This window comes from Mytilus edulis, chromosome 7 (assembly GCF_963676685.1).
Source record: "Mytilus edulis chromosome 7, xbMytEdul2.2, whole genome shotgun sequence".
Lineage (NCBI taxonomy): Eukaryota > Metazoa > Mollusca > Bivalvia > Mytilida > Mytilidae > Mytilus > Mytilus edulis.
In genome coordinates, this window is record NC_092350.1 from 10,516,086 (window position 1) to 11,039,812 (window position 523,727).

The following is a 523,727-nucleotide window of genomic DNA, read 5'->3' on the forward strand; positions in this document are numbered from 1 at the left end:
AAATTTAGCAGCTACATATATATGAATACTTTATACATGTAGTCATAAGCTTTTGAAATGTACACAGTGCAGCCTCACTTTTTAAATACCACAATTGGTACATCACTGAATGAATAAATTATTGCGCCTTGCCTATTTTTCTCCACCAATTGGGAAAAAAGATTCATCCGCACACATGTTCACATCATTTATAAGGCACATAGAGCACCCAAAATAGCTGCATTTTAATCGCAAAATAAAGGTATTAAAAAAAAAGTTCTTTCTGTAACACACAATTGATGAAGACAAAGTTTTCAATGAGAATTTAAGGTGGACTACTTGGACCCGTACCGAAAATATATTTCAGAAATATAAAATAATTGAATCTTCTCATGTTGTCACAGTATAATACACAATATAAGTAAAAATTACATACAAAAAGCATCTAAAAAAAACAGTGAGAAAATAAGACCTGAGAAAAATGCATTTTAGAGAAAAATATAACCACAGAAATTAGAAAGAAATACATTTTAATAATTCTGCAATTAGTAGATGGATTGTGTTGTTCTTGGAGTATGTTTTTTCTTACCTTTTTCTATTTATGTATACATGTATATTATTTTTTTTCAGGGCGGTATACCAGAAAATGTATAACATTCTTGTTTTTTTTTTTCTGTAGGATTTGGAAGAAAATATGTATGTCTCTCTGTCTCTCTCTCTATATATTTATCCTTTTATTTCTTTCCTTTGCATGTTTTGAAATAAGTTTCTCTTTATGTTTCTTCTTCTTTCAATACAGTAACCTGACTGTCTTGGTCTAATCTTAGTGCAAAATAAAAAGATAAAAAGAAAGAAGAATAAAGATGTGGAGAAAGAAGAATAAAGAAAGATGGTGGAGAGGGGGTTTCAGCTATATTTGATTTTGATGTACAACATATTCAGACTCTTTTTGAAAAATATTGGTGGCCCTTAAAAGGGCCGTTATTGTATAGAGTAAAGGTCAGTTTAAGCACGTTCTCCACGGATTCTGCGAGCCAACTGGATGTCTTTGGGCATGATGGTGACTCTCTTGGCGTGGATTGCACACAAGTTGGTGTCCTCGAAAAGACCAACGAGGTAAGCTTCACTGGCTTCCTGGAGGGCCATAACGGCAGAGCTCTGGAAACGAAGATCAGTCTTGAAGTCTTGAGCAATTTCACGAACTAATCTCTGGAAGGGGAGTTTCCTGATGAGGAGTTCAGTACTTTTCTGGTATCTTCTGATCTCACGAAGAGCGACTGTTCCTGGCCTGTATCTATGTGGCTTCTTAACTCCACCTGTGGCAGGTGCGCTCTTACGGGCGGCCTTGGTGGCAAGTTGTTTTCTTGGAGCTTTTCCTCCAGTGGATTTACGGGCGGTCTGCTTTGTACGAGCCATTGCGATATGTTCTCTGTGAAAATCTACGATTACACGACAGAATACTTTAAAACTTCGAATGTTAGTGTATTTGTGCTAGCCGCAATGTTTGCAAACACGACACTGATTGGCCTTTCGGTGTAATAAAACTCACGTTGATTGGTTGAAATCTCTGTATTATGATTGGACTGATCTGGAAGTTACTTTCACAGCTTTCAATCCCTTTTTGGACTGAAGCTAACAATTATTGTTCACCCCAAGCTAACATTTGGCACACATTTGTTTCTATTCTGTTTTGTTGTGATCGTGTCAACGAAAATTTAAATCAGAAAAAAAAGTACTCAAGAGTAATGAAGAATTGAATTATTCTTTATTCAAATAATAAATAATTGGTTAATCAACAGTCTGACACGAAATTAATAATTGACAGGAAAATAAGTCTCTGTAAATTAAATAGCAAAATAGGAAAAAAAAGAAGAAAAAAACATCATCCATCCATTTTGATCAGTATCCGATTGGTATAGACATGCAGCCGTTTTCTTAGAGCGTGTCGCCTGTTTCTCGTATAAAGACATGCTTATAACAGTACACAACTGTCACTCGTCTCACTCGTCTCAGTGTCTTGAAAAGGTTCTTACGACAGAGAGAACACTTTTTAATGTCTATAGTCTTTGTATTCTCTAGCTACATTCTCTGTATTCTCTATAGTCTCGGTATTCTCTCCAGTATACTGCACGCATACTGGGAAACTTGCTCATTGTTAAAGTATTATTTATTGTTTATATACGATTTTGCCGAATACAACTGATTTCAGCTTAAAAAAAAAAAAAAATCTACACAACTATAAATATACGCATAAGTACTTTGTATTAGAACACAAACTATATATTATATATTTAAGAGAATGTGACAGCAGAAGAAGAAGAAGAAGAAAAGAATCCAGCTAGATCACAGACAAGACCGACACACACACAACGAACGAACGAACGAACGAACGAACGAACGAACGAACGAACGAACGAACGAACGAACGAACGAACGAACGAACGAACGAACGAACGAATATATTTATATAAAAATAAGGTCAAAGATTGTAATTTGTGTGCGTAAATTATATAATATAATATATAGGACTGCAACTAATTTACACAACAAACGATACAAATATGCAACATTGACCACTAACAACTGAGTTTTTCTTCCTCTCGTGCTTGCGCATTTCCGTCGAATATACGTTATATGGTTGTATATTTTCTTGGACTTGTATAAGAAAAGAAAGAAAGAAAAAAAAAAGAAACATGTAATGTTCTTCATTTTTTTCACACCAACTATTGTAATATATGATAAGAAAGTAGACACCTGTATATTGTTTGCAAAGAAAAAAGAAAACAGAAAAATAAAAAGACAGAGAAATAGAGGGAGTGAGCTATGTTTGAGATTGCTTTCTGCATTCAACTAAATTGTACAACAAAATCAGATTCTTTTTGAAAAATGTTGGTGGCCCTGAAAAGGGCCGTTGTAAGTGAAGTTTCTGTTGTGTTGACTTTACTTGGCAGCTTTCTGTGTCTTCTTTGGCAGAAGTACAGCCTGGATGTTTGGTAAAACACCTCCTTGGGCAATGGTTACACCAGAGAGAAGTTTGTTCAATTCTTCGTCGTTTCTGATGGCCAACTGGAGATGACGGGGGATGATTCTGCTCTTCTTGTTGTCACGGGCAGCATTTCCTGCCAACTCCAAAACCTCAGCTGCTAAGACATGGATGTCTTGCCTTACTGTGTATAATTCTGAGTGTAAGAGATGCACAGAAATGAATGGTAACTCATATGAACTTTGCACTTTTATGCATCCGAGTCCATTTGTTATCGGATGAATTGGGTGTAATAAAGGGCTCACCAAAAAATTTCATATATAGATTTTATATATACATTATTTAAAAGATTAATTTATAAAACAAACCTGCATGAATATACTTCAACATTATTACATTCAATCCTTCCATTAAAAACTCAAAACATAATGGTTTCTTTTTTTCAGAACTACTTGACAGGATGCCGAACTGGAAGTACTCGCCACAATAACCTTGAAACAGTTTGTCAAACACACCCTTTCAAGACAAGACTCGCCACTAATATCACTATACATTGATGTTTGAAGAATTGAACGTACGACGAGATCATGTTCCTTATTTTAAAAGAAATCCATTTGGTTGATCAAACATCGGTAGACCTACATATTTTATTTTCTCTCTAATATGAATTCAGGTTCGCATCATAAGAAATGAACACAAGTGGCAATATTTACACCTGAAAATCTACTCTCAGTACAGTCTAATTAAAGGTAGCTACTATTTGATTTTTATGTTTGGAGCTTGAATTTGAAAAAGCAGGTGTTTACAACACTATTTCTTTTGTCCATTTGTCTTAAATTGCATTATATATGGAATTGGCAGTAACAACATCTCTCTCCTGTTGGGTGTTTATTGGAAGCTGATGCCATAGCTTTTAAGTGAGTGTACAAAATAGTGGCAATCAATACATCATGTGGGTTACAATTTCAATATAAAGAGGAAATCTTCCAATATTTTATTAAAAAAAAAACAACACCTAGAATGTATTTTGAAATTTGATATTAGGCTTTCCTTGTTCCAAATCTATGTACATGTATATAAGTATATGTGTATCAGTGAAAAACCATATGAACTTAGTTTTTTATCCTACATTGAACTTTTGATGTCGTCCTTAACTTTTATGTAATTTATACTTATTCATCTGCATATAAACTATTTCAACAAAGATAGTATTCGTTAACAATGGTAATACCATTTGAATACAAGGAAGGACATCAATTTGCTTAAAATAGTCACTAAAAAGTTCTAAGTTTCAGAATGGATGTTAGGAAGTAGGTGAAGTGTTAGTCTTGGTTCACATTTTTTGTAATATTCTACAGGAAGTATAATCTGATATAAAGATTTCATATTTGACAAATTGTGAATACATTCTAAATGCACTATTAACTTTTAAATATTTTCTTGTCAATAAAATAAAATTAAAAAAAAAACACTTCATAAAAAAGAATTCAAACAATGTTAACTTAACACTTCACTAAAACGTATTTTTAATAAACAATGTTAACTTAAAATACCAAGTAAACTTACTAACCTTACAAGCTTCTATTAAAAAAATTTATTCACTTACCACTCCTGTCTGTGACATAACATAATAAAACAAACAATATTACTTATAGGATAATAGAAGGAAGCCATATACTTTAAAATAAGTTGAAGCCATAACTTTAATAAGATGAAGCCATAACTTTAATTACGTGAAGCCATAACTTAAATAAGGTGAAGCCATTAGGTATTCCGATATATTACTGACATTAAAGAGCTTTATAATTGTCCATTTCATAAGAAATGTTTTTGTATTTGTTTGACATCTAATAAAATTCATATAAGACTAATTATTGATGTTTAGATGTTGAATTGTCATGTAAATAAATAAGTGGGGTGAATCAATGAATTGAATAAGGTTGGTGAATTCATTGATTAAATAAATTTAATGAATCCATAAATTAAAAGATGCCATATTACTAATTATGTTTGAGCTATATTGTCCAACAATTATACAGTGAAACCATTAACTTTGTAATAAAAGTTGTCTGTAAATCTTTGTTAATTTTTCAATAAAATCTGGTCTAATGGAAGCGTTTTTCCTGCAATACAAAAGAAAATGTTTTTCATCCTCAATTGTATTGTAGGACTGACACAACCGGTTTTCCCTAGGGATTTTTAGGTGTTTCCCTTTTTCTATAAATAAATTATGATCACTGAATCTTAATTAAGTTATACTAGGTCTATTTTCAAATATATTAGAATTTAGATATGTTTCTATATATACTTTTTATTACCAACACTTATACACATTCAGTCTGCACTGTTGCCCCAGACTAGTAAAAATTCATTCGGACTATTAAGATTTTGCAAAACTTTGATTTGACCAATAAGAAAAATTTCAGAATATTGGTCTTCGGACTAGCAGTTGAAAAAGTTTTTGGTGCAGACTGCACATTTTGGCAAACCATTAATTAGAAAATTGAATCTATCAACAATTTAAAAACAACAGAAAAACTACTTGTAAACTGCATCAATTTTACAGATTCAGTCAGAAAAAATGTAAACATTATGTCCACATGTATGTTTTCATAATTTAAGCAGGTGAAAAACAAAATTTCACAATTATCATATATATAGGTAAAACTTCATGCGCTAACTAAGTCTATATGTTTATCCTCCTGATATTAGCATTATGCCTTTAGATTTATTAGATTTATACATTATGTCATTTTTTGTTGAACGTGTTGAAATGAATATAAATTCCAAGAATGTGTTATATCGATTAGTACCGATAAGTACCGATTGCACAGATGCATGATGAAATTGTTTGGTTAAAATTTGTCAATTGACCATTTTTTCTGCAACTGTCGTTGCAATTTCAATTTCCATTATTATTTGTATTATAATTTACTTATCCTATAGAAAACAATTTAAAGATTTCTGTTAATATTCAATATTTTGTCATTGGTTTGTTTATGTTACATTTATTCATGGATTATTTATATCTTTTCTTTTTACATTTCCGAGGTGATTACCAATGCAGTTGAGATTCCATTACAGTGATTCCCAATATGTATTGTGTGATTCATATTACAGTGGTGATTCCCATTACAGAGGGGGAGGACAGGGGGTACCCTTCTCCTCTCCTACCATAGCCAGAAATTAGTAGTGGTTTTGCTAATTAATATTCATAATATGTAAATGAGAATTGTATCACGTGATAGTACTTTGAACTGGACTGGCTTGATAGGCTTGATATCATTAAAATCTTTAAAACACGGATATTATAAGTTTCCCGTCACAGAGTCCTTATTTACAATCACTTTGATATTTCCGTAAAGTTGTCAGGCGGTCAAAATCAAACCAATGAACGCGAATTTAGTGAATTTTTCGTGCTTTCGTGAGTTTATTCTTCTTGAAATAGTGAAATTTTAATTTTACGTGGGAACCTAGAGTTCAACGACTACACATACAAGGTTTGGGCTTGCTTATTCTTTGGCAATTCAAGTTTCATATTTCACCCCGGCAACCTGTTTTTGTAATGACCTTGTAAGCCAATTTTCAACACGAAGTTTGCAAATTTGACGTTTCAGCCATTTTAGCCTGTATTTTACACTGCAATGTTAAGAGCCTCTCGCTTCGATTTTTAAAATAGCTCAGGAACCTGTATTTTTGCAACAACAGTCATTATGTTTCGTTTAAATGGTGTATATTGTTGTGTATATTCATTTTCTGCCCCGGCAACCTGTCTATCACTTAAATTAAAATTAAAACAGACATTTTTTCAAAATTCCCTATCATTTTAATGTAATTTCCGTGACCCGTATCCGATTTCTTTAGTATAATATTCAAATAAGCAAAGTGGCGTTGATTTCTGGATATGCCCCTCTTCTCCTTTCTCCTACCCCCTTTCTCCTTTCTCCCATTAGAATAAAACATCTCCTTTTGAGATATTTTTTCTTGAAATATTAGATCATTTTTTAAAAGGAGAAATCTTTTATTTTTTCTCCTTTCTCCTAGCCTTCCTCTCCTTTCTCCTACCCCCTTTCTCCTTTCACCCACCCCCTTTCTCCCTGTCTCCCTTACCCCTGTCCTCCCCTCCCATTACAGTGATTCCTGTTACAGTGTTGACTGCATTGCAGTGGTTATTCCTATTACAGTGATTCCCATTACAGTGATTCCTGTTACAGTGTTGACTGCATTGCAGTGGTTATTCCTATTACAGTGATTCCAATTACAGTGATTCCTGTTACAGTGTTGACTGCATTGCAGAAGTGATTCCTATTACAGTGATTAATTCCATTACAGTAGTGATTCCAGGAACTTTTAGGTTTACATTCTTCAAAGAAAAGAAGTCAATTCCCATGAAGGTAAGTACAAACTTTGATATCATTTTTATTTTCTGTCACAATGTTACAGATTTCCACGGAACTTTAAAATGTAGATATTGGTACTTAGTCAGAGGAAAAAGGTCTAAAGATAAGAATTAAAATTAAAACCTTGCCACAAGTCATATCTGCAAGGTTTTTGCCATTTGATGAGGATGGAAAGTTTGATAATGATGTGTCATCTAACGCATATTGGTTTTAAAAGATGAATTTATGATGTAGCACAAAATTTGATGTATTATTAGCTTGAAAGTCAATACTTCAATTTATTAAAATTCATATTAATGCAACCTAAAAAAATAATTTAAACCTAACCAAAAAGAGGGGTTATAAAGCAGTGGCAGATCCAGGTGGAGAAGGGGGGTTTGTGTGAGGGTCACCCCCACTTTTTTTTGAATGAACAATGCATTTCAATGTGGACATATGGTTGTAACACCCCCCCCCCCCTTTTTATCCTGGGTTGGGAACCCCCTTTTTAAAATGGTTGGCTCTCTACAGGTGAAGATAGGAGTTTTAAACATGAGTGTGAAGTGATAAAAGGGAGCATCAAGGAAGAACCACTTAGTTGACCTATTGGACACACTCATTATTTTTATACAGGTATATAACTATGGTTTTATACATTTCATAATCTATATGACATGAAATTAAACAGACCTATACAAATTATAAACAGAAAGTTCTTTTATTATTTCAATGTTTAAAAAAAAATTCCAGTTTGAAAGTTGAATTGATAACGTCATTTTCAATGTTCAAATATATAACTGAACCCTGGTTTTCCCTTTACCAATGAATGTGTCACCTTTAAAAGCAACAACTGCCTGTCACAAACGCCAAAATGATTGTCAGAAAGGTCAACCAATTCTGTTTGGCACGTTTTGGGTTCTGTTTTGCACCTTCTGATTTTGCCATTGTTCCACCCATTACAATGTTTTTTTTGACAATTTTGGGGTTGCAGCTTTAAGGCTTTAAATGTTTTTTTCTGTAGTCAATTCTTTGGCAGTTCAGCTAATGGGAAACATGTATGGCACAAATCTGTGCAAAAATGGCATTCAGCAATTTAATTAGCAGTTGACGTTGCGGCCGTACACCTGTCTTGCAAATGACGTTGCGTAATCAAATTCTATTGACGGTGCATTCTCACTTCATGTTTATCTGGTCATTGATGGCCTTCAACAAATCCCTTCTCAGGGTTTCATTGTCGGAAGGACAGTAAGACGCGTTTCTGATGTCAAATTGTCTGGTTGCAGAACGTTCATGTTTTCCTGTTTGCAGTATTCTACTGGGTGGATTCAGTTTTTTTTTATTCCGCAGTCTTGGCAATATTGAGATGTGTTACATTTTTTAACTGATGAAAGTGTGCCCAAGGATTGAAAGAACTGTTTCACAAAGAAAAAAAATGAAATTCGTGAGATCTAAATAATCTGGTATGTTCAATAACCACAGATAAGTCAGATGATGATTTTTTTTAAAGAGAAAGAAGTATGATGAGCATAAATAGTAGTTGTATGAGGATCAAACATGATTTGTTTAAAAAAAATCTACAAATTGAGTGATGCGTTTTTAAAGTCAGTCAGTATATGTAACTTAGCTCTAACTTAATTAAAGGCCTTAGGGTGAGGCCAACCATAATCTGATGAATTTTATAAGAATGATTTTACAGAAATTTTCATACTAGATTTATAATAAATATGTAAAAACAATTATCCAAATTATAAAAAGTCTAAAATAAACAATTAACAGGGCATAGACTTGATAATATGTAGCTTCATTTCATGTGTACTTTAGTCTAGTTAATTATCAAGATGACCCCAAACACAACTGACCCTCACATAACACAATATAAACATAAGTTTGCAAGTGAATAATTCATCATCAATGTTTCTCATCTTCTTTTGACAAAATATAACAATACTGGTAAAAGCAAATCATTATTTCACTATTTCACTTTCATTAATGATTGAACCCAAAAAATTATAATTTAAATGTTTTATATATCTCATAGATAGTGCCCCTTTAAATTACAGAAATTGCCTATTTTACAATTGTCTAGTTAAAGTATAGCTTATTTGAAAAAAATAATAAAAAATATAGGTCACTGATGAGTTACGAAAGATATTTCAATTTTTATGCAAAAAAATGGCATTTGTGCATCAAAGGGAGATAATTTGAAGCTTTTTCAATGATATAAACATTTTAAAAGTCATCTGGGGCTAAAATGAATCATTTTTTTTTGGCTGAATTCTGTACCATATCATAAACTTACAATTTCAATAGTCTAATAATTAAAATTTGTAATGATTTTTTTCCTTTTTTCTGAAATTTATACCCTCGAGCCTCCATAACTACAAGTATTATATTCACTTGAATTTCAATCAAGTCTTGAAAGTTCATTTATTTTGAATAAATAATGTCAGTCAGACATGTACCACTTACAATTATTCCATGCACCAGACCTGCTTATAATATCTGACAAATTGACAGAAGTGACACAGATCCATGACATAAACTGGAGGTCAGGTGAACCCTTTCTTGTCATGTAGACGTTGCAAGGAACCCATAGACCAAATATATTTATCCTTTGACTCATAATGAGTTAGTTATTCACATTCAAAGCAGCAGCTGACCCATGAAAATGAGTCTTAAGTTAATATGCAATTATATATGTCTCTGGTAAAACTTAGTCTCATCATAATTTAAACAATTTGTAAAATGCATTCTACTTACCAGATATTACATGTGGTCATTTCTTCTGTCAAAATACTAATGACAAAGTCAGGTCCTTAGTTCAGGTGTCAAAATTACAGGTGAACTTAATTAACAACTGTTCACTACTTTCCATTTTATAACAGGAAATATAATAGTATATCACCAGGTAATTTTGACACCTTAGATATAGGTAAAAAGTAGATAATCTTTTTGTATTTTTTTTTACCCATGACTGTGCAAGAACCTAATATTTTTTTGCAAGGTGATTAAAACCCCTTTACCATCATTTATTGTCAGTCAAACTGATTATACAAAATATTATTTTTTTTAAATTTGATAACTTTTTTTTTATCATGGCATTAAAATAACATGGTCATATCTTGAAACCCAGAACTATCTTTTGTTTTCCAATTGAAGTAAGGCTGGGGTTAATATTTTGATTCAATAAAGATACATACTTAATTATAGTGAAAAATGAAAGGTGATATATAATTTTAATAAACTAATGAACTAAAATATTTCAAGGCTATAGACTGATTTTTCAAAGACATAGAACAGAAAAAGGAAAAACATCATCAAAACTGTTTATTTTATAATTTTATGGGTAGATTAGCTGCTAAAGTCTTCTTCCAATGTTTTAAAGAAATTGGAAAAATTTTCAAACAATATACAATGCAAATGAAATAAATTTTTAAACTTTTTGTCATGATCCTTAATCCAATATAAACTTATGATGATGCAGAATAAGGCCATTATTTCATTTCAGTACAAAATATGGTTTAAAGAGGAATAACTCTTGCTTTTTAAATTATAAAGAAAATGTTTCAGGGGTAAATTCAGTAAAAAATCTCCCATTGACTTTAATGCTAATCTATGTGTGGAAATAAATTTATACCTGATTTACCTTTAGAAATTAAAAACTTTCATATATCATTCATGAAAGTACAAATGTAGCCCTATCTTTTGCAACAATAAAAACATAGGGTCATGCCGCATTTTTGGGCATTCACATGGCCTTGTTTACAAACAATGTAGATTCGCACTGAATTCCTATACTGACCCCCATTACTTTTCAACCCTGTAGGGGAAAAAAATAGTACATTCAGCGTTTATTTTTTATTTTTTTTCAACTCTAGTTTTGATCCATCTACCATAAAATATTAATTAAAAACATTATCTACCAATCAGAAGAGCACATGACTTCACTTATAGACAGAAAGCTCTCCCCCAAATGGGCGGTCCCTGATGACGTATATTTATTTACTGAATTTACCCCTTCAAACATTTAATTATCATGATTATGGTGTTAAATTCATCTACACATATCTTACAACTTCTGTTTAATTTGAACAGTTCTACTTTAAGCACATCCTAATAATGCAGGAATAATGTGCAACTGCATGGACATTAATAAAAGCAACCTAAAATATGAATCAATATAAAACAGGGAAAAAAACTTTTAAACCAGTTTTCATTATATCAAATTTACTTCTATATGTACAGTAGGCCCAGTCTCAGTATACTCTTATAATATATTCTTTCAAAAATTCTGCAGTAAAGCCTGTAATCAAAAGAAAAAAAAATAATTTCAAATAGATAGCATAAAACATTTGTTGACAAACAATGATAAGACTGAAAATAATGTTGGCATGATTATTCTATATCATTTCAGTGGCAGATCCAGCAGTGTTTCTGGGGGCTGGAACCCCCCCCTTTTTTTTGACGATCAATGCATTTGAATGGGGACATATAGTTGAAACTCCCTTTTTTAAAATGGCTGGATCTGCCCCTGCAATTGTACTTGTTTATGCTGTTGATATAATTTCCAAGGCAACAAGGTTTCAAGGAGTATGCTAATTTAATGGCCTCTTGACCATCCTTCTGTCCTTATTATTTCATTCTGCACTCTATCTCCAGTTTATTCTTTGAAAAAATATATGAAACTCATACACTGATAAAAACCAAAACTTCCACAGAAAGTTTGAATTTGGCCAGCTAGTAAAGGACCAATCTAGAGTTATTCCCCTTTATAACTTTGAAAACTACAATTAATTTTTCTTTCCTCACTAACTTAATTTTTCAGTCCATTACCACATGAAGTTGCCTAACTTATGCCTTCATACTTTATACTTACGACTATCAACATAATATCAATGATTAGTAAAGAAGGCGAGACATTTCAGTGTGTGCACTCTTGTACCTTAAGACATATTAATTCTCCATGAGTTTTTACCTCTGTTTTAATTGCTTCTTCATAAAAGTAAAATAAGAATGCTGCTATAGTGCTCCATACACCAGGAAAAGACCACTTTAGTCTTAGTGTAGGTAACGGCAGGACAGAAGCAGCAGAAAAGGTAGTAGGATAACCTCCAAATTTCAGTCAATTTGCCAGATGTCAATGTGTAAGTTTCATCCAGAGAATCATACAGCTAATGTCCACTTTAATAGAACAAAGTCTGCTTTACAAATATCATTTCTATTTATTTTATTTTCTTGTGACCAGGTAAAGTAACTATTTATTTGGTCCAGTTGTTTCAGAGAAGAAGATTTTTGTACAAGTGAAGGAAAGACCAGATGCCAAGTGATGAGATAATATATAATTATATTTTACTCTACCAGACTTAATTCTTTTACTAAGTCTGTTAAATACATTGCAGTATTAATTGTTCTAATGACAGTCTGTTGTATCAATGGCATGAATGGGATTTATATTTTTTCCAGAGTAGTCCACCATGAATTTCACCCCAATAACAACAACAGCCTGAAAATCCACAACAGAAGCCTGAAATCCAACAGCATCCTAAACAACAACATCAGCGTCTTGAACCACAACAACAGTGTCTTGAACCACAACAACTACAACAGCATCTTGAACCACAACAACTACAACAGCATCTTGAACCACAACAACTACAACACCATCTTGAACCACAACAACTACAACACCATCTTGAACCACAACAACTACAACAGCATCTTGAATCACAACAACTACAACACCATCTTGAACCACAACAACTACAACAGCGTCTTGAACCACAACAACTACAACAGCGTCTTGAACCACAACAACTACAACAGCATCTTGAACCACAACAACTACAAATTCAACAGCGTCTTGAACCACAACAGCATCTTGAACCACAACAACTACAACAGCGTCTTGAACCACAACAACTACAACAGCGTCTTGAACCACAACAACTACAACAGCAATCTGAACAACATCAATAAGACAGCAAGCTAAGACTGTACAAAGAAGCAATTAAACAGAGGTAAAAACTCATGGAAAATTAATATCTCTTTAGGTATAAAACCATTAATTCATATCCCCTTTGCTTACTATGTTAATTAAACTCTTCAATTTCAAGTGTTATTGTCTTACATACCTTTAATTGCATATAAGAGCGTACTGGTTACCAGAAGTTAGATACTAAAAAACAGGTTACTCTGATCTGAACAACAGGGCAAATGCCCTCCTAGTATAATTGTTTATCCTTTTTTTATGGCCCCACAACAAAGTTGTTGGTGCCATATAGTTTTACCCTTGTCCATAATTCCCAAATTCCGTAATTCTACATTTTGCAACAAACCATTATACAGAGTTTATTTCTAAACACTTTCAGACAGGCCTCTACAATAACTTTTTTTTCAACTTGTTCAGTAGGACAAGTACATACCAAAACTTACTTGTCCGAATGAAATTGTAACTTGCCCAAAAAAAATCTTAATATTAACCTTTTTTGCATTTCAAGTTGATTCAAGTAACAAAATAAATTAAAAAAAAATTGAACAGAATTTGATTTATATCCTTTGAAATACTTTTAAAAGAGAGGAGCCATGAACAGCTGAATTCAGTTGTGTCACAGGACTTAGGTTCTAGTTTTTATCAATGCTAAAGTCTCATCATACATTGCACATGAGGCACCATCTGATTGGCCTCTAAATGTACACTCATTGGATTTGTATCCTATTTTTTTAAAAGTTGAAAAAAGTTTATTCAAATGCAATCAATAAAAATAATATGAGGTATGATTGTCAATGAGACAAAAGACCAAATGACACAGAAATTAACATTTTTCTATAGGTCACTGCATTGCAAGTATTGTTTTTTCTACATAAAGATCAAACATGATTTAATGATTTTTATGGTAAATAATTTCCTCATTCTTATTTACAAAATACAGTATGGACATTGGTATTAATTATTATAAAGCAACAAAATAAGGTAGGAAAAGAGGTTCTGATTTGTCTTGGTCCAGAAATGTCTACTGCCTTGCCAAACTGTCTATTAATCATGTCTAAGAAATATGTCTCCTACAGTGCCCAACTGTCTATTAAACTTGCAGCCAATCATTTCCACGAACTGTCTTTTAAAGTCACCTTATCTAAAAAGCGCATGGTTGAATGGGATCGGTAAGACTGGATTCCGAGAAAAGTGTGCTTTTTACCTGTTAAAAGTACTTGACAAAGAACCAGTTTTAAATTATCGATTGCAAGTCTGAGGGGTGTTGAGAAATAAAAAGTTTCAATTAGTTTCAGTTTAAAAAGGAAAGATGTCAAACAAATCTTCTTTTCTTGTTTTTTGTTTTTTTGTTAATCATGTTAATAATTATACTTTGTTCATCAAAGTTGGATTAAATTTTTTTTTTTGCAGAATGATTCTACTTGTCCCATCGGACAAGCTTGGTATAGCTTTTACTTGTCCGACCTTTTTTACCTCTGGTACCGGACAATCGGACAAGCGTTATTGTCGAGGCCTGTCAGATATTGTGATGATTTTTGGCATGTAAGTTAACCAAGATGAGTTACAGATCAACTTTAAGTTTCGTTCTGCTCCACTAATTTTTGCTGAAATTACGGGCTTTTGACTTTAGATAAATTATTGATAATCACAGTTATACAGATTTTTTCTCTATTCCCCTCCAGATTTTGAGCTGATTTTTGATATGTGAGGCTACCATCATGTTTGTGTCCACATGTGTTTATATTTAAATTGCAGATTTTTCAATTTTTTGGGACGGGGCCATTTGTGTCGCTTTGACACATCTAGTTTTATCTGCTGTTAGGTCTGAATTATCCTTCCCTTTGGGGCATCTTTCATTGACAACATTATGATTGTATTGTATTGTACTAACAAAAAACTGAAAAGAATACTATAAACATGTAGTTGGTACATGTCCTTCATATTTGTTTTTCCAAGATTGTTTTGTTATTAGGCTGTTAGTTTTTTCATTTGAATTGTTTCATATCTTCATGTTGGGGCCTTTTATAGCTGCCTTCACAGTTTGGGTACTTTTTCATTGTTGCATATAATTACTAACATCCACTTCATTTTAACTTTGGTGGATAGTCTTTGTCTTTATTGGCAATGATACAACATCTCAATATTTCTATATTAAACTCTTTTTTTCTTCATATACTGACAAGTAATTTTGTAGGATGTCAACAATTTTTGTATTATTGTTAACCCTCCATTGACAAACAATTGAAAATAAGTTGGATCTCTGATTTACATTTATTGAACAATTTCTTCTTTTGATAAAAATTCTCTACACTTCTTAAGAAATTTGAGACTCTGTGACCACTTCTCTGATGGAAATTGTTGATGTATATCTGATATAAATGCTTCTAACTTCTGGTATCTCTCAGCTACACTGAACTGACATACATGTTGAATTTTGTGTAAACAGACTGGGCAATAAAACAGTGGTTGGTTCATTGCATCGTCCATTGACAAACTTTCGTTCATGTGACACAGAAAGAACTCACAATGTTCAAGTCCAAACAGATGTCCTATTTCATGGCTAGAAACCTGAAAAATTTCAAAATGAGAGCATCATTAAAAGTTTTAAGAATACTCCGATTTTAAAGAATAGTTTATTTCAAACAAAAGTGTCTAACCTAAGCATTCATTTCTTGTATGTATTTTTCCCTCCAGAAACACTGATTTCTATGTAATTTATCAATTTTCCAACAACTTGGGAATTAAGTATTGTTAAGCATGCAAACTTCAACAAGAGACGCATGTGTAATGTGTATAATGATCTTATACCCTTATTTCCCTTTGTTATCACAAAAATTTGTTCTGAATTATTATTTTTTACAAAACAATGAGATTTGCATTCAGTATATGTATGTGCCTGTCCCAAGTCAGGAGCCTGTAGTTCAGTGGTTATCGTTTGTTGCTTTGTTTTTTAATCATTTTTTGTACATAAATTAGGCCCTTAGATTTCTCATTTGAATTGTTTAACATAATTATGTCATTTCTGGGCTTTTTATAGATGACTATGCTGTATGGGCTTTGCTTATTGTTGAAGGCCGTACAGTGACTTATAGTTGTTTATCTCGGTGTCATTTCAATGGTCTCTTGTGGAGAGTTGTCTCATTGGCAATCATAACACATCTTCTTTTTTATGTTGATTTACAATTTCAGAATATTTGATTTTTGATTTTAAGGATGTATACCTTTGAGGAGCCAAACATTTCTAGAATTAAACTTTTTTTGTTAACCTGATTTTTGGGTTAATAAGACTGTAACAAAATAATTGGTGAAGAAAAAATCATATGGTGGTGCACTTCTTTTTTTGCTACGGCCCTTTGAAAATGCCCAATTTTTGATGATTTTCCATCGATTTTAACCTATTTTCGGGCTATTTTCGTGAAAAAAATCACAGTTCCACATTTTAACTTTTTTTCATACTTTCTATAAAGATGAAGTGGACCAATCTGAATAAATTATACTTTATCATATTTTGATGCTTTTTTGTGTAAAATTTACCAATTTTGTATTTTTGTGATTTTTCTCAGTTTTAAGAACAAAAAGCATTTCATTTTTTTTTGTTATAAATGATTGAAAAAATACATATCTAAGAAATTTGAAAAGACCAAAATGATATGGGATGTACATTTTTTACATGATTTTTGTAAAATCATTTTTTGTATTTCTAACCCATTTTCTCAAAATTTTAGCTAAAAATACTGACTTGATTGGTCGTAAAATTTGAAAACTGGATTACTCAAAAACTGTTCATTGTAAATACACAATTTTTTCACAGAGTTATGTTTGATTATAATATTTTAAAAATTAATTGATATTTTCTACTTTTATCCCATGTTTTGGAAATAATTCAAGAACGAAATTTGAACGAGACTGAACAAGACTGAAAAGTCAGAAGAATACATCCTTAATGTAAAGTTTTTTTTGGTTTCACTGGACGCATTTAATCTCCTGCGATATATGCACTATTTTTGTGTTAAGAACTGTATTAATATGTATATGTATTATGAAAACTTACCTTCAATAATTTCCACAATATTTCAGAGGTGATATCAGTTATATATTTAGGATTTTTAGGGTCAAATGTTGATGGTGGACATCTTCCAAAACTAAATACACCTGACTTATGTTTACAGGAAGCTTCTCCTAAAGCAAAGTTATACTTCTCTTCAGGATATAAATCGGTCCATGTCATACCCATAATGCAATAGCCATCAGAGGGGTTGATATTTTGTAGAGGAGCAAAGAAATCTGTCACTAAATACTGAAGCTGTTCTGTTACTTTATTACACCTTTCTTTAATATTCCAATCCGTGTTTTCTAAGTTGATTTTATCCAACCATTGCACATCCATTCCCATGTAATAAATCTTTAAAAATTCCTCAATGAATTGAAATAATGTGTATGAACTTGACTGCAAATTTATTCTGAAATTCTCAACGAAATCTGGAAAGTCGTTTATCTGCACTAAATATATTACTCTTTTTGGTGATATAAATAAATGTTTTAAAAATTCTAAATCCAAACTGGATCTCCACTGAACATATGTTTGATGACAAAATAATTTCTTCTTTTTTGGTAATGGTTTGAATATTTGTGAATCACTGTCAATATTTTTACCATTTTTGTCTGTATTAATAACGGAGTTATCTCCACTTCCATCCACTTGATCTAAGTATATTTGACTGAGGTTAAAGAAATGTCTTTCATCAAGTGGTTTTCCATTTAATTTGCCAATTAGGAAAATTGATTCTGAACTCTGTGTGGAAAACCAACTACCCATTGCATTTCATCTGTCTGACAGTTCTGAAATTTAATTTTAAAATTATTTTAAGATCATTCAGATATTACTAATATATGATTAAGTCCATTTCACTGATTCAAAGTGCATACATATCCTTATTAAATTCTTAGATGACAAAAAAAAGCGTTTTGATGAAGGTCATTAACATTACAACATCAATAATTTCATAATACAATACAAACAATGAGATAAAACAAATTCTTGAAAAGTTTGCTATGTATTTTTAACCAAATTAAGATCATAAAAATTTGCATTTGTGTTCAACCCATCAGATAATGAAAACTAAATTCACGAAAATTATGGCCAAATGAACAACAAAACTTCAGACATTACTTTATCTTTTGGTATCTTTTTTTTTTTTATAAAAATTGCTCATATAGTTACTTGGTAATAATTTTTTGATTTTAGTTGTCCAATGAGTGTATGTATAGTACACAGTCATAGTACTAAATAAGTTGGATCAATAACACATATTTAATAGCCAAAAAGAAAAGAAAAGTTAAGCATGTCTATGACTCATCCTGTGTCAACAGCAAATAGGAAAGTAATTATGCTTTCCTCAAGGCAGCTTACACCTGGGTTTGATACCTTGTAGACCATAGGCATGTAAAATGTATATCTTATTCCTACTTGTATCCAAAAAAACAACAACAAGGAAGCATCATAGGTATTATTTTGAATGCAGTTGATACCAGGGGAAGGTGTCTCAGGGATAAAAGAGAAGTCTCAGAACATTTGAATTATGATATTGTAAAAACAAACATTTTTTTTTGAATTGGCTAGTATGTTTGTGATATTCAGATGAATATATATATATGTATGAAAAGAATGAATGCAATTATAATTTAGAAATGCATGCACAGTTTATCTTTTCACTCTTGATTACTGTCTTTCAATATTTAATAAATAATTGCCCCAATTTTAGCTTTACTTAGATGATTAATTTTGTATGTAAGTTTCTAATAAAATAATAATGTAATTGTGATTTATATGAGGTTGCAACTCACTGAGACAACTGTCTTTGCATCATTTTGGCTATTCTACATATGAGGGTTTGGATGGGGTTAAGGTAGCACAATACAAAGATTTTTTTACTTCCAATCACTAACCTTTGAAATGCTGTAACTTTCTTATTAATGCATAGAAAATAATAACAGAGGTATATATAGATAGATAAAAGATTAATCTTTTAAATTAATGCAATATTTTTATTATGCAATCATAATGTAATAAATTATTATGTAATTAGTGGCAAAATCTGGGTAGGTTCACTTGAATGAATTTAGCTCTATCATCTCTTTAACTCATTCGCCCCCAAGACATTTTTGGAAAATCAGGCATTTTCGAAAATTTGCAAATATATGCAAATTATATGCAAATGAGCAAACTCCTGATGCTGTAACTGATGCTCATCTATTAAACTACTTATTGGGATTTGGCGGCGGATGGCATGGGTGGGGGGTGGGGTGGGAGGTGGAATATTTTCTCGTGGGTTTGAACCCACCCCCAGTGAAAAATGGTAATTTTCCGTCTATTTTCCGATTTCAAAACGACCTTGAGAGGTGAACACTGACAAGACTGTGTTTTTTTGTCATTCAAGTATTACCGTATAGTTACAGTAGTCCATTCATGCTAGCTGGGAGTATATTGGACTTCAGTGTCTTGCTTGGGAATTATTATTGTCAAGTCAGGTCTGCCTAAATGTCCGTTTTTATGGATTTTTGACAAAACGGTGACCTAGATTTTACAGACTAGATTCCTATTGGCCATACTATACCTCATTGTGTTCCTATACCACCTATGCATGCATATATGATAATAGTTTTTACCAACAGTCACTTCCAGTTACGTAGTGGCCATCAAAAGATGCCCACCCCCACCTGATTTTGGCTACTTTTCATGTTTTTCCAATTTTGAACTCTTAAACGGCTTTCAAAGTGCCAAATTTTCATGAACAGACATCTGAGAAGAGTCGATGGAGCATGAACTGCTTGGTTGAAGTCCCTGCTATCATGACAGTTCAGTTGGGGCAGTTCAAAAAAAGTATGGAGGGTCATACGGGCCATCAAATAATGGTTGTCGCCATCACGCCTACAGGCGGGATTGGGGGTTAAAGGGTTAACTATACAGAAAATTTTAACGAAATCTTAATCAACACATCATGGGCTTCAAAAGGGTGTCTCAGATTGTCTCTATGGTATTCCATTCTCTAAAAAATCTCTAATTGGTGTAAACATCCTAACCACATAAAAGAAGATAATGTTTAATTAGGTGTAAAATTTGTTCTATACATTCTATCTGAAATCTGAGACACCCTTTTGTAGATAATGGCCATAGGAACAACATATAATAAAATCAACCCTCTAGGGATACCTATGCAGAAGCTAATTTCATTTGAAAGTGGAAATTTGGAGAAAAATATTTTAGACACAGTTAACATTATAATTGGTTACATAATTGTTGCATTATACTAACATTGCATTAATTTGAAAGAGTAATCTGTTAGCTATCCAAAACTACATCTTTTATAAATTTTCAAGCATTATTAAGAAAGTTACAGCATTTTAAAACTTGGGAGTTGGAGTTATACAATCTTTGTATTGTGCTACCTTAAATGATTAAAGAATAATGCCCTTAAAAAAATAAAGATTAGAGAATCACAGGCAAAAAAAATAAAGATTAGAGAAATGTGAGGTCTAATTTTTTGAAGATTAGAGAAAAAATTCGTAAGGGTTCCGTGGAACCCAGTGTCTCGCCAACTTTTGCTGTTAATCGCAGACTCAACAAAAATGAGGAAAAACATCAATAAAAATTTCCCTCTCAATACTGTGTTTTGATTGAAAGAAGCTTCCAAGTTTGGTAAAAATCCAGGATAGTTTATGAATCTAATAAATGTTTTATAAACTTTAACTGCAGACTGTATGTAATGTTAACTGGAAGAAAAACTACAAAATGTAAGTCCATTTATAAGTAAAATACAGAAAAAGTGGATTTTTTTTTACAAAATTTACTTCTGAATAATATCTTATGATAAGAAACAAGCTTTTGTCCAAGTTTGGTAGAAATCCAGGATAGTTTAGGAACATTATAAAAAATTTAAAAACTTAAACCACAGAGTGAATGTTTTGTTCCGGCAAAAAAAGTCCATTTATAAGTAAAATACAGAAAAGTGGAAATTTATTTTTACAAAATTTTCTTCTTGATACTATCTTATGATCATAAACAAGCTTCTGTCCAAGTTTAGTACAAATCATGGATAGTTCATGAAAGTTATTAAAATTTTAAAAACTTTAACCACAGAGTGAATGTAATGTTTCTTCGCAGAAAAACTAAGTCCATTTATAAGTAAAATACAGAAAAAATGGAATTTTATTTTTACAAAATTTACTTCTGGATACTTTCTTATGTTCATAAACAAGCTTCTGTCCAAGTTTGGTAGAAATCCTGTATAGTTTAAGAAAGTTATTAAAATTTCAAAAACTTTAACCACAGAGTGAATATTTGTGGACGACGCCGACGACGACGGAATGTAGGATCGCTTAGTCTCGCTTTTTCGACTAAAGTCGAAGGCTCGACAAAAAGGGGTTAATTTTTTAAAGATGAGAGAAAAAAGGGGTGAAAATTACATGTTTACAGAATAACAGACATCCAGACCCTTACATACTTCATTCATGTAGAATGTGAGTTCCTAAATATTTAATATTTGACTTTGGTGATATTTTCATGAAAAAAATATATATTGAAAAAAGCTTTGTATTAAAAACACAAATGCAGGTCAGCAAATATGTTTTGGGGCAAACTGTTGCTGGTGCAAGTGTAGGTAGCTATATAGTTGGCCTGTTTTAGCATAAAATTTAGACTGTAATTTGTAAGTGAGTTTATGAGAATAGACATGATAGACCTTATCATTTTTTGGAACACTGCATCACTTGACTCGATAATCTGCACCTCTTGAACTGTTCACATTTTACAACAATCACTTTCCCATAATTTGTTGTGTCAAAAAATTTGTATTTTGATGTCAAAATTTTATGGGAACCTTAGTAATGTCGGACAAATAGCAATAAGGTGTATTATGAGTAGGCTCTGACATCAAAATTTTACAGGAACCTTTGTCATGTCCAGTAATGCTTCAGTCCCACTAGGCAACGATCGCACTACGATCTGAAAAAAGGGTGGTGGTTTTAGAATATAAAAAATATATTGTCATGGCGAAAGCAGGTTATATTATAGAAGCGTGGTGAGAGCGCAGTAAGGTCGAGGTAAGATTGCAAACCCCGCTGTCACCATATTAACGATAGCATGATCCTAGTTGGGAGTCTACTTGATCATGATTCCTAACTTTCAGATCTCCCTCTGCCTCTTCCTCTACCCTTACATTTTTAGTTGCATGCATATGACTGTGTTGTTTCTGGGAAACTCTATGTATTAATGAGAAATAGAAGGAATGCTATAGTATTTATATGGAACACAATGTTGACGTTATTGCTGGGATTGTAGTTAGATTGCGTTATGGTCGTGGTTACCAGCGTGCTATTATTGCAGTAGAAGCGTGGTAAGATCGTGTTGCAATCGGATAAATGATGGTATGGTCGTAGTAAGGACATGATGAGCGTTAAGAGATCGTGATAATCGTAGTGAGGTAGCAGTATTAGCCCGGTGAGAATGTGGTATAATCTTAATAGGATCGTTGAAGAAGCATAATGAGAACGTAATAGTAAAATGATTGAATAAAAAATTTACATTTTCATGCCGCTCATACTGAGAGCTCACCACAATCTGTATTAATTTTAGATTGCAGTGAGCGTTGTGCGGTCATGGTCTAGTGTGACTGGGATTTAATAAAGGACAAATAGTGATATGGTGTATCAGTGCTACATTGTACCTGTGTGAAATGCCAGTTAAGCCAGTTTAAAAAAAAAATCCAGAAGTTGAAGTGGTATAATCAAATCATCAAGGAATTAAAACTGTATGTTTCTACAGAATCAAATTATGTGTGAGAAATGAAGCTAGGCAAGTCACCTGTTTAGTGTAATGACGATTTTAATCAATTATTATCATTTAGAAGCTTTAAATTTTACCCATATCTTCTTTACAGGCCACTTGGCAACATGTAAACTTCCGTATAGTGAATATTAATTTCAAATTCTTAAACAAAACGAAACGTATGATAAACTCATATTGATACCAGTTCATCAAATATTTGAGCTATCATGTTAATTAATAAAGACAATAAGAATATGTCTACATCATTTTACTAGTTTTGGGGAGCTAAAATATGGTAAATTTCATAACAATGGGACATAATAAGTCGATTCGTTTTGTAAGAAAATTTGATTTGTTATTATATGGGAATAACACACATGCAGAAAAATGATTTTACATAAACAGTAAGTTAGAAGAATTCAATTTACACTTTGAATTGATACATAATAATTCATTCATACTGTTTTTTAAATCTATTTACTTATTTGAAGCAAAGTAATCGATTCTAATCAAAAATGCATATTGTTATTTTTCTCAGTAAATTGATTTTGTTGTGTTGAACCAGAGACATATAATACAATTTTGTAATATTGTATTTATGTCTCTGGTTGAACCGAGTCAGTGTTGAAACATTTATACCAAATTATGGAAGTCTTTGAAAAAGCTTGTAAAGGACTTACTTGTTTCTGTCAATGTGGAGTTAACTATCCACACTCGTTCGAAAAATCAGTAATTTTTTGTACAGTTGTGGACAGTAAACCCTACATTAACAGAAACAAGTGCTTGTGAAATGAGTCCTTATTATCTTTTAATACACCTTATCGCTATAAACGTATTTACACTTTTGGTATTTAGCTGTATCTTGCCTCCGAATTACTTTAGATCGACTCCGAATCACCTTTTGACATCAAGCAACAATCACTTAGAATTGTGACGTCAAATATTTTAAATTATGATGTCAAAGTTTACTGGAACCTGTGTAATTTTACGTAATGGCAGACAAATTTGCATACAAGTGTAAATACGTCTATTCCCGGCTGACCTGAGAATATAACCCACTAGAACTATTTAGGTCATACAATAATAACTTTTCCATTGTGGCGTCAGATATTTTGTATTATGACTTAAAAAAGTTATGGAAACCTGTGTGATGTCCAGTAATTAGCGGACAAAAAGCGATAATGTGTATTGTAATTTTGTAAATCAAAAAATACAGAATGAACCTGAATCATCATACAGTGTAATTTAAAATGTGCCCACAGGTACTATTTTAGAATTTCAGATTATTGAACTTGTGTCATAGAGACTGCAAATTGTCAAATAAAAAATACAAATGTATTACAAGGACCTTAAGCTGCGGAACTGTAGCTCTAATGTCCTTATGATATTTTTGACTATTTGTTGACGTCCAACAGCTACCTTGAATAGAGAACATTGTGTACATTGTATCTATGATCAAGACCTTCATTTTGAGTTGCGAGACAAACATAACATGAGAAGCTCTCAAATAAACCTATAAAGATTTATTTTTCTTCCAAATCTATGATTAAACTTGTCAGCCCCAAATTTAATGTGACACCTCTTGAAAGTGCTTTACTCCCAATTCAACCCAAGTTTACCAGTCTCGCAAATTATTTTGATATTATAGCTTAGCATGTTTTATTTAAGAGCAATATGTTTTCAAACAATATGACTGAAAGTTTCATCGCCAATGTATAGGAACGGTACCCTAGTCAACCATCTACTTTACTGATCCCTTTGGGAGCCTATATTCATTGTCATTCTCTCCATTTATAGCTGCACAAGTATACCAGAACCTCAGATACCTACACATATTGAGTCACTGACAAAAAGTTAAAAAAGAGGTAAAAAATTAAAGGAATTGGTAATCATGGTAATTGTAACACATGGAAGTAAGGGAGCTGGTGGTTATTATCAACTGTTTTACCATTTTTCCTTATTGAATAAAAGTCTTTAATTTTAGTATTTGACCCCTGTTCTATTTAAAGTCTTATATATACATGTACATGTATGTTAAACTTCAAAATCAAAAAAAAAGTACAAGATGTTTTATATACTTGAAAAGCTAAGTTTTACTCTAAAAGAAGTGAAAATGAGCTTTTTTTTTTAAAATAAAATCCTTTATAATTATCAAAATCTTCATGATCATGTATCTACAGATATTGGATATCAATATCACTATATGTGATAAACTTCAGCAACAAACTGGTGAGCTAATTTTTGTTTATAAAGAGCCACTCAATGAAATATTTGTCAATAATAAGTTATAGGCGTGTAATGAATATAAAAACATGCTTGCAAGACTTACAAAAATGTAGTTACACATGTTAGGTACATATATATATTATATACATATTATAATGTTTTGATGATTGATTGTAGAAAACTAGAACAATCAGTTATATGGGGATGTGAAGCAGTGTTGTTCCCTATTTATAGTTGTAAATTACATGTTTATAATGTCAATCTTTTTATTGTGCCCTGTTCATCCTGGAGCAGGAAATATAGAAAGAAGTATCAGGCTTTCAGAACATAATGGTTTAAACGTAAATTGAAAATTGCATTGTAAGAACGAATGAATGAACATTTCTTGTCAGATTTTTTATGAAATTTATATAAGTAATATATTGATCCATTTTGAAAAGCAGTGCTGACCAACTCTTTTCAAAGAACCACATAATATTTATTTGAGATTCCCTGGGATAGATTCAATATGTACATCAGATGGAAACATTAGAATTCTGTTCTTTTATTTCATAGTTATCTCATTATATTTAGAGAGTTCATCATTAATTTTATCTGAAGTGTCCGTCCTTTTCGGCTTTTGACACACTATTGAGTATTGGACAGGGGAGGATCCAGAAATTTTCATAAGTGGGGGCCCACTGACTACATTAGAGGGTGCCCCTCTCCATGCATGCTTAGTGATTCTCTGTATATAAATAGTAATATTGAAAAACGATTTTTGTATTTACTGCTTGTAAGCTTTGCAAGAGTGCTGTGACAGTCTCCTACCCTCTCTGTCTCCTCCTTTCACCAGTCCAATATTGTATTTCTCACTCTATCATGACACTGTGTGCTACATTGTACATCTGCTATTTTTACCAACATTTATTTCCCAGTTCATTTCTGTATATAAAGGTTTGACAGAGATATATCCAATAGCAAATAATGAACAAAAAAGAATGAGGACAAGTTTCTTAGCAAATAAGTAATTTCAGTACATGTGTATTATCAGTTCTCTATATGAGGTGACATGATTGTCATTTTATAAACTACTGTAACAGTATTCATATAAAAGGATTAATCTGACTAGTCAAGATTATAACACTAAAGAATTTAAACAGAAAAGATTAAAACTAAATGAAAATAGTTTGTTGTACAAAATAATGCTTGATAAAATGTACACTTATCAACCTGTCATCATGGTCATGATAGGGCTAAATTAAATTGTCTACAAGAAATTTGACCCTTTCTCCATAATGTAAGTGTGTATGTATGTCATTTTTACTGAAATTTTAGAATTAATGGGATGATGATATTTTCTTTGAGAACATTTTTATGCCCCACCTACGATAGTAGAGGGGCATTATGTTTTCTGGTCTGTGCGTCCGTCTGTGCGTCCGTCTGTCCGTTCGTTCGTCCGTCCGTCTGTCCCGCTTCAGGTTAAAGTTTTTGGTCAAGGTAGTTTTTGATGAAGTTTAAGTCCAATCGACTTTAAACTTAGTACACATGTCCCCTATGATATGATCTTTCTAATTTTAATGCCAAATTAGAGTTTTTACCCCAATTTCACGGTCCACTGAACATGGAAAATGATAGTGCGAGTGGGGCATTCGTGTACTGAGGACACATTCTTGTTTATTTATATGGTATACCTGTAAACAATAATATGAAAATTATAAAAAAATAAAGACCAAGACAAATTCAGTATTTTAATGGAGAATTTCTTTAACAGTATATTGCATAAAAATAAATAGAAAATTTTATTAGGTTTTAATCATGTTGGATTTTAAGTCACAATTCTGTGTGTTAAAATTTCATGATTACATTTTAAATCCCAAAACAAAGACGTTGTTGTTGATTTAATTTGATGTTAAATAATTTATTGTTTGTTAACATGCTTTATACATGTTATAGAAAGGCTTTATTGTTACTGTACTAGGAGTGAAGAGTTTGAATTATTTCAATACACAATTGTTTGTTGAGGCTGATGGGAATTTAAACACTTACGCTCTGTGAATTTGTATGAAAGAATTTTTAACAAAGGTTTGCTGTTTCTCTATTTCATTTTCTATTTTATGAGGTATCTTAAGGTCTCATTTGGTTTTAGTAAATATTTGTCAATTTGAGAAAAAATGTGATGATATTTGACTTATGATAAAATAAGTTTATTTGACATTTTGATTATTTGACCACATTTCAAACATTCATATTTTAAATGCATGCTTAAAGACCTATTTCACCCTTTCATATTTTGTATACATTTTTCACTTTTAACAAGTGACCATTGTATAACAAATATTGATAGCTTTTCATGGATTTTTTCAAATGTTTGATTTTGGTAAGTTTATTAAAGATAAGGTTTCTATATACTGACCAAGTAAACTCAATGTGCTATCAATGGCCTGAGAGGTCGGAAAACATAATAACATTTTCTTTCCTGTCTTGTGTTAAATTGTTTGTCTCCATTTTAGTTTATTTCTTCAGAGCATTGATTAAAATTTCTTGTTCTAGAAGGTTATGAAACATGTAACCAAATCAAATATTGATAAAATGATCAACAGAATAGGATTAGCACTTCTAAGATTAAATATGTGCTAATGAAAATGAGATAAATCTGAATTGTCAAAAGTCAATATGTAAAAGGAAGATGTGGTATGATTGACAATGAGACAACTCTTTAGAAGAGACAAAATAACACAGAATTTAACAGCTATAGGTTACTATAATATATGACCTTCAGCAATGAACAAAGGCCATACTTCATACATGTAGTCAGCTATAAAAGGCCATTGTTATTTGGATGGAGAGTTGTCTCGTTGGCCCTCACACCACATCTTCCTATATCTATGAAATGACAAATGTAATATAGTTTAAAGAAGAAAACTTGCAGCCTAATTTATGAACAAAATATTGAACAAAAACATGGGGGAAACTTCTGAATCTTAGTTCTGCTTGATTAAAGTCAACAGAAAGATTCCTCATGAGGTACTCTCCAAATAAAGCAGTGAATTGTCAGAATTCAACTTTGATGTTCTATACTGAATAATCAACTTAGTACTTTCTTTTAGTTTATTAATAAATCTAGTTACATTTTCATTTTATCATTAATATTTTTTTACATTTCTAGGTAGATGAAGGAAAAATGAAACCAGGATAGTTAAAAACAGACTAAGATTATAGCAGAAATGCCTCAGATACGGACCTTCTGTCGTATCAAGCCAACAGGGGATTACTATCCAGAGTTTGAAGTGTCACATGACACCCTCAGTTTACGGGTACCAGAGCTGTTGAGGGACTACAACAATCCAAAGGCTAACAATAGAACTACGGTACACCATGAGTTCCACTTTAACTACATATTTAAGAATGTGGCCACACAGGAGGAAGTGTTTGATGTTGCTGCTAAAGATATTGTAGCAGGTATGTTTTTAAATGAGTCATCAAAAGAAAAAATAGTAATAACTTCAAGAAAAAAATACATTAACTGAACATAGTGAAAACTATAAAATAATTTGAAACTTCAGTAGTATCTCTGATCCTTGCAGTTTAAAGGGTTCTGTAGAACTAATACATGTTATTTCATAAATACAACCCTTCTCCACCATAAAAAAAATATATACCGGTACATTCCGCATATATTATATATACAAACTTAAAAAACAACAACAAAAGAGCCAGCCTTCAAAGAACAATACTGCAAATTATTAACTTTTATTAGATTCAGACGACATCTTCTTTTACAGGTGCCCTAGGAAGGACCATGGCCAACCTTTAACATTTTTAAATGCAAAATTGTATAATATTTATTTGACTAAAAGAAGCCATCTGTTTATTCAATTTTTTGTAGGATTTTTGGATGGTTTCAATGGTACAATCTTTGCTTATGGTCAGACTGGTACTGGTAAAACATTTACTGTTGAAGGTTATGGTAAACAGTATGAAATGAGGGGTTTAGAACCCAGGTAAAATATGTCATGTTGAATTACAGGAAACAGTTTAAGTAAAAATATATAAAGATATAACATGACACACACACAAAGACACATGCATACACATATATACACATATATAGATATAAGAAGATGTGGTAATGAGACAACTCTCCATCCAAGTCACAATTGGTAAAAGTAAACCATATTAGGTCAAAGTACGTTCTTTAACATGGAGCTTTGGCTCACACTGAACAGCAAGAAAAGGCCAAAAAAATGACTAACCAGTCAAACAGGAAAACCAACTGTCTAATCTATATAAAAAACAAGAAACAAGAAACACTTATGAACCACATCAACAAAAGACAATTTTAGGTTATTGTGTACTGTAAATTTCCTTTTTTATATCTTGTACATGTCATTTAATATGTGGAAATTTTTCTATCAAATATTTCGAGACATACATCTGATTGTTATGTGTGAAAAATTGACATATTTAATATAATTTATATTACCTAATGGATTGTAACTCTTTTGTAAATGATTTCAGGCAGATTTGAATGATAATTGTCTTCACTTAACACTTGCACACACACACATACCGGTACACACAGAAAACTATTATCTTTTATTTTGTTCTGAACAAAAAATGCCCTAAAAACTTTCAAGTAGCACATTTGGGAAAAAAACAACTTGTTAGACCAAAACATAGGTAAATTCTGAAGAGGTAAATGTCTTAATGGTGTTGAATTTTATATTAAGATGTAAACCTTAGATATCTTCTTAGTTTTTGTGGTGTGTTTGTTTGTTTTCATAAACTACATAAACTTTAAAAAAGAATGCTTGCTTCCAAAAAACTTGGTAGTAGAAATTTGATTAAATTGACAAAAAAAAGCAGTTATAAGAGAGATAAAAGAAGATTGTAAAAGTTAAAAATAAAACAACACAGTTATGTAGCAGGAAAAAGGGTAAATTATGGTTGAATTATAGAATTTTGAAATGTTGTTATATAAATCTTGTATGTTTTTAGATCTCTATCCATGATATATAAAGCTTTGGAGAAACGTACAGATGAAGAAATTGATGTGCACATATCTTATATGGAAATATATCAAGAAGTTGGATACGATCTACTGAACCCTAACTACAAACAGCAGAATCCAAACACACCATTCCCTAGGGTAATGGAACACAAACTTAATTACTTTTAATTGTATCTGTCTTTAATAGATTGCTGTCATATTGATGTATACCTCTTGTTACCTTTTATTTCTTGTTGTATATTATTTTTTTTCATCTTCTTTCCTATCCAATATAAAATGAATTTTAAAGTAAAAAAAACAAAACAAATCTTAATCCATTTTAAAAAGTTCTTAAAAAGTATTGATCATGTTGGAATTACTTAAAAATATGTCAGGTGTCAATTTCTTATAATTCAAACTAACAAATCAGCATGAAAAAACATTACAAAATTACAAGAGCAGACAAAAGCCCCTGGAAAAAAATAAGACAAATGAAATTTTATCAAGTTTATTATTGAATAACAAACATCAGTATTGTTTCTTTTTTTTTACACTCATATCTTTTGTAAGTATTTATTAATTAACATTCATATCAGAAAAAATACCTCAGGAAATATCATCAGGGCTAACCCCAAAACATCGATTAATTAAATGAAAACAGAAATGATTTGCATAATAAGTTCTTCAAGATTACATGGTCATTATTAGACAATTAGTATAAGATATATGACAAACTAATTTTGAAATACACACATTCTTCTGATGAACTACCTGGTAATCTGAATTAAAACTAAGAAGCAGCTACTTTACTCAACGATCAAACTATTCACAATTTGACTCAATCTTTAACTATTTTAATAGCAACTATGTAAAGACATGTTATATCCATAATCAATCTTAAAACAAATATTTTTATCATATTTGACATACTTGAAATTTAATAAATAATCAATATGAAATTTTAGTTTTTTTGGTTGTGATTTAACATTTTTTGCCAGTTTAATACTGAAAGAAAAAAAATATGGTCAAGGGGGAGATAACTCTTAAATTTTTACAAAGCAATTGAAAGAAAAAATATATTACTTTTGTTCACTATTAGGAGTACATTCAAAAATACAAACCATCATAGTTATATACATTTACCATGCAAATATTATTATTATTGTATAGATAGAGAAATGTTAAAAACACAATTTGAAGTAAAACAAAATTTCTCAGTTGACAGAAAGTGAATGTGATATTCTTCAGGGATTGAAATGAGCCACCTACTATAATTTATGATATAAATTGCTTTTAAAAGTTATCTTTACTTTACATTTTTTTCTTCTATGTGGGGGTGAAGTTTTAGTTTTATCTTGTCATCAAAGGTAGGGGCGGTTTAGTTTGAATATGTAACAAACTGAAGATATTAAAATTCATACCTTTACTGACAGTGTAATTTGAAGTAAAAAACCTTATGAATTTTGAAAACTATTGCTTATGGCTTTAGCTTTGCCCATGAAAAAACAGAAAGGGATTTGAAGTTTTCATTTTAAACTGAAAAATTTGACTAAGAGAATATATTGATAAATGTTTAAATGACTAGATATTTTGCTTAGTAATTTAAATATTATTACAGTGAAACCTGTATAAACCGGCCGGCTACGGGACTATAAAAAAGGGCCGGTTTGGACAGTGAGCCGGTTTATTCAGGTTCCGTTTTGACCGGAAGTTAATGACTTGTGACGTCCGACATTTTGTATGTAAAAGTTCTCTCTGATTGTAAATTATATCCTATAAATTAAAATACTTTCACTTCGTTTTTCATTGTTTGCATTTGCATCATAATGCTCGCGTTGTTTGAATTGTAAGACGAGAGTTTCGATTTACTCCCATGATCAATAATTTGAAATGTTGGAATGGCCATTTAAAAAGCCAGAATATTATCAAAAGTAATTTCATCACTTTCGAAACGTTGTCGTACAGTGTACAATATCCATTGATTGTTGTCATCCGGGTGTTTTTCATTATCAAGGTCATTTGTTTAGGGGTTCACAACAGGGAACCCAGGATTTCGAAATCACGATGTGAATTTCTTACTCCGCGATTTTAATTTGTTTATCCAAGTTAAAACGTAAGTTCAATCCGAGATATATTAGTTGTGTATTTTTGTTTAATTGACCCGTTTATAATGTTTTAATAAATAATACAGCTCACTACTGTACGATTGTAGGTTCACAGTTTGACACCTGACTAATTGATTATCACGAAAAGCCATATTGTATAAACAAATATGTTTTGATTGCATATCGATCATTGAAATTAATTAGACAAACCGGTTTTGACAGGTAATAATTAATGTAATTAAGAGTATTGGGACATCATAATTAGACCGGAATTCGGAATACACAGGGTCCGGTTTACAAAGGGTATTTTAACAAAGACTTTGAATGGAAAAATAAGGGTCTTTCATTTTCGGCCGGAATGGACAGGAAACCGGTTTATTCAGGGTCCGGTTTAATCAGGTTTGACTGTACTGTGTTTTTTGTTTTGGTAGGTCCATGTGTTAGAAGGCACGGGCGGAGTGTGGGTTGTCAGAAACCTGTCAGTTCATAAAGCTCCTACTGAGGAGATAGCCCAACAACTATTACAACAAGGTCAACTTCATCGTAAAGTAGCTGCTACTAGTGTACACGATAGATCGTCACGGTCACATGCTGTGTTTACTATACAAATGACGTCAAAGAAACCAGGCTCCGATACTCTACTAAGGTAAGGTCAGCTTCATCGTAAAGTAACCACTACCAGTATACAAGATAGATCGTCATGGTCACATGCTGTGTTTACTATACAAATGACATCACAGAAACCAGGCTCCGATACTTTACTAAGGTAATGTCAGCTTCATCATAAAGTAGCCGCTACCAGTGTACACGATAGATCGTCACAGTCACATGCTGTGTTTACTATACAAATGACATAAAAAAAACCAGGCTCCGATTCTCTACTAAGGTAAGGTCAGCTTCATCGTAAAGTAGCCGCTACCAGTATACACGATAGATCGTCACGGTCACATGCTGTGTTTATTATACAAATGACATCAAAGAAACCAGGCTCCGATACTCTACTAAGGTAAGGTCAGCTTCATCATAAAGTAGCCGCTACCAGTGTACACGATAGATCGTCACGGTCACATGCTGTGTTTATTATACAAATGACATCAAAGAAACCAGGCTCAGATACTCTACTAAGGTAAGGTCAGCTTCATCGTGAAGTAGCCGCTACGAGTGTACACGATAGATCGTCACGGTCACATGCTGTGTTTATTATACAAATGACATCAAAGAAACCAGGCTCAGATACTCTACTAAGGTAAGGTCAGCTTCATCGTGAAGTAGCCGCTACCAGTGTACACGATAGATGGTCACGGTCACATACTGTGTTTATTATACAAATGACATCAAAGAAACCAGGCTCAGATACTCTAGTAAGGTCAGTTAATGTATTTGCAGAATATTTGCCAACATGTCCTCTTGGGTCTCAATACTTCAGGTTGATGGTTGATTTAAAATAAGGATTGTATAAGGGTTATAGATTATACACAAGTTCCTGTACTCAATTCTGACATTAAAATGTTCTTTAGAATTGCTGCCTCACACTAAAAGGACAAGTCATTTAGCAATGATTAGGCCACACTTAAAAATATTTTTGTTTGCCCAAACCCTACCCAAAGGTTGAGACAGTGGGTAGATAGGTAGGCATTTTCTTTTTTTTTCACAAAAAGAAATTTCAGTATCAGATGTTTATTAGTTTTCATGCCTATCTGAATAAAAAAACCTTCTTCAAATCAGGACAATAAAAGATTTTGTGTAAGCAGCTTTTTTTCTTGGTAGGTAGGGTTAGGGCAAACAAACCTATTCTTTTTTTTTATGGCCTTATGTCTTTTGTATGAAAAATAAAAAGATATATTGGTTCCAAAACAGAGTTTCTTCAAATAAACTAATTATTTGAAAAAGAGGTTTGTAACAAGATCATTTTGTTATATTTCCCTAGCATTAAATAGTGGCAATTGTTTCAATATAATATTTTAAAGAAGTTTTGATGTAAAGAAGTTTCCTGAAAAGTGATTATAAAATACTGGTAATGGTATTTAGTTTAAAGACTTGTATTTGAGATAGAAATTTAAAAATATATAGAGAACTAACCTTGTATGAGAAAGTGCAATCTTGAGCATTTTTGGAAAAGTTGTTATGATTTGAATTTTTCCTAGAAAATCATTGTAGGACATGACATCATAATAAGATAGCAAGCATACAAAGACATGATAATTCCCTAATCAATATTGAATTTTTCATTAAAAAATATACTTTGAATTATTTTTAAAATAGTGAAATTATTGTGATTTAACATATTTTTGCAAGTATACTAAGAGAGAGAAAAAAGTTATGGTCAAGGGGGAGATAACTCCTAAATTTTTACAAAGCAATTGTAAAGAAAATACATAACTTTTGTACACTGTTATGGAATACATTTAAAAATAAAAACCATTTAGGTGACTATTAACACTTAAGAATCCAAGAAGAGATCATAATTATACATATATACCATGTAAATCCTTTTATTGTATAAAAAACATAGAAATGGTAAAAAGCAACTTAAAGAATTTGAAGTAAACCAAAATTTCTCAGCTGATAAAAATTGAATTAGGTATTTCTCAAGGATTAAAACAAGTCATCTTTAGTTTATTATATATGTTGCTTTTTAAAGTTATCTATACTTTATGTTTTGGTTTTTCCTCTATGTAAGGGTGAAGTTTTAGAGTAATCTGATCATTATTGGTAGGGGCAGTTTAGTTTATGTAACAAACTGAAGAAGTTAAAATTTAATTATATTGATGCATTTTTAGCTCACCTGGCCTAAAAGGCCATGTGAGCTTTTCTCATCACTTGGCGTCCGTCGTCGTCGTCGACGTCGTTAACAATTTTTCAAACATCTTCTCCTCTGAAACTACTGAATGGATTTGAATGAAACTTAACATGATTGTTCCTTAGTATATCCTGCACAAAATGTGCGCTTCGATTTTTGATCCGTCAAAAAACATGGCCGCCGTTACTTAAAATAGAACATAGGGGTCAAATGCAGTTTTTGGCTTATATCTCAAAAACGAAAGCATTTAGAGCAAATCTGACATGGGGTAAAAATGTTCATTAGGTCAAGATCTATCAGCCCTGAAATTTTCAGATGAATCAAACAAACCATTGTTGGGTTGCTGCCACTTAATTGGTAATTTTAAGGAAATTTTGCAGTTTTTGGTCATTATCTTGAATATTATTATAGATAAAGATAAACTGTAAACAGCAAAAAAGATCAGCAAAGTAAGATCTACAAATAAGTTAATATGACCAAAATTGTCAATTGACCCCTTAAGGGGTTATTGTCCTTTAATGACAATTTTTCACAATTTGTTCATCATATTTGCTAACTTTAAAAAATCTTCTCCTCTGAAACTACTGAATGGATTTGGTTAAAACTTAGCATGGTTGTTTCTTAGATTATCCTGCACAAAGTGTGTGCTTTGATTTTTGATCCGTCAAAAAACATGGCCGCCGTTACTTAAAATAGAACATAGGGGTCAAATGCAGTTTTTGGCTTATATCTCAAAAACGAAAGCATTAAGAGCAAATCTGACATGGAGTAAAAATGTTCATTAGATCAATATCTATCAGCCCTGAAAATTTCAGATGAATCAAACATCCAATTGTTGGGTTGCTGCCACTTAATTGGTAATTTTAAGGAAATTTTGCAGTTTTTGGTCATTATCTTGAATATTATTATAGATAAAGATAAACTGTAAACAGCAAAAAAGATCAGCAAAGTAAGATCTACAAATAAGTTAATATGACCAAAATTGTCAATTGACCCCTTAAGGGGTTATTGTCCTTTAATGACAATTTTTCACAATTTGTTCATCATATTTGCTAACTTTAAAAAATCTTCTCCTCTGAAACTACTGAATGGATTTGGTTAAAACTTAGCATGGTTGTTCCTTAGATTATCCTGCACAAAGTGTGTGCTTTGATTTTTGATCCGTCAAAAAACATGGCCGCCGTTACTTAAAATAGAACATAGGGGTCAAATGCAGTTTTTGGCTTATATCTCAAAAACGAAAGCATTAAGAGCAAATCTGACAAGGAGTAAAAATGTTCATTAGGTCAATATCTATCAGCCCTGAAATTTTCAGATGAATCAAACATCCAATTGTTGGGTTGCTGCCACTTAATTGGTAATTTTAAGGAAATTTTGCAGTTTTTGGTCATTATCTTGAATATTATTATAGATAAAGATAAACTGTAAACAGCAAATATGATCAGCAAAGTAAGATCTACAAATAAGTCAATTTGACCAAAATTGTCAATTGACCTCTTTAGGAGTTATTGCCCTTTAAAGACTTTTTTCACAATTTGTTCATCATGTTGACTTACTTTAAAAAATCTTCTCTTATGAAACTGCTGTATCAATTTCAGCCAAACTTAGGCTAAATGAGTTTCAGAGTTTCAGAGTATCTAGTATAAATTTTATATTTCATTTCCTTGTATGTCAAGAAACATAGCTCCTATGGCTAAAATAGAACATAGGAGAAAATGATTTTTTTTTGCTTTTGAAGAAAATAGGACGATTCAAAGAACATTTAAATAAATTGAAAAGCTCAAATAATCATTGATGAGAGATTAAACCAAAAAAATTCAGGTGAGCGATTCAGGCTCTTGAGAGCCTCTTGTTGTTCTTTAACTTTAGCTGTAGTGAAACATAAGAATCACTTCTTTCTCCTTGTCTTTGTCCTCATCCATGTCACACTTTTGGTCATCAATATCTCCTGTATATTTATTGGATAGGATTTAACAAAATGTGCAAATTCTTAATAGAACAGCTGTGCACCTGCTATCAATTAGAAATATTAATCTGAGCAATTTTGGGGGTTCCATATATCAAAAGTTGGACTTAGACATTTCTGCTTACATCATTTTGTTAAACTAACTATTAAAATGAATTGACCTACTTGCACTGTACTTCAACAAAATCTTTGTCAAAACATAAAGATGTGCACCTATTATTCTAATTTTATGATCCAAAAAATAATTGGCTATCATATCCTATACACAAACAAGGACTTTATCATTTCTGTGAATGATATTAGAATCTGGTCGGTGAAATATGTCATGCATATATATTTCATTATTTGTTTTAGGAACAAGTGGATTGTCTTAAATATGCATGAAATACTTGCTACTAGACATTTAACTAAAAGCAATCAGAAATTCAATGCACAAAAACTAATTAGTTATTTATTAAACTTGCTAAAAGAAAAAGAAATACAGAGACGAAATGAATGCAATAGGACTATGCATAAATACACATTATACTAAAGCTTGGAAGATTGTAAACTACAAAGCCTTGCCAAAATCTAGTTTGACATTTGATTTTCCAGTTTTTTATATCTGACTATCAACCAATACTGTAACCAACAGTGAAAAATCTATTACAATAAAATCCATAATTAAATTATTTAAATGGAATCTTATTCTATATATTAAACCAAATGTTGTACAGGTGTAATGTGATTTTCCATCAACTGGTCAGATAGACTATTACAAATTTAGATTTTTAAGAAAGTAAGTATTGCATTGGCATTTCTTCCTTTTTGAGAATGACAAAATATTTATAAATTATTTTTTTACAATGAATGGTATAAGTAATTATGCAATGTTTAGAAGCTTTGTCATTCTTCTAATCAACCTAGTCTGAAATCCTATATAGCTGCTTCTTCCACAGTTGTCTAGTTGTAACATGCTTACCAAGAGACTTAGAGTATGGGAGGTTGATGGTTCGATCCAAGGTTGAGGCAACATAGAACTTAAAATTGGTATTTTCTGGTTGTCCCCGTAGCACACAGAATTGTCAGCTTTGGCATCATTCTGTCAGTCTCGTACAATGCAGAATTCATATACATGTCACATTAAAATGTTCTCATCCTGACCTACATGTAATACATGTCACTGGACATTAATCATCAATTTATTATCATGCTTTGTTACTCAATAGGAAGAGGAGATTAAGCAAATAAAACTGTCAGCCACTATTTTGTTACTTTTAAATGCCTCACTAGCAGCATAACAATAATGGGATACTGTACAGCCTTCAGCAATGAGAAATATTCATAACGTATATTCCACTATAAAGGCCCAGATAAGGAACATATGAAAAGTTTTTATTAACTAGTCAGTTCTAGAGTATTTATTATGACATTAGTTAAATATATGGTATCATTTGATAAAAAAATGTTCCTTTCCTTTGATTTGATATTAAAATTGTGTTGTTTTATGGTTTTTATGATGTTTTCTTTTACAAGTAGAAACAAATATTACAAACACATTTGGCATGCTAAACTATATACATAGAAAATAAGTAAATAATGTATTTGAAAAGGGTTTCACAGTTAGCTACGATCTAGCAAATCTTCTCTGTGGTCAGAAAATAAGAACAAATTTAAACAATTATAATGTAAATAAAATGTTTACATTTTACAAATCTGTCAACCCACCTGTGTAGTAAATTAAATAAAATATTATTATTGAGCAAGAAAATAACTTGATCAATTACTGTAAATTCAGTAATTATTGCATGCATTTATTATTGCAATTTTTCATTATAGACTAAAATTGATTTTAAGTTTTGTGATATTGAAAAAAATCCTGTTTTATTCATATAAAAAATTTCAAAACATGAGTTTAAATTATTGTGATTATAATCCTGTCGCATTTTCCATTTATAAAAACATCGCAATAATTTCTGAATTTACAGTATAAATGTAACAGTATTAACAATCTAGATCAATGTTGATCATTTCTTTTTCCACATACAAAAAATCAAAGTACTGAAGTACCAAACATCGGAAGACCGCAAGTTTTTGTGGATGGTCAAAAGCACATGTCACAGAAAAAGATCACATCTCTATACCTGAAACTGAGGTTAATGTAAAGAGATTCATTTTTTTTCTGAGACAAATTTGTGCGTGGATAATGAATTAATGACAGGATATTAAACCGCACCGTAATAACTATTACATTATAGTGATACAAATTAGTATACCTGGGACTATTACACTAAATTGATAATAGTCCCAGAGTATACACTGGTTTGTTGTTATATTTTATATTAATATAAAAGTTACATGTATACATGATGTTCATCCATTTGTATATCATTCTATTTAACATTCTAATAAAAGTGTATGCAAGTGCATGGTGGACACTCTTCTGTAAACAATCGTTTTTTTTCTAAATGATTGGATATGAAAAGCCATTCATATTTTCCCACAAAAACAATTACAGAGCTACCGGTCCTCGTCGGGAGTGTCACAAAACGTTCTTGAGATATTCTTCCGCAAGCTTTAACACAATTTTTCGGTACGTGTGCATAGATATTATCAATGATTTTTTACCGTTATATATATATATATATATATAACGACAAAACATTTTCATATTATTAACTTGTGTTTAAAACAAAAATATTTATAGGAGTATCCATTGAACAAATAAAGTTAGAACATGCGATAAGGAAAACTATTTTGCACTTGATAATGTCCGCGGATCTATAAGTTTTATAGATCGGTTGAAAACCCAAAACTAATTTGCATAATGGAAATTTCGGTGATCATAGCAATACATCGGAATGACCTCATGGTCATCTCGATGTAATAAAGTTTTCATATTTCTATAAATTTTATCAAAGCATATTCTAGTAAAATAACTTGGTTTAAATGCATATTCAGAAGCATATTATTATTTAAAAGCATATCATCAATATAATATGAAAATTAACCCTGCTTTGTTCTAGACTTATGTGCGCTGAGATGCTAGTTCAAACTTTTTCACTCAAGGACAATGCAAACTTATTTGTTTTTCAAATTTCGTATGTTTTTTTGTATTTTATAAGTTTCGGACTATACCACTTTTATGCCCTGTCTATGCCAGTACAGGAGGCATGTTCTCGGGTCTGTTTATATGTTTGTATAAGTCACTTGTGTATTGGCTTGCATGAAGACAAACAATGTCCTGAAGATGGTAAATAATTTATCATTTGAAGACATCTGTCTATATCAATTGTGACTTTTCAAAACCAGTCATCAAGTATTTTATCTTAGTATTGACTTTAAATAATCTCTAACCCATTAGCCTTTAAATAAACCAATACTTTATTTGTATAGGATTGATAGACTATAAGTGTTACCGTCAACAGTCTTTTGGTTGGAATAAAATACAGGGATTAGAACCCATTAACCAGTTAACGAATTAGCACTTTAAATAGCCTTTGTCAAGATGTGTTCAATTGTACAACTTTAAATCAACAGTTTTTGTCCTTAGATTTTGTATAAGAGGTAATTGATAAATATTTGTATTGATATGATAAAGAGGCACATCTTGCAGATATTTTTGATAAATTTCTTCGTTTTTCTTAAAATAAAACATTCAGCTGAATAAAACATTAATATTATTCCATAAAATTATATTATTAATTCAAAATTTATTTGAATTAATGAATTATGAATTAAATGCAAACATTCCCCCCTTTTTGGTACCTCAGAAATTTAGTGATGGATATGTTTAAGATTTAAAAGAACAGAATGAAACATTGTTACAATGTTATACAAGGTATATTAAAAATTAAGATTTAGTTCATCATTTGGAATATTTTATTACAAATCTGTGGTATGTATTACTTTTGTATTTATAGTTTTTACTTATGATTATTTATGTATACGAATGTATTCAAAGATTTCAAAAGCACATGTTTTTCAGTCAAAAAAAATATACAATTTTACATCAAGAATTATACATTTTATATATTTTCTATGCATGTGTTTTTCCAGATACTGAAATTTGATTCATTGTGAAAATATTGAAATACTCAGATATTTTCATAAAATGTTTGGATTGTTAAGGATCTGTTACTGAAACAAGACTATGACAGTGATACCATTCCAAATTATCTAACTTAAATTCAAAAACTAACCATATATCAACATTGATTTCTTCAAGAATGAAATTTAATTTTAGTGTGCTTTTAATATTCCCTATTCTTCACAGCATCTACTTAGATGATAGAAAATTGTTCAACATGGATTAAAAATTAAATGCAAACTGGTATGTATCCGCTCTATAAAGATTTTTTTTAAAACAGTTCCTTAAACTAAAAACTCTTCCAAAGTTCTCATCACATTTTTCTATGAAAGTCTCTTAAAGTGGGGCCTTTATTGCAATCAGCTTGTTCATTCGTCTGTCTTTTCATCCAACAAATATTTTCGTTACACTTTTCTCTGTAAGCTATAGTGTTGCTACACAGAAAGGTAAAATGGACAATGGGACCTTCATTAACTTGTGATATTTTTTATGTCCCATTTGTGGGCATTAATGTTTTCTGGTCTGTGCATCCATCTGTTCGTTTGTTCGTCCGTCCATTCGTTCCTCTTTAGGTTAAAGTTTTTGGTCGAGGTAGGTAAAAGTTTTTGGTCAAGGTAGTTTTTGATGAAGTTGAAGTCCAATCAACTTGAAACTTAGAACACATGTTCCTTATGATATAATCTTTCTGATTTTAATGCCAAATTAGAGATTCAACCCCATTTTCACGGTTCACTGAACATAGAAAATGATAGTGCGGATGGGGTATCCGTGTACTTAGAACACATTCTTGTTTTAGAAAAGTTAGAGAAGGCTTGTCTTGACTTAAGTTGTTATATCCAAATGTCCAGTAGATTCCTTAGAGTTTCAGAAAGCTGATTAATATCATATTGAAAATTTGTTCAAATGTTTTGCAAATAAAGAGGAATCAAACAAAATGAGGACTTCACAATTAAAACATTTTTTTGCCCTCTAAGAATCTTATCCTTTTTTAGCTCACCTGGCCTAAAAGGCCATGTGAGCTTTTCTCATCACTTGGCGTCCGTCGTCGTCGTCGTCGTCGTTAACAATTTTTCAAACATCTTCTCCTCTGAAACTACTGAATGGATTTGAATGAAACTTAAAATGATTGTTCCTTAGTATATCCTGCACAAAATGTGCGCTTCGATTTTTGATCCGTCAAAAAACATGGCCGCCGTTACTTAAAATAGAACATAGGGGTCAAATGCAGTTTTTGGCTTATATCTCAAAAACGAAAGCATTTAGAGCAAATCTGACATGGAGTAAAAATGTTCATTAGGTCAAGATCTATCAGCCCTGAAATTTTCAGATGAATCAAACAAACCATTGTTGGGTTGCTGCCACTTAATTGGCAATTTTAAGGAAATTTTGCAGTTTTTGGTCATTATCTTGAATATTATTATAGATAAAGATAAACTGTAAACAGCAAAAAAGATCAGCAAAGTAAGATCTACAAATAAGTTAATATGACCAAAATTGTCAATTGACCCCTTAAGGGGTTATTGTCCTTTAATGACAATTTTTCACAATTTGTTCATCATATTTGCTAACTTTAAAAAATCTTCTCCTCTGAAAATACTGAATGGATTTGGTTAAAACTTAGCATGATTGTTCCTTAGATTATCCTGCACAAAGTGTGTGCTTTGATTTTTGATCCGTCAAAAAACATGGCCGCCGTTACTTAAAATAGAACATAGGGGTCAAATGCAGTTTTTGGCTTATATCTCAAAAACGAAAGCATTTAGAGCAAATCTGACATGGAGTAAAAATGTTCATTAGGTCAAGATCTATCAGCCCTGAAATTTTCAGATGAATCAAACAAACCATTGTTGGGTTGCTGCCACTTAATTGGTAATTTTAAGGAAATTTTGCAGTTTTTGGTCATTATCTTGAATATTATTATAGATAAAGATAAACTGTAAACAGCAAAAAAGATCAGCAAAGTAAGATCTACAAATAAGTTAATATGACCAAAATTGTCAATTGACCCCTTAAGGGGTTATTGTCCTTTAATGACAATTTTTCACAATTTGTTCATCATATTTGCTAACTTTAAAAAATCTTCTCCTCTGAAACTACTGAATGGATTTGGTTAAAACTTAGCATGGTTGTTCCTTAGATTATCCTGCACAAAGTGTGTGCTTTGATTTTTGATCCGTCAAAAAACATGGCCGCCGTTACTTAAAATAGAACATAGGGGTCAAATGCAGTTTTTGGCTTATATCTCAAAAACGAAAGCATTAAGAGCAAATCTGACAAGGAGTAAAAATGTTCATTAGGTCAATATCTATCAGCCCTGAAATTTTCAGATGAATCAAACATCCAATTGTTGGGTTGCTGCCACTTAATTGGTAATTTTAAGGAATTTTTGCAGTTTTTGGTCATTATCTTGAATATTATTATAGATAAAGATAAACTGTAAACAGCAAATATGATCAGCAAAGTAAGATCTACAAATAAGTCAATTTGACCAAAATTGTCAATTGACCTCTTTAGGAGTTATTGCCCTTAAAAGACTTTTTTCACAATTTGTTCATCATGTTGACTTACTTTAAAAAATCTTCTCTTATGAAACTGCTGTATCAATTTCAGCCAAACTTAGGCTAAATGAGTTTCAGAGTTTCAGAGTATCTAGTATAAATTTTATATTTCATTTCCTTGTATGTCAAGAAACATAGCTCCTATGGCTAAAATAGAACATAGGAGAAAATGATTTTTTTTTTGCTTTTGAAGAAAATAGGACGATTCAAAGAACATTTAAATAAATTGAAAAGCCAAAATAATCATTGATGAGAGATTAAACCAAAAAAATTCAGGTGAGCGATTCAGGCTCTTGAGAGCCTCTTGTTTACCAAAAGAGAAATAAAAACAAACAATAAAACTTTTATCTACTTTAACCATTAAAAAAGGAGATTGTGTATTTTATTGGTAAATTTGAGAAGAAAAGGATTTCCTAGATTGTGTGTACATCTATTTGACAGCATTTATTAGTTTGTGTATTCGGTTTACAGTTCCTTTAGTTCACATTTAATACAATAACATTTTCACTAAAATGACCAATTCACCCATGGCTAGGATCCATGAAGACTCTATCCTTTTTTTTACCATATCATTAGCATGCTCTCCTGGTTCTTTAGTTTTTTTTCCTTTGTTTTCAGGTTGATAACAAATAGAGGACTGAAACCAGATTTAAGCCTTTTCTGATAAACTTATGATTGATTGTTGGTATCCCTTATTTCTTTCACTAATCTTTTTATAATTGCCGTAGGAATGGTGACATTAAGTGTTTTAAACTCGAGACCATTCATCCATCCTTTTTTCGTTTCCACACTCTTACTTCAGTTTTCCTCATCAAATTTTTGGAAACTCATACACAATGCTAAGAACCATTTCATATTTGGACAGTAAGTCAATGACCTTTATAGATTTAGGCCTCTTTTTAACTTTTAAAATTGAAAAGCTGAAATGAGGGCACTTGTGTTCTTGGACAAGTTCTCCTTCTATTTTAAAAGAGGCACTATCTATCCCCTGTTATAAACATGTTTATAGTACATGTAGTGTGAATAGTTGATTAGCTTTCCTTTAGTACTCACTGTGGCATATCATTAAATCTGTTAGCCCTCTAATACTATGATTAGATTACATATTTAAATGTTTTACAAAGACAATACCATGTCTTAGTGTATACCTTGATATCAACATATCTGTATGGTATGTAGGTATGTAGGGTTCGATGCAAGAATAAGGTAGGTCATGTTTGTTGTAAAAGCTTGCAGTTTAGTTCCAGAAGAGAACACATATAGAGACTTACATGCAATACAGTCTGCAGTTGAGGTCATCATGAACTTGTACAATTCTATAGTGCTTTAAAGCATGTTCATCAAAGCAAATCTTTAATGCAAAATGTGTAAATTGCTGACAGTAGCTCATTTATAGCTTGGAGAAAGTCTGAAATATTTTTTTAACATTTTCTGTGTCTATAAGTGCTCAATTTTTTTGTGTGTATTTTTTTTATATTTTTGCAGTCAATGCATATGTTATATAAAAAAAAAACAGATTTCTTTTTTTTCATAAAATTTTATTTTAATTTTAAAACTGTATTCAGCCTTCAAGATAAATATATATTAGTTTACAAATAAAGGATTTTTTTTTTTTAAACTAATAATAAAGGGTTTATTTGGTCTATTTGAGAGAGTATTTATATTAATTACATTAGTTAAATCCTAGTAATCAAATACTATTCTATCATGTGTAACAGTGATTTGTTACAAATGTTTATTAAACATTCAGAACAATTAAAGTATTGTACTTTAAGCCATTTTCATTACATTCTTACTACAATTTCAAGCACAGTGAAAAAAATGTTGGATATCAGTAATTTTAATATTCAAGGACAGCTAACCTGAGTTGGGGTTCTAATGCTGAATGTAATTTTTAGAATACTAGGAGGTTTCAAATTACAATAGTCAGTGATTTACTAATTGATCAGTGCAACAAGACATTATATTAAATGACCATGTTTTAATTTAAAATGGTGTTTAAAGGGAATGTTGCAAAAATGTGATAAATATAACTGACAAATTCTGTGCAGCATAACTTTATTTAAAAAAATCAAAGAAAATAAAAAATTCACTTTAATTTTTTTTTCTTCAACAAATGATACCCGTTTGTTTTCCTTCCTGATTACGCTAGGAGAAATAAAAAAGTGCCCCCTCCTAAGGTTAAAAATAATAAGTATTTCATACGATAGTCAGTGGCAGATCCAGAACTTTTCCTTAGGGGGCCCGCTGACTGACCTAAGGGGTGGGGAGGGGGGGGGGGGGGGGCTCCAGTCATGCTTCAATGATTCCCTTTATAATAAACCAAATTTTTCCCACGAAAGAGGGGGCCAGGGCCCCCAGGATCCGCCTATGCTATCAAAATCCTGGATATAAATCCACAAGACCATTTGATTCACAATACAAATTGATATATTACTCTACCGACCGTGCAAGGACTGTATAGCCAGTCAAGATTGTTAAAAACTTCCATTTGTTGTATATTACTCTTGGGAGGCAGATTAAATCATACCTCTATAAAGGAACAAGGATTCACATACAAATTTATATCCCGTCGTGGACCATGATTAAACCTTATTCCATTTTTTGACTGGATTTTTCAGAATTCAAAAATTTGTCCGTCAACTCTTGGGTCAGGACTAAAAACTGAGTTACATTTTGTATTTTAGTTCTCGGGCAAGGATTTAAGAATATATCGGTCCTCGCTGGGAATAGGATCATTAACCAAGTAAAGGCTTTAATAAATAAGAGTTTTGACAAATATTCTGCAGGTTATCTCAGGGAATTACTTTAAACACAAGTTTAAACAAATAGTGATAAAATATTTAAATCAAATGTTGAAATTGAAATAGCATATATGTGCCTTATCTTCTAAATGAATTGAAAATATAAGATCTTTTACAATAACAGTGCAGTTTATTGTCTTGGTACAAGATAAAAGGTCTTAACTTATTCCCTTTCAAATCATGTATTGCAGTCCTAAATGTATATATATATAGGTGAGTTTTCTTATGCTGATATAGTTCCTATAAAGGTTGTCTAATATCTTATTATTATTACATTTTTTTCAGCTGATTAGTCTAATTGCAATATCCTATTTCACATTTTAGGATGATTTTTTCATATTTATAGAGAGTGGGGTTGAATTCTATAGTCTATATTCTGGAAAAATATTTATCTGTACTTATTCATCCACATAGAATAGAATAGAATATCATTTATTTCCATAAGAGTACCCTCTATGGGCAATGACGTGTGCTCGGGAATATATGTGTAGTTCTGCAACAACAAAATATACATGACCATGTCTGTTGGTTGACTATGGGGCATACTAATCACATATTTTGATAGTGCCTGTGCTATGCCTATTGTCTCCCACCAAGTTTCAAATTTGATACGTACCGATTATCAGGTTGTCTGCATGTTGATATCGTAAAATATCAGCTGCGAGACATAATATGAAGCTTTCTGTCGAGTAAGCGCAGCGAACGAGATCAAAAAGCCTTGATATTATGTCGAGCAGCTGATATTTTACAATATTAATATGCCGATAACCTGATAATCGATTTATCTGTCTGTATTTGCGTCTTTTGGAAGTATTGTCTTAGTTTCACCAGCAACCGGAAGTTGACTTGATAAGTTCAGGTCAAACTTATCAACGTCGGTTCAAACATTATGACGTCGCTGATATGTACGGGTCAAAGTTATTAAGGCCAGGTCAACGTATTTGACGTCACAAAGCCGTGATATGGAGTTTTATTAAGAGCTGAGCAGATTGATATAGACAGTTGGACGACCGATAATGTTCAATATTAGAGAAGAGTGCCTGCTATTTAGAGCATTATTATGATTTTACTACTTTTGAGAATTTTCTCATCTTTTGTATCAGTTATAGATAATACTTATAATAAAATGATGACTTACAAAGCCAGTTAAGGAATTGTTCCGGTTGACTCACTTTTTAGCATAATACCTACTGGCTAGGGGATTCATCTTGTTACAACACCTGGGTTGCACATAAAAAATGTCACCTTATTTTTAACCGGATTTTTGTGACAAAAATGTCGGTTATTGATTGGGGGATGTACGGCGGGCGGGCGGGCGGCAATCAAATGTTGTCTGTGCATTAACTCATGAACCGTTCAACCAAAGCTTTTAAAATTTTAATATGTTGTTACTGACAACTAAATGAAGGTCAAGTTCAATAATGGCGATTTTGACTTTTACCGTTCAGGAGTAATGGTTCTTGAAAGATTGAAAAGTGGAGTTTCCAGTCGTGTCCATGGATTTACGCATGAACTGTTCTACCTAAGCTTCTCAAATTGTAATATGTTGTTACTGATGACAAAATGGAGGTCAAGTTCAATAATGACGATTTTGACTTTTACCGTTCAGGAGTTATGGTTCTTGAAAGATTGAAAAATGGTGTTTCCAGTCGTGTCTGTGCATTTACGCATGAACTGTTTTACCAAAGCTTCCCAAATTTTGATATATTGTTACTGATTACAAAATAGAGGTCAAGTTCAATAATAACGATTTTGACTTTTACCGTTCAGGAGTTATGGTTCTTGAAAGATTGAAAAATGGTGTTTCCAGTCGTGTCCGTGCATTTTCTCATGAACCATTCAACCAAAGCTTTTGAAATTTTCATATGTTGTTACTAATGGCAAATTAGAGGTAAAGTTCAATAATGTCGATTTTGACTTTTACTGTTCAGGAGTTATGGTTCTTGAAAGATTGTGAAATGGCGTTTCCATTCACGTTGTTGCATTTACTCATGAACCATTCAATCTAATATTATATAATAATAATAATAATAATAAATTTTTTATTTAAAGAGGGTAAACACAGTTAGTTACAATTACTAATGTTCCCTGAGGCCCTCATATACATGTATACAATACAAGTAAAAAAAATGAAATAATAATAATAAGAAAAAAAAAAAGAAAAAAAAGCAGACATACAACATATTAACACAATTGTATATACATAATAGTTCAATGTACATGTACCATGATTAAAAGATATAAAACAGTTACAGAATGCATGTAGTAAATAGATATAACATACAAATCATTAAAATCATACATTCTAAGAGTAATAATTTCAGACTGAATATTGGGACTGTCTCAAGTATTGTTTTATAATTTGTTTAAAAGAGTAAGTGCTTTGCACTTTACGCATTTCATATGGTAGTCTGTTCCATAAAACGGATCCAGAATAAGCAAAAGATTTTTTAAACAGTTCAGTTTTTGGCTTTGGAACTATCAAATTACCTTGAGTATAAGCTTTTCAAATTTTAAGATGTTGATACTGATGACAAAATGGAGGTCAAATTTGATATTGACGATTTTCACTTTCACCATTCATCAGTAATGGTTCTTGTGATATTGCCAGGACACAAATAAATATTAATAAATCCGGTTTGCTGTAGTTGTGACAGCCTCTTGTTATAAGATTTGACCAGAATCAATTTTTTGATTACTTTAATGAAATATTGTCTTTTATAAAGGCATTTTAATACATGGAAGCCAAGTTAGTGTTGCAGACTTCAAACAAACCTTTTGTCAAAGTACCAGTTATTAACACAAAAACCTACTTGATCTTTTGTCTGTATAAATATACTTGACTTTTTAGTCAATATTTATCATGTAGGATTATAATTCACTTTAAACCCATTACAGATTGCAACATAGGACTGCATTTCTGTTTTGTTGCTACTGTAAAAGGACAAATTTATCTTCATTAATAGCCTATGCATTTTTGTGCAAACTAGCTGACAAACGAAATCAATATTTAATATTATGATAAAATAATAAATTACAAAATTTGAAAACACAGTGTTCATTAAAATTCTCCAACATCTAAGATAAACAACAAAAGTTAAATAAACCTAGGAATTATTTGACTAACCTGTCATTTATAAAGTCATTAGACAGAAAAACATACATCTTTGTTTACATAAAGTTACACAAATCACTCTTTGATGTCACCGGTTCACTCTATATTAAAGTTGTTACAGAAGATGTATATTGTATAATGTAAGTGAAAAATATTGTTAAGTTTGATATCTATTAAGTTATTATTATTTTTTTTAGAATGGGATAGGATTTTGGTAGTTTTGTTATTTTTAATAGGTATGCTTTTTAGTATTTTTTAATAGGCACATTTTTGTTAGTTCAAGATTGCACTGATCTCATTTTGTAAGTTTTCTGGGGTTTTTTGGTAGTATTAACAGGAGTTTTAGGCAAAGGGGCTAAGTAACATAAATGGCCAATATAACCATCAGTTGGTGTTATAAGACTTAGGTTTACTGACTTCAATATAATTTTGTCAAAAAGATGACAAATGCCATTAGATATATAATCTTTTGTTCTTTCAAAGTTTGTAGTAAATAATTTGTGCATTATCATTTCAGATCTAAACTTCATCTGGTAGATTTGGCTGGTTCAGAGAGAGTCTCTAAAACTGGAGTTCAAGGTCATCAATTGAATGAAGCTAAATGTATCAACCTCTCTCTTCATTACCTAGAGACTGTTATTATAGCACTACAGGGGGAAAGTGCCCCGCCCAGTAGACAAAGGCCTGGTAGTGGAGGAGTAAAAAAGTAAGTCTATGGGAATAGGGATGCCTTGCCTAGTAGAAAAAGGTCGGGTAGTGGAGGAGTTAAGAAGAAGAAAGTAGCAATTCAATACTTTATTGTCATTGCTGAGGTTGTGAGTTTGAACCCTGCTAGTGTGGGTGCACTTGACTCTTATCTTAATTGATAAGGACTGTCAGTTTTCTGACCGAAAGTTGCTTGTTTTCTTTTAGGACACTCCCTCCACCAATAAAGACTGACTGCCATGAAATTGCACAATAGTGTTGAATGTGGTGTTTTAAAACCAATCAATAAATCAATCAATCAATATTTAATCAAAAAGAGCACTATGAGGATGTTAGAATATTACACAAATACACTGTACACTAATTAACACTATGCATTCTCACATAAATGATAATCTGTATGTTCTATCACAATACACTTAAAATATCAGTGTTTTATAAGAGATGAAGTTCAATAGGTGGACATGTAGAAAGTGAAGTAGCCAGATTATTTTTTTTTTAGTGACCGATTCATACATGTAATTGAATTGCAGTTGATTTAATGTGACTGTTTTTGAAATCGCTTGCAATTATATTGTCAAACAATCAGAATTTGGAAAAGTGAAATATCAATAAAAAAACGAATTCCAAGGAAAATGTAAATAAGAAAAACACTAAAGAAAACACTGACATACATGACATAGTATGATATCACTAGAGAAAACACTGACATAGTATGAAATCACTAGAGAAAACACTGACATAGTATGAAATCACTAGAGAAAACACTGACATAGTATGAAATCTCAGTTGACATTCTTTAAACACTCTTAAAGACAAGAACCCTAAACATTCCTATGCCAATTCATATTTTTTCTTTTTATTTCAGATCTAGATACAATTTACCGAACCGACCAGCAACAGCGGAGGGAACAAGAGTTGGAAATATCAGTAAACATGTCCCATACAGGAATTCTCTTCTTACTATGGTCCTTAGGGACAGTTTGGGTAGGTATCTAGAAATATCAGTAAACATGACCCATACAGGAATTCTCTTCTTACTATGGTCATTAGGGACAGTCTGGGTAGGTTTCATACAAAAGAGAGGGTTGTATTAACTATACATTGAACCACAGCTTTTTATCAAGGCTAAGAGCCGTGGTGTAATGGTTAGCGCATCAGACTACTAACACAAAGGTTCCTGGTTCAATCCCCGCTCCAGGGACTGAATTTTCTGCTCTCCCTTGACACCATTTGCCAGTTTGGTATTGAGAAACGATGATAGTCTGTCTAAAGGGGACGATTAATGGCTGACCCTTGTTAAGAGACAGTCATTTCTCTTGCACGTAAAAAAAACACCCTTGTAGAAAAAGAGGTAATGCCACTACAAGGCTTTAGCCTACTCGCACTTGCAAAGTGGAAAGGAGTTAATATAAATTGCAATAAATAAATATGTTTAAAATAAGAGTTTACCAAAATATTTTCATGTACAAAATCTATACATAAACCGTACATGAAGCTCCATAAGGGGACAGGTGGACCCCCAGGACACCCTTAATTCATTTCTGATTAATTACTCGTTGATAAATTTTGAAATTATAAAGAAACATAATAAAGGTTTAACTTCTTCAGACAAAGTTGACCTTAGATGGATTAGGTTTTTTTAGGTATTTTTAGTCATAAAAGCTCTTCACTGTTTTGGTACTTTAACATCCTTGGCTTTTAAATATTTGTCTTTGAGCGTGTTCCTGATGAAGGTAAATGTAGAAAAGCGCTGGGGACGCATGAAATTATTTAACATGTTTTTTTTTAAATTTTTCATTCATTTTTGAATTTATAATTATTTTTATGGCTCTGCTGACTTAGGTCGGATTCATCACTCCGCAGCAAACTGTTACTGCAGATTCAATGTTCAATGTATTTCATATTTAACTCAGGAATGTATACAGCATGGCAAATCCAGGAAATAAAAATATACACAAATATTCAAACTTTCATCAAACTACTAAAATTGGTATCCACGACAATAAATGAATCCACATTATAAAGACATTTCTTTAAATGCCTCCGAACATATTGAGCTTAATTTTAGTATGTGGGTCTACTATTATGAGTTACTGATCGTGTTCATGTTTGGTACAGCTCTGCTGACTTATGCTGAATAACAGGCTTTTGACTTTGAAAATAACAGTTATACAGACTTTTTTCTACACACCTACGCGTGTTAAACTGAATTTTAGTATGTTAGTTGACTATGATCAAGTTTATGTTTGGTTCCACTCTCAGACAGCTGATTTTTGCGGAAATAACATGGTTTCTTATAAATTGCCATAATTGGTTTTTTTTTTGTGAGTGGGGCTTAAGTGTCGTTCTGACACATCTAGTTAACAAGTAATTATATAGATAAGTAAGAAGATGTGGTATGAGACAACTCTCTAGCCAAGTCACAATTTGTAAAAGTAAACCATTATAGGTCAAAGTATGACCTTCGACACACAGCCTTGGATCACACCAAACAGCAAGATATGAAAATGACTAGTGTAAAACCATTCCAGCAGGAAACCAACCGTCTATAAAAAATGAGAAACCAGAAACAAATAGAATTAAAAACCAATTGTTCAGCGAACAATTGAAAGTCTTTCCACACCAAAGAAATGTTGATAAGAAGATAGTTTCTTCATACTGATGAGATAAATAATGGTTTAATTATATTTTTGAGTGATAAAAGGGAGATAATATGCTACTTCCGGTGAAATAAATGTCACTTCCGGTGTCATATGATAGCTTATTTCACACTGATTCCAAAAATATATAGTTTCTATATACTATTGTATGTAGAAGGGGAAATAATTGGCCACTTCCGGTTCGTTGGAAGTCATGTTTCGTCTTCAGTAATCAGTTTTTGTATCTATATGATAAAATATATGGATTCTGAGTAATTTTATAAGAAAAAAAGGCTACTTACGGTTTTCTCAAGGTCACTTCCGGTAGTCATTTTTCAAGGTCATTTGTCACCTTATCTGTTGTACAAGGTCAAATGCCTTTATAATGAACTGAGTTGAAGTCATAATCAAATGACCTCATATCAAGACATTTGAGGGGCAACAACTCCTATAAGATGGCATTAAATTGTATAAGACTAAATGTAGCATATCTTCATTACAATAAAGCTGACATTTTGCACTTGTTGTTTAGTATGTATCTTTCAAGGTGTCTGAGAAAATACAAAAACAAGCAAAAGTCACAATTGAGAACTTGACCTTGACCTTGACCTTGACCTCATTTTCTAAGTTAGGACCTAGGGGACTCAAATAAAAACATTCCAGGGTTATACTGTTAACTGTTTATGAGTTAAATAAACATACCGACAAATTTATTTTGTAAAGGTAGATAACTCCTATAAAATTTCATCGAATCGCTGCCATCCAAATTAGCCAAAAATTCCTGAGGATGTAACGAACAATTTGTAAAAAGAATTTTGTCGCTATCTTTTTTTGTTACGAAGGAGATGCACACAGAGGGTAAACAGTGAAAAGGGAGATAACTCTTACATAGAAAATGAATCGGCTTAGCAGGGTGAAATTTAAAAGCGCATAAACTATACGATACCATATGGGAAATATCTAAGCGACATATTGCGAAACAAACATTTTGCGCAAGAACAAAATTTGGCGGAAGAAAAAAATAATAATAATAATAATCAGAAGAAATACAATAAGTCTTTCCACGGAAAAGTGGAAAGACTTAATAATGTTTACAGCCAACTATGAATTAAGTGATTTTGTTGTAAGGAAGGAATTCTATTGAAATATTTTTTACAAAATATTTTTGTTATAATCAGAATTCTATGATTTCAGGTGGAAATTGTATGACATCTATGATAGCTACCATTTCATTAGAATATAATAATCTTGGTGAATCCATTTCTACCTGTCGATTTGCTGGCCGTGTTGCATGTATAGCTAATAGTGTATCGTAAGTATAATTGTAGAGATACAGTTAATACAAATAGTCATTCACTTGTCGAAATACTAACAAAATGTGATGCCCACAGTATATGCATGATTAAAACTTACACAGATAATTAAATCAATTAGTAGTATTGAAATGATTAGTATTGTCTATATGAACATTTTGTTGGAAGAACTTGTGAAACACTGTAAGAGATAAACTACAAAATCATTTACTATAGTTCAAAACATTTAAAACTTGGGTACACAAAATTCTGTACATGTACATTATAATCTTTAAAAAAAAGTATTGGTTATTCATATGATAACAAATGATAATTTTCATCAGTTTTCTAACTGACTGCAGCGATGATTTTGGAAACAGGTATGGACATAGTAGGATATAGAATTTTATATCTGTTTTTATGTTTTTAGAGTTATCTCCAATTTAAAAACATTTCAATAGGGCTCAAATGCTTATAAGAATCATTCAAACATTGACAGAAAAAAACTCATTACTTCTCTGTTGGATTTTATAAATGTTTCATTTTGTGTGTAGGGATTCCAGTAAAGAAAGTTCAGCTTCATGTTTCATATTTTTGTAAAAACAAAAATAAAAGATGAAAATAGGAAAATGCCATCTTGTTTATAAATAAAATAAACGCTGCTGTCTGATTGACATAACTTTCTAACTATAAACTTAAATATAAAAAAGAAGATACCTTAAATAACTTCTTTCAGTTTTATACCTTACTTAAATTTGAAAGTTTGTTGATAAATGGGATCTATATTTATTCTTACTGAAGATGAAGAATTTTATCCAGGTTTAAAAAAAATGAGCAATAAAAAAATAAAATAGGGCAATGTCACAAGTCTACAGACCAATTAATACCCAGAAACCTGTAACATTGAGTATTTACACTTTAGGCCATCAAAACCTTTCAAAGATTAATATTTGTTAATAAATAAATGATTTTACTGGTTCTATGTATTGCCAGTAGGGATTTTTTATGCCATACTAAGGGCTATTCCAGAAAAAAATGTATGGGGGGGTTGGAAGGCACATTATATTAATAATACATGGGTGATTGGTATCAGAGCAACTTTTCACACTGTAATGCACTATAATTCTCAATTACAATTGTCTGGGTGGCGGGTGCTGACAAAAACTGCCTTCCAACCCCCCCCCCCCCCCCATACATTTTTTTCTGGAATAGCCCTAATGTAAACAACATTGTCCAAAAGACCATTGAACATGATATGATAACAAAGTTATCTTAATACTTTGTTTGATATTAATTTCAAATTTATGGCATTCAAAATGCTGATGAACTCAAATTGCACATAAAAATTCATTCAAAGATATATGATAAAGTAACAAGTTTTAATATATGACTGAAAGAAAAAATGTATCACATTCCTTTTGTTGCAGTTTGTGGCTAAGCAATGCCAATTCTACCTTAAGATGAGATCTGTCAAGGAGAGATAACTCTAAACTTGTTTGTTATACAAGTAGAAAAACTAGTCACTTTTATCAATAAATGTAAAACTATCAACTAGGTCTTTATATATATCACAACATTTTATTAATTTGTTTAAAGAACACTCAGACAATTTGCACTTTTTCTTGACAAAAAGTAGTGTCAGTATTAGATATTTTGTTTGCTATTTAATATATCTAGTAGCCTCATGACTGGTTTGTCAAGCAAGTATTGTTTTAAAACAAAAGTTAAAAATATGTATTATTTATTTATGCACACTATCTTGAATGTTTTATTGATAAAAAAATAATGTTTCATTATTAATTTATAATAATGCTCTAAATTCTGTCAGTGATAGGTTGTCAATCATATTGACCATTGAGGCAAGCATATAGAAAAGTTTTGTCCTCAAGGCATACTTTGTGGTATGAAACAACTGTCTTCTTAAAACCAGCAAACTAAATGTGAAATATATATATTTAAATCTTCAAGTCATTATCCATTGTCAATAAAATTGAGAATGGAAATGGGGAATGTGTCAAAGAGACAACAACCCGACCAAATAAAAAAACAACAGCAGAGGGTCACCAACAGGTCTTCAATGTAGCGAGAACACCTGGAGGCGTCCTTCAGCTGGCCCCTAAACAAATATATACTAGTCCAGTGATAATGAACGCCATACTAATTTCCAAATTGTACACACGAAACTAAAATTAAAATAATACAAGACTAACAAAGGCCAGAGGCTCCTGACTTGGGACAGGCGCAAAAATGCGGCGGGGTTAAACATGTTTGTGAGATCTCAACCCTCCCCCTATACCTCTAACCAATGTAGAAAAGTAAACGCATAATAATACGCACATTAAAATTCAGTTCAAGAGAAGTCTGAGTCTGATGTCAGAAGATAACTATTTAAACCATCTAAAATGCAATGAAAGACTAAATAAAAGCAATTGAATAATGAATTGAAACGTATTTTTGTTGTTGTATGTAACTATTTCTAGACCTTGGTGTTCACAGTATCATAAGCATGTTAAACATTTCTTAGTATGTGTATAAACTAACAGTACAGTATGATTTAATATAGTGAGTGGTGTCCACATTATAAGCATGTCATAAATGATAATGTCCACAATAAAAGCATGTTACACATCAGATATATAATTAACTTTCACTATGATTGGCTTTACAGTGGCAGAATATGGTAAGACACGCAATGTTATAGCTTAATTAGCATGTAAAGAATGTAGCTTGCTTTAATTACTGGAGTAGAAATATTGTGTTGATTTGATGAACAATTTTCATGTGTAAACTTTGATTCTTAATTAATAAATAGGACATTAGGATATTTCTTAGACTGTTTTTAGGCTAATTATCTTGAGCAGGTCTTTATTGAGCATTCTGATTACTTGGAAACCTTTATTTTTTTTATTTTTAAGATCAGTAGAGAATGCAATACGTTTATATTTTGAAAACATTATGAGTGCCTGCCATTAAATCTTATCAAACTTATTTTTTTTGCATCTTGTTTTCAACTTACTTTTTATGTTTTCATTCTTCACCCTATCAAAATTTACGTAGTCTTGTCTGTGACCTTGGTGACAATTTTCAATGGTCAAACTGTTTAACATGTATCTCAGATTGACATAGAGTATATCTTTCATCAAAACTACACAATTACATTTCATAAATAATTTGCTATGCATGTATTATTTTCTGACATCTTTCTATGGTGTATGGTCTTCTTAAAAATTGTGCAGTCAAACTTCATTATGTTTTAACTAAGTATTGTGACTTATTCTGCTTTAATATATCTACTGAGGTTTGACTGCATTAATACTGTTTACCGTCATTTGTTTTATAATTTGTGCATGGTTTGTTCAAGAAGATGTGTATGGTAATTAACAAAAAAAGGTTATATTATTAGGAGCACAAAACTTAAGTGAAGGCATGAAGTGATTTGGATTTTTTAAGATATAGTATGGGTTTACTTAAAATGAAACTATAGTAAAATCAACATGAGTATCATTGATGAAGATTGGTATGAGTACAAGGATAGAACAATGAAACATGCAGATGAGATTCTACTGTTTCCTGTCCTCTATTTATAATATAAAGTAAAGCTATAATGTTCTCTGCATAATTCATAAATATTGTTGTGTTGATGTTGTGACTTATCTTTAAGAACTATTAACTCATTTCAAAATCTCAACTCATTTCGAAATTTCGACTGTAACAGAAAATTTCTGAATCTATATCTTTAAGAACTATTTACTCATTTGGAAATCTCAACTGTACCAGAAAATTTTCTGAAACTATAGGTCTTGGATAATGAGGTAATAACCTTTGTTTTATATTTTTGTTATTTGCATATTGGTTTAGCCTTCATATGTAAAATTCACATTAGATATATTACAACGTCAAATTTAAAAGAATACATTTGCTGCTCTTTTAACAATTAGAAATATTTTAGATATTTAAAAGTAAAAACTATTTAAACTATATTTCCATTCGTTTTCTTCAATTAAATGAACAAGGATGCTGTCAAAACTGGAAAAAAAAGAAAAAAATACTGTTTAAAAGTACTCGGAAGTTGGTTTTATTATGTATTTGTACTTTTTTATGGTAGTCTTTGCCTACTTTTATTTACTTTATTAACCTAATAGTCTTCATATTTTTGTGTTCTTTCATAAGGAAGTAATAATAATCAAAATGTAAACCAAACAAAGTGTTTTATATTGTATTATATACCTTGACACTTCATATAACTTTATCAAATTTCATATAACTATCTAATTTTTTCTTAACTATTCTCAAAATTTATATATTTATTTTTAAAGTTTGGAAACAGCTTGTAGTATCATAAGCTTTTTTTTTTTTTTTTATCTTTTCTTATGAAAATATAACAATAAATTTATTTCTTAAATATTATTATAATAAGAATATTTATAACAATAAATTTATTTCTTAAATGAATATTTAGAACTTTAAAAAATTTTTAAAGTTCTAAATATTCATTTAAGAAATAAATTTATTGTTATAAATATTCTTATTATAATAATATTTAAGAAATAAATTTATTTAATATATATATATAAATTTGTAATGAATATTATTTATTTTTTTATAATGATTATGATATCTGACTTTAGTTTTAGTAGTTTATCAGGTCACTTTTTCTGTCTACTAAACAAGTCATCAAATTCTTGTGTTTTTGGTATGTTTTGCCAGTTCTTTGTTTTCATGGTGCTATATGTTATATTATTACTTGTATAAAACAAATACTTAATTTTCACACATTTCTTTTTTCATTATTATTACAGGAGAAATGAACAGTTAGATGAAAAATCTTTGATCAAGAAGTTGAAGAAAAAAGTAGCTGAATTAGAAACAGAATTATCATGTCTCAGACTTGCCAAGGTAATCACTGAGAAATTTTGTTAGACATTATCTTTGTAATTTACAGTTAAATCAACCTCATAATAAAATAAAACTTGTGACAACTGCTTCTGAGAGAAATATTCTTTCAATGTTAAAGATCAAGAACTTTTTTTTAAATTATAAAAATTGCCATACTAACAATGTAAGAAAATACCTGCTATAATGGGAGATAACTCATGCAAAGTTCATCTGAAGAAACCTGATAGGTTTAGATTAATTCTGTTTTTCACATACAGCTGATGACATGTTCATGATACAGCACTGATCTTAAGTTAAAGTATAACAAAAGATATTTTTACCATATGATAATGTCAGATTATTACATGTCATTTTTCATATTGCATGTATTATCAGCCCTAGGTTCAATACCAGCCCAAAAGCCGCATGGCTCGAGGGCTGATATTGACCGAGGGTTGATAATGTATGTGATATGAAAGTTGACATGTTATGATCTTTTTATCATATGCTTCAACAATGGAGAAACATAACAGATTCATTAAAATGACCCTTTATGTGGTTCCAAAATAGAAGTTCAAAGATTGAAAAGTTCATTGACATGGGACCCCCGATTTAGTACATTCGATATGAAATCTTTCTATCATAAGCTTCAACAGAGAAGAAAAATATTTTAATATGGACGAATCGACAAAATAAATAATTCAACAATATACATAATGAACACTGTTTGGAAAAGTTAACTTTTTTTAAAGAAACTTTCTAAATTATGTTTGAAACTTTCAGAAAACACGTTTATTTTTTTATTTTTTAATTTCCAGTATCCAAATAGTTGTTTTGAACACTACTTTGTAATGCTATTCACTGAAACTATTTATATTTTTATTATATTGGTATCACGTTGTCGTCTGCGTTGGTCCTGATTTCAAATTGGTCTACATCAAGGTCCAAAGGGTCCAAAATTAAACTTAGTTTGATTTTTAACAAAAATTGAATTCTTGGGGTTCTTTGAACTTAGATTTTTGATTATTGGCCCAGTTTTCAAGTTAGTCCAAATCTGCGTCCAAAATTAAACTTTGTTTGATTACAACAAAAATTGAATACATGGGGTTCTTTGATATACTGAATCTAACCATGTATTTAGATTTTTTGATATTAGGGCACTTTATCCAATGGGTCCAAATTGAGTTCTTAAAGGTCCAAAAAATTTTTTTTTTTTATTTCATAAAAAAATTGAATTCTTGGGGTTCTTTGATATGCTTAATCTAACCATGTATTTAGATTTTGGATATTGGACCATAATAGGTAAGTGTTCAATTTAATTTTTTTAAGTTCTTAGACCACATTCATTCTGTGTCAACTATTTTTAAAATCACAATTCAAATTTAGTGCTGTATCAAGCTTGAATGTTGTGCCCATACTTGACCCAACTAATCATGGTTTGACCTCTGCGGTTGTATCAAGCTGCGAACTGCAGAGCATCTGGTTACAAGTGTGTTTCATCCTAGGTTATTGTGGATTCATTTATTTTTCATAGGTACTAAATTTTGTGGAATGAATGTTATTTATAATGGATATTTGATTTTGTGGTTATTCCAAAGTGCATACAAGTTTACAGAAAATTTATACTGTGTTGAACATTTGAAATTCATAGTTTACTAATATCCACATAATACATAAAAAATTATACATTATGAATTATTGTGAATGCATAGTTTTAATTATTTCCTAATTTGCAGTAAGATAAAGTTAATAATTACTTTGTTATTTAAGGAGGTTGGTAATGCAGCTTTAGATGGTATGAATACAAAATTAACAGACGAGGATAAAATCATGTGTGCTGAAATCATCCAAGGTTATCTAGGAGGAAAAGTACCTGACCCCATCACTGCAGGTATGTTATACCCCACCCTCAGGTTTATATACAGCTAGGTGTGCTGAAATCATCCAAGTTATCTAGGAGGAAAAGTACCTGACCCCATCACAGCAGGTATGATACACCCTACCCTCAGGTTTATATAAAGTTAGGTGTGCTGAAATAATTCAAGGTTATCTAGGAGGAAAAGTACCTGACCCCATCACAGCAGGTATGTTACACCCTACCCTCAGGTTTATATAAAGTTAGGTGTGCTGAAATCATTCAAGGTTATCTAGGTGGAAAAGTACCTGACCCCATCACAGCAGGTATGTTACACCCAGCCCTCAGGTTTATATAAAGTTAGGTGTGCTGAAATCATCCAAGGTTATCTAGGAGGAAAAGTACCTGACCCCATCACAGCAGGTATGTTACACCCAACCCTCAGGTTTATATAAAGTTAGGTGTGCTGAAATCATTCAAGTTTATCTGGGAGCAAAAGTACCTGACCTCATCACAGCAGGTATGTTACACCCAACCCTCAGGTTTATATAAAGTTAGGTGTGCTGAAATCATTCAAGGTTATCTGGGAGCAAAAGTACCTGACCCCATCACTGCAGGTATGTTACACCCAACCCTCAGGTTTATATAAAGTTAGGTGTGCTGAAATCATTCAAGGTTATCTGGGAGCAAAAGTACCTGACCCCATCACTGCAGGTATGATACTCCCTTCCCTCACGTTAATATAAAGTTAAGGTGTGGTATAAATGCCAATAAGACAAATGTCCACCAGAGTTTTAATAACAATTAATTATAGATCACAGAATGACCTTCAATAATGAGAAAAAAACATACTGTATACCGGTAGTCAGAGAAAAAAAACATACTGTATAGTCAGTTAAAAAAAGACCCAATCTGGAAAAATGAGAAACAATTAAATGAGAATACTAATTGCCTAAGTTTCACAAGCAAAAAATCCATTGCTGTAAGATGAAAGAGCATGCACTACAAGAAAGAGAACACATTCTACTGCATCCCCAGTAAACAAGTAGCAAATCCCATACTGCATATAACAGAATCTGTATAACAGAGCCAGCCATGTCAAATGTAAAAAAAAACAATTGGCTTAATTTATGTACAAAGCAATAAACAAAAAATAGATATTACACACAGCAACAAACAAAAATACTTAATTACAGGCTTGGGCTAGGGACAGGCACATATGGAATGAAGCAGGGTTAAATATGTTTGTGTGTACCTTATCATCCCTAAGCCTATTCCAGTTGGTGAAATAGAAATATAGTGGTGAAATATTTTAGAACATTTTTATTGTCGAGCCTGCAACTTTTGTTGCAGAAAGCTCGACATAGGGATAGTGATCTGGCGGCGGCTACAGCGGCGTTAGCTAACTTCTTAAAAGCTTTATATTTTAGAAGGTGGAAGACCTGGATGCTTCATACTTTGTATATAGATGCCTCATGTTACGAAGTTTCCGTCAGTCACATGTCCAATGTCCTTGACCTCATTTTCATGGTTCAGTGACCACTTGAAAAAAAAGTTCAAATTTTTTGTAATGTTGAATTCTCTCTTATTATAAGTAATAGGATAACTATATTTGATATGTGCGTACCTTGCAAGGTCCTCATGTCTGTCAGACAGTTTTCACTTGACCTCGACCTCATTTCATGGATCAGTGAACAAGGTTAAGTTTTGGTGGTCAAGTCCATATCTCAGATACTATAAGCAATAGGGCTAGTATATTCGGTGTATGGAAGGACTGTAAGGTGTACATGTCCAACTGGCAGGAGTCATCTGACCTTGACCTCATTTTCATGTTTCAGTGGTTATAGTTAAATTTTTGTGTTTTGGTCTGTTGTTCTCATACTATATGCAATAGGTCTACTATATTTGTTGTATGGAATGATTGTAAGGTGTACATGTCTAGCGGGCAGATGTCATGTGACCTTGACCTCATTTTCATGGTTCAGTGGTCAAAGTTAAGTTTTTGAGCTTTGGTCTTTTTATCTAATACTATATGCCATAGGTCAACTATATTTGGTGTATGGAAATATTTAATGATCTTTATGTCAGTCGCGCAGGTTTTATTTGACTGTGACCTCATTTTCACGGTTCATTGCACAGTGTTAAGTTTTTGTGTTTTGGTCTATTTTTCTTAAACTATAAGTAATAGGTCAACTATATATGTTGTATAGAAGCATTGTTAGCTGTACATGTCTGCCTGGCATGGTTCATCTGACCTTTACCTCATTTTCAAGGTTCATTGGTCTTTGTTTAGTTATCTTGGTTAATGTTAAGTTTATGGTACAGTTGTTATAAAGCTTAGCTTTTTACTTAGGACTATCAACATAATATCAATGATAAGTATAGAAGGCGAGACATTTCAGCGTGTGCACTCTTGTATGTAAACATGTGTTAAGCCATAATTCTAACATTGCAATGAATTTTATACCCCCATAAATGATGAACGTTGTATTCTAATGCAACAATGTTTGTAACGTTCATTTTGATTGGATAACGTCACTTATTTACATGAAATCAATTGACAATAGATGCTATGGGACGTACGCGCAAGTGCAGACGGCATATGATAGATTTTAAATACATGTTTTAACGTTGTTTTTTGTCAGTTTCATTAGAATGGAGATAACAATATTGTATTTTAAGCTCCGACACCATCAATTGGGGATTTGATGGTCGCAAATACCTGTTTACTGTCTCCGCTAACGCGTTGCCAGTAAACTTAATTTGCGACCATCAAATCCCCAATTAATGCCGTCGGAGCTTAAAATACAATACAGTTATCTCCTAATTGTAGACTTATGTTTGTCCATTCGCCTTTTTCCTATGCATATCTTACATAAATTTTATTTTTTAATTGATATCCAAAACCTGTCCATTTGTTCAAGAATGTCTTCAATAAGAGAAGCTTTATAATATTAGTACACAATGTTAAGTCATATAAAAGCTAGCTGTCTTTCAATTCTTTTGATATAACATTACAGAGTTAATTTTCTATTCTATTTATACATATATATTAAGCACAGAATTGATCTGAAATTACTTTTGAAAGAATAAAAAAGGTAAAAAAAGCTAACAAGTTTGACTATCTAATAGTTTAAACATTTCATGAATTAATATACTATAAAAAGAAGTGATATGATTGCCAATGAGACAACTCGTCACCAATGTTTGTTTGAAAATACTGAATTAATATTTGGTCAATTGAAAATATTGAAACAATTTTTGTATACTATATCTTAAATTTTCAGGAATTACAAATCCCCAGAAGTTCAGAGAATGTATGAAGTTACTTAGAGGTATGATAAGAGAAGGACAAGACTTAAATCTAGAATTTTCTAACAATAACAAAAGTATCGAATATCACAAAAATGATCAAAATTGGAGATCAACTGACAATCATTTAAACAAGAAGAATATTCGTTCCATTACTCATAACCAATCACAGACAAGGAGAAGAGCCTTTGAAGAGAAGAAAGTCCTGACTTCAAATGAAGATCCAGAAGTGGATGTGTTGAGAGTCCACCCTGATACACGTATACAGCAAAATCAAGCTAGGTAAGACATTCAGTTCAGAAAAAAATGGCTATTTATTAATTTGATTGTGTTCTTTTTTTTTGTATATTTGAAATAATTATGTTGCTACTTACTATATACATAATATGTCTGGTGTTTTTTTACCTAGCTGTAATGGTTCAGTGACTGCTTATACATGTAGTACTACAGCATTTTATCATGTGTTTTTTTTTAATTGAGCTTGTTTGCAGAATTTGGCAAAACAACAAAATAACAATACCAATGAAATATCAATCTTTCTTAAAATCACAAATATTGGTACAGAAAAAATGAATGAATCCACAGTATATAGACTTATTATGTTTATCAAGTTAAATGGTAGTTTTGTTTGAATACACTAAATAAACATAATGAAAACATATAAATTAAATTAGTTTTCATCAACAGACCTATGCAATAACATCCACTAACTACTATGTAATTATTGCTGGCAAGAATTTAAAGATACTAGTAAGCAGTATTCAAGATAGCAGGTAATGGATACAATATTAACAGTCATTTTAATTTTATGTTGAACTTAATTATAGAAAAGAAGTAGAGATCCCTATAACAAATGCTTGGACTGCTGACACCAGAGAAGCAGCCCAAAAACCTGTCAGGAGAAAACCACAACAACCTGTCAGGGAATCTACACTATCTGATGAGGAAGATCGAGAAGGTAAAAATGTGGTTAAGATGAAAGATTCAGTCAATGACCAAATTAGTGAAGGTGTTTCTTGAGTTTATTATTTACTTTGTATATATGTTCTAACCAGGAATACAGAAGGTAAATGTATGAAAATTGAATGAAACACTCTTGTTCAATGTTAGTTTTTTTTCTCCAAAAAAATAGTCATTACATTGGGACATAGATTTTGGGTAATTCCTTCTGTCAGTTTTTGAAAGAGCAATCAATTATTAGATAAAAAAAACCAATTTAATTGAACCCTGTTATAATAAGAAATACTTTTCTTTCAACTTAAATATTAAGTCAAATACTGTGCAATTCACACTTTTGAATAAATCTCACTATTCAAGATGGAGGATAGCAACTGCCTTTTGTATATTATAAATTATAAGTAAAATGTATTTTATATATTTCTGTGAACAGAAAACAAACCACAAGATCCAGTCAGTCGTTTGACATCACTACTGGAGGCCCATAAAAGGAGGAGTAGGAAATATCAAACACCATTTGAAAAGAAACGAGTGAAGGAGATAAAAACTTTAAATTCCAAAGTTCATCAGATGCAACAGGAGAAATTAGAGAAAGAAGAAGAAATCATTGAAATGAAATTAAATTTGGCCACTCAGGAATTAGATATGATGGAACAGGAGATTAAGTATGTTACTTGTATAATAAAAATGTTCATTTGTATATTAGTTTGAAACAGTGAGTCATTTAAATTCTTTTTTGTGTGTATATGACATTGTATACAGATGAGATTTAATAGAAATAGTGAATGCATACACAGGCAGGAAATGTATAACCAAACCCTTTAAATTTTTATTACCTTTCTGGAACTACTGTCACATTCTGGTAAGAACATGTTCTTATCCTTAGATAAGCCCTTTTCTATTTAATAGTTATATTTCATTTAAAGTTTAACCCTTAAATAGTTTGTTTTTCTGTTACATCGTTCACCCAGATTAGGAGGAGGCTTTAATTTTAAAAATAAGAAGATGTGGTATGATTACCAATGATACAACTCTTCACCAAAGAACAAATGACATAGAAGTAACCCTGTTTTAAGTGTTATAGTCAGAATACCATATTATGCTTTCAGTTTAGAATTTGCTATAAATGAGTGATGGGGAAAACAACAAAGTATTTTTAGATACAATTTTGTTTATTTAAGAACAAACTTAGATGTAACAAAAGACCAAGTAACAGATCAGCATGCCTATGTACAACAACTTAGATCCACTGAGGCAGATCCAAATCTGGTCGAACAAGAAAAACTGGTGGAAAAACAACTCAGGAAAAGACAGGTGTGTTACTATTGATAGTTTAGTCTAAAATTGTAAAGATTTATTATATTAATCTGTGTTCAACTGAAACTCTTTATCACTTTAAAAGTGTATAGCAGATCCCACATCATCTTTCATGAATCTTCGGATTACTTCAGTGCATATTGATACCTGTTATATACATGGAAAGGATGTTTTCCAATTGTATATATCTCTAAACAGAATTCATAACAATCAAATTCAGCAAACCTGCCAACTAAAATCAATATTTCCTGACATATATAGACAGCTTTAAAATCCTTATTTTTCATTACAGGCAAAGTTTGATAAAAAGTTGGAATTTATAGATGAGAAACGCCAACAGTTAAATGAACAGTCAGAACATATTATGGCTGAGATTGGTAGTGCTAAACCAACTATTGTGGATAAGTTTGGAAAGTTCCGTAAACATGACGGAACGTTAAATACCAGACAGGTCTACGATTTGTTGAGAAACGAGGAGAAGAAACATGAAAGGGTAAATCTTAACACATATCATCAAAACGTAGCTCTACCAAATGTTATTCAACTTATTTACCCATTAACACATGTAGGCAAAAGATTACTCTATATTTAGATTACTGAAATGTTTTTAAAGATATACTCAGAAAAAAGGTCTAAAAAGATAAGCCTTGAAGGTTATTTAATATGTACTTTTACATACAATTAGACAAATTACAAATTAAGAGTCTCTTCCAGAATTTTCTATCAATGGTTGAGGTTGCCTGATTACATTTATACACCGCTGTTATGTTTTTATATTCTCTTTCATTTATTCTTCTGATTCTTCTGTACTCAAGGTTCACAATATATTATCAGAAATGTGACATTTTATTTTTATTAAACAGCAGAAACAGAATAGCTTAAAGGAACCTTAATATACATATGAGACATTCTACAGTTCCTGAATTGAAATTTTTGTTTGTTGAAAATATCTTTTTAATATGCACAAATCACATATCTAAAAGTTGAAGCTTATTTTCAGTATGTAACCTGTAAATTGTCTTAGATGGACTTGTGTTGTTGGTTATCTGTCTTAGATGGACTTGTGTTGTTGGTTATCTGTCTCATTGACACACTTAGTTACTTAGAACTGATATAAATATACAGTAGAACTTGTTAAAGTTTGTCTCAGATATAATGAAGAGAACTAGATTTGAAATGTAATTTATCAGATTTTGTTCATGTATACATTACAGTTCCTATACATTAATTTCATGGCTATCCATTTTACCATACAATCCTAGGTTAACTAAGGAGTAACATACAATATAATTTACATGTCTTATTAATTACAGGCTCAGACAGATCTAGATAGAGAAAAATACATGGTACTAAGTCGACAGTTAGAGATGAAAGAAGAAGCCACAAGACAAAAATTACAAGAGTTTAAAGAAATGTTACGCATGTCTAAATCTGCAGGATACCCTGATGGGCTTGTATTACATAACGGTGATCGTAACATGAATACAGCTCCTGCTAAAGGCATGTTTATGCATCGTGAACCGTCTCGGCATGCATCGCGACATGCATCAAAACCTGTTCAAATTGTAGAACAGAAGGAGGAGAATTATCCCAGGTCTGCACAGACCAGGGCATCGGATGACACTTTTGTAACAGCCAAGAGTGACTTTGATAGGGACGAAGATGATCAGGAAGAGTATCCTAAATCTGCTGTTACTAGAGTTTCTGGTGCTACATTTTTCACAGCCAAATCAAATTTTGATCGTCCTCCTTCAAGGGCCAGTTTGAGATCATTTCAAAGTAGCATTCCAGATTCAGATTTTTATGCCAAAAGAAAACAAGAAAAGGATCCAACTGTAAGATGGGAATCAGCATTTTCACGGCCTCCATCATCTGCAGCGAGCAGACAGGCTTCTGTGGCTGATTTTCACAGTGAGTTAAAGAGAAATGCTGAAAAAGAGGTTCAGTTTTTATCTCCAGAATATATGACTGATGATTATAAGTCTTCTTCTAGAAAATCTGAACGAAGACGTGAAATTAGCAGTGATCAGGAAAATGGTTTTGAATCTGAACCCGAGGAAACAATGTTGCCAAGTAATTATGTGTATGGAATGAGTAGTGGAGATAAATTTGATGCAAGAAAAATGGGTCTTGCCTCAAATACCTTTGATTCTGCTTTGGCATCAATGTTGGACAAACGTGAATCGAACGTTTATTATGATCATGAGGATTATAATGATTACGCTAGGAATACTAATCCTAGCTTTTTTGGTGAAGCGCCAAGTCGTAAAAGTCGGGGTACATCAAGACAGAGGTCAGATCAGATACAGGCAGCTTATGGTGTTAGACAGGGTAGGAGTAGAGACCGACAGAGTTCTAGAGATTCCTGGTTAAGACAGAGTAGTCATAGTCGGGAGAGAAAGAGCACCAGTCGTGACCGTAAGAGCCGAGACAGATGGAGAGATAAGTCAATGGATAGTGATTATAGTGATGCAGAACAGAAAAAGCCAAAACCTAAAACTCCAAATATTAAGTACAGAAACTGGGGACCTATGGCTAGAGTGAGTACAGTGAATTTCTTAAACAAACAAGAAAGTTCAAAGTTGAAGAAGAAAGATATTTTATTTGTTGGGATAAAACAAAATGCCAATGATTTATTACAAACAGACAAAAACAATACAGAACTGATTCAGTTGGCATTTTCTCAGTAGTTTTTAGATGTCTTATAGCAATTACAAGATTGCAACTTTTAGTCAACATCTATAAATTGATATACCCAAAATATTGTTTCCTCTTGCATATATTACTTATTACTTATCAGTTCTATTGAATACACATATCAGGGGGCAGGATCTTTTTTCGGGATGTCAGGATCGGGTGTTTTTAAGCTAGGGATATTGGGATTGGTCATTTCTGGATCTGTGAATTCTTATTTTGAATTTCGAAAATAACATTAAAATACATGTACTTTATTTTTAAAAATTATGAAAACACACCCTAAAGCATTAAAAATGTTAACATTTTCACCATAGTAAATCTTATTTTGACATAACATATTTTTACAGGAGACGTCCATTTTAGACAGATTGGCTTCTACATCCATCAAAACTCCAGAAAAGAAGACAAGAACACCATCAAAATCTAAAGAAGGTAAGTGATAATAAATCGGGTTATTATGTTATTACATGGTTTATGTATTAACTTTTTCCAGATTTTAAAAGGAAAAATTGGTTATTTAGTTAAAGATTGTCACATCAGTAATTCCTCAATACTTAACTAAGTATACATAGGCTTGATAATGACATCCAATTTTTTCTTATGAATCTGTTAAGTGATAACAACAACAAAAAATTATTGCAATTATCTTTCTCATCAAAATGTCCATTATCTCCCTTTTTTTTTTGTTGTTGTTGATAAGGCTTATTTAAAACAAACTGTGAACAATTTGTAATCACAAAAAATCTTGATACAAAACTTTGAAAAAACAGGGACGAAAGATACCAAAGGGACAGTCAAACTCATAAATCTAAAACAAACTGACAACGCCATGGCTAAAAATGAAAAAGACAAACAGAAAAACAATAGTACACATGACACAACATAGAAAACTAAAGAATAAACAACACGAACCCCACCAAAAACTAGGGGTGATCTCAGGTGCTCCAGAAGGGTAAGCAGATCCTGCTCCACATGTGGCACCCGTCGTGTTGCTTATGTGATTACAAATCCGGTAAATAGTCTAATTCGATAGGTCACATTCATGAAAGGGAAGGGGATTGTAGTTACGACGTAAGGAACATATCCGATATCATTTGTGAAACGGTTATTCCATAACGGTCAACCAACTCGTGATGGCGTCCGTAAAATTTACGAAGGGATGATTTCAACTTCACCATTTGGAACTCTTGGTTTAATAGCTTCCTTGTGAGCAGTAACCCTCTATCAAGAAAATCATGATAGGAAATGCAAGCATGGGAATATCGTATCAATTGGGAGATATATACCCCGTATGCAGGTGCTGCTGGAATGTTGCTACTTAGAAATGGAAAGTTCACAATTGGAAAGCTGAAATCATCTCTTTTGTCGTAAAGTTTTGTTTTCAACCGACCCTCGTTGTCAATTTCTAGATGTAAGTCAAGATATGAAGCCGACTTAACTGTATCTGTAGTATCCTTTATCTCCAATTCGATGGGATAGATGCGTTCCACATAGTCACCAAATTTTGAATTGTTTAGTGAAAGAACGTCATCTATATAGCGGAAAGTAGAGTTAAAGGATATTGCTAACTTCTTATCTTTCTTCCTAAGAAGTTCCTGCATGAAGTCAGCCTCATAATAATAAAGAAACAAGTCGGCAAGTAGAGGGGCACAGTTTGTTCCCATTGGGATGCTGACAGTCTGTTGAAAAACACGTCCTCCGAACGTTACAAATATGTTGTCAATCAAGAAATCAAGCATCTTGATAATATTGGTTTCAGAGAATTTTTTGTTTGAATCAGAGTGATTGCTTCACAATTTCTAACATTCTTACAAAATGCAAAATTCTTTTTTGTGTAATACCTGGATTTATGTTTTATTGTTTAAACAGTTCATTATGCTGAAAAATGTATAATTTGCCTATCGATTATTTAATTGTACTGCAATATTTTGTTATCAGCTGCTAAGTCAGAATAATAAATCAGTATCAGGTAATGTGTGCGTATGATTCACAGTAGTAGCCCCAAAGTAGTGTCAAATAATTAGAGTGAAAATTTGTTTCATTTGTTTATTTTCAGTTTGAGTTGGGTTTTTTTTTTGCAGTGATTTAAGACAATATAGATTGTCAAGCTTTGTTATGAGCACATAGTTAAAAATAGAATATTTATTATTTTTATAGAAGTTTTGAGTGGCCTATTTTATATGTCCTGCCTACAACAGTAGATGGCATTATGTTTTCTAATTGGCCATCTATCTGTAGGTCCATCTGTCTCTTATCCAGATAATGTTTTGGTTTAAGGTAGTTTGCATACACACCAACTTGAAACTAAGCCACATGTTCTTTATGAAATAACCTGTTTAATTTTTATGCCGAAATATTTTTTTGACAAAGTTTTTGTACTTCACTATTAATGGAAATGTGAAAGTGGGAGGGGGCATGGTGCCTGTCCTTCGGACACATGCATGTTCTTGTATTTTTGTTTTGCTTGTAAGAACTGCCATATGGGAATGTGATGTGATTTATAATCACAATTCCACTCTATTTTTATTTCTAATAATAATTTCAAAATCAATAAGAATCAATTTCTTGGACCAACATTAAGGGAGAAACATATCTACTAAATACCAAGATCTGTCCCAATGGTTTAATTGTGGTAATGTGCTAGCCTATATACAAGGTGATAGGACGTGCTTCTGAAATAGATCACCTTTTCAAGCTTCAAAATAGGTGAAAAGGATGTGAAAACTATCAGAAGTATAAAGGTCAATAAAGTTCCCATAACCTTATTGAATTTAAACACAGCGAAATATACATACTGTTTGCACTTGCAATACATGTGGATTTACAATGCAAGGGAGATAATTTGTAACAGTCATTCATTTATACATACATGACTTGAGTTTTCACTAAGTATAGATATAACAAAATTGATCACACTGTTGTTTACAAGCCCTTCATATTTGACTTATGAATAATATTTGTTATTATATGACCGTAAAAATTGAAAAAATTTTGGTCGTATATTGGTATCACGTTGGCGTCGTCGTCTGCGTAGTCGTTGTTGTCGTTGTCGCACTATTACTTTAGTTTAAGTAAATAGAAATCTATGAAATTTTGACACAAGGTTTATGACCACAAAAGGAAGGTTGGGATTGATTTTGGGAGTTTTGGTTGAAACTGTTTAGGAATTAGGGGTCAAAAAAGGGCCCAAATAAGCATTATTCTTGGTTTTCACACAATAACTTTAGTATTTAGTATAAGTAAATAGAAATCAATGAAATTTAAACACAAGGTTTATGACCACAAAAGGAAGGTTGGGATTGATTTTTGGAGTTGAAGTCCTAACAGTTTAGGAATTAGGGGCCAAAAGGGGCCCAAATAAGCATTATTCTTGGTTTTCGCACCATAACTTTAGTATGAGTAAATAGAAATCTATGAAATTTAAACACAAGGTGACCATAAAAGGAAGGTTGGGTTTGATTTTGGGAGTTTTGGTCTCAACAGTTTAGGAATAAGGGGTAAAAAAATGGACTTTGTTTAATTTCATAAAAAATTGAATAATTGGGGTTCTTTGATATGCCGAATCTAACTGTGTAAGTAGATTGTGAATTTTTGGTCCCGTTTTCAAATTGGTCTACATTAAGGTCCAAAGGGTCCAAAATTTATCTTAGTTTGATTTTAACAAAAATTGAATCCTTGGGGTTCTTTGATATGCTGAATCTAAAAATGTACTTAGATTTTTGATTATTGGCCCAGTTTTCAAGTTGGTCCAAATCTTGGTCCAAAATTAATCTTTGTTTGATTTCATCAAAAATTGAATAATTGGGGTTCTTTGATATGCCAAATCTAACTGTGTATGTAGGTTCTTAATTTTTGGTCCCGTTTTCAAATTGGTCTACTTTAAAGTCCAAAGGGTCCAAAATTAAACTAAGTTTGATTTTAACAAAAATTGATTTTTTTTTTTGATATACTGAATCTTTAGAATCTTTACTTAGATTTTTGATTATGGGCCCAGTTTTCAAGTTGGTTCAAATCAGGATCTAAAATTATTATATTAAGTATTGTGCAATAGCAAGAAATTTTCAATTGCACAGTATTCAACAATAGCAAGAAATCTTCAATTGAACAGTATTGTGCAATAGCAAGAAATTTTCAATTGCACAGTATTGCGCAATAGCAAAAAATCTTCAATTGCACAGTATTGTGCAATAGCAAATATTTTCAATTGCACAGTATTGCGCAATAGCAAATATTTTCAATTGCACAGTATTGCGCAATAGCAAGAAATAACTAATTGCACAATATTGTGCAATAGCAAGAAATTTTCAATTGGAGTTATCTTTCTTTGTCCAGAATAGTAGTTGAATCAACTTAAATCATTGTTTTATACAATATACAATGTTTATCATATACTTAGACTAAATAACATATAAATTTTACCGTATGATAATAGCATTAAATTGACGTTAATTCCATATTTTTCGAATTGGTGCTTAGCGGGCTGATATGAAAAGTTTATCACATGCTTCGATTGTTATCACATGCCTTTCCGCAACGTTATCACATGGCATTCCCGCCGCGATATAGCCTTTTTGTGCTAATGTGGCGTAAAGCAACAAACAATCAATCACATGGGATTCCGGTAATACTCGGCCAATTCCGGAAAATACACCTCAATGCTACGTTTTCAGTGAAAAACATTACAAAGTAGTGTACAAAACAATTATTTGAATACTGGAAAGTATATTGTTTAAAATAATAAAAAAAAAAAAAAAAAAAAAAAAAAAACCAAACAAATTATTTAATAAATGCATTTTTGAAGTTTTTCTTAAATATAATTTAGAAAGTTTCCTTAAAAAGTTGACTTTTAACAATGATCATTAGGTATATTGTTGAATTATTTTTTGCCGATTCGTCCATATTAAAATGTTTGTTTTCTCTCTCTCTCTCTGTTGGGGCATATGATAGAAAGATTTCATATTGAATGTATCAAATTTTGGGCTCGACGGCCGTGAACTTTTTTACTCTTTAAACTTCGGGAACCACATAAAAGGATCAATATGTGAATCTGTTATTTTTCTCTACTGTTGAAGCATATGATAAAAAGATCATAACATGTCATTTTTCATATCGCATGTATTATCAGCCCTCGAGCCGTGCGGCTCTTGGGCTGATATTGAACCTTGGGCTGATAATACATGCGATATGAAAAATGCCATGTAATAATCTGATAATATTCACTTTTACTACCAACTGATAAATTAAAACAATCTTTACCATTCAGTGATAACAAGCACTTTATTTTACATTTTAATATTTTATGATGTATTTAAATGAGTAGTTATTGTTGCAAACTCCATTAGAAATTTGAATTGAGATCAGTTTTGGAAAAAGGTAAAGGGGGATGTGAAAAAAAAATGGGGGTGGGGGGGGGGTTAAATTTTTCTCATATCAGATTTCATAAATAGAAAGAAAATTTCTTCAAACATTTTTTTGAGAGGATTAATATTCAACAGCATAGTGAATTGCTCAAAGGCAAAAAAAAATATTTTAAGTTCATTAGACAACATTCATTCTGTGTCAGAAACCTATGCTGTGTCAACTATTTAATCACAATCCAAATTTAGAGCTGAATCCAGCTTGAATGTTGTGTCCATACTTGCCCCAACCGTTCAGGGTTCAACCTCTGCGGTCGTATAAAGCTGCGCCCTGCGGAGCATCTGTTTTTTGTGGTTGCATTTTTAAAAATCTTTGCACCTTTGAGGAAAAATTTATAGCTTATGTCTCACATTTTAGATAAAAGTTTTGACGATATGGTAGTTGGTCATAACATGAAAATGGAGTATGTTCCTAAGAAAGCTAATCACTATACTCAGTCCAGCAAACCTCAGTCTGCACCAGTAGAACCTGTTAACGAGGTGGAGAATGCCTTCCAGTCTAAAGTACAATCTCATAAAGAACGGGTCGCCAAAATCAGGAAAGCCAGGAGATCGGCAGAACTTATACAACGAGCATGGAGAAACTATATCAAAAAGAAAAACAAAAAGAGACGATATTAAAATCAAAAATAGACTGTTAAATATAAGGGTATTTTAGATAATTTTGTGATATTATTTTTAATTTATGGCAAAATTTGCATTTAAGCATTATAAGGATTCATATTGTTGAAAATCCTGAATAGTGAATAGTTATGCATTTGATATTTTTAGTATTTCCTATATTGATAGAAGGCTAGTCAGAATGTTTTGTTTAATAGTCTCTGTGATATCACTTGTTTATTCATTCCACCAAAAATGTGCTAAATTTGAATATCTTAACACTTTTTTTAACTTCAGGGAAAATTCACTGGCACTTGGGGATTTGATGCCCTTTTTTCTAATATAATTTTATTGTGTTTAATTTTTTAAAGTAAATATGTTTGAATATTGTAATTTATTTAATGTTTTCTTGTTCTATTCCATACAATATTACAATAACGGTAGTTTATATATGATGTCTATTGTCTAGCTCCCTCTATTCTTATTTTTCAAAAAATTCTGATGTCTAACATCTGCTCACCTCTGGCAGTTTTTACACCATAATTTCATTAAATTATACAAGTCAGAACATGTATCAACTAAAAAACATTTGTAAACAACTAAGATTCATTTAAACTTGATGATTTATGCATAACATGTTTTTGTAAAAGAAAACTGCTCATGAACTTAAATGATGTTGATTCTCATTGTAGGTGTATTACTTATTTTCTAATTTTAGTTATATTTGATGTGTCCAAACTGGTTTTTTTAACATAATAATAATAACTGATCTGATTAGGTGAATTTCCTTTAAAAAAAATTCTTTACACAGTTGTTGAAAGATGTTTCTGTATACAATTAACTATACCATACCCTCATTTGGCAGAATTTGTGTAAAACTTAGTGCAATTATTTGACTTGACCAATTTCCTGATGTTACATACATGTACACACATCATTAGAATGTGTTGTTTAATAGTCTCTGTGATATCACTTGTTTATTCAATCCACCAAAAATGTGCTATATTTGAATATCTTAACACATACATGTACACACACATTATCATTAACCATTGATCTTCTCTGCGCCTTTAATATTTATGTCTGGATATTTAGAAAACAAGCCATCTGTCATATTCTGTTCCTTGTGATTTTTTTTAATTTTATATCATATTTCTAGTAAATGCTAGATATTGAAAGGGAACATAAAATTTACAAATGTACACCTTAATTTGTCTATGTTGAGGGAATGAAACTCAGTATTGCAAATTGTGACTTTGTTATGCAAGTTTTGTGAATATATATATTTTGCTTAATATTCAATTGAATCATAAATGGCTTTAACACAATCAGATTTTAGTAATGTAAATGTATGGTTTATGAGTTTACAGACTGTAATAGTTTTTACCAAGCCTATTCAGTAGAGAATTTCCAGTGTTTACTAATGTTAATGAATATCATTGTATAATACCATGAAGAAAAAATACAACAACAATTTGAAAAATAAATACAAATTATTTTTGTTAGTTTTAATTATAATTTTCCGTCCAAAATGAGTTCACCACCAATATTTTTTTATTGTGATATTGATTTTTAAACATTCCATTTTTTTTTTTATGACAGATTTTTTATATTTAAATTTTTTAGAAGTTGATTTTGAGATACATTTATATTTATTGCATTTATATTTATTGTAAAAACAAAATATAAAATTTTGTCCTTGCCATATCTTATGTACAGATCAAGATTTGGATAGCATTTAATGTTGATTTTGTGTTGAGGTGTTAGTAATACAATTACCTCCAGAATGCATTTTCCTGTGTCAAACATGTAAAAGAAGACTGGTGTCTGCTCTTATGTTGACCATTGTCAAAGGAAAGGAGAAGGTTCACGAAGGGTTAAGATTGGCCCTAAATTTTTAATTTTTTTTTTAATTCGGGCGAACCTATGACAACCCCATTAATGTACATTATTAGTATTTTAGGTTAATTTGGGTATTTTTATGCCCCACTTATGATAGTAGAGGGGCATTATGTTTTCTGGTCTGTACGTCTTTTCGATTGTTCATTTGTCCGTCCGTTCGTCCTGCTTCAGGTTAAAGTTTTTGGTCAAGGAAGTTTTTGATGAAGTTGAAGTCCAATCAACTTGAAACTTAGTACACATGTTTCCTATGAAATGATCTTTCCAATTTTAATGCCAAATTAGAGTTATTACCCCAATTTTACTGTCCACTCAACATAGAAAATGATAATGCGAGTGGAGGCATCTGTGTACTATGGACACATTCTTGTTTATGAGAATTTAAAGATCAAAAGTTGTACATTTTAGGTGTTGAAAGATTAAATGGGTATAGTACTGCCTGCAGTTTGTAGTTCATAGTGCATTTGCCCTGAGACTACTATTATTGTCATCTCAGATTTGCCGATATTCAATGTATTATATATCATATTGGTAGTCAAACCTACATGGGGATCCCATGTCTTGATTTGGAACACTATTGTTATACTTCGTTGAACATTTAAATTCGTGAATAAAGTCGTCCACGAAAACCACGAAAATTGGTTCCCCACGAATAAAAGTACTTTGACAGTAGTTAATTTTTAAGGCCATTTTGGGCCATAAGTGAACCTTGTCCTTTAAGTTCATTTGTTCAATTTCTTAGATGTAACAATTTAAATAATGTATTTATTTTGATTTGATAGTACCATGCACTGTCCTTATGATTTCCAAATGTTTTTATTGTTACTACAAAAAACATCAGAATGATATTTGACTTATAATTGTATTTTCTTTGCAGCAGTATGAAAATTACTGACAATGACTTTGTTAGTATTACCAGTGTTAGTGCATCTTGTAACCATGACAATTCTAATATTGATGATGTCACTGGTTCTTGTGCTAATGACTACCATATATATATATATATCAGTGATATTATAGAGTCATGTGACCATGACAATTTTAATATTGATGATGTCACAGTTTTTGTGATAATTGACAATATTTATATCAGTGATATTATAGTGTCTTATGACCATGACTATATGTAAATCTCTGTGATGTTTATAGACTTGTTGACTCTGTTTGTTAGTTATTACAATTTATTTATTTATGGCAGCACAAATGTGCTTCAGTGTCTTGTACTTAAATAAATTTTATATCATTGTTTATTTCAAATTTTTTTCCATGTTGTTGCCTTAATATATCTAATATGTGGAGATTTAAGGATATAAAAGACAGTAATCAGTCATATTTATAAATTGGAGTAATTGATAGACTGTTTGTATTTAATGCAACTTTCAGCTTTTTCATGAAAGCAATTTTTTAAAGGTTGAGAAATTTGGAGTAGACCACCAACCTTCTGCAGGAAAAATGGTTCTTATTAAGATCAGAGTAAAACAGAATTCGCCACAATCTAGGTTCAAACTTGCGACCTCAGTATTATCAGGCTAGTAATAATAAGTAATCACTGCAGATGAACCTTTTACCATTGGAGGCCATTTATATTTGGAACTCATTACCAAACAAAACTTGACGTGCATTAATAACATTCAAATCGAAATAGACAGAAAAGTGTTGAAACAATTAACAGAATATATTGAAACAAACAAAAAGAAACAGATGCACATACTCTGCTGATTGAAATTACATGAATATGAACATCATTACATGTATAAACAAGAATGTGTCCAAAGTACACGGATGCCCCACTCCCACTATCATTTTCCATGTTCAATGGACCGTGAAATTGGATAAAAAATATAATTTGGCATTTAAATTAGAAAGATAATATCATAGGGAACATGAGTACTAAGTTTCAAGTTGATTGGACTTCAACTTCATCAAAAACTACCTTGACCAAAAACTTTAACCTGAAACATGCACTTTCATTTTCTATGTTCAGTGGACCGTAAAATTGGGGTCAAAAGTTTAATTTGGCTCCAAAATTAGAAAGATCATATCATAAGGAACATGTGTACTAAGTTTCAAGTTGATTGGACTTCAACTTCATCAAAAACTACCTTGACCAAAAACTTTAACCTGAATCGGGACAGACGGACGAACGAACGAACGAACGGACAGACAGACGGACGGACGAACGGACGCACAGACCAGAAAACATAATGCCCCTCTACTATCGTAGGTGGGGCATAAAAACAATGGTCACCCACTTAAAATCCATTTCAATGTGTTGGTCTAGTACAAAGTGTGTTATAATTATATGATATTAAAATGTTGTCATCCAAAATATGCATTCTTCCTAGGTCACTCAACCAATTGGGATCGATAACTAACCCTGGTAGCGTTATCTTTTTAGCCAGATCAGAATAAAATGAAATGCATTCTTAAAAGGCCATCCATCAATAATAACAGATTGCTGATTCAATGGAATATATGTGGAAGCAATCATACTTTTAAATATGATTAAAGTTTAGTATGACGTCCATTATCACCGAACTAGTATACATTTATGTTTAGGGGCCAGCTGAAAAACGCCTCCAGGTGTGGGAGTTTCTTGCTGCATTGAAGACTCATCGGTGGCCCTCTGCTGTTGTCTGCTGTTTGTTGGGGTTGTTGTCTCTTTGACACATTCCCCATTACCATTCTCAATTTTATTTATAATTTGAGCAAAGTTTGGTCCATATGGTTCAGCATTTTCTAATTAGTTTGACAGAAGACCAACGAGAAAGACTAATAAGGCATAGTCCATATTCTAGTGGTCTGTTAGGCTATGTTAACATATATAGGTGTTACACTATCCTTGCAAAATTGCAAATATAACTATTAATGAAAACATGTCAACTTAAAAATTTCCAAGAGAAACTAGAGGCTCTAAAGAGCCCGTGTCTCTCACCTTGGTCTATGTGAATATTAAACAAAGGAAGCAGATGGATTCATGACAGAATTGTGTTTTGGTGATGGTGATGTGTTTGTACATCTTACTTTACTGAACATTCTTGCTACTTACAATTATCTCTATCTATAATGAACTTGGCCCAGTAGTTTCAGTGGAAAATGTTAGTTAAAATTTACAAATTTTATGAAAATTGTTAAAAATTGACTACAAAGGACAATAACTCCTTAGGGGTCAATTGACCATTTCCATCATGTTGACTTATTTGTAAATCTTACTTTGTTTAACATTATTGATGTTTACAGTTTATCTCTATCTATAATATTCAAGATAACAACCAAAAACAGCCAAATTTCCTTAAAATTACCAATTCAGGGGCAGCAACCCAACAACAGGTTGTCAGATTCATCTGAAAATTTCAGGGCAGATAGATCTTGACCTGATAAACAATTTAACCCCCATGTCAGATTTGCTCTAAAGGCTGCGGTTTCAGAGTTAAAAGCCAAAAACTGCATTTTACCCCTATGTTCTATTTTTAGCCATGGCGGCCATCTTGGTTGGTTGGCCAGGTCACGGGACACAATTTTTAAACTAGATTCCCCAATGATGATTGTGGCCAAGTTTGGTTTAATTTGGCCCAGTAGTTTCAGAGGAGAGGATTTTTGTAAAAGATAACTAAGATTTACGAAAAATGGTTAAAAATTGACTATTAAGGGCAATAACTCCTAAAGGGGTCAACAGACCATTTTGGTCCTGTTGACTTATTTGTAGATCTTACTTTACTGAACATTTTTGCTGTTTACAGTTTATCTCTATCTATGATAATATTCAAGATAATAACCAAAAACAGCAAAATTTCCTTAAAATTACCAATTCAGGGGCAGCAACCTATCAACGGGTTGTCTGATTCATCTCAAAATTTCAGGGCAGATAGATCTTGACCTGATTAACAATTTTACCCCATGTCAGATTTGCTCTAAATGCTTTGGTTTTTGAGTTATAAGCCAAAAACTGCATTTTACCCCTATGTTCTATTTTTAGCCATGGCAACCATCTTGGTTGGTTGGCCGGGTCACCGGACACAATTTTTAAACTAGATACCCTAATAATGATTGTGGCCAAGTTTGGTAAAAATTGGCCCAGTAGTTTCAGAGGAGAAGATTTTTGTAAAAGTTAATGTGGTAAAATTGTTTATCAGGTCAAGATCTATCTGCAACAACAAAAGAGAGTTTTTAACGACCTCAGCTGGCTATACAACCCTTGCACAATCAACTGAATTTTGCACAAATCATTAATAGGATAGATTGCCCTTATATGATAATTTTTTATTACCTTTTTGTTTTTTTTGGCAAAGGGGGAGCAGGGGGTTGCGCAACAACAAAACAACTTCACAACTTTCTCATTACTTTGCATTTCTCGTTAGATAATTTTACAAAATACTCCCTTGAAACAACTGTCAAATTTAAACAAACTTGGTTTAAATCACCACTAGGATATCCAGGGACCACTGTGTATGATGACCCTGCCTGCCCACATGGCTGAAATAAAACAGGTTTTAAATGCACTTTTTAGTATTATATCTCTGAAACTAAACGACAGTACAACAGTTGCATTTATCATGCATCAATTGTAAATAAAAATATCAGGTGAGCGACACAGGGTCCTTGGACCCTCTAGTTATATTCAATCTGAATTTTTGCTTCTCGAGGGGGATTTGTCTGACTCCCCCGTCTTCAGGTGTTCCATGTTAAAAAGAAAAAAAAGAGATAGAAAAGTTATCTTTACTTTTTAATTAATACATTACAACAAGCATGTATGACATAACAATAATTTCCTGATTAATGATTGTATGAGATCAATATCTATCATTAATGATTGTATGAGATCAATATCTATCACTAATGATTGTATGAGATCAATATCTATCACTAATGATTGTATGAGATCAATCTCTGTCACTAATGATTGTATGAGATCAATCTCTATCATTAATGATTGTATGAGATCAATATCTATCATTAATGATTGTATGAGATCAATCTCTATCACTAATGATTGTATGAGATCAATATCTATCACTAATGATTGTATGAGATCAATATCTATCACTAATGATTGTATGAGATCAATATCTATCATTAATGATTGTATGAGATCAATCTCTATCACTAATGATTGTATGAGATCAATATCTATCACTAATGATTGTATGAGATCAATCTCTATCACTAATGATTGTATGAGATCAATATCTATCATTAATGATTGTATGAGATCAATATCTATCATTAATGATTGTATGAGATCAATATCTATCACAGTTTTGACATATAGCTCAATAAACAGCTGCACAGAGAGTGCATGATACCCCATTATTGTGTATATTGGAAATGCTACAAAAAGAAAATAGGATATATAGAAAAGTTTTATCAGAAGCAAATACAATGGCTCGTTAGAAAAACATGCACGAGAAAACCCTAGGCATACAAGTCTAATGTCAATTAAGACTATTACAAGACCCATATCTCTGGTAAGACTGGTATGACAAATCAGAAAATTTTGTTAATCAAACAAGTACATCCATCAACCATACTGGCATTACTGCACAATAAATGAAAATTGACTTAATTCAAACAGTTGATGTCCTTTAATTTTGGAGCAACATCGTCAGGGGGCTTTCTTTGCTTTGTTAATCTTTCATGAGAATTATTTAAAGCAAAGGAGTAGGTTAGATTAGTGAGGTTTGAGTTATTGTACAAAGTGTTGGCGGGAGGACGGACAGACATTGGTATAATAACTTGTGTCCTAAGGTGTATAAAAATGTAAATGGCTCTATTTGTATACAATATCAAAAGGAGGTACATGTAAGTAGTTTTTCAGGCGGAAACAATAAAATATAAGCTCCTCTTGTAGTCATTTTAAAAATATTATTTTTCCTTCAGTTGGTGCTATTTAAGATAGTCATATTGTATTGGATTGTAGTACTTTCCATGTTATAGCTGGGTAAAGTGATACACAATCTCAAAGTGTATACTTGCAGCTACTGTGTAGTGAAAATAATACAGTAGATTTAAAAGTTTGGGAAAATGCACAATAATGTATCTAACACTATAAATTGAGATTCTTTATATGAAACAGTTATTTAAATACAACTATGGAATTTTCGACAAGGCTTTCAAATCTCAAAAAAAAAAAAAATTTTAAAATGCTACCCGTGATATCTTATATAAATGTTCTTATCTAAGTATTTTTCTGTTAGCCATTTCAAAAATTTTATGTGCATACCTTGATAAAGGCCTCCAACTTAGAAATCAGAAAATTAATTATATACCCTGATAGATAGCAAAATGATCTCCCCTTGACTACTGACCCTTTCCTCATGCATTTGAACTATTATTCTATGTTTCTTTAATCACTTTGTAATGTTAATGTCATGTTGTTATAAATGTTATGCTATTTATGGGCCCTTTAATTTTGAAAAATAAAAAATATTGTATTGTATTGTTAAAAGTACTTTCTTTAAATATGTAAAGAAATAAAGTTTGGGCAAAAAAAATTCCCATAAACAATTAATGTATTGACTATTGTTTAGCACCAGAAATATATTTATCATATGATAAAAATGTAAATACACATTTACTGAGTGATGTAAAATATTTAAATGGAAATATATATCAAAATACAATTGAGTATTACAATTAAAGACATATAAATTTTGCCAGGAGATTCAAAACAGCTTCATTTATATCCTCTGTAACTTCTGTCAAGATACAGAAATGCAATTCCAAAGGATATCTATCTCCCTGTGACCCTGTTAGTTATTTTTGTTTTCTATTATTCAAGACACCTATACATTAATTCTTTATCTCTTCTTTAATATTGTGAAATATTCACATTAACACCAAAGACTCTAAATGCTTTATTAAAATCTATTGAACTTTTAAGAAACCAGAATGTGTTCATAGTACACGGATGCCCCACTCGCACTATCATTTTCTATGTTCAGTGGTCCGTGAAATTGGGGTCAAAATTATAATTTGGAATTATAATTAGAAAGATCATATCATAGGGAACTTGTGTACTAAGTTTCAAGTTGATGTAACTTTAACTTCATCAAAAACTACCTTGACCAAAAACTTTAACCTGAACTTCGCACTATCATTTTCTATGTTCAGTGGACCATGAAATTGGGGTAAAAACTATAATTTGGCATTAAAATTAGAAAGATGATATCATGGGGAACATGTGTACTAAGTTTCAAGTTGATTGGACTTCAACTTCTTCAAAAACTACCTTGACCAAAAACTTTAACCAGAAGCGAACGGACGCACAGACGGACGGAGGCACAGATCAGAAAACATAATGCCCCTCTACTATCGTAGGTGGGGCATAAAAAAGGGATACATATTCTTCTGACTAACATGTGATAAAATAGACAAGTCCGATTTTCAATAATACTGATTGCTAAGAATCTTTAGGTTCTAAGTTATACCTCTACATGTAAAGTAAAGAATAATGAACCTTTAATGATTAATTAATTTTAACCTACGTCTAGAAGAATACATAGGATAAGAATTGACCAATTAAATAAGGTACAAAATGTATAACAAATGTTCTGAAGTCTGCTATTTGTAAATAAATAAACAGACAATTTTGTGGGACTTGAATCAACTCAAATGATAAGCTAACCTAAAAATATAAACTTTTGATTTGTACATCCTGAAATAATAGACTCTCAAAATGATGTGGCCTTATTGTGTCTTGAAACAATGGACTTTCATTTGAAGTTGACAGATACAAAGGAATATAAAAGACTACAAATACATTTGAAAGCACGACATTGTTATAGATTGCACTGAATATAGAACATCATTCTTTTCTGTTGGCTGTTCTTGGAATGGATTATCTTCTTCTCTGTATCGTTTAGTCAGACAGATCTTTGTCAAACATGTATTCTCCGAGTCCTGGGCCGACATTCTTTAGTCTGGTCGCATAATCTGACAATATCTTCAGTATTTCCACTTGTTGACTAAGGAAGTGGTCTTCAAGGAAATCTTCAAACTAAAAATAAAAATTTAACTAATAATTAGTAACTCAAAACACATTTAAGAATTCTCCAAACTTAACAGAATGGACAACAAAATTCAATATATAGCCTATTAAGTCTATTTTAATTTTTGTATTACATGTATCACAAGATCTTCTTTCCATTTTTTGTAAATATTTTTCATTTTAGTTTTAAAAAGGCAACAGTATTTTAAATGAATCTTTTGTTGTCAAATTTTTTTAGCAACAACTAAAGCCATGTTAGTGGTTTCTCAAAGAGGATATATACAAAGGAATTATATTCCTATGTTTTGTACTAGTTACACTTTTACAGTATTTATCAGGTATTTGAATTGGTTTTTTTTTGTGTGGATTTTGCTCAAAGAGTAACACTTTCCACTGTAAATTGATAAATGGAGTTAGAATACATATAAAGTTCCTCTCAGAGAGACTATGATGGTTCTTGACAAAATTGAACCAAATAAGCTGTTAAAAATGAATTTTCACTTTTTCACTTTCATTCATTATTGAACAAAACTATTTCCTTTTTCTTTAAATCTCATAGCTATAAATGCCCATTTAAGGCTGTTGTTCTATTGGTTTTAAGCTCAACATATTTTACATGTGTGAGAGGATTGCTTCCCTTAGTAAATGTGGTAGATACTAAGACAGCCATAAACTGCTGAGCTTAAGAAGTACTTCTGTAGCTCAGTCAGTATACAGGATGCTTTGTAACACAGAGGTCCCTGGTTCAGGTCAAGGTGGAGACAAAGACGATTTGTAAGAAGAATAATGCTCTCTGATTACACATGTACATTGGCTCCTCTAAAGAAATCAATAACAGTAACACCTATATATTAACCACAGCATTTGCAATTTAGCATACATACATGTGCATCACCCTGTGTACAGGAAATCTTGTGCAGAGCCAGAATAGCCTCATTGACCTTTTTCTCCAGACTTATCGATGTCTGCACTGCATCCAAACCAGTTTTCCATTCATCTTTCTCTGGTTTCTACAAAATACAATCAAAAGTAAATCATATTAATTGCTACAGGGTTAACATTGCTCATTCATAAACAATAAATATCATGCATTCTCTCATAGACAAGAACATATAGATTTGATTTGATTTTTGGTGTTTTAATACCACTTTTAAGCACCTATTTTGGGCTATTTTGTGGCGACAAGTTTTATTGGTGGAGGGAGCCAGAGAGCCCAGAGAAAACCACTGACAATCCTAGTCAATAAAGATTAGAGTTGAGAGCACTGACATGAGTTAGGTTCAAATTCACAACCTCAGTGTTGACTGGCTAGTGATTACAGTAGTAACTACTTAAACCACTCAGCCACCGCAAACCATACAAACATTTTCTGTATTACCTACACATTTTGCTGTACAAATTGCCTCCCAATTTCGTTAAATATATACAAGTTGATATATATTTTTATGCCCCATTTCTGGGTATTATGTTTTCTGGTCTGTGGCTCTGTCTGTTTGTTCGTTTGTCTGTCTGTCCCGCTTCAGTTTAAAGTTTGTGGTCGAGGTAGTTTTTGATGAAGTTCAAGTCCAATCAACTTGAACCTTAGTACACATATTCCCTATGACAAAAAAAATGTATGATATGATCTTTCTGATTTTAATTCCAAATTAAGAGATTTTCCCCCATTTTCACGGTCCACTGAACATAGAAAATGATAGGGCCATAAAAAAGAATAGGTTTGTTTGCCCAAACCCTACCTACCCAGAAAAAAGCTGCCTACTCAAATTCTTTTATTGTCCTGATTTGAAGAAGTTTTTTTTTAATCAGATAGGATAGGCATGAATACTAATAAACATCCGATACTTCAATTTCTTTTTTGAAAAAAAAAAAAAAAGAAAATGCCTACCTAACTACCCACTGTCTCAACCTTTGGGTAGGGTTTGGGCAAACCTAAATATTTTTAATTGTGGCCTAGTGCGGATGGGGCATCCGTGTACAGGGGACACATTCTTGTTAGTACATTTGTTACCTGACAATTCTGTCATACAATATTTCATTCCTATTCATGTAACTAGGTAAAAGTGAAAGTTTTGAGTATGGCTAAGCCGCTCATTTCATTTACTTCCTATTTTATTCAATTCTCTTTTAATTTTGTGCTACCTTAACACAGCAATTATTCCTCCCCATTTCGTTAGGTACGGCTTACATATTCAGCAGAATAATAATACCCCATTGATTGATATGGTGTTACCCCCATTCTGCACTAACATTCTAATTCCCCCTTTAATTTTGGTCATACCTGAACATCCTGCAGAACAATTCTTCCTCCTCGTTTATTTTGATAATCCATCAACTTTTCTGCCTCACATCTCTTCTGTTTGGACTGTTTAGCAAAAAAACTATGGAAACCTGGAAGTGCTACATCATCTCTGTCAAAGTAATATGCCTGAAAATACTCATAATCATTAATGTATTGAAATATGTTTTGGAAAAAACAGAATTCTGAAAATGTCAACTGTATACATCATCATAGACAAATAAAATCAGACATAAAATATACAGTCTAGTCTGTTAATCACTTGGTTATGTTTGTTAATAAAAATGAAAACTGGATTTTTGTTTTGTGTTTTTTAAAATATTGGGAACTCAAGAATTTAAACAAAACTGAATTTTGAAACATTTTTTTCCTTTTGGCAAGGACGTATATTATGTTAGTTAAATGTCCTTGCTTTTGGTTTATACAGGAACTTAAATATATATATATATATATACTATCGAAGCCTTGTCACTAATGGATCTGACTCGCAATCTCATTTAAAGTCAGAATTATAGAGTTTCATGATTTTTTTTTAATATAAAATAGTATAATCATGTTAGAAATTTTCAAAACTGGATGCAGGAATATGCCAAAGCAAAATTTAATCAATGCATTCCAAGAAGTCACATTTATTTGGTCCACATGTGCTTGAAATTCATATATTTCCCAGGCAGTAAATTAATGTATTTTCAAATGTCAGTGCTGATATTATCAAAAGTAAAAGTCAATGATCATTACTAACAATTTACCTAGTGTAAACTGACATAAATAATTCTTCATAACATAAAATAAGTATGACTCTGTACGTCAATGAGTATTTAATATATTTTTTACGCAACATCAAAAAAATTCTAGTGGCCATGGACAAGGTCGTTCCGTGATCCAGTTTTGATATACTTTCTGCATTTTTTAAGAATGTTGGATATTTTTAACACGAAAAGTTCCTCAACGGACAGTTATTAATTCACTAATCCACTTTTTTCGTCCCCAACTGGGCCCAACTCCAACCTCATAAGTTATAACAATAGTCAATACAAAAAAAACTGTACCATTGACTGATAAATATAGGACGCATGCAGTTCGACATTTATCTGCTTGTTAATTCCCGCCTCAGTTTCAGCATGAAAGTTTTGCCTAGGTTGTGTCTGAGACATTTTGGGGACTGTTTACAGCTACGTGATTTCCCTGAAAGACAAATGGCCGGGAGGAAATTAGCAAGTTTCTTTTTGCGGGTCTTTGTAGGAAATTCCTCCCCTTTCTGGAGCACCTCAGATTAACACCAACAGCTAGAACAAAGAGTGAAGTAGAAAAAATTTTGTAATAGTAAATTTTCCCGTTTTATTAATATTGGAAATTTAGTTTGCGTTCAAGTCTTTCTTTGCGTTAAAACATCAAGACAGTGCTTTACCTTTAAAACCGATGTTCAGCGGTTAATTGTGGTTACTTTCGTTTTGTTTACTTATAATTGAGGTCAATCCGCATTTTGTACATTTCGTTTATTGAGGTTTCATGGTTGAGTGAATACACATTGTAAACCGATTGCAGGGATGTTGTAAACAATCTTAGAGTTCAGATATTGTTGTTTACACGGATTAAAAATGGATATATCATAAAACATGCGTGTCTATGTTTTTAAAAAATGAAGGCATTCATTGCTTTCCCATTGATTTGGACTTTAATATTGGGTAAGTTATGCATTTTAATACGAAGTTGTTCATGTTGTTACAAAAGTAAACCCAAAACCCTATTCTACGAACAAAGTTATCTGAACAGTTCACAATCATATGCATGAGCTTGTAGATTGTAATGATAAAAAATATAGTCAAGTTTCAAAATAGTAAATTATCATGTAGATTATACATATACATTGGACATGTACAGTGCATGAAATTTAATATGAATTTTTAGTCTAGAAATTAGTATTAGTAAAATCAAGGATTTGTATAGTACTATACAAATCCTTGGTAGAATACAGATATATATCTAAATCTAGTAAGATTTATAGAACTTTAGACTGTAGACTGCAGTACAGTAGTGAAAAGGCTGAAACTACTGTTAAAGAAGTTGTGGTATTGATTTCTCCAAACAATATTTAAAATCTATATATATAGGATGATGGGTAGAAACAATATTGTGTCAACAAATCAGGGAAAAAAATCATATATATATATTATATATTGTGGAAATATTAAATTTCTGTCAATTAATACCAAAATTTGCTATTACCATTTTCAACCCCTACCCTTGCAAAGTCAAACTGATGCAAACTCATACTAACATAACTTATATCATTAACAAGTGTCCAATATCCCAACTGCCTTAAAATGTCCATATTTTTTTTCATATATAAATTGATATTTTATTTGAGTAAAGTACATGGTGTAATGTCTAGAATTAATTTATATGAAATGCATTGAAATTAAAAAAAACTTTGCAAGCTTTTTCTTTTGTAAATTGTATACTGGCTGGACATGCAATAAGAGAATTTAGACCAAATTATTATACATGTACATGTATTATAGGTATTTTTAAAATGTTCTTTCTTCGCAGGAGCACACAGCTTCTTCTTCAAACACAAATCGATACAGAATGTACAGAATTGTTACATGCATGGTCCTAATTTTAAAAAGTAGTATAACTATTTTAGAAACAAAATTTGTTTTAATCTCTACTTATTTTCATTTAATTATTGTGTTCCTTCTTTTATTCATACTTTTTTTTTGTTATCGTAGGATGGTATTAATACAGGTGCAAGAACTAATTAAATAAACCAAAAACAATTTGAAATATTTTAGAAATTTTAATTTAATAAAAATACAAAAATAATTTTAAATAAGTGAAAGAATAAAGGTTCAATTACCATTTATTTCATGTGAGTCAAGGACTTCTTGTTTAAATTAATGGTTCTTTCAGAACTCTCTTTACTTTACAAGTTATATTTTCGTAAGTCTACTAACATGTAATGTGTTTCATACATTACTTCCAGGTTAACAGTGAATTTTAAGTTCCACTACAGATTAGATAAAAAAAATGTATGTTCCAAATAATATAATGATTTTTGAAAGTAAAATGTTTGAGTTTTACACAATTTTATGTCAGGTTCTTCTGGTACCTTACATGTATGTTCATGAAAATCATTCGTCATATATTGTATAGTACCATACAGAGCTCTCAGAAAGAAGTTGTGGAAAGTTGAATATCCTCACTGATTGACTCTGTCTCAACTTATAAGGGCAAAGGGAATCGTGGCCTTCAATTCAGATGCCTTATGTAGAAGTTTCCATCTGTCATAAAAATTGTTCATTGTTTTTGACTTCATTATCACACTGTTAAATGATCATGAGTGCCTAAAAAATATACACTAGTTTTTATGTCGCATTAATTTCCAACTTATAATGTGTAATAAAATGGGATCCAAGATTCACCTAGTATTGACCTCATTTCATGGATCAGTGATCAAGGTTAAAAGTGTGGTCAAGTCGGTCTCGAATACTAAGGTAGCACTCCACAGTTAGAAAATAAAATAAAAAATGAGCCACAAAATGTTTTATCATCTCCTATTCCTGGATTTCTAATACATTAACCTAACTGTTTGTGTTGTACATGTGCATATGTATGTAATCAGTATATTCCATAGATTTGATTTTCAAAAGTTAAAAGAGTGAAAATTAATTCCTTTTATGTGTATCCATGGCAACATTCTGCATTTATTTACCATAAAATATTGCAAAAAGGGGGGTGGACATGTCACATATCCCCCCAAAATTTTGATCAAACTAGAATTTCAATGCCTTTGAGTGATACCTTTTTTGAAACTGTTTTCATAAATCTTCCTAATGATCAAATAAAAAATGGCTGTCTTTCGCCTCATTTTTTCGTAAAATCCAATCACAAAGTTCGTGCGATAAAAAGTTGGGAAAAAACATTGCAATAATTGCCGGACCAATGTATGGTAGGGACATGCAAATACGGACTGTCATACAGAAAACAGCCTATATTACATACATTACATAATCTTGATGTTCATATAAACCCAATACAAAGGCTATTTTAATACTCAGCTATCCAAAAATGAATTTTATTGCACACTAGCTCTCATATTTGAAAAATCCACAGGGGCCAAAATGCGAAACTACACACCTAACTGTGGAGTGCTACCTTAAGGTGAAATTTTTCCCCTCCTGCCTCAATTTTTATTATATTTTCTGTGTTCTACTAGCTGTTACGATGAAAATGGTACCTTAGTTTTTAAAATTGGTTCAGTAATAAAGATTTTATGAAGGTTAGCAGTTGATGTTGAAACGCGACAAAAAGTGATTTAAAAATAAATGCAGGATCATAGTGAAAAACTTCAAGTCTGTCTCATTTTTGGGGTAAATTTCTAAAACTTTTCCCATTATCTTATTTAAAATCATAAAATTACCTTCAAAGAGGACAAATTGTACAATTTTTAGGTATTTGAAAGCACTTATAGGTCAATTTTGCTGTAAATAGCATACCTAACCTTGGTTTAGAAGCTCTCAAGCAGGGTATAAATTTCTAGCAGTACTGGCATCATTAAATTTAATTAATGCTAAATTATAATATAAAATCCTGCTAAAAATGTTTATTTGACTTATTCGCATTCAAAAATATAAAGCAATACATTCTGAGGATATCAATAAAGCGCAATCTTTGGTTACAATGGTGAAGCTAAATTGAGTACAAATTTAAGACCGCAACATGTCTAAGTGTCAAAATGTGTATATTTGGTTGCTAAGGACAGTAAACAATAAAATAAACATAAATTGCATTCCTAGCAGATTTTTTACCTTCAGAACTAAACCAAGAACATAAAAGACTAAAGATTTTTGGTAAATTTTATCTTAAAAAGTGCATTTCTGTGCTTTCTGATGTGCCATAAGGTAGCACTCCACAGTTAGAAAATAAAATAAAAAATGAGCCACAAAATGTTTTATCATCTCCTATTCCTGGATTTCTAATACATTAACCTAACTGTTTGTGTTGTACATGTGCATATGTATGTAATCAGTATATTCCATAGATTTGATTTTCAAAAGTTAAAAGAGTGAAAATTAATTCCTTTTATGTGTATCCATGGCAACATTCTGCATTTATTTACCATAAAATATTGCAAAAAGGGGGGTGGACATGTCACATATCCCCCCAAAATTTTGATCAAACTAGAATTTCAATGCCTTTGAGTGATACCTTTTTAGAAACTGTTTTCATAAATCTTCCTAATGATCAAATAAAAAATGGCTATCTTTTGCCTCATTTTTTTGTAAAATCCAATCACAAAGTTCGTGCGATAAAAAGTTGGGAAAAAACATTGCAATAATTGCCGGACCAATGTATGGTAGGGACATGCAAATACGGACTGTCATACTGAAAACAGCCTATATTACATACATTACATAATCTTGATGTTCATATAAACCCAATACAAAGGCTATTTTAATACTCAGCTATCCAAAAATGAATTTTATTGCACACTAGCTCTCATATTTGAAAAATCCACAGGGGCCAAAATGCGAAACTACACACCTAACTGTGGAGTGCTACCTAAAGCAACCTGGCAGACAGCTGTATTAGTGCATGGAATGACATATCAGTCAGACAGGTTTTATTTGACCTTGACCTCATTTTCATGGTTCATTGTTCAGTGATTTTGTCTGTTTTAACTCCATGTACTGTAACTTGTATAAGCAATATGTTTACTACATTATTAAGCATAAAAGGTTTGTTTGGTATACATTGAGCATCACTTTTTTGGAAAATCCATACTTACATGTAATAATAATATCATTAATTTTTTTTATAAGTAAATCTACTTGACTTTTACTTGTACTTGTTCATGATGTTGTAAAACAACAAACTTTTCCTTGAAATCTTAAAAAATTTTAAGTGGTAGTTTCAAACCATATATATATATACTAGAACACACCCGTGATAATGCAGGTCCATGACTGAATTAAAGTATATAACTATGCGCAAGCCTTATTTTAGTATTAGTATTGTCATCTGATAAAGTCATACACAGTTTTCTTTTCTTTCAAATCTTTCTGTTTGAACCCGTCGAACTGGAACTTATCAATTATTGGTAATATTATTTTTTTTTGGAAAACAAATGGTCCTGGAATGGGGTATTTTTTAATCAACAGCATTGTCCTATATTAGTTATAAATAAAGTTGAATTCTTTAATTCGCTGTTTTACGTCATGCCCGCTAACAAATTGAAAAATGTACCTATACGCCTTATTTTTAGTCACAGATTTTTAGTATTCGTATTGTTATCTTAGAATGTCTTACTGATTAAAATACTACAATAGGTAACAATTTGACAATTTAGTAGTGTCAATCCTGTGATTATGACCTGTGTATATAGCATATTAATCCTAAATACACCGTTTGGTGGTGCGCCTGTCAGATGCGGAACATACAGATAAGGTAATAGGTAACAGGTGAATATGCTTTTGGTATGGTATCAGACTCGATCCAGAACTTCTTAATTATTGGCAATATTAATTACGTGGAAAACAAAAGGGTCTGGAGTGGTGTAATTTTTAATCTACACCGTTGTACTATATTAGTTATATATATAAAGTTGAATTCTTTGATTCGTCGTTTTTACGTGATGACGGCTGACAAATGGGACCTCGTAATTTTAGTATTATAGATATATTGTAATTTGTAACTTCAACTACCTTTTTACAAACACAGTTTAAAACACTTGAAGCTCATAAATATCATGAAATTTAATGTAATTAAATTGAATAAAAGTTTTTATCTTTTTTTAGATAAGTTCAACAATAATGATAATTTAAATAACTACTGTTTGGGATATATGCCAGTAAGTTTTTACTTTAGAGTGTTGTGTTTTTTGTCAATCGATGGCAGATTGCAGTGGTTATGTAATAAATGCACCTCTTGTGTTTCTGCAGATGTCAAATTTCAACATCAAAAGGGAAACATTTTCTCCATCTGTCACTGAAAATAAACACCAGTAATATAATAATCTGTACAAAAAAGAATGTTGCAGTTTAAAGATTAGGATGTTTGGACAAGTTAAACATGTTATGTTATTTCATGGCATTCATGTATTCTTAGTGAGTTACAATATTATTTTTTGAGAAAAGGTTTCATTTTCACTTGTTTCTTTCCCCTTTCTTTGAAGGACCCCCTTTTCTATCTTGTCTGAGTTTTAATGAATGTTGTTTGATACATGTATCACATACAGTGTATGTAAGTATAATCAGTGGCGGATTTAGGGGGTGTATGCCCCTCCCCCTTTGATTGGAAGATATGTATTTCTTTAGCAAAAATATCTTCTAAAAATATTACCTAACTTTCACTTAATTATGTTAATTTTATATTAGCCCCTGATAATAGTGATACATGTAGAGGTAATATAACATGTAATTTTAAGTTTCATTTCTAGTTATTTTGATGTTTTTTTTATGTTGATGCTGTGCATTTACTGATTTGTTTATTGTACACCTTATTCTTTGACATTATCAGACAATTTCACTTTCATTATTACTTTTAAGTCTTTGTTGGCTCATAAACATATTTGACCTTGAGCAGTATTAAGAGAAAATCTCCACTGTTATTTTTGTCATCAGAACTGATATGATATCATTGTTAACTGTATGGAAGAACTGCTGCTCATAAAATCATGACTATTGCAGAGTAATTAATGATCCAAGTCTTGCATCTTTACCTGATAAATGATAATATGTCTATGTAAATCTGTATATTAGTCTATAGTGTATTGGTACCATAATCAGTAAACATAGCTGATTTCCTTGAGGAATTATATGTTGACTGGAATATGATTATTGAGATAACTGCTGTACATGCTTTAACTCATTCGCCCCCAAGACATTTTTGGAAAATCAGGCATTTTCGAAAATTTGCAAACATATGCAAATTATATGCAAATGAGCAAACTCCTGATGCTGTAACTGATGCTCATCTATTAAACTACTTATTGGGATTTGGGGGTGGATGGCATGGGTGGGGGATCGGGTGGAAGGTGGAATATTTTCTCGTGGGTTTGAACCCACCCCCAGTGAAAAATGGTAATTTTCCGTCTATTTTCCGATTTCAAAACGACCTTGAGAGGTGAACACTGACAAGACTGTGTTTTTTTGTCATTCAAGTATTACCCTATAGTTACAGTAGTCCATTCATGCTAGGTGGGAGTATATTGGACTTCAGTGTCTTGCTTGGGAATTATTATTGTCAAGTCAGGTCTGCCTAAATGTCTGTTTTTATGGATTTTTGACAAAACGGTGACTAGATTTTACAGATTAGATTCCTATTGGCCATATATATTATACCTCGTTGTGTTCCTATACCACCTATGCATGCATATATGATAATAGTTTTTACCAACAGTCACTTCCAGTTACGTAGTGGCCATCAAAAGATGCCCACCCCCACCTGATTTTGGCTACTTTTCATGTTTTTCCGATTTTGAACTCTTAAACGGCTTTCAAAGTGCCAAATTTTCATGAACAGACATCTGAGAAGAGTTGATGGATCATGAACTGCTTGGTTGAAGTCCCTGCTATCATGACAGTTCAGTTGGGGCAGTTCAAAAAAAGTATGGAGGGTCATACGGGCCATCAAATAATGGTTGTCGCCATCACGCCTACAGACGGGATTGGGGGTTAAAGGGTTAAATATCTATTTGTTACACCAGTAGTTGGTGCTTCTGTGTCAATCTTGGAATATTATATATTATTGAGATAACTGCTGTACATGCTTTAAATATCTGTTTGTTGCATTGTTGCTCTCCTGTCAATCTTACTCTCTGTAAACATATCTTTATTGTGTTCTGTGGATCTTGTCCAATATACAACATGTGCAATTCTACTTGTTTCTGATGTCAAAATATTTCTTGTCTACAACAAGTGATTTTTTTTAGGTCAAAATGTAATTATGTATAATTGAAAGATGGCAGGTTATATAACTAAACAAGTACTTAGGTGCATAGCATAGCAAATTGAGAACGAAATAACATCTTTATAATGTTTATTAGGTCCTTTTGGTTTTCATCTAATAGAGCTTGCAAGTAAAAATTGCTAGGACTAGTGAGAAGAAATACCTGCTTTGTGTACCTGTATACAGGGGCGGATCCAGACATTTTCAAAAGGGGGTTCCCAACCCAGGATAAAGGAGGGTTCCAACCATATGTCCCCATTCAAATGCATTGATAATGTCAACAAAAAAAGGGGGGGTTCCAACCACCGTAACCCTCCCCCTGGATTCACCACCGTGTATACCTACTTGCCTCCTTTCACTAGAATCTTTCAGAAGAGATTTCTTTAGGCATGTTTCACCTGAATTCAAACATTTTTAATAAATTTGAAATCATGAATATATATATTTGTAATGGATATCGCCTGGGTCATTCACTGCCTAACAAGTTTGACCTTTATAATCTTTAAGATAACATGACATGGAGATATATTTGTACAGATGTTGTATCAATAAAAGAAGGTGTGAAATAAATAAACAAACTGCCAAGTACTTGACACCTGGAGTACTGGTACAGACATGTTAAAGGAAACGTTGCCCTTACAACAGTACATCTAATTGTTTCTCCAGTATCATTGTTCCTCAAATATACATTTTAGCCACAAAACTATCTAAATAGACATTATTTTTGGTAACTTAAACACCTGTAGCATAACCAGATTTTGACATAACCAGATATAATTGTAATATTATTTGATAAATTCTACACAAATGAAATGTATTTGACACTAATTAAATTCTGGAAGATATTGACATGTTTGGCACAAGAGAGACATATTTTGTAGTGTTTTTTGAGAGGGAATAGCCCATGTGTGTTATGTTTCTCAAATGTCTTCTTGGTTGGTATAATTGGTGTATGTGTGTACAAAGTTCTGTGAAAAATAGATAGAAGGATAGCATTATAAAAATATGTCAAAAGATTTTATGAATATTAATCAAAGTTTGACTCAATTTGTAAGTGTATGATATGAATCTGTTTGTATAAATGTGTTAAATTAGACCTTCTTTTAATGTGAACTGGCAATGATCAAATTTTCAATTTTTATCAAATTTATCACAAAACATCATGTAGACTTCTTGAACTGCTGTCCACCGTGGCAGTACTGTGCTTGAGATTAAAATATCTACAAAAAGTAACAAGATTCAATTCATTGTCATTTGGTTATCAATGGGATGTTGTTTTACATTCAAAATGTATTACATCTCGTTAATATGTTATATATTTAGGGAGAAAGCAAAGGTTAAACTCTTTAATTCTCTAGAAGAAATTGCAGCTTATAAAAACACCCAGAGTTATATTAACCATACAACTTGGTGATTTAATTTTAATCTATTCCCACATCTTAATGCTATTTAATTTTAAAATTAAAAGTGTTTTTAGTAGAAAAGAGATAGCAATGGAACCTTTACCTTTACAATAACCCTGCCACATGTGATTGACAGGTTTTTTATTTTCTCTCTTTACTGAAAGACAGATTGAAAACCAGTAGGTCTGGCTTATGAACCTGATAAAACCAAGATTGTATTATTATTATTAATGATCCTGTACCTAAAAAGATTCTATCTTCTGTAATAACATGAACTGATTTATACTGGTGTACAGATCAACCATATAAATCTTTTAAAACTTACTATCAAATCGTGCATCGATCAGAGGTCTCAAACCATTATTATCAAGTTTAGAGTTCTTCAAATTTTTTAAGGCTAATATATATGGTTAAGAGTTCAAAGTTTGAAAATAAAGTTTTGTAACTGCTCAAGGTCATGTTTATATGCCCCCGCTGTAGTGGAGGGGGCATTAAGTTTTACCCTTATCCGTCTGTACATCATTCCCTGACGTAGCAGATGGGGCATTAAGTGTTACCCTTGTCTGTGAATATGTCAATATGTCCTTCCTTATGTCCACCCACTTCAGTTTAAAGTTTTTTGTCAACGTCGGTTTTGATGAAGTTGAATGTATCCTATGATATGATCATTCTAATTCTAATGCCAAATTAAATTAGAGTTTTGACTCCAATTTCATGGTCCACTGAACATACAGTGGCAGATTAAGAAATTTTTATAAGAGGGGGCCCACTTCCGGGCATTCAGGCTTCAGTGATTCATTTTATAACCAACAAAAAAATTCCCTGAAAATGGGGGCCCACTAGGCCCCCTCTAAATCCTCCTCTGACATGGAAAATGATAGTGCGAGTGGGCATATTCTTGTTTGTTTCAAGTTTTGCCAGTTTCTTTGGAAAAGTGTACCTCAAATTTAATGTAGTATTGATTTTTTCTTCTGATTTTTTTTTTTAATATTTTAGAGAAATTTGGAATCATTTTTACCACATCTAATGTTATGTTCGTCATTCGAATAAATAATGAAATGAAACATTTCTCTTGACATGTTATCACATTAAATTTTATATTGGAAAATATGAATGGACATATGACATTTATTGTTAGTCCTAATAATTAAAAGCTATCATCAAAGTCACAGTGCTGCAGGTTTGTCAAAGGAGTTCTTCTCTCATGACATTTCATGGTCAACAAAAGTTAGAAATTGCAAGTCACATTCACCAATATGAATCTAACAACAGGTTGTCAAATGTTACCTGGGTTAGTACAAGTTTATTGTCAGTCCATATGATAATTATAACCCACTTGAAAGGACTTTATGAAGCATAGCCCTTTTATTAGGGGTTAATTAAGACCACTTTTTTCTCTGATGTAGAGTTGAACCTTTTAAATAGCCACGGTTCATTAATTTTCATGTGATCTTGTTCATCTGCATGAATTGTTACTTTAAAAGGACATTTTTTATGAGTTTCCATCAGTTGTACCATTGTATTCTACATGTAGTTTGTTTTTTGTATCGGAATGTTTTTTTAATTGTTTAAATACTGTACTTTTTTAACTGCTATGCCTTATTATAAAAATGGCTTCAAATGATTATCTGAAATATGATACTGAAAATCCAAAATTTTAACAACGCTTTATCATTGGAAATTGCAACAGGATATAGGTACATGCATATAATTTTGATAGTATGCAGGTTTACTCATTGTTGAAGGTGTAAATTTCTGTGTCATTTAGTCACTTGTGGATTTTGGTCTCATTGACAATAATACCACATTTTTTAATTTTTATGTTTATTTTTAATACCATCATTTATGTAGCATTTCCTGAAATACCATTAGCTATTCTCTCATTTTGTCCATTCTTCATCAATCACAATAATAAATGCATGCAAAATTTTGGAATACATGTATATACAGTGTATCAAATTTCCTCATTTATATATTCCTAACAAATTTTATAGTACCATAAACTTGTGTCAAAAATATTTTAGACCGTATGATAATATGTTTTTTTTTAAGTAGAAAAAAAAACATAAGAAAATATGGTGGGTTGATTTAATTGTGTTACGCTTGCATTGTGACCACATCATGTTGGGTAGCAATTCTAAGCATAGGAACAAATAATGAAAGCCAAGAATTTCTCATTCCGACCTTTTCCATTCCAAATTAAGTTAAACCTACATGTAACCATGTAAATTACACCATGAAATGTAATTGGATTTCTGCATTTGTTGTGATTTATCACAAGATTAGGTTGGGTTGCTGAAAGAATCTCTCCTAAATTATTGAAACAACTCCTCTTAAATTAAAGAAACAACTCCTCTTAAATTATTAAATGCTCTCACTTTGCATTAACAATATGGTGTAAATTAGACCTGGGACATAATATATTGACTAGTATAATAGTCCCAGATGGGGCTAACCTCTTCATGCAAATAAAATGTTTACATGTATGATTGAAGCCAACCAGCACATGATAACAATATAACTACATGTTCATAGACTCAGCACAGACTTGTTCTTAATAAGATCTTAAGACTTATTATTTCATAGATAAAATGTATACATCAATCAAATGAAGTTTTCTCTTCATATTTCTGTATTTAGCTTTTGACTTATGTTGACTGCAATTTAAAAGATGTTGCTAAAGCCGACCATCAAAGTAAAAAGTTATGTAATTAGAAGTTCAATATTTACATTTGTAAATGAAAGTCATTGACTTAAAAGTTTAGAAGGCATTATACAAGCTTTTTAAGTAGAGAAATATTTATTTTGCGGTGACAGTGAAGTGAATGCTATCGTTGAAGTATTTGTGACACAACCATTAACATTAAGATTACAGAAACGTAGTTTGCTCTAACACAGTACTTAGTAGAAAGTGAAATCAGGGTTAATACTTGTAAATGCAAACCTTGTTGGACTTTAAAAACTCATTAAGCTACACTGACATAAATTTTATTTAAATTTCAATTTGAGTTCAATTTGTTGTAAGAATCAATGTATGTTTTTTTTGTGTGGTAAATGCAGATTTGTGATTTTATCGTTGAACACTGTGATCGTAATCTGGTATCAAGTCTAAATCAAACTTTTGTCGTGGATTTTAAACGTAGAAAATGTCACTGGATTGACACAAGCCATTAAACATAATTTTGAATGACATGTTGTTCTGCAACCAACAATCGTAAGATGTTCTTACTAAGCCCTTTTAACCCCGTTGGTTTTATAATTCCTTTGTATCCTAGAAGGATCAGTCACAGATTGACCGCCAGATTGACAGAGATGACCTTGTTGATCTTAAAGGTCAATCAGTATTATATTTCTGCCAAATGTAATCTACGTTAGAATGTATGTGATTTTTAGTTTGTTGTCATGTTTGTCAAAGGTTTACCCTCTTATGTAAACAGAATTAATGGTCCATTAGGTTGTACAGTAGTAGTTGTAAATACCTATATAAAAGTAAGGAGTTCCTACCGATGTTAGAAATGTAAGGAAATTAAAGTCTTTACAATGACCATATTTTTGTATACCCTATCCTGTCTTTGCTACTGATACTGTACATACAATTTGTCCATTTAACTACTTTATATGGATTTGGTTTATGTTAATTTCTCTATTACTTGTATTTAAATGGCATAATAAGAAACTACATTGTACAGTTTTTCCAGACGATGATTTAGGCATTAATTAAAAAAGAGAGAGCACACACAATAACCATATTCCACAAAAATAATGTGTAACAGCAACTTATAATTATGTATTCATCTACTGTATGACTATAAAAAAGATGATGTAGTATGATTGCCAAAGAGACAACTCTCCACAAAAGACCCAAAATGACACAGGAATTAAGTCTGTGATCTCTGAGGTTGTGTATTAGAACCTGGCTAGTGGCACTAGGTACACTTGACTCCAAGGTAGATTGAATTGACAAAGGATTGTCAAGATTGGTGATTTTCTTGGGGCACTCAAGCTTCTTATGCTAAAAAAAAACTGACCACCTCAAATTAGCCGATAGTGTTGAAAGTGGTATATACACACCTTCATCACAAGCTTCACAATGTAGCTTGTAAGTCATACTTATTACTAACTTTGACAGTTGGATTGTGGCATTCATTGAGCAGACAAGTTTAGTTACATAGGACATATTTGATATAGAGTAAAGATGCTGTGTTATTCAAAATATAGCGTTTAAAAGTACAATTGTACTAGTATGATTACCCTTAAGCTTATAAAATTGAAGTACATGTATGGGGTCATATAATCTGTGAACTGAGAAAAGCTTCTGTTGATTAAACTTTGATTAACTTTCCACTAAGATAGTTTTTTCAATTTTACATGATTGTTGTTCAAGTTGTTTTACAGCTAAACCATTTTACTTCAGCATCTTTGTGTAAAACTGCATGAAAAAATTACAAAGCAATATTTTATTACTGTAAATTTAGAAATGAATGCCTGCATTTTTTATTGTGAATTTAATTTTTGCAATACATGTTAAATTCACATTAGAATATCAAAATGAAAGTTTAAATTATTGCGATTTCCAAAAACGTTAGCCTGTCACATTTTTCTCAATAATAAAAGCATTGCAATAATTTATGAAGTTACAACTTGTTAAGTTCAGTACATTTTACCGTTAGAGATTTGAATCCTGCCAAATTATCTTGTTTCCAAAAAAAAATTTTGTGCTCAATCAAATCTGTAAATGTTGAAGATTTAAAGTAATATAGTGTATGCATATTATTGTTACTATCAAATGATTTGACATAAGTGGGTAAAGCATGTTATTATAATTTCTTTGTTTTGCTTTTGTGAGACTTGCATATAATCGTATTACAAAGCCTGCTTGTTATGTTGAAATAGGTTTTAAAAAAATGAGTTTGTTCTACGCATAGCACATATCCAAGGAGATTTCACTTGTCTTTTTCGGAAATTTAACAATCTATGGCAAATGTAGTAACTAAAACCAGATGTGTAAAAATGAACTATAGACATTGAATTTTTGTTTTCAGGACTAAAGATTCCTGAACCAGAAACCAAAAGCTCCTGTACGTGTCCTGATCATTTCTTTTCCTGTGGGAATTGTATATGTATTCCTAAGAAATGGGTCTGTGACGGAGACAATGATTGCTCCAATAATCAGGATGAAAAACATTGTGGTAAGTTTCCATGGTTACTTAAGCTGTCAAGGTGATGTTGACCTTTTCAGTTGCATTATGAAAGCTAGTCTGCCAGCTACCATGATGGAAATTGTATAAAGGTGGAAGAAAAATATATAGCCACAAAATTTTGCTTTTCCTCAAAAAAGAAATCTGAAAATAAAAGTTTATCTTTGCAGGTAATATTAAGTTTCCTAATGCATGACAAATTAACATTTTCCTTTTAAATTCTTTATATATTATTTAGAAAAGTTGCATTAGATAATTATTATATTTATATAAACACTCAAGATTGACAATCGGGTAAATCAATTATTGAATGTTTTAATGTCTTATAGTGTCATCATAACGGTCGTCTGCATTTTGACAGAAGACAGAGCTATTATCGCTATATTACGAAATTTTCCATTCATTGACGAATAATTTCATTTCTCAGCACAGCTGAACAAGAGTGATATAAAAAATTATAGCTAGAAACTAAGGGTGCATATGCTGTTGTCAATGAAATAAACAACATTGTCATAGGTAAAATAGCAATAAGCAGATTATCATAGGTCATCTCGACTCAATTGCTGTACCAGCTCAAGTGTTAAAAATCTCGTTATAATGATCAAGGATAATCTACTTTATCTTCCCAATTTTGAGTCTACATTAATTTCGTAAAGGTGCAATAATGCAGATTGCTGTATGCAACACTAATGTGCAGTATTCTGCCTTTTCATATCTTGAATTGTATAAATGCATATCTGAAATTTTTCAGTATTTTTCATTGAGAAATTTCGCTGCAGGAATAAAGAATACAGTGACAGAAATATGTTTTTTGAAAGTAATAAAAAGTAGAATATATTTATTAAAAGTAGTAGTGTGGGGACATTGACATATATATGATATATAAATAGTTTCTGTGTATAGGTATTGTACATAATGCATTTATTATAACTGAAAGAAAAGCTTCCCATGGCATAGTGACATTTTAAACTATGATTAAATAATAATTGATAGCATATATTTTCTGTCAGTGTAGAAATGATTTTAGAATAACTTTTTGTAAAATGGGTCAGTTTTCTGAGGATCTATGAGGGTTGCCAATATATTTTTCTCTGTAACAGTAGTAGAAAATTCAGTGAGGATTCTTGTTAAACAATGTGCCATTAGATAACAAAAATGGAATGTACCCTTTATAAGAAATTTGGTATTATGGTGGAGAAACAATGACCTAGCTTCTTGATATTTTTCTATTTAGGCGGAATATTTATGTCATATAACATGATACAATGCTGTAATGTTTGGATGAGAGAAATGGTATTTTCACCAATTTTCTGCATATTGAGATTTTCATTTTTCTGGCAGTGTATTCATGGTTATTGTCATTAGGGAATTCTATGTGCCAGGGAATTTACTAACGGCTTTGGAAATTTGTTAACCTTTCAATCAGTACTTTTGGCAAGTACCCCTTGTAAGCATGATACATTTGTATAAAATTCTGTAAATATTCTGGTTAAATATACGATGCAAAAGAGGATTATAATTTATTGCCATTTGACATAAAAGTTACACGAAAAAAGGGATAAACAGGATATTTTAGATGTAAAATTACTGATCTGAAGACCCAGACACTATAAAACTTTTAAATTTTTTCAAAGATTAAAATTTCTGCTAAAATCTTTGGTTATGATTAATGTTATTTTACATCAAATGTTGAGCAAATTTAGATTAAAATTGTATGCAATAAATGTAGGATAATTTAGGTGTCTCATAAACAAATGAATATCTGTATCTATCAAACCTATTAATCAAATATAACTGTCACCTAGTAAAAAGTTAAGCTCTACACCATCATGCATGGCAAGGGACCAATCAATCTTAACAAGAGAACTGTGATCAGGAACCTGCGAAATCATGTTTATTCTGGACAGAGCTAAAGGATATAAATCTACATGTACTGTCAAAGAGTTTTACATTGTCAATCAAACATCTGTATTAAAATGAAGGTTCTTTATCAACATTTTTGACTTTTTCTGCTCCAACTTTTTTGATACCAGGATCAAGGTCCTTTGTGATGCCAAACACTTTAGAACTAAGTTCCTTATATACCTTTTAGAATTTGGCATGGTTTTCAGGCAGATCCTTTGGAGAATTTCCCAGACTTACTATTGACCTATGTCAAAGTAATATCTAACAGCATACTGAAGTGTCTATCTTTGATCTACCCTTTTCCTTGGGAAATATTTGCATCAGTTTGTCTGCTGTTATAACAGTCTGCTAAACATCAGCACTCACTCCCGTGTAAATAAACTGTCAACAAATTTATTGCTTTCAAGATAAAGTAGCTATTCATTAATTTTGTGTAAAGTTTTCTTGTTAAAAGATTCTTGATTATACCACCACTTAATCAGCATCAAAAAAGACACATATCTATTGAAAGGAAAATGGTAGTGCAGAAAAGAGTGTTTGTCAGAACTTTGCTTTGATTCAGATACTGCGTACATGGAGGCATACACTTCCTGCAGATGTAATGCTGGCATTATAATAAGTATGATAAGTTCTAAGATGAAATATTTAGAATAACCATACTTTGCTTCAAAAATGAATTTAATTTATTCAATTCTTGCTGCTTTCTATTACAGATTTTGTTATATGTTTACTTAAACTATATAACAAAAGAGAAAGCAGTTCAATTAAACATCATCAAATTCATATTACTTATATATAATTAATGAACCTTGGAAATAATTTTTCTTAAGAATTTTTTAAAGTTGTTTCTTTTAGTAGCCCATAGATTGGCAAGGGACCATTGGTCTGTGGACCCCCACTAGTTTTATGTTGTAGATATTTACATACATTCTACTGTAGAATACTATAGTGTACATAACTTAACTCTGCATGAGAGTTTAATTGCATTGACTTGTCTTTAACTTTGATACATCATATTAGTTAGGTTAACACTATATCATATAAAACTTTTTGATGAGCTTTCTGTGGGGGATTAACTCTCAGTCAGTATGACTACTGTACCAAACTCAAAACAAATTTCAAAACATATAGTTTGACAAATAATCTGTTTATAATTACTAACACTATGAAAAAATCGACTGAATTGCTTAATCATGTTGTAAATAAAGTCACATGGCTTTCTGAAAGCCAAATATTGGTAGTGGTAGACTTAAAGTCTTCCGACAGAGTCGGTCAGGTGTCAATCATTCAAAAGAATTGTCATTCATACTTTTTCTTATCATTGAATAATGTGATATTTAGTGGCACAGAGATAATATATACTTCACCTGTAGGTTGACATGATCTTTTGATGTCATATTAATCAGGTGTTATCAGGTGTAAAAAATACAAAAATTATACAAGTCAATATCAATCCAGATATCACATTATTAGCATGTGCATTTTTTGCTGCATATTTTAGATAATATTACTAAATATTTTGTTTACACTGCATTATTCAGTCTTTTATCTAAAGGTTTTATTTCATAAGATATTGTTTAAACTGTCAAAATTACAGACAAGGTAACGATAGTCGATATGGTACTTATAAAAACTTGTCATTAAAATGTATATCCATACTTTTATGAAAATTTGACTTTATAATTATTTTATAATTTATTGAATTATGGTATGTTACATATTCAGTTTCTTTACAAATGTATTAGGTCTCTAAATCAACAAAATATACAAAACTATCTAATCTTTCATGATCATTGAAAATTACAATAATGTATTGCAATTTAAATATGTCTGTGATATTAAAACTACTGTAATTGTAAGATGGTTAATATTAAATGGTCAATGTCCGTATCTGTATAAATTTTCATTCATAAGTAGATATAGGAAGATGTGATATGAGTGCAAATGAGACAACTCTCAATCCAAGTCGCAATTTATAAACGTAAACCATTATAGGTCAAGGTATGGTCTTCAACACAGAGCCTTGGCTCACACTGAACAGCAAGTATAAAGGGCCCCAAAATAATTACTGGTGTAAAACCATTCAAATGGGAAAACCAATGGTCTGGTCTAATCTATTTAAAAAAAGCAAGAAACGAGAATAACTCATGAACCACTTCAACAAACAACAACATTCCTGACTTAGGACAGCTAGGTGCAAACAATATATATATTTTTATTCATTACACATGTTAGATGCAACTTAGAGACATACATTCAGTTAATAATCCTTCGACCTGTATTCCAGCAGATTAATTACCACTGAAAGAGTGAGAAGACACTCAGGAGGTTACCTTTCTGTTTTCCCTATTTCTTTTACATTTGATTTTTGCATGCTAGGTATCTGTACATTAGAACAATTTGAAATGTTAGGTATTAAGAACTGAATTGGTGAGTTGAAAGTTGTAATGCATTTTTTGCTTACCCATGTCTCTAGGTAAATTTATCACATAGATTAAAATTCATAACCAACTTGTCAAATAGCAAAATGTAAATTTTACCATGATATTGAGTTTCAAGGGGTATTGCATTTCTTGTGTAAGACTGTAAGTCACAAATCGTGGCTACGGTATTTTGGGTCATTTTAGCTTGGTTGTTTCTGTGTATGGATTGAAGTTTCATTAAGTTTTCTTAGAATTTATATATTAATATGGAGAAAATAATGAATTTCTGTAACCTTAAAATTCCAATTCAAGACTTTGTAAATCATTTTTAGAGTGTTCTACTAAAACAGTCATTTCTACATTCATGTTCATATGATTTATAATATTATTACTGCTATCTTTTACATAAAAACCAAGTGTAATAACAGACGGTCATATGTTGCCAATTATTACAAATCATATTCATATTATACAAGAAAAAAATATCTGCTTTATGTGTATCAGGATGAAGAAAAAAGTTAGTAAATCAAACAAAAACTATTATTCTCTTGGCAAAATCTCTGTCTGCTTTCAGGAGAATCTAAATACAAATCTTCATCCTTATGACTAGCCCACTTTGAGGTCTACTTTTTGTTCCCTCCTAATATGACTAATCTATTTTGAGGGCTCCTTCTTGTTCCCTCCTCATGACCTCTGGTAATTTGTTTTATTTTGAGGTCCCCTTTCAGTGTTATCCTTATGACCAATCCACTTTGATGTCTCCTTTCTGTTCACCTTTTACGACTAATCCAGTTTGAAGTCCTGACTTTCTGTTTCATCCTTATGACTTATCTATTTTATTTTGATGTCCCCTTTCTGTGCCCCATCCTTGTGACTAATCCACTCTGAGGTCTCCTTTTTGATGACTATTCCACTTTTAGGTCCTCTTATGACTATTCCACTTTGTGGTCCCCTCTCTCTGCCTTCTTTATGACTATTCTTTTTTGATGTCTCCTTTCTGATTCATTCTTATGACTTGTCCACTTTGAGGTCTCCTTTCTGATTCATTCTTATGACTTATTCACTTTGAGGTCTCCTTTCTGTTCCATCCTTATGACTTATCCACTCTGAGGTCCCTTTGAGGTCCCCTTTTTGATCCATCTTTATGACTTATCCATTTTGAGGTCTCCTTTCTGATCCATCTTTATGACTTATCCATTTTGAGGTCTCCTTTCTGATCCATCTTTATGACTTATCCATTTTGAGGTCTCCTTTCTGATCCATCCTTATGACTTATCCACTTTGAGGTCTCCTTTCTGATCTATCCTTATGACATCCATTTTGAGGTCTCCTTTCTGTTTCATCCTTATGACTTATCCACTTTGAGGTCTCCTTTCTGATCCATCCTTACGACTTATCCACTTTGAGGTCTCCTTTCTGCTCCATCCTTACGACTTATCCACTTTGAGGTCTCCTTTCTGATCCATCCTTACGACTTATCCACTTTGAGGTCTCCTTTCTGATCCATCCTTACGACTTATCCACTTTGATGTCTCCTTTCTGATCCATCCTTACGACTTATCCACTTTGAGGTCTCCTTTCTGCTCCATCCTTACGACTTATCCACTTTGAGGTCTCCTTTCTGCTCCATCCTTACGACTTATCCACTTTGAGGTCTCCTTTCTGATCCATCCTTACGACTTATCCACTTTGAGGTCTCCTTTCTGATCCATCCTTATGACTTGTCCATTTTGAGGTCTCCTTTCTGATCCATATATCCTTATGACCTATCCACTTTGAGGTCTCCTTTCTGTTCCATCTTTATGACTTATCCACTTTGAGGTCTCCTTTCTGATCCATCCTTATGACTTATCCACTTTGAGGTCTACTTTCTGTTCCATTCTTATGACTTGTCCATTTTGAGGTCTCATTTCTGATCCATCCTTAAGACTTATCCACTTTGAGGTCTACTTTCTGTTCCATCCTTACGACTTATCCACTTTGAGGTCTACTTTCTGTTCCATCCTTACGACTTATCCACTTTGAGGTCTCCTTTCTGCTCCATCCTTACGACTTATCCACTTTGAGGTCTCCTTTCTGCTCAATCCTTATGACTTGTCCACTTTGAGGTCTCATTTCTGATCCATCCTTACGACTTATCCACTTTGAGGTCTCCTTAGTGATCCATCCTTATGACTTGTCCACTTTGAGGTCTCCTTTCTGATCTATCCTTATGACTTATCCACTTTGAGGTCTCTTTTCTGTTCCATTCTTATGACTTATCCACTTTGAGGTCTCCTTAGTGATCCATCCTTATGACTTGTCCACTTTGAGGTCTCCTTTCTGATCTATCCTTATGACTTATCCACTTTGAGGTCTCCTTTCTGATCCATCCTTATGACTTGTCCACTTTAAGGTCTCTTTTCTGATCCATCCTTAAGACTTATCCACTTTGAGGTCTCCTTTCTGATCCATCCTTATGACTTATCCACTTTGAGGTCTCCTTTCTGATCCATCCTTACGACTTATCCACTTTGAGGTCTCCTTTCTGTTCCATCCTTATAACTTATCCACTTTGAGGTCTACTTTCTGTTCCATCCTTATGACTACTGTAAACTTTTTTTGCATGTATTCTTTATTTTGCGTTTTACCCTTTCTTGATTACTTCACTGCTATTTGATTTCGCGATTTTCTGATGTACTTGATGAAGTTTAATAAAGAATGATCCAAGTTAACATATTGGCGTTATTTTCGCGAAAACAATTTCCTCACGAAAATTAGTTGGTTTACAGTATTCCACTTGGAGGTCCTCTTTCTGTTCAATCCTTATGACTTTTTTGATTGATTGATTTCTGAGTTTTAGTACCTAAATCGTACTTGAATAGTACAGATCGATATACATAATGTGAGAACATTGAAAACGGTGAAAAAAGCATAACAAGTTGTCCCTTATCAGACTTCAGTTTACATAACACTGTACCTGTAAAACAACATCACTTTTCTATTAGTTTACCTTTCAACATTTAAATAACTGAACTGAAGTAAATCTATAAAAATTGGCTAGGGCCCTAGCCCCACCGTGAGCTTATAAAATTGGAAAAAAAATGATACAAGAGACTATTTAAGCAATGTGTTACCACTGTTGAGTTTTTGAAAGATCACCCAAGACACCAGTCTTTTGAAGAATGAATGCAGGGGTGCAAATGATAGATTACAAGGTTAAGGGTCACATATTCTAGTCTTAAAGCAAAACCGATTTATATTTATCAAAAAGCTAAAATAATCTTTTTAAAATCTAAAATAAACATTTAAACTACCATCTGACTTGTATCAGGAATTGTGTAAACTTTTGTAGTTTTTTGTGCTTGTGAAATATTTGCACATCACCTTAAAAATATATGAAAATTTATTATTCAAATGTGGTTTTATCAACTGAAATAGATATATTGTTAAATCAATAGTAATGATTTAACCAGAATATTAAGAAAAGAATATCAAAACTTAATTTAATATTATCGTAGAGAGTTACTTTAATGAAACTACAACTTGTTTAGTGTAAATATCAAGTAGAAAAATAATATTTATTAACTGGCCATAAATGGCAATTACTATGAAGATTATCCAAATTAGGAAAATCTGGGTGAATTATTCTTGACAAGTACCTGCAGACATCTGAGTTTAATCATTACCTCCTTAGCATTCATTGTCTCTCATTAACATTATAACAATTAGTATTAAGTACTGGTGATCATTGTTATAATTCATGTAAGTGGATACAAGTGTCTGTGTAAGCCAGGAAATTGATGCTTGCCATCTATTAGTGGAATTTGTATCAAAGAAAATGTTTATATTTATCATATAGATAAAAAAAGACATATTGTTTTTCATTACTGACATAATATGATGTCTGCTAAGTTAAGTAGTACTAGTCTACAGGTCTAGTGTTTATGTTTGAATGGTCTTTGATCCAGACCTTGTGACAGTCTGTGTTCAGCTCAAAATAGTATACATATATTATAATCCAGAGGTTTGGGGTCAATCATATTACCAATTATCTTGACAGTGTCCAAAATTCAAGCGACTAAGCTCCTTTCAACCCTTGTCCTTATATATCCTCAGTCAATTATAAAAATAATCTTTCTTAAACCAGTGGCATAATTTGGATCACAAAAAATTATTAGAGTGTTTAGTGTCACATCTTTGATATTTCTGTTGACCAACAAACAAGTCTGCTGACCATTACTTTAATTCCCTTTGTTTTACAGCCTATATGAATTACAAGTTGATATTTTAAGTCATATGATTCTCCTATATTGTAATTAAAACCAACCAAAAAGCTCCTTATTTTTATACTGATACAATAAGGTAATAGATATGTTATTTTTCTAGTAAAATGATATTTGAAAAGTGTTATTTAATCATTTTAATGACCAGGTTTGACAGATACTGTTCACTGCATAATATTTACCCATTGAACCAGCTTGTAAAAATTACTACAGAATTCTCAATTTTTTTTTACAGCAAAGAAAAATAATGACTTCCAAATGTTTCTCGCAATTTACTACACATGTAAATAAATTTAATGATAATCCCTCTATTACAGATTGTGCTTGCATTAAATTCTTCTGTGTAAAAATAAACAGTTTAAGAACAAAATATCTTTTACACCATTGTACAAATACTACCATATGACACTTATAATAGGAAATTGTATGATGAAACATTTGTTTTACTTTCATATAATATTGTGCTATGCAAGACGATGGAGATATTACAGTTTATATGATAAAACACTCATCATCTACATAATACAAAAAATACAAATAAGTTACAATTATGTTTAAAGACGTCCAATATATGCATATATCGGACTTCTCTTGGACTGAATTTTAACGTGCGTATTGTAATGCGTTTACTTTTCTACATTGGCTAGAGGTATAGGGGGAGGGTTGAGATCTCACAAACATGTTTAACCACGCCACATTTTTGCGCCTGTCCCAAGTCAGGAGCCTCTGGCCTTTGTTAGTCTTGTATTATTTTAATTTTAGTTTCTTGTGTACAATTTGGAAATTAGTATGGCGTTCATTATCACTGCACTAGTATATATTTGTTTAGGGGCCAGCTGAAGGACGCCTCCGGGTGCGGGAATTTCTTGCTACATTGAAGACCTGTTGGTGACCTTCTGCTGTTGTTTTTTTCTATGGTCGGGTTGTTGTCTCTTTGGCACATTCCCATTTCCATTCTCAATTTTATGCATATAGGAATTACAGGCAATTTATTTTTTGTATATAAATGATAACATGCACAACAAAATTTAATTCATTTTTACTAATATGAAATTTTACAAATCCAATTAAATAATATAAGTAGAGAAATAATTCCCAAAGAAGAGAATACGTTATCGGAGTGAACTCTTTTTGACTAGCTACCAGTTAAAGCCTATTGATTTCACAAATACTGTAAAACTACTTTTTTTCTCAACAATTCAATCATTCTTCTACTCAACTACTCTGGATTATTAAATTTCAGAGTTTCTAAATATTTCTACATAATTAAAAGCTAAGATATGATTGACAAACACACCCAGGTGGTTAGGTTTGTGTCCATGTTTTATTAGGTTTCAGGTAGCCTTTCAATTGACACAGGTGTTCACTTTGATGTATTACACACCTGTTATCACCTGTAGTCTGACCATCTTACCTATATAATACCTACATGTTACCTACATGTTCGTACATCTGATTATAGATCATCAGAATATATTGACATATACAATTAGTAAATAAATAACGTCTTCTTTGAATTAGAAATATGCATTGCATGCTATGAAATTTTGTGTCTATTTAAATTTATTTGCAAACACATGTATTTATAATAGATTATACCTTTACATGCATGCTGTGCAGTTTAAATTCAGGTGCAAAACTTTTGTCTGCATTAAACATTTAGGTTCTTCTGTTTCATTGCCAGTTTTCAGTAACAAAATTTGATACAACCAATAAAATAATGACCTCTGCTGAAGGTTAAATTGAAAATTTCTGTATGAATGGACATAAAGTATTTGTACTATACAAATTATCTTGCATTTGTCTGAATTATTTATGTGATCAAATGCTTATACAATGTAAAGATACCAGGCTTGGAATTTTGTATGCCCTACTCTATACAGGCATTTCACCTTCAAAAGACGCATCAGTGCCATCAGTGACACTGGAATCACAAAAAATAAAAAGTGCGAAGTCCAAAGTTAAATATCATTGATCATAAGAACCTAATATTAAGATGGTTTTTACCAAAAACTTAAAGTAAGATTCTTTTCCTGTGAAATGAATAAGACCAATTAAGTACTATAACCTGTTGTCTTATTATGTTTTTAACTGAGCACCATGACCTCTATTTTTTGTTATCTTTTCCAGATCAAACATGCCTTCCAAACCACTTCACATGTAATAACCAGCGATGTGTAAAAATAGAATGGCTTTGTGATGGAGATAATGATTGTGGGGATGACAGTGATGAACTCAGTTGTCGTAAGTTACTGTTACCATAGTGATGCACTCAGTTGTCTTAAGTTGCTGTTACTATAGTGATGAACTTAGTTGTCGTTAGTAACTGTTACTATAGTGATGAACTCAGTTGATGTAAGTTACTGTTTCTAAAGTTATGAACTCAGTTGATGTAAGTTACTGTTACTATAGTGATGAACTCAGTTGTCTTAAGTAACTGTTGCTACAGTGATGAACTCAGTTGTCTTAAGTTACTATTACTATAGTGATGCACTCAGTTGTTGTAAGTTACTGTTACTATAGTGATGAACTCAGTTGTCTTAAATTACTGTTACTATAGTTATTAACTCGGTTGTTGTAAGTTGCTGTTACTATAGTGATGAACTCAGTTGTCGTAAGTTACTGTTACTAAGTGATGAACTTAGTTGTCTTAAGTTACTGTTACTATAGTGATGAACTCAGTTGCAATTGTTCAGTTGTCTTAAGTAATTGTTACTATAGTGATGAACTGAATGTCAAAAGTTACTTCTCATTTGTCAGAAGTAACTTCAATGTGCTGTGGCGCCTCACTCATTGATACGGACAGCTAACCATGTGTAAATACTTGTACATTTTTTTTATTCAATCTTTTATTTTAGATTGTACAACAAAATGATAAAAAGCTGTAAAATAAAAAGAGTTGTTGAAAGGAATCTTATATATGCAGAAGAAACATCAACAGTAACTAAACAAAACTGAGTTCAAAACTTAGCAAGCATATGTGTCCATATTGATATCATGCACTGCTAGTACAATCACATTTTTTTCTTATGCAAGATTCTTCATTCATATTTCAGCTTTTAATTATCAATTCTAATCAGTTAATGAAAAGATTTTGTGTTTATTTCAGCCTCAAAGAATTGTAGTACTGACCAGTTCCCCTGTAGTGATGGAAGTTGTATACCCAAACATTGGAAATGTGACCATGACCCTGACTGTACTCACAGAGAAGATGAAAGAAACTGTGGTAGGTAACAATAAGATATGTTATCCCTTTGATACATAATAGTTATTTACTTACATGTCATGTTCAGGTTGTAGCATGTATAGACAACTCAGATCCATTCTGTAGAGATTTAATGAATTTTGGATATCAGTCAATTTTTGATGATTTTCATTAATAACTGCCATACTGTAATTAATTTCAAGTGTACATAAAATTACATTGATATTATCATAATAATTATTGTTATGATATCACACATACCTTGGTAGCATTAAATACACATAACTTTTTGGATAGACTTATTATTAGTTAGTTCACTTGTATGGTCTACATCTCTTGAGAAATGTGAATGACAAAGTAACGAGAAGTTCTTGTGGATTTACAGCCTATTCTGTAATCATTGTAATTAAAGTATCTTTCTCCAGTTCTCTATAGTTCTGGCCAAAGTAAAATGAAAAGAAAATAAAGCTGTTAAAAAAATAACCCTATAATTAAATATTTCAGCTGTGACATGTAATGAACACCAGTTTAAATGTCAAGACAAGTCTAGCTGTATACCTAAAGAATGGAGGTGTAACTCTATACTAGACTGCTCGGATGGCAGTGATGAAGATAACTGTAGTAAGTTAATGTTCCAGCTAACATAACTGATAATTATTGGTAGTTGGTCAATGTTCCTGCTAACAAAGCTGGTAAAAACAGAGATGTTATTCTTGCCTAATAGATTGTTGCTTTTCCAGCCAACTTGGCTGGTTGTAAAAGCAATTAATACTATGATGAGTTACTTTTCCAGATAATGAAGATAGTACATGTGTATTACAACTATGATATTATATATTTGGTAGTTAATTACTGTTTCATCTGAAAACCTGGTAACAATGACCTTGTTTTGTATTTCTAAAAAATAAAATGCCTGTAAATTCGGAAATATATGTGAGGTTTTTATTAATGCGAAAAATGCAACTGGGTGAGTATCGCAATAATTAGAACTGGCATTTTGATAACAGAAACATAGATCTTTATGCAGATTATTTTGGTAAACGCAATAACTAAACTCGCAATGTTTGTCCATTGGTGAAAAATCACAATAATAAATGCATGCAATAATTTCTGAATTTACAGCTGTAATAAAAATACCCAACTCCAAGGAACATTCCAATCAGAAATTCCCTAATCACATGGCAAAATCTAAAGCTCAAACACATCAAACAAATGGAAAGTTCCTTATCACATGGCAAAATCTAAAGCTCAAACACATCAAACAAATGGAAAGTTCCTTATCACATGGCAAAATCTAAATCTCAAACTCATCAAACAAATGGAAAGTTCCTTATCACATGGCAAAATCTAAAGCTCAAACACATCAAACACATGGAAAGTTCCTTATCACATGGCAAAATCTAAAGCTCAAACACATCAAACAAACGGAAAGTTCCTTATCACATGGCAAAATCTAAAGCTCAAACACATCAAACAAATGGAAAGTTCCTAATCACATGGCAAAATCTAAATCTCAAACTCATCAAACAAATGGAAAGTTCCTTATCACATGGCAAAATCTAAATCTCAAACTCATCAAACAAATGGAAAGTTCCTTATCACATGGCAAAATCTAAAGCTCAAACTCATCAAACAAATGGAAAGTTCCTTATCACATGGCAAAATCTAAAGCTCAAACTCATCAAACAAATGGAAAGTTCCTTATCACATGGCAAAATCTAAATCTCAAACTCATCAAACAAATGGAAAGTTCCTTATCACATGGCAAAATCTAAATCTCAAACTCATCAAACAAATGGGAAACAACTGTCATATTCCTGACTTGGTACATGCATTACCTTATGTAGAAAATAGTGGTTTAAACCTGGTCTTATATCTAGGTAAAGTTGTATGCTTGTATGACAGTCACATAAAATTTTACTGCAGTGAATTTATCTTGTTAGTTTTAAAGAAAGATTTCCTTTTGAGTTAAAATCATAATTGGTACGGATTTAGATTATCACTGTCACTTATAAATGGATATTGTAGATGAGCAGCAAGCCTTCTGCAGTAAACATGAATTCACCTGTCTACAAACTTCTACATGTGTTCCATTAAAGATGAGATGTGATGGTAAAAATGATTGTAAGTCTGGGGAAGATGAATTACTTTGTGGTAAGTTTGTTGTTACATGTAGTTTCGTCTGTTGTAAAAACATGGAATAGATACTCATTTGAAACTTTATCAATTCAAAAACTATAGAAAAATTCCAACCTACCCCTCTTAAAAATGCTTTTTGTTGTTTAGAGAAATAAGGTCTTCTAGAAAATTACTATCCTTTATGCAATACTTATCATCGATAGAATTCAGTTGGTAGTTATGAGGCTGATCACATCCTAAACATTGTTTGGAGGAATTGAAGTAAGATATATGTTCTAATCATGGTATATTTTTACTACTCCATAGCAATAAATTCCCTACTCAAATAGTCTACAACAGTGAACATAAATGAGTGTTTGGGGAAGATAATTTGTTTCAGTCACATTCAATACTACAAAATTCTGAAATAGCTCTACAATTCTGTAATTGTCATTGATGTTAGGAGTTATTGTTATGGATTTTTTTTTTAAAGTAATATCAACAGAAAAAAATGTGGGAAAAACTGTTACACAAAATATCCAGGACTGAAAATGGAGTTTTAGGTGAAAAGTTATCTTGGTGTATCATTCTTTTTTCACTTTTGTTCACAGAAGTGTCAGATAAATCTGACTGTTCATCAGATGAGTATGTATGTGGTGATGGATCCTGCATAGCTATGGACTGGGTCTGTGATGGAGTAACGGACTGTGCCAACCTAATGGATGAACAGAATTGTAGTAAGTTACCCCACCCAATTCCACTCTGTTGCCTACTTTCTGTATATTCATAAGGATTGTACTTTAGATAAAAAATCATGAGGAATTCTTTTAGGTCTGAATTTGCCAATAAAATAGTTTAACTGAAGTGTAGTCAGAACCTCAGTTTGAATAAGATTTCCTCCTTTAGTTCACTTGGTATGTACAGATATGAAATATTCTCCTGAAATCAAACAAGCAATTGTAACCAAACTTCGATTGAATTATTCCTCGTATATTTTGAATTCAGATTTTGCCAGACAATCATGTTAACCAACCAAATTGAAAGACCAAGATTTTTCTAGTTAGTGAAGATAGTGGCCATTGTTTATGTAGACAATTGATAGTTTGCCTATTTTTTAGCTTTTTTGTCTTGTAATCCTAACCAGTTCAGATGTGACAATGGTCATTGTATCAGTAGATCTAAAAGATGTGATGGAGTTGATGACTGTTCCGATGACAGTGATGAAAAGGGGTGTGGTAAGTTGATAGAACATCCCACTAATAAATACTTTATCCCTCCCACTTACTGAATTTATTCAATAAGAATGTGTAAACAATTGATGGTAGGGAAGTTTGTAAGTTATATTTGGACAGCAAACTTATTTTCTTTGTCCCCTTTAATTGTGGGTTTAGGGGTTGATTGTAATTGTTTGGTGCTCTATTCACTGATCTGTTTAATGTGGCAACTGTATAATAAATTTTATTAGTATATGATAAATAGTTTTGTTGAATCAAATGGGTCATGTCAGAATGATATTTGTACTAACTATAACGCTCATGAAAGTTTGTTAATCTGCAATAAAAATGGTAAGACAGATTCAACCGACGTTGCATTGGTTGTAATAGAACATGAAGTGTGCACATTCTATTTGATTTTTTTATCTTAAATATTTATGAGGTTTCTCATACTAAAAAATGGACCTAGCCATTTATACTTATATTATTTTGAAAAAAACGACAACTATTATTATTATAATTATTTTTTGTAATATTCCTATATTTTTCATTACCTAGAAACCCTAAATGGAGAGATACAGTGCAGTCCAGGACAGTTTAGTTGTGGCAATGAGAAATGTATTTCCTTGGACAAGAAATGCAATACATTTGATGACTGTGGGGATTCTTCTGATGAACTGAACTGTGGTAAGTGTCATGGTAACAAGAACTTAGTAATTTGTCATGGTAATAAGAACTTAGTAATTTGTCATGGTAACATTTCATGGTATCGTACATTGTGCTAGTTATGGATTTTATGTTTGGTAAATAAAATTCTTGTATGAAGACATAATGCATGGGTTGGGTTCACTAATCCAACGGGATTTGCAATGCATTTATTACCCCCATCATGTCCCTTTTGGTTATTTTCTTGATTTAAACAGTAGCTGTTTATGACATAAAACTATATCATTTCTGTATTGACAGTATGGTAGAATAATCCCTCATTTGAATCATATTTTTGTAAGGTTTATTTGCCAAAAACTGAATCTTTTGAGGATATAAGATATTTCTTTTGCCTGAGTTATAATACACTTAAGAAGTAGAAAAAAATGGTAAATTATAAATTATAATAATAAAATTGAGAATGGAAATGGGGAATGTGCCAAAGAGACAACAACCCGACCATAGAAAAAAACAACAGCAGAAGGTCACCAACAGGTCTTCAATGTAGCGAGAATTTCCCGCACCCGGAGGCGTCCTTCAACTGGCCCCTAAACAAATATATACTAGTTCAGTGATAATGAACGCCATACTAATTTCCAAATTGTACACAAGAAACTAAAATTAAAATAATACAAGACTAAGCTATGAATCATCTGTTATAAGCTTTCATTGAGGATGTCTTGTTGATGATATTTCTCTACTGATTTATAAAGATTAAGTATTATACAATACAGACAGTTTAATCTGTGTGAGAAGACTTGTGATGTTGATGACAGAACATGAAACACAAGATGACAGACTGATGATAGAATTACCATACTATTACATAATTATTTATCAAAGAAAATAGGCTACAGTTAAATGTGTTGAATAGTTTTTTTTAAAGATTACACAATAATTTTTTTTTTTATCAAAGGTGTTGATTTCAATACAAATTTTACCTACTTTCATGTTCTAGTTCTTTAAAGCAAACAAAAAAGACAAATAGTTGTTTCATTTTTAGCATCATGATCTTATTTAAAATGTTCCTTTGTGCCAGGATGTTATGAGAAATTTTTGGATTGAACACTGTTATTAAGAAATAATTGAGTAGTTGTTGAATGAAATAGAATCTTATACATTTTCATATGAAGAAATGTTGATTTGTGGAACTAGTAGATTAGGTTACATGTCAAGAAGACAACAATACATTTACTGTGGAATCATTTATTTTTGTGGTTAAAGAAGAAAATGTGGGTTTTTTTTTGTGGATATTAGATTTTGGGAAATTGACAAGTTTACATATATATATAAAATAAACCACATAATCCACAAAAATTGGTATACTGCAAAAATGATGATTCCACAGTGCACAATTTTTTAAAAGACATATATTCAGGTCCTTCATTCATCATATAAAAAGGAAGATGTGGGATGCTTGCCAATGAGACAACTCTCCACAAGAGACCAAATGACACAGAAATTAAAAACCATAGGTCACTGCATGGCCTTCAACAATGAGTAAAGTCCACACTGCATGGCCTTCAACAATGAGTAAAGTCCACACTGCATAGTCAGCAAGGCCCTGAAATGACAAATGTAAAACAATTCAATATGTTTGTCTTAGATGAGACTGGTGTTTATATCATATCAAATAATTGACATATTTAACTTATTTCAGGTGAGGAGGTTCTGATTTATGCCCAGGGACAATACTTAAGGAAGATAGCACTGAGCATGCCTAACTATCCCGATGTTAAGATACCACTGAAAGGTGTGAAGAAGATCATAGCCATTGATTACAACCCTATAAGTAACATGATTTACTGGAGTGACCAGGATCTCAACACTATTAGTGCAGCTTATCTGGATGGTTCAGGTACAATAGTTAACTCCCCTTCTTGCTAATACTCATCTTTTCTTACACTGTGAACAAAAATGACAATAATGACTCTTTGTTGAAAAATGGTAGCCAGTATTTCTGGCCATGAAAACATTTGACTTTTTCCACATTTTAAATCAAGTCAGATGATAGAATTTTTATGGTTTCAAATATCTCTTCTACTATTTAACCATATATGTAAGAGTAAGTTGTAGTCGAGTTTAAGAAGTTATATTGTTATCAAAACCAGGGTCATTTGTTTTTTGAAAATAACAGATGTCCCACATACTTTAGTAAAAGTATATGTAACTCAGGTGATATATCAATATTGGCAAGTAACCCACTGTCAACACTAGGGACTATATTTGTGGACAACGAAAATCAAGGGATGACAATTGTCGTCTCGGACCTATTTGTATAATATTAGGACAAATCTTTTCTTATCAAAGGTCAGAAAATAATATCAAGCAAAGTGAAGTCATCTGATGGTATAGCAGTAGATTGGATCAACCAAGTTTTATTCTGGACAGATACAGGCTCTGATAAGATAGAACAGGCAAATCTAGATGGTACCAAACAGATTACTATCCTGTCTAAAGATCTTGACGAACCAAGAGATATTGCAGTGGACCCAGTAGAAAAGTGAGTTTAACATGGAACTGATGTATAACATTTCTAAGCTGTGCTTATTTAGGGATATTTCTGTGGGCTGATTAGAAATGTGAATATAGCAGACCACTCTCCTGTATAGATGACTGAAATATTTAAGGAATAATACAGTAGAAAGAGAGAGAAAATAAGTTCAAGCACATTGATGTAGGCGTTATCTATATATGATAGTACCCAAAAGTACTTGTACTATTATAATCTACAAGGAAAAGTTAATTTTATGAAACTACAATATGTTTGAATTTAAAAAGTTTAAGAATGTTCACCCCAAAGCATTTTAAAAGGGAAACTGATTTGTAGCATCTTCGAATTTTAGAAGTAAGACACTTTTGTTTATATAAACTGTTGTCTTGTAGTTTAAGACTGACTAATGAATTGTGTTAAATTTCAGATTTGTATATTGGTCTGACTGGGGTCAACAACCTAAACTAGAGAGGTCAAGATATAATGGAACAGACAGACAAATCCTTATTGACAGTGAGATTCAATGGCCTAATGGACTAGCATTAGACTTGGCAGACAGGAAGCTTTACTGGGGAGATGCTAAGAAACAAAGAATAGAAAGAGCTAATTTGGATGGTTCAAACAGAGAGGTTGTAATATCAACTGATATACCTCATTTGTTTGGGCTGAGTTTGCTTGGTAAGTTCTTTAGTATATTCCTTTTTTCATACATTCGTTAACTCGATCACAACAAAACAGAATAGAAACAAAATTGTGCCAAATGTTAGCTTGGAGTGAACAATCTCTAGCCTTTTAAATTCCCAACATTTTTCAGATAAGCTTACTGATAAAGGAGGAGTTTCTTTTGATTTTTGATTTGTCAGATATTGATGGAATCCATAAATTCAAAGGCCAATAAATAAATATAGATTCCACAACTGCAACATGTGTGTTACGATATTTCTCCACTCGAGACAGTTAAATTTTAATATTTAAAGGCTTGCTGAGCTTTTTAGATAATTAAAATTCAACTGGCGAGAGAGGAGAAATATCATAATACACGAGTTAAAGTGGTGAAATTTGTTTCTCTAATGAATTTTATCCTTCCTTTTCAAAGATTTAAAGAAAGTTGTGTACTTTTTATGTGATGTCATTAGGCAAAGTCACCTGTTTTTATGACATCACAATAGGCTTATTCAGAAGAAGCCAAGAACATTTAATGTCACAGTTAAATTTCGATCAATCATTTGCCAAGAACAGATTTTTCATTAGTATAGAAAAATATTTTTCTCACACCAATCAAGAAGTGTGAAAAAAGCGCAAAAATTAGAGAAAAAAAAAACCAGATTCAGATTCAATGAAACAATCAAATAAAATCCAGATAAAATAAATACTTTTACAGTTGAAAATTTTTTACTTACTAAGAAAGGGATTAATAAATATACAATCTAGATAGGAATAGAACTAGTAAATAAATTTATGACACCAAACCATATACACACTTTATACTTGTTTTTTGTGTATTTAGGTAACCATATTTACTGGTCAGACTGGAAAGATACATCTTTAAATAGATGTGATAAAAGGACGGGAAAGAACAAAGTCACCATATTGAAACATCATAGCAGGAATCTAGGCATGTTCATGGATGTCAAAGCTATCAAGGTCAAACTTATAAAAGGTAAGGTCAAACACATTCATATCTGGACATGGGAAATGTTTGGCTGTGGAAATAAATGGAAACAATTAATGTCAAATTGCCTAAATACCGGTCACTTCATGAAACTGAGCATATTCATTGGTTTATAGAATTATTCATGTTAAATTTCCCATAATTGTGACATATTCAGGGTTGTCAATTATCAGCACCAGACTGCCATTATAAAACAGATATCATAGAAGGGAGCTGTCAAATTTCCCTAATACTTCAGGAATGTATTGTCTTAAGATATTTGAGTATTTTGTTCTCTGAATTTCAGGAGACAGAAATAAATACTGTGGATTTGATGAGTTCCATTGTGAGAATGATCTTTGTATTGGGAACAAGAAACGATGTAATGGCAAGAATGATTGTGGAGATAATTCTGACGAGAAAGACTGTGGTAAGAATATAAAAGAGGGAAATCTAGTCTCTTACAAGTATTAGACTAATAAAAATATATCAATAAAACAACTTGTACCAGTAATGTTCAAATTGTTTAATTTTTAAAACAAATTAAGGAAAAGTAGTTATATTATATATGCAGCCAAAAACAGTTGGATGAAACAGGAATATATACACACTCAATCCATGAAAAGCCATTATATCACAAATTATAATGAATCAACAGATTTTTTGATTTAATATTGAAATACAAATGCCCAACAACCTAAATTATTGTTGAATAGTACCCTTTATATAGTATTAACTTTTCAGCCTCATATATAATAATTGATGAAAAAACAATATATGGAACTCAGCAAAACCAACAAATTCTGTCTTTTCTATAAATAGATTTACCAGCCACTTGTGACAAAGATAATGGAGGTTGTCAGCAGACGTGTCGTATATTTGGCCAGCAGGCAAGATGTGACTGTTTCCCGGGCTATTATCTACAATCAGACATGAGGAACTGTAAAGATATAAATGAATGTAACTTTGAAGGCACATGTAGTCAAAAGTGTACAAATGTGCCGGGAACATATAAATGTTATTGTGTTGATGGTTACACATTAAAGCCAGACGGCAGAGGCTGTAAAGCTGATGGTAGGTAGACCAGGGTGGTTACTTTTTAGATACATGTAGGTATACCAGGATACCAGTTAAAATCTTGTGCAAATTTCTAACAGCTGTATCTACTGATATCAGGGTACAATTAAATATGTATTGTAAAGCTTCTGTAAGGTAAACTAATGTAACATTGAGAGGGGAAATGGGACATTTGTCAAAGAGATGACAACCCGTACAAAGAGCAGACAACAACAGAAAGCCACCAATGGGTCTTCAATGTAGCGAGAAAAATGTGTTTGTTGAAGCCTAGTACAGCCTTTCTGTACAGGTTTTATGTGGTTGGAAGACTAAAGAAAATAGAAGAAATGGTAACATTTCTTTGTTCAAAAAAGTATTCTGATATGAGAAGACTACAGAATCTTTGCTGTCAAAAATCCCAGAATCAAGTATGAGTCAAACTGCTGCAATGAAATTACTAGAATGACATATCTTTCTTTCATTTGGACAAATGGATGCAATGTTTTCTTATCTTAAACTCTTTGAATGTTTCCTTCTCTTAAACTCTTTGAATTGCCAGTATTAAATAAAACAAAGAATAGCAACATTATGAAAGTTAAACTTATGAATTTAATTGCAGCTTATGTTATTTTTTGGAATTAATAAAAACTTAAAATGTATATTTCAGGTGGGAAAGCATATTTGATCTTTGCCAACCGTGTTGACATCAGGCGAGTCCTACCAGATAAGTCAGAGTACGATTCTATACTTCAAGGTTTACAGAACGCCATTGCTTTAGACTTTCATATAGATAAGAACTATGTGTTCTGGTCTGATGTGGCTCTAGATAAGATTAAGAGAGCTTATATTAATGGTAGTGAGATTAAAGAAGTTGTACAGTATGGCTTAGAAAGTCCTGGTAAGTTATAATGATAGAAAGTCCTGGTAATTTATAATCATAGAAAGTCCTGGTTAGTTATAATCATACAGAGTCCTGGCAAGTTATGATCAGGGAAAAGGAGAAACATTTAATTTGTTTAAAAATTTTAAGATTGAGAATTTGTAACCAAACAGTGTTCATTTACCTCATAGTCATCTTGTAATAGAACAGAATACCCCATATAAAAATAAGGGGATGTGATATGATTGCCAATGCGACAGCGATCAACCAAAGTTCAAATGAAGTAGATGTAATATAAAAAAGAAGATGTGGTATGATTGCCAATGAGACAACTATCCACAAAAGACCAAAATGAAACAGACATTAACAACTATAGGTCACCGTACAGCCTTATATACCAATAAGCATGCTTTCTTGAGACACAAACAATTAAGAGAAAATGGAAGTGATTGGGTTTAAATATTTATATAATCTTTTATTTATAGGAGGCCTAGCTGTAGATTGGGTCCACGATCTGTTGTTTTGGACTGATGCTGGAACATCTACAATAGAAGTGACAGACTTAGATGGAGTCTATCGTAAAGTGTTGATATGGGAGAACTTAGAGAAACCAAGGGCACTTGTAGCTCATCCTGGAAATAGGTCAGTGAATGTATCAAATTTGACAGCATATACTGTGGAATCATTATTATTTGTTGGATACCAATTTTCATGGATTTCGTGGGTGCAGTTGAACCAAGAAATTAAATGTTCAATGTATAACAAATTTTCCATAGGCTTGTATGCAAACTTCCTCAAAACCACAAATTAAATATCATTGAACATGTAAATTGTCCTTAATCTATGTAAATTGGTACCCACAAAAATAAATGAATCCACAGTTTTTGATTGATTGAGTGTTACTTGCTTAATATCATACATATTGACATATCAAATAAAAAAAATTGAAAGACCTCACAAGCAGCCTGTACAGGATATGAAACAATGTTAGATAAGTAGTACTAGACTACTGGTAGTATTGTCTAATTGTTAATATTACAATATAATGGCATACAAAATAGCATCTCACGCATGTTGAAATACTTTACTTGTGCAGAAGAGAGAACCTGTCATGACACCTCTCACAATGCTATACGGGACATACATTTTCTACTGCCTAATCATTAAGTAAACTGATCAAATTATCAATAATTATTGTTATATTTTCAGATCCATATTTTGGACAGATTGGGGAGGTACACCTAAGATAGAGAGTAGCTGTATGGATGGTAGTTATAGGAATGTTATTGCTAACACATCACTGTTCTGGCCTAATGGTCTAACTATAGATTATACCACAGACAAACTTTACTGGGCTGATGCTAAACATCATGTTATAGAATGTGCTGATTTAGATGGTTCTAACAGGAGAACTGTGCTTAATAAAGGTGAGAATTTATAGATACCAAGGGGGCTCTACTTTATAAAGATAAGAATTTATAGATAACAAGGAGACTCTACTTTATAAAGGTTAGAATTTATATATACCAAGGGGGCTCTACTTTATAAAGGTTAGAATTTATAGATACCAAGGGGGCTCTGCTTTATAAAGGTAAGAATTTATAGATACCAAGGGGGCTCTACTTTATAAAGGTTAGAATTTATAAATACCAAGGGGGCTCTACTTTATAAAGGTTAGAATTTATAGATACCAAGGGGGCTCTACTTTATAAAGGTTGGAATTTATAAATACCAAGGGGGCTCTACTTTATAAAGGTTAGAATTTATAGATACCAAGGGGGCTCTACTTTATAAAGGTAAGAATTTATAAATACCAAGGGGGCTCTACTTTATAAAGGTTAGAATTTATAGATACCAAGGGGGCTCTACTTTATAAAGGTAAGAATTTATAAATACCAAGGGGGCTCTACTTTATAAAGGTAAGAATTTATAGAGAACAAGAGGTTGTACTTGGTAAAGGTAAGGCGTTGAAGACCCATTGGTGGCCTTTCAGCTGTTTCAGATCTTTGCTTCATGCTTTTCATGTTGCTGCTGTCTTTTTGACACAATTCCCATTTCCATTATCAATTTTAAGAAATCATAGAAGTAAGAATACACTGATAACTACAAGACTCGCTATATAAAAGCTATATGAGAAAAACATACTCTCTTCATGATGCAACAACTCTTCGTAGGTCTGGAGGTAATCTGTTATGAGGCAAAATTTTTGTCCCTTTCCATCATACCAGTTTTCCTGTAACAGTCCTATTTTGCACTATTCAGCCATGTTGTCCAATCCTAGCTATTGTGTTAATTTTTAAAAGTTTCCTGTTCTGATAATAGCAACTAGACATTTGCTAGCAACAACAATTAATTCAAGGTGTATTGTTTGTTATTTATTTTTTAATTATCTTATTTTCAGGATTGCCACATCCTTTTGCCTTGACCTTATTTGAAGATGAACTTTATTGGACGGACTGGAATACAAAAAGTATAAACAAAGCTAACAAGTTCACTGGGAACGATGTAGAGACTGTACATAACAGACTTCATTATCCCATGGATATACATACATTCCATCCTCAGAGGCAGCCAACAAGTAAGTACACTATTGTAGCCTGGGTAAAGTTAATAAACTGAAAGGGAAGGGATACTTAAGGTCATGCTTAGGATTTAATGGTCACAGAGTTATTTATTGTTTCAGGTTTTACAAATTGTAGGGTCATAGATCTACTCATGATTCTTCAGTGATGATAAAGAAATAATTCATGAGGGCTTGAATTTATACTGATTTTACCACGGGTTGGGCTTTTATGCTAAATATCATACCACAAGTGACAGCGAGGGGTAAAGTCAGCTTAAAGGGCAAACTCGTGGTAAAATCAGCATAAATTCAAGCCCCCATGAAGTATTTCAATTCAAATAGGACAAGTATGGCTATTCTTTTGAATCAAAGCACTGTAAGTGAAGGCAGATATTTGCCATTCCAGTAAATAAGCGCACTATATATTAAATTGACGTAAAACAATGCAGCTAACTGAATAAATGACATGCTGAAACTATTTACAATAACATATTTTGATAGGTTTGGATGAATTTAAATGATTATTTTACTTATATAAAAAAAGACTTATAACAGATTTTAGCATGGTTTGTTTGGGTTTCCTTGTTGTGATGATTTTCGGTTTCACAAGCGTGTACTTTCCCGTAAAATGCTTATATTCTTACATCATAGCTCATTCATGAAAATGCATATAACATGGGAGTTATTTTCAGAACAGCACAAACATTTTATTTATATTTTACCACAGTTTTGAAAGCGTTTGAAGAACGTCATGTTAGAAGATTGATTTTAGACAAGATTGTGATATATATAAGACAGTGTTTTCAACATGAACTTTTACGTTTCATGATTTCATAAAAGATGAAAATGTAAGTAATAGATATATGACTGTTGTGTTGTAATGCAAATGGATATAGATCACATAAGTAAAGTATAATTTTATTTCAGTGAAGAATGTCTGCGGTAAAAACAATGGAGGATGCAGCCATTTTTGTTTGCCAAATTGGCATGGTTACAGCTGTGCTTGTCTAACAGGACAACATCTGAAGAAGGATAACAGAACATGTGTTGAGAGTATGAATCGTTTTGTGGTGTTTTCCACCATGTCTGATCTGAGACGTATCAGCGTAGACACGCCTGACAGAACAGATGTAGTTCTCCCCCTCAATAAAGTACTGAGTGCCGTGGGGATTGATTTTGATGCTAAGAATGACATGATATATTGGACTGATACAGACCTCAATGTCATCAAAAGAGCACATTGGAATGGCAGTCATGAGAAGGTAAAGGCATTACTGTAAATTACTAAATTGTTTAGTACATTTATTATTGCTTTTTTTTAACAATAGGAAAAATGAGAGATTGACGGTTATAACTAGAGGAAGTTCTTCATTCAAATAATGCTATCAAAATCTAAAATATTTTTTTTTATTTAGCCTCACAAATTTTGCTATAATAAAAAGTTTTTAAACATCGCTAAAACTTCTTAATTCACAGTATCATTTATCATATGCATATATTTTATGGTCATTGTTATATTTAATTGTAATTATATTTGACAGGTTGTCATTGGAAACCAGGTGGAGTCTCCAGTAGGTGTGGCTATAGACTGGATTAGTCGTAAGATCTACTGGACAGACCAGGATACAGACTTTATAGAAGTAGCCAATCTGAATGGTAGTATGAGGAGTATTCTGATCTCTACAAGTCTGGATAAACCTAGAGACATCATTGTAGATCCTTTGGAAGGGTAATAAGTCTTTTATTTATTTATTTATAAGATAATTGATTCCCACATTTGGTTGTACATAATTTATATTTACCTATTATTACTAAATTATATATAGACTTTTGAGGTTTTTAACAAGTTCATCACTGTTGTATTATTATACGACCGCAAAAATTTTAATTTTTCGTCGTATATTGCTATCACGTTGGCGTCGTCGTCGTCGTTGTCCGAATACTTTTAGTTTTCGCACTCTAACTTTAGTAAAAGTGAATAGAAATCTATGAAATTTTGACACAAGGTTTATGACCATAAAAGGAAGGTTGGGATTGATTTTGGGAGTTTTAGTACCATCATTTTAGGAACTAGGGGCCAAAAAGGGCCCAAATAAGCATTTTCTTGGTTTTCGCACTATAACTTTAGTTTAAGTAAACAGAAATCTATGAAATTTTGACACAAGGTTTATGATCACAAAAGGAAGGTTGGGATTGATTTTGGGTGTTTTGGTTCCAACAGTTTAGGAATTACGGGCCAAAAAAGGGCCCAAATAAGCATTACTCTTGGTTTTCGCACAATAACTTTAGTATAAGTGAATAGAAATCAATTAAAATAAAACACAAGGTTTATGACCACAAAAGGAAGGTTGGGATTGATTTTTGGAGTTGAGGTCCCAACAGTTTAGGAATAAGGGGCCAAAAAGGGGCCCAAATAAGCATTATTCTTGGTTTTCGCACCATAACTTTAGTATAAGTAAATAGAAATCTATGAAATTTTAAACACAAGGTTTGTGACCATAAAAGGAAGGTTGGGTTTGATTTTGGGAGTTTTGGTCCCAACAGTTTAGGAATAAGGGGCCCAAAGGGTCCAAAATTGAACTTTGTTTGATTTCATCAAAAATTGAATAATTGGGGTTCTTTGATTTGCCGAATCTAACTGTGTATGTAGATTCTTAATTTTTGGTCCCGTTTTCAAATTGGTCTACATTGAGGTCCAAAGGGTCCAAAATTAAACTTAGTTTGATTTTAACAAAAATTGAATCCTTGGGGTTCTTTGATATGCTGAATCTAAATATGTACTTATATTTTTGATTATTGGCCCAGTTTTCAAGTTGGTCCAAATCGGGGTCCAAAATTAAACTTTGTTTGATTTCATCAAAAATTGAATAATTGGGGTTCTTTGATATACCAAATCTTACAGTGTATGTAGATTCTTAATTTTTGGTCCTGTTTTCAAATTGGTCTACATTAAAGTCAAAAGGGTCCAAAATTAAACTAAGTTTGATTTTAACAAAAATTGAATTCTTGGGCTTTTTTGATATGCTGAATCTAAACATGTACTTAGATTTTTGATTATGGGCCCAGTTTTCAAGTTGGTTCAAATCAGGATCCAAAATTATTATATTAAGTATTGTGCAATAGCAAGAAATTTTCAATTGCACTGTATTCAGCAATAGCAAGAAATCTTCAATTGCACAGTATTGTGCAATAACAAGAAATTTTTAATTGCACAGTATTGCGCAATAGCAAGAAATCTTCAATTTCACAGTATTGTGCAATAGCAAATATTTTCAATTGCACAGTATTGCGCAATAGCAAGAAATATCTAATTGCACAATATTGTGCAATAGCAAGAAATTTTCAATTGGAGTTATCTTTCTTTGTCCAGAATGGTAGTTGAATCAACTTAAATTATTGTTTTATACAATATACAATGTATATTCACTTTTACTACCAACTGATAAATTAAAACAATCTTTACAATTCAGTGATAACAAGCACTTTATTTTACATTTTAATATTTTATGATGTATTTAAATGAGTAGTTATTGTTGCAAACTCCATTAGAAATTTGAATTGAGATCAGTTTTAGAAAAAGGGAAAGGGGGATGTGAAAAAAAAATGGGGGGGGGGGGGGGTAAATTTTTCTCATTTCAGATTTCATAAATAAAAAGAAAATTTCTTCAAACATTTTTTTGAGAGGATTAATATTCAACAGCATAGTGAATTGCTCAAAGGCAAAAAAAATATTTTAAGTTCATTAGACCACATTCATTCTGTGTCAGAAACCTATGCTGTGTCAACTATTTAATCACAATCCAAATTTAGAGCTGAATCCAGCTTGAATGTTGTGTCCATACTTGCCCCAACCATTCAGGGTTCAACCTCTGCGGTCGTATAAAGGTGTGCCCTGCGGAGCATCTGGTTAGGCTTATTTTGATAATTGTGAGATTTTGTTTTTAATTTCACAATTTCATATTCCCCCCCCCCCTCTGCAGAGGAGGGGGCATTTAGTGATATCCTTGTCCCTATGTTCATCCCTCTGTCTATTTTTACATACATCCTGAAGTTGGTTTCCATTCTCTAACATGCAATGCTTATTACAGCAATACACTGATTAAATTAGATTTGGGTGACATCACTTTTACAGTTTTGAGTTATGTCCCTTTATAACCTGCAAACAAGGGTCATCTGACACTTTCTCCATTTATTAATGTATTATGTAGGTTTATGTACTGGAGTGATTGGGGAAGTAGACCTAAGATAGAGAGAGCAGGAATGGATGGGAATAGAAGACAGGTTCTGATCAGTAACAATATCACATGGCCCAATGGTCTAGCACTGGACAAGAAACTTAAACGTCTTTATTGGACAGATGGAGGAAGGAGTGTAATTGAATCTGTCAAGTTTGACGGTACAGACAGACAGGTAAATAGGTTACATCTCAATTGTAACATCATATGCTCACAGGCAGAAAAGCATCTGTATTGGAAAGATGTAGGAGCTAGAACTTATCAAGGTGTACAATACAGAAAGACATGTAAGCTGGCAACACAGCAGAATGATCAAGTCAAAAAGATTGAGGGATTGTGTAATAGAATTTGTCAAATTTACCATGTCATGCTTACAGACTGTTTAGTAAGAATCAATTTTTTTTAGCAAAATCACATGAACAAATCTATTTCTGTTGAACAGATTGAAGTTGAGAAAAGTTCCTATTATGCACACCAATAACACATTTAGAAAATATCCTAACATTCTGTTTTTAAATTAAGTAAGATTCCAACAGTTTTACTACATTTATGTGGCTTAAATCCTTGAAACTACAAATATATATACTATCTCTTTCAGATAATTATATCTGTAAATGTTCCACGACCATTTGGCATTGCTTTGTTTGAAGACACCATCTACTGGACAGACAAGTTAAACAAGGGAGTTTACTCTGCAAACAAGTATAATGGATCAGGACGTGAAGTAATCGCCTCGCAGCTTGATAATGTGATGGACATCAAAATGTTTTATAAACCACAGCCTAGAGGTAAATATAATCAAATTTTTCATTAGAATTTACTTTCAAATGCACAGTTGACATATTGAACCTAATGAGTGAGCCTTCATATTGAATTATTTTGATTAACAAACGTTTGATTGCTACAATATCATCAAAAATAGCTTTGAAGTGTTCATTATCACTGAACCAGTATATATTTGTTTAGGGGCCAGCTGAAGGATGCCTCCGGGTTCGAGAATTTCTCGTTGCATTGAAGACCTGTTGGTGACCTTCTGCTGTTGTCTGCTCTATGGTCGGGTTGTTGTCTCTTTGGAATATTCCCCATTTCCATTCTCAATTTTATTTAATTTTTGATGATATTGTAGCAATCAAATGTTTGTTAATCAAAATAATTCAATGTGATTTAATCAAAATATGAAGTAATGTGATAAGAGCTGTTCTATAAACACATACATGGGACCCAGGGAAGACACTTCCAAATCTCAACTATGCATGGGTGTCTTCCTATGTTTTTACATAGTGGAAATGTATTTGAAATTTTATTTCCATTCTATAGGTGGTTACCCCATTTTTAAAGTGCCTTCCCTGGGTACCATTTATGGATGGGAGTCTTCCGATGTTTTTACATAGTGGAAATGTATGTGAAATTTTATTTCCCCTCTATAGGTGGTTACCCCATTTTTAAAGTGTCTTCCCTGGGTACCATTTATGGATGGGAGTCTTCCGATGTTTTTACATAGTGGAAATGTATGTGAAATTTTATTTCCCCTCTATAGGTGGTTACCCCATTTTTAAAGTGCCTTCCCTGGGTACCATTTATGTTTAAAGAAACAGCCCTAGTTTGGTAATTTTCATACATATCACCTTTGGTCATGATGTTATGCATCAATTGTGTTCATGAAGTTTCAGAATTTGATTTTATTTCAAAATTCATTTTTCATGGAATTACTCATTATTTCTTTTTGTAATGCATTAGATTTTGGATAACAGTACTGTAGTTGAAAATTTGCTGGCATTGATTTAGATTTGATGGTAGCAAATATATGTTTTACTGTTTTTGGCACTATCAAATCGCCAATTAACTGCGGCTACTCTTCAACTAAAGAACTGTTTTTAAATGTTTAAGCATCACAGGAAATGCTGGGTAATCAAAGGTCAATTACTTCAGCAACCTGTCTTGCAGTATTTATCTTTATCAATAAACACATAAAAAAATGAGGTAATAAAACTATATTTTGAAATGGAATTTTAACATCCTTATTTCAGGAAAGAATCCATGTGCTAATGACAATGGTGGATGCAGTCATTTATGTTTGATATCAACAACAGGGTATACATGTGTCTGTCCTACAGGGATACTTATGTCACCAGATGGAAGGACTTGTAATAAAGGTAGGTATGGGTGTTATTGTCTTCATGGTTTTTTGGGAGTTCAAAAGCTGTCAATCTGCATTTTGCTTTGTTTTTAAAGGAAAAGAAGACATAGCCAGTAGTAGGAAAAGGGGAGGTAATATAGAATTATAATGCTCTCATTCATCATTAATATGTGTGCTGTTCACATTAAGGAAAAAAAGCTGAAATTGTAAAATTGGCAAAAACGTGTGGGATGCCAACTCAATATATTAAATATTCAGTTTGACAAAGAAAGAATGTAATAAGCAGGTGTTGAAATAGTTATTCAAAACATAGTGACATGAGATATAGGGTAAAATGAGACAACAATGCAACAACTCAAAAATTCAATAAAAATTCTACATCTATATGGTGTTCTATCAACACCAGAGTCCACCTACAAATGGCCTTCAGTGTAGACAGCTTAGGAGGATTCAAAATAGACAACAAAAATCTGACATCAAACTCAAATTTAAAAAAAGAAGAAAAGACATAAGAAAATAATCATGTGATCCTTTCATTTGTTTTAAAATATATTGAATTTGCATGTTTCTATTGTTGAAGAAGTTTTATTATAAACCTAGATTGATAATGATGTTTATCAACATTTCTATTTACAGATATGAGTAATTTTATTGTGTTTGCCAGGAGAACAGATATCAGAAAGATATCATTAGATGTTAATTATGTAGCTGATGTAGTGATACCTCTTGGTGAAATCAGAAATGCTATTGCTATAGGTGTAGATAGAGTTGCAGGTAAATCTTGTCTTTTCTACTTTCTGATGGATCTGTGCCCTATTTGTAAATATTTGACATCAGTCAATCTTCCTTCAAAAATTCAAAAATTAATGGCTGCTTAATTGGTGCTCATTTCTTGAAATTGAATAATAAAATGTTAATTATTGATTTGGTAACATTAAATATGATCAATAGTCTAATCCAAAGACTTCAGAGGTTCTGCATAATTCAAATGCTAAAGTATTGCCATGTAATTTCAACATTTGCATTATACTGTATTATCAAAATTACATACAGGTGAGATATATCTCTGTGTCAACAGTTTATTTTTAAGATTTACAAATTTTCAAAACATCTTTTTGTGCTAATTATGGGTAACTTATGACTTGACAGTTTATATTTTTTTCCAAGCGGCTCTAAGAACAAAAGTTAACCTGTACAGTAAGCGTCAGTTGAATATATTGGTTACCAAATTCAGTTAATTAAACTTCATGCTAATGATTTTATTTTTAATTCAGGGAAGCTATATTGGACAGATACAATTCTAGATGTGATAATGAAAGCTAATTTAGATGGATCTCAGGTGGAGCAGTTTATAAAACATGGACTGGACACACCAGATGGACTGGCTGTAGATGAGATTGGTCGCAAGATTTACTGGACAGATACTGGATTAAACCGGATTGAAGTAGCCGACTTGGTTACTGGGATGAGAAAAGTGTTGATATGGGATAACTTGGATAAACCTAGAGATTTGACTTTGTATTACGAAAAGGGGTAAGAAAAGTTTTATTAAAATATATGTAGCTCAAAAGGAAGACACTTTAAACAAGAAATTTAAACTTATGCGTTACCATTGCTTGAATAATTTTTTTACTTTATTTCCCTGAATATGGAGATATAGATAAAGTGTTATTATTAATCCTTTAGATTTTCATTATTTCCAAAACAGTAGACTTTTTTATACTATACTATGCTAAGTTAAATCAATGTCAAGTGATCATGAAGCATCAACATTTGACCTGAACCCAAATATAAAATAAAGAATGATGTAAAATTTAAATGAAATCTTTAATCCCATGTTTTGCAAGTAAGTTTCTTGATAGATTATAAAACTTTTCTTTGTAAAACATTGACATATAAGATACACAGTTGAATATTTTAAAACTTTTGATTTATTAAATTTAATGAGGTTTAGGACTCAAATAATAATTACTTTAAAGATAATTCAAGTCATGACATCAATATTTGAAAACTTCTATAATTATTTTAACAGGTATATGTACTGGACAGACTGGGGTAAACTCCCTAAGATTCAGAGGGCTGATATGGATGGTAGTAATAGGACAGTATTAGTAGATAAAAATCTAGGCTGGCCTAATGGTATTGTCATTGACAAACAATCACAGAGAATTGTATGGGCTGATGCTAAAATGGAAGTGATAGAATCGTCAGATTTAAATGGCGGTAATCGTCGGGTCATCATCTCTAACGTCAATCATCCCTATGGACTGACCATTACTGAGAGACATATCTACTGGACAGACTGGCAGAAAATGGCCATATTTAAAGCCGACAAGGATACAGGAAGTAATTTATTAGTCATAAGACGAACATTACCAGGTCTGATGGATCTACAAGCAGTAATCAGGTCACCAGATGGTAAGTCAATTGTTATTACAATGCAATTGACATGCAAAGATGTGACAGATCTAGAAAGACAATCATGAGTCAGAGGCATAATTTCACCTGTTTGACTTCATATTTAAGACATAAAATGGGACTTTTTGTATGTTATCTGATGTCTTGCTAGATTTTCAGGATAGAAGTGTATTTGCTAAAGCACAACATTTTAATGCAATGCTCTAAATTTAGGGACACAATTTAGCTCTTGCATAGTTTAATATTTCCATAAAGCCTATATAAAGGAATTATTTAAAACAAATTCTGCCATATATTATCAAAGTATACAGGTTCTTAATGGTTTGATTCTGAATATTTAAGACTCTTGGAAATATATTTGATTAAGCGCAAATTTCAGGCCAAAACTATACAAGTTTTTATTTTCTCGGACACCATTATCATGAAATAAAAAAAATGGTAAATATTCAATATCACTAAAATCCATAAAACCAATTTGTCACATCAATCTTAACAATTATTTATTTCATACAGATGACCTACACAAATTAGAGAACAAATGTAAGAATAATGGAGGCTGTAGTCATCTCTGTTTACCAAATCATAGTGGAATCACATGTTCTTGTCCAACTGGGTTACAGCTCAAACACAATGGAAAAACTTGCTTAACATGTGAGTAAGGTACCAGTAGTTCAGTCCTCTATTTGCACAATCTAATTCTACAATGAAAATATCTTGTATAACTGTTTTATACTTAATGGCAATAAAAATTGTTTCTTTATATTTAAAATTGGACTTTAAATTGACAAATCACTGATCATTTATAAGCTTGTTAAATATTTATTTTTTATCAAATAGAATTTCTTTTGTTAATTTTTTACCTAGGTTAGTCTTGTCATGCTAAAAGAATACCAAGCAATTTAAGAAATTTCAATGTTTTTATAACCACAGTCTATTGGTTACACAGTGTGCTATTATCCTATAATGGGAATTGATTGGGTCAATAAAATTCAAATAGGGTGAGGCAAAGCAAAATCTGATATGATTTTATTGACCCTATAAATTCTGTATTAGTACAATTGCACACTGTGTATAGAATTTATACTGGTTTTTGTCTCGCCTTGATGGAGTCAAAAAGCAAGACATAGGTATGCTGTTTCCGGCGTCGGTGATGGTGACGGTGTCAACAATGTATTAGTTTGTGATTAGGTCTAGTTTGTGGTGAACCACAAGTGGTAGGTCAATCATATTTAGTATGCAGTTGTATAAGCATTGGCACATTTCATTTTCATGGAGATTATTTGGCCCAGCCCCCTCAGTCATGGTCTATTGACTTTGAAACTTTTGCTTATTTTACATGTATTAGTTTGTGATTAGGTCAGTTTATGGGGAACCACTAGTGGTAGGCCAATGTTAAATAGGTATTCAGTTGTATAAGCATTGGCACATCTCATTTCCATGGAGAATATTTGCCCTTGCGCCTCAGTCACAGTTTAATGACTTTGAAACTTATCTTAGTTTACATATATTAGTTTGTGATTATATCAGTTCAAGATGAACTGCTAATGTTAAGTCAATGTTATTTGGTTATGCAAATTTATTGGCATTTGCAAGTATTGCTTCCATGGAGATTATATAACCCCACCCTCTCTTCATGGTTCGTTGACTTTGAAACTTTTACAGTTTTCAAGTTAATGTTTGTATTTAGGTTTGGGAACAACTTATTATAAGTCAAAAGTATTTGGTATGTAGTTGTATTAGCATTGGCACATCTCATTTACATGGAGATTGTTTAGCCGTGTAACTCAGTCATGGTTCATTGACTTTGAATATTTACATAACTTGTGTAAGATGTTAAAGTATTGCTATTTTGATTTCAACATTTGAATAATCAAAATTACAAAAAGGCGAGACATATCTCTGTGATAACAGTTTACGTTATATTACAACTTGTTATATTCAAATTCAATTATTAGGACAATATCAACCAATTATATTTAGATATTTAATCTCAAACTAAAAAATGAAAAGTATTTGGACTATATACAATGATATAGCAACTCAATTTTTTTTATCAGGTCAATGGTATAAGGGAGATAATTCCAATTAACATAATAAAAAATTGTACTGAAATTTATTAGGACAAAGTCAGCCAATCAAATTACGAGAACTTATGCTAAATCAGGATAAATGACTTGATCCTGCCTGAATCCTGTGACATATCCTGTTTATCTGTTTCAGTGCCCAGCAAGTACCTGTTGTTTGCCAGTAGAGGGAGTTTACGGAGAATATCATTGGATACTCCTGATTTTACAGATACATTTCTTCCTATGTCTGATCTCCATAATGTTATATCACTAGACTATGACTACCAGAAACAGAAGATGTACTTTACTGATGTTCATCTGGATGTTGTCAGGTAGTTATCTCCCTTTTGTTACCACACTCTTTCAATTAGTTATATTTAATCTGCAATAAGGTATTGAAATTTTATTATAACAAATATTTTAAGAAATTTTGGAAAGTTGTATCAAGTGAAAAATGTTTTTGATATTTTATTCCAGAATTGTCTTGTCTTCTAAATAATGGTTTAAATTATATTTGGTTTAAAAGAATTGACAATTATGTATCCTTTCTCAGAGTTTTACCTTAGTTTGATTTTCATGTGTTGCAGATAAAATAAATTACATGACAAAAGTTGATTTTAACATTCTGATGGATATGGTTATAATAGAATAAACAAAGGAAATGGGACCAGGGTTATCCTTCCATGACACAAAATCATTACATGCATGGCAAAAAACACACAAAAATCAACGGAAAATTTTTGTTTTATTTTGACATTTTATTTTAGATATTAATTTAGATAGCTGTACTTTAGGAGATTTTTAAAGAAATTATTGATAAGTTAAGGATAGGGGTTAATTTGAATGTTTCTTTGTTACAGAAGAGCTAATTTAGATGGTACAGGTTTACAGTCTGTTGTATCAGAGAATCTAGAGACAACCGATGGACTGGCTGTAGACTGGATTGCTAATAATTTGTTCTGGACAGATACAGGTATATCCCGAATGATTACAATAGTTATTGCAATAAGACTAGTGTGGTACATGAAATAGTGTTATGTCAATTTATTGTAAGTAAAGTTATTAACCATTTTAAAAAATGTTGCTCAAATAAACTTATCTCATTGGCACTTATGCCACATCTTCCTATATCTTTAATGAAATAAGATACATGTAAAGGGTAAATGAAAATGATACCTAAGAGCTATGAGAGGTCTTCAGTGATGGCCAAAAGACGCAGGAACATGTAGGTCATTGCCCAGGCTTTGAGATTGACAGTTTGCAGTTGTAATTACTACCATTGTTGTATTATGGACATGTTTTTGTTATCTTCAGGTCGTGATGTTATAGAAGTATCATCCACTGATGGAACAAACAGAAAATCTCTGATCACAGAAGATTTAGATGAACCAAGAGCTATAGCCTTGTATCCCCAGAAAGGGTTAGTACTGTCATTAATATTACCAAGTTGATTGGACGGATCAAGAGATACATCTTCAATAGACTTGACTGTGATATATCAGGGATCTCCATGGATGAAAATTGAACGATGGAGGAACTTTCACCATCATAAACTGTATCTACGCCGTACCGTGTAGCGCGATCGAAAGTATTTCATCCCTCTATATAAGGATAGGTGAACATGCTAATTCATTGCTTATTTAAATTATATTTATTTGAATTTTCATTATAAATACTATATATATAGAAGTATATATATTTTCAATAATTGTCGTTTGTAACCCTTCAAAGGCCAAGCCCTCATGCCCCCTCCCTTCCCTTAGTCGAGAATGACCAATAGCTATCACGAAGGTACCCATGTAGTTTTCTTGCTATTTTCGGTAATTGTTATGGGGGTTAAAAATCATGGGGAGCTTATTGTTCACGGACACTGTCAAATTCCCATTACCAGTATGACTGGTTGCAGCAATGACAAAACGAGTCGTACGGGTTGTGTAAAAGGTTAAAAAGATTTGTAAAGCAAATGTTGTCAAATGAAAAGGTTTTTAATGACTTTATCTAGCAAATCGATGCAATGCAACATGCACCTTTCGAGTCTGAATAGAAACCGGAAACGCGGATCTATCAATTTGATTGTAAACTACGAAATGAATTCAGAATTACGATACGATATTTCTTTACAGGAAATTTTAAAAGTTTTTGCTTTTTAACTTTTAAAGTAATTCTATATTATCGTTACAATACAGCAGTACTCGAGTTATTTTCAATGAAATAATAATTACTGTTTTACGTCTTATTTTGTACTTCTTAAAAAAGGGATGCTGATTGCGTAAGTCAAAATAAAAGCATGTGTTGGACTTGTTAAACTTTGTAACTGGTTTATTAATTTATTTATTTAATCTGAATTATCATAAGCATTTGCGGAAACTTAGTTAAATTAATCGACAAATGAATCGTCTATCTATTCTCCTGTCTGGTTTGTTGATCTACCTGTACAAGCTGATCCAAGCTCAGGTACAAGTGATGAGCGATCTTAATCCGGATATCCCTCAGGCGTTAGAACTGTATTGGATTATACTATAAAAAAAAAAAGCCTGAGGGTTATGCAAGTACATGCATTTAGTTATAATTGCTAACAAAATGGTGTCAGGCTATTAAAACGATCACAGTTTTGAACGATGGCGGAAGACAATTGAACGATGGCGCGAGTCATTTGACGATGGCGCAAGACATTTGAACGATGGCAGGGCGCCATCATTAAACAGGCCATGGAGATCCTTGATATATGTTAGAAAGGGGTTTAGTGTTGTAAGTTTAGTAAAGTTAACAAGAACTTTACCAGATGGAGAATATAGTAAAAAAATAGGATTGTTAATGGAAGCTCTAAAAACTAGGCCAAAAAGTAATTTTAGTGTTATTGATATAGAACTGTTATTTATTTTAACTTTTCATGTAACCCTTTACAACCTTTTTAACCGGATTTTTGTGACAAAAATGTCGGTTATTGATTTGGGGATTTACGGCGGGCGGCCGGGCGGGCGGGTGGGCGGTCGGGCAGTCGGGCGGCCGGGCGGGCGGGCGGCAATCAAATGTTGTCCGTGCATTAACTCATGAACCGTTCAACCAAAGCTTTTAAAATTTTAATATGTTGTTACTGACAACTAAATGAAGGTCAAGTTCAATAATGGAGAATTTGACTTTTACCGTTCAGGAGTTATGGTTCTTGAAAGATTGAAAAATGGAGTTGTCCGTGCATTTACGCATGAACTGTTCTACCAAAGCTTCCCAAATTTTAATATGTTGTTACTAATGAAAGAATGGAGGTCAAGTTCAATAATGACGAATTTGACTTTTACCGTTCAGGAGTTATGGTTCTTGAAAGATTGAAAAATGGAGTTTCCAGTCGTGTCCGTGCATTTATGCATGAACTGTTCTACCAAAGCTTCCGAAATTTTAATATGCTGTTACTGATGACAAAATGGAGGTCAAGTTCAATAATGACGATTTTGACTTTTACCGTTCAGGAGTTATGGTTCTTGAAAGATTGAAAAATGGTTTTTCCCGTCGTGTCCATGCATTTTCTCATGAACCATTCAACCAAAGCTTTTGAAATTTTAATATGTTGTTACTGATGACAAAATAGAGGTCAAGTTCAATAATGACGATTTTGACTTTTACCGTTCAGGAGTTATGGTTCTTGAAAGATCATAAAATGGCGTTTCCATTCAGGTTGTTGCATTTACTCATGAACCATTCAATCTAAGCTTTTCAAATTTTAATATGTTGATACTGATGACAAAATGGAGGTCAAATTTGATATTGACGATTTTCACTTTCACCATTCATCAGTAATGGTTCTTGTGATATTGCCAGGACACAAATAAATGTTAATAAATCCGGTTTGCTGTCGTTGTGACAGCCTCTTGTTACAATATTTACCAGTATGAAATGGATTGTTATCAATCTATCACAGAATCCATACTTTTTTGATGATCACAGTCCTATTGAATTACAGATTGCTTTACTGGACAGACTGGGGATCACCACCTAAAATAGAGAAAGCATATATGGATGGTAGCAACAGGAAAATTATTATCAAAACAGATCTAGGTAGGTCTTCTCTACTGTCAAAAACATGCAATGTCATAAAAAAAAACACTTCAAAATTTCCAGAAACTTAATTTGCCTAATATAGCTGTATTTTAATGTGTTAGTTTTGATATTCCATGCTGATGGTAGAATTGAAAAAAAAAATTTAGTAGAATTTTCGCATCATATGGTCCAAGGACACAGTTATCGTCCTTTGGTTTTCGTTGTCAACGAATATAGTCCCTAGTGTAAACAGTGTATAACTTTTTTTTTTTTTTTTTTTTATTCAACAATATATTGCTTGCTGTTAACAATTTACTTCACTAGTCCAGCATTCTAGAGAAGGGTATCTTTGTTTTAACAAGAAATCCAGGATTTCTCTCTGTTTAACAATAAAACATTACAATTTATCTAATCTATGTTATAAATATTTCATTTTCAACCGTAAATAAATAAGTATATATATGAAATTTTAATTTATCAATATGTGTATCTAGCTTGTTTGGAAAGAAAAAGTTTCCGGAAATAGTTCACACTTGCAGTTATCGATTTTATATTATTGTATTAATATCTCTTCCTGGTTTGGAAATTACCAGTTTAGAATAGTGATTTATGATTAATATAATTAGCAATTCACAGGTATGTATTAATGTTTCGATTCTGGAAAAAAAGATAGTATGTAATATATATATAGTGTATAACTTGCATGTTTTATTTAATACACTTTCCCAATTTATTTCTTGATATTAAATGCTTGAAATATTAATTAGGGGGATGTAATTACATGTTAAAAAAATTTGGGTGCTGAATCTTTATGTTAAGTAGTGATTTGGTCCAGTTGAAAAAGGTCAAATTTTATCACGTCTGAAGCTGTCAAACTGAATTTTACACCCCCTTAACACAGAATTGTCAATATTTTGAGTAAGGGCTGGTAGAAGTTTCTATAATTTTGATATTATTTGTCTCACTGGTAGTACACTACACTGTAAAAATCTTTTTGAGAAAGACCAGGTGCGATTTTTTTAATTTGAATTTATGGTCTAAAAGAAATGCACTACGAAATAACTGTGTTCTCGGGCCATATTTGTTCTTCATAAAAGTTGAAAATGAGAGCTCAAGGATAGTTTGAAACACCAAATCATAAAGAGATGCTCAACAAAACAATTGGAATTTTTGTTAATGTCATGTAATCTTCATTAAAAAAATTTCACATTTTATTGATAAACAATACACTTGATATGTATTTGATATACCAACTTTAGTTAAGGCAGATATTTTCAAAATACTGCTATTTATTTCTTTCAGGTTTTCCCAATGGATTATCAGTAGATTTTAAGGCAAAAAGATTATACTGGGTTGATGCCAGACTTGATAAGATAGAGACTTCCGATCTGATGGGACAGAATCGTGTTACATTGATTAATCATGTCCCTCATCCATTTGGTCTTACAGTGGTGAGTAGATATTAGATAAGATAGAAACCACTAGAACACCTCACTTCCCCTATCCTCTTCATGTCGATTGGCATTTAAGGCCCTTAAAAGTCAAGTTCAGTTGCACAAAATCCTGCCATGTTGATAAATTATGTCCCAACTCAATTTGATCTCATTAAACACTGATTAATTATGAAACTCATTATTTTAAAGTTCATGACTGATTTGACAGAAATGTTGTTTGTTGTACCAAGTACTGTAATGTCCCACAATAGTCTATTGCATACTGTCAGAAATATTTCAGTGATTTCTGACATTATACCTTGATTGTGACAAAATTGATTACAAATATCAATGCACATGTTTTCTCAAGTTTATGTTTTTATTATGGAAAATAAAGCTTGAATTAAACACATGTTAAACTGTATATTCAGATATTAGCTGCATTGTACATGTTGATATTATGTTCTAAGATTTTGCTTTCAATATATTTTGAAAATAAATATTTGTTATATTACAGTATGGACCTCATATTTACTGGACTGATTGGCAGTCAGAGAAAATAGAAAGAGCTGATAAAACTACAGGAAAAGATCGTGCCGTCATACAGAGACATTTAGAGGGACTGATGGACATCGTAGTGGTGGCTAAAGATAGACAGAGTGGTCAGTTATATTTATTTCATACATTTAAAGGAGATTGCATATGCATGGTATTTAAATCTAATTGTACATATAATCTATTCATACTATGTTGTCTTTTCTCTATCAACTTAATTTTTGGTATTTAAGTGTCATCCATTTCTTGAATTACATTAAAACATGCCCCTGCTTGGTACCAAATTTGTGAAACAATTTATTTGATCATTTTTTACAGGAACAAACTGGTGCAGTATAGGAAATGGTGGTTGTAGTCATCTATGTCTTGCTAGACCCAGGGGAAGATCATGTGCCTGTCCTGATAAAACTACACAAGAACCTTGTCATACATGTAAGTTTTTGGATAGAAACTCTTATGAAATTAATTATACATGTCTCACTGAAAATATTTTATTTATTTTGGTTTTAAAGGAAGTTTGATCAATTTCTTTGTGCATTAAGGATTTATTAATTGAAATTAAAAGAAGAATTAAATTTCTGCTCATTAATATATATTGTGTTTTATCCTGTTTGTTTGATTCCGTAATGGTTATTTACCACATGTCTTAGACTTTATATTCATATTGTAGATCCAGTAACAGACTCGGGAATGGAGAACCAAATTCCTGGATATAATGCTGCTGATGCTGATGAGTAAGTTATTTTATTATACCTTACATATATTACAAACAATTCTATTGGATAACACATAATCACGTGACATGGAATAATTCAGATAATTTTCCATTCAATTGCAAGGGACGAACAACCCTTAAAATTTACACCAGTGGTAAATAACCCTATTATTCACCAACAAATAACATTTGAGTGTCTAGATTTGCACTCGAGTTATCTCCCATGAAAATGAAATAAACAAAACGGCAGCGTTCACGTTATACTGACAGCCATAAAAAAATTATAGTCGGTGTTCAAAAGGACCTTCCACTGTTAGTTCAGTATAATAAAACAATTGTGGCCCCTTAGAATCGATGAATATCCAAAATTGTCAACTCTTTAAAGTTAAAAGCTGCACCCTCATTGAAATAACCTTCTTTGTGTTGACAATTTTAGATATTCACCTTTTCAACGGACCATAATTGTAAATTGTTTGTATATGTCCTTCCTGTTTTAATTATGAAAATAATAAGAAGAATAGGATGAGGTATGACTGCCAATGTGACAACTCTCAACCAGAGACCAAATGACATAGAAGTCAATGACAAACTCATACTGCATAGTCAGCTTTAAAATGCCCCAATAAACAAATGTAAAACAATTCAAACGAGAAAACAAACAACTTGATGCAGAGCTGAGAGTACTCTAGTTCAAATCAAAATACATCTTATTGAAAAATCATGTATCTAATATAAAAAAAGAAGATGTGGTATGATTGCCAATGAGACAACTTTCCACAAGAGACCAAAATGACACAGACATTAACAACTATAGGTCACCGTACAGCCTTCAACAATGAGCAAATCCCATACTGCATAGTCAGCTATAAAAGGCCCCTATATGACAATTCAAACGAGAAAACTAACAACCTTATGTAACTGATGAAACCTATTTAAAATGATTATGGTTATCAATTCCAAATGATGGATATTAAAAATAAAAGCATTAAGAATATTTGATATTAAACATGATGTGGTTATTATAGGTGTACAGATGAAGACGAGAAAGATGGAATTTGTGAGAAACCGAAGAGTGTTCCACAAGCTGGTAAATATCAGTTTTATGTCGGTAGGAAGATTTTGTTCAAAATTCTTATCTAAATGTCTTTATCTTGATTTAGTGATACAGTGAAATCTACAAATTTTACTAACATTTGATAGAAAGCATAATATTTATTCTGGGTAAGAATAAATGATGGAAAAACAGATGGCATCAAATGGAATTAATTACACCTTGGTGTGATCCAGTAGTGATGTCACCAGTGGCATCAAATGGAATTAATTACACCTTGGTGTGATCCAGTAGTGATGTCACTAGTGGCATCAAATGGACTTAATTACACCTTGGTGTGATCCAGTAGTGATGTCACCAGTGGCATCAAATGGAATTAATTACACCTTGGTGTGATCCAGTAGTGATGTCACTAGTGGCATCAAATGGAATTAATTACACATTGGTGTGATCCAGTAGTGATGTCACCAGTGGCATCAAATGGAATTAATTACACCTTGGTGTGATCCAGTAGTGATGTCACCAGTGGCATCAAATGGAATTAATTACACCTTGGTGTGATCCAGTAGTGATGTCACCAGTGGCAAACTATAGAAGCTGAATGACCATGAAATCACATAGAATGTAGTCAATAATGCTTTTTAAACATCTAGTTATAAATTTGTCTTGAATATTCACCGCTGGATGTTCAGCAAGTAACAGACAATAAAAATAACTACATATATATTTATTTTTTACAGCAACTTCTTTAGGAGGAAAAGAAACTGCCATGATAGCTTTGTCTGTTGGAATTGTAGTTATTGTAGCCTTATTAGTGTTTGTTGTTTGGAGAGTTAAAAAGAGGTATGGTCAAAAACTTTTTGCCTTTGATTAAAAAAAACCAAGTTAAAGTATAAGAATCAAATAAAAGTGCTTATGTTGTAAAACACACATACTGTGTTATGCAGATCTGACAGCCATTACTGTTTTTGTGGTTAGAAGTTCTATTTTATGTTGAAATACTTCATCAAATTAGTCTTCCCACCAGTTGTTCATGATATCATATCTTGATTCTAAGATGCAGGAAAAACACAGGCTTATTCGGCATCATGAATGATATTGCGACAGTTTCATTCGCTATTTGTAAGGTCATTAAAGTTTCAGACCATGAACATTTCCTCAATATGTAATTTCTTCTAGAATATACACTTTTCACCTGAAAATATTTTCTTCAAATTTTATCACATTCTGATTTCTGAAATGTTCAAAAAGTTTTATTGTGTTTGATGTTAAAGTTTAATGCTGGAACAAGATATATGATGTCATACAGGATAATAGTTACTGACTGTTTGAGACACTCATGGATAGTCAAGGTTGTTTATCTCCCCCATAGTAGCAGGATAATAGTATTTTTCTATTTTGCAAAGGTACACAGTATGAAAGTGCACTGTGTACCAATTAACATTAAAAGTAAATTGATTAACAAAACAAATTAAAAATACATTGTGAGAACACATTAAGTAAATTCAGGGAATTCAGTGAACCACAAACATTTAAAATGTGTACTCTGTGAAATAATTGTACTATTAGTCACATTAATTATCCTCATACAACAAATTTGTTTATGATACATGTATATGTTGTAGAAGAAGACAAGCATTCCTAACAGAATCAGATGAGTTTGTACGTCTGACATTTTCCAATCCTAATTACCAGAAAACAAGTACAGAAACCATTAACCTAGATAGGTCTTCATCTGCTGACTCTCAAGAATGGAAAATATTTAGATATAGTAAAAAAGATGTAAGTATATCAGATCTTATGAATTAAGTCAGCAACCTAACAATTAACAGCAGTTAAAAACAAACATTTAAAAAAGTTTTAAAAGATTTGTGATAATAAAACAAAAGATTGCAACAGTACAAACAAAGGATATCAGGATTTACCAATAACTATTGGACAGTACAACAAACCACTCTTATCTTCCCGCAAAGAAATAGACCTGTGTAAAACAACAAATGGTCAAGATAGCCTGACTTGGTATAGGAACAACTTTTGTAATACATAAATTTTACAAAACAGTTATCTTTCCATTGGTACAGTTAAATGCCATGAAGTCATGCCTATTATATAATGTTGTATTCAACACTAACAAAAATATAAATATTTCATTATTTTATAAGTCAACAACCATGTAAGGACAGCATATAAAACTTGATAGTGAGACTTGGGTTAGTGATAGAATACTCGTTTTTTCAATTTGAAAATTTTATAGGGTTTGTATTTCCAGAGTTATAAGACTTTTAATAGTCACGTTTTAATCAATATTTATTTGCCCAAGTATATTGTTATGTAAGTTTTTCTACAAAGCCCTTTTACGAATTTTCAATTAGATGCCTTCTTAATATATCAGTTTATGCTCACAACATTTTCAATGTGGGGGAAAAGGGTGTACCATTTCGTCTTTATTCAGCTTCTTAAATAATGCCTATTATTTTACAGCAACAAGTTTCAATTTTAAAACCTTCAAGAGAGGCAAAGACGAGGGGTTCTGAGCGTGCTGCCTTAGTACAACAAATGGACTCTGGTGCTGTGTCTCCTTCACTGCCGAGTCGAGAGAGACAGAGTAAATTATTTAAAGACAGAACTTCTAATAAGGAGAAAGATGTTATCTCTAAAGTTCCTTACAAGCCTGTTAAAACATGACATTATTATAAATATTTTTGTACCTATTTTTTATGAAAGTTTGATGTTATGTGCCAATTTGTGATTTGCAGAGTATTTGAAAGACAAATTTTGTGAAAATATTTTGTTAATATTTCACAAGTAAACGAATATAGAAAACTTTTAAATTAATTTTGATATTATTAAGTCATATTTTTTTTCCAATTATCTCCCTTGTATAAGATCTGATCTGTTCCTGTTTTTTGTAGTAAATTTGGTTATTTGTAGTAATTTTATAACTGACTATAAATCATGTTGGTTGGCAATCTCATCTTATTTATGTATTCATTGAAATCTTTATTGTATTTTATGTCCCTTTTAAAGGATTTTCATGTTCTTTGTTGCTAGGTGACAATTTTTTGTAATTTGTTTTTTATTTAACTTATGCAATGAATTGGTAACTTTTTAAACAGAATTATTAATTTTTTTTAAATTGAATCAGTATATACAAACATCAAATCAGACAGCTTGTGAATATTTATTACGCTTACTTAATTTTTTTACCTGTCCGGTACAGTTGTAGTTTTACTTTGATTTATTCACACTTTGATTTTTTTTAATCTGTTATTTGAATAGTGATATTATATTTAACTTTGCTCAAAAGCCATTTTCCAGAACCAAACTATATTTTTCAGTTTTAATAGCAAGAAAATATCATTGTAAATAAAAACATTTTCATTAATGTAAATATTGAGGCCTTCACTTGCCAGCATTATTTCAGTGTAATAATCCATAAATCATTTTATTTATACAATGTTATATTTTGATGTCATTTTTTATGGTCACAAATATTTGTTTAAATGTATATATGATTTATTATACATGTACTGTAAAAATATTATCATATTCTTGAGGCAGCCATATTTCTGTATCTGAAAGAGAAAATACCTAATCCTGTGTCCCATTTTGCACGTATAGATCGTGTGATAAAGTCAGCAATATTTGTAAGTTTCGGAATCAATACAACATCATCAGCATAAAATTGTCAATTTATGGTTGCTGTTGCGGTAGATTTCAATCAGGATGAGGGTGAGGGTGTCAAAATCGGAAAATGTGGTCAAATTTTTCAAGGTGAATTTGCCTGTGTAGAATTTTAATTGGATTCATAAACAATTGTCACCCAATACCACATTTCTAACCTCTCAACTACAGCTATTTCTGAACTTTCCTATAATATGACACTATTATAAAAAAATATGTCCCAATTGTTGATAAAACATGAAACTTGGATTACATGAATATCACTAATAACATTAACGGTACCAATTTTTCTGCACCAGATGCGCATTTCGACAAATAATGTCTCTTCAGTGATGCTCGTGGCCAAAATATGTAAAATCCAAAGCTTATATAAAAGATGTAGAGCTATAATCCAAAAGTTCCAAAAAGTATAGCCAAATCCTTGAAATCAGTAGAATTCTATTTTTTTTTAAACAGAATGTGTTTAGCCAACCATTTAATAGCCATTCAGCACTATTGATTTTTATTATGGATGTCAAGCTTTAGATATTTGAGATGCAATTCATTTGATGGAAGAATACTACTTTTATGAATGTTGTTATAGACTTATTGGTGTTAAACTATTATAGAAATACCCCAGCTGCTATATAGGTAAGGAAGTGCCGTAATAATGAAACAGTTACCATTATTGTGTATGTATTTGATACTTTTATGTTACATATTATGTACCAATCTTAATAGATCTGATGTAGATAGAAATCAGTTTTTCATTTTAGAAGTCATGATTATTTATATTTTTACATGGTTTCGTTACATGTGATAATTATTTTGGTGCTTATATTTTTGTCAACTTCTCAGATGAACTACTAAAATGCCAGTAAGATTTTTATGTGAATCATTCATTTATACTTTTCATTTTGAAATAATGAAATAAGATACTTGCAAATAATAATTGACCTAGTTTAAACATTACTTGACTTTATTTTTTCAACTTTTTGGGTGAGGAAACATTTTCTTGTGTTTAAATTTCCTGCAGATTATTGATTAACATTTTATGATCAGTTTTAAAATAATTTTGTAGGTACATGTATATATATATTTATCCCCGGCTTAGTATATATCTAGGATTTTGATTGGTTAACGCACGTCGTTACAAAACCCATAGCCCCTGGGTGTTGCTAACCCATATCCCCGGACGTTGCTAACCATTATCCCGGGGAACTTCACGCAAGTTTTCCTTAGTTCCATGATTACACCTTGTGAAATATTGAATTCTGTAGATTATCCATGATGTTTGTAATTAAATATTTAATTCATTAACGATTTTGTCCTATTATACCCGACCATTTACACTCATTCCATTAAATGCATCACTTGACTGCCACATTTTCAAGGAATGGGACTACTGACCTAGCTATGCAAATGACCCACGTTGACGTCACACCATCTATGACGTAACGCTCACAACATTGAGCGCCAAATTCGACTCAATCCAGTTTCTCTGTCTCCGTATTAAAAACTTTTTATATTTGACTACCTGTAGGGTTCTACCAAAGGTAGTACCCTACACCCCGTAGAAACTATGTAAAATTTCCAAATTCAATAGAACCTTTTTAGATAATGAAAGAAACGTTGTTTTCACGTTACACTTTGTATCCGAAATTCCATAAAACTCGCCCGATTCGGACTAAGACCGGGGATAAATTCGTTATCTACGTTCATATCCGTAGATATGGATATTTTAACATCCTTCAGTACCCTGTACACCCTTCGGCTACGCCTCACGGTGTACTTGGGTACTTCAGGGTGTTAAAATATCCATGTCTACGGATATGAACGTAGATAACTTATAATATATATGTAGATATTGGTGTAGACAAGAGAAATTTCCATCATTGTATGTGAAATGTTTCCGATATGATACCTCACTTTGTAATATAGAAACGTAGTCACATGGATGTTGGGTTAGATGAGTTTGAAAGTGAATTGTATCTAAATACATGTAACACAAGGGTGTGTCAGTAGGAAATATTTATATGATTGGATTCAAAATTATCTTAACTTTGGGTATCAGTTTAAGTTAAAAAGATTGTTAAAACATAATGTTCTTCTAGATTTCCTTCAAAATATATTTGATTTCAGATTATTAATGTATAAAATGAGATTTTTTTTGTTTGTTTGTTGAAAAGCTACATTTTGTATATGTTCCCCTTTTTCAAATCATCTTCACAATATTGGTAATTCTACTATTGTACTGTTATATAACAGTCTGAACTGTTTTTGTGACCATTTTATTCTGTTTAGATGTGGAAGTTATGAATGATGCTTTCTTTAAACCTTTTTCAAATTTTTGAAAAATATTTTTTGGTGCACATTTTTTATGCATTGTACATTTTATGCATTTTTTTTTATTTTACTTTATAGTGTAACAAGATGGTGCTCCTGTATTTTTTGCTTTTCACAAAATGATTGTTGATTCAGTACATTGAAGTCAGGTTGTGTTTTGTATATAGATATTGTTATTTTCTTACTTTTTTATCTGGACGTCATGATGCAATTTAAATAAATTTGTCGTTTTAGTGCTAATTTATAATTATATGAATTGAAACCTGTCCCCTAAACTTCACAAGATTAAGTTTATTAAGAATAAAATTGATAAAGCAGACAATTTCTTGACAAAAGAGTTCATGACAGTTTGTTTACTTTTATTATAAAAATAGTGTCGACTGCCACAATAAGGAATTGATGATTGATGTCAGCCAATCAAAACTTGTTTTACATGTCATACTTTTTTAGAACTGATGTTATTGGTAATTATTTTACATTGTTGTTTAGAATTAACACTTTTAGCTTGCTTTTCGTAAAAGTTAGTAATATTTATCATCAGCAATAATTTCACGTTTTTTTTAATTTGATAAATTTCCAAGTTGTAATATATATCTATATGCCATTGATGGTAAGTTCAGAATTAAGACAATGTACGAGTTAATGCCAACAAATTATACACATCAATTAATCAGCTTTTCAGTTTTAGTCATAATGTAACTTATAATATCTACCTCAAAAATTTGAATTGAAAAAATGTCATTCAATTTTAAGAAACTTATCACTCAAACACTTTTAACTGATTAAACAGTTACAACATATGGTTTGTTGTGTTGTGAAGAGTCAAAAGCTTAGTAACTGTTAAGTTTAATTCTATATTTAGAAATGAGATTTTAAAAAGTGGAATAGTATTTTTGTTAACAGACACATTTTGAGAAGAGGTGCACATTAAAAGCTAGTATCTTCTATTTGAACCATTTGAAACTGTTTGAGTAATAATGTATTCACCATGTAATTATCATATGAAATTATTAATTTAAATTTACATAAGTACCTGTACTTGTAGTCCCAAATAATGACCTTTATTAATTTATCATAAAATTCAGCACCATGTAGTTATAGTAGAAATGACAGTTGTATAGAAACCTCCTTTTTACTTTCCATTAGATTTTATCTTACATTTGTGTCACAGTTAGTTAGCCAATAAACTACAAAGGAAAGTCTTTAATGTTAGCCTTGTCAGAAGAGGCTTCATTTGTCATTCATCACCTGTCAGTGTGCAAGTTTTCCACACACAAAGTTTGCATTATAACTACTAAGCTTATTGACACCAAATTACCAACAAAATTTTCTTTAGAATGTGAAGGTTCTAAATTACAACAAATATTGATAATGTAGACAACCAACATGACTGACCGCAAGGGATTTAATTTGGCAAAATATAAGTTTTTATGGCTTTTTTTAGTCAAGAATTTTTTCACCAGAGTTAATTATTTTGTATACATTCATTTGAATTGATTGAGTCACAATTTTCTTTTGTACTGGATTGTCAGTATTTTATTTTGAATCGAAATCATTTTTCTATTCAAGATTTCTATAGATATATTTGTAACTGTATCCCTGTCTAATTCAGATTACTTTACTGGTCTCCTCATACTGTTCCCCCTCTACTAAACTTCATTACACTACATTTCTTTATGATTTAGTTATATACTCTTAGACCACTGCCATTGATTTGTACGGGTAATTAATTACTTTTTGATTTATATTCATCACTTACCTTAATTCTACCTAATCATGTCCAACTTAAGTATTATTTTCCATCGGAACTAATAAAGTTACCATCCTACCATTATTTTTACTTTTAATGATTTTATACTTTACACCAGAAACCATTCATGTTGGTACCCGATTAGCAAGTTGGAAATTCTATTTAATTTTATCAAGAACTATCAAAAAAATATGCAGTTGTTTATTACAAATGTACAAAAATCACTAAGGCAGAAAACTTTTAATTAGCTCTTTATAGAATAAAATTGAATCGACTGGTTTCATGAAAAAAGTTGGTTTAACGTGAATGGTTTCTGTGATGATTGAGTTTTTTTTTTTATAATTGTTCCATACACAGGGTAAAATTTATATGTAAACTATTCATGTGTTGTGGAATCATACTGACTGTATAAACAATGACTATGATTGACTAAACTTGTTCTGTAATCAGCGTAAAAAGAACAATAACTATGATTAAACCTTTTCCCGTAAATGAAAATTTCAGAACGTTTTGATTTTTTTTTTATAATTAAATTTTCTTGCATAAATCAATTTTGTAAATTACAGACTATTCTATTCATCTGTATCATGGCATTTTATATAAATAGGGGAAAACAATGAATTCAATATAATTTTGATATAAGAGGCGGTCATTGTCATTGTTTATTATGATAAAATCATCATTTTCACCAAATTGATATTATAAATATTTAAATATAGAGATATGACTCATTTTCCATTTATTGCATGGACTTATGTCATTGAAAAATAAAATGATATTCTAACACTGTTTTTGTTACATTTATTTACACTGGTTGATTTCCTAATGAATTGTAGAGTAGATTTGTAGATTTGTTGGTGTTAACATCACTTTCAGCAAACCTTGGCTCCATGGCTCAAGGCGGCAGTTTGTCACATCGCTTTGGCCCACCATAGAAAGTGATAATTAATTGTACTGGTGTTCACAATAGTTGCATCCAGTTGCTTTCATCATCACAATTTTCCATTTTTAACAAGTGGATGAAACAGCAATTTTTCATTTATAAGGAAAAACAATGATAGACATAAATGACTGGTGGTGTGTTATTTAAAACAAGAGTGCACATCGTGACATGCTGAACTGTCTCACTTAACATGATCCAAGAGAATGAGGTCAAGGTCAGATAAACCAAACTGGAAATACAGTAATATCATACCCCAAATATGCTTTAAATTATAGTTGACCAATTGCACTTGTATCTAAGAAACAAACTTAACCAGGAAACTTAAGATTGACATATGAACCATGCAGATGAAATTTGAGGACAGATGATAATTTCCAGACAGACATATACACCTTACAATCATTCCATACACCAAATATAGTTGACCTATTACTTATCATATTAGAAAAACAGACCAAAACACAAAAACTTACTTTAACCACAGTACCATGAAAATGAGGTCAAGGTAAGATGACACCTGCCAGTCGCACATGTACACCTTACAATCATTCCATACACCAAATATAGTATACCTATTGCTTATAGTATCAGAGATAAGGACTTGACTACGAAAACTTATTCTTGTTCACTGATCCATGAAATGAGGTCAAGGTCAAGTTAAAACTGTTTGACAGGAATGAGGATAATGCAAGGTAGGCACATACAAAATACAGTTATCCTATTACTCATCAAGAATACTAAAAATCTTAACTTTATTTAAAATAGTCTCTGAACCCTTAAAATGCGGTCAAGAACAATGGACATATGTCACCACTAAGAGAATTTTAAATCTTGGACTTAATCTTCTCCAGTAACTTTATTCACAGGAATAAATAAAACAAAGACTTGTATAAAACAACAATTGTGATTTATTGATCAACAATAGTACAGTTACAGTAGATTGTCCTACAATCCTATCACAGAAAAATACATCCTGTTTACAAAACAGTGTCTCCCAATATTCCCCTACTATTGACGTTGTAAAACCTTACAGTTAAACCAAGTTTAACAGTGTCTCAAATATTCCCTATCAATGATATCATAAAAATTTACAGTTTAACCAAGTTACTGTCCATCACATTTATAATATTTAGTAACTAATACATCTAAAGACCAAAATTATCACATTTTTTATCTGTACTACAAGGTTTAACTGATCAATTATTGCAAGTATATTTCTTAGATTTTTTAATCTTAAATGTATTATGCTTAATTGGCAAAAGTGGCAAATGTTCGTGGAAAGTGAAATGATGGTTAGAAATGAAGCAAAGTTAAAAAAAAAAAAAAATTAACATTTCAATTACTATCAAGAATATATCACACATGTAAAAAGAATTTATAGCATTTTGTCAACAATATTTCAATAGTTTTAGAATTGTCTTTAAATCTTTAGTAAGCATTACATATCAAGTCTGTGAAACACAAGTCAGATATATAATTATTTTTTGTGGTTCAATTGCAGATCAAAATCGGAGTTTTAAGTTTTAGTTAAAATTCAAATAATAAAATCACCAAATGCTTTTTTCTTCAAATTTATGTGATTCTTCTAAGGTTAAATAACATTGTTATTAATGATAGAAATTCATGATTTTTGACAGAAAACCTCACACAATACATTATCCACACAATACATTTGCTTTTAATCTAAATTATGCTTTAACAAAAAAACTTTGACAATGAAAAATATTACCCAATTTGGTTTTATTTTTATGGCTGTTTGAGAAATAAATGGGGGCTGAAAGACACTTATTATTTTACCCGCCACGAATAAAATTTTATTGATTGTTTCCTATAATTGTTCAGGCTTTCTTCCTAAAAATAACCAAATTTTTCATGGATGTGCCTTCCAACCCCCATTCAATTCTAATCTGGAACAGTCATTAAAGATTTTAAATAACATTCATTGTATAGATATTACACACTTCAACAAGATTTATAACAAGAATAAATATATATATATATATATATATATATATGATAAAAAAAACAGATCCATGGACGGATATATACAAATTAACAACAAAGTGATATGACATAAATCAACAATATCCACACCAAGGATGGAAGGATAAAATAAATATTAGGACGGAGGAATGTATTGGATAAATAAAAAAAGTTAACAATGTATAATTAATACTTTATGACAGATATGGACTAAAATAGTTATCAACACTGACTAGTGGAAGAGGCCTGCTCATTTTTGGTAAAAATGTCTACCAATTAAAAGCTACCCTAATGTTCAACAGGCATGGGAAAAAAATACTGCAAACCATTTACATGTATGTTAGTACCTTTGATATTATGACAGGTTTAATACTCTTAAGAATCAAGTAAGCTGCTGAACAATATATCAAACAAATATTTGTAACTGGTTTGTAGCAGTTTTAATAATGCCTCTGAGATTCTTATAACCAGATATCTATATAAAGTAGCATGCTAGTGAATTGTTGATGTAAATACAAAAATAAAAACTATGAAGTATAATTAAAATTATTTCTATAACCCTCATAATATGCCATGAAATTTGTTGTGAAAGATTATATAAAATACTGATCTGAACTGTATCTGACTAGCTGTCCTATAATACCAGAAGTCTGTTAAATATTAAGGAGTCAAATGGATTTCAATTTATGCTGCAGCCTTGCTGTTCAATAATACTAGAAGTCTTGTTAAAGATTAAAGAGTGATATGGATTTCAATATATACTGCAGCTGTGCTATTTGAGCAGTCAAATTGCATTGACCGTATATCACCTTGTTTATGACGTTGACAATGTGTTTCCGTAGGGTTTTATTCATGACGTCAATAAAACATACAGGTTCGCGGCAATTTTACGTTGTCCGCTCACAATTAAAGAATGACGGTTTTTACCCTAAATACTTCATTTTGAACAGTTATAAGAGTTGCAGTATATAAAGAATAACCATACATTGTCTGGAAATATCAATCTGTCATTTGTACTCGGCTCGAAACAGGTAGAAATGCTCGGCACAGCCTCGCTTTCTACCTGTTTCTAAGCCTTGTACAAATAACATTGATATTTCGAGACAATGTATGGTTATTCTGTATTTATGCTGCAGCTTGGACAGACCCTCATCCTTTACTACTTATGAGTCCGACATGTGCCACCTCTGAATGAAACAATCAGAAGCAAGATATTGCATAAGATAACATTGATATCAGCCCAACAGTCTTTTCTTATTTCGATGATTTTGAATTTTCCAAAAGAAAATTTTATGAAAATATCACATTAATATTGCAAGTAAAATAAGTAGAAATAAAAATATGAATGATAATAATTAATATTGTCACACAATTCAAGCACTTCAAATGCTTTCTACAGAATGTCTTAAACATTATTTTCAAATAAATGGAACGTCTCAAACAATATTTTTACAGTTATGAATCGTCTCAAACAAAATTTTAATGATATGATTCTACAATTTTTATAACAGAAGTACTTGCTGTTTGCAATTGTAAGGAATACACAAGCAAATATCACTCACATCAATTTCACTTGAATTTTTATTCATGTGAATCTCACATGAAATTCACATGAATTTCACCTCAAATGAGCTTATACGTGAAACTCACATGAAATCAGATTTTTGTGAATTTCATGTGAATCTCATGTCGAACTCATTTTTGAATTTCACATGAAAATCACATAAAAAAATTTCATGTGAAATTCACATGAATTTTTAAAATAGAGTATTTCAAATAGCATTTAAATTTTCAATTTTAATTAAAATCATGAAAATATAAAAAAAAATTGTAAATTTCACACGAAATTCATGTGAAAAATTTCACATCAGATTCATGTGAATCTCAATTCACGTGAAATTCACATGAAATTTTTCACATGAGTTTCATGTATAAGCACGATTGAGGTGAATCTCACATAAAAATTTTCATGTGAATTTCATGTGAGATTCATGTGAATTTCATGTGAGATTCATGTGAAATTCATGTGAGCAAATTTTGCCTGTGAATGTTGCAACAAAAAATGAAGATATCAATCACTAAACAAAATACAAATTTGCAGTACACAAGTGAAGACACAATTTATCTACATCAATATTTGCTTATACATGTACCAGGAATGGATTCTTTAAAAACAACTTATATCAATAGAGAAACTTTCACTTTAAAGTTTTTTTCTTTTTTTATTACAATAAATTATTCAAATATATGAGCTGTATCATAAAAAGGTTATGATAAATTTAACCAAAATCTGAAATATATCAAATATATTTAACCAGCACTTGAACTTTATTAACATTAAAATACTACTTTTTGATAAAATACCTTGAAATAATCAATTAAGTTTCATAAGCATTTTAAAATATCAATATTATATTTATTATAAAATATCAGATGTCGTCAGTTTCAATTTACAGGTTATACCAAACTGACATGGAAAGATAGAAGGGTATGAAAAAGGAACTCAAGTTACTACCAATCCTTACAAAGTTTGATTGTACATCTTATGGTTGAATTTGAAAATCGAAATAGTAATTTGCTTATCTTTTCAATGTTAAATTAATCGAAATTTGTTTATAAATCACCTTTTCAGAGATGAAGTACTGAACTGTATGGGATAATTAGAAAATAAATAGTATAGTGCTATTCCAAAAAAGATTCAATTGTTTTTTAAGAATGTTTCATGTTAATACCAACAATAATAATTTGCAATAACTTTGACCATAAATAACATAGGAATATTCACTACATTTAGTATTATGCTGGTAACAATAGAGTCAATAAATTGTTTGGTTGATTGCATCAGTACCCAGTTTGTGTCTACTTAAGTTGTAATCATAAAGGTTGTAACTCGCTCCTTTTCTTCTTCCCTTTCCTGCCCCCACCAATAGGTTGTAATGTTTCCAGACGTGTAGGTTTACGGACCAATGGATCATTCTCTTGACTGATGAGTTGACCGTGGACAGCAGCAGCACGTAAGCCACTGCTCATCTGGTCATGTTTACCAAAACCATTGGACACTGGCATTGGAGCTGCCTTCTGGATACTATGTTTAACTTCAGACATATCTGCAAATATAAGCAGTAATTTGTTCTTAATACATGTAATGAAGGTATTAGATTGACTAATTTTACTTGCTATATGTACAGTCAGTTGAAAGGAAGGTTTTACATCTAAATATAGGACTGAAAACATTTTTAAGATAAGTTTTTCAATACTTACAAGTTAAACTTATGAAAATTGAGAATTTGTTATTTGATGTGTGGTACAATAATTGAATTTAAACATCCTTTCTATTTTTTATCTTACTCACAGTTTATTTACTTCAAGATTAATATGGTCAATAGACAGTTTTTTTAACATACGGTGAGCAAAGATGCAATATAAACAATTGGAACTCATACCACATTTTCTTATATCTAAGACCTTGTCCATCAGATAGAACATTTCTTACGGTAAAACTATGTCAGCATTTAATAAATAAACAAGTGAAACTGCGAGCTACTGCTCACTGATGATACCCCCGCCGCAAGTGGATAATATTAATAGTGTAAAAATATGCAAGTGTTCGGTAAACAGAAAGTTGTCGAGTGATGAATCTGAAAACGCATCACACGGTATAGCTGACTTATAAAAATCCTGAAACCAAATTTCAGAAATCCTTGTATTGTAGTTCCTGAGAAAAATGTGACGAAAATTTTCAACTTGGCTATCATGTGTAAAATCATACAAGTGTTCGGTAAACAGGAAGTTGTCGAGTGATGAATCTGAAAACGCATCACACGGTATAGCTGACTTATATAAATCCTGAAACCAAATTTCAGAAATCCTTGTATTGTAGTTCCTGAGAAAAATGTGACGAAAATTTTCAACTTGGCTATCATGTGTAAAATCATACAAGTGTTCGGTAAACAGTAAGTTGTCGAGTGATGAATCTGAAAACGCATCACACGGTATAGCTGACTTATATAAATCCTGAAACCAAATTTCAGAAATCCTTGTATTGTAGTTCCTGAGAAAAATGTGACGAAAATTTTCAACTTGGCTATCATGTGTAAAATCAGACAAGTGTTCGGTAAACAGGAAGTTGTCAAGTGATGAATCTGAAAACGCATCACACGGTATGGCTGACATATATAAATGTTGATACCAAATTACAGAAAGGGTGGATGTGTAGTTCCTGAGAAAAATGTGACGAAAGTTTCATGGGACGGACTGACTGACGGACTGACGGACTGACGGACTGACGGACTGATGGACGGACTGACGGACTGATGGACGGACAGACAGAGGTAAAACAGTATACCCCCCCTTTTTTAAAGCGGGGGTATAATAATCTGAGTCCAGTGGTTTAAAACTTTACAATTTTGCCATCAGTAACAACTTGACTCTGATGTTAATTACTTACTTGTTCGGCTGATTGGCTGGTTCAGATATTTTTTCACTCTCTTGTTCTCAAAATAGTCTGATGACGAATCATGCTTGTTGTATAAACTCTGTAAAATATGAAAGCTAATATCATTTCTCTTCTATGATAAATATAAGGGTAACAGCGACCACAAAGATAGGTCTATGCCATAGGAGCTATTAGTTCAAAATTAAAGATCAGCAAAAAGCAGTTGTTTTTCTGTTGATTAGGAAATAAATTCTACCTTTTGAATAAAAAAAGTGATATGTAGACGACATAATGCTATAGATGTGTATATTTATCTTTTCTATATTTTTTGCTGCCTCATTAATGTTTACCTCAAATCTTGTCTACCCCTACATTCATACAAATATAAACATAAATTAATGAGAATGTGTCCATGGGACAAAGATGAGGCCCTTGCTTGCATATAAAGTTATAAAAGGACATTACTAAAGAACTATCAAAGTTATAAATTAGAACATGGTCTGAGATTTGAGGTAATAAGCATTATGTTTAAGTTTCAAACATTTGGTTGTGGCAAACAAGAAGGAGAATGGAAACAAAAAATTCAACAAGTTTCTATTTGTAAAGGGACATAACTCTAGAAAGGTAAAATTGACACTACCCAAATTCAAAATTGATTTGTGTTTTGTGGTAATAAGCATTATGTATAAATTATAAAACATTTAGTTGAGGCAACCAATTTTGAGACGTCTGGACGTATACATACAAGGATAAAACTAAAACGAAGGTAAACATATACTAAACACTACTGACCTGTGCATATCTATCCTCTTCGTTGTCATAGATACTAGCATTGACCTCCCCATTAGTTACAGGTCGTGGTCGACCATGTGTATTGTTACTGACCCTTCCTCCTGGCATTACACCCTCTGTAGAACAAGAAAGTTTATTTATACAGTAAAACTCTCAATAAATCACGGTGTTATGAAACTTTAGTTCATTGCTCAAGTATTTAAGATGATTTAACACAATTTTTCTGAAACAGAACATTTACAGTAAAAACTTTTAATTGACAAACTATATTTTAAAGAAATCTCTAAGACATTATTTTCAATAAACAATTTCTGCTACCAAAAAAACATCTCAGTTATTTTATATTCAAAATAAAATAAAAGTACTGTAAATTCAGAAATTATTGCGAGGTTTTTATTATTGCGAATCATACGACTGAGTTGTAAACGCAATAATTAAAACTCGCATTTTGTAATATTTTTAACTGAATTAAGCATGACTTTTCTCAAAATCGTAAAAATTAGAATCGCATTCAAGTGTAAAATGAGAAAATCGCAATAATAAATGCACGCAATAATTTCTGAATTTACAGTAATAAATCTGAATTTGCCAACATAACGGTAATGAAAACATATATACTTTACTAGAAATTAAATTACTTTCAGGAAATGCTTTTATTTCTCAAAGTCAGTTAATGGAAAATATCATTTAATGTAAACAGGTAGTGCGAGAGAAATTCTATAAGATATATTTCCATATTCAGTTAAATTAGTTATATACAATTTTCTATCATAATAAGTTGCCTGAGTATACAAAAATGTTAGAAGACTGTTTATTACATCTTTACAATGGATCTATTGGAGGAGTACTTATTGATATTTTAGCATTGACAAAAATCTGGTTTATATTTAAGCAGAAATAATGTGAATGTCTCAAATCAGGAACATGTTATTTAGTTGTTGTCGTTGGGTCTGCCATAATCTTTATGTTTAAGGCTTTTAGCAAAAATCATGATATCAATTTTCTTTTTTGAATTGTTTTACGTTTTGTGACTCTGGGGCAATTTATAGCTTACTATACAGCATGGGTTTTCTCATTGTTGAAGGGTATACAACAACCTATAGATATTTCAATTATCATCCTTTTCGTTGGGGTCTCAGGTGGAGAGTTGTCTCATTGACAATTGAACCACATCTCCTTATCTTTATATTCAAGGATGCTACTGAAACAGTAATTATTAAGTACTTCTTTATAAAAAGAGGGAGAGAGTTCCAACAGGTCATTGAAAACAATTAACTAACAGCACCATGGCAACAAAATAATAATGGGGAAAAGATTAAAAAAAAAGTCCAAACAAAAATAAATAGAAAACTACAGAGAAAAACAACCCCCACCAAAAAGCCAGTGTTGCATTCAGTTATCACATTAGTCCAAAAGTAATTTCTTGAGGATTATTTTCTGTTCTAGAAAAAAAATTTAGTAAACAAATACTCTCCCTTCCAAAACAATAAATGCAAAAGTAATAGGTCAGTGCAAGAGAAAATTGTAAACACGCTTATACACTTCTATATACCCATGATAAATATTGATTATACAAAGATGCTAGACAGTTTTCAGAAACATAGAGCAAAATAGAAAAGTTAAAATGACCTTGCTCGGGCATTCCTGGCATTGCTGTAAATTGAAATAAACATGCTTAGTAAAAAACTGAAAACAAGAAACTTGTCAACTGTATACCTTGTCTCTCTAATCCAGATCTAAACTCAGTATCTAACAAATAAAACATATACTTAACTTACAATCTATAGTAGTTATCTTTGTAGACTGAAAACTGTTTTTTATCTTTTAAACACATGTTTTAAAAGGCCAATTGTATGAAAAAATTAGTAAGATGATGCAAATTTTGGAAAGCAAAAGTGAAACGCTACTTTTTAAATTAAAGTTCAAGAAATGATTTTAAAATCTTGTTTATATAAAAAAGATTGCATAAATAAATCCTTTGTTTTAACATGCATAACATGTCAAATGTTGAAAATATTGAAAACTTATATTGTCTAGTGTGTTTTGGGGGAAAAAATTAAGATATTGTTTATAAGTGTAAATTTTTATCAATATATTACAAATGATTTTCAGTTTTTAAAGATACTGGATAACACGAATTGGCAATTGGTCATTTTTCTAAAGTGAAATTTTGAAAGTTAACTCAGTCTACAAATATGACGTAACATAAAAAATATATAGTATGTACACATACAACATGAAGACTGTATCAATGTTAATGATGGGCTGGGGAAAAATGTAGATACCAGGTTATAGTGATGTGAGAGAACACCAGAATTTATTATTATACCTTTATAATTTAAGACATATACTTGGGTTAGAACATACTGATTTTTATGATTTTTTGTTTACAAAATTAAGACATATAAATCACACTTGTCAGGCCTTTAAATGATCAAATTAGATAAATACTTTTTAACATTAAACTTTGCACTAGTTTATGATAATAATACTGATAAGTACTAAAATTAATTCCTTCATTACATTTTTCAAATAGTAATTCATCCTTTGAACCTTAAAACCAGAATGCAGCAGAACATAGGTTTTTGATTTAGAAGGAATAAATCATAAAAATTAGGCCAAATTTGTATTAAATCTCTCACACCTAGTACATAAACTCTTCCTGATGGCATGGGTGTTAGCCTTGAACTAGAGTAAAGGATCTTAAACCCATGTTATAATATAATTAATTACACTGTTAGTTATATCTAGCAACAACACCAGCATATACTACTTGATATCAAAACTTTTACTTTCATTCAATTATTTTAAACTTTTGAACTAAACTTTGAATTTTACAAACCATTCACAATCATGTTTTTCTGTTTATATGAAAATAAAAGGCTCAAATGACCTTGTATCAATCACTTCACAGCCAATTTTTATGTGTTGAGAAATACTATCAACCATTCAGTATAGAAAATCTAGATTTCATGTAATCAAATATATAATATAACCTGAAACATTTAGTTTTTTTTTTGTCTCCTGCTTTCACATAAAAGTTATACATTAATCTCATGTAAATGAAAGTAAAAGTTTTTATGACTACAAGCAGCACAATAGTTTTGTAGTTTACCTCTTCTATCCATTACACTATTGCTATTTCCTATTAATAAAATCAATTCAACTTTAAAACATAGAAAAAATTTAAAGAAAAAATACAGCATTACTTCCATTGCTCTTTACTCAAAGATTGTTTACAGATAATGGATGTTGTTCTCATTTTTTTTTCTGTTATTCAATGTTATATGTGCATCATAGATTTTGTGATTGTAAATACTATGCATGGAGTGAATGCTTGTGATAATAATTGTCATTCTACGTATATATGGATGGTATTTGAGTTATTTATCAATAATTAGCATGTGACTCAGGGTAATGATATGTAATATTGAAATTTTAAGGAATATGTATATTGATATTTGGAATTCTAATGATTACCTATGTGTTACAGAAATTTAAAAATAAGATAATTACCTGCAACAGGAAGTGCTGTATTATTAATTTGCATCCTGGGAAATATCCACCTTCCATTGTCTTCATCCCATTTACATTCCTTCTTAACTCTATCAATATTTGCATAGTTACAATCCCTCCTCAAACAAGGATGAATTTTGTCTATCAATCCTTCCAATAGTAAGAGTTGTCTTTCTTGTTTTCGGATTGTATCAAGATAATCTATTCTTTCAAATTGGAACTCTGACTGTATGTCTATAATATCTCTTTCTAATGATTCAATCTACAGAAAAGTAACATAACGATCTAACTATCGTAGGTGGGGCATAAAAATTAAGAAATTAAGAACAAACCACATTCGATCTATACTTCAGCATAATTATCATTAGTTATATCATAGTGGTATACATGTTAAATTCCTATTTTTCTCATGGTTTGCAGTGTTCTCCCCAAGATTTTTGGATAGCGCTGTGGTAAGCGCGTAACTTTCCACAATTCTCAGTATCTTTGTCGCAGCGCACGGTTTGTTTGTAATTGATTTGTTATGTGTTTTTCTTATATTATGCTATTGATGTTTTCCCTTGTAATGATCGATGTACTCATCATGCTCATGGAAGTTACCCCTTTGTTTGTTTTAAATGTTATTGTCTGGATATAGAAGAAGAGTCTTTTTTTTCCATTGTAAATTCATATAATCCTCATATTATCTGTGTATAAAACCCAAGGAGAAGTCTTTTTCCATGATGGGTCTATACCAGACTGCCTATGTGAAGATTTCTTATTACTAACAGAACATGTAGGACCAACAATAAAGTAATTGTCAGCTTCTGTGTTTGGTTTTGTAACACACTGTAGCAGTGTACTGTTAACCTTACGACATTTGACAGGAATTGACATTTTTTAGCATAATGATTTCTCATTTTACTGATCTTAATGTTTTATAATATTCAAATGGCTGGACATCAAGGGTGAATTTCTCAAGTCATGTCAGCTTGGGGTTCGTTTTTCTAATTATATCCTCTCCATTGTTTTCAAATGGTAAAATTCATTACTGCAGAATTGCTGACTAAACAATTATTAGTTCGAAAAGGTGATAATTAATACTTCAAAGACGTGCTCATTTTCGGGGTTCGTATGGATAGTAATCCCGGCAAATTGTAACAAACCACAGGCACTTGTTTCTGTCAATATGGGGTTTACTATCCATACCCATACGAAAAATCCCTGTTTTCATACCGTTATGGATAGTAAACACCATATTGACAGAAACAAGTGCCTGTGTAACAAACACCTGTGGCTGTGTTTGATCATTTTTAAATCATCATTTGTTCTCAAAGTTAGTAAAAAAAGTTTGTGAGTGTCGTCGGGAAATGCAGTCAATTTATTTCATCTCATTTCATTCATATATGCTTCTAGTTTTTAGTTTCTTGTGTATAATTCGGAGTTTAGTATGACATCCATTATCACTGTACTAGTATACATATTTTTAGGGGCCAGCTGAATGACACCTATGGGTGCGGGAATTCTCGCTACATTGAAGACCCATTGGTGGCCTTCGGCTGTTGTCTGCTCTGTGGTCGGGTTGTTGTCGCTTTGACACATTCCCCATTTCCTTTCTCAATTTTATTCTATATATTTTTTTAATTAAAACAATAGATGTCAATGTTGAAATCTTTGTTTATTTTGATCTTACAAAGTCGCCATTTGGTAAAATTTATTAGACTGGTCCTGCAGAGTTACTTCATACAACATATTTTTCATTCAGAAATAGTAAACCAGTCGATCACGTGATCCAAAGTGAAAAATATGCGGGAAATTTGAAAAAAATTACGAAAAATATATAGCGACGCGCTTGAGTTGGATAGCGCTGCAGTCAGAGCAATAAAACAGCGGGAAATTGTGATAGCGCTGAAAAGCACAGCGCTAAAAGGGCCTGGGGAGAACACTGGTTTGTACAGGTTCAAGTTTTTATGAGGAATTTTAGTTTCAAATATCCACATCATATATCTCAGGTTTTTTTTTATAGATGATCTTACTGTTAGTTTACCACTGTTGTTTTCACATAAATTCTTGATAAATATGTTACATATAATAGAGAGAATGAAAAATGCATGTCTTTTTGTTTGCATCTGTCCTAAGTCAGGAACTTGATGTTCTTTGGTTCCATTTGTCAATAAGTGTTTCTCGTCTTTTATTTAGATTAGAAGGTTGGTTTTCTGTTTGATTTGTTTTACACTTGTTATTTTGGGCCCTTTATAGCTTGCTGCTTTGTGTGAGCCAAGGCTCTGTATTGAAGACTGTACTTCGAACTATAATGGTTAACTTTTACAAATTGTTACTTGGATGGAGAGTTGTCTCATTGGCACTCATACCATATATTCTTATATCTATGAGCTGACAACATCAATTCGTGTAATACATCTTTATTATACCTTGTCTTTTTCCTTCTCTAAAACTTTATTTTTAGCTTGTAACTCTGCCTGCGTATCATCATAAATCTCCAACATGATAAAGTCATCATCCATGTTAGCTATGGCCTCTGTTGACAAGAAAAAATATATCAGTACCACAACTCACTCCAGCATTAGATGTATATTATAAAAAGATTATCAAATTGAAAGAGGATTGAATAAATATAATTGATATAAAATTTACATATATCTGAGCAAATTAAAGTTATAAATAAAACATAACCTAAGTCATTCAAGTATGACAAGTAGGCCATAGTGGCTTAGTAAAGCCTTAGTTGTGGTTTCTGTTCAATTAATTACCCATAAGCCTTTCCTTCCTTTCATCTGCAACCAACTGTCTATTTTTTCTTCTTTCTTTCATTTCTGCATTATCACTCTGTTCACCTCCTACCATCTGTCTTTCTAACTCTTGTAATCTGCAGCAATACCATATATATAATCATATTATTAACAGCTCAACTCAAATTTTAATAGAATTGCGTTTTTACATTCAAAGCCAACCAACCTTCAAATACATACACTTCTTAGAACACATTATATCCATTGTTGAATCGTGTATTACTTTTAGAGCTATATAAGTATGTAGAACTGCTAGCGATGATCTACTACATTAATGTTTAAATTCCTAATTTAATCTCACTTTTATTTTTTGTATGTACTTGAAGAGAGCAGTAAAATTGCAGAGTAAGTTTCTTTTCACTAGTCTGAACCCTCTTTTGTGTCTGTTTCTGTTGTAACTTTATATCCATTTCAGTTGGAGAAAACTATGGTCCCCCAATCTCTCATCAGTTTCTATATTTTTTAACTACAATACCCTTATCATTTTCTTACCTTTTTAAAGCCTCTTCCTGCTGGTGTTTAATTTGGTCCTGCATGTTTGTTTGAGTAGGAGAAGAACTAGGTGCCACCAGACCTTCATCATTTTCTTACCTTTTTAAAGCCTCTTCCTGTTGGTGTTTAATTTGGTCCTGCATGTTTGTTTGAGTTGGAGAAGAACTTGGTGCCACCAGACCTTCATTATTTTCTTACTTTTTAAAGCCTCTTCCTGTTGGTGTTTAATTTGGTCCTGCATGTTTGTTTGAGTAGGAGAAGAACTTGGTGCCACCAGACCTTCATCATTTTCTTACCTTTTTAAAGCCTCTTCCTGCTGGTGTTTAATTTGGTCCTGCATGTTTGTTTGAGTTGGAGAAGAACTCGGTGCCACCAGACCTTCATCATTTTCTTACCTTTTTAAAGCCTCTTCCTGCTGGTGTTTAATTTGGTCCTGCATGTTTGTTTAAGTTGGAGAAGAACTAGGTGCCACCAGACCTTCATCATTTTCTTACCTTTTTAAAGCCTCTTCCTGCTGGTGTTTAATTTGGTCCTGCATGTTTGTTTGAGTTGGAGAAGAACTAGGTGCCACCTGACCTTCATCATTTTCTTACCTTTTTAAAGCCTCCTCCTGCTGGTGTTTAATTTGGTCCTGCATGTTTGTTTGAGTAGGAGAAGAACTTGGTGCCACCAGACCTTCATCATTTTCTTACCTTTTTAAAGCCTCTTCCTGCTGGTGTTTAATTTGGTCCTGCATGTTTGTTTGAGTTGGAGAAGAACTAGGTGCCACCTGACCTTCATCATTTTCTTACCTTTTTAAAGCCTCCTCCTGCTGGTGTTTAATTTGGTCCTGCATGTTTGTTTGAGTAGGAGAAGAACTTGGTGCCACCAGACCTTCATCATTTTCTTACCTTTTTAAAGCCTCTTCCTGCTGGTGTTTAATTTGGTCCTGCATGTTTGTTTGAGTAGGAGAAGAACTTGGTGCCACCAGACCTTCATCATTTCCTTACCTTTTTAAAGCCTCTTCCTGTTGGTGTTTAATTTGGTCCTGCATGTTTGTTTGAGTAGGAGAGGAACTAGGTGCCACCAGACCTTCATCATTTTCTTACCTTTTTAAAGCCTCTTCCTGCTGGTGTTTAATTTGGTCCTGCATGTTTGTTTGAGTAGGAGAGGAACTAGGTGCCACCAGACCTTCATCATTTTCTTACCTTTTTAAAGCCTCTTCCTGCTGGTGTTTAATTTGGTCCTGCATGTTTGTTTGAGTTGGAGAAGAACTAGGTGCCACCAGACCTTCATCATTTTCTTACCTTTTTAAAGCCTCTTCCTGTTGGTGTTTAATTTGGTCCTGCATGTTTGTTTGAGTTGGAGAAGAACTAGGTGCCACCAGACCCTCCTCATTTTCTTACCTTTTTTAAAGCCTCTTCCTGTTGGTGTTTAATTTGGTCCTGCATGTTTGTTTGAGTTGGAGAAGAACTAGGTGCCACCAGACCTTCATCATTTTCTTACCTTTTTAAAGCCTCTTCCTGCTGGTGTTTAATTTGGTCCTGCATGTTTGTTTGAGTAGGAGAAGAACTTGGTGCCACCAGACCTTCATCATTTTCTTACCTTTTTAAAGCCTCTTCCTGTTGGTGTTTAATTTGGTCCTGCATGTTTGTTTGAGTAGGAGAAGAACTAGGTGCCACCAGACCTTCATCATTTTCTTACCTTTTTAAAGCCTCTTCCTGCTGGTGTTTAATTTGGTCCTGCATGTTTGTTTAAGTTGGAGAAGAACTAGGTGCCACCAGACCTTCATCATTTTCTTACCTTTTTAAAGCCTCTTCCTGCTGGTGTTTAATTTGGTCCTGCATGTTTGTTTAAGTTGGAGAAGAACTAGGTGCCACCAGACCTTCATCATTTTCTTACCTTTTTAAAGCCTCTTCCTGCTGGTGTTTAATTTGGTCCTGCATGTTTGTTTGAGTTGGAGAAGAACTTGGTGCCACCAGACCTTCATCATTTTCTTACCTTTTTAAAGCCTCTTCCTGCTGGTGTTTAATTTGGTCCTGCATGTTAGTTTGAGTTGGAGAAGAACTAGGTGCCACCAGACCTTCATCATTTTCTTACCTTTTTAAAGCCTCTTCCTGCTGGTGTTTAATTTGGTCCTGCATGTTTGTTTGAGTTGGAGAAGAACTAGGTGCCACCAGACCCTCCTCATTTTCTTACCTTTTTAAAGCCTCTTCCTGCTGGTGTTTAATTTGGTCCTGCATGTTTGTTTGAGTTGGAGAAGAACTTGGTGCCACCAGACCCTCCTCATTTTCTTACCTTTTTAAAGCCTCTTCCTGCTGGTGTTTAATTTGGTCCTGCATGTTTGTTTGAGTTGGAGAAGAACTAGGTGCCACCAGACCTTCATCATTTTCTTACCTTTTTAAAGCCTCTTCCTGTTGGTGTTTAATTTGGTCCTGCATGTTTGTTTGAGTTGGAGAAGAACTTGGTGCCACCAGACCTTCATCATTTTCTTACCTTTTTAAAGCCTCTTCCTGCTGGTGTTTAATTTGGTCCTGCATGTTAGTTTGAGTTGGAGAAGAACTTGGTGCCACCAGACCTTCATCATTTTCTTACCTTTTTAAAGCCTCTTCCTGTTGGTGTTTAATTTGGTCCTGCATGTTTGTTTGAGTTGGAGAAGAACTTGGTGCCACCAGACCTTCATCATTTTCTTACCTTTTTAAAGCCTCTTCCTGTTGGTGTTTAATTTGGTCCTGCATGTTAGTTTGAGTAGGAGAAGAACTTGGTGCCACCAGACCTTCATCATTTCCTTACCTTTTTAAAGCCTCTTCCTGCTGGTGTTTAATTTGGTCCTGCATGTTTGTTTGAGTTGGAGAAGAACTTGGTGCCACCAGACCTTCATCATTTTCTTACCTTTTTAAAGCCTCTTCCTGTTGGTGTTTAATTTGGTCCTGCATGTTAGTTTGAGTAGGAGAAGAACTTGGTGCCACCAGACCTTCATCATTTTCTTACCTTTTTAAAGCCTCTTCCTGTTGGTGTTTAATTTGGTCCTGCATGTTTGTTTGAGTTGGAGAAGAACTTGGTGCCACCAGACCTTCATCATTTCCTTACCTTTTTAAAGCCTCTTCCTGTTGGTGTTTAATTTGGTCCTGCATGTTTGTTTGAGTCGGAGAAGAACTTGGTGCCACCAGACCTTCATCATTTTCTTACCTTTTTAAAGCCTCCTCCTGCTGGTGTTTAATTTGGTCCTGCATGTTAGTTTGAGTAGGAGAAGAACTAGGTGCCACCAGACCTTCATCATTTCCTTACCTTTTTAAAGCCTCTTCCTGTTGGTGTTTAATTTGGTCCTGCATGTTTGTTTGAGTAGGAGAAGAACTTGGTGCCACCAGACCTTCATCATTTCCTTACCTTTTTAAAGCCTCTTCCTGTTGGTGTTTAATTTGGTCCTGCATGTTTGTTTGAGTCGGAGAAGAACTTGGTGCCACCAGACCTTCATCATTTTCTTACCTTTTTAAAGCCTCTTCCTGCTGGTGTTTAATTTGGTCCTGCATGTTTGTTTGAGTAGGAGAAGAACTTGGTGCCACCAGACCTTCATCATTTTCTTACCTTTTTAAAGCCTCTTCCTGCTGGTGTTTAATTTGGTCCTGCATGTTTGTTTGAGTAGGAGAAGAACTTGGTACCACCAGACCTTCATCATTTTCTTACCTTTTTAAAGCCTCTTCCTGCTGGTGTTTAATTTGGTCCTGCATGTTAGTTTGAGTAGGAGAAGAACTAGGTGCCACCAGACCTTCATCATTTCCTTACCTTTTTAAAGCCTCTTCCTGTTGGTGTTTAATTTTGTCCTGCATGTTTGTTTGAGTTGGAGAAGAACTTGGTGCCACCAGACCTTCATCATTTCCTTACCTTTTTAAAGCCTCTTCCTGTTGGTGTTTAATTTGGTCCTGCATGTTTGTTTGAGTCGGAGAAGAACTTGGTGCCACCAGACCTTCATCATTTTCTTACCTTTTTAAAGCCTCTTCCTGTTGGTGTTTAATTTGGTCCTGCATGTTTGTTTGAGTTGGAGAAGAACTTGGTGCCACCAGACCTTCATTATTTTCTTACCTTTTTAAAGCCTCTTCCTGTTGGTGTTTAATTTGGTCCTGCATGTTTGTTTGAGTTGGAGAAGAACTTGGTGCCACCAGACCTTCATCATTTTCTTACCTTTTTAAAGCCTCTTCCTGTTGGTGTTTAATTTGGTCCTGCATGTTTGTTTGAGTCGGAGAAGAACTTGGTGCCACCAGACCTTCATCATTTTCTTACCTTTTTAAAGCCTCTTCCTGCTGGTGTTTAATTTGGTCCTGCATGTTAGTTTGAGTTGGAGAAGAACTTGGTGCCACCAGACCTTCATCATTTTCTTACCTTTTTAAAGCCTCTTCCTGCTGGTGTTTAATTTGGTCCTGCATGTTTGTTTGAGTTGGAGAAGAACTTGGTGCCACCAGACCTTCATCATTTTCTTATCTTTTTAAAGCCTCCTCCTGTTGGTGTTTAATTTGGTCCTGCATGTTTGTTTGAGTAGGAGAAGAACTTGGTGCCACCAGACCTTCATCATTTTCTTACCTTTTTAAAGCCTCCTCCTGTTGGTGTTTAATTTGGTCCTGCATGTTTGTTTGAGTAGGAGAAGAACTTGGTGCCACCAGACCTTCATCATTTCTTACCTTTTTAAAGCCTCCTCCTGTTGGTGTTTAATTTGGTCCTGCATGTTTGTTTGAGTTGGAGAAGAACTAGGTGCCACCAGACCTTCATCATTTTCTTACCTTTTTAAAGCCTCCTCCTGCTGGTGTTTAATTTGGTCCTGCATGTTTATTTGAGTAGGAGAAGAACTAGGTGCCACCAGACCTTCATCATTTTCTTACCTTTTTAAAGCCTCCTCCTGTTGGTGTTTAATTTGGTCCTGCATGTTTGTTTGAGTTGGAGAAGAACTAGGTGCCACCAGACCTTCATCATTTCCTTACCTTTTTAAAGCCTCCTCCTGTTGGTGTTTAATTTGGTCCTGCATGTTTGTTTGAGTTGGAGAAGAACTTGGTGCCACCAGACCTTCATCATTTTCTTACCTTTTTAAAGCCTCTTCCTGCTGGTGTTTAATTTGGTCCTGCATGTTAGTTTGAGTTGGAGAAGAACTTGGTGCCACCAGACCTTCATCATTTTCTTACCTTTTTAAAGCCTCTTCCTGTTGGTGTTTAATTTGGTCCTGCATGTTTGTTTGAGTTGGAGAAGAACTTGGTGCCACCAGACCTTCATCATTTTCTTACCTTTTTAAAGCCTCTTCCTGTTGGTGTTTAATTTGGTCCTGCATGTTAGTTTGAGTAGGAGAAGAACTTGGTGCCACCAGACCTTCATCATTTTCTTACCTTTTTAAAGCCTCTTCCTGTTGGTGTTTAATTTGGTCCTGCATGTTAGTTTGAGTAGGAGAAGAACTTGGTGCCACCAGACCTTCATCATTTTCTTACCTTTTTAAAGCCTCTTCCTGTTGGTGTTTAATTTGGTCCTGCATGTTTGTTTGAGTTGGAGAAGAACTTGGTGCCACCAGACCTTCATCATTTCCTTACCTTTTTAAAGCCTCTTCCTGTTGGTGTTTAATTTGGTCCTGCATGTTTGTTTGAGTCGGAGAAGAACTTGGTGCCACCAGACCTTCATCATTTTCTTACCTTTTTAAAGCCTCCTCCTGCTGGTGTTTAATTTGGTCCTGCATGTTAGTTTGAGTAGGAGAAGAACTAGGTGCCACCAGACCTTCATCATTTCCTTACCTTTTTAAAGCCTCTTCCTGTTGGTGTTTAATTTGGTCCTGCATGTTTGTTTGAGTAGGAGAAGAACTTGGTGCCACCAGACCTTCATCATTTCCTTACCTTTTTAAAGCCTCTTCCTGTTGGTGTTTAATTTGGTCCTGCATGTTTGTTTGAGTCGGAGAAGAACTTGGTGCCACCAGACCTTCATCATTTTCTTACCTTTTTAAAGCCTCTTCCTGCTGGTGTTTAATTTGGTCCTGCATGTTTGTTTGAGTAGGAGAAGAACTTGGTGCCACCAGACCTTCATCATTTTCTTACCTTTTTAAAGCCTCTTCCTGCTGGTGTTTAATTTGGTCCTGCATGTTTGTTTGAGTAGGAGAAGAACTTGGTACCACCAGACCTTCATCATTTTCTTACCTTTTTAAAGCCTCTTCCTGCTGGTGTTTAATTTGGTCCTGCATGTTAGTTTGAGTAGGAGAAGAACTAGGTGCCACCAGACCTTCATCATTTCCTTACCTTTTTAAAGCCTCTTCCTGTTGGTGTTTAATTTTGTCCTGCATGTTTGTTTGAGTTGGAGAAGAACTTGGTGCCACCAGACCTTCATCATTTCCTTACCTTTTTAAAGCCTCTTCCTGTTGGTGTTTAATTTGGTCCTGCATGTTTGTTTGAGTCGGAGAAGAACTTGGTGCCACCAGACCTTCATCATTTTCTTACCTTTTTAAAGCCTCTTCCTGTTGGTGTTTAATTTGGTCCTGCATGTTTGTTTGAGTTGGAGAAGAACTTGGTGCCACCAGACCTTCATTATTTTCTTACCTTTTTAAAGCCTCTTCCTGTTGGTGTTTAATTTGGTCCTGCATGTTTGTTTGAGTTGGAGAAGAACTTGGTGCCACCAGACCTTCATCATTTTCTTACCTTTTTAAAGCCTCTTCCTGTTGGTGTTTAATTTGGTCCTGCATGTTTGTTTGAGTCGGAGAAGAACTTGGTGCCACCAGACCTTCATCATTTTCTTACCTTTTTAAAGCCTCTTCCTGCTGGTGTTTAATTTGGTCCTGCATGTTAGTTTGAGTTGGAGAAGAACTTGGTGCCACCAGACCTTCATCATTTTCTTACCTTTTTAAAGCCTCTTCCTGCTGGTGTTTAATTTGGTCCTGCATGTTTGTTTGAGTTGGAGAAGAACTTGGTGCCACCAGACCTTCATCATTTTCTTATCTTTTTAAAGCCTCCTCCTGTTGGTGTTTAATTTGGTCCTGCATGTTTGTTTGAGTAGGAGAAGAACTTGGTGCCACCAGACCTTCATCATTTTCTTACCTTTTTAAAGCCTCCTCCTGTTGGTGTTTAATTTGGTCCTGCATGTTTGTTTGAGTAGGAGAAGAACTTGGTGCCACCAGACCTTCATCATTTCTTACCTTTTTAAAGCCTCCTCCTGTTGGTGTTTAATTTGGTCCTGCATGTTTGTTTGAGTTGGAGAAGAACTAGGTGCCACCAGACCTTCATCATTTTCTTACCTTTTTAAAGCCTCCTCCTGCTGGTGTTTAATTTGGTCCTGCATGTTTATTTGAGTAGGAGAAGAACTATGTGCCACCAGACCTTCATCATTTTCTTACCTTTTTAAAGCCTCCTCCTGTTGGTGTTTAATTTGGTCCTGCATGTTTGTTTGAGTTGGAGAAGAACTAGGTGCCACCAGACCTTCATCATTTCCTTACCTTTTTAAAGCCTCCTCCTGTTGGTGTTTAATTTGGTCCTGCATGTTTGTTTGAGTTGGAGAAGAACTTGGTGCCACCAGACCTTCATCATTTTCTTACCTTTTTAAAGCCTCCTCCTGTTGGTGTTTAATTTGGTCCTGCATGTTTGTTTGAGTTGGAGAAGAACTAGGTTCCACCAGACCTTCATCATTTTCTTACCTTTTTAAAGCCTCTTCCTGCTGGTGTTTAATTTGGTCCTGCATGTTTGTTTGAGTTGGAGAAGAACTAGGTGCCACCAGACCTTCATCATTTTCTTACCTTTTTAAAGCCTCTTCCTGCTGGTGTTTAATTTGGTCCTGCATGTTTGTTTGAGTTGGAGAAGAACTTGGTGCCACCAGACCTTCATCATTGTTTAACATGGGTACACCATCTATCATGATGGCAGTAACTTCCTCCTCTGCTCCAGGCTCTAAGCTCTAAAACAGAATATTGCATGTTATACAACAACACCTACAAAACATGGAGAATTAAAGTGTTAATAAATATAAGTCTTAGGCAATTGCTGAATTTTCTTTTAAGATAATCCATTTCTAAGGGAACTCAGATGTGAGTGGTCTAAGTAGTTACCCTACAGTAATCACTAGCCTGTCAGCACTGAGGTTGAAAATACCAACCCTCCCTGTGGCAGGTGCATTCTACTCCAATCTTTATTGATATAGAAGGCTAGTTTTCCTGCTATAAGCATGCTTATCCCTGCAAGTTTCTGCTGATAAACATTTTACCCTTGAACTCTTTAATGTTTTGATTTATACAGAAGGTCAATAATCAGCTGATTGCAATCCCTCATTTTACCATGAATACATATTTTATATATAAGCAAAGTTTTTCTACCCTGTATACCACATTGCCTCACATTCTCATTAAGAAAAAATTCACACACCTAATTAAATGGGCATTTAAAAAGTCAGAATGTGAATATACATGTTCAAACTCTTTTAGGTCCTTTTTCGTAGCAATAAACAAAAAAACTATGTCAATTGGACATGCTTTGATACTATATATGCCCTTGAATTTTTACTAGATAACATTTTTGTTCGCTTTGGGGATTCCGTATATCGTCAGATTATCGGAATTCCAATGGGGACTAACTGTGCACCACTTATTGCGGACCTGTTTTTGTATTGCTATGAGTTACAATTTATGACAAAAATAAGCAAAGACCCATCGAAACAACATCTGATAAACAAATTTAATAATACTTTTAGATATTTGGATGATATTTTGGCTCTCAATAATGACGACTTCAGTATGTATATTAAAGAAATTTATCCTGTTGAACTTACTTTAAATAAAGCTAATACTAACAATGACCACTGCCCTTTCCTCGATCTTGATATCTATATCACTAACGGAAAGCTGAATACTAAAATTTATGATAAAAGAGATGATTTTTCATTTCCTATCGTTAATTATCCATTTTTAGATGGTGACGTTCCCTTGTCACCATCTTACGGTGTTTATATATCTCAACTTGTACGATTCGCTTGTGTATGTAACAATGTTTTAGATTTTAACGAGAGAAATTTATGTATTACTGAAAAATTGTTACACCAGGGTTTTCGATATCACAAACTAGTCAAAACATTTACTAAATTCTATCATCGGTATAAGGACATCATTCGTAAATATAGCTCAACATGCAGACTTCTTGTACGTTCAGGTATTTCACATCCAATTTTTTATGGAAATATTCTTTATAAAGCACAAAGGTGTCAGTATTCACCTCAAAAACTAACAAAACCTTTGAATAGACTTATTAAGAAGGGATATAGTTACGATACTGTTGTCAGGTCATTAAAGATTGCATATTTTGGCATTAATATTGATTCACTTATAGGGTCTTTACATTGGAACTAAACACATTTATTCAAAAACCAGTTGTTGGCATGACACGGGTTATGTTCTTCTCATATATGTTATGATGGTATGATACTAAACCCCTAACGGGAAGGATTGTGCCTGATGTTCATATGATGAAATCATAATCTTTCAGTCAGTTTAATTGAAGTCTGGAGCTGGCATGTCAGTTAACTGCTAGTAGTCTGTTGTTATTTATGTATTATTGTCATTTTGTTTATTTTCTTTGGTTACATCTTCTGACATCAGACTCGGACTTCTCTTGAACTGAATTTTAATGTGCGTATTGTTATGCGTTTACTTTTCTACATTGGCTAGAGGTATAGGGGGAGGGTTGAGATCTCACAAACATGTTTAACCCCACCGCATTTTTGCGCCTGTCCCAAGTCAGGAGCCTCTGGCCTTTGTTAGTCTTGTATTATTTTAATTTTAGTTTCTTGTGTACAATTTGGAAATTAGTATGGCGTTCATTATCACTGAACTAGTATATATTTGTTTAGGGGCCAGTTGAAGGACGCCTCCGGTGCGGGAATTTCTCGCTACATTGAAGACCTGTTGGTGATCTTCTGCTGTTGTTTGTTTTTTTCTATGGTCGGGTTGTTGTCTCTTTGGTACATTCCCCATTTCCATTCTCAATTTTATCTAAATAACTGTCAGATCACATAAAATAAACAATACTACTTTCATTTGCTTTGTATAGATAGGGTCTAGATTCAGAACCTTTCTATGACAAGCAACATGCATGGCCCTACATAAGCCTCCAATTTATATTTTATGAAAAAAAGCTGCCCCATTTGAGCTGGAGTCATTTTGAAAAATGTTTGCTTTGCAACATCCAATTTTTCCCAGAAAAAGCTGATGTACGTACTAAAATAGATGGCAAAAATAATGCCATAACTTTCTATAAATTTAGAAATGACTTGCCATGTAGTGATTAAACTTACCATGGTCATAATCTTCATTTCCCCTGCATCTGAAAGAATAATTTTTTTGTCAATAAGATATTTTGTTTATAGGTTTTCTCTGGCATCTTTTTTTTCTTTATTTCTAAACAATTCTAAATAACTGTAATTTCAGAAATAATGGTGTGCATGTATAATTGTGATTTTTTAAGAAAAGAGAACCATGCAAGGTTAACCATTGCAATTTAAAAAAATTCTAAATAAAAATATATGTATCTGATATCAGAATGTGAGTTCTGATTGTTTGTTTTGCGATACTAACCCAGACACATTATTTGCATTGAAAAACACCTCGCAATATTTTCTGAATTTACAGTAATTACTTAATTACCATGGACATGCAATATAATTCCTGAAGAAATTATGAAAAATATCAAAAACTAATGTGTCAATTTATCCTATTTATGAAGCGGAAAATAAATAGCTATCTATGTTTTATTGAAGAACATTTATCAAGCATTGAACTCTGTAGAAATAATATATTCCATTTTGGCTCATCCCTTATCTTTGGACATCTTATTCTTAGGCTTATTTGTCGTTGTTGTCTAGATACCCCAAACAGACAACTGTAACCTACTCACCTGGTCCCACAGGTAAAGCTTGTCCCATCACAGAAGATGGTCGTTCCTCTCCTTCTTTCTCCACATACTCCGTCTTTGTGATATATTCTGTATTTGTTGTATTCTTATAAACAATCTTAGTGCCCTGTGGTACCACAACGACTGAACCATCAGGCTGCTTGACAGCTGTTTTCCCCTCAGGAACCTGTACAATTGTGCCATCTTCTTGTTTGACAGCAGTGACACCTGGTGGAATGACAACGACTTTGCCGTCTGCTTGTTTGATGGTAGTTGTTCCATCTTTTGATGGTTGGATGACTTCTCCACTTATTACTTCACCATTTGTTTGTGATACTTTTCCTCCTCCTGGTTGCTTTTGTTCCGTTTCTAAATTAAAAGTAAAACATTTTGAAATATTTTTCTTACATCTTTTAATACATGACCAACTAATAATGGGATATAATAAAGGTGATAGTTTACTATATATAGCTATGTTTGAAGTTACTTCACAGCTTATCCTTGTTTATTGTTATTTATCATAAAACACTTGTAGCAAAGAGTGAAATTTATTTCCTTCAAGTTTTAAAATAAGTGTGTTTATTCTATAAATTCAACTTGGGCAATTTAATCTTAACTAGATAAACATACTGAAATAGTAGTAATAACATGATCAAAAGATCTAAACTTAAAACTTAAAACTTAATTCCACACATCTAAAGAAAATGTTTTGCCGATATAAATATACAGAGCCATGGGGCAGCCATGGGGCAGCCATGGGAAAGCCATATAATAATAATGTGTAACAGATTGTAAGAAGAAAGGTTGATGGAATAATTCCGTCTTAAGAAATAGTCATACTTGTTTGTAGTTATAGAAGTACACTTTTCCTTTAAATTTAACATTCCTTCAGCAAACTATCCCATTTAACCATCAACATACCGGTAACCAAGATTTAAGATTAGGGACCCAAAAAAATAATAACACTCTTATTATAATTTCTTTTTTTGTTCAAATATGATGGTAAACCTTTTCAGACAAAAAAATGTCATGTAGTTTAACTTGAAGCATTTTTAAGTTTAGAGAATCTCCCCCTTTTAAAGGGAGTATGAAGATCTTTTCTAAACAAAGTTTAACTTTTATTTCATTGACATAGTTTGCTAAAAGTATATTCAAACAGTTTTAGAAGAGCCATTACATTACATGTAAACGTGCTAGTGTAGTGCTATGTAGTAAACAAGAAACCAGTCAATCTGGTAACAGATGTTGATTATCCAGTGGTGACTGTCTTTATGTTTTAAGTGGAAATATGACCATTCACTGCACAATAAGAAACAAGCTTTAAAGCTTTTCTCAAACACAAGCCAACAGCCAAAGCAGGAAACTGTTAATATGCATATCTTGTCATCTTCAACATCTACTTCTTTGTAATCAATTTACTTCTTTTTACTTCTTTGTAAAGAATTTACTTCTTTTTACATCTTTGCAATCTATTTACTTCTTTGTAATCAATTTTACTTCTTTGTTATTAATTTACATTGTCCTTTATTCTGTTCTTTTTTCAACAACAAAAGTCATCAAACACATTGGTTTAAAATTGAGTGTATAAGTTAATGTACAGAGTTAAATAAAACAAAGAATAGAACCTCAATAGTCTTTTGTTACAAGTTTCCATTTCCCTTTTTAATCACTTTGTTAGCATGTATTGAACAAAGAGGAATGTTACATGCGAATCAAACTGATCACCACACCAGAAAAGCCCATATGAATTATGTGTATGTTTGTGTGCGAAAAATAAACATAGAACTGCTTAAGCTAAATAATAATCTAATTTGTGAAACATTTTTGCTTTCCAATTCCAACTGAAGTAGAAACAATGCAATGAATTAATTTATTTTTAAACAAGTTATGAACAAAAATATCAGTATTCAATATATATTCAATATGAATTAAGCAATTCTATGTATTTCTGTGATATGAAGTTTTGTTCACACAAGAGATAGAGAGAGAGAACGGCAGAGTACACTTACCAAGGCTTTCCAGATCAGGGTGGGACAGAACTTAAACAAAAATAAACACTTCCATTATATTGACTATTCTTTACTTAATTAAGTTCTATAATACATTCGGTCAGACTTCACTTCATGAATGTCTCACTATTTCTTATTTCAAAAATTTATAATGTAGCTCAGTAATTCATATAATAATTACAATGGTTATCAATAGGAAATTTAACAACTTAACTTTAAAATAGTTCGAAAAGGACTGAAAAGAAGGTCACTAGATCTGAGAAATGAACTTGAAAATGAGGCTCAACTTAGTATGACGAAGCAAGGAGATTACCAAGTTATATGAGTGTAATTCACTACTCATAATTGGTAATGAATAAATGGACTCAATTATAAACATAGGTTATCTAATATAGAAAAGTTTGTCTTGTACTGAAATTGGTTATTGTATAATTGAAACTGTTATCAAGTGAGTTTCAACTTCAGTATGACAGAAACTAAAATGTATGTCACATAGTGTCTAAGATCCATATTTAGACATGAATTTATCAAGCATATATGTAGGTCAGAGTGACCTTGTTGCATGAAGCTGTTATTACCCCAATCCTCTTCAGTGAAACAAACTGAAAAAAGACTTCTGAAATAAATTTACTTATGATGATTCTGAGAAAAGATCTATTTTAAAGTTCATTTAAAATTTGTTTTTTTAATCTTAATGCTGATCTACAATTTCAATTTCAATGAATTATCAATTACAGCTTTTGGAAAAAGTTTGAAATATAGTTTTTTTTAGTCAGTAAACTGCTATTCATATCATGTACATATGTTTTTTATTCATTGATCAATGTAGTAAATTGACTTAAACTGTAACAATAACAGGTAAAGCAAAATGAAGATCAATTCATTAAATAAAATTAAGAATGGAAATGGGGATTTTTTTTTTTTTTAATATAATTTTGTGAGGAAGAAAATTTTGTCAATGTATGAACACACACAGTTTTAAGCTGGGATGTGCAAAAATCTGTTGTGCAAAAGCAAAAAATAGTCTTGTGAATGTATTTCTCGTACTGTTAGGATTCACTGCTGTGGGGCAAATTAATTAAATTCTCTGGAAAGAAGCTGTATAGAAATATTGGTATAATGCAAAAATAGAAGCATGCAAATATGTGATTCAAGCTGGAACAAAGCCTTGTAATAATTTGTCTGGTTATAGTTGTTGACTTTTATTGTCTAACAGCAAAGATTTCAAATATATTTTGGGTCAAAAGGAGTCTTAAGACATTGAATTGTATCTTGTAAGATTTGAGTAACCTTATTTTTGTCTAATATGATTTATAAATTCCCAAATATGCAAAACAGAAAAAGAATTCTCTGAATCTTTACCAAAAATAAATCATGGGGATCTTGTTTTAATTCATTGATAATTTTGATAGTTTAAGAAAAAAAGATAACAGCTATAAAACATGTTTATCTCCCTTTAGAGATTCTGAAAATAAATATGTATATATATTTATATATGTCAAACACTTAAGAAATGAGAAATAGTATCATGATTATAAAAATAGATCATATAACAAAAGAACAGTTCACTTTAAAATGAAAGCCATTATGCAATGTTAGACTTATTTATAAATTTCTTACAACAATAAATATTAAATCATGATACTATTTCTAGAATAACCAAACTCCAAAAAGGGAAAGGGATAATAGTAGAGGTGATTTGAGAGACTGGATATAAATCTTTAATACCAGACCATTATATCTCAGATCACCTGCTAAGGATTCAGTCTACAACCAATATTTCTGTTATAATCATTTTCAAAACAGAAATATTGGCTGTTAACATTGTGCCCACTTTCTGCTCAATTCTATTTCTGTACAAGAAGAATATCTGAATGTGAAATATCTTTCTCTCTGTTAAATTAAATAATCAAATCATAAACAATTGAAGTTGAACTTTTATTTACCATATTTAGTTTTAATTTATTAGCAAAACCAGATGTTCTATATAGATAAGTAATTTTCTTAATCATAGTTCATAATTTCCATTAAAAATTGAATTAAAATAACATTATATTATTATAGGTTTGAAGGGTGACTTATGTGACTACTCATCTTTATTTCTGTACAAGAATTGAGCAGTGTTTGTCCATGCAATGTGATAATTAAGGAGAATTTTAAACTCACTGTTCCCATCTTCATCTTTCCATTCTATCTCGCCTAAGACTACATGATATATATGTTGGTTATTATACAATTACTATATTAAAAGCTCTCAAGCATTACAGAGCAAAAAATAAACTACTTAATCTCTAAAATGGATCTATGCTGAAAAGTTTATCCATAAGTGAAAAATAACATTAGTAGATATCATACAGCTATCAAATTTCAAGAAACTCTGATACATAGTCCCTGAGAAAAAGTGACAAAAATATCATAAATGGCCATTACATGTAAAAGGTAAACAGGATGTTGATGAGAAATATGTGTGACATGCATAACACGTCACATAGTAAGCCATGCTCTCATGAAGGTAAATTCCAAAATTTCATGAAATAAGGATGAACAAAGTATATCTCTTATTTCAGAACAGGGGCAAACAGAAACCTTTCCCGTATATATAAAATCTGCATATAATCTTTAATTTATTGAAAAACAAATGTCACATCTCATGACTGTTCCATCAATATTTACAAGGACTAAGGGAGGTAACCTAAATTTGTCCCTATGGGTGGGCGATGAAATATTTTTGTACACATTTAAAAAGTCTATAAAACAATCTCTATAAGTAGTAAGCTTATTTTAAAGTATCTTCCTTTGGTATCATGTGTGTTCCTTAAATAACATTCTTCACACTATCAGAGAACCTTATAACAAGTTGTTGTAAATTAAAGTCAGTACACATTTAGAGACTTAATAACATATTGAATGATGAATCCATTATTTTAGAGATTAAGAACTAAGTCTAGTGACTGCAGCTACTGCACTGCTCTACCTTTTAATTAACTACTTCTGTAATACAATTAGTTTGTGCAACATAGAAATGCATTCATTATGTTTTAAACATTACAATACATGCAATTTTATGATATACAGACAGATAAATTAAAAAATAAATTGCAATAATTGGCTGAATTAAAGAAATCTCTAGCTATTAATCTTTAATAAATTGCCTCACCAAGCGCAGATGAATATGACCGCAGAGGTCAAATCCTGAACCGTTCGGACAAAAATGGACACAATATTCACCCATTTATACGGGGGAATTTGGGTTGTAATTAAATATGTTACACATAATAGGTTTCTGGGAGAGAAATTCACTATTTAAGTTTTCTATATGAAACAAAATTGTCGGAAATCAGTAAACTTTCTCCCAAAACTGCACCTGTTATATGATAAATCTTTTTTTGTTTGCTCTTACTTGACCAAGTACCAGGATGTCCAACCACAGGGTAGGTAACCTGTTGAAAATCATATAATTCAGATTCAAAAGTCGATCAAGTGAAAATGGATTTATTTAAATCCTTAATTAAATATTTGATGTGTTAAAAAACCAAAACAGAAAACAAGATCAATATCCAACAGTCAACAAATTGTAAATTTTCAAAAATCATTGGAAAAGTTCCTATAAAGTGCCTTTAAAAATTTCCAATACAAAAAGGACATTTAAGATTTTAAATGTTGGAATCTCCAGATCAGGGCTGAAAATTTGGAAATTTTAAGATAAGGGCTAAAGTTTGAGTCTGACAATATAGGAATATTAAAGATCTAATTAAAAAGATTCGAAGATTTAGAATCTAAGGATTAGAACTGAAGTTTTCACATCTTAAAATCAAGAAAAGAAAAGATTGTTGATTCTTAGACTGGGGCTTTGAAATTTTAAAAGTTAAGCTTTAATTTAATGTATCTCAAGATTAGGGATGATGATTCAGGGCTGATGATTTCAGATATGGAACATGAAAAAACCAAGATGTAATATAGAATATGTTAATAATAACAATATGATTATCTAAAATACACTTTAAAAATAAACAAGCTACATTAAATTAGCAAATCACAATTTTCAAATCACAAAACATGCGTTATAAAATAAAATTGGCATTTATATTTCATTTTTTGCCAACACTAAACTATTGATTTAGTTAAGATATTATAAGCTCTTTAATAGGACTAAATTATCTCTATTTCTCTAGCTTTATTATTGTCTATTTTATAAAACTTTTCATATCAGTTATACTCTTGAAATTTTAGTATTGTAACATTTGAGTTATAAATGTGCGACTATTTAAACTTTATTGTAGACCCTACAATATTTATACGTCTGTCCCGAAAATGGAATATAATCACTGGTTGTAACTCTGTTTTGATTTTCGTCTGTTAAGAATTTCGTGCTTAGGTTGTGCCTGAACATTGACTTCACTCATAATTTCAAAACTCAAATGTTCAGATGATTAAGTTTTTATTATAGTATACAATTAAAAGAGAATATGTGCATAACTCAGGTACTATTAAATACTCCTTTTTAATATAAGTCTAGTGTTGTTGGTTTTTTTTTATCGAAAAAGCCATATTCACAATAAAAATTCCCCTCATTTTGCAATTGTCCACAAAAGCCTCAAATGTTACAATTCTTTTTCACAATTATATTGTATGAAAAGAGATTAACTGACTAGTTCTATACTATATAATAAGTGTAATGTCTAATACCTGCAGCAGTGGGTGGTAGGTCAGCAATCTGTCCATCAACATTAGATAATTTGTTGTCGTAGAAAGCCCTCAGTCTCACCATATCATTCTGTATTTTATTCTTTGAAACCTTCTCATTCTCATATTCTTTTTTCATATCTTCAAGTCTTGCATCATATTCCTAAATGAATACAAAATTATTTATTCTTTGTATATGTTCAAATACGGTAAATGTTGCCACTGCTCACAACTACTACAAACATGACAAAACAAATTGTTATTATTTGTTTTTAAGGCAGAATACTCTATAAATCTTGTTTTCCTATTTTAAATATGACTTACCTTGTAGTTGTTGGTCTTTTTTCATTTTTAGGAATTGAAATTTATGTTGAGAATAAAAAAAATATAAAGCAAAATTCAAATAAAAATTATCACATTCTGTAGAAGATTGATAATACCATGTTGAAAGCAGTATACTTTAGATGCTTATTTTCTTTCCCAGTTATCTTTGGTTGATAGCTGTCTAATTGGTAATTGCATAAGTTAATATAAATACATTTGCTTTGTAAATGACTATTGTTTAAAAGTTTTTTTTTCGTACTAAACGTCAGAATACCTAGCTTTCATCATTTATTTTTTTTATGAACAATATGAGATTTAGGGCAAGTATCTGTCAGAGAGCAACCCAACAAGATTTCCATACCTCTCTTATTCTTTCTTTCTCCTCCTCCAAGTCCTGTCTATTTGCCTGTTGTTTAGATCCTGAAATAATGAAACACTATAGAGAGCATGCTTTAGGGACAGCAACAAGGGACATAACTCCACAACAAGATGTCACATGTGGTGTCTTGTAAAGTATGCTCCCTACTTATTATAAGACATTTACACAAACTTCAATGCTCAGTCAGTATGACTAAAATTAACAGAATCATTCAAAAAAAAAGTGATTGCCAGTCAGATCTGAAATTTATTACACATTGCAATTAAAGTGCAGGGGAAAATAATTCCTTAATTCAGAAGTTTATAATAAAAGTGTTATGAAAATCTCTATGCTCAGTGGGAATAATAATAAAAATTTAAGGTTAAGAAAAACAACAGGAAGTGACTGTCCAGCTGATCTTAAAAAATCACATTCCAACACAGCAATATGAAGTTCAAAAGCAAATATCAAATCATTTCTTAATACAGAAGCGCAGTGACAAAATTCAGCTGTGTAACAAATATGAATCACGTCAAAATCATTTTTAAATGTATCTAACTAGAAAACTTAACAACATTGTCATCAGATAGTGATGACAAAGAAAAGTGACATAAATCTGTCTTAATTTGTGACTTTATTACAGGTAAGACAGAAATGTGAACAGAGAAAGGAAATAAAATACATTATACTTAAATAAATAAATTCATCTATTTATCCCCTGAATTCTGAATTTCAAATAATGAGGGTCAGCTAGATTTCAATTTTTTTTTAATTTCTTTCTCAAAATTGTGCTTTTATCTTTTTAAAAAGTTTTAACAATAATTAAAATAATAAACAGTAAGATGCTAAAAATTTCTTGTGTGCAATTTTTTTTATTAAGTGCAATGTTAAAGTGTAACAGAATTGAGGGTCCATTAATTGTCTGATTAACAGTGTTTCTTATTACAATGAAATCATCTGTGTACTATTTCAACTTTGAACTTTTAGACTAATGAATAAAATTAATCTTTTTCACAAATATTTACCATTGGCATAGATATCATAAAAGTCTGGAATGATAGTTTTCAACAAGTATACTTCATACCTGTCAACCTGTGATGATGAAAATGCAGGTCATGACCTGCATTGAAGAATCAAATCTCAGGTCACAACGCGTACGAACTTTTTCGAGCTGAATTTCAGTATTTATGGTACATTTTCTTATAATGTATATCAAAGATACCAAAACATCAATGCATGTTCACTTGGTTAAGTCATTTTAAATCTTATTTATTATTATTTCATTACATTTTTAAAGATTTTTATAAATTTGTGTATCACAGTCTTATGTCCTTTACTTTTTGTCATCATCTAAAATTTATTTTTCAACTGTAATTTTAAAATGAGACTGCTTTAAATATACCATGTAGAGGTTACATGTATGAACATTCATCTCACAATTGTTAAGGAAATTAGACTATGATAAAATATAGTAATACAGTTATAGGAAGTATAAATGTAAAAAATAATTTTCAACTTTTTTTTAAAAACTGTATAAAGGTATAAAAATAATGAAAAGTTAATTTTCAATATGTATTTGAATTTTATATTATTATGATTTAATCTTTTTCACCCATAAAACGTAAATATAAGGAATAATTTTGAATGGTGACAAATAAGGGTAAGTAACTCTTAACTGAAATATTTCTGTAAAATAACAGGGCAATTTATTTACGACCTAAAGCTAAGGTAATTGGTGTTAATCAACAGTGTGTTTGACACCAAAGCTGTCAAGTGAAGGCATGCACTTAATGGGTCACTTAATTTGACAGTTTACATAGCTAGATGAACTGCATGTTCATGGAAGAATTACGAATTTGCCGGTATTTCAAAATATTACTTATGAAAATCAATCTCAAGGCTAAGAAATACGGGTGAATTCGGGTCACTTTCGGAATTTCCGGGTTATTTCAATGACCCGGTGGGTGATCCGGGTGATCCCTCAGAATTGTGAAAATCTCGGGTCACACCCGCAGAATCCGGGTCAGTTGACAGGTATGATACTTGAAAATATTTACTACTGTGATTCTTTTATTTTGGTGGAAATTATGGATATTTTTAAGAGGTTTAGCTGAATTCTCAAACCAGATCTATAGAAAAAAATTCTACATTGGACATTGGACATTAAAATTCATGGTTAACCTATACCAATGAAATTTACAAAAATAGTTTTCTATGAAAAATAATGAATCCACAGTATTAGAAAAGATAATTTTAATGTTCCACTTCTAGAAAATAGCAGAGAAATATAACACATAACAAAAATAAAATACAAGTTTCCTTAATTTCTCCTAGATAAGGTACTTCTCAATAAAAGTCATGAAAGTGAAAAGAATTCAATAATGTTTCAGTTATAGAATTAACTTGATCATAAATTCTAGTAAAGCTGTGCATGAAAAGTCATACTGCATTTAAATGTGATTTATAAATAGGACATGCTGCTCACACAAGTTTCAATTTCAGGTTCTATGTATAGACATAAGTATTCTCAACCTACAATTTTTGGCTACATATTGCATTACAGCAGATTTCAGTCAGTATGTAGCTAATGGTAATATCTTTGGTTAGCTTGCTTGTTAGCTGAACCGTGAAGTCATTGTTAGGTAATGTAAACTTCCCTCCTTTAATAGTAGACTAGCCCAACAGATACAAAATCTATCTCCCTGTAGGACTAAGCTACTTTAAAAGGAGGGTAGTATACCTTACCTAACAATGACTTCACGGTTCAGCTAACAAGCAAGCTAACCAAAGATATTACCATTAGCTACATACTGACTGAAATCTGCTGTAATAAATATTAACACTAAAAATTACAAGGTTTTTTTAGTTGGATCTTTACAAACAAGATCATGAAAGATTAAGAAAAGTCTGAAGTTACATATTTATTTCTTTATCTTTTGTTTTCATTTTCTCCTCATGATGACATACATGGTAATAATTATTAACTTTCATTTTTGTTGAAATAGTTTCCTTACAAAAAAAAATGAAAACTGCTTACATGATCACATCATTACAAAAGTCTTCAGAAGAAAATCATGATGATGCAAAAAAATAAACCCAAGCGAATTCAGAACCTATAGGTATCAGGTTAATTAAAATCCAAATAAAAATTATACAGTAGTCCAGTGTTCTCCCAAGAGCCTTTTAGCATCATGGTAATGTGATGCTATATCCTAAATGTGATGCTATCTGAAATGGTTTTCCTATAGATTATTTCAATTTATGGATGTGATGCTATAATTTTTTGAAACAAGATGGTATTTCAATTTCCCCTGTTTACCAGGATGCTAATTGAATTATCTAGGGAGAACACTGAGTACAATTTAATTTTTAGAAAATGTGGTTCTTATGAAGTACAAATGTATAAATTATAATAGTGGAAAATACTTCTGTCCATGCATTGTAAGTTAATTTGTGCATGAAGATTAGAATTGTTTCTTAAGAGGAACTTACCATCATAATCATCATCATCATCATCATTCATATCTGGTATCAAGGAGACAGATTTTTTTAATTTAAGTATTATTACAGTCAATCACTGGTGAAATTCATATCACTTAGGAACATTTATTTTTCAAGCTTATAATACTGGTGACAACATTCATGACATTAGAATACAGAAGTTTCAAGACTTTATACTAATATATATTTCAAGACAATGATTTCACATGAAAATATTGCCACTGTCCTATTTTCAAAACTAATTTGAAATTAAAGAAATGGCATGATTATGCTCTTACAAATGTATGTAGCTGATTTGAATGAGTGTACCCTTGCTTTAAATAACTTACTTTTTCAGGGTTAAAATACTTAAGACCTTTGAATACTTTTGATTAATTTCAAAAACTAAATATCGTTAGCTTACCTGATGAGCTTGGATCTGTAGCTGTTACTGGTATCTTTCCAGCTAACATAGCTTTCAGTTTCTCAATCTCCTCCTGGTATTGTCTTAATAAAGCATCTTTAGGATCCTCATTGATCTTAGGTTTGTTTGTAATATTCTTGGCACGATTAGCATATCTCAATGTACTCAATGTTTCATCATAGTTATTATCAGCAGGAGACAGACAGGCTATCATCAGAGTTTTTGTGTTACCTCCAAGAGAGTCTTGTAACAAACGAGTTAATTTTGAGTCTCTGTAGGGTATGTGTTTAGATTTTCCATCAACAAGTGCAGAAATTACATTACCAAGGGCTGACAATGACAAATTAATTTTGGTTGCTTCTTTTAACCTGGCACCAGTAGCTCCTGAAAAATGGCAAAGTAAGTATGTTGGGTACATCAATATAAAGAATGGAGTATTCACTTACAAAAACCATTAGATCTTGCTAAATTTAATACACTTTGTTGAGATTTTTTAACAAATGGTCCTCTAGAATAGACATTTTTTTCTGGATCAATCATTTCTGTTTGATAATTATTTATAGTTATGCATTGTAAAATTTTTGAGTTTAAGAAATAGATAATTATCATGTGGATCACTATTTACATTTTGTTAGAAATTTCAGGATTCACATTTGAAATCAATCGTTGAAAAAATGTTTATTTTTTGTATGCGATGTAGTAACATAAGCATTGTGAAATAAGAAATGTAAATGTAAACGTACCAAAGTGAAAATTGTCTTTTATTAATTTCAATTTTGCTTCTAGGTGATGCTACAATGAACTGACCTGTTTTTGCCTGCCTTTCACTACCAGCCAAATCTACTAAGTTGAGTTTTCCTGCCCTGATATGATCTTCTCCTGCCTCGTCCTGTTGACTCATTTCTAACATGACACTAAATATAGAGTGACTACGTGATGAATCAGCATTCATCAATGTGGCCCCTGTTGCTCTGTTTTTCCAACCTCTTTCCATGATTTTCTCACAGTCTGCTACATTGTGTACTGGGTGCATAGTTAATCCTGGAAAAGAAAATTCATCAAGTTCTTATGCTTAGTTACCTTTTTTAAAAAAAATGTTCAAATATGTTCCCCTTAAATAGTAGATAACCAAGACGTTTAAGTATGAGAACATACGTTAAAACAAGATGGTCACAGATACTAGTGATTACTTGTTTTATTATGATGTTAAATATAACTGACACAGTAAATTGTTCTTGTTAAACAAACATAATAAAATAAAAATTCAATAATAGTTTGTCTGTTTTTCTAGTTATATATTTAATATCTGCATATCAGAAACATTTTAGCCTTTATACTTAATCAAAAGTACAATTAAAACATACTTATTTTTGAATTATCTGTATGCAAATTTTCACTGGCTAATCTGAAACCAACTTTTAATAGAATGTAGACTAAGGGCAATAACTCAATTTTAAAAGATTGTCACTAAAACACTTCCCCTTTTTTCAAGTTAAACATCTTTAAAAGTTACCAAATGATGCTATGATATAAATGCACATTATTTACCGTTGACATAAACTCCTTTATCTGGATGTTCATGTAAGTCTAACTTGGCTTTTACATCTTTACTCAATAAATCTCTGATTTCTTCATTGTAGATTTCACAGTAGGATGCATGCAGCAGAAATTTTGTACCCTCTATTACCGAAACTGTTTCAAATATATGGTCAAAAGTTCTGAAAATATAAATAAACATATATCATCACAAGCTGTGGGAAAAAAGATTAAGTAAGAGTATCTTTAAAATAATACAACAAGAAAGTGTCTGAGGACACGCTGGCCCCACTTTACCAAGTTAAAAAAAGAAAACACTCTATAATGTAAAATGACTTCCTGCCTAAATTAGAACTCTGTCACTGTGTGATGTGGTTCTAAGCAATGTGTATGAGTTTCATAAAATTTGTATGATGCAAACTAAAGAAATAGAATAGAAACGAATATTATTGCAATTTTTCCAAATTATAAAGGAGCATAACTCAAAAATGATTAATGACTCACTGCCCAAATTTAAACTCTGTCGGTCAGTTTTGGTTCTTACCATTGTGTTTCATCAAATTTGCAAAAAGTAAACTTAGGAGTGTGAGAAAAAAATTGATACGGATAGACAGAAAGAAAGTCAAGGGTAACAATGCCCCTGTAGCCTATGATGGGGACATAAAGACTGTCAAGGGTAACAATGCCCCTGTAGCCTATGGTGGGGACATAAAGACTGTCAAGGGTAACAATGCCCCTGTAGCCTATGGTGGGGACATAAAGACTGTCAAGGGTAACAATGCCCCTGTAGCCTATGGTGGGGACATAAAGACTGTCAAGGGTAACAATGCCCCTGTAGCCTATGGTGGGGACATAAAGACTGTCAAGGGTAACAATGCCCCTGTAGCCTATGGTGGGGACATAAAGACTGTCAAGGGTAACAATGCCCCTGTAGCCTATGGTGGGGACATAAAGACTGTCAAGGGTAACAATGCCCCTATAGCCTATGGTGGGGACATAAAGACTGTCAAGGGTAACAATGCCCCTATAGCCTATGGTGGGGACATAAAGACTGTCAAGGGTAACAATGCCCCTATAGCCTATGGTGGGGACATAAAGACTGTCAAGGGTAACAATGCCCCTGTAGCCTATGATGGGGACATAAAGACTGTCAAGGGTAACAATGCCCCTGTAGCCTATGGTGGGGACATATAGACTGTCAAGGGTAACAATGCCCCTGTAGCCTATGGTGGGGACATAAAAACTGTCAAGGGTAACAATGCCCCTGTAGCCTATGATGGGGACAAAGACTGTCAAGGGTAACAATGCCCCTGTAGACTATGGTGGGGACATAAAGACTGTCAAGGGTAACAATGCCCCTGTAGCCTATGGTGGGGACATATAGACTGTCAAGGGTAACAATGCCCCTGTAGCCTATGGTGGGGACATAAAGACTGTCAAGGGTAACAATGCCCCTGTAGCCTATGGTGGGGACATAAAGACTGTCAAGGGTAACAATGCCCCTGTAGCCTATGATGGGGACATAAAGACTGTCAAGGGTAACAATGCCCCTATAGCCTATGGTGGGGACATAAAGACTGTCAAGGGGAACAATGCCCCTATAGCCTATGGTGGGGACATAAAGACTGTCAAGGGTAACAATGCCCCTGTAGCCTATGGTGGGGACATAAAGACTGTCAAGGGTAACAATGCCCCTGTAGCCTATGATTGGGACATAAAGACTGTCAAGGGTAACAATGCCCCTGAAGCCTATGATGGGGACATAAAGACTGTCAAGGGTAACAATGCCCCTGTAGCCTATGGTGGGGACACAGAACTGCATTGGTTACACAATGATAAGCATGATTACATTCGGTGAAGAAAAAGGTTATCTGAAATGTTATACTGATCAGCTCACTGGGAAATTAATTTGATTCAACATATCAAACCAAATAAAATATTAGTAGAACATTATTAATAAAAAAAGTTATCTCTACATATGTATGTAGTACAGCATTTTTGTCTTAATTTTGAATTATCAGTTGTGACTTAATCTTTACAATGACTATATTTACCTTGGAATAACACCTCTTTGTGTAGGAGGATCAACTATACCCTGCATAGTAAATGATTTACCACAACCTGTCTGACCATAAGCGAAAATTGTACCATTATATCCTTCACACACACCCTGAAAACAAAGTAAAAATTGTACCATTATATCCTTCACATACACCCTGAAAACAAAGTAAAAATTGTACCATTATATCCTTCACATACACTCTGAAAACAAAGTAAAAATTGTACCATTATATCCTTCACACACACCCTGAAAACAAAGTAAAAATTGTACCATTATATCCTTCATATACACCTTGAAAACAAAATAAAAATTGTACCATTATATCCTTCACATACACTCTGAAAACAAAGTAAAAATTGTACCATTATATCCTTCACACACACCCTGAAAACAAAGTAAAAATTGTACCATTATATCCTTTACATACACCCTGAAAACAAAGTAAAAATTGTACATTGTACCATTATATCCTTCACACACACCCTGAAAACAAAGTAAAAATTGTACCATTATATCCTTCACACACACCCTGAAAACAAAGTAAAAATTGTACCATTATATCCTTCACATACACCCTGAAAACAAAGGTAACTTCTTTTATCTTCTTTTGTCTTCGTTTGTTGAAGTAAGAAATAATGTACATATTTCAATGATGTACAAATGTTATAAATTTGCCTAATATAGATTGTATTAGGTGTAAAGACAGCATCTTTTAAAACAATATAACATCAAATCAATACTGTTCCTTTGTTTATGTCATAAGGCAAGCTTCTTCCTATCAGATGTTCAATAATCTAGCCAAAGCACACTGATAGTAATAGCAACATCAACTGATCATTTCATAACATTTCATAAGTACTTTTTTTAGTATTGAAACATCCTCTTTAGGTAGAGTGTGATCAGTGAAGATAGCATTCAAATCTTCCATTTAATTAAATGTTTCCCTTTGTACAATTAGGAGGTAACTGTATTGTATTTTAAGCTCTGATGGCACCAATTGGTGATAAGATGGTTGCTTTTTAAGTTTACTGACAACATGTTAGCAAATCCAGAAAACAGGTATTTGTGACTATCAAATGGCCAAGTGATGCCGTTGAAGCTTACAATACAATATTATAGTTACCATTGTAATGAAACTGACAGATAAAATTAAATCATACATTTAAAATCTTTCATATGTTGTCTGAGATTGCTCATATGCTTGCATAGTATCATTTGTGAAGTGGTGCCATAAATTAGTGACATAATCCAATTTAAATGAATGTTACAAACTATGTTGTATTAGAATTATAAACTACAAATTATATATAGAAAGAGAAGATCTTACCTCTACCAAAGGGTAGGCTATTTCATTGTAAATATTCTCTGTAAGATCTTACCTCTACCAATGGGTAGGCTATTTCATTGTAAATATTCTCTGTAACTGAATCTGTGTAGTATGAACCATCAAAGGTGAACATTTTAGGGGGAGCTTTAGGATCTCCAGGATTTTTTATTGTACATTGTCCCCTTTTTGACTCCATAGAGAGACATGGTTTACACTTCAGGTCATTTTCCCTTTTATTCATGGGACGACATCTCACAATGACCTTTACACACTCTCCTTCACTCATCTTTCTGAAATTTGAAAATAATTTATATCAATATGTTTATCATAATATGTCTACTTTCTTTCAATATTGAAAATAACATGTTACTTTTTTCAACCTTCAAAACTTATAGACTGCTGAAAGTTACAATAAGGCTAACATTGATTAGTCATATCCATGTTTGAATGAACAGGAAAACTTCTTTCTTATAAAAAAAAATCTTCATTTGAATCCTGTCTCATTAAAGGTTACATATAAAGATATTATACAAAGATATTGTACACAAGAGGAACATTTTTATTGATTTCTTTCATCATTTTTGTTGAGTTTGTGATTAACAGCAGAAGTAGGCGAAACACTGGGTTCCACGGAACCCTTACAAATTTTTTAACTAAGGTAAGTAAGGTGGTTGTTTGGCAAAAAAACACTTGCAATCGGGTGATTTTTTTTTTAATACATACGACCTGGTTTATTATTTTGCTGTGGGTGGGGGTCACAAAAAAAAGGATTAGTATTGTATTCACATTAAATGAAATTGAACCATTCTTATGCTTATACTGCTAGCCTTTCATTTGACAAATTAGTTTTGTGCATCTCGAATATCTCAATCTGATCATGATGGCTTTTGCAGGACTGCCACCTGTGAATGCATGGCCTATAGAACCTAGTTTTTGTCCTGTTCCTTGTTTTAGTGCTGTATTTACGGCACACAGAACAGAAATATCCTTCTGTGACAGTTAGCCATTTTAAGTCCTGTTCATATTTATCAGGTTGGGAACAACCCCGTCAAAATTTAACATGAACTTTTGTGATGTGCAGGATAGACCGACAAATAGTAAAAAGGTGTATTGAAAAGGGCTATGAAAACACACCTTCACTATCTTGAAAAGATTATCCCCACAAATTGAAAATAAAGCATTAATTTATTAACTATTATTGGTGTTTTGTAGATGAAAACGTTAACCGGTCTTATATCTAATTTGAAAATGTCATTCTCTCAAAATCTCCCCCTCAGCTGTTATAACTGGGGTGAGGGGTCTTCCTCGTTTAAAGTTTCAGAGGTTAAAATCTAACTAACTTGGCAGGTATGAAGAGTCCCTATTATTTTTTTTGGGTAGGGTGTGGTGTAAAATGTGTCTCAAGAACTAGGCATAAAAATGGAAAGCGATTTCGATGTAATAATTTACAATTAACTTCAATATTATAGTTATATTACTATATTTCAAGAAAATGTTTCCTTGGAAACTATGTAAACTATCCAGTTTCAAGTTGAAATTTTCATATATTACCTAAAATATATGTCGTACCAACTATATGAGTTGAAGCTGTATTAAAATTAAAAGCTATGAAATTACTGTAGTTCGAAAATTAAACTATGCAGAGCAGTTTAAAGACATTTTAACAAAATTTCATTGGAATATCTTCTTCCTCTTTAGAAATATTTTTGCAGTGCATGACGGGAAACGACGACAAAATTTTCGAAACAGTTCTAGTTTTATATTTTATTTTTTTATTTTTATAAATCTTTTGTTTCTTCTCATTAATTTTAAAAGGTCATCACCGCATTTTATATTTTTTTTTATCTTTAATTTGAACTTATTATTTAACGAGATTTCAAGAGACCAACAAACATGGCTGACAAGAAAAAAGAGGAACCGGTAGCACCGGAGAAAAAGGATGAAAAGAAAGTCAAAAAAGGCGATAAAGAACCAGAATTGGTACTAGAGAACAAATCTTAAACCTAATGAATAGGAAATTTAGTAGGAAAAACAATTCGATAATCTTTTATGTCGTTAAATTGTCTGATAAAAACCTCAGGGACGTCGAAATTTCCAAAACTGCATTGTCATAAACATTTTAATGCCAAACATGTGCAATGCTGTCGGATAATGTCATGCCTCAAAGGCTTAGATTTTTGTGGGTACTGATTGATTGTCCAGACTCTTAAAGTTTTGTAAGTGTAAATTCTGGTCATTTATTTCAAAGTGAGCAATTTTATCATAGAATGTGACCCTCCCCCTTTATTGGCTTTAATATGAGGCAGGCATAACCTGTGAATGGGGACGAAGTCTGTTTTAATTCAATCACGTTGATAAAAGAAACAGAAATACCGTACATAACATTCCCAATTTTGATTCTGTTGTTAGGGAATTAGCTGTGACGTTCTTTAAGTTATGACGTCATATTCGATGTAAACAAAAGAAACGCTTTCATCAGGTAACGTTTTTTCATATCAAACAATTATTAAAATTGAATTTGTATTGAGATCCAATCTTATATTTTACTAGACTGATAAATATAATTTTTTTCAAAGTCTCATGCAAACAAGACAGATATCTGTGCAAAAGCAGAGAAAGTTGGAACAGGAAGTAGATCTGAAAAAAAAGTTAACGATTTTGAGTTCATTAGTAGAATGAAAAATTCGGGAAATTTTCCCGATTTTTTTTTTTTTTTTTTTTATTGATTTTTCTACCGTAATTGGGGACTTCGTCCCCATAATATGCAAAAGTAATCAACACATATATTAAGCTTTATAGTCGCTGTCAGCTGAAATTTCGTAGCGGTTATCGGTAAAAATAATCTAAACTATCAATCGCGTTCACTCGAGATATAGTTTTTCACATTCCATTCATAAATCGCAAAAAGAAAAACCACTACTGACCTACCTTTTAAGTGAGGGTACAAGTTAAATCGGCACCTAAAGAAAAAGTCAAATCGGCACCCGGTTAAATCGGCACCTGGTCAAATCGACACCTAATTATAGTCAAATCGGCATCTGATAATAGTTGATATAATATGAATAATTATAATATAAACTATTACTAGTAATTTGTTTGAAGTTTTCTCAACATTCTTTGACTGATGTTTTGATTAGACTATTCCGTTCATTAATTAAGTAATCACTTTTATCAATCAAATAATTAACATGTTTGTTGTTTTAATCCTAAACAGGTAGTTATTGATGTTTTTTCTTAAAAAAAACTTTAAAAAAAAAATGGGTACCAAATTGACTACATTAGGTGCCGATTTAACCAGGTGCCAATTTGACTATACCAGGTGCAGATTTGACTAGAATTCTTAAGTGATCGCACTGTAATAATCCTGGAATACTGTAGAAATCTTTATTTTTAAGCTTATGGACATTATGGACATTATACTTCCACCTAATCGCTATTTGGAAATCTGTGCAGCTTGACTTGAGAATCTGTTCTGCTTGAACTTTTGATGTCATACAACAATAACTTTTTCATTGTGGCGTCACATGTTTTCTGATATGACATTAAAATTTAAGGGAAACTTTTATGATGTTCAGTAATGGCGGAAAATTAGCGATAAGGTGTACTGTGAACAAAACAAACATGTTGTCATTCTTGTGTTAATTTCTCAACATTTAAAGTAAGCTGTAGTTTCTTTTATTTTTCACAAGGAATCAGATAAAAATTCTAAGGTCATATATTTAGATAAGAAATGTCAACAGATTCTTCAATATTTCTATACAACAAAATGTTTTCTGGTATTTTAGCAACATGTTTGTCTTTTCTACACAACAAATACATGAATCATGTAAATAAACAGAAAACGCTGGTAAATTCAAATTCATCACCATTTAAGTAAGATTTGACACTTTTTTTTAAATCTTTTGTTCAAAACAACATGCAAAAAAATGTAACCTTTAAAATTTTTGTCACAAACTTATTCCCCATAGTTATTTTCAAAAGTTACACCAAATTAAGGTCACGAAGGTGGTGTGAAAGAGGGAAAAAGCAAACATAAATTATTTACCTTAACACTTCTTCCAGTTTTTGTCAGCCATCAATAGAATTCCAACCTTAGCAAAACAAGACTCTTAACAGTCTGCACGGTTAGCCACTAGTCCGATGCCCCAGACTAGTAAAATTTCATTCGGACTAGTAAGTTTTTGCAAAAGTTTGTTTTGACCAATAAGAAAAATGTTGGAATATAAGTCTTCGGACTAGTAGTTGAAAAAGATTTTGGTGCAGACTGCTCTTAATCTGGTACATCCTTCAAGGAAAATGATGTAAATATTATCTTAAATATCTGATGAGCTGCCCTTTAAATCCATTGAATATAATGCCTGATGAAATTGATAAAATGTATTGGATATCAAACACACACAAAAAAGAAAAGGAATAAGATGAGATTGAGAAGTCTTTTATATTATTATCTGTGAAGACACACAAGTAGGTTCTAATAATGTTGGTGAACTAACATGTGGTCCAGTTCTATGGGAAAATGGATATAATTACTGTTACTGATCATGCTAGTTGTACACAAGGAAGTGTTTTATTCTCACTAGACAAATATATCTGCAAAGGTTCTAATTTTTGAAGCATTTTTATTGCACCCTCTAAGATTCAAAGAAGTACAATTTAAAAGCTCTTTTTTCACTATCCACGTGCACTGTTATATTTTAAAACAAACACAAATATTTGATCCCATTCTTTGACAATTAAATTATGAATGTTGTTTTACAGTAATTTATAATAAATTTTTTATTTCAGTCAGAAGAAGATAAGCAGTTACAAGAAGAATTAAACATGTTGGTAGAAAGATTAAAGGTTTGTACATATATATATATATACAAGACATCACGCATGTTTAAACCTACTACATTTTGCATCCTCATAGAGAAGATAAAAAAAAAATGGTTATTGAATGGCTGTTGTTGACACTTAATTTCAATTCAACACTATACAAGGCATATGCCGCGATGACATGTGCTGTCCGCCACTGCTATTCGCGGCATATGCCGCGAATACAACAGATTTTTCATCAGGACTCTTAAACCATTCGGTTTTCATTCGGGTCCTCTCTAATTTTTCCTTATATGAATCGAGAATATACAAGGTCTCATTTGCACTTGAAATCCCAGCAATTTTTATTGTAATATCATGCATGCGGTAGAAGGAAAATTGAAGAAAGATAAAAACAAATATTTTTACAAATGCAAATAGCGGAAATGAGAAACGAAACTGTAAATATGGAAATATTTCAGCATTTCTATGGCAAAACTGACAACAAGGATTAGTTAAAAGGTTTCTTGTTATCTCAATGTGTTTATTACATTTAATTGTTGTGGGAAATATGATTTGATCCATCATTACGAGACGTAGAAAAAGGGGGGGAAAACAGAGGTTGACTGAAAATTTTGAGGACGGAGCAACTGATTTGTGCCACGATTACATAATACGTTATGTATGGTGCAATACACTATGGAGTTGAGCAATTGGAGTCTTCTTTTAGTTTATTATATGGCAGATAAAACAACAAAATAGATAAAGACTAAAAGTAGTTTTTATTCAAAATTCAACACAAATGTAATAAATGACACCTTTTACCTGTTAATTACCTGAAAATGCAGGTAACCTGATAAAATTTTTACTGAAATAACTGCCTAACATTACAGTTCATACTCTCCTGAGCATTTTTCATGCAATAACTTTCTCTGTATCTCTTTTAATAAAAAAGATACAGCCGTCTGAAAAGGAATATACTGTTCTAATGAATGAACACAAAAAAATGCAGCAGCAGCAGCCATTTTTCTATTTTTTTGTGTAGTGTTGAAAGGGGTAAATGTGTTAAAAAAATTACATGTGTTGAAGGGTGAAATTTAAATGGTTTGTATGTATATAGTTTTAACTTTCCGAATTGTTCTTTGATCTATATGATGTTATAGTTTTCTGTATAATAAAATATCCATTGGAACGTATTTATTGGATTTGTTTACTTATTTACAGAATAGAATCTTATGTCAATATTAAAAGAATATAGCATGCTGTTTTGTTTATCTTTATATGCTAATTAAGGTGATGACCTGAGTTCTGGTATGTGAACTCTTTAAATGCCTATTTATTGTATTGATGGTCAGTATTGGTCACTTTGTCTATTCTCATTGGTCAGTTAAATCATGTGTATATGTGTGGAGGGAAATCTCCTTGTTCTTAAAAGTATTCTTTTGGTTTTACTCAGCATGAAGGCAGACATTTTGAAATATACAAACTTATTCCAATTCTGATGTCCATTTGAGAAAATGTTGAGACTTTATACTCAGCCACTGTGTTACTTTGTCACCATATTATTCATTTAGGAGTTACTATCATGACTATGTACTGTTGATTCCATCCCATGAGGGGATATTGTTATTGACCTTCGCATCTAAGTGTGAGGGTCTTTTGTTTACAACCTTTTCGTTATCATAATAAACAGAATCCAAAACCTGAGGAGTGTTTTATTTGTGTTTACTAAATCCAAGAAAACCACTCGACAACAAATGTTGTCTATGATAGTATGTTGTTGTCTGTCCCAAGTGATACCCATCACCCATGTATTATTAATATAATGTGCCTTCCCACCCCCACCCCCCCCTGAACCCCTACATTTTTTTCTGGAATAGCCCTTAAATGGAGTAAAGTGACCTATAAGTGTTTATATCCTGTCTTTCATTTCATAAATTTCTGACTGTTGAATCAAATAATGTTTGTTTAATATGAATAGTAAAGTCAATATTTATGAAAATATACATGTATTATGTGTATATTGTTTTTGACTTGGAATGATTAAGCCAATTATTTCAATTTTACAGGAATCAGATCAAAAACTTTATAAGCCAGCATTAGAAAGTCTGAGATCACAGATAAGAGCATCAACAACATCAATGACATCTGTACCTAAGCCACTGAAGTTCCTTCGACCTCATTATGAATCTCTGAAAGAAGTGTATGAAAAGATCAAAGATGATACAACAAAAGTGAGTCTCGTTCCTTCATTAATATGAATACATCCTTTGGCTTTTAATATATGATATTATTTTGTCTGAGAGGTTTTAAAAAAATTAGAAATAATACACTGATTGTGCTTAATGATTAGTATTTAGATTTGGATCTTTATTTATTTATAAAAAAAGTAATTATAAGGTTATTGAATGGTTGTAATATTTGTTATAAAAACAAATTACATTCAAAACTTTCTATGAAAATCCCTGGTCTAATGTTGAATACATTTCAGACCCCTCCCAAAAAAAGACTTAAAACTGTAGACATGCTTAAATTTCACCCCTTCCCTTAAACCTAGCACAGCCACAGGCTAATAATAAGTATATTATACATGTACATAGCTTAAGACATTACTTTTCTAAAATATTATATTGCAAAACTATTTGAACAAATGTTGAATGAAGAATTAACATCTTATCGTTAAATTATGATTTGCATGTAAGTGCTTCTTGTTTCACATTCAAAAATAGAGAGATTGTATGGGATTGATAAGTTACATTTTGCAGTGTTATTGGTCTACTTATTGTTACTGATATGTATAAGTTGAGACCAAGAATGAGGAATAATTGAAGGTATTATTTTATTGTACTTTTGTAGAGATTTTGTGCTGACATTGTATCAGTATTAGGAATGACAACATCAGATACAAGAGAGAGCTTAAAGTACAGAATACTGGGATCAAAGGAAGAAATAGGCTCATGGGGTCATGAATATGTCAGGTAAGTTTAGGTCAAAAGAGATAATACATGTGTTTCCGCAAACCCTACCTTCCCTAATTTTTAGTGCCTATCCTAACACTTTTTATGCCATTTTGGATCAAGCAATGTTAAAGTCAGGCTGATTCCCCAGCTAAAAAATGTTTGTAAAATAAAAGGATATTGCCTACCTACCAACCCTATTTTTTACAGCACATTAGTGGAAACACAAGTATGAATTTTTTGCCTTAGTAATCATATAAAAAGGACAGAAATTATCAAGTCAATATAACATTTTAATTTATTATCTTTGGTTAATTAAATAAATGAGAAAAGTTTATGTTAAAAACTTACAGCAGAGGCTTTAGATATAATGCAACCTTAAGAAGACTATTAGAAATTGTTAGATAAAAGGGTAAAAATTCTTTTGAAATGCATTTTTACTTTGTTTATAGACATATTGCTGGTCAGGTTGCACAGGAATGGAGTGATCTGGAGGTAAAGGACACAGAAATGAGAGACAAATTGTTAACAATGACCAAAGAAATTGTCCCGTATCATATGGACCACAATGCTGAGGCAGAGGCCTGTGATCTGTTAATGGAAATAGAGAAATTAGACATTCTTAAAAATTATGTTGACGAAAATGCTTATCCTAGAGTTTGTTTATATTTGACTAGGTAAGATTATTCTCAAGTTTCATGATCAGTAATACTAATTAAGCTGCATACGATGGTTTCAGTGAATTGGCAAGAATTTCAGTTTCCCTGCAGACTGGCAGAAGGCTGCTGGTTCTCTCTACGTACTCAAGCAATCTGTCACCAGTAAAAAACATAGGTCACTGTAATATAGCAAAGGTTGTTTAAAGTCAAACATATTATTAATTTATTTCATTCTTTTAAGAAGATCATCTGTATCTTTATATATCATATGATCCAATAAATTGTACATAACTTTCTTTTGTAGGCAAAAACTTATAGCATGAACTAAACATCACAGTATGAATTTCTATAAGGGAAGGATTCTTACTCTTTCAAAAGTCTGAAAGAAGTTTAAGGCCAGGATAAAATTACTGACATTCTTTTAAATTTGAAAATAGTATATTTTCATGAATGGAGAATATCTGCTATGACCTGATGAAGGGCAGAATTCCTGAAGTTGTACTCATTTGAAATGTTATGATTAATGATTTTATTCAAAAGAAACAAAATCAGTTGTGTTTTTACTAGCCAAATTAACATGATTATAATTCTATGATTATAAATTTTGTGTATGAAGAATGGATAGTTCATATCAATTAAACATCAATGCTTTTACTTCAGTTGTGTTCCCTATGTACCAGACCCAGAGAACATCACCCTTATGAAGACGGCTGTAGATTTATATCGTAAATTTAACCAGTTTCCACAAGCCATTAGATTTGCTATGCAGTTAAATGATATGAAGCTAGTAGAGGAAATATTTATGTCTTGTAAAGATATGTAAGTCGAAATTATACGATATGATAATGTGTAAATTGTGAGTCAATTTTAGCACTGTTAAATTTGATAATGGGAATCTCAGATACTTACTGTATTTACTTTTCAATATGAAATAACTGAAGTTATAGTAACTGAAAGCAAGAATAATTTTTTTGGTATGAAAAAAAGGTTGAAGACATGTAGAGAAATTTAAAACAGTAGTCTAAGAGATGCTGATGACAGCATACCAAAAAGCCTAAAAGGAAAAAAAAAAGACAATTCCACTAGGCTTAAATGGGCATGAAGTGTTACCTGTGTCTGTCTGTATATGCATTTGTCTCAAAATTGGTTTCTGTTCTCTTACATTAGTTTATCTCAACCAAATGTTAAGAAACTTGAACACAATGCTTATTTACATAAAACACAGATCATCTTTAAATTAGAGTTCTCTAGTTATGTCCCTTTATAAACTTATATACAAGCATCATTTGTGTCCCATGGACACATTCTCCAGTTATTTGCAAGTATTTTATTGAGTGCATTTTAAAATTAGTCTAGAGAAATAAAATATGAAGTCAATGTGTAAATTATACATGTTGGTAATTAATGTTTTATTATTTCCAGATTGGTACAGAAACAGTTAGCCTACATGTTAGGAAGACAACAGATATTTTTAGAACTACCAGATGATATAGAAGAATTTGATGAATTGACAGAAATTATGTCTAATGCTCATCTGAATAATAACTTCTTAGCTTTAGCTAGAGAGGTAAGGGCTGATCTATAGATTTATAGCATGAAGCTCAATCTTAACTCCATAGTATCAAAAATATTATATAATTGAAATGGCAAAATAAATATACAATATTAGGTAAATGTCAGAAAAATATTAAGTTTTTTGTATGAGACTGAGATACTGGAGAAAGGTGAGGTTCTACCGAGTACAAAAAAGTTTATATTTTTATGACATTAACCTAATAATGTTTTTATACTGCAACTTAAATTTTAAATACATTGACAGCTATTTAAATTAGAACACACATTTCAAACTTATTTTCATCGCTTAATGGACCCCTGATTGTGGACAAAGTGTTCAATGATGAAATTGACATTGCACTAAATATAGCTGTTTTACTATATTTAGGAAGTAAACACAACTAGTTGCTGTATAAATTAAACATTTTTTACATCATTTACACAAACAATAGTTATATAAAACCATGATTAGAGAATATAGCTGAGTGTTCATGAAAGAAGAATATGGTTGGATCATTTGTCCTAAACAAAATAAACCAAATCATATTAATTAAATAATAACATTTCATAAAAAAAGGTAAGTTATACATGTAGGTCTGTTTTGTGTCCTTTTAAAATGATGAGTAGACATTGTTTGCAATGTAAAGTATATAAACACACAGAAGTGGTCTTGTTCAAGTTTGATAATAATTTCTTTTCTGATGATTAGATATTTTGTTATAAATATATCCTACATTTTGACACCTATAATATATAGAAACTATTTAATTTTGTAGTTGGATATCATGGAACCAAAAGTACCAGAAGATATTTATAAATCTCATCTAGAACAAAGCAGTAAGTCCCTTATTTATAGTGCTTAGTGACAGTATAAAACAATGACAGTTAATTTGATGTTCGAATTGACAATTTCAGAATATGGTGTATTTTGCAAACTTTTATTTAATGTTAAAAGTATATTGGATAAGAATGCTAAAGACAAGCAGTCAGAAGTATATATTTAATTTTAACACTAAAAAGTTATCCATCAATAAAATTGAAAATAGAAATGGGGAATATGTGAAAGAGAAGAACAACCCAACCAAAGAGAACACAGCGAGAAAATACAGCACCTGTTGGCAGGCTTCAGCTAGCCACTAAATCAATATTAAGTACTTGTTAACAGTAAAATGGAAGTCACACTAAACTCTGAAACATATAAATGAAGCAAAATTAAAAAATGTACAAGACTACCAAAGGCCTTTTTACATACAAATAGACTGTTTTGTTAATACAGGTTGAAGAACAAGAAAAGAACATTGTTTCAAGAAATTTTAACTAAATATTTTTCTTATTTTGTGTTACAGGAAGTAGTTTACCAAGTACAACAGTAGATTCAGCAAGACAAAATCTAGCTTCATCCTTTGTTAATGGTTTTGTTAATGCTGCTTTTGGTCAGGATAAACTGTTAATGGAGGATGGAAATACATGGTTGTATAAAAATAAGGAACATGGTAAATTATTTATAGTTTATAAATATTGTGTGGGGATACAATCCAGTCATTGACTGATGTCATTAACCATTTGGGGATACAATCCAGTCATTGACTGATGTCATTAACCATTTGGGGATACAATCCAGTCATTGACTGATGTCATTAACCATTTGCACACATTATGATATGTACAGTTTATGTAGCATTTGTGATAACTCAGTAGAAATTTCTATACAAATAAGCACTAGCACAAAATTTGGGGAATAAAATAAAAGGTTTTGCAATAGTTCATAGTATTTTAAGGCACTTAAACAAAATAGATGAATTTGTTGGGTTTTTTTCAAATTTAAGAGTTGTTGGCAAATTACTAAATTTTTAATTTGATAAAAAAAATTATAAACTATAATAGGTCATTGTGAATACTGTATAATTCAGATTAACCTTTCTAGGTAATTACAATTTATTAAAAAAATCCATGCAAGCTGCAATTATACCTAAACAGAAAGTTTGGATAAAAACTAAGTGAACAAATATACCTACATTTTATGATGTTTTAGTGAAAAACTATAGGTTGTAAAATTTTCAGATTTCTATTAAATTGCAATATTTTGCAGGTATGTTAAGTGCTACAGCATCGTTAGGTTTAATATTATTATGGGATGTAGATGGAGGATTAACACAGATAGATAAATATTTATATTCCTCTGAAGACTTTATAAAGGTAAGATTTATAAGTATACTATGTAATCAAACTGAGTCAACTTTTCAAAAATAAACTAGATTTGAAATAATCTTGATGAAACATATACTATGTGTGCACGCTTTGCTTACTAGGATTTTTTCTGATTTTCTTTAAAAGACATTTTAGGATACTCTGGTTTTGTTGTATTGAAACACACCTTACAAATTTTGGAGAAAAAAGCAAAATGACAAAAACTTTTTGTTATGTCCTTATAAGCAAAGAATTAAAACCAGATTAGATTTAACAAAGTGATCAACAGATATATATTGTATGTTAACAAATATGTGTTTTTCATTTACTGATAATAAAATATTGATTTTGAAGAAACATTTCTTAAAAATTGTAGACCTTAACTTTACAATGTTTTATTTTTGTTACAGGCAGGGGCATTACTTGCTTGTGGTATTGTTAACTCTGGAGTTAGGAATGAATGTGATCCAGCTGTTGCCTTGTTGTCAGATTATGTAATGCACAATACAGCTATAATGAGAATTGGTGCTATAGTTGGGTTAGTCAATATTTGAGTCATAAAATTATATATAAAAAAAACAATTGGTAAGATTATATTTTCAAAGTTCTTTATAATAAAGTCTTTACTAATAATCTTAAGGAAATACATTTACTTCAAAATTTTAATATTTGACCTTTAGTTTTTTTTTTTAATTGTATTTCTAACTTTATGGGAATGAAATAAAAGTATATAAGTTAAACTGAAAAATTCAACACAAAAATCTAAACAGTTGAATTCTTAATTATAAACATGCAACAAGTTATACTTTACACTTTTTCTAATGGATTAGAAAATTGACTTCTTTCAGACTTGGTTTAGCCTATGCTGGATCTAACAGAGAAGATGTACTAGCAATAATTCTGCCTGTATTAGGAGATACTAAATGTACTATGGAAGTAAGTTTGTAGTTAATTAGACCCCTTGCTTCTGGTCTAACAAAATGTACTGGTAATGATTCTGTGTGTGTGGGGAGGAATATTTGTTGTACTAATGGATAATTACTATCACTGAGCTTTTAATTGATTTCTCAAAGAATACCTTACATAGCTATTAAAATGAGCTTAATATAAGATTTTCAATTGTACAAGTAACAGCTTGAATTAAAAATAGCTACAAGTAATTATGTAGGTAATAACATAACATTAATTGCCCCCTTGCAGAAATAGCCATGGGTTTAGGGAAGGCCAATCTTTGTAGTCATTTTTGTAGCTATGCTAAGGATATTTATTAAATCATGTTATGATTGTGTTTCATTGATTGTGATTTGCTGTTGAAACATGTCTTCATTGTATGTCAGAAGATAGAAGTCATTATTAGATAAGGTAAACTACCCTCCTTTCAAAGTAGCCTAGTCCTACAAACAGATATATTTGTTATCTGTTAGACTAGTCTACTCTAGGAGAGTAGTTTACCTAACCTAATGACTTCACAGTTCAGCTAGCAAGCAAGCTAACCAAAGATATTACCTTTACCTACACACTCAATGCAATTGGCTGTAACAATAATTTCTTTCTTTTTTTTAATTTTACATTATTTAACAAAACCATTCAGTCTATAAATTATAGAATCCTCCCTCTAATGTGTTGTTTATGTTGTAGGTGATAGGAATGGCTGCTTTATCCTGTGGTATGATAGCAGTAGGAAGCTGTAATGCTGATGTAACATCCACCATTCTACAAACCATGATGGAGAGAAGTGAAGCAGATCTCAAAGATACACACGGCAGATATCTAGCTTTGGGATTGGCACTGGCTTATCTTGGTAAGTAACAGATCTCAAAGATACACACGGCAGATATCTAGCTTTGGGATTGGCACTGGCTTATCTTGGTAAGTAACAGATCTCAAAGATACACACGGCAGATATCTAGCTTTGGGATTGGCACTGGCTTATCTTAATAAGTAACAGATCTCAAAGATACACACGGCAGATATCTAGCTTTGGGATTGGCACTGGCTTATCTTGGTAAGTAACATATTGCAACAAGAATGTGTCCAAAGTACACGGATGCCCCACTCGCACTATCCTTTTCCATGTTCCATGGCCCGTGAAATTGGGTAATTATCTAATTTGGCATTAAAATTAGAAAGATCGTATCATAAGCAACAAGTGTACTAAGTTTCAAGTTGATTGGACTTCAGCTTCATCAAAAACTACCTTGACCAAAAACTTTAACCTGGACAGACGAACAGAACCACAGACGGACGGACGAACGAACGGAGCCACAGCCCAGAAAACATAATGCCCCTCTACTATCGGGCATAAAAACTTTACTTTTAATCAAGGTTTATGACTATTGTGGATTAATCTGGGCTTATTAAAGAAGCTTATTAGTTCTGCTAATATCATAAATAATGTAAAAAGGGGAAAGCAACCCACATCTACAGATTGTACATTTCTACTAGGTTGCAGTGTTTGTGGCTGCAATGTCTGTATATACTAAAACTGATGTATAAGGAACTTTTCTTGACATTGAAAAATGTGTTTATAATAATGAAGGAATACCAACTGTAATGAGAACTGACAGAAAAATTACAAAATCCAGTGAAACTTTCTCATTTTTGGGGAAATGGCTTTATATTTGTTTGAGTGCAAGATTTGCCACAATATTCACTCACAACTTTTCCACAGTCTGACTAATAAGGCTATTTGCAAGAAAATGGTAACATCCAGATGCTTTTCTTGTTGTCAAGTATTACTTATAATACAAAAACAACAATTAAGACTATTGATTTTTTTTTTCCAAAAGTGCCAATATGCAGGTTACCTCATAGTCAGTCACAAATGAAAATTGCCTTGATATTTGATAAAGGATAGAAAAAAAAAAGAAAAAATCCCTGATTTCCAAATTTCTCTTTATGAGCTAAAACAAATTTTATTACAGAAAATGATTCATATGATTTTTTTACAGGTAAACAGGAAGCTGTAGATGCCACCTTAATGGCATTAGAAGTTATTGCAGAGCCACTGAAATCAATGGCCATGTTGTTAGTAGAAGTCTGTGCATATGCAGGTATGCTTTTATCTCAACTATAAAAATAGAAAGATAGAGTGATTGAAGAAAGACAAATAGATAGACAAAGCAAAGTTATACTTCTTACAAGATTTGCATTGAGTCAATATGACCAGTGGCAATAACAATTAATATAACTGTGAAACAAAATATATGAAGGATATAATACTTTTGAACTGTCTGACTGACCATCATCACTAAGTTGTTGCCAAAATGAGGGCTTGTTAAAACATCCTGTATTAATTATTGTGTTTAGCTAGAACAATATCTTATACAGTGGATTCATTATTATTTGTATGATACAAATGTGTGTCAGATTTGCGGGCACTGGTGAACTGAAAGAATTGAAATATTTAATGAAGTACACATTTTCCTTGTGTACAGATTTTAAAAAAAACAACAATATCAAATATTAGGGGAAAAAAAAGAATCTTCAGTAGTAAATAGATCTACTGATTCCAGCAGATATGTATGAGTCCTTAAGTTAACGTTGGGGGCCTTGGGTATGTGAACTTGCCCACAAAAGCTTCTTTCGTTCTATGGAATGTTCTTGTACAAGTTGTAGTTGATTATAAAAGATGGCAGTTTTAATATTATAAAAAAAATTATTTTAAACCTTCTTTGCCGGTTTGTTAGAGCATATTATCTCATAAGCACATACTTTTTAGCTCAGGGCTATTCCAGAAAAAAATGTGTGTGGGGGGGTGGAAGGCAGTTTTTGTCAGCACCCGCCACCCAGACAATTGTAATTGAGAATTATAGTGCATTATAGTGACTTTAGTGTGGAAAGTAGCTCTGATACCCATCACCCATGTATTATTAATACAATGTGCCTTCCAACCCCCATACATTTTTTTTCTGAAATAGCCCTCACCTGGCCCAAAGGACAGGCCTCTGCAATATCATTTTTTCTAACTTGTCCTGTCCCTTCGGACAATTTGCAAGAAAAATCAACTTGTCTGAACTTTTAACTCACTTCTCCGAATTCATAATTGAAAATCTTACATATTATGTTATACATAAAAGCAAAATCAAATGAAACATACTTTAATTTAAAATTTTAAAGTTAAGGTAAAACTCCATATAGAGGTGCTCTTAATTCAAGGAGGCTTATACTAAGAAGAAGCATCAACATTGGTTTCCTCCTCCCTTAATTATATTCCCCTAGTCAGCCGCTGCCGTCATGTTCAAATACGTTTTATCAATGAATATTTATTTCATTTTGTATAATCAATAAAACAATCATTCAATTTTTTTGGGAATGTTTAAGTCTTGAATTTGATCTAGTTTACATCTGACATCGATTATTCACTTGTCCCATCAGACAAGTAGTATGGTGAATCTACTTGCCTGACGCCTGTGTCCACTTGTCCCGGACAATCGGTAATGTCGAGCCCTGAAGGGCCAAGTGAGCTTTTCTCATCACTTGGCGTCCAGCGTCGTTGTTAACATTTTACATTTTGAACTTCTTCTAGAGAACCACTGAATGGAATGAAACCAAACATGGCATGAATGTTCCTTATGAGATGCTGACCAAGTGTTGTTAATTTGTAGGCGATCCATTTTCCAAGATGGCTGCCAGCGGGGGACTTAGTTTAACATAGGACCCTATGGGAAATGCATACAAATGACTTCTTTTAGAGAAACACTAAATGGAATGAAACCAACCATAGTATGAATGTTCCTTATGAGGTGCTGACCAAGTGTTGTTACTTTGTAGCCGATCCAACATCCAAGATGGTCGCCAGTGGGGTGACTTTGTTTAACATAGGACCCTATGGGACATGCATACTAAAGTCTTCTTCTAGAGAACCACTGAATTGGATGAAATCAAACATAGCATAAATATTCCTTTCTTAATGAAGTGGTGGCCAAGTGTTGTTACTTTGTAGCCAAATTTTATCTTTTTTTTATATGATTTCAAAAACCAAAGTAGAGTCAGGTGAGCGATTCAGGCTCTTGAGAGCCTCTAGTTATGTAATGTGGGTATCTAAATGTCCTTTTATTTTCAAGATAATCCTAATCATTAATACTTTGTTTATACAGGGACAGGAAATGTGTTAAAGATACAGAAACTACAACATATATGTTCTGAGCATGATGAAAAGAAAGATGAGGTATGGGTATTTCTATGAGGAATTAGAAATTATATGACCTAAGTTACTTGGGAACACTGGATTTTCTCATATTTAGGGATCAATATTTAAATATATTAAGTACCCTGTAGGAATCTCTTGTTTAAAGGTCATGATGACAAACGTTAAATATTGTAGACTAGGTTTGTGGTCAGTCAGAGCTCTGACATAAACAAGTCAGAATAAAATGACTTCCATAGGTCAGATATAATTTGATGTAAGTGTTGTCTCCCTTCTTGCACTCAACAGAATATGACTTGTACAGGTCAGTTTATGTCAGACTTTAATTTATCATAAAATGACTTCCATAGGTCAGCTTTTGCATAAAATATTGTGACTTAATATCTTCATATTCTAATAAGATTTATGTCCCTTTTTAATGCATTTTGACTTAGAGAGGTCATTTTTGTTCTGACTGTAAGCAGTCATTTCTACCACTTTGTTATCAATCTCCATAAAATATAATGATTACTAGTTTCGAATCAAAGAGTTTAAAAAGTGGGGCTCATCATACCTTCTTCTTTCCAGAATCTTAACATAATATATTTATCTCATCAAATTCAATCATTTCCAAATACAAACAAAAACCAAAGCAGAAAAAATGGATCATACAATTTTCTGTCAATATCAAAAGATTTACAAAATACAATATTGGATACATTAACTAGTACCATGACAATACTTCAAATCTTCCAAGGAAAAAATAAGGGATCTATTCTCATCCACTTTTAGCTAAATTTATCAAGAGCAAAACATTTATTATTTTAATATTTCATTGAGGTAAATACTGTTGTGCAAACTGACTCAAACAAGTCACACTATGTTCTGACTTCAAAGAGTCAGTCAAAACTAAACTTATTTCAACCTTTAAGTCTAGTACTGTCATATTGATTTAAAAATGTATGAGAAAGCCAGATATGGGACAGAGAAAATATTAAGGTCCCCTAAAGTCACAATGAGGACAAAAAAAAAATATTTGGTATATTCAATATTTAAATGCATTTTCTTTTAAACAGGTCAAATCATGTTTTGACTTAAAACAGGCAGCCCAAAACTAAATTTATTGAAATTTTTAGAGTGGGGCACTGACATATGATATTAAATGAAAGTATGGGAACGTCAGACATAAGAAATATATGTAAGATCCCCTAAAATAAATAACCATTTGACTTAATTGTTTCTAAACATTTATCAAATAAATTCACAAATGGCAGATTCAGAAGCAGGGCTTAAAGGAAGTACACCTAGCTTTGATTGGAAAATTTGTTCTGCAATCTGACTTGAACAGGTCAAATCATGTTCAGACAAATTGACTTAAACAGGTCAAATGGGCATGTTCGGACAAATTGACTTAAACAGGTCAAATCATGTTCTGACTTAAAAGAGTCTGTCAAAAACTAAATGGCTTGCAAAGTTCTGTAAAAGTTGTGCATTATCATGATTGTGATGTGATTGTTAGAATGTATGGATACAAGTAGAAAAAACTATCACAAAAAATTAAGTCACAATTATAAGAACTATATATATAAAAGATAATTTGGTATATTTTTGATATCTTAATATTTCATTGAGGTAAATCCTGTTGTGCAAACTGACTTGAACAAGTCACATTATGTTCTGACTTCAAGGAGTCAGTAAAAAACTATACTTTAATTAAGTATTGCAACTTTAAGTCTGGGATTGTCATATGCATTTAAGAATGTATAAGAAACTCAGATAAAAGACACCCAATAATAAAGTCACAAAAATGTGGACTATAAAAAAGTGTATTTGGTATACTATTATTTAATATTCAAATGTATTTTGTTAACAAATTTCTCCAAATTATTTAAAAATTTTTATTATATTTCTGTATTTTCATGACTTTTTTTCTGTTAAATTAACATTTGGAACTTTCGGTTTTAAAAAACATTATTTTAAAAACCATTTGACTGAATTGTTTCTTAAAAAAAATTATGAATTAAATAACTCAACAGTAGCAGATTCAGATATGGAGGGGGCTTAAAGGAGGAAGACTTAGTTTTGATTGAACATTTTTTTTTCTGTCAACTGACTTTAACAGGTCAAATCGTGTTCTGACTTCAAAGAGTCAGTCCCAAGTAAACTTATTTCAACTTTTAAGTCTAGTTTTTTTCATATTGATTTAAAAATGTACGGAAAAGCCAGATAAAAGACAGAGGAAATCAGGTCCCCATACGGCACAATAATGAGAACTATAAAAAAGTTTATTTTGCATATTCAATATATTTAAATGTATTTTGTTTTAAACCGGTCAAATTATGTTCTGACTTCAAAGAGTCAGTCAAAAACTTCAATTTAGCTAATTATTACAACTTTTTAGTCTATAAATTTAGCTAATTATTACAACTTTTTAGTCTATAAATTTAGCTAATTATTACAACTTTTTAGTCTATATAATATATTATTTTAAACCATTTGACTGAATTGTTTCTAATAAACCTATCAATTAATTAACTCAACAGTAGCAGATTCAGATAAAAGGGAAAAAGGGGGGGGGGGGGCTTAGAAGAAGAAGACCTAGTTTTGATTGGATTTAATTTTCTCTGTAAACTGACTTTAACAGGTCAAATCATGTTCTGACTTCAAAGAGTCAGTCAAAACTAAACTTATTTCAACTTTTAAGTCTAGGATTTTCATATTGATTTTAAAATGTATGGGAAACCAGATAAAAGACTGATGAAATAAGGTCCCCTTAAGTCACAATAATGAAGACTATACAAAAATGTATTTGGTATATTTTATATTCAAATGTATTTTGTTAACAAATTTCATCAAATTAATATCTTAAAAATTTATTCTATTTCCGTATTTTCATGACTTTTTTTCTGTTTAGTTAACAAATAGAACTTTTGGTTGTAAAAAACATTATTCTAAAAACCATTTGACTGAATTGTTTCTTAATTTTTTTTTAACTCAACAGTAGCAGATTCAAATAAGGGAAAAAGGGGGGGGGCTAAGATGAAGAAACATAGTTTGATTGGATTTTTTTTTCTGTAAACTGACTTTAACAGGTCAAATCATGTTCTGACTTCAAAGAGTCTGTCAAAACTAAACTTATTTCAACTTTTAAGTCCAGGATTTTCATATTGATTTAAAATGTATGGAACATTTTTATTTGATATATTCAATATTCAAATGCATTTTGTTTTTTAAAGATTTTCATCAAATTATCTAAAAAAAAAAAAAAATATTGTATTATTTCTGTATTTTCATGACTTTTCTTTTCTGTTAAGTTAACACATGGAACTGAATTGTGGTTGCAAAAAAAAATTATATTTTAATAACCATTTGACTGAATTGTTTCTAAAAAAAATTCAGTAATTAATTAACTCAACAGTAGCAGATTGATATTTAGTGGGGAGGGGGATTAGAGGAAGAACACCTAACTTTGATTGGACATTTTTTTCCTGTCAACTGACTTTAACAGGTCAAATAGTGTTCTGACTTCAAAAAGTCAGTCCCATCTAAACTTATTTCAACTTTTAAGTCTAGTTTCTTCGTATTGATTTAAAAATGTACGGAAAAGCCAAATAAAAGACAGTGGAAATAAGGTCCCCATACAGCGCAATAATTAATGAGGACTATAAAAAAGTTTATTTTGCATATTGATTATTCAATATTTAAATGTATTTTGTTTTACACTGGTCAAATTATGTTCTGACTTCAAAGAGTCAGTCAAAAACTTCACTTTAACTTATTATTACAACTGTTAAGTCTGGCATTGTCATAAATATATGCATTTAAGAACGTATGGGAAAATCAGATAAAAGACACCCAATAATAAAGTCACAATAATGAGAACTATTATATTTTATATTCAAATATATTATGTTTACAAATTTCATCAAATCATCTTTAAATTTTATTATATTTCTGTATTTTCATGACCTTTCTTTTCTGTTAAGTTAACACATGGAACTTTTGGTTGTAAAATATATTATTTTATACCATTTGACTTAATTGTTTCTAATAAACTTATCAATTAATTAACTCAACAGTAGCAGATTCAGATAAAAGGGAAAAAGGGGGGGGGGGCTTAGAAGAAGAAGACCTAGTTTCGATTGGATTTAATTTTCTCTGTAAACTGACTTTAACAGGTCAAATCATGTTCTGACTTCAGAGAGTCAGTCAAAACTGAACTTATGTCGACTTTTAAGTCTAGGATTTTCATATTGATTTTAAAATGTATGACGAACCAGATAAAAGACTGATGAAATATGGTCCCCTCAAGTCACAATATTGAGGACTATAAAAAAAAATGTATTTGGTATATTTTATATTCAAATGTATTTTTTTTAACAAATTTCATCAAATTTATATCTTAAAAATTTATTTTATTTCTGTATTTTCATGACTTTTTTTTCTGTAAAGTTAACATATAGAACTTTTGGTTGTAAAAAATCATTATTCTAAAAACCATTTGACTGAATTGTTTCTTAAAAAAAATTAATTATCCCAACAGTAGCAGATTCAGATAACGAGAGAAAAAAGGGGGGGGGGGGCTAAGATGAAGAAACCTAGTTTGATCGGATTTTTTTTCTGTAAACTGACTTAAACAGGTCAAATCATGTTCTGTTAAAAAAATGTTGAGGAGAAAATACTATGAAAATCAGACTAAGTTTGGTGACTTTGTTGTCCTTCAAGAAGTGGTACATATAAATACATAATATTTTCACTACAACTATCTATTGGGTGTTTTTTAAATAGATTTTTTAGCAACATTTATAACTTTGTAATTTATGTTCAATGGTACACTTGTTATTCTTAATATATATTTTTTTGGGAACAAAATCTTGTCAGGGTTTCTTATGGTACTAGCATGACAAGAGCATTCATATTCTTAAATACTCGAAACATTAAAAACAAGTCATTATCTTCAGATCATTCTGAGTCTTTCTGGCCTTATTAAATTAAAGTCAGAACATTCAGACTTTCATAAGTCAGAACATTCAGACTTTCATAAGTCAGAACATTCTGACTTTCATAAGTCAGAACATTCAGACTTTCATAAGTCAGAACATTCAGACTTTTATAAGTCAGAACATACTGACTTCCAATGTTCTTCTCACTTCTGTAGAAACAAAGACTATCTATATTTCAAATAAAAGGTTAATGCTTTATGTGGCTAAGCATCTGGGGTAAGAATTATAGATGTGTAACTTCATAGGAAAACATATATGCCATATAATTAGGGATTGACCCTGTACATGTATGTCATTCAAATCTTCTTGAAATGACGAACAGGAATATTATATGGTTTAGGGGTGGTGATCCAGACCATTTCAAAAAGGGGGATGGGGATGACCCCCATGGACTTTCCCTTTATTTCATTTGATTTGTTGTATTGTCCCATATAATAATATATAGGCTTAAGGGGTGGGGATCTCAACCGTTTACATGTTTTCAAACATGAGGGGGTGGGGTGACCCCAAGGGACTTTATCTTTATTTCATTTGATTTGTCTTGTTGTCCCTTACACTAATTTATATGGTTCAGGGGTGGGGATCTTGACCATTTACATGTTTTCACACTGTAGGGGTGAACAACCCCTTCCCCCCCCCTCCCCCCCCCCCCCCCCCACCAAAGGGACTTCCCCTATATTACATTGGGTTTGTTTTATTTTCCCATACAAGAATATATATAGTTTAGGGGTGGGGATCTCGACCGTTTACAAAATATAAGAACATTCGCAAATGGCAGGGGAGGGGGTAAACCCAGAGACTAGCCCGGTATATTTCATTCAAATCAATTTGACATTATAAAAAGGAATATATATGGCCGTTTACAGGTGGGGATCTCGACAATTTTCAAGCTATAAGATCATTCTCAAATGACAAGGGGTGGGGCGACCCATAGAGACTAGCTTGGTATATTTCATTATACTTTACAGAGAGAAAAAATTGAGTTAAGGGGGCAGGGATCTCGACTGTTCAACATTGTCAAATGACAGGGGTAGGGTGATCACTGGGGCCTTACCCTACATTTCATTTGATTTGTTTTTAATATCATATTCCATGTTCATAATTGAAAAACCCGTTTTGTGAATCTCGTTATACTTCTTCTTTTGTAGCTCCCTCCTATTATAATGTTCTCAAGTTAAAATCATTTTTAAAATAAAAATAAAAAAATATTTCGGTTCTTTTAGTTAAACCCTCCCTTCCCTTTTCCTTTATTAAAATTATTCCGATTTCATTTCATTTTCATTAATATCAATATTCAACAGATCGTTTTTCTCATTGGGAGAAACGAAAAAACAAATATATTTATAAGCCGCAAACTCGGAAAGGTTAATAAGTCAATTCATGATTGAGTTTAAAAATAGAAAAATCACGTGATGATGTTCAGCTCGAAGCAATAATTTTACTTTTAAAATTGCACTGACTGGTTATTAATGTTAATACTGTTTAAGACAACACGAGTTGTCTCCCGAAAATAACAGTTCATTATCATAACAACATTTTCTGACCTGAACAAGTCATAATTGTCAGACACCAGGTCATCTCAAAGGCCACGCGTCCGTATTTACAGGTCACGCGCCTTCATGAAACAGCAACAAAATCACTTGCAAAGACCTTCTTCACACGCAAAAAATATTAAAATGGCCATGAAAATACGGAGGTAATATGTATTACCTTCTGAAAATGACCACATTGACCTAGATTTTCAATAAAAAAACGTAAATAATCACTATATTTTCAATAACTTCTCGTTCGAGAAACTCCCAAAACAACGACTCTCAAACATGTGATCTCTCGCCAAAAACCACGTGATCGTATGTGTCTTAGATCGGCGGCAAATTCAAAATATCTTCTGGTTTGACGGACTCGATGGAAAACTACGCAAAACAAAAATTGACCCGTACAGGTCAGAATGTCAAAACATTTTCTGACTTGAAGAAGTCATTTTATTCTGACTTGTTTATGTCAGAGCTCTGACTGGTGGTTACAACTTTCATATCCAGTTAAGATATATCTATTGTTAAAAGATAATAGTTTATTTAAAGCAAATTTCTTTTAAGCTTAGATAACAAGCATCTAAAGACTTCTATGTGAAGAAAATTTAAAAAGTTAGTATGGTGAATGGGACATCAGGCTCTTGAAATATTATATCTGAAAGGAATCTTTGACATACCTATCCAATACAGAAGTGTGAAATACAGATACAGATACAGATACAGAAAATAGCATTTATTTTAGAAGTATTGCCATAAAATGTTCTCACTAAACCAAGGAACAGTACAAGTAATGAGCAAGGTTTCTTTTAGAGTGAACTGATTCTATGGGATTAGTTTTACCATCATAATGACATGAACATTTGTTTTCTATTTATACTTTGAATATAAACCATTGAATATTGAATAATTATTTGTTGATTTATTTTCATAAAGTAAATGAATTTAATGTTTGTAGGATAATAATGATAAGAAAGATGATAAGAAAAAGAAAGATGACAAAGAAAAGGAAAAAGACAAATCAAAAGAAACAGCAACCTCTGATCTGTCAGCACAACAAAGTAAGGTTCTAATATTATCTCATCTAGATAGGAGTACATCTCAGACTCTCAGTTTTTTTATGTGGGAATATTAGACTTTGTACATTATTTTACTTCCTGGTAGGCAGTTACTGTATAGATGATGGTTATTTATATGAATATCCTGTTTGAATATTCATCTATATTTAAGTGAATCTAAATAAAAATATTTTCTTAACAAAATGTGGAATGCAGTTGTATAATTATGACAAACAGTTGATGCTATCTCACTAAAATATTTTCTTAAAAAAAAACTGAAAATAAATTTATATAATGTATATTGAGACAATATTGTGTATTTTAATTAAACAACTGAACAGTCACCTGAAGACTGCTGATTTTCATGTAAAAACACCATATTCCTACCATAGTACAGAAACATTTCTTGGAATATACACATAAAGACTCATCGTATTTGTCTTATATTAGGTATAGCAGTACTAGGTATAGCTTTGATAAAAGACTCATTGTATTTGTCTTATATTAGGTATAGCAGTACTAGGTATAGCTTTGATAGCTATGGGAGAAGATATTGGTGGGGAGATGGCCTTCAGAGCTTTTGGACATTTGGTAAGTACTGTTTTCTATGGGAGAAGATATTGGTGGGGAGATGGCCTTTAGAGCTTTTGGACATTTGGTAAGTACTGTTTTCATAAATTTCCATAGTTTTGTAAATTTAATGTGAAAGTTAGTAACCCATTATTTGGGAAGATGAATTCAGTGTAAAGCAAATGGGAAATATAATATGACAACATGACAAATTATTATATCTATGTAATTGATATTTAAATGTCAGGGGCGATCCTTTTTAAGAATGGACACACTGACGATATATAATTGATGTTCAAGCAGTAATTGAATTATTTATATTTGTAGTTAAGGTATGGAGAGGTAGCAATCAAGAGAGCCGTACCAGTAGCGTTGGGTCTGATATCAGTGTCAAACCCTAAACTACAGATCCTTGACACACTCAGTAAATTTTCTCATGACAATGATCCAGAGGTAGCTCACAATGCTATCCTTGCAATGGGACTGGTTGGTGCAGGTCAGTAAAATTTATCATGAATTTCTTAATTTGAATGATTCCATTTAATAGTGTTGACGGATGTTTTAAAATATCTTATATTTATTTATGTGAAATTGAATAGGCTTTAAAACTTTGAAAATATATCGCATCCAGATTTACATTTATAGTAGTGTAAGTTCATTGTACTTGTGACACATCTTTTAACAACTGGTGAGAAAGCTGGTATTTTATACTGTTTGAAATTCAGATAACCTGAAGGATGTTTTATTTTTATATGACCGCAAATTTTGAAAAAATTTTCGTCGTATATTGCTATCACGTTGGCGTCGGCGTCGTCGTCGTCGTCGTCCGGCGTCCGAATACTTTTAGTTTTCGCACTCTAACTTTAGTAAAAGTGAATGGAAATCTATGAAATTTTAACACAAGGTTTATGACCACAAAAGGAAGGTTGGAATTGATTTTGGGAGTTTTGGTCCCAACATTTTAGGAATTAGGGGCCAAAAAGGGCCCAAATAAGCATTTTCTTGGTTTTCGCACTATAACTTTAGTTTAAGTTAATAGAAATCTATGAAATTTTGACACAAGGTTTATGACCACAAAAGAATGGTTGGGATTGATTTTGGGAGTTTTGGTCTCAACAGTTTAGGAATTAGGGGCCAAAAAAGGGCCCAAATAAGCATTATTCTTGGTTTTCGCACAATAACATTAGTTTAAGTAAATAGAAATCAATGAAATTTAAACACAATGTTAATGACTACAAAAGGAAGGTTGGTATTGATTTTGGGAGTTTAGGTCCCAACAGTTTAGGAATTAGGGGCCAAAAAGGGACCCAAATAAGCATTTTTCTTGGTTTTCGCACCATAACGTTAGTATAAGTAAATAGAAATCTATGAAATTTAAACACAAGGTTTATGACCATAAAAGAAAGGTTGGGTTTGATTTTGGGAGTTTTGGTCCCAACATAATAAGGGGCCCAAAGGGTCCAAAATTAAACTTTTGTTTGATTTCATCAAAATTGAATAATTGGGGTTCTTTGATATGCTGAATCTAACTGTCATGACTGTGTATGTAGATTCTTAACTTTTGGTCCCGTTTTCAAATTGGTCTACATTAAGGTCCAAAGGGTCCAAAATTAAACTTAGTTTGATTTTGACAAAAAATGAATCAGTTAGGTTCTTTGATATGCTGAATCTAAAAATGTACTTAGATTCTTGATTATTGGCCCAGTTTTCAAGTTGGTCCAAATCGGGGTCCAAAATTAAACTTTGTTTGATTTCATCAAAAATTGAATAAATGGGGTTCTTTGATATACCAAATCTAACTGTGTATGTAGATTCTTCATTTTTGGTCCTGTTTTCAAATTGGTCTACACTAAAGTCCAAAGGGTCCAAAATTAAACTTAGTCTGATTTTAACAAAAATTGAAATCTTGAAGTTCTTTGATATGCTGAATCCAAAAATGTACTTAGATTTTTTATTATGGGCCCAGTTTTCAAGTTGGTCCAAATCAGGATCTAAAATTATTATATTAAGTATTGTGCAATAGCAAGTCTTTTCAATTGCACAGTATTGCGCAATGGCAAGAAATATCTAATTGCACAATATTGTGAAATATCAAATTTTTTTTTAATTAGAGTTATCTTTCTTTGTCCAGAATAGTAAGCAAGAAATATCTAATTGCAAAATATTGTGCAATAGCAAGATTTTTTTTTAATTGGAGTTATCTTTCTTTGTCCAGAATCAACTTAAATCTTTGTTATATACAATATACAATGTATATTCACTTTTTACTACCAACTGATAAGTTAAAATAATCTTTACCATTCAGTGATAACAAGCAGTTTTTTTACATCTTAATATTTTATGATGTATTTAAATGAGTAGTTATTGTTGCAAACTCCATTAGAAATTTTAATTGAGATTAGTTTTGGAATAAGGGAAAGGGGGATGTGATTAAAAAAATTGGGTGCAATTTTTATACGACCGCAAAATTTGAAAAATTTTTCGTCGTATATTGCTATCACGTTGGCGTCGGCGTCGTCGTCGGCGTCGTCGTCGTCGTCATCGTCCGAATACTTTTAGTTTTCGCACTCTAACTTTAGTAAAAGTGAATAGAAATCAATGAAATTTTAACACAAGGTTTATGACCACAAAAGGAAGGTTGGGATTGATTTTGGGAGTTTTGGTCCCAATATTTTAGGAATTAGGGGCCAAAAAGGGCCCAAATAAGCATTTTCTTGGTTTTCGCACTATAACTTTAGTTTAAGTGAATAGAAATCTATGAAATTTTGACACAAGGTTTATGACCACAAAAGGAAGGTTGGGATTGATTTTGGGAGTTTTGGTTCCAACAGTTTAGGAATCAAGGGCCAAAAAAGGGCTTAAATAAGCATTATTCTTGGTTTTCGCACAATAACTTTAGTATAAGTAAATAGAAATCAATGAAATTTTAACACAAGGTTTATGACCACAAAAGGAAGGTTGGGATTGATTTTTGGAGTTGAGGTCACAACAGTTTATGAATTAGGGGCCAAAAAGGGGCCCAAATAAGCATTATTTTTGGTTTTTGCACCATAACTTTAGTATAAATAAATAGAAATCTATGAAATTTAAACACAAGGTTTATGACCATAAAAGGAAAGTTGGGTTTGATTTTGGGAGTTTTGGTCCTAACAGTTTAGGAATAAGGAGCCCAAAGGGTCCAAAATTGAACTTTGTGTGATTTCATCAAAAATTGAATAATTGGGGTTCTTTGATATGCCGAATCTAACTATGTATGTAGATTCCCGTTTTCAAATTGGTCTACATTAAGGTCCAAAGGGTCCAAAATTAAACTTAGTTTGATTTTAACAAAAATTCCATCCTTGGGGTTCTTTGATATGCTGAATTTAAAAATGTACTTAGATATTTAATTATTGGCCTAGTTTTCAAGTTGGTCCAAATGGGGGTCCAAAATTAAACTTTGTGTGATTTCATCAAAAATTGAATAATTGGGGTTCTTTGATATGCCGAATCTAACTGTGTATGTAGATTCTTAATTTTTGGTCCAGTTTTCAAATTGGTCTACATTAAGGTCCAAAGGGTCCAAAATTAAACTAAGTTTGATTTTAACAAAAATTAAATTCTTGGGCTTATTTGATATGCTTTATCTAAATATGTACTTTGATTTTTGATTATGGGCCCAGTTTTCAAGTTGGTCCAAATCAGGATTCCATATCAAGTATTGTGCAATAGCAAGAAATTTTCAATTGCACAGTATTGCACAATAGCAAGAAATATCTAATTGCACAATATTGTGCAATAGCAATTAATTTTCAATTGGAGTTATCTTTCTTTGTATAGAATAGTAGTTGATAATATATGTTGGAAATTTGCCAGACATGACTATGATGTCATTTTCTATTTTTATTTGCCAATAACTTTATGTAAATAACTTCATTGGAAATTTGCCAATATAAAATGTTGCTGATGAAGCTTTTTTTCTTATCTTATCTAAAATGTTTTTAGATAATGTATGTTGGACATTTGCCAGACATGACTATGATGTCATTTTCTATTTTTATTTGCCAATAACTTTATGTAAATAACTTCATTGGAAATTTGCCAATATAAAATGTTGCTGATGAAGTTTTTTTTTATTGTTTTATACAATAAACAATGGATATTCACTTTTACTACCAACCAATCTTTACCATTCAGTGATAACAAGCACTTTATTTTACATTTTAATATTTTATGATGTATTTAAAAGAGTAGATATTGTTACAAACTCCATTAGAAATTTCAGTTTTGGAAAAAGGGAAACGGGGATGTGAAAAAAAAAGGGGGGGGGGGTTAAATTTTTCTCATTTCAGATTTCATAAATAAAAAGAAAATTTCTTCAAACATTTTTTTGAGAGGATTAATATTCAACAGCATAGTGAATTGCTCAAAGGCAAAAAAAAACTTTTAAGTTCATTAGACCACATTCATTCTGTGTCAGAAACCTATGCTGTGTCAACTATTTAATTTTAGATTTAAAAAGTTTGAAGAAGAAATCTTTAATTGATTTGTAAAATCTTGACATTTGTTTTGTGTAAAAAAAAAACCCATGTAATGTCAAAAATTTGATCACAATCCAAATTCAGAGCTGTATCACGCTTGAATGTTTTGTCCATACTTGCCCCAACTGTTCAGGGTTCGACCTCTGCGGTCGTATATGCTGCGCCCTGCGGAGCACCTGGTTAACTATTATATTTATGAAGTGATCTAACAAAAAATAATTTATGTATATCCAGGATCGTTGTCTCTTTTTAATATAAGCATCACGCTTTCCTGTCTTACAAATATGGTGTTTATTAATAGGAACAAACAATGCACGTCTGGCTGCCATGCTGAGACAATTAGCCGTGTACCATGGCAAGGATGCCAACAATCTGTTCATGGTAAGACTGGCCCAGGGACTAACACATCTGGGTAAAGGTACCCTGACACTAAGTCCATACCATAGTGACAAGGCACTCATGTCACCTGTAGCTGTTGCTGGACTCCTGGCTGTCTGTGTATCATGTCTTGATGTTAAAAATCGTAAGTTTATATTAAAGATAAATTTATTTTACAAACTGCATACTCAGTGATTAAAAATGCTAAAAGAATTCTAAAGTATTATCAGGATATGAAATAATTTATTGAATAAGAGGGGTTGGTTGAAATTTTCACAACTATTAGAAGCCATTATTTGGAAATCCTGTAATTTAATAGTTATTTTAAGTTAAGTGAAAGGCAATGCATTATACAGCTAGTAAAATTTGTGTATAGCTTCTAACAATTTTCAATCACCAAAAGATCAACGATTAAAGTAAAACAATACAATACAAACCAGTTTAAATGTAAATGTATTCTATTGAAAATTAAAAGACCAATATGTCTGAATATTTTATCAAAACTTAAATATTTCTTTATTTTTTACAGTGATCTTAGGAAAATCTCACTACATTTTGTACCACCTTGTGTCAGCCATGCAGCCCAGAATGTTGACCACTTTTGATGAGGAATTAAGACCAACACCTGTACATGTCAGAGTTGGACAGGCAAGACATTTAAAAGTTTTGAAATGATACATATTTTGTAAAAAATAAAATGAGACATCAGGGATACATAAATGAGACAGTAACAAAATGACAAAAAAAAAACCCACAAATCTGGAGGTCAGCTCAGTTTTCAACAACACACAATCTATACTGTACAATATGGCAAGCTCTAAGTTCTGCTAAGACTGAATTACTTATGAATAGATTTAACAGGATTTAAAAGGTCTACCATCAATTCCATGTTCACTTAAATACAAAAATCATTTAGATACAACTAAAGACAACAACTGACATGGTTCTTTGATATGTGATGGGGTTAACTAGTATCACGTCACATGGTTTGTGCTAATCTGCCAGCTCAAGCATTTTGTGTAAGAAAAAAAGATAAAATCTGTTTGTCAGACATTTTTCCTATTTAAATAAATGAATTTTAAGGTTCTTTTGAAACACACATGTCCGACTTAAAAAAACATTTAAAAAAATAACTTGGTTATATAATATGTAAAAAATGTAACAATTGTCACTGAGAAGGTGCTACTAGTGTGCGAAAACCTCAATTGACAGTTGAAAAATAAAACATTTCTCAAAAGAATGCCAGAATTGACCAAGTATCTATTGAATTCATTTGTTTACACCTGAACAATGACTGAAATGTTTTTATTTTAACATTGACAAAGTTGTTAAACAAATGACAATGTTATATTTATAGGCTGTGGATGTAGTAGGTCAAGCCGGTAAACCTAAGTCTATAACAGGATTCCAGACTCATACAACACCGGTACTGCTGGCTTATGGGGAAAGGGCAGAATTAGCTACAGAAGAATGTATCCTTTTTACTCAATATCATATTTAGTGATTTATTTGTGATAACTCTGCTGAAATTGAGTTATTGATCGATCTCATAAATTGAATATTTAGACTTGTTTCACATTTTAGAATTCTTTCAGAATCATACTATTAGGATATTTATGTATTCATACCTGCCAAGTTTTCAAAATGCCCATGGGCATGGGGGTTTTGCATGCAAGATGGCTGCCATACTCCTAAAAAACCCTCAAGGGGCCTTCAAATACAATGTAATGTTGTTTTTGGCTTCTTCATACTTTTATAAGCCTCAATTCTTTGTAAAATTAATTGTTTTTTTTAAATTGTGGACATGATTGCTCTTTAGTAATTTCAATTTGGGAGCCTCCATAGCCTCCGCAAATAGTGACAGTTGGCAGGTATGTGTATTAAAAGAAGCAGACTTCTCAACATTAAAAATGATACTCAAATACAATTAGTTCGTAACAGGAAAATATCTTTCTTTGATCTGCCAAGATTTATTCTATACTTATTTCTGGTGATTCTAATGAATAGGACAGTCTGAATCTTTATCTCCAGATAAAGCAATATGGTCCATGAAAAGGTTACACACCAAAATATATCACATAATACCATTTCAATACATTCATCATACTGAAGGCTAAGATTTTTCATACACCAATCTCTTTGTTTTTTATGATTGATCAGTTAAAAAATGTCATTGAACAATATGATTTACTCTGATGTAATTACATAAGTATAGTGACATTTGAAATTTACAAGGAAAGTGCACAAACTTTGGAAGTTGTCTAGTAACTGGCATATTTATTACTGACAAATAAACAGATGCATATCACACTATTTATTTCACATTAATTATAATTTCTTATAATATTTGAATAATTACAGCCTCCTTAACTCTGACTACAGATCTACCAATAAGTCCTATAATGGAAGGTTTTGTTATACTGAAGAAGAATCCAGATTACGAAGCTTGAGAACTTTATATGTCGTTAGTGATCAGTACTGTATGTGTGATAATGACCGAGAGGGAGAGAGAGAGAGAGTCATAGTGCTTGCGTTGAATAAATTATTAAAATGGTTGTCATTTGTTTAACTACTCATTCATATCCAACTAGGGAGACGTACTGGAAGCAAAATAGGGAGGGGTGTTTATTGCTAAAAATGCAACAGAGTTGTAAACACAATAATTTAAACTCGCATTTTGGAATATTTCATATGAACTAAACAGGATTTTTTCTCAAAATCATAAAAATTAAAATCGCATTCAAGTCTAAAATGACAAAATCGCAATAATAAATACATGCAATAATTTCTGAATTTACAGTATAGTAAATACAGTGTAGGATAGGGATTATTTGGTGCACCCTGTGTGACCCATAATGTAACATAAGGCAGAACAAAATTTAAACCTACATAGGTATATGAATCCAGACAAAAGACTGCAATTCTGTCAATACAGGTAAACTTGAAAGAAGAATCTTAGATTAGGAGTCCTTCAGAAAAAAAAAAAAGAAATTGAGGATTGATGACAGCGCCAAAATAAAAGAAATGAGCCAGTTTGAGATATTTGCGATTGGCTATATCATGTTTGCTAGCTGTTAACATATTAAATGAAAACTATACCACTATTTCTGTGAGCATTTTGTTATATTTAGGATCTACAAGTCATCATTTACCAAATGGATGGTGATAAAATAGTCTAGAAAACTTGAAAATTAATAACTTTAAGGACAAAATGGTATAGACATCAACATATAAAAATTTCAGTGAAACTTTGACAAAAAAAAGAGTTTATTTTCACAAAGAACGAATGAAGAAAAAGTGGCTTATAATTATACTTATTCCCAGACAGATGAACTATTTAGCAATGAAATTTAAATGAAAAACTATGCATATAAAGATCATTACATCACACAATTACACAAATGAATATTGCTTTAGGAATACAGCTACATAGAATTCCAATTGGAAATAATTCTGAAAATGTCATTAGCTTCACCCAATGCAAAAGACAACTTATGAAAGTACCAAAAGACCAGAGCAGTTTTTGGCATAGAAATCGTTTTTGGAAACATGAAACAAATCCATGTGAATTCTATGGAGTAGAAAGTTGATGATTGACCTGTTGAACAGCAGTTATACATACAAGTGTGAATTGAATGGAGTAGAAAGTTGATGATTGACCTGTTGAACAGCAGTTATACATACAAGTGTGAATTGAATGTTGGACTTTTAACTGTGCTTCAGAGAAGGATTGAAACTAGATTTGTACCTGTATATTGAATAAACAATGCCTGGCTTTTCGAAAAATACAATAATTTTGAAGACACAATTACTGCTGATAAAATAGAAGATGCATATGTACATATATACTCCATTTATCTTTATGAAAAAGAGTGAAGGAAAGAGAAGTCTGAATATATTTGTTCAGTCCCCCAATTTGCCAAGTAAGTTGAATAATGGATGAACTTTATGGGCTGAGATAAATTCTCTGGTAGAGCAATGGTAGCTGGATTGGTTAAGGCCAGATACAAAAGACCATTTTCATATTACTGACTTCCTGACTCCAGAATTTATATTTTTTTGACCGGTTATCTCTGTGGTTGGACATTCTGGTACTTGGTCAAACAAGAGCAACATAGATAATTAAATTTAAGATTTTAATTGGTACAATTTTGAGGGAAAGTTTACTGGTTAATGCATTCTATATACATGGCTATATCATCAGAAATGTCAGTAATATGAAAATAGGTATCTCCTTTTTATGCCCCCGCCATAAGGGAGAGGGCATTAAGTTTTACCCTTGTCTGGACAGGTTATCAGGTCCGTTCGCGCCCAATATACATTCGCACCTCGCACGTTCGCACCCAAGGTCCGTTCGCGCCCAATTTTAATTCAAATACCAGTTGAATAAATGGAAAATCACGATTTTTGTTTTTAATTGCTTTCATGTAAATACTGAATGTATTTATAGCTTGGTATGAGTAAAGATTGAATATTTTAGATCATTTTAAATGAAAAACACAAAAGATAATTGTTTTTAACAGCTTGGTCCCTTTGATCTGAAACAATGAAACAATAAAATATAGCAATACACTATTATAACCAAAACATGATAAAATTTATTCAACACACAAAAAAACAGACGTAGTCAGAATCTCACTTCATTTTGAAACAAGTCAATGAAACAAAGTTATAGCAATTAATACACTAACCAAAAAATGATTAAGAGTTATTCAACACAAAATAAAACGTTGACAGAATCCCACTTTATTTAGAAAGGAATATTTTTTTTTTAACAATACACTATCCAAAACATGATTAAGATTTATTCAACACCAAAAAAAAATGCTGTCTCACTTTATTTTGAGACAACGAAAACAATTATACTTATAAGAATACTACTTGCCAAAACATGATTACAAAGTTATTAAACTCAAAACCAATTAAAATTGGGCACGAACATGTAGGGTGCGAAAGTGAAAGGGGCGAACATGAGTGGGCGCAAACGGACCCGGATTCGTCTGGACGTCCCAAAATTGGTTTCCTCTCTCTAACTAAAGTTGCCTCAACCAAATGTGATGAAACTTGTGCACAATTATTATTAACACAAAACACTGATCAAGTTCAAATTTGGGTAGCATCACTATTATCGTTTTTCACTAATCTCCCTTTATATGAATGACAAGCGTGGGCATCATCTGTTTCCAATGGACACATTCCACATTTATCTTTTTTCATTTTTTTTACTAAGATATGTCATAATTACTAAAAACATTGAATGAATTTAGTACTGAAAGAATTATATGACGAAATAATAAACACATGAGAAATTATAGAAAAGATTTGTCTTTAGGTATGAGGATTATGGCAAAAATGTACCTATTATAAAACAAGAACAAAGAGTAGAAATACAGTTTTTGAAGATAGCAGTGTCATTTCTAAGTATATCCAATTTGTTCCCTCATTTTTTGAAATAAGCTACATAAATGTCATTATGAGATCCATTTGGTAGCCATTGTCCTGAACCAGTGGCGGATCTAGAACTTTTCCTAAGGGGGGGAGGCTCCAGTCATGCTTCAATGATTCCCTATATAATCAACCAAATTTTTCCCACGAAAGGGGTGGAAAAGAGTAAACATTAACCATTACTTGTCGTGTGAGCCCACATTTTTACTGATATTTCCTATTTATTCATAAGAATAAAGAGTACTTCTTCATGTTCTCTCTTGATTCTAACTTGTGATTTAAAGTATGTAACAAACTATAAGTAGATATTCCCGATGGTTTTGGCTTTACTGTTCCCTTAATGACTGGGATTCGGCTACTGTTTGTGGTACTAAATATCTCTGTTCTTTTGAATGACTGTAGATCGAGAAATGAGACTTATATTTAAACATTCTTAAAAAGATGAAAAATTACTCTAAATGAAATTATGATCAATTAGGATTTTATTGGGTTAAACTCTTCGATGATATCAAGATGGTAAACTTGTCAGTTAACATTTTTGTTCTGATATTCACGTTTGTTGACCTTTTTGTTCCTGGTTATAAGATGCTTATATTTCTCAGCATACTTTTAAATGTGCTGTTTCATTTCATCATTTAGTTCATATTTTTGTTTACCGCTGTCCAGGGATCAAATTTAACACGGGATATTTTATTTCGGTATGGCAGGTATAGGACTCCTGTTTGATATTATCCTCCAGTAATATAACATTAAACAAACCTGAAGACGGAAGTTACAGTTGATTTCCCCCTATTAGCAACATATTTTACCATAAAATTAAAATATAAAAGTTACGATATAAATATCATCATGCAGTGCAACTGCTTATTCTTATACAACACATTATATAATAAATCAAAAGAAATATCGCACATGGGTACATCTGTACCGTATTTGTTCATTATAAAGTTGGATAATAATACTTTACTTAACAATAATAAAGCTTTCAATATTTCATGCGACGGTTGTGGCCATTCTTAGGTTTAAATCCAGTACTCCTTTAAAACCTAATGACTTGTCCTTAACGCTTTGTAATGGCTATAGTTGTAAAACGTAATGTTTATGTCATCAGATTTTGTCCATACATTAACAACCTATAACAAAAAATAACAAACGTTGAGATGTGAGCTATATATTGCATGAGTGAAGGAAATAAAATTTGTTTACAAATCCGGGTAATTTCGTTATTAACTCTGGTTTAATGTTTATAAAATTAATCTAAAATATCTATATACAGCCGAAAACGTGTAATATACCTTTTAAGAGCGACGAGGCATAATGATTTAAATATCTTATTGACAAATCCACGTTGCAGGTTTTCTTATTTATTTTTGATATTTAATTTTCTTCAAATGTAGACAGAAAAGTGACTTAATAATCATTTACAGAAATGTGTTGTTATTATATGGCTCAGAAAAAGTAAGTAGGCTTCAAATTTAAAGAAGGTTATATTGTGTTTAAAAATTAATAGTAAATACACTTTTGACATACATTTAGAAAGTTAATATAGTAAGCACAATACAACTGCCACGTACTATACCTCAGTATGGAAGTCATGTGAGCTCCTTTACAAACGATTGTATGTATTGTCAACAGTGGGGATATCACCCCCAAATAGACTGTACCAAACAGCAGATGGCATTCGACACGTGACAAAGACCTAAATCGTGTATCTCGAGCGTGTATCAAGCTCCCGCTGAAATCGGGTGCTACAATCTCCAACCAATATTCCCTTCCTATATGAAGTTCGCTGCTGTTTGTTACAAGAAATATACTAGAAATGAAATAATTATCACAGTTCACATGTAATCCGATTTTTAGTTTTGGCAAGTTAGTAATACCTGCAGATGAACTACTTGAACCACTCGACAACCCAGGCCTCGCAAATGTAATCTGAAACATGTGAAAGTAACTCTTCTTATAAATACCAGTTTCTGTTAACAAAAAATAAAACATTGGGGACAGGGATGATGGGAAGAAGCAGCTATTTTGTAGTCATGAAAATTAAAGAACCGTTGGTCTACTTGAGACATCAGATTTCTTTATGTTTCCCACCTCTACTTTAATGATAATGAGATAGACTTTCATGTAGGTTACCACATGCCACTTGTATCAAAGATTGTATCAAATGAAATGAATAAAAAATATATTAGGAAAATGTCAAGATATGCATATGTTTGCCTGAATAGTTTTACATTTACATTTGAGTTACGTATTTACATGAATATGTTAACTGGATAGAAAATTCAGCAGTAGCAAAATTGTAATATTAAACGTTTGTTTTAGAACTTCATCATTTTTGTAAGCAGATTAAGTTGTCTCCCTTTTTGGTCATATAGCGCTCAACGTTTACAAGTAACTATACACTGGCCCCTGATTTTTTTTAGCTTTATGGATTTCGATGATAAAGCTTCGGGTGCACTAATAGTTTCACTCACTTGTGAATTTATTTTATTTTTTTAATAGAGTATCTTGAAAAACTGAAAAGACTTCAAAGTAAAGCATATACACCTCAATTGCCTAAGTTGATTGTCGTAGCTAGGCCATTTTAAAGTATATGCACGAACCTCAGGCAGAGATTTGAGGGCCCAAAGTGGGTTCAGGTCATAAATACTGATGGTAGTGAATTCGGGCCCGCGAACTAATTGAATGGAATGGAAGCTAACGAATTATCAAGAATTAGATACGATTCCTGTCTTTCAAAACTCACAAATAGAAACATATTTTAGAATCAAAATGGTTTATTTTTATGTCCCTGCAACTGAAAATTGGGGGTACATATTGTTTTACCCCTGGCCGTTTGTCTGTCTGTCCTTTCATCACGGTCCGTCCCATTTAGGTAAAAAAAAATACAGATGAGTTGTATTCCTAGACATAATACTAGCATAATTCATTGAATATCAAAACCGATTGTATTCTGTTATCTTTAATGGACAGTCAAGTTATTCAAACACCCCGTATTAGTAGATCTACCTTAATTGAAATTTTCTGTATGTTTTCCAAAATTATTTCCACTGGTCTGGTCTTCATACGTCAAGAACCGTCTAGACAATACACAGTTGTCTTTTAATGGGGATAAATCTAACTTGTCAGCCTTTTGACAGCATGACATTTAAATCATTTAAATCATCTCTAAACAGAATGCGATTTGCATGCAGCTACAAAAACAATGTTTAGTATTTAAAGAAAAACAACATATGCAGTAAGGTATATATTAAATAGCATTATATAATAACAAAAAAAAATTTCATACTGCTTTGGATTAATCTATTAATCTCATACAAGTGAGAGGTTAAGCGCTATAAAACCAGATTTTCGTCATATGAAAATGCCTGTACCAAGTCAGGAGACAGTTGTACATTTCTTTGATGTGTTTTATCATTTGATTTTACCATTTGATTAGTATAGGGACTTTTCGTTTTAAATTGTCCTGGGCTCGGAGTTCAGTATTTTTGTGATTTTACTTTTGATCAATGAAATGCAAACTTATATTGACAAGAGATTGAAGGCGTTTATATACTATGAGCCACCATATACTATATTGAGTGTTTCTTTAAGATTAGTGTTAGTTATGTCAAGATAACACGGAGAGTTAATTTCATCATATGTGACGTCGACCTACTTGAAAAATGATCAAAACAGAACATAAACAAGTTTATATATTGAAATTTAATAGAAACATATTTCAGTGGTTTTACGTCACATTGTTAATAAATAGAGGAATTTCTACGTCACTATAGAGAGTTTCAACATGTGTCGCCTGCCACTGTGATCACATGATCATGTTCTATTGATTTCAGCATATCTCAAACAGTCAGCAGACAGTTTATTTACATGATCAGGTGAAAAAGACATTTAAATTATACGTGGACAACTTACGGATTATATATTTTGTTTTATTTGCAATTTGAAACAATTTTGAAGAGCGTTAAGTAAGTTCTGTAAATTAAGAAGGTGGTGGTTTATTTTCCATGGTGATGGTGACCCTTTATGCACTAAATTATAGCATGTATATCATTATATAGATATCATTACCTATCGATGCATTATCTTCCTTTTAGAGTACTTCCCTTTAGAATGATAATAAATAAAAAAGGGACCCCAGTTTTATATTTCACTTAATTAAAGCAATGCTTCTTAGATGTACTTTCAATCAGCTTTAGTACAGTCTACTATAGACCTGTAGAGTGCAGGCAACGACATTTTAATTGGAGCATTTTTCCATCTAAAGGGACTTGGGTTGTTTCAATGACAATATCAAATTTCAGTTTGATTTGGCATTTCTGTATTCCACCGCTGTAGAGTGTTCATTATTTGGCATTAGTTTGTCGTTTTATTTTCGGAAGACGGATGCATTCTAAAAAACTGGCAAAATTTTAGAATTTTTGTTCGCAAATTGTGTTTCCACTCTAAGTCTGAGCAAAAAAATGTCCTTTGAAGTCAGGGGTTAGAAATTAAAAACGGTGTTATGGAAAGTTATGAATAGATATCAACTTTATTATTTATCATTTTTGTGTTGATATAAGATTCTGAAGGTGTATTGTTCAAAACTTCAGTTCTTATGTGCATGTTCAATGTTGATGTGCGTCTCTTTTTCTTCTTCTTAGTTCTTGCATCTAATCTGACTCGTTATTATCCTCTTAATACTCTGTTTCTTGCTTTATAGCATTTGCTTTGATTTAGACATTTTAAGATATCGATATTTCTGTCGCATATAAAACATACTGTTGTAAAATACAGATATCATGTGATACACAGTGGTAAAATACATTTGATATTTTTGGAAATATTGAATTTAAAAAAATCTGTCGATGATAATACATGCATGTAAGGGTCATTTCATTTCCTTATTATAGCGTGAATACAGACCAGTTTTAGGTCACACGAGGTTGAAGGTCAATTGCTATGGAAACATCTTGTCGAATGCTAAAGCGGACAATGTTTACAAAAACACCAATATTATAAGGATATGCCCCAGACAGTGGACAAAAATGAAACAGTTGCTTTTATTGATTGTGCATCGTGATTGAACGGTTTGACGTTTATGGTTGTACCCACTTCTTTCATTGTTATTGTTGAATGCAATTACAATTGCAATATGTTCCACGAGGAAATAATTATCCCGTGAAAGAGTCGTTGAACTTGGAGTTATACGATGATACATTGTTATCTGTAGAAGGAGGACTTTGTCCTTATGTGATATGTTTACGGTTAAGTCCTTAATGAAATGGCGATGCAACATAAATCGAAACAGATTGATTTTCTAAAGATAAATGCCTCCTGTCAATCAATAAAACCAGTCGGAGGTACGATGATGAATCATGTATAATATGTTTTTTACTTATTTATCATTTCTCTGAAAATATGAAATCTGAAACGAGTTAGGATTGTAACCTTCAGGAGTATCTTACATAAAGCATATGTAAGGCTTTCTTTATCAAAATTTACCAATTTAACAGATTACTGCAAATGCATAATTAAGTAGTTATCAATTAAACAAGAGGCCAATATTAATCATTTCTTTACATTTCTATCATTTATGATGCATTAAAGCAGATTGTAAGTTCTGGACATCATAATCGATGTTAAAACTGATTTTACAGGAGAACAGAAAACTTGGTCTAGAACTCGGCTTTTTCAGCTCTGTGTACATTATTTTGAATTTAATGTTCATGTTTTGTGTGTTGTTTATCGCATCTTGTGTGAAATAATTCATTGTTTTGTGAGTTTTGTGTTGTGTGTTGGTATGCGATGTTCTTTGTGTTATTTTATTTGTTTGTATGTTGTTTGTTGGTTTTCTGCGTTTTGTATTGCGTTGTTGAAAAACACGTGCTCTCTGAAATCGTTAGCATAGATTACATTAGTAAAATAAGCAATATCAAGAAATACACACAGGACTAGGGGTCCAATATAAATATGGATTGCAGACACTAATTAATGGCGTTTACATCAATTATCGTCATAAGTATGCTGTGTTGCCGCCCTTGTTTTCCCCGATTTTTGTGATAGTGCTGTAGCAGTTATATATTGACTCAAGTTAAAAACATATTTGTTTGCTTAAATATTTTACAAAACACTGCATGTAATATGCAACGCATTTAGCCGATCTCTTAATTGGTTTTAGAAAAATAAATAGTACCATTTTTAAATAGCCTTATTTCAGTTCGTTTAGGTTAGGAATGTCATTGGATTTTAGTTTGTTCTTATGTTGTGCTGTTGCGCCGCTTTTCCATGTTAGGTGAGGATTGAACACTGACAAATATGTTAAACCCTACAACATTATTAATGTGTCTCTCCCAGGTCTCGAGCCTGTAATCCATTGGTTGTAAGATGTCTTTTATAAAGTTTTTTCGTTATTTTTTTTATAATACATCTAACAGTTTGTTTTATTTTTTTTAATTGTTTTACATTTTGCATGCGCTATACCGTTTATAGCTTTCTAAACAGTATGAGCTTGTTATTTGTTGAATAATGTGTAAATGAAAATAACATTAGTAATTCCGTGCGTCCGAACCGCTTTTCTGGATTTACTTTCAAAAGAAAAGCATACACCCAAAATACTTAAAAGTCAAATGTGTATAAAACCTCGACACGTGAAGAGATATATGACCCAACTGAAAAAAAAATAGATAAATTTAAAGTCATTTTTGCCTGAGGAAATTGGAACCTTAGGTGCTTTTAATAAATTATTGATTGATCAGCCAAATTCATCTAAAGTGAAATGACTGAAATTGTGTTGTGAAAGAGAGTACTCAGAAGAGACTGTGAAATTAGTTATCAAAGGTACCAGGATAATAATTTAGTACGCCAGACGCGCGTTTCGTCTACATTAGACTTATCAGTGACGCCAATATCAAAATAGTTATAAAGCCAAACAAGTACAAAGTTGAAGAGCATTGAGGATCCTTAGTTCCAAAAAGTTGTGCCAAATACGGCTAAGGTAATCTATGCCTGGGATAAGAAAATCCTTAGTTCGAACAATTCAAAGTTTTGTAAACAGGAAATTTATAAAAATGACCACATAATTGATATTCATGTCAACACCGAAGTGCTGACTACTGGGCTGGTGATGCCCTCGGGGGTGAAACGCCCACCAGCAGTGGCCTCGACCCAGTGGTGTTCACTCGCGTAGTGGTATTAACCATGCATATGTTGATTTTAAAAAAACGTTTAAAAAAGGTTCTGGATAATTTTAAATCTCGATCTTTTTCTGAAATTAGTTCTATCAAAACTATTGATTTTTCAATCCTGTATACCACCATTTCCCATGTGATCCACAATGGTTTTCAACATAAAAATGGTAACATGCGCTATAAATTTATTACTTTGGGATAACGTACGGCAGATTTTGTTCATAGTTAACTATTACACGATGGTATTGAAGTATATATTATGGGTACTGACATTGTTTATCTTTTTAATTACATGTTATAGTATTCTTTCATTTGTCTTTATGAGTAGTACTTATACTGTTTAGTCTGTTTTTGGCGATATCCATTTAACGTGACTCTGTACAGTTTACAACTTCTGTCATTGTGTTATGATTTTATGAAAATTTTTGTACTCTTGTCTTTCATTTTTGCTAATGTGCTTTGTCTATATGTCTTTTTTTTGTATTTCTTTGATACATGTGACGTGGCTCTGTACTTATTTGTCTATATGCGTTTTGTATTTCTTTGATACATATGACGTGGCTCTGTACTTATTTGTCTATATACGTTTTGTATTTCTTTGATACATCTGACGTGGCTCTGTACTTATTTGTCTATATGCGTTTTGTATTTCTTTGATACATATGACGTGGCTCTGTACTTATTTGTCTATATGCGTTTTGTATTTCTTTGATACATCTGACGTGGTTCTGTACTTATTTGTCTATATGCGTTTTGTATTTCTTTGATACATCTGACGTGGTTCTGTACTTATTTGTCTATATACGTTTTGTATTTCTTTGATACATCTGACGTGGTTCTGTACTTATTTGTCTATATGCGTTTTGTATTTCTTTGATACATCTGACGTGGTTCTGTTCTTATTTGTCTATATACGTTTTGTATTTCTTTGATACATATGACGTGGCTCTGTACTTATTTGTCTATATGCGTTTTGTATTTCTTTGATACATCTGACGTGGTTCTGTACTTATTTGTCTATATGCGTTTTGTATTTCTTTGATACATATGACGTGGCTCTGTACTTATTTGTCTATATGCGTTTTGTATTTCTTTGATACATATGACGTGGCTCTGTACTTATTTGTCTATATGCGTTTTGTATTTCTTTGATACATATGACGTGGCTCTGTACTTATTTGTCTATATGCGTTTTGTATTTCTTTGATACATCTGACGTGGCTCTGTACTTATTTGTCTATATGCGTTTTGTATTTCTTTGATACATCTGACGTGGCTCTGTACTTATTTGTCTATATGCGTTTTGTATTTCTTTGATACATATGACGTGGCTCTGTACTTATTTGTCTATATGCGTTTTGTATTTCTTTGATACATCTGACGTGGCTCTGTACTTATTTGTCTATATGCGTTTTGTATTTCTTTGATACATATGACGTGGCTCTGTACTTATTTGTCTATATGCGTTTTGTATTTCTTTGATACATCTGACGTGGTTCTGTACTTATTTGTCTATATGCGTTTTGTATTTCTTTGATACATCTGACGTGGCTCTGTACTTATTTGTCTATATGCGTTTTGTATTTCTTTGATACATCTGACGTGGCTCTGTACTTATTTGTCTATATGCGTTTTGTATTTCTTTGATACATCTGACGTGGTTCTGTACTTATTTGTCTATATACGTTTTGTATTTCTTTGATACATCTGACGTGGTTCTGTACTTATTTGTCTATATACGTTTTGTATTTCTTTGATACAGATGACGTGGCTCTGTACTTATTTGTCTATATACGTTTTGTATTTCTTTGATACATCTGACGTGGTTCTGTACTTATTTGTCTATATACGTTTTGTATTTCTTTGATACATCTGACGTGGTTCTGTACTTATTTGTCTATATGCGTTTTGTATTTCTTTGATACATCTGACGTGGCTCTGTACTTATTTGTCTATATGCGTTTTGTATTTCTTTGATACATCTGACGTGGCTCTGTACTTGTACATCCTGTCATTGTGTTATTGTGCCATTCCTGTGGAATTTGGTGGAAAGTTGTCTCGTTGACACATCTACGGCTTATTTCCTAAACTCGACGCCGTGATTCTCACAGATTGTTTACCGCAAAGCGATTTGTTGGATACCCCCGTTCTAATCCTTAAATTTCAGCACACTGTATAAGATGTACTTTAAGATAAACTCTGTTAAAAGAACATGGATAACGTTTAGTTTCTAAACAACTTCAATTTCAACTGGCAATTTCCTTTATGTGGCAATTTCAAATTTGATAGTATACGGATCGTCCGATTTTTATATTTAATTCTGTTTTAATTAAATTGTACAGGAAGATAGAGACATACACATTTTTGCACTAATAAACTGCTCCTTTAAATGCTTGTTTGATGAATGAGATATTTGGTGTATAGTGGAGTGGTATTGGACAGATGGTTCACTATATCAACCTCCAACAGGAATCAATAGATAGCAATCAGCTGAGTCATATATAAACCTGGATTTTTTATTGCGAACAATATGAATCCTTTTTAAATCTTTATCAAGATATTACATTGAACAAAGATGGTATCCGTTACTCCAGCAAATTTAGGTCTATCGCATCTTGTCATTGTTGGTTGATCGATTTGTTCGTACTAGTATGTTTCGATCCAGACCTATTCTCGACCCAGACCTACAAGTCGAACGCTATTTGGTAAAATACATTTGACACGGCCAACTGTTACTATAGGTATCCAATAATTAAATATTAATTGATGAATGATCATTAGAACTAAAGATTTCAACATGATATCAATTGAAAATTAACTCCACACATAAAATTTACATTTTCACGTGACACTGATGGAAAGGGAGATAAATCGGAAAAATGAAAAATCAGAGGTTTTTCCCCTAGCCTGGGATCCTGGCTAATCTTGTTGCGACGCGCAGCTAGATTGGGCCGGATGCCAGGCTAGTTTTTCCCCAAGTTTGGTGTTTTTTTGCAAATTGATTTTTAGCTCACCTGGCCCGAAGGGCCAAGTGAGCTTTTCCCATCACTTTGCGTCCGGCGTCCGTCGTCATCGTCGTCGTCGTCGTCGTCCGTCGTCGTCCGTCGTCGTTAACTTTTACAAAAATCTTCTTTTCTGAAACTGCTGGGCCAAATTAAACCAAACTTGGCCACAATCATTATTGGGGTATCTAGTTTAAAAAATGTGTGGCGTGACCCCGCCTACCAACCAAGATGGCCGCCATGGCTAAAAATAGAACATAGGGGTAAAATGCAGTTTTTGGCGTATAACTCAAAAACCAAAGCATTTAGAGCAAATCTGACATGGTGTAAAATTGTTTATTAGATTTATCAGATTTCAGATATATCTGCCCTGAAATTTTCAGATGAATCAGACAACCCGTTCTTTGGTTGCTGCCCCTGAATATGTAATTTTAAGGAAATTTTGCAGTTTTTGGTTATTATCTTGAATATTATTATAGATAAAGATAAACTGTAAATAGCAATAATGTTCAGCAAAGTAAGATTTACAAATAAGTCAAGATGACCGAAATGGTCATTTGACCCCTTTAGGAGTTATTGCCCTTTATAGTCAATTTTTAACCATTTTTCGTAAATCTTAGTAATCTATTAAAAAAATCTTCTCCTCTGAAACTACATGGCCAAATTAATCCAAACTTGGCCACAATCATCTTTGGGGTATCTGGTTTAAAAAATGTGTGGCGTGACCCGGCCAACCAACCAAGATGGCCGCCATGGCTAAAAATAGAACATAGGGATGAAATGTAGATTTTGGCTTATAACTCTGAAACCAAAGCATTTAGAGCAAATCTGACATGGGATAAATTGTTCATAATGTGAAAATCTATCAGCCCTGAAACTTTCAAATGAATAGGACAACCGGTTATTGGGTTGCTGCCCCAAATTAGTAATTTTAAGGAAATTTTGCAGATTTTGGTTATTATCTTGAATATTATTATAGATAGAGATAAACTGTAAACAGCAATAATGTTCAGCAAAATAAGATCTACAAATAAGTCAACATGACCAAAATTTTCAATTGACCCCTTAAGGAGTTATTGCCCTTTATAGTCAATTGTTAACAACTTTTTCCACTGTAATTACTGGGCCAAGTTAATTATAGAGAGAGACATTTGTAGCAACAAGAATGTTCAGTAAAGAAAGATCTACAAACACATCACCATCACAAAAACACCATTTTGTCATGAATTTATCTGTGTCCATTGATAATATGCACATAGACCAAGGTGAGCGACACATGCTCTTGAGAGCCTCTAGTTATTATTTATGACAAAAAGAATGGCCAACATAGATGCATATGTCTTGTTTAAGATCATGTTTAAAGGACATATGTTTCAACGGACAATCGGTATTCGTATGGGAACCAGCTGTCTACATCTCTTCGACTTGTTCCTTTATTCTTATGGCAGACTTTATATTGGAGCTTCTAAGTAACAATGGAAATTAACTAGCATTATCCCCTAATTTAACGTTCCATTACATAGTTGATGTCCTAGCTCTCACTGAATAATAAAAACATATTGAACTCATCGATGATTTTGAACTTAAAATAAAAAAATATATCTCTTGAGCCTCAAAGCTTGACTTACACATTAAAATTGACATCAGGTATCGGTTGAGAACAAAAACGTTACGGAAAAAAGAGAAAATTTCCGTATCTAATGGCAAAATTTTATTTTCTATGTAGTAAAATTAAAACAGTGCCTGCATATGGAGTATATATATTTCAGCTGATACGATATTACAGAACCGATATTCGCAATTTTCAATTTGAGCATAACTATAAATAAATGGAATGGTATTTTTCAAAAGATAAATATTTAGTTAAACAAAAACAAAATCGTATTTAACATAATACAATCTTCATATATTACACAAGAATAATGCCCGAATCCCTTTTTTAACTTAAATACAAGAATGTTTTGATTACAATTAGTGTTTACTACTTAAAACATTATAATTACTCTGTGTCATACGTCAAGTGCAAGCCGAACAAATTACAGTTTTTTTCAATTACTGTTTTTATATTGGCTTAAAGGATTAAATACTTGTAATTTTACTGTTCACGGCAATTCTTTCTTCCCTTTTCTTCTTGTGTGTGGAGATCATTGAAATAGTACCAATACGCAGGAAGGTTAGTTAAAGTACTTTGATAATAGGATAGTTTTGTACATATTTTGGTAGTTAACAGTTACATGTATGAAATCCCATTTTTTTTAAATGGACCCTGTAATTTTAATTAATACAACATTACACGGTATTTTAAAACAAATGAGTGTTTTTGTAATACGTAATGTTCCAGCTATCGGTACGACATATGCAATAGGTCTGCTGTACACTATTACAAAATACAGATTGCAATGACAATCGGGAACAAATCTGTTGTAAACGACAGCAATAAAAAAAAACAACCACAATTGTTTATAAGAGCATATATATATATATGATCATACCATACATCGATATAGGGTGTGGAATTTAGAATGATTGATAAAATCTTAGCAAAACTAGATTTCGGCGATGATTTTTGTTTTGTTTTGTAGATTTTATTTGGACAATTTGCTCTCATTTATTGATACAAGATTACTTTCTTACAACTGGTTCAGGGCTTTGCTTATCAATGAAGAAAAAGCTCCTCGAATGTAGCAAATTTGAATATGTTTCAATCAATTACTCATTAGATTCATTCAACTTCGTTAATGCATTTTTCATATGTTTTATTGTGTTAGTAGTTTTAGTAGGGTAACTTTGCATTAGAAATCATGAGATGTTTCCTGAAATTACATTTTAATAACAAAAACAATAGGGAATTACATGATGTACTGCAACAGTTTTGTTAGCTCAGTGTTCCATACAAATGTCACAGGCTTTAGAGTTCTTTTCTTCTTGTTTCTGTCTGCTGACGAATTTAACGGACAAAATAAGAATCAGATAAATCCTATATACACCTGTTTATCGTTGGAGACTATGTTGCCCTTTAGATGTCATTTTGGTTATCTGTGTTGTTGGGCTGCTGTCTCATTGGTATATATACCCACACGTAATAATACTAAAGAGTCAAATACATATTGTTTTCCATGTCCGATACTTTACAGGTTCAATTCACATTGTTTTCCATGTCCAATACTTTACAGGTTCAATTCACATTGTTTTCCATGTCCGATACTTTACAGGTTCAATTCACATTGTTTTCCATGTCCAATACTTTACATGTTCAATTCACAGAGTTTTCCATGTCCAATACTTTACAGGTTAAATTCACATTGTTTTCCATGTCCAATACTTTACAGGTTCAATTCACAGAGTTTTCCATGTCCAATACTTTACATGTTCAATTCACAGAGTTTTTCATGTCCAATACTTTACAGGTTCAATTCACATTGTTTTCCATGTCCGATACTTTACAGGTTCAATTCACAGAGTTTTCCATGTCCAATACTTTACATGTTCAATTCACAGAGTTTCAATGTAACAACAATAGAAAAAATAATGAAAAAGGTCAGAAAAAAATAATAAAGTTATAAAAAAGGAAGAAAAATGATCAAAGTCTCAATATTTTTTTAAACAAACAACTAGCATGAAAAATCTCCTTGAACACAATAAAATTCTTAGTCATGAGTGGACTTTTGCTAAAACATACTAAACTTTTTGGATTTGTTTACTAGTTGTGGGATATATACGCCAATGTGGCAGAGAACAAACGACACTCATATGTAACTGATATGTTAGTACATAAAATGAAAGCGACGTTTAACATATGATGTCTTACTGTTGTGTTATCATTTTCTCGTGCTGCTTTTTCTGTTTTTTTTTTAATCAATTCTAAATCTTCTAAATGCCTTGATTTGTCCCGCTTTCAATTTATTCGCTATCCTCATTTTATCTCTTCTTTTACTTTTCGTATTCGATTTTGTGTTTTTCAAGTTTCTCAACAGTATATGCAATGTCATACGAATGTAGCAATCGTCAGAGGTGTAAGGTAGGGCCATGGTTGTAGAAATACACTGCTTCTTCGAAATTGCGTATTCCATCCTGTAATAAAAGGGCTTTGTGTGTGTATAATAACTAGGAACTTCTATGCATCTGAGTAAGATTTAAATTGTTGTATTTTAGGGTAATATGAAACTGCCGTGATCACTGACTAGAGTACAGACACACGAACAAAAGTACAGAAACACGAACAATGTACGAGGATCTCAATGACCACGCCGAACAATTATTTAGTATTATTGACTTGGATGGGTCTGGGTTTATTGACGAATCAGAATTAGCACAGATTTGTGGCGATTTACCACTGGACGAGCTCAAAGAAATCTTTCAGGAACTTGACAAGGACGGTGACGGGAAAATTAGCCATGATGAATTTAAAGTTGGATTTAAGGATGTTTATAAAAATGTAAAAAGACGCCGCCATTCCAGTAAGGCCTCGGCAGATGACGTACCTGACCTTGATGCTCTAGATGATTTTGTTGGTTCATTAGACGAGGGTCTGAAGGCATTAACATGGTGAGTGTTTTATCTTCTACTACTTGCTAGGTGTGAGGTAGTCTATCAAAACTAGTTGTATTTCTAAATGTTATACTTTACTGATAAAGTATTTTTGTTTGAAAAAAAAAAAAAATAACGGGAGAATAGTTCTTTCAAACAGTTTGTTACTTTAACAACACCTTCTACATATACAGCGCATTGACATACCTTATTATGTATTATGTGAAGCCTGTTTATGGAATTCAACAACAACGAACTCTACAGATTAATTGTAATAAGAACACGCAAAAGTTTGCATCCTCTAAAACATGTATGTACACGGTTCAGACAGCAAGCAAGCTAACCAGAGATATTACTTTTACCAGAAGTCCATTGCTAGACTGCTTTAACCTCCATACTCAATGCAATCTGCTGTAAACGGAATATGGTTTATGACCAGAAAACTGTTCGATTTGTTTGTTTCAATTCATTTGTCATTTTTTTCTTTGATGTATAAAGTTCGTAGTCCTTTCTAAGATCTGTTGTAGTTTTACAGCGAGACCTTGGATGCATTCAATCATAAACTGCGTGTCATATAAAGTTCACGATAATAACTTTCAATTGAACATTTATATCATTTATTATTTTCTCCAATCTGGACAGGAATTACAATCTGGACAGGAATTAATATTTTGCATTAGTTTTTATTTGGTGAAAAACAGTATTGATCAGTGTGAATTGTATTAGTCATCATTATGGATATTTTGTTATTATCAAGCACCTGTTACAGTATCTGATACACACGAAATATTCAGCCTAGATATGGTCTATATTAATATAGCCGTGTTATGTAGGTGTTGGAATAAAAGCATTAATATTATATAAAACCCGATAATTATTGATTAAATATGCAAATGTATTTTTTTGCGACAGGTTATCCAAATGAGTCAATCATGTCACCTTGACATGTTTAATGTATTTTATCAACATATATTTTAGTTTATACATATGTATGTATGCAATAGTAAGCGCAGTTAACCTTAAATATATTGATTTTTACATTAAATCGTGGTTCATTATTATACCCATGTTTGACTTCAACTTAAGTGTTTTTGTTAGATGTATTTCTATTTCAACTGATTTGTATAGTTCGTTCTTCTTTTCTTGTACTGTTACACCACAGTCCCAGAGTGAGAGGGGGGTTGGGATCCCGCTATCATATTTAATCCCGCCATATTCTATATTATGTGCCTGTCCCAAGGCAGGAGCCTGTGGTTTAGTAGTTAACGTTTGTTGATGTGTTACATGCTTGTTTTTCATTTATTTTTTATACATAAATAAGGCCGTTAGTTTTCTCGTTTGAATTGTTTTACATTTGTCATTTTGGAGCCTTTTATAGCTAACTATGCGGAATTGGTTTGCTCATTATTGGAAGCCGTACGGTGACCTATATTTGGTCTCTTGTGGAGTGGAGAGTTGTCTCATTGGCAATCATACCGCATCTTCGTTTTTTATAAACATAGAATCAAAAATATTTAAAAGGATTTCTTTGCCTTATTCGCAGGCATATTACTGTTGAAATCAGATTTCAGTTGGGTTTCACTTAGACACTGTAAGTTTGGCAAAGAAAAGTATTGAATGTTACAATTTCCCTAATACCATGCCTGTATTACCAGATAATCTTGTCCGGTCTTAAAAGCCGTAGTTTTTTCTTCAGTTTTACCAAATATCATACCGGAGTTACAAGCTCATGTTGTCCAGTCTTTGTAGCCGCCTTTTTTTTTTTTAGATTTTGTCAATAATTCTTACCGATTTTAACAGTTTAAGAGTACAACACGAGTGTTCACTTGGTTAGGTTTATAGGATTGATGTAAACCTCCCACTACAGAACCTAACCCTTTGTTACAGAGATTACAGGCCACATGTTACAGACCTCTTTATCAATGGTCATTTATGTAGAAAAAAAAAATTATTTGTTCTAACTTATAGTTGTATTAAAACCATCAATACATTTGTGAAAGTAGATATTGCATTCTTTGACCGACTGCATTTGCAGTATATAAAAATAAGACGATGGAATATCATTGCCAATGAGACAACTAGAGACCAAACGAGACAAAAATTGACAACCATTGATTATCACACTGCCTTCAACAAAGAGTAAAACGCATACTGCATAGTATATATTTTTTGGTATGTAATGTTGATGACTGCATACTCAAATATTGCTATTATTTTAATTTATCAACAGTTGAATACATTGCTAAAACAATTGTCTAAATTTATTTATATAAAATCACCGACCGATCCTTGGACATGTATACCAACTGTTGCAGACTAATGTAGAACCCATTATAAGTAAACAATTGGTCACATGTTTACTAATTCAACTTTAATATTAGAACGGAATTATAATCTGGATTTGATTTGAAAACCATGATGAAAATGTATATTATTCATTCTTCTAAATCTTCATTCATAAATCAACAAAAGTTAAAAGTACATTCATATTTTTATTTTGCTAGTTAGAAAGACCACAGTTTTATATGTTACATTTTATATATCAAGATGTAAATTCTTAGTCACCTAGACTTTAAAAAAAGCAAAACAAATGATATTTGGTAACGCATATTAATTTTTAATTAAACTAATGTCACAACGTAATTCACCATGTAGAGTAGACATATAAAGATAATGTTATCCGTAATCTTTTAACATTAATTTTTAATTTAATATCTAAGTTTTCATCTGTTTTTGGTTTTCAAACTTGAAGCATTGAAAAAAACCAATAAAGTTTATCCAGTAAATCGTCTATTATGTTTCTATATACAGTACTTCACATATAGACTTAGAACAAGATAACGTCACTATAGTATATGACCTTATCAGTATATCGTCGCTGGGCTTCTAAAATGTCGTATATGACTTTTTTGGCTAAAAATACTTTTTGACACCAATGGTCTGGGCGGGAGGAAATCTTTGGTATTACAGAATAGCATACAGTTAGACCAATCAAAATGTGTGAAAAAAGACATATTACAAAATTGCCAATGTCAGTTGTTTGTAAAGTTTGCTTCCAAAATATTGTATGAAAACTTGAAAATCGTTCTAGAATGGCTTTGGGAAAAAAATAATTGTACATTTCTTTATTTCTGTGAAAATAATTTAAGTTCTTGGATAATCCAGAAATGTCAAAGTTTTTATTTCACTGCTATTTACAAAAATGTTCAAGTTCACATACGACATTTTAGAAGCATGCATTTTGCCAAAATTTTCAAAGCCTGTTTGTGAGATATTTTTTCTTGAAAAATTTGTAATTTACAACAGTTTAGAAGCCCAGCGACGATATATGTATAAAATACTGCCAATGAAACTCTCTACCATAGTCCAAAAGACGTAGATGTAAGCATTTAATTAAACGTCACATTAATTATCCTCACCATTCCCTATGATTATGCTTCATGTACCTAGCATAAGAAGCAAATTCAGTAATTTTTACAATGTACACGTAACAGGTTATATATGATATCTTGTGCATTGTATGACGTACATGGGGAAAGTAAACAGCTTTGAAAGTTCCCGTAACACCTCTATTTTTGTATACACTTTACCTTTAAAGAGCAAGCATGGTATAAATAGAAATTTTCCTTTAATTTCCTGTACTTAGAATGACTCGATCAAATAAAACGTCACCTTTGTTATTTGAGGATAATTGTATGAAGTTACAGATTTCAATAGAGATTGTCCTTTGTATACCCGATGATATTTGTATGAAGTTAAAGATTTTTCAATAGAGATTGTACGTGTTGTGTAAGATGTTACTTTTCAATACATAATGTTATCGTGTAAACAAGAAGAAAACATATATTTATACACTTGCTTATTATAATCTTTTGTAATAGTCTCTTGCCAAAGGGAAAGTAACAAGTGATATAACCTTTGTGAACTATTTAGTTAGCAGCTTAAAGATTACCTTCATTTTGATCCGTCTTATTGTATCTGTTGTCTGTATAACTTCACTTGATACGAATTTTGGGTAGATTCTATCACCCGTGACTAGAAAACTTATTGGTTATATCTGCTAAATTCAGCACATTTTCGTTTAATGGCTTGATATATAAGCAGACTGTATTGCAATGGGTACACACGGGGGAAAGGAGGGGGGGGGGGGCTGTTTTCAGTTCTTTGGTCAGATTGTTGTCTCTTTGACACGTTCCTCTTTTCCATTCTCATTCTCGATTTTAATTATATACTTTCTACTTATTTCGTGAGAGAAGAACAAACATTGGTTATACGTGTGTTGCATTGACATTATCTACCCTTACCTTGGTCAGTATTCGACGAAGTATTAAGTCTAATAAAAAAAATATATGTATAGCTACAGATGAGACAAGACATGATTCTATATGATAAAAAAAATGACTCTTTTAGCTTGACAGAGGCCTAGTTAAACTTGACACGAAGATTATTTATAATTGGAAAATTTGTAGATATACTATAAATATTTATGTTTAAAATTTGATTTAATGTTTTGCCCGTCAGTTCTGTTTAGTTAAGTTTAATCATATAACATTTAGGACATTAAGCATGACCCTTAAAGGAACTAATATTGTAATAATATTTACGTTTGGGACAATTCAAATAAAAGGTAGTTACAAAAACACATAAGTTTATATAAAGCATTTATCAGGGATATGGTGAGTAAAATATTATGACAAAGGACAACATATAACTGGTTCAATTATACCATCTTTGGACCCAGCTATACATGTGAATATAATCAAGAAATGACGGATGAACATAATAGAGACGCATAGTTAACCGGAGAGTTTGTTTGAGATTGTCGCACATGGTGTTACTTTGAATAAGTAGGATAAGTGCATTGCGTGTTGGAGAACATTCAGGAAAGCCATTTCTGAAATTTATAAATTCAGCTTGCAGCAGCAAAAACGTCAGTACAAAACAAAGACTAATTTTTCATTATTTAAAAATTCCATGGAGTACTTCGTGTAATTGTTTCAGAGTACAGTAGACGTCTAGGTTTGTTGTAAAGTCATCTCATCAATGAAATAGAAGTTCACAACGACTGTCACGAACACTTTGTTTTGAAAGAAAAGCTTGCATGTTGCATTATTAAAGTAAATGGCAACAACTTAAATAGGTCGTCTTACTATAATTGAAAAATCATATTTACTTTACCTCGTTATGTTTAAAGTTCCCAAACGACAAACTTCACAGATCGTGACAGAGATAGAGGGTGTTGATTGTAGGTTCATAAACTAAACAATCTGTCAAAAGTCGCTTTCACCTGTAAACATAGAGGTCCTTTGATAATAAACAAACAATGTACATGTAGTGTGGACACAAATTCGGACGTCGGAGATCGTGTCAGTGGATAGTTAATTAAAAAGAAAATTAAAATTAAAACGTATTACCAGGATATTTGAGATTACACACGAAGATGAACGCCCACAACTGCAAAACACATTGTCAATTACCTGCTATCAGTTTAGAGAAAATAAGAAATATATACACCTGTAAATACTGAAGACATAAAGACAGCTGTTGGGAACCAAAATATTGTGACATTTATTATGAAAGGAGAATAAATAAAATAAAATAGGATTTAATATAACGTTTAAACCAATAAACAGACCGTGAAAGAGGAAACATAAAAGATAGGATCACAGTGAATAGAAAGAAACTTTATGTTTTATGTTATTTTTAAATTTTGTGCAGTGCAACTAGACGTAATGTTATCATCTAGCATTTCGGACATATATTCTTAATGGATAAAGCATGTTTAAGAAAGTCCCCGAAGTAGTGTTTTCTGATGTTGGCGAGGACGAATCATATACAATCGATTCATTTCGACACGTGGCAGATCGTCTAAATCTGTCGTCGGACGAACTTCAAACAATCTTTTCAGCAGTCGACAGTGACGATGATGGCGTCATTACTAAGAAAGACCTATGTGCTCCTTCACCAAGTCCAAGACGGAAAGGTGACCAAACACCAGAAATGTTACCCCCACTAGAAGATAATGATACAATTAAAACGGATTTAGATGTTTTGTCTGAGAAAAGGTAATTGCATCTTTCCCAAATCTATGACAACTTATACCTTGTTTCATGAGAATTCGTCCTTGTATATTGTATCTAAGTACAAGTCATACCATTGTCAGGTTTTCTTTGTACAGAGCTCATTTTCCATCACAGCAACCACATTTAAGTTTCGATATATGTTATGTTATGTTGTCGGTTTCGATATATGTTATGTTGTCGGTTTCGATATATGTTTATGTTGTCGGTTTCGATATATGTTATGTTTTCGGTTTCGATATATGTTATGTTGTCGGTATATAGAGAGCCGTGGTGTAGTGGTTAGTGCTTCGGACTACTAACACAAAGGATCTTGGTTCGATTCCCGTCTGGGATGAAAATTTCAGGAACTGAATTTTCGGCTCTACCTTGACACCATTTGCGAGAATGGTCTCGAGGAAACTATGATAGTCCGTCGGAAGGGGACGATAAATGGCTGACCCGTGTTAAGAGAGAGCCATATCTCTTGCACGTTAAAGACAGTAGACACCCTTGTAGATTTCGAAAAAGAGCAGGATAATGCCGCTACAAGGCAGCACTCGCACCCGCAAAGTGGAAAGGGATTGATATAAGTTGCAAAACTTGTTTCCCAATCCACTATAAATAAATATGTTTAAATTAAATATGTTATGTTGTCGGTTTCGATATATGTTTATGTTGTCGGTTTCGATATATGTTTATGTTGTCGGTTTTGATATATGTTATGTTGTCGGTTTCAATATATGTTTATGTTGCCGGTTTCGATATATGTTATGTTGTCGGTTTCGATGTATGCATAAATGTTTCAACGCGCAAATAGCATTTCTTAACAATGTGTAAGTCAGCCCACTTATTTTATAATTGCTATGTGCTATTGATGACCGTACAATATTGCTAAACTGGAAACAAAATATACACTAGAGGGTTTAATCATCTCAGTAATCAATATTTCGGTTCAGACATGATTTATAACAAACCTCTCTAAAATTGCCCTTTTGTAAATTTATATATTATTAAGAAACTGAGTTTTCAACTCCCAAAGCCTTCGATGGATAATTTCCTTTTTGGTCACATAGCTCTTCGACTGTTTCGGTTTTTTGTGTTTCTTTGATACATATGACGTGCCTCTGTACTTATTTGTCTGTTTGCGTTTTGTGTTTCTTCGATACATATGGCGTGGCTCTGTACTTAAACATCCCGTCATTGTGTTATTGTGATATGGTAAATTTTTGTATTCTTGTCTTTAATTTTTGCTAATGTGCGTTGTCTGTATGCTTTTTGTGCGTCTTTGTTGCCTATTTGTTTGTTATTATAGTCAGTGAGATATTCAACTGATTCAGGTTCTTATTATCCTTGGATTTCAATAATTCAGCTCTGAACTTTCCTGGTACAGGTATATTAAGAGAAGTGCTTAGAACACCGGAAATTTATATGTAGTGTTAAAATTGAGATCAACTTGAAACTTAGTACACATGTTCCCTATGATATGATCTTTCTAATTTTAATGCCAAATTAGAGTTTTGACCCCACTAAACTTAGACGCTGATAGAGGGAGTGGGGCATCCGTGTATAATGGACACATTCTTGTTAAGATTATGAAACAAAAACAAAAAAACAGTCTGAGAATGTACAACTGTCATGGTTCTATACTATTTGTGTAAACAGTAAGAGTCTTTTTAAATTTTCTCGACAATTAATCTTTCAATATTTGATGTAATCCTATTTGGCATTTTGATTTAAAATCAAACAACACTTGTTTGTCACTTCATGTTAAATGTTAACCTTATTTGTTCGTTGTTACGTTTACATTTTTTAGTAATTATGACACAAGCATTGTTTCTGTGAAGGTTGCATTTAAAACAGTTAATTTTTTATATAAAAAAAGAGGAAAACTTGTTCGATTACATAAAATAATGTTTCATTGTATGAACTTATGAAATTAAAGCAGTGACCATGTAATACAAATAGTTTGTTGTAAAAAAACATTGGAACTTGTTGTGTAGTGCTGACACTCGTCAGTTGTTAAATTCTTGTGATGTCGTTAGTTTGTGTTTCGTTCTTTCTTGTATTGTTGTTTTTTTGTATACATTAGGTCGTTAGTTTGTGTTTCGTTCTTTCTTGTATTGTTGGTTTTTTTGTATACATTAGATCGTTAGTTTTCTCAATTGTATTGTTTCATTTCTGGGTATTTTATAGCCGACTATACGGTGTGTGTTTTGTTCATTGTTGAAGGCCGTACAGTTGAATAAAGTAGAAATTTGGTGGATAATTGTATCATTAGCAATCATACCATACCTCATTGTGTTTATACATATATTCTGTTATTACTCAATTGGTATGTTTTCATTTTTATAGCATAACAAATTAAATGTACGGTTACTATTGATGTATTTTTAATATGTCGATGGACAAACCCGATTTTTTTTATTTGTTTGCTTATTTAAATATCATATATAACTATTAACAGCTGGAAAGCTTATGGCGTAATCTTCTATATAAAGTAGTCTAGGACATCTGCCCTGATTAACTATACATGCAGATATAGAAAATAACAATCACCAGAGATAAACAAATAAATGTACTGTTGTTTCATTTTATTTATATTGTTCGAAATGTTTGTTTATTTTTTTCATATGTGACCATTATACGATATTCTTTTGTGGTACGGTATGTCATTGTTTTAATGCTTACCACCGGCTTGACCTTTTTGTTACGTTCAAGTTATTGTTGGTAAACAATAGAGAGCACAATTTGATCACGATTTCTCAATCATATGCCGACTTTTCCCCCTAATTCTGTAAATGGCCACCTTCTTTTGTAATCTTGACTGTGCTGGTTTTTATTCATATGCTTTGTTTATACTACATATGTTTTACTGGATTAACCTCAACCCATTTCCAAGTCAGACTATCTGGACAATGTTGTGTTCGATGTCTGGTTGTCTGTTTGTATGTTGAGCAGTCCAATATTTTTTGGAAATTCCTGTTATGATTTTTGTGCATTAGTTAGAAACATGACATTCGTTTTCAATTTGTTGGATATGTTTGACTTTTTTTTTTTTTTTTTTATCTTATAGCCATTCAATAAGGGACTTTCCGTTTTGAAATTTTCTTTGAGTTCGTGTTTTTGTTGTTGGTTATTGTACCTTTTAATAACTTATCATTAATGATCTTATGTAAATTGAGTCATATAGTGTTGTTTTCTTTTTTCCAAATGAGTTGTTTGTTGTTTGTTTTGTTTTGTATAGTGTGCCAAAAATAAAGATCTAGGTTTCGAAGTAAAAGTTATAAGTCCATTTGGGTTAACAAATTATTTACCCATTAAATCAGATCTTTTCTATACATACATACTAAATACTTCCTTTTCACTTACATGTGATTTGTTTCATTGATTGCAACCAGATTTCAATCATATCCATCACGGTAAAATATACATTTTGTAAAAAAGGATTTATTATAAGTACATGCTTATTTTAAATGTCAACTGCAAGTAATGGCTTGAATAAAATTTTTGCATCAAGATAATCATTCTATGCAAAATATGTACACATTGCAAATATATTTTAAGTTCCATATAATGACAAAAGCGTATATTTCTTCATAATGCATACAATTGATAATTGTGAGGTTTTCATAACTAAGCGTATAGTCGGTTATAAAAGGCCCTGACATGAAAAATGAAATGAGCTCATCACTGAAAGGATAATTGTAGTTAGACAATAATGCTCAACCACATTATCTCTATATACAATCAAACGTATAGCTGTCATTCTGATAACAAGACAGCATCACTTCTTGTATTATCAGACTTTCACATGTGCATGTGCAGGTGCCTGTGCCAAGTCAGGTAGCTCGTCTGTGGCAGTCATAATGGTTTTGTCATAATGGTTTTGTCGTTTAGGAAATTTGGTCTTGAAAAAGCACTGCTGAAAATTTGTTCATGTGTACCTTTAAATGTGTTTTTTTGTTGTTTCATTGTATTGCTGCTTCGTCGAAGAATCTCTTTCATAACAAAGAAAAAATACTTGATAGGTATTATACAAAAAAAACAATCATATGATCATCTCAGGTATGAGCTGGAACATTTATAACGTAATCTTCTAAATTAAAAATAATTTCCCTGACTGAGCATCTGTTTGTAAGATGTAAATCATACCACTAATATATGTCAATGTAAATGAGACCACCAATGTATGTCAATATGACTGAATATATTTAAATAGGTCATCAATCGGTTCGCTGTTTAATACTTTTTTTCATTTTTTAAAAAAATCATATCTAATGAGATAAATTTTCATAGTAGCAATAATTAAATATATAAAAAATACATACATAAAGAATGTAAAGCATAGTAATAAATGGAATAGACGTGTTTGTGCAGTGTTAAATTTTGTTTTTAAACCAAAACAACAATATATTTATATTGCAATGATTTTTTCCTCTGTTATGTCCCACTAGTAATACCTTTTGACCACTGAATGTGCTGGCACTGTAATAGTGTGTTCAATCTTGAAATGTCGTAATGTGACTTAACGAATTAGACTTATAACCGCGCTTGTTCTTACAGGAGCAACACGACGAGTGCAACATGTGGAGGAGGATCTGCCTACCCGTCCGGAGTACCCGCATTTTTTGGTGGGTTTCGTGTTGCTCAGTCTTAAGTTTTTAAAGATGTCTCTTTGTCTGTTTTTTAGCCATGGCGTTGTCAGTTGGTTTTCCATTTATGAGTTTGAATGTCCGTTTGGTTCGTTTCGTCTCTCTTTTAATGATTACATTTAATGTTGGCTCCATATTTTCATGATCAAATTAGAACAATACAATCATTGTACATGTTTTGTCGTTATAACCACAACAGGTGCTGAATATGTTATGTTTTACACATTGTCTATTGCTTCAGTAAAGGTCATTGTACAAGAGGTTGAAAGGTATTTAGGGTTGTTCGATTTTCCCATTTATTTCAATCTTACATTTCTATTAAGTTAATAAACGCGTGACAAATGCTTTTCTCTATTTCAGCCAAGAACAAGTGTGTGATCTTTACCAACAACTGCACGCCTCAGACAATCCAGAGCTACTCCAACATTTCGAATCAATCATCCTCGGTGTTATAAAAGATGTCAGTACGTACAAAGTGGAAAACCAACGACTAGAGAAAACATTTAAAAAGTAAGATGCGTGCGCAAGTATATAGCACAATCAAATTCTGCGCCGACACTTCTTAATTGTTAATATCATGATACTATAAATGTAATATATAAAAAAAAAAAAAGAAGTAGTAGTAGAGATAACTGAAATTATCTTGAGACGATAAGTTCATCATGCATTTTGTTGTCGTACCCTAGTAAGGTACTATTAACGAAAATACCGAACTCAAAGGAAAATTCAAATCACAAAGTCCCTTGTTAAGTTACAACATCATAAGCTCAAACACATCAAGTGTATGGAAAACAACTGTCATATTCCTCACTTGAAACATGCATTGCCTTATGTGGAAAATGGTTGGAAAAACCTGGTTTATAGCTAGCTAAACCTGTCAATTGTATGAAAGTCGCATACAATTCTATTATTTTGACAATTATGTGTGAACAAAACAAACAGACAAGATGGATACGAATGTCAAAAATAGGGATATTCACAATCTTAGTCACTACAAAACCAAACAAATATGTCAACAAAGAAAAACAAAATTGTAAATAGACAATATTTAAACTTTATACGATTTTTTTGCGATTTTGTGCGTGTATGTAGTGAGTGTTTGTGTGTGTATTTTACTTAAGAAGGCCAGACGTTTATAAAACTACCTTCCACAGATAATCATGGTAGTACAGTATTTGTCAATGCATTCATCAATTTGATAGGTCACTCTTGTAATATAGATACATATGAACTAGATGTCCTAATGTACATGGATGTAGCCGTGTTAGTCTTGTACTAGTGACGAGAGTACTAGAGTTCTGGGGAATTTGAATAAAAATCAACTTTATGAGATACTAAATGTATTTAACGACTACTTATTACTAAATGACTAAATGATTTTCTTATCAAAGGGCGAGACATTTTTGTACTACTGAGATTTTTCTTCTTCAAATATCAATTGAAATACATGTATACTATTTGCTTTGAACAGCAGGTTAATCAAAGTCAATTGTCATTTCTTCTTTCATCTTAAGCATTACGTGTATATTTTGTTACGTAACAATTCGAGTGATATATAATATATATTGATATTAACTTAGTTATTTTCATAAACCTAATGTAGAGAAAATGATAGAACACAATCCTCGTTCGTATTTTCTTGATAAAAATACATTTGATGATTCAATCGGAATGCATTTTATACGCCTACATTCGACAATGTGTTACCAGAAAAATCCAACATGGAATATAATTAGGGTTTCCTTTTATGTCATAGATACTCAAAAGGCAGCATATATTCAGAAAGAAAAATCACCAACTGTAAAAACGCTTCAAAAGCACCAATATCATGATCGATTGTGCTTTCTTATTTTAAAATTGCGTGATAAATTTAGCGTTAATTGCGTGCATATGGTCATTCTTCCATGCAATATGTATAGTGCAAGAAGTTGAGAGATAATATAAATAAGTTTTTGTAGACTTGATAGTGTTCCCGAATTTCTGATTTTTTAATTTTCCAAAGACATGGCATTAAATGACTAAAATAACAAGTTTGTGTCATTCCTATAGTACCCACATATTTTAGCTTAGATATCCTATTAATGCTTTTTCGCACATTTACTTTTCTAACTACACACGAAAAAAACCCAGATATTTGTACCACCTCCCCTTAAATAAATACAGAAAGATGAGCAAAAATCAGTGTTAATTAATGCTCTTTAAATCTGTACTCGAAACGCGCGTCTGGCGAATTGGATTACAAGCCTGATACCTTTGATAACTATTAATGAAGATAAATTTCTTTTGAGTTCAAGTAAGACTTTTTAACAATTTTTGAACATGTATATAACATAAGATGATGCGGTATGATTGTCAATGAAACAGCTATTCAATAGAGGCCAAATGAAGCGGATTTTATCCACTACAACTTGCTTTTTGTTAAAGTTAACGTCTTCGTCATTTGGTTTCTGATTTATAGCTTTCAAATTGGCAATCATACCGCATCTTCTATATTTATCATATATTTCACTGTAAAGTACCTACAATGAGAAAAAACATCAGAACATATTTAATAATTATCTAGAAATGGCTGGACTCAATAAATTGGTATTAGGCACATAAATTATTCACACGAAGATGATAGGCAAACAGAACTCATATAAGAGTACTCACATGCAATAAGTTAAAGCTAGTTCAATTTTATTAACAACTAAGCTAACACTGCTTGGCAATTAACAAAAATTACCCATTTACAAAATCAAGTACATAGTCATTATTTTACTTATTACAAACACATGTAGTTCTAACTTCGGCTTACGTTGAAAGGTCTTTACACGTTTAGAAAAGTAAATTGAGTAACAGATTCAGTAAACGCTGAATAGTATGAACGCTTCAAACTTCTAATTTGTCTTTCAAACCTAAAATGCATATGAGATTTGCATTTTAATGTTTTATCTAATTTCTCCATTTTAGAGAAAAAATCCAACATGACAAACATCTACGACAACTGGAAGAAGAAATGGAAAGAGAAATGTCAAAAATGGAAGAAAGAATAAGGGAAAAAGTAAGTTTCTATTGAATTTTGAGTGGTATGTTGAATCTCATTTACGTGTACCTCATATCTTTTATGCATATCATCATTAATAAATATTGATTCTTTAGCACAATGATGCCTAAATTTGTTCATTTCATACGAATAAGTGTGTGAAAATCTGTGTCTTATTAAAAAAAAAAATACCACAATTTTCCAAAAGATTGAATATAGAATTTACAATAAGAATCAGTATAAACAGTACCAGAGGGAACTATGTACAATGCACATTAAATATGGCTAAAATTCATGGGACCATTAAACAACAGTCTCGCCTTATCTGGTATTATATAAAAGAAATTAGCTATTTATCTTGTCGTACACTACATGTATAATTGCCATTCATATATATATATCAAAACATCAACACTATTGCATTGCAAGCTGGCGTCTATGATTCATAGGAAAACTATCCGTAGGTAAGAAAAAAATTTGCAATTGACCTTTTTTAAGCTTTGAAACACATGTTACCTAACAACCAGTAGTACATTGTATATGGAATATGTATAACATCGATTTTTATGATTGTTTTCTAATTTGAATCAAATTTTTTTTTGTGATTTGTTAGTTTTAAATAAAGCTGTAAATTCAGGAGCACATTTTATTAGAGGTGTCTTTTTATATATGAAATGAATGAAATTAGATATTGATATTATTGAAATAAAAAAAAACAAGGAGGAAGAGAACATATATTTTTTCAAGTACATAAAAGGATAAATATAATTATATTAAACAATGTCTGATTTTCTCACTAAAGCTTGAATTGAAGCAATGTCACAAAAAAGATCCAGTTGTTTAATCTACATTGTATCGAACGTCTTTGGGGGAAAAAATACATAATTGAGAATCTCAGAAATTATCTGTAAATTTTTATCCGAAGGCAAGACCGCATTAGGGCGACGTTGCTTATGGGAGTTATATCTTAGTTATGTACAACTACATAATTTATGTTACAAGTATTTAAAAATATAACTTTATATCATGTAAGAAGTACTTTCTACTAATCAGATAGGGCTCTAATCACCGACGCTTCAGTAGTAGAAAACGTATGGTAATGATGTCTTAATGTAGCAAACTTCATCCGTTTCTTCAAGACCAAAATTTGAGATCCAATAAATAACGACATCATCTAACCCTGCGCTTAAAGTTTTACCGTACGAACTATCTAAAGGTTAACAGTCACAGAGTTTAACTAAACATCTATAGGTATGTCTCTCACATATAAATATAACAAATAAGTGTTTGATTTTAACAGGAACAAAGAAAAGTGCAACAAGAAAAAGCTCAACTAAAGAAAGAACTAGAGACAGAATTGTTAACATGCCAACAAAGCTACAATGTCATGCAACAGGTGAAAAAGGCAATTAATCTTCTCTTCTTAATATACTGAACCAACGAATGTGGGTTTGGGTTTCATTAAATCAAACAGGCAAATTTTCTTTTCTTAACATACTGAACACATTCATGTGGGTTTGGATTGCATGAAACAGGATTATTCGATTCATCATTCCTACTTTCAAAAATTGATATTCCTTCATATACAATTTTTTTTTTTTAAATAACGATAAGAAAAATATTTCTCCGATTGTAAAATTATACAGTTTGTAATATTGTTTCATGTTTCCTTTATTTCCCCAAACTTACATGTGGAATAGTTAACATTTATTACATACCGAATTTCATTAACATGTACTTGGTTTTCGCTAATTTCACTTATAGACACTATCATTATGAAGATATGTTTTATATATTTAAAGGGGCGATGATAATATCAACCAAGCTTCATTATGTATGCATGACTAATTTTTTTTTAATTAATGCACATCAAAACTGTTTCTTTGTAGGAGGGACTAGGGAAAGAAAACAAAGAAATGGAAGAACAACTTTTGAATCTACAGAAATCATTAAATGATATATCAGTGGAAAATAGACAATTACGGAGTGAATTAACGGACAATAAAACAAATATGGCCGTGGTGCGGACAGAGTTGTCAACGTTTAAACAGTCATACAATGAAAAAGTGAGAGAATTACACTTGTAAGTATTCACTTGGGTCAGGAGTAATAAATTCCAAATACACTCTTCTTTTACAAGCGGAATATATCAACTTGAAAAACAGTATTTTAGTAATCTATTATTTATTTTACAAACTATGTTTTGGCATATTTATGTTCTCAAAGCAAAAAGGATTAGACACAAATAAAACATGCCAAGCATAAAGCATCAAAGAAATGACATCAAATTGATTAAGGATTGAAAACAAAAATAAATTGTAAGTCTTATCGTGAAACTTTATACCAATTAATATGATATTGTGAAGAGTCATATCTGCTTTTTTTGTCTTAAAGGGAGAAAGCCACTGTAGCAGATATTATAAAAGAACAAGACAACTTGACACGACAGTTACACTTGTTACAGTAAGTATGACCTCCTCATGTTTAAAGAGAAACACTTATTATGCCACTGCTGGTGGAGATTTATTTCCCCGAGGGTATCAGAAGCCCAGTAGTCAGCACTTTTTTTTTGTGCTGACATGAATTATCATTGATATGGTTATATTTGTAAATTAACTGTTTACAAAATTATGATTTTTTTAAATACTAAGGCTTTTCTACCTCAGGCATATATTACCTTAACTGTATTTGGTAAATTTTTAGGAATTTTGGTCCACAATGCTCTTCAACTTCGTACTTTATTTGACCTTTTAAACTTTTTTGGATTCGAGCGTCACTGATGAGTCTTTTGAAGACGAAACGCGCGTCTGACGTATATACAAAATTTGGTCCTGGTATCTATGATGAGTTTATTATTAAAGAAAGCAATGATACAGATAACCGTTTGGATTGTTAAATGGGCTTCATCAAATTCTTCTTCCAATGAAATATTGTATAGTATACTGTTGGGTCACACAGAAGCCCTTTGCACTATACATCTCTGTTACATTTCTACATAAAAAAAAAAACTTATTGTTTTGCAAATGATTTTAATTGAGATTGATTTGTCGCTAGATTTCGGTATTGTAGGCGACATGAACCAATACATATTCAGTGTATTCATTAATTTTTAGTTTAATGGATGGTCTGTCCTTTCATTTACTGTTTCTGATGGCCCTGTTACCTCTTACTTCTATAAATGCGAAGTTCTAAAGTCAGTTATATAACATATTGTTTTATTTTTCAACTACATTTCAGCAATGCTAATAAACAACTACATGACCATAACGATGATTTAATCGAATCTTTCGAGAAGCGAGCGCCAAACAGACAGCTGTCATCTGTAGTAAGTAAAATTACGTACATTGTTTCAATTAATGTCTATAGTAATAGATACTGATTGATAGATATTGGAAGTTTTTCCACTCAACAAAAATTAGTCTTTTTTGTTTAAGTAAAATGATAATGAAAGAAACGTGCGTTGTTCTGTTCAAGTAAAGTGATAGCTAAAATAAAAAAACGCTTTGTTCTGTTCATGTAAAGTACTATGGTTTTGTGTCATTCTCTTTAAGTATGTGCAAACCTACAGGGCGGTATATTCTCAAAATGTTCAAATCATAAAAATTACCTTTTGTTGTATTTAAATATGATTAAAGTGCAAGTAGCTCGGAAATCATGAATGTTCATGTAAATTCCAGTTGATTCAGAATAATAGTTTCATACTTGTAAAGAACGGTTGTAAAATGATTTATTTCTTACTTTTTATTAAAAAAATATATTGTGCAGTGGTTATAATAATTTTGAACTTTTCAGTCATTACCTAACTCAATAGCAGGTGACAGAAGAGGCTCATTAATGAGTGACTATCTACCTAGCGGACCATCATCGTATGTATTCATTACAAGTACTTGTTTTTTTTAATTATTTTTGTTTCTGCCTCCCCACACCTATTGTTTCTCACTTCTCAAAAATCACACATAGAAAGTCGTCCGCTTTTAACACCAGTCATGTCAGTTTGTCGTTACTATTTGGATACTAGTATTAGTCTTAGCCATTTAATAGTTTTATTCAAAAGCAATAGCAATGCTATGGTTATATTTAGAAATTAGAACAATTTATTTCAAATACGAGCAGATGCAAGACTACAAATTGACATACTAAAGCAATTCAAAACATCATCATGCCAATCGTACCATATTTTAAATCTTTTTCTAATATAGACAATTCCTTTTCTCATTTGTTGACAATCATTGAACAAATGCGTTTACATACATCAATAAAAGTAATGAAAGTTCTAAAATTTCGAATTTCGAATGTAACATGACATTAGTTTTCTTAATTTCTTAAAACCAATAAAAATAATATGGGTGATAATGGTTCTCCCTGTATCAACCTTTTTGTACAGGGAAAATGCTAGCAAAGTTGTCTTTTAACTTTATAACAGTTTTCCAAAAAAAAGAAACTAAGATTAAAAATAGTTTACAATGAATACCACATCAATCAAATTTAAAGAAAAACAATTTGTATTTAGTTGGTCATAAGCATTTCATAATCTATAAAACAGCAGTACATCTTTTTCTTTAATCCAAAACATTTATTAATAATTGAATGTTAACAATTAAAGCATCTGTCGTGCCATGAAATCAAAGTGAGCATATATTAAAATATGACTTTATCGGCCAATAACTCGAAAAATTAAGCCTTTCGTTTATAACTGAACACTATTTTTGCAGACACAATTACTTAATGGGATATCGCTATGATTATCGGTAATGTTTTAATGTACTGGATTAATATTTACTAAATAACACTGCTTATAGACATGTAACTACATATATCCATAACAATCGTAGACGAGGTGTTTTTGTTATATTGTTAATCTGCTTTTATATATCAAATGAAATACATTATCTGCTTTGAACAGCAAGTTATGCTTGAACGGGAAGTTAATTATCATATCTTTTTCTTCCATCTATTTCATGATATTTTGTGGTTAAGTAACAGCTCTATTAAAATTGATATCTATTGTTATTTTCATAAACCTAATGTACAGAAAAGTAAAGAACACAATCCTGGTTGGTTTTTTCTTGTTAAAAATATGATGTGGGCATGCATTTTATACGCCTACGTTTGACAATACGTTTCCAGAAAAATCCAACAGTGAATAAATTAGTCTTTCGTTTTATGTCAAAATATTGTCAAAGTGATACATTTACTCGGTAAATTAATAAATTAAACGGTAGTGGTTTCTAATCAAGAAAAGTATTAAAGCTTAAAGTGAGTGCTGTTTCCCTTTTGTAATGATATTGAAAGTGTATCGATACCGCAGTTAAGTAATTTTGTTTACTTTAATTGGGTGCAAATGCCATCTTTCCATTTACATATGGAAAGTGCATGGAGATAAGCGGGAACATAACTAAGTTCTTCTATACTTGAAACTTTTTCAGAATTTCCAATTAAATTATATTTCCGAAGATATGATTTGATAAAAAAAATTACAAGATTGTATTAATGCTGAAGTATTTTATCTTTTAGCTTATTGCCATAAGGTCAAAAATAACAGTCGTTTAGACATTTAGATAAGAAGTCTTCACATACTTCTTCTGGTGAAAAGATCACTTCAACTTGGTTGAACAAGAACTCTTGGCTATTTTATTCAAAATCATTTCCGTTGATATACACCGATCATTTGATTAGTGTGAACTAGTTTTCGTGATTAAAATACGAACAGTAGTCTTATTGATGAGAATTGTAGTAAGTCCTAAACAGCGTAAATGTAGGATGTACATGATCAAAGTTAAGTTAAAAGACAAACAGTACGATTAGGAAAATTTAAAAAGAAAGAGAGAGAGAGCAATAAACAAGCTTAGTCCAAACTAACGATAATTCACATATTTACAGATCTAGGAGAAATCCTTCATCTCACAATGGCAGGTTACTTCACATATATCATTCATAGAAAATAAAACATATGTATTTACGTAGATACTTATCTCTTCTTGTTATAATTTGAGGGCTAATTTTAATTAATAATATGCATTAAGTTGTATCCGTGGGAGAAATTGCTTCTTTATTCATACTAATCAAACTTACATATACAGTTACATGTGAGAAAGATAAAAACAAATCAAGAGATGATTACTGATTTGCCCATCGAAATAAGTAACTAATTTTAACTTTAACATTTATAGAAAGTTTGTATTTAAACAAGATGAAATTGTTTTAGGCTTTGTTGAATAATAGTATTATAAAGTATGCAGTGCACATGTTAGTTCTCATGCCCTAATTCTTACATCAACCCATAATTCGACTTTCGGACCTGAACCACAGTTGAGTTCATTAATTTTATTAAAGCTTGTCAAGTGCTATTTATGATACATTACATGACATCTCCTTTAATGCATCATTTATCTTCTTACTTATTTTATCAAGAACATAAGTGTTTTCAAAGAAGAAGATGTTATATTTGTGTTAAAAGGATCATAATACAAAATAATGCCTCATCAACAACTACAATTTTTTTTTTTTTGATAACTGGTATAATATTTCCTTAATATTCCTTAAAATTTCAAGTATAATAACAATTGCCATCAAAAAAGATCGAGGTAATATGATGTATTAGCAGAAAAAATTTAATCATACAATTCATAGAAAAAGAATTTATACGCATGCATTCTTCTCATGTACCATTTCAGCTTTTAAAATCATCCTAACCGAATATTAACTTTAAAACTATGTCTATTTTATTTTACAGAGTACGATCGTTAAATATCAGCCCCACTCCCTCGCTGGCCGAGGATTTACAACAAACAAACAACGTATCAGTAAATGCATTTTCACTACCAGGACAGTCACCACGTGTCATCAGGGCTATATTACCACGTGACGAGACTTGTGAGGACGATGATGCAGATGAAATTGGTAATTATTCATTTGAATATAAATCATATATAGAAATGATTAATGAATTTCAATCGTTTTTATTTAAAGAAATATGTGACTTTTGTCTTTTGAAAAACATAATCTTTCTTTAAAGCATTTAAAGACCAACTACATGAAAAAAATAAATTTGAGAAATGTGTTGAGTTTCCGTTCAAACAAAGACAATTTGAATAATACACAGGAAGGAAACTAAACATAAACGGAGGATAAGTATAAATCAACGTATGGTTTAAGTGTTTTCTTTATTTTATCTGGTTAAGCAGACAGTGGGCATTCTACCCTTCGAGATCTAAATGATGACTCCGATCCTGAAGGCCAAAATCCTGACGACGATTACTATAGACGATCTCATCACAATAGAAGACATCGGAGAGAATCTAGTTATATACGTAAAAATGAGGTAATCATGTCGTTATATATGATATAGCACACGATGCAGTAATTACTAAAAACAAAACACATTAAAGCTGCCATATCCGTAAAGGCAATACATATAATATTACAAAACATTAAAACAAAAGAAATCAAAATGAAAAAGTTTTTGAAAGTCAATGACAAACAATGATAAAACAGATTTCAGAATGGAGAAAAAACGTAGATTTTTGGATAAATAGTTCTCATATTGAAGGGTTCTGATTGTCGAAAATTCAGGTTGTCTTTCTTTGCCACAAGCACATTTCTTGACTAGATGTCTTACGATGTTTGCATGCATATATGCCTTCATCGTAATAAAGTTGTTGTCTATTTTTATACTTTAATGCCTTACGCTTCTCTTTTTCAATAAATATTCTCCTTAGTGAGAGCTATATTGAATTCACCTTTTGTCTGTTTGTCCAAAAATTATTTCGTCACACTTTTTTAGATACTATTGAAATTATTGACTGTATATTTGGTGACGAATGGTAACGTGTGAGCATGTTTTTGGTCCGTTAGATTCATATTAAGTGCTTGCTCAAAATTTTTCTTAAAAAAAATAATAATATACTTCTTCGGTACAACTTAACAAAGTTACTTCATATTTTGTTTGATAACGATGAGTTGTAACTGGTGAAATGTTTTGGATCGTTAGAATAGTTATGAAAGGTACCAAGATTATAATTTAGTACGCCAAACGCGCATTTCGTCTGCATAAAACTCATCAGTGACGCTCATGTCAAAATAGTTATAAAGCCAAACAAGTACAAATTTGAAGAGCATTGAGGATCCGAAGTTCCGAAAAGTAATGCCAAATACGGCTAAGGTAATCTATTCCTGGGATAAGAAAATCCTAAGTTTTTTCAATGTTTTGTAACAGGAAATTTATAAAAAATGACCATACAATTGATATTCAAGTCAACACCGAAGTGCTGACTACTGGGCTGGTGATACCCTCGGGGACGAAACGCTCACCAGCAGAGACATCAACCTAGTGGTGTAAATAGTTATCAAATGTACCATGATTATAATTTGTCTGCATAATACTCATCAGTGACGCTCATATCAAAATAGTTATAAAGCCAACAGTACAAAGTTAAAGCTTTTTGTTGTTTCAAGTTCTATGAATTACGAATTAATTCGAACAAGTTAATTTTTCTCCCTGCGAGCTTACTTCGAGGGTATATCGGTATATCTGTGGGTTTATCTGTCGGCGATGATTGTCTCCGTCTCATAATTAATCACTGCCTGCAGGGATACTGATGATACTCGGTACTAATGTACTATTTGTTAATTATTAGAAGATGTGTGAACGGAGGTGGGATATCATTTATAAAATCATCGGTTGAAAACAAAACTTTACGACAAAAGAGATGATTTCAGCTTTCCAATTGTGAACTTTCCATTTCTAAGTAGCAACATTCCAGCAGCACCTGCATACAGGGTAATATCTCCAAATTGATACGATATTGCCGTGCTTGTATTTCCTATCATGATTTTCTTGATAGAGGGTTGCTGCTCACAAGAAAGCTATTAAACCAAGAGTTCCAAATGGTGAAGTTAAAATCATCTCTTCATAAATTTTACGGACGCCATCACGAGTTGGTTGACCGTTATGGAATAACCGTTTCACAAATGATATCGGATATGTTCCTTACGTCGTAACTACAATCCCCTTCCCTTTCATGAATGTGACCTACCGAATTAGACTATTTACCGGATTTGTTATCACATAAACAACACGACGGGTGCCACATGTGGAGCAGGATCTGCTTACCCCGGAGCACCTGAGAGCACCCCTAGTTTTTGGTGGGGTTTGTGTTGTTTATTGTTTAGTTTTCTATGTTGTGCCATTTGTACTATTGTTTGTCTGTTTGTCTTTTTCATTTTTAGCCATGGCGTTGTCAGTTTATTTTAGATTTATGGGTTTGACTGTCTCTTTGGTATCTGTCGTTTATTAGCTTTACTCACAGTACTTATGTTATTGTTTAGTTTAAACATATTTATTTATAGTGGATTGGGAAACTAGTTTTGCAACTTATATTAATCCCTTTCCACTTTGCAGTTGCGAGTGCTGCCTTGTAGCGGCATTAGCCTACTCGCAGATGGTGTCAAGGGAGAGCCGTAAATTGAGTTCCTGAAATTTTCATCCCAAACGGGAATCGAACCAGGAACTTTTGTGTTATTGTTTGAATTGTATCCGTTGATTTTAGAAATCAAAAGAAAGAAACGGAAATTTATGAAAAAAAAATATAACCAAAAAATTGTGTATTATTAATAGGAAAACGATTCACATGATGAGGTCGAAACAGAATCTGAAATGGATCAGTTACATTCTAAGCCAATAAGAAGATACGATCCCGTCAGATTAAGTTCCGGAAGTAATAGCAGCAGAAAGTCACGGACAAGGTCAAAGAACAGGGATAGAGATAGGGATACAGACCATGGGGGTAGATCATCTCCCGCCATTCATAGACACAGCTTAATACGAAAAACCAGTAACGGCTCACAAGAGGTACCTAAATTAAATTTAATTGCATTTTTTTCCTTACTCTTTTTACAAAAAAATTGATCTCAAACAATACATAACAACAGTTATGAGAAGACAATTAATGACATAGATATCATACATTTCGGTGTTAAATTCTATAATTTTATTTTATTTATTTTCACAGAGAAGTGCAAATAGAGACCCAGATAGAATGTATAAAATTGTGTTGGCTGGAGATGCAGCTGTTGGGAAATCTTGTTTCATAATGAGGCTGTGTAAAGGAAAGTTTGTTAGTAATCTCAGTTCGACATTAGGTAAGTAAATCTTATTCATTATATGGTTATGTAACACAACAAAACATATGAACAGCATGCTTTTGTTTTATAAATGCTCTATGTTTGGAGATTACTCACGTCCTCCATTATATTTTGTGTCTAATTGTTCGTGCTCGAGATTAAGTATATTAATATAAGATTCACTTTCTTTAATGGTAAGATGGGTGTTATAGGTTTATTATGATTTTTTATCGTGTTCACAGAACGACTTCTCTACATTTTCATGTACTTGGCTTTCGAACTTTTTTCATCAGAGCGTTACTTGTTAGTCTTCTGTGGACGAAACGCGCGTCTGCCATATGAAATCTTAAACCTGGCACGTTTTGTTAGCTATTATTCGTGTGTTTCTCTGTCCTATATGTTCTCCCATTTATTTGTATTGTAGTCTTATCGTGTAATGTTGTCATTTTAATGTTATATTTAACATTGCCATAAAAGCGTGAGGTTTGGCATGCCACAAAACCAGGTTAAACCCACCAATTTTTGTACCACGTCAGGAAAATGGCCATATTTTAGTTCGTTTCTGTGTGTGTTACTTTTTAATGTTGTGTTTCTGTTGTGTCGTAGTTCTACTCTTATATTTCATGTGTTCCCCTCAGTTTTAGTTTGTAACCCGGATTTGTTTTTTTTTTCTCAATCGATTTATGAATTTCGAACAGCGGTATACTACTGTTGCCTTTATTTATACTCTTTCTTTGATACTTAAACTCTTAAAACAAATTTCAACGGAACGAATTGTAAGCGATCTAAAATATTTATACACAAAGTTTGAATATTCCTGTATTTTGAATGTTTCAATAATTATTTTTTTTTTAAAGATAATAGTTATTTCAAATACATTAACTTATAATTGATGAACATCCTTTTTCACAGGTGTTGACTTTCAGACAAAGGTTCTAGAGGTAGATGATAAAACTGTAGCTTTACAACTGTGGGATACTGCTGGCCAAGAAAGGTAACCACATTTAATATTTAAAAAAAAGGTAATGTAAAAATATAGTCAATTTCATGATTATTACAAATAACAAAAGTTGTATTATGTTTATCAATATAAAGAACAAATGTATAGACGATATCACATTACTAACGTAGTCGCATGCAAATTCAAAAGGTATAAAAAATAAGAAATACGCACATCCTGATACAAGTAACAAGGTCTTAGAAGTTGAGTTTTTGTCAACAGATTTAGAGGAAATGGCTATAGTGAGGCGGATAACAATTGAGAAAATAGTTACATCGAAATATGTTCATATGCAGCAGCATATGTCGAATACAGCACTTCTAATCTAAATTACTTTTCCAGTAATTTCCTTGATATGGTAGTTCATTTATAAGAAAGGAATAAGTAGAGATTAATGTTATTATTTCAGGTTCCGAAGTATTGCTAAATCTTATTTCCGTCGAGCTGATGGTGTGTTCCTTCTGTATGATTGTACATATGAGCGATCATTTCTTAGTATCAGGGAGTGGGTTGAAGCAATCGAGGTACGTGTGTCTTTGTAAAGTTATGAATTCAATTGTGTAAAAGAGTGTTTTAAAAAGTAACAATACAATTGATACATTATAGATACTTGAAACTATTTGGTTTTAAATTTTTTACTTGTGAAAGAAACATAAAGCTTTTATTAGTAGAACTTCTTAAATTTTTGTTAACATTTTTCACACAAGTGTTAAAAGATAGTTATCAAATTAAAAATGGAAATTTCAAGGACTAAGTTGATGAAATAATAATATTATTTTGAAAGTAATTTATATTTATATACATATAGGATGGTGCTCAAAAGAAAATCCCAATAATGTTGATTGGCAATAAAACAGACATGCGACCAGAAGCAGAAAAACAGGGAAGACGTGTGGTTGCTTCCAGTGTTGGACAAAAGTTGGCAAAGGTAAATTAGCAGCAAAGAGTAGTCAATAGTTAGCCATGATTAACATTTACATAAATTGACAAGGATATCAAAAATCGACGAAGTTGATCATGAAACAACTGCTGACACACAAGTATTTTACGGTGTTGTTGTTTTGAATCTTGCCATACTCTTTTGTATGTTTTTGTATTCCATTGTTTTACTTTACTGTATGTACTTTCAACTACAAACACTCAATTGTTGGTGTCTTGGTTAGATTTATTTGTATGATTAATGGAATTTTGAAGTCAATTGTGTTGTATGCCTGCTTTTGGTTGCTGGATCCCAATTATTGAAAAGTTAACCAATTATGTCAATACATGTTACTGCAAATAATTGTCATGTATGTGGGAGGATAAACTAGCAATGAAACCAGGTTTAACAAAAAAAATCTTCGGGAAAAGTCTGAACCAAGTCAGGAATATTTCAGCTAATTTCCATTTGTTCCATTGGTTTATACTGCCTAGCGTTTGACTTTGTTAGGTTTCATCGACATCTTAACTTGTCAATATATTTTAATGTTCGGTATTTTGTTAATTTTGTTTTCAACCTGCTGGAAACCTGTTTGTACAGTGTAGTATGAAAAATGGACACGAAAACATGTTTCCTCATGGTGTTGGACAAAGAGTGGTTAAAAGGAGAGAGTATGCTAATGAATTTTATAAACAAATAATTTCTGATGAAGATGCAAAAATGGTTAGAAAAGTGTAGAGTTTGACAGACAGGAAATACGACGGCTTATCACGATGATATAGTGATTTCCTTAAACATCACTTAAATAGTATTTTCAATGATACAAATAGATATTTAGACGACATGTATTCTACTAATAAATAAAGGCAACAGTAGTATACCGCTGTTCAAATACTAATAATTCAGACGTGATACACAAATCAAAATCATCAACTTTCCTAAATTCAAAGTTAAAAAAAAATGTCAATTGTATGGTTATATTCATAATTTAGTTTATAACAACAGTATAGAAATAATTCAATGTTGAACGTGATAATTAATACATATTGACAAGATTGTAGAATCCTAGAGTTAATAGCCCTTCAAAAACGAGAAACAAAGACCGCATTGTAAAAAAAGCTTCTTCCCTATATTGTAGATTCCTTAATGTTATTTTTTCCTTCTTTTTGAAGGACAATTTTGTGTTGGTTCTACCTTTATTCTAAAACATAATGCTTGAGTAAAAACAAAGGATAGAAATGTAATAGCTCGAAAAGGAGCCAGAATAATACATCCACATGCTAAGTGTATCTCGCTTCGAATGCAACAACCACCATGATAATCAAAATTCTAGATAGACAGAAATAAAATATAACATACTACTAATTAATCTATTTACAGCTATGAGGAAACCGAAACGTTTTCATTTGTCGTGAATTCTTGGTTAAAAACCTTCATCTGTGATAATTTCAGCTAAACAAATCAGATATGAATCCGACCTTCTTGTTTCAGAAGTATTCCTGAATTGAAATAAAAAAGTATCAATGCTACAAAGATTTTCAAGTCACAAAATGATGGTATACTTGTAAAAAAAATAACATTACGTTTGCTAGATACAGGAATATGATATCTGTTCTAAATATATCAATGATATCATTGTTAAAGTAATCTTTAAATCTTTATCCAGAATTGAAATTGAATCAACTACAACCAATGTGTTTTACAATGCAATATTAAATTTTTCTTCTCAATAATAAATAATAAATTAAAGCAATCTTTACCCTTTAGTTCTTACGAACACTTTTGATTGTTGTCTTTGAGAGGGTTTTATATGACTATTGCTGTATTTGAATGTAGTAGGTCAGCCAGTAGTGAGGCACAATAAGTGCCTTTTTGACAACTGACAGTTTATTGAAATAGCAATCTACCAAACTCGACATATATGTTGTGGATCATAAAGTCGAGCATTTTAGTAATATTTTCTCCGACAAAATTGTTGTTGTTCATTAAACCTGGATATTTTGAATAACCCTAAGATAAAAATGTTTATATGCGATTTCCATTTTTGATGGAAAAAGAAAAGCCTAACGAGAAAAAGTAGATCTTCCAAATGGGTTAAGTTTATTATCACTGAACTAGTATACATACTTGTTGAAGGACCAGCTGAAGGAAGCCTCCGGGGCGGGTGTTTCTCGCTACATTTAAGATCCATTGGTGGCATTCAACTGTTGTCTGCTCTATCAGGTCGGGTTGTTTTCTCTTTGACACAGTCCCCATTTCTATTTTCAATTTTATTAGTAGAACTTCTAGACGAGCTTCATTTATATTGTTTTATATATCATAGTTCGTTTCTGTGTGTGTAACATTTTTATGTTGTGTTTCCGTTGCGTCGTTTGTTTTCTCCTATATTTGAGTGTAAATTCACATTACTATAAGACGTGTCACGGTACTTTTCTATCCCAAATTCATGTATTTGATTTTGATGTTATATTGGTTATTTTCATCGGATTTTGTCTAATGCTTAGTCCGTTGCTGTGTGTGTTACATTTTAATGGTGTGTCATTGTTCTCCTCTTATATGTAATGCGTTTCCCTCAGTTTTGGTTTGTTACCCCGAATTTGTTTTTTATCCATAGATTTACGAGTTTTTAACAGCGGTATACTACTGTTGCCTTTATTTACCCGTGGATGTTATTAACTTTTAGTATATGTGCTCCGATAATATCATCCGGGAGAATGAATGTTACTCTTTGGGTATATAATACTCTATTGTGGAAAAGGGTTTGTGGCGTCCTGCAGTTTAATAGCGATGTCTTTATAGAATCGATAGAGGATTACTGTTTCGTTTACGAGAACGCAACATTGCCTTTAATTCATACATGTTTGCAAGCATATGTTTTCAAAACTGGGTAGATACATTATTTAGGATGATTATTTATAATGAGACTGAATAATATGATAAACACAAAAAAAAATATTCAGTGTACATGATGTCGTTACCTACTTTTTCACTCATAAAATATTATGTTGTAGGATGTCAGTGCTTTATTCATAGAAACTAGTGCTAAAGATGGCTCTAACATAACTGAGGCAATAACCGAATTAACAAGGTAAGAAATTGTCATTTGAATCTAACTTGAATGATTTATGAAAAGGATATAATTGTTTTTGACGTTAAATGGTTATTATGATAAAATGACCAGAAGCACATTATATTAGCTTTTAAACTATACTCAAAACTCTTTTTAAATATGTTTTCTTTCAAATATGCAATATTTCATCACAGTAAATATTATTTGAATAACTATTTCTCTGTAGGTTAATGCGAGCAAACGAGGACTTAGAGGTCAAGACAGTTGGGCTTCAGCTGCATGAAAAACCAGAAGACAAAAGAGCATGCTGCGGACGTTGACATTTTGGAATATACATATATTTATGTGCATCAATCATACACTTGTTAAATGTAACACATGTACAAATATCATTTTTATTTAAACTGGTAAACAAATCATATTTCAGACTAATGAAGGGTATGAGACCTAGTATTGTAATACATGGGTCGGTTACAAGCATTTATTGTTTTGAACTTGGTGTAAATATTATTAATATTGTTGTGTCAAATTTTCATTACGCAATACTAGTAGTGCAATTAATAGTCTTCCAATTTATTTCATTCTTTGGTTTATCTATTTTGATTGTGAAGAATCAAATGTTTGGTTTTGAGATTATCTACTTTTAAGATAAAATCAAGAGCTACAAATGTAGCTATAAAAACCCAAAATATTGAATACAAGAAGACACCACCATGTCCAAAAAAGGACGGAAAAGAAAAGATGAACACTCCTTAAAATATGTACCTTGAGCTACACCAACTATCCGAATGATCGGTTGGAATTCAGGTCCTTTGGATGTTGATCTGCAAAGCATGCTACACCAGCTATCCGAATGATCGGTTGGAATTTCAGGTCCTTTGAAAGTTGATCTGCAAAGCATTAATCTAGGAAGCTATAAGATGAACTTTATTGTACAGTATTCAACAAAGAAAATAATTATATTTTAATCCTACGCAATAGATTGTTAATAGTGTTACATATATTTATTTGCAAAAATATAGCTTTATCTAATTTTATATAATTACTGTACATAATATAAAATCAATTGCCACAGTCATGTAAATAGAAAAAAAATGTTTAAGTACAAGACTTAAGTTGTTGGATGATGTTGGAAACAATGTTGGTTTGAATTATATTTACATTCTTTATTTTTTGATACATGTTTATTAAGTTATTGTAAATTTTTATTTATTATTGTTTTGCAAAAATAATGTTTACCTTAGAACATAAATGAAAACTTGTAAATTATATTCCCTGTTATTGTCTGGTGCAATACTGTTGACCAATAGCAAAAACTAAGGAAATTTTTATTGTGTTGCATACAAAAAGATTGTTTACACAATGTCGAATATCAAAAATATTTGAAATGAACTGCACTCTCAAGCTCGTGCAATATTTAGTGCAATGACCTTGATATTATTATGTCGACTATTTTAAGTTTTATTAATGTCATGCCCAAAAGTTTTCCAATACATCTGACATGAAAAACATAAATTGAAGGAATAAGTTCTTCGAAATAGGTTGAATTATCACTGTTGCTGTCTTTCATTTAATGGTTTTACTTATGAAAAAAATATCAATCAATCAATTTAGACATTAATCTCCATTCAATTCGCCATTCAAAAAAATTTGATTAATATAGGTTAGGTATTTCTTTTTATCCCAAAAAGAAATCACGTGGCGCTGTCAACGTATATTTGTTCTGCCTAACAGAAGTTCCAATGGAAACTTTGTTATAAACCTTGTCATAATATCTATTCCTGTTGGAACAAATATTCTATAACAATTATTCCATTAGGAACATATACTGTAATATTTATTCCTGTGGAAATAATATTCAGAATATATTTTCATTTTGGAACTTATGTTATGAAGGAACTTCTATTCCGTGACAGCTCTTTTCTATTGATTAGGGCAAGTTATCATAAACTGTTTTAATGAGGCAATACGAAACTGTGCAATGACACCATATGACATATTATGGACATTTGTCTCTTGCCACTGTCCTTGAAATAGCCTGACTGGTCAGTGCTTACAATTAACAAGTTATTATTGTGATAACCGTTATTTGTTCTTTCAGGAAGGATGAGGTGAATTACTTTTGTTGTTAGTTATTTAAATGTATATATCATCTATTGTAATGCATTGTTATTTGGGTAATTGTTACTGAGAGGAAACTTTCTGAATGTCTTTCATATATCAGCTTATCATTAACATTATTATCCTTACATACATTTTGTTAGATTTCAGTTGATCTTTTGATTGCTGTTATGATAGTAACTTTGTTTTGAGTTGAACACAACTGTAATTTAAAAAATGAAACAAAGACATTTTACACAGTTATATAGTTCATATCATTAGAAATGTATGTAAAATATGCATTGAAACCTTACCAAACTTTTAACTTGCATTTTAACATTGTAACAGTGCTGCTGTTATGTACTATAATACATTATATTAGAACTAATAAAACAGGCTTCTAATACTAGTTACTGATCTAGCTCGTATGATTTCGTCGTTTTCGTTACGAGGCCTTCATTGCTAAAATAATCAAGTAGAGATACGAAAAAAATATTTTCTGCCTAACTAGTTTTCTCTAAATGCCACAGAGAAAAGTCGATGACAAAATATATTACCTACTTTCTATGGAGATGATGATTAATTTTCTTTTTTCTCTGGTGTTAGACTTTTATAATATATAATGTTTATCAAGAAGAAAAGTAATTTAAGCGATTGCTAAATGATTTTTCAAACAGATACACATTACAAGATGAATGCTATACATATTTTTTCTCTTTTTTTGCATGGAAGATCTCGGGTATGTAATTCTACGAAAGAGTAGCAGCTTTTAAAAGTAAGCGATAGACCATTGTGGCATTTATAACATTCGGTAGAAAATATTATTATCGTATCACTCCTTGATTAGACTGATTTTTATTTATCAAATTTAACTCGAAACACTCTGTGAGTAATGGTTGTATTGGAATTATAAGCTATTTTCACAATCCTGGGTGTCTTTAGTTACTCATGTTTTATATTTCATGTTTTAGTTGTTGCTTCAAAGCATAAAAAGAGAAATAAATGCTTTCCTTATATGTTTTTTTCTTGTGTTTAGCTACCATTTGTTTGCCTTCTCCTATAGTTGTAGTATTTTTAGATCCCTGCTTTTAGGATATATATTTAAGTTGTTCTTATTTGCTTACCTTTTCTGAAAGAATGCCTAAAGATTAGAATTTACCTAGTTTCATTATTAGAATCTAATTATCCATTTATTTTTATGAAAAAGCATTAAGGTGGCATTTCTTTAAGATTCAATATTCGGATATCAAACGTATCTCAAGTTTGAATTGAATATGGAAATGGGGAATGTGTCAAAGATAAAACAACCCGACCAAAGAGCAGACACCAGTCGAAGTCCACCAATGGGTCTTCAATGTGGCGAGAAACTTCCGCACCCGTAGGCGTGCTTCAGCTGGCCCCTAAACAAAAAATATACTAGTTAGTGGTAGTGGACGTCAAACTTATCTCCGAAATATACACAAGAAACTATTAAAAAGCATACAAGATTAACAAAGGCCATAGGCTCCTGACTTGGGACATGCGGAATTTTTTTGATATCTCAACCGTCTCCCTATACCTCTAGCCAATATAGAAAAAAAGCACACAACAATGCGCACAGTTAAACTGAGTTTAAAAGAAGTCATAGTTCAATGTAAGAATAGGTAAAAAAAGAAACTAAACAAAATGACAATGATACATAAATTAACAAACGAATACTAGCAGTTAACTGAAATGCAAGCTCCAGACCTCATTTAAACTGCAAACGCAATGCGATTTTATTATTATTCAACTGAAGTTGACTGTTATAAACATCAATTATGTTAAGTATAATATTATGAAATACTGAAATGAATTATCCTAACCAGAAGGAGAGACATGTTTCAGAGGAAAAGGATCAAACATTGTACATAATTGTTTAACATAGTGATAAACAGGTTTGTCATTCAATAATGCAAGCAACAACGAGACCTACTCCAATTTCCCACTGCAAAATTTATACTTGGGACTTGATATACGCCTCTATTAAGTTCGTGTCTTGGATGTTTATTTTGGTTCAATTCAAGTCAAATTTGATGGCCAGTTCATTTGTGTTGTTTGAGTGAGGAAATCATTGATGTGTATAATTTGTCAATTTTTTCCAGGAAAACTAGTTTAAACTCCCATTACGACACAAATATATGAGGATTCTTTCATCACGGGAAATTTTTTCGCTACATTGAAGACCTGTTGGTGACCTTCTGCTGTTGTTTTTTTCTATGGTCGGGTTGTTGTCTCTTTGGCACATTCCCCATTTCCATTCTCAATTTTATTTGGACAAGAGAATGTATATAATATTTTAATCAAATTCGAGGCCAGTCCTTTCAATTACAGACTCTCAAAGTATGTAATTAACAATCAAGCAAACACCGTCTGTGTAATTTGAATATTCAATGGTGAAAGTTATCAAATGATATTTAAAAAAGGAGTTTATACAAATTGAATTTTGATTTCATCTCGTTTGATAAGTTACATATGTGTATATTCAAATTATATGGACATCATTGATATCTTGGATATGTTTGGTTCTCATTAAGCAAACACTTCTCGAGAAATATAACTAGCAGAACAACTAAAATGCCCGTGTGAATTGAAATTTATCGTTTGTATCTTGTTCCAACTCATGGATTTAGAATTGAAGACTAAATAAAATGGTGGTCTGATTTGTTAATTTATGTTAATTTACCTATTTGGTTTTTTCAACATCGTGTAATGAGTCTGGATTACCATGGCGGGTGATGGTGTCAGTCTATTTGATTTTCATGTAATTTCTGTCCTGTACGTGGTTTCAATTAATTGTGTATATTAACCAAACAATTAACTCTTATTGTTTTAATTAATTAAGGGGTCTCGCTGCATTCAGTACCAATTGGTTGACTTCGGTCTGCTCTTTGGTGGGATTGTTTTCTCTTTGACATATTCCCGATTTTTATTGTCAAAGTTACCTCTATATGGTATGTCTTAATCACAAAGAACCAACTTCATTATATCTTATTGGGCATAGTTACCCAATTTTTCAGATCAAATGATAATATGGGGAAGTACGTTACATTGTTTGTTTGTTAACAAACATATAGAGAAACAGTATTATATTAGAATAAATTAGTACTGAAATATTAATTAGTCATTTCGAGTTTGACGGGATATATTCAATTAAAAGCCATACAACCTAAAGATGATAATACAGTTTGTTTCTTTTAAATATAGAATCCTTAGTATGAAGCTTAAGCCTCTGAAAGGATAAAACATATTTAGTGAGAAGACATAAAGGCCACTTGCGATGGACACTTGGAATTAAATTCATCATATATACTTCGCAATACTCACATCTCGTCTACCCAACATGTCCAATCAAATTTTGTATCTTAAATAAAGGCATCAGTAGTATACCGCTGTTCAAAACTCATAAATCGATAGAGAAAAAAGCAAATCCGGGTTACAATGTAAAACTGAGGGAAACGTTTTAAATGTAAGAGCACTACGACACAACAGAGACACAACACCGAAACGTAACACACAGAGAAACGAACTATAATGTAACCATGGCCATTTTCCTGACTTGGTACATGGCATTTTATGAAAAAATGGTGGGTTGGACCTGGTTTTGTGGCATGCCAAACCTCCCGCTTTAATGGCAGTGTTAATTATAACATTAAAATTACAACATTACACGACAGGGTTACAATAAATAAACAGATAAATGGGAGAAAATATAGGACAGAGAAACAAACGAATAAAAGCCATCCAAAGGTAACAGGTTAAACATATTTTTCTACACCAGACGCGCGCTACGTCCACAAAACTATGCTCGGATGTAAAAAGTTTTAAAGACATAACAACTACACAGTTGAAGATCGCCGAGGATCAAAAGTTCCAAAAAGTTGTGAGGCTAGGGTTGTCCGCCTGGGACAAAACATCATTATTATCAAGAATAATACATAGTTTGCAAATAGTAAATTTTATAAAATGACTATATAATATATAAACATGATTAAACTGTTCCGAAAATTAAGAAAATTTGGATGAAATTCAAGATTACATTTGTATGAATCATCTAACTTATATTAATAACAGTGAAAATTATAATACTTATTGACATTTAATTGAAGTAGTAATTAGATAACTAATTGTATTATATAGCTTTGTGGTTGTTTCTTCTGATCGAACTGCAAACCAAATATATAGTGTAAATTTCGTTGATCCAAAATTAAATCTACCAAATGAACTGGATGAGTAGTTATCACCCAATACAACACAATAATACAACAGAAAAAATACGATTTACAACTACAAACGTTAAAACATTTGAAAAAATCCGATGACAACAACAAGCCCAACATCAAAACCCGTCAAATTAGTAATTGGGAAGGATAAGTACCGTGCTACGTCTTAAAGCAATATGAATTCACACTCAGAAAAACCGTCACATTCGAGAATAAGTCACGTTCGGTAATAAAAAGATCAGACGACGTAATGACAAACCACAATCTAAAACGTGGTAAAAATGTCCATAGTTAGTTTGGACATATGAATCAATCAATTCGTGATGGTGTCCGTAAAATTTACGTAGTGTCATTTTTAATCTGTCCTCCTCATAACTTTGTTGGAGCAGTTACTGCGTTAGGAGCACACTCCTTTATGTTAAGTCCGTATAGTGTGAACATGCACGAGAATAACGTATTAATTGAGATATGTAAACACCATACGAAGGGGCATGAGGGTATGTTACGGTGAGAAATGGGAAATTTATAATTGGGAAGTTGAAATCGTCCCGTTTATCATAGATTTTCGTGTAAAGTCGTCCATCTGTGTCAATATTGAGGAAAAGATCAAGGTATGAAGCTGTCCTTCTAGTATCAGTAGTATCCTTAATTTCAAGTTTGCTGGGATATATGCAAGTGTTAGCTGAAATATGGGTTATTCAGTGATAAGACATCATCAATATATCGGAAAGTGAAATTAAAGAATTCCGAAAGGTGATTTTTCTGTTTGTCTTTTAGAAGGGTTTGAATGAATTCTGCTTCATAAGAGTACAAAACAAATCGGCTAGTAGGGGTGGACAATTAGTACCAATTGGAATACCGATTGCCTGTTGAAATATGAATCCTCCAAACTCAACAAATATATTGTAAGCAATATAAGTCCAGCATTTTGATAATATCATCTTCAGTATATTTTCTGTTAGATTCAGTGTGTTTCTTCACAAAATATGAATTATTGTAACCCAAAACAAGAAATATGTATCTACGATTCCCATTTTTTATAAAAAGCTCTGTTTAATGAGATTGTAGAGTCGATCTTTCAACTTAGCATGGGGAATAGTAGTGCAAAGGGTCGAAAAATCAAAAGTCTTTATGTTGCTGCAAAATTGCAAAGATTGTGATCGAGGATTGAGCAGTAGATCTTTCGAATTTTTTAGAGTACACATCTGGTTAACACCACTTATAGAATATATCTCATTACAATATTTTTGAAGCCCATCTTTAACTGTAGAAAGAATAGTAGTCAGTATTTTAGAAAGATGCTTAGTCGAACATTTTGACGATCCAGCTATGTATCGCTCTTTATATGGAGTTTTGTGTAGTTTTGGTATCCAGTACAATGATGGTAAATTTTCTTCGTTTTCTTTGATGTTGATACCAAAAGAAAGAAGGATAGATTTGTGATTTTGTAAATGATGTTAAGGAATATGTAGGATTACCAGTTGTTCTATTTATTCCAAGCTCTGTTGTGAGACATTGCAAATAATGGTTTTTACATATAAAGACAATATTATTAGAGGCTTTATCTGCTGGAACAACGACATATTTGTCATGCAAAGAGGATAAAGCATCCACAACATCCGGATTCTTGAAAGGATTAGTAACTCTTGTGCTCATAGTACATCGTAACTTTTGAATGCGCTTCTGAATGCACTTCGAATAGCTTTGATTAATTCAGACAAAGTTCTGTTCCAGTTCTGGTTCGTCTGGTTCGCGCTTTACCCATTTTCTCGCATAGTCCTCTTAAGAGTAATAACCGGTGAAAATATGATTGAGAAATAGCATTATGAAACAGACAAACATATGATTTTAAGTCCTCTTAATCACATGTACTCAAGAGAAAGCATCTCCTGTTGTGCCTACATCCACGTCAGCAGATTTAAACTTCGACTTAAATGTTAAATGTCATATCCATTCATATAAGTAGTCTGATTAAATGTATATACACATAGGATGACCTCTTATGAAGATAAAACACGCGTTTCTAGTACTTAGTTACAATTCTAGTAACTTTGGTGAGCTTTTACTAAGTCAAAATATCACGAGTTAGTTGAGTAAAATAGACTGTAACGTCCACCCTATTTATTGTTGCAACTAAAGAACATGTGAAGAAAGGTATAATATGATTTAAATTAAAAAAAAGTCCGCTCTGGACCAAATGTGTGGAAAGCAAAAACAGACACTTCATCAAGATTTAAAATCAAAAGATTATATATGGCCTGAGAGAGTTTCAACCTTAGCTAAAACCTTAGCTAGTCATAGATCCAAAGTTGTCTTGCAGTATTACCTTCAAGAAGAACAACACATGTCGATTAAGGCATAAACCTTCTTTCTTTGTAGTACACTTAATTTCAAGTTAACAAGTCAACCAGCAGTATTGTACAGTTAATATCATTTGGAAAACAAATTTGTTAAAAAATTTGAAATACTGACATTTTTCATAACAATACGAGAATACTATATTTGTTGATTGCAATATTGAAAAAAGTTAGTATTATTATAGAACCCCAATAATTAGTACCATTTCTTAACTACTAGAAACAATTTAATTGAAGAAAAATACTAGGTTTGGATTGATAAGTGACTTTCCTATTTGGATTTTCATTGGAGCCCGATGTTTTTAATATTTTACTTTTCTGGTATCAAAGTTTAAAAAAAAAGATAAAGAATAATTAATATCAAATTTTATGTTTAATCGAATTTTTGTTTATTCTAAAACTAATCAAGCAGATATAAATTCTAAACCAAGATACCATACATCATAATTTAAAAGACAAAAAAAAACAAAAAAAAAACAAAAAACACTATGTGCTAAATTTATCAATAGTTGACAAAATCATTCATAGCAAAAACAACATTTCTCTGATATATAATTGATGTAAAAAGTTATTGTACTTTTTAATAATGTTTCCAAATTACAAAGTAGCCAATTAATCCAAAATCAGTTTAAATTCACTGAACTAATGAAGTTATTTTAGGTAAGTGAGAAACCCTTTAATCCTTTAATTGACCTTAAGGTTGTATAATTTCGCCAAAGGAATTTAAAAATTAAGCCCATAATCTCATTCTTTATAACGTATACAATGCAATGGCCTTAAAAATAATTTCATATTTTCTTTAAAGCGATTTCATAAAGACAAAAAGGTAAGAAAATATATGAGATAAAAACAAGAATTACAAAATACATGTTATTGTTATTCAAAATACATGTTATTATTTAATTTTACTCGTGTAATATTTGATAGAATACAAAAAGTATACAAAATAAAGTGGAATTTTGTAAAAACGTTCAAATCTAGTTTCGTAAAATGTAGTAACCCACCATTTTCTATATAAGGAAATGCCTGTACCAAGTCAGGAATATGACAGTTGCTATCAATTCGTTTGATTAACTACGTAACGAAAGTTGATTGTACTTCTGAAGCACTTTTTACTTACCATTCTTTTGTTAAGGCTTATTTGTGTATTGAATCCAATTATAAGGATTGACTATTAATAATATAATATTGACTGTTATATGCCTTTGTTTCTTGGTTCGTACAGGCTACAGAATCGGTGCACAAACTGATCTTAGCCTTTTTATAGTTTTTTGGCGGACAAAAGCATATATCGCACATGTCAGAACGCAGCAAAGGACAAATACGAAACCATCCCACAGCTATGTTTCTACTCGTATCTTGTTAATTTCTGCTTGTTTATTTTCCAAATATTTTTATTTATCTTGCTGGGCTATTCTCTGATGATTTTTAATTGTCTTGCTAGTCTTTTGATTTTTGGTTACTTATTTGGTATCAAATTGTCATTGACTTGGAAATCCATTTTACATCAAATACACTTAAACCATGAAATTTCGATTAAGATTGTTAATTCCAGCTTAAACAAGTCAACATTCTACTATCATTGCTCTGAACAAATATCGTTTTTTCTGTTCTTCAACACAGCGAAAATTAAATTAAAACTTTAACATTTTTAGAATGGATGCTGGTAAATTTTGTTCCGGATGTTTACGGGATCAGGAACAGAATGATGCAGCGGCATGGTGTCTGGACTGTAAGGAAGATGTATGTGAGGCATGCGCAAAGGCCCATAAGAGGATTAATCCTCCACACAAAGTAATGCCTTTTTACGATGAAAATGTAAAAGGTCCTTCATTTAATCACATGATACAGTTTTGTGATGTCCACATAGACCAGAAATATGTTCAAATTTGTACACAGCATGACCAAATTATTTGCGAGTTATGTCTGGAAGAAATTCATGCAAATTGTAATGTGGTAAAACCAATAGAAAGTTTCAGTAAAAAGTCAGAAAATGGAACATGGATAAAAGTATTACAAAAAGAAATGGTAAATTTAGATGGTGATTTACATTCATTGATGAAAATTCAAACGGACATGATACCACAACTGAAAGAAAGAAAGAAAGAAATCCTTAAACAGTTATCATTCGTTAGACAACAGATTGATGCTCAACTAGACAAAATGGAGAATGAACTGATAGCTGATCTTAGTACGAAATATAATACTTGTAAGACAATGATAGAACAATCAAATCATAGCACTGCTAAAAAAAGGAGCGACTTGCAATGTTGGATTAAAAATCTGACAAAAATAGAGGAAAGTCGAGATCAAGTCCAAATTTTTCAAGCCATCAAAGTAATTGATCGTAAACTAAAAGAGGAAAAAAGGAGCATGAACAAAAGTCAACAAATCAGTATCGAATTTCATACACCAGATATAAATGAGTTATTGATGAACTTTATGAGTTTTGGAGAAATATCAGTGATAGAATGTGTAAATGTGGAACTTCTGCAAGCATTGAAACACGACCAACCAATGAAAGAATCAGAAATTTCAAATGTTTCTGATTCAAGCTTGAGAGAAGGAAACATTCAATGTATTTCTGCATTTTCTACGCCAATTTTTGGGACTGACGTTGAAATTGAGAGGGGATGCTTTATAACTAACAATAGACTCCTACTACTAGACATTGACCAGCCTTTCCTGTATGTCTGTAGTTTTGATGGGTCAGGAGTAGAGACAATCCAAGTTGACCAAAAACCCTGGGATGTAGCATTGATTGATACCGTGAGTGCTATAATTACATTTCAGAATAAAGGTTATAGAATATTAGACTTGTCAACTCTAACACTTGGCCAATATTTAAAACCGGAAGCTCCAGGTTGTTATGCTGTGACCTCTAGTCAAGGTCAAATATGGATTGATACAGGGTCGTTTTCAATTATTCAGATTGACATCAATGGTAACGTTTTGCGGACTTTAACAACAAAACATGAAATAAAGTCAATATGTTCAAACGACACAGGTTACATATACTATGTATCAAATGAAGTGCAGAATGATAAAATTTATTGCATCAAGGCTGGAGGAGAAGAAAGTACTTTCTACGACAGCCCAGATCTACGATGGCCTTCTGATATCACTTTAGATAATAAGGGAAACGTTTACGTTGCTGGAGGCGTTTCGAACAATGTGCATAAAATATCACCCGATGGAAAGAAACATGAAATCATACTGACAAAAGAGGATGGAGTATACTCATCATGTGGCATGTGTTACAACAAGGAAAGAAAAACTATTTTTGTAATCAGTGATTATGGGAATAATATTGTGACATACAAGTAAATCGTTTATAGCACTGTAAGAACGATAACTCGAGATATGTTTACAGAGAACAATTAAAAGCCAACTCTTCATATCACTGTGTTTCTAAATTGTGTCAGTTTTACACTAACTTGGTTTAAGATATGCCTTCATGTAGCATCGGATTTCTTGGTTACTTTGTACACAGTTCAGATGGATGCCCTCTAAGTAAGAATTTACTGACAGATCGTAAAATTCTAATTGAGCATATTTCTATAAGGCAGTTTACACTTCTATAAAAACATTACATGCAAAACTTCGATACAAATTGCACGGATATATCTTGCTTACTGGAGCTATGGTCTGATAGACAAATGTTCTATTTATAACATCTTCGGTTTGGAAGAATCGAGGCATTCAACCGCTGAACTCATTCAAACTCAACGTTGTTTCTGTTTAGTTAATGCATCAATGTAAATATAACGGAATTGGATGAGACTGTCATCAAAGAAGAAGGACTTTCTTTCAGCTTTTTGTTGATAATAATAATTAAGAATACGGCTAATTTTTGATGGGTACGGAGACAGTTGGTACGGGATACGGGTTATATATTTTGTACTGTACCTGTCAACATGATTTGAAAACACGTGCTTCACGTTACCTATCTTAAAACCAGGTTGCTTTCATGACAATTAAAATTTGACAAAACGAATGTAGCTAATCTTTTTGTCTTAGGCTTTTTTGTTAATTTTTTTAGGGGATATCAACCTGTTTGTTTCGCCTATCGTGATGCGCCATGTATTTTCAACTCCGTATCGCTGAGGATAAATGCAATATTACAGTTCATCTTAAAAGCGATTCTCTAAGGTCCGCAAAACGATTTCCTCCACGGCCTTTTTTTATATTACAATCGATGTTGATGATAAATTTTGCAGGACATTTTCGCAGCTATTTATAGAATTTTGAAATGGTCTTATGGTATGGTGAAATGGTCTTGTGGTATGATGAAATGGTCTTGTGTTATGGTGAAATAGTCTTGTGGTATGATGAAATGGTCTTGTGTTATTATGAAATGGTCTTGTGGTATGGTGAAATGGTCTTATGGTATGGTGAAATGGTCTTGTAGTATGATGAAATGGTCTTGTAGTATGATGAAATGGTATTGTGGTATGACGAAATGGTCTCGTGGTATGATGAAATGGTCTTGTGGTATGATGAAATGGTCTTGTGTTATGGTGAAATGGTCTTGTGTTATGATGAAATGGTCTTGTGGTATGATGAAATGATCTCGTGTTATGATGAAATGGTCTTATGGTATGGTGAAATAGTCTTGTGGTATGATGAAATGGTCTTATGGTATGGTGAAATGGTCTTGTGGTATGGTGAAATGGTCTTGTGGTATGGTGAAATGGTCTTGTGGTATGGTGAAATGGTCTTGTGGAATGGTGAAATGGTCTTATGGTATGGTGAAATTGTCTCTAGGTATGATGAAGTTGTCTTATGGTATGGTGAAATAGTCTTGTGGTATGATGAAATGGTCTTGTGGTATGATGAAATAGTCTTGTGGTATGATGAAATGGTCTTATGGTATGGTGAAATGGTCTTGTGGTATGGTGAAATGGTCTTGTGGTATGATGAAATGGTCTTGTGGTATGGTGAAATGGTCTTGTGGTATGATGAAATGATCTTGTGGTATGGTGAAATGGTCTTGTGGTATGATGAAATGGTCTTATGATATGATGAAATGGTCTCATGGTATGGTGAAATGGTCTTATGGTGTAATCAAATAGTATTCTGATATATAGATAACACCACGTGATATAAGAATTGATATTTTGATATTGAAATAGGTCTTTATAAGATAGTAATATGACATAATTGTATGACAAAATTGTTTAATGTTATATCGAAATGATTGTATAGTATTCAAATTTATCGTAATAATATACTGAGGTGACAAAATAGTATGAAAAAGTTCCTTAATGTTATATTAGGATGTCTTTATAGTATAAAATGATCTAGCATTATCACATAATAGTTTAGTAAAACGACAAATCAATATAAAAATGTAGCTCCATGTTATATCAAGATGTTTTTATCGTATAAAATATTATTTTCATAACACAGTTAAATGACAGAATAGTATGAAAAGGTTAGTCCATGTTGTATAAAGACGTCTTTATGATATATGATTTATCTTAGAGACATAGCAAATTTACAGAGTAGTATAGTCAAATGTCGTTATAGTATAGAAAATTTGCTTTATGGTATATCTCTATCTTTAATGATATGGTTATCGTTTTCATAAGGCAGCTGTAGCGTTCCATAATGTAGGGTATTGACCTGATTAAATAGCCTTTAAAGTTACCGAACTGATATTAGTCCAGGGAATCTGAGGTGAAATTTGGCTCAACCTTAAACTAATTGCAAAAGGATTATTTTGTTCTTTAGCCAAAGTAACTATCGACAGTGCATACTAGTAGTAATTTGATGCTGTTTAGGATTCCTTCAGTTATAAAAGGAATTTACAAGATATTTGCACTGTTACATCATTACCAGCACCATGTAGGGTATTGACCTTATTAAATAGCATTTAAATTAAAGAACTTATATTTCAAATTTTCTTAATAAAACAAAATATAAATTCAAGTACGTTCACTGGATAAAGAAATATGTTAAGACAAGGCAATGTTTTGTTTTCTTATTGGGAAAAAAAAGTTCAATTTATTAAAAATAATCAGATACACATTTTGTGTTTTAGGAAGGAAAACATCATATTTGGTAAATAAAATCATATACTGATTTTTTTTTTATTAATAACATATATTTCATACGTGTTTTTTTCTCTCTCAGCAAACGGCAACAAAGTTATGAGGAGGACAGATTAAAATTGACACTCAGTAAATTTTATGGACATCATCACGAATTGGTGGATCCATACGATGTATCTTTGACCAAACTAACTAAGGACATTTTTACCACATGGTAGATTGTGGTTTGTCATTACGTCGTCTAATCTTTTAATTACCAAACGTGACTTGTTCCCGATTGTGACTGTTTTGCTGAGTGTGAATTCGCATTACAATAAGACGTGTTATAGTACTTATCTATCCCAAATTCATGTAGTTAGTTTAAGTGTTTAGTGTTATATTTGTAATTCTCATCGGATTTTGTCAAATGTGTTGACATCTCTTCTATTATATTCATGTGTTAGGTATAGAAAATTAATCAACGCCTTCATTTATTAGATTTCATTTTGTTCAACGTAATCTGTACGATGTTTTACGTTGAAGTTAGATTCAAAACGAACCAGACATAGCTATATAATATAGTTAATTGCTACCTTAGTTTGCTATTAATAAGTATTGAAATGTGCATTGTTATTAAATGTAATATCAGTATTTAGTTCAAATATAATCTTGAATCAATCCTTATTGTATCTTATTCATTCAAATGTGACGTCATTTTTCATTTTTTTATGATCTGTTTTACAAATTCAAATGTGACGTCATTTTTTTTGTCATTTTTTACAATTTCAAATATGACGTCACTTGGCGTTGAGGTTTTAACTTATTCGGATGTGTCTATTTTTTGTGATGCATTTTGTCGGGTTATGTAATGTATTTCGGTTGTTTCCTGTATTTAGTTAATACTTCAGTTTTATCATATATCTTTTGTATAGTCATTTTATTAAATTTACTGTTTGCAAAAGTATAAATTATTCTAAATAATAGGGATGTTCTGGTACCTAACAGAAAACCCTGGCCGTTTTTGGCACAACTTTTTTGAACTTTTGGTCCTCAATGCTGGTCAACTTTGGACTTGTTTCGGCTTTCAAACTTTTGTATCTGGGCGTCACTAGTAAGTCTTGTGTGGACAAAATGCACTTCTGGAGTATTAAAATTTTAAACATGTTGCATTTTGTTAGCTATTATTCGTGTGTTTCTTTGTCAATTGTGTTCTCCTATTTATTTATATTGTAGTCCTGTAATGTTGTGTTGTCATTTTAATGTTATATTTCACATGACCATAAAAGAGGGAGGTTTTGCATGCCACAAAACCTGGTTCAACCCACCATTTTTTCCTTTAAAAATATCGTGTACCAAGTCAGGAATATGGCCATTGTTATATTATAGTTCGTTTCTGTGTTTGTTACATTTTAACGTTGTGTTTTGGTTGTGTCGTTTGTTGTATTTTGTTTTGATGTTATATTTGTTATTCTCGTGGGATTTTGTCTGGTGCTTGGTCCGTTTCTGTGTGTGTTGCATTTTGGTGTTGTGTCGTTGTTCTCCTCTTGTATTTGGTGCGATTCCCTCGGTTTTGGTTTGTTGCCCCGATTTTTGTCCATGGATTTATGAGTTTTGAACAGCGGTATACTATTGTTGCCTTTATTTAGCTATGTGCAGCACAACGGGAGACACCAGTGGGGTAAGAACTGCTTTTATTTCAAGTTTATGTGTGTTCAACTATAGTTTTGATGGGTTTTGTCTACTTTTTCTTCCAACTATGATTTTCCATTTACCGAATGTATCTTCGCAAATTTAACGTATGCTATTTCTCTAGTTTACCTTTCAGCTTATACGAACTTTGGCTAGCGCTCATAAGAGGATGAATCCTCCACACAAAGTACTGCTTCTTAACGACGAAAATGTAAAAGGTCCTTCATTTACTCACATCATACAGTTTTGGCAACTTGCAATAGTTGTGAACCTAACTATAGAATTATGCAATCCTTTTTCATAATCAGGTGATTTGTAACCGAACGAATTGTTTAGCTGGTTAACGAATAATAAGTACGATTCATCAAATCAACACACGCAAATTATTGTAGGTTTTAACTCCCTCGGGCAAAGTTCACGATTTAACTATTGTTTTAGGTCTGTTTTATCATAAAGGAGCGAAGTTTAATTCAGAAAAATGCTTTGGGCGCACCATTTTCTACATTTGAAAATGCCTGTACCAAGTCAGGAATATGACAGTTCTTGTCCATTTTTTTTATGAGTTTTGTTATTTGATTTTGCCATGTGATTATAGACTTTCCGAATTGATTTTCCTCGGAGTTCAGTATTTTTGTGATTTTACTTTTATCAAAGCTGATAACTGGGTCTCGTCCCAACATAAAGTGGAATTTCCTGCTCATCAAAACGAATGCAGAACTACAAATATGAATATTTCAATACCACCACTTTGATTAACATTTCCCAATTCTTTTGTCATCCAAGAGCTTGCAGCTGCATCTCAGACTTTGTAAAACGTTACCAGTGAATAAGCAGAAAGTCAGGAAAATATGTTATAGTTCGTTTCTGTGTGTGTTGCATTGTTGTTGTTTTTTGTTGTACTTTAGTATTGGTTTGTAACCCGGATTTGTTTACTCTTAATCGATTTATGACTTTCGAACAGCAGTATACTACTGTTGCCTTTATTTATGTCGACGAACGTCTAGTCCTTTTTCAAAAAAAGTTTATCAGAAGATACCAAATCTTTGATGATAAATATTCCGCATCATCTTCTCAATTAATACATGTGTGTCTTGAAGTATACATTCTAGGTAATGGCGTTATTTGTCATATTAATACTCTTATTTGTCTTCGTAAATAATTCCGTTTATTTTTTAGTCTATTTCTGATGATATCAATTTGACGTGACTCGGTACTTATTCTAGATACCCCAATGATGATTGTGTCCAGGTGTGGTTTAATTTTGCGCAGTAGTTTTAAAGGAGAAGATTTTTGTAAAAGTTAACGACGACGGACGGACGACGACGAAGACGACGGACAACGACGCCAGACGCCAAGTGATGAGAAAAGTTATGTGCTTTGATAAACTTTTGTAGCTTTGTCTTTCGTATTGCTAATGTGCGGTGTCTATATGCCTTGTTTTCTTTGTTGACCTTTTTTTGGTTTTTATATTTAGTAAGATTACTAGTATAGCAAATGTTAACTGCTCTACTCCCATTTTTTACATTTTTACCTATTATGTCTCTTTGTTTTATTGATACATCGTTGTTAATATAATGGAATGTAATGCGACTGTTATACAGGTGAGAGGTTTAGTTAATGTTTCATCCACCATTTTCTACATAGCAAACTGCCTGAACCAAGTCAGGAATGTTGTTATCCATTCGTTTGATGTGTTTGAGATTTTGATTTTGCCATTTGCTATGGGACTTCTCATTTAGAATTTTCCTATGAGTTCAGTAGTTATTTAACTTTTTTAAATCTGCATTCTACATACATCACTTCCACAAAAAAGTAAAAACACAAATTTTAATGTTTTTTAAGTATTTTATTCTATATATAGATAGAATAATAAATTTGTTCACATGATATTACTTTAAAAATTTCACCTGCTCGTACTGATTAAATATGTAAATGAATTAGGCTTATACCGTTTAACGACAAGTTCTAAATTGTGATACGGATTTTCGTTATCAATTCCGATCTATTTTTGAAGCCGTACTTAACATATATCAAAGGTTAATCTTTCTGTTTTTTGCATACATAGAATATCCTTTAATATCATTACAGTTTTGTCCGATCGTGTGATATTTTTAAAGTAATATTACAAGCTGATGTCAATTGTATGAAGAAAAATGTCAAAAATATAACAACAAAAACACAACAGATCATAACAAGCAAGGAATGATAAACACGGTATATAAATAATAAAAGAATGACATTAGTATTTTCCAGTGGTTCCTTCATGCCATTTCAGACTAGCCCTGACATTAAACTAGGACTATGGTATCAAGTGTCTATTTTATATGTATTGTTAAGAACACGGAAATGTTAAATATTGCTTTTTTTCAGTTGTTTGTGAAAAAATGTTTACCATTACTATTTTTGGAAGGTTATTATTTAAATGGGCTATATTCTATGACATGTAAGATTATCATTTTTTAAATTCCAAAAGTACCAATACAACCAATATCCTATTTAACGTGTAAAACATGCCATGTGTTATTGAACACACACTCTTTTAGGTGTGAGGAGTCTGGACATGATGCAATACGAATAAAACAGAATGAAATACATAAAAAGATACATCTTTAACTAAACAAATTACCCTATGAAATGAAAATATTCTTTTTTCTTTTACAAAACGTAAACATGTTTATACGAAAATATACAAATAAAACATAAATATAATTGCATTCCATTACAAAATAAAAACATCTTAAATTTTAAATGTTTATATATACATAACACTATAATATGTAAACAGAATTGCAAATTTGATTTGTTCTGTTACGAAAATGGCAAGTAAATTCACGTCTATATTCTACTTATATATGTATTTACACAAATGATAAATAGCACGCTTTGATCTAGCTATTGCTGTGGAGTAAAATTAGCTACACACTAACAATTGGGTCTTAAAATCATTTACACACTAACAATTTACTTTTATACTCAGATCATCTCCAGCTCGAATAGAAAAACAAGATATATTGCTTGCTTGTCATAGAAACAAAAAACCTAAATAAAAAGATAGAAACGTTTCCTATTACTAATATCTACTCGATAAAACTCGCTACAAAAGAAGAAATATCATTTCAAGGTATTAATAGTATTCGGTTTTGATATTGCTTACAAGGCTTCATTAAATCAAAGAAATAAAACTAAACAATATATAGAAGCATATAAGTTTAAAGAACATATTAACAAGTAACACTATGAGATTGCAAAATTTAGGCAACAGAAGTTTACCGATGTTCAAACAAGGATTTGCACATTGAATAAACATGCTTGTCCTTACATTAGGTCACTTCGAGCATCAACAAAAAATGTGTCCTTTAATCACAGTTCCTTTTTCTATCATGATCGAATCTGTATTTAGCACTATCATTGCACTTTAATTTCAATTGCTTCAACCATTACATCTGATGATTACAATATGACGTTGAATGGCAAAACTGCCAGCCTGATCAACACCAGTCATTGCTTTCAGATTGCTTTTGATTTTGTTTGATTCATCTATGCCATCTTCAATAGAATGATATACATTAAGATAGGTTGATCACGTCATGAAAATGGTATTGACAGGTGGTAAAGTTCCGGGGTCAGCAAAGTGTGACGACATGTCATGGTCTGCTGCTAACATACCATTTACTGCCATTCCTATTATGTCATCTCCGAGATTCTCTGATTGGTGAACTACAACAAATAATCAATTCATTAGAACCAAAAAGACAATTAAACATTTTGCATAACATTCCATTCTAATTTTAATGTTTTTAAATATATCTTATGCACTCTTACCAACAATAAGTTAACAACTTCCTCGAGCAAAGGTGACCTCAGTATGCTTTATATATTTTGTTTGTTTGGGTCCTGATATAGATTATTCAAGAAACGAGTTTTGCATGCACAAACAAATCGTGTATGCATTTTTCAGTTTCAATTATTAAGAGAGACATACACCTTCAGACGTTTAACATATAATTTTATATGCACTATTTAATATATTTTGTTCGTTACATGGTACTTTACTATGGTTATTTGTAAGAAGATAAAGTGATCATCAAATATATATACCATTATGTAACTGTCGAGGGCTGTGACAGCTAGCAGGGCTACCATAATTAGCCTCTTTTCTATGGTGTGGTTTATCTAAGATATTCAATGGGTCGATGTCGTTCTGGAAATGACTTCGTGACGACTGGATAACAGATACATGTTCCACCAATGGTTTGTTTGACTGTTGGTAGCTTGAGTTAAAAAATTCTGAAAGAAAAAAAAGATAGTATTCATTTGATTGCATCAGGATTCATTTCAATTGTTCAATATTAATGGTATAATTTCGAAAACTGGCAAGCATTGAGTATATAGGGAAATCGATAATTGCAGATTCAAGACATAATCAAAAAGAAGAAAATGTGTCCAGATGACACAATGCTGTTATCGCACAATCAAATTGCCTTGTTCAGTAAAACGCAAAATCAAAGTCAAAACACTCATTTGTCATCAATGTTCAAAGATTCATATCAAAACGAAGATATAAGTAAGAAGATGTGTCAATGAGACAACTTTCAATTCACTTCACAATGTATTGAATGTTTACAATTATTGTTCAATGAACGGCATTTAACACGGAGCCTTTGTTCACAGCAAGCTATTATTAAAGGGACACAAATTGACTAATTAAAGAGGAAAACCAACGGTATAATCTGTATAAAAAAAAACCGAGAAACACGTATGAACCACATCAACGAACGACAACCACTAAACAACAGACCAAAATTTCATTGTAGACTACATAAAACGAAAACACTAAACTGATACGGGCTTAAATGACTAAAGTGAGCACTCATCCCTTTTCTTTCCTATGACTTTCGGTAAACTCAATTGAGTTGCAATGCCGAGAATTCTCCAAAATAGCAAAACTAAGAAGCACTGTGGTCTCCCTGGAGATAACAGCTTAATAATAATAAAATAAATCTTAAAATAAATTAACAATACGTGAACTGTATCTTGAGTCTTTGAACAAAAAATCTAGGAGGAATAAAAACCTGGGTTATAAATTACACACATGCGTTGTTAATATTACATTGGCAACCTCCATCGATAAAGCTGTTGTGTACAGAAATCAGAGTGCTCATCTTCAAATGAATATACATACAATGTAGTGAGATAACAGAGATTTTGAATGAACAATGTATGAGTTGGTTAAATAGAAGTGTAACAATATTTCCAGCTAAGACTACATTCGTTGTGCTATATGCCTGATTATCACTCCATGCAACCCAGTCAAATATTTTCTTTTCGACTGTAGGACACTAAATAACAAGACCGATGAGAATCCAACGTCCTGACTATCATGTAGTACCTTTACTTAGAACATGCTAAATCAATCTAGTTTATACGCTTCTCCTGTTTGAAAAAGTAAAATAATAGAAATATCGAACTCTGAGGAAAATTCTAAACGGAATCTTGCAATGATAAACAGAAAATAATGTGAACTGCAAACGTTATAAATAATGTAGATTCTTACCTCCAACCGAGTATGGTGCATTAAATGATGGGTTACTCTGCACTACATTAAACGCACTTCCGGTCTGACTTTGAACTGTGGTGGATGGGAAAGTTTGTTGTTGTGGACTTGGATATGATGGATTAAAATATGGATCATTAAAAGTATGTTCCGAAAATGGATTAAACATGTCAAAGTCATTAGGTTTCATGGTATACGGCACTGGGTTAACAGGGTGAGAACTAAAAGCACTTCTGGAATAAGGAAAACTATATCCACCACTGTTATAATTAGAGCCAGATTGATAGTCATGTTGCCCTATAAATAAAAATAAAATACTACGTTATTGTTAAAATCACACAAATGTCTTCAGACTGAAGTATTAACAAAGGATAAAAATCATACGAGTGAGTTCATACAACGAAGTACAAAACCATCAATAAAACAAAAATCGCACACGTGTGAATACGTATCGTAAATTGAAGATTTTCGATTATTAAAGCATCATTTTCCCTTCAACGATTTATATGTAGGGATTGCATTTGTCTATGTGCTTACACCACTTGGTAAAGTAAGAGATGGAATACAAGAACTTCATCTATTCATTATACTACTATTTCTAATAATGCTTGTGTATGGAAAAGTTCAGTTATACCATATGTGTTAAATGGACAAAGGGAGGCAATTCTAATGACTTTAGAACCGATTTGGAATATGCCAGATTTGTTTTCATCTCAAATTCAAATAATCAATTATTAATACATAGGTGACGTTTAGACGAACCAAGGCAGTTTTGAGTTAAAATGGTTACGAAAAAAAAAGGTTTCATTAGAGAAACATATATAAATCATTTAAATGAATATGGATATGACTGTGTGACTGTGTTAATAATGACTATAACTGACATATATATATATATATTACATACCTAAATAAGGATATGATGGCGGTACTAATGATTGTGACTGAGACACGTATGACATGGGTGGATTGATTACAGATGTCCTCATTGGGTTTACGACAATTGGCGAGATGGGTGGCGTCAACAAATTACCTATACCTCCTCCTTGGATAGTCTAAAAAATAGCAGAATTTAAATTTATAAAATATACATTATGTTTTGCAATCATTCAATCACTAAAGCATTTTCTGAGCAATTTAGACTTATTTTTTTTTTTATATCAAACAAAACAAATGTGTCGTTTCCTTTCCTCCTAGATTGCGTATGTTTATTTTTCATATTTCCCTTTAAGACATGTAGCTCCTCATGTATTTTTACATCCTTGGCATTACATTTACTTTTTTAATTCGTTCCTGGTGAATTTAAATCCGGATATACTCTTTTAACACATCAAATTTACATAGCATTATTCTCAATATCTGTTTGTTTCTGGATTATGACAGTTGTCACCCATTCGTTTGATGTGTTCGATCTTTTGTTTTTGGCGATTGATTAGGTTCTTTCGGTTTTTAATTTTCCTTAGAGTTCAGTATTTTTGTGATTTTACTTTTTTTCTGATCAATTTAGTATTTCTTATTTTTATTGAGACATTTGTTTCATAGCTGCTTGTAGCTCCATGCAGGTCTAACATTGACTTAGGTTTTTTTGTGATGTGCAATTGATTTCAATTCATAAGCTATAAATATAATAAGACCTACGTCTTTCGATATATAAAAAAGAATTTTCAACAAAGCTATTAATATCTACATTGAATAGAACTTAGATTAACCCCTTCGGTATATCAAAGAACTTACCTGCGTCATTGCAGAAAGATTATGTAAATGATTTGACATATATGCCTGCTCTTTATCAGTGTGAATCATTTGGCCATATGGATTGATTCCATTTATTGGCCCGTCCATACGTTCCGGTTTGATCGGCATGATATTATTATTATTACGAGCATTCCCGTTCGGTCGGTTGGCAAGGAAACAGGTACTTGGTTGGGTCGAGATAGGGCGAGAACCCGTCTCATCTAAAATAAATAAATATAATAAATATACAATATAGTCATCTGATAGGTACATTTACCAATTGTATCATTTTGACTTAGAGTGAATTGAAATGTTTGTTAGTGCCTGCACAGTAGTAGATGCTTATCCGGACTTCGCAGTCTATATCGCAGATTTGTTCGTTTTCTTTCCTTGTATCTTCTTAATCGATTGAAAACAATTGATCATCGATACATTTCAGTCCTCCTAATTCATCCAAGAAGAGGATACGTCATATGAGATAAATATGGTAAAAAATATTTACATATACGGTAACGCCACTTTTTTTTTAAAAAGTTTTACTTATGTTGAGAATATGATTAAAGTTCAGTGGTTGATCCTCATCCAAATGCCACTACGATAACATTTTTTTTTCTCTAATGTAAACAAATTCTGTTAATATGCAAATTATCAGTGAAATATGAAGGTAACAAATATGTATATTAGTAATTTGATAAATTTCTGTTTTTTCTCATACACATAAGGACATTGAAAATTGAAATGGGGAATGTGTCAAAGAGGCAACAACCCGACCATAGAGTAGACAACAGCCGAAGTACACCAATGGGTCTTCAATGCAGCGAGTAACTCCCGCACCCGGAGGCGTCCTTCAGCTGGCACCTAAACAATTATGTATACTAGTTCAGTGATAATGGACGTCCTACTAAACTCGTTCCTTGCTCAAATCTTTGTTTCTGTATTAATTTAATATTGTTGCAGATTGTTTATTTTATAAACATACCAGCTTTCATATGCTTTTCCAATATTGCTTGTAATTCTGCGTCTTTCTCTACATGTATTTGAGTTTCAACAGCTAACAATACATATTCATCAAGTAACATTCTGATAAGGTGAAATGAACCTAAAACACAAAGTCAAGAGGCTTTTTGTAAGATTTTAGCATAAACTTTATCATCAATACATGTTCCACAATGAAGTTTTTTAAGCTATGGCTCAAATTGATATGGATTGAGCTCATCGTTATCAAAAATATTATTGAAACAAAAATCTTCTATAACATGTTTATATCCTTTCAAATCTTATGACCGACGCTCAGTGCATTTTTCTCCGTCAATTTTATAAATCCAGAGCTTCGCTGCAGGATTTTGAATGATAATTTTATAAATTTATTGTTTCGAACAGATCAAAAGTAACTGCGAACATATTTATACGTGCGATATGGGCAATCAATAATAAAATGTATGACGCTATCCGTGTTCAGTAAAAACATTTCAACATATTATGGCACTTTACTCTATAATCAAACAGAGAACATTTTATATCAGATTATCATATCCCATAATCCCAGCATTGTTTCCCACTCTGAATGAACATAAATTATTGAACAAAATAATTTTTGTAGAATATTGAAACAAAACGATATTAAAATGACGGACACCTTAGATTTACAGCAGCAGTCCAAAATCAAAATTTTTCTTTATCTAGTAGAAAATACAATAGCATTCACTGAATTTTCAGTAAATCACCAGAACCTTAAGTGCATATTAAAGTATCAATTTTGAACTCAAACGTTTCCTTTTTTTCATTATGAGATAGACAATACATTGGTGTTGATTAAAATATGAATGGCTTACCAAAACACTGGGCATTATTTAGTGTAAGATTGTGCATTAATCGTGCTCCAAAGAAAGACCATTTTAACAAAAATGCTGATGCTCTTTTCTTGAAAGATCGTCCATTTTGCTTACTCGGCTGAAATATAAATAAAGTAATGGTAAATAGATCATCTCTAACTAAAACATAAACACATGGTTTCATTTTGGAGTTACTTCAAAATATTCGAAACCAGTGTAAATTCCTTAATGAATAAACAGAAATTCAGATAATTCAATAGTAATCTATACATATTCTTATTTATTAACAACAACGCCATGTATTAAAATCATAATGCATATCTGTAATGTTAAGAAAATTAATAATTTGATGCATTTCCTGATGTCCAAACTAAATTACAGAGCTATAATCGATAGTTTTACTGGTAACTTTATCTTACCTTTACAACTTTCTGTTCAACAAGAGTATCTAACCATTCTGTAAACGCTTCAACAGTTGCCTGCTTCCGCAGTAAGTCTTTGAATTCTTTTAAAACTAAAAACAATAAGAACATTTATTGTTCTGGTTAAGATTTTAGAAAGGCAATTTAACTTTTTGACCATTCAGATTTTTTAAATGTTCTGAACTTTCTGGATATTGTCTGCATTTTGTTTTAATCTTAGGATCTTTGGATTGTCTATGTAAATATCGTTGACCGATGTTTTATTAGCTAAGCAAAACACACAACACTTGACTACAAAATATGGAATTGTATAACTAAAAGTAGAGAGAGACCCAATGATCAAAGAATTAGATTTGGCTATGCCCTCATCACCTGTCACACGATTCAAAATTCAAATTCAATAGAAACGTATAATTCAGAGCAATGTCGAATCAATCAAACATTTTGCTCAAAGTTTTCTCCTTAAATGTTAAATGGTTGCACAGTTATCAATTCTCGAAACTTTCCCTAATATAAAAACATAAAAATTTATGAGAGTCATATGATATTGATTCTCATTTCTATACATATATCAAATTAAGTAAAGTATATTAAATCAACGTGTATTCCTATACTTTAATTAAGTATGTAAAATTAACATGCATTTTATGGGAAATTATATCAAAATCACATGATACATGAACAGGCATTTAACATTCAAATTGCATATTGTTTTATACATAACAATGAAATATGCGCCATCTATGTGTCCACATACTATACCAATGTCGTATACTTACATTCCCCATTTACATCTAGGTCACTGTCCGAATCACTCGATGTGGACAGAGCATTACTGGTTATACTACTCAAGTCTATACGATCGACATCTTCTATTGTTTGATTTACTAAAGCGGCATCATACAGCACCGGTCTGGCAGTCTAAAAAAGATATGTAGTAAGTTATTATATCATCAAAATTACTCATTAATACATACGACAATAGATAAAGGCAACCAGTAGTATACCGCTGTTCAAAAGCAATAAGTAGTTTGGTTGAAAACAAATCCAGGTCATAGAACAACAATGGTACAACATACTTCATGTTTTACTCTAGATGCTTTTAATGTTCACTAGCATACCATCTTTCTTCGAAAACAAATTAGTATGTCAAAATCACTAGAAACATAAATCCAAAATTTCCAAGAATGCCGATATTTTGATTATTCAAAGAAACCCAACAATTTATAGGCAAAATACGAGATATGCAATATACAAAAAGTTAACAAACTTAAAATTTCAATTTAACTAAGGCAGTGAGAAAATGTGTATACCTGAGCTAAATGAAGAAATGATGTCTGTCGTTTTAATGCTGATGAAAATCTTCTTGACACTGGAAGTTTGTGCTCAGATAATTTCTCTGGTAAATTTTCAAGAGATGTGGCTACCCAGTTTTCCCAATGTTTAGCAAAATTTCTTATATCACATAATAACCTGTAAAGTAAATATATAGCTACAGTGTATTGTAAAACAATTATGTATAATTATAACATTTCTAATACCAAGCTTAGACCAGGAGGGACATATGGAGATGAGAACAATAAGAAGATGAATGATTGATTGTGTTTGCTAACGCCAACAATGAGAAGACATCAATATCTAATCCATTTTAATAACAACACACCTTCCATGACTACTCGTGCTCTCCATCATCCGTTCAATGAATTAAAATAAATTATACAAAAAGCTTGATTTAAATGAGGGGTGAAAGATACCAGAAGGACACTTAACTTTTAATTTCTTGGTTTTGGCATTAATAAGGAATAATAAAAAATGAACGTTTCTTTTATTAGCTATTGAGGTTGTCTTCTAAACTCTTTTATGTGGATAATCAATTGGTGGTTACATTTAGTTCCTGAGGGTATCATCAGCTCAGTAGTCGGTGTTTATGTACCGACATGATTCATTAATAAATTTCGATGTTATTCTAAAAAAAATTGGTGTAAGCGTTTCGGGTGAATGTAAATCCAGTTTATCAAATTTTCCAATAGTTACATTTACTTACGTTTCTGGCATTTCCTGCATTGTAGATGGAATTAAAACCTCTGTTAAAACCTACAAAACGCAGTATATGTTGTTTTCAAATATATGTAGTTTTCTTTGAGATCTTCAGACGATTGCCATTTTTATGTATGTGCTTGTCTTAAATCACGACTGATTGAAGGGAGGTACTAACAAAAAATAATAAAAACACATTGTGTTGCCATTTTTTAATCTAAAACAATTTACGAATAATTTCATTTAAAAAACTGACGGTTTACTATCAAATTTACTTATGAATGTGCAATTCTATTAGGACGTTTGACATTATTTCAAAACCTATTTTCTCAAATTTCTAATTGCAACCACCTTTGACTTCATCTGTTGGTGTCTATTTGAACAGGTATCTTTTGTCATAGATAAGTACTCTTGTTTCAGGATTTTCATTGATATTAATAAACAGAAAAATAAGGCTAATTGAGGAAATGTGCTGGGATTCAACCTACTTTGACAATAAATAGTTCTCTCTAAGTGTTCATTTGATTCATGTTATTGTTGAATGTTTTGTTTAGTGATGTGTCCGTATTTAAAAATAATCATCTGGGTTTCTTCAATAGAGTTAGGAGACATACCTTGTATAGGATATTATCACAGACACAAATTACATCAACAATCACTTGGTTTTCAACTAAGGGGAACAAATGCTCTGGAAGTCCTTGCCAGAAATGTAGTAAAAAGTTCTGAATCTGAAAATAAAGTATGTGGTTAAATAAAATCAAAGGTTTTTGTTTAACTATTTTAAGGGAAAGATTTGATAGTTTTTATTTTCTAAACGTAGTAAAACAGCAAAATTGCTTATAAAGTACTGAAAATTTTACTTCGTTAACACAGCCACGTTATTTCGACTTAAAGTGAAAAGTTAGGAAATCATGATTCCAAAATGAGCAAAAAAACTATGGATAAATGGTTGATTGTCGTTAATATAAAACGTATAGTGGCAGAAATTTCATGCATATTGATTGGTTGATTGATAGGTTGTTCCTAAACGTTCAATGGCAAATTTGTCATGCATGTTCAGGACGAGAACAAGTTAACAATAAAACAATATATAGGTCTTGTAATAATATAGGAATATAGGCCATCCGAGATGATAATCGGGAAAATTTGAACTGCCACTAGAAAATTAAGGTGTTTGGATAGGGACAGAAGTTTTGACTTGCATATTAAAGACGAATGGAAAATACAAGCATAAAGGAAACATCAATCGTTCAACTGACAGGATTTTATTCGAAATTCGGTTCCTTTTGGTTTATTTATTATTTACTTTGTTCAAATCAAAGAAAACAATTCAATGGTTTGATTAAGTCTCATTATCAAAGCACCTTCATAGAACATCAACCAAAGTAATCGGTGCACATGTCTATTTTTTTTCCAATGTTCAAATTGTTTACATAAAGGAACGCTTCTCCGTAATAATTGCTTCGTCAGTGTTGAGACAGGATAAAAACTTCACACATGATCCAAGACGTGACACAAAGTCAAAGATATTCATACATAATACAAACTATTTTAGTAGATTGATGGTCATGACAATTTGGAATTATCTTAACCGATGACTCATAATCTTAATTCTTGAAGCAAAATCCGTCTTTTAACCATACCCCATGCAGGTTGAGAATTTACACAATGTTGTGAGTTTTTGGATTAACAGAGTGACAGGCTACCATTGAGATTTTTTATATTACGCTGTGCGTTTTTGAACCCGTTAGTTTTATGAAAAGAAATATATTGAAAAATGTGTCAGCACTAATCTATTTGATTCAAAATTTGTCACTGATTAAAATTTCTGCACTATCGGAAAATGGTAATCCGAAACTACACGCTGATGACCATTCATATTTTGAACAAAGGTAAAACCCCATATAATTTGAGAGATGAAAAAGCAAAATATAAACATGGGACTAAATTATATAAAAATAAGAATAACATTAATGAACCAATCTTAAAGTACTAGATGCGCATGATTGGCAATGAGACAATGGAACCAAAACATTAGCAACTTAAGGTCACTGTACGACCTTCAAAAATGGTCTAACCTACTTGTATCTTCCCTGTAATGGCTGCGCCAATGAATGCAAAATTGTAGCAGCAGAAACTGAGATATTTGACAGTTTAAGGGGATGTAGAGTCGTTTAAAGTTGTAGAGATGATTATTTTAAATGACTAAATATAACATCCACACACATATATGATCTTGATACTACACGCTAAATGATTTACATGTTAGGATGAGGATAAGGTGAACGCTACTTACGGAGTCAATATATCATATATCATGAATGATGAAGTAATTTTTTTTTGTCTATAACACTATAAGAATTATAGTTGTCGTGAAAGACATAAATTTGCAAGAAATTATATATAAAATAAAAATAGAAATGACGGGAAAAAAGTCATAGATTTGTCGAAAATTTCTGATCCATTTCAAAATATATCCGACTTCAAATAGTGATCATCATCATTGGGTTGAATTAAAATACACCAAGATAAGTTAAAATCAACCACGGTGCTGTTCTTGGCAAAACTTCCCGACACAATCTATAAATGTATGTGCATGTATAATGCTCTAAAATCATTTCGAGCCATTCTAGGATTGCCTATCTCGACCAATGATACCGTTGTAGGAAATATTAGTCACTTAAGAACAATTTATTCTTTTCGAAGAGAATCTTTTCAGGTCAATCATAAATCAGACATGTTAATCGAATGAAAATATATGCTGCAGAAAAACGACAAGTACGAACAAGCATGTAGGGTAAGAAGTAAAATCATAAAAATACTGAACTCCGAGAAAAATTCAAAACGGAAAGTCCCTAATCAAATTGCAAAATCAAAAGCTCAAACACATCAAACGAATGGACAAAAACTGTCATATTCCTGACTTGGTACAACCATTTCCTTTTATATCAAATTAAGAAGTGTTTATCCTGAAAGAGCTAATATGAAATGTATTTAAGATAACAAGAAATCAAAATACAATTTATTTTCACATCGCCATCTATCTTAACAGACAAAAAAATCATTTCAAGTCTAGGAAATAAAATACCACAATTCAATGTTGCATATAAAATGTTCCCATATCAAATATTTTTAAACCAAACCCAACTTGTTTCTTGAAGTCTTAAAGTTAACACTGTAGTTATCAATAATTATATGGTGGGTGGAAATTTATAAAACATGTTTTGAAATTTTCTGCAATATTCAATAATTCTGACCCAATAGTATTTTTGAAGCTTTAACCTTTTATCTTGTCAAATTTATATCAATTTTTACTTAAAGCTCAAACAGAATTTAATATGTCATGGTGTGAACCCAACTTTTATCAGTGCGGCTTGGTATAGTATGATCCCTCTTTAATGTTTCCTTTGATAAAGAAATTTCTCACAGGAAGAGAGGGGTACTCATCATTTTTATCGAAATATTAATTTATCTGTGAGATATTCCGAAAGTTATCTGATTACACAACTCTTAGTTTATATTACAAATATGTCAAATAACGTTTTCTTTATTCTGTCTAAATTAACATATTATTTAATATCAAAACATTACAATGCAGTGTTACAAATTTGTGTAAAAGCCTAAGTGTTCAAAAGCACCTTTATCATTTAATGTAAAACCTTTTTAAAGATGCATTTGGGTTATCTTTGGTAAATATATCAGACATATTTGTGATAATGCATTATCATATATGGTATGTAGGACTAGTTTTTCTATGGTGAAGTAATTGATCTACCTTATTTGGAGAACATTTGTAAGTGTGTTTGAAACTAGCATGAATCAAATGACATATTTATTCCAAATCAAAAAGTATAATAACAAAAATACCGAACTAAAAGGAAAATTCAAAACGGAGAGTCTCTCTAACAAATGATAAAATCAAAATCTCAAACACATCTAAAGAATCTAGTGACATCTTCATTACAAATCAAAAAGTAAATTTAAACAAACAAAAAAACCGACCTCAAAAGGAAATTCAAAACGGAAAGACCCTTAATAAATGGCAAAATCAAAAGCTCAAACAAATCTACCGAAAAACTGTTTGATTTTTGTTAAAAGCAGCTTTTTTAAAAACAATTTCCAACGGATAAGTTTAACATTAGGATAAACTTAACATAAGGATAAACTTAACATTATGATAAACTTAACATTAGGATAAACTTAACATTAGGTAATTGAGAAAATGTATAAAAAGAAAAGTCAAATCGTGGAGGAAAGTTGATCTGTTGTAATGAAGTCTCCAGAATACGCACAATCATCTAAAGTCAAGCATCGGATTTAAAATCGTTTACAAGTACTAACTTAAAACATCAGACGGATGTATATCCGGAAAGATCTTCAAATCTAAAAAAAATGGGATTAAAAGACGGTGCAGTATAAAAACACCAAATGCATTAATGTCTGGTAATTGAACAAATTTTAAACATGGTCATCAAAATACACTGAAGTCAATAGTTCAATACAAAGTATGGACTGTCGGGATTGAAAATATGTGTTGCTTTCTTTTCCACTTTTATTTACTAATGAAGTAAAATGTACAATAACTGACTTGTCTAAAGTTTGACAAAATTAAATCGGATTTAAGTTTGATTTTTTAATGCTTTGTTGAAAGAATTTGTCTCTTTATTTACAAAAATCGCATCACTCCACTTTTCTCAAACAAATTAATTACACTAACATCATGTATCTTTGTTCAACAAACCCAATAACAGAAGGTTTATCAAGTATCCACTTCAAAATATCAAACAAATACCCCAAATTAAACGAGGTTTCAGACAGGGAAATTAGCAGATACTGGACCTAAGATTGTAATTCTCATCCTTAACTGTAAGAAGTCTTTCTTAGCCATTTGTGTACAGATAATTTTCCAAGTATTGTTTACTTCGTTTTGTCATAAAAACCTTCTAAATTATTAATTTAATATGCAGTGTTCACCGAAGATTTTTTCCTTTGTGATGGAAACATTTTATATTAATCGTTGTGTTTACAATGTATTTACAACTCTGATCCGACATAATACTTAGATAATGATATCATACTTTCTCTGTAAAAGGATTAAAGTTTTAGATATCCTTTCAGATCTACATCAAAGATACTTTTAATCCTCTACCTTTCCGGTAGTTTTCTACATCTATTGCTTTTAAGTAATTTGTTCTAAAAAGGGAAACTTTGTTGAACCATTATTTGGACATGTACAGAGTAAACTTTACATAAATATGTCACTAAATTCCTCTTTTTAAAAAAAAAAACATTTTAGATAATTTATACTTCAAGAATAAAAAAAATATTGTTCATTACAATATTTTGAGTACTATTTAGTCCTATCTTAATGTCACTTTTATCAACCAAAAAAAACCCACAAGATTTAAATGATTTTGCACTTTTCCCCCAAAAACATCACTTTTGCTGTCGCAAAGAAGGCACTACAAAATTAAGGTGAATAAAAAAAAAATAATTAAAAAAAAAAATTAAAAAAAATGGATAATAATGTGATTTTTTTTTTTATATATATTAGATAATAGTTTATTTCAATTTTCTTTATACTAATTTTAAGTAAAAACTAATTTTGTCAATCACCCAAAATAATTTGCATCATTAAAGTTGCTGCTATATGTTCCATTTCGCCACAGAAATCTCGTGTCAAAAGGAAGAGACACATTTCATGTTAATTTTATTGATTTTTGCACCTTTGTCAAAGTCAACACAAAAAGTCTTGTTCAGTTCATTAGGGTTTACAAAGATCTGTCTTACATACCAAGGGACCATCACACACCAGGAATGTTAATACACAAAACTTCTATTCGGGATACAGTGGTGTTCCAATTGAAATTTAAATGAAGTAATCAATACAATTGTAATCATTGGACATTAAGAAGAATTTGGAAGATGTTATTAGGACTTAAATTGGTGTTGTATGTTTACACAAAGATTACTGTTACAATTCTGCATTATCATTCTGTAACATGATACACAATTTCCTGGTTTCGCATTTTTTGTTTCTAATGCGTTCTAACAGTCTGGTTCAATCCACCATTTTCAACGTAAAAAAATGCCTGTACCAAGTCAGGAATAATAAAGTGTTGTCCATTCGTTTGATGTGTTTTACCTTTTGATTTTGCCATTTGATTAGGGACTTTCCGTTTTGAACTTTCCTCGGAGTTCAGTATTTTTGTGATTTTACTTTTTATTCTTCTTAAACTTGTAAAGAACGAATTGCTTTTTTTCGTGCTACAAGTTTACAGTGGTATTACAGTAGGTTCTGAGTTAATTAGAACAATATTCTCCCAAGAACAAATTTGAAAAAAAGCTTGACATTGACGAACACAACGCCTACTCAATCTCAGGGAGATATTTAGATTGCCAATGTAAAAATCTGACGTTTGATAAAGAAAGACAACAGTAATATACTGTTGTTCAAAAGTCTTCCAAGAGAAAATTCAGCTTTACCATGATGACTATATCTATATTTGAACTACTGATTATTAATAGTCTTACCTCTTCAAAGTTAGCGTTTATTGCAGTATCTAGAATACATTGACAATGTGTCTTGTACATCATGATAAATGTCTCAACCTAAAACAAAATCAAACAATTCATATAAAACTTGAAAAAAAGACAGAAAAAATCATATTGCTTTTTTTAGAAAAAAAGTTATAAAGGCTTTTTTGGAAATCAGGCAGAATTGTCATTATGTAAACAAAAAGTTTAATCGGTTTTTATTCTTCCCTAAATTGACAAATGTATGAAAATATATGACAATTTAGTTTTAAAATTGATGCAACAAACTTCTTTGTTAAGAAGACAAACTTTGAATATAATTAACATTTTGGAAACAGGAACAGAAGTTTTTTTTTCTTTCTAAAAAAAGTGTCAAAATAAATGAACTGTTATTGGTGAATGAACCCATTGTTAAAAGTATATCTCCTAAACAATGTTATATTTCTTGCCAATATAACAACATGACTCACTTTATTGAAATGGCACTGATAATCTGAGAGATTAGAACAATAAAGGACCGGAATGCTACATTTAATATGTTTCTGTCTATCCTGGCTCCAAACACTAAGCTCTGCCAATGATATTACCGTGCATAAATCACGCACCTGTTGTAACTCGTGCTGTACGACACTCATCTATTTGTTATTTTTCTGAGAGTTATATATTGTGAACATTTGACCACGGTAATTTACTATATAAACATAGTTTATACCATTTGCCGTAACATTATACTATATAGTCAGAAATATATAAAAAGTCTTTTACCTTTTAATTCGGATTTTAAGTTAATGGTGTGTTTTGCGTGCTATTCTAATTCACTGGGCTTGACATATGCCGAGACTACGTAAATTACCTCAGTGATAAATTAAACGTTGATACATTTTTCCTTTTATAATTTCTAAGACGGCAATGACTATGTCAACAAGTGAATGTTTACATAAGGTTAATATTGTTGGAAACATTTCATATGAAGAAAAAGACTGGATTTTCTAGCAATTAATAAACAAGCTCCTGGTACAAAGTTTATCACTAAATCAATAAACATTAGGGAAAATGCAATAAAATATATTAAATTTGAGAGAGGAGTATTTTATTTAGCTAATAAATATTATGTAGTCTTCATAAGCTACTGACAGGGCGAATATAAAATTCATACTAAGTAAAATTAATTAGTAATTGATTAGACAGAAAATAATATGAATTAGTTTTTGGACGTCTGTGATTTTGAGAATAACGTGCGAAATAGACCACTTACAAGGAACTGACGTCAAGGTTTACCTTATAGACAGTTCTGTGTTATTATTTATGAAGTACCTTAATTTCAAGCGACCATCATTGTTCACTTACTCTTTGTTTTATGTTCTTTCCAGGAATAATAATTCTAAGATATTCAATTTCCCTCAATTCTGATTCATTTATTTAATGAACCAAAACGATGCTGACATGCTTTTTCTTTCTTTCTTAATTTTATCAAAAGTAATTAAAAAGAAATATAAAATTACCTTCTCTCGTGGTATAGACAATGGTAGAATCAAGTATTGTGCGTTAGGAAACTCTGGTAACAGCGTTCCTGTCTTCGAACTTAGTGTATACTTCCTCGTAAAGCCTCCCTGAAATCAATTCAGTATTTACATACAGTAACCGTTTTGATAAATATCATACAATACTGTAAAATAATAGCAATATTTGATGCAATTGTTTATTCATGATATTTATTTCTATTTTATGTAAAACTGGTAGACATTTTTATCCAGTAATAAAAAATTGTAGAATAAAAAAAATATAAATCTCTGATACATGTTTTCAGTTTTATTTACTTATGCTGTTTGAGAAAGAAACAGCATTGTTGCTTATGTAAAAAAACATAACATTGAAATACGTTTTGAAACAGTAGATCAGGATTAATTTGAGTCTATTAATGAATTTATGAATCAAACAAGATTCCGAACAAAAACTGGATAAACTATACGACTGCCTGTGTTCTTGAAAATCACAAATTCGCTTTCAACAATTTTGCAATGCTATTTGCAACATACATTTCTATATATGAAACACTGAGTGTGGTGTTTTTTGGTTTTTTTTAATTTTTGGACAAAAAAGACTTTATCAACGGAAAGGACATATATTTAACATTTGCAGATGCAAACAGATATGCATGCCAATTCATTTAACAAATGACATATAATTACAATGTGTACTTGTAAGAGAAGCTTAAATGGCGTTTTTCAGACATTATAGGGAAACATTTTACACGAGTCTTAACATCATCAGTGAGTCTGGTCCGAGTCTATTATAATCACTAACATCATTAAGTAGCATTTATAAAACACTGGTGTCAAAAGCATACCTCTGTTGATGGCGACAAGGTAGTAAGTATAGAGGATTAAGAAAGTGATACTAAGATTAATGATAAAACACGGAGATAAATAATCATCCCATCTTAACATTGTAAATAAAGATGAAGAAATAAATTTGTATAATGTAAACACTGATAAAATGAATTTCTAATGGAATAAATGCATCCGTGATGTTTGTTGGATGAGTGAATTTCAATTAAGGAAGTATAAAATAAATATATCATGATGTATGACTTCTCAATTATAAATGCTACCAGATTCATTTTATCTTTAAATTGATACAAACTTGACAGTATATGTATATGATATTTACTCTTTTGAAGTGACTTTACAAAATATATAAAATTTAAGGCAGTCTGAAATAAATATCTCTATATATAAATATCAAATATATTATTTCTCATTTCTAAATGCTACCAGCTTCTTTTTATCTTTAGATTGATATAGTTTCTAAACATGACAGCACATGTATATGATATTTACTTTTTTGTAGTGTCTTTAAAAAATATATAAAATTTACATAAAATAATGACATATTTAAAGGTTTACGATGATGTAATCTCTTTTAACGTACTGATACCAATATACCATAATTTAACTCCATACTTGTAAGCAGGTCTGTCTTCATATCATTTTATTAAAAATTATTTAATATCTTTGAGGTGGTCACTTTATTTGAAAGGTAACATCCAATCTATATATATGGTGACTGCCGTTTAGATTTACATTATATTAGTTGTCTATTGTTAATTCATGCTATCTTACTGTCGGTGTTCTTGTATATACATTTGTATTTCATTCTCATTCACGAAACGTCTTATAACATAAAATTTGGTTCAAAATATTTCTTTTTGGTATCTTTTTGTTACTTAAGACTAGTTTTGGATGAAGATGCAAAAATATAAATGTCCGCATTTTGTTTTCAGGAATTTCAAAAGTTTAAAAAAGTTTTGGCTCAAGCCAAAAAGGACATAAAGTTTAGCCAAATCCGGACAATAAATCAGAACAAGACATAAGGGAAATATAGTCCTATTTCAAAGTAATTTTCTAAATTTTATAACTCAATTATATTTTATTATTAACAGCAAATTTTAATGAAATAATATCCGAATATAGCTATCAATATGATGTTATCATTGTGAATTACCACAACGCCATTACATCATAATCTTCTCTTTTAAGGCCTTCTAAAAACTACAGAACTAAATTGAAAGAACGATAAAACATTGAGTTTTAACTCAAATCGAGAATAAAAGATTAAAGTTACGCCTTACCTCATTTTTCAGCTTGCATCCTGAAAACCTGAAGAAAAAATTTAAAATGTCTTGAACAGTAAAAAAGAAATTACAAATAAAATACCGCCAACATTTAGTAACAACAATATTTTCATATTTATATCAATCTTCAAATGTCAATAACCTGGAGATGACCTTCTTTGATGAGTTTTCCCTTTATACATAACTTCATAAGTAATAGTCATGATGATTGTTGATGTGAGTATGATTCTGTATCGATATCCATGTGTTAAACAATCATGGAATCAAATTTGACAGAAATAGTGTGAAGAAAAATCACCAAAAAATACTGAACTCCGAGAAGAATTCCAAACAGAAAGTCCCTATTCAAATGGTCAAATCAAAAGCTCAAACATATCAAACAAATGGATAACAACTGTCATATTCTTTGTACAGGCATTTTCTTATGTATAAAATGGTAAATTAAATCTGGTTTTATAGCTAGTTAAACTTCTCACTTGTATGACAATCGCATCAAATGTTTGAGAACATGGATTAGCAGTATTTATAATGAATGGTTATTGAAGAAGGGACATTCTAGTATATATTTTCACAATAAAGTATAAATGGTAATATTTCTCTTCAACAAGACAAGTTACGTCCTGCATATACTGTAAACCAGAAATTGTTGCGATTTTTTTTAATATATATATTATTTAATACATATATTACGAATTACAAATTATGCGACTAGGTAAGGATTGTAATAATAAGAACTCTCATTATGATATCAGATGCATAAATCAGTATTCAAATTTTTTCACAAATAGCTACAAATAAATCTCAAATTTTGTCCATTCTTCAAAAATCGCCATTATATATAAATGCATGCAAATATTTCTGAGTAAACAGTAATTTAATGCGTGTTCTTTTTTTCGCACATATTTTCTGATAAAGTTTAACAGATTAGTACATTACTAGTATTGCAATGTTATCAAATTAGGCGCCAACTTTTATATTTATGATGCATGAATACGAATAACATTGTTTGGTTTGGGCAATATATTGTCATGCTTAAAAATGGAAAATAAATCACAAAACGATTTTTTTTACTGTCTAATTTTGAAACTATCCCATTTGACAAGCTTTTGATGTAATGTAACCGTTATTATACTCAGTAGAACACAGTTAAATATATTTCCAATAAGACCCGTAAACATAAACAATGACTATCTAGGTTAACCATGAAAGATATGATACAGGTTCAACGGACAATTCCTTCTTTATCTAGTAAATAAATATAATTAGATTTATGTCGACAAATATACATTGGTGGAAGCTCTTAATCAGGGCTGCCCGATAAGGTCCATTCTCTGTGTATACATTTATACCAGAGCGTATTTCAATATCACCAAAACCTTATGTAGCGAAGATAAAGTTGGGTCATAGCCGTATTATTTGGTTTTAAGGCATTTATAAGCTGTTTCATCAGGTCAACAATAGCCAACGTCGAAGTTTGATAAGCCAGACATCCAAAGCAAACGTTTAATCAAATAATTTAATACTTCATCATAGAAATGTATTGAAGTTTTGTAAACGTGGAAGATAAATTGGAATAAACCAGATGTAGCTCTATTGGTTCTTTTGTTCTGATATTAAAGTAACAGGTTTGATACTATCATGTTATATCATAAATTATGCAGCTTGTTCGCTGTGGATTTAATTTACAGAATAAATTATCGACTTGTATGAACTTCATATATCATATAGAGCCCTTCCATTGAGTCATGAGAAAAAACTATTGAAATAAACAAAACATCTTTTCGTTAACTTCCGCAACAGGTCATTTAAAAAATGATTTTAGTGTTAGAGGAATGAAAATATAAATGTGTGTTTTTTACACTCCGCTCATCGATGGTAGTGTGCATTATGTTTTCAAGTCAGCTTTCCCGTCACTCCGTCCTGTAACACTAGTTGAATATATGTGTCTTCGTCACTTCAACTTGAAACTTGTTCATAATAATGTGAAATTTTGAAAATATGTCAAATGGGTGTTTTGACCAAGATTTTGTGGCATACTGAACATACAAATGTGACATTGTGAATTCTTCTAGTGTTTTTTAACTTGTTGAATTTTTCTTTCAGTTAATCCTTAATTTTGAATTATGATTTGTTTAGGGAGAAACCTGATCTTGTTAGATTTTTCAAAGATAAAACTTGTTGAATTTTTGGATTAATTCATAACTCTATATAGATGTAGCGATAGTTTATCAGAATTGATTACGTTTTTAATGTTGGACCAAAAGTATTTCAATTACTTCTTCAAAATGGGTTTATTAAATATATGTAAACCACTTATGTTATAACTTTGATCAATTTTACATAACTTGAACACCTGCAGTTTTACAACCAGACAAAAAATATCTAAATGAGCTGTCAAAAAATTGTTTGACACTGTGAATGTTCTTCAGAAGTGATTATAAATCTGCTAAAACAAATTAGAAATCCAGTAATAATCTTATAAAGCTGTAAATTTTTACCAAAGAGGTTAACCTGCATGTACAAACGTATAAATAAAGTATAATAGGTTGTTAACTGAATATTCGTGTCTAATTGTTCATTTTCTCCGTACAAATATTCGATAGATGCTCTTATTAGTGTTTCTTTTGATTTTTAAAACCACTTCTTATAAACTTAATAGAAAAATAGTTTACACTAAGAAATAAATTTACAACTGTAAATATAATATTAAAATAAGTGTTTGAAATAACGCCTTTAAGTGACTTTAAACAAGTTTTCTGTTGATATAAACACCCTCGAAAAGAACGTATTTTACATGTATGTGCAATAAATAAATAAAATTCTCTTGTTTATTTTTTCACTTAAAAAGCGTTATGTAATGCTAGGGTTAACACCTCTGCTGTGAAAATACTGCCTACAGTTCAAATGCCTTTTATTATTTTTGAATTACCTCACAGCTTTTAAACGAGGTTCATAACCAGTAAACATTACAATATACTATATCATGTTAATACTTTCTTCAAAAACACGTTAGCCTTGTGTTTTAAATCTACTGTATATAACGTAATCTGTAAAGACTGTCAAAGACAAAATCTTCAGTCATATCTAACTGTATTTAGAGCTTTAATATGAACGATGACAAAGTATTTTAAGTTGATTTTCAAATGATCAGCTCATAATGTGAACTATGGACAAACAAGAATCATTGCAATTGCATTAGATTTAGAAAAAAATTCAATTATAAATTGACATTAAAACAATGAATTCGTCAATTGTATACGAAAACATTAAATAAGGAGATGTGGTATGTTTGCCAATGAGACATCTTCCAGTAGAGTTTATATGACGTTGATGCAAGGAATTTTAGGTCTCTGTACATAAACGTTTCTTGATAATGATGAAAAAAGAGTACTTACCGAGTTAAGCCCTTCCCTGTGTACACTGAATGGTAATACTGGCTTGTCTCTCGAATACCTATTCCATAATAATGATATCTGAAATAGAATAATAAATGTACTTTTTACGGTCTTAATTTATTTCAGGAGAAAAGGGTTGGGGATAACACATTTTTAGATTAAACAAAAAGGAGAAATAAACTTAAAACAACCTAGTACCAAAATACCTTCAATTAAAAAGAATAAACGACACAAAGCCAGCTAATTACGAAGGAGGGATAGCCTCATGGAAAGAAGGATCTAACAAAACAACTCCACTCAAAACTGGGGGTCACTATCTTTGCATGACGATTTGGTGATAGCGTTATAATGATGTAAAAAATATTTTAATTCATGAAAAGTTATACTAATATAAAAATTTGTAAAATACCAGTCTTAAATATTCATTTGAGGTTTGTAAATGAATCTGGCATTAACCTGTGAACTGTCTTGATTGTTGTTCCGTGTGTACTCTTTATATAAAGAATATTCTTGTATCGATTCATGAAGGAAATGTGGTTAAATTCGGTCTACAGACATAAATAGGTGTCGTTTGCCTATCTTCCTGTGACAACTAGTTCATACATATTCAGATTAAAAACAAATGGCAGAATAATAAAACTTACTTTGAGTGTCCTCGTGTACCAAGTCGTCTTGTTGTTAGATGTGGAAACTTCTGTCGTATTGTCTAAAATAATGAAGAGAAACAGAACATATATTTTCATTACATTTAATCTTAAAAGATAAATGATCAAATGAGAAATGTTTGTATATTGTAAAATTATTATTGGCATTCGATTTCTTTTTATATCTAGTGAAGATTTATTATTACTAAAACTAAAGTAATACCTTTCCAAAAGTAGCTGCACATGCTGGCTCTAATGTTTCCTTTCTACAGAAGTCTAAATAGTGTGCATACAGTATACATCTAGGTAAGCATACTCCTTCACAGATACAATAGTTCTCTTCTAACCTACAAAATAGTCAACAATTAAAAATGAAACAACCTAGACCTTTTTTATACATACTAAAAATAAGAAATCTAAAAAAAAAAACTGATGCAACTTTTACATGAAAAAAAGGTTTACGTTGAATCAAATTAAGTTTCTTTTTCCGTCTGAACAAAAAGGGAGAATTCTGAGCAACTTTCTAGAGGAGTTTAACTAAATATCTGTTTCAAACTGAATACATAAACATTTTTTTTTCATTTCATTATGTATCTTTTTGTTATTTATTTTTGCAAAACATTAATTTCAACTTTTATAAGACTTACAGAATGAATTAATAAAAAAACAACGAGGCGCATTAAAATGCAATGGTGATCGAGAAATAGAACAAAATAAAGGAGGAAAAAGAGAGCAACAATTGAAAACTACCATGAGTACCATACAGACTATTTAAAATTAATCGAACAGAACAAAGACTAAAATGGCATGCTTTTTCCTTGTGTCTGTCCGTTCGGATTAAATCCTGCATTCATCAAATAATACAAGGTACTTTAAATCGGAAATCTTTATCGGCAGAGGAAAGAGTTCGGTATTAAATATTCCTTAATCAAAAGTAAACGTTTTACTTGTGATAGATTTATTGATCTGATAATCAAGAATGTCCAGTAAGATTTGATAAAATAGAAAGAAATGTTGGCTTATTAAATAGAATATATCTTCTTAAGGTGCGTGTCCAAACAAGGACGATTTTAATCACCAAAATTTGACAGATTCCATTTATAAATTATTAGCGAAAAACAGTTTTGAATTTTCAACACGAAGGTTTATACAAAACAAACTTATTTTGATATCAATATTGATTAATTTATGATAATGTGTTATATAAAAGAAACATTCGTGCATTAATATTGATAGGAAAAAGCAGTGGTCTGTGCCGATAATGTATAAAACTATGTGGTTTTATTGTCTTTTACGCTAATTTATGTTCACAATGACACTTGCAAGAGAGAAAGAGGCAGCACAATATTATCAAGATATGATGTATGATCATGTATCCATTCATGTCACAAAATCAGTATGTGCAGAGCAAAAATAGTCGTCCTAAAAAATTATGACTAAAAAGATGTGCATTTATAATGTGCATATAAAATGCAAAACGCTTTCAAAATTATGTTTATATTATGTAGTGATTTTGACCACTACAGTCATGTAATCTCTCATTCTTATGGCACAATTATTGATAATTTGTGTTTATTTTCTTAACTAAGAGCTATAGTTTGTGGTGAAGAATAAACTTGAACCAAGCAATGCAATTAACTTGGAAGTATATATTTGATGTACATGTATAACGATTATTCTCATATTTTTGATGACATTTGTTTTTCTTTGTTTATTTTTACATTATTTTAAAATAAAAATAAAAAGATTTGATTCAGCTCCACCTTAACGAATGTATTTAACTATTTGAGTAAAGTGTGTGCATTGTCAAAATACTAAACACAGAGTAAATAATTTATGAACTATTCAGTTCTTCGTTAATTCATTCATTCATTTATTGTCATATTGATATCAAATATTTATATGTTTACAAACTACATTGTAAATTTGTTTCAATTGACAAACACTTCACACCATCGACATCTTTGCTAAGGAACAAACTGTGGTCATTCCATAGTTTCGAGGAAATCCAAATGTTTCGTTTCTATGTTTTGTTAAAGTTTATAGTCAATGATAGTAGTTGGCTATAAATACTTCCCAAGTCAAGTCCTAATGTGTGAATTACAATTAAATGAGTCTTTAAGTCGTCCGGGATTACCATTCACTTAGCATAACACTTGTGTTTGAATAGGAAGGGATAGTTGCATAAAATGACTGTCTTCAAAGTTGCATTGGGATTACATTGTTGTTTGTTTAGATGCCAATACATGTTATTACACATAGTTGTCTCCGGTTTTTGTAGACAATGAATTCGCGCAATTATTTCAAGGTCAACATTACATGTTTTCCGTGGGTGTTATTCCTAATAAAATGTGGAAGTTTTTATTTGCTCTCCAAGAAATAGTACATATCATTGAAGCTGTTGTTGTGCACTATTTTATGTGGACGATACATTAAATACAGATTTACCGTTGTGATCATATTTAGGTAACATTTCTGTCGATATGATTTTATTTTTATTCATTAAAGGAAAAGATGAGAAATAGCATTTTGGATCATTAAACGAAGTCCCTACACACACTTGACTCAAACCAAGGCTATATGGATCACTAAAGAGTTTTCTTCGTCTGAAACGCCAAACACGGGCCTTCAGAAAAGGGCGAAAGTTTATGTTTGGTGGCTCAGTAAAGACAGTAGCCTTTACCATTCTTTTGTTATATTTCAACTTTTATTTGGTATGACATAGTTTTTTTAGGATTCGAAAAAACCTACATACGTTGGTTAGTAGGTCAAATCATGGTTATACCCTACTGTGAGTCTGAATCAAATGGTAAAACTTTAAATCACGTTACTTTATTTTGTGCAATATCATCTTTTATGTAATATTTCTTTTGTATATTGATTATATGTTGTATAAATCAGTAAGATAGCATATTTGTGTACACCATATGCACTATCTATTATCAACACACATGTAACATGTACGAATATACCTTCGTTAATTATGATTATAGCATGTTCCCGTGTCATTTGCCATCTTTTTGTTAAACTTTTCAAAGGAATAGTGTATTTGTAGCGGACTTTGCATGATCTAGTCAAACGATTGGAGGAAAGATAAGAAAGAATTTATGTGACAATGTATAAAGTTATGTCAAATACTCCACTCGTGCAGAATTAGCACCTTTGTGTGATTTGGTTTGCAGCTAATCTGAAACTTCATGTGATTTATGTTTTATTTTCTGTTCCTTTAAGTTTAACTACCACCAGTGCAGTACTTTATTCGGTCTATTTATGAGTCGTCAAACATCAAAATAACTTGATGTAACCACAAACAATTACATAACACAACCATAATAACAGAATATGAACAAAAAATAACTTGATGTAACCACAAACAATTACATAACACAACCATAATAACAGAATATGAACAAAAAATAACTTGATGTAACCACAAACAATTACATAACACAACCATAATAACAGAATATGAACAAAAAATAACTTGATGTAACCACAAACAATTACATAACACAACCATAATAACAGAATATGAACAAAAAATAACTTGATGTAACCACAAACAATTACATAACACAACCATAATAACAGAATATGAACAAAAAATAACTTGAAATAAACAAGAGGAAATAACAACAGATAATAACAACAGATAATACAGGAAGAACCACAGATAATAACAGCAAACAACAATAGACAAAAACAGCAAATAACAAATAAGAAAGACAACAACTTGAAATAACCACAGACAACAACTTGGGAAATGACCGCACTGATACAACAAGACAATATAAGTGAAATGACCGCACTTGTACAATAACATGGAAAAACAGAAAATAACTGGGAATAACTACAGTCAGTTAAAGGAAATAAACCACAGACTTTCTAATGATAAAACCACAAACAATGACCACAGACAATAACTTGGAATGACCATTTACAGTTAACGCAAATAACCACATATCATAACAAGAAATAACTCAAAACAAATACTAGATAAACCACAGACAATAACAAGAATTTACCACAGAACATTACAGGAAAATACCACAAAAAATAACCGGAAATAACCAGACAATAACTGGGAACAACCGTAGAAAATAACCGGGAATAACCACAGACATTAAAAGGAAATAACAACGGACATCATCAGGAAATAACAGACTATAACTGGGAACAGATGAAGAAAAAAATAATATAACCAATGCAAATTACCAGATGATAGTAGGAAATAACCAGACAATGTGTAACAGGAAATAACGAAGACAATCACAGACCTTAATAGGAAATAATGTCAGACAAAAAAACAACAGGAAATAACAGGAAATAACCACAGCCAATAAACCACAGAAAATAACGAAATAATATAACAGAAATAATCACAGACAATAAGTATATCCAACTAGATATATAAGGCATCTGTACCTAATAGCTTGGAACTCAGAAGCTCATGTCTAAACATGACAAGACATGTACACTGAATATAGACTACACAAAACTGAACACGCACAACATTCAGTGGGTTATATTAACACCTGACAAGACAGGTATATCATTCAGTAGGTAATGTCTATAGTCTATGAAATTCACAGATCAGCAACAGATTCTTTCAAGTATTTTTTAAAGAATAACACTGAATAAAAATCGATGTGCGCACACTTATTAAATCGATTAATCAGATTGAATAAAAGGAAGAGGTCTAATTGTAGACACGAATGACAAGATTATGTAATTTTCCTGTTCGTGTTGAATCTAGAAATAGACGATGTAATTAATAGCTCTTACTCTCTTTTTATATGTCGTTGTTAAGAGCATTCTTCCCTTCAAAATCATATGTTCATATTGAGCTTGAAATTTTCAGAATAAATGAATGTCAGAAATATTCTAGATAGACATTAAAAGTCATGATAATTTTATGTTCTAATTATGGTGTTGTATTATTTAAGATTATATACAATGTATATCGGGACCAATTTTTATTTAAAGATTTTGGTGCATGTTGCAATATAACCATTGGCATGGGAACGGTTCAATGTATTACGTTAATCTTGAAATATTTTTCACACTTGTAATAAAGTCTTTGTTGATTCCAAATGAATCTCCAAAAATGTTAATTGTTGTGGAAAAGTATCAACTTAGCAAAGGAAGAAAAAGTGCGACAACAGTTTAAATTATAAAGTCTTTTTTATCTGATAGAGATATTCAATCAGTCATCATATCGACAATATCAAGAATTTGGACATAGTTTAGCAAAGTCATTCTAAAGAGCAGATTTGTAAATAAAAATGTGTATGCACTTTGTATTTATATTACCATTATCCTTTACTCTACTTATACAAACAAGAATAAAAGACCTTGTTTTAAAATCTTGACATGTTTTAATGGTGAAAATCCAAAAGAATTATACCATAAAAGCTAAAGGTAACTTTGTAGCCATTTTCAAAGACAGAGGTACAGGCTGAATCCTTCCACTTAAATATGAGTGACACTTTATTTACATTGAGATCTCGTCTGAGGCGTGACTTTGATATAGGAACACGTCGGGCCTAGGGATGCAGCGATGTCAGTACGTTTGTATTTTTACAAGTAAGCTCCTTAGAAATAAGGGCATTTAACACAAAAGCCATGTGATGAACATGGATTAAAATCTTAGGATTGTTGTTATGATCTTGTATACCAATTTTACATTTTAATGTCAAAAGATTATATTTTAGTAGAATGTTCAAAGCCTCAATGCAAACATTCGAGACAAAAGTTATTCCGTCAATGAGTATTTCCTTCCTTCCTTTGTCTTCATAAAAACAAATTTATGTGATCCTTGGTTTATGTTGTGTTGGACGTACATTTTTTGTGATACATTATTCGTGGGAATATTCGTTTTGAATTTAATCATAGTTGCAGTCATGGAAGCACGCGTCAGTGCGAAGTGTATTTTTTTTTTGGAAAAGACTGCAAATTAAAAGGATGTTAATCCAAAAGCATTAACTATTTCAATGTGTTCTTTTTGATAAACAGGTTTGCAACAAAACACTTCACTAAAGGAAACAAACAGATTATGCTTACTTTCGTTGTTTTGTGTTGCTTTATCAATGTTTTTTCTCCTTTCATTCATAAAACAAACCGATGAATAATTTCCATTAGAAAGAAAACTGATTCAACCATATTTTTTTTGGCATGTTTTGAATATGCAAACACCAGATTCTTACAAAACTGTATTTATTTACTCCACTATGACCTTCTTGTGAGGTTTCAAGGTCGTTATTATCAAGTTTGTTATCATTGTTTTATCATAGAAGTTTTTGCAAATTTGATACTTTTCTTATCTGATTATCAAATATTTAAAAGCCTCTTCAAAACGACATAGAATTTTAATATTAATATATCTAATAAACATTTGAAGAAATTGATGAAAACAGACGTTTAAATAATGATAAGCTATCACATTTCTACTACATTCTTATTCCAACAAATCTCGTAATATCTCGTTATCTCTTGCGTTGACAAGACGAAGGTAAAAACATTGAAGAGTTCCACTTGAGATGCGTCATATAAGGAAAGAGTTGTATTTAGTTTTGCACGGTAGTTTAATCTATTCCATCCTAACCAATCAACTTTCGTTTTCTCACTGAAGCTAATCAAATTAAGTTGATAACACGGGCATACAGCATATTGTTGGCAGATTCTTGGTAAACATTTATGACAGATTTATGTATGTGATTACTTAAACAAATATCACCCGCTACGAACAAACTCTTCCTTTTATCCATAAAACTAAAAAAGAAACATAAGGTTTCTTTTCAAAAAAGAGACCAATATTTCTTATGTTTTTCCATAATTTTATTATATAAAAACAAAGCAATATTTAGATTTCAAGGTTGTCGTGATTGCATGACGTACTTACCAAAGGTACTTATCCACTAAAGAGGTTATTAAATTTTAAATTATATTGTTTTAACTGCTGGCATTAAAACTGCATTGGTGCCAGTCGTTATTATAACAAACATATGAAACCTTTATGAATGCAGCTGTTTTACACTCTAGTAACTTTAAGTTTTCAACACAATATCTAGACTTCTGAGTATAATAAATAAACTCATCAAACATAGCAGCATAACAATTTTGAAAGCCAGACGCCCGTTTCCTTTACAAAAGACTCGTCAGTGACGCTCGAATAAAAAAAAAGGTAAAAAATGTCAAATGGAGTACGAAGTTGAAGATCATACTAGACAACGATTGTTACATGAATTTAAACAAAACTGGTACTTTTTTATATTATTAAGCTTTTTTGTCTTAATTTATTTATAATATATAGTTGTTAAGAAATAAGCTTAATATGAAACGAGTTTTAGATTAGACTTATTACTGGATCTCTATATACGTTTTCATTCCTTTAGTTTTCTTCATAGGATTTCTATTGCACTGTCTAGCTTGTAAGCTCTTTCTGCTATTTTGCGTGAAATCAATTCAAATAATAATGACTGGTATATTTAAAACCAGTACAAGCCAAAATACCTTGCCACAAAAATGTGTGTCGCTTTTTTCACCAAATAATAACTTTATTTTGTTGTAATACACGGGTAAATATCCGTATATTCATTGAAATAGTTTTGTTCAGATCTGGGTTTATGTGTGATGCCTCTGTATATTTACACTCTATAACGTGTCTATATATACAAGATTTTTAACCATCTTTAAACAAATATCATTTACAAAAGTGATTTACAATCTGAATAAAAAAAGATACAAGTTGCATTATATTACAAACTAACAGATTATTTGTATTTCATCAAATATCAATTTTTCATCAGAAAAAATCCGATTTTGTAAAAATATTTCAAAATGAGTCATACACTGTTTAAATTATACATGCATATGTTGTTCCGTCTCAAGTAGGTATACTGTGCACTACAACAACAGCTGTAAATCAGTGACTTTATACTTAAGTACAAAAGTCAGGCGATTGTCCTCTTACTATGGTCATGTATTACAGCATTTATGAATTATAACAAAATAAAATGTTTAAGAAGACTGCGTAATCCCAAGTTATAAATCATTTACAAAGACAATATAATTTATATTATGTAATAAACAGAAGACGAAGATACATAAGTGAATATCACATACAACAAGAAAGACAAGATTAGCTTATCTGAATCAACTGTGGCAAACAGGCTTCAAAAACAAGATTGATTGGTGTGGGCTTCAAGCGAATTACAGATCTCTGGTCTCCTTTATTAGTCCTATCCCGTTTGTCAAGAATCGCCTAAGCAAATGTTCGATAATCATGGGCCTTAACTCTTGATAAAAGTTAAACCAAATCGACCTATTTATAGGTTTACAATGTAAAAAGATCTAAGAAAATAAAACCTAATTTGGAAAAAAAATGTGCGGACAAAAAGTGTCATGACAATTAAATATTGTGTGAATAAGGTATCATTGTCATTGATAGACTCTTGTTGTGTTGTTGTGTTTTTGGATTGCTGAACATGAAGGACATATACATAAACTCGTCATAGGACTTAAATGAGTATGAACGCCAAACGCGCGTTTATATATATAAGACTTATTGTTGACGCTCGAATAAAAAATATAAGAAAGAAGCCAGAATAAAGAAAGAATGGGAAGATCATTTATGGCATACTAAAAATCAACTTAGTATTTGTAGTCTAATCTAGATATTGTGTATCTGAGAAAAGAATGTTGATTGTGTTAGACATAAAGATTCTATAAACAATGATCAGAAGTGGCTACTGCTGGTCTGTCTGTTGACATTACTGTGGACATCTTCTGTCGCCATTAACCTATCAGATAACGCTGTAAAACTACAACAGACACTCTGTATTTCTCGTCAATAACCTTACAAATCGTCTTACAAATCATTTCACAAATATTTATAATTTCCCATATTTGTGGGAAGTCCCAGTTTGATGTTACCTCCAACGTAAGAACTTTTTAAAGCAGAAGTGCTCAGAGGTAAACGGGTTGTTTCCTAATTTCTGTATTAATGTGAGCTCTTTATCAGTATAATTTCTAAATTAATATTTTTGTATGTAAATTAATTGTTTTACTCAATTTTCAAATTTTTCGAAAAAGGGACAGATATTTTTTTTCTTTTCCATTGTTCTTGTGTACATCTGTTCGATCATACGTTTACTTGAAACTGGAACGACTGAATTCCTCCTCCGTTTATTTTTGACACACGGAATCTTTAGTTTTCAGAGAAGAAATTTTCTTACTGTTGATTGCACTTCTTTTGGTTATGGTATCGCAGTTTTTTTTCAAAAGCTTTATTTGTAAGGTATCACAATTTCTTCAATCAATTATTTTCACTTTCTTCTACTAGTATGTCATCTTCGCTTCTGTTAGTGGACAATTTCTTTTTTCTTTGTGTTTCTATTCATTTAATCAAAGCAGTTCAATAACTATGTAGAATGACTTATAAATTTTGCATTCGAAACTTTCAACATTATTAGTATTTACGTTTTATTCGAGATGATGTGTCGCCATGCCGTTATCAAATTGTTACAAGTAAGGGAGATAACTTGATAATGTCGTCCGATAACGCCTAATGCCATTTCCTCTTTCTGACATTTTTATTGTAGTCCTTTATCTCTTTTTTACAAGTAAATTAGATAAAAGGAAATGGAAATTGATTTGGTTATAAGGAGAAGAAAGTTATGGACTAAATTTTGTAATTTGCAACTTTTTATTGACTTACTCAGTCACCGCTTAAGGTTATGTTTACAAAATAAGGGGCAGTGCATAAGGAAGATTATATAGATATTCTGAAGTAGACACGGCGTATATTACTGACTTTGCTTTATAAATAAGAAGATGTGGTATGAGTGCCAACGAGACAACTCTCCATGTTTTGTATGAATAAAATAAGATACTCATGCTATTTAAATCAGTGTTCACAAATACTGCCCTCTATCGGCATAAGTCTTTTCAAAAGTCAAATAAACAAAATAGCGAACTCCAAGGAAAATTCAAATTGGAACGTCCCTTGTCAAAAGGCAAAATCAAAGGCTCAAATACATCAAACACATGGAAAACAAACAGTCGTGGTTAGAATATATGTCTCAAGGCTGATTTTAATGTTACTGATAATATATAGGTCTTCTGAGATGTATAATGTGTATCACAACAAACTCTTCTTTTCTCCACAATCAGAAAGACCAATGAAACGAATTCATTCAATAATATTCTGCCATAATCTCTAGTCTTAAGATATCTTAATCACACAATCGCATGTGATGACCTCACAACAAACTATTTCATAAGAATTATTAAATATGTATTTTATATGAGAACACCAGGTGTAATATACGGGTACAGGCACGAAATCTAACACACAGAGACTACAAGAAGACATTATGATTGTAGAATTTCAATAAACACTCGAAATCAACTTGTTTTAATCACCTTTTGACCCAACAACTATGATAAATGCAAATTCTTAACATGCATTTGTGACCTGCTGAGCTTATTCAAAATGGCTGGTACATTGATAGGTACTCGAAAATAAATAAGATTTGGTGATATGTATAATAGGTACGTATTTCCCTGATAACACACCTTTGTTCATGTGCATATTCTGTTGAAGAGGGTAGATTCAAATGCATAATGGCAATTGACGAATCTATGTTCTGGTCTGTCAAGATTTAATATCTATTGTTTAGGTGTAATATTTGTTTGGCCACGTGCTGTCTGTTTGACAATTAAATTACATATAACATACTAAATGCACATAATTTGTTAAAATGCGTCTTTTTGTACATGACACAATATCGATATCAAAAATAAGGGGATCATGTTTAACATGTTGACAAAATTCAAAGGACGGGGATGCAAACGACTAAAGGGCAATATAACCTTTAACAATGAGCAAAACCCTAATCGTAAAGTTACTATTTCAGACCCAGAAATGACAAAATTGTTAACAAATCAAAAAAGAAAACCAGCGTCGTGATTTATTTGAATAAAAATAAACGAAACAAATATGGTTCAGGCTCCTGACTTGGAACTGGCACATGGAGAATATATTAAACGTTTTAGCTCTCGGTCCTCCCCTAACCTGCGAATAGTGTGCAACATACACAACATAGCAATACACTGCTAGATCAGTTGAAGGCTAAAAGATGACCTATATATGTTAATTTTTGTGTCATTTTGGTCTCCTGTGAAGAGTTGTCTCATTTGCAATCAGATGCAAACATCTTCTTATTTTAATTCATATATTCTCTTAAGAATTGCATTTACCTTTTTCACTTGTGTAATATTGTTTGATGTATATCTTGTTTTCAATGTGAATTTGCTAAACTTTGATTCGGTTACTTGTACTTAAACAAACTTTCAAAATTCGCAACTAAAACCAAATTCATGGGGGTCAAGTGATATACCTCAGAGTTGAGTCATAGTTATAGATTAGATGTGATTGAATAATAAAATAACCCCGTGCTACAAAATTCTTCTTGTTTATACAATATCTTTGGTAAATTATCAAAGTAAAACTAATATATGAATATTAGTGTTTTCATAAAAATGTACTACACCCAAAGATAAGTCGAACATAACACTTATTGATATCTTCTTTTAAAATCTGCCAAAACCCCCTTAACGACAAAATAAAAATTTTGTATTTTGAAAATGAGTCATTTCAAAAGTTACTATAGATGTAGTAGGAACAATCAATATAATGTTGACTTATGGAATCGTCTCAATACCATGATACCAAGGACGATAATTACAAAAATATCGCAACTTTTAGTAAGTCAAAAAAATGGCGTTTGGACTTTGGGACAGGAAGCAATAGCATAAATACTAGTGTTATGGAAAGCTATTTATTTTGAAACTGAGCAGCGAACTTCCTTAAAAGGCATATCGATGTAATTTGCATTTTTGTATTTTCAAACTGGTGAAAGGTCAACTTAACATGCATTTTGCATTGTAATTTATTCTCCCCCGTCGCGTAATATACTTTAGTATTGCAGTTCGTGTACGTTGTAGAGGGCCAATTATTTCGCCAAGAGTCATCGCACTATTTTATCTAATCAACTTTTGTATTGACTTTCTATACTTTGGTGAACATTTTTCCAGAGAAAACGTCAAACACGACCAATATCAAAAATATAAACATCTCACTTCAGTGTTATTGGCATTATCGAGAAAATATTTAATATTTCAATCTGAAGCCTTGTTAAGGTGAAGCATTTCGAAAATTGACACTGTTTGGACAACAAGTACTCGTTTCCTCATAAGAGTGCATATCTTTTAACCCGTAAGATGGAACTGTAATCAATATTTGAATTTTTGATGATAATTGAACAAGAAAAGGATAACTAAGAAATCGAAGGAATTTTTAAAGCTTTTAAATCAAAGTATGTAAGGTTAAAATAAGTAATTCCCAGTAGGAAGATCTTGTTTTAGAAGTACCATTGGATTTTTCCAATGGATGTGTTGAAATCTACCTGCATGAAGCCGAATATTATACGTGTATTTAAAAGCAATACCAAGCTACTGCTTAAAACCAACGACAAATTCAGCCAAATAGATGTAGTACGACTACAAATATATATATTTACTAAAACTTTCATCCTAGACGCTTCAAATTGTCTTGGTGTCTGATATGTGCTTCAAACATTGACGACATCTTGATTGATTTATCATATTCTCAATTTAGAATAATATCTAGGGTGGGTTTTTTTTTGGAAAACATTTTCTAGTAAGAAATCTTGTTAAAGTATTCAAATATTACTTTTAAAAATCAGATCGATGTTTGTAAAAATAATAACATTCAAAACTCAGATCTTCATTTGTTTGCCATATATATTTTGCAAAACACTGAATATTGGTTGTAGCAGTTTACTTGACAACTTCCAATTTAAAGGAAAAGATTCAAAATTATTACTTTTTTTTCTTTTTTAACTTTGATTTATGTTTATTTTTTTTATATACATGCAGATGTAGTATATATCTATGCATTTTCAAATTGTCTGTCGGTATGGTTATTCAAATTCATTCTTACAAAGAATTTTGCCTGCTACAACTTTACCCTTTCGGCTTTTAAATTCACAATATTCTTTATTTTGCTCCTGAAGATTCGAGCATACAGTATCAAGGTCAGAGTATCAAAGACACAATATCAAGATCAAAGAATCAAGTTCACAGTATCAAGGTCACACTATCAAGGTCACAGTATCAAGGTAAACCCAGAAGAGGACAATGGTATTGGTATTATATGGATATAGTTCCCCTTTCAAAACCAAATATTAATTATTATGAAAATATGTGCTTACAAATTGGCTACATAATATCTGGACAAAAATATAAAATGTAATCTATACTCACCATTGTAACGTTAACTGAGTCTGTTTCTTTTTATCACGCATAATTTGTGCAACAGTCTTTTTCTGTGGCTGAGAATTACCCCCTTCGCCATTTATATTCATCGCTTCACTTTTATCTTCATCGTCCAAAACACTGTCTTCATCTGTAAAACCTGGACTATTTTCATCCGTTTCTGGTTCTAAAAAAAGGTGATCCAACAAATATTACATGTACATGTATATGTATACATTTAAAAAGTTTTATCTAATAATGGCCTGGACGCTTAGGTAAACTATACCAATACAGAGGCGAAACATACTAAAGGGATATTCAAAACGACAAAAAGAAAATAAACTGACAACGTCATGGCTAAAAAAGTAAAAAACAAACAAACAATAGTACACAAAACACAACATAGAAAACTAAAAGCTGAGCAAAAACTTGGTGTGGTCTCAGTTGCTTCGAAAGGGTAAGCATATCCTGCTGTATTTAATAAATACAGTGGCATTAGGTACATCGAAAGGCTAATCTTTTTATATATCAAAACTAACACTGAACAAATAATTCTGAGTAGTAAGGTTGAATTCCTTTATTTGATAAAAGTGATATAAACGTCATGGCGTGGTTTCACAGATGACCACAACTATGTTTCATTTTTCGTAGCCAAAGTATCGTCCTTCTCTGTCAAACTTGGTGACTCGATGTTCTGTGACTTTTCAGATTTATGCTTATTCGTATAGAAGTACAGGTTAAGTGGAATTCTGGTATAAAGGCTCCTGACTAATTATATCAGCGAGTAAATTTGCTATTGCGGAAAACTATATAGTCCGCTGATAAATTTATCAATGCTGTTGCGTCAATTGAGTTCATCAATTTATCCCCCTTTATTAACATGTGAAAAATATGGAACTACTTATGTCTTTAATGAAAACTATTGTTCCATTGTTTTGTCCATACTTAATGAAAAGCATGTCTTCCGATTGACGTAACCGCAGCAGACGACTGCAGTTTACACATTCCCGCCAAGATAACAGAGATTACTATCTCCATAAAGATTAAACATGGCCATTGAAAAATCTAACAAACAGCTTATGAAATGTTTAATGTGGTCCAATTTAAATTGATAGTGGTGAATTCTTGGATTAAATAAGGAGTAAACTAGCCTCTTTGAAGATGATGATGGTGTTGTAAGAAAGTGGACGAGGATTAGACACAAACATTTTATTCATAAAATGGTGTATAGTTGTTTACTGTAAAGATGCTTCTTAATTTTCAAAAAGGTCTTAGTCGAGTGAAAAAATTGTCATTTCATCTTGAAATGTTGCCTATTGTCTTTTATTCCATTCTATCGTACCAAATTAAAATTATTCTTGTCTTTTTTTTATTAATGACGCAGCTAATGCCGCTTTACTAGGCTATACAAATAAGTTATAGTTATTGACCAAGCAAGTCGGTATATGCCATTTAATCTGCACAGCACGAGATGACCCAATAACCCGAACGACGCAGGAGTTCGGGTTATTGGGTCATCTCGTGCTGTGCAGATTAAATGGCATATACCGATTTGATTGGCCAATAACTGTTTTAACACATGACGCAATCAATTTACGTGAACGTTTTAGAAATGTGGACGTTATTCCGCAATCCACGGATCCTAGGAAAGTTTCTTGTAGGGTAAAAAAAAGGGGGAAATACGACTTTGGTAAGTTTTAAATTAATATTTTTTTTATATTTAGACTCATTCTAAAATTGCGATTTAATGGTATATTTTATTTTTTATCGTTTCCGTTAAATTTATTTCCAATTTTTATTTAATTGGTGATGATTAAGACTTTGGCAAATTGTGTACTTTCAAAACGGTGTACAGTGGCATATCCAGGGGGAGGGTTCGGGGGGGGGGGGGACCCCCCTTTTTTTTTTGACAATCAATGCATTTGATGGGGGACATATAGTTGGACCCCCCTTTGTCCTGGGTTTGGAACCCCCTTTTTAAAATGGCTGGATCCAACCCTGGTGTATGAAAAAAAAAAACATAACTGCATTGAAGGGTTATTGAGTTTAAATTAGATTACTTGCTTTTGAATTTCTTTCCCTCAATGATATGGTTAGAAAAAGAACCGAGGAAGATGTTATATTACCTAAATGTAAAATGTTAAATAAACAGAAAATACGTTTCTCTTTCAAAACCTTTTACTCCCCGCAACCCCCTCCCCCTCCCATTTCTTTTTATTTACTGTATAACTTTTTTAAAACACAACCATCTAAATGAAGTTTGATTGAGCTCCAGCTAATCACCCTGTTTTAAAACAAACTTAAATATGGTCTCATTAAATTCGATCCAAAAATAGTCCCTTTATAGGAATAGATATTCAAAAAGTCGTTATAAATTCCATTGAGTCTGAACCTAATCCAAATCAGATTTCTTTTATTCGGATATTCTTAGATACATTTCTTTTTTGGCAGAAATTACCAAAAAATGTTTTAACTATCTTTCTAACTTTAAAACACTGATTTAGATTTACGTTGTACACAAAATATAATAAAATAGTTTATGTACCAGCTAAGATAAAAAAAAATAAAGAAATGAGAAACCTCTCTTTTTCCTATTTTGAAACTACGATGTTTGTACGAAGTTCAACTTTGTCATACTTTCAAGGCAAATGGCGGATTCAGGGGTGGGAGCAGGTCGTTAACCCTTGGATTGGACAAAATATCGTGTTTTAGCTTAAAATCGATAATATTGTCTTTAGTCTCGATACACTCTATGATATTTTTTTTAAATTGATAGAATAACGCCCCTTTCAAAATCCAGGAACCGCACCTAAAGGTAAAAATAGATTTGAACTGTGCAGTATATCTGGGGTAGTTAATGCACACCTTTGCTGTGCATTATCCAGATTATAGCACAGTAAAAACAAAGGGATTTTACCCTTGCCATGTGTTAATAATATATTATTTAGGCAGTGGCTATTCGTCCGCCTGACAAATAGTCAAAAATGTCTATTCATCCGGCAAGCCGGACAAACAGCATTTCTATGGTTTTCGCTATTTGTTTGGCCTAAAATATAATGATGAAGATATAACATCGTGTTTTGAAGGAGATAAATAAAGCATGTATAGTTATAAAATTTATTGTTTGACATCGTTTTATGAAAAAGAATTCATTCTAATATATATATCTATACATTTGATTCCGGTGGGTTTTTTTTATTCTAAAGGAATTTGGGGATTTGTAGGGAGGGGATGATTCTCTCTTTTGTGTTCTACCTATGAATTTCCTGTAAGGTAAAAAGTCGGGCCAATGATTATTGGCTTCATTAGACATCTATGATTCCAAAAGATCCTGAATTTATTGTTTCTGTGAAGTTTGGTTAAAGTAAGGTCCCCAAATGATTAGTGCACGATTCTTTATTTAAATTGTTCGGCGATTTTCAATTCAAAGGAAATTAGAGAAAAGGGTAGGCACGTGTAACCTGTTCCCAAAAGTAGGATTGTCTTTTCGATAGATCATTAGATACAACAGGGAAAAGGGGGGATACCCCAAACCTGGTGTCATATTCCCAGTCCAAGGACCAGACATATCATTTCATGTTCATAGATCTCTGTTGTAGTATAACTTAAAAATAATGCAGCCAAGCAAGTTTGATATAGTATTTTTTCCGAATGCGTTTTGCCTCCATAAGGTCAATGGAGGTAAATCATCAATTTCACTTTGATTTCAGGCTTATTCCTCACTGTTAACATGCATACACTATTGTTCTGAAATCACTTCTATAGAAAATTGTTTATAAAGCAATCACATTCTCTCTTGTTTTCTTTATGACATCTTTAAATATATAAATCACGATCTCCGATTCCCAAGCCTTCGTCCATTGCATATATACGCGCGTTTGTTATCCGACACCTTATCTGGGACGCTTTCCGCGTTATATGACACTTTTATTGATATTGAAGATTTGCGCATCCGCAGACGGATGGCCGGACGAATAGAGATTTTTATGTTTCTTTTAGTATGTATTCCTAGTATTGAAAGGAGGCGACATCATATCTAGATGCCAACATACAGTTCCAACAATAGGCAAGTGTCTTTGCCATATGTTATGCTCAAAATCATGAAAAAAAATATCTTCCAAAATGTGAATAGAAAATATAATCGTTTTACATTGTGTTTCTGTTCAGTAAAGTAAAATGAAAGACGAAAAATCTTCTCCAGAAGATTATAATTATTATGAAATTGTATAACATTGTGTTTCAATCTCATCAAATTAAAAAGAAAGACAGAAAACATATGTTAAAAACTCAAGATAATAGGAAAATCACAAAAGAGGGGCGAGATATACCAGAGGGACAGTCAAACTCAAGATTTCCATCAATAAAAACAGTTTATAGCAAACTCTTCATCGTTATGCAACTGCATGCCAGCATGCTCAACGACTGGTTTTTAAATATCTACAAGAATGATGCCTTATTTCAAATGGACAGAGAACGGATAAGGGTAAAAAAGGGCACTGTCAAAATGGAGTTAATATCAATTTCAGCATGTGCTAAAACCCAGTTAATGATGTTTCGCCTAAGTGAGAGAAAAACACCTCAGTTTTGTTCATTTCTGAAAAAAAACCACATATATTTTTACTTAAAATTCTAAATTTTGATGTCAATTTCTTAGTTATATTTGGAGAAGATGCCAATAGGTCTATATAATAAAGGATAAACTATAGTCACTTATAAATGATACATAACATGCATTCAACTTAACATCGGGGAAATTCACCAATTTTATAGTCTGAAGACGAGACATGCTAAATAATGAACCTAGTATCGATTCTTTAAGAACAAAACTAGAAACATGGTAACTATAATAATTTATGTATTTCAGTACTGGCATGAAAAATTCGGTTATTGTGCAACTATAATTAAAAAAAACAACATTGCTGTTAACTTTTTTTAATTTATTTTTAATACAGATTTCTTCATCATGAAAAGCTGTCATTACTTGCCCGGCTTTAACTATATTTGTGGTCCCTTTTGGTTTATAGTCCTGAAAATAATTTTTGGATTTCCCCACTTATTTGCCGGCATGCGAATCTTGTGAAGAAAAATAGTACCGGTAATGTTATTATGACTTGCACATGGAAAATATTGCTTTCCTTTACAATGAAACGAAGATTCAAAATAAAATCAACCAAGCGAAAAATCTCTGTGCGAATTAATGTTTAATTAACCGTTTTTATACTAAACTGAAGTGTTCCAGATTATGACAGTTGTTGTACCAAAATACGCACTTCGAATAGGCTCTTAATGAATATCAATTTCATACTCATTTTCAATACAATATAAACATATCTATTGTACAAAAATTAAACGCAAATAATTTAAATTAATTTAAATTTTAAAATTATGACTTATGTAAATTAATTATATCTGCAAGTCATGTTTCTGTGGGGTCCATAATGATTTTATATCAAGGGTCCCTTATTTAACCAATGATTTACTGAATAGCAAAATAAATATTAAAATTGTAAAGTATTAGCTTTCCTGTTTCTAACTACTTACAGCAACTCTTCACAAATACATAATTAATTGTTGGATTGAAAAAATTTAGTGCATTAAATAAACTTTTCACTCTCTCTTTTTCTTCGTGATATTATGATATCAAGGTTTAATTGATACCTCCGTTCGAGTATATTGTTAACTTTATTTACATTCACTTAAAATTAAAAAAATATAATGCAAATATATACATTTGTAGTTTTACTATTCAGTAGAAATTCCGTTCGTCCTTTTTTTGTCATTTTCACTCGATTAAGAAGAAAGCAAGCAGTGATACCATTATTTTAGACGTCTTTAAAAAAAATAAAGTAAAACTATACTTTGGGTAAGAGACTAGTACAATATCGAAGTGACTCTGATAAATCTGAAACAGCGGTTCGGGTTCAATACCAAAAAAACAGAGATCCACACACTGAGGACTATTTAGATTTAGAGTATAATCTACAACTTGCGACAGGTCATTCAATGATTGATTTTGTTCGTTAGTCTTATGGACTCTCGCTTACATATAGATGATCATGATCGTAACCATCTTTTTTCCTGTTTTGTTGTTGTTGTTGTTGTTTGTTTTTAAAACAAAAGAAAGAGAGAACTATGATATTATTGTCACTTTTATTCGGTTTTGTATAATTATTATCGACGCATTTCAAATTAAAATTTGACGAAACTTTCGAAACAAAATCAAGGAGATCACGGTAGTTGTTATGATAATGGGAGAACTTTTGAAGAAAGAACAGTTAAAACCGTTTGGCCTTCAACAATGAACAAAACACGTATACCGTATAGTAACTATAAAAGTAATATAATTACAATGTGTCGAAAAATTAAGACAAGAAAACTAACAGCCGTATTTACGCTTATTGCAATGAACAAAACAATTTTGGCAGACAAGTCTACAAAACTTCAGGCTTCAGACAGGCAGATTTGAAGTTGTCTTTTACTTATAAATAATGTTTAATACATTTATATTTCCGTTTCGATATCATATTTTTAGTCTCTTTAGACCAATTTAAAAAAAAGAAAAGATACACCCTCTGGACCGATAACCATAATTGAAAACAGTCCCAGTGGAATAAATGCATGTTTAAAAGATACAACATAAAATGCACAACCTCGTTCTGAATTTCTCTTTTTAAGTTCGTTTTACGGACACAGGTTTGAAAGTAATATTAAAAGTGTCACTGTAAGCGATATAAACAACGCGGAATTAAGAAAAAATGTAGATCCTGGTTGCAAAATATATGTTGGGCTTTTACAATTGTGCACTTTTTTCTCCGTGTAATTATTTTTTGCTATGCTCACTGCTACTAATTAATACTCTAAAACATAATCACATTGACCTATTTGTTTATCATTTTAATCCCATCTTAAAACCTTGTTTAGTAAAAAATTATCCCTGACATGAAATATATACGTTAAAACAGAAGATAAAAGATAATAATGGCAAGTGACAGATAGACGACAACGTTTATACTGTCTACAACAAACCGTTATCTAGCATAAAACCGTTACTTCGAATTAACAAAAACTTAATTCTATAAAAATCGTAAAATTTATATTGAAGTTTGCGCATGACCTTAATAATTGATACCGTTTTGCGTTCATTTAATTGTATTTTTCTTTATTTTAATTTGTTTGCATTGACGTAAGAGATGACTTACCAAATAATACATTGTATCATTACATGTATGTTAATAACGAGTTCAATAAAGAATTGAATATTGAATGCTTCTTATATTGAGGTGTAAAAGAATATGAAGAGCGGAAGCAAATAAAAATTTTAAAAAATACCCGACCCTAAATGTAACTGATGAAGTAAATTTTAAAAATAACCTTTGTCGTTGTTGTATTCGGTCTTTTGCAATATCAGTTGTTTGTTGGTAAAGAAGCCGAATTACTCAGAAAATGAAGCCATATAAATAAGACTATCAAGTCACATGAAGGCGGCACAAATAAAAAGGTCATTCTGTTTTAATTGTAATTAATACCGTAGATAATATTTATTACGTTTGATATATAAATGTGTAAAATGCATTATTATTATAATTACTATCAAAACATTGTCTTTATCTTAAAGTTATTTAAATTAAATGAAGACTTACAGATAAAGTGAAATTCTTATTCAAGTAATAAAAATGTCAACCCTAAGCCATTGTCTTTTTAGTTCTAGAACAATTAAACAAAAATATTTATACGATTTTGAAAGGGTATATAAAATACAATTATTATATCTATGGACATTTAGGTTCTTCTATGTGCACGTGCCATATCACAGTAAATTGCGACACATGAATTCCCATAGAAAGATTAAAGTTGAATTAATATTTGTAAAAACCTAAACTTCAGTTGTTTTCCTAGATTTCCATGTTGTTTTCTGTCTTGTTTATAATATTTCAAGATTAAAAAGGAAGTCAAATCTTAAAAACATTGTAAATTTCGCTAGAAACCACAGATGTTAAAAACCTTTCCAAATAATATTTTCATAATTCTATATGTTTGTCTAAATATCCCACTTCTGGATATGAATCAAAGTAAAGTTCAGCCACTGTTTCCCACACCTCTGTGTTGAACTGTTACACGATTCATAATACAATGTCAATCATACCAAGCATAATATTTCAGCATGATAAAAGGATTTACATTTATTTTAGGAAATATGAAAGCCACTGTGTACATGCACTGACAATCCTTTTATATCCATAAAAGAATACATAAGTAAAACAAACCCGTATAGTTTGAAATAGAAATTTGGAACAAGGAATTAGGCACCGCAGATTTATTTTGGAACTACGATTGGAAAATTTTGGAAAACATAGACTTTCAATTCGAATAAATATTTCTATGTTCTATTTCATTGTAATAACAATTATTGGGAGAAGTTAAACATGATTGAATTTGGCCTGCATTGGACTATTCTATTTAAATCATATCACTTTCACTGACCAATTTTTCAGCACTAAACAGTCCTCATAAAGGTACATAAATGCATAAATACAAGTAAAGCATATAACACGGAAGGTTTAAAGTTGACCTTAAATGCACACACACAAAAAAAGTTTCCCATACAGATTTAAAAAATCAACTATACCCGCAACGATTTTTGTACAGTATTTGTTCAATTAGTTCGGTTTCACTATTAAAATAAAATTCTCCGATTTTTAAAAAGAAACTCCCCAAACCTGCAAGTAGATGACCAATGTCTATTAAATATTGTCCCTAATGTCGGGAAAAATGGATCTTACAGAGAAAGTCTCAATACCTGCCTGTAAATGGCCGATGTCTATAATCTAAAGTCGGGGAAAATGATGACAGAAAAAGATACGTGATTGCACATAACAAGCAAACATACCAAATCTAATTCTCAAGATGGATGTCAAGCTTTGGTTTAACAGATAATACATTCAAGTACTTTGATTAGAACAAATATGACACAATACGTGTGTGTAGCCTGCTGTGAACTACCTAAAGTTTTATATTTTCTTATGACAGTAAAATTAGTCTAAGTAAATTTACACATTTTTCAAAATTTGTCAATTTTTATGCGGATGTTTGGATAAGAGAAAATCCACTGTTGTGTTTTGTTTTTTAATAAAGGTTTAGATTTCATTATATTGTCTCTTATCGATTTAAATGATAAAATGTGATTTTGGGTCAAGATTTAAGGAGCAAATTTCCAGCACGAACCCAAGATATTGATAGAAAAACTTTAAAATTATGATCAGTTTTTAAAATATCGTGAGAAAAATTTAAGTGTAAGGGGACCAAAACATTTAATTAGCCAGAAAATAAATACAAGATAGACTAAGCAGAAAATGATTATTGGAAAGTCTAAAGTAACATATTCCATCTTGAAAATATGATTTTTAGGCATATTCGAAGGTACGAAACAATCGGACGTAAAATATAAAAGTAAACTTTTAATATGAAATAAACAAATGCATTTTTCACAGGAATTAAAGTTATAGTATAATAAACAAAAAAGAATGAAATAAACAGATGAATAAAAAATTAGAAATATAAAAGACGAAAAAATAATGAAATGTTAATACTTAGGACATTTTGATGACCCTCAAGTCCCTAACAATAGAAAAGTAGAAATGACTTATTATTTGAAAATATTCAAACATTTCATTAAAAATGTAGAATTACATAATTTTGACATGGTCATATTTTTTCTCATGCAATAAAAGAAGAAGTTAAATGTTTATATAACTATTATAACCCCACTTAATGTTAAATTTATTGTACCAAATTCTACTTTAACAATTTTAATGCAGTTATTTAAAAAGAAATATCTTCTTTAAAAGCCAATAATAAAATATTTCAATATCTACCCTGCTATAAATCCCAGTAATAAACATGTAGAAAAATAATGTTGTAAGTGTGAAAAGACGAGAAAATAAATATACTTAAAGGTACAATCATAAGTTGTTATTTGAAGTGAATACTTAAAGTCCTTTGGTATGAGGTCTGACTGCCTCCGTTAGCACGCAGGGAGGTAGTTACGGTGGTATTAGACTTTCTCCAATATTTTGGATATTTAGGAACGTACAACAATATATATCGAACACCAGGAAATAATGGCTTAATCATCATTATAAGATGTTTGTAAACAAAATATGACATAGAGTAATCTATAAACATTACTGAATGATTATTATGCAAACAATTACCTTGCAAAAAACTCAAGTATTATGATCAGTTAAGTGATTTAATGTTTACAAATGTAGAAAGAGTAGGTCTTACCCGACTTCAGGCCATTTTTTATAATTTTTCGACTTTTATCATCATTGTTGTTGTTATGCGACAAGGATCCGTTCTCAGCAGTCACTTCTATGGATGTTATTTCCGTTTCATCATTAGTTTCTCTGCACACGCGCTTTGCGGGGGTGGGCATAGTTTCTGCTGCTAGATCCAACATCGGTAATTGATCAAGGGTATACACAAAATGATATTTCAATAAAATCCCACTTTTTACTTTTAAACGTTACATGTTGTCCATAAAAAAACAATGTTATCAAAACAAAGTAAAGAAACAATGCTGCTGATAAAGAATAAACTAAACCAGAAGGTACACAAATACACGGTACAAACTATTCCACGGCTCAATATAGTATTATTTTCAATCTATTCTCATGAAGTCAGAAAATAACTTTATGTCATAGTCCATTTTTTACCTGGAAAAGTGGCTTCATAAACAGTATCAGAAAATAAATCAAATTGAAGAACTGATTAAGGTAATATTGATTTTAGGGTAGTCACGTGGTTTAAACTGTTATGACCGATATGAAAAAAAGATAAGAGGTTTTGCAATAACTGCTACAGTCTTATCAAAATTCAAATCCCGCCCCAAAGATTGATAAGTTTTACATCCGATTCAGGTATCAAATCTATACGTACGGTAAAGGTAAAAACTTGGAGAATACCTAAAGTTTACATAATTCTTATTTCAATTCCGCTCATGGAAGTATTTATATTAAAACTAACATATGGGACAATCTACTGTATTTACATAGTTATTACTAATATATTTAGAAACAAAGAAAAGAAAATACTTTGAGATGATCAGGTATTACCGAAACAAGGCTTGTTAACACCTACTGCACATCTTTATCCAAATCAGAAGATCCTTTAAGCACATCTATTTATAAACTGAAATTCAAGTTGTTCTATGCACAACTAGTGTACTTTACAAACATATCAGTGGAAATGTAGAATAAAAAGTCTGCATTTTGTACAATTAATAATGCGTGTGTCATTCACGTGTGAAACAAGGACACACAACTCAAATGATATGATCAGCATATTGTAAGTTAGGCTGCAAATCAAAATGACTCTGCATGGCCATACGAATAACGCTTTCGGAATTTTGTTTTGCTCTTAATTCCACGGTGTTTTTTTGTTGCTTTACCTGTTGTTGTTTTTTTTTTGCTATACCTGTTTTTTTTTATATCTGGCTCATGTCTACGCTTTGAATTTGAATTTGGTCATCTAGCGCGAATTACTTTTTGTTTTGTTTTTTTACTGAAGTGTTTTGAGGTTATTGTAAATTCATTGCCTTGTTTTTTATTGATTCAAATATAAATATATAGAATACTGTTATATTCATTTAAATTTTTCGTATAGGACATCACTTATAAACAAAAGCCGATGCCTGTTTTTTCATAATAAGCCAATAGTTTAGTTTAGTAGTTGTTCTTATAATTTTAACGAAAAATATCTTTGAATAAAAGTGTTTCTAAATGAAAAGAAGTTCATGACTACTGGTTTTACTCAAATGTGCACTTGACCAAACTGTTCATTTCTTCTTGTCAAGCACACATAGTGCAAGAGAATTACTTTCAGCTGACATATTATTGTCCAACATCTTCAAAAGACCTTCCAAATTAATTGCTGATACCCGATATTTAACTTCCCCTAGATGTTACCACTTCAAATAATCAGTTTATAAACTTTGAAGTCAACTTTAGAAAAGACAATATTCTGCATTATATTTGAGAAAAAAACAAAAATCAGTAATAAGGAAAACAAATTACTTTTAAATAACAGAACACACATATACCAACCTATTTATCGTTTTGTATATTATATCACATCGGAACTATTGTAATGCAGAAAGCCAACGACCCAAGATTTTTCACTTTGATATACTTTTCGGTGATCAGTAGATTCCGATTAATATATGACTACTGCATGGAAACAGTAATAAAACTTATAGTCTAAGGCAACACAGTAACGTATTATAGATTTGTTTTTCTCAAATGTTTCTGCAATTATTAGAGAAACAGATTACGATGCTATAACTCTAGTATTGCGATATTTCTCCACTCTCAATAGTTAAATTTGAATTATTCAAAACGCTCGGCAAGCCTCACGCTTTAAATATTATTATTTAACTGTCTCGAGTGAAAAAAATATCGTAATGTGATGAAATCTATATTTTTATGTGTACGGAAAATAGAAATGTCACCGGAAAAGTGAAAACTGTACTATTAAGCCAATCCGTATCCCTCTATACAAATTAAAAAAAAAAAAAAATACCACGACAGATGTGACAAAAATTTTGATCTTGAATCTCGGTAAAATGCAGAAATTATGCGTAATGTTTATCTTACAAAATATTGCATAAAATACAACCTGTGGTGTCAAATGAAAACAGAAAAAGTTAAAGTATGGCGACAATCTGACTAAATCCTGTATATAGTGTGTGGGTTATATAAGGATACAGACAGAACCGTCAATGATTTATCCGGATATTGCCCGTGTAATGTTAACAATTTTATTTGAATTTATCAACTAATTTGATAAGCTTTAGATTTTAATTAAAAATTTTATCTGTGAACAGATTTTTCATAAAAGAAATCGGGAAATTCGCAACTTCTCATTTATATCTTGTAGGAAATACAATGAAAAAAGGAAATTGATTAATACAGGTCATAAAGTTGGACTAAAATTTATTGATTTAAAATCTTCTTGTAAAACATATATGGAGCATTATACTGCAGAATCGAGACTAGAAAGAAAATAAGTTTAGATAGTTTTCTGTTTGCTGACTTTTATCCTTGTGGGTTGAGTGTAGTCGGTTGATGTATCATTGAAGTGTGCATCTTATCCCAATCTATCTAAAACTTCATTCGGGATAATTTTGGTTTGTTTTTTTGCCTGTTTGGTACAAAGAAAGGAAAAGAACACAATTCCGTATAACGATAAGAATAACAAGGTTTGCTATGATTGCCAATGAGACAACTATCCACAAAAGACAAAATGACGTGGATGTATGCAGTTAAGGGCAACCGAAAGATCTTTAAACATAAACAAACCCATACCGTTCAGTAAGCTTTAGAAGGCCGTGGAATGTACGTGTGAAATGATGTAAAAAAAAACCACCAAAAAACCCAACAGTCTGAGTTATGCTAAAACAAACCAAAAGTTGGTTTTTGCTGCTGTTCTTGAAACTACAGTAGTCATTTCAGTAGTGAATGAAAACATGGGCAATCAACAAAACATCTTGCCAAAAAGCAATCATATGAACGAAAAATCTTGCAAAAAAAGCAACCATATGAAAGCCTAAACTTCTTTCCAAAAAGCAATTATTTTAAAGCTTAAACATCTCAGCAGAAAGCAATCACATGAAATAAACTTCTTGCTTAAGAAGCAAGCATTTATAGGAACGCAAAATTCTTGGAAAAAACGAGGCAACAATATGAACAAACATTTTTTCTAAAAGAAACAATCACATGTACGCAAAATCTTGGCAAAAGAAGATATCAAATGAATGGAACATCTTGTAAAAAGAATCAATCATACGAACGCAAGATTTCGACCAAAAGAAGAAGTCACATGCATGAAACATTTGGTTAAAAGAAACATAAAATTTAAAACCAAATGAAGCAATCATATGGATGGACTTCTTGTATTAAAAACGAAACAATCATAAGTACACGCAAAATATTGTCACAAAAGCAATATAAACGGACCATATTGTTAAAAGAAACAATCATACGAGCACATATATAATCTTTCAAAAAAGACGCAATCATGTGAGCAAAATATCTTGTTAAACGAAACAATCATACGGGCACAAAAAATATCGCCAAAAGAAGCAAGTATATGAACGAAAATCTGGTTGAAATTATACCGTATATACTTTAACACAACACTGCATTTATACATCAAAAATGTAGCTTGTAACTTGTAACTTGTATTCCATATCTTCCTCCAATAAAGGAGCACATCTTTCAATTGGTAACAATAAGTCTCATTAGTTTTGTTACTTTCTGGAGTAGATTCCAATCATTAAAGAATTTAGAAAGGTGATTTCTATGCATAAGGGGAACTTAATTCATCCCGTGAATTGTCTTTGGTATCATCATGGAAAATTAAAACAACACTTTATAGTTTAATGCTTTCCAAGATTTTTTTCTAAGGATTTTGATGCTTGTATACTGGTTTTGATTAAAGACAATAGACAAAACCAGTTTATAAAGTTCTCCATAGTCACAAAGCACAACCTGATCAAAATGTGAATTCAAGGAGATATATTGTATACGTCAAAGAGACAGCAACTCAAAGACACTTACAATCCTCCCGTAAGATATAGAGGTCCTCAAACAACCTAAAATCGCCCCGGTCTATATACAGCTGTATATATATATATATATATATATATATATATATATATATATATATATATATATATATAGCAACTAATATTCAAGATTTGTCATCGTTACTAAGATCAATATATGACAGAAATATTAAGATATAACAAAATACGAACACTGACGAGGTTCCTGTCTTTGATAATGCACGAAATGACACGACGGGGTTATAACAGTTTTTTTTAAACTCAGAAGCCAATTATAGATTGAAATAAACAATTAATTTCCCCATAGGCGACAATGGTAGCCTTTTTCGAGACTTTAGAAAGTTGATTTTCTTAACGAAACCTTGATAGAATCAAAGAAAAGTTATTAGGACAGTATTTTTTGCTCCAAAAAATATAGGTTCGCGTTGCTTTTCTTAGCGTATTTTGTACTTATCTCCTATGCCTATCAATTTTGCCCTTGAAAATACGTGTCTTGTCCTAGCGTTGAAAAGTCATCTCAGTGCTTTTAGGGCTACGGAATAATTTTTATTTTGCCTTTTGTATAAAGCAGAGTGCACGAAGTCTCTAATAATAAAAAATAACGGGCGCACATATCGACCAATCCGGATTAGCCATACTCTTAATTCTGAATACCATGTTATGCTCATAAAATGGCTGCGCCCATGAAATCTAATGGTGTATTGTAACCTTTAGTATCGACTTGTTAGGAATTTAGTTTTTTATTTGGAAAATATGACTTTAAGACTGTACATAACTGGTTATGATTGATCCATAGCACTATTTACTCATGTACTGACACATATACATATATATATATATATACTTGTAAATATAAGAGCACATTCTGTTCATGCCCAATCAACATTTGCATGTATTTCTAACATACACCTGTTTTTTGTGATTTTACTTTTTCCTGTACATATCCAACGTTTAAAACGTCTTTACCGCAGCAAAGATAAAAAAAAACAATTTCCTCAATTAACTTTAGCCGTCTTCATGTATAACAATTTTGTACTAGTATCTTCATGTATAACAATTTTGTACTAGTATCTTTAAGGCTTATTTTCTCTGAATAAAACATATTTTCTGAACTCTCTTCATAAGGCCAATTAAAATTAATTGCTAGATTTTCATCCCCGCCCGCCCCTCTGAAATCGTCCCGCCCCGATTTTTTTTATTTAACAAAAATACGATTTCTGGATTTTGGTCATGTCCGTTACCAGGAACCATCAATAATTTCGTTTCATTCGAAACTTCCTGTTTCAAATTTCTTTTTTGTATTTCTTCGCCGGAGAAATCCCATCGAAAATGATTAAGTCGAAATATTCTGCTGCTCTATGATGACAACATCATCTACCGAGAATAGAGATTGATAACGAGAAGGGCATGAAATATTCGAGTTACGAGTAAAACGCCTTGTCCTTGAACGCAAATTGCGGTAGTCACCGGTAGTCACAAGTGAATCGAAAATCATGTTTTTTTCTTTATTTATACAATGACTGTGTCAGGAAATTTGGACTGTGAATGATATCCAAAGCGCAAGAATCGTAGAACAAATTGGTACAAAAAACATGACTGGATTAAACAAATTGACACAAGCACGAACTTGTTTGAATTATGACCGCATATTGAGAAAAAAATGTCGACAAACACGCATTTTAATTATAACAAGCCCTTCTATTCACCCATGGCTTTTGTTTTTGTTGACAAACAGCAAACACCCTCTGTTACTGTGCCTACCATCAATTTAGTCATTAAGCCACAACTAATCATAGTTTTTTGGTTAAGTTCATGTTTTACATCATAATTTCTTTCAACACTGAGTTTACATTTTATTCTGTACTCGTAATACTTGTGTTGCATACAATTGTACCAAAACATTTAATTGATTTTATGACGACTACAAACCATTGCTTAGAAAGCAAAATAAATGTGGTGTAGGTATACTAGTAGTCTAACTGAAGACTGAAGAGAGCATTTCTCTTCTTTTTGATGTCTACTATAAATAGGTTTCTAAAGCGGCAATTGCATGTATAACAGTGGTTGCCAATCAGGGATTTTTATTTAAGAGTTTGAAAAATAGTGTAGGATTCCTTATGCAGCATGTATATACATTATACAAGCTTATTTCCCACTAGCATATACCCCGCGGTATGAAAAACTCATGACGAGGGTTTCATATGAAATAAAATTTAAAAAATAAAATCCTCCCACCCGCCCCATTTTTTTCAAAAATTTGGATGAAAATCTACTAATTAATTTTAGTTGGCCTAATATGCATTTTATTTTAATTTGTATATGAACCTCACGGCTAGCTGAAACAGCAACCCACAACTCAAAGTCACGACAAAATGACATAAACCCCATTTTTATAACATGAGTTTTGGTTTATACGTGAATTCACAAAACCGTAGAGGATACTAAGGACCCCGAGGCAGTCAAGACCATGAGACAAAGAAAAAAACACAGACAAAAGTATGAAAAAGAATAGGTCGAAAAGACAAAAACAGTTCATTAAACGCTTGAACAATAATATAACTAAAGATCGAACAACTAAACGGAGTGTCGTCATATGTCTGATAACCAAGACGTTTGTTCAAATTATAAGATTAATTTGGGATCGTGGCCAGAATATTCTTTGTCAACATGACCCCTGTCTTATCGAAGCCCTAGTCTTTGGCCATGACCATATTTCTGCTCTGCTTTTCTTACTTGACATTATTCTAGGTATTTGAAAGCGCTAGTTTTTTTTTGTAAGAACGAGGCAATTCCATATTTATTTGATATTATAAATATTTTGATAACAAAATTTGACATGATTTGCCAGCGCCAAGACTTTGTTAGCCCTCTCCACTCAATGTTGAGCTAAAATTGATGTTATTTTTTTTATTTCATGAGAAATTGTTACTGAAAAGAAATTAATCACAGCAACAAACAGCAAGGAGATTTTCTATATATGTTTAATAGTTTATCACTCACTAGCAGTCGATTAATTCAAGCCCTCATTGACCCCAATTCTCCGCACTTTTTTTTTGTCAGATTTTTGGATTTTTCTTGTTACTCCATTCAGCTTAAATTCTAAATAAGTAATATAATAAATGTTTTTTGTCCCACTGTCAAATATACCTTTGAATTGATATCGCTATATTGATCACGAAGTTACACACATATAAATGTGCCTTTTCATCATATTAACGAAGGATACTAGTTTCTCCTCCACATTTACTTCCTTAGTCTTCGGACGATTGACATTGGTGTGATTAAAAGGTTATGCTTGGCAATATTTTTTGTCCCCTTTCGTTTAATGGGATTTTCATTTTTTGGAAAGGCTTTGGATTTTCAAATATTTTGGCCTCGAGCATCACTAAAGAGACATTAATTTTGCATCTGGTACCGTTAATGCCATTACCACCACTGCATGGTTTGATACCACTGCTAGTGGACTGTTAGGCACCGATGGTATCACCATCCTAGTAGCCATGCAGTACTTCGGTACAGACATTCACATATGGATATTGTGTTATTGAAATTTGCTGTAAAAATTTGTGGAAAGTAAGAAAATTAAGGATTATATTTGCCTCATCCAAAGCTCTGATTTCTTGTTTGTCTTTGTCCCTTTTGGTTTTTTTCAGCTCTTTGTTTTTGAAGAAGTTTGGATTTTAAAATATTTTGGCCTTGCAATATCACTGAAGATACATTGAGTGTCGAATTGGCATCTGGTGCATACACATTGGTATAGTTAATGTTATTATGGATACATACCTCACTGTTTACAGACTAGTTAGTTTTATATCTTTATAAAAAATACCAGGATGTGGTGTTTTCAAATAAGTCAACAACTTTTAAAAACCAGATTAATTTTTGAAATACTTTTATACTTATATATAATTGTTGTTATAATTTAAGACATTTCCAGGTTTGAGTATTCTTTAAGTTTTATTCTTTATTTATTGGAAGGAATAGACAATATATTCCAAGTCTGTAGAGTTACCACAGAATTGATTCGAACTATTGTGTACATTTCCTTCAAATAATTCTATTTCAAATTATTTTCAAAATATTTTGGTGATGAAAATCAAATCATGAGACTACGATTAAAATAAACTTCAAATTATTTACTCATTACATAAAATGCATTTAAAAAATACAAACATTACAAAATTTTAATTCAGTTGTTATTTTATGATGTGTACCTAAACCACACATTTTACAGGAAATTATCCACTTTTAACGCCCAATATCAAACACGCAACTGGTACGTTTGTGGGTGAGAGTCGCACCCTGAGCCGGAGATGATAATTAAAAATGATTTTGATAAATATAGGATTTATTGATTTATTAAAATAACAAAGATATTAGTTTATTGCTGATTAAGTTAAGATTTGTTTTGAATGGACTGATTTTTCTACAAGTCATACGATACATTAGATCTGCTTCTGCGATTGGGTATGTGAAATGTGCACACAACGTGCCGATCGTAAAACATAAAAACAAATCTACAGATACTAGACACATTGACAACAATTTTATAGAAAAGCAAGAAATAAACCTTCCAATTTTTTTTAATAAAAATGCCTATGCACGATATCCCAAAATAAATGTACAGATAAATGACAAAACCACACTGAAACTAAAGTGGAGTAACGGTATTGTCACAAAGTTATTTCATTTTACGGCCAAATCAATCAGTCATTAATTTTCACCGGAGACACGGCGCTAACATCAAATACAAACTTTCAACATGTTTATGTATGTTTTACCGTTAAATTATCATTAAGACTAACAAATTAGAGCATTCTTCTTTCTTACACTCACGTATCTATATAATACTATCATGTGTAAACTCTACCCTATCTCGTGTTTTCAGATTTAGTCTTTATCCAATCAAAATTCTACCGGTTATTTTATTTGATCAATTTCACTCGCTTTCAATTGACGAAAAATCTAATTCAACAGATTTATCATTCAGCATTGGACTAAAATTTTGTCTACTTTTAATTTATCTGATAAAAACGTAGAAAGTTTGTGCGAATCCGTTTGGATTGAGGTGTGCTAATCGGGCTTTAGCTACTGTCGGTAAATCTGTTTTCCTTTGATGTTCATGAGACAGGTACCCAAGTTTGAAGATAAAATGAGTAATAAAACTGTCTTCTCTGTATGTTTATAAAAATTTCAAAGAAAAACATTTTAAGAATATTTAAACAAAACTTTGTTAAGTAAAGAAGAAAATCTAAAAGGATTGATCTTCTTGTTGTTGATTTATTGATGTGGTCAATGAGGAATTCTTATTGTAAGTCCGTCTAGTCGCCACTGTATCTACTTCTGGTCGCCACTATATCTACTTATGTATATCCAGTAAATCCATCAATTAACACGTTAAAATTTTCAAAAGAATGGTTTTCCTTTCTTTCTTTTTTTCCTTTTTTTTCAAAAATAAGGTTTAAAAAAAGAGAAGTAAAAAATATCATTCAAATCCATTAGTCGAAAATAAACTTACAATGCCATCGCAGGAAAAAAGAAAAAGGCCGTAAGACAATCAACAATATTCAAGACTGAGAAACACCCCCCCCCCCCCCCCCCCCCCAAAAAAAAAAAAACCAAAGCAAAACAAAAACAAAAATCAAAAAGTTTAAGATGACTCGTGAACTCAAAAGAGTTAGGGTGCTGAAACACCAAACAAAACAGTAAGAGAGAAACAAAAAGTAAGAATCATGCTGTTGTGTTTTTTCAAGTAAAACAATCACAACTGTGGCTTTCTAGGATACAAAAACACACAAATAATAATAATATTTAAGAAATAATTGATGCAAGCTATACTTTATTGTAGTTTTATGGGTAGGCATTATGTTCGTGATTATTTTTGCCCGAGTGATAGTGAGGGCTAAAATTACATGAATATAATGCCTACCCATGTTAAAACTTTAATAAAGTATAGCTTGCATCAATTATTTCGATTCTGATGAGGACAATTAAGGTAATTTCTATGTCCGATGTGTATAAGGGTAAAGCGATTGTGTAGGCTCTTCCATGAACCTCCCTTTTTTGTTTGTAAAGAAGCAAACGGCTGGCACTGTGATTTTTTAGAGGGGGGAGTTTTTGAACAGCCAGCATAAACGGTTGTCGTATCTAGGTCAAATATGTCAATTTCGGAATGCAACGCTTTACAGTCATAATAAATGAATTAGTAACAACATGTGCATCATTTAAGAGTTTGGAAGTGTTTTAAGTTAATGAAATATATTAAATGCATGCCAATTTGATAAAATTCATTATTCTGCAGTAGTCAATATACGCATGTGCCAAAAAAGATATTGGACTTAGAGCATGGGTTTATTCATAAAGCGAAAGAAGCACGTCATATTAGAATTTCAAATACATGAACATGAAAAATTGAGAGGCAGTATATTGAAACAGATAATGGAAACTGATCTCCATCTTTGTAACTGACAGCCTCAGCCGAGATCATACCTCAGTAGTTTATAAATGTTTATGAAATGATGAGTTGAGTTTCTTGTAAATTAAGAGTATTGGTTGATTGAGCGGATATATAATCATTATGTTATAAAGAGCCAAAATCAGCAAGTAGAGCTTTGGGTTTATTAATTGTAAAAAGTAAAACATATGGTGGTTTCCAACACGATATATTTTCTAAATTATATGTAACACTATGGTCTAGTCAGTTATTGATTACGGGTCGTGTATTTGGGGTACACGCGATTGATTACTCGTGTATTAATGCTGTCCAAAATAGAGCCATAAGATTTTTTATTGGTGTCGGTAAATATACCCCAAATGATGCCATACATCGAGATATGGGTTGTAAAACAATGGACAAGTGTATTTAGACACTGGAAAAGATGTTCAAATATGACTCATGATAGAATAAATTTTAAGGGTTTCAAATGGTCAATTGAAAAAGCTAGAGGTAGAATTAAGAATTGGAGCCATAGATTTATAGAAATGTTTAAAAATCATAATTTTGATAATTATTGTAACTATGAAACTAGTGTATTAAATAAGAGTATTATTGTACAATAAGAAACAATAATGTTTGATAAATATAAAATAGAATGGAGTAATAGAGTATCTGCGTATGCTCAAGGTAATAAATTAAGAACTTATAAGTTATTTAAATATGATTATTGTACTGAACCTTACTTAAAATGTAAAATGCCACTTAAATTTAGAAGTTCTTTTGCTAAATGTAGATGTGGAGTTGCTCCCCTTAGAATAGAAACGGGTAGATATGAAAGAAAAGAAATGCACGATAGAACATGTTTTTATTGTAATAATAGTATTGAAGATGAGCTAAATGTTTTATTGAAATGTCCACTATATGAAGATCTTAGACATATATTGTTTTATGAAGTTGCAAATTTTAATGTGGATTTTAACATTTTATCAGATAATGAAAAGTTAATTTTTTTATTTGATAAAGTTTTTGAAAGTGTCGCCAGAACCTGCTATAGCACTTTAATCAGAAAAAATGTTTTTTTTTATATAATTGATTATGCTGTATTTTAATGATATTCATAAGCAAATATATATTATATATAATATGTACAACCCCGCTGCATTTTTGCGCCTGTCCCAAGTCAGGAGCCTCTGGCCTTTGTTAGTCTTGTATTATTTTAATTTTAGTTTCTTGTGTACAATTTGGAAATTAGTATGGCGTTCATTATCACTGAACTAGTATATATTTGTTTAGGGGCCAGCTGAAGGACGCCTCCGGGTGCGGGAATTTGTTTTTTTCTATGATCGGATTGTTGTCTCTTTGGCACATTCCCCATTTCCATTCTCAATTTTAATATCTAATTGTTTTTAATAGTATTGATTGTACAGTCTCTCATAAATCTTTTAAGATTGGCACATACAATGTGAATCTAAAGTTTGTTGTTATACATGTATGTTTTATGTACCTTTATAAATTTTTATTGTTTAAACATATTTGGTGAGACTTTAATAAAATATTGAATCTGAATCTATAAAGATGTTAAATCATGTTAAGAAATATTTTTTTTTCGTGAAAATATCAATTTATTTTTATGAAAATATCATTTATTTTTTTGTAAATGAATCGACTTTTATTCAACTTACTCTTTATAACTCTTAGATTAATATATCGGTAATTATTGTCTCTTTCTTGACCTTGACATTTGAATTTCCAAAAGACGTCAATATTCCTTTTAATTTTCCTTGTCAATTTTCTGGATGTTTTATAAATCTCAGTTTGTATCCATTTGTACGCGGATGAAATATCAGTTTATACGTAAATAAAACTGTAAATAAAATTGAGAATGGAAACAGGTAATGGGTCAGACCAAAGAGCTGAGTCCCTCAAATGGATCTTTAACACAGCGAGAACACCCCGCACCCTTGGGCGGGCTTTAACTGGCTCCTAAACACTAATGTATACTAGTTTTGCGAAAATTGAAAACTCCACAACATATAAATGAACCAAACATCATACAAGACTAAAAAAGATCAGATGTTCCTGACGTTTGACAAGCGGCAAAAGGGCGGCGGGGTTAATCATGTTTTTGGGAGATCTCAACACTCCCCTATAACTCTAGCCGAAAATTGAATAAAAACACAAAGCAATACGTACACTTAAACCGAGTCCGATATTAGAACCGAGAACAGAATGAACTAAGCAAAATGACAATACTCAACATAAATTAACAAAGGTATACTAGCAGTTACTGACATGCTGGCTGCAGACCAAAATTGCACTGATTGAAAGACTATATCATTATCGTATGTTGTATGTCTTTGCTCCAAGCAGAGCTATAGAGAAACAGTATAATAACGGGTGTAAAGTAAAAATCATAGCTGCTTATATTTATACTTAGCTAAAGGGAGATAAATGTAGGAAATTATGTGAATATTGCGAAACGAATTATCAAGAAGTTAAAATTGAGAATGGAAATGGGGAATGTGTCAAAGAGACAACAACCCGACCATAGAAAAGACAACAACAGAAGGTCACCAACAAGTCTTCAATGTAGCGAGAAATTCACGCACCCGGAGTCGTCTTTTAGCTGGCCCCATAACAAGTATGTACTAGTTCAATGACAATGAACGCCATACTAAACTCCATATTGTACACAAGCAACTAAAATTAAAAGTAATACAAGACTAACAAAGGCCAGAGGCTCCTGACTTGGGACAGGCGCAAAAATTCGGCGGGGTTAAACATGTTTATGAGATCTCAACCCTCACCCTATACCTCTAGCCAATGTAGAAAAGTAAACGCATAACAATACGCACATTAAAATTCAATTCAAGAGAAGTCCGAGTCTGATGTCAGAAGATGTAACCAAAGAAAATAAACAAAATGACAATAATACATAAATAACAACAGACTACTAGTAGTTTACTGACATGCCAGCTCCAGACTTCAATTAAACTGATTGAAAGATTATGTCTTCATCATATGAACATTAGGCACAATCTTTCCCGTTAGGGGTTTAGTATCATACCGTCATAACATATATGAGAAGAAAATAACCCGTGTCATGCCAACAACTGTTTTTTTTAATAAATGTGTTTAGTTCCGATGCAAAGACCCTATAAGTGAATAAATATTAACGCCAAAATATGTTGTTTACAAAATTCAGGATGAAGATCAAAGTAAACCACCCGAGCGCTTCGGTACTGTCATGCATTTGTCTGATGATAAATTGACCCTAGCGGGATTGACTATCAATTTTGGGTCTCTTTTTGTTAAATAACTTTTCGCGTGTTTAGTTTTTTTATGTACCATAGGCTATGACATTTTTGCCTTTTTAAGTTAAATCTAGAAAGGCGCTCCGCTATGGACGCATACAATTTATAAAGTATTATTTTCATTTTGAACAAATCCTAGAACTGTCATTATTTTAAGAGTCATAATGACATTTAAATTATATTTTAGAATATATGTTATTATATCGTCTATTTTCAATTTGTTTGTCTGATTGTTCAGAAATCAATTGTATATTTTATAAATACGAATTATAAAGAACTGATGCAATATAATCCAAATGTGATTTTAACTTGTGTTACAAAAGCAACACGGCGAAAAAGGGATTAAAACCTTAATGTGAGGATCTATAGTGGGCCTTTATTTCTGTATGTTGGCATCTGTAGACATGGCCCATTATTCTTTATTCTGTATACCAATTGTAGACCCTGTTACGTGTATTTAAATTCATCTTACTCAACAAAAAACATTTTAAAAGATGAAATGATTTGAACTGCTTGAATAATAAGAATAGAACATGTGTTTGTATTTATCTGACTTCAACAAACTTTCACTCTTCAAATTATCATAACAAATGCATCATTACCTAATAGCTTCTTAGACACCGAAAGTACAAGTTCAAAAGGTCTTAAAACTTTAAACTATTTTTGTTCTGTTATTTATCCTGTGGTCACATAAGACGGGTTTGTTTTTCTGTGATTTACCCTGTGGTAACTTAAGACGGATTACTTGTTGTTATTTATCCTGTGGTCATATAAGACGGGTAACTTGTTATGCTATTTACCATGTGGTAATATTTGAAGAGGGTCCGGTCCGTTTTCTATTTTTTCCTCTTTTTTAAAATAATATTTGTAACGACTTTTACTTTTTGATTCCATGTATGTTTTTCTGATGTTTAGTAAATGTCTCCCGAGTCAGGTTTAAAACAAACATAAATGTGAACTTAAATATTGAATCGGACGGAAAACAATTGAGAAAAGGGTTCTGCACTATGGTAGACATCTATTGCTGTCCACGCATCGCTCGTCACGTGATTCTGCAGTCACGTGCAGTAGTGATTGTCACAACAAAGGAGACGAAGGACTGGACGATGGAATATAGTTAGAATGTCACAAAAACCACTAATAGATTTCTGATATGAATATAATTCATCAGTTAGAAGTTAATATTTTTGATAATTATAAAACTGAATGGAGTAAAAGGCTTGATTCTTATGGTCAAGGAAATAAGTTGAGAATTTATAAATTGTTTAAATTTTCACACTCTACTGAACAATATTTGTTGCAAAATATACCTATTCGATATCGCACTGCATATGCGAAATTTAGATGTGGAGTAGCACCTTTAAAAATTGAAACTGGTCTTTAAGAAAGATTAGATTTAGATAAAAGATTATGTTTCAATTGTGATGATATAGAAGATGAAAACATTTACTGTTAACATGTCCATTATATGAAGATTTAAGGCAGTGTTTATTTATTGATATAATTCAACATAATAATATGTTTTTAACTTTGTCAGATGACGAAAAATTTATATTTGTTGCGACGAAATAGTATCTTATACTGTTAGAAATCATTGTTATTTTTATTATGTACATGTATCAGGTTTTATCCTTGAATGTACATGGTGATATTGCACTTTTATGTTTTGTGTAAATAACAAAACTATGTTTTAATTCTGTTGTTTTATAATTGTATATAACAGTCTCTCATAGCTCTTTTAAGAATGGCACATGCATTCTACATTTTTATATTGTGTACTTGATATTATATTGTGTTTATACTTGTATGTATGTGGTGAGACTTTAATAAACTATTGAATCTATGATAACATTAACGGTACCAATTTGTACGGCAACAAATGCTCATTTCAACACTAAATATTCTTTCGTTGAGGTTTGCTGCCAACATATTTGAAGATTCAAAATGTATTAAAGCTAATACGAAAGAGAACACAAAATATAACCAAAGCCGGGCAAGGCCGGATCTATATTATATTTTGTTTTAATTCTAATGCATATTGATATTTATTTCCCCTTATGAATATTCTTATGTAGTTTCCCTAATGCATATGTTTATTTTAAAAAAAGGAAGAAGGAAGATTATGCATGTTTATGCCAAATAATGAGTCACTTTCTCCAGAATTATATACAAGTTTACTGATTCATTCTATTTATACATTTTACGTTACAAAAAAACTAAAGTTTATTGCATTCTTATCAAATATTTTAATTAATTCAAATGAAATTATTTCTTTCTTTTAGAATAAGAAAATTTTAAATAACGACAAATGGATTATGATATGCATAACTAAAATTGAGAATGGAAATGGGGAATGTGCCAAAGAGACAAGAACCCGACCATAGAAAAAAACCACAGCAGAAGGTCACCAACCGGTCTTCAATGTAGCGAGAAATTCCCGCACCCGGAGGCGTCCTTCAGCTGGCCCCTAAACAAATATATACTAGTTCAGTGATAATGAACGCCATACTAATTTCCAAATTGTACACAAGAAACTAAAACTAAAATAATACAAGACTAGCAAAGGCTAGAGGCTCCTGACTTGGGACAGGCGCAAAAATGCGGCGGGGTTAAACATGTTTGTAAGATCTCAACCCTCCCCTTATACCTCTAGCCAATGTAGAAAAGTAAACGCATAACAATTCGCACATTAAAATTCAGTTCACGAGAAGTCCGAGTCTGATGTCAGAAGATGTAACAAAAGAAAATAAACAAAATGACAATAATACATAAATAACAACAGACTTCTAGCAGTTAACTGACATGCCAGCTCCAGACTTCAATTAAACTGACTGAAAGATTATGATTTCATCATATGAACATCAGGCACAATCCTTCCCGTTAGGGGTTTAGTATCATACCATCATAACATATATGAGAAGAACATAACCCGTGTCATGCCAACAACTGGTTTTTGAATAAATGTGTTTAGTTCCGATGCAAAGACCCTATAATTGAATCAATATTAACGCCAAAATATGCAATCTTTAATTTTGTAGCATTTTGGCTTTTAACGAAATTTTGAATTGTACAATTTATGTAAAAAAAATGTTTCCCTAACAAACGAAAGGTTAAACTTGAAACTTATGTTTTTTACCAAGAACAAAATAATATTAAATTGGCTTCATATCTAACTATTTTAGATTAATCAAACAAAAAACAACCAAAACAAACGTTACAAATGAACCCAATTATTCGAAACTTTAAAACAACCTCTTTATTTCTTCCTGCGGCAGACGCTACAAAAAAATTTCCTGTTTTTTTTTAAAGCTTGAAAGTTATTGAAAATATACTTATATAATTACCAGGCTTGAAATTGTGTACGCCATTCGCGAGTTTCATCTGAATAAAGCCTCACTGGTGACACTCGAATCAACAATGTTTAATTCCAAATAGAGTACGAAGCATTAAGTACTTACAATTCCAAATGGTTTTACCAAATAGAGCTAACCGAAAAGACCCCATAATTCAAGCTGACATCTAATATTTTGTGACAGTAAAAAACCTATAAATTTACTGATTACGTTAAGTAGAGAGGAGGATGAAGAACATTATGGTTTTGTAAGTTTAAACCTCAGATGTGAAGTATAACATGTTTTATGCTTGTGGTTCTCATTGTCTTAATAACAAATTAGACGGAAAAAAATTTACAAAAAAAGTAAAGAAATAAAAAATAAATAAAATTATAACAAACAAAAAACAGTCATTTGCACGAAGAAGGGTTGAACCCTGCTTCTAATGTTGCCAGCAGTAAATATCTTTTCACTTTGAACTTATTTTACTTTTTGAACTAAATCAAAAGACAACATATGCTTTTTATAACTATATTTAGTATGCATCTTTGAGACGTTTACTCTTTACAATTGTTTTAGGTAAAGCGATTAGATAATGTTGACCTTTCAGTTTAGTCTATTTAATTGTATGTTTCAGCATGAGTGAATACTTTGGAGTAACCTAATTAGTTCTTAGTATACGTTATGATTTAAAAAATCTACTGCAAAGCTAGCCTACATTTCAGGGTATAATGAATGCTATAGCATAGAAGTCATTAAAATACTTTTAGTGGTTGAGTGGAATAAATCCAAAATCATCTATTCATTTCCTGTGACTTTGGTTTCTGATGTTATTTCCGTTTGAATCAAATTTTTAATCTTATTAAAACAATTCATCGGCTTTCGAAACAGAACGTTCACTTTAGTGTGAACACAACAACTATCCTGTCAGACTTCAGTACATACAGTATATTTCTAATGTATTTATTATTTTTAATTCCATTTATTGTTTGAAAAATTCACATCCCAATCTTGCAAATTTACATTGAATCAAAAAACTAAAACAAACAAAAATATTCCCAGAAATATATGATTCTTTAACATGCTTACCAAGATCCACAGTACTTATAAATAAGAACATTTGGTGTACCAATGAGACATCCCCCTATCTAAGTCGCAATGTTTAAAAAGGAAAAAAGAAAACTTTACTTTTCATTATTAGGGGAAATGATAAAAGTCATTTAAAGTCCATTTGAGAATAATAATGTCTTTTACACTTACAATAATTGTAATCTTTTTATTAATTGATTTATGCTCTTCGGTGAATACGGTTCTCTAGATACAGCAAATAATCCGGTCCATTATAGAGACAGCTAACTCACAAATAAATATCTATTTCAAAAATGTATATTATTCAATATGTTCGGATCAATTCATACAACAACATTCTTACCGTTGATACTTATTACTCAGAAAGTTGCCAAAAATATAGAATCATTTTGAGTGGTAAAATAATATTATGTTGATGAAAATATGTAGACAATAAGTAATGCAGATCTATAATATTGACAGAATTTGTAAATCTTGTATCTACATGTAAAATACGGCAAACAAATGTTGTAATCAGAAACCACATTTTAAAGGGAGACGCAATGTACCAAAGCTAAAATCGAAAATATGTCCATTTTCCTAAAAATCTGTTCTAGACTGATCATGTTAAAAATACCAGTACTGATATTTCAGAAGCCATAACATACCTATCCATTTACGTTATTTTGTTATCATTTACAAATGGTTTTGTTTATCCCAAAATACAAGAATATGACTTTTGAATTTTGATATTAAAAAACTACCAGGAAAAATTGGTTTTTCATATCAGGAAAATTGATGTATTTAATTTCAAATAATAGTTGTTTGTCATCACTGTTATATGTAATATAAATTGCGAGAAATAAATATATTTACAAAAAGATATCTCACCTATTTTTGTCCACGGCCGAAAATCTGGAGTTCGAAAATAAAATCCACTTTGCATAGTCAAAACCGTTTAACAGCTATCTATCTTTCTAAATTATTGTTCATTTGAATTAAATTAGATTGGAATAAAACAGTGTTTTTATTGTACGGAAGCCCGTTGACATATTGTTTAACAATGTAATAAGTGAAAGTTTTTGTATCTAGACAAAGGGTGGATTTCTGGACTCCGGTACGAGGCCAAAGATATGTAACCTCAAATGAAGTGATGGGCCGCCGTTCTAACACGACGACACAAACATTTACACTCGTCTGATTGGCTGAAAGCACCCGGTATTATTGAGCAATGCGTAATTGTTTTAAGTATTAAGTCTTGTAGTATCCGTTAAGCACGATAACGATAATTTTTCTCGCCTTCATCTCAATGTTTACTTGTCTCTGTTTTCTTTGTAATATCAAACGAATTTTTATCCCATTAAATACAGAAATTGACATGTAACCTTTGACTATGTTACTCCTACAGTAGATAGACAAATAGAGGGATAATTGTGTTTAATTGATATACAAGTAGAAAGAACCAGGTTAAATGAATCAGCACTATCTAAAGCATAACACAGAAACACATTTGTGGATTATATTTCATGCATTATTTTAGAGTTTGCTACATTTTGAAACCTTTTTTATCCATTTGTATGATATAAACATTCAATTAAAAAATCGTAAACCGATCTTCTTTTACTGTGATCAGGTAGGTCTCGTTTGGTCCTCATAGAAGTCACGATGCTGCTTAATTATGTTGTTGCACTAACTATTTGTTCCGAACATTCCTGGTAAAGTTAGCTGTGAAATAGATACTTGTTTGTATGTCTTAAGATACCAAACCGTCAACCCGGCTCTTAATTTAAGAACGATATAAATATTTTGTTGATATATTTTGTGATATAAAACATAAGTTATTTTTTATACAGAATTCTGTATTCAAAACTGTTTCAATCTTATATATTTCTTAATTGATTTTTGGACTATTCACGTCAGTTTTTGTTTTCAAGATCAAACCATGAAATTTGATTGTAGTTTAATAAAGTAGTACTTGGTAAGCACAAACTATTTAGATATGTTTTTTGCAATGCAAATTATTGTTCAAAGATAAACGAATAACCTTTAGAATAATTCTCAAAGGGTTTTATTTAAATGCTTTTGTGCAAACGAAGACAAGTTCGTACCAATTATACAAAAATGCAATTTTTCTTTCAATAGACAATTTCATCTTAAACAAAAGAAAATCCTAGGTGGGAAAATGCTCCGTTTCTAATAAAACAAGAACGAGAAGAAGAAAAATTCCACAATTTTTTCCATAGAAGCAAAAAATGTGATAAAAACTTTGTTGCATATCTATATTTATATTTGTATATGATAACAGAGGATGATTGAACAAGAAATGTCTGTGGCGTCTATGTCCTGTACACAGATCCTGTCTTTTTCTTGCAATAAAACACATACGTTATACGATGTTCTTTCGTCACAGTTTATCTTGCTCTTCAAATGGTGGTATCAAATATTTTCAATTTCTCGGAAGATAATTACTACTATTTAATTAAAATATAGTATTATAAAGAAATCAGAGATCTATATTTGAATTAGATTGCTAATTGCTACAAAACTTACTAACCAAAGCAACAATTAAATTGTATCATTATAGTCATACTTTCATGTTGTCCATAACATTCTTGTCTTTTGTAGACAGTGTACTACATAACTAGAAAGTTCGCGTTATTGTTCTAAATTTGACTCTCTGCAGAGTGTATCCTGTATGCTGTTCCGATTGTTAGCTATCATCAGATCTTTTTACCACAACGGTCAATGGGGTAACAAAACATATCTACCAATAATTCTGCCCATGCCGATGAATAATTTATCTTAAAAAACGCGATGTATATTTCGCAACTGGTTCTAATCCAAAAGTGGACAGCTACATATCATACCGGTTTTTGAGAGTGCCATGTGCTACTACGCCTGTAATATTTTTCTAGTGGTTTGTAGGCGGTCTGTTGTAAGACTATTTGCCCGTATCCAACATAACCTCTCTCCAGTCTTCGTCTAATTAGACACACTTTGTAGAACTTACCAACTTAATTGTTAAATGATGAAATGTTTTCTCGTCATTTTCCAGTCTAGCTGTCTTGTGGGTTCATGTTTTTGAAAATCCACAGTGAGAAGTACAATTGTAATCACAATCTAAACAATACGCGCATATATTCATGTATATTTTTCATCAATTTTCTAATACCATTTTGATGTACTGGGTATTTGATTAAAATGTTAATTTATAAATTCCTCCCGCTACAGCTATCTTGTATCCGCAAGTTTTTTTTACTTATACATCGTGTAACCACGAATATCCAAGTATTCAATCTTTATTTTGTAAATAGTTGTGTGCAGAATACGCCAATTAAATCTACTTTGTATTCCAAGATTTAAACGCAAGAAAATCCAAACATATTATATAAGGTTTTCTCAATGATGTAGATCATATCATAATATGTAGTTGATTACATATCTTGGTGGACTTATTATAACTGGCGATCTTACTGCATATCATTGTTTATGAATATATGATGAGTGAAATTTGAAATTGTAACGTAAATAATGCTATGAAAATATCTAAAAAAAAAAAAGAATGACAATTTGATATAAGTGACTTGTAAACGATACAATCAATCATGAATATATAGTGAGTTCGATTGTAAGGCTGGACACGTTATACAATAAACCGACCAAATATGAAGACCCTATTGCAATATGCAATTACGGCCTTTATTTATATATATTATTAAGTCACTAATACACCGTTTAACTTATAGTTTTACCCGTAATGCATGGCCCTTAATTGTAGGCATTATTTATAATATTTCTATGTCGTTTCGTCTGTTCTAAAACAACACACTCTCAATCTTTTACCGTGTGTGTATGAATTTACACAGTTAATCAGGTAGTAAGTATTAGATTACTTTTAGTCTAAACAATGTTTATACTTGTGACGTTTTGCCATACCTAATTTGGTTTTCATGTAACACATTTTAATGAATATGCCACTGTATGTGACAATGATTACATCACTGGCATTACATGATAAAAAATAAAACAACAAAAATACTGAACTCAAAGAAAATCCAAAACGGAAAGTCCTGATTTCATAGCTAGCTTAACCTTTCACACGTAATTCACTATTGTGAAACGATAATACTGATGATTGACTGTTAATACCATAAGTTTTCATTTTGCAAAATCATTTCTTCAACTTTTTTATTAGGTTTTTGATTTCAGATAGTTTAACTTTCAGCATCACTAAAAAAAGTATAAATTGTAGATGTTTGCATCTGTTGCAGTAACATTTGTTCTGGTATTGTTGTTATTAGTTATATTGTAGAATCGTCCTTGAAGTTTATCCGAATATTTTCATAATTTCTCAAATGTTATACTTTAAAATCTATACTGGATGTTTTCCATGTTTTGTACCGATTTGGTTATATAGCTCCACATGGGTAACGTTTTAACTGTTGTTATATTGCACAACATTACGTGTCAAACATTTGGTCCTCAAAATTGTCAGCAGTAAAACAACAAAAATAATGAACTCCAAGAAAAAGCCTATTATCCATGGCAAAATCAAAACCACAAACACATCAAACGAATGGAAAACAACTGTCACAAATCTGACTTGGCACAGTAAATGTTTATGTAAACGGAATATATTGTGCAATACACCAGATACCAGTGTTACAATACAAACAAAGTAGAAAAATAAATAAAATATAGTTATTTACATTTTACTAAACATATTTAATAATCGTAATTTTATTTCATCAGACGATATGTTTTTCAACCATTTCTGACATTTCCCCCTTTCAACAAGAACACTGTTTGACAGCCGTATTACTGAGTTGCCATTCTTTGAATATATTTTGCCAGCATCAGTTTCTTTGCACATTACCATGATATGTATTTCTTTGAGGTAGTACTGTAATGCGTGTTGAAAATGAAGTACCAAATGCTTTCTAGAAAAACTGAAGTTTCCATAAACTTCAAGTATATAGGTATGGCCATTTTCAGAACGATAGTAAACTCCACAAGTAGGTAAACTCCGGCTCACCAGTACCCGCAATAAGAGATACTACCGAAAGGATAAGTGGTATGTTTCGTTCTGGAGTCTATATGGTACAAAATGATTCGCTCCCCTGGGAATAGAGTAGAACATACACTTCTAGACTTAAAAGCTGATATAAGATCTCCTTCATTCAAAATACGAGTATTTTTTGTTATATGTGTTCTCTTTGTAATAGCTGTCATCTTATCATAATCTATCCTGTAAACAAATAGAGACAGAGCATATATGACATTAACAACTAATAAACTTGTCAAAAGATATTCATCCTTGGTATATGTTAAACTTCTTGAAATCCACTGTATAGAATGTTTATCAAAAGTGAACTTCAGTTAAAATGTGATTTTGATTCGATTTTCTTGGCGTTTTACTTGCTTAATCATAGACGTTTCATATAAAATGTTGCTTGACAGTATATTTATAATGGTAAATCACGTTTTGAATGAATAACAATGTTTGTGTCCTCCCAGGAGTACAACATGTACTGTGGCACCGTTAAAGTCCACAATTTCTCTAAAGTCCACAACACCGCTAAAGTCCATAACAATTTTCCGCTAAAGTCCACAACGCCGCTAAAGTCCACAAAATTTCCGCTAAAGTCCACAAAATGACCTCCGCTTAAGTCCACAAGAAAACACCGTTAAAGTCCACAACAACAAGTTCCGCTAAAGTCCACAAAAAAGCACCGTTAAAGTCCAAACATTTTTTTTTCATTATCAAAAGACAATTTTCTGTTTTTTACACCCGATATTATAGATCTAATTAAAAGCACGGACTTTTGTTCTTAGAAAGTATTTCTTGTCAGCATAAATTATATTTTTGATGAATGAAAAAATTATAGTATTTGCTTTATCGATTTTTATGCGATTTTCTATCAATCAAACAGACAACATTTCTGAAAAGTTATCTAACTATTATACTCTTTTTATTTTTTAGTAAATATTTGTTCATCCACAAGAAACTCCAACATAGCGTTCTCTTTATGTATATGCTGGAGACATAATTTGGAGCCTATATTTGATATTTAAATTTCCTTTGCAATATCTATAAAACATAAGTAAGATTTCCATTCAGTGTCTGTTAGTTTCCACAGCAGCCAAAACGGTCCGTAAATCTCAAAAATAGACTTGGATCCATCATGTTCTTTTTTGAAATCAAAATAATGATAAAGAATACCACACATTCATGCATTTTGTGGTGCTCAGCAGATTTCCATCACTCTTTGGTTTGCAAATAAAAAAGAAGATATGGTATGATTGCCAATGAGACAACTGTCCACAAGAGACCAAAATGACACAGACATTATAAACAACTGTTTGTTTTGTTTTCAAAAAGGAAAATGAATTTGTTTCAGAATGAAAGATGAATTGAATAAATTATACGCGGATGTGGTTCTGTATTGTGTATTATCCATGATGAGTACAAGTATAAGTTTTTTCAACAATGCTACATGTATATATATGTTCCAGACAATATGAGTATATCTGATTTGAACCCTTACGCGTACAATGTGGACCATATAAGTATACCTGAACGTATACTCGTACCGTATGAGTATACTCGTATGGTTTAGTATGAGGTCGACCATACATGTGCATTTGTCAAATTTATCAAGAGTCAGAAAATGAAATAAAAACTTTAACCAAATAAACTAGAGTCTCTAAAGAGCCTGTGTCGCTCACCTGTATTTACTGATCCTTTGGAAATCATTTAAAATAAGGTTTAAATCATAATGTGTAGTATAAGATATCATTAGATACTATAATAATATCTAAGATAATAGCAAAGAACTCAGGGGCAGCAACCAAACAACTGGTTGTCTGAAAATTTCAGGGCAGATATATCTAAATCTGATGAAAATTTTTGCCACCGTCAGATTTGCTCTAAATGCTTCAGTTTCAGAGATATAAACCAAAACCTGATTTTACCGTATGTACTATTTTTAGCCATGTATGCCATCTTCGTTCGCGGGCAGGGTCATTGGACACATTTTTAAAACTATATACTCTTATGATGATTGTGGATAAGTTAAGTTACACTTTGTTTAAGTAATTTCAGAGGGGAAAATTTCTGTACAAGTTAACGATGACGACGACGACGCCGGACGACGCCGAACGCAAAGTGATGAGAAAAGCTCACTTGGCCCTTCGGGCCAGGTGAGCTAAAAAGTGACGCTACATTTTTTAGTATTAAATTAAGTTCAAATGCTCAAATTGCAATTGAAGTTATGGAAGTACATACATGTATATTTTGGAAGATAAGTTTTTAGAACATTTAGGAACGTTGTACTTCAAAAACCGATAAGCCAGTAAAGTAAAATGGTCAGGAGTATTTGTCACCTATAATTAGTTGTTATACATATATCATGAAATCTACGGGTATTTTTCATAACAAATATTAGGAACTATTTCATGTAAGATTTTAATCAAAATTAGTACCAATAGAAGCAGACCTCTCATAGGTTTATTTGTTTATTTGGTAATTTATCTATTTTGAAGCGTTAATTCTCAATTTCTGATGATATAACACAAAGTTTATATCTTATCCAAAAAATTTGATTTACACCAAAAATGAAAAACAAAACTAACCGAAGAAAAGTATGACCAAATAAAAAAAAACCTAGCTGACGTATTTGTGTGTTGAGAAATCCAGAACTAATAAAAAAATAAGTGTCTATGAGCATTGGGGTGTGTAGGAATAGGATAAAGACAGGATGTGGATATAGAATAAAGGCGATAGGAACGTTCATCTTGTATTGAGCCCGAACACCAACAATTGTTGAACTATCTTATAGTCATATTGATTGATTAAATGTACGTCACATCAAGTTTCACGGTATCGCTTTCAGAGTTAATTTCGTTTCTTTATTCTCTTTTAAAAATACTTTTTTTAGTATTTTGAAAAGGCTAAATGGAAGACTAGTATGAAGTTTTAATCTGAAACTTTTACGAATTATAGAATCATATTCAAAACAGTGTAGCTGTGGTCATTGATTGACAACCTTAAATTATCCCATTGACTGGGGCAGATTAGGTGAACGTGTGTCTGTAACAACAACTGCTCACTACTTACTTATTATAGAATTTAAACTGTGGGGTCACCAAAGGTTCTAAACGCCTTTAATATTAAAATAATCCGAAAAGTTAATCAGGAATAACTTTATGTTTTGATTTATATTATTGATATAAATCAAAACATCCTGTTATTCCTGATTAGTTTTTCTAATTTCTTTATTTAGGTGTTGAGAACCTTTTGTGACCCCACAGTTTAACAAGTACATAGTGAGCAGTTGTCTTTACAGACACACGTTCACCTAATCTGCCCCAGTCAATGGGATAATTTAAGGTCGTCAATCAATGGCCACAGCTACACTGTTTTGAATATGATTCTATAATATCAAAGAATGTTTCTGTTCTTTTCAATACAATTTTATTGGTTTAATACTGTAGAACAGATTTAGCGTTTTGTGAGTTTATAGAAATTAATCTTGTGAGTAATTTTACATGTGATTAAAACACTTTACCAAGATAAACAACTAGTGTATGTATATTTTCTTAAGCCCCATTTATGGGCATTGGTTTTTCCATTTGAATGGTTTTACACTTTTAATTGTTGGGGACTTTTATAGCTGGCTGTTCCGTGTGAGCCAAGGTTCCGTGTTGAAGGCCGTACCTTGACCTATAATGGTCTTTTATAAATTTTAACTTGGATAGAGAGTTGTCTTATTGGCACTGTGACTCATACCACATCTTCCTATATCGATCAAATCAGGTTTTGTTGTGACATTTTGGTAGAAACCCATTCAACGCATCGATATCTGATACTAATCGATAAAAATATAACTTAAAGCATAGAATATTTTCTTTTTTATTTGGAATTTATCATACTGGCTTCATTTTTCCGTTCTGAAAATCATAACAGAAATTAATAACGTTAAACGTTGGTTAAAAGTTTTGCGACAGGAGACCTTTGGGAATTCATAAACTTAGTATTTTTTTGTTTAATGATATAATCAAGATTGTTGCATGTCGTTCAAATGTTATAGATTAGGAGGCACATTTGCTTTGTACATTAATTATGTCAAAAAGTGATTATATGCAAAGAATAAAAGAAAAAAATTACTTGTTGAATGCAGTAATAATAAATAACGAATTTACAAACTTTTTAGAAATGATGTCCTAATTGGCCATCAAGATCAAAATTGATAGAACAAAATCATATACCGATACTGTACTTTTTTCATGTATCAAACTGATAAAAAAAATACTACCGAGAAGAAAGGCAAATGCTTCGTATTGTACTAACGGGATAAAAATAACGAATAATATGTTTTTAACAATAAAAAAATTGGTGTGGACTTTAACGGTGCTTTTTTGTGGACTTTAGCGGAACTTGTTATCGTGGATTTTAACGGCGTTTTCTTGTGGACTTTAGCGGAGGTAATTTTGTGGACTTTAGCGGAAATTTTGTGGACTTTAGCGGCGTTGTGGACTTTAGCGGAAATTTGTTGTGGACTTTAGCGGTGTTGTGGACTTTAGAGGAATTGTGGACTTTAACCGTGCCACAATGTACAAACGACACAGTTTGAATACTAGGACGTTTTCATACAGAACATATAATTGTTGTTTACTATTTTGCTTTTCTTTTTTATGAAGATCGCATGTCTCATTATGATAATGGGGTTTTAACTTCGGTTTTTGTTATTAATTTACTTAATTAATTCACGTTTAAGTTGTGATTGTATCAAGGCATCGGAAACAGTAGACGCTTTTGGGTAATAAAGATCAGTGACGATTTTAAAACCGTGAGCGTCAATGATGAGTCTTTTATAAACAAACCGCGTCTGGCGTAAATATAAAATTCCAAGCCTGGCTTCTATGAATCAGTTTATTTATTTCTTACAAATATTATCTAACAAAACGACATAGAAGTTTTGATACTCAAAGGAAATCTTGGTATTTTCAAATCTATTCCATTATGATCGATATATACGTTTAACTTAATGGATAGTACATATTGACGATCCTTCATTAAAAAAAAATACGCACGTGCACGTAAACACTGATATTATTCTATATAATAACACTATCCTTTTGGCTAGAAAGACATCAACCATCAACCATCAACCATCAATATTTTGATTCTTAAACCTTCACCCTAGCCACACAAACACATACACACATAGTCGATGCCTAGTGCAAAAGTTCTGTTCTGTTCATACTATCGTACAAAATTCAAGAAATTCGTATTTCTTTATATACCGCTCTACTGTAAACTCCCTACCTGCTTATGAATTTGAATAATTGTGGTCATTACTCATAGATCTGCTAGTACTCAAAACTACTGGAAGCTAGTTGATAGATTGATTTCTAAACATCCAGTGTAAAATATTTATGCAAGTTTAGAACAAACAAAAAAACAAATTGATTATTTACAATAAACACAACAGGGAACTTAGTCCTGTAATAGGTGTTGTACAGGACATTTGAAAATGCCATGCATTGGAAAATGAGGGATTATTGGATAGGAGCAGAAACTTTGCCTTTCAGTAGACCAACTACGAACTCCTCAAAGAGTGGCATTCTCTCTACAACTAGGCATAAGATTAGATGTCCCCATTCTGACCAGACTTTGATACGTCTTTATGCATCCTGTACAGCCAAACGGACGACCAACATTGGCAAGTCGGGTGAAGACTAAGTGGAAAGCTAGTTGAAAACTAACAACAACTAATTAAAAATTCATGTGTCTAAGTTGAGGTTCATTCAAGTTTTTGTTGATAGAATTGAAATGATCTGAACCAAAGTTCTATAAAGGTACACACACAAAAACATTCAATTCTATCCAATATTCCATTCACTAAGGACGAGAGACTAGTGTACACATGACATTCGAGTTGTGACAACTTCACTGGAGTTCATCTACATATAACGTTGTTTATTACTTTTTTTTAATGAAAAAAACAAATATTTGTGAAAAAATTATGTGTAGGCAGTGGAGTTCATCTACATATAACGTTGTTTATTATTTTTTTTTAATGAAAAATAAAATATTTGTGAAAAAATTATGTGTAGACACGTGCCTAAAGTGCCTTACGGCAGCTACGCTCTTGACTCTTCGGCTTTGTACTTGTTAGGCTTTATAAATATTATAATACGAACGTCATTGAAGAGTCTTATGTAGAATAAGAATAAGAATAAGAATAATATTTTATTATTCCAATCAAGGGCCCTTGATGGGCAGCATAACATGTACACATAGAACAATACATCATGATTTGTAACAGAAAAACATTTTTATATAATAAAATGAAACATTAAAAAAAAAAGTTCAGACAGGTGTTATTATCTTCATTCTATAAAAATCAAATACATTTAGTTCCAGGCAGGATCAGAACCATAAAATCATTATTATGTAGACGAAAAGCGCGTCTGGCATACTAAATTAAAATCCTTGTACCTTTGATAACTATTTAGTATTTCTTAACTAAGAATCTATAGACACACTTCTGTCGCCTTAATTTACAAATTTACAAGCCTGTGTCATCAATTAAAGATAGCCTCCCTTAGATGTATTGGTGTAAACATTTTTTTATAATGAATAATACAAGTATATTTTATAAACACATTCACAATTAGGAATCAGAAACTAGCAACAATTGCTTAGATGTCTTATCCATCTTCAACTGAATTGTGTCATTATAAACGACAGCATCATGTGTAACAGTTGCATCACTGACGAAATGTTTATGTAGAAATAATGTAAGAGCTGTATATAAACCACGAACCTCGAATCGTTTGTTGAACCGACTAGCTCTGGCAACAATGGGTTTGCCTCCATTCACTTTTAAAACAATGCAAAACGCCCCCTGAAATGTATTTTACTTATATCTAAAGTACCCACAAAGCAACAATACATAGATATTAAAATGAATAAACCAAAAACAGTGAATATTCAAAGGAACCACAGTGATAGAAACAATGTAAACGTAATATAGTCCACTAAACGTAGAAAGTATTTGCGTCCGAACCTTTTCAGGATTTATCTCCAGAAAGAACGTTCAAAACCCCCAAAAATCAAATCCTAGGATTATACATTACTGAATACATGAAGGTCTATAGGGACCTTTATAATTGGTAACACTTATTTTGACATACAAAGACATTTCCTGCTGATCATAATAGTTTACCTGCTTGTTGGTTTAGATTTTGATATATTCATATGTTCACATGGAAAAAAGTAAAATAAAAAAAAAACGAACTCCTAAACAAAATATTACTAAGCAAATGACGATAACAAAGGCTCAAACACATCAAACGAACGGATAACAACGGTCATATTCCGGACTTGGTACAGGCATTTTCTTATGTAAAAGAAGTGATCTTGGTTCTAGCAAACGAACCCAAATTTTTATACCCGTTTAATATATTCAGCTACATACATCGTGACTTAATTTGATGTTCATGAATTATTCAGCTGTATACCCAGTAACTTAATGTGATGTTCATATAATTACTTTGGCACGTAAACTATTTACCTAAATTAATGTTAAAAATTGAATACAATATATAAAAAGTGTACATTGTACGCTCATCGATATATTGAGGTGATACAAATCAAGAAAAAAACCAAACAGATGTAGGGGAATTGCATACAATTCTAAAGGATATGACCGAGCTTATGAGCAATGTCGTCTCCTTCTATGCGCTCATCACCGGCCATGCAAATCATTACACAGTCATAATGTAATAATAGGTAAATTAAAGGACTGTTCTGTTATTTATAGTTCCAATATTGTAAAAATATGTCGCTACTGATTTGAAACAAAACACATCGTAAACCATGGCCGTGATTCGTATTCTTTTCCTATTTAAAGAATTACGGAATTTGATTTACCCATATGAATTAATTACACACATATTTAACATCCAAAGAGGATCAGAGTTACAAATATGCAAGAAAACATGTACAGCTGTGTACAATGGTCAATATTTACAACAGTTGACAAATTCTAAAAAAAAATCTTGTTACAAAAGAATCAAAGTATACAAATAAAAATATTTTTTATTTTCTGACTCCGAAATTAAGACAAATAAATCTGATAACTGAAACAAATAATTTTTAAAAAACTAATATGCATGCAATCAACCGACTTTACCGTTATAAATGGGGTTTACTCGCAACTGAAATTTCACGTACTATAAAATATAGTCGAGGATGTAAAAAAAAAATCTTATTTACTTGTATTTGTTTTGTAATACCAGAATTGAGTTATAAACCAAAAGGATAGTCAAGGTAAAATGGAATGCAATCATGTGGAATGCCATCTTTAATTTTATGAACATTACATCAACATTGTAAGGGGTTCGTTGAATTGTACATGTCAAATGACAAAATATAGGACCTTGACAACTCGGATGTGCTATATAGGATACATGTCGTTACCAGACCAATAAATATAGACTGTATGAATTAAGAGTTTATTTTAAGACTTTGAACGCGTTTATTGAAAATAACCTGAATAATATTTACCTTATATAACCCAGGGAAGTATACACAACGGCCATGTGTTTACAATGATCCATCGTCCAGGGATAACCGCTGAACTAAATTCAACGCTCAATTGAACCGCTCAATTAAAAAAAAAATCTATTTTTATACTTTATCCAATAAGTTACACGTTAATTTTTATTACACAGACATAGTTTGCGTACAAAAGATTTATAACATTCTAGTTAACGGTTAGATAAACATGATAAAATACATAAAAAAACAAACACACTAAAATCTACACGTTACCTTTACTTATAATTGACATTTAAAATTGTACTTTCAACACCTGGGTTACATTGTTCGGTGTCGTCAGTGATTTTTATAGGTCACATGCTCGACATTGTTAATTTGTGTATTCTATATTTCTGTTGTTGGATGTGTATAATGGTCTAAATAGGAAAAGAAAGTAAGTACAAAATTATTAATGTATAAGGTTCACTATAAGTTTTATTTCAGCTGCAAAATGTTTGTGTTTTTAAGATAATGAACTATGCATAGATTCAATTAAATTGTCTCAGTTATTGTTTTGCATATACATGTAGTACCAATTTACTGGAAGTAAAACTTTTAGACTAATATTTGATTATATTGAATTTCCTACATTTCCAAATTATATATATAACTGTATTCATAATCGTATTAGTTATGACATTATACTTTTTTGTTGTGATCGTATATTCCTAGTATGATAAGTTCTTCTCTCATTGGAATATATGTTGTGTAATTCAATACATTATACTTTTTAAACGCATCAAAAATATGTTCACAAACAACCATTATACTGTTACAGCTGTGAAAAAGATATGAGGGTTTCTTTTTCTGTTTTACGAAAATGGAATTGACCATTATTTGATTTGCCGATTCTAAAAAGATTTTGCTCCGTATAAATAATGTTATGAACAATTTTCCAGCTGATTGGATTTGCTTTCTTAGAGGACATACTTTTATTTAAAATTATCCATAAATTTTTCCATGGTAATTTCTAATTATACTGAATACTCCATTTTATTTGACAGTTTGGAACTATGGCTAAATTTCACGAATATTGGATTTATTTCGAAGACATTTCAGTTGTGATTATATTATAAGCAAACATTCACTCACCATATCTTTGAAATAAATCCTTTTTTGGAAACAAAATCTTAAATTCAACTTTCATGAATGAAATACACATTTTCTTTCAGATAATTTTTAACGAGTAGCACGTGGAAAAGTTCACTCGACCAGAAATTTAATGTAATATAAATTAAAATAATTAAAGAACGGGTTGAAGTCCTATAAAATTGAAACTGTTTATTTAATACAGGTAACTCTTGTGAGAGAAAAAATACAGATAGAATAAATACTTTATTCAAATGTTTATATATGGTGTGAGTATAAATATATAGATAGATGATAATTACTTAGTCATTTGTACAAAGATAGATGTTAATTATTTATAATGGAAGTTTTATTACTTGGCGTAGAGGTTTAAACGTATTCGGATGTGTCTACTTTTGTGTTTCAAATGTCTGGTTATGTAAATGAATGTATTTCAGTTGTTTCCTGTAATTAGTTAATACTTCAGCTTTATCATGTACATCTTTTGAATATTCATTTTATTAAATTTACTGTTTGCAAAAGTATAAATTACTCTAAATTATAGGGATTTTCTGGTAACTTAACAGAAAACCCTTGCCGTTTTTGGCACAACCTTTTGGATCTTTTGGTCCTCGATGCTGTTCAACTTTGTACTCGTTTCGGTTTTCAAACTTTTGTATCTGTGCGTCACACATAGGTCTTGTGTGGACAAAATACACTTCTGGCGTATTAAAATTTTGAACTTGTTGCCTTTTGGTGGCTGTTGTTCGTGTGATTCTTTGTCAATTGTGTTCTCCAATTTATTTATATTGTAGTCCTGTGTTGTCATTTTGATGTTATATTTCACATGGCCATAAAAGTGCGAGGTTTGGCATGCCACAAAACCAGGTTCAACCCACCATTTTTTCCTTTAAAAATGCCCTGTACCAAGTCAGGAATATGGTCACTGTTATATTATAGTTCGTTTCTGTGTGTATTACATTATAACGTTGTGTCGTTTGTTTTCTCTTATTTTTGAGTGTAAATTCACATTGCGATAAGACGTGTCACGGTACTTGTCTATCCCAAATTCATGTATTTGGTTTTGATGTTATATATATTATTCTCGTGGGATTTTGTCTATGTGTGTTACATTTTAGTGTTATGTCGTTGTTCTCCTCTTATATTTGATGCGTTTCCCTCGGTTTTAGTTTGTTATCCCGATTTTGTTTTTTGTCCATGGATTAATGAGTTTTGAACAGCGGTATACTACTGTTGCCTTTATTTATTCTTATTTGTTTCCCCCTAACAAATGAGACTGTTAAGATCGAGGGCCCTCAGTTGCTTCCCAACTTAGGGTTGACGTTACAAGTGATTATTAATAAAATGTGTTTAAAATTTAAAAAACACCATTGTTCTATGATACAGGATTACACAGTTGGAAAAATTCATTTTTTTTGGTCATACGATACACTACTGTAAAACATTTCAAAATAGCCATTTAAAGTCATAAGAATCCGCATATGTTTTTTATAACTAAATGGATAGTTTTTATTATACAACTTATGTTCATATACTTTTTTTCTGTGGAAAATTCTTTAATTTGTCCACATTTAGAAGAAGTTTACTTATTTTTAATTGCTTCCTATGCATATTTTCTCCGTATGCATAGTGACCTGAGCGTAACTCTCCTCGTAAAAATCCGGTGGTCGCAATACGCATGGATCTGTCATTAAAATAAACAGTTCTCTGATTGTACATGTTAAACACGTGCTCAATACCCATGCTTTTTGTTATTTGTTTACTATAAGGTAACAAGCGGTAAACTTCGGCTTCAAAACACGGCATTTAATGAGCAGCCATATTTGTTAAATCATAACAGACAGAGAGAAAAAAATTGACGATTATACGTTATATTTGCGTACAAAATGAGAAAATCGTGCACAGAGGACTAAGTTTATGATATATACATGCATTGGTAACAGAATTTTCACCACTCACTCATTTCATATGACTTTTATATTGGAATAAGGTGTTTTGTCCGAAAATGTAAATTTCGTGATAATTTACAGTGTATTTAGAAAATACCAAGGTCAATGCAAGATTAATCATCATCGTCAAAAATAATTTGTCTTTGATATCAAACAATCATTCTGCTTTAAGTTTTTGTGCCATTTTCAGCATTGAGAAACCATCGTCATGATTTTTTTCTGCAATTTCTTGTTGTTGATAATTAAAATTGATTTTTTTTTTCAATGTCTCGATTCTCTTTTCCGGTTGCGTACAAGTTCTTTCTTTTGTCAGCTTAGCATTTTTTATTTTCCTTTCGAAGATAATAAATTCTTCACATTGAATTTAGAGAGTCTTTATCAGAGGACCAGGCAGTTAATGACACTCCGAGTTGTTAACAGATGAACATAAAGCGATTTCTCTGGACCAACACATTGAATTGATGCATGAATTTTGTCTTCAAAGTATTTGGTACACATTTTCTTTTTCATTGATATTTTCATATATATTCAGTATTTTCAATGTGTAATTCAAAAGTAAAAAATTTCTGGCCACCTATACAAGCAAAAGAAAGACGACAGCATAACCCATGCTTTCAAGTAGAACACATTGGGATAGTCTGGCATCTAAAGGACTTTATTGTACTAAAAGTTTGCAACATATTTGTCTATTGTACCTGTAAGTTCGTCACTATATCTTGCAAATAAGTCAAAGCAAAAATTGTGTTGCAGATTTTTTTTATTCTTTTTTATTTCTTTCAAGAATGGTGTTCTGGTATTTTTTTGTAACATTATACCTGTGATTATCTACCAGATGTCGGGTTTCAAGATATATGATCCGGATCAGTATGAGTAATATTTCCGTGATACAAATATAATGCAGCTTTAAATGAAGAGCTGTCGGGTCAGTTATCAAATGATTTGCCTCAATGTCATCTGACTTTAAATCTGTCAAAGCCTCTTTGCCCAGGCAGCAGTATTCAACGCCGATGTGTCTGAGGTAGGTAATTTTTCATTGGTTAGATTTACTGGATGCATGGCATAAAATTAATTTTTTGATAATACATTCTCGGCACCACGTGCCTTTAAGTCTACGTAGGGTTATCTTAACATACTTTTCAATTGTCCGTTACACAGAATAATACACCTTACCTGTCGATACAACATGTACTTGTTACGAGTAAATAATATGCATAATTTTCATACACAATAGAGAAAACATAATACATAAAAGGAGTTAAGAGCAATATGGACATGATAATGTATTCTGTATTGAAGAGATCATTACGCTGGCCTGACCACGCAAAAATATATTTATATACGAAGTGTCACACATAGTAGAAAAGGTTGCATTTTTCGTATTTGGTTTTATAAATTTGAACAAAAAATGCATTTCTTGTTTTATTATATTGAAAATCATCGATTTACTTTTCTTTCTGATACTCGTTTCCAGTTTTTGTAATTTTCGATTCTTTGTTTTGATTTCAATAGTAATAGATAAATGGTGCGACATTTAAGCAAGTTGTGCATTTGCATTTATAATTTTACATGAATTTTACATGAATTGTTCGTCTTATCTATGCGTTAACATTTTCAGAAACACATTTATGAATTAATTGTATTTAAGTTCCGAATTACAAGCACTCGTAATATGAACGGTTATCGAAAGGATTTTTTTAGATTTAAGTTTTCTTTTGTTTCTAGTTTTCTTTTTTTTTTTATTAAAATGTGTAGAATTTTGATTACAAGGATTTAATCAATAGAAGTTACGGTCAGCTTGTTACTTTCGGGTTTTTTTCAGGGTTGCTGAATTTGTTTTTTGCATGTCAAATACATGTACCTTATATTTTTACTCACACAGTATGGAACTAAGTGCGAATAAAGAAGCGATGATAGATTCAGACACAACAGAAATAAAAAGAGTATCATTAGCTGATTATGATGATGTTATTTCAATCAGATCTGCTGTTCATGGCGGCTTTGATTATCTTCCATACAAGTACAAATCCCTTATAACACAGTCTCACAACGAAGGATATGCGACAATTATCAATGAAAAATTTGTAAGTATTATTTTACTTCATTATTATTGGATTTTTATTTTTTTTTTTATGAAAAGACGATAGCAATTTGGAACTGCAAAACGAATACTTTACGTTGAAGAAAACACACAACTAGGTAAAAAGAAAAAAATGTTATTTAGACAAAACAAAATGAACAGTGTACGCTGATTGAGAATAGTAAAACCAAGAATGGCTAAATCTAAACTTCAAAAAGAATTTTGAAATTAAAAAATCACAAAAATGATTAATAAAGGAGATATTGTCATACAGCAATGTATTCAAGCTTACTTGATTGCATTAACTTTTGCCCATAAACATTAGTTAGAAGACAAAAATTGTAAAGAAAGTGATAATGATAAAAAAAAACTTTACTTTAAATAAGTGCATTAGATTGAAAAAATGGCCATCCTATATTAAATCTTAATGCACATCATAGGAAGAAACACAATACATTATGCCTGTACATAGACCGAATAATCTGTCTCTTCGTGTGTGACTGAGCTTTTGATTTTGCTTTATACTTTGATTTGACTACTAAATATTAAGATTATTTTCGTAAACTATATTACATCAACATTGTTTCTAACGCAGTGGTTCCTTTAAACAGTCAATGTTTTTGTTGCTTTGTTGGTCCTTTATATATTAATTATATACATTGTAGGTGGCGTTTTGCATAGTTTCAAAAGTGGATGGAGGCGCAACCGTTGTTACCAGAGCAAGTCGGGTCCACAAACAATATGAAGGTCGTGGTTTATACAAAGCTCTTACGTTATTTATGCAAAAACATGTATTCAGTGATGGAACTGTTACAAATGATGCTGTCGTTTATAACGCTAATAATCAGTCGATGTTGGATAAGACATCAAAGGGAGAATTGACGTTATTAATGAAAAGGGTGTGTATACCAATGATAAAATATGATACATTAATTAAAAAGATACACATTAAGGTTAAAAAAAAACAATAAATGAAATAATCACATAACCTCTGAATAGAGTGAGACGTGGTGCAAATGTTTAAAGATGAACAAATTTCAACTAGATTCTACATTAAAAAAACACTAAGAGTGGAGTTCGATTATTTAGATATGTAAATAACGTAATGATTTCATACATGAATCAAGAACATCTATGCCGTCTTGTTAAGCAATATTTGTAAAATATATTTTTTTAAAATAACCCCTTTTCTTTATTACCCATAAGCGCATACTTTGTTCGATACATCACATTTTTCTCAAAGGTAAGGATAACCGAAACTATTTACAAAACCCGGAATAAAAAACTATTATAAAAATGAAATATGCAAACTTGATAAACAAAATAAAAAGACAAGCAAGTCGGGTCCACAAACACAAAGGAAATATCAAAATACGGAAGATAAAATATGGGAAGGGTAAAATATGGACACAAAAGACAGAAACATTCGGGCTAGCCTGTACCAAGTTAGTCTGGTGCTGATAAATATATATTTATATTCAAGTCCTATAAAGAATAGCATCCCAGGAAATCTTAATATTAAGTAGTCAAATCAAAGTATAAAGGAAAAAAATCTTTCACTCTCTAAAAGAGGGACGAAAGATACCAAAGGGACAGTCAAACTCATAAATCTAAAACAAACTGACAACGCCATGGCTAAAAATGAAAAAGACAAACAGAAAAACAATAGTACACATGACACAACATAGAAAACTAAAGAATAAACAACACGAACCCCATGTATGAAACGTAATATTACAAACACTGAGTCGTTGGAGTTGTTCGTAGAACTATAGAATTAGAGGCACTTCAATGGTTTTAATTACACAAATTTTTTGAATTTCTAGACCAGAATAATTCCATAAGAATTGTAAAATATCTAAAACGTGAAATATTATTATAAATCTACTTTCTAACGACATTTTCTTTCAAATATGTTATGCATAGAATTTTACAAGAGGTTTAACATATAAAGTAGATGAATATCCTTCGATTTTAGTTCATTTATGACTTTGCATATACTTGTTTAGTGCATATATAATGTTTGAATTTTCCGGCTCTCTTGTTATATACTTGATGATCGTACGTATTTTTGTTGCAGAACGTAATTGGTTACAAGATAGATAGTGATAAGATGACAAATATTACACAGATACCACTTACATCAGAAAATACTCGTATTTTGTATGAAGTGGATCTTATATCAGCTTTTAAGTCTAGAAGTGTATGTTCTTCTCTGTTCCCAGAGGAGCGAATCATATGTCATTTTGTACCATATAGACTAACAGAACGAAACATACCACTTATCTTTTCGGAAGTATCTCTTATTGTGGGAACTGGTGAACCTGAGTTGAGTTTTATTACTTGTGGAACTTACTATCGTTCTGAAAATGGCCATACCTACATCCTTGAAGTGTATGGAAACTGCAGTTATATGAGAGACCATTTGGTACTTCATTTTAAACACGCATTACAGCACTGCCCCGCAGAAATAGATATCCTAATAATGTGCAAAGAAAATGATGCTGAAAAAATAAACAATGAAATAAAAGAATTTCAACTCAGTTATATGGTTGTCGACTTCAAAACCGTGTTCTTGGTTGAAAAGAACATTAAGTAAGACAATAATAAAAATGTTAGCAATAGGAAAAATATGGTTGTAAAAATGTCACTCAATGATTACAAATTGCGTTTATATAATATTTAAAAATATATTTATTTTTGTTTATGGTTCTCCAGTCTCTTTTTCTATCTTGTTTGTGGTTAAACTATTATCCCTGATACCATATATATTCCGTTTACTTACAAGATTATGAAATTTTGTTGGACGGGCAATCATTATGTATCACACATCTTCGACATACTATGAATTCGTGACGGATAATCATTCGCTCGAGTAAATTGGAAACAGCTGGTCAATAAGCTTTTGATAATGTTCCTTCCCCTTCTGTCACTAAATAGTTGAACTGTGTTTGTGTTGTTTAAATGTGTTGGTTTTTTTTTTGTTATTGGGGGACCCAATGAAATTGTGATCTATTGGTCTTATTGCAAACATAATAACACATTATCTGCTGTTCAATTTTATAAATTTGCATAGATTTATGTTTGAACTTCTGTATGCAAAGTATGCTAGATAGTTATCAAAAGTACCAGGATTATAATTTTATACGCCAGACGCGCGTTTCGTCTACATAAGACTCATCAGTGACGCTCAGATCAAAATAGTTAAAAAGCCAAACAAATACAAAGTTGAAGAGCATTGAGGACCTTAATGAGAGGCTCTTTTGGGGATTATATCAAGTTATTGTCGATTACTGTCAATTCAGATATCTTTGTGTGCATTTATTTTTTGCTATTTTTGAAAAGTGAACAAGAATGCAAGACCAGTTAATGCAATATCGGTAAATTTGGCACACACGATAAACTGTCGAAATCTACAATTCGATTACTTATATTTGCGAAAACTATTCTAAGTGTTATACGCATTAATAAAATAAACGCACATATTTTTAATTTACGACTATATTTTTTTTATTTCCATTGTCTTACTTATAATAAATTAAAAATTATCAAAACGCATTAATTTTTATTTTTTTAGTTAAATCATTTTTATATTAATGTCTGATGTGAGTCGTGTATTATATAAGTTATGCCTCCTAGATGTTGAAAATATGCTGTTTTAATCCACTATTTTCTACATAGTAAACAACTTTAGATCAAAGTACGACTTTCGATACGGAGTCTTGGCTCACACAAATCAAGCTATAAAAGGCCACACAATAACCAATGTAAAAGAATTCAAACAGGAATACCAATGGTCTTATCTATTTAGAAATGAGAAATGAGAAACACTATTGAACCAAACCAACAAACGACAACCACTAAACAACGGGCTTCTTTTAAAGTCCTTTTAAAGACTTATTTTGCTGCAGGTTTCAAGAATGAGAAGACGACTATCATCAAATGGATACAATTTGTTCCTTATTTGTATACTTTGAACATATAGTGCCTCTGACTTCTAGTCACACAATTGTACGTACTAGTTGAAAATCTTTAGATATCTTCCTTCGATTAATTATTTATTTACATATATAAATTTTAAAATTGTGTTTATGATTTGTCCCTTAAATGTTAAATTTACTCTGAAATGCTACTTCTCTACCATTTCATTATCTTATTTGTTATAAACAATTTTGTTTTCTGTTTATTGCATTCTTTTTTAATAATTTTTTTTATAGACGGCTTGAAGTCAAAACGACTAACCATTATGATAGTTCTTAAATAAAAGCACATCTATAATACTGTTATCTATATTAGAAATAAATCATTAATTATCCTGGCTTTTAATGAAAGGTAATGATAAATGTTACCTTACATATACTATACATAGATACGATTATAAATAAATAAAAGCAACAGTAGTTTACTTCTTGTTTATTCTTTAGTTTTCTATGTTGTGTCATGTGTACTATTGTTTGTCTGTTTGTCTTTTTCATTTTTAGCCATGGCGTTGTCAGTTTGTTTCAGATTTATGAGTTTATGTGTCCCTTTGGTATCTTTCATCCCTCTTTCACTTCTGTTCAAAAGTCATAAATAGATTGAGAGAAAACTAATTCGGGTTACAAACTAAAACCGAGAGAAACACGTCAACTTAACGAGGGAAACAGCAGAACAACAATAAAAATTACTTGAAACAAAAACAAACACCAACATACATAGAGGCTATTTGATAACAACTGACACATCCTGGTCCAGGTACAAAGCATTTTAAAAAAGAATTCTGTGAGTTGAACCTAGTTTTATAGCTAGCCAAACCTCAAACTTATTTGGCAATGTTTCAAAATATCGCTTAAATGACAACACTACGTGACAGGAATACAGTACAAACAATCTCAAAAACATTCCTCACAGAGAAACGCATAAATAAATAATGTATTAAATAGAACATTTATTTAGTTACATTTACACGACAGAATAACATTTAACATCTTTCATTAACGACAGCGCATGACTCCACTAACAGCGACGTATAATCCCTCTATTTAGGTACATATATTCTAATAGTTATTCTTATCACTTCAGTAATAAAATATGTTTACATTATGTCCAACGAATTTGTTTTGAAACATTCCATTGGTTTTGTAGGAATACGTATGTGATGACAGATCCAGTGATGATCGATTCAGAACAGAGAGAAGTGAGGAGAGTAAACGACGCTGATTACGATGACGTAGTGTCAATCAGATCTTCTGTTTACGATGGATATGATTATCTCCCTTTTCAGTTCAAATCATTAATCAACCATCCAGACAACGAAGGATATGCTACAATTGTGAATGGACAATTTGTAAGTTATAATTTAAGTGTCAAGTAAAAGCTTCATTTAAAAGACAAATCAATTTTTCATATAGTTTTTTTTTTAATTTAAGAAGACGAAATAAGGAAAATAGTAAATTAAAATCTGCATTGAGAATAATGGTTTTTTTCAGCGATATACCTGAAATATAATCATTTTAAAAATCTATAGTGACACCTGATGATTGAGAAAGATTAGCATTCAAAGTTCTAGTTAAATGTAATTATATAGATGAGGAACAATCAGGATTAAGACTGTTGTTCAAATTAATAGTTCTTGTCATCAATGAGAAGAGTTTTATATATATTATTGAAGCTACAAATTAGGAGTATAAAATATAATGTATGTTTAAAGGCAACAGTAGTATACCGTTGTTCGAAATTAATAAACCGATTGGGGAATAAAAACAAATCCGGGTGTATTAATTTCCTGTTTCATCGTATGGTGTTTTCATTTCTTAACTGATACTTGATAATAAAATACGAAGTTTATGTACAAGGATAAGCTCCTTGTTAAGGAACTACCTCAAACAAAAAACAAAATTTTTTTTTTTTAATTTAGCAAAACCAACCTTTCCACAGATAATACAACCGAGGCATTTCTTTTTAACTTTTTACATATTTCATTGACAGCAACTTTAACATGACATGTCCATACTAATGTGCTAGCTACTAGACTGTGGTACCGACTGATTAGTTACAAAGATACAGAACTTATATTTTAATGCGTTACGTCAAGACTCACAAAGGGAACTCGAATAAATCCAGTTATTTTAAAAACAGTTTAAAATTATTCAAAAAAGACATTCGCATTTTAATTGGTTACTAATTATTGTACGCGTACCAATGCGTTGATACTTAAAGGGGCGGTAACATTTGAATGTTCTTCCTTGTTAGAAAATAGATATATTCAACTACAAAATATCTAGTTCTATGTTTAGTCTAATTAAAGTTTTTTTTATATAAAAATTGTCAGTAAATAATAGTCTAATGTGGTAAAAATCGACATCACAGAACATTTATATTTTTTAAAACTATATGCGCTATTCCACAAGTAAAATTATGTACTTTGATCGTATCTTCCTTTTTTTCAATAACTTAATATAAGCCAGTTTATGATATGGTTATTTTGGGCAGGCGTTTAGATGGTTGTAGTGGATATAGTGATACCAATTTATGTAGCTATTTCCTAAAACATTTTTTCAACAGACCCCTTAACTGTTTCAGTACAATTGGGCACATTAAGAGACTGTACGAGTATTATGTAAGTTTTCGTGAAGGATGTCTTTTATCTGCATTAATATTTGTTTTATCTGTGGAAATCATGGCTTCAAGATTAAGAAGCAATACTGATTTTAAAGGTATCAAAATCAAATTAGATTGCAAAAGTCATACTATAAAAATTTCACAACTAGCAGATGATACTACTTTATTTTGTTGTTTTAAATATGACATTCAAGTAACTATGAACGAAATTGAAATATGTGTTTCTTATTCACGATTGAAATTTAACAGAAATAAAACAGAGGGGTGATGTGTAGGAAGCTTAAATCATGTAACGACAAAATAGAGGGAGTCAACTGGATCAATAGACCAGTAAAAACCTTTGGCATATACTTTGGGTATTGTAGGGAGGAATGTGAAAAACTAAATTGGAAAAATAAAATTGAAAAGATGAATAAACTATTTTGTTCTTGGAAACAAAGAAATCTTACTATTTTTGGAAAAATTCTGATAATCAAAACACTTATTGTGCCTATTTTCACTTTTGTGGGATTTGCCTGCATAGTTCCAGAGAAAAATTTGAAAGAAATGGGAAAAAAACTTGTTTTTAAATTTGTTTGAGATAATGTAAAAAGAAATTCAATTATTGGTCCATATGAAAAGGGGGATTGGATATGATAGATATAAAAATTTATTTCACTGCTTTAAAATCTATGTGGGTTAAAAGACTAGTAACTGACTGTGAAAAAGGTTGTAATTTTGGGTAAAATATAATAATGTATAAATTTTTATTCAGACATTTAAAAGGAAAAAAAACTTACGATTTTTAGATGGAATTACTACAACATATTCTACCCGGACCTGGTTGGAGGATATGAAATCTTCACTTTAGTTTACAAATGCCAGGTGTGATGTTACTATGATGCTATAAACATAAAGTGTAAATTTTACTCGCGTTGGCAAAACTTAATATGTGATAAAGCTGTTTGTTTTGCTCATACATCGTTGTCAATATAATGGAATTGTTTGCGACTATATCAAGTTAGGAATATAATAATTGTAATCCATTCGAGTTTTTATTTATATTAATAGTCATGTCTCTATCGGGTCAAAGCATTATTCGAAGGTTATCCCGATGGTTACTTAGATGGCGTCTAGTCTGAAATACACATGAAATACTGGTACATTATAAATAATTCATTTATCATTAAAAGAGGAGCGAAAGGTACCAGAGGGACAGTCAAACTCATAAATCGACAATAAACTGACAACGCCATGGCTAAAAATGAAAAGGACAAATAGACAAACAATAGCACACATGATACAACATAGAAAACTAAAGAATAAACAAAACGAACCATCTTGTACATTTTGTAATTTGATGTATGTCTAAATATGTAAATAGACAGTATGAATATGTGAATCAAATCTGTGAACATGTATTTCACAGCTAATTACCCTTTAACATCTCTTTATGATAAATTCATTTTGGATAAGACTGTGAATTATATTGAATGATCAGATCTAAAATAGGATCTTTTTTGCAGTTTTTGCAGATCTGTATAAATGTATTAAAATATTAAAAATTTGAAGCCTTAAAACAAATTTGCAAAACAAGAATCTAAAATACAATACTTATATCTAACAGACAAATATCTTGGGAAGATGTAAAGGTGGTCATTTGATAATTCATATTACTATTGCATTTTCGAAGTCAATGTCTAATTCTTGTACTTGTAGGTGGCGTTCTGTATGGTTTCCAAGGTTGATGGAGGGGAAACTATGGTGACTAGGGCAGGTCGGATCAACAAACAATTCGAAGGACATGGCATATATAAAGCACTTAAATCATTTATTAAACAACGACAATGCAATGGTACCGTGTGTAATCATGCTTATATTGCAACTGACACAAATCAAATGATTTCGGGCGCGATTTCTAGAGGGGAACTTGCTGTGTTGGAGAAGAAAGTAGGTTATTGATATTTTTATGAACAGGAACTATTAAGATAGAATTCAATATTGGGTCATATAAGCTATCACTGCCAACTTTCGTTTGTCGTCAACCATAGGTTTTAACATTATTGTCAATTTTCTCTTCTGAAACCACTTAACCATTTTTAACTAAACTGGGTCGAAATTATCATCGATGTATCTTTAATATATGTGTTAAACCAATCAACTAATACACACTGCTTACATAAAGGATAATGGTAAAACGTAAGAAAATGTATGATATCTTCAAACCATAAAAGACACAGAATATATGACGGTTTTGTGATGTTCACATTGTCAAGATCTGCCTACGTTACATTTATCAGACGTAGCCTTGTGTCTGTTATTGCATTAATCGACTGGCCGTGCAAGGGCTGTATAGCCAGTAAAGGTAGTTAAAAACTTCCATTTGTTGTTGCATTAAATGATGATTTTTGATCAATCTAAACATTTTAAAAATTATGATAGGAAGAAATGGTAAATTGATAATTATAAAAGAGGGACGAAAGATACCAAAGGGACAGTCAAACTCATAAATCTAAAACAAACTGACAACGCCATGGCTAAAAATAAAAAAGACAAACAGAAAAACAATAGTACACACGACACAACATAGAAAACTAAAGAATAAACAACACGAACCCCACCAAAAACTAGGGGTGATCTCAGGTGCTCCGGAAGGGTAAGCAGATCCTGCTCCACATGTGGCACCCGTCGTGTTGCTTAAGTGATTACAAATCCGGTAAATAGTCTAATTCGGTAGGTCATATTCATGAAAGGGAAGGGGATTGTAGTTACGACGTAAGGAACATATCCGATATCATAACCGATATATAACTAATAACTTATCCGATATATAACTAATAACATATCCGATATATAACTAATAACTAATATAATTACTTACAACCGCTTCATTTGAACTTTGTTGGGTAGTTGTCTCATTGGAAATTATACCACATCTGCTTATTTTTATGACAAAAAACAGTAAAGCTTTTTAAAAGATGCATGCACTTACTGATAACTTCTAGTAGTTCAAAATACTTTTCCGCCTGATAAATGAAGGTGTTGTAAAAATAAAATACGGGACGTATCATTAAATTTTGTAATTAACTGGCAATAACATTAACGGTACCAATTTTCCTGCAGCAGATGCGCATTTCGACAATGCATGTCTCTTCAGTGATGCTCGTGGCCTAAATATTTGAAAACCAAAGCTTATATAAAAGATGAAGAGCTATAATCCAAAATGATCTTAAACACCATAACTCATTACTATCAATTACGTGCATTGTCATAATGTACACTTAATATAAAAAAAATGTATCGAGACATGATAACGAACAAAGATTCAAACAAATTCGGTCTGTAAAATGAAAGTTTTAAGTTTCTGTCCTAAAAAAAAACACTCAAATATTATAAAGCAGATGAGGTTAAACATAATTCATATAGCCGTCTACAGTACGTCCAGAAACAAAAGCGGTCTTTCATGTTTAACTACAGTATAACTTTCTAAATGTGACGACATTACAGTTTTGAGATATAACTTTTGGTTATTTTCATTACAGAACACTGTTTTCTATAAGCCCGAGCATGATTTAAGAGCTCTCATAGAAGTTATGGACTCACCAAAATATTCTCGTATAATGTCACCGGAGGATATGGAAGATGTTTTTCAATCTAATGATACATGCATAAAACTATTTCCAGAGGCGAGAATAATGTGTAATATAGTGTCGTATAGACTTAAAAAATCAAATATTCCATTGATTTTTTCGGACCTAACCTTAATAGTCGGAACTTATGATTCCGAATGGCAACTTATCACGTGTGGATCATATTCCAAATGTGAAAAAGGGCATGTTTATGAATTGTATGTTTATGGAAATAGCTGTTTCATGAGTGAACATGTAACTATACATTTGAAAAATATTTTGAAATACTGCAACAGCGAGTTAGAACTGCTTTTACATTATAATGAAAAACAAGCCAAGGTATTTGATACTGAAATGAAGAAATGTCAATTCATTGAATTAAATGGCTCGTGGAAATCGGAATATCTGCTTGAAAGCAAATTGAAGTAAAAATGTTGCATCCGAAACTAAAGATTAAAAAAAGGAGAAAATAGAATAAAATTTATCTCAGTACTTCTCAAATTTGCTGCATTAGAGTTGATTACATTTACTTTAATAAAACATTGCATTGCTTTAGTTACCTTTTCTCTTATTTTATTTTAATCTAACGAATCTTCATCTTGGTGACACTTAGATGTCGCCACAGTCAAATAGTCCCAACATTTCCAACCGGATATATATATTTTGAAAAACCTTATTCTGAAGTGAAAAAAAAATCTAGTTAAAATAATGTACATTGTAGAAGAAATGAATATGAGTTTGACGCCGAGTGTTTATAGTATCTTTAATTCCTCCATCGAACAAAGTAGTGTATATAGCAAAACCATTTAAACAAATATATCAACATCCAATGTATATTCAAAAATGGGTGGTGGGGACAAAAAAAAACTGACTGAATCAAATGCTCGACTTGTAAACCCACAGAACAAGTGGAAAACAATTATCATATTCCTGACTTGGTATATGCATTTTCCGAAGAAAATGTTGGGTTATAGGGTTTTTTCAGTATCTCTAAGTAAATTGTTTGCAACGAATCTTGATAAAATATGAAATAAGGTTAATTTCAAACTCCCTAATTTAAGGACAAGATCATAGTAAATTTACATTCTATGTCAACAATATTTGGTTTGTGCATTGGCTGCAAGGATAATAAGACACTTTGAAAGATGCTATTTATTATTGATATTTATGTCATGATCTAATGACCATGATAACGTTTGCAGTCTTCCTTAGTAACTATACATGTTAGGTGAACAATGTGTATTCCCGTTCCCATATTTGATAACGCCGCAAAAGTCAAGCGATGCATTCAGGATTTAATAGGTCTGTGACAAAACTTATTTTTTTATTTTTGGTCAAAGTTTTTTTTATTTTAAAAGTAGTGTTTGTCCGCCTGGAATAAACCCTCAATTTTGATTTGTTACTTTTATTTGTCTTTTTAATCTTTTCATGACATGTTTCAACACCGGTAAAAGAGGGGCGAAGATGACAGTGGGACATTTAAACTCGTGTGTCGAACATAAAGAGACAACGCCATGGTTTAAAGGCAAAACGATCAAAAGACAAACAACAGTACACAAAACGCAACATAAAAAACTAAAGACTGAGCAACACGAACGGCACAAAATAAAATTGGTTGATATCAAGTATTCCAGAAGGGTAGGCAGATCATGCATCATATGTGGTACCCGTCATACTGCTAATGTTATTTCAAATTTGGTTATAATTCTAATTCGATAGGTCACATTCGGGGAAAATGTATGGGATTGTAGTTACGTCATCTGTGAAACGGATATTCCATAACAGTCAACCAAATCGACAACTGGTGATGGCGTTCGTAAAACTGACTGACTTCAACTTAAGCACTTAATCAATTGTTACAAAGATTGCTAAGGTTGTCGTAAAATAAGTTGTTGCAATGAATACAACAACAAATTGAAGTTTTTAACGACCTTGACTGGCTATACAGCCCTCGCGCGTTCGGTGCAATGAATATGTCGGCTTATCATACCTTCTTTTTTCTTTATACTGCAGAAGTTTTAGTTTGTTACCCCAATTTTGTTTTTTGTCCATGGATATATGAGTTTGAACATCGGTATACTACTGTTGCCTTTATTTAGTCACTTATATTATATTTTTTTTTGCAATGAATATGTCGGCTTATCATGCCTTCTTTTTTCTTTGTACTGCAGAAGTTTAAGTCACTTTTGTTATTTTTATTTTAGCAGATAAGGATTAATTTCCAAAGAAATATCATAGCTGAATATCGTTTTATAAATGGTCTGTTATGAGTTTTATTTTAATTCGGTCAATTGACATCCACGTATTCACATGTAAACAGGATTTTAGTCAAAATGTTTATTATTTTTAATATTTTGATAAGAGATAAAGACTTCATTTGTAATGAAACATTTATCATTTTCGTTGCTTAAAAATATTTGGACATGCTTCAAAAATATAAGTGGGTCTACATACATCAGAATTATTTACAATACAATAAATACTTCAAGTACTCTAACTGTTCAAGCGAAACATTCTGAATACAGTATTACTTAAAAAAATTTCAATTCAACAGATATAATTACATCAAATGTAGTTTATGTGTATAGTAAATTAGAACAATTTAACTTACCAGAATAGAAAATAAATATTTATAAAATTAAAAACAAAAACTTTAAAAGAGTTCCAACTTTTTTTTGGAATAAAAAGATGATAGCTGAAAACGTAAAAAAAATGATCAATGTTTCTCCAATCTATCTACCGTTGTTTTTCTTGCCTTCGTACCCGCACTCCTGTTATTTGAAGGCTTTCATACTTGACCGGTTGACTGGTAGTGCTGTGTCCTTCTCGTGTTATATTGCAATATTCATTTATAGAAATGCGATATAGATTGATAAAAAGAAACCTTCGTAGCAATACGGTATTTGTCAGGTACTTTGCTGCATCGGTATCAGTTTTGCCAGAGGTACTTGCAACCTTATTTTTACCACATCAACAACAATTCTAGATGTCATGACATTGTCGATTGTATTTCACTCCAAGTTGAAGGAAACAGAAAAGTTTCATTTGAAAATGTTATCATCACACAAGACAAGACCTTGAAAAATACACAAACATTCCACTTTTAACACAAAAATCTATTTGTTTTCCATATGAACGCCTTTATATAGGTTATATAGGTTAACCGTCCCCCCATGTAATAACTGCTTTGTTTCTACTCATGTATTGAAAAAGAGAAGGCGAAAGATACCAAAATGGACATTCAAACGCATAAGTCGAAAACAAACTGACAACGCCATGGCTAAAAAAGAAAAACGTTAACAGACAAACAACAGTACACACAAAAACAACATAAAAAAACCTAAAAGCTCAGCAATACAAACTCCACCAAAAAACTAGTGTTGATCTCATGTGGTCCGGAAGGGTAGGCAGATCTTGTTATAAAGTTGGCATCCAAACCTGTCAAACAAACTTACTTTGAATCAGCCCTGTGGTTGGGTAAGAGTAAATAGATTTTATTTAAGGGTATCCCAAACATTTTTAGATATATTTTATAAATGTAATATTTGTTAAGGAGTCAAACGACTGCTCCGTATGACAGTTTAAAAAAAAACATATAATTATCTGAATGTAAATAAAGGCAACAGTAGTATACCGCTGTTCAAACTCATAAATCCATGGACAAAAAACAAAATCGGGCTAAAAAACTAAAACTGAGGGAAACGCATTAAATATAAGAAGAGACCAACGACACAACACTACAATGTAACACACACAGTAACGGACCAAGCATCAGACAAAATTCCACGAGAACAACAAATATAGCATCAAAACCAAATACATGAATTTGGTATAGACAAGTACCATGACACGTCTTATCGCAATGTGAATTTACACTAAAAAATAAGAGAAAACAAACGACGCAACGTTAAAATGTATTAAACGTACACAGAAACGAACTATAATATAACAATGGCCATATTCCTGACTTGGTACAAGACATTTTTAAAGGAAAAAATGGTGGGTTGAACCTGGTTTTGTGGCATGCCAAACCTCCCTCTTTTATAGCCATGTGAAATATAACATTAAAATGACAATTCAACACCACAGGACTACAATATAAATAAATTGGAGAACACAATTGACAAAGAAACACATAAACAACAGCCAACAAAAGGCAACAAGTTCAAAATTTTAATACGCCAGAAGTGCATTTTGTCCACATATTATCTACTAGTGACGCCCAGATACAAAAATTTGAAAGCCGAAACCAGCACAAAGTCGAACAGCATCGAGGACCAAAAGATCAAAAAAAGTTGTGCCAAAAACGGCCAGGGTTTTCTGTTAGTTACCAGAACATCCCTATCATTTAGAATAATTTATACTTTTGCAAACAGTAAAATTCATAAAATTACTATACAAAAGATGTACATGATAAAACTGAATTATTAACTAATTACAGGAAACAACTGAAATACATTACATAACCAGACATTTGCAAACACAGACACAAAATGTAGACACATCCGAATAAGTTTAAACCTCAACGCCAAGTGACGTCATATTTGAAAAATAGATAATATTTATATAAAAACAGTAATTTGCAAGACTTTCAATGCAAGGCAAATAAAAAAAAGTACTTTAGTTATGCTATCAATAGATGCAAAACTGATACGTGACTCCAATGTTTGATCATAGAATACGGAGTTTATGTTCAAGAGTAAGCTCCTTAATAAAGAACTGCTACAAACAGAAACAATTAATACACGCTTTGCAAAATGTAGCAAAACCAACCATTCCACAGATAATACAATCTACGCATTTCGAGCGATTTTAACTTTTTTTTATATATTTAATTGACAGTATCTTTAACATGACATGTCCGTACTGATGTGTTGGCTACTGGACTGCGGTACTGACTGATAAGTTACAAAGAAACAGAACTTAAATTTTAATGCGTTACGTGTACACAGGACTCATAAATGGGACTTGAACAGATCATTATTCAAAAAGATTATTCAAAAGCTTTAAAGTGTCAATTTTACTCGCGTTGGTTAAACTAAATATGTGATAAAGCCTTACATAAAACATATTTTACTCTAATCAAAGAGGCATCAGCAACGATTTTAACAAAATTTGTCTTTGTTATACGTCAAACATTTATTGTCAAAATACGCATCCAAAATATATATATAAAAATCGTTGATGTATTATAGGCTTGCAAGTCAATAATGCAATTAATTTAAACCTGTAGTCATGCGACCTTTTATTTTAACCTCACCTGGAGATGGGTTTCGCGTGTCCATTTATTGAAAAGAAAAGAGTATCAACATATGATACATGGAACCGCCAATTAGAAACATTTTATTGTCCAATCCAGCAAATTAAAAATCAGTCTTTTAAGACAAAACTATAATTTATTATTTTGACATTATTACCTATTATGTCTGTTTGTTTTGTTCACACATCGTTGTCATTGCCATTAGATTTTCGAATTCAGTGTCTAATTCTTGTACTAATATGTGGCGTTCTGTATGGTTTCCAAGGCTAATGGAAGGGAAACTATGGTGACTAGGGCAGGTCGGATCAACAAACCATTCGAAGGACGTGGCATATACAAAGCACTTTAATTAATCATTTATTAAACAACGCCAATGCAATGGTACCGTGTGTTATCATGCTTATATTGCAGCTGACACAAATCAACTGATTTCGGGCGCGATTTCTAGAGGGGAACTTGCTGTGTTGGAGAAAAACGTAGGTTATTGATATTTTTATGAACAGGAACTATTAAAATTGAAGTTAACATTGGGTCATGTAAGCTATTTCTGCCACCTTGCGTTTGTCGTCAACCATAGGTTTAAATATTATCATTAATCTTCTCTTTTAAAGCCACTAAACCAATTCCATCTAAACTTGACCGAAACGATCATCAATGAATCTTATATAAAATTTGTGTCCAGCTTCAACCAACCTATCAACATGGTTAACATAAAGTATAATGGTAAAATGAATGTTAATGTATGATGTCTTCAAACCATAAACGACGCAGAATATATGACGGTTTGTAATGCTCACATTGTCAAGATCAGTAAACAACGTTACATTTCTACCAAACTTATCTGATGTAGCCTTGTGTTTGTTATTGCATTAAATCAGATTTTTGAACAATTTAAACGTTTTAAAAATTATAATAGGAAGAAATGGTAAATTAATAAATAAATAGGTAATAACTAATATAATTACTTACAACCCCTTCATTTGAACTTTGTTCGGTAGTTGTCTCATTGGCAATTATACCACATCTGCTTATTTACATGACAAAAAACAGTAAAGCTTTTAAAAGATGCATTTCAAAACCAAACGCTTGTCTCCATATCAAATATTGTGTTCACGGCAAGTGCCTTGCAAGAAGCAAGTTCTGTTCTGGCTCATGCAGACGTAGCCCCTGATTTTTCGGGATCAATGGTTCTTATTTATTTGTGTTTGGTTCATTGATTGCCCTTCTGTATTCTGTTAGTGTTGCATTCCTTTAGTATTAAATTTAGTAATTTTGTTATCAACTTGATCATGATTTTAAAGAAAAACAGCAGCCACAGACTTAACTATGTGAAGTACATTTTTGCTTTATCATGTATATTGGTCTTTTGATATTGTCCCAAGAAACTTAAGTCTTACACTGAATCTATACATTTTTCTTTGAGATCAAAATATTTTCAAAAAAATATTAAAACAGAACTTGAATTTCAGAAAAAAAGAAAGAGTCTGTGGAACACCCAGAAAGCATGATTTAGCATCATTTCTTCTATGGCTTCTTGGCCCTTCAAAGGCTCCAAAACCCTTCAAATGTTTTTCCCTCGCTCCGCTCGGCTAAACATGTTTGACAATACTTATAAAAAAAGCTAGTTATAACCATACTTTAATAATGTGTATATATGCAATACATGTATATGCAGTAGGAAGTATAGGAGATTAAATCTGCAGAGGATGATGATTAATTCTGATAAAATTGTACATAATAACTTGACTATACATGTATTATTTATAATAAATAAATAATTAACAAATTGTATGTTTCAGAATATTAAAAATATAGTTGTGAAAATAAAAAATCAGTTCCTTGCTTTACTGAAAATGTAAAATCTTGCTTCAAAAGTGCAGAAAATAGATTATGTGTTCTCTTAGTTTACAAAAATAAATAACCAATCCAAATCAAATCCTCCTGCCCCCTCCCCCTTCCGCCCCCTCCAGAATATCAAATGGTCGTCCCCTTACTACCAAATACGTTCATAGTCATACTGTACACTTAATATTAAAAAAACAGGAATAAAGATTCTCCTCACGTTTAACTACAGTATAACGTTCTAAATGTGATTACATTCATGTTTTGAAATATAACTCATGGTTATTTTTTTATTACAAAACACTGTTTTCTACAAGATAGAGGATAATTCAAGAGCTCTCATAAAAGGGATGAACACACCACAATATTCTCGTATTATGTCACCGGCGGATATAGAAGATGTTTTTCAATTTAATGAAGCATGTATTAAACTATTTCCAGAGACGAGAATAGTCTGTAATATAGTACCGTATAGACTTAAAAAATAGAATATTCCATTGATGTTTTTTTCGGACCTTACCTTAATAGTAGGAAGTTATGATTCCGAATGGCATCTTATCACTTGTGGATCATATTCAAAATGTGAAAAGGGGCATGTTTATGAATTGTATGGTTATGGAAATAGCTTTTTCATGAGTGAACACGTAATTATTCATTTGAAAAATATCTTGAAATACTGCCACAGCGGGTTAGAATTGCTTTTACATTATAACGAAAAACAAGCCAAATCATTTGATACTGAAATGAAGAAATGTCAATTCATTGAAGTAAATGGTTCATGGAAATCAGAGTATCTGGTTGAAAGCAAATTGAAGTAAAAATATCATCTGGAACTAAAGAGTACATAAAAGAGAAAATAATATCATATTTACTGCATTTTTATTGATTACAATTACTTAAATAAAACATTGCATTGTTAGTTATTCTCTTTTTTTCAATCTGACGAATATCCCTCTTGGTAACACTTAGATGTCGCCACAGTGAAATTGTGTCAACATTTCCAACCTTATAATAATATTTTGAACAACCTTATTCTGAAGTGAAATATATTTGATCTTAATAGTATACATTGTAAAAGAAAGTACTACGAGTTAGACGACCAGTGTTTAATATATGTTTAATTCGTTCACCAAAAAAAACAAAATAGTGTATATAGCAAAAATATCTCAACAAATATAAAAATATGTCGAACTCCAAGGTCATTTAAAAAAAGGTGGGAGCAGAAAAACTTTGCCAAAATCCAATCTCGACTATATCAAGCAACAGAGCAAGTGAAAAACAACTGTCATATCCCCGACTTAGAAAACATGTAAATGTATTTTCCGAGGAGAAAAAAAATGGTGGATAAATAGTATTTTTGCAGTATTCATAAGTGCATTGTTTGTAACGAGTCTTTGGGAAATATGACATTTAGCCTTAATCTTATTTTCAAGCTTCATTTTACAGGCCTACTTAAGGACGAGATCATATTAAATTTTATTATGTCAACAATATTTCGTCTGTGCATAGGGTGCAAAAATGGTATGTCCATTTGAATGTTCTATATTATATATTGATATCTATGTTATGCTCTTATGATCTTAATAACGTTTACAGTCTTCTTGTAAAAGATAGCCTGCAGACATATTGTAATGATATATATTCACCTAATCACTGGTGGTAAGCGGATGGTCGTAACTAAAAGATACGACCATCCGGAGATGGGGGACAACTCTAGGGATAAGTTTTTCTTTTCCGATTTTCGTGCAGTAAAAGGTTCATTTGAGCCAAACCGCTTGTCTCATACATACTATTCGGCAGTTCGGTGATATTGAAACCAAATTTGATGCATTAAAACATTCCAATTTTCGTAAAATAGTCATTCAAAAATTCGAGCATGATGGTCGTAACTAAAAAAACAAAAATGTTGAGGATGGTCGTAACGTACATTTGTGATGGTCGTAACTCTGTTTTAAATAAGGCCGAATAAGGCAAGTCAAAAGTTTTAAACGTGTCTTTTATTATACGGTGTATTTCTGAATATTGTTTTTCATTTTACATACAACGTAGAATAAAGCAATTTCAATCCGTGTAACTCTTATCCATTCAAAATTTTAAAAAGTTTTCAAATATTAGTTTTTAGGGAATTTTGATTAAAGTTTGATTTAAAATTCCAAATTCTTTAAATGTTTTGGACCAAACAAGGCAAGTCAAGAGTTTTAAACGTGTCTTTTGTTATATGAATATATTATATTATATATTTGTGAAGTTGTTTTCACCAAACATAAAAACTGAAAGGGGTGAAGAGATGGGGTACCTGTAAAGTGCGAAACGGAAAAAATTGGAACGAATCGAACAAATCGAACGAAACAATACAAAATGAAATATGTAATATATACTGAAAATATAATGTATAAAATTAATCAAGAGGCAAATAGTTGAATTAATGTAAGCGGTTAAATTCATTAACAATGTAAATTTCTCAAAAGTGGAGAATTCTTTTTAAAACAAGAAACACAGCTCTGGTTATGACAATTCTTAGTTAGAAATAAAAAGCACGAAATGTATCAAATTAGTGTTTAATTACCAAATAAATGATTTTAAGAAAAGGCATTTTTAATAAATTGGACATCACATGAAATAACAGTATCCTGTTTTTTTCTTTTTCTTTAGATTTTGCATCTATTGAAAAGATAAACTTTTTGAGGATGTACCTACTAGATGTGTTTGCTTTTTAATCTACAATTTGAGATTGATACATTGAGTCGAAAGAGCATTAGTAAGGAGTCGAAATAAGCTAAAAATATTGATAAGTTATGAAGGTCGTTATCGAGACTATACCATACCCGCGAATTTGCAGGTCAGTACCAGAGTTTAAAAACATACGCTTTATTTTTAGGCTGGATTTTTAGAAGTCATATTGTTGTTTGGTGAAATCAAGCTGATATTAAGGTGCACAGTTATGTCCAATGACGAAGTCCATGAGTAGCGTGTAGCCATTCATACAATATACACATATAACATACACATAATCTTTAACCTGCATACTGGGGTTTGTATGTGATAGTACATTTAATTACCTAAGTCCTTGTAATATTATCCTGGCTACAAACTAGTATTTTATTTTACTCTTAAATTCAGCGCGTGTAGCAGTGAAAAATATATATCAACCATATCCCTACTTTCGAGGTTAATACAATGTTCATTGCGACACCATGGATTCAGTTTTCTTTCTGTACCAATACTTAGAAATAATATCAATGATATACCGCAATATATAAACGTTATGTAATCGATAAAAAATAAAGACAACACGTTACAAGATCCAGGGTTGAGTTCAATATCGTAGCTGCTATCAATATCTATGTAGCAACTAGTCTATAGCTACACGTGCATTAGTCAAAATCTACATATAGCACTACGTAGCTGCTTCGATATTGAACTCAACCCAGGACTCCGAAGTCTCATTTGTTGATTTAATTTCCTCATGAACGACCAAAAGCCGAATATTTGAAGGCCAATAGTTTATAAGAACTGCAATAGCTGATTAAAAGTTAAAGATGATTGTTCAGAATTGTACGTTTAATAATTTCATTTGCCGACATGATTGCAGATAAAAAAAAGTCGTAAATAAAATAAAATTAAAAACAAATATGAGGAAATACACGTGCATTTAATAATTTTATGCCTTAACGTACATTAAAAAAATATATTAATACATATTTAATAATTCTCTAGCTTAATTTCTGCATACCATTATCAGAGTAACAAACAATATTGTTTGTAGCAAATCATATATGACATCTGAGTATATTACTTTTACTTTTAAAATACATTAATAAAAGTTTGTCTAAATACTCGAGTTACGGTCATCTTTCAAAGTTACGACCATCTTGTGTCGGTAACGCCCATCATCCCAAATACTATAGTTGAAGTTACGACCATCATGCTCGAATTGTCGAATGACTATTTTACGAAAATTGGAATGATTTTATCTATCAAATTTGGTTTTAATATCAACGCACTCACGATAAGTATGTTTGAGACAAGCGGTTTGGCTCAAATGAACTTTTTACTGCACGGAAATCGGAAAAGAAAAAAATATCCCTAGAGTTGTCTCCCATCTCCGGATGGTCGTAACTTTTAGTTACGACCATCCGTTTACCACCAGTGCTAATAGAATTAATCAGATGTGGATTTTAAAATTTCGAAAGATCTTCCCCAAAATCTTCAATCACAGGCTTTACAATTTTTCAATAATATCAAAACCCTTGATTGTCTTTCTAAACTACTTATTACCAGAACGACTACATCGGTTCATCAGAGCTTTTCTACAATTCCTTGTACAAGGTAAGGCAAATTCTTACTTAGTAAGGAACCACACTGATTCCCACGACAAATACACTGAAGATAAAATCATACAAAGTCTAGACTCTTATTTTTTTTCATTTGTTGAGTTTTATTGAATGATATTTCAGCAAACAGTTAGATATGTATTATTAATGCACCATTACTTTTCAACTTGCTCTTGTATTTATCAAGCAGAATTCATACAGAACCTTTTGAAAGAAGACAATTTAAAGCATCTTTCGAAGTTCTTTAATTTTATCTCCAAACATAGTGATGATGTTCAGCCACTCAACAACTAATTATTCAATAAGGGTTTACATCTAATACATTCCAGTGAACTTGTAATTAAGGATGTTTGCTCCTCCATTTTTTGACTTTTTGCCAGATTTTCGGAATCCTCTGGTTTTATCCATGTATTGTCATCAAAAAATTTTGCCCACTAACCCCTACTTTTCTTTTTATAATTTTATTACATAAAGTTTAAAAAGCCATATTTCAAAATTTTATGAAATTCTTGTTATTTTTTCATAGTGTTAGAAACAAATAAGGTGCCAATGTTAAATATATGGAAAATCTAGAGAGAATAATTTCCCGCCAAATTTTCAATGGCTTATATCTCTAAAACGAGCACACGGACCCTACATTTTTTTCTACTTTTTTAGTTTCATTATTTACATACTATCAATTCATAATAGTCTGTTAAAAAGCTTGTTATTTTTTAACAGAGTAGCGAACATCCTTAAGGATAATAGCGAAGACAATAACAATCAAAACCAAGGAGTAAACAAAGACTCACAAAACCAAAGGACATTTACATAAACAGTTATAAATAATAATTAAGAAACAACACGAACTCCACTAAAAGCCAGGAGTGAAATCAGGTGCTCCGGAAGGGTAAGCATTTCCTGCACCGTATACGGCACCCGTAATGTTATTTCTTTGTTCAGTTCGGTAATGATGTAAGGTTATTATGACTGAGGAAGAATATCAGATATGATTTCTGACACACTTTTGTCATAATGGCCAATCAGCTCATGATGGCGACCGTAAATTTCTTGAGTGGTGACCTTAATTTGATTGATTCATAGCCCTGTCTTAGCAACTTTTAAAAAAGCGGTATTCCTCGTTCAGCAAAATCAACTTACTTTGAGCTAGCTCTAGAGTAACGTATCAATTGAAACACATATACTCCATATGCTGGTGCCGCTGGGATGTTGCTACACAGAAATGGAAAGTTGACTATAGGAAAATTAAAGTCATCACGTTTGTCATAAATTTTGGTATTCAACCTACCATCAGTAGTCATTTCGAGAAAAAGGTCTAAGTATGAAGCAGATTTATCTGTGTCGGTAGTATCTTTAATTTCAAGTTCACTTAGATATATTAAATGTAAGTGATAACTGAATCTATTATTATTAAGAGACAGTACATCAAAAATATACCGAAAGGTGGAATTAAAAGACTGGGCTAATTTCTTTTCTCCTTTCTGTACAAGCCCTTTGATAAATTCTGCTTCATATGAATATAAAAACAAATCTGCAAGTAGAGGAGCGCAATTGGTACCCATTGGGATTCCAATAGTCTGTTGAAAGACCAAACCTCCAAATTCAACAAATATGTTGTCAATTAAATGTCCAGCATGGTAGTGATATCCTCGTCGGTATATTTTTTCCTTGACTCTGTATGATTTTTCACAAAGTAAGCTGAATTCCAGCCCAAAACAAGATATTTAAAACGTCTAGTGCCCTTTTTGTTAAAGAAACATAAGCTGACGAGTTCTTTCAGTCGAACTTTAAGTTTAGTATGTGGAATAGAGTTGAAAATCAAAGGTTTAAATGTTGGTACAATGTTTTAATGATTGAGATTGTAAATTCACCAATAACTCTTTTGAATTTTTAGCTCACCTGGCCTAAAAGGCCATGTGAGCTTTTCTCATCACTTGGCGTCCGTCGTCGTCGTCGTTAACAATTTTTCAAACATCTTCTCCTCTGAAACTACTGAATGGATTTGAATGAAACTTAGCATGATTGTTCCTTAGAGTATCCTGGACAAAGTGTGTGCTTCGATTTTTGATCCGTCAAAAAACATGGCCGCCGTTACTTAAAATAGAACATAGGGGTCAAATGCAGTTTTGGGCTTATATCTCAAAAATGAAAGCATTTAGAGCAAATCTGACATGGGGTAAAAATGTTCATTAGGTTAAGATCTATCAGCCCTGAAATTTTCAGATGAATCCAACAAACTATTGTTGGGTTGCTGCCACTTAATTGGTAATTTTAAGGAAATTTTGCAGTTTTTGGTCATTATCTTGAATATTATTATAGATAAAGATAAACTGTAAACAGCAAAAATGATCAGCAAAGTAAGATCTAAAAATAAGTTAATATGACCAAAATTGTCAATTGACCCCGTAAGGGGTTATTGTCCTTTAATGACAATTTTTCACAATTTGTTCATCATATTTGCTAACTTTAAAAAATCTTCTCCTCTGAAACTGCTGAATGGATTTAGATGAAACTTAGCATGATTGTTCCTTAGATTATCCTGCACAAAGTGTGTGCTTCGATTTTTGATCTGTCAAAAAACATGGCCGCCGTTACTTAAAATAGAACATAGGGGTCAAATGCAGTTTTTGGCTTATATCTCAAAAACGAAAGCATTTAGAGCAAATCTGACATGGGGTAAAAATGTTCATTAGGTCAAGATCTATCAGCCCTGAAATTTTCAGATGAATCAAACAAACCATTGTTGGGTTGCTGCCACTTAATTGGTAATTTTAAGGAAATTTTGCAGTTTTTGGTCATTATCTTGAATATTATTATAGATACAGATAAACTGTTAATAGCAAAAATGTTGAGCAAAGTAAGATCTACAAATAAGTCAATTTGACCAAAATTGTCAATTGACCTCTTAAGGAGTTATTGCCCTTTAAAGACTTTTTTAACAATTTGTTCATCATGTTGACTTACTTTAAAAAATCTTCTCCTTTGAAACTGCTGTATCAATTTCAGCCAAACTTAGGCTAAATGAGTTTTAGAGTTTCAGAGTATCTAGTATAAATTTTATATTTCATTTCCTTGTATTTCAAGAAACATAGCTCCTATGGCTAAAATAGAACATAGGAGAAAATGATTTTTTTTTGGTTTTTAAGAAAATAGGACGATTCAAAGAACATTTAAATAAATTGAAAATCCAAAATAATCATTGATATGAGATTAAACCAAAAAAATTCAGGTGAGCGATTCAGGCTCTTGAGAGCCTCTTGTTCAGTATCCACATCTGATTAACACCACTTCTTGAATATGCCGTTTCGGAATATTTCTGAAGTCCTTCTTTGACTGCAGTGAGTATGGCATTAAGAACTTTAGAAAGGGGTTTAGTGGAACACTTGGAAGAACCTGCAATATACCTTTCCTTATAAGGATTCTTGTAAAGCTTAGGAATCCAATATAAGGATGGAATATCCTGGTCTTCATCCTTTGGATTAACACCAAATGAGATTAGAACCGATTTGTGGGTTTCCAGGATCTCCTGCTTCGTAAGCGTACTTAGTGTATATGTAGGATTTCCAAGTGTATTATTTATCCCCAGTTCCTTAATCAGACAGCTAGTGTAGTGTTTCTTGCAAACAAAAACAATATTGTTTGAGGCTTTGTCAGCTGGAACGACAACATATTTGTCATGGAGGCAAGACAACTTCTCTATGACATGAGGAACTTTAAAGATGGAAGGATCTTTGGTGCTCATTGATCCTTTAAACTTACTTACTCTTATCTGAATCAATGACCTCACTGATTTTACCCACTCCGAAAGAGTGTCAACCTCAACCTTTTCTCTTTTTCCCCAGTCTTTTGCATAACCCTCAACATAATCCATTGGTAGTTTAAAGTTCTGCTTCCAATTGATTTGCTGTGGCTCTCTGTATTTCAGACCCATGGACAAAAGTTGTCTCAACTTGTAGTTATTGACTATGTTAAGATCTCCCGAAATTACATTGCCAGCAATGATTATACACGAAATGGGAATGTGAACAGGCACAATCAGGTGGTTAGCTAGTTGAATGTCTGCTTCATTTCTAGTTTTCCTCAATATTGATACTGGTGGACAATTTAAAACCAAAATTTTATTCCCCGAGGGTATCACCAACCCAGAAGTCAGCTCTTTGTGCTGACTTGAATTATCATTGGTATGGTCATATTTATAAATTAACTGTTTATAAAACTTATGAGTTTTTGAAATACTAAGGCTTTTCTATCTCAGGAATAGATTACCTTAGCTGAATTTGGCAAAACTTTAAGGAAATTGGTGCGCAATGCTCTTCAACTTTGTACTTTATTTGGCCTTTTTTGGATTCGAGCGTCACTGATGAGTCTTTTATAGACGAAACGCGATGGCGTAAATACTAAATTTAATCCTGGTATCTATGATGAGTTAATTTACAACCACTGGATCGATGCCACTGCTGGTGGAGTGTAAATTCTCCGAGGATATCACCAGCCCAGTAGTCAGCACTTTGTGCTGACATGAATTATCATTGATATGGTCATGTTTATAAATTAACTGTTTACAAAACTTTTGATTTTTTGAAATACTAAGGCTTTTATACCACAGTAATAGATTTCCTTAGCTGTATTTGGCAAAACATGTAGGAATTTTGATGCTCCATGCTCTTCAACTTCGTACTTTATTTGACATTTTTAACCTTTTTTTTTATTCGAGCGTCACTGATGAGTCTTTTGTAGACGAAACGCGCGTCTGGCGTAAATACTAAATTTAATCCTGGTATTTATGATGACTTTATTTATAACAAACGTGAAGATTTCAAGTTTCCAATAATAACTTTTTTTGTCTTTGCAGCAGTATGACCTCTCCTCATTCGTATAACGTCAACAAATATCAGTAAATTCATTAACCTCGCGCGTGTTCACAATAAACAAATTTCATCAACAGGAGTGTTTCCTAACACAAAAACTGCTCTCACAGAGTTATATTGAAGAACTACTTCACGTGAAATTGGTTGACCATTAAGATGTGCAGGTGTCTCAACTCACTATCGATTTTTTTTATTGTTCCTAGATCTTTAGATACCACTGTAGTCGTTTGTACTTTATGCGATTATGCCCTAGTTACGACTGTGACATTTTAGCTGAGTGGGATTTATTATGGCGTGTGATGCATGTACAGCAGGAGATGCATACTCTGTCAACACAGCGGTCTCACTACTTTACAATTAACGCAAGTCCCTTAGGTTCTGAATGTTACCTTGAACTGTCTCTTTCCAATCGACTTATGAGATTTTGCCTTCGGTAAACTGCTGTAGCCTCAATTGACCAAATGTTTTAATGGAAAGGATGTGTTATTCCTAACGGTCGCTATATGATTTGAATGGCCGTATAAAATATCTGCCTTATAAATGAATAATAGGGGATAATAATGGTAGTTTACCGATGATAAATACTCGCAAATTCGTTTTTTATTTCTATTTCTACCAAATAAGGAAAAAATATGTAAAATCACAATAAGTATTTGACAAAGCCGAATAACAACTTCAATTTTGCCAGTAAAAATTTCAAAATTGTTCTCAGTAAAAATGAAGAATCTGCTTTGAACCCGGGTGTAGTGAAGTTCCAACTCTAGTTTTAAAAAATGTTTGCTCAATCCTTGTCTTTATGTCTGTCTTCGACTCGCTGTTTAATTGCATCTTTGACAACTTGTTACACTAAAAGATTTACTAAAACTCTTTCTATCAATTTTCATTATTCAACTGGTTTTTTTTTTCATTTTATTTTCAAATATTTAGGCTAGTAACCATCCTGCGAAAGTAGATCTTCGCCATGTATCACCATAAACGACACCTGTTTGTCCACATGCACCGTCGTTCGCTGTTCTAACGAATACAGTATCACCTTGATTGACATGTGCGACCACTATAGACGTCGAAGTCTGCAAAACGTTTAGGGAACCGCTATATGCGTATGCGTGTCCATATATTGCCTCGTTAATAAGCAAATTAGTACATACTTCACTATTGCTTCCTATCATCAGGGTATATGTAAAAACATATACACCGGATTTCGGAACAATAAATATTCCAGTGTGTCGATTGTACCCATTTCCTTCGTTGGTCTGTACAGTATCAAATGTTAAAATATGGTGGTCGACCACGTGACCCTCGTTCTTTGACATGTATGCACTAAAGGCGATTACAGGCGATACTGGTGTTGCTATAACAATAAACATATTAAGAAATGATACATTGTAGGATTTTTAAAACTAAATACTACTTGAGAAAGGTGCTGTTTCATTGTTCATTTGAAAGTATATGTTCAAGTATATGTCATGTAAAATTTAGAAAGGAAATGGGGAATGTGTCAAAGCGACAACAACTCGACCATAGAGTAGACAACAGCCGGAGGCCACCAATGGGTCTTCAATGTAGCGAGAAACTCCCGCACCCGGAGGCGTCCTTCAGTTGGCCCCTTAAAAAATATGTATACTAGTACAGTGATAATGGACGTCATACTAAACTCCGAATTATACACAAGAAACTTAAATTAAAATCATACAAGACTTGCACATGGTTTTTGAAATGAAAATGAGGTCAATTGTTCGAACAAAAACCAATGGTGAATTCGCCAAGATGATTCATTTTCATTTGCCAACATTGTTATATATTGGTTGGGTAGACAGGGGCTAACTAATGATATTTTAAGATACCCTTAGGTTCTATAGCTCTTCGCGTGTTTCGGTACTTGAATATTATTAATATAGAATTGTGTTTGTGATTTTAAATTATATACTACTGTTGCCTTTATTTACTGCCATTTTATGCGCTTTCTACTGTTTGTTAAGCGTATATTGCGAAATTTCGCTATTCATCAAAGCTTGTACGTGTTAGTTACGACCTTTTTATTTGATGATACGAATAATTACAAGTATTTACGATGTCTTACAATGTTGCAGTTTATTTTATCCCCACTACAATCGTAATTACGTTAAAAACGTGAATAATACAAATCTATTTAAAAGTTTTAAAGTACTGTAATTTCTATGTAAATTTCGCGTAATAAAAAAAATCGCAATAATCAGTAAATAAATCGCAGATTTTTGTGCTACTAGTCATTATTGGATTCTTGCGAGGAGTTTACGGATGGCTGTGGATTGTTGTGAGCGTTTAATGTACCGAGTAAAATCAATCCAACGTGGACAATCGTAAGAAGACTTGTGACATGTCAAAAATGTGTCTTTTCTTTTATGGACCCTTAAGTATATACTTACTACTTAGGTGTAAACTAATAAAAAAAACCAAGAATTTAAAATTTATACTTGGAAAAACATTAGTTAAACATAAAATAAGCTAAAAATATTGATAGGTTATGGAGCTCCTTTAAAGATATTAGATTAAAATATGGTCGGAAAAGACTGACTCGGCTTTTAGCTTATATTTGCATTGGTATTTTTTTGGTCTCAAATAAAAAGAAAAGAAATTTAGAACCTGCTAAAATTTTTATAAATGGTCTTCTATGAGCTACTAAGTCTTCTGTGAAAAGATAAATGGGTGTTATGGGGCAAAATATTTTACCTTGTATAGTAGGGAAAACCAAGGAATCTGAACATCTGACACACATTCTAAACCCTTACCTAGGCTTAGTAAATCCGTAAAAGTTTCTGCGAATTGTTGTGACAGATTTATTTACGGATACTTGCGAATGAATTGGATTTAGCGATGCGTAAGGACTCTTGGTGAAAAATACGTGTATGTGAGCGTTGCATTAGACTAAACTATCAGTTTAATCTTGAAAAGAAAAAGAAACGTAAACAGAGATCTACTATTACCCAACAACCTCTTCTGTGTATCGCCTGTATTTATTTCTCCTGCCTCTAAGCTATTTGATAAACCTCCTGTAAAGACCTTTGGATTAGTTTCTGGTTTTCTGCTGCTTCCTTCCTTATTATTTTCTGCTAATCCATCTCTACTGTCCATCTCAGATTTTCCACATTTAAGTTTCAAACCACAGGCTGATAATTTAGATTTTAATGTCTCAATAACTATGTTTTGCTTGCTGTTTTCTCTTCTCTGACTGGCAAGATCGGATTTAACAGCTTCAAGTTCGTTACCAAACTCATGCAGACGTCTGTTCTGTTCAATAATCAACAACTTCAATTCTTTTAAATCATTACCGTCAACGACTTCAAGCGTATAATGGGTATGAAAACCACACAATGCAATAAAAACTATTATTAAATAAGATCCGACCATTGTTCTTGTATGCCAACGTACATGTAAAGATAACAAACATGTACGTAAATGTAACACACTTAAATTTAAAGATAAGAATATTTGAGGTTATAGATCAAAATGTATCACTTGGATATTAAAATTTCCCTATGCTTCCAACAGACAAAACGATAGATACTTTAACCAACATCCCATTTTTAATGCTGAAATCTAATGATTGTCCTTACATCTCAAACATTAATTCAACAACAAGGACCAACATGTAGTTAATGTTCATTTGTCAATTTGATTTAAAACCGATAACCGATATGAACATTGATCAGCAAATCGCTTAAACGACGCCCAGGCAAGCGAAATAAATCAAGTAATACCTATGTTAAAAAAATGGTACGTTTTATCTTTCTTCTTTTTATGTAAATATATATTTACTGTAGCGGTTTTTTTTTTAATTAGTGCAAGTGCTCGTCCTTTTTGGACTGAAAATGAATTATCTGATGACGTGTGTTGTTTTCATACACAATGGCTTTAAATCAATTGGTAAAAAGGTGCCTTTCTCTAAGTTTTGATTTTTTTGGTTTGAAAATTTATGTTATGAAAATGAAAAAGAAGGCTTTGATTATTTTTATTATTTTTCTTACCAAGTAACCAGCCGGCAAAGGCGGATCTTCTCCATCTATCTCCATAAAAAGCACCTGTTTGTCCACATGCACCATCGCTGGCCGTTCTTACAAACACAGTGTCACCTTAGTTGACACGTGAAACGACTATCGAGGTCGCTGTTTGTCTCACATCAAGAGAACCACTAAACCCATATGCATGCCCATATATAGAATCATTTATTATCAAATCCGTACAGACATCTGAATTGCTATAAATAAGTAAAGTGTAGGTAAAGACATAAACACCCGATTGTGGAACTATAAAGATCTATAAAGGATCCTGTGTGTTTGTTGTAACCATTTCCCTCATTAATTTGTACAGCATCAAATATTAAAATTTTATGATCAACAACATGGTGTTCAGTCTTAGACATGTAGGTCTCGGTGTTACCGTGGTGGCTGCTGGTACTGCAACACATGAATATTGTAAATAAAAGTGAAAACATGCAGTATTACGTTTTACAATGGTACCGGTGTAAGTGCGTGACTGTAATTACTAAAACCAGGAACTCTCAAGCAGATGTTTAGTTACGCGTATCTAAAGTTTTTTTTATTATTATTATTTGAACATTTTGTGTTGATAGTAGGACTTTTATATATCTATATAAAATATTAAACTTACAGCTAGCAATATCGTAAACATTTTCTTTTCTTAACTGGGTGACTACTTCTTCGTGTCTTTTTGTTATTCATGTAGGGTTTCTGTCTCGTTGACCATTATCCCGGATATCCTTTAATCCCAAATGTATAACGTTTAAAAGTATGGAACATAATAGGTCTAAGCATAACAGTTCAAAAAATCTTGAAAAAATGTAACCGTTGAATGCGGTAGTTGCATCCTTTGTATCAAGCAATGATCGAGCTAGGCATAGTCAATCATACTATTGGAAGAAGCTATACACATTATTATTTTAATCCATTGGTAATTTTTCAGTGCTTATTAAAATGAAAAATACGTTATTTCAGGTTTAGAATTTCAGAAGAACAATCAAAAGACTGTTATCGTATATAAACTAGTTTCTTTACCTAATAACCGTTTTCTGTCATCATCATTGCTGCGTTCCATTCCATGACGTGTGTCGGACAGTCTATCATTTGCCCTTACTGCCTCTGTGTCATTGAATTATCCTTCCCATGACGGATTTTTCTGAATTTCCATTTCTTTGTGTTCTTTAATTCTTGCATCCGATGTCTGCATAGTAAGAGCTTTATCACTGTCGTTCGAATATTCATGCTTGACTGAGTATGCAGCCAACTTTTCTTTTAGTACCACTATTTCTGCATCTTGTCGACTGTTGTCAGCTTTTTGTTTTACTAGTTCCTCGACAATTTCATCCAAACGTCTACTTTGCCCAACTATTAAAAGTTTTAGCTCTTTTAATTCATGACTCTCGGGAACTGCATATGAAGTGTATGCCTGAAAAAGATACAAAACAGCCAAATATGATAAATTCATTTTGAAGTAGATTACATTAAACTTGGCCAATTCAATCTTAGTGCAATGATAAGAATTGTTCCAATTTGATATGGTGTTCTATTGGTAATAATTCAATCTCGTTCGTAGGCCTTCTTAACAAATAAAAAAAAGAAGATATGGTATGATTGCAAATGAGACAACTCTTCACGAGAGACCAAATGACACAGAAATCAACAACTATAGGTCAGCGTACGACATGTAACAATGAGCAAAGCCCATATTGCATAATTGTGAGCTATACAAGGCACCGAAATGACAACTGCAAAACAATTCAAAACCAAAACAACTAACGGCATAATATATGTACAAAATAATGAAATGAAAACAAATATGTAACAGCAACAATTAAACGACAACCACTGAATTACAGGCTCCTGACTCGGGACACGCACAAACAGAATGTTGTGGGGTTAAACATGTTAGTGGGCGCCAAACCCTCCCCTTGTCCTGGGACAGTGGTGCAACAAAACAATACAATAACTGTAAAAACCAATAAACCAACAACGCATCTGATCAACAGCAACAAACAACAACCACTCAATTACATACTCCTGACTTGCCAGTTGGGATCAGCACATACAGAATGTGCCGCGTTTAAACATCTTAGCGGACGTCCAATCCTTCCCCTAAAATGGGACAAAAGAACAAACTAAAACAATCAGTTGAAATAGGCTTAACTCATCAGATTCAAATAAATAGAAATGCATCCAACAAAAACACAGTGGACGTGTCCTGGTACTTGTATAACCCAACAACAAAAGGACACTTAGTACAGATCTGAGAGTACTCACAGTTACTGACATCTAGTTCAAAGCCAATAACAACGTATAGAATAATCATGCATCTAATATTGAAGCATATATATTCATCTATAGAAAATATTTGGTACCGTAATTAATGGGAAAGAAAACACGTTAATTAGTATCTGCTTCTGAATTATCTGAATTTCTTATAATACATAAATATTCATTCATTGTGTATGAGGTGCAGCCTGATGAAATTGTGAGTTTATTTCCATAGATTTTAAGGGCACTAACATTTGATCGCAATGTTTGCCATCTATGCTGTATTCAAAGGGGAGAAAGGTATTTAAATAAGTTCATCCTATGAGATAGAAAAGTTGACGGATTGGTATAGTGTTCCGCATGTCCATGAAAACACTTGAAATCTGTGGAATTCCTTCGTTTGGTTCACATTCATTTTTTGTTTTTCTTAAAATCTAACCACTCCGAAGCACCGGTTTTGTGTGTGTGGTTTTTTTTTTTGGTAAGGGGGGGGGGTGTAGATGAGGCTGTAATTTTCGCCTTTTTTTCACATGAATTAAATTTATTTTCACAAATACAAATTGTAAGCTCTCATTCACGGAAATTGTGAATTCGTTTTACATCAACACATTTTTTATTGAAGCTGCCACGAAGCCAAAGTTTAAGTTATTGTCTATTATTCTTGCCCATACTTTTTCGGTTTTCTTACTGAAGTGGTTTTGACATAACTGTGGTTAAGATGAAACTGTTATGCGACCCTGCTGTTTGTGTTCTGTAATAATCCTTTAAGATTTAGGACAGTTCGTACTTGGTTTTACCAGTACTCAATCAAGTTTTCATGTTAAAAATCTCAAATTTTATTACCTTTGGTTGAGAGTTACCATTGATAACTCGAAACAGTTGATGATATGTGCATACCCATACAACAATATAGAGAAATCACAGATGTTACCTAACATATAAAAGGGACAACTAATGAGTCTGTTTGGAATAATATCTTATCCAATACGTATTGAGCAAATACAATTTGTTTAAAATAACCGCAATTAGTCATTCATCAAGGTCGTTCAATGTTGAATACTGAATTCATTTTTTTGTTTTTCTTAAAACATAACCACTCCGAAGCACCGGTTTTGTGTGGTTTTTTTTTTGTTTTTTTTTGGGGGGGGGGGGGGAGAGGGGGGGTAGATGAGGCTGTAATTTTCGCCTTTTTCACATGAATTAAATTTATTTTCACAAATCCAAATTGTAAGCTCTCATTGACGGGAATTGTGAATTCTTTTTACATCAATTTTGTGACTATCAATACCATAGCTGTATGTACATAGCATACCACCCTCTTTGATGATGACAAAATACTTGACACTAGTTACTTTATAAGAAACATACAAATAAACGTATTTTAGCAATTAACCTATGAAATATGCACAACAAGGCATTGATGTAATGATGATGTTTGCATCGTAAAGCTCAGGATAAGATTATTATAAGTAGATATGTGAAGTAATTCAATCTAAGCGTCAAAACACAATTTCTCTGGTGAAATATCTTTCTCAAACACTGAGGAGTTTGACCAAACGTAATATGTACGCAGTGTGTTTGTTTTTATGTCTAGGTGATGAATTCGAGATTCATATTGTTGTTTGGCAGAATCAAAAGGAGAAATAAATCAAGGTGCTTACAAAGACTTATGTCTCAAGTATACAAAGTCATTTCCTTTATCGGATAAACTAGGCCAAGTTTGATAACAGTCAAAATTCCGGATGCAAATGCTATTTAAATCTCAATTTCTCTTTTTCGAACTGATAAAAATCCTAATGACCCTCTATGTTTCATAAAACTTAAGACGTGTTACGTGCTGCATTATCATTCTCGGATACATTTAAAACTACTGAATTAAAAATTTAATCATGTTTTATACGTTTTAAATATGCATATTCGCTTTCTATTAGAGTAAAATCTAGCGTTAAGTTTAGTTTCAGATTCATATTTTTATGTTCTTTGTATTCCCACTAAAAAAAATCAATACCAAAGTTGAAAAGTGTAAATGCTTGTAAACAAGTTATCTTATTTTACCATGTATCCTTTTTATTGTCGTCATTTGTTTTTTGTTTTGTTTTGTCTTTTGATTAGTCGATTGGTTTTATTGGGATTTTTTTAATACTGAATCATTCAGTCAATAATGAATAATGGTTTTTGGTTTTTCTAAGATGTTGTTTAAGAGATATATGCAAGTATTGAAAAGCTGTATTCATCTGAAATTTGAACAAGACAATCATATGTTGGTGATCATTGCGGTTTTTTAACCCAAATCTCCTTTTTTTCATATTTACCGTATTATAACCTTTAATTTGTTGCTCTTTTCTTGGCTGACGTTCGTTGATAGCTCACAATGACAGGTCGAATTGTAGTTAACTTCATTTTATTCAATTTTGGACGACATCCTAATGGTTGTGTAGAAAAAAAGTGATTCATGTAAAACAAAAAAAAGTAACAAAAACCGCGTATTTCGGCAAAAATCTGTCAGAATAAAATAAACAAAATAAATGAAGCGGAAACTACTGCGGTATCGTAAATATCTTATTCATCAGGAAATTTATATTTGAATTTTTTATGAACAGTTAAATTTCCTTATTATGTACATGTTTAAGTTCCTGAATAGTATATATATCAAACCAACTTTCATATTCATTTAAAAATAATAAAGTTTGTATTTTAAAACCTGATAATTCTAAAATTATTTAGTCTTCAGTCTGTTGTTCTCTTTTGAACCATTTTAAGCCATAATTATCAAGTTATAAAGTCTATCCAAACGCCCTTTATTGCTTAACTACATGTTAAAAGTTGGTATAGACGATTAATGATAAAGTTAATAGATTTGAAATAAATACCAACATATGATAGAAAAGTAACATTAACATGGCAGTGTTTCAGTGATTTTTAGTCGGAAAGATTGTTGGACACAAATAGACAATAACGTTTTATGGTTGTATACAAATACATCATGGTGTGGTGAATCTAAATTAGTTCCTACGTCACAAGATATTTGACTTCTGACCCCTCAGTCGTACAAAAACCGATAGTGATAATGCAAAAACATTATATTTGTTCCTTTTCTAGCAATGCATGATATTCTTAGGTGACAAATTGGTCTATTAATCAGATACATGTATAAACAATGCAGTTTTAATTGGAAAACGAATTGGCAACGATTTATCACTTTCTTTTCTGCTTTTAAAACGCCCTCCGTACACCCATTTATTCATGCAATTAATTATATAATATATGCACTTATTTATACAATTTTTAAATAAATGTCTGGTAATTTTCAAGCATTAGGTCGTCGTCTATTTACACATTACAACCATTTATTCTGTCGCGAGCCATAATTTTACAGATTTAATTAAGTAAACATTGAAATTTATCTTTCCATTTTAATTTTGTGAAGAAACAATGATTTATCAAACTGAAGCTAATATCAAAGGGAGAGAAGGTCATTAAGGTTGACAAATGAAACAAAATAAATGGTTGATGGTGTTTATCCACCCCCATCTTTATAGTATTAGAGCTTGTTTTGTCCAATAACTTTATTATCTCTCCTTGTTCAAATTACTGTTAAAGTCACCTTCTCTATGTATATTTATATAATGTTATCTTGTTAGTGATAAAGTAATATTTGCTCTGTAGGGGATAACTTCGCGTCTTCACTGATCATTTTTCAGATCCATACTTCATATGGGAAAAAACATTGAATCAAATATATATAAACAAACAAATAAAACATTTTTCGAGACCCAAATTGTGGGATGTAAATTGGCAATAGCTACGATTTGGACAAAAAAAATAAGGTACTATTCTTAAATTTTGTAAAAACTTTGTAAAAACAAAGTACAATTTGTAAAAACAAGCTACAAATCATCGCTGATGCATTTTTCACTTGCAAGTGAATAATTAACCCGCATCAATTGACTTTGCATACAGTAAGTAAGTAAGTAAGATCTTTTTATTATTAAAGTGACATGTGTAATAACGTTACAGTTCAATAAAGTACAAGTATATTACATAAAATACACCAGACCCATTGGGTCTACAAGTCACTTTCAAATCATAAAACGTTTATATGACATTCAATTAAACCCATTAGCTGGAGGTGGGTTACGCATGCACTAGACATGGTTATCAGAAGGACACGAATGGCAGCATTAAACGAGACACAAAGGTGGACCATTGCTTTGACTGATTCGATCCACACAAAAGAAAATCATTCGTATACAGGATAAACCGATCATTTACAAATTTTTGTTACAAACATTTTGCCCGAAATCAAACAGACCTAGAAAAATCCAATTGTACGTGATCGTTATATGTTTATACATTTATATTCATATTTATGTCGGGGCATATGACCGTCGGCAATCTTCGGAAGTCATCTCGGTGGTTAATCGATGGTTAATCGGATGGCTTCCAAACTGACGAAAATACACACAAAATGCTGCTAAATATTATCGGGTACATACGTTGTTAATTGTTTATTTTAAATTTGGTATACATTTTAGTATGTTAAAAATCAAATGTTAGAATTTGAGTCAAATCAGTTTACATGAATTTGAAAGCTATATATATATATATATAAATCATATAATGCCCCTTTGATAATGTTAATGTGAACAACTAATTGTAATGGTTACTTTCATTTCGTAGCCAAATTTCAATAGTTTAATGAAAATTTATTGAAAACGCACATGTTCTCCCAAAAAAGTCACATACATGCCAACGGTTTTGAAATCAAAATATACGCTTTTATAAGATCTGTAATGTAAAGTGGTACTTTATACTATTTCGGTTTGGGATAAGTTTTGTGTGCATTGTTTAGATCCTACTTTCAATTTCAAATGCTTGCGTCATTGAAAATAAAGATTTGCATCCTGGGATATTGTGAATCGCCATGTTGAAAGAATTTACATACACAATTAGAGAAGATAAAAACATAGAAAACAGCATTATTTTGAATTGAATTGATAAAAGGAATGATAACAAATGATTCTTTATGAACTTCTGAAATCACTTACCCCTAAAAGCATTAGTTCTTTATTCAATTTATATGTGCAATCAAAGGTAAACCGCTGAAGGGTTTTGGTGGTAAAAATCAGCTGATCTGATAAAAAAAATAATAACTTTATATAAAACTGATGCAGTTATGTAGTCAGTATGGATCACCCTTCATACAGTGCTCCTAATGTAGCGAGCAGTAGTGAATGCACACGAGACCAATTGCCATCTATGTTCCTTCATCGTCAACAAAGTCTTGAGAATAGGAATTTGTTGTACAATCAATCTTTCCATCAGCTACAACAGCATGACAACCAACTTTCACAAAGCACTGAGGCATTACATGTAGGATATGAAGATATTGATCAAAAGCCAGACCTTGCCAAAATATCTAAAGGTATCAAATGTATTATTTCTGGTGTCATGATTGACATGAATAAAAAGAGATGTAGGTAAACAATACACCTTATCGCTAATCCTGGCATCTTGAACTTTTGACGCATACATTTTGTACATGTACAACAATCACTTTTCCATTATGGCGTCAGATGTTTTTTTTATGACGTCAAAATTTTACGGGAACCTGCGTGATATCCAGCAATGGCGGACAAATAGCGATAAGGTGTATAGTTTAAATAATTATGACATCTTGAAAGGATATTATATTTTTTTCTTTGTCTTTGACGCCTTGCATTCAAGAACATGGCAAAGCAAAAATTTGAAATAGCCTTCAAAAACATCATAATTATTTTGACTAGCTATAGGTAAACAACAAAGTAAGTAAGTAAGTAAGTAAGTAAGTAAAACTTTATTTGGATTCGGCATATTGACAAACAATACAAACATAAGCTCTAATGAGCTTTACACTGAATATAAAAAACATATGCAATAACAAATAAAACAAGGCATGCAATAAATAATAAAAAGCAACTCTAAGCAAATAGCATTTACAGTAGGACAAGAATTCAATATCTCAAAGATGGGGTAACAGGAATGACCAAATAACACAGTTATTATCCGAATAACACTTGTAATGACCAAATAACACTTGCAATTTTAATATTAGCACATATTGTTGACTTTTAAACATTGATTGTTAAATAAAAATATATTATCAATGTATTTTATAACTTAAAAATGATTTACAAAAAGTTCATAAAGATAATTTTAAATTTAGTGTGTACATCGAACATGGCGGCCATTGTGATTTCCGTGGTCACCATTTTGGATGTACACACTAAATTTTAAAAGTTTTTTATGAACTTATCTGGTTTCTGTAAATCATTTATTAGTTATAGAATACATTGATAGTATACTATTAATTAATAATCAATATTTAAAAGTCAACAATATGTGCTAATATTAAAATTTCAAGTGTTATTCGGATAATAACTGTGTTATTCGGTCATTCCAGGTACCGCTCAAAGATGTACATTTGTATATCAGTGCTCAATTCCCATTATTTTGCAATATTTTGATTAGATGTGATCTAATTTAGGGGAAGTAACTGTTAAAGTTTTCTGTACACAACAATAATCTTACAACAATAATAATATTATATGGACTTCCTGCAAATGCAATCCAACGATTACAGCGTGTACAGAACACTGCCGCAAAATTAATGACAAGGAAAAAGAAAAACAAACATGTTACTCCAATTTTAAAACATCTTCATTGCCTGCCAATAACATTTTGTTGCAAGTACAAAGTGTTGCTTTATGTATTTAAAGCTCTGAAACAAGAAGCACCCGTATACTTTCAAGAACTAGTTAAAATTTACAAACCAACAAGAACTCTTCAGTCTGAAAACAATATGCTTCTAGTCAAACCAACAGTAAGAACTAAAACATACGGAGAGAGACGGTTTGATAGAGCTGCCGCCGTTTTATAGAATGACTTACTGAAAGAACTGCAAGACATGGAAACTGTGAATGCTTTCAAGAAAAACATTAAAACTTATCTATTTAGACAGGCTTTTCCCCATGATTAATAATCGGACAGTACTTAGACTTTTATTCGATCTCAGTATATATTTTAAATTTTTAATGTATCATACATGTACTTACTTTTTATTGCATTTTTATTTCCTTTACTCTTTTTATTTTTAGTCATTTCTCATACTTACTTATTTTTTATTGCATTTTTATTTCCTTGAAATTGAAGCTCTTCAGTTGATTTTCTTTTAAAAATTTAAAAAATTTATCTATATTTTAAAATTATTTTTGATGAATAATTTTGTAATTTTCATATATTGAGTTGAATTTTTTACGGTCTCTATTTTGATTCTATTGAACCATTGACACATAGATATATATATATATATATTTTTTTTTTTTTAAATTGTGTTTATTTATATATATGTACTTGTATCATTGGTTTTTGGAAAATGACGCAGTCATTGTTCCATAACTGCCGACCTGATTTCTCTGCCTACCGCGCTTGGTTTCGTATTTACTAATTTCAATACAAACTGGAATGTGCTTGTGTTATCATTAATATGCATGAGCATTGTGTAGTAATCAGCCAGGAACCAGTTTACAAACTAACTGGTTTCTGTTTGTATTCCACTACAGTCGAACAAAGTGTTGTAGTTTGACAGGAACCAGTCCAGAATTTTGTAAACTACATAACGTAATCGGTTATTATCATTCCGTTTTGGTGTTTCATACCGACTTATATGGTTTGAATAAGCGTAAGACCCTTCAAACATTAATGTGATAGGTATATTAAAGACTGTTTTACAAAAGAATGAAACTGTTTTGCTTTAAAAGTCGTACTATAGTGATATATGTTTTGTACGGATTTCCACTCTCACCGGTTAATTTCTTCTTTTACACGTGCTATTGAAACTTCCTGTTTAAACATCGCAAGTTTTAAAATTGTTTTTTTGAGTGAATTAAACTTATTTTAACAATCACGGATCGTTCGGGAATCATTTCAAGCAGTTTCTTCTTCTCTTTGATGATGGAAAATAGGTTTTCTCAAGAAAATACCGCAAACGATCGCAGAGTAATTGAAACGTACAAGTCAAGTCGGCACCTGGTTAAATTGGCATCTAGTCAAATTGGCACCTATTTGACGTCAATTCGTCTTCCAATAATATTTATTATAATATTTTCTATTCAATTAATTAATAACTCTTACCAAGTACATAGTGAATTTTAGGTAAACAACGAAACCAAAGTGAATATGTGGTTGTGTATAAAAGTAAACAACGAAGCTATTGTTTTAACCATTAGACAATTATTAAAATTAAATGGAAAACTATGAGTCCCTTTCAATAAATCAAACTTTCATGCCAAATAATTAGCAAATTTAAGGTGTTTTTTTTCAGTAATGTTTAAACAGCATTAAACAAACAATCCTATAAAAGACTCAACTGGTTAAATAATGCATAAAAATATCCAATATCTCATGTATTAGTCCAAATAATAATGATGTCTGACAAGGCTATTTTATTTTTTTCTGGGACGCCTTCCTAAGACGTTCGTAGGAAGGCTTCCTTAGAAGGCGTCCCAGAAAAAAATTAACATAGCCTTGTGGTCATAGGAAGGTGTCCCAGAATAAAATTTAAAAAGCCTTGCCAGACGTAATAATTATATGGACTACTCATATATATCATTAAAAATACACCAAAAAATTCATGTAGTTGAGAAAAATAAATACATACAAAATGTACATGAACATCCAAAAAAGTGAAAGTTAGTATTAACTCTTTTTGCTTTAAAAATTTACAACTGCATTTAAGTATTGAATGCTTTTTTTTGTAAAATCATTGAGGTGTAAAAGCGTTGACTGAAGTACTTTTTGTATGAAGCGTGTAAGCGCTTCATTCTAAAAATGTGCACACGGTCAACGCTTTTGCAACCCTATGAGGTTACAAAAAGAAACATTCAATACTTATAATTACTTTTTTTAGCTAGGATCATGAAAACACGAATTTTATAACTTTTTTATTCAATTCATCTGTGCACTTTATTGTGGGACCATGTGTTATCATGAATGAAAAGTTTTATTGAGTGATGCAATTGCTTGAGGAATAACATGTGATGTGCAGTTAGCCAATCAGAATAAAGTATTATAATGAAACATATATCAAATGTAATTATAACAAAATACATTACGTTGTAAGAGTTATCTTCCCAAACACTGTTTTTCTTGTGGCCACCTCTCCTTCGTAACCGTAAAAGATTTTATTTTACCAAATTGCTCGTTACATATTTAGGATAAGAATATTCGTTTGAACCATAGCTCTATGGGGACTCCATATGAGAGTTATTCCCCCTTTTTCATTTGATTCAAGCGATATGCATTTTCAACTGGTAAACCATAACTGATAGAGACCTAGGGTCTTCATGAGGTCATTGGTACTAAAAATGAAAATGAGGTCAATGTCAAAGGTCAAGGTCATATTATAAATTTTGATTTTGGCTTATTTTCACTTCTTTTCAAATACTGTATGACATTTTGACAAATAATTTTTCATAAATTATTAGTTGCGACATGTCCTTACTTGTATATTTTAGTTGAAAGGCTGCGCATACAATAAAAGGGAGTTTTTGTCCATCTTACATTTAAAATTACGCGTCAAGTGGTAGTACTCATTAACCAAACATATTAAAGACCTAGGATATTTTGATTCAAGGTCCATGGTTTGTGACCTTGAAATTGTGGTCAAGGTCATAGGTTAATAGGACGTCATAAAGGCATAGGAACTAACATTTTAAACTGATTTTTCATATTTCAATATAAAAATAGATCTTTTCTAGTGGAAAGACTTCAATTGTTCTCTGAACAATTTGTTTTTAATTTACTTCATATTTTGTGGGAGAAGGGGGTTCAGACTATGTGGTATCAGGTCTGTTTGCGCCCAATACACTTTCGCACCTCGCTCGTTCACACCCAAGGTCCGTTCGCACTCTACTTATTCGCGCCCAATTTTAATTCAAATTCAAGTTGAATAATTGGAAAATCATGATTGTTGTTTTAAATTGCTTTGGTGTAAATACTGAATGTATTTATAGCTTGGTATGAGTAAAACATTGAAGATTTTTAAGGAAAAACACAAAAGATAATTGTTTTAAGCCCTTTGATCTGAAACAACGAAACAATAAAATATAGGAACCAAAATATAGCAATCCACTATTATAACCAAAACATGATAAAATTTATTCAACACACAGAAAAAAAATAGTCAGAATCTCACTTCATAAGAGGTCAATGAAACAAAGTATAGCAATACACTAACCAAAACATGATTAAGAGTTATTCAACGCTAAATAAAACGTTGACAAAATACCACTTTATTTAGAAAGGATTATTATTATCTTTAACAATACGCTATCCAAAACATGATTAAGATTTATTCAACACAAAAAAAAATGCTGTCTCACTTTATTTTGAGACAATGACAACAATTATACTTATAAGAAAACACTTGCTTACAGAGTTATTAAACACAAAACCAATTAAGATTAGTTGCGAACATGTAGGGTGTGAAAGTGAAAGGGGGCGAACATGAGTTGGCGCAAACGTGAATGGGCGCGAACGGACCCGGATTCAGCCTATGTACCAGTGAGAAATATAGAAGCCTTTCTACAGTATTTATTTGTACAATTCAGGTAGTCTTGACCTATTCATTTGTCTTAAAAAAAACCCAGCCAGTTGGCACCTTCACTTCACACACACACATATACGAATATCAATTATATGCTTACGAGACATGTTGCATTGTTAAACTAATTACGGTATGTGAAAATCAAGACTTGCATAAAAACTATCCCAATATTAGAGACAGTGGCGTCATTTTTCTTCAGAGCTTTCAGCTCTTTGATTTTTTATGCACTGTAAAGCGCTTAAAGTAAATGTTTATTTAGATAAGCGCTATATAAGCACTGTAAATTATAATAATAATAACAAAATCATCAGAAAATAGTTCAGCTTTATATATATTGTCACCAATGCAACTTCAAGGCAACTTGCAATGATTGCAAACTTGATTAGCAAAAAGAATGACCTCACATTGCAGGGATCTTCATGACCTATTTAATGATGGCACACAGCCATTGTTAAAATCTCTTCCGCCACCATAAAATAATCCCTGACATTTGTGAGGTGGGATAGGACCTTTATTGGGACTCTCGGATCGGGTGTTTTTAAGCTTGGGATTGACCCTTTCAAAATTCCGTATGTCGGGATTTAAATTTATTTAATTTCGGGACCTCAGGATTTGTGTTTTCAAGCCCGGGATTTCGGGATCAGGACTCCTCCTACCCCCCCCCCCCCCCCCCCCCCCCCAATTTGTCAATATCTAGCTGTCGCCATTTTTGTAAGCATTTACATGAACAATCAATTGCATGTATATTCCTAATCCGTAGGGCATTTGTACTATAATCCAAAGGGTCCTCCTGATTACAGTTTTAACTGAGGATTATCCTGACAAAGATCGCTTATCACTTGTAATGGTAAATCAACACACTGGACAGGAGAACACTTGAGCAAGATAGAAGATTGATTGCAATATTTAATCATGTTTACCAAATGTTAATGAAAATTTAGATTAAAAAATAAATGTTAAATCTAGTAACAAGGAACACAGCAAGTTTCAATAATAATGAATCACTTTATAAGTTTAAAAAACAGAAGATGTGGTATGATTGCCAATGAAACAACTCTCCATGAAAGACCAAATGACATAGAAATTAACAGCTGTAGGTCTTTAACAATGATCAAATCCCATATTGCACAGTCAGCTATAAAAGGCCCCAAAATCACAAATGTAAAACAGTTCAAATGAGAATATCATTCTTCTAACATCTTGTTGATATATATTAATAAATTATTAAAGTTTGATGACTTTATTTAACAGAAAGTGTTATACAGCCAGCAGACTCCAACACACCAAAACAACAGTTTGTACCATGTAAAGTATGTGGAGATCGAGCCTCAGGGTTTCACTATGGTGTAACTTCATGTGAAGGTTGTAAGGTAATAACAATTAAAAGGGGCAAACAGTTAAATTCCTAGACATGATTAACTGCTCATATAAAATAAGCTTGTCATAAAAAAATATATACAAATATAAAGTCTCATGTACATCGAACAAGCTATATATTAATGGATTTTCAAATATATGAGCTTGAGCATCACTGAAGATACTCATGATAGTCCAGGTACTGTACGTTAATTTTTTAAATGAGTATCTGATACAGAAATATTGGTTTTGTCAAGAATAATGTAATTAACAAACAGAAACACCATTTTTTACATGTTTAGCACACAAAAAAATCAAGAAATTGCACTTTCAAATATTAAATAAAAAATTGCCACCAGATACATAAAGAAGAATATTTGAGACACGAATACTATAGGATAACAGTTAGCTAAATCAATATAAATCAACATTTTCCATTTGTAACACTTTAAATTACACATCAGAAGCTAATGCATAAATTAAAGTGTCTTCACAAAATAGAAACCTTAAATAAGCAGTTAGGTCGCACAGTTGTCACTGGATGTCTTATCAAGTAAAAAACAATCAATATAGTGAATAGTAATGAACCATATTCTGTGATGTAATAATTCATTTTAGGGATTCTTCAGAAGAAGCATTCAAAAACAGATAGAGTACCGATGTTTACGGGATGGAAAGTGTATGGTTATACGTCTCAATAGAAACAGATGTCAGTACTGTCGCTTTAAAAAATGTTTGGCTGTTGGAATGTCTAGAGATTGTGAGTAGAAATTACAGGTTCAAAAACACCAAAAGAAAAAGTTACACAAAACTATGTTCACATTAAGAATTTAATGTGATAATGAAAAGTTTAAAAATCTGTCCATCATGATCTAAAAACAATATAAAGAAAAAAAAATCCATAAAATTTTGTCACAAAAAGAATCATAAAAAAAATGTCCATCAAATTTTTCAAGTCTAAAGAGAAAAGAGGAAATAAACTTGTTTACTTTACATTTTCATCTCAGCGCTTTCCAAAGCTTACTATACGGTATGGCTTTTACTCATTGTTGAAGACTGCATAGTGACTTATAGTTGCTTACTTCTCATTACAGTACTCTTCAAAAATATCGATTCGATAACTTTTTTCTCCGATTTCCGTGTTTCTCGGAATCACACCGAGTACCGCGGATTTCACTCCTAAAATCCTCCAAAGATTCTCTCCCAACACCGCGTGGCTGTTAATTGGTTTATTGCCCATCGGATGTACTTCAAATTAACAACGCGTGACAACATAATTGGATTACCCAGATAATTTACCTTTGAACATTTAATCGATCTTGGTTGCACAGGTGTGCTTTAAAATCACGGTATTATAAATTGAACAAATGTTTTCCTTTCTTTGACAGATAAAGATGTGAAAATATCATTTAGAATAAGATAATTATTATCCTTTATATTTGTGTCTTATGCCGTTATCTTTAAAATAGAACGTACATACGAAAAAGTATGAAGAAAATTGTTATTTTGTGTTTCTATTACAGTCCGGTCAGGTCATACATTGTGTAACTGTGTTCTTTCAGCAAGGACGATTTTGCCACAATTAGTTTCTTTTATAACTTATTCAATAAGCAATATCAGCGCATTAATTGTTCATTATTAAAAAATCAACTGGCTAATAAAATCATGTTGTTTTTTCGGTAACCCGATTCATCGGATCATCAAGTAAACTTAATTTATTGAGCAATGTAAAATATGATGTTTCACCACCTCGGTACATTTATACAGACTTGAATAATTCAAATTACGAACAGAAACTGTTAAATGACAACTCTGTTGACAAAGAAAATAATTTCAAGTGATATTGATAGTGCTCGTCATTTTCGCATTTTACGGAACGGTTTTCAAATTGACGAAAGTATTTATATCAATTTCGTCATTTGAATTTGGAAAGTGAAAAATATTTTCACATTAATTATATAATAAATGTACTATAATTCTACCGGTGTTTGACAAGTTTATGACGCTCAATCATTTTACGTTTACAAAAGATGTTAAAAGTTGTGATGATAAGTAATCCGCTTATCGCTATCTGATAGGTCACTAATCCTTTAATTATTAATAAAATTTATCAAACCTCATAATTGCCCATCATAATATTCTATTCCAGTTAAATCAGTCATCATTTTATTTTCAAAATTTCCCAACCGCCTACAATTGGCATTTCTTTATCGTATTATCATGATTATTGTCATTTGAATACAATCAATCACCCCGGACAATTTCCATCATAATTTCAATTAATACATCACCAACTGTAAATCTATATTATTGACCATGGACATATAACTATAAATGTACTTTCTTTTTTGAAAGATAAAACATTAAAATTCAAATAGTTAAAAATGTGTTCACGTTTATTCGGATAAGAATTATATTTTCCCGATAAATCAATTGTAAAAGGACCTTCTGGAGCCTCAATACGATTGCACAAAAATGTCGTTCTGCAACTTTAGAAACCTTGAATGGACTTTCCCACGGTCGGCCAGAAAGGTCACCTGAGTTTACTAGTACGCGATATTTTTTCCCGCCCTTTAAAAAACTCGTGCTGTGGATAACATTGATGTTAACTATTTTTAGCATTTAACATTGTTAAGTAAGTCAAGTTCAAGTTCAACCCAAACTGTTGATAACTGAGATGTGTATCGTGGAATTGTCTTCGCACGGCAAATAATTGTTTTTAAAATCTTTTGTTGAAAATACACAAATTTACATTCATTGTGCGAAAGTTAATATTAAACAAAGTTGAATTAATGCAGCTGGAAGTATTCCTGTTGTAACGGAAATGTATTATTATTCTGCTGTACTGCCAACAAATCGTAAAACTAAAATGCCGTAATTGTTAAGCATAACGAATGGTGAATAATATTTTCCTTTTTACTTGAATATACAAAACTTTCAAACACGTAATTTTATTTAACTGCTCAAATTATTTTAGCGAAAGTTTCCGGTTATTTTTACACAAGTATGCTCATTTCGTCAATAAAATATTAATTTACTGGTGAAGACATCGAGGTCAAAATTAAGTAGTTTTCATTTTTTATAAAACTTGAATACAATTGAAAGAATTAACAACAACATTTTGCTTTTAAATCTTTTATTCATTCCAGCAATTAGATAATCGTAAAAAGAAAATGCCGTAGATTTACACAATTATTACGGGGCAATTATTTTGTCTAATGAATGGTGAATAAATTTTCCTTTTTACTTGCATATATAAAACTTTTAGACTTATAATTTTTAAATAAAGACTTTAACTTTGAAGTAGAATATTTTGTTTTTCACATATTCCGCTATATTTTATAATCGTTTTTTTTTAAAGCAAGTATATTAAGGTTAAGATATTTTTAGATGGGCTAACAAAAAATACGAAAATATTTTGACTTTAGTTTTTATTACCACAAATGAAAATTAATTAGTATTAAAGACATTTAAAATTATACACCTGTTTGACACTTAAACTGGTGCAGTAGACCGGAAATATAATTCTTTATTACTTCAACCTTTACCTAATAGGTAATCCAATTACCCATTCAGTCTTGTGTCGGTATAGATCAAAGTAGGATAAGGGCAATTAATTCCTCGGTGTAGAGAGTGAGCTCGTTATCACAATAAACATTTACCTGATTTTGGGAGAGATTACTCCCAAATTCCTCCCAACATTTTGGGAGGAATATCGGAGTTTTTCGGAGTGGCTCCGACATTTTCCTCGGTGTAGGGTGTGGGAGAGCTGGTCCTCTTGAAGGGTACTGTATATGAATGGTTATTTTTTGTTATTACCACAGTTGTCTATGTTTGTGTTTTGGCTCAACAGTTTTCTATTTTTTCTTACCCTACTTGTAAGCCTGAGGCGTAATTGATGCAGGTTATTTTAGGTACAAGTATGGGGAGCATAGAAATGGTACCTTGTGTCAATGTTGTGAAAGATATAAGTAATGCAACCAATTTAAATCATAAACAAAGATATGTTAACTCCTTCCTGTCACACCAGGAGTGTAGTTGTTTTGTTAATGGATATCAGTATTTGGTTTCTAGAAAATAAAAATGAATAAGGAATAGAAAGCAAATGTTTATTTTTACAATGTAATATAAAATAAATATATATTAGTTAAAAATGAGAATGGAAATGGGGAATGTGTCAAAGAGACAACAACCCAACCATATAACAGCAAAGTTTATGTTATAAATGTATTTTGTATTTTAGCTGTGAGATATGGAAGAGTACCAAAAAGATCTAAAAGTGTGGACGATCCATTTGGAGGATCCAGTGACTTGTATCCTGATGATTCTGCAGCAGAAAGTCGCCATCTAGCATTATATGACATCATCCTCAATATCTCTCAGGCACATCATGCACATTGTGCTGTGACAGAGGACAAAATAAAATTACTGCAGCGAAAGCATTCTACATTGGTAGGTGTATGACATGTCTTTATTGACATACATGTACATAATCGTAAAAAATGCAAATTGTGAAAAAAGAAATCTAATAACAATAGTCATCATTAACATTGAAATCTAAATGTTTTTGTAAAATCAAATACTTATAGCAAATAGTGACTAAGTAACTCTATTGACCTTTTATAATTTTTTATCAATTTTCTAAGAAAACATAGAAATCAACCATTTCTCAATATATTTAAATTTTAAAATGCAATAACTCATGCAGTAACATTGAATTGATATCTATGTACTTACACATGACAGAATTTCTTTAAATATTAAATATTATTCATAGAATTACTTCCCTTTATAATTGAGACAGTATAAAATGTAGGGGTATGATTGGAAGTCTAAATAAAACTTTAATGATTAATGTTACAGATGCAGAGAATATCAATACCGTCCTCTCAGGTAAACTTTACAGACGAGCAGCTGGAGACACAGAAACTGTCCATGTGGTCCTGTCTCGCTCATTCTATTACACCTGCTGTAAACAGAGTCGTAGAATTCGCTAAAAGAGTTCCAAGTAAGTCAACTTTTGTTTGTAATATTAAGGTTGTAAGGACTCGATATCCTTGGTGTTCTGGTGTTAAATTGATCATTTAGAAAAAAAACTTACTCTCAGAAATAAACAGGCATGGGTTATCTACAGAATTTGTTTTTGGAAAATGACGCAGTCATTGTTCCATAACTGCCGACCTGAACTTCATTACATTGCTCTGCCTACCGCGCTTGGTTTCGTATTTCCTATTTTCCAAACAAACTGGAACCTGCTTGTGTTATCATTATGCATCATTGTGTAGTATTAAACCAGCCAGGACCCAGTTTACACTGGTTTTTGCTTGTATTCCACTACACTCGAACAAAGTGTTGTAGTTTGACGGGAACCAGTTTTAGAATTTGTAAACTACAAAACGTAATCGGTTATTGTTCATTCCGTTTTGGTGTTTCATACCGACTTATATGGTTTGAATAAGCTTAAGACCATTTAAACATTAATGTGATAGGTATATTAAAGATTGTTTTACAAAAGGATTGAACTGTTTTACTTTCAAAGTCGTACTATAGGGATATCTGTCATATACGGATTTCCACTCTCACCGGTTAATTTCTTCTTTTACACGTGCTTTGGAAACTTCCTGTTTAATCGCAAGTTTTAAAATTGTTTTTGAGTGAATTAAACTTATTTTAACAATCATGAAGCGTTCCAGAATCATTTTAAAGCAGTTTCTTCTTCTCTTTGATGATGGAAAATAGGTTTTCTCAAGAAAATACCGCAAACGATCGCAGAGGAATTGAAACGTACAAGTCAAGTCGGCACCTGGTTAAATTGGCATCTAGTCAAATCGGCACCTATTCGACGTCAATTCGGCATCCAATAATATTTGATATAATATTTTCTATTCCATTAATTAATTACTGTTACCAAGTACATAGTGAATATGTTGTTGTGTATTTCGGTAAACCACGAAACGAAAGTGAATATGTAGTGTATAAAGGTAAACAACGAAGCCCTTACCAAAGCTGTTGTTTTAACAATTAGACAATTTGTGTAATTGTAAAAACAAGTCAATTATTAAAATAAAATGGAAAACTATGAGTCCCTTTCAATAAATCAAACTTTCATGCCAAATAATTAGCAAATTTAAGGTGTTTGTTTTTCAGTAAAGTTTAAACAGCATTAAACCAACAATCCTGTAAAATGCTCAACTGGTTAAAATAATGCAGAAAAATACACAATATCTCATGTATTAGTCCAAATAATTATGACGTCTGGCAAGGCTAATTTATTATTTTTCTGGGACGCCTTCCTACGTCGTTCAGGTGCCAATTTAACTAGGTGCCAGTTTGACTAGAATTCTTTGACAAATGTTTGAAACTATCTGAGTTTCATTAGACCTTTGATAGCAGTAACAAAAAGATTATTTACTTAATATTTTGTGGGAGAAGGGGGTTCAGACTGTGTGGCATCAGGTCTGTTTGTGCCCAATACATTTTCGCACCCTACACGTTCGCACATTCACACTCTACTCATTCACGCCCAATTTTAATTCAAATTCAAGTTGAATAATTGGAAAATTATGGTTGTTGTTTTAAATTGCTTTGGTGTAAATACTGAATGTATTTATAGCTTGGTATGAGTAAAACATTGAAGATTTTAAAGGAAAAAACACAAAAGATAATTGTTTTTAACAGCTTGGTCCCATTGATCTGAAACAACGAAACAATAAAACATAGAAACCAAAATATAGCAATCCACTAATATAACCAAAACATGATAAAATTTATTCAACACGCAGAAACAAACATAGTCAGAATCTCACTTCATTTTGAAACAAGTCAATGAAACAAGTTATAGCAATACACTAACCAAAACATGATTAAGAGTTATTCAACACAAAATAAAACGTTGACAAAATACCACTTTATTTAGAAAGGATTATTATTATTTTTAGCAATACCTTATCCAAAACATAATTAAGATTTATTCAACACAAAAAAAAAATTGCTGTCTCACTTTATTTTGAGACAATGACAACAATTATACTTATAAGAAAACACTTGCTTACATAGTTATTAAACACAAAACCAATTAAGATTGGGTGTGAACATGTAGGGTGTGAAAGTGAAAGGGGTGAAAATGAGTGGGCGCAAACGTGAATGGAAGCGAACGGACTCAGATTCAGACTATGTACCAGTGAGAAATATACAAGCCTTTCTACGGTATTTATTTGTACAATTCAGCTAGTCTTGACCTATTCATTTGTCTTAAAAAACCAGCCAGTTGTCACCTTCACTTCACACACACACACACATATACGAATATCAATTATATGCTTACGATACATGTTGCATTGTTAAACTAATTACGGTATGTGAAAATCAAGACTTGCATAAAAACTATCCCAATATTAGAGACAGTGGCGTCATTTTTCTTCAGAGCTTTCAGCTCTTTGATTACAAATTACTAATAAAAATGTGAAAGGTCATATGGAAATGATTCTTCAGTCACTAGGGATATAGATTGCTTATCCTTTATCACTTGGTTATATTTTCATGCCACAGGTGTCAAAAAAAATGCAGGAACTGGTGTGCTTATTCATGTAATTTAACATAATATTTGGGTTTCTTGGCATATATTGACACAAAATTCTGCAAATGGAAGGATATACCAGAACAATGTACCATTTCGAAATAACCTGTTTATTCACATGTAAAAGCTTTCAAATGGTGATAATTTATTGTATACATTTCCATTAAATTGCATGAGGATTCCATCTGCCGACTGAAGCTTTGATACTGTCAACTTGTGAGAAGTTTCTGACACAGTTCACATTGCAAGATTAAGAAATCTTATATGTATCAGATACTAGCAACAACATTTCCAGTGATTTAACTTTTAAAATTACAGATTGTAGTGGAATGTTTTTTGTTTTGTTTAAGGTTTTACAGAACTAACACAAGATGATCAGCTATTATTGATAAAAGGAGGATTCTTTGAGATCTGGTTAACACGTATGGCAGGAATGTTCAGTAAATTTGACGGGATGCTGACATTTGAAGATGGAAGTATGATACAGCGAGATGAACTGTCTGTTGTATTCACTGTAAGATAACTGCTAAAAGTTGTTCTCTCATAAATTATTATTACAAACTCAACTTGTCATTTTTCACCATTTGCAAAACAATAATCAAAAGGTTGTTAATAAAAACACCTCGTCATGTCATTTATCTGATCAGTCAACTTTCTTTGTAAAAAGAAACAATCTATATTTTGATTTCAATAAATTTTCAATGCAATGATCATGATCACACCAGATTCATGATAAAAATAATTTATTGGAAGACAAAATTGTACCATTCTAATACATGTACAACTTTTGCTTTTTGGAAATCTGAGTTGGTTGAACTAAGAATCTGTGCCTCTTGAACTATTGAGATCATACATCAATCACTTTTCCATTGTGGCATTAAATTTTGTATTATGACGTCAAAATTTTAAAAGAACCTTTGTGATGTCCAGTTATGGTGGACAAATAGCAATAAGGTGTATTAGGAAATGCCATTTTACTTGAAATCTGTTGAAAATTTAAAAATCAGATGTGTTTCTTTTGTCCATCAATTCTTTTGTTATATTATCTAGTTCTTGTTACAATGACGTCATCTTGTTTTCATGTCTACAGAGTTTAAGCCTCTGCCAGCTGGGGATCTTTCAAATATGAGATTTCATTCCAAGAAAGATAACTCAAATTTTATCCTTTTTACAGTACTGGATCTGTCTCAATCCTTATTCTTATTATTATACCCTGACCGTAACGGCATTAAGTTTTACCCTTGTCCATTGTATGTCATGTATGTACGTACGTTCTAAAGTTCCAAAATTGGTTTCCGCTTTATAATTTGAGTTTGCCTCAACCAAATGATATGAAACTTATACACAATACTTATTACCAAAAAACACAGATCAAGTTTAGTGGCATCACTTTAACCATTCTAGGATTATGCCCCTTTATAAATGGAAAAATTTGCTGAATTTTTCGTTTCTATTCTCTATCTTTAGTTTGCCTCAATGAATTGTTATGAAACTTAAACGCAAACCACGAAATACAGATCAAGTTTGAATATTGGTGGTGTGACATTAATCTTTTTTGAGTTAAACACAATAACCTATAAATAAAATGTATTGTCAAAAGCTAACATACAATACAATTTTATATTGTTTGCACTCATACCATGAGTATAGTTATCAGATGGATACAATTCCATTTTAACCAGACACTTGGTATGACTTTTTTAAATTTCAAAATAAGATAACAAATCTTTTATTTTTAGCCTGGGTTATCTCTGTTTTATTGTTGTTTTCAGCCTGAGTTTGTAAACAGCATGTTTGAACTGGCAGCCAGTATACACCAGTTAAAATTAAATGACACAGAGATTGGTATCTTTACTGCCATTGTTCTTACTACTCATGGTAAGGTTTTACAACTATTGATTATTATCGCTATTTTGTGCATTTTTCTTTTGATCTTTTTTTGTGATAATTTTCATATCATGCTTCTCGCTTGAGATGGAAAAAATATCGCTAGAAACTAAGGAGACCACGTGGCGTTGCTAACGAAATTGACATGAAATTGACAACGTCGGCATAGGTAAAATAGCGATAAACAGATTATCATTGGTCATCTCAACTCGATTGCTTTTCTCACTTTCGCTGTACCAGCTCAAGCGAGAAAATCAATCTCGTTGAGATGATCAACGATAATCTATAAATATTAAACATCACCACTTTAATTTGTCTGTGAGATATACATGCTACTTTCCAGGAATTTAAAGACTTTAAAGAGACTGCAATTTTATCAAACTTGTTTAACATGTTGCAACGGGCAGGCAGGCATTTTCAAGACAATTTAAAATAGAAATAAGTGATGAGATACAAGCTTGGATCATCTATATTTATATGAACTCTAATTTCACTTTTCATTATTTCTCTCACCCAGAGCAAAACACACATTGTAACATCAACATTTTATTCATGATGGTTTGCATTTATTGACATCCTATACATCAACTTCAGGACACTATAAGAAAAAAGACACATTGGTTCTCCACATGGAGTTTTCAATGAGTTGTATTGCCAGCACTACTGTAGTTACTAAAAATTCATAAATGTTATGTTTTTATTATTGCTAAATTTGTAACGGGAGAGGTTATAAACAAAAAATTTCTTAACATTGGTTATTTATTTCTTGGCAACATTTCATGAAATGGAAGTAAATTTTCCCTAATTTGTGGCCATTGATCAACAATAGTAATACTGAATGCATTGACAAATATCTGAATTGTCAGTTGTTTTCTGATGATCAATTCCATTTCACAATAAGTATATTATTCACCAATAATTATAGACTATTGTGATTTTGAAAGACAGAAAATTACCAAATAAAAAAGAATTGCATCAGTTTTTCCCCTAAACGTCTAGCATAAACATGTAATGTTGTCAAAATACAAATATTGCTTTTAGTACAATTATATTGAGTAAATATTAATTATTATTTTTAATTTCAGATCGTAGAGGACTGCAAGGACCAAAATATGTGGAAAGTATACAAGACAAATTATTAGAAGCTTTAAAACTACAAATAAGTCGTAATCATTCAACGGAAGAAAATCTTTTTGGAAATACAATAGTTAAGTTACCACATCTACGAACTGTTGGTATACAACACAATGAAATATTAGAATGGTATCGATCACATTGGGAGAAAGTCAAATTACCTCTCCTGTTCGCCGAGATTTATGATATACAGAAGCATGAGGATGAATGAAATAATAATAGCTATATTGTTTTATGTGTAACATTGTCTTAATCTCAGCTGATACAAAATCCAGTGCAATTTCCGGTGACTTTTTACAAATATATTCCAAATTATAATAAACCTGGTGGGTTATTTATAAAGTTTTTCTCACATACCGGTAATTAATGCTGAAAATATACATAATTATATCTTAATGAGAAAAGTAATTGATTTTGCGATGTTTCAACTCTGTATAAAAATTACCAGAAACTCCCTTTATGATAACAATTTGTAACATAAAAAAATCATTGATTTGTAAACCTCTCCGTCAAAATATTAGTAAAATATAGTAATACTAGTCTAAAAATGCATTGAGACACTTGTTGAAACCTAGAGAACTATATCTTCCAAACTTTTATTTCATTCCATGCAATATTAGCATGAATATTAAATATGGAAATTCTTTCCCAAAAAAAAGAGATCTTTTAATGTCTAAACAAATCTTGTTAAATTTCTCTAAAGAAATTAATGAGTGTATACCCCAAACATAGAACAAAATAATGTAGCTCATTTTTATCATATTTTAAATTCCCATTCATTATTTCACACTAATTTCAATGTTACCAATGATATTTGCCATGCAGTACACATTGTATTCTATGTTACTAAGTGTGAAATTAACAAAGCAATAGATTCCCTGTATACATTAACCTCATTTTGTCTTCTCATTGTAATGTATCATCATGTTATATATATATTGTTACTGGTTGGTTTTTGTCCTCTTATACCATGTGTTTCTGAAAGGAACTGAAACTTAACATTGAAAACAGACTGAAATCTAAGCCTTGATTGACTGAAATCTAAGCCTTGATTGACTGAAATCTGAGCCTTGATTGACTGAAGTTTAAGCCTCCATGAACTGAAATATGATACTTGATGGAATGATGTATAACAAGCTTGTGTTTATATATTCATTTATTTATAGTGTTACTAAGTACAAAAAGAAACTACTTGTTCGAGCAAACTACATTTTTAAGAAAAGTATAAAGCATTTATTAAAATATTCACTTCCAGGTTCAGTTTTCAGTAGAAGAATCTATTTACAATTTGACAAATAACAACTCTAATTTGTTACTTTGGTGTAGGATTTCAGTCATAAAAGGCTTATTGCAATTCAGTACTTTATAAAGTTTGTTTGACAGACAATAGTGCTATAAATAGTTCTGTACATTGCTTCACACATTTTTATGTAGACATGTTGTTTAACAATGTTGATTATTTTTAACAATTTTACCATAGATACAGCATTATTCTGTAAAATAGTAAATTTACATTGACAATTGTTGTTAGTGCTAGTCTACAGAATTTTTGTTTGAAGTTTGAATTGGGGTTAAAAGGGTAAGATCCCATTTCTACAACACTCTCTAAATTCTTATATATTTTTATGTATTACAGAGGTAAAATAAAGGCCCTTTGTCACCCTTTTTATGTGTAGCCTTGAGAATAGTTAAGTTTGATTTTATGAAAACTTGATATATAAGTATATAACATTTTTGAGAAAGCAGCGTCTGATAAATATATTGTGTACTGTAATACCAATAAAGTTTATGATAGTTTGAGGAGGATACCTACCTACCTATCCTCTTCGCTCATGGCAGAGCATAAGGTCGCCACAATATTTCACTATCCAGATCTGTCTTTAGCCTTTGTTTTGGCTTGTCCCCAGGTCATGTCAAGCTCCTTCAGTTCTGCTTCCAGGAGGATATCAAGTCTTATTTCAAAAGGTTCAGGGATTATTTTCACAATTATATGTAAATTAAATAAAAAGAAAAAATTAAATTAAAGAAAAGTTCTCATATAACAGAATATTGCCTTGTATAATTGCTTGGTTTACGGTAAGTATAGGCCAAAACCTAGTATACATCAGTAGACTTGCATGTATCAATTCATTGTGTTCATCTGTTCTCAGTCTAAGCCATTAAATGCCTTGTTAAAATGTTTTCATCACAATATTCAGGGATGTTAAAGTTTACCTCTTAAAAGTTATATATTCTTCTCTGTTTACAACTTGTCAGTAAAGTTGATGGTATGATTTTGTTGGATTATTAAAGTCAGTACATGTACTAAATGGCCAGTATAACATTGTACTACTTAGAGTATGTATTATTGATTGTAGATAAAAGATTGAAAGCGTTTTTTTTTTTTTTTTTACACTAGTTCATTTTCATTATATTGAGGGAAGATTTTTAATAGTCATAGCTTTATAGTAATGTACATTCTTTTCATGCATGAGAGCTAGCTGTATGGTGAAGACAAAAGTTATAATTTTAAGATTAAGGTTAATTTGGTATTTTCTTGCTGCATTGAAGACCCAATGGTGGACTTCGGCTGTTATCTGCTTTTTGGTTGGGTTGTTGTCTCTTTGACACATTCCCTATTTCCATTCTCCATTTTATTGATAAATAGTTTATTTTACCTCGATCTGTGAAAAACTAGGTGTATTGTCTTTCAAAACTTACAGGATTCTATCAAATTATTTAGGTAGATTAAAGGCAGTAAATTTATCTGGTTTCACCAGACTCAGCTACTATACCAAATGAATATTTTTAAGCCATTCGTATAATAATTCAAACGAAAAATTCTCAGGAATTAAATTTGTATACCATGACGGTTAAAAGCATTCACATAAGATTTTATATGTAAGTTGTTTTATTGAGATATTAGTTATTTGTTAGTTTATATCATAATTAGTGTTAATGAATAAAAGACAGATTTTATATCATTGTTCAGAATGTTTGTACAGCAATAACTTGGCCAGCTTTATTGTTTTGTAGATTCAGCTACTTGTTGAGTCAGAGGTAAATTTTTGTGATTTGTAATTTTGTTAAGATTATCTTCATTCACAATGTTAGTGTTATATTTGTTTTGTTAATATGATTTCAGAGTTTCAAATTGTTTTTGTTTTCAGAATAGGGCACTTGTTATTTGTTATAACGTTGATTATATAAAATGTCTTATTCAGTTTGGCAGTTTTAATGTACAGGTGACGTGCAGTTAATCTTAAAAATCAGATATTATTTATGTTACCTTTTCATGGTTAATCAGGTTTTCAGGAAAAGATATTTGTCAGTGACAATGGGCAGGTTAACAATATTTAAGGTGGTACTAACACTACAGGGAGATAACTCTGTAAAATCAGCTAAACGTTTTAATCACCTTGTATTGGTAAGGAAGTATTAAGCTTCTCAATGATCAAAATTAGTGTTTTGGTCTGCATCCAATGAAAATTTTCTGAGAAAGTGTTTGGTTCAAGTTGAAATTTTTTGATTTTTATCAAAGGCTTTAAGTAAATATTTTGTCAAAATTATAAAAATTAAACGAACCAAATAACTGTTAGTCAAGTTGTTTATTGACCCAAATTTAAGTTAGATTGTGCAGCAAGTGAAACATTTAAATGTGTCAATTCTTGTGTGTGTTGTTAGTTTTTGTGGTTGTTCAAAATGAATTATAAAATTGATTTAAACTAGGCTTATTCTGTCTTCAGAGTAATTGTGTCTTTGGTTCAAAATTAATATAAAAAAGTATTCAAAGTATGTGATTTTTGAAAACAATGAAGTGACAGTTTTGAAAATGAAATTGTGAAGACAATTTTAAGATTATTTTATCAGGGACAGAGGTATCTTTATTTTCACGAGTCATGTTATGTTTATGTGCAGTTTACGTTGTATATAGTGGAAGCTACCACTTTTGTGATTTAATATGTGAAAGAAAAGTAATAATGGCTATAATTGTTAGCATGTTGTCACTTCATTATGGACTAATTCAGAAATTATTCGGCCTCCTATTTCCTTCGAGTCAATCTTTAGTGTTAATTTATTCACAGGGAGAATAGGAGGGGAAGTTGTATGAAGACTATGACAAAGTTTTGACCCCTACTTCAAAAACTTCTAATGAATTCACAAAAAAATGTATTTGCAACAATCTAGTATCTGAACAGTATAATTTATAAGGATAGAAGTTGGGTTTCAGAATCAGTCCATTTTGAACTCAAGCCTGGCAGTTTTATCAAAATTTTGTTGGATAGAATTTGATTCAGTTGTACGTACATTCAGGTAGCATTTTATACATTTTTCAGTAATAATAAAATTTTTATGTCATAAATGTTAATATCTTGTAGATCAAGATGAGATATATTTTGATAAAATGAGTCGTAATCCACCTTCATAGTTTAATGGCCATCACAATGTTATATCTATAGTTGTTAACATTTCACAATCATGTGCTGATCAAATAAATATATGTAATACAAATAGTTCGTTATTTCTACAGCCATTATGTGTGTGTTAGTCAATTGATTTGTAAGAAAAATAGTTTTCAGACTTTCTATTTTATAAAGATTTCCATCTTTGATTTATCCTATACATATATTTTTTTTCAGTCTCTGGCTTTGTTAGTCTTCTATGTTTTTATGCCCCACCTACGATAGTTCTGGTCTGTGCATCTGTTCCTCCGTCTGTCCGGCTTCAGGTTAAAGTTTTTGACCAAGGTAGTTTTTGATGAAGTTGAAGTCCAATCAACTTGAAACTTTGTTTACATGTTCCCCATGATACGATCTTTCTAATTTTTATGCCATATTAGAGTTTTTACCCTAATTTCAAGGTCCACTGAACATAAAAAATCATAGAGCGAGTAGGGCATCTGTTTACTATGGACACATTCTTGTTCAATTTTAGTTTATTTATATGTTTTGGAGTTTAGTGTGATGTCCATTTTCACTGAATTGGTAAACAATTTCATTTAGGGGCCGGCTGAGGACCACCTTCGGGTGTGGGATTTTCTCGCTGCATTGAAGACCCATTGGTGGCCTTTGGCTGCTCTTTGGTTGGGTTGTTGTCTCTTTAACATTATCCCCATTTCCATTCTCAATTTTATTTTTATTTATTTGTCAAGACATCTAATGATATGTTGTTCTCCATCTGTCTATTTACACTTATGTAACCACTAAATTTAGTTTTGAGAATTTTAAGAATAAACTAGCAACTATTTAAATATCACTAAAACCTCACACAATTATTTTCTCTCAGCCACATATATCTGGTGCATGTAATGATTGTAAGGTGTATTTGTGGCAAGTATCATCTTACCTTGACCTCATTTTCATTTCATTGGTCAATATTAAGTTTTCATGGTATGTTTTTTGGAGACCATAAGCAGTAGATCAACATTATATGGTGCACATGATGATTGTAGAGTTTACATGTCTGACTTACATTTCGCATTTGACCACAACCTTGTTTTCATGTGACATGGTCAGTATAAAGGTTCCATGGTTTGGTATGTTTCTTGGATACTACATATATAAGCAATAGATTATTTGGTGCACATGATGATTGTAGGGTGTACATGTCTGGTTTGCAGTTCGTATTTGACCATGACCCTATTTTCATGTGACATGGTCAGTATTTGGAATGTTTCTTGGATTATACATGTATAAGCAATGGATAAACATTATTTTGTCTAATGATAATTGTAAAGCTTGTCTTGCACGTCTCATTTGTGTCATCCTCATCATTTTAAAAGTGTCTGTGGTTTGGTAAGTTTCTTGGATAGAATGGTCAATTATACTTGATGTATGGAATGATTGTAAGGTTTTCATGTCAGTCTGGCAGTGTTTATCTGAACTTGATCATGTCAATTTTATATGATACTTCTTGTAAAACCTTGGTCTTTAAGACTTTCAATCGTCAGAAAAGCAGACAAGTTATTTAAGTGTGTGCACTCTTATGTTTTCATAGAAAAAATGACAAGTAAACTGGAAATAATCTTTATTTCCAAGACATAACTTACATAATATGCACTTCCAACAAAACAAATACTTATTTCAAACATTTTGGTAAAATAAGATGTTCTATTTACAAAGTATGAAACCATTTTCCATGTCCTTGACGTTATACTAATGTAAAAATGTCACTTATCAAGATCCTATATAATGCATCCCTCATTTCAAAATTCAATTTTCATGTTCTTATCTACCCATATATCATGTATATCAACATTTATCTTGGGAACTAATCAATGTATTCATGACTGATTGATTGATGGCTTGAAACTAACACCAATAAAATAGATGCAAGTACATCGATACATGTAGTTTGACCTTCCACTACAACTTTACTGTTCTCTGCTAAAACACATCAGACATAATTACTGCCTTAAAAAAGTGAAATGAGTTGGTATAAAAAGCATACTTAAACATGTTTGTTTTACATATTATTGTCAATTGTGTAGATATAAGATGATTTCTATTCCCCATAATCCAGCAATTCCAGTAAATGGTTATGACATTTAATGACCTTCAAGGATGGAGTTTTACAAACTGAATATCTAATGTGAAATATTATACAGTATGTTTACTACTAATCTTTCTGTTCAAGGTAATACATAGCACATAAAGAAGCAGAATCTGATGTTCGAATAGTTAACCCACATTCAAATCTTTAAACTTCAGTAATTCCTTATATTACAAATATTCATATGAATAATTTATGTTATTTCACTGTACATAATTCGTGTGTTCCTCAATGGCCAGAAGCGTTTCACATATATTGCTATGGTAACGATCCTCAATGACCGGAAGCTTTACAAAGATATCGTAAGGGTAACATTTTGATCTGTGAGTCCTCTGTTTTCAATACACCTTCTCCACTATCAATACTGAGCAATGTTCCAACTGTTTCTCTCTCGTCACCAGTTATTACTTTAGCCTGTTATAAATATATCATATATCATATAAAAGTTCTTTAATCTATGACACAAGAAATCTTCTGAGTTATTCTTAAATCCTCACCTACATAGGTACATCAAATTGTATTCTTCAGATTTACATTTTAATTCTTCGATATCATTTTCTCAAAACTAGTTACAATCATGGCATGCTAGCTGTGTCATGAATGTCTCGTATGTCAGTTTTCCAGATCTGTTCATTTTTTCTAAATTGTAATTTTAGTGAATAAATTTTCCTACCATATCTTCCACCCTGTGGTTCCATTTGTGAGGTGATCTTTGTGCAGGTATAGGAAGACACTTATAATACGCCCCAATGTTCTCTTACGAGAAGGTAAAGGATGACAACTATAAAAATATCCTGAGGTTATTCAAATTATCAACATCCGTGCAGACAGGCGAGTGAAATAGTAGATGAACTACTTAGACCACTCGGTCAATAAGGCCCCTTGAAGACATTTGAATAGATGGATATATTCAAGAAGATGTGGGGAATAGGTCAATGGAATCAATGGCAACCAAATGATACAGAAAATGATATCTAAAAGGACAACATAATATTTGGTCTAGAATTTGTTTTCATTCACTTATGTAGGCTGTAAGGCCAATTAAATATGTATTGGTTCATCTCAGTATCTTAGTGAAGGGAATAATGTATGCAAAGGGTTGCTCTAACCAAGAAGTACTATACCTTATCTCCAACTTCTGGTGGTATTGGTTCTAAATGTTCTGATGCTATGTTCATGACCTTATCCTGCTCTGTCACATATACTGAACACATCCCTCCCTACAAAATAAAACACTTCCTCATTAAATCACCAACAGATTTCAATTTTTTAGAATGTGAATGTCATATGATTCATTGAAACTGGCACCTTTATTTTGGTGGAATCTTCTTTTATGCATGCATTTTAGATTGATAATTGTTAAGTATTGTTTAATATGATAAAATGTTAATAAAAAACAGAATCAAGTTTTCTCTTGATCAATACATATTTTTTTTTATAATGAATCTTTTTGACAAGACAATGAGGGTGCAAAGAACATTTCTGTAAAAATTGATCTAAGGACATGATCCACAAAGATTATAAAAGACTTATAGGATCACTATTAATTCGTCCTTTTTGGAATCAAACTTACTGAAACACTTCTGATTTGTCCTTTCTGGAATATAAGATTTGTATCATCATGTGTTTCCTTGATCTTAACTTCTATCTCGGTGGTGTGCCAGTCTGCCATACCATGATCCATAAACATTCCAGGTGTCTGTGGGGTATAAGGTGCCCCTGGTGTCATAGGACTGTACCCCATAGGTGAGGGGGTTCCAGCATTGAAGCCAGGGGATGGTGATGTTTGGTAACCTAATGGACTTGGTGAACTTCCACCAAAACCTCCACCAGCAGGACTAGGTGCTACAATATCATATGTATGCTATTATATATAAAATACTCAAAATTCAATAAATGTAAGTGGTATAAAATTTTACAAAAACACTATTAAACAGCAGCCATTATTTTATAGGACAATTAAATGTGAAAAGATAACAAATTAAGGTAAGCAAGGTATATCCTTCTCAAATTGATTTTTCAATGCAGAATGCATACCAATATTACTGCAGGTGCATATTTGAACATTGGCTGATCTTTGGCCATTGTTTCTTATATATTTTTCAAAACTTTTACACTCAGAATGATTTAGACTTTGATATATATCACATGTCTATTGTTGAGGACTGTATGTATCTTGCTAATTCATTGGTGTATACCATAAACCTCATTTTATTTAACAAGACCCTGCAGTCAATTTGATACACTTATTTCACAAGTTTCCTCATCTTGAAATGTTGTTCAAAATTAACTATTGAACATCATGAGCTTTTAAGTCCATTAATATGGAGTGACCAATCTTAAATAATACTTTAAGAGGTTCCTTCTAAAGAAGGCAGAATTTCAAATTTTTGAAATCATTAACTTACAATTAGATTATTATTCCTTTAAAGATATGTTTCATAAAGTCTTCATTTTGTGCATAGAAGGATTGTTTATCAACTTTATAAACAGGTGTAGATGACCCAATACTTACAATGATAGCTCCCTGGAGAAGCCGATGACTGTCCACCATAAGGAGAATAACTTGTCCCTGGTGTCTGTGGTGTAAAGGGTCCTCCGATCGGACTAGGTGTGTCAGCTGGGTAACCAGGAGTGCCTGGGTTAGGGGTGTCAAAATTCCCTGGTGATGGTGATTCAAAGTTGTAGTCAAAATCATTTTGTCTGAAAAAGACAAATTTTTGTTCCATTTAACTTGCTTTATTAAACAGAGGTTATATTGCGTATATATGTGCAAAGGACCTCAAAGCAAATCAACTTATTTGACTAGAAAAGTATGAAACAAACCATTTATTCTGAACAAATTTGCAGTGACTTGTAAGCTTTTACTCTGATTTGGAGTAGTGTCTGTGAGATAAAGAACAGCAATAAAAGCACTGTGTATTTGCTTTGGTCAAATGCATTGAGATACTGTGTCATAAAACAATCTCTGTCTTTCTAACTATTTATTAAAAAACTTTTAAAGGTGAAGCACTTGCCGGTCTTCATTTAAATACGAGTCACATTCACAGTTTGATTCACCAAAATATGAAGATACAATCAAATATATTAGGTCCAACACTGAATTTTCATTCATGCATATATTTTCATTTATTATTTCAAATCATCTTTTTACTGCTGTAATACAGATGAGAATCAATGGAATTTCAAACTCATTTTAACATTATTTTGTTTACCTGGCTGGTGTGTTGGGGTTAGCTGGATCCCAAGCACTTTGTCCTGGAGTACGATTTCCTGGTTCATGAGACGGTGTCTGACTACCATAATGAGGTGTGCGGGATCCATCATGTAATGGTGTCTGTGAGCCGTACATGGGAGTACGAGATCCATACATAGGTGTCTGTCCACCATAGACAGGTGTCCTGCCATAAGCAGATGTTGAACCATCTTTTGGTCTGCCTCCTCTGTGAAGAAAAAGAACAAGTCAATATAATGGAAGTTTTCATCAAATAAACTTATACATGGTTAAAAAATAGTATTTGTTATCTTAAATATTTCATTTATTTGTCTGTTATGTATCAACTTCAATAGATACTGCTTGTATTTCAATAACAACAATGATTTTTTAAACTTTTTTTGATGTAGGAAATCTAAATTATCTTTCATATTAAACAAATATGGCTCCACTCTGGTTTTGGATGTGTAGCTTTTGTGACAGATGCCAGTTAAATTTTGTCAATAAAACGAAATATTTACTTTTAACAATGTTACATACGTGAGTGATACCAGCCGATTTTTATCAACAGATATTGTTTTACAACTGGAATGTAGCTCCACTCTAGCTGTAGATTCTGTGGCATCCTTAACAATACCAATATAACCTGCAAATACAATACATAAACTAAGGCAACATTGTTTGTAACGTTCATTTTGATTGGATAACATCACTAATTTTCATGACATCAATTCACAATTGATGCTATGAAAAAGATCTTTGACAAATTTTAAATTTGATGTTGTTTTTTGACAGCTGCATTAAAATAGAGATAACAGTAATGTATTTTAAGCTCGAACAGCATCAATTGGTGATTTAATGGTCACAAATACCTGTTTCTGCTAATGCATTGCCAGTGAACTTAATGCTACCATTAAATCCCTTAGGGGTCATCCATAATTGTCAACCATTTTCCAAAGTGTACAAAAAGTACACTTGGGGGGAGGGGGTTAAAAAATCAACATTTTTACCGTACGCTTTTTTTTATTTCCGGAATTTATATCGTTTCCGTAAGGAAAGTCGATTTATAAAATCGAGAATTGGCTTGGGTGTGTTTCTCTTCTTATTTCTTCTTTATTATTTTCACTTGATGATATTGATTTCGATATCATAATTCTACTCAATCGGGATTGAACGATTACAAGATCAAATCATATGAAAACTAAATCTTTCAAAAATTATTTAAACAAAAAGTTTGCAAGCATTTCTCAGTACCCCTGATTGTCAATTTCACCTGCTCTATTATTGATCGATATCGTTTTACTCTGTTTAATAAACAAAATTGATGGAAACACTAACATGCTAAATTCTTTGAATGTTTTGATTTTGACAAGACGTCATTTTTTGTGAAAAGATTTTAAACTGGTCCTTCGATTAATTTCCTTGTAATGCATTCCAAAATAGTAAACCAGTAAACCGGATGTAAACTGATTTTTTTTTAGTATAAGCCTCCTTTAATTAGGAGCACCTCCATATGAAGTTTAACCTTAACTTAAAAAATATCCAATATATGTACACGTTACAGTATATATACATAAACGATAATAGTGCCATGAATGGCATATTTACAGGGACCTTTTAAATAGAAATACAGGCGGGAAAATTAAAAACTCAAAATGTTTTAAAACATTACACTTTTATTGATTACTGTCTTGAGCTCTGATTCCATCAACAACTGTCAGTTCATACTTTACAAATGCAATATAACCATGCATTTCCCTTTCTTTGATTCTTAGCATAATTTATGTGCCCTTTTGATAATCTTTTGCATGCTCTAGGTGCCCCTTTTTTATTGGAGTTACCATTCCCACTGTGTGATAGGGGAAACACTAATTTTTGTACTCTTTATTCTGACAAAACACAAGCATCATAGATGTCATCAAATAAAACAGTCAGATATGTTTTAGTTTTTTTTCAATTCAAATTTCTATATTAAACTAAAATATAATAGATAGGATCTTCTTTTTATTAAGAATGACTGATTCTTCTCTTGAAATCTGAAAATGGTTGATGTACACTTTTTAAGGGAGGGTGGGGGGTCTGAAAAAGTGTACGTTTTGTACACTTTGGAAAATGGTTGACAATTATGGATGACCCCTTAGTGATGCCTCTGGAGCTTAAAATACAATACAGTTATCTCATAATTATTTTCTCCATTTTACATTATTGTCCTAAGAATTTTTGGAAGATTTGTGTAGGATTCAACAAGAGGGTATACTAGGAAAAGATTTGAGATCTCCAACTTCTTGCTAAGCATTCATTAAAGTTTAAATACATGCATTATGATAATAAATCAATAACTGATGGGACATTTACACTAACCAGATGTTTATCAAACTTTGAAATAGTATATTATTTGGTGAGTGACTATCAGTCTGAAGATTTCCTTGACAGTCTTTTATTTAATCCACCTCTATCAATTGATTAGAAAACATTTCCATTCAAATTAATGTTAAAGAACCGTTCTAGCATTTTTTTTATAGGATTTCTAGGTGGCAATCCAATTTTCAGGTGCTTCATAAATTTCAACCTATCTTGCAGACCCTTCCTATCGTATCATTTGTTTATTTGTTGTCATTCAGAATGTGCAGAATATTTGCATCTTCATGTTAAGTAAGCAACAATCAATCAATATTAAAATGCAAGAACTAAATTTATGTATAATCTACCTTTGAATGGTCCCTGAATAATTCTAACAGTCTGTCCTATCAATTCTTTGTCCCTCTTTGTCAAACCACCTCTGCCTGCTCCCGCTCCTCCTCCGCCTCCTCTTCCCATACTAGGAGCACCACCTCCACCACTGTCTGGGTGGGCGGGGCTGGACAAACGGGGTGACATTGGTGAGAATCCAGTAACACTTAATGTTCCTGTGTTTGTCTGGAGAAAAATAGCAACATTAAATCTGCATAATTATTGAATAAATAATTCAGTTTACAATCCTTAAAGGCATTTTATATCAAAGCTACCATAAACCTAATACATTTCAGTTTCAAGTTTATCCACCATTACATTAAATGATGTATTTAATATAATGTAAAAAAAAAATACATGACAATAAAAATTACTTCCCTTCACAGATTTAAAGTAATTGTATTTGTAATGTTATCAATTTAACATGCAAAAATATTAAATCAAAAAGTAAAGCTATGGATGCATAGAAGATTGCATAATATCACTTTAAACTTCAAAAGCACAATATTACATATTGGTTAATTCTTGAATGTATTGAGTAATTAGTTCTGTTAAATTAATTACCTTGGAACCACCTGCCAAAACAAGATGTCTTGTCCTACAAACAAAGTAGCCTCCATTTTCTGTCATCATCCTTGACAGCAGAAAAGCAAAGCTTCTATATAAATGTTTTATTTCTCCTGATCTACCCTACAAGTAAAAAGGTAAGCCATGTTAACAGTTTGACATTGTAGGCCAGATATTACATCATAATATTTGAACATGATAAATATATTCATTGTTTAAAGCCTGTTATCACAAGTATAATTGAAGAGAATGGTACTTTTCTCTTGATACAAAAAGTTATGCAATGACGTCACATATCAGTGCAGCAACATCAAGTGTTCATCATTTATACAACCAAGCAAAAGCACAAAGCTTTGTACTCAAAAAAGTAGTTTTACTAACCAGTCCATTTTATTTCATGTTCTAAACAAAAAAAAACTTTTGTTAAAACAAACTGCTGGTAAAAAGAATAATAGCATTTAATTTTTTGTTACTGACTCCATCAGCTTGGGTCTAGCAGGCTCGCTTGATATTCTTGCTAATGAAGTTAATATCTAAAAACAAAATTGCCATAATTTTATATACGTCTTTGATAAATGTTCATGTGTCACCAAATATAAGCAATTTTAAACAACATACTGAATGTGGTCCATCAATAACTTTAACAATATCTTTGACTTGTACATTGTTGTTCTCTGAATCAAGGGCTACAGCATGCTTTGTGTCCTTCTTACGTGTTATAGAAGCTGGCTTTACATTGATCACCTGAAATAGAAATGTTTTTGTAAAGTAAAGCAAATTTCAGTAGGTTTTTTGGTTTTTTGGATTTGGTTTTGTTAACTCAATTGTGGCATTTTCAAATTATCTATAAGTATATTTCTAATTAAAATGTAATGTTAAACAGAAATGGTATGTTATATCATAGTGTTCCAGCTAGGATTTCAAAAGGGCAGGGTGCCAATCCTGAAAAAGCGTATTTAACGCCGATATGATAATAGGAAAAGGGCATGTTTTAATAAAGATATTAATCAAACATTGAGTTTATTCATTGAATCACTGGTTATATATATACAAGAACAACATCATAAGCCCATATAAAACTCTATCTCTCTGCTTTTAAGGCTGAAAAACTTGTCAAGTACCTTGTCACACAAGTTTTCAAAGCATGCATTGCTTGGCACAGTGAAGCTTTATATGAAGTATGTTTTGAAAGGTGTCTTGGTTCATTCTGTTTCTCTGGTCACATTTTAAAAGTTTTACCTAGGAAAATACCCTTTCTACCTCTGCTGTGCTTAAAGGCAATACAGCACAAAACAGCACAATGTAAGGAATTAGTGAACAGTGAATGAAAATTTGTATTAAAAATAAAGACTACAGAAAAAGATGACCAAGGCACCCTACCAACCCTGCTACTAAGACCCTCATTAACTTTTCCCATAACTCAAAAGACCTAAACATATAAATTCTAAAGCTAGAAGTATGTAGACATATTTTAGAATATCTTTAGAAGGTAACTCAATGCTAGGAAAAAATCAGATTGAGTTATCTTTCTTTATTCGGGTATGCTCCTTTGGAGGATTATAAACAGTACGTAGAAGATGGTAAATACGATCAACATTGGCAGTCGATTTTGTTATTTTCATATCAAAAAGGAGGGCAGTCAAAGACAAACACATCTGAATTTGCTATTTATTTTACAGAAAACACGTAAAACCATGTTTATAACAAGTTGATTATGGTTTTCGACTTTCTGTCAATTACGTTTTCTCCATGAAACTACGGTAAACATTGCAAATTGTGCCCAAGTTGTTGTATGAACATTTCTTCAAAGACAAATTCCGACTGACCGATTCTATTTGAATGAATTAATGTTGATGATCATTAATGACCCATCCGATACACATTACCTGAAACAACAGATTATGACACCTGTAACCAGATGCTCCGCAGGGCGTAGCTTTATACGACCGCAGAGGTTGAACCCTGAACGGTTGGGGCAAGTATGGACACAACATTCAAGCTGGATTCAGCTCTAAATTTGGATTGTGATTAAATAGTTGACACAGCATAGGTTTCTGACACAGAATGAATGTGTTCTAATGAACTTAAAAATTTTGTTTTCTCTTAGAGCAATTCACTATGCTGTTGAATATTAATCCTCTCAAAACAAGAATGTGTCCTCAGTACACGAATGCCCCACTCACACTATCATTTTCCATGTTCAGTGGACTGTGAAATTGGGGTAAAAACTCTAATTTGGCATTAAAATTAGAAAGATCATATCATAGGGGACATGTGTACTAAATTTGAAGTCGATTGGACTTAAACTTCATCAAAAACTACCTTGACCAAAAACTTTGACCTGAAGCGGGACAGACGGACGGACGGACGAACGAACGGACAGACGGACGGACGCACAGACCAGAAAACATAATGCCCCTCTACTATCGTAGGTGGGGCATAAAAATGTTTGAAGAAATTTTATTTTTTATTTATGAAATTTCAAATGAGAAAAATTGAACCCAATTTTTTTAATCACATCCCCCTTTCCCTTATTCCAAAACTAATCTCAATTAAAATTTCTAATGGAGTTTGCAACAATAACTACTCATTTAAATACATCATAAAATATTAAGATGTAAAAAAAACTGCTTGTTATCACTGAATGCTATTTATTATAATTTATCAGAACTTGGTAGTAAAAAGTGAATATACATTGTATATTGTATATAACAAAGATTTAAGTTGATTCTGGACAAAGAAAGATAACTCCAATTAAAAAAAAATCTTGCTATTGCACAATATTTTGCAATTAGATATTTCTTGCTTACTATTCTGGACAAAGAAAGATAACTCTAATTAAAAAAAAATTTGCTATTTCACAATATTGTGCAATTAGATATTTCTTGCCATTGCGCAATACTGTGCAATTGAAAAGACTTGCTATTGCACAATACTTAATATAATAATTTTAGATCCTGATTTGGACCAACTTGAAAACTGGGCCCATAATAAAAAATCTAAGTACATTTTTGGATTCAGCATATCAAAGAACCACAAGATTTCAATTTTTGTTGAAATCAGACTAAGTTTAATTTTGGACCCTTTGGACTTTAGTGTAGACCAATTTGAAAACAGGACCAAAAATGAAGAATCTACATACACAGTTAGATTTGGTATATCAAAGAACCCCATTTATTCAATTTTTGATGAAATCAAACAAAGTTTAATTTTGGACCCCGATTTGGACCAACTTGAAAACTGGGCCAATAATCAAGAATCTAAGTACATTTTTAGATTCAGCATATCAAAGAACCTAACTGATTCATTTTTTGTCAAAATCAAACTAAGTTTAATTTTGGACCCTTTGGACCTTAATGTAGACCAATTTGAAAACGGGACCAAAAGTTAAGAATCTACATACACAGTCATGACAGTTAGATTCAGCATATCAAAGAACCCCAATTATTCAATTTTGATGAAATCAAACAAAGTTTAATTTTGGACCCTTTGGGCCCCTTATTCTGTTGGGACCAAAACTCCCAAAATCAATACCAACCTTCCTTTTATGGTCATAAACCTTGTGTTTAAATTTCATAGATTTCTATTTACTTATACTAACGTTATGGTGCGAAAACCAAGAAAAATGCTTATTTGGGTCCCTTTTTGGCCCCTAATTCCTAAACTGTTGGGACCTAAACTCCCAAAATCAATACCAACCTTCCTTTTGTAGTCATTAATATTGTGTTTAAATTTCATTGATTTCTATTTACTTAAACTAAAGTTATTGTGCGAAAACCAAGAATAATGCTTATTTGGGCCCTTTTTTGGCCCCTAATTCCTAAACTGTTGAAACCTAAACTCCCAAAATCAATCCCAACCGTTCTTTTGTGGTCATAAACCTTGTGTCAAAATTTCATAGATTTCTATTAACTTAAACTAAAGTTATAGTGCGAAAACCAAGAAAATGCTTATTTGGGCCCTTTTTGGCCCCTTATTCCTAACATGTTGGTACCAAAACTCCCAAGATCAATACCAACCTTCCTTTTGTGGTCATAAACCTTGTGTTAAAATTTCATAGATTTCCATTCACTTTTACTAAAGTTAGAGTGCGAAAACTAAAAGTATTCGGACGCCGGACAACGACGACGACGCCGACGCCAACGTGATAGCAATATACGACGAAAAATTTTTCAAATTTTGCGGTCGTATAAAAACTGTTGATTAGTTTGGGGTTGTAAACAAAGTCATCAACTTATCGCCAGGTAAAATTTTGTAATTGGCGGAGCATATTGAAATGAACAAAATAATATGCCATCAATCTTCAAAAAGGCAGGTCGCCCTGGAAACTGTAAAAAGGGCACAGGGAGCTACTCTGGAAAGGGCGGGCTGACCGCCCAGTGAACACTGTCATAGCATTCAATAAATACTAAAGTTAAATAACTATATACTAAACTGCAAAATAAGAAGTCTAATAATTTAGCATTTGTTTTTGACATTTTAATTAGAAATTGTAATACATTCCATACCTTATTGTGCATGTTTAGAACCTGGAAATTCTCTTTCTCCAATCTTACAATACAACCTACTGTTTGTGGACTGAAACAAAAAAACAATAAGTAAAATTTATAGTATTTTAAATTGTTATTTATTTCAGCATAACAGACATATCTTATTAATCTTTTCTGATGAAGACATCCTAAAAACACATATCTTAGTCATGCATAACCAAATTGTCATACCATATTATAAATTAGATCCACCACTTTTATTACCAAAAAAAAAAATATTTGTGAAAATACTTGACATTTCAGTAAAACTTACATTCAATATCAATCTTAAGATCTTTTGTGAAATGAGTTAAAGTTCTTTGGACTTACACAATCTTGTCTCATAGAATCGGCTCTTTACATTTTGAAACTGTCCTGTTGTTACATTAGATGATATACTCACTCAAGCATGACCAAATCACCAAACTGGAACTGTCCCAAAGAATCAACACCAGTTGCCATGTCAGCACAAAGCTGTAAATCTTTAGGTAATACCTTCAGCTGTAAAATGACATCATTAATAAATGAATAGCTGATTTTAAAATTCATAATAAAAGACTCGCAGATGCAGCAGGATTGCTGAAGAGACGACTATCCATAAAGACAAAACGACATAGATGAGATTAGTTTACAGGTGACTGTTAGTGTAGCAATACATCTTCAACAATGAGAAAAACCCAGGCTCCCCTGGATGACAAAAAAATCATTAATCATCTATCAAATTTCATAATTTTGTTCTTCATTAGATCCACTCATATCGCGGTTTATTGACTATGACTTCAAGTTTTCCTGTAATAGATTGGTTGTTTTCTGCAGGTTCTTTTATACAAGATAAATGTCGACACAGAGGTATGTATTGTCTTTATGTGATTCTAATAGTGTTATGCAATTGTTGAAAATAAAACGGCAATACTTGAAACATGTAAACAATGCAAAACATTCAAAGTCAATGAACCATGACTGATGGTGCAGGGCCAAATAAATCTGTGAAAAAAGTTTCAATGAACCATGATGAGGGGGAGGCCCATATAACCTTCATAGAAACCAGACTTGTGAAAGCAAATATAACTGCATACCAAATATCAAGAAATTTTCATCAATAGTTCCTCTTTAACAGACCTTATCACAAACTTTAACAAAGTGTTGATGGTGCTTCTGCCAGAAACAGCTTGCCTTAATGATGCTTCGTTGAGGCAAGACAAAGATGAAACTAAAATTTAATCAACATGTTTGAGATTACATGTGGACCTAGTTTACTAAAAAATTAGAAATTATTGTGAGCTTTTATTATTGCGTTCTTGTCATTTTAGACTAGAATGCATTTTGAATTTTTTGTCATATGTTGAATTTATATACAAAATTTCAAATTGCGAGTTTCAATATATGTGATTTAGCATTTATCGCAATAATTAAAACATGGTAATAATTTCTGAATTTACAGTATTAGATATTGTTAGGTTTAATATTTACAAATGATTTTTTTACTTTAAATACTATACCTCATGCATGGTCAGATCAGAAAACAAGACCACCATATTATCCTCTACTCTGACAATAAGTCCTGTGTCTCCCTCAAATCGTCCCTGTATAACTTTGACATGATCCCCCATCTTAAAGTGTTTCTTCAGTTCATTAGCCTGGAACTCCAGTGGATCCTTCAGATCTTCATGTTTAGGTAACATAGTGATCTTGTTGCCATCAATACTGATGATCTTTCCCTGGAGGTGGACCAATTCACCTTCACTGACTTCCACTACATCACCAGGGATGAAGTTATGGGTTACCTCCCCTGCTGGCTTCTCCTGTATCACTTTTTATAAGTTAAGGTCCATTTTTAATTCAATGTTGCATGTGGTTTCAATATTTGTTTGAAGGAAGGTATAAAGGATCCTTCCAACATGTCAACTCTACTTGTTAAATGACATCCAGTTACAATAAATAAATGTCTGAAATTCAGTTTTGTAGGAAGGGCACAAAAAAAGTTGCAAAACAATTATAAAACATAACAAGAACGTGTCCCCAGTACATGGATGCCCTATCCGCACTATCATTTTCTATTTTCAGTGGACTGTGAAAATGGGGTAAAATCTCTAATTTGGCATTAAAATTAGAAAGATCATATCATAGGGAACATGTGTAATAAGTTTTAAGTTGATTGGAATTCAACTTCATCAAAAACTACCTAGACCAAAAACTTTAACCTGAAGCGAAACAGACGAATGAACGAATTAACAAACGGATGGACGTACGCACAGATAAGAAAACATAATGCCCATAAATTGGACATATAAAGAAATTGTTTGAAAAAGAAGCTGAAATGTGCTTGCTGAATAGTGGCTGAAAGGAAGGGGTTTAAATGAGACAGGCATACAGCTCAGTACATCGCTACTCTTCACAAATAATAATATTATTTAGGAATTGTAAGTTTAAGGATACATTCTACATCAACACCATCAGGTTGGTCCTCAAACTTTTCTAATTCATTAAGAGTTGGTTTCACACCCTCTGCTATCTGTAAGTACAATGTAAATAGTAAATTGTTTTAAACTATTGGTATATGAGATGAAAACAATATTATTTATAAACATCAGTTATAATGATTTATATGTTACTCACCTTTCCTTACAGGTAGGATTGCATATTTATCTATAATTTAAAATTATATCTTTTTTTACTTAATTAATTTTATTGAAACTTAGTGAGTGTGAGCACTGAAGCCTGAAGGGAAGAGATTGCTTTCAGTTTGCAATATGAACTTAAAATTAAACATTGGATTGGATTAAGCAATATCATATATTTAAAATTTGAGTTATCTTTCCTTGTTCATTATTGTATATTTGTGGTTGAACTTATTTTTATAACATATACAGTTTATTTAATTTTTTTAAAACAGATTTGGAAACTTATGTTAGCAGACATTATAACTTTTGTGTATACCAGACTTAACAGACATAAGGAAAACTTACAATAGCAGACATTATAACTTTTGAGTATACCAGACTTAACAGACATAAAGAAAACTTACAATAGCAGACATTATAACTTTTGTGTATACCAGACTTAACAGACATAAAGAAAACTTATAATAGCAGACATTATAACTTTTGTGTATACCAGACTTAACAGACATAAAGAAAACTTACAATAGCAGACATTATAACTTTTGTGTATACCAGACTTAACAGACATAAAGAAAACTTATAATAGCAGACATTATAACTTTTGTGTATACCAGACTTAACAGACATAAGGAAAACTTACAATAGCAGACATTATAACTTTTGTGTATACCAGACTTAACAGACATAAAGAAAACTTACAAAAGCAGACATTATAACTTTTGTGTATACCAGACTTAACAGACATAAAGAAAACTTACAAAAGCAGACATTATAACTTTTGAGTATACCAGACTTAACAGACATAAGGAAAACTTACAAAAGCAGACATTATAACTTTTGTGTATACCAGACTTAACAGACATAAAGAAAACTTACAAAAGCAGACATTATAACTTTTGAGTATACCAGACTTAACAGACATAAGGAAAACTTACAAAAGCAGACATTATAACTTTTGTGTATACCAGACTTAACAGACATAAAGAAAACTTACAAAAGCAGACATTATAACTTTTGTGTATACCAGACTTAACAGACATAAAGAAAACTTACAAAAGCAGACATTATAACTTTTGAGTATACCAGACTTAACAGACATAAAGAAAACTTATAATAGCAGACATTATAACTTTTGTGTATACCAGACTTAACAGACATAAGGAAAACTTATAATAGCAGACATTATAACTTTTGTGTATACCAGACTTAACAGACATAAAGAAAACTTATAATAGCAGACATTATAACTTTTGTGTATACCAGACTTAACAGACATAAAGAAAACTTACAAAAGCAGACATTATAACTTTTGTGTATACCAGACTTAACAGACATAAAGAAAACTTACAAAAGCAGACATTATAACTTTTGTGTATACCAGACTTAACAGACATAAAGAAAACTTACAAAAGCAGACATTATAACTTTTGTGTATACCAGACTTAACAGACATAAAGAAAACTTACAAAAGCAGACATTATAACTTTTGTGTATACCAGACTTAACAGACATAAAGAAAACTTACAAAAGCAGACATTATAACTTTTGTGTATACCAGACTTAACAGACATAAGGAAAACTTACAAAAGCAGACATTATAACTTTTGTGTATACCAGACTTAACAGACATAAAGAAAACTTACAATAGCAGACATTATAACTTTTTGTGTATACAAGACTTAACAGACATAAGGAAAACTTACAATACCAGACATTATAACTTTTGTGTATACCAGACTTAAGACATAAGGAAAACTTACAATAGCAGACATTATAACTTTTGTGTATACCAGACTTAAGACATAAGGAAAACTTAAAATAGCAGACATTATAACTTTTGTGTATATCAAACTTAACAGACATAAAGAAAACTTACAATAGCAGACATTATAAAGTTCTTGAAGAGGAATCCTTTTCTGCTGTATCTGTTATTCTCAAACACCAAAAAGTCTCCATCTTGAGTTATTTCCCCTCCGATACCCCTGTAAATTGAACATTAAATATATGTAAAAAATACACAAACAAATAAATTTTATTTTCTTGTAACACTATCAATTCTTTTCAGCATTTTTTTCCCGAATATTTTTTCTCATTTAAATCACTTACAACATTCATCAGAATCGATGGTGAAACAGTTCATCAAAATATAATATTGTGTAACATTTATCATGTTAATGCAATTCATTCCATCTCAAGTGATGCACTGTGATTTAGGATATAATAGTAAATTTTGTAAATAAAATTATTCCTTACATAAAATAACTTTTACAGATGATCAAAGATCATAAAAGATAACTTAATTATAAATATGTAAAATTGTTACCTGATAGCATCAGGATCAAATAGTTTCTGTGCAGGTCTTCTCTTCTTTTTTCTTTTCTCAGCTTGCTGTATAATTTATAATATGAAATAATAAGTGCCAAAAAAGTAAGCTCTGTATTTTCCAAAGATAATGTGTCCACTGACAAAAATGTCATAAATTAGATTGACATACATGAAGAATAAGTGTTATTTTACATACTATAAATACAATGAAATACGTTACTAGCCAACACAACAGCTTTATAAACCTTGTAAAATATTTATGGATGTAGACTTAAAACTTACTTATGGGTTCATTGTTAAAGGACCTATAATTGTTAATTTCTGTGTCATTTGGATTGTGGAGATTCGTCTTATTGGCAATCATACCACATCTTATTTTTTATGAAAGATATAAAAGTTTGTTATTCACAACAGAAATGAACTAGGACTTTAAACTTTACTGAGGTCATGAAGTATGGGATATTTTGATATGTATCTTATTTGCAGGGTGCTTTACTTTTTGTGACATAAAAAAATTAGTAAGAGTCCTATACATAAAGATTTATAAAATATTGTTTTGACTTACATTATTATCTTTAGTTTTAGCAAATCCTCTGGGTTTTGTGTAGTCTATCCTAGGTATCAGCTTCAGATGAACATAATTCTGTGCTGGCTCTACAAAGTCAACCTGTAAAACAATATTTATATCTTTATACCAGAGTTCAACCATGCAAATGTTCATGTGCTAAGAATATCCCCATATCATTAGTCAAAGTAATGGTAAACTGACAGAATGTGTCTTACAGATTCCTTCAGTGCTTACACATTACAACTCATCAATGCAAAGCTGCTGAACCAAATATAAAATCATTATATTCTGTAGGAAAATGTGAAGAAAGTTTATGTTAAACATAAGAACAGTCAACAAATATAGAAAGACAAAAGTGAATGCAGTATAGCCCATACTCTTAAAGGGGGTGTATATGGGTACTGGTGAATACAGGAACAGACACTGCAAGATTATCAAGGATTGTCAAGGTGGTTCAAGTAAAATCTTGTAATATAATAAAGGAATTAAATTCCCTGTTAGAAAATAAAATATGATGTTGAGATTATAAGGCCTGCATTGTTAGGCAAGATAGGGTTAACAAGTGAAACTGCGAGCTACTGCTCACTGATGATACCCCCGCCGCAAGTGGATAATATTAATAGTGTAAAAATATGCAAGTGTTCGGTAAACAGGAAGTTGTCGAGTGATGAATCTGAAAACGCATCACACGGTATAGCTGACTTATAAAAATCCTGAAACCAAATTTCAGAAATCCTTGTATTGTAGTTCCTGAGAAAAAAGTGACGAAAATTTTTAACTTGGTTATCATGTGTAAATCATACAAGTGTTCGGTAAACAGGAAGTAGTCGAGTGATGAATCTGAAAACGCATCACACGGTATAGCTGACTTATATAAATCCTGAAACCAAATTTCAGAAATCCTTGTATTGTAGTTCCTGAGAAAAATGTGACGAAAATTTTCAACTTGGCTATCATGTGTAAAATCATACAAGTGTTCGGTAAACAGGAAGTTGTAGAGTGATGAATCTGAAAACGCATCACACGGTATAGCTGACTTATATAAATCCTGAAACCAAATTTCAGAAATCCTTGTATTGTAGTTCCTGAGAAAAATGTGACGAAAATTTTCAACTTGGCTATCATGTGTAAAATCATACAAGTGTTCGGTAAACAGGAAGTTGTCGAGTGATGAATTTGAAAACGCATCACACGGTATAGCTGACTTATATAAATCCTGAAACCAAATTTCAGAAATCCTTGTATTGTAGTTCCTGAGAAAAATGTGACGAAAATTTTCAACTTGGCTATCATGTGTAAAATCAGACAAGTGTTCGGTAAACAGGAAGTTGTCAAGTGATGAATCTGAAAACGCATCACACGGTATGGCTGACATATATAAATGTTGATACCAAATTACAGAAAGGGTGGATGTGTAGTTCCTGAGAAAAATGTGACGAAAGTTTCATGGGACGGACTGACTGACGGACTGATGGACGGACTGACGGACTGATGGACGGACAGACAGAGGTAAAACAGTATACCCCCCCTTTTTTAAAGCGGGGGTATAACTATTCCTTATACATTGGCTTTTCCTTTGAAGGCTGGTAAGATTATGATTCAACAGTGTAACTTGTGTATGATACTTACTGTTCAAAATAAATAGTATTACAATGGGCATACAAGGGCAGTAACTGAGTAGTACAATTAGTTTGAGTTTATACAGCATATTTGTATTAATATTTATGATTAACTAATACAAGAATTCAAATAGAGAACAAATATTCAATGAGTGACCTTTGTTTAAGTTAAAATGTCTTACCTGACCTAAGTCATCTTTGAACACGCCTCTTTTCAATCTGACCCACGACCTTGGTTTAAGTTGGGCTGACTCTTTCACAATCTTCATTACATCTGTCATTTCTTTGATTGGAACCATCTAGTCAAAGGGGATAGTAAATGTTAAATATATCTTTTACAAATTGTTTAAGATATATATTAGTGTATTTTGTTAAATAAAAATACTAAAAGGATTAGAACAGAAATCTGAAACCTCTTTATATAGATGTTATTAGTAAAATTTCAGAGGCAAAATATTTTTTTTTAGGACTATTGACAGAATTTTACACACATAAAACATTCTTTCTTTACACAATTAAAATCAAACATCCTTTAAAAGTTAAATTGCAAAAAGATACTACACAATTATAAAAGCAATTAGCGTTGCTGCATTTGATTAGGAAAAACGTTGATAAAACCTGCTCTTTTTTAACCCTGAATAATATAAAATGGATTTACAAATATCAATAGATGACTTACCTGCTGTGCCCAGATTCCCATCCTAAGATTACCAATTCCTTCAATAGCTTGTTTAACATGGGTCTGTTTGTAAGCCTCAACATAGATATAACCTTTTAAACTCTCCTTAGATATCACAGCCTTTATCTGAAGTGGCTGCAAACAAAATAAAAAACAAAATTAAATACCGTAAATGTTTTGACAAAGACTGATTTTTTTCTATTGTTTCCATAGAAAGTTTATTTCATAATTCTCGCACAGAAGTAGTGATAAATGTCTTAGCTATGTAAAAATAAAATTTAAATTGTATTCTAAAAAGAAACTTGTTTAAGGATTCAGAAACAAAAATGAAACATTTAGTTTTTAAAGTTTTAAAAACTGTTGATCTGATCAATTTCAGATCTATTGTGATTTATTTCAACCTTGTGGTATTACAATTTAATGGGAATTAATTTTAAAAACAACAAAAAAGAATGCAAACAGGTACATGTAAGAAAGTATGCTGTATTAAAAGAAATATTAAAACCTGCTATAATTTCTGTTTAACAAGAATGTGTCCAAAGTACACGGATGCCCCACTCGCATTATTATTTTCCATGTTCAATGGACCATGAAATTGGATAAAAAATATAATTAGGCATTAAAATTAAAAAGATAATATCATAGAGAACATGTGTACTAAGTTTCAAGTTGATTGGACTTCAGCTTCATCAAAAACTACATTGACCAAAAACTTTAACCTGAAACATGCACTGTCATTTTCTATGTTCAGTGGACCATAAAATTGGGGTCAAAAGTTTAATTTGGCATCAAAATTAGAAAGATAATATAATAGAGAACATGTGTACTAAGTTTCAAGTTGATTGGACTTCAACTTCATCATAAACTACCTTGACCAAAAACTTTAACCTGAAGCGGGAAAGACGGACGAACAGACAGACAGACAGACAGACAGACGAACGGACGCACAGACCAGAAAACATAATGCCCCTCTACTATCGTAGGTGGGGCATAAAAATACATTACAAACAAGATTAGCCTCCCCTTACATACAAGATTAACCTTCCCTTACATACAAGATTAAGTTACAAGAACGCAATTATTCGTAATGCATTTTCCATAGGGTTCCACTGGTTTTCCCATTTTTTTTTCTAGAAGACTACACAAACTAGTTCCTGTTACTAGAAATTCCAGTGTTGCATTACAACCAAAAAAATATCTAGGGTCATGCGGCTCAAATTGACTTAAAATGCAGTTGAAAACAAGAGTGTCCAAAGTACACGGATGCCCCACTTGCACTATCATTTTTCATGTTCCATGGACTTTGAAATTGGGTAAATATCAAATTTGGCATCAAAATTAGAAAGATCATATCATAAGCAACAAGTGTACTAAGTTTCAAGTTGGTTGGACTTCAGCTTCATCAAAAACTACCTTGACCAAAAACTTTAACCTGAAACTCCCACTTTCATTTTCTATTTTAAGTGGACCGTGAAATTTGGGTCAAAAGTCTAATTTGGCATTAAAATTAGAAAGATCATATCATAAGCAACAAGTGTACTAAAGTTCAAGTTGGTTGGACTTCAGCTTCATCAAAAACTACCATGACCATAAACTTTAACCTGAAACTCTAACATTTATTTTCTATGTTCAGTGGACCGTGAAATTGGGGTCAAAAGTCTAATTTGGCATTAAAATCAGAAAGATCATATCATAAACAACAAGTGTACTAAGTTTCAAGTTGATTGGACTTCAGCTTCATCAAAAACTACCTTGACCAAAAACTTTAACCTGAAGCGGGACGAACAAACGAACGGACAGACGAACGAACGAACGAAGCCACAGACCAGAAAACATAATGCCCCTCTACTATTGTAGGTGGGGCATAAAAATCGTCTATTTTTTTTGGTTTATTGAAAAAGGCAAATTTGAATGGCTCCGACGTGTAGAAATGGAAGATATTTTCTATACTTCATAAAATGTGAATATGATTTTCGGCAATTTTTACACCTTATTGGATAAGCCTTCGATTAAATATAATTGCAATCCTGTATCATCCAATCCAAAGCCGTATAGGATTCTATTCTGAGTACCATCTTTGGGTAAAAAACTTGCCGGTAAAATGTAAACAAATAAGTGCACTCTTGTAACCATTAGCCTCCCCTTACATACAAGATTAGCCTCCCCTAACACATATCTTACCTCATCTTCAAACTGATAAGCAATATACTTTCTCATCACTTGTATGGCTGTTGTTCTTTCTTCACCAATTCTACATTTTACTAACCACAAATTGGGATCTCTATTAAAAAATTCATAAAATACTGTATACAATAGTATGATGCTTTGAACACAAACTGAGTTTGAGCTATATTCAGAAATCAAGTTTCTTTGAGGAGACAGATGATGATTTTGTACTTGTTTGGCTTTACAACTATTTTGATCTGAGCGTCACTGATGAGTCTTATGTAAACGAAACGCGCGTCTGGCGTAATAAATTATTATCCTGGTAACTTTGATAACTAATTATACATAGAAACTGTAGTGTACTGCCTCCATTATTGTAGGCCACATAAAAATTCTTGTCTTGTGTTATATTGCATTCAGTGATCAGAAGGTACAAAATTCTAAATATGTGGTAAAATAATATTTGAAATAAAATCTTTTTCATAGTTTGGTGAAATCTGGGTACACACTTTATAGAAAGGCACATACCAATTAAATTCTATATTCAAAATGAATTTCATCTAAATATTGGTACCAGTTTGAAACATATATCCTTTAGGGATCAGAAGGTCAATTATTGTACAGAATTCTTAAAAATATTTAATTCATAATAATATATATCTAATTAAAACAATATTTGATTACACCTCCTGGCCTGTCTATTCTGATAGTGACTTACTTGACACCAGGTAACAATCCTTGCTGTGTAATTTCATCAGACATTTCTTCTCCCTCTCCATATCTAGCGCTAGCTGATCCCTCTCCATATTTCTGTCTGTAATATTCCTCAATCTCATCTTCTCGCTGAGTACTGTAAAGAAGAGATCAAAATTTGAAACATATTTTATTTTATTAAATTTTAAACAGTTTCTGATCTTGCTTTTGAAATGGATATTAGCAATATTTGTCATTTCCTCATTATTGCATAAGGGTCGTTACTGTTGTATGCATAACATGTGATCAGAAGGTTCTTTGTAAAGAAAAGATCATTTTCAAATTAGAATCAGAATGTAAGATAATATAAATAGGTCTATCTAGCATTAACACCAAAAATAAGCATATCATTTATCATGATTTACGATGTTTGTCTTGCTTTCGATCACTATGTCTGTTTTAAAATTGTCATTTATGCACTTTTGAAAAAGTTAATTATTGTTTGAAATTATATGAATATTAATTCGTATGATCACGCTTTCTTCAACTCCCTGAGAAAAGTACAATTTTTAACCACAGCATCACACTTGCAAAAATTATGAGATGTTCAAAACTTATCAACTATTAAATGTTCTTTGGATTTATAAAAATAATATGTTGTAATAAACACTTTATATGTCAGAAATTACATTGGAATAGATAAATTATATATTGTTTTGTAAAGGTTTTTTTCATTCAGAATGAACCTATACATCTTTTAAACTTAATATAATAACACACAAGTTACCTGATCATTTGTTCATATCTACGATTTTCATCAATTTCTCTAGCAGATGGTCCATATGTGGATTGTCTGTCAATCATTGTTTGATCCACACCATCTTCCCATTCCTCGTCATCATCCTCATCTCCCTCATCATCCACATCTATCAATAGTTATCATAATTATATCAAATGCCTCACCATATAAAGTTATTCTCAATGGTAGATATCATAACTTAATAAATATTTTACATTTCAAAAATTGAAATGAGCGATACTTAACGTTCAAAACTGAGCATTTTTTATTCATTTTAGGGTTATAATGCAATTTTTCTATAAATATTGAGCACATTTGCAGTTTTAATTCTATAAATGTCCTCTTAACAAAGACTTGTATTTATCATGATGCTGTAGCATATTACCGCATGTGTCTTACCCCACATTCTGTTTCATATTCATTCTCACTGAACTTTAGGATACAAACTTGGTTAATCCTGGAAATGACTAGTTGCATTTCATAAAGATAAAAAAAAATGTTGTTTTAAATATGCATATTTTGATACAAATTTTTTCGAGGAAGTTACAGAAAAGAAATTCCATTTTACCAAAAAATAAGTAAAAACACATACCAGCTTCTTCAATAATGAAACCACCAGCTCGGGGCTTTCTCTTTTTCCTTTTACTTGCTTGACGATCTACTGCATAGTCCTTTCAGAAAAAAAATGCAAAATAAAAATAGAAATACATACAGGCAAACAAAATAAGTGTTATATATTAAGTTGACAACTGATTTATGTTATTCATGGTTCTTTTTAATTGAATTTGCGTTAAACTTTTTACTTTTTTCACTGTAATATTTATTGTAGTTGAAGCTTTGAAGGAGTTAGTATAGAAACATAATTATATGCACATCAGTAAACAACGAAATGACAATCATTATTTGTTAAAAGTATCTAATAAATAAAAGCGACGCCACCAAAATTCAAACTTGATCTGTGTTTTGTGGTAATAAGCATTTTGTATAAGTTTCATAACATTTGGTTGAAGTAAAACTAAAGTTAGAGAATGGAAAACAACTTTGGGACGTACATACGTACAGATGTACAGACGGACAAGAGTAAAACTTAATGCCCCCTCCTTTACAGCGGGGGCATAATAAAATAGAATGACAAATACAACCAAGATAATGTTATACAAATAGGTTCAAAACAATGTATTAACATACTTTGGGACGTATGTACAGGGGTAAAACTTAATGCCCTTTCCTTAACTACGTATGTTTTTTTTAAAATGAACAATACTATTTTTTGTGATTTATTTCTCATAACACCCAAAACATTGTTATATCAGTGGCCCTAAGATTAACCCATTATTTTTGTCAAATCCTACCTCATCTTCTTCAGAATCATAGTCATCCTCATCCTCTTCCTCATCACTGACCACACGCTGTTTCCTCACTCTCTTCTGAGGTAAATCTTCCTCTGCCTACAATATACAGAAAATATTGGCTGTTCCATTTAAACACACATCATGATGACATTGAACCACGAAAAGGCTATTTCAAAATGAGGTAACCACCTATAGATGCAAAGTGTGAGTTTGTTCACATTTTCACTGTATATGACCCACTTCAATATATGCATAGGTGAGAATTTGTTACGCCTACTCCGTGTCCCACATACATTTTTAATGAATAGTCCAACATCAATAAAGACTTGTGTAGAGAACTTATCTAAATATACATATTCCACAACAAAGGATCTGACAATACCCCATTCTTCTTTCTGTTCTGATATTATTATGTCTGTTGTCAGCCAAGGAAATTTATTTCCCATTTTCACAGAAAATAGAACAGAATGTTGTCAGTATATTTTAATCACAATAATTTCATATGTCAAATGCCATGAATCTTATGCATGTTATAAGGTAAATCACACAAATCATGTTGCTTAGTAATAATTCTAATCAAGATTTTATAAAGTGTACAAAACACATACAAATAATGTGGAAAATAAAAGTGTAACAAAATAAATGAACAAATACAGATGGAACATAAGAATATCAACCGCCAACTTCAATTCATTGGTTTATTTGTAATTGTGATGAAATATTTTGACTGAGATACTTTGGGACTGGGATTCTATGACCTCCTTTAATTTGGGACTGGGATACTTTGACCTCCTTTTGGACTAGGATACTTTGACCTCCTTTTGGTCTTGGATACTTTGACCGCCTATGAGACTTGGATACTTTGACCCACCTGCTTTGGGACTTGGATAATTAGACCCCCTTTGAGACTTGGATACTTACTCCACTTAATTCTTCTCCTCCACTTCCTGCTGGACTCCCGGGACCACTTACACTTCCTGCAGGACTCCCAGGAGGACTACCACTTCCAGCAGGACTACCTGGAGCCGAGCCTGAATATGCACTACCTTCTTCTTCGCTGTCTGACATTCTAAATTTCTGAAAGGTAAACAAAAATAAAATCATGAAAGACCACTTTATTTTCATACATGAAGTAACACAATGTCCATCTTCTGTTCAAATTATATTTATATCGTCTTCTTCAGAAATGAAATTGACATGCAAAATACACCTACAATCATTTAATTGCCAAACAAACAAAATTGTGTGTGTAAGCTACCATGACTACCTTTTCTTTTCCAAGTGTTTAAAAGATGGGAGAAAAGCTCAACTTGAAAATACGCTGCTGAGATTTAAGTAAGATTAAAAAGCTAGGGCAAGATAAAAGGTATATATTAAGAACTTTATCCTTAAGGGTTATACATCTTCTGTCTAAGGAAATCCAAAAGATAATCAGTTTTCCTGTGATGTAAGGAATGAGGTAAAAAGGTGAGATGTACACTTAAAACATCATGTGGAAAAAACAGGTTACTGAGGTTTAGATTTAACACTAAAAGACTATTAATCAATAGATGAAGGATGTACAATGTATTACAATAATGCTATCAGAACTTCACCTTCCCTAAATACAATCAAAACGTCAATAGAAACGACTGATTTTCTTTTACAAATCCCTTGTGGGGAAGATACTAGAGCTCCTACCAGACGACCTTATTAAATTTCACAGACCAAAACAACAAATTAGAGCAACAACTTATAACAAAGTTATCACTAAGAACATTATAGAGGGGGGATAGGAGTCCTGATCCCAAAATCCCAGGCTTAAAAACACGAAATCCAGAGGTCCCGAATTTAAATAAGTAAATCCCGACGTCCCGAAATCCCAAAAAAAGAATTCCCGAATCTCAAAAGGGTCAATCCTGAAATCCCGAGCTTAAAAACACCTGATCCCAGAGTCCCGATAAAGGTCCTACCCCCCTCATTATAGACCAACAAGTCTGTGACAACGAATGAGCACTCATAGTTCCAAACAGAAAGACCAACCCCGTTCAAAAAGACAAAAACTCTATTTTTGTGCACACTGCAGTAGATTGGAACCATCTAGAGAATTAGGTAGTGTGCATGATGACTACAACTGAGTTTAAATCAGCACTCCTCAGCAAGCTGAACTTGTGTTCGCAGATCAACCTGGCCTGTCACATAATAGCCGAAAGGAATCTGTGTAGCACCCATTCATTTACAGAAGTGGGATATACAGATATAGATACCTCAGTAAGGGTTCCAACCAACATGTTAAGCTAACATTATACATGTACCACATTTTGTACCAGGGCTCACGCTACCAGGCGACTTGGGCGAAGAAGTCGCCCTCCCGACCGTCACTTCGCTTTCCCCGACCCCCAAAAGCGAAAACAAGTCGCCCTGTACTTGACGAAAGTCGCTTTCAGTCGCTTCCGTCATCGGACATTTTCAATTTTTACCAAGTTTATGAAACATCAATTTTTTACTGATAATTAAAGAAATTCAGACATTAACTATTCATTATCTTTAGAAAAGAGGTTGAAGCATTGTCTTCGCAGTGTGTATCAGGTTATTTGATAAAAATACAACTTTTTATCACTTCGTGCATTTTTGCAAGTTCCGGTGCTTGTTTAATACTCGAAAACGTACATCAACCTAAATTTCGACGGCAAAATAAGTTTGTTACTTCATTTAAACGTGATAAAAGTTGCCTCCAGTAAATGTTTAATCCATTTATTGCATTAAAACCGTCATGTTCCTTTCCAAATAACTTGTCAAACATCGTTTATTTTTGAAAATTTTCTTGCATTCGTCCGCCATTGACCGATTTCTAAACTACGGATCTGAACCGGACCAGCTATGACCGAAATCCGTACTTTTACAATAATTACTACGGACGCACGGATGGAACAGCTGACAGAAGAATATTGATCCCAAAGGGGAAAAATTACGCATCCCACACGCATTAAGAGACTTTTGGTTACATCTAATTGATTGGTGTATATAATTCCCTATATTTTTTTATGAATGTTTCAAACTATTGATTAAAGGTGCTTAACTCTGAGACTATTATACTAATATCAATATATTATGGCCCAGCTTAATAACTTTTATATTTTTTTTATGAGAAACACTGAATTTCATACACAAGATAATTTTTAATTAAATTGTAATTGATGTAATTTCTTTACATTTTTTAAAATAAATTTTTTTTTTAGTGCTAGATATTTAGTTGGTAGTTTCTCACAAGAACCTTAGTAAAACTTAAACAACTTTTAATTTCAAATGTTACTTTAATTGTAATTTTTTACTCATATGAATTGAACAACATAAAAAGAACATTATTTACATATGGCCCTTTATACTATTGTAAAATCCAAACATTGTAGCGCACCCGCGCGAATGAGCACTTCTCTTTCAAATCTCACCACTTCTCCCTATCAGTTTCAAAAAGAGAAGTCACTTCTCCCTATAATAGGGCTCTTCACGGTTAGTTCGGCCATATTGGATAGGGGACAGATTTTCATAATAGAGGTAAAAATGGTGTGAAAAATACGGGAAAACATCATTAAAACAGAGCTGTTGCTTGGAAACACACATAGGATTTCCCACACTTTCATACCATTTCCACCTCCTTCCAAAAAATCTGCCCCCTATCCAATATGGCCGAACTAACCGTGAAGAGCCCTATTCTGAAGTAGTGTGAGCCCTGTTTGTACAATGTCAATCATCTCCTTCAAATGCAGTTGACAATGCCTTTATTTCTGGCTCTGTCTTAAACTTAGAATAAGTTATCAAACGTACACTTGCAATTAAATGAAAAATCTATAAAAAGACTAAAATATAAACATTTAGATGGACTAGAGTAGACAAAGCTGTCCCAGTCTGTTTGTTGATTGTCCTTTTCGGATAGCAAAAGCTGCTTGAAACTTCACAGAAACAATATCTGTTTGGATTTTAGTACAGAGGATATAGTGATATTTTTAATTAATGATAGTATTTTGTTTAGTGAGACTCAATCAATTAGGAAATCGCAGTTTTTTTCTACCTGTGAAGTGTGGCGGCTGAAAATGCCGGAAGTTGAGTTTTAATTTGTACACAATGTCGGGACAAAAAAAATCCGCATATTTCTGCATCTATTTAAAAAAAAAATGACATGTAAAAATATTGTGTCTTTCCTGATCTTTCCTGTTTCTACACTAATACTGGAAAACATATTTCAAGTTATAGTGAACGCAGGTTTACATTTCGTTGTTTTCTTTTTTCTTCTCTATTTTGCCGGCCCGGATTTAAATTCAAGCCGGCAAAATAGTCTATTTCTATACAATGTCACATAGACTGATGGCTATTTCTTCTGCTTCTGCCTGATAATGGCCACAATCAACGAGCTGATTATTATGCCATGACTAAGTTGCGCATAGAGACCCCCCCCCCCCCCCCAATTTGATAATTTAGTTCAGCCAGAGACATATAATACATTATGTATTATATGTCTCTGGTTCAGCTTTGTCAGTGAGGGTTTTAAAGGCAACGACTGACGGTGCTGATGCTGCCCCAGGAGGGAGAGCGTTCCAATCCCTGATTGTTCTTGGGAAAAATGCATTTTCTTTGACTGAAGTTGCTCCTATGTTTAGATTTCTCTTAAGGAAGTATTTCCTGTAATCACTTCTGGTTGCTGGAATTTGGAAACTTTTGTCGTGAATGTTCCTGGACAGTCGTGTTGGTTGCATAAGACGACCTTCCTTAGTTACAGCCACTTTGTCGTGTTCTATTTTATAGAGCATACTAGTAGTTAGACTAGCGTCTTTTCGCCTTTTTTCCAGAGATGGCCATTCCAGGTGCTCAATCATTTTGCTGACACTTGAGTGATTATGGTGTTTGTTGGAAACGTATCTTGCTGCTCTTCTCTGGAATGGATCATTTCTAGACGATCTATTTCGGTTTTAAAGTATGGGCCCCATACTGGACTTGTATACTCTATTATTGGTCTTGCGAGGCTTTTGTATGCATTTTCTTTGACTGAAGTTGCTCCTATGTTTAGATTTCTCTTAAGGAAGCCTATTGTCTTATTGGCTTTATTGCATATGTTATTGATTTGATCATTCCACTTCAGTTCGGATGTGAAGGTGCAACCAAGGTATTTAGCACTTTTGACAGGTTCAAGTTTGTGGCCATGCAATGTGTACGATGTTGGGATGGTGTTGTTTTTGCGGCTGATGGTAAGAACGTTGCATTTGTCCGGATGGAAGGACATTTTCCATTTGACTTCCCATGTTCCCAGTTTGTCGAGGTCGCTTTGAATGTCATTTGAATCTTTGTCAGATGAGATGGTAAGATATGCTATTGTATCATTAGCAAATAGGCGGACAGTGGATTTGATCCCATCTGGCATGCCGTTGATGTAGAACAGGAATAATGCAGGACCAAGTACAGAGCCTTGGGGAACTCCAGATTCTACATCAATATGTGATGAGCACTTCCATCCACTACTACTGCTTGCGTTCGATGGGATAGGAAGCTGGCAATCCATCTATTGATTTTACCACTGATACCGTAATGTTCTAGTTTATGTACTAGGAGACTGTGACCGACTTTGTCAACTGCCTTTGAGAAATCCATTATAAGAACATCTGTCTGTTTACCTGCACTCATATTTTTAGTGATGTCATCCACGAATTCGATTAGTTGGGCTTCACACGAGCGTTTAGTACGGAAACCATGTTTTTACCGGCACTAGCAACAGACGTAATATTTACATTTGTTATTAAACTACTGGTATATCGGTGTTTTATTTTTCTGTTATGTTGACAGTACACATTTTTTTGTTATAAATTTTCAAAATTTGTTAAACGTTTCAATTGGTACCAACCTTTGCCCTAATCTGAAACAATAGAGTAACATCACAACATAGAAACCTTAACTTAATGACTAATTAGTAGTTCATTTTTGAGCCAAAAACCATATTAATTCATTTGCGCCAAAATGATATATATCATTGACACACTGAATGGGTATAAAAAGCCGAGTTAAAAGCTCAGTGGATATATGACACACAGAGACAAAGTAGACGAGACCCTACACACCCTACAAAGATCACGTAAATATACATATAGTTTGTCGATATCCTTTCAATTCAAGAAGACATTACATATTCTTATTTTTACTAATTAGTGCTTTAATAAATCTTTATATTTATAAGTTTTTGACATTATCACAACTAAACTAAGCTGTTCTACTGTTTTCGTATTTTTTTTAAAACTTCAAATTAAAAAAAAATTGCAATATTCCGTCCAGAACTGATCAGTCATATTTAGCCTTCAGGACCCCAAAATTGGTCAGTTGTACGGGGTATAATTTCCAATCAATTGTTCCATGTATGTACTTTAGAGGAATGTTTCCTGCGGGAATTGACCAGTATATAAAAGAATAATGTTTTCAAATTATGGACCACAAAGAGCATAAACGTTAACACATTTGTATATTGATGTGTTTTATATACTTTTATGTCACGGTTTTTTTTTTTTTAGAATTTTACCCTTTTGGCTATTGTCAGTTGTTTGTCTTATCGACTTTGGTTGTCCCTTGTTATCTTCTTATATACAAGTTTTGTTTATTCCCTATTCTTTCTCGGATTATATATATCTTTATTACCAAAGTCTATATAAACTATAGGTATACATTTGAATTCAAATCCCATGCTGCCGGCCCCGTCGGTATAAACTCAGATGCTACACTTTTACAAGTAATCACGACGATTCTGTTGTATAGCGCTAGCGTAATGCAAATTATACAATATCAATAAAGTATTATATTATGTCATGTATTTTTGGGGACAATTTCGATTCGGTTATTTACTGCATCTGTTGAGCAGTTTTTTTGATTTTTCAAACAATACTATTTCATGCTTTTTTCATAAAAGAAAGGATGCAGACAGCAAAAACGAAACCGGCGTCGCCTTATACTTTCATCTTTACACAGTAATATTCATAGTAAAAAAAATATCGCATTTAAACATATTCTTGATAGTGGAAATCCACCAAAAATTTGCATTTAGAAAATTGATTGCGACTCTTGAAATGCCATAGTTTATCTTTGTGTTTTTTTTCTCTCAATAAAAGGCCGTAGTTTCGAACCGGTTAGTGAAAACTTTATCTAAAATTGGTAATAACTAATTTTCAGCGCATTAAAGCAAATAGCATATAGGTGTAAAATCAAAGACCGATATAGTCGCGGACCCCGATGCGTCCGGGTAATGTGTCACGATGACGGTTACCGCATGTATACTATAGCACGTTAAACGTCTTGCTGGCTATGTTTGTCGGTCTTATATATTCCTATCACCGTAGCGTATTATCGTCCTGATATATGCATTTAGTATTTGTCAATGGACTTAAACAGCACTTTATTATCATGATGATTATCATCTAAGCGTAAACAAATTTTCACAAATAAAAAAAGACTCCCCTAGTGGACATTTTTTTACTTTAAACTCGACGCATATTGCTGATTGTTGCAGTAAATGTTAACATACAATTTATGACGTAACTGCATGAAATGTAACAGCAATATAAAAATGCATTTTTGCGCATTGTCCCGCGGCCAAGTCAGAAGCCTGTGGTGTGGTCCTTGTTAGTCTTGTTTGATTTTTTAATTTTGTTTCATATATATATATATATATTGTAGTTTAGTATGACGTCCTTTAACACTGCACTAGTACATATTTTTTTTGTTATGGGGCCAGCTGAAGCACGCCTCCGGGTTTGACAAAACTTGATATTCGTCATGGCGTCATTTCTTATCAACATCTAAAGTTCATATGATGTTATCTACTGTACGTCCCTTATATATACCTAGCTCTACCTTCAAGTTCAGTCAGTGACTTGTTTCTGCCAGGTCATATCTTTAATGCATTATAACGTCGTTTTGGTTTGTTCTGATTATTACATTGAGGTTTGAATGATTTGGTGTTAATCTATACCACGATAAAATTTCTTTTAATATTGATAGATTTTGATACATGAAGTAAAATGTTCAAAATGTCGGGAAAGCGTTAATTTGACAGCAACTCAACGACAAAAACTAGAGATCCACATGTATACGGTCTTTAATAAAAGATATGGGTCTACATGCACTCAATTCCCACCCTAAATTCATGCAGTCGGGTACCTATATATGTTGTGAATAATTACCATTGTTGTTTAACAGACTCCTAACATACAATATAAGACCAGAGAAAATCACTGATTTCTGTTTGGGAAATAGCACTTGTACCCATCTCCTTATTAATATTGATTGTATCATATGGTTGTTGCTCATGTCGTGTGGATGCTGTAGAATGTGACCACGTGACTGTAGTGTATGTCCTCATATTTATCATTGTATCATGCATGGTGTTTTTTGTTTGTTTGTGAGAGAGCTTCTAACAACAAACGTCTTATTTATTTGAACTTTGGTGGAAAGTTGTCGCATTGGCAATCATACGATATTTCCTTATTATGCCCCACCTACGATAATAGAGGGGCATTATGTTTTCTGGTCTGTGCGTCCATCCGTTAGTTCGTTTGTCTGTTCGTCCGTGCGTCCGTCTTTCCTGCTTCAGGTTAAAGTTTTTGGTCAAGGTAGTTTTTAATAAAGCTGAAGTCCAATCAACTTGATACTTTAATAGTACACATTTTCCTTATGATATGATCTTTCTAATTTTTGAAGCCAAATTAGACTTTTGACACCAATTTCATGGTCCACTGAACATAGAAAATGAAAGTGCGAGTTTCAGGTTAAGGTTTTCGGTCAAGGTAGTTTTAGATGAAGTTGAAGTCCAATCAACTTGAAACTTAGTATACACATGGTCCCTACATATGGTACTCTTTCTAATTTTAATGCCAAAGTAGATTTTTTATCCAATTGCACGGTCCATTCAACATGGAAAATGAAAATGCGAGTGGGGCATCCGTGTACTTTGGACACCTTCTTGTTTTTTATATGAATACTAGAACACACCCGTGATATCGCGGGTCCATGACTGAATTAAAGACGGTATATATAACTATGCGCAAGCCTTATTTTAGTAATTAGTATTGTCATCTGATAAAGTCATGCCGATTATAAGATACACAGTTTTCTTTTCTTTCAAATCTTTCTGTTTGAACTCGTCGAACTGGAACTTATCAATTATAAGATACACAGTTTTCTTTTCTTTCAAATCTTTCTGTTTGAACCCGTCGAACTGGAACTTATCAATTATTGGTAATATTAATTATTTGGAAAACAAAAGGTCCTGGAATGGAGTATTTTTTAATCAACAGCATAGTCCTATATCAGTTATAAATAAAGTTGAATTCTTCAATTCGGTGTTTTACGTCATGCCCGCTAACAAATTGAAAACTGTACCTATATACGCCTTATTTTTAGTCACAGATTTTTAGTATTCGTATTGTTATCTTAGAAAGTCTTACTGATTAAAATACTACAATAGGTAACAATTTGACAATTTAGTAGTGTCAACCCTGTGATTATGACCCGTGTATATAGCATATTACTTAATACACCGTTTGGTGGTGCGCCTGTCAGATGCGGAACGTACAGATAAGGTAATAGGTAACAGGTGAATATACTATTGGTATCGGTATCGTACTCGATCCGGAACTTCTTAATTATTGGCAATATTAATTACGTGGAAAACAAAAGGGTCTGGAGTGGTGTAATTTTTAATCTACACCTTTGTACTATATTAGTTATATATAAAGTTGAATTCTTTGATTCGTCGTTTTTACGTGATGACGGCTGACAAATTGGACCTCGTAATTTTAGTATTATAGATATGAGAAGGGATTAAACAACTTATTTTTTTATAGATCACCCGCACCTCGTTCTGACAATTATAGGATAACATAATGTATAACTAAGATAATCCCACATCATTTAAATAAAAACAATAATAGACGCTGTATACTGTATACCAAATAATTGCCTAGTTTATTACTGAATGTGAAAGCCAGCAAGGTCAAAGTACTCATTCTGCAGGTCAACAAAACAGGTCGTTGTTTTTCTCTTTTGAGTCTTGCATCCGAGACGGGTTTATGGTCCGGTTTGGTGGATAGATGTCCAATTGTTCACCCCCCCTCTTTTCCCTAACTGCATTAACGGAAAATGTTAGTATTGCTTCAAACACTAAAGTATCCTCAAATTTGATGTATGTCACCCGGCCGTAGCACCCCCCCCCTCTCCAAAAAAAAAAAAAAAGAAAAGAGAGAGGTGGTTATTTACCCATAATAATTCCCCCGGCCTCCTAGATGTCATTACAAGCACGCACATTTAGAACGTCAACGAAATGAGAAATGTTCTCAGTAAAAATAGCCCCAGTCATCATAACTTTATGATGAAGATTACCATGAATTTGAACATTTGTCGGTAGTACTATAACGATCATGGATTTAAGCAAGAGTGAGTTGAGAGGGATACTTTTCATATGCAAATTCAAAAATCGACACCAAGATTTTTGCACATAAACATATCGTCTACTCTAGACATGTCGCAGGTATTTTAAAGAATATATACATCAAGTGGTGTTTTGTTTAACCTGTATATATATACATGAAAGTCAAACCCTGACTAGACAAGCTGTTGCCGGGTGTATTGTTTTTATCTAATTTTTTTTACCTTTTCCTACAATTTGTGTTTCTATCTTTTAGCATCCGTTCAAAATTTCTTCTGATACGGGATATACGATATGCCGCTGAAGGCTTTTAACTTGAAAAGTTAGCTGAATTCCAATTTGGTCACCGTTGTCGCACACTTCCGAAGCCTGACTAGAAAACTTCTGAAGTTCATTTATTGAGAGGAAGGAAATTATGGTCTATTGCAGATTTTCTGGATTGTTGCACATGTAAAAAAGAAAACTTATATATATAACTGCACTAAAAAGTCCTAAAAAAAGATAGAGCCCCCGTTTCCTGGTGGCACAGATGTCCATCCCCCTTTTTCACCTCCGGAGCAACGTGAAAAAAATCATGCTTCAAGTATATTATTTCCTTGATGACTGTTGACATTAATACGGGAAAAGCCTTCTGCCGGACATTTTATGATCTTTTATGTCCCTGCATTAAAATAAAGAGGACATTTTTTAGGAATATAACAAAGGACCACAAATAATCATTAGATTTATTGATTTTTTTCAGATACCGCTTTACAGTACACATGTGTACCTCTTGTTTCGAACATGAATTAATCTGCATTCCACAGTTGTTAATCATCATCATGATCATGACAAGACTGTACTGGTAATTTATTAGACCTTGACACAACATATAATATCTTAGCTACGTGGGCAGATTAATGCACAGACTGTTTGATTATGAATGAGATCACGTGGTTCCCGCAAGGTTATTACGTCGCCATTTTGGTCGATGTAAGGGAATCGTAGTGATCAAACTACTATGGAAATACATTCAAAATCTGGAGATATTCGGACCTGTTTTCCTTACACAATCCGTCTTGTTTAATGCACTAGCCGAAAGACTTCAGTGTTAAAAGATTTAAAACGGTATCTTTCCCAATAACTCGTAATATTAGTTCACAAAAAGTCTTTCTCCTGTGGCCTTTCTCCTGCACAAATATATAAGGTGTTTGGCCACAAGCTCAAGAGCAATCTGGACAGACGAGGAATATATGGGATAATTCGTCAATACAACGAAATATATATAAATTTCTAAACGCAACGTTTAGAAAAAAGTTAAAACAAAGGAAAATGAACTCGCACTGGCAAGGTATTGTAAGAAACTATGCATAAATTATGCAAATTAGCTGAGCCATCTTGGAACTAAAATTTTGTGTTGTAACCAAAAGGATGGAATGTAACTTAACGGCACCAATAAATTTTCTAGTGCCTCTAATATTTCAAGTAATTCTTTATTTTTAATAATTAACGCCGGGTTATTATTTCTATGTTGTGTTTTTTTTTTTGTCGAATGCCCGTCTCTCAAAACATGGTGACGTGGCTCTTTGTTCATCATAAAAGTTTCAACAAAAAGTTAATAAACTTTAGTTTTTTGCATGAAAAGAATATTTTTAAGTTAAAGAAAGATTTTTTTGCAGTTAAATGTATTTAGGGGGGAAGGATGGCTTCAGATTGGGCTCATATGACTTCAATTCGATTTGATTATACTTCCGGAAAGCTGTGTAGATCACATGACTCACCGCCATTGTTGTGATTAGTTGTCAAGGTAAACAGCGGGCACCTGTGACATAACGTGTATCTAAAAATAGATTAACTGGATTTCACAACACACAGAAGAGCAAACAAAACAAAAGAAACAAAGTTCCTACTAATTTCCTTGTCCTTTATCCAATTTGAGTATTGAGAATACTGTATCCTTAAGTTATGAGTATCCCATCACCCATGTAAATTAAAGGAAAATATTTGCAAGTAAATTAAAGGAAAATATTTGCAAGTGATTTTAAAAAATGCAAAGAAATCCCTTATCTATCCATCATATCCCATTTCTCTTATGTACAATTTTCTTTGGTCATGGCAGTTTTTTGCCAATATAGTTGATGTTAAATAATATTTACATTTGTCAATGTCTTATGAACAATTTTGATTTGAAAGGAAACTTTCAGGAATATTGTTCAACAAGTTGAGAGAGATCATTATAAATGGATATAAATTTACAGTGATTTAAAATTGTAAATTCTGGATTTCTTGAAATTTGCTCATATATCATTATGATTAAATACAAAGTTCAATCCATCACTGTAAATTGATACTTGTTTATTTGAAATCTTCGCCAATCTGTTCAGTTTAAATATGATTATAATTTACCAGCTGTTTGTTATTTATTAATTACAAATAAAGTTTGTCTTTTTATTATTTAAGTACTTTTGAACTCCCTCCCAAAGACAAAGAAATGACTGAAAATGAATAGTATGATAAATATTTACCCTCATACATATGTTTAAAAAAAAATTGCAAATGTAAAAATTATGTCAATTTTTTTTATGAAATAAAAATTTGAATGTGTTTGTTATTTGGATTTAAAAATCATTTTGATTTTCCATTAGTGCTGTATATTGATTGAAGAAACCGATCATAGTGCAGGTAACCATGCCATTATTTTGACCCTTAAAAAAAAATATTTATAAATAATAAGAATAGAGATTCTAAGAATATGTACCCACTTTTTACTATTTTTGAATGAAAGAAAGTTGTGAAAATAAGGAAACTAAGGACCCTTTTATTGCAATTATAATTTGTTTTTGTCTTAGCATTTATTCAGCTATCATGTATATTAGAATTCCTAAATTCAAGTGCATCTATTAAAAAATGTAAATATATATTTTAAAGACTTAAATTTATCCATTTAAAAATCCTATTAACATGGTTAAGAAGGAAGTCATTAGTGGAACTGGTACATGTTAAAATTATTTGTCAGACCAGGAAGTTTTTTTTTTTATATAAAGGAAGATGTATCATTATAAGTACATGTGAAACATACAATGTACTCACAGATTTAGTATATCTAAATAATATTATTGACTTTCATATTGTCCCCATATTCATAGCTGAAATTTATTTCCATCATTTAAAACCTCTTGTAAGTTGGTTCAGAATTAATTGAATCAAAGCTGAATTGAAGATCACAATTAGGAATTTAGGAAAAAAACCTACCTTAGTCAGTAAGAAAAAGTTTGTCAAATAGTTGCTCCACTTTCTTCTCTGGTAAAGGCAGTGTTCTCCCCAAATTTTCATTTAGATCCTGGTAAACAGGGGGAATTGAAATACCATCTTGTTTCTAAAAATTATAGCATCACATCCATAACATAATCTATAAGAAAACCACTTCAGACAGCATCACATTTAAGATTTACCTTTGTCAATCGTGGAAGTAATACCATTATCTCAGCATGCTCAAAATGTTTTAACAATATTCCTGAAACATTTGCTAAAAAAGTTGACCCGTTTTGACAACACCATGCATTTTCCAAAGTTATTGAAATTATAATACATATCTTTGCAATTCTTGCTGCAAAAAAATACCTTTTCCAATAATATATATTAGCTCATAGAATATATATGAGATGTGATAAAATGAAAAGTTTTACAAGAGATTTTCACAATAAGATGTCTCTTGAGCTCTTTAACGATGCTTTTAACATGTCTAAATAAAAAAAAACCCACATAGTACATCATTATTCTAATACTAGTTTCCATTAAAAGATTTCATGCCATCAAAGTTATGTTTGTATAAAAGATGTACATATGGTATGATTGCCAATGAGACAACTAGACCAAGTGACAAAGAAGCTAGCTGTCTTTAATATATATATTAGAAAAAGTATGAGCAATAAGGTGCTATTTTGAAGAATTTATGAAAAAATAAGGATTTGATAACGAACTATGTTGCAATTCATTTATTAGTCTTGCCATTAGTGTGTACTTTGTTTTTACAAAAATGTATTCTATTGTTGTAGGTAAAGCTACTTATGTGATGTTATAAGACCCAATATACTGTGATAAACATGGAACAAGAAGAGGATTATTTTGGTGAAAACAATAATGAAGAAAATGAGAAAAATGACAATGATGAAATGTATGGTGATTTACAAGATGAGCCAAAGGATCTAAAATCTCATTCACCAAAGAAGAGATGGAAAGAAAGACATTCTGGCAATAGTAAAGATTCACAACACCGATCCCCACGTAGAAACTCTGGTGATAAGCCTAGCCGAGCTCATGATGATGATGGTTATGGCTCTAAAGACTACAGTCGTAGATCAAGTGGAGATTCAAATGATCATCATCATCGCAGAAAGTCTGATGAATTATCAGACGATGAATCACATAAAAAATCTAGTAGAAAACATGATGAGGAAGATAGATACTTAAAATCTAAACAAAGAAAACTAAAAGAAAAACTCAGGAAAATTGAAGCTGAAGATGGAGAAATTTTAGAAGATGGTGAAATTGAGGAAGCAGAAGAAACCAGCTCCAAAAAACAAGAGACCTCAGATTCTAAAAAACTAGAAAGAGAAATTAGTGGTATATAGCCTTTATCTTCTTTTAGCATATTAGTACTTGTGTCAAAGATTACGTTCATGCAATCAAGGCCCTTGTCTGGCTGGCTTGATAGTGGTCAATTATCAAGCCTTTATCACTACTTAATAAGTACTTATGCTTATGAGATAAAAAAAAAAAAAAGACGTAATGAGTTGAACACAACTTAAAAAGTCATTCTACATGTATACATCCTGTCTATGAACATTTCACAAAAATTATCAATGAAATATATACTCAAAATTCAGGTTATAATATGATGTGTATAACTGTACTTGTCAATGAAATTACAAAGATTTTGAAAGATTCATGTTTTATTGGTAATATTTACAATTGGAGTTATCTTTCTTTGTTCATAATGAAGTTAAATGGATTACAATAATAGACTCAATTCATAATATTGGCTTTAAATGTTCTGATTTTTAGTTGAATGTAACTTTTAGACTTCAGTGCTTGCAAGCTAAAGAAACACATCCAGTTAAACGACAAACAAGTTTGCAAATAGCATAGACGTTATTTGATAAGAAATTTCATCCAAGCATTTCTTCACTAGTATTGGTATTTCTTATGTTAATAACACCACCTTTTAGCATCCAATGAATTGATGAAATAATTTTGCAAAAAGTAGAAGAGATCTATCTCAGATTATAAAGAATATTATTATTCAAGAAATTAATTGAATTTATAATAAATTAATTTTTCAGAGAAAACTGATGCTAGTTTAGAAAATGAAGAGAGTGGAGGAGAAATAGAAGATGAAGAGGAGGTTGATAATTCAGAGGATAGAAAGAAGGATAAACATCATGACAAGAGAAGGAAACATAGAGATCATAGGGATAACAGAGATAAAAGAAGGAAATCTAGGGACGATCATCATAAGGTAGGATGAGTTGTTTGAATATTACCTATCATGCCTATCAAAATTTCTTTATTCATTTTCATCTTTAATTTATTTGTTTCATCCCTGTGCTAATGATATTTGGAATTAGATGATGCCTAAGCTTCACCCAATGCCATTATGATTGATTTGCAGTGTTTGTCCCTCTTGAAACATCTTTAAGGATGTAAAATGTAATAGGTTAAATTTGTTAAAGCTTGTGATTAGGTTACACAAGTGGGACATATCTGTTAACAATTTATTATTTGATTTTAGAAGAAGAAAAGAAGACCTGATTATGTTGACCACGACAAAGTTAATGATGAAGAAATGCAGCAGGCCTGGCCTGGAGGAAGTAAAAAACAGTCCCCTAAAGGTGCTCAGAGACAAGATAGTAAACATGCTAGCAGTCATGGTAATCATGGGAAGAGGGACAGAGACAGGGATAGAAGAAGAAATAGATATCATAGTCCTCCAGGTCCATACGACAGTCCTTATGACAGTCCCCCTGGACCTTATGATAGTCCCTCCTATGATGAGGATTCACAAGAAGAGTAAGTAGTTTGTTCCTTCATTTTAATGTTAGATACTAGGTTGCATTTCTTTAGATATTGACAATGCATTTTTCCATAGGAACTCCCTTTACGTCTAAAACTGTACCACTTTTACTATGACGTTTTGAAAAAAATCACATCCTAGAATGGAAAGTTCATATGCACTACTATTTTATTCAAAGGTGAAAATATAGGGTTGTGTGGCATATTTTCAACGTTTATAAGCCTAAGAGTTCAAACTAACGCTAAATTTCTTTACTATCCCTACCTAGACTGTATGGTTACCACAGATTTCAATATAAACAATGTTCACATGTATATTTACTGGCAACATTCCCAAAGTTATGTCTCTATGAGATGCTTCCTACAGATAAGAACTGGAAAGCAGTATGTAAACAAAATTAATTATCCATCAATATTCTATTTCTCCCAAAAGAAGTGCGGTTTGAGAAACAGCTGTATTTGTAAAATGAAACCTATTAGTTTGAAAAAAGACCATGAAAAGTTATAAAAAGTCATAATTTAAAGGCAAAGGATAAGAGTTTTGGTTATAACTAAATATTATGTTTTATTTGATTGTTCAAACATTTCCAATCTTATAAATAGTTGTTATCTATAATTTGTAGGTATCAAGATGAAGGATATGATGATTATAAAGATAAGAGGAAACAAAAGAAGAAGAAGAGCATGATGAGTCTAATGCAGGGAGATGAATATTTGGATCCCAGTGTGGCTATTGAAGAAGGGGAGGTAAGTGTTGTATATTGATATTTTGTTCTAAGGGAGACAACCTTTACAAATTTCCATTGTCATTGAATAATTAACTAAAAATTTTAGTACAAAAAAGAAGCAAAAACTGCAATTGCTTATCCAAAAACCATTCCCATTGTAATAAATAAAATCAGGCAAGTCCTTCAAAGACAGGATTTTCTAACGCCTCACTTTCATTTTTGTGGTTTTCAGATTGTTTAAGTTATCTTGACTAAAATTAACAATTACATTTTATTTTAAATATTCTCAAGAGCCACAGGATACTGACAGAAATATGATGAAATTAAGCTAGCAAATTAAAAATTATTTCAAAAAACCAGGAGAACTCAGATTTTAAAAAACTAGAAAGAGAAATCTGTGGTATTTAACCTTTATCTTCTTTTAGCATAAAAAGAAATTTTGTAAAGTTAATTTATTTCAAGAGAAATCCAAAATCTTCTTATTTCCTTTTTTAAAGCCACTGTTTAGTCTGTTATATCTGAATTATTATAAAATGTCGGAATCAATGTGAATCAAGTTCTGTTTATGTTTCATTATTTAAAAAAAAAAAAAATTGGAATTAATGAATTATTAGCTATGTACATTGAATTATACAAAACATGTATTTGTAAATTTTTTGTTTTTTTAATAGAACTTGTACAAAAAAAATAGAGAAGGAGGAAATAAGAAACAAAAACAAAAAAATTATCAGAACAACAAAAGAAAATTTGATCGTCAACATTCAGAACAACAACCACCAAAGAAAAAGCCATTGTTAGATACACCAATGGACGAGAGACCTGTCTGTAGGTTTTACAAGGAGGGAAAATGTCATAAGGTAAGAGAATTAGGAGACATGTGTTTAATTTGTACATTTAGGAAAAGAACTTTATGTAGGCCTAATGTCACAGATGAAAATGTCATCATCAGTCAATTAATTTTCCTTCCAATAAAAACATGATCAAGGATTTATTACATGATAAATTTTCAAAGTTAAGAACAGGAAAAATGTTGAATAAATTGAATATTTCATTTTTTTTAAATCAAATTTTAGATAATCAGCTTTGTTTTTATAAAATTTAAGCTTTTTAATTTAAATGACTTACCCAAAAGATATACTTCAATTTTTTTTTAAAAGTTTGAACCAATAAGCAGTACTCACACTTCTTTAGAAACCTAGGGAAAATGAAATGACTTCTCTTTATGAAATTCTGGTTATGGAGAAGTTGTCAGACTTGTGCTCTCTATCAGTACAATGGTTTTTACAATAGTGATATATTTAAGTCTACTGATGATATTAGAAGTTTTACTATTGTAATAATGAATTTTAGGAAATTAAGAAAAAGTTGTATATAAAACAATCTGCATTTTATATTTTCAGGGAGCCGATTGTCCATTTAATCATGAATTTAGTGAAAAGAAGCCAGAATTATGTAAATACTACTTAGGAGGATCATGTTCTAAGGGAGATAACTGCATCTTTATGCATAATATCCTTTTTGTAGAAAAAAAGAAAACAGTAACGAGAGTTGGGATAATATATTGTTATGTATGTGACAAGACTTTTATCAACTATTGATTCTGAATCTGGAAATCAACTTGAAAATTTATTAATTAACTGGTTAATTAAAGTAATAAAAAAAACCTTTTAATTTGAGTATCAGTTGGTTTTATGATTAAATTGCAGGTAAAATGTAGGAATTTAGTTACACAATATGACTGGAATATGTAAAAATTTTCAGAATTGAAGTAGAATTATCAAAACATACAGAGTACTGTACACCAACAAATGTGTATATGTACAAATTGTAATTGAAAATTTGTTCATAAGAGATAATTATTAAACTTATTTTAACTTTTGTTTGAATTGTATTCCTTAACTTTTTCTACGTGAATATCCATGTAAATTTTACCACACTGGACAGGAGTGTTACCAAGGTGATAACTGTAAATTTTCCCATGATGAACCAAGTGATGAAACAGCTCCAATTGTGGAAAGGGTATGTTGTTATAATAATAATCAGATTATATTTCTTAGAATTGACATAGACATTTTAAACTGTTTTCGAAATAACTTAAAAATATTTCCAGAAGTGAAACATTATTGATGATTTACTGTTACATTGGTTGCAACATGGTCTCGTTATATTTTATTAACACTGTTTACAGATGTTCTATATAAATAACAGAAGATGTGTGATTAGAAAGAAACTCACTGTAACAGTAAAACATAAAACTTAAAAAGAGGTTTGTGTCTATGTTAAGTGTAAGTGATATATATTTTAGATGAACTCTAGAGGTGATCACCATGGTGAGGAGGAAGAATATGGTCGACAACAGAAACAAGGAGTGCTAGGTAAAAACTTGATGTTTGAAAAGGATAGTTAGTATTAATAATAGTATTTATTACATCTTTATATCTCAATTTAATAGCTTTTACAATTAATTTATCTATGAAAAACAGTTAGGCTTTGCAGCCACTCATTTCTTGCAATTTTAATATTTTATTGACTTTATTCTGAAAATGTGAATTACATGAATCAATAATTTTATGGAGACCAGTTTTCAAAATTGTTAGATTGTTAGATTCTATGACACGGGTTATGTTCTTCTCATATATTTTATGATAGTATGATACTAAACCCCTAACGGGAGGGATTGTACCTGATATTCATATGATGAAGACATAATCTTTCAATCAGTTTAATTGAGGTCTGGAGCTGGCATGTCAGTTAACTGCTAGTAGTCTGTTGTTATTTATGTATTATTGTCATTTTATTTATTTTCTTTTGTTACATCTTTTGATATCAGACTCGGACTTCTCTTGAACTGAATTTTAATGTGCGTATTGTTATTCTTTTACTTTTCTACATTGGCTAGAGGTATAGGGGGAGGGTTGAGATCTCATAAACATGTTTAACCCCGCCGCAATTTTGCGCCTGTCCCAAGTCAGGAGCCTCTGGCCTTTGTTAGTCTTGTATGATTTTAAATTTTAGTTTCTTGTGTATAATTCGGAGTTTAGTATGACGTCCATTATCACTGTACTATTATGCATATTTTAGGGGCCAGCTGAAGGACACCTACGGGTGCGGGAATTCTCGCTACATTGAAGACCCATTGGTTGCCTTCGGCTGTTGTTTGCTCTATGGTCGGGTGGTTGTCGCTTTGACATATTCACCATTTCCTTTCTCAATTTTATTTTTTAGATGGAATTTATATTGAAAATTTATTAAATTTGATTTTGTCTTGTTCCATTGTTTAAATTTTGTATCACAAATGAAATTACTCTTATAATTTTTATAACTGCAATTTTGTTTAAATTTTATTTTTTTGTGTACACCAAATGTAACATTTTGTTATATGGAAATATTTATATATTAACAGGATCGCCGCCTAGACATTTAAAGGAACAGATGGAAAGAATAAAGAAAATTCCCTCTTTATTTGACATACAAACATTTCCTCCAGGGCAAAGTCCTCAGAAACCAGGACCACAAGGAGGTCCTATGAATAACTCTCCACAGCAAAGGATGCAGGGTCCAAATCAGGGACAGCCTCCAAGGTGAATAATTTTTCTTCTCCTTTGAATTCCTATGACACACTACACAGTATAAATCAGGGACAGTCTCTTTTGACATACATGTCTTATGATTGATTTTTGGGACTACAGAAGAAAGAAACCTTATTGTCTAGAAGAATGTATTATGAAATAATTGTTCTCTGGTCTTAGATATAAAATCAGTAAATATAGAATCTGTTACAGATATCATATGGTAAAGATAAGTAGTTGTACATTTGTTGAAGGTTTTAACAGACTTTATTATTACATCAAATATGACTTGTGTTGAATTTGCAAAAAATAATTTGAATGCTTAATTGTTTTTCAGACCAGTTGGATTTTATAATGACACCATGCAAGGAGGAATGAGGGGACCACCACCAGGTGGACCAATGGGTCCACAGATGAACATGCCACCTGGACAGATGGGACCTCAGGGTCCTGGCCAGATGGGTCCCCCTGGACCAATGCAAGGTCCACCAATGGGAGGACCACAGGGCCCTATGAATATGCCACCAAATTCTATGGGGCATGGACCAATGCAGATGGGAGGTCCACCTAACTCCATGGGACATATGATGGGACCAGGGATGCAGCAAGGTCCAATGCAAGGACAGATGGGAGGGCCAATGCCTCAAGGACAGATGGGAGGACCAATGCAACAAGGACAAATGGGGGGTCCAATGCAACAAGGACAAATGGGAGGTCCTCCAATGTCAATGGGACAACAAGGACCACGAATGATGAATCAACCAATGGGTCCTCCAGGGCCTATGGGTGGACCAAATGGAATGAACAACCCAAATCTAAATCCAGCTTTAGCAATAGTTGGTGCACTACTTCGTCATGTAAATCCAAATATATCACCACAAGTCAGTCAGGCGATGTCAGTCCCAAGTATGCAGAATCCTCGACAGGGAATGGGCATACTCAGTCCAAACCATCCAGGAATTGACAGTCAGGACCCTAGACAAAACTTTAAAAATCCCATGATGAATACAGATTCAAGCCAGGAGGAAGCCTACAGTCCAGGAGATGATGAGGATGATGAGATGCCTTATATAAAAACTGAAGAGGATGGCACTAAAGCAGGTTAGTATTAGCAGGGTTATATTTTGATGAAATTTTGTTCTGAAAAAAATTATCAAACAAATTTATTCACTTGTGTCTCTTTTAAAACTCAGATATAAAATGATTCCATATTATCTGAAAATTTTGACAAGATATTTCCTTCATGTTGCTACAATATCAGCATCATAAAAGTAGTCTATCATAAAGTAGTATATTTTGTGACGGTAGGGTAGAGTAACTTTAAAGTATGAATAATCATGCTGATTTCACTTAAACAAAGGGACTTAAAAATATGTCAGCATTCATGTTAATAAAACTAGAATCAATTTCATATGAAAAATAAAACTTCATAAAAATGTCATATAACTTGAAATAAAATGCAAGAACCATGAAATGTCTACATATTTAACAAGTATAGAAGTTGTGTATAATCTTTAAAATGTACCTTATTTTATAAAAGGAAAGATAAAGAATGAAGAAACAGATGAAAATGAGAAAAAGTTGGCCCAGATGGGGTTAGATCTTGGATCACTCTGTCAGTTACCTGCCAAACAAAGGGAGTTAATGATGAGACTACAGCAACATGGGGGCCAATCAGAGGGAGAAGAGGATAAAACTATTGTTAAAAGGGAACGGAAAGATAGCTGTAGCTCTGCTGAAGAAAACAAATCAAAACCTGTTAAAGGTACTGTCATTTAAGATGACTAAATAGTTTATGCAGTTTTGTTTTAAAAAAAAACAAGATTAGTTTTATTCGAGTTTTCTTGTTTAGATATTTTCAGTTTATATCGTATACTGTGGATTCATTATTATTCGTTGGATACCAATTTTCGTGGGTTTCGTTGGTACAGGTGAACCATGAATTCAAATGTTCAACGAACAACATATTGCCAATAGTCTTTGTATACAGAGATTGTCAAAACCACGAAATCAAATATCCACGAATATGCAAGTTTTCAGCAATCCACGAAAATTGATACCCACGAAAATAAATGAATCCACAGTAAGTCATGTGTAAAAATGTTTAACTTGTCATGCCAAATTAAAAAATAAAGAATAATGGGGTCATAGGAGTGAGAAATAGAAAATAGAAGGATCTTTGAATACAGAAAATGAAAACAAGGATTGTAGGAGTCAGAAATAGGAAAAAGTTGGATTCTGCAATGTAAGCCTCACTTAATGTCACTATATAGATACAATATCCCATGGAAATGATAACTTGAACATTGTTTTGTTTTTCAGTTGAGGATGACAACTGGTACTCAAGTGATGAAGATGACGGTGTTGCTCCAAAACTTACAGATGTTCTTAAAAATCTGGGCAAGAAGGAGGTAGGACTATATACAATTATGGCCCGTTGAAGAGGTGAATGTCCAAAATTGTCAACACGAGAAGGTTATTTCATTGAGGGTGCAGCTCGAAGTGAAATAACTTTTGAGGGTTGACAATTTTGGATATTAATCGATTCTAAGGGGCCACAATTGTTTTATTATACGGAACTTACAGTGGAAGTGCAATTCGAACCCCTACTAGTCTATATTTTTAACATAACACACAGACTGACGTTTGAAAATACACTTGTGTTCGATTTTTTTTTCGATTTTCTCGAATATACAACAAAAGTAAAATCTTTTTATAAAATATTGATGGCCTTGAAAAGAACCGTTTATAAGAGACATCATGGGCTGCTGCCATTCTCAGCTCTATTTATGTCCAATGCCGTATTTCCTCGTCTCTCAATGGGCTTCCAGTGTAACGTGAACGTTGCCATGTTGTTTATTTAGGTTTGTGACGTCATTTTTATGGGAGGTAACTCAAGTACAAATAAATAAACTCAAAAGGTTATTCACCGCTGGTGTTAATTCTTTAGGGTTATTCGTCCTTCCTTGCAATTGAATGAAAATTAATTGAATTATTCCATGTCATGTGATTACGTTTCACCCAATAGAATTGTTTGAAATATACGAAAGGTATAATAATTGTACTGATTCTTCTTTTCTTTATGCACATGAGCTGTTATTAATGAAAATAATATCAATATTTTGATTATACAAGCTTAAATAATTTTATGACACTTTCTGGATAAAATGACAATAACCCATATTTCAAACTACTTTAAATACTGTTACTGATTGAAATGAGATGTTGGGTACAAGTCTTTGAGACAGCAATATAACAATGAGAATAGCCAGAAGATATCTGGAGGTCAACATAGTTTCCAACTTACTTTCATAATTAGCAATAGCAATGAATAGAAAGCTGACCATAAAAGCTATATTAATTGTATCCCCAGAGTTCCTCACTATACTACCTTTCATAATTTATATTTGTAGACATCTGATCCTTCACAAGGTTCCTCTATTAATGTAATGCAGATGATCAATGCTATAAAGAGTCAGTCTGGGTAAGTACTATTTCATTTACATAAAATATATTAATGGCATACAACTTGTCCAAAAATAAAAGATAACCTTTGCAGCCAAAACCTTTGCAGCCAAGTAATAATTTTATTTAAGATTTAAAAAAAAAAAAAAAGATACCAAGAACATGGATGAAACTAAAATGACAAAAAGAGAGAATAAAATAGTTTAAAAAAAATCAAAAATATGAAATTAGTTTTATAATAAAGAATAATGTGACTCCAGCACACCTTCTTATAGCATGTCAATAACTAAATAAGACAAATATATTATGAATTAATTATTTGTAGAAAAGAACCTGTTGTTACTCTAACTGTTTTTTAAATGGAGACTTTTTTTTTACAGCCCAGCTACAAATCCTCCTATACGAGACCCAAGACAACGCAATATGGACCCTCGTGCTATGCCCCATGGCAATGATCCTGCAGGTCACATGGGTTTTCCACACCCTGCAGATCCTAGAACATTTACTAGTGGATTAACTGTGCCACCGGTCAATAAATGGAATAGTGAACCAGCAATAATAAATTCACGACCAGGGGATGCAGAATGGAGGTGTATTATAGTGACAGTAGATCCTTCACGAAGGTTAGAACCCCCACAAGGAATAAACTTGTTAGATCCACAGTTCAAAAATGATCCCAGGATGAAAAAATTCTTAGATCATTTAAATATGAAAAGTCATAAGGAAAATAAAAATCCACATGAACTTGGTCAGTCAGCTGACATTAAACCTGCAGATCCTAGATCTAAACCTAGTGCTCTATTGCAGGATCCAAGAATGAAAAAGCAAGGTGAACCTAGTGCTAAACCTATAGATCCTCGCTTACAAAGGACAATATCAGAAAATGCCTCAAGTAGAGCAAATGATCCACGAATGCGTGGAATGACAAATCCACCAAGTGGTGTTCATAATCTCCCTGTTCGTCCAATAGACCCAAGGTCTAGTGTTGCTACGTCAAGACCAAACGATCCAAGATTTTCACGTCAATTGAGCCACGATAGCAGCTCAGGAGGAATGGTTATCAATGTACCAAAGCCTAGCGACCCAAGATTACTACCGATAAGTCTTGGTGAAATTGCTAGCCCTTCACCTTCTGATATATTAGCTAGTTTACAATATCCCACTGATTCTGAGTCTGAACAAAAACCGGATCCTTTAGGAATTAAGAGACAAAACTCAGTTCGAGATCCTAGAGCTAAATCTGAAACCCCTGTGGTAGAACAAAATACAGACTCACCTAATAACTTAGGTCGGCAGATAAGTGGTGGAGGATCCGATTCTGATAGCACATCACAAAGTGGTGACTCTGCAAAAACAAAAATAGACTATAGGAATGATCCTAGATTTAAAGTGAAGATCAAACCAGCAAGCATGGCAAGTGAGACTGGACAGAGACGTTATGGGGGACAACGGAAAGGTAGCATGGAGTATAGTTCTCCACTTGATGCTGAAAGTGAACAAAGAGATAACTCTGGATATAACAGTTACAATCGACCACCAGTTAATAATCCTAAACCAGCTGTTAAACAAGACCCAAGGACGCAGCAGAAGATTGACCCTCGTGTAAAAACTGAGCCTGAAAATGTGTCAATATCGGAGTTACCAGACTTTATTCCACCTCCAGTGGAAGAAAACATTAGTACAAAACTTTACTTTAAACAAATGGATCCTACAGCATCACCATTCTGTTAGCTTTTGATCTCCATTGACAAGTTAGATATATTGTATCAGTATTTTACTTTGTGTTCATGTGTACAAAGTGAAATTAGAGAACTAATTCACATTTAATGGGGCTATTACTTTTCAGTACATGATGCGTATTAGGGTTACTGTTAAATAAAATGTAACCACTATTTTTACTGAAAATTATAGATTTATAAAATATAAATTGTCCTTTCAAATTATACTGGACCAACTAACAAATATATGTAATACCATGATAACCTTCTGAAATATATATTTACATAAATGGACCATTAAACTAAAGTCAATTATAGACTGATTATTGTACAGTGTACCTAATCTGTCAAATGGAGATAATATTAAACAATTTGTAATGTAAATTTGTTGTCCTGTCCTAAAGTTATGTGTGTGTGTGTGTTCATAAGTGTTTTAGTATACACGAAGGATATTCAAAGATTTGTGTATACATGTGTATATTTGTGAATATGAAATGCTTGCTAAAATAGAAGTGTATCAATCTGATGAGAAAGTAATGAGTTGCAGCTCATGGATTTTGCTTTTCCCATATGTCCTGAGTGGGTTTGTGCATTTGATAGGCAAAACTTCCAGTTTGTCTGACTTCCTACCTTTAAGATTAAACTTAGACTGGCATGTTCAGTTCATCAACAAGGGCAGTTTTGTGTTCAAATTTTTACAAAATTACTTGTATTATGACTCATAAAATTTGAGCCCAACTATTTTTTTTGAATACTGAAATAGAAGTTATACACAATTTGACATTAATGACATGGGTTTGATAAAAGTTGTCTCTTTGACACATTCCCCATTTCCATTCTCAATTTTATATTAACTGAACGTTTTCCGAAAAGAGTACACATTTCTTCCCTGGTACTGAGCCAATGAAAGTTATTATAGAAATTTTGAGGGGGGGGGGGGGGGGTACTCACTTTGGATAGATGGTGAAAACACAATCCATGAGGTGTATTTTGTATGTTGCATTCAGAAACTAACTTGTTACAAAATAATGTTACATTTTGCATTTATCATGTATAAATTATGAAAGATATTTTTAATTATCATGACTGTTACAACCATTAACAATTCAATAATCTATGTTACATCTGTAATACCTATTTAAAATTTTTGATTACAGTGTGATGTATAAAGATTTGAAAACTTATCATTTAACAGGTGAAAGTAAAAAAAATGTAGGTGTTGTCCAATAAAAATAAAAAAATTACATATTTAGTTTGAACTTTATATGTTTTAACATTTTAACATTTTTTTAAAGAATAATATGATATACATTCAGATTATGTATTACAAAAGTTTAAATTTATATATATGTGAACCTTCATTGTTATGAGAATTTCTAAACTTATCAAGCAATAGTACAGGAAGTTTCTATCTTTTATTATTTAGTTAGGGTCTGACTCTGACTTACTTAATTAATTGTTTCCAAGACAGATTTGTTTCACCAGTATAAAATAGAGTTAAGGCAATGAGGAGTAAGGGCAGTTTCTTTGAATTCTGTAAGATATCCGGGCAAAGCACTTTAGAGTCTCTGCTATCAGAGGTTGTATCAACACTATATCAACACTATTAATATATTGCAATAAGTATTGTCCTAAGATAAGTGTTTGATACAGCTCTGATGTGATTGTTAAACAAAAGAAGGGATTTTATTTGATGACTTTTTAAATTAAACAACAAAAGTTCCTTTTCTTTGATATATACTTCTTTTGCTTTATTTCTTCTTATCTTGACTTCTTGATCTTTTATTCTCTGAACTGTTATCCCACCATCACTGTGTTAGAACTTACTCTAAATGATATACAATGTACATGCTTTTCCAGAAATTGAGAAAATATATACATTGAAAGATCTTATGAAAGAATTATTATTGCAAACTATGCAGTTTGATAAAACATTGGACATATATTTAAATGAACAGAGTTGTCTTGAGATGTCTACAATTTTATGTATTTATAGTTATCTTACATGTGTCTTTCTATCAAACTAAATTTGTACTTCAAGTTTTTTGGGAAAAACTTAGATGTTAAGAAGGAGTAAGTTAAAGTAGTTGTAATATATGTATATCGTTGTGATTGAGAGTGTTCCTCAAATCCATGCCTCACTTTTCAATCATTTTAAAATCTTCTTTCTCTTAGTTTTGAATTATAATTGTATGTATTTTATACCACCGATTTTTAATGTGTGATACTTTACTCAGAAGGGTTATTGATTTTCTATGCTTTACTCCATATTTTTATCTTGTTGAATCTCTTTGTAAATATATCATCACCATGGTAATGTCACCATGGAAATGTCACTAATGATTCTAAGTCAAATATATTTATACTACTCACAGAAGAAGAAATTGTTGTTATATTATCTTATTTTAATCATTTAATGGATTTGAAATTTTTGACAAAAATTGCAAAAGCTTGATAATTGTTAAAAAAAATAATTATATACTTTCAGTGGTTTTAATTATATTTAGTATCAGAATGAAAATTTGCAGTCTGCACCATTAACCACTAGTCTGTTTTTTCAGACTAGTAGTTTAAAAAGTGTTTGATGCAGAACAGAAAAGATGCAAAAAATCAAAGTTTTTAAATGTTGATCAGCACAATTGAGTTGAATTAAATCCATAAACAGTCATGGTAGTTGATGGAAGAATCTGTTGTTGTCTCCCTTTGTTTTGATTGTACATTAGCAGACATTTGTATAAAATAGACTTGTTACTTAGTAACCCTAAAAATAAAATACCAAATACCATATTTAGTTGTTATTTTATAGATCATATGAAATTTCATTAATTATATGTTACTTCATGCCAATCTTGAAAGTTTTGAGTAAAAGAGTTTATACAATATGTGGGCATTCATTTTAAAACATGAATGATTTATGGTTATATTGATACACTCAAGACCATAAGCAGTTTGAAATAATTGTTCAAAAACCATTAGGAAATTGTGTAAATATATACTGTTGCACTGGTACTTAATGTTTTGTAGGTGGTTTGACTTTACAGCAAGTTGGTGAATGAATGTTGTTATTGTTTTATAAGGTAACAGTTTGCAGTAAGAGGCTACCAAATACAGAGCTTTATGTTGTGGGTTGGCAAGACTTTGCTCTTATTTCTAAATGCAAATTGTTTAGATAATTAGCTCCAACCCTAGTGACGGCTCACCCTATAGTGATCAGTCTGTCCCAGTCTGACATTATGGTTCTTTTGAGAGCTTCCATGAGACCAGAAGATCTTGCATGGCCAGTTAAGGTTATATTGTTTGATCTGTTGACATTGTGGTTCTTTTGAGAGCTACCACCAGACAAGAAGATCTTGCATGGTTAAGGTTATATTGTTTGATCAGTTGACATTGTGGTTCTTTTGAGGCCACCGGAGAAGAAAAAAATCTTGCATGGTCAGTACAGGTTATATGGTTTGATCTATTGACAATGTTGCTGTTCTAAAGTCACCATGAGACAAGAAAATTTTGCATGGTCAGTTGAGGTTACATGATTTGATCTGTTTACATTTGGGTTGTTTTGAGGCTATCATGATACAAGAAAAGCTAAACATGGTCAGTTGAGGTTACATAGTTTGATCTGCTAACATATCGGTTTAAATTTTGGGTTGTTTTAAGGCTATCATGAGACAAGAAAAGCTTATAGGGTCAGTTGAGGTTACAAAGTTTGATCTAACATATCGGTTTAAATTTTGGGTTGTTTTGAGGCTATCATGAGACAAGAAAAGCTTACATGGTCAGTTGAGGTTACAAAGTTTGATCTGCTAACATATCTGTTTACATTTGGGTTGTTTTGAGGCTATCATGAGACAAGAAAAGCTTATATGGTCAGTTGAAATTATATGATTGTCGATACCACTCATTAACTTCCATTTTATCAAAAACATCATATCCTTACAAGTAGTGGTCACATATGAATTTTCAACGCATTATAACAAGAACAAATCCGCGGTAAAAGCGTGGGTATCGTTTCTGGGTAAATGAATAGCTCACAAACCATCTTAGTTTACTTGAACTTCATTAACTGAAGCTAATAGAACACAACTGACATAAGCAAAACTTATCAGCATATATAATTGTTTCTATTGATAGAAAAATGGACATCTAACTATTGAGTTATTGACGGTGAAATGTTAATTTTAGCCAGTTATTTTTTTTTTTATCTGTATTCAATTCTTCAACATATATATACAACAGATATATTACATATTACACAAAAATATCACAAGGCAATGTTTTTAAGTATAATCACATATATAATCAGCACAATAATTAGAAATTAAATGTTATGACACCTTCGGTTTCTTGTACCAGAATATTATTCTTTAAAAAGTGTTTCTTAAAAACATTTCTCATACATCTTGCATCACACAAATATTCATACAGGTAAGTTATATAATGTTTTACAGTGTATTTAAATAGTCTAATAAGATCAACATTACTGTTTAAATTTTTAAGTAAATTCCTTCTTCTGAAGATACAATATCTCGCTACAGATAACATGAAATTGACAAAACTTACATTTACGCCTCTGATAGATCCAAATAAACCAAACATAAATACCTCTTCATACACTAAATTATCAATTTTGTCAGAATCAACATTATCAAATAAAACTGACAACTTTTGTTGCATAAACAGATGAAATTCTACTAATTCAGAACATAATAGAAATAAATGAGTGATATTTTCTACTTCCTTTTCACATACATCACATACATTGTAATTTATAAGTATTTTAGCCAGTTATTGCCGAATTTGGTTATAAATCAACCTTTGAATTTATTATAGAGACGCACATCAATTCTAAAAAATGGACAAAATTATTAGGTTTCATTATTGGATCTCTTGCAAAAAGTAAATCACAAAAATGATGAACTTAGAGGAAAATCAATTCGGAAAGTCCATAATCACATGGCAAAATCAAATAACAAAACGCATCAAAAACGAATGGACAAGAACTGTCATATTCCTGACTTGGTACAGGCATTTTTAGATGGCAAGAGTTATTGCCCCTTAAGGATATTTTTCCTCTATATTGTATTACTTTTTGTGTTGACCAAATTATAGCATCTACGGATAATCTTTGTATAAAAGAAATGATCAGTATGAGAAGATATACAAATAAGTAATTGACTGTTTTCACGAGTTATTGCCATTTTACAATTTGTTCGCGCATTTTGCAGACACTTCTAAATTTGGAGAGGAACTGTAAATAACAAAACAGTTCAACATAAGAAAATCTATTCAACCAGTATGGTCGGATCGATCGACGATTGGTCGGATCGATCGACGATTCGACCATACTGGTTGAATAGATTTTCTTATGTTGAACTGTTTTGTTATTTACAGTTCCTCTCCAAATTTTTCAACATAAGAAAATCTATTCAACCAGTATGGTCGAATCGTCGATCGATCCCTTAAATATGTTATTATCGTTTGAAACACGATTTTATCACACAAAAAGCATATACCATGATATATCATTTCAAAAACCTCTTGGCCATAAAATTAATCCATTTCACACATTTAAACCGGTCAAAATATTGCAAAAAAAAAAATGGGAGCTGACTGTTCTACAGTGTTATCAGCTCAGTGGCAATCTTAATCCTCTAAATTGCCAAATAGTTGTCAGGCAGGAGGTTTTGACCCTGGATGACTTTTTCCAATTTTTTCACTTTTGTCGAAAACTATAATATATGAAAAGAAACTACAAATGAAAAAAAAATGTTATGGTAATATTGTATGGTTGACTAGTTGGCAGGTTGACAAGAAGACAAGATGACAATTTAATATAGTTAAATTGAAGTTATGTTTGACAGTTTGAAAGAATTTATAAGTGTAGAATAGTATTACTGGTGGCTGGTATAGACTGTCTGGCAATTTGACGGAGAGAAATGACAACTGTAATAGACCAATACACTTGTCGAACTGTCAATCTGTCGACATGATTACACCTGTAGACCTTTCTGGTATTAACCTGTCGACTTGTGAGTCTGTCAACTTATTTTTATAGTTCATTCTTATATTGTACTGTTATACCACTGTCCAATGCAGGTTATGGGAGGGTTGGGATCCCGCTAACATGTTTAACCCCGCCACAAGTCAGGAGCCTGTAATTCAGTGGTTGTCGTTTGTTTACGTGTTACATATTAGTTTTTCGTTCATTTTTTTTTTATACAAATATTAGTTTTCTCGTTTGAATTGTTTTACATTGTCATATCGGGCCTTTTATACTGACTATGCGGTATGGGCTTTGCTCATTGTTGAAGGCCGTACGGTGACCTATAGTTGTTAATGTCTGTGTCATTTTGGTCTCTTGTGGACAGTCGTCCTATTGGCAATCGTACCACATCTTCTTTTTTATATTAATATGTACATGTAAACCAAGTTACTCCTCTGTTCTTCCGATGGAACTACGGTACCATTTACCCTACTTGGCCCGGATTTATTGTCCTATGGCATTGGTTGACACTGAAACTATAGTTGATAGAGAGAAACTGTAAATAGCAAATATGACCAGAAAAATGATATCTACAATAAAATTGAGAATGGAAATGGGGAATGTGTCAAAGAGACAACAACCGTCCAAAGTAAACAGTAAACAGCAGAAGGCCACCAATTGAAATTCAATACACCGAGAAATTTGTAAAATGACAAAAATTACATGTCAAATGGCCAGTGGCTTGAGTAGGAGTTGGAGGAGGCACACAGAGAGAGTACGCCATTTGATCGACAAATCTGATTTTTTTTTATAAAACACCCCCCCCCCCCCCAAATAAAAAAATGAATCTAATATTCGTCAATAATCAATAATATTGAATTATGCAACCTTAGCTGTATTTGGCAAAACTTTTAGGAATTTTGGTCCTCAATGCTCTTCAACTTCGTACTTCATTTCACCTTTTTAACTTTTTTGAATTCGAGCGTCACTGATGAGTCTTTGGTAGACGAAACGCGCGTCTGGCGTGGTGAACCGTCTGGCGTATATACAAAATTTAGTCCTGGTATCTATGATGAGTTTATTTAAATATCCTTGATCAGCCAGACTAGTTACAAGAGTTTTTGCCCTATCATATACCTTTTCTTACATCCCCCCAAACATTATAAAAGATAGATTTAAACTCAAGTCAAGTGATAAAAATTATCATAAACCTAAGATACTTACAGGATTTTTCTTTATCCCTTAATCACAATTTAAAACCACTTTTTAAGTATCCGTTTATTATCTTACAAATTATAATCAATAGATTATACACAAAATGATCAGCAAGACAGATCTTGGTAAAATGTTTCGATGACATTTAACGCACATAATCTTTTTGCCAAATTAAAAAAAGAAACGAGTAAGCGAAATGGGCTCATAGGTTCAGTTTTTCTTTTTAAAAATCTAATTTTAATTCTACCATTTACAGATAATCATATGTTTGTTTAAATAATGACAAGTGAGTATTACACAATGTTGGCTTGGATGGCATAATCATGTTTTCTATCAAAATGATTTAAAATCGTTAAATTGTTTGTCCTAATCAATTATTGTGACTGATTTAAAATCGTTAAATTGTTTGTCTTAATTAATTAGTGTGACTGATTTAAAATCGTTAAATTGTTTGTCTTAATTAATTAGTGTGACTGATTAAAAATAATCACAGGTTACCTATTTTAAATAGATAGTAATTGTTATGGCGTGTGTTTGCTTCTATTGACCACTCATTGCTTTGACAAGAATCATCATTACTCGTTAGGAGTAATCAACTAAGGAAAGTATAAAACAGACAAAACGACAAGAGCAGCTCATTGTCAAAGTGTCTTCAAACTGCAAACTACGAGTATACTGTCTAACATGGCTTATAAACCGAACGCATCCGCAAAGATGTCCTTTAACATTGAAGAATTGTCAAAGAGCAGCAGGGTTTCAGAGACTATCTGCACTGACGCAGTTGTCAACAATATCCACGACATATATCTACCAAGCAGTAGCCAATCATGTACAGCAGAAATGAACCTTCTACTGACCTACTCAACTAAATACCAGAGGAATCGATTAGACGACTTATCACATTCTAGTGATACCAGTTTCCACTATACAGACTCTACATCAAGAGATTGTACCTCACCTGGTTCCTGCTCAGACGACTCTGTCAAGTCCGACCAACAACCAAAGAGAGCCAGAACTATCTTCACAAACTCACAACTGATGGAATTAGAACGATACTACAGCAACAGTAAATACCTCCAGATTGAAGATCGTCCATTACTCGCCAAGAAACTCAAACTCAGTCAACACAAAATTAAATGGTGGTTCCAGAATCGGCGAATGAAAGAAAAGCGTCACATCAAGAGTAATAGCTACAACAGTCCACGAGAGTTGTCACAGTTTGTTGGTGTAGGTAAACCTGGTCCCCGAATGCTAACATTGGGATCCAATGAGAACATTAGTCGGCATTCATACTCAACAATCCCTATGTTATCGCCGTATATGCCTAGAATTTCATCTTTTGCCTTTCCTGGTTATACTCAACAGTTCTACAGAAGTTAGTCACCACACAGTACACCATTATGTAAAGATTCTGACATTATTATGTGCTTCAACTTTGTTAAAACATTTGTATTTTTGTGCTTAATTGTTATGCGTTAAATAAATGCAAAATAATCTATTTATATAATATCTCTTGGTTTTTGTGTTGTTTGTGTAGGGAATTATGAGAGAAAAAGCGTAAAAATTGTTATATTAGTAAACCAGCAAAATTCTGGGATGAATTTTGCCAATAAAAAAAATCGCGTTTTGAGATATCAGCCACTACCAATTAATCTACATCAGTGATACGACGAAAGTATATACAAGAACGGGAGAAGAAAAAAACAGGCATGGTAAAGCTTTACTGGCCCAATAAGAATTTAACAGATAACAGAACACGAGTAGAAACAAAACAGTAATAATCAATATTATACCAAAGAATGCTCGCAGTTACTGAAAGCACGCTCAAATAACGTTGTTTAAATGAAATTATGCATATCATCGTGCAGTTGTACATTTTAATATCAGCGAAGTCATCACATAGAAAATTCATAAACAGTGCAGGAAGACACATCTGGTTCAATTTCAAGATTTGTTTTACAGAATTTCTACACAGAAAATTATCTTCTAAAAGAAACATTTTTTTTGTTGTTGATAGAATAACAATCTTAAATAGAAAAAAAACAACCCTAGTGTGAATGCTTTAACAGTTTAAACATTCTTTATTTTTTCAAGCATGATCGATATGCTCATTGGTAAATGGATACAAAACGCATAACATCACATGGCATAATACATCAGAGGAGCATATAAGTGAATAATTATGTTAGCTTGGATGTCATTATCATCATTCAAAAACAATAATTCAAAATCGTTATTATTGATTATTCATTATTAGGCGTCACAAATTAAAACCATTGGGGCCGAGTGTTTGTTTGTTTTATTAATTTTGGATTAAAACAAGTGAGCTTTGGTGATTGCCTTGAAAGGACAGTCATTGGTGCGTAAGCTGACCACATAATTGAGTATGACGCATATATAATTCACTGAGACAAGTAAACGTGGTTTCATTTGTGGTCTTTTAGTTCATTGTTGTTTTACTGGCCACCTTTTTTTGCTCGTCATTTTTAAGCCCCTTTATAGTGTTTTCTTTTTTTTATTGAACAAACCGGTTAAGTAAAGACGATGAGGTGGTCATCATTTTTGACACTTTTAAGAAACTAATACTATACTAGTAAAAAAATTGCCACTGGACATAAAACCCGAAAAGTTTTGCGGAGAACCTATTACACCTGCCCTGTATATTTTTATAAATATATAATAATAATAAGATAAACATGTGTATAAATGAACCAGTTTTTCATAAACTGAACACGGGTAATTACCATGATGATTATCAGCATAATGTGTGTGTTTTAAAGAAATTAGTTGGAGAACCATAATATAATGATACAGAAACATACATAATGGATACTGAATTATCTTTTCGATGTTTAAATGTTTATTTTTGTCAGTTGCAATATGAGTGTAGTAATATTTACCCGTTTACTGCCTGACAAGGACAGATAATTAAAAAAAAACATTTTACTATATATTTAAAGGATGTTATTGGAGTTTAATGATGCATTCTAAAGAATTCATATATCACCTGGTTATGATCCAAAAGAGAAGCTTTCAACCCATGAATAACATGATTCTTTATAGACTTTAACACAGAGGACGTCGTTGCAGATTTCTCCTTCGGTTTATCTTCTTTGTCCTATAACTTTCATTACAAATACCATATATAATTCAATAGCACTTTCAAACGAAATGCAGCAAGACCCATACATTATCATTTAAAAAGTACACTTATATAAAAAAAATTACAAAGACGTTAAAAAGTCTTAGATATATCAAACTTGGTTTTGCTCATTGTTGAAGGCCGTACGGGGACCTATATTTGTTTATTTCTGTGTCATTTGGTGTCTTGTGGAGAGTTACATCTCATTGGCAATCATATCACATCTTCTTTTTTATAATTTATTCATACTTTGGTATTATCAGACCGTGTTTGCAAAGAAATAAAAATTGTAATTTCACTGAACTTCAATAATTTTGAATGCCTGACAGTGATTAAAATCTGTATACTTGCTGTATGTGATATTATATAACGAATCTAATTCAGTTTGACCAACAGTATTAAAATAAGAAGATGTAGTTTGATTGCCAATGAGACATCTCTTAAACAGATACAGATTAACAACTATTATAGAGACATCTCTTAAACAGATACAGATTTACAACTATTATAGAGACATCTCTTAAACAAATACAGATTAACAACTATTATAGAGACATCTCTTAAACAGATACAGATTTACAACTATTATAGGTCACCTCACAGCCTTCATCAGTGAGCAAAATCCATACCACAGAGTAAGATATTAAAGGCTATTTCATTTGAAAACTCTTCTTTGTGTTCGGATAATGTTCAGACTATTGAATACACCTAACATATTGCGGTTATAGCTGTTATATACTAGAAATAAAGACCACAGTTCTACATTTGGAACACTGTTTATATCTTTAGTAAACTTGTATTGAATTATGTCAATAGGTCATACTGAGCATAGAGAGGTCCATCCGAAGTAGGTTAAAATCAATACTTCTGCTAATCATGTAAGGCCAACCATCTTTTCTGATAATTCCCATAACTTCTTTGCGACTCCGTCATCTAATGCTTGTTTTGCTGGCATTGTTTTTAAACATTCCCTGAAAAGGTAAAATGGAGAAAATAGGTATAAACTTTTATGTCAATAATTCATATTTCCGATGCGACATATATTCAGTAGATTTGAAAAGACTTCAAAGTTTATACAATCTAGACGATTTATAGCTCAACACACAACTGTCTGTTGTTGAACACCCATGGTAACCTCTACATGTTTGTTGTTTATTCTTATCTCTCAGATGCTGTCTAGTTGTCATATACCCTACATCTCCTTTTATCCATTTTAAATAATCCATATGCAGTACATATATGCTGTTTTAAACCATGGCAATGGCATATTTAAAAATAGTTAGAAAATAAATAGTGTACCTAAACACAGTACTTTTATGCTTTGTACTGCAAGGTGAAGGAACCTATTGGTATATTTACCTGTAGTAATTGCCCGACTCTTTCTCCAAGGACTCGTCAACTGCACAGTATATAATTGTTGATGTACCTTGCTCACTGTCTTTGAAAAGAGGAAGAACCAAATAAAGGTCAATTATAGGTCCAGAAAAAAAATGCTGTTGTCGTAAATATTTGGATATGTTTGTTCGTACCACACCTGGATGTAGACTGTATGTTGTTACACCAGTACCTATTGAAAAAATCAATTTCAGTAAAATAATAGAAAACAATCTGTATGTTGTAATACATAATTAAAAAGCCAATAAAATGATATAAAACGACAAGAGCATGAGATATTACTTGCAAGCTTATAATTGGCAAATTTGTTAGTGTTGGTGAAAGTCTGCGTACTATATTAATACCTCTAGAAAAAAAGCATCTACAAAACAACATCCTGTTCGCAAATGTTCTTGGTATTGCAAAAAAAGAAAAATAAGGACATGTGGTATGACTGTCAATGAGACAACTACCTACCAACATCAAAATGATAAGGATTTCCACAGCTACAGGGTTCCATACAACCATCAGCCTTTATATCGTTAAGTAAGCACTAAAAAGCTTTGAATGATAAAATGTTAATAATTTACAAGAAAAACCACAAGGTACGGGGCGCCGAATGGGACTCTTGTGGTTTTGTACTCAAAATTCAATTTTGTACGGACAAAAGTGACTTTTGTTCAACAAAAATAAGTTCAGTTTAACAAAATTTGTATCATACTACAAATTTAAAATTTTGTCATACAAAATTATCTATCAGCGGACAAAAGTCACTTTTGTCATGACAAAATTCATTTTTGTTACACAGACTTGAATTTTGTTACCTAATTTGAAAATTGGGCGACAAAAGTCAATTTTGTATTCAAATTAGTTTAGTTTGGTTTCTGTGAACTAATTTGCATACAAAATCGACTTTTGTTACACAAAATTGACAAAAATGAATTTTGTCTCAACAAAATTGACAAAATTGACTTTTGTCTCAACAAAATTGACAAAATTGAATTTTGTCTCAACAAAATTGACAAAATTGACTTTTGTCTCAACAAAATTGACAAAATTGACTTTTGTCTCAACAAAATTGACAAAATTGACTTTTGTCTCAACAAAATTGACAAAATTGAGTTTTGTCTCAACAAAATTGATTTTTGTCTCACGAAAGTCAATTTTGTCTCACGAAAGTCAATTTTGTCTCATAAAAGTTAATTTTGTTGTTACAAAATTGAATTTTGTCGTCACAAAAATGAATTTTGTCGTCACAAAATTGACTTTTGTCTCAACAAAATTGACAAAATTGAATTTTGTCTCAACAAAATTGATTTTTGTCTCACGAAAGTCAATTTTGTCTCACGAAAGTCAATTTTGTCTCATAAAAGTTAATTTTGTTGTTACAAAATTGAATTTTGTCGTCACAAAAATGAATTTTGTCGTCACAAAATTGACTTTTGTCTAAACAAAATTGACAAAATTGACTTTTGTCTCAACAAAATTAACAAAATTGACTTTTGTCTCAACAAAATTAACAAAATTGAATTTTGTCTCAACAAAATTAACAAAATTGACTTTTGTCTCAACAAAATTGATTTTTGTCTCAACAAAATTGACAGAATTGACTTTTGTCTCAACAAAATTAACAAAATTGACTTTTGTCTCAACAAAATTGACAAAATTGAATTTTGTCTCACAAAAATCAATTTTGTCTCACAAAAATCAATTTTGTCTCACAAAAGTCAATTTTGTCTCACAAAAGTTAATTTTGTCTCACAAAAGTCAATTTTGTCTCACAAAATTGAATCTTACCTCACACAATTGACTTTTGTGATTTCATTTCCATATCAGGTAACAAAAGTCAATTTTGTATGCAAATATGTTTATACAAAACAAGTCTGTAGCACATAGTTTTGTAAGACAAAAATGATTTTGTTATGACAGAATTGAATTTTGTACAAAACCACAAGAGTCCCATTCGGCGCCCCGTACTACGGGGCGCCGAATGGGACTCTTGTGGTTTTGTACTCAAAATTCAATTTTGTACGGACAAAAGTGACTTTTGTTCAACAAAAATAAGTTCAGTTTAACAAAATTTGTATCATACTACAAATTTAAAATTTTGTCATACAAAATTATCTATCAGCGGACAAAAGTCACTTTTGTCATGACAAAATTCATTTTTGTTACACAGACTTGAATTTTGTTACCTAATTTGAAAATTGGGCGACAAAAGTCAATTTTGTATTCAAATTAGTTTAGTTTGGTTTCTGTGAACTAATTTGCATACAAAATCGACTTTTGTTACACAAAATTGACAAAAATGAATTTTGTCTCAACAAAATTGACAAAATTGACTTTTGTCTCAACAAAATTGACAAAATTGAATTTTGTCTCAACAAAATTGACAAAATTGACTTTTGTCTCAACAAAATTGACAAAATTGACTTTTGTCTCAACAAAATTGACAAAATTGACTTTTGTCTCAACAAAATTGACAAAATTGAGTTTTGTCTCAACAAAATTGATTTTTGTCTCACGAAAGTCAATTTTGTCTCACGAAAGTCAATTTTGTCTCATAAAAGTTAATTTTGTTGTTACAAAATTGAATTTTGTCGTCACAAAAATGAATTTTGTCGTCACAAAATTGACTTTTGTCTCAACAAAATTGACAAAATTGAATTTTGTCTCAACAAAATTGATTTTTGTCTCACGAAAGTCAATTTTGTCTCACGAAAGTCAATTTTGTCTCATAAAAGTTAATTTTGTTGTTACAAAATTGAATTTTGTCGTCACAAAAATGAATTTTGTCGTCACAAAATTGACTTTTGTCTAAACAAAATTGACAAAATTGACTTTTGTCTCAACAAAATTAACAAAATTGACTTTTGTCTCAACAAAATTAACAAAATTGAATTTTGTCTCAACAAAATTAACAAAATTGACTTTTGTCTCAACAAAATTGATTTTTGTCTCAACAAAATTGACAGAATTGACTTTTGTCTCAACAAAATTAACAAAATTGACTTTTGTCTCAACAAAATTGACAAAATTGAATTTTGTCTCACAAAAATCAATTTTGTCTCACAAAAATCAATTTTGTCTCACAAAAGTCAATTTTGTCTCACAAAAGTTAATTTTGTCTCACAAAAGTCAATTTTGTCTCACAAAATTGAATCTTACCTCACACAATTGACTTTTGTGATTTCATTTCCATATCAGGTAACAAAAGTCAATTTTGTATGCAAATATGTTTATACAAAACAAGTCTGTAGCACATAGTTTTGTAAGACAAAAATGATTTTGTTATGACAGAATTGAATTTTGTACAAAACCACAAGAGTCCCATTCGGCGCCCCGTACTACGGCCTGATTTATATTAAACAACAATCAAAAAACAATTATAACAAACAGCAACAAACAAAAAACGTAACTTAAGTAAAGGTTCCCATCTTGTTTCATTAAATGTCTACCAATATGCCAAATGTTTACTTATAAATCAAATAATCAAATCAAATATGTTTATTTCCTATCATATAAAAAAGAGAATATGCAGTATGATTGTCAATGAGACAATTTTCCACAAGAGACCAAAATAACACAGAAATTAACAACTATAGGTCACCGTAAGGCCTTCAACAATGAGCAAACCCCATACCGTATAGTCAGCTATAAAAGGTCCCGAAATCACAATGTATAAAAATTCAAAAGAGAAAACTACGGCCTAATTTATGTACAAAAAATGAACGAAAAACAAATATGTAGCACATAAACAAACGACAACCACTGCATTACAGACTCCTGACTTGGGACAGGCACATAATACAGAATGTGGCGGGGTTAAACATGTTAGCGGGATCCCAACCCTCTCCCAAACCTGGGACAGTGGTATAACAGTACAACATAATACGAACTATAAAAATCAGTTAAAGGCTTAACTCATCAGTTGGACACAAATAAATGTTGTCTTTGGATTATGGATACATAGTGATTATCATAATTATCACAGTTGATTTAAATGTGGACCTGAGTACAACAAATCAACTACATATACTGTTATAGGCACATATACATTAATTTTGTAAGTGTATGAGGACACATGCAGGACCCGCTACGTTTGTTTACAGTTGCCCTTAACCAGGAACATTGTTCAGTGGATGTCGTGTGTTGATGTGGTTCATAAGTGGTTCTCGTTTCAAGGCTCCGTGTTGAAGGCCGTACTTGTACATATACTGGTTTACTTTTTACAAACTATGACTTGGATGTAGAGTTGTCTCATTGGCACTCATATCATATCTTCTTATATCTACTTGCTGAATTTAAAATGAATACAAATATACCTTTTAATCGTTTAGACAACTCTCTAGAAAACAAGACATTTGCCAGTTTACTCTGATCGTAACAGACTCTCGGTTCATATTTCTTTTCACTGTTGATATCAGCAAAGTTTATTCTTCCCTCTGAAACAGGCATTAACTATATATATAATTTGATTCAAAAGTTCTTTTACTAACGACGTGTACATATTGATGATTATTGAAAGATTAACCATAAGTCGACCATGTTCGAACGTCTTTATCTTCTAATAAGGTTATTAAGTTCAAACGCGGCAAACGTCAAACGATTTTAAAAATAAAGAGTAAACCAACACTGTTTTGATACTTGTTGTTTTCAATAACATTGCGGGAATCAATCCATTGAAAATAAATAGCCCCACCATCCTTTCCAAAGTTGGTCTTAAACACTTGTATCGGATTTTCTCAAAAAAACAAATTGCATCGTTTACAGTTGAAAACAACTATTACGAACTTTTGTGAAAATATTTTCTTTTGTTCATATTTTAAACAAAATACCAAAAGAAACTAGAGGCTCTAAAGAGCCTGTGTCGCTCACCTTGGTCTATGCGAATATTAAAGGAAGCAGATGGATTCATGACAAAATTGTGTTTTGGTGATGGTGATGTGTTTGTACATCTTACTTTACTGAACATTCTTGCTGCTTAAAATTATCTCTATCTATAATGAACTTGGACCATTGGTTTCAGTGGAAAATGTTAGTAAAAATTTACAAATTTTATGAAAATTGTTAAAAATTGACTATAAAGAACAATTACTCCTAAGGGGATCAATTGACCATTTCGGTCATGTTGACTTATTTGTAAATCTTACTTTGCTGAACATTATTGTTGTTTACATTTTATCTCTATCAATAATAATATTCAAGATAATAACCAAAAACAGCAAAATTTCCTTAAACTAACAATTCAGGGTCAGCAACCCAACAACGGGTTGTTCGATTCATCAAAAATTTCAGAGCAGATAAATGTTGACCTGATAAACAATTTTACCCCATGTCAGATTTGCTCTAAATGCTTTGGGTTTTGAGTTATAATCCAAAAACTGCATTTTACCCCATGTTCTATTTTTAGCCATGGCGGCCATCTTGATTTTATGGCCGGGTCACCGGACACATTTTTCAAACTACTAACCCAACAGATGATTGTAGCCAAGTTTGGATTAATTTGGCCCAGTAGTTTCAGAGGAGGAGATTTTTGTAAAATATTACTAAGATTTACGAAAAATGGTTAAAAACTGACTATAAAGGGCAATAACTCCTAAAGGGGTCAACTGACCATTTCAGTCAAGTTGACTTATTTGGAAATCTTAATTTGCTGAACATTATTGCTGTTTATAGCTTATCTCTATCTATAATAATATTCAGGATAATAACCAAAAAGAGCAAAATTTCCTTAAAATTACCAATTCAGGGCCAGCAACCCAACAACGGGTTGTCCGATTCATCAAAAATTTCAGAGCAGATAAATGTTGACCTGATAAACAATTTTACCCCATGTCAGATTTGCTCTAAATGCTTTGGGTTTTGAGTTATAATCCAAAAACTGCATTTTACCCCATGTTCTATTTTTAGCCATGGCGGCCATCTTGATTTTATGGCCGGGTCACCGGACACATTTTTCAAACTACTAACCCAACAGATGATTGTAGCCAAGTTTGGATTAATTTGGCCCAGTAGTTTCAGAGGAGGAGATTTTTGTAAAATATTACTAAGATTTACGAAAAATGGTTAAAAATTGACTATAAAGGGCAATAACTCCTAAAGGGGTCAACTGACCATTTCAGTCAAGTTGACTTATTTGGAAATCTTAATTTGCTGAACATTATTGCTGTTAATAGCTTATCTCTATCTATAATAATATTCAGGATAATAACCAAAAAGAGCAAAATTTCCTTAAAATTACCAATTCAGGGCCAGCAACCCAACAACGGCTTATCCGATTCATCTGAAAATTTCAGGGCAGATAGATCTTGAACTGATAAACAGTTTTACCCCATGTCAGATTTGCTCTAAATGCTTTGGGTTTTGAGTTATAAGCCAAAAACTGCATTTTACCCTATGTTCTAGTTTTAGCCATGGCGGCCATCTTGGTTTGATGGCCGGGTCACCGGACACATTTTTAGCTCACCTGGCCCGAAGGGCCAAGTGAGCTATTCCCATCACTTTGCGTCCGGCGTCCGTCGTCGTCGTCCGTCGTCGTCCGTCGTCCGTCGTCGTTAACTTTTACAAAAATCTTCTCCTCTGAAACTACTGGGCCAAATCAAACCAAACTTGGCCACAATCATCATTGGGGTATCTAGTTTAAAAAATGTGTGGCGTGACCCGGTCAACCAACCAAGATGGCCGCCACGGCTAAAAATAGAACATAGGGGTAAAATGCAGTTTTTGGCTTATAACTCAAAAACCAAAGCATTTAGAGCAAATCTGACATGGGGTAAAAATGTTTATCAGGTCAAGATCTATCTGCCCTGAAATTTTCAGATGAATCGGTCAATCGGTTGTTGGGTTGCTGCCCCTGAATTGGTAATTTTGAGGAAATTTTGCTGTTTTTGGTTATTATCTTGAATTATTATTATAGATAGAGATAAACTGTAAACAGCAATAATGTTCAGCAAAGTAAGATCTACAAATAAGTCAACATGACCAAAATGGTCAGTTGACCTGTTTAGGAGTTATTGCCCTTTATAGTCAATTTTTAACCATTTTTCGTTAATTAAAGTAATCTTTTACAAAAATCTTCTCCTCTGAAACTACTGGGCCAAATTAATCCAAACTTGGCCACAATCATCTTTGGGGTATCTAGTTTAAAAAATGTGTGGCGTGACCTGGTCAACCAACCAAGATGGCCGCCACCGCTAAAAATAGAACATAGGGGTAAAATGCAGTTTTTGGCTTATAACTCAAAAACCAAAGCATTTTGAGGAAATCTGACATGGGATAAAAATGTTTATCAGGTCAAGATCTATCTGCCCTGAAATTTTCAGATGAATCGGTCAATCGGTTGTTGGGTTGCTGCCCCTGAATTGGTAATTTTGAGGAAATTTTGCTGTTTTTGGTTATTATCTTGAATATTATTATAGATAGAGATAAATTGTAAACAGCAATAATGTTCAGCAAAGTAAGATCTACAAATAAGTCAAACATGACCAAAATGGTCAGTTGACCCCTTTAGGAGTTATTGCCCTTTATAGTCAATCTTTAACCATTTTTCATAAATCTAAGTAATCTTTTACAAAATCTCCACTGAAACTACTAGGCCACAATCATCTTTGGGGTATCTAGTTTGAAAAATGTGTCCGATGACCTGGCCATTCAACCAAGATGGCCGCCACGGCTAAAAATAGAACATAGGGGTAAAATGCAGTTTTTGGCTTATAACTATGAATTCAAAGCATCTAGAGCAAATCTGACAAGAAGTTAAATTGTTAATCAAGTCAATATCTATCTGCCCTGAATTTTTCAGATGAATTGGACAACTGGTTGTTGGGTTGCTGCCCTCCAATTGGTAATTTTTAAAGAAATTTTGCCGTTTTTGGTTATCTTGAATACTATTATAGATAGCGATAAACTGTAAACAGCAATAATGTTCAGCAAAGTAAGATCTACAAATAAGTCAACATGACCTAAATGGTCAATTGACCCCTTAAGGAGTTATTGCCCTTTATAGTCAATTTTTAACAATTTTCATTAATTTGGTAAATATATGTAAATTTTTACCAAATATAGTTCTCTGTTACTAATGGGCAAAGTTCATTATAGATATAATTGTAAGAAGCAAAATTGTTCAGTAAAGTAAGAACTTCAAACACATCACCATCACCAAAATACAATTTTGTCATGAATCCATTTGTGTCCTTTGTTTAATATGCACATAGACCAAGGTGAGCGACACAGGCTCTTTAGAGCCTCTAGTTCAAACTACTAACCCAAAAGATGATTGTGGCCAAGTTTGGATTAATTTGGCCCAGTAGTTTCAGAGGAGAAGATTTTTGTAAAATATTACTAAGATTTACGAAAAATGGTTAAAAATTGACTATAAAGGGCAATAACTCCTAAAGGGGTCAACTGACCATTTCAGTCATGTTGACTTATTTGTAAATCTTACTTTGCTGAACATTATTGCTGTTTACTGTTTATCTCTATCTATAATTTATATTCAAGATAATAACCAAAAACAGCAAAATTTCCTTAAAATTACTAATTCAGGGGCAGCAATCCAACAACGGGTTATCCGATTCATCTGAAAATTTCAGGGCAGATAGATCTTTACCTGTTTAACAATTCTACCCCATGTCAGATTTGCTCTAAATGCTTTGGTTTTAGAGTTATAAGCCAAAAACTGCATTTTACCCCTATGTTCTATTTTTAGCCATGGCGGCCATCTTGGATGGTTGGCCGGGTCACCGGACACATTTTCTAAACTAGATACCCCAATGATGATTGTGGCCAAGTTTGGTTTAATTTGGCCCAGTAGTTTCAGAGGAGAAGATTTTTGTAAAAGTTAACGACGACGACGGACGACGACGGACGACGCCGGACGCCGGACGCCAAGTGATGAGAAAAGCTCACTTGGCCTTTTAGGCCAGGTGAGCTAAAAAGCAATCAAAATCCGAGGAACCCTTTTCCTCAATACAATCTTGGATCCTTTACTATTACTCTAAGAAAACAAATATCATTTGCCAAAAAATTTAATCACCGCGAAAGCAGTCAACATGAATAAAGTTCAAAGCTTTTGCATTACTTTATATTTGTGTCATACTACTAACTTTCATGGGCATTAGACGAAACTGTTATAACACGACTAGGTGCGGATTTCTTCAGTAAATCAAGGAGTAAGTTGGTCAAAAGGAAGTGACCCAAATGATTGACACCAAACTGCATTTCAAATCCATCTTCTGTTCTTAAATCATCCGGGCAGTAAAACACACCTGTTAAAAAGTAATAAAAATAAATACTTATGGTGAGTATATGATCGTCAAACAATAGTTATGCTCCTATCTGGTATAAATGAAAACATGGTCATACGTCAATTGGACAGCAGATGCATTTTAAAAAGTGCCAATTGAGTCCTTCCTTTGACATCACCAACCCCTACATGTAATTATGAAATTATCAAAATAACAGCAAATTCTAACACTTTATAGAATTCTGGAAATCTTGAATAGCATATAACAATTCCATACATATGTAGGGATAAATTACCATACATGCTCGCATATAAGGTTTCTTTTGACATTGTCGTTAAAATAAAGATAGTGACTGGGTGATGTAAGTCTAACAAGTAATACTTTGTCGACATGATTTGGTTTTCCTGCAATTACGGTTGTTTTTTTACTCTCATGTTTGTCAATTTATATTCCTTCTGATCATGTTTCAGCTAATGTCGGTATTGCTTTCAAATTTGTAAAAAGCTTTAAAAATTATATTCTTCTGTAGTTCGTTTGGTCTTTATAAGAATACAAGGAAATAAGGAGTCTATAGGCAAATTCGACAACAACCTGCCAATGCAAAAGCATTAAGCGGATGAATTAACAGTATGCCAAGCCCTTAGTCTGGTTATGTATTCCATAAATTTGATCAGATTTCACAAAAACTATCAAAGACCAGTCATCAATACCAAATGATGAAGCTTGGTAAAATAATTCGAGGTGTGAACATGTTTACGTGTCATTGAGTGAGTTCATTACGCATAAGGACATTTACTTTACTTCTGTTCAAATCAAATATTGATTCGAGTATACTGACCAGCATTGTTTATCAGTATGTCCAGTCGCTCCTCATTCTGATTGATGTCTTTAGCAAACTGTCTAATTGACTTAAGTGAAGCCAAGTCTAGATGTTTAACACCAATTTTGGCATCTCGTACCTGTCTTTTTATCGCATAAACAACCTTGTTTGTTTTCTCCAAGTCTCGACAGGCTAAAATCACTTTGGCGCCTAGAAGATAGAAAGCAAAGCAATGAAAACATCACTTTTATCAGCAAAACAAAGGGAAAATATTTGAATAATTTACCATTATAAATATAATTTTAAGTCACTATTTACATTTTAAATTTAACCAGTGTTACATCTGTATAAAACTAACAGAAATGTAGAAAAACGAACTTGATATTTCTTATATGACCATAATTAGAAAGCTCATCTAAGTCTTTTCGATGCCTCGTGTAAAGAGAGTGCCACTCTCTTTGCACGTTAAGAACCCTTGCAACAACTCTTTTAGGGGTCCGTAGGTGGCCTGTTGCAAGGCAAAATTTCTGTCCCTATCCAATATATCCTAATTTTTCAGTGGCAGTCCAAATTTCCCCGACCATCATCCAGATGGCCTCTATTGTATCAACCTACCTATTGTATTTATTGTGAATTTGGTCTCGTCCTGAATATGTATGAACTATTTGCCACTGGACGTTAAGCAACCAACAATCAATCAATCAATAAGTCTTTTCGGGGCCATTTATAGCTAACTATATGAATTATGGGCTTTGCTCATTGTTGAAGACTGTAAGGTAACCTATAGTTGTTAATTTATGTGGCAATCATATCACATCTCCTTTTTTATAATACATTATTGACAAGATAAATTGTCTTTTCTACTACATGTATTTTCAATAAATGACAAGCAATAATATACGACGAGTGTCTTGAGACATTTAGACACGAACAAAAAAAAAAGATATAAAAAGATACCTTACCTGAAACAGTAGTGTAACATCACCATCATGTATTGGAAAACTGATGTGTATGATAATGAAAGAAAGAAACAATGCCCTGTCCTCTAACACTTGTGACTTAGTACAATTTACCTCTCTTTGCTAGGTTCTTTGCCACCTCTTTACCTATTCCTGAACTAGCGCCCGTAATAATGACAGTCTTGTCATCTAGTCGTGCTGTTCCGGTATATCTTGTTCCATATAAGTACTGCCGTAGTGCTATGAAACCAATAACTGCCAAGAAATTTCAGTTTATATCATCTATTTATATGTTTTTAAATTCAATTTTATCAAACCATTTACATGAATGTGTATATTCCTCTAATATCGAGTCTTTAGGTTTTTGCAATCATTTCCCCGACTTTGATTCATATCAAATTAAAAAACAAAAAATCATAAAATTGAGAATGGAAATGGGGAATGTGTCAAAGAGACAACAACCCGACCAAATCTTTGTATCTATAGAAGTATTCGGTAAAGGCTTTAAGCAATTTTTATGTAATTGCATTACAAGACTATCGCTCAAAGTGACCACAAACGTATGCGGCCTATGTTGTTATTTTTTCTCTCTCAAAAGTGTTACTAAACTCTTTGACACGGATTGTATACATAAACTCTTTAGTTATATTGAAAGTTTTCTTTTCAACCCATTAATCTCACAAGTTTGCTATGAAGTATTGGAATTCGTTTCCCTTTTCAACGCATTTATTTCTAACAATTTTGTCATGACGTATTGAAATGCGTTTCCCTTTTTACGCATTTATCTCACAATATTGTCCTGAATAGAAAATGTAAAAAATGTTTTAAATGACAATGATATACAAGGCAGCACTCGCACCCGCAAAGTGAAAAAGGATAAATATAAGTTGCAATCATGTTTCCCAATCCACCAGAAATAAATATTTTTAAACTTAACAAGGATCTATAGTAAAAGAGGGGCGAATGATACCAGAGGGACATTTAAACTCACAGTAACAGATGCATTGGTATAATTCAAGTATGAAATCATCTCGGAGACAGAACTTATGGGTGGCGCCTGTGTTTGTCAAATTATAAATTGACAACATGTAACAATTGTAGATCTCCCCTGACCTAAGTACCCATTGCATATGAGATCTTTCTATTATTGTAATGTTTAATCGTGTTTTAAGTCGGATTTGTATGATGATAGTTGATACGACAAATATTGTACAATATACAAATATATATGTTGTTGTCAATATATATCCGGCTCATGCATATCACGTTCACAGTTGTACAAAATATAACATATATATCCACTATCAATTATTGAAGTAAAAAAAATCAGTTTTCAATTTAATTTAAGATCAGTTTCCTGCTTATTACTTGTTTAACAACCGTCAAGTGTGTTTTAAATCAACTTATTTATAAACAGCCTTGACTTTACAAAAAATAGCAAAATACTACACATTAAAAAGGAAATTAAAATTCAGTATGTTAATTTTTTTTCAGTTTTTCAAAGGTGTAAAGTTTAATAAAGAAAATGCAAACTTGTTAAGTATATAAGAGAAATGATATGTTAATCTACTTACAAAATCCAAAGAATAAGTAGAAGACGAATTTGTTTTCATTAATTACATCCTGAATGACACCAAAGACACTCATTGTGAACTACTGAGGTCTTAATTCGCTTGCTAGCGGTATTTTATTAAAGAAAGAGTTATGTCCCTTACTATTTTATTTCACAAATTAATTCGCAAGTTTACATTGCAACTTAATTGAAACATATTTTATAAACCAAAACCACAATATAACGTGACGGTACCCAAATTGCACCTATTTTGACAGTTTTTTCATCTACGTTTTTTTATGATGAAGACAAAAATGTCCATTCTGTGTTTATTTTGTAGCCCTATCTTTCTTTACTCTTCACATAGTCAAAAGTCTAATAACAGAGCTTTTGTTTAATTTCTTTAAATATTTTGAACAATTGGATATTAGTCCATGCTTACTCTTCATTATTTTTTAAATGGATACTTGTAACATATTGTATTTGCTCATTTTAAAAAGATGACGTTTTGATGACGTCGCATGCACTGTAAATCTCAGTGTTAATAAATAGAACACTGCTTGAACGCTTTTTTGTAACACTTTTTGAACGTGTAATGGTGTTCCAAATGTTTACACTAGTGTTCATCAATTGAATGTGTGGTGTTCAGTTTGTACTGCCTTTGTGTTTTATTTTTGAACACTTGATGTTAAAGACCTTAACATTAGTGTTCAACGATTTAACGTGTCCGAATGTTCAAAATCTTAATACGTCGACGCGTTCAACAGCCATGTAACACTTTTTGAACACACCGAACATGTTCAAAACCCAAAATGTTAAGATTCAGAACACCAGACGTTAACATTCAGAACAGTTGACATAGGTGTTCAAATTGATGGTGTTCAAATGTGGAACATGTTCTATTGTTAAGCGTACATACTTTTCCATAAGTACTAAACTCATTTAAACTGTAACCAGTGTTATAAAAACTATATTGATTCATGAATCAGGCAAAATACTACAATAAAACATATTTTAACAAGTAATTCTTTATATAATCAAATGAGCATAAATGTAAGAAAAGTGCACAAGAATACCTCATGATAATACAAGTAACAGTCAATGAAATCACATACAGAATGTTTTTAAACCGACTTAAATATATCACAAATAATTATTTTCTTCTACATTACAAGATATAGTTCCTACATCATGTGTATCCTAACCAAAAAAGCATGTCAATGTGATGAGTAGATAGTTTATGATATAGATATTTGTCACAATGAAAGTTTAAAAGTTTGCAAATTCCAACAGTTCTTGTACGATCACACACAATGTACGCTCAACCTTTCAGTGCATCTTCACTTAGAGCTATCAACTGAGTGGCATTTTATGTGTTATCATCCACTTCCAATGTCAAAATCCTCCACAATAAGTAATGTCTATGAGCCTATATATCCTGCAAAATAAAAGTTAAAATTAATAGAAGAGAGTTTTTCATAAAGCATCAAATTATGCAATAGTTGTTGTGCTTTAATTTCGATATATAGATCTACTAGAGTACAAATTGATATTCTGTGGCAGCGAATTGGAAGTTTTGACATTATAAATTACATAAGTCGATTTCTTGACCTAAGGTATACAGATATAGAAATGATACATCTACATAAGCTATTAATATACATATATTGTCATACCTTTATGACATCTTTCTTTTTTCCAACACTTTATAGCATGCAGAAATTACCTTCGTGGGCTTATTGGCTACCGGTTTCTAATTCAAACATTCCAATCTAACGATTCCTGCAAATAAATAAAAATGCATTTTCTAAGTCAAAAATGGTGTTCCATATGTTTACACTAGTGTTCCTCAATTGAATATGTACATGTGGTGTTCAGTTTTTAATGCCTTTGTGTTTTATTTTTGAACGCTTGATATTAGAGTTCTTAACACTTAGTGTTCATCAATTGAATGTGTGGTGTTCATTTCTTAATGCCTTTGTGTTTCATTTTTGAACACTTGATGTTAGAGTTCTTAACACTTAGTGCTCAGCTAATATAGGTGTCAATCTATTCTGTATTTAAACAGACAGATGATCACAGACTGGCTATTCATCAGTTTAGAAAATCACCAGAACAAAGCTTACAGTTATTTACGTGAAATACTGTTCTTTAATTCGTCTTTTATGTTTAATATTGAAAATTTGGATATAACAGTTATGAATATTTGACAAATATATATCTGACATGAGAAAATAACAAGGAAGCCATCGAACTACCTATGGATATTATCCTAACTTGTTACTCACTTCTTTCGTGTTCATGTGAGATAGAAGTCCCTTCTCCAGTGCTCTTCCTTATATGTATCCATTCTTCATTTAACCGCCTAAATCACCAGCCGATATCGGTTTCCGGTATTTGGTACCCTGGTATATTTTTTTTAACGCGAGGTGTTCAAAATTTCGAGCGATTTGAACACCGATTGGACATGTAATGTTAAGACACTGAACGGATCATGAAATAAGATAAACATCGACATATTTGTATTACGATATTATCATAACAGGCCTCATTGGTTTGCATAATTATGTCACTTATAAGTAAAACTAGTAATAATAATAAAATAAGTTCATAAACTATACATATATGCCAGCTTGGAAGTTTAATTTTTCACAATTACAAAATTATTTGTCAAAAATTCACAAGATCATCATCCTGCATGTACATTCATATTTTTAAATGATATTCTTTGTAAATTTGCCAATTAGAAGGATAGAAAACCGGACAAACATCTATTCTCTTTTTCAGATCAAAATTTGAACACCGGTGTACACTGTGTCTGAACACACATGTTAATATTTTTAACACGAACGTTAAAACTTTGAACACGTCTCTAAGCATGAACATATGACGTTAAAATATTGAACAATCGGTGTACAAATTTTGAACGCGTCCGGACGCGTCAGGCGTCAGGTAGATTTACAGTGTGGCGACGTTTCAGTACATTTTGCGTTTTCAGTAAATACTTCATCTGTTGATAGATACTGTGAACGTTTTGTGCATATCTAAATAGTTTTACCTATGTTGAAAGATGTGCTTAGTATCAAATCATAAAAAAACAAATTGTTTAGTCTCTAGAAAATCTTGTAAGATTTTCGCTGCTAGTTTTGCTAAATAGGTGCAATTTGGGTATTCGGTGCAATTTGGGTACCGTTACGTTATCCAATAAGACCAGCGAACAATAAATCGACAACATAACACATTTTTGGGATAATTTTCCTTTATTCTAATATTTGTTTTTTGGACAAGGGCCTCTCTAGATAACGAAAAGAAACTATTATTAAAATTCTTTAAGTTCTTCTCTACAATTGATGTCCTACCATTATTCAATCTTTATGACGGGTAAACGAGGTCTCACAATAACAGAGGTGTGTTCCTGACACAAAATGGACCAAAATAGAGTTAAAGAGGAAGAACGATTGAACTCGATACTACATACAATATACGGTGACCATTACGAATAATTCGATATGATGTGTAATGCGTTTCAACTCACTAGCGATTTGTCTTCACGGTCTAAGATCTAAAGATACCAACAGATATATTTCAAAATTCTTGAAAGTGACACAGTCAGAATGTAGACTCGTATTGCAGGTGCTACATGTATACGTGGAAACCGTTACCCTGTCGACACACTCGATCTCGCTCCTATTGGGAATCCCCTACTTTTATGTATTTTTAGTTTGCTTTGATTTATATCTTCTATATGTCTTGAACATCGGTAAACTACTGTTGCCACTGAATAACACCAGTCTATTACTTACGAAACGAAGGGTCAACTTCTGGCAACAGGTCAGGAAGGTAGCATTATATTTCCACACATCCAATTGAGGGAAAATGAAAACAGTCACTACATATTACATTGAAATCAGTCAGTAAAACCATGAATATGTTTCTCTGCTGGAAAGAAGAAGTATGACCAATTTCCCCCTTATTTGGTTCACTCGCAGCGTCAATTACAGGGACATATTGTATCAGAAGACGTCGCTAATCAAAATCCAATTAATGTGTATACACAAGACAATACGTACCTTTTTAGAAAACGGTGTTCTACTGATACATTTTTGAGACAAATACTTAATAATGGACAAAATCTGTTAAAATTGCTGTTTCAGGCGTTTATAATTTGATGATATGTTTAGAAATGATAAATCGTATTGCAAGAACCTTAAGTTACAAAGTATATCATAAATATATCAGTAAAGATTGAATGATTATAACAAATTACAGTCATTTGAAATAGATTAAGTGGAAATTTACCTTACCTCCTTTTGAAAGATAGCAAAATGTTCACTATAATTGGAAGTAGGGAAACAAAAGGGAAACTGTAAGTCAGAATATTTCAAAACATACCTTTATTGTTGCAAATCTCTAAAAACCCACAACATAGAGAGATGATTTAGACTGATTATCGTGACATTTCGAGCTAATTTAAAATGCATGTTGACATATTATTGCATAGCAATATAATATTTCCCACAGAAATCACACAATAAAATATAATCATATACAAATACAAAAGTGTAATCCACTGGGAGAGAGGGTCAAATCTTACTCAATCTAGCATTAACTAGATCGATAACAACAGTAACTGATTATGTCTGTACATCCCAACAACAACAAAAAGTCTAAGTATATATCTGAGAGTTCTCGCAGTTATTGACAAATGATTCAAATCCAATAACAAATAATACAAAAATTCCTGCATTTTAGACTAAATTATCAATTAGTACACTTCGACATCCAATGGATTTAGTAAAGACGTCATAAACAGTCAGAAAAACACGACCTTGTGCAATGCCAAGATATAGTGATCAAAAGATTGTGTATTCATAAATGTGCGTATGCATATAACAATACTACTTAGTTTGCTTTTAATAGAAAATCAGTAGTAATACCAATAAAAACAATATTCAAAGATCTAATTACAGTTTTGAATGGGTAAAGTTTCAGAATTAGTATGGATCGATAAGTTAACAAGGATCGTTTCTAAATTTACGGACACGGTAAACAACAACCCATAGAAATGAAGATGTGCTATCCTGTTTGAAATAAGTTTTCTTCGGTTACACCCAAACTGCAAAACCAAACCGTTACATCTATGGAAGAATTAAGTAAAGGTTTTAATAATTTGTGGTAGCAAAATCCCTGACTTAATAATTTACCAGTGATACATAAATTACGTTCATAACAATCAAAAACGTCACAACAGACACGGGCATAGCGAGAGATGTGAAATATAAACACCGTAAGATGGTGTTAAATGAACATAATAATTAAAAAATAGGAAAATGAACAATAGAGAACGAAAACAAAGTGTTGTTGAATTTATCAATTATATGCAATTGATACAGGTTTTAATTGAGTTTGTTTATACATACTGCTTCATAACAGTACATAAAAAGCTATTAAAGGGAAGCAATTAGTGCCCATAGGAATACCTACAATCTACAATTTCATTAACATAAATATATACTTTCCCACTAAAGATATGTTTGTTTTCTATAGTACTATAAAATATGTCGATTTGTTCTTTCTTTGCCCATTGTTCTAGTTCCATCAGATTCAATGTTTTCAGTCCAGTCCTGATGATGAAATATACTCAATTTACAAATCAATTTCGTTAAACTGTATTTTTATTTACTGCGACAATATACACAGAAAAGGTCATATGTTTTGTTTTAATACATACACAAAATTTAAGTCCTAATATGCATGTAAGCCTGTTGAAATTATCGAAAACCTCTTGAATTAGTACGCCACTGTTGGGTCGATGTCACTGCTGGTGGACATTTTGTCCCCGAGGGTATCACTAGCCCAGTAGTCAGCACTTCGGTGTTGACATGAATATCAGTTATATGTTCATTTTTTTTTACTGTTTGTACTAGTATTTTTCTTATCCCAGGCATAGATAATCTTAGCCGTATTTGGCACAACTTTCTGGAATTTTGGGTCCTTAATGCATATCAACTTTGTACTTGTTTGTATTTCTAACTATTTTGATCTGAGCGTCACTGATGAGTCGTATGTAGACGAAACGCGCGTCTGGCGTATTAAATTATAAGCCTTTGGTAACTATTTACCCTTATGCCTATTAATCTAAATTCAACAATTAGGAAACTAATTTCCCCCAGTGCCTCAAACAAACAGGGTTCAATTGGAAACACGGTGTCAATAACGACACGATGTAACCGATACAATTAACGCAAAAAGAGTGTATGGTTTATGATAAAAGTTATCTTTCGTATATGGTTCATTTGGGGTCTGCACAATTTGTGTGCATTCTTTTGTTTTCGTTCGGTAAGTGGTAGTATACGATTCGATCATCATTCGTTTTGTACTTAAGGAGGCTCGCGGGTGTAAGATTTTCAGAAAAAAAATTAAACATTAATTTTTCATTACAAATTTCATTTATTACCTTAAGTAGTTGTTACTTTGTCATATGGTACAAAAATAATTACAAAAAATCAATTCGTGTTGGCCCCAGCGAATTTTTGAAATGTAGTTATCCTTGAAAAAGCACCAAATTATCTCCCTTTGGTGCAAAAATACCATTTTTTGGCATTAAAATGGAAATATCTTTTTTAACTCATCGGTGACCTATATTTTTTATTGTTGTTTTCGAATAAGCTGTACATAAACTAAATAATTTTAAATTTTTAGCGATTTCTGTAATTTAGTTCTTTTTTATATCGATATTACCGCTATTTCTCCTATTAGTTCAACAGAAAAAAAGGACATTAACAAAAATGTATGCTTCTTTCGAAGGCAGATTGTGAGCGTAAATGAACGGTGACCCCATTTTTTTATTTCATTTTTCCATTAAGTATAAGATAAAGTTCATTTATAGAAAAATATAGAGAAATCCTATATTAAATAAAAAAAATTCACTTAGACCCGCGAGCCCCCTTAAACGTTAAAAGGACTGAAACAAAACAAACAAAAAACATTATAAAAGACGAAAATGTTTATTAAAAGCATTCAGCAATATATTATAAATAAGAAATGCAGCAAAAGCAATGGCAATACATTATTTATAATATGGTATTCCTTACATGGATCATTGTAACGTTATATTTATGTTCAACACATACAAAATAATAAACACATATAGAAAATACACTTAGCCACAAGTATTGAATAGTTTGATGAAAAGGACGTAAAGGAAATCATAATTATTCTGAAGAATTTATCATTTTATTTGCAATATTTAGGATATATATCCATATTGTATTAGAATCGTTTGTCACGATGGTAGCTTTTTTTTTCTTTAATGTTTTTATTTTAAATGGTAGTTACCTCTGAACGTTTTTGAAGTATTAAAAAAGAAACCACCTTTTTCTACTTAAAGAAATACCTGTATCAAGTCAGGAATATGACAGTTGTGAACCCTTCGTTTGAGGTTCTCAGCTTTTGATTTTGCCATTTGACTATGGACTTTCTATTTTGAACTTTTCTCAGAGTTCGGTATTTTTATTATCTTATACCTTTTTCTAACTCAAAACTAAAATATAACAAGTTTCTTAAAACAAATTTTATAGCTGACTATGCTGTATGGGCTTTGCTCATTGTTGAAGGCCGTACGATGACCTATAATTGTTAATGTCTGTGTCATTTTGGTCTCTTGTGGACAGTTGTCTCATTGGCAATCATACCACATCGTCTTTTTTATATGAATATATTTGTGTTTATAACCATAAAACGTATTCACAACTTACACATCTCTTTGTGCCAAAGAGTAAAATAACAAACGTAAGTTATCTTAGTTATTTGAAATGGAGTAAAAGACAAAACTCCAAGCCTATTCACTGAATGTAAAGAAAGGATTTTAGATTTCAGCATACAAATACACTGAATTGTCGTATGATTGCCAATGAGACAACTAAAACAGAAAGGTCTAGGATGTTACCAACTATACAAGTCATCATATGACCTCCATTTAGGAGAAACTATTATAATTAGTTATCAAAAGTACCAGGATTATAATTTTATACGCCGACGCGCGTTTCGTCTACATAAGACTCATCAGTGACGCTCAGATCAAAATAGTTAAAAAGCCAAATCAATACAAAGTTGAAGAGCATTGAGGATCCAAAATTCCAAAAAGTTGTGCCAAATACGGCTAAGGTAATCTACTCCTGGGGTAAGAAAATCCTTAGTTTTTCGAAAAATTCAAGGTTTTGTAAACAGAAAATTTATAAAAATGACCATATAATTGATATTCATGTCAACACCGAAGTGCTGACTACTGGGCTGGTGATACCCTCGGGGACGAAACGTCCACCAGCAGTGGCATCGACCCAGTGGTGTATAGATTAATCTTTAAAATACATAAGGTAACTGACTGTGAAGAAATTGAAACACCGAAAGATACCAGTAGACAACCAGCGACATTAACAGAACTAAAAGGTCGTTCCCGGGACGGGTACAATAACAACAAGAAGTAATTGTAACAGGATGCTGTTACGAAGTCTCCCAAACAAAGCTCCCATAACTCTCCATTCATATGGTCCCATGTTCATTTGATTTGATTTTTTGTCCCATACAAGAATATATATGGTTTAGGGGTGGGGACATTGATCGTTTACAAGTTTTCAAACAAGAGGGGGTGGGGTGACCCCCTCGGGACTTCCCTTCTATATCATTTCATTTGTTTCATTGTCCCCTACAAGAATATATATGGTTTAGGGGTGGGGATCTGGACCGTTTACAAGATAATAGCACATTCTCAAATTGAACAGGGTGGGGGCGACCCCCAGGAACTTCCCTTTAATTTCATTTGATTAGCCTTATTGTCCCATACAAGAATATATATGGTTTAGGGGTGGGGATGTTGACCCTTTACAAATTTTCAAACAAGAGGGGGTGGGGTAACCCCCTAGGGACTTCCCTTTTATTTCATTTTATTTGTTTTATTGTCCCTTACAAGAATATATATGGTTTAGTGGTGGGGATGTTGACCGTTTACAAGTTTACAAACAAGACGGGGTGGGGTGACCACCTCAGGACTTTTCTTTTATTCCATTTCATTTGTTTTATTGTCCCCTACAAGATTATATATGGTTTAGGGGTGGGGATGTTGACCGTTTACAAGTTTTCAAACAAGAGGGGGTGGGGTGACTCCCTTGGGACTTCCCTTTTATTTCATTTCATTTGTTTTATTGTCCCCTACAAGAATATATATGGTTTA

The 523,727-nt window shown here is 31.9% G+C and overlaps 16 protein-coding genes and 1 long non-coding RNA gene across 41 annotated transcripts; 10 read left to right on the top strand and 7 right to left on the bottom strand.

Annotated features, from left to right (window-relative positions):
- The first annotated feature begins 7,283 nt into the window (after window positions 1-7,283).
- On the top strand, window positions 7,284-78,593 carry LOC139529915 (kinesin-like protein KIF6). Of its 4 annotated transcripts, XM_071325882.1 has the most exons (19): window positions 7,284-7,356; window positions 12,805-13,358; window positions 28,528-28,820; window positions 29,248-29,362; window positions 30,360-30,510; window positions 32,888-33,102; window positions 50,286-50,474; window positions 51,342-51,460; window positions 54,310-54,427; window positions 59,207-59,303; window positions 61,053-61,173; window positions 64,425-64,731; window positions 65,277-65,407; window positions 65,840-66,071; window positions 66,588-66,720; window positions 67,016-67,216; window positions 68,037-69,263; window positions 69,768-69,852; window positions 75,196-78,593. In XM_071325882.1, the coding sequence occupies exons 3-19, from the start codon at window positions 28,586-28,588 to the stop codon at window positions 75,456-75,458; spliced, it is 3,939 nt and encodes a 1,312-aa protein (XP_071181983.1). In that variant the 5' UTR covers window positions 7,284-7,356; window positions 12,805-13,358; window positions 28,528-28,585; the 3' UTR covers window positions 75,459-78,593. The 4 variants fall into 4 exon arrangements, with proteins under 4 accessions (XP_071181983.1, XP_071181982.1, XP_071181981.1 ...); XM_071325881.1 differs by lacking the exons at window positions 7,284-7,356; window positions 12,805-13,358 and adding an exon at window positions 23,491-23,557; XM_071325880.1 differs by lacking the exons at window positions 7,284-7,356; window positions 12,805-13,358 and adding an exon at window positions 27,652-27,738.
- LOC139529916 (archaemetzincin-2-like) lies at window positions 15,583-23,302 on the bottom strand. 2 transcript variants are annotated; one of them, XM_071325885.1, is made up of 3 exons: window positions 23,249-23,302; window positions 17,382-18,169; window positions 15,583-15,898 (listed from the first exon to the last, which is right to left on the bottom strand). In XM_071325885.1, the coding sequence occupies exons 2-3, from the start codon at window positions 18,144-18,146 to the stop codon at window positions 15,602-15,604; spliced, it is 1,062 nt and encodes a 353-aa protein (XP_071181986.1). In that variant the 5' UTR covers window positions 18,147-18,169; window positions 23,249-23,302; the 3' UTR covers window positions 15,583-15,601. The 2 variants fall into 2 exon arrangements, with proteins under 2 accessions (XP_071181986.1, XP_071181987.1); XM_071325886.1 differs by having other exon boundaries at window positions 23,190-23,279.
- A 3,447-nt stretch (window positions 78,594-82,040) lies between the features above and the next one.
- LOC139529918 (soma ferritin-like) lies at window positions 82,041-88,900 on the bottom strand. The gene is made up of 4 exons (XM_071325888.1): window positions 88,669-88,900; window positions 87,602-87,748; window positions 86,208-86,333; window positions 82,041-85,332 (listed from the first exon to the last, which is right to left on the bottom strand). Exons 1-4 carry the CDS (start codon window positions 88,771-88,773, stop codon window positions 85,195-85,197), a joined length of 516 nt encoding a protein of 171 aa, XP_071181989.1. The 5' UTR covers window positions 88,774-88,900; the 3' UTR covers window positions 82,041-85,194.
- A 157-nt stretch (window positions 88,901-89,057) lies between these two features.
- On the top strand, window positions 89,058-154,839 carry LOC139529917 (low-density lipoprotein receptor-related protein 4-like). The gene is made up of 41 exons (XM_071325887.1): window positions 89,058-89,304; window positions 103,017-103,163; window positions 113,896-114,009; window positions 114,875-114,991; window positions 115,475-115,591; window positions 116,999-117,124; window positions 117,700-117,825; window positions 118,207-118,323; window positions 118,861-118,989; window positions 120,668-120,865; window positions 121,318-121,510; window positions 121,929-122,179; window positions 123,009-123,161; window positions 123,460-123,582; window positions 123,975-124,226; window positions 124,876-125,106; window positions 125,574-125,730; window positions 126,298-126,515; window positions 127,490-127,666; window positions 128,579-128,913; window positions 129,193-129,380; window positions 131,860-132,061; window positions 132,485-132,674; window positions 133,914-134,039; window positions 134,660-134,797; window positions 135,298-135,556; window positions 136,056-136,441; window positions 136,955-137,092; window positions 138,662-138,839; window positions 139,368-139,480; window positions 139,822-139,927; window positions 142,463-142,557; window positions 143,842-143,990; window positions 144,490-144,634; window positions 144,846-144,959; window positions 145,198-145,261; window positions 146,268-146,329; window positions 147,034-147,136; window positions 147,919-148,075; window positions 148,775-151,043; window positions 151,799-154,839. Exons 1-40 carry the CDS (start codon window positions 89,259-89,261, stop codon window positions 148,976-148,978), a joined length of 6,444 nt encoding a protein of 2,147 aa, XP_071181988.1. The 5' UTR covers window positions 89,058-89,258; the 3' UTR covers window positions 148,979-151,043; window positions 151,799-154,839.
- A 1,041-nt stretch (window positions 154,840-155,880) lies between these two features.
- LOC139482952 (osmotic avoidance abnormal protein 3-like) lies at window positions 155,881-197,791 on the bottom strand. The gene is made up of 22 exons (XM_071266979.1): window positions 197,616-197,791; window positions 196,117-196,354; window positions 194,730-194,845; window positions 192,688-192,857; window positions 191,947-192,180; window positions 191,140-191,523; window positions 190,728-190,760; window positions 187,239-187,297; window positions 186,557-186,716; window positions 184,037-184,075; window positions 181,871-181,900; window positions 179,865-180,230; window positions 179,266-179,294; window positions 176,723-176,880; window positions 168,472-168,587; window positions 168,133-168,239; window positions 165,722-165,983; window positions 165,321-165,350; window positions 163,922-163,954; window positions 162,206-162,321; window positions 161,426-161,513; window positions 155,881-160,085 (listed from the first exon to the last, which is right to left on the bottom strand). The coding sequence occupies exons 2-22, from the start codon at window positions 196,348-196,350 to the stop codon at window positions 159,853-159,855; spliced, it is 2,997 nt and encodes a 998-aa protein (XP_071123080.1). The 5' UTR covers window positions 196,351-196,354; window positions 197,616-197,791; the 3' UTR covers window positions 155,881-159,852.
- On the top strand, window positions 197,785-228,959 carry LOC139529919 (26S proteasome non-ATPase regulatory subunit 2-like). Its single transcript, XM_071325889.1, has 22 exons — window positions 197,785-198,044; window positions 200,850-200,906; window positions 202,931-203,095; window positions 203,718-203,839; window positions 204,271-204,495; window positions 205,138-205,296; window positions 205,900-206,044; window positions 206,808-206,868; window positions 207,378-207,524; window positions 208,121-208,227; window positions 208,629-208,756; window positions 209,067-209,154; window positions 209,857-210,019; window positions 211,170-211,271; window positions 213,318-213,388; window positions 220,837-220,939; window positions 221,445-221,527; window positions 221,834-222,002; window positions 226,328-226,549; window positions 226,934-227,052; window positions 227,762-227,876; window positions 228,787-228,959. Exons 1-22 carry the CDS (start codon window positions 197,958-197,960, stop codon window positions 228,852-228,854), a joined length of 2,706 nt encoding a protein of 901 aa, XP_071181990.1. The 5' UTR covers window positions 197,785-197,957; the 3' UTR covers window positions 228,855-228,959.
- A 4,196-nt stretch (window positions 228,960-233,155) lies between these two features.
- Window positions 233,156-278,516, top strand: LOC139529920 (ras and EF-hand domain-containing protein homolog). 12 transcript variants are annotated; one of them, XM_071325894.1, is made up of 19 exons: window positions 233,156-233,307; window positions 246,176-246,568; window positions 257,625-257,774; window positions 260,217-260,307; window positions 261,590-261,685; window positions 262,179-262,372; window positions 262,684-262,752; window positions 263,527-263,614; window positions 264,082-264,155; window positions 265,002-265,037; window positions 267,023-267,189; window positions 267,474-267,610; window positions 269,906-270,139; window positions 270,300-270,429; window positions 271,324-271,405; window positions 271,821-271,935; window positions 272,220-272,339; window positions 275,342-275,418; window positions 275,627-278,516. In XM_071325894.1, the coding sequence occupies exons 2-19, from the start codon at window positions 246,246-246,248 to the stop codon at window positions 275,718-275,720; spliced, it is 2,277 nt and encodes a 758-aa protein (XP_071181995.1). In that variant the 5' UTR covers window positions 233,156-233,307; window positions 246,176-246,245; the 3' UTR covers window positions 275,721-278,516. The 12 variants fall into 12 exon arrangements, with proteins under 12 accessions (XP_071181995.1, XP_071182000.1, XP_071181992.1 ...); XM_071325891.1 differs by having other exon boundaries at window positions 233,194-233,307; window positions 267,471-267,610; XM_071325890.1 differs by lacking the exon at window positions 233,156-233,307 and adding an exon at window positions 235,148-235,820 and having other exon boundaries at window positions 267,471-267,610.
- Window positions 278,517-285,754: 7,238 nt separating this feature from the next.
- Window positions 285,755-287,425, top strand: LOC139482953 (uncharacterized). Its single transcript, XM_071266980.1, has one exon. The coding sequence runs from the start codon at window positions 285,755-285,757 to the stop codon at window positions 287,423-287,425; it is 1,671 nt and encodes a 556-aa protein (XP_071123081.1).
- A 6,222-nt stretch (window positions 287,426-293,647) lies between these two features.
- Window positions 293,648-341,693, bottom strand: LOC139529921 (DNA-binding protein RFX6-like). The gene is made up of 20 exons (XM_071325903.1): window positions 341,237-341,693; window positions 330,962-331,139; window positions 317,835-317,958; window positions 317,612-317,673; window positions 316,968-317,045; window positions 313,570-313,597; window positions 311,441-311,548; window positions 309,936-310,013; window positions 304,016-304,129; window positions 303,409-303,458; window positions 302,678-302,837; window positions 302,144-302,285; window positions 301,362-301,456; window positions 300,943-301,060; window positions 300,090-300,209; window positions 299,111-299,331; window positions 298,284-298,431; window positions 297,377-297,673; window positions 295,921-296,109; window positions 293,648-295,539 (listed from the first exon to the last, which is right to left on the bottom strand). The coding sequence occupies exons 1-20, from the start codon at window positions 341,409-341,411 to the stop codon at window positions 295,403-295,405; spliced, it is 2,622 nt and encodes an 873-aa protein (XP_071182004.1). The 5' UTR covers window positions 341,412-341,693; the 3' UTR covers window positions 293,648-295,402.
- A 31,918-nt stretch (window positions 341,694-373,611) lies between these two features.
- LOC139529922 (uncharacterized) lies at window positions 373,612-389,218 on the top strand. Of its 2 annotated transcripts, none has more exons than XM_071325904.1 (7): window positions 373,612-373,734; window positions 378,198-378,459; window positions 379,121-379,354; window positions 380,536-381,050; window positions 383,580-383,781; window positions 386,754-386,984; window positions 388,577-389,218. In XM_071325904.1, exons 2-7 carry the CDS (start codon window positions 378,220-378,222, stop codon window positions 389,090-389,092), a joined length of 1,938 nt encoding a protein of 645 aa, XP_071182005.1. In that variant the 5' UTR covers window positions 373,612-373,734; window positions 378,198-378,219; the 3' UTR covers window positions 389,093-389,218. The 2 variants fall into 2 exon arrangements, with proteins under 2 accessions (XP_071182005.1, XP_071182006.1); XM_071325905.1 differs by having other exon boundaries at window positions 378,258-378,459.
- Window positions 389,219-405,694: 16,476 nt separating this feature from the next.
- Window positions 405,695-408,379, bottom strand: LOC139482771 (complement C1q-like protein 2). The gene is made up of 2 exons (XM_071266836.1): window positions 407,931-408,379; window positions 405,695-406,318 (listed from the first exon to the last, which is right to left on the bottom strand). Exons 1-2 carry the CDS (start codon window positions 408,352-408,354, stop codon window positions 405,891-405,893), a joined length of 852 nt encoding a protein of 283 aa, XP_071122937.1. The 5' UTR covers window positions 408,355-408,379; the 3' UTR covers window positions 405,695-405,890.
- A 7,754-nt stretch (window positions 408,380-416,133) lies between these two features.
- On the top strand, window positions 416,134-438,343 carry LOC139529936 (ecdysone-induced protein 78C-like). The gene is made up of 8 exons (XM_071325924.1): window positions 416,134-416,679; window positions 423,151-423,269; window positions 423,874-424,015; window positions 427,499-427,707; window positions 428,119-428,263; window positions 431,182-431,345; window positions 432,604-432,709; window positions 433,804-438,343. The coding sequence occupies exons 1-8, from the start codon at window positions 416,442-416,444 to the stop codon at window positions 434,061-434,063; spliced, it is 1,383 nt and encodes a 460-aa protein (XP_071182025.1). The 5' UTR covers window positions 416,134-416,441; the 3' UTR covers window positions 434,064-438,343.
- Window positions 424,345-425,820, top strand: LOC139529938 (uncharacterized). The gene is made up of 2 exons (XR_011665923.1): window positions 424,345-425,092; window positions 425,154-425,820. It is a non-coding gene; the product is annotated as an uncharacterized lncRNA (long non-coding RNA).
- A 1,502-nt stretch (window positions 438,344-439,845) lies between the features above and the next one.
- LOC139529935 (transcription elongation factor SPT5-like) lies at window positions 439,846-478,073 on the bottom strand. Of its 2 annotated transcripts, none has more exons than XM_071325922.1 (25): window positions 477,909-478,073; window positions 465,167-465,322; window positions 464,246-464,341; window positions 463,486-463,564; window positions 462,882-463,020; window positions 462,120-462,251; window positions 461,417-461,516; window positions 459,236-459,370; window positions 458,739-458,855; window positions 456,935-457,036; window positions 456,368-456,432; window positions 455,921-456,026; window positions 453,860-453,935; window positions 452,923-453,233; window positions 451,827-451,924; window positions 451,403-451,472; window positions 447,513-447,638; window positions 446,892-447,017; window positions 446,306-446,513; window positions 444,138-444,243; window positions 443,599-443,826; window positions 442,899-443,086; window positions 441,957-442,228; window positions 441,508-441,603; window positions 439,846-440,797 (listed from the first exon to the last, which is right to left on the bottom strand). In XM_071325922.1, exons 1-25 carry the CDS (start codon window positions 477,987-477,989, stop codon window positions 440,657-440,659), a joined length of 3,354 nt encoding a protein of 1,117 aa, XP_071182023.1. In that variant the 5' UTR covers window positions 477,990-478,073; the 3' UTR covers window positions 439,846-440,656. The 2 variants fall into 2 exon arrangements, with proteins under 2 accessions (XP_071182023.1, XP_071182024.1); XM_071325923.1 differs by lacking the exon at window positions 477,909-478,073 and adding an exon at window positions 468,294-468,397.
- Window positions 475,501-492,993, top strand: LOC139529934 (zinc finger CCCH domain-containing protein 4-like). Of its 7 annotated transcripts, none has more exons than XM_071325918.1 (15): window positions 475,501-475,521; window positions 478,712-479,279; window positions 479,999-480,174; window positions 480,448-480,725; window positions 481,352-481,475; window positions 482,128-482,313; window positions 482,857-482,965; window positions 483,366-483,475; window positions 483,762-483,858; window positions 484,860-485,037; window positions 485,363-486,126; window positions 486,566-486,790; window positions 487,348-487,436; window positions 488,439-488,509; window positions 488,871-492,993. In XM_071325918.1, exons 2-15 carry the CDS (start codon window positions 478,760-478,762, stop codon window positions 490,219-490,221), a joined length of 4,278 nt encoding a protein of 1,425 aa, XP_071182019.1. In that variant the 5' UTR covers window positions 475,501-475,521; window positions 478,712-478,759; the 3' UTR covers window positions 490,222-492,993. The 7 variants fall into 7 exon arrangements, with proteins under 7 accessions (XP_071182019.1, XP_071182015.1, XP_071182021.1 ...); XM_071325914.1 differs by lacking the exon at window positions 475,501-475,521 and adding an exon at window positions 475,580-475,784; XM_071325920.1 differs by lacking the exon at window positions 475,501-475,521 and adding an exon at window positions 475,580-475,784 and having other exon boundaries at window positions 483,762-483,831.
- A 5,058-nt stretch (window positions 492,994-498,051) lies between these two features.
- On the top strand, window positions 498,052-498,872 carry LOC139529939 (homeobox protein Nkx-3.1-like). The gene has a single exon (XM_071325925.1). The coding sequence runs from the start codon at window positions 498,088-498,090 to the stop codon at window positions 498,781-498,783; it is 696 nt and encodes a 231-aa protein (XP_071182026.1). The 5' UTR covers window positions 498,052-498,087; the 3' UTR covers window positions 498,784-498,872.
- A 2,326-nt stretch (window positions 498,873-501,198) lies between these two features.
- On the bottom strand, window positions 501,199-514,627 carry LOC139529940 (retinol dehydrogenase 14-like). 2 transcript variants are annotated; one of them, XM_071325926.1, is made up of 7 exons: window positions 514,521-514,627; window positions 513,061-513,201; window positions 512,006-512,197; window positions 511,027-511,188; window positions 506,245-506,364; window positions 501,905-502,112; window positions 501,199-501,516 (listed from the first exon to the last, which is right to left on the bottom strand). In XM_071325926.1, the coding sequence occupies exons 1-7, from the start codon at window positions 514,591-514,593 to the stop codon at window positions 501,420-501,422; spliced, it is 993 nt and encodes a 330-aa protein (XP_071182027.1). In that variant the 5' UTR covers window positions 514,594-514,627; the 3' UTR covers window positions 501,199-501,419. The 2 variants fall into 2 exon arrangements, with proteins under 2 accessions (XP_071182027.1, XP_071182028.1); XM_071325927.1 differs by lacking the exon at window positions 506,245-506,364.
- Window positions 514,628-523,727: the final 9,100 nt, after the last annotated feature.

Excerpts from the sequence above, each read along its gene's own strand:
- LOC139529934 (XM_071325918.1), top strand. The coding sequence starts at position 478,760 with ATGGAACAAGAAGAGGATTATTTTGGTGAAAACAATAATGAAGAAAAT. Across the intron at positions 480,726-481,351 it reads GATGAGGATTCACAAGAAGA|GTATCAAGATGAAGGATATG; the intron begins GTAAGTAGTTTG and ends TATAATTTGTAG. Across the intron at positions 482,966-483,365 it reads TAACTGCATCTTTATGCATA|GTGAATATCCATGTAAATTT; the intron begins ATATCCTTTTTG and ends AACTTTTTCTAC.
- LOC139529940 (XM_071325926.1), bottom strand. The coding sequence starts at position 514,593 with ATGAGTGTCTTTGGTGTCATTCAGGATGTAATTAATGAAAACAAATTC. Across the intron at positions 502,113-506,244 it reads GTTGTCTAAACGATTAAAAG|GTACTGGTGTAACAACATAC; the intron begins GTATATTTGTAT and ends TTTTTTCAATAG. Across the intron at positions 501,517-501,904 it reads GAGTCGGGCAATTACTACAG|GGAATGTTTAAAAACAATGC; the intron begins GTAAATATACCA and ends TTACCTTTTCAG.
- LOC139482952 (XM_071266979.1), bottom strand. The coding sequence starts at position 196,350 with ATGAGTGAAGGAGAGTGTGTAAAGGTCATTGTGAGATGTCGTCCCATG. Across the intron at positions 181,901-184,036 it reads GAAAGATGAAGATGGGAACA|TTCTGTCCCACCCTGATCTG; the intron begins GTGAGTTTAAAA and ends TTTTTGTTTAAG. Across the intron at positions 165,984-168,132 it reads TAGAGAAGGAAAAAGACAAG|ATTGAATCATTAGAAAGAGA; the intron begins GTATAATAAAGA and ends ACTTTTCTGTAG.
- LOC139529919 (XM_071325889.1), top strand. The coding sequence starts at position 197,958 with ATGGCTGACAAGAAAAAAGAGGAACCGGTAGCACCGGAGAAAAAGGAT. Across the intron at positions 200,907-202,930 it reads TGTTGGTAGAAAGATTAAAG|GAATCAGATCAAAAACTTTA; the intron begins GTTTGTACATAT and ends TCAATTTTACAG. Across the intron at positions 226,550-226,933 it reads ATGTCTTGATGTTAAAAATC|TGATCTTAGGAAAATCTCAC; the intron begins GTAAGTTTATAT and ends TATTTTTTACAG.
- LOC139529915 (XM_071325882.1), top strand. The coding sequence starts at position 28,586 with ATGCCTCAGATACGGACCTTCTGTCGTATCAAGCCAACAGGGGATTAC. Across the intron at positions 29,363-30,359 it reads ATGAGGGGTTTAGAACCCAG|ATCTCTATCCATGATATATA; the intron begins GTAAAATATGTC and ends GTATGTTTTTAG. Across the intron at positions 64,732-65,276 it reads ATACAGCAAAATCAAGCTAG|AAAAGAAGTAGAGATCCCTA; the intron begins GTAAGACATTCA and ends ACTTAATTATAG.
- LOC139482771 (XM_071266836.1), bottom strand. The coding sequence starts at position 408,354 with ATGGTCGGATCTTATTTAATAATAGTTTTTATTGCATTGTGTGGTTTT. Across the intron at positions 406,319-407,930 it reads TACACAGAAGAGGTTGTTGG|CAACACCAGTATCGCCTGTA; the intron begins GTAATAGTAGAT and ends TTATTGTTATAG.
- LOC139482953 (XM_071266980.1), top strand. The coding sequence starts at position 285,755 with ATGGATGCTGGTAAATTTTGTTCCGGATGTTTACGGGATCAGGAACAG.
- LOC139529918 (XM_071325888.1), bottom strand. The coding sequence starts at position 88,773 with ATGTCTCAGACACAACCTAGGCAAAACTTTCATGCTGAAACTGAGGCG. Across the intron at positions 86,334-87,601 it reads TTGTTCTGCAGGATGTTCAG|AAACCAGAGAAAGATGAATG; the intron begins GTATGACCAAAA and ends TGTATTTTGTAG. Across the intron at positions 85,333-86,207 it reads GTACACAGGGTGATGCACAT|TTTGAAGATTTCCTTGAAGA; the intron begins GTATGTATGCTA and ends TTTTATTTTTAG.
- LOC139529936 (XM_071325924.1), top strand. The coding sequence starts at position 416,442 with ATGGATCACCCTTCATACAGTGCTCCTAATGTAGCGAGCAGTAGTGAA. Across the intron at positions 431,346-432,603 it reads AACTGTCTGTTGTATTCACT|CCTGAGTTTGTAAACAGCAT; the intron begins GTAAGATAACTG and ends TGTTGTTTTCAG. Across the intron at positions 432,710-433,803 it reads CATTGTTCTTACTACTCATG|ATCGTAGAGGACTGCAAGGA; the intron begins GTAAGGTTTTAC and ends TTTTAATTTCAG.
- LOC139529921 (XM_071325903.1), bottom strand. The coding sequence starts at position 341,411 with ATGTTGGATCTAGCAGCAGAAACTATGCCCACCCCCGCAAAGCGCGTG. Across the intron at positions 300,210-300,942 it reads AAATAATGCCCAGTGTTTTG|GTTCATTTCACCTTATCAGA; the intron begins GTAAGCCATTCA and ends TTTGTGTTTTAG. Across the intron at positions 299,332-300,089 it reads GGAAAAGCATATGAAAGCTG|ATGAGACGGGTTCTCGCCCT; the intron begins GTATGTTTATAA and ends TATTTATTTTAG.
- LOC139529935 (XM_071325922.1), bottom strand. The coding sequence starts at position 477,989 with ATGAAAATTTGGGGAGAACACTGCCTTTACCAGAGAAGAAAGTGGAGC. Across the intron at positions 463,565-464,245 it reads ATGATTCTGAAGAAGATGAG|GACTATGCAGTAGATCGTCA; the intron begins GTAGGATTTGAC and ends TTTTTCTGAAAG. Across the intron at positions 443,087-443,598 it reads AACCCCAACACACCAGCCAG|ACAAAATGATTTTGACTACA; the intron begins GTAAACAAAATA and ends TGTCTTTTTCAG.
- LOC139529916 (XM_071325885.1), bottom strand. The coding sequence starts at position 18,146 with ATGGGTAGTTGGTTTTCCACACAGAGTTCAGAATCAATTTTCCTAATT. Across the intron at positions 15,899-17,381 it reads TATTGTGGAAATTATTGAAG|GTTTCTAGCCATGAAATAGG; the intron begins GTAAGTTTTCAT and ends GAAATTTTTCAG.
- LOC139529922 (XM_071325904.1), top strand. The coding sequence starts at position 378,220 with ATGTCAAATACATGTACCTTATATTTTTACTCACACAGTATGGAACTA. Across the intron at positions 379,355-380,535 it reads TGACGTTATTAATGAAAAGG|AACGTAATTGGTTACAAGAT; the intron begins GTGTGTATACCA and ends TTTTTGTTGCAG. Across the intron at positions 386,985-388,576 it reads TTGCTGTGTTGGAGAAGAAA|AACACTGTTTTCTATAAGCC; the intron begins GTAGGTTATTGA and ends TTTTCATTACAG.
- LOC139529917 (XM_071325887.1), top strand. The coding sequence starts at position 89,259 with ATGAAGGCATTCATTGCTTTCCCATTGATTTGGACTTTAATATTGG. Across the intron at positions 123,162-123,459 it reads CAAGGTCAAACTTATAAAAG|GAGACAGAAATAAATACTGT; the intron begins GTAAGGTCAAAC and ends TCTGAATTTCAG. Across the intron at positions 125,731-126,297 it reads GTAGCTCATCCTGGAAATAG|ATCCATATTTTGGACAGATT; the intron begins GTCAGTGAATGT and ends TTATATTTTCAG.
- LOC139529939 (XM_071325925.1), top strand. The coding sequence starts at position 498,088 with ATGGCTTATAAACCGAACGCATCCGCAAAGATGTCCTTTAACATTGAA.
- LOC139529920 (XM_071325891.1), top strand. The coding sequence starts at position 246,246 with ATGTACGAGGATCTCAATGACCACGCCGAACAATTATTTAGTATTATT. Across the intron at positions 263,615-264,081 it reads ACAGACAGCTGTCATCTGTA|TCATTACCTAACTCAATAGC; the intron begins GTAAGTAAAATT and ends TGAACTTTTCAG. Across the intron at positions 267,190-267,470 it reads CGATGATGCAGATGAAATTG|CAGACAGTGGGCATTCTACC; the intron begins GTAATTATTCAT and ends TATCTGGTTAAG.